At 43.2% G+C, this 576716-nt stretch overlaps 15 protein-coding genes, 1 long non-coding RNA gene and 1 pseudogene across 57 annotated transcripts; 9 read left to right on the forward strand and 8 right to left on the reverse strand.

Moving 5' to 3' along the window:
• Positions 1-7638: 7638 nt before the first annotated feature.
• Positions 7639-15079, reverse strand: ZNF662 (zinc finger protein 662). 3 transcript variants are annotated; one of them, XM_081285134.1, is made up of 5 exons: positions 14828-15079; positions 12676-12802; positions 11914-12030; positions 9820-9921; positions 7639-9133 (listed from the first exon to the last, which is right to left on the reverse strand). In XM_081285134.1, exons 1-5 carry the CDS (start codon positions 14900-14902, stop codon positions 8103-8105), a joined length of 1452 nt encoding a protein of 483 aa, XP_081141260.1. In that variant the 5' UTR covers positions 14903-15079; the 3' UTR covers positions 7639-8102. The 3 variants fall into 3 exon arrangements, with proteins under 3 accessions (XP_081141260.1, XP_081141261.1, XP_081141262.1); XM_081285135.1 differs by lacking the exon at positions 9820-9921; XM_081285136.1 differs by lacking the exons at positions 9820-9921; positions 11914-12030.
• Positions 15080-40831: 25752 nt separating this feature from the next.
• CYP8B1 (cytochrome P450 family 8 subfamily B member 1) lies at positions 40832-42337 on the forward strand (the record flags this gene model as incomplete). The annotated part of the gene is made up of 1 exon (XM_081284817.1): positions 40832-42337. The coding sequence occupies one exon, from the start codon at positions 40832-40834 to the stop codon at positions 42335-42337; it is 1506 nt and encodes a 501-aa protein (XP_081140943.1).
• A 7184-nt stretch (positions 42338-49521) lies between these two features.
• ACKR2 (atypical chemokine receptor 2) lies at positions 49522-115820 on the reverse strand. 4 transcript variants are annotated; one of them, XM_081284823.1, is made up of 4 exons: positions 115608-115820; positions 115205-115322; positions 70186-70417; positions 49522-52008 (listed from the first exon to the last, which is right to left on the reverse strand). In XM_081284823.1, the coding sequence occupies exon 4, from the start codon at positions 51969-51971 to the stop codon at positions 50817-50819; it is 1155 nt and encodes a 384-aa protein (XP_081140949.1). In that variant the 5' UTR covers positions 51972-52008; positions 70186-70417; positions 115205-115322; positions 115608-115820; the 3' UTR covers positions 49522-50816. The 4 variants fall into 4 exon arrangements, with proteins under 4 accessions (XP_081140949.1, XP_081140948.1, XP_081140950.1 ...); XM_081284822.1 differs by having other exon boundaries at positions 115205-115820; XM_081284824.1 differs by lacking the exons at positions 70186-70417; positions 115205-115322; positions 115608-115820 and adding exons at positions 58306-58393; positions 64770-64818.
• Positions 115821-115905: 85 nt separating this feature from the next.
• On the forward strand, positions 115906-125256 carry HIGD1A (HIG1 hypoxia inducible domain family member 1A). Of its 3 annotated transcripts, XM_081284835.1 has the most exons (5): positions 116065-116305; positions 116531-116595; positions 120271-120389; positions 123296-123430; positions 124447-125256. In XM_081284835.1, the coding sequence occupies exons 3-5, from the start codon at positions 120293-120295 to the stop codon at positions 124494-124496; spliced, it is 282 nt and encodes a 93-aa protein (XP_081140961.1). In that variant the 5' UTR covers positions 116065-116305; positions 116531-116595; positions 120271-120292; the 3' UTR covers positions 124497-125256. The 3 variants fall into 3 exon arrangements, with proteins under 3 accessions (XP_081140960.1, XP_081140961.1, XP_081140962.1); XM_081284834.1 differs by lacking the exons at positions 116065-116305; positions 116531-116595 and adding an exon at positions 115906-116044; XM_081284836.1 differs by lacking the exon at positions 116531-116595.
• An 8003-nt stretch (positions 125257-133259) lies between these two features.
• On the reverse strand, positions 133260-193159 carry LOC308644104 (uncharacterized protein). Of its 4 annotated transcripts, none has more exons than XR_014020892.1 (4): positions 193020-193159; positions 175545-175773; positions 135173-135388; positions 133260-134021 (listed from the first exon to the last, which is right to left on the reverse strand). XR_014020892.1 is itself a non-coding variant. In XM_081284832.1 (4 exons), the coding sequence occupies exons 1-4, from the start codon at positions 193024-193026 to the stop codon at positions 134016-134018; spliced, it is 408 nt and encodes a 135-aa protein (XP_081140958.1). In that variant the 5' UTR covers positions 193027-193159; the 3' UTR covers positions 133260-134015. The 4 variants fall into 4 exon arrangements, 2 of the variants coding, with proteins under 2 accessions (XP_081140958.1, XP_081140957.1); XR_014020893.1 differs by having other exon boundaries at positions 134899-135388; XM_081284832.1 differs by having other exon boundaries at positions 135223-135388.
• CCDC13 (coiled-coil domain containing 13) lies at positions 135373-192808 on the forward strand (the record flags this gene model as incomplete). The annotated part of the gene is made up of 16 exons (XM_081284809.1): positions 135373-135415; positions 149392-149617; positions 151408-151556; positions 155957-156099; positions 157759-157848; positions 161826-161942; positions 163165-163269; positions 165454-165615; positions 168200-168376; positions 169826-170032; positions 172215-172354; positions 172897-172980; positions 175099-175227; positions 184825-184979; positions 185825-185903; positions 186459-192808. The coding sequence occupies 16 exons, from the start codon at positions 135373-135375 to the stop codon at positions 186616-186618; spliced, it is 2166 nt and encodes a 721-aa protein (XP_081140935.1). The 3' UTR covers positions 186619-192808.
• On the forward strand, positions 193019-202103 carry HHATL (hedgehog acyltransferase like). 6 transcript variants are annotated; one of them, XM_081284813.1, is made up of 12 exons: positions 193020-193172; positions 194847-194965; positions 195331-195398; positions 195925-196038; positions 196159-196353; positions 196708-196917; positions 197328-197499; positions 197869-198013; positions 198155-198190; positions 200959-201160; positions 201578-201719; positions 201898-202103. In XM_081284813.1, exons 2-12 carry the CDS (start codon positions 194860-194862, stop codon positions 202020-202022), a joined length of 1515 nt encoding a protein of 504 aa, XP_081140939.1. In that variant the 5' UTR covers positions 193020-193172; positions 194847-194859; the 3' UTR covers positions 202023-202103. The 6 variants fall into 6 exon arrangements, with proteins under 6 accessions (XP_081140942.1, XP_081140939.1, XP_081140937.1 ...); XM_081284816.1 differs by lacking the exon at positions 201578-201719 and having other exon boundaries at positions 193019-193172; XM_081284811.1 differs by lacking the exon at positions 201898-202103 and having other exon boundaries at positions 193021-193172; positions 200959-201803.
• Positions 202104-202333: 230 nt separating this feature from the next.
• KLHL40 (kelch like family member 40) lies at positions 202334-209001 on the reverse strand. Its single transcript, XM_081284810.1, has 6 exons — positions 207772-209001; positions 206343-206503; positions 205977-206084; positions 205624-205809; positions 203735-203881; positions 202334-202879 (listed from the first exon to the last, which is right to left on the reverse strand). The coding sequence occupies exons 1-6, from the start codon at positions 208927-208929 to the stop codon at positions 202768-202770; spliced, it is 1872 nt and encodes a 623-aa protein (XP_081140936.1). The 5' UTR covers positions 208930-209001; the 3' UTR covers positions 202334-202767.
• A 63-nt stretch (positions 209002-209064) lies between these two features.
• Positions 209065-251663, forward strand: LOC308644102 (uncharacterized protein; the record flags this gene model as incomplete). 5 transcript variants are annotated; one of them, XR_014020890.1, is made up of 4 exons in its annotated part: positions 209065-209200; positions 236920-237192; positions 240209-240300; positions 244488-244673. XR_014020890.1 is itself a non-coding variant. In XM_081284828.1 (3 exons), the coding sequence occupies 3 exons, from the start codon at positions 236594-236596 to the stop codon at positions 251631-251633; spliced, it is 747 nt and encodes a 248-aa protein (XP_081140954.1). In that variant the 3' UTR covers positions 251634-251663. The 5 variants fall into 5 exon arrangements, 3 of the variants coding, with proteins under 3 accessions (XP_081140954.1, XP_081140955.1, XP_081140956.1); XR_014020891.1 differs by lacking the exon at positions 209065-209200 and adding an exon at positions 235331-236476; XM_081284828.1 differs by lacking the exons at positions 209065-209200; positions 244488-244673 and adding an exon at positions 251578-251663 and having other exon boundaries at positions 236594-237192.
• On the reverse strand, positions 224978-236675 carry ZBTB47 (zinc finger and BTB domain containing 47). 2 transcript variants are annotated; one of them, XM_081284807.1, is made up of 6 exons: positions 236517-236673; positions 231885-233453; positions 230362-230509; positions 229158-229273; positions 228433-228577; positions 224978-228138 (listed from the first exon to the last, which is right to left on the reverse strand). In XM_081284807.1, the coding sequence occupies exons 1-6, from the start codon at positions 236517-236519 to the stop codon at positions 227804-227806; spliced, it is 2316 nt and encodes a 771-aa protein (XP_081140933.1). In that variant the 5' UTR covers positions 236520-236673; the 3' UTR covers positions 224978-227803. The 2 variants fall into 2 exon arrangements, with proteins under 2 accessions (XP_081140933.1, XP_081140934.1); XM_081284808.1 differs by lacking the exon at positions 224978-228138 and having other exon boundaries at positions 228435-228577; positions 229082-229273; positions 236517-236675.
• On the reverse strand, positions 242303-291364 carry NKTR (natural killer cell triggering receptor). Of its 17 annotated transcripts, none has more exons than XM_081284796.1 (17): positions 290375-291300; positions 290133-290210; positions 275083-275157; positions 273756-273863; positions 273200-273244; positions 271388-271475; positions 262112-262141; positions 261433-261578; positions 260202-260424; positions 259631-259786; positions 257226-257313; positions 256577-256722; positions 251628-254522; positions 249225-249320; positions 248087-248143; positions 247039-247140; positions 242303-245153 (listed from the first exon to the last, which is right to left on the reverse strand). In XM_081284796.1, exons 2-17 carry the CDS (start codon positions 290188-290190, stop codon positions 245066-245068), a joined length of 4401 nt encoding a protein of 1466 aa, XP_081140922.1. In that variant the 5' UTR covers positions 290191-290210; positions 290375-291300; the 3' UTR covers positions 242303-245065. The 17 variants fall into 17 exon arrangements, with proteins under 17 accessions (XP_081140922.1, XP_081140921.1, XP_081140912.1 ...); XM_081284795.1 differs by having other exon boundaries at positions 247039-247143; positions 290362-291300; XM_081284786.1 differs by having other exon boundaries at positions 247039-247143; positions 290375-291299.
• Positions 248631-249053, forward strand: LOC308644108. Its single transcript, XR_014020894.1, has 2 exons — positions 248631-248756; positions 248809-249053. It is a non-coding gene; the product is annotated as an uncharacterized lncRNA (long non-coding RNA).
• Positions 277146-278544, forward strand: LOC308645180 (high mobility group protein B1-like; annotated as a pseudogene). The gene is made up of 2 exons: positions 277146-277152; positions 277995-278544. The product of its transcript is annotated as a high mobility group protein B1-like (transcript).
• Positions 291365-302790: 11426 nt separating the features above from the next.
• SS18L2 (SS18 like 2) lies at positions 302791-306460 on the reverse strand. The gene is made up of 3 exons (XM_081284837.1): positions 306279-306460; positions 305945-306021; positions 302791-303547 (listed from the first exon to the last, which is right to left on the reverse strand). Exons 1-3 carry the CDS (start codon positions 306345-306347, stop codon positions 303460-303462), a joined length of 234 nt encoding a protein of 77 aa, XP_081140963.1. The 5' UTR covers positions 306348-306460; the 3' UTR covers positions 302791-303459.
• Positions 306461-310489: 4029 nt separating this feature from the next.
• SEC22C (SEC22 homolog C, vesicle trafficking protein) lies at positions 310490-337169 on the forward strand. Of its 3 annotated transcripts, none has more exons than XM_081284827.1 (8): positions 310490-312593; positions 320382-320466; positions 323218-323426; positions 326865-327028; positions 328857-329036; positions 331501-331619; positions 332960-333025; positions 334973-337169. In XM_081284827.1, the coding sequence occupies exons 3-8, from the start codon at positions 323245-323247 to the stop codon at positions 335171-335173; spliced, it is 912 nt and encodes a 303-aa protein (XP_081140953.1). In that variant the 5' UTR covers positions 310490-312593; positions 320382-320466; positions 323218-323244; the 3' UTR covers positions 335174-337169. The 3 variants fall into 3 exon arrangements, with proteins under 3 accessions (XP_081140953.1, XP_081140952.1, XP_081140951.1); XM_081284826.1 differs by having other exon boundaries at positions 310491-312563; XM_081284825.1 differs by lacking the exon at positions 320382-320466 and having other exon boundaries at positions 310502-312563.
• Positions 337170-349195: 12026 nt separating this feature from the next.
• VIPR1 (vasoactive intestinal peptide receptor 1) lies at positions 349196-393415 on the reverse strand. 3 transcript variants are annotated; one of them, XM_081284819.1, is made up of 13 exons: positions 392435-393415; positions 381183-381288; positions 376202-376309; positions 360338-360444; positions 358882-358985; positions 358307-358439; positions 355707-355860; positions 355135-355195; positions 354843-354909; positions 354407-354498; positions 351832-351961; positions 351547-351588; positions 349196-350876 (listed from the first exon to the last, which is right to left on the reverse strand). In XM_081284819.1, exons 1-13 carry the CDS (start codon positions 392510-392512, stop codon positions 350685-350687), a joined length of 1374 nt encoding a protein of 457 aa, XP_081140945.1. In that variant the 5' UTR covers positions 392513-393415; the 3' UTR covers positions 349196-350684. The 3 variants fall into 3 exon arrangements, with proteins under 3 accessions (XP_081140945.1, XP_081140944.1, XP_081140946.1); XM_081284818.1 differs by having other exon boundaries at positions 358882-358988; XM_081284820.1 differs by lacking the exon at positions 392435-393415 and adding an exon at positions 386800-386877 and having other exon boundaries at positions 358882-358988.
• A 59399-nt stretch (positions 393416-452814) lies between these two features.
• On the forward strand, positions 452815-459315 carry LYZL4 (lysozyme like 4; the record flags this gene model as incomplete). The annotated part of the gene is made up of 4 exons (XM_081284833.1): positions 452815-452953; positions 453051-453200; positions 455693-455771; positions 459246-459315. The coding sequence occupies 4 exons, from the start codon at positions 452815-452817 to the stop codon at positions 459313-459315; spliced, it is 438 nt and encodes a 145-aa protein (XP_081140959.1).
• Positions 459316-576716: the final 117401 nt, after the last annotated feature.

A 576716-nucleotide genomic window follows, 5' to 3' on the forward strand; every position in this document is an offset into this window, starting at 1 on the left:
AGAAAAACGTGAACCCTGATTCAGAGCCACTCGGCCAGAAGTATAGGTGATAACCCATTGTCATTGATGTCTGAAGTAGGAGGCAGTCTTAAGGGACTACACCCTTAACCTGTGGGATCTGATTCTATTCCAGGCATCATCCTCTGCATTGTGGTATATTTAGCATCATCTTTGACCTTTACCCAATAGATGCCAGAAGCAGGCCACCACCAATTGTGACAACAAAAAAATGTCTGAAAAATACCAAATGTCCCTTTGATAGGGAAGCAAAATTACCTCCCATTGAGAACTACTGGCCTATACAAATACATCCACTCATTCCATGAAAGAGAAAGACATGATTGAGAATTTGAAAGAAAAGGAGGGTTGAAGTTAACCTAAGGGGGAGCTGGAAGGGAGAGAGAACCAAATCATAGATTAAACAAATTAGCAATACAGTTTTGAATATGTACCTAAGAAATTTGGATTTTGTTTTACAAGTAAAAGAAAACCATTAAAGGATTTTTAGAAAGGGAGTGATACGATTAGATTGCCATTTTGAGAATGGCAATTCTTATACATATGGAGAAAGTAGCATCCTGGGAGTCAAGGGAAGACATTTTCAGGGTGTGTAAGTGATCAACAGAAAAAAAGACCATAGAGAAGGTAGAGCCAAAGAAGCCAGTTGTGCTAGTAACCTTAGCTTAGGGAGTTTAGTGGAAGTGGAAGTCAATCTCTATGGGTTAAGAAATGAGGGGTAGAAAAGAAATGGAGAAGAAGTATAGCTAACAACTAGTCCAAAGGACAACTCCACTTTGAGGGGCATGAGGAGCATGCGGACCCAATGTAGGTGGAGTTAGCATCAAGGCTTTATGGACAGATGTATATGCTCTGCGTTGATTTTCAATGTCTATATTTACATCATCATTCATGCTTCCTTCCAGTATTTCGGTCACTTTTTTCAGAATGCCTTTCATTTTATGCATCCTGGCTTGTTTATTTTTAATCTCATTTACCATAAATTTCCAGCATGCACACCTCCCTCTTTTTCTCATGGCCCATTCATACAGATTGGCATGTTTTCAAAGGAACATCAGGTAATCTGATCTGCCACACCTAGGGCAGATATTTCAGGGAGCTCAGCTCTATTTGTATGAAGATTTCTTCAGCCTCCTAGAAAAATAATAATGTATATTTGAGGCCTGGCAGTTAGATTCCATGCATTCAGAATTAATAATTTCTCAAACAGAAGGAGGCAGAGCCAAAAACTATGTCAGTCTCCCAGGATACTCCTGATGGGCAGAAAACTCACTCCAAGATAAAAGAAACCTATAGAGGAGGACACTTCCCAAGACTCCACTTGCTTTCTAATTAACAAACTTACTTTCTGACTTCTTCTTACACAATAATTCTTTCTTCTTTCTTTTTACTAGCAATAGAATTAAAATCCATGTTATATATCACCTGAAAATAAATGAATAATTTTTTACTAAATTTAGTGGGTACAATATGGTAAAAATCAGAAGGAACTGGGTCTCAAGCTCCATTCATGCTGGATACTATAGTTCTGATTGGACTGGACATGCTGGAATGAGGGTGGGCTGAGAAATACCACTGCTCAACTCTAACGTGTGTATCACTTGAACCAGACACAGACAGCCTTTCTTTAGGGAAAAAAATATGAAGAAAAAATGATGAAAGCCAGTTTTTTTTTCTTTTTGTTGCTAAAATAAGAAAGTAACTTTTCACTCTATAAAGCAACTTTCAACTCAACCACAGAGATGACTTTGAGCCTTATAGGCTCTGTCACGAGGTATGAACTCAGCAATAATAACTAAGTACCTAGTAGATCTCAACCTAACACCTTGTTATTCCACAATGATCTGACTTAACATAGAAGTGAATGTGGTTAAAAAAAATACATAGAGCAAGTTAGGAAGATAGGAAGATAGGAAGCTATGTATTAAAGAATCTGGGAATGAGTTTGTTTTCATCAAGTTTGGAAGGAATGTTATGGAGTGACTTAAAAGATCAGTTAGGTGGTATTTATGAAATCAACTTTAGGACACAAAAGTCACCTTAGTCACTCAACCTCTGTGCAACTGAGATAAAAATAAGTAGCTTGTATTACTACTAAAATAAGGGGGGAAATGCAATAGTAAGGGGTTGTATGATAAAACAGAGCTTACAAATAAAAGTCTGTTACAAATGACAGAAAACTCAATCTAACTAGCTATTTATTTATTTATTCTTTACTTTTAGGTGGACACCATATCTTTATTTTACATTTATGTGGTGCTGAGGATCGAACCCAGTGCCTCGTGCATGCTAGGTGAGCACTCTACCACTGAGCCACAAACCCAGCCCCTCAATCTATCTAGTTTAACAAAATATTTTTATCAGCTCATATAGTGTAAAGGTAAAATTTCTAAGCTGCAAAATCTTGAGTTAAAGTTAAAGTTAAAGTGTAAAAGACTAGGGCAATGTAAAGCTTTCAGATTACAAGGCCTGGGCTAAAAAGTAAAAGACCATTGTTAGAATTTAAATAGTCTATTGTTACCATCTTCCTGCCATCCCCGGAACCTGTAATCTTTGTGAAGTTGTTAGAACAATGCGAGAGCTGCCCAGTAAATATCTCCATTGATTCCCTGGTTGTTTAATAGCTAAGGGTTCCAGGTAGCATGGCACATAAGCATATAGGCCCCAGAACCAATCAGTTTGAATGTGTACCCCACATAGAAGTGACCAATCACCCCTGCCCAAACTGTTCCCGCCAATGAATGGACTAATCATGTATCAGAATTGTTGTTCAATTTCCCCGCGCCTCATGATGATTTGTTCTGATGTATGTAAAGCCCCCCACCCTCTCCAAAAAGTGTACTTAAGCTCTGCTTGACCTCTGCTCTGGGCTCTGGGCTGCTCTCCCTTCTTGAGTGAGCACAGAGCCCCAACGCGTTGGAACGGATCCCCCCCTAATAAAATCCCCCTTTGCTTTTGCATGAAGTTAGTCTCGTGTGGTCTCTTTCTCCGACGCTTCGCCGGACCCTTACAATAGCTAAAAAGTTTAGAAGTAGGTCTGCTTCGGGCCATGCTTGCTAGTGGCTCAAACGATGTTGGCAAGGAACTAGTTTCCCCGTTTTGCCACTGTTCTCTTTGGCATTAGCTTTGTCCACAGGCTCTACGAGGTATTGTAAGGGTCCGGCGAAGCGTCGGAGAAAGAGACCACATGAGACTAGCTCCATGCAATGGCAAGGGGGATTTATTGGGGATCCGTTCCAGCGCGCTAGGGCTCTGTGCTCACTCAAGAAGGGAGAGCAGCCCAGAGCCCAGAGCAGAGGTCAAGCAGAGCTTAAGTACACTTTTTGGAGAGGGTGGGGGGCTTTGCATACATCAGAACAAATCATCATGAGGCGCGGGGAAATTGAACAACAATTCTGATACATGATTAGTCCATTCATTGGCGGGAACAGTTTGGGTAGGGGTGATTGGTCACTTCTAAGTGGGGTACACATTCAAACTGATTGGTTCTGGGGCCTGGATGCCTACGTGCCATGTTACCTGGAGCCCTTAGCTATTAAACAACCAGGGAATCAATAGAGATATTTACTGAGCAGCTCCCGCATTGTCCTAACAACTTTACAGAGATAACAGGTTCCGGGGATAGCAAGGGAATTGTAACAATAGGCTTTTACCTTTTAGCCCAGGCCTTGTAATCTAGAAGCTTTACAATGCCCTAGTCTTTTACACTTTAACTTTAACTTTAACTCAGGATTTTGCAGCTTAGAAATTTTACCTTTACAGTATCATCTGGAAGTTTTAGATCTCCCCTTTTCATAGAAAAAAAAATAGTTCCTAGGGTCCCAGGCCTAACATTTTCTTACATGACACACAAGGGACAGAGAATATCTCTTTTGGTAGCTTTCAAAGATGAAAAAGTCATTCTTCCAGAAGACTCAGTAAATATCTCATGCCACACTAGCTTTGTGGCCAAAGGGATGGGAAAGCTGACTTGACAAGCTAAACAGGGTTGTGACATGAAACTCATGAAACTGTGGGTGGATCCAAACCACCTAGCTGAGAACGGATACCTTCCCAAAGAATATTTGGGTTACTCTTGCCAGAAAGGAGTTGAACAGATGATAGAAAACAAGTCAGAGATGATAATTACAGAGTCCTAACTGAAAGCCTCAAAGGCAGATGCTCAGAATTGCACGCACGAATTTGCAATTGAGTTGCTTCTAACACAGGCAACTTTTAACTGGCTACAGCTTGCAATATAGCAGGGACTTATTCATTCCCCTGGGGAATTCTGGGTAGGTTAGCTACTTTTCAGTATTCAATTCCCTACATCCACATTTTCTAATCCTATGTTTTTTTTTAATTGAAGACAAAATTTTACCATAATTTTCTGCTTTTAATATATTATTATTGTAACTTATCAGAAAATGTTAATTTCCACTGTTTATCTTTCTCCAAAATTTAGAAACTGAGTATTAATTTTTTTTATCTTCTGACTTTTACATGTTTAGAAAGTGTCACTACAAATTACATCTTTCATGCTATGATTCCTATATAGTCTATGACAGGAACTTAGGGCTTCTAAGTCCTGCCTATAGGCAGGCCTCTGGTAAGGAAAAAAACAGTTGGAACTCTCCTAGTAGGGGCCACCCATTTCCACCTGCATCTTCTTAATCCTTTAGAATACCTATCTTTTGCTGTATTTGGTACTTCTCGTTATGTTACTTATGAATCTTGCCACCCAACCACTCAACCTACAAACATTTCCATCTTTGAGAAATGGCATTCCTAGGGTGGATCACCTTCTCTGATGCTCCTTGGTAGGTCCAAACTGTTCCTTCTCTTTCATGATTCTACTTCCTCAGGCTTCTGATGTGTAAACTCTCTTTCCAATTTTTAAGATACTGACCTCATCCAGCACATATTCATCATTCTGACTTTGGGAGCTTATGAATATTTAGGCTTTCGACCATCACCTTCTAGCAGCCCTTGTCCTTGTTTCAACCCTATTTCAACAGCTGCCTGTAGTGTTGTCAACACCTCAGGGCTGCCCTTTCTTAGCATGCCTTGCTGGTACCTCCCTCTATCCAGCTCCCTAAATACTGAATTGATATTCCATAGCTCTCTATCCTGGGGTCTTGGTACCTTACTACATCTTGAAGGCAGCACTGTGTAGAACTTTCTGCAATGATAAAAATCTTCTAAATCCATGCTACATAATAAGATGGCTACATATGGTATGCTTGAAAGGTGGCCACATATGATATGCTTGAAATGTGTCTAAAAGAACTGCATTTGAAATTTTAAATAGCCACATGTGGCTAGTGGCTTCTGTATTGGACAGTACAGCTCTAGATTTCATACATTTCTTCCCATCCTCTAGGGGGTTTTGTTCATTGCTTCCCATTCTTTATGTCTCCTGTTCATTTGATATCTCCCAAATAAACAGCTTTAATCATGGCTAACATGGTGTTCTAGCCCATAATATACAATGGCCAACTTGAACATCTCACCCATATCTCAAATGTGTTAATCCAAAATAAGGGTTATTGACTTCTCCCCTCCCAAGCCTATTCCTCTTCTAGTCTCATCCATTACAATCAATGGCTCACTCACTTTTTCAAATCAGAAAACTATCCCTGACCCCTCCTAGTCCATTACTCCTTGTATTGAATCCATCTGCACATTATGGCTTTATTTCCAAAATACATCCACCTACTTCTGTCTCCACTACCACCAGTCTCTCTGGGCCATCATCCTTTCCAACCTGGGCTACTACAGTCTCCAACATAATCTCTCCTTCCATTCTGGTCCTTTTACAAATCATTTCTATGTAGCAAAGTGACCATCTTAAAGCTTATGACTCAAAATATCACTCTTCCATTGGATGGCTTCTTTTCATTCAAAGAAAAACAATATTCTGGCCTAATTCCCTCCAAACCCAATTTGTGCCTTACACCTTTCATTGTTATACCATATCTAAAACTCGTGTGTGTGTGTGTGTGAATGGTAGTGTGTTTATTTGAACCCAGGGCCTTGCAAATGCAAAGCATATGCTCTACACTGAGCTATATCCCCAGCCTCTCTTTTGGTTTCTTGAACATACCAAGCTCCTCATACAGCAGGGAGTCTTCACAGCTGTTCCTTCTGCCTGCTGTTCTTCCTGTTCTTAAGAGGCTCTTTCTCACATTTCTTCCATTCTTGTCCTTTTACAAATCATTTCTATGTAGAAATGATTTCTATGTAGAAAGTGCTGTTTCACATTCTTGGTTTTAATGTTACCTCTTAGGATAGGCCTTCACTGATCACCTATATTAAGTGGGCCCCTCCCATCAGTCCCTCTCAGTACCTTGCTCATTTTCTTCATCACATTTAGACTTTTAATAATTTTATGTAATTATCCTGAAGGGGTACTCTCTCCCATTAGGTTAAATGTTCCAGGAATGCAGGAACAGTTCTGACTTATTTAAAAAGCACCTGGCAGAGTGCTTTTCACACAAGTAGTTTCCCAAATAATATTTGCCTACAACTTCCCACTGTTCACATCAGTCATTTCCATTTCTTAGTTCCATGTGGTACACAAGTTTTACTGCTTATTAGATGTTACCCAAGCTGGGCTACCCTGGAAAAAGTTCACTTTATTAAATTACATTAGGTTTCAGCAATCAGGAACTCTAAAGTTACCAATATTTGTGATTTTTCAGGAAGCAGAAGTTTGGTGCAGGCAGGCTCATGGTTTCTCTTCCTTGCTCCCTGGTCAACAAAATGGGATGCCTCAGCAACAGTGAAGCAAACTGCACCATCCACAAAAAGTGGTTCTACAGGTGAAGAGTCTCGTGTTTCAAATCTGTTTGGATCAACATTCTCCGCTCAACAAGGCCTTTCATCCTCTCAACCTTTAAGTGGTTAGGGCCACTTTCTAATATCCTGCATCTTCACAGTACTGGCAGCTTGTATTCTCCTTCTAAAATGTTGAAATCAGACTCTTGATTTCAAAAGGAGTTAATTTTAGGCTTCCTTACTTTTCTGCATAGAATCTATGTATTCCTAGTATTTGTTTTCTCTGATTCTGGGCCTAGGAAGAATTTAATTCTGATACCAAGACATTGCGTTATATGGGAATTTTTCAACTGCTAACTGAAGGATGTTACCTAACAGAGCATTAACCACCACCAGAGTAACACTATCTCCCACCCTTGGTGATGGCCCCATGACTTATTTTAGGATATGGACTATCATGGTGATGAGTAGGGGACAGGCTGGGAGATTTAGGATAATAGAGCAGTAAAGGGTTTTAACTGTACATATTTTTATGAAAAAAAAATCTTGACAGGGTTTACATTTTTCCAATCCTAGAGTGCTGTCTCATAACATAGGGCAATGTGGTCTCTCAGCATTGCACAACATGAACCCCTCTCTGCTGCTTTCCCTAAGTTACCCTGATGACCTCAGGAAGGACCACAACTTCAGAGTAAGGGAAAGTCCTGAAGTTGGCAAATGTGACCCATATCAAATAAGGTTTTCTGTGAGAAAGACTTATGAAAAGCAATATTAAAATTTGCATATACAGAAAATCTCCAAAAAGATTCACAACCTATAAAAGTGATTGCTTCTGGGAAGAACTGGGAGACAGACATGACAAGAAAATTTACTTTTCACTGAGCACCCTTCAGAACTCCTTTTTTTTTTTTTTAAATCATGAGCATGCTCTATCTAATATTTAAAAAATGAACTTAAAACTTGAGAAACAAAAGAAATGCAATATTGGTCTTCAAAGAGTTAATCAGATGGAGTCAAAACTAAGAGACATGATACTGTTTGAAAAACATGAGATAGCATATAATTAGATACTAACTTGGGGGGTACTGGTTACACGTAGAAGAGGAAGAAAGGTCTGCTTAATTGAGTAGGTGCTCAATCAAGTGGTGCTTCATATAAATACAGCAGTACAGAGGATCTAGACTTACTAGAGTGGAATCTGTTCAAGGGAAGGGGCAAGATAATACTGGCTATTACGGTTATAGCAAATTGTGGAAGGGCATCTCATTTGTCTCTGGGGCTCCTGTAGCCTATAAATTATAAGCAAGGATCACCAATATGCATCTCTAATGTTCAAGAATGTGAGAGGTCCAACAGTTATAGGGTTTCTCTTTAGCATGGCGCCTTTGGTGCTTAATCAAGACAGAATTCTGACTGAAGGCCTTCCCACAGTCATTACACTTATAGGGTCTTTCCCCAGTATGGATCCTTTGATGTCGGATAAGGTGCGCCTTGCAAATGAAGCTTTTCCCACAGTCAGTACATTCATGAGGCTTCTCTCCAGTGTGGACCCTCTGATGCTGTGCAAGATCAGAGTTCCACATGAAGCCTTTCCCACAATCTTTGCATTCATAAGGCTTCTCCCCAGTGTGGATTCTCTGATGCCTAAGAAGAGCTGGGTTTCGAGTAAAGCTTTTCCCACACTCCTTACACGTGTATGGTTTCTCCCCAGTGTGGATTCGCAGATGTTGTATAAGACTTGTGTTCTGACTAAAGCCCTTCCCACATTCTTTACATTCAAAGGGTTTTTCTCCAGTATGTATTCTCTGATGCCTAATCAGGTTTGACTTCCAAACAAAGGCTTTGGCACATTCTTGACATTCATAGGGTTTCACCCCACTATGAATTCTCTGATGTGCAATGCAATGAGATCTAAAACTGAAAGCCTTTCCACATTCCTTACATCCATAGACCTTGTCTCCATTATGAGTTCTTTGATGTTGACCAAAGTCTTCATTTTGATCAAAACATTTGCCACATTCTTCACATATGTAGAATATCTTTTCATTTAGAATTTTCTGATGCATCCTGAGGTAGGTACTAACATCAGTATTCTCTGAACCCTCTTCTACTGAGACCATCTCATCCTTGACAATCACTTCTACAATGTCATTTGTAGTGTTTTCCAAATTTCTCCTACTGGAGTAGCTAGGCCATCTCCTTAACCTGCTTTTCTCCTCTTCACAGGTTTTTCCAAAGGAGAACTCCTGGGAGCCATACCACCAGGATCCACTTGATAGCACCATGAGGTCCTGTTCCTCCTCAAAAACTTCCTCTTTCAGAATAAAATCTTCTTTCTCACTCTTCAACATGTTCTCTGAAAGAAGAAATCAGAGCTTCAAATATCATTACCCATAATAATGACAAAGGTCACTAAGTCATATAAATATATTCCTGTCTCTCCAAGGTCACCCCTTGTCTCAATGACCCCATCTTAGCCAAAAATGACAAAAACAGGGCTAACACATGGAAAGCAACCAAAAATAAAAGGTGGACACTAGATAGATTCCTCAGGGACTGTAATTCCACAAAACCAAGCTAAGCCCTAAAACCCCAACTCATGACTACTTAATTAATTGAGCTTATCCTATTAAAATGTGGAAGCTCTGGGCTTCAGTTTCCTCTTAATAAATTGGTTGATATGAAAATTTTGGAAGGTCATGTATTTAGAACATGAATGGCAAAATGGGGTTTTTTGTGGGGGGGGGGGTATTGGGGATTGAACTCAGGGTCATTCAAGCACTGAGCCACTTCCTCAGCCCTATTTTCTATTTTATTTAGATTCAGGTCTCACTGAGTTGCTTAGTACCTCACTTTTGCTGGGGCTGGCTTTGAAATAAAGATATTCCTGCTTCAACCTCCTGAGCTGCTGGGATTACAGGCATGCACCACTGTGCTCAGCCAAAATGGGCTTTAAAAAGAAAAAAAAAAGAAGAAGAAAAAAAGAAAAGACAGAGGAAACTCTATGACTGAAAGAAAAATGCTCATTTCCTTCTCTCTTACCAGTATAAATTAGGCCTGGACTCTCTACTGGTAATTTCAAGTTCAGTGGCTCTTCCAGCTGCTCAAGATGGGAGATCCCAGCAGGCTTTAGAAATGGATATCCTGCCAGGGGCAAGGTACAAATAAGACTGGCTCAGTTGGAGGAGTGTGACCCATTAGGAATGGAGCAGAAAAGGAAGTGGTGAGGGAAGAATTAAGGTAGGTGGAAAGATAGATAACACAAATGACCAGCAATGCAAGGGAGATAGGAATATAACACATAGAAAACAGTGGTATAGGGAATTTGCAATTCCATCCCTTCCCAATGATATGAAAGCATATCACTCATTGTAAAATGTCAAGAAGAAATAGAAATGACCAGGTCCTCTTCTATAGGTTGTAAAAAGTTCACATACAAAAGAATCAGGATAGGATAGAGTTCAGAAGAGCTGTTCCTAAGGACTTTCTGTCTAGGCAGGATATTCTAGGAAACCATAGTCTCTTGGTTTCCTTTCTTCTTCTCCATCTAATACCATTTATTCCACAAAGGATCAATGATGGGTCTGTCTGTGACATCCATAAGAAATAATATCACAGCCTCACTAAGCCATTTCTAGAAATCACTTCTTAGTCTATGACAGACATCTCTATTCACAAAAGTTCACTCTAGCAATTTTACTTCAGGCTTAACTAACATCTGTCACTGTGTAGTTCTCTCCATAACTGCCTAAGCAACAGGTCAGTTCTACACCTTCAAACGACAATCTTATATATGGCTGAAGCCAAAGACTCTGTGTCCCCTGAGATCATCTTCTCTAAGATGAAAGTGGACTGAGTGAAGACAGATCTACTCCAAGGAAGTCTGCTTTAGGTCAGGGAGTTAGAGTTTTTCTCAAGGAATAACTTAGCTGTTGATTTTTTAACTAAGGCAAGGAGGATAAATTCGCATAGGTGGAGAGCTTTCCTCTGAGATCCTGAGAAAATGCTGGAGACATTGATTACTCCTTCTACATTCATTCTACACCTCACCATTGTGGAGTAGCTACAACAGGCATGGGGAGTGATCCCAACTTCAGCTCCTAGACTAGGCTCTGAAATGGTCTAAGCCAAGCATTCACCATGGAAAACTGGTACAGGGATCAGCAATTCAGCCCAGTCAATCAGTGTACATTATTTCCCTGGTCAAGTGACTGATTAAGGGCTGGCTTATGACTTAAGAAGGTCCATTAGAGCAATACTTGAAACTTTTAATTTTCTCTGGATAAAGCCTAAGGAAGATCTGTCCTATTTTCTTTCCCTAGGCATGAAGAAGCAGAGTCCTGGTTACATCTACCTTACAACCACAAGAGAAGCCCAGACTGTAGGCAAAACCAAATACATGGAGACAGAGCAGAAACTGTTAAAGTGTACCTGCAGCTCACTACAGCCCTCCCAGTTTCATAAAACAATAAATTCCTCTTTATTATTTAAGCCAGTTTTAATGGGGTTTAATACTTGCAATCAAAAGTATCCTGATATAAAAAAAGACTGCCAGAACAAGAACACGGAGGTTGCAAGCACAGTTCAAGTCTCACTGAGCTGTCGAAGAGCTCTGTGGGGGAAGATGGAAGTTTTCCAGAAAGGCAACAGGGAGACACAGTTCTCACTAGGAGAGCAGGAGAACAAGCTCTTTCTAGGAAAACAAGAAAGATTTGTTTGGGGCAAAAGTAATACCGGGGCTTTCCCTATCAGCAATCCCTGAAGAATAAGAACTATTTGGCTGAGGGTTATTAAGATTCTGTGCTCTTTAATGATAAAGAAGGCCTTCATGTCCCAAAGGGCAGCCAGAATCTTTTGTTGGAAGTCTAAGCAAGTCAGGAAAGTAGAAATAGGAGTAATCAGGAAAGTCAGGGAATACATAAATGGTGGTTATGATAATAGCAGAGATGAGGAAGAGGCAAAAAGTTGAATAAAGATGGCTCAGAGGAGCTAGAATGAATAAAACAAGAACTCAAAGAAAACCATGAGAATAGGAGTAAAAAGGAAATCCAACTAGTATCTATGGCACTAGGTTAGAAGAACACATATCCATTACATTTTTTAAAAACATGATGACTAGCATATATCCTCACTCACCTGAGGAGATGGCCCTTGGACCCTCTCCATCCAGAGCTCCCCAAGGAGCTAAGCACCAGGGTGCTTCCCCTCGCTCCAGCTGGGAAATCAGAGTCGGTTTGGGAAATGGAAATGCCGCTTGAGGGGAAGGAAATGGGACAGGCAGGTGAGTGGGGTGACACAGAGCAATCCCAGGGCTCCTCCCAGGCCTGTGTCTTCAGGGGCAGAAGGGGAAAAAAAGGAAAATAACCAGGAAGAACAAGGAAAGGAAGTCCAGGGGAAATAGCAGGAGACCCAGGGGAGAGGGACCAGGAAGCTTTTTATATATTTTTTATTCTTACAAAGATTCAGAAGTTGACAGAGTACATGAGAGGTGCTCAATGACAGTTTCAGTCAGGAAATGCCTGATTCCACTGATTAAGGAACTGAACCTTCTTATCTTCTCCCTTTTAGAGCAATAAAGTTTAGACATCTACATGAAGATGTTTGCCACTGGGCAGGATCTCCCTACAGGGGGAACCAAAGACTCACTGGGGTGCTCAGTGGGGCACTCAATGGGGGCGAGACATTGGGCAGCACTAACTGCTGAGCAAGGGAATCCTGTGCAAGGCCCAAACTGATCCCAGGATTTCCCATTTCCCAGCAACTGCTCAGGTTGGGTCATTAAGAATCTAGGATCCTGAAGCTACCACTGATCTGGGTATTATTAAACTCCTGAGCCTTTAAGAAGGAGTCAGGAAATTCTAAAGGACAGAGGCAGAGCCAAAGGGAAGAGATCCTTACCCAGAGAAGCCACAGTCCCATAATTCTCCAGCATCACATCTCTGTACAGGGCCCTCTGAGCAGGGGCCAGCCCTGTCCATTCATTCTCAGAGAAGTAGACGGCCACATCTTCAAAGGTCACTGACTCCTGAAACAACATGTGTTTAAGTGTCCTAGGTCAATCCCAGGCTCAGGCTTGCCGTAATGACAGACAGTATACCAAGAGGTACTGGCAGGGATATCTGCTGTGTTTATGGATTCTGAACATCTATGGAAATGCTCAGATTTTTGCCCCCTACTTACAAACATATAAGAGATCAGCCATCAATTTTCTCATGTCTCTTCATCTTTATTTCAGTAATAGAAACATCATTCTTTTTCATGAATCTCTGCCAAAGTTTTCTTTCCAAAACCACCCTCTGTGGTCTAGATCCCATCCTTTCTCCACAAGAGGTCCTCCTTCAAAGTTCACCACCCCTTGGTAACAACTGTATTTTACTGAGCTGTGCCAAGTTCAGTATATTTTCACATATTACTTAATATCTCACTGTCTGTGGAGAAGGGTATAAATCCATTTTACAGAAGAGGGCACTGAGACTCAGAGAGATTAATTTCCTCCAAAGCTACAGAGCTGAAACAGAACCCAGGTCTGTGTGACTCTCTGACTCTTGCATACTGTGTCAGACTGCCTTCTAATGTCACCACCCCTGCTGTGTAGGACCCTTCCTCTTTTTCCCTCCCAGCCACCAAAGTGCCTCTGACCCACCCAGGTTACCCTGGGATAAATCCTAAACTGTGGCTTTATTCCCAGAATCCCCCACCCCTATACACTCTCCAAAACGGCCCACCCCACTCTCTTCCCCAAGGGCCTATCTCGGGATCTGTATCTGTAGGAGCCTCTGCATCTTTTCTCTTTTTTATCTCATCCTCTTCCTCAGGAAACACCAACAGTGCTAACCTACAGCCTGATAGACCCAACCTGATCTTTTCTTAAAATTGGGCATCTCACCATAAAACCATGAAAAGATAATTTCGGCTTTACTATAAATTACTGCAAATTCTGAACCTACTTGGAATGCCTGCCCGTGCCCTGAACTCACCCATGTCCGGTTTTCCCTGACCAGATAACAACCCTTTCCTAAACCTTAGTGATGCCTCATAAATTCTGGCCTTCCCTGGCCAGATAATGACCCTCTCTGAGTCTCTAAGATCTCCATAAATTCTGATGCCGGGGCCAGCAAAAATGTAAACTTGTGTTATGTTCCTCAGAGAGTTGTTATCTGTAACCCCCCTTTGTGTAACTTTTTGGGCTATAAAACTGGGCCACAAAGAAGCCTCGGGGCTATCTTGTTCCCTGCCGTTTTGGGAGGGAGAGGCAGCCCGGCAGGTCGAAATAATAAGCTTGCTTTAATTTGATTTTAATTGGAGTCAGTGGTCTTTTCTTGCGTCCTGGTCTAACACAGCCATCAAGACTTCTTATAATTCCATCCACTACCTCACTCAGCATCTGTCTTTATATTACGGAGGAGCAATTTCTGCTCCATTCCACTGCCATCCTTGCCCCACAAAGTCCCCACAGTGATTTATTAAGCACCACGGGGCTCAAAGGTTTTGGCTGGCTCCCCTCTGCCTACCTAATAAAGGTTCCAATTCCTGGGCACCACGAGAATTCCTTCACTATTCAGAGAGCTAGTTTACCTGCACCATCCCCTTTTCTCTCACCATTCGGTTGGAAAACCAAACTCTCCTCTCCATGGCTGTGCCCTGGCACCTGCAACTTCCCCAGCCTGAACAAGTGCTCCCTCCTGTACCTGTCAATTCCGGTTCATCCTGAACCCAGCTCAAACATAACCAGCTCTATTTAAAAAAAAAAAAAAAAAAAAAAAAAAAAAACAGGCTCATTGAATTTTGACCAGTTCTGGTCCTTCGCCTTCGCCCACACTGATCAGAGAACAGCGCTCCAGCGCTCGACTCCCGCCTGCGCGGAGCATGCCTGCTTCCCCTCCTGGGTGGGCCGTGGAGAGTGCCCAGTGCTCTGGACCCTGCCAATCCCTCGAGGCCCGCCCTCAGGGCTACACCTCATTCCCAGGCCGCCTCCCGCCCCCTCCCCGCCTCCGATCAGCGCCCGGAGCCCGGCAGCGCCGAGCCTGCAGGAGCGCCCGCCCGCACTCACCGGGCGCGCCCGTCCCGGCAACAGCTCGAGGACCCGGCGGAGGCGCGCTCCGCTCTCCAGGGCCTCGGCCGCCATGGCCCGGTGGCCCTCCGAGTAGGCGAGCGCAGGGGCCGGCGGCCCGACGCAACACCCTAGTCCTGGGAGCCGCCGGATGAGAGCCGGGTCCTCGTCCAGCCAGCCAGTTCTGGACAGCCGCGCTCAGCGCCCCGGACCCCAGCAGCTGGAGGCCGAAGCCGCGCGCCTCGCCGCTATGGCTTCTCTAGGACGGCGGAGGCGCGGCGTCTCTGTGGTTCTCCTTCCCGCCCTGGGCGGGGGGAGAGAGTGGTCGGGTGTCCCCAGACACCAGCAGCCCCGCTGCACCGTGGGGCGCTGGGGGGAAGGCAGTTGGAGAAGCAGGCCTCTCTGGGAATCCTTTCCCGTGTTCCTGATCACCCCTTCCTCTCCACCTCGCTGCATTGTGATGCTGCAAGGAGGTAGCATGTTGACTGCAACCTTCGTCTACCTGCCTCCGTTTACTAATTTCTCCCTTATCTAAGAGCTGATTATGTCCCATGATTTTTTCATCCTTGTGACTCTAACGTCACCCAATTGAAGCCAGAATTAGACAGGCAGTCAGTGGAGATAAGTAAGTCAGGTTGGATCAAGGTGGTCAATTTTGAGTGAGTCTTGGAAAGTTGGAGACTGTCCCCTGAGGGGTTGAAATGTTAATTCCTTCAGATTCCTTTCTGCCCTTATCAAGAACCTGCCCCTGCTCCAACCTGTTGCCAAAGTAACCAGTCCCCCTACTGGGAGCTATAAGGTTGTTTATGTGTCCTTGGCTACTCCATCCTGCCCTTCCCTCTTCAGCCCACCTGTTTCCCACCTTTTGACTGTCCCATGGAGCATTCCTGAGCTTAGTCGAAGGAAGGAGAAAGATAAGGAGGAAGAGACAGGAGAATAAAGAAAGTCTAGGACACAAAAAGGGTAGAACACCTCTCTTTTTGGGATCCATGATACCAGCCATGACCCACTTCTCCCTCCTGGAAGAAGTATATGTCACTCCTTTTTAAATAAACCCTGCTTTGTATCTTGCCTCGGTGTGCTTCTCTAATGTTCAAACTTTAACATGTGGGGAAGCAGGACTCCCCACCGATAACCACCAATATCACAATATCTAGCATCTCTGGGAGCCTAATTTTTTTTCAAGTATCACAATGTTTATGGATAGATACAAGTATATAATATCAGGGCATGAACATTACTTGATAAGTAGATTTAATTGCAATACTATCAATTCAAATTCTCACCATTTGTTTCACACCCATGAGCCTCAGTTCTTTAAGCACCAAGGAATATTTGTTCAATAGAAGAAAACTAAGCGTGGAACCAGTTTCTTCAGTTGACAAATGTAAGGTCGAAAGAGAGGAAATGGATTGCCTAACATCACACAGCATGCCAGGAAGGTAAAATTTTAAACAGAATTGTGGCAACAAATGAAGACCACCCAAATCAGAACAAGCAAACACTATTTATTCAGAACTTGCTATAGCAAGGGAGTCAGCCACCACCACTTGCATCTGGCAGACTGAAAATCAGGCAGAAGAGAGGAGAGAGCTTTATCAGGGAGGGCTTTATAGTGGTAAAGAGGGAAAACTTCAGGTGGATCCTGATTGGGACTTGTTGACCTGGAAAGCTAGAGACTCTCAAAGGAGAACCCCAGCATCTTAAGTGATTGGTTAGGGGAGCATATTTGACTTTCTCTAGTTGGTCCCAAGTTGGAAGCAAAGGCAAAAATTGAAGAATTTGTCAGTTATTAATCAAATCCTTGCTGTTTGGGGCTGACTGCGACAGGAGTCATTGTTTTTTCTTCCTGGACTGGCTGATACAGGTAGTAGTTTGACTTCCTGATGTGGTTATTAGGGGAAAAAAAAAAGGCTTGGCTTCATGGACTGGTTGATTCAAATTGTAGGTAGAGTTCTGTTTTCCTATATGGGCTACTCATTGACCATTCATATAGCCAGGGTGAGCACAGTAGGAAGATATCTATTTCACAGGAATTCAAGTGCACAGGCTGAGATGCTCAGGTGCCTTACTAGTTCCCCAGGTACTAAACACTTACCAGAACATGGAAAAAAAAAAAAAAAAAACAGTGCAAAGGAAACCTTCAATGGGTTCCAGGGCTGGTTTGTTTTCAAGAGGGTACTTAAGAGGCTCATAAATGGACACTAACTGATAGCCTGTGAGTGCTAGAAGGAAATATTGATTCTTACCATGGGGAAAATTACTAGGTAGATTGAATATGACAAAGGCCCACATGGTTTTCTTGAGAACAAGTTGGAGAAAACTGTACTTGGTGACAAAACAACTCAGAGGGTTTTATTTCTGAACAAGAAACTCTTTGAGATGTATGATTATTCAGCCATGGTCCACCAGGAAGGTCTTCTCTTGCTATAAGCAGTGTTTTGGTTCAAAACTTTTGGAAAACTAAAGAGGAGAGGAATAAATAGTCTCTTTTACTTGGCCATATTTTTACTCTTTCCACTATTCTTTCTGTAAAAACACACAGTAGCGGGCAAGGTAAAAAAAAAAGCCATTTTTTAAAGATTCAAACAATGTATTATTAAAATAGATAACAAAACTAGTCAAATATGCCAGCTCCCCAGGTATTTGGCCCAGGCACCAAAAAGAAATATATTAGTCCTTTTTACTCTAACAAAATACCAGTGGCAGGCTACTTTATGAAGAAAAGAGGATTGTTTTAGCTCAGAGTTCTGGAGGTACAACATTTAAAAAGCTTTGGTGATGGCCTTCTTTCTGGCAAAGTCCCGATATAGCTCATAGTATCACATGGCAAGAAGAAGCATGTGTGTCTGTGTGTCTAGTCTCTCTCACTCTTCTTATAAAATCACCAGCATTCAATGATTAACCACCCTAATGAACTTATCTAAATATAATCCCTTTTCAAAGTATAACTAAACACTTCTAAATATCATAGATTAAGTTTCCATCCTCTGAATACCTCAAAAGGGGGTTTAAATTTCAACATGAAGCCTGGTGAGAGTGGGACAGAAGACCTGGAAGGGAATGGGAGAACACCTTAAAAATCTCCTCTCATCTCTCTCCTGTTCTGGAAGGATCTCAAGATAATCTTTCAAGACTTAGATTAGCTGCAGTTCATACCTTGCCAGCATGACTTATCTATAGGATGTACAAGAAAGCCAAGGTAGCATAGTAGAAGCATTCCCCTAGAACTCCACCTCAACATTTACACATACAGTTACCTCAACATTTACACATACAGGCTCACAAGACACCACCTAGGTTCATAAGATATTCTAATTAATTTTACTGATAGGGGCTTTGATGAAATTCAAAATTCTCTTAAGCAATATTGATCTACAGCGACTACAATTATGATTTAAAGAGGCCCACTGGAGGGTAGACCACAGCCAAGCTTCCCATTTGGAACCATGCCAGCTAAATATGTTCTCAATAGGTGTTGGCAATGGCATATGCCCCACCTGAAAATGACTAGTAGGGAATCCAGAGCAGTGTAACTGTCTACTATCAGTTGTGCTAGAGAATTTCAAACAGTAAGTAGTCTTTGAGAAAGCATCCAAAGAGACCAAGAATACCAGAATGAGGCTAAAGAGAAACTTGTCGGTCTTCAAAGTTAACCTTCTTCTGTTGTTTCTTGCTGAGAGTATTCCATCTGGAGTTGGTGCCTACTGGGATGATTCTGAAAATATTTAAGATTATTTGTTGGCCAGTGGTTGAGAGTGGTGGCAGAAGACTGGGTTAAATTGACCAGATATCTTTCAGAAAATGGCTGAAGAAAATTAATGGTCCCTCCCTCTGATCCTGACTCCTCCAAGGCTGAAGATATTCTTTTCTTACCAATTAGGGTTGTTCCTTACCTTCCACAGCCATAATCAATATGACCAGTCTCTCTGACGATTGTTCCACCTTTTCCCTAACCCTCCCCATGTATTTCCCACACCATACACTGGTGAAGGCGTTCATGCACCTGCTGTCTGACAGGGTCACAGTGTGGGGGATGCTGCATCAGGGCCACACCATCCGGAAACTGGAACCATTAGGAATGTTAAGTGTTTTGTTTACGATACTCATGATATGGATAACAGGGCATATGTCAATTGTATTGCCTGAGATTGCAGGAAAATTCCCAGAATGAGACTAAGGATATAATTGAGACACGCCATGAGGTGCTTTCAATACCTCTCAGGATACAAACAATGGTGTTATTCCTCAAGCCTAAACAACAGAAATATTTATCCCATGGTTAACAATTTACACTAGCCCCCACCTAACCACATGCTAAAGCCACAACTTGCACAATAGCCTAGTTACAGAAAAACAATTGCCGTGCCAACAGTACAAAGACCATCTATGTAGTTTATGGTATCCTCTTTGAGGCCAAGAGGCTAATAAAAATACATTCCTCCAACCAATAGACCCTCCTTTGCCTTATACAGAAACTAATGATGAAAATGGAAAACACATAGTTAATATAAATGACAAATGGATTGAGGCATAAAGCATGCCCTTTAGTTAAAGATTAGACGTGAGAATTGGTGTGCTTTGACCAAGGATCAAGGAAGTTCTTTAAGAAAGCAGTTGAACAAGTCATATGAAAAAAAAGAAATTACCTTGGAAATTAAAAATAGAATAATGTAAAATTAACATAGATATATAGTTTAGAGGCACTTCAGAGAGGTAGGCTTTTAAATAATAGACTTTCACTACTTTAAGTGTGTTTACTGGGATTTTAGTTTAGAAGTAAGAAAGCTTACCAATAATCATAAGTATGCTTTATTTTTTTTTTTGAGAGAGAGAGAGAGAGGGAGGGAAGAGAGAGAAAGATAGAAATTATTTTTTAATGTTTATTTTTTAGTTTTCGGCGGACACAACATCTTTGTTTGTATGTGATGCTGAGGATCGAACCCGGGCTGCACGCATGCCAGGCGAGCGCGCCACCACTTGAGCCACATCCCCAGCCATAAGTATGTTTTAAAGTTAAAGATTAATGAGATAATTATAGGTATGCTTTAAAGTTAGAAGTGAATAATAGTCAGGAGTCATATAGTCTAGTTGTGTTGCCTAGCACATAGTGATTGAGGTGAAAACGTAAAAGCTTAATCATGATTGACTAAGGTTACAGAAAAAATATTTTGAACAATGTACTCAATATCTTAGGTAATCAATGTATGTCAGAAAAGATTGTAACTCTTGAAAATTATGTAAATCAAAAAGTTTCAGGCTTTGAAGCTATCCATTAACTACCTAAAAAAAAAAAAAGCTGTAAAAAAAAGGTATAAAAATAAAGATCCATCCAGGGGCAGCAGAGATTTCTTTTGGTGGTTGCTCATAACTTGCAACCTGTCGACTCTTCTTTCACCGACGCCACTCCTCCTTCAGGACCCCTGGAATCCCACTACTCCCCCTCCACCCACCGCCGGGGCTGGACCTCAGCAATACACTCAGACTCATCCCTAGTTAGCTCAGGACTTCTTGTGTATGTGCACACACCCACGTATATGTTGGGAATTCAACCCAGGGCCTCATGCGTGCTAAGCACACACTGTACCCCTGAACTACACCTCTAGCCCCGGTAGTTCCTTTCTTATGCAATTTGTAGCATCCTGGAATATCTCCTTCCCTCCTGACATGTGGGCCATGCCAAAACCACATCATGAGCTATCACCTCTATTCATGATCACTATCATCATTATCATCTGTAACTGCCCACATCCAGTAAGTATATCTGTGTGACAATAGCAATAAACACACAAACACATTCTTCTCCCACTCCCTGGCTCATGTTTCCTACTTTCAAATTTTAGAAGTCCAGTTTCTCAAGAATAGGCATGAGAAGAAAAATAGGGTGAGAATGATGAATTATGTGGTTTGGGACTCTTGCAGCCAATTGGGCCTTCTCCCACTCCTGAACCTCATGATTACACATTATATTTAAGTGGGAAGCACTTTTGAGGGGGACTTGTCAAATTATGATCTTGAGTTGTACACTACTGAAGTGAGGGTGGAAGTCCTATGCCCTGCCGGACTCCACTGACACTGGTTAGGGCTTAGGGGAATAGAGTGGCAGCTAGCAGTGTTCCACACCTTACTACTTACGTCCCAGATGGGGGTGGAAGGTCAGGTTTCACAGGGACCCGATGACTCCTCCCCAGCAGAAAAACCAAAGTACCAGCTAGTACTGCTTTGTATTGCCTGGTTCTGCTGCTTTGCTGCTCGATGAGGTGGAAGTTCAGTTCCATGTTCATCTCTTCTGCCAGTTGGGGAAACAGGGCCAACTCACCCCATCTTGCTGCTGCCAGGTTAGACTGCAGATCCAGTTCCTTGTTCAGTCCTGGTGGCACCACAGGTTGGGAGTGTAGCCACGGTGGCAGAGCCACTCCCAAGATCCTAGACTAGAAGAGCAACTCCAGCCTAGGAAGGCCACACATGAGACACCACCCCAAGGGAACTGTTTCATGAACTGTACTCAGCAAAGCTGTGGGGGTAAGGTGAGCTGGGGCCCTGAGGACCGGACCATCACCCCAATAGGTCCAGAAGGTAGAACATGGGGTCAAAGATGATTCTCTAGTCTTAAAATTTAAAGCTGTTTTCCCTTTTAAATTTTGAATTTACTTGTAACCTATTATCATTTTCAAATTTCCTGTTTCTCTTTTGGGGAATGGAAGTGTTTATCCTGTGGCTGGTCTCACCATTGTGTTTTGGAAGCACATAATTTATTCGATGTCACAAACTTCCAACAGGAAGGGAATTGCCTCAGGATGAGTTGCACCTTTGAGTTTTGCCACATCTAGTTTAAATGAAACTCTGGACTTTAGGTTTTGGGGTTGATACTAGAATTTATTAAGACACATGGAACTATTCAAATGAAATGAGTGCATTTTACATGTGAGATAGGCATGAATTTTGGAGTGTCAAGGACAGTGCTGTAGTCTGAATGTGTTCCTTTAAAATTCATGTTGAGCCTTGTGCAAAGGCACATAACTATAATCCTATCAACTTCAAAAGCTGAAACAGGAGAGAAAATTTAAGGCTGGGCTCAGCAATTTAGAGACTCTCAGCAATTTAGTGGAAACCTGTATCAAAATAAAAAGAAGTGGGGATATAGGTCAGTGGTAAAGTGCTCCTTGGTACAATCCCCAGTAACAAAAAAATAAAGAAAATAAAATTCATGCTGAAGCTCAATCTCCATGTGGTAGTATTAAGAGGTAAGGCCTTTTAGGAACTGATTTAACTTATGAGGTCTCCATCCTCATGAATGGGATTAGCGCCTTTATAAAAGAGATTGAAGGGAGCTTCCTGGTCCCTTCTGCCATAGGAGAATGCAACAAAAAGGTGTCATCCATGAGGAATGGGCCTCACCAGACACCAAATCTGTTGGTACTTTGATATTAGACTTCTTAGCCTCCAGAACTATGTACAATAAATTTGTGTTTATAAATTATTATTTTGATATAGTATCAGATACAGAGTAAGACAAAGTGCTTTTTTGTAATTCAATATGAATTTAAGAATCAGCTTCTCCATATCTGTGAAAAAGGCTGTTGGAATTTTGATCAGAATTACACTGAATCTGTAGATCAGTTGGGTAGTATTAACATATTTTGGGGGAGGATACCGGGGATTGAACTCGGGGCAACTGACCACTGAGCCACATCCCCAGTCCTATTTTTTTTTGTATTTTATTTAGAGAAAGGGTCTCACTGAGTTGCTTAGTGCCTCGCTTTTGCTGAGGCTGGCTTTGAACTTGCAATCCTCCTGTCTCAGCCTCCTGAGCCACTGGGATTACAGTCGTGTGCCACCATGCCCAGCAGTATTAATATCTTAATGATGTTAAAAAGTCTTCCTACCAATGAACACTGGATATATTTCCATTTATTCAGATCTTCTGAATTTCTTTCTGCCATGTCTTGTAGTCATGGCATACAAATCTTTCATCAATTTGGTTAGATTTAGTTCTAAGTATTCTTAACAAAATTGATTTCTTAGTTTTCTTTTTGTTCATTTTGGTATATAAAAACATAACTGATTTTTGTGTTTTGATTTGATACCTTGCAATTTTGATAAGGTTTTTTTTTTTTTTAGCTCTGATAGTTCTCTTTTGGTTTTTTGGTTTCTTTTGAGACACTCTGTATATAGGTTTATGTTATCTTTGAATATCGTTTTACCTCTTCCTTTTTAATTTTGATATCTTTTACTTCTTTTCCTTCTATTACTGGCTTCTAACTTCATCCCACTGTGGTTGGAGAAGAAATACATAATACCTGTCTTTCTAAATCTACTAAAACTTGTTTATGGCCTAATGTTTGGTCTCTCTGGGAAAATGTTCAATGTACTTTTGAAAAGAATATGTCATCTGCTGTTGTTGGGTAAAGTGTTCCATATGCATCTGTTAAGTCTAGTTGGTTTTCTGAGATGTTCACATTCTCTATTTTCCTATTTATCCTCTGATTGGTCTATATATTTTTTAAAGTCTTCAATAATTTTTGTAAAAATATCTCCCTTCAATTTTATCAATTTTTGTTTTATGTGTTTTAAGAGTCTATTAGGAGATCCAACATGGCGGCGGGCATGGAAAGATCAAATCTCTGACCTCTTCAGCTGTGTGGGCATAGGGAGTCGTAAACAGTATAAATTCTGTTTGCTCAGGATCACTAGGCAATGCTGAGCTGACGTGGATCTGGGGCGAACAGTCTGGGCCTCTCAGAACACACACTGAGCCCGGATCGGCTGAATTCAAGCTCCCGTTCGCCTGCTTCCCACAGACAAACAGCTGTGACTCAGCACTAATCCATACTGCTGAAACAACTGGTCGGCCCTTCTGATCCTACAGAGGTAAATGCCAACCGAGCCTTCATAGGTAGTGGCCACAGGTTTGAAACGGGGCTTGGGAGAGACAGTAAGGACCCACCGGTTGCATTGGTCACCCAGCAAAGGGAAACGAACTGTCGCCATTTGCAAGAGATACCACCATGGCAGAGAACTGACGTCACCAGACTGCAGCGGAGGAGATAACTTCATTGAAACCAGCGGCTACAGGTGTGTAATCCCCTAGCCTTCCCTCTCCACACAACGGGGAATCCTTAAGGGCCCCTCCCAGCTCTCCCGTAAGGGCCCCTCCCAGCTCTCCCGTGAGCGCAATAGCCAGACCAGGGAAGTAGAAGTGGCGCGGGACCCGAAGCCTGGAACTCCCTGCTACCGCTCCCACCAGTGCTGACAACTGAGGTCTCTTGCACCAGCTACCGGGGGCGTGGCTACCGGAGGGCAAGTAAAATTCGCTGTGGATTCTCAGCCCCAAGCTCTACAAACTTAGGGTCTGAGGGAATGGCAAACAGGGAGAGTGTGCCCAGTCATTCATGAAAACAGGGCTCCCGGGAGCAGCAGACCTGGCGTGTAGCCAGTATTGTGGTGAGCGTCACTGGTGAGAGGGGCCTGGCTAGAGGAAAAGTGGGGAAGTGACTAGACACAAGAGGAGGCCCTAGGCACTCAGGATTGGAGACTCGCCCAGTCTGGGAGGAAGAACTGCTGCACAGTGATTGGTTCCTGCGTATTGACAGGAGAAGCTTGGCCTGGTGGGCACAGCTCCACCTACTGGAAGAGAAGTTAATCAAACTCTAAGACTGCATTTATTAGGTTTGTTTTTCTCTCTTTCTTTCTTTTTTTTTTTTTTTTTTGATTTGGGTTTTTTTCATTTTCATTTTTCTTTCTTGTTGTTTTTTAATTTTTTAAATTTTTTTATTTTTTCTTCTAATTTTAATTTTTATTTTTTATTGCTATTTTTTTAAATCTTTTTTCTTTTTTATTTCCTATTTTTTCTTCTTTTGTCTTTTCATTTCTTTTCAATTTTCTTATTCCCCCTTCCTTGAATTCTACCTGCTTACTCTCATTCTCTTTAGTGACTTCTTCCCTTCCCTTCTAATACCTTTCCTCCCAAGCATCAAATAAATTTATAGGAGTAAACAGTAACTCAGCAGTCAAACAGAACAAGAAGTAACATGAGCAGCATCAAAAAGCAAGGAAGAAAAGGAGTAAAAACAATGCAGGACCGCATAAATATTCAGGAGGACCTAGAGTCATCAGAAAAATGGTCATATAAAGAACTCAAGGAACACCTTAGACAGATGGAATGGAACCTTAAAGAGGATATGAGACAGCAAATTCAAACAGTGAAAGAACACATTGAAAATGAATTACATAAACAGATAAAAGAAGAAGTTAAGCATCTTTATCAGGAGATAGAGATTATAAAAAAAATCAAACAATAATTATAGAAATGAAGGAAATGATAAACCAAATTAAAAACTCAATTGAGAGTATCACTAACAGAGTGGAGCAAGTAGAAGCCAGAACGTCAGATAATGAAGACAAAATATATCATCTTGAAAAGAGTCTAGCCAACTCAGAAAGGCTGGTAAAAAATCACGAGAAAAACGTCCAAGAGTTATGGGATAACATAAAAAAAACAAACTTACAAGTCATCGGGATAGAAGAAGAAGGTACAGAGATTCAAACCAAGGGAATGAGTAACCTGCTGAATGAAATAATTACAGAAAACTTTCCAGAAATAAAAAAGGAAACGGATATACAAATTGTAGATGCATACAGGACACCAAGCACACAAAATCACAGTAGACCAACGCCAAGACACATTGTTATGAAGATATCCAATATACAGAACAAAGAGAAAATATTAAAAGCTACAAGAGAAAGGAGGCAGATTACATTCAGGGGTAAACCAATAAGGTTAACAACGGATTTTTCATCACAGACGCTGAAAGCAAGAAAGTCATGGAACAATGTATTTCAAACACTGAAAGACAATGGATGCCAACCAAGAATTCTATATCCAGCAAAATTAAACTTCAGGTATGACAACGAAATAAAAATCTTTCATGATAAACAAAAGTTAAAAGAATTTGCAGCCAGAAAACCAGCATTGCAAAGCATCTTGAGCAAAACACTACATGAGGAAGAAATGAAAAACAATAACCAAAACCATCAGTGGGAAGTGCCTCGGTAAAGACAGAGGGCGGGGGGAAAGATAATCATGGAGAAACAAACTAAATTTTTAAAAAAAGGATAAATAATCAAACATGGCTGGAAGTACAAACCATATATCAATAGTAACTCTAAATGTTAATGGCTTAAACTCTCCAATAAAGTGACATAGGCTGGTATCATGGATTAAAAAAACAAATCCAACAATATGCTGCCTCCAGGAGACACATCTGATTGGAAAAGACATACACAGGCTGAAGGTGAAAGGATGGGAAAAAATATACCACGCACATGGTCCTCGTAGGCAAGCAGGGGTGTCCATCCTCATATCAAATAAAATCGACTTCAAGACTAAGTTAATCAAAAGGGATAAGGAAGGACATTATATACTGTTAAAAGGAACCATTCACCAACAAGACATAACAATTATCAATATTTATGCACCAAATAATGGTGCTGCAACATTCATAAAACAAATTCTCCTCAAGTTCCAGAATCAAATACACCACAACACAATAATCATGGGTGACTTCAACACACCTCTCTCACCATTGGACAGATCCTCCAAACAAAAGTTGAATAAAGAAACTATAGAACTCAATACCACAATCAATAACCTAGACTTAACTGACATATATAGAATATATCAACCATCATCAAATGGATATACTTTTTTCTCAGCAGCACATGGATCCTTCTCAAAAATAGACCATATATTATGCCATAGGGCAACCCTCAGTGAATATAAAGGGGTAGAGATAATACCATGCATTTTATCTGATCATAATGAAATGAAACTGGAAATCAATGATAAAAGAAGGAAGGAAAAATCCTACATCACATGGAAAATGAACAATATGTTACTGAATGATCAATGGGTTACAGAAGACATAAAGGAGGAAATCAAAAAATTCTTAGAGATAAATGAAAATACAGACACAACATATAGGAATCTATGGGACACAATGAAAGCAGTTTTAAGAGGGAAATTCATCGCCTGGAGGTCATTCCTCAAAAAAAGAAAAAAACAACAAATAAATGAGCTCACACTTCATCTCAAAGCCCTAGAAAAGGAAGAGCAAAACAACAGCAAATGTAGCAGAAGGCAAGAAATAATTAAAATCCGAGCGGAAATCAATGAAATAGAAACAAAAGAAACTATTGAAAAAATTAACAAAACTAAAAGTTGGTTCTTCGAAAAAATAAATAAGATCAACAGACCTTTAGCCATGCTAACGAAGAGAAGAAGAGAGAGAATTCAAATTACTAACATACGGGATGAAAAAGGCAATATCACAACAGATGCTACAGAAATACAGAAGACAATTAGAAATTATTTTGAAAACCTATATTCCAATAAAATAGAAGATAGTGAAGACATCGATAAATTTCTTAAGTCATATGATTTGCCCAGACTGAGTCAGGAGGATACACACAATTTGAACAGACCAATATCAATGGATGAAATTGAAGAAGCAATCAAAAGACTACCAACCAAGAAAAGCCCAGGACCGGATGGGTATACAGCGGAGTTTTACAAAACCTTTAAAGAAGTATTAATACCAATACTTTTCAAGTTATTTCAGGAAATAGAAAAAGAGGGAGCTCTTCCAAATTCATTCTCTGAGGCCAACATCACCCTGATTCCGAAACCAGACAAAGACACCTCAAAGAAAGACTATCTCTAATGAACCTAGATGCAAAAATCCTCAATAAAATTCTGGCGAATCGAATACAAAAACACATCAAAAAAATTGTGCACCATGATCAAGTAGGAATCATCCCTGGGATGCAAGGATGGTTCAATATACAGAAATCAATAAATGTTATTCACCACATCAATAGACTTAAAGATAAGAACCATATAATCATCTCGATAGACGCAGAAAAAGCATTCGACAAAGTACAGCATCCCTTTATGTTCAAAACATTAGAAAAACTAGGGATAACAGGAACTTACCTTGACATTGTAAAAGCTATCTATGCTAAGCCTCAGGCTAGCATCATTCTGAATGGAGAAAAGTTGAAGGCATTCCCTCTAAAGTCTGGAACAAGACAGGGATGCCCTCTATCACCACTTCTATTCAATATAGTTGTCGAAACACTGGCCAGAGCAATTAGATGAAAGAAATTAAAGGCATAAAAATAGGAAAAGAAGAACTTAAATTATCACTATTTGTGGACGACATGATTCTATACCTAGAAGACCCAAAAGGGTCTACAAAGAAACTACTAGAACTAATAAATGAATTCAGCAAAGTGGCAGGATATAAAATCAACATGCATAAATCAAAGGCATTTCTGTATATCAGCGACAAAACTTCTGAAACGGAAATGAGGAAAAACACTCCATTCACAATATCCTCAAAAAAAATAAAATACTTGGGAATCAACCTAACAAAAGAGGTGAAAGATTTATACAATGAAAACTACAGAACCCTAAAGAGAGAGATAGAAGAAGATCTTAGAAGATGGAAAAATATACCCTGTTCATGGATAGGCAGAACTAACATTATCAAAATAGTGATATTACCGAAAGTTCTCTATAGGTTTAATGCAATGCCAATCAAAATCCCAACGGCATTTCTTGTAGAAATAGAGAAAGCAATCATGAAATTCATATGGAAAAATAAAAGACCCAGAATAGCAAAAGCAATTCTAAGCAGGAAGTGTGAATCAGGTGGTATAGCGATACCAGATTTCAAACTATATTACAGAGCAATAGTGACAAAAACAGCCTAGTACTGGTACCAAAACAGGCGGGTGGACCAATGGTATAGAATAGAGGACACAGAGACTAATCCACAAAGTTACAACTATCTTATATTTGATAAAGGGGCTAAAATCATGCAATGGAGGAAGGATAGCATCTTCAACAAATGGTGTTGGGAAAACTGGAAATCCATATGCAACAAAATGAAACTGAATCCCTTTCTCTCGCCATGCACAAAAGTTAACTCAAAATGGATCAAGGAGCTTGATATCAAATCAGAGATTCTGCATCTGATAGAAGAAAAAGTTGGCTCCAATCTACAGATTGTGGGGTCGGGCTCCAAATTCCTTAATAGGACACCCATAGCACAAGAGTTAATAACAAGAATCAACAAATGGGACTTACTTAAACTAAAAAGTTTTTTCTCAGCAAGAGAAACAATAAGAGAGGTAAATAGGGAGCCTACATCCTGAGAACAAATTTTCACTCCTCACACTTCAGATAGAGCCCTAATATCCAGAGTATACAAAGAACTCAAAAATTTAGACAATAAGATAACAAATAACCCAATCAACAAATGGGCCAAGGACCTGAACAGACACTTCTCAGAGGAGGATATACAATCAATCAACAAGTACATGAAAAAATGCTCACCATCTCTAGCAGTCAGAGAAATGCAAATCAAAACCACCCTAAGATACCATCTCACTCCAGTAAGGTTGGCAGCCACTATGAAGTCAAACAACAACAAGTGCTGGCGAGGATGTGGAGAAAAGGGTACACTTGTGCATTGCTGGTGGGACTGCAAATTGGTGTGGCCAATTTGGAAAGCAGTATGGAGATTCCTGGGAAAGCTGGGAATGGAACCACCATTTGACCCAGCTATTGCCCTTCTCGGACTATTTCCTGAAGACCTTAAAAGAGCATACTACAGGGATACTGCCACATCGATGTTCATAGCAGCACAATTCACAATAGCTAGACTGTGGAACCAACCCAGATGCCCTTCAATAGATGAATGGATAAAAAAAAAATGTGGCACCTATACACAATGGAGTACTACACAGCAATAAAAAATGACAAAATCATAGAATTTGCAGGGAAATGGATGGCACTAGAGCAGATTATGCTTAGTGAAGCTAGCCAATCCCTAAAAAACAAATACCAAATGTCTTCTTTGATATAATGAGAGCAACTATGAACAGAGCAGGGAGGAAGAGCAGGAAGAAAAGATTAACATTAAACAGAGACATGAGGTGGGAGGGAAAGGGAGAGAAAAGGGAAATTGCATGGAAATGAAGGGAGACCCTCATTGCTATACAAAATTACATATAAGAGGTTGTGAGAGGAATGGGTAAATAAACAAGGAGAGAAATGAATTACAGTAGATGGGGTAGAGAGAGAAGATGTGAGGGAAGGGGAGGGGGGATTGTAGGGGATAGGAAAGGTAGCAGAATACCACAGTTACTAATAGGGCATTATGTAAAGTTGTGGATGTGTAACCAACATGATTCTGCAATCTGCATTTGGGGTAAAATTGGGAGTTCATAACCCACTTGAATCTAATGTATGAAATATGATATGTCTAGAGCTTTGTAATGTTGTGAACACCAATAAAAAAAAAGAAAAAAAAGAGTATATTAGTAGATGTGTTATAACTGTTACCCTTCCTGCTGTATTGAACATCTTATTTTTTATTTATTTTTTAGTTATAGATGAACAAATACCATTATTTTGTTTCATTTTATTTTTATGTGGTGCTGTGGTGCTCTACCACTGAGCCACAACTTCAGCCCCAATATTTTAGTTATATATAATGTCCTTCTTTGTATCTTGTAACCTGCTTCTTGTAATCTGAAACTGTACCCATCAAGCACTATTCTCCTAGCCTCTGGAAATCACTATTCTACTTTATGTCTCTCTTAATTTGATTAGTCTAGGAAACTATTGTGAAAGGGATCATAGTACTTGTCTTGTTATGACTGGCTTATTCCATATAGCATATCTTCAAGGTTCATCTCTGTTATAGCTAGTATCAAAACAAAATGCTCTTCATTTTTAACAATATTTTTAAGTTATACATGGACACAATATCTTTATTTTGTTTATTCATTTTTATGTGGTGCTGAGGATCAAATGTGTGAGGCAAGTGCTCTGTCACTGAGCTACAACCCCAGCCTAAAATGTCCTTCATTTTTAAGGCCAAATAATATTCCATTGTATGTACAATACTACATATTATCTATCCATTCATCTGGCAATGACCACTTGAGTTGCTTCCACCTATTGGCTGTTGGAAATAATGCTGCTGTGAACGTAAGTGTACAAATACCTTACGTCACTTCTTTGGGGTGTATATCTAGAAGATAAATTGCAGGATCATGTGGTAATTCTGTTTAATTTTTTATCCATAACATTTTCCATGCATGCTGCATTTTACATTCTCACTAGCAAAGCACAAACCTTCCAATTTCTCCATATCTTATCACTGGTTATTTTCTATATATTTTTAAATAGTAGCCTTCCTAATGGATTTGCAGGGGTATGTATTTGTCTTTTAAGTCATTTAGAAAATTTAAAGTGGTTACAAATCAAGATTACAATACTAGGTCTTATTATTGCCTATTGTCTATGTACTTACCTTTCACAAAGACTTTATGTCTTCATACAACTTTGAGTTACTATCCAGTTAACTTTTATTCCAACCTGAAGGACTCCCTGTAGCATTTCTTGTAGGATATGTCTAGTGGGTAACAACCTACATCATCTTTTATTTATCTGGGAATACCTTAACTTCTTCCTTATTTTTGAAGGACAGTTTTGCCAAATAGACTTACTTTCTTTTCTTTTCCCTCCCTCCCTCTTTTCCATCCTTCCTTCACCTCCTCCTCCTCCTTCTTCTCTAACTCTGCCCACCCACCCACCCCCAGCCAATATATCAACCCACTGCCTTCTGGCTTCCATGCTCTCTGGAGATATCAGATGATGACCTTATCTAGGACCTCATGCATGTGACAAGGGACTTCTCTCTTACTACTTTCACATTTCTCTGTCTTTGACTTTCGACCACTTGATAATAATGTATTTCAATGTGAATCTGAGTTTATTGTATTTGGAGTTTGCTGAGGATCTTGGATTTGTATTCATTTATTTCATCAAATTTGAGAAGTTTTCAGACATAAATTTCCTCCAATATTCTTTCTTTCAACCCTTCCCTGATTTTCTGCCTCTCTCTTCTCTTTCTAGGATTCCCATTATATGTACATGTTGGTGTGCTTGATGCCATTCCGTAAGTCTCTTAGGCTTTGTTCACTCTTCACTCTTTTTAATGATTCAATAATTTCAGTTGTCCTATCTTTAAATTTGTTGAATTTTTTTCTGCTTGCTCAAATCCATTTTTAACTCTCTCTAGTGTATTTTCCCTTTCAGTTATGAATTTATTTTCAGCTCCAGAATTTTTTGATTACTTTTTTATAATTTCTATCTCCTTAGTGATATTCTGATTTTGTTCATATATCATTTCCCTTTCTTTCCATGTTTTCTTTTAGCCCTTTGAGTATCTTTAAGACAGTTGTTTACAAATGGGACTTACTCAAACTAAAAAGTTTTCTCTCAACAAAAGAAACAATAAGAGAGATAAACAGGGAGCCTACATCCTGGGAACAAATCTTTACCCCACACACTTCAGATAGAGCCCTAATATCCAGAGTATACAAAGAACTCAAAAAATTAGATAATAAGATAACAAATAACCCAATCAACAAATGGGCCAAGGACCTGAACAGACACTTCTCAGAGGAGGACATACAATCAATCAACAAGTACATGAAAAAATGCTCAACATCGCTAGCAGTCAGAGAAATGCAAATCAAAACCACCCTAAGATACCATCTCACTCCAGTAAGATTGGCAGCCATTAAGAAGTCCAACAACAACAAGTGCTGGCGAGGATGCGGGGAAATGGGTACACTTGTTCATTGTTGGTGGGACTGCAAAATGGTGCAGCCAATTTGGAAAGCAGTATGGAGATTTCTTGGAAAGCTGGGAATGGAACCACCATTTGACCCAGCTATTCCCCTTCTCGGTCTATTCCCTAAAGACCTAACAAGAGCATGCTACAGGGACACTTCTATATCGATGTTCATAGCAGCACAATTCACGATAGCAAGATTGTGGAACCAACCTAGAAGCCCTTCAATAGATGAATGGATTAAAAAATGTGGCATTTATACACAATGGAGTATTACTCTGCAATAAGAAATGACAAAATCATAGAATTTGGAGGGAAATGGATGGCATTAGAGCAGATTATGCTAAGTGAAGCTAGCCAATCCTTAAAAAACAAATGTCAAATGTCTTCTTTGATATAAGGGGAGTAACCAAGGACAGGGTAGAGACGAAGAGCTGGAGAAGATTAACATTAAACAGGGATGATAGGCGGGAGGGAAAGTGAGAGTTAAGGGAAATTGCATGGAATTGGAAGGTGAGCCTCAGGGTTATACACAATTACATATAAGAGGAAAGGAGGAGTAGGAGAAAAATTATATAAGTGGAAGAAACGATTTATAGTAGAGGGGATGGAGAGAGAGAAGGGGAGGGGAGGGGAGGGGGGACAGTGGAGAATGGGATAGACAGCAGAATACATCAGTCACTAGAAAGGCAATTTGTAAATCAATGGAAATGTAACTGATGTGACACAGCAATCTGTATACGGGGTAAAAATGGGAGTTCATAACCCACTTGAATCAATCTGTGAAATATGGTATATTAAGAACTATGTAATGTTTTGAACAACCAACAATAAAATAATTTTTAAAAAAAGACAGTTGTTTAAAAATCTTTGTCTATTTAGTCCAATTTTTGTGTTTCCTCTGGTTATTTTTTATTGTTATTGATTTATCTTGTTTCTTTGAATGGCCTATATTTCCTGTTTCTTCGTAAGCTTTTGTTAATTTTTGTTGTGATTTTTGAAACTGGACACTTGAATCTTATACTGGAATAATTCTGGAAACCATATCCTCCCTGCTTATCTCAGAGTTTAAATTTTTTAAGTTATTTAGGGTATCTCTCTGCTAGGAAACAGACTTAAGTAAAAGTTTAAGGTTTTCTCAGGTCTTTTTTGAACCCGAGTCTCTCACTGGGTATGCATAATGGCTTTCCAACCAGCCCCATGTACAAAATTGGATTTTAATTAAATACACACGTACAGCTGCTTTAAGTGTTCTGGAAACTGCTTCCAAACAATGGTAGCTTACATTTGAAATGTGCTTACATTTCATTGATCAGGAACAGCTACCAGCAATTACAACACAGAATCCTGATATTTGGAGGACAGGTTCTGGCCCCAGTGTACCCTGACTCCAGCAAGCCACGCCGGAAACATGCTGCAGCTGTCTGCTATGAGATTTGGGGGGTGGGTAGCTGCTACCAGGCAAAAGGCTGAAATCAACTGGTACTACCACAGCATAGTACCAGTCAAACTTCCCTCTGGAAGCAGCAAGCATCCAAATAGACTCTAGAATTCAAAACAAGTCACCTCTAACAGTTCTACCAATATAATTGTTGTTTAGATGAGCAGATTCCTGGTGTTTTTCCCTCTGCCAACTTCTTTAATGTAACCCTGGGATCTTCCAACATGCTCCTAAAATTATCCTTCCCAGACAACCTGTGTTCATCTAACTCCACTTAAAACACACCTACACTTAACCATAGTGTTAGTTCATTATGCCTAGACTATTTACATAAACAATATGGTCCATCCTGAACACCTACTTTCCTCCTAGAGTCTGGAATTTTGGTAGGTGCTAGGCAGAGGGTCCTTGGGCACTCACTCTCTCACAGACTTCCCTGGCTACAGATGTGACATACATGTTGCTGCATTTTCATTGCTAGGAGTGAGCACTGTGTGATCATCATGGGAGGGAGAAAGCATTAGAAAGTCTTCACATGGATTCCTACACTCGGTTTGTTTCTTTTCCCCTTATCATCTGGATATGTGTCCTTACTATACAACTGGAATAAATCCTAAGTCATGAATATACACATGCTGAGTCCCATGAATTCTTCTAGGGAATGGATTGTGAGGATAGTCTTGGGTACTCCCTGCCAAGGGTTAATATGAAGATTAAATGCCCTAAGATGTGTAAAACATTTAACATAATGCCTAGGTCATGATCAGTTCTCAAAATAAGAATGGGGAGGTTTTGGTGGCAGTGGGGATGGTGCTCATAGAACCATGAACCCTATCCCTCCATTCTCTCCCACTGTATACTCTCGTATCTCTTGGCCTCTTATTGAATATGCAACCTGACACCTTTGTAATAGTATTTTACTAACAAGTATCTCAAATTCAGCCTCCTATTGTGCCACATCAGATTAGAAAGGCCCAAAGAGATCAAATGAAATGGTCCAAGTCATGTCATGGGTCAGTGAGAGCTGAGGGAAGAAACCAAGTTTGTCGTTTATGTTCTACATTGGCTTCACTGCCGCCTGGTATATGTGAGGCAGGCTATGAATAAATATAGTTAGCCTTGAGCCAGGCTGCCAAGAACCTAGTTGCCATGAAGGGGTTTTCTTCTTTTTGGTGGTGGTGGGGGGGGGGGGCGAGGAACCTGAAAAGCCAGAAAGGAAAAGGAGCCATAAAAAGAAAATGCACATTATCTGATCTAAAGGCAGGGTAACATGATTTCTCCTCTGCATCTCCAATTCAACAGTATTACTCCGGGGGTGGGATGAGGGGTAAAGCAGTGAGCAGAAGGTGGCACACACTGGAGAACAGTTAATACATTCCAGAGTTGGAAAAAGGCACAAAAAGGACTAAGGAGAGAGCAGAAGTCTTCAGCAAAGAGTTCCAATACAGGAACCAGAGCCTGTTAAGAGAATCCTCGGTCGGTTCTCAAAATTCTGGACCATATATGCAACTCAAAAGACGAGATCAGACGGGACCAGAGACCCACTTGGGCCCAGTCTAGAGAACTCAGTCCACCCTCCTGCCCACCACGAAATGAGCGAAAGAGTGAGCAAGAACCGAGCACCCAAAACATGCAGCAGGAGAGCCAAAAAGACGCTCCCGCGGACCTTGGGCGATGAAAACTCCCGGGACTGTGGACCGAAGAGATGACCTGGCTGAGCGCACCCGTGGAGAGCAGCGACCGTGGAGGGGAGGAATCAGTCCCCTCCGCGCGTCCTTCCCCAGCCCCGGACCCATCCCCTGCCGGCTGGCTCCGCGACTAACAGATACACCTCCTCGCCTGGGGCGCAAAGACTGCAGACCAGCGGCCAGGTCGCCTCTGGCACTGACAGGACCCCAGCACCTGACCAGGCCTGCTGTCGCGAAGGTCTTCAGAGCCAGAAATGCATCACCCACCTTCCTACCCTCAGCTCGCGCCCCGCTCTAGCACACCTAGAGGCCCCCTCTGCTTGCGTGTGGGTGGTTCCTCCTGGGCTCCTCCCACCCTCGTAGCTCAGCCCTTAACCTCCCGCAGAGCTGGGGATCGCTGGTCCGTAACCCTCCCAGGCCTGGCAGGCTGACAGCCTGTGGGCAGATTTCCCAGGAACAGGCCAGGCTCTGCTGGAGGAAGAGCCAACATTCACTACCCGTCAGAAAGGTGGCTGGACCGGCTGGCATTACAGGAATCATTGTTGCATGGTGTGTCAAAGACAGAATCCCCTCTATGCCTGCCGGACAAGACGCTGCGAGAGACTCACTCCTCTTCTGAGCTTTGCAGCCACAGTGCCCCAGAGGGCAGTGCTCCTGCACCTTGGGACAAACCTGTCAGTGTCCCTTGAGCAGCACCTCCTCTCCCATCACCACTGCCATTCACAGCACACGTGGACTTGGTCTCCTAGCCCTCCAGCACTGTGCTTGATCACCACTTGATCCACGTGGACTTCCTGACTCCTCACCACCCTTCATGCTCTGCCCCCTTTTTTTTTTTTTTTTTTTTGCAGCATTTAACACAATTATTTAATTTGAGCAATGATTTAATATCTTTCTCCCTCTATTAGATCATAAACTCCAAAAGTGCAGGGACTGTGTCTGTCTCACTCATGGCTATATTTCCAGCTTTTAGCTAAGTTTCTGCCAGTAAGTGACCAATAAATACCTATTGAGTGGATGGATAGGGCTACTCCAGAAAGGAGGGAACAAGTGGATATGAGCAAGAATGAATGAACGAAGGTAAGAATAAATGTAAAATAGCGTTTCACCCGTTAAAAGCCAGGGGATGCATTTCAGCTCACTGGATTTGGCCCAAGGTTTCTGACTGTGAATTCTAAAGCTAAGAAGTGATGGTGCTCTAACAAAAGAGGTGAAAGACCTATACAATGAAAACTACAGAACCCTAAAGAAAGAAATAGAAGAAGATCTTAGAAGATGGAAAATATACCTTGTTCATGGATAGGCAGAACTAACATCATCAAAATGGCAATATTACCAAAAGTTCTCTATAGGTTTAATGCAATGCCAATCAAAATCCCAATGGCATTTCTTGTAGAAATAGATAAAGCAATCGTGAAATTCATATGGAAAAATAAAAGACCCAGAATAGCAAAAGCAATTCTAAGCAGGAAGTGTGAATCAGGCGGTATAGCGATACCAGATTTCAAACAATATTACAGAGCAATAGTAATAAAAACAGCATGGTACTGGTACCAGAACAGGCGGGTAGACCAATGGTACAGAATAGAGGACACAGAGACTAATCCACAAAGCTACAACTATCTTATATTTGATGAAGGAGCTAAACAATGGAGAAAAGATAGCATCTTCAACAAATGGTGTTGGGAAAACTGGCAATCCATATGCAACAAAATGAAACTGAATCCCCTCCTCTCGCCATGCACAAAAGTCAACTCAAAGTGGATCAAGGAGCTAGATATCAAATCAGAGACTCTTCGTCTGATAGAAGAAAAAGTTGGCTCTGATCTACAGATTGTGGGGTCGGGCTCCAAATTCCTTAATAGGACACCCATAGCACAAGAGTTAATAACAAGAATCAACAAATGGGACTTTCTTAAACTGAAAAGTTTTTTCTCAGCAAGAGAAACAATAAGAGAGGTAAATAGGGAGCCTACATCCTGGGAACAAATTTTCACTCCTTACACTTCAGATAGAGCCCTAATATCCAGAGTATACAAAGAACTCAAAAAATTAGACAATAAGAAAACAAATAACCCAATCAACAAATGGGCCAAGGACATGAACAAACACTTCACAGAGGAGGACATACAATCAATCAAAAAGTACATGAAAAAATGCTCACCATCTCTAGCAGTCAAGGAAATGCAAATCAAAACCACCCTAAGATACCACCTCACCCCAGTAAGATTGGCAGCCATGATTAAGTCAAACAACAATGAGTGCTGGCGAGGATGTGGGGAAAAGGGTACTCTTGTACACTGCTGGTGGGACTGCAAACGGGTGCGGCCAATTTGGAAAGCAGTATGGAGATTCCTGGGAAAGCTGGGAATGGAACCACCATTTGACCCAGCTATTGCCCTTCTCGGACTATTTCCTGAAGACCTTAAAAGAGCACACTACAGGGATACTGCCACATCGATGTTCATAGCAGCACAATTCACAATTGCTAGACTGTGGAATCAACCCAGATGCCCTTCAATAGATGAATGGATAAAAAAAAATGTGGCATTTATACACCATGGAGTACTACGCAGCACTAAAAAATGACAAAATCACGAATTTGCAGGGAAATGGATGGCACTAGAGCAGATTATGCTTAGTGAAGCTAGCCAATCCCTAAAAAACAAATACCAAATGTCTTCTTTGATATAATGAGAGCAACTAAGAACAGAACAGGGAGGAAGAGCGGGAAGAAAAGATTAACATTAAACAGAGACATGAGGTGGGAGGGAAAGGGAGAAAAAAAGGGAAATCACATGGAAATGGAGGGAGACCCTCAGTGTTATACAAAATTACATATAAGAGGTTATGAGGGGAATGGGATAACAAACATGGAGGGTAATGAATTACAGTAGATGGGGTAGAGAGAGAAGACGGGAGGGGAGGGGAGGGGGGATAGTAGAGGATAGGAAAGGTAGCAGAATACAACAGTCACTAATATGGCAGTATGTAAAAATGTGATGTGTAACCGATGTGATTCTGCAATCTGTATTTGGGGTAAAAATGGGAGTTCATAACCCACTTGATTCTAATGTATGAAATATGATTTGTCAAGAGCTTTGTAATGTTGTGAACAACCAATAAAAAAAAAAAGAAGTGATGGTGCTAAGTACTTGTTGTAGCTGCAGTCAGAGAGGGCTTCCTGGAGGCAGAGTGTGGATGGTTCCTGCTCTCTGCCAAGAAGAACTACACAAGCAAGGAAGCTCTCAATCAGGAAAGCATAAGGACTGATGTTTATCTGAGGAGCCAGAGCTCCTGTTTGCAGGTGAGGAAGTTAAAGAATAATTTAGAGGTTTTCAGAACTGATTGAACCACATCAATTGCACCAGTGGGCTAGGCTGCTTGACTAAAAAGCCTTGGCGTCAATGTCATGCTTTCTCTTCAGTGAGCCTGCTGGCAGGAACTGGCCTGACACCCCTTGGAAGACCCCTGGTCAACAGGCCAAGAGCAGCTATCAGAGAAAGTCCCTGCTGCACTTGAACCTAGAGCCTCGGGGTAAAAGGAAGCTATTGGTTGAGGTCCCCATTGGCTTTGACATCTCTTAATTCTGGTATTCTGACTTTTTGTTAGAGAAGTGCACAGACAAGGCAGCTGAGCCAACGGGAGGGAGGGCTCCAGGTGAGAGGCTCAGAGACTAAGGGCTGAGCTTCTGCTTGAAGGATCCTCAGTCTAGAAAGTTCTGTGAGTCTCTCAGATGAAATTCACTCACAGTATCTTCCAAATGAAGTCAGTACCCCCCTCCACCTGCTCAGCTTTTCTAGGGTCTAAAGCCCAGCGTTGCTGCTTTTTTCCTCAGGGTTAGAATAGCAAAAGTCACCATGGAAAGACATACATTGATTCTTCCCTGGCCTTGGACTGTGTACGCAGCTAGAAGCAAATATCAAACATGACTCCCACAAGGCTCCACCCACCCCCAGAAAAGATCTTTGAGGCCAGAATGGCAGACAGACTAGGGGAAAGATGAAGCAATAAATACAAAGTGGCCCTGGGGGCCAGGGGAGGGGGTAGAGATATGAGAAGAGGTTTCAGTATATGAACTGACATGTATGGAGTACTAACCTGAGCCTGGGACTGTTCTAAGTCTTTTCCATGTGGTATCTCTTTTTCCCTGTCCTCATTTCACAGATGAAGGAATGGAGGCACAGTGAGGTTAAGTAACCTAACCAACTAGGAAGGGGAGCATTAGTCAAGCTGTTAAGAATGAAAAAGGGGTGCATATGAAAATTTGTAAATGCTTGGTGCACATCTGCTGAGTGAATGAGCTAGCAAACGAATATGTGAGTAAATAAAGATTTGTATTATGGTTTGGATCTGACTATCTCCTGGCAGCTAATGTATGAGATAATGCTGGAATGGTGAGATGCGAAATGATTAGATTGAGAGAGCTGTACTACCTAATCCGTGGATAAACCCATTTGATTAATAACTGTGAAAAGATTACTATGTTGAGTATTACTATACTTACCACTGTAAGCAGGTAGGAGGTAGGAAGTAGGCCATTGGAGGCATACCTTTGGGGTTTATATTTGGTCCCTCATACTTCATTTTCTTTCTCTGCTTTTGAGCTCCCATGCGCTGAGCAGCTTTCCTCCACCATGCCCTTCCACCACGGTGCTTCTCCTCACCTTCGGCCCAAAGCGATGGAGTAAGCTGACGTGAATTGAACCTCTGAAACCATGAACCCAAAATAAACTTTTCCTCCTCTAAGTTGTTCTTGGCAGTTATTTTGATTACAGTAACAAAAAGATGACTAACACAACATGAGCTGTCAATAGGTCATAGAGGTAGGAGTAGACTCGAGCCAGGCTTAGAGATAAAGTGCCAGCTCACAGCAAAGAATGCAGCTGGTAAGCAGGCTGTGACCATAACTAGAAGTTTCTCTCTGACCTTCCTTCTGGGCACCTCCTCCTGCTCTCACCTGATCAGGCTCAGTCACGTGTTAAATCAGGAGCCTATATTTCTCCCAGGTGCTAGCTCACTAGGGTTATTTACCACAATTTTCATCCACAGAGCAAGGTTCAGGTGGACAGACCTTTGCATTCCCGACCTGTCAAAGCTTCACAAAACTCTTCTGGCATCCAGAGAACACCAGAGCTTAGCCTGCAGGAGCATAGCCATGGTACTCTGGGGTCAAGTGCTGGGAGCCTTGCTGGTGATCCTTGTGGGATACCTGTGTCTTCCAGGGCTACTCCGACGACGCAAGCCCCAGGAACCTCCTCTAGACAAGGGCTCCATGCCCTGGCTGGGCCATGCCATAGCTTTCCGGAAGAATATGTTTGAATTCTTAAAGGGAATGCGGGCCAAGCATGGGGATGTTTTCACAGTGCAGCTAGGGGGTCAGTACTTCACCTTTGTAATGGATCCCCTCTCCTTTGGCCCCATCATCAAGGACACTCAGAGAACACTAGATTTTGTGCAGTATGCGCAAGAACTGGTACGAAAGGTATTTGGATACCAACCAACAGAGGGGGACCACCAGATGATACATTCAGCCAGTAGCAAGCATCTGATGGGAGATAGCTTGGAGGATCTCAATAAGGTCATGCTGAACAGCCTGTCCTTGATAATGTTGGGGCCCAAAGGCTGGAGTCTGGATGCCAGTTTCTGGCATGAGGATGGTCTCTTCCAGTTCTGCTACAATACCTTGTTCAAGGCTGGTTACCTGAGCTTGTTTGGCTATACAAAGAACGTGGCACAGGACCTGCTACAGGCAGAAGAGCTATTCATGAAGTTCCGCAGATTTGATCTTCTTTTTCCAAGGTTTGTCTACTCCCTGCTGAGTCCCCGGGAGTGGCTAGAAGTGGGCCAGCTCCAGCGTCTCTTTCACAAGACACTGTCTGTGGAACACAACCTGAAGAAGGATGGCATGAGCAGCTGGTTATGCTACATGCTTCAGTTTCTGAGGGAGCAGGGAGTGGCCCCAGCTATGCAGGACAAGTTCAATTTCATGATGCTCTGGGCTTCCCAAGGGAACACAGGGCCAACCTCTTTCTGGGCTCTCTTGTTCCTCCTGAAGCACCCAGAAGCCATGCAGGCTGTGAGGAAGGAGGCCACTGAAGTCCTAGGTGAAGCCAGGCTGGAAGCCACCCAGTTCTTCACCTTCAAACTGAGTGCCTTACAACACACCCCAGTGCTGAACAGCGTAATGGAGGAGACCCTGAGGCTGGCAGCTTCACCCACCCTCCTCAGGGCAATACAGAAGGACTATATCTTGAAGATGGCCAATGGACAAGAGTACCTGCTCCGTCATGGAGATAAAGTGGCTCTCTTCCCCTACCTCTCAGTGCACATGGACCCTGACATCCACCCCAAGCCCACTACCTTCAAGTATGATCGATTCCTGAACCCCAATGGCAGCAGAAAAATGCACTTCTATAAGGAGGGCAAGAAGATCCACCACTACAACATGCCTTGGGGCTCAGGCGTCTCCATCTGCCCTGGTAGGTTTTTTGCCCTCAGTGAAATTAAACTCTTTATTTTGATCATGGTCACATATTTTGACCTGGAGCTGATGGACCCTGATACACCTGTGCCCCCTATGGACCCACAGCGCTGGGGCTTTGGCACCTTACAGCCCAGGCACGACGTGCGCTTCCGATACCGCCTAAAGTGTGTGGAATAAGCTCTGCCAAGGCAGCCAAGCCTGGTCAGAGGGGCCTACTGTGGTCTCTCGCCTTTTCTCACTCCTCTGCAGCTCCAGGCCCTCTCTGACTATCCCTCCTTCTGGTTCTATGGCCACTCTGACTCTATCCTGTTGTCCTTGCTGTCTGACCTCCTAGCCATCTGTCAGGTTTACCACTCTTCCTTTAAAACACCATCTCTCCCAGTGGGTTCTGCAGAACCCTCCTCTCGCAGGAAGTCCAAGCAGAAGGGGAGATGTCTAAGAGCAATTCAGTTTGAGACATGGTGCCTGCCTTGAGTAGTCCTGCATACAGAAACCGGCTCCCACGCAGAACATGGCATCTTGCAAACATGGAACTCTCACCCCACATTGTTCCACAACACTTATTCCACATCCTTTTGGGGGTTTGCAGGGTTTGGGGAGGTGGGGGTGGGGTTTTGTGTGTGTGTGTGTGTGTGTGTGTGTGTGTATGTCTTTTCCTTTTGGAACTGGGGGTCTAATCCAGGGTTTCATGTATGTGAGGCAAATGCTTTGCCACTGAGCTACATCCTGGCCCTGAAACTCAGGTTCTAGAACAGTATTGTCATATAGAAATATGAGGCAAGCCACGTATGTCATTTTAAATTTTCTAGTAGATATATTTTTCAAAAATAAAAAAGTAAAATTTCTTTTGTATGTTTATTTAGCCTGATATATCTAAAGAACTCACATTTCAATTTGCGACCAATATTTTTAAAAAAATTAATGAAATAATTTACATTCCTTTTTTTTTTTGTCCTATCTTCAAAATCTGGTAGTGCAGCATTCCTCAATCTAAAATAGACACATTCCAAGCACTCAGTAGTCAAGGGTGGGTGGTGGCTATCATGCAGATCTAGAGAAATGCTCCTTTTGATGTAAGAGTTATTCTAGGTCCCTCCTTGGTGCCCTCGTCTCCTCTATGCACCCCCACCCCAGCGTGGTTTCAATCTCCCTGTAGTTACCTCAACCAATGCTAAGTTGGAGCTTTCTCTAGCCCCAGACCCTCCATCTCCCCATGGGAGACCCACAACCTTTGATCCAGCTTGTCCCCACCAGAATAAAGCATCTCTCTTGAGCGCTGTCCGGACCACTCCGTTCTGATTTCCCTGCCTCTCTCTGCTCAGGACTTTCCTCCACATCCCACTGCCAAAGGCACACCCTCACCCTCTCTTGCCCTCCCCCACATATAGTTAGGCCCTTGTCCAGTCAGCTTAATCCCCTGTAATGGCCCTGAAATGTATCCTCTCCTCCTACCCACAGCTAATTCTTAGACCCATGACTTTATAACAAGAATTAAAAGCTGCTTTTGCTAAAAGCACTCACTTTTTACTTGGGCATGCAGATGCTCAGTGGGTAACTGAAAGCAGCATAAAACTTGGCATTTCTGCCTTCATTTTGTATGTTTCCTTTATTGCCTTAAGCTTTGGGTCTCATCCCTGCTCAGCTCTGTATATAGGCATGTAAATATTTAAGGAATGTTCATCCAAAGCTAATAATCCTCCCCCTATCGAGGCTGAAGACATCAAAATAAGGAAAACCAGGGTATTTTCAAGATTGTAAGCAACATCAAAAATCTTGGACAGCTTTTACAATAATCTGTTCCAGATTCCTGGAATGGAGTCTAGAAGTCTCCAATCATTGCCCTACACCTTCCAGGAACAGCAGAGCCTCCCAGGCAGATCGCTGTATGATGAAACTGTCCCCAGCAATTAGGAGCAATTGTTTCATGGGAACTGAATGTCCTCCTTCCAGAAACAAAAGTCTGATGGATAAGAATTCTGTGATGCAGATGAAGATTGCCCCCTCAATTAATAAAGGACTTTTCTAGAGTCACCTCACAAAACCAGAACTGAGATAATGATCCACCAGAACACAGTTTGACCGAGACTGCTTAATTATGCTCACCTCTCACCCCTGCCTCAGTACTTCCTGTATTTAAACCTAAAGTTCATGTCAATACCCCAAGATGTGCTGAGGTGCTTGGTTTCATTGGTCTTCCCAATATGGTCACATTGATGAGAGTCCCTTTCCTGCTTTCCACCATTCCTTTTCCCATTTGGCTTTTGGGACAAGTGAGGCCCAAGCTTAGGACTCTGGTAACACCTCTGCATTTCTCTCTACACTAGGCCTGCCTGTCCTTGCTTCACACAGCCACAAGAGGCCCTTTTCCAAAAGCACCTCTGATTGCCACCCTTTTACTTTCCGGGCTCCCCATCACCTCTACACACTGAACATTTGAGTTTTGCCATATTTGGTCCCCAAATATCTCCATCCAGTGAAATTCAACTTTTTCTGATGGAACTGTTCTTAAAGCAGAAGTATTGCTTTCTGCCAACCCGAGTGCCAGCTATTTCTAGAAGGTTTCCTGTGTTTCAGCCACCCCATCCCAGAAATGACCTCTGTCCCCTTGGGTTCCTTAGTACCACTGGTATCACAGAACATATATGTCATTGCTTTGTGTCTTGACTGCCTCCTCCTGTCCCAGACTGGAGCCCACCAGGGGATGATATCTTATTCATTTTTATGATTCCTAATTCTCTAAATGTAGATTAAATGCTAGCACTCTGACTTCTAGTCTCAGCTAATTTACTTTGTGACCTCAAATCCCTTCCTGCCCCTCCCTGGCCTCAGCTTTCTGATATAAGAAATGGAGGTAATTCCCATTGGAAGCATGCTTATCATGGCCAAGAGGAGTTGGGAGGGTGTTGCCGCCAGAACTACAGCTATCTGATAGCAGAGCCATCTGGAATTGGGACAGATCGAGGAGTAACTGTGGGAGCTGGATAGAGGGTCCCGGAGAAGGTGGGCCCAGGCAGCACGGAACCTCACAGCAAGGTCCAGCCAATAGGGCTTCTCTCTCCTATCCCGCATCTCCCATTGGCTTCTCCCCCAATTAGCTGTGTGACCCTGGGTCAGGGCCTGCTTTTCCTCTGGGTTTAGCTGTCCCCAAATGATGATGTCTGCCTGGAGAACAGGCTAGGATATCCCATTCTATTCCACAAGGTCCAGAAGCACAAGGAGAGGAGTTGTGTAGAGGGCACAGGAGGAGGAGGAGAAGGGGGCTGGAAATCAGAAGCCATCTGCAAGGGACTTACCAACAACCTCCCCAGACAGCCAGGCCCTGTGTTCAATAGGGATGAGGGTAAGGGGACAAGGTACCTTCCTTGCCCTTGCTGAGATCTCAGTGCCGTGTCCCCTCCCTTTCCCCACACCCAAGAAAAAATAGAGCAGGATCTTGGCCTGTGGAAAGGCTGGGACACTGCTGAAGGCTTGAGTCCACTGAGTCAGGACTAAAAGGTCTCAACTAGGAGTGACCATATGCAAATCTCAAGGAAATTCATGGACTTTGTGTCCTGTTTGAGAGCCCAGAAAGAATGTTTGGGACCAAGGGAAGTTTCAGAGGGTTAGGTGTAATGTGATCGCAGGTGCTCCATCCCACAGTCAGGGATACACAATGTAAACAGTGGGTTTCCCAGGAAACAGCATGCATCCCAGATTGGGGTGTGCAGATGGAGCCCAGTGTTCACCTGCTGGCAGGGGAGGAATTGGGACACCTGTGATTCTGTGCCTTCTGCATGAGGATTGCTAGAAACAATCCTGGAAGAGGCCCTGAGGCAGTAAGAAGATTGAGATCCCCAAAGGTGCAACTAGTCACCACCTGCCCTGACCCAGTAGTTCTGCACCCCGCTTCCTCATTTCTGTACCAAATATTCTCTCCCTCTCACCCCTTTTCTCATGAGGACCTCAGAGCAAAGCCTGAAAATGTATTCTCTCTGAGGATCACTTATAACAAAATAAGATCAGGTATTATTCTCCAGTGGTGGAATTCTTGGCAGAGAAATTCTGGAAGAGAAAAGAGATGTTTTTTTTTTCCATACAGAGTGACTGCTGTGAACATGCACATCACACTCTGTGGGAGGTTGCCTGTCCAGGGCTGAGCATCCTCTCTCAGCCTTGAGTAAGGGAGGTGTTTGGTTTGGCATCGCATGCCACACACTGTGCAAAACAAGTGGCCTTCACCTTCGCTCAGCAAAGAAGTTTGCCTCAGCTCTGGAGCTGAGTGTTACCCAATGGGGTTGGACAACCCACCTTTGAAATCTTATCCCCTGCCTTATTTGGTGAAGAACATTCCATCAAAACTCCTTTGTGCCCCCCCCCCCCCGCCGCCTATAAAAATAAAGAGATTCCAGGTGCACGCTCTCTTTTCAGCGCCTTCCAGCATGGAAGCTGACCCTTAAAGTCGAAGGGCCGTCTTACCCTTGACATGAAAATTACTTCTGTGTTCTGTGCTTTCTAACCGTTTTCTCAGCTTAATGTTGCAGCCAGCTCTTTTGAACCCAGCTCTCTTCAGTGAGGGTTGCTGGCGAGAACACTCCACAGAGTGAAGGGTGGCAGCAGCCCTGCCCACATCAAAGCCATCCCTGCATTTTCTCCTGATGAGCCCTAGAGAAGAATTCGGCTTTTCTCAGAGCCCGAGGGTCAAGGGAATTGAGGGGGGTTTTCTGAGACCCCTGGAGAAGGTTCAGAGAGTGAAGTGGGGGAGTCAAGCCTTGTCAGACGTTTGGGAAGACAGAGAGCAGGAAGAGGAACCAGGCTGGGAAGTAAGGTCAACATGGAGAAGGCTCTGTCTTGGCCTGGGCTGGGATAGCTGGTGAGTTTAGGTACACAGCACTTAAGACAGTGAGAGGGAACAAATATACTTAGGGCCAGACCCACTACTCCCTGTGGGAACTACTTACTATACATCTGTCTTTTTCAGGGAGTGCACACATGCATGTAAACACATACACACACTAAGATACACAAGAAGAAAGAAAATCCACAGGCACATACCCACACCACAAGAACAGAGTTACATATTCATTTTGAATCCATATATACTGTGTACAGCTCACACAGGAATACAAGCAGGCATATCAACACAGACATGCACACAGACTCCACAGGCTAACACACAATCACATCCACATACCTACCAGTGCTGGTGACAAGCCCTGCCAGATGTCCCTTACCTGGCATACTTTGTTCCATCTAATCAGTGCACCAAGGGCACAAAGTTAGGGATTTGGGGGGGGGTGTACCTAGACCTATTGGTACAGCTCAAGCTGCATCACATCAGCATTGTTGGTGTGTGAGCAGGTCAGAAGTCCGTTGTGGGGCAAGATTTCAGGAGTTCTAAAATAGAATGTCATCCTCCACGTCCTCAAACAAATCACCACCTCATTTCCCAGGGGACTAAGCAAGCTCAGAGTCCTTCCTGACAGTGGGGAATCTGGGGCCTTGGAAAGAGAGAACTGAAGGCACCAGAGCTGAATGAGATGGAGGAGGAAAGGCAGAGGTGGAAGAGCACCAGAGGCAACTCAGGCAGCATCAAACAGCAGCTGGGCTCACAACCTATGCACCATGAGTAGGCCACACAAAGCTCAGGGGAAGAGAAGAAAAGAGTGGGTAGAATCCTCACTGTGGCTCAGTTCATTAGCCATTCATTCAAAATAGTACTTAGTAAGAAATTGAGATAGACAGATAGATAGATAGATAGGATAGATAGAAAGAAAGAAGAGAGAAGAGGAAGAGGAAGAAAAGGAGGAGGAGGAATATGTAAAGAACAAAACATAAGAGGAAGACAGTACAAGAAGTACTTAGTGAAACTTTACTGCATCTGAGCAGCACTGGTAGCAACACGGAGGATAGAGATTTTTCACATGGTGAAGTCCCTGTTCTTGCAGTACCCAATCATCTAATGCTACCCTTCATTCCATCCTCCTAGATGATTCATTTCCTGTGTCCCAGGTTCTTTGTTTGGTCGTACAAGACAGAAATTTCAAGATGTGGCCAAGCTGTGGTGGTTCTATGAGGTAGGGGAAATGGCGAGCATTTTAGAAGCTCAGGAAAGAGAGTGCCATTGTGGTCTTGGGGGCTTCCTAGAGAAAGGTTTCTCAGGGGACCTGTCAGAGGGCAGGAAGATGGCAACCATGGGAGATGTGAAGAGAAAAGCATCCAGGTGGGGAATATTCATCAGGAATCTTTAAGTTGCAACAAAACAACATGAGTCCACACTGGGAAGGGCTTTATTGGTTCATGCAACTGTCAAAATCTCAGGTTTGGCATGAGTGTCAGCCTGCCTTGATTCTGAGGTACAGATACTGTCCCCAGAATCTGCTTACTCACTTGTGCTACTCCTTTCATCTTCCAAAGTTCAGATGATGAAGGAGCAGCTCCAGACTTCATACCCCCTCGTCATCAGTTTCATACTTTGTTTCTAGCATGTTCTAGCTGCATCATATTTTACTGGCTCTTCCTAGGTCATATGCCCATCTCTGAATGATGCACCAAGGCAAAGGAAATGGAAGGCTATAACTGATCTCTATATTGTCAGCTTCGTGGTACCATAACAAAATGCCTGAGCTAATGAGCTTAAAAAGAGAAAATGTTTATTTTGATTCCTAATTTGGGGATTCTAGTCCAAGATCAGGCAGAACATTACTCTGGGCCTGTAGTGGGCCAGAGTAATGGTTGGGAGTAGATAGCACAGCAACCCGCTCTCCCCATGATCTAGGAAGGTAAAAAAGGACAGAGAGAGAGAAAGAAGGCCAAGGTCTCACAATTCCCTTCAAGGGCACGTCTCCATCACATAAGTGCCTCCCACTAGGCCCCATCTCTTACAGGCTCCACCACCTCTCAATAGCGCCACCTTGGGGACAAAGCCTTAAATACACGGGCCTTTGGGGGACACTTATCCAAACCATAGCAGTTTATGCCCTATGTTGTACCCAACCTCCACCCAAAGCACAGGGCAGAATGACAAAGCTTCTGGACTTGATTGTTTAGGCCCCAGGGAGACCAAAAGGCTCCTGAGACAGGGCAGGAAGAGGGTGTGTTCACTGTGTTTCCTCCTATAGATTGTGTATGTTCCTGGGCTGCTCCCTGGGAGGAGCATCTTCAGCCTCTTCTGATGGCCAGACCCTGGAGCTGCCATCAAGGTTACAAGGATCTTTTCCCAACTGAGATGCAGAAAACGGGGCACTCTGGTGGGTGGAGGACCTCTGGCTTTTCTTCTCCAGCAGTGCCACAAAACAACAACAACAACAACAACAACAAACAAACAAAAAACTCTATGTACACATTCCAAAGATATTTCCTGAATACCTTCTACACTCCAGGTCCTATGTTGGGGGCTTTGGAAGAACAGTGAGCTGTGCACCAAGATCCTCACCCTGTGGAGCTCACCTGCAACAATGGGATTGGGGACTATGTTTGTCAGCTGTGCATTGCTGTGACAAAATACCTAAAAAAAAATAAACTTAAAGAAATAAATGTTTATTTTGGTTCACAGTTCAGAGGCTTCAGTCCATGGTTTATCACTCTGGGCCTTGGTGAGGCACAGCATTATTGTAGAGAGGGTGCTATGGAGCAAAGATGTTCACCCCATGGCATCCAGGAAGAGAGAGGAAAAAAAGGGCTAAACCAGGGACAAAATATAGTCCCCGGGGGCACGGCACCAGGGACCCACTCCCTTCAATCAGGTCCCACCTCCTACAGTTTTCGCCACCTCCCAATAGTCCATTCAAATTATGAATCCCTCAATTAATTAACCTACTGATGAGGTCAGAGCCCTCATGATCCAATCATTTCCTAAAAGACCTACCTTTGAACACTGCTGCACTGGGGACCATGCACTAGGGACATGAGACTTTAGGGGTCATTGAAAATCCAAACCATAATAGGGACAATAACCAATAAACATAAAAATAAGAGAAATATATAGAATATGAGAGAGTAGTAAGTGCTATTGAAAAAAAACACAAAACAAAAAGGAGAGCTGAGGGAAGATTAGAAACAACAGATTGTGCATTAAATATTGTGAACATCTGATAGAGAAAATGGGAGCTGAGTCAAGAGCTGACAAGGTGAGAGAATGAGCCAAGCTCTTCCTAGGGGGAGAGTATTCCAGGAAGATGGCACAGAGGAATCTCCTTAAAGGGATATGCCTGGAATGTTTGAAGACAGCACTGGAGGCCAGTGTGTCCAGAGCACAGTGAGCAGGAGGGAGTGGGCTGGAGATGAGGGCAGAGGCTGGGAAACAGATCACAGAGCCCTCTAAGGGACACTGTAAGGACTTGAGCTGCTACTCTGAGGGCGAAGAAAGGACAGCCAAGAGTGTCATGATCACTCTGACTGTTGGAGGCACATTAAGCAACAGAAGTACACGATGGATTGGAATACAGAGATCAGTTGGGAAACTATTGCAGCAATTCAGGTGAGAGTGTGTGGTCCTGAAAGCCAGTGAAGAAGATGAAGGAAGAAAAAAAGGAGCGAGAAGGTGATGCTGATGGCTGGGAACTAAAAAGTGACCACTGGGTTTAGCAGCATGGTCACTGAGATCCTCAGAGGGATTGCTTCAGGCAGAAGCCCAACTGAGTAGGCGTCATCTTCTCTCTCCAGACTGTGGTATGGCCACTCAGGCTGAACTATTCCCCTCAGTCCCCTTGTTAATGGCTCCTTCAGTCTGCCTCTCCCCAGGATCTTTCATGTCAGTCATTTCTTCTTGGTTAGTAAGCCTGCTGCTCTCAGAACAGTTGGACAATGAGACCTGGGCAGTACCAGGTGCCAGACGCCGCCTGAGCATAGCAGCCAGGAAAGCCTTCAGGTACCTGCAGAAACGGCGACTGGAGAAGGCATAGAGGACAGGGGTAAAACAGCAGTGAAGAAAGGCAAGGCTCTCTGTCACCTGAAGTGCATAGTCCAGATGGTGGCTGACCTGGCAGTCCCCAAAGATATGCAGGTCCAGCAGTGAGTGCAGAAACAAGGTGAGGTTGTATGGGAACCATAGCAAGAAGAAAGCCAGTACTAGTGATGCAGCTATTCTTAGAGCCCGGCCCTGGCCTGGGGGCTTCAGCTTGACCAGGACACAACCAATGCGGGAGTAGAAGAAGATCATGGTCAAAAGTGGAAGGAGAAACCCCAGGAGATTCTGTTGGAAGCGGAGGAAGAGCTTCCAAATGGTCCCGTGTCCACCAAAATCCGCGTAGCAGTTCCACACACCCTTGGGGTTTTCATGAATCTGTACAAAGACCATGTCAGGGATGGAGATGGCCAGGGCCACGGCCCACACTATGGCAGCAAGCAGCAGACTTTTGGCCCGAGTCCTCAGCCTGTGGAGGGGCTGAGCATGAACAATCTCCAGGTACTTGTCCAGGCTCATGCAGCTGATGAAAAAGATGCCACTGTAAAAGTTAATGGTATACAGGGTGCTCATCATCTTGCATAAGAAACTGCCAAAGACCCAATGCCAAGCCACGGAGATGCCCCAGAAGGGCAAAGTCACCACAAACAGGAGGTTGGAGATGGCCAGGTTCAGAAGGTAGACCTCAGTCATCCGCCTGCAAGGCACGTAACGGAGTAAGACCACGAGAAGGAGGAGGTTCCCACTCAGGCCCAACACAAAGATCAGGCTGTAGAAGACTGGCAGGAAGACTCTACTAAAGGATAGGACATCATCCTTCCTGCAGAGCAAGAAAGCCACCTCATCTAGGTAGTAGTAGTCATAGAAGGAACTGTTCTCAGAACTGGCATCCTCGGTGGTGAGTGGCAGAGGGGAGATGGCGGTGGCCATGTTGAGAAGACACACTCAGTACTGAAGTTCTGTGGTGCTGTGAAAGAAAAATATGGTGAGACTTTACATGCCCTGCCTCTCTCCAAACCCACTTTGGCTATTGCCCCGGAATGTCTAATAGACTCTTCAAATCTAGGACAGAACCTGCAAATAAAAGCTCATGCTTAGGAAGCCCAGCCCTACCACTTACCATTGTGTCACCTTGGATAAGTGTCTTAATCATTAAGGTGTTGGTAAAGTATTCAGTTCTTTCATTGTGGTCTCACTGCTTTATTTTTCTCCCTCATCATTTAAAATGATTTGTAATGTCTTTCAGATTTTCCTTTATTGTTTAGGGATACCAATTCACCAATTTATTGTGTCTCCTGAATCTTCCTCATGCACATAATTATGCTTCCTTCTTTGGCTTATAATTTTTTATGATGAGAGCTTCCCTTCAATGGGATTTCTCTTATCTATAAATGTACATCATGTCCACTCTGTTTTGGGGTTTTCTTCATTTTTAACAAGTAAGGAATTCCTTTGCTCTTGATAGTTTTAAAATATTTAATTTATAAATATTTAATTTTGTATCAATAGTTTCACTTATAAACAATTAATATTTTAAAGAGTTTTATCCAATATTTCTATTTATAAGAGAAAGTGTGATCCCTCATGTTAAAGAACCCAGAACCAACTAACACTTATCATCCCTCAGTTTCCTAACTTTTAAAATGACATAATAGCTAAATTATGGAACCAACCTAGATGCCCTTCAGTAGATGAATGGAGAGGGAAACTTTGGTATATACACAATGGAACATTACTCAGCATTAAAAGAGAATAAAATTATGACATTTGCAGGTAAATGGATGAAGTTGGAGAATATAATGCTAAGTGAAGGAAGCCAATCCCAAAAAAACAAAGGCCGAAAGTTTTCTTTGATATGAGCATGTTGACACATAATGACAACTAGCAGGGAGTATAGGAGGAACGAGGAACTTTAGACAGGGCAAAGGGGAGGGAGGGGAAAGGAGGAGGCAAGGTGGGTAGGAATGATGGTGGAATGAGTGAGATATCATTACCCTAAGTACATGTATAAAGACACAAATGGTGTGAAAATACTTTGTGTAAAATCAGTGTCTTGAAAAATTGTACTCTATGTGTAATGTAGAATGAATTGAATTCTGCCATCATGTATGACAAATTAGAATACATTTTTAAAATTAAATTTAAAAAAAAACTTAACACCAAAAAAACCAAATAACCCAATCAATAAATGGGCTAAGGAACCAAACAGACACTTCACAAAAGAAGAGATAAGATCAATCAACAAATATATGAAAAAGTGTTCAGTATCACTAGCAATTTTAGAGAAATGCAAATGAAAACTACTCTAAGATTTCATCTCACCCCAGTAAGAATAGCAATTATCAAGAATATAACAACAATAAATGTTGGTGAGGATGTGAGGGAAAAGGCACACTCATACATTGCTGGTTGAATTGCAAATCGATGCAACCATTAAGTTTTCTCAGAAAACTTAGAATGGAACCACCATTTGACCCAGCAATTATCCTTGGTTTAAATCCAAAGGACTTAAAATCAGCATACTACAGTGATGCAGCCACATCAGTGTTTATACCAACTCAACTCACAATAACTAAACTATGGAACCAACCTAGGTGTCCTTCAACAGATGAATGGATAAAGAAAATGTGATACACACACACACACACACACACACACACACACACACAATGGAATATTGCTCAGCCTTAAAGAAGGAAGAAATTATGGCATCTGCTGGTAAATGAATGAAGCTGGAGAATATCATGCTAAATGAAATATGCCAATCCCAAAATAACAAAGGCCAAATGTTTTCTCTGATAAGAGGATGCTAATTTACAATAAGGAGGGGGGCCTAGGGAAAAAATAGTTACTTTAGATTAGGTAGAGGGGAGTGAAGTGAGGGGAGGGAGTATGGGGGTAGAAAGGATAGTAGAATGAATCAAACATTATTACCCTATGTACATATATAACTGTACGACCTGTGTGATTTTACATCGTGTACAACCAAAAGAATGAGAAATCATATTCCATCTATGTATGATATATAAAAGTGCATTCTACTGGCATGTAACTAATTAGAACAACAACAACAAAAAGTCATTAGGGTGAAGCCCACATGACTGGATCTTGGGGGTTTAATTAGAAGAGAAAGCAAAACCAGACAGACATTAGGCAATCCTTGCCTCTTGCTATATAACACTCTGTATCATCTCAGGACTCAGCCAGCAAGAAGGTCAATGAGGTTCTTAGATCTCATATCACCAGAACTATGAGCCAAAATAAACCTGTAAAAAAAATAAAATAAAATAAATAGCTCTTAGCTGGATTCTCAGAGAGGTTTGTCTCTGGGATGCTCTGGGTGTTGGGGGTAGTGGATCTCAGTTACTACCTATTGTGCATCCTCTCATGTCACACCAAATGAACAAAGCAGAATATGCTGTGCCTGGAGCTTCTTGCTGGACAGGTTGAGGGAATGCTGACTGCACCAGGGCTGGAGTCCCTCCAGAGGTTTTTAGTATTGGTCTCCCGGGGTGTGGGGAGCCTTGTCAATTTTCATCAGATTCTCTTCCAAGTTTCAGTGTATTTAGGCAAGTCTGAGGTTTCCAGTGTGTGCCCCCGAGGCCTGGCAATCATCCAAGTGTCCCCAGCATGCCTCAGGTTTGGAGGAGCCAACAACTGTTCTGCGCTAGAAAGTGAAGGGTTGCAGAAACCGGTCATTTGCAAGCCTCTGTCCTGGAGCCTCCAGACTTGATCCCAGTGCAAAACCACTACACCTATTGTCACTCTTGTCACAGTGGGTGGGATCACTGACCTTGTTCCCTCCATTACTCTTCATATCACAGCCCTTGCTTCCCCGGGGTTCTTGTCAGATATCCCTCAATCTCCAGGTCACCACTGCCTCAAGTACCCTCACCCACCCAATCAGGTCCTCTGAATTGTGAGTATTCTAGATTTTCTGACCCCAGAGCAATTTAGTTGAGATGGCTCCTGATTCTAGGTCTTGAGTATCTGCTGAACCATATAGTGAATCTGTTCTCTAAAGCAAGCTTGTTCAGGAGTCGCATTTAGACCAAAACCCCTTAAAGCATGTAAGGATCATGAATTTATTTCTCTTACAATTAGGACTGCAGGATGCCATTATTACCATGGCCACTTAAACTTTACAGTTTAGGTTATGTTCCGCACCCTTCGGTTCCCTGCCCCCAGCTGAGGAGCAGGGGTTGAGGTTGCAAATTGCTTTGCCCATTTCTCTAGGTGGCCTTTTTCTAGGTTTCTCGTGGCTACTTTATCAGTTCTCAGAGTTCTTCCTCGCTCTCCTTGGAATATACTTTCTCCTTTGCTGCCCTGAATCTTTTCGCCTGTGGAGTCCAGTGAAGGGTACTTCTCTTCCACCATCTTCTAATGAGAATCCTTCTTTGAACATTAAAAAAATATATATACAGCACACCATAATTATCTATATTCACTCTACTGTGCAATAGCAGGCAGAACTTCTTACTCCTAACTTAGTATCCACTGATAGACCTCGCCCCAGCCCTCTCTCTTCCCCCCTCTCCAGCTTCTGGTGACCACTATTTAACTCTCAACCTTCATGAGATCCACTTTTTTACATTTCACATTTGAGTGCATCATGGTATTTCTATTTCCAGTTTTTCAAAAAACCTCCATACTGTTTTTGATAAGTGCTGTACTAATTTACATTCCCTCAGCCATGTATAAGAGTTCCCCTTTCTCTGCATCCTCACCAGCATTTGGTATTTGTCTTTCTTATATTAACCATTCTTACTGGGGTGAGGTGATATTGTATTGTGGTTTTGATTTACATTTTCCTGATGATTAGTGATGTTGAAATTTTTTTCGTATACCTTTTGGCCATTTGTATGGGTTCTTTTGATAAATGTCTATTCAGATTATTTGCTCATTTTAAAATCAGATTGTTTGGGGGCTTTTTGCTATTTGGTTGTTTGAGTTCCTTATAAACTCTCGATTAATATCACTTATCAGATGGATAGTTTGCAAATATTTTTTACTCTATTGGGTGTCTCTTTTGCTATGCAGAATATTTTTAGTTTGCAATAAGTCCATTTGTCTAGTTTCACTTTTATTGCCTTTGCATTGGAGGTAATATCCAAAAAATCTTTTCCCAGACCTATGTCCTGAAGACTGAAAGTAATTTTTAAAAGAAAACCTCATATGAACCAGGGATGCAAGTCTGTCATAAACCAAGAATTATTGAGCACATTAGATTGTCCACCAATGGGGAAGGGGCTTTGGGGAGAAGAGAGGAAGAAGTTAAAAAGGTGCATAGGACCCAAGAGACAATTAAGGAGAGTCACTAAAGCGGGCCCCAAGAGCTGATGATGATAATGCAAATCAACTCTACTCTGTACCTCTGCATTTTATTTCATATTCTTTTATTTAATCTGTAATTGAAATTTTTAATACGTTAAATGCCAGTTTGTATTTTTCTGTGAATTATTTATGGTTTTAAAGGGTGGGGCTCTCATTTTATAAGAGGTCTTATGTAGTATGGATTTTTGTTTTCTTCATGTGCAATGCAAATATTTTCCCTAGTCCTTTCTGGAAGAAATTTTGCCCTTTTTTTGGCAGGGGGTGGGGTACCAGGGATTGAACCCAAGGCATTTAACCACTGAACCACATCCCCAGGTCTTTCTGTTTTTTATTTTATTTTATTTTTTTAAGAAAGAGAACTTCTTTGTTTTTTTTTTAAGAGAGAGAGAGAGAGTGAGAGAATTTTAATATTTATTTTTTAGTTATCAGCGGACACAACATCTTTGTTTGTATGTGGTGCTGAGGATCCAACCCGGGCCGCACACATGCTAGGTGCGTGCTACCACTTGAGCCACATCTCCAGCCCTCTTTTTGTTTTTTATTTTGAGACAGGGTCTCACTAAGTTGCTTAGGGCCTTGCTAAGTTGCTGAGGATGACTTTGAACTTTTGATCTTCCTGCCTCAGTCTCCTGAGCTGCTGGGATTATAGTACCACCCTGCTCTGCTGCCTTTTTTTTTTTTAAAGAAATGTTAACAGGCAGAATTTTAAAAGAACTGTTGACTTGAGAGGGTTTCTTTTGATCCTTTTAGTATTCACCATGCTGTGAGCTCACTTGTGATGGAAACCTTCACAGCTGCTGAGGCAGAATCTCTCTCTAGGGCCCTAGAGTCTTCCCATCCATGAACTTGTGCTCCATCCTTAGGCTCCTATCGAAGGGCACCTGAAGCAGATGTTGGTGAAATACGTGCCCTATCCCCACGCTAGGGGCTCAGTTAGAGCAGCTTTATCTAAGCAGCTCTGCTTCTGACAAGCCTTAGCCTCAGGAACTTGGTCCTGTGCCTTCTTCTATTCCCATCCTGGGCATCTGAGCCCTAGCCCCTCCCCCATGGGCAGTGATAAGATCATCCCAGCACATGACTGGTGTTGGGAGTCTGTGAGATGCTGGGAGGGCCAGGGAGGAGGAGGGGGTGCCCTTCTGCCCTTAGGTCTACACAGGACTTATTAGTCAGGATAATAGTAATTGCACACCACTCTTTTCTGAGCTGCCAGCATTGGCCTTGATCTTCACCCAATTTCTCAAAGTCTCTTTGCTCAGCAGTATTTTGCTTTAGCAAACAAATGAGACTGACGAATGTTTAGATCAAAACTCAAGGTCAGAGTCAGCAGAACCTGGTCTGGTCCAGGCCACTTTTGAAAGTCTCTCTTCATTTGGAACACTCTGACCCCTACCCACCCAACCCTCTGATCTTTGATTCTGGGAATCCTTCCAGGTCCTCCTGCTTGTGGAACGAGCTATCACTTTTATCAATAATATCAACAATGGCTCAGCAACCAGCACCCCACATGTACACTGTAGTTGGCTGGACACCTTCATGTCAGCTGTGGTCATCCTATAACACAAATCAGGGAGGGCTGTGGCCTTATTTAACCAGGAAAGCAAAGCAACTTGTCCAGGGGTACATAGGACCCCAAACTTGGGTCTTCAGACTCTGGACACACATGGTACCTTGCCCCCAGTTTCCTCTCATCCTCAGCCTCTTTTCTACCCCACCCAGCTGTCACCATAAGGGGACACTAAGGAAAGTATGACTAAATTGTTACTCTCGCTGGTTGTTCCGGAGACTCTAGATGTCAGAATGACATCAATGTCAAGGCTTTCTTGAGCCTCCTTGTGAAACACAGCCCCCCATTGAAGCCAGAATCATAGACACCCCCTCCCTAACACCAAAGATATCCATATTCTAATCCTGAGCCCTGTGGATACATTACCTTAGATATCTATAGAGTCAATCAAGGACCTAGAGATGGGGAGATTGCCCTGGATTACACAGGTAGCCCAACAAAATTCCAAGGGTCCCTATGAGAGGGAACAGGAAGGTCAGAAACAGGGAAGGAGGCATGGAGAAGTAAGTGTGGGGGAGGTGGTCAGAATGGCACAATGGCTACATAGCAGGCACAGAAGCCTCTAGAAGCCAGAAGAAACAAGACGCAGATCCCCTAAACTCCTGCAGGGCCCAGCCCTGCCCATCTACTTTAGATTTACCATCTCTACAATAGCAAGATAATAAATCTGTGTTGTTTGAAACCACCAAATGTGTGGTCATTTGTTGTGGCAGCAGTGGAAATTAATGCACTTCCAGAGACCTATTGTGCTCTGAGAACCTTGGCCTGAGAGAACACAAGTGCATCCTGTCTACCTGTCTTGACTTACAGGCAGGTAGATTGAGACCTGAAGAAGGGGAATGACTGGTACAAAGCATGCAATGAGCATTTTGTCTGAGCCTTTAAACCCCACGCTCCTGACTATGGTTCAGATCTTGATTCACCTCTCTCTGAACTGTCCCCCATCTATCCCCCCTCTGTTTCCTTTTTTGTTTGCACTTTTGCTTATTGCCTGAATTCATTTGGCTTTCCAGCAACACCTTGATAGGAAATGAGTGAAGTCATTCACATCTTAGTATAAAGTAGCAGATAGGAAGGCAATCCTGGGTGAAATTCTGCAGAGTAAGTTTTGAGGAATCCAGAGAATTACATAGGGACTGGAGAGGGAGGCCTTATAGAATAAGGAGGGTCAAGGTCAAAGAGGCAAGCCACAGCTTATCTCTGGGGCAGTAACATTATCTTTTTGGTGCTTCCTGAGCTGCTGGCCTAGGCTAGCTGCAGCTTTGGCTTTGCAAGAATCTCTGGATACAAAGTAATATCTCCTGCTGGGCAACCAGAGTTTACCACCAAAGGCCTCTCAGAGAGGCTGCAGTTGAGGCAACTAAAGGGAAGATATTATTATGTCCATGTAGACAAGGAGGCAGCCATGTAAATTGAGCTCCTGCTGTGACTGACCACTTACATGTAACCTTCTCATTGATCCTCATAATGGCCCTGGGAAGCAATATCATTATGGTCTCCATAATGGTGAGGAACTTGAGGCTTACAGAGTTGATATCCAACTGCCCACAGCCTCAGATTAGCAAATGATGGACCCAGGATTGGATGGAATTGATGAGCCCTTCCCCCGAGGTTCCTCTTTTAAAATGGATCCAACTTCAACTTGAAGGATGAGGCTCAGAGGATGGGAGTTCTGGCCTCAGCAACAAGTGGCAGAGAAAACTCAAAGCCAGTAGTGTGCAGGGCCAGCTCCCACAGGCTTATGAGAACCAGCAGTGTAGCATCTCAGAGGCATTCAACAACTGATCATGGAATATACCAACTCTGCATTCAGTGATGTTAAGTTGGTTGCTTGGCAAGGGAAATATTGACGCCATGGAAAATACTCTAAATTAGGGCTTCCCCTCCTTACCTTCCTCTTCTACCTACCTGCTCCCAGCCCAGAGCTATTGTGAGATCTCACTAGCACAGCCACCCCCACACACACATCTTCCTCTCCCACCTCCCACATCAGTTCTGCAGCCACCCTCCCTGTCCAGCCAAGAGCCCTTAAGGACAGGGTCACAGGTGCTAGGCGTGTACCTGTGCTGAGTGTGCTATTTACTGGGCACCTGATAAAACACACTGGTCAAACAAACAATTTCAAACCTGACCCCAAGAGGTCACACCAGTTTTTGGAATGTAAATCCAAGAACATCATTTAGGATTATTCCTAGAGGAGAATGCTAATGTTGGCTTCTTTGGACTCTGGAAATCCTTTAAAATGCCCCCTAGTCGCTCCCCTCCCAGGAGCCTGTAAGACTGCTGGCTGGGGAATTCGTGCCCCAGCCTCTGAGCAAGCACTCATCAAAGGCCACTCCTCAGCCTCAGAGATGCCTTTGGACGATCTCCTGCCTCCCCTGTTAGTCAGGGTGACAGGGGACATGTCTCCAGGACATGCCAGTACAGGGCCGGCATCTGAGAGGCGCTGAGCAGATGATGGCTGAATCCATCAGCACAACCTCATCTTTCCTCCCTTGTCATTTTTTCCTTTCCTGTATTTCAGCCTCTCCACCACTCTCCAAGACACACCCTCCTTCTATGAGTTATTCCCCAGCCTGGGCCAGCTCTGCCCCTGCAGCCTTGGGAGCCCGTGACCAGTCAGTGTGACTCAGAGCCCCCATTTCCACATGAACCATGTTTAAGTGCTGCATCCAGCTGGCACAGCCTTCTTGACTTGTGTCAGGGAGGCAGCCCTGCAGCTGCTTTGGAGAGGACGTGTGTGTGTGCGCGCATGCAGAGATGGAGTCCTGGCTCAGCTTGGGATGGCCCCCAAGCCCTCTGCCCATGACTCTGGCCTTCCCATCCTGCATTCCTGGCCTGATTGTGGCTGGAAAATTTGAGGCAGGAATTTTGAAATGATCCACACTCCAACCACAGCACCTGGCTGCAAAATGCCCTCTGGCTTTGGAAGAGGCCCAGAGAAATTAAACCCAGATGGCAGAAAACCTGCCTCTGGGGAAGCTGGCAACTGTTGTAACTCTCTTCTTTCTTTCTCTTGGGCCAGTAAAACCCCAGATATTAAATTCTATACAACAATGACATGCAGTCATCATATAGCACATACTACAGAACAGTCTCTATTCTCAAAACTTTCCCTGTACTCATTCATTTCATCTTTGCAATGACACTAGGAGGCAAGTAGTATTATTTCTATTTTACATCTGAGGAGACTGAGACACAGAGAGGCTAAGGAAATTGCCCAAGGTCACACAGCTAATAAATAGTTAATCTGGGATTTGAATCTAGGCCCAATGCCTAAGCTAGAGATGGAGAAGTAATGGGAGACCACACTGCTGTTGCTTAGGAGGCCTAAATGGGAGGCTGGCTAGAAAGCTGATGGCCCATGAATGAAAAAGGCAGCACAGTCCCACATGGAAGACAGGAAAGCCATCTAGTGTCTTAGGAATGGCACACTAGGGAAAAGAACTTGTGGGTGGCCACCTCGGGAGGCAGACCTAGCTCTACTTCCCCAGTCTGTTTTGAGGTGACTTCGGACTTAAACCTTCAGACCCTGCCAAAGTTTTCCCAGGACAAAGCAGGGCTTTCTTCCAGAGCCCTGGTCTTCCACTAGTCAAATTTCTCACCCACACAATGATCCTAGTAGGTACAGTAAAGGATTTTATGAACATTCAATGTGATGTAATCCCTGAACCCTAACCATGTACTAGGCCCTGTGAAAGGTCTCTAAATATATTAAATTATTTCATCTTCACATTTAGCTTATAGAAGTAAATACATGGATAGAATAGCTCTGATTTACAACTGAGGACACAAAAGCAACAAAGAAGGTAAAGAGTTGGCCCAAGGTCTCGGAGCAATTGAGTAGTAGAACCAGGATTTGAAAGCCAGAATCCGTGCACTTAAACACTAAATACTCTACCTCTCAAAGAAAATAGCCAGCAGGTTGTGGGTTTCCTCCTCTGAGCTTTACATGTATTAATGAACTGATGACTCACAATAATTTTATAAGATAGGCCTCATTTTACAGATGATGAACTGAAACTCAGAGAGGGAGAGTAACGTTCCCAAGGGCACACAGGAAGTACAGTCAGCCCTCCATATTCACAGAGTCTGTATCTATACATTCAAGCAAGTAAAGATCAAGAATATTTAAAAGAATTCCATATGTATTAAACATGAACCAAATTTTTCTGGTTATTATATTCTCAACAATACAGTACAGCAACTATTTACATAGTAGCATGTACATTGCAAATTAAGGGGCATAAGTCTCCCGGAGGTGACTTAAAGTATATGGGAAGACATGTGGGGTTATATGTAAGTACTATGCTAGTTTATGCTATAAGGGACTAAAGCATCAAAGGATTCTGTTTTCACAGAGTTGGGGGCAGAGGGTGTCCTGGAACAAATCCCCCTTATGACACAGCCAGGGACCTCCCATAAAAAGCAGGCCCTCTAAGGGTCCAGGGATTATAACCTCTCAGGAGAAATAACAGAGCTAAGCTAGCTCTCCTTCTTGCAGGGTTAACAGTAATGTCAAAAAATTAGGAGTTAAAAAAGTGCATCAGGCTTCAAGGCTCTGGGAGTGAGATAAGATGCCAGGGGCTGGGAAGTCAGCTCAGCTCAGCCTTCTGGATTATGTCAGCAGAAACACCAAGAAGCTGGAGCCAGGCAGCAAAAGCACCAAGACAAGGTCACTGAGTCAGGGCAACAATACACCCCATTCTGAAAACAATTCTTTCCCAAAGTTGAGGCAAACACATGGATAGAATAGTCACTGAAGGAAACTTTGGTTTCCTTGATTTTATCAGCAGAGTAAAACGCATGCACCCAGGAGGGGACTGAAGATGGTCGTGAGACCTGCGACACATGAATAAGTATGACGGAGAACAGCAGGTGCAGGTGAAACCCCATACCTGGCTGGGATGACCTCCAGAGACCGCAATGCCCCTACCCAACAGATGCCAAAGCTGTGCACCCTTGTCCTTTGCCGGAGCCAGCCTGGCACACTCCATCAGTCCTGTCTGCCTTCTGGTTCAAGCAGAGGCCCTCTGCAAAGAGCCTCGTTCTGCTTACACTGTGCCTCTGCCTGGTTCTGGTTCTGAGAGGCTGCCTGTCCATCATCCACCCTGGGAGCAGCACATTCAGATAGAACATGATTTATAAATTGTGGTGAAAACAGTAGCAGGGGCTGGGGATGTGACTCAGAGGTAGAGTGCTTGCCTAGCCTGCCTGAAGCCCTGGTTCAAGACCCAGCATCATCAAAAAAGGTAAAACAGCAGCAACCCATCCTGACATTTTGCGGAAGACTCTGTACTTTCCAAGGCACTTTTCTATCTGGTCCTTGCTTCTTCCTGGCTCCCTTTGGAGGAGACAGTAGACATTACAGCTGGGCTCACAGAAACCCCAGGGCCACACTGCAAGACAGGCGGAGCAAGCTCCAGAGTTCAGGACTCCAGTTCCCAGTTCACTGTGCCTGCTCTCTCTTTAATTTTTAAGCTATATTTTGTGGACTTCAAAAATAATATATGTTCAATGCAAAATGTAGAAACACAAGGGGGAAAATAGAAAAAAAATTTGGCTAAAAACACCCCACTATCCCACCCCACTGAGATGACCCTTATAAACATCTCAGTGTACCTTGTTTGTCTTGTTTCTTATCCAGAAATCCTCATGGATTTGTTGGCCCACCAAACCTCATGGATTTTGGAATCACAGTCTGGCTGAAAGGGAATGACCCTAGCAGGGCAGGGGTCAACTTGCTAACTCCTGAGAGGCTCCCTTCTCCCCACGCTCCCAGGGCCCCACATTCCTCAATGTTTCCTGGTTCTTATCAATAAATGGGATGTTGGTGACATTGATTTAAAAAAAAAACACCAGTAACTGTTTTCCCAAAGCTTATCCCACTTTGAAGTAAACACTTCAAAGAGCTCAGCACTCTGAGGAATCATTGTGGCAGGATAAGCCACGACTTTTATCTTTTCCCAGTGTTTTTCCCCCTATCTAATTGAACATTTTTTAATTAATTTTGCCTCCCTTATTGTTGCCTGAAATATTACCACTAGAACTCCTTGCATTTGTATTTCAGCAGGATGCTGAGTTCAAAATGAAACACCTCCCTACCTGCAGGAAGAGTGGTATACATAGCCAGAAGATCAATTAATCCACTTCTTACTGGCTGAGTAACCCTGGGCTAATTATTTAACCTCTCTGAGCCACAGTTTTCTCAGCTCCCTGGTAGGTTTTTATGATTAACTGAGTGCTTAGGGCTAGCTGTTGTTCCTGCCCAGGCCTTGACACCAATAAACTATTAAAAGACAGTTGGCTCAGGCAGGGATGGAGAGAAGAGAATCCAGGGACTGCCTGGATCCTGCAGCTATTTGGAACAGAAGGAACGGGCTGAGAATTTGGGGAGTAATAAAAGCGTACAGGGTCCATAGAGAGAGGGGACCTGTTTGAAAGAAGACCACAGTGCTGGGGAACCTCAACCCTGGGAGGGAATCCCTTAAAGACCATTGTCACAGCTAGGTGCACAGAGGTCCAAGAAAGAAGGGAGTGCCTGAGATCCCCAGCAAGATCTGAGAACCCAATTTCAGGGATTGAAAAAAAATCTGCAAATAAGATTCTCAGAGCCAGGGGGAGTCAGCGGGGAGAGGCCAGCTAACCAACCTGCTCTCCAGGTGCTGGGGCAATCATCCCAAAAACTGCACCAGAAAGGAAGCTCCTCAAGGACCTCTCCTACCGCCTCCCTCTCCTAGAACTGGTGCCCACTCCCCAGGCCACTGCGTCTGTCCCTCCCTGTGGCCTCTGGGCAGGCCCACCCTTCCCTGAATATGGCCATAACCTACCAGTGTCAGAAAGACTTTCCTGGAAATGTAACCCAAGCCTGGGAGGAGAGCAGCAGTCCCGGTGCCTCTTCCTCGGGGAAGTGCTGTGGGAGTGATTCTCAACTCTCTAAACAGCAGGCTGCACACATCCTGCTTTAAGACTGGGGGTGGGGTGGGGTGGGGTGGGGAGAGGACATCCCTTTACTAGAGCCCCAGCCCTCCCATCAGCTGCCCAGAAGTTGACAAATGTGTCAAGCTTGAATGAACCCCCACCCCCAGTGCACCTCAAGGAGGAGAATTCCCAAGGACATTCTAACTACTTTGGAAAAAGTGCATCCCCAACCATATCTCTCTGGAATGACTCCCTAGAAGCTGGACCAAGGATAATAACACCCAGTCCAGACCTCAAGGTCTGACTGTGTCCTCCATCTGGATGGCGTTCCAGCCCAACTGACAGATATCTCACACTCAGCGTCAGAGATGCTGGACATGCCCCCAGCAGGATTCCCCTGTCCATCTTCCTCTACCCTATACTCCCCGGAGTCTCCTCCAGCCATAACTCTCTCCAAGTTATGCTGTCGGTTTCAACCAGAGTAACAGCAATAATCCAAACTCCTTGACTTTCCAAACCATCTTTCCTCCTCCCCTCCTTCTCCCCACACCACTCCATCCCAGCACTGTAGAGCTAGATTTAGTTGTCTGTGTCCTCACTGGATAAGGAGCTCTCAGAGCAAGGACCATATTTGATTCTCTAGCTCAAGCCCAGGGCTGGGTAAAAGCAGAGACTGATTTAATAAATATCTGCATATGCTCAGAAGTATGAAGGTCCCTCTCCCATGTGGTCCAGGATCAGGGTCTCAGACACCTTCAATTCTAGCGCCGCTGTTTGCTTGACACATAGCAGATGCAGTACAGCAGTAATGCCAAGTGGATTCAAGGCCCTGGTATTGAGGTCACACAGAGCTGGCCTTGAATCTAGGTCTGTATTTACCAGCTGTGTGACCTACAGAGGATGGCTTCACCTCTCTGGGGCTCCGTTTTTGCATCTGTATTGAGGGTGGGGTTGATCCCTCAGACTGGCATCAGGAAATTGAATGTCCCCAGGGGTAGACATGGACTTAGACAATGCCTTTCTCTGGGGTCCACAGGCCACCCAGAGTAGAGATCAAGCCCGTGACAAATGTTCACTCAGACAGAGGGGACCAGGGGATCCTCTAGGAAGATGGATCTCTAAATCTTTCCAGGCCAAATGTGAATTATCAATAGCTCCAGAGAATAAGGCCCAGAGAGTTGCCCAAAAGAGCCACGAAGACCTGGCTACCTCTCAGACAACAATTAAATTCTAGAAACTGGGCTCCTTCTTCCCCACTCCTGCTTTTTAGGTTTTTATTTTAAAATTATTTTTAGACTTGCAAAAAATAATATACAGGATTCTTGTATACTTGTCAATCAACTTTCCCCAGCATTGACATCTGATATAGTCATAATGCAATAATCCAAACCAGGAAATGAACATCGACACCATACTATTAACTTACAGAATGCTGTGGTTTGAGCCATATGTCCTCCCAGAGATTCATGGCCCCCAGTGTAGTGGTATTAAGAGATAGTGGACTTTAAGAGGTGGGATTAGTGAAGGTAGTTAGGTCATGGGGATACTGCCCTTGAAAGGGATTAATGTTGGTCTCTCAGAGTAGCTTAGTTCTTCAAAGAATGCTGTCTTGCCACGTGATCTCTTCCACACGGATTCCCACTATGATATTACCTGCCTTGAAATCCTCTCACCAAAGCTGAGCAGATGGTAATAGCACTGTGCTTTTGAAATGTGAACTAAGTAAACCTCTTTTCTTTATAAAGCATCCAGCCTTGGGTATTTTGTTATAGCAACATAAGATGGACTCATACACAGATCTTATTTAAATTTCATCAACTGTCACACTAATGTTCTGTTAGTGTGAACATTGATGTTTCATGGCCTTGATGGTTTTAAAAAATGCTGTCCACTTCTTTCAGGATGTCTCTTCATGATCTAACTGGAGTTATGCATTTTGGGTAGAGCAGCACAGAAGTGATGGGTGTCCTCAGTGTATCATATATCAGAGGTACACAATTTCAGTATGTCTCTTTACTGGTGGTGTTAACTTTGATCATTTAGGAAAGCTGGTATCTGCCAAGTTTTTCCACTGTAAAATTACTATTTATTCCTTTTAATTAGTAAGACTTTTGTGGACAGATTCTTGGAAATGATGCAACTATCCTGTTTCTCATCATCCTTTTGCCCACTAATTTTAGTATCCATTGATGATACTTTCCAACAATCAATCATTACTGTGGTGTTTGCCAATTGACAATTTTCCATTTCCTTCATTCTTTCCATATTTATTAATTGGAATTTTACTATAATAAAGAGTTTGGTCCTTCTCCTAATTTATTTATTTTTTTATATCAATAGGGATTCAAGGGCATTTATTTAATTCTATTACTATCATTATTTATCTTGCTCATCAAGTTGTCTCATCCTTTTTAAAATATCTCAACCCATCTGCTTCCTGTTGCACCAACTTTCTAATGAGACATGTCCAGAGGCTAAGTCACCTGCCTTCCATGTCACTTCCCAATCAGAACACATCAAACACTATCTGGCAGGTAATTGGGTTTCCCTGGAACTCACCAAGGCACCTTCCCAGCAAGGATGGGACCTTTTCCTGGAATAGACAGGCTGCAGTCAGGGAACATGTGTCAGAGCTCCATAGGCAGGAAGTTACAGAAACGGTTGAACCCAGCCAGGTGGCCTCTAGTCCTGCCACTTGCCATCCAGCCATTCATCCTCCCTCCTGCACCACCAAACTCACATCCTGAATTGTTCCTGCTTGCATCCCCCTTCCTGCTGGGCTGAGAATCCAAAGCAGCAGGCAGCTGGCAGCATCTACTCAAAGTTTTTTCCTAATTTGCAAAGGAAATACTCTCCACCCAAGGGATGATTACCAGCTGCTCTCCACCAGTTACAAGGGCAGCCAAAGGAGACAAGGCAGTACACAGCTGCCAGAGAAGCTCTAGCCCAGGAAAGGAAGCATTTGCCAGTGTTGAAGTGAGCCTGAGGGAGAAGGCTGTGGAAACATTTCTCTTGTTTTAAGACATGCAAGGATTCTGTTTGCCCTGGGAGAGAAGTGGACCCAGTTTTTGAGGTCAGGAGCTGGGTACACAGGGCTCCTCCCAGGGTTGCAATGCTGCCTCACCTTCAGAGTAGACCTAGACTCCTTCACTGTTCTGATGTACTTCCTAACATACTTCCACTCTTAACATATGGGCTACATCCACAGTTACAGTGAAAATTAGCATCATATTTTCAAAACACCTGCTTCTCTCTTCAGCTGAGCCAGGAGTGTGCACCTGTGAACCTTTGGACTACAGAGGATCCTTCCTGTCTTGCACCCTCCCACGCCCCCCCCACGCCCTATCCCCCCCACCCCACCCCCGACTCAGCTCTAGGCCCACCACCCACTGGGAGCCTCTATGAGTTTCTCCAGGCCTCTCTCTTCCCCTGCTCTCATTCCTGTATCATTTAGGGACACATCTATCTCCCTACCACACTGTGAATTCCTCACAGTCAGGGTCTTGTTCATCTGCACGGAGTACCTGGCACTGTCCCCACGCAGAGCAGGAGTTGATTTGCCAGCATCACCCAACTGGCACTTTGCAGATTGGCACTTTGATGGGAGAGGCCTGGTTGGCCCTGCCTCATCCTCTAGCTCACTCTGTCTCTTTCTCTCCATTTCTCTGTCTTCATGAGACAAAGCTCATCCCGTTCTAGCTGAGCCTATGAGCAGGTTGTCAAGTCTTCCTCTAGGGCCTTAAGACTCTTGAATTCCTAAACCACAAACTTACCCACCAATTTAGAAGCTTGGTTAGTGCCCATATTTACTCACTTTGATTATATGTTCTGCCGGGGTCTCAGATCAATGTCTTCCTATCATGCTCCATTGACACAACAGGAAGCAAATGTCTCTCAGCTCACCTCTCCCATTTCCTCTTTTTGCACAGCCCCCAGGCTGTCTGTCCATTCCAGACCTGTGATGTCTCCTCTTTAGTACATCTTCGTAGGGACTTGTGCTCAGGGCCTCTGGAGGGAGCTGCTGACACTAAACAGGGAGCTTGTAACCCTTCCCCTGATCCCAATCTCTTGCCTTGACATAAATGTATTTCTTTGAAATCAAGACATTTATTCCAGCCATATATTACTTTTTAGAGTTAAGGTGTGGCTTTCCAGATATCTTCTCTGGGGATTAGGCCAGGCTACCTGCTTTTACCTAACACCAGTTTCAGTGATTCTTATATACAAAGATCCCACCACCCCAGGATTCCCAGGAGCTCAGTTTCCCTGCCATGGACCAGTTGTAGAGGGTGGGATTCAGTGATATCCATGCGCCCATCATCTGTGACATCCTGTTTTGACTCTAAGAATTTACCCTTGGAGATTGCTGTTTGTGCTTCTGCAAGCCCATGACTGGAAACTGGACACCCAGCCAGTTCAAGGTCAGGAATGGCAAATAGTAGCATTTGGACTTGGAAGTGGGTGGATGGCTGCCAGCTTTGAGTAGCCAGTCTAATTTCTCTAGAGTTATTTCCTTTTAAATACTTTCAGTGTCTCTGAAAACTCAAAAAGCTGGCTGCTAATCAACAGTTGAGAACTGGAGACCTTTCCCCAACCACTCCTTCACCTCTTCACCCGACCTCCCCAAGTACCTCTCTGGGCCACACCCCAGACACAGCACAAAAGGCAGAATAACATACTCATTCGTGCTTGCCTTGCACTTGACTGGACTAGATTTGCTTTCCAAGACCCACACATATTAAGCTGTCCCATCCTCCTACAACCCCATTTTAAAATGAGGAAAATCAGGCACAAAGTGATTAGGTAATTCCAAATTTCAGGGCTGGGATTTGGACCCGACTATCCCCAACTCCACCCTCAGCCTCCACCCTGTTGGTTTACTGCACCCTCCCTTCTGAATCCAGATGTTTTCCCCTCCTCACCAGATATTTCCTGCCATTTTATTAAATAAGTTGTTTATTATGGCAATTTTGAAATATGTCCTCCAAAAGTGCCAGATGGGGATAATGAGCTCCCAAAGCATCCCCCACCCAGCCCACCAATGACCAATCAGCAGCCGATCTCTTTTGCCTACTCTGCCACCTACTTACTACTTTTGGTATTATTTTGAAGCAAATAGCAGATATCATATCATGTAATCTGTAAATATTTGAGGGCCTTTGAAAGATAAGGACTCTGACCAGTGTCACACCTAAAAAAAGTCAACACTGAATCCCTATCATCAAATATCTAGTCACTCCCATATAAATGCCATAATGTTTCCATTTATCATGTATTTGAATCAAAATTCAAATAAAGTCCACATGCTATGAGTGACCGACGTACCTGTATACATATATGTGTATAGATAGACGATAGCTGCACATGATGATGATGATTGTAGACAGATGTTTTTCATCTCCCAGTCCCTCTCCAACTCCATCTTCATGCTTTTCCTTTCAACTTATTTATTGAAGAAACTGGTTGTTCCTGCTGTATATTAATTTTCCCAAGGTCTGGATGTTGTTGACTGCATCCTCTGGTATTGTTTAGCATGGCTTTCTATCCTCTGCATTTCCTTTAAAGTGAAAGTCAAAGGTGTGATCAGATTTGGGTTTGAAGATGTTCACCAGACTCCTTCACAGATGACGCTGTGCTTCTGTGGCTTTGTGATAGGAACCTGGCTTAACTTTGACGACATATTCTCCTCCTGTAGACCCTTTCCTATCTGCTTGAGCATCTTCCTTCTAAATGGCTTCTTAGCTACTGGCATACCTTAGGACTTGGCTACCAGATCCCTACGCAAGCCACAGTACCACCCAGGGCTGGGCATACAAAGAGGAGACAGAATACAAACTCCACCTGAAACTGCCCAATGGATGGCTGGTTTTAGGCGATGGGAGGATGGAAGGTCATCACTAAGGGAATTCTCCTCACTTCTACAACTAAACTAAGAAAACTCTCAACAGATGAAATCAGTGTCAGCTGATATCACATTGTCCTTTGACAATGGGTTTGTCCCTAGCTAGGGATGGCCCGTGCACAGTTCCTGGGATCTGTCACTTTAGCTCTGGGCCTTTGCTCCTTGAACTTCCCATCCTCCCCACTGCTCACTTACTGCAGCTGTTCTCATTCTTCTGCATACAGGAGTGGGGCTCCATCTATCACTGTGCTTTCTCTCCTCAAAGCTCCCTGAGCAGGGCAGATTTTCCTGAGGTTTGGGACGTGATTAGGTTTCAAGTTGCCCTGAGGCTGGGTCCCTTGTCATCTTCTGACTCCCTAGGCCACAGGCTCACTTCCTGTCATTATAGTGCAGCTCAACTCTGGTTGTCCCTTCTGTGACAGGGACTATCTGCTTCAGATTTCACCCCAAGAGCTCAGAGGACCTGGTGAAGCTCTCAGATTTCTGCCCCTTTCTGCTCCCATTCCCATGCAGTCTCTGTAGATGGAAAGGAATCATGTGAAGGGAAAGATGCTTCTCCCCTTAGAATCACATTTTGTACCAATGGGTCTCTTGGACAGTCCAGCAAAGCCTTTGAGTTCCCTCTCAGAACAATATTCTTTTAATATAAAATAAAATATATTTAATACAAATTATAACTGGGCATGGTGGAACATACCTGGAATTCCAGCTACTTGGGAGGCTAAGGCAGGAGGATCACAAGTTTGAAGCCAGTCTCAGCAACTGAGACAGGCTCTTTCTCAAAATTCAATAAATATATTAAAAGAGCTGGGGATATAGCTCAGAGGTAGAGTGCCCTGAGTTCAGTCCTCAATACCAAAATAATAAATACACTTAGGGAAAAAAAATAATTATAGCTCCAATCTGGAAATAATCCAAAGGTCACTCAAAAAGCAAATGGTTAAGCAATCAGTCCATGCCTGCTGTGGAACATCACCCAATAAGACAAAAGAACAAGTTGTTGATCTGCACAAACAAGTCGGATGGGTTGCAAGAGGACTGTGCTGGATGGGGAAAAAAACAATTTCAACAGTTTATGTATTTCTGAGAGTCATGAATTTCCAAAGGTAAGAGATGCCAATTCATGACATTATTTACATGATCCAAATTATACAAATAAAAAACATATCTGTGGATGGCAGGGCCTAGGGAAGGGAGAAGGGGAGAATGTCTGGTTTTCAAAGGACCACGTGAGGAATCCATGTGGCCACAGGACCGTGCTGTGTGTTCACAGTGGTGGTCGTCACATGAATCTACACGTGTGACCAAATTATACAGAGCAAAATACAAACACAAACTGGTGCATGTAAAACTTGAAACATCTGAATAAGACCCGTGGATTTGATCGATGTGGAATCCTTGTTGTGAGGGTACACCACAGTTATGCAAGAGGTCACTGCTGAGGGAACTGGGCGAAAGTACTCTTGATTATTTCTGTATTATTACTTACAGATCCATAACAGCATGTATCTTAAAAAGTTAAACCTGGGGCTGGGGCTCAGTGGTAGAGCATTTGCCTAGCACGTGTGAGGCACTGGGTTTAATCTTCAACACCACATATAAATAAATGAATAAATAAATAAATAAATAAAGGTATCGGGATCCATCCACAACTTAAAAATTTTTAAAAAAGTTAAATATTTATTCTGAAATAGTTACTAACATTTTTAAACCCTCATGATATAGCAATTTATGCATTATCAAGATTAACATATGAAAAACGACCTAGTGATGGATCCTACAACTGCCACAATAGTGATAGTCTTCATCCCTTGGGAATGCTATAACAGAATACCATAAACTGTGTATTCTGGAAATTTATTTTTTACAATTCTGGAGATTGGGAAGTTTAAAGTCAAGGCACGTGCAGATTCCATGTCTGCTGAGGGTCCCTTCAGGTGATGCCTTCTTACCATGAGCTCACTGACAGAGCAAAGAGGGAACTTGCTGGAGGTCCTGCCGCAGTCTGGCTGGGCACAATTCAGGAGCCACTTGTCAAAAGAAACGGACTTTATTTTTAGAACACACACACACACACACACACACACACACATGCCACACCACACAGCTCTTCAGGAAAACCCTCAGAGCCTAACTGCCACCACCAGCTTGGCACAAGCCTCTCAACCTCCCCCACTCCTCCTGCTCTTGAGGACAATTGGCTGGGTCGCATGGGTGAAGCCAAAAAAAGTCCCCCAATGAGCAGCTCCATGGTCTGAAAGGGCGGGAAAACAACCCAATGAGCATCACGGCAGAGGAGCCAATGAGTTGGCAGCTAGAAGTTGGCTGGGGCCACTGTGAGCCAATCATCAGCTGGCAGCTGGTGCTGGGAGCTGGAAGTTTGCTGGGGCCCCTTCAGCTGTGGCTCTCAATAGGGTCTTTCATAAGGATACTGATCCCATCCAGGAGGGCTCCACCCTCGTGACCTAAACACTGCCCAAGGCCTCCACCTTCAAACACCATCCCAATAGGGATTAGGTTCCAACATATGGAGGGTAGAAGGACACACACACTCAGTCCAGGGCAGTGAGGAATATGAACGATATTTCAAGATCCTTGCTGCAGGTTTGTTGCCTATGGTTGTAATTGAAGGAGGCTAATGAAGGGAGCTAATGAAAATGAAAATGTTAATTGTTTCCCATCCAAATTCAGGGATCCCCTGAATTATACCATGGACTCTAAGTTAATTATACCATGGACCCCATTGTTTAAGTTAACAACTTTCTCTCTTGCATCACACAAGCTATCAGGGCCAGAAGGCAGAAAGTAGCAGACAGGGCACCTGTGGAGGGTTAGTGCTGCAATGCCTCATCTGGGGCCAGGGTGTGTTCCTTGGGGGCTAAGGCAAGATAACCTTTTAAAAGGTTAAGTCATGTTTCTCCCATATGGCCTTCGTGCCACCTAAATGGCCAGACCTTAGGGAAGATCTCCAAATTTTCTCTTGGATTTTGAGTACAGGAATTAGAGGAAATTAAGGTTCTCTTTTGCCCATACAAAATTAAAAAATGTTCCCAGAACTGGGGAAGAGCAAGTAAGAGGGATGCAGACCAGTGTAGACATCAGAGGGACCCTGTTCCTGCCTTCTGGTCAGAATCCTAGAGTTGGTAGGAATCAAGGGCAGAGGGACCTGAAACATGGTGAGTCCAAGGTGAACAATGCCACAGATAGCCCAAGTCCATGTCCTAGACTGGCATTGAAGCAAACAAATGATACCTTCAATAAAGAGTCAGACCTGAAGGTGTTGGTGGACTCCCATGAGTATGGATGTGTGGGGCTGGTGATCACCAGGGAAAGCAGGACATGAGGACTAAGTGGAGGCTCATGAGGACAGATGCCACCAAGAACCAGAGCCCACCATGATCCTAGGCATCAACCAGTTGCCTGGAATTTATGCAATTTTAGGAAAGGGGTAAGACTGTCAAAGTGCTGAGATTTCACTTCCCTAGTTCTGTAGAATGGGGTCCCATGATAGAAAACAACTGTTTGGGAGAAAAGTGATTGCATTTTCTTGTCGACTTGAGTTTGAGCCTCAAAGTGCACACTAGAGGCACTTTTGGAATGCACTGGCACAGCTCCTGCAGCACGTGCTGTTGGCAGCCCTCTGGTGCCCTTTCCCTCCGGTACTCAGGATACCATGGCTGACATCCAACAGTCCTTACTAACACTGCTGTGTCTTTGGCTGTATCTTTGTAGTGAATGATGCCTGTTGTGCCCCAGCTCACCAGTGCAGTGTGCCAGCAGTTCCAAGAACATAATGTCCCTAGCACCTGGCTCCCAAGAACCCCCAACCAAAGGCTGAGGTCGGTGTGTATAAATACTCACTTTCCTTGCTCCTCTGGTGGGATAATGAGGTATGTGATGTGTGCTGTCTCCCTCAATTAATCCAAGAAGATAAAGCTTCAACTGCCCACAGAGAAAGTGGTTAGAAAATGAATCTTTTTGCTGGCTGCCTTCTCTCTCCTGCCTCACTCCTCCACTCTCCCGTTCATGTCTACTTCACCGGCCAAATAGAATATTAGCAGATCGTGGCACGGTGGCACATACCGGTAATCCCATCAATTTGGGAGGTTGAAGAAGGAGGACCACAAGTTCAGGGCCAGCCTCAGCAATTTAGTGAGACCATTGGCAACTTATGGAGTCTCAAAAAAAAGGGGGGGCTGGAGATGTAGCTCATTGGGAGAGTACCCCCAGGGTTCAATCCTCAATTCTGAAATATAAATAAGCAAATATGGAATCATATGATATTACTGATATTTGGCCTTCTTTGACTTATAAAAAATGCCAATTTCAGGAGGATGGGAATAGAAAAGATAGTATAATGAATTGGACATAACTTTCCTATGTTCATGTATGAATCCATGACCAGTATAACTCCACATCACAAGAATGGGAAGTTATGCTTCAGGTAGGTATAATATGTCAAAATACATTCCATGGTCATGTATAAAAAGAGCAAATTTAAAGGAAAAAATGCCAATGTAATATAGCTCAACCTAAAATTTACACTCAAATCTTTATCTTAGAGCTGTTCCAGGATGACCCCCATTACAACAATTATATGCATACTCTATCAAAAACTGTCTTTCAGGTCGCCACCCAGCCACACTTGGAATGAGTCTTTGGGAGGAAACTGCTGAGCCAAAGTCCCCAGGAGCCCCCGCCAAACCTTCCAACTCCACAGCACAGTGGGTGGGTCTCTGGAGAGGTGGAGATGGAGCCCAGAGAGACCACTTCAAGAGTGAGCAGCACTCCACCCAATCACATATCACAGTGGGAAGGGTGGCCACAAAAGAAGGAAATCATGAGAGATAAGGAAACGCTGTAAATGGAAAACTGATGGAATGTTTGGAAGCAGAAACCCTGGGTGTGGACTTGAAGTCTGGAAAAGGGAACTCTGGGGGAGTGCGGAAAGCCCAGGAGTATGACTGTCCTGATTCTTGTCTTCCTTCCCAGAGAACACAATCCCACAGATGTGGCATCCAGGCAGGCTCAGGAACACCTTGGCTAAATCAGAAACCCTGGCATAAACATAGCTCGTCACCTTCTCAGCCACTCGATAAAATTCATCTGCCTTTGAGGCTCAGAGATCCGAGGACCACACTGTGAGATAGCAGTGGGGGAGCAGGAGGAGAAGCCAGGTCTGGTTCCAATGCAGCAGATGTTTTTGCCTGCAACCAACAGTAGGAAGTGCATTCTATTGGTCATCTGGGTGCACAAGCACACACCTGAAGATGTCTCAAAGTAATAATAACCCTAACTACCAGAATGCACTTTGATACTTTTATTCTAATCTGTTTCATATTTCTAAATGCTAGCCATGACTCTAATTTCATAACCCACTCTGGGTGGTGACCTGAGGTTTGAAATCCTGCCTATTAGTGTTACTAGAAATTAAAGGGTGTGGTATTGCTGGGCTTTTTCCACATACCATATGTTTGCATCAACCTCTGGGTCCTATTCAGAGTTTGGGGGATTCTAGGGCTGAGCCAGGAGAATCTGGAAAATTCCATTAAGTGAAGGCAGTTCCCATCTTCCAATACAGTGACTCAAAGCAGCCATCACTACAACTTCCCTGCTTTTTTGCCATGGCCCTTTGCCATGTGTATGAATGCACTCTCTAATCAAATTATCACTTTTTAAAACCTAAATTACTCAGTCTAACCCTGTCTTTGGGAGTAATATTGGTAAAATCACAGGTTTGATGTTATTCCTGATGCAAAATAAAATAAAAGCATGCTTGTCTGTGTTCCACCTTAGGTCATCAGACTGGCAGCCCCTAGTCGCTACCCAGTTCCTTTCATAAGGAAAGGCTCCAGTCTCTGCACAGCTCGAGCTGTCCCTGACATCTAGAAAGCCCTCACCCTTCTGTCCACTTCTCCAATGGCCATCAAACCCATCATCATAATTAACAGCACTTAAAGTCACTTAATCTTTATACCACTGCTAGGAGGTATCAGAGTCACCTCCATTTACAAACAAGGAACTGGAGCAGAGGGATCAGAGAGACTTGCATGAAGTTCCACAACTAGTAAACAATAGAACCATGTTTTAAACCCAAGCCATCTCATGACAGTCTGTGTACCTGACCACTAAGCTCACTGCCCCACAAACCTATCACCATCCTCAGCGCCTGTGTTGCCTCTTAGAGACTCCACCTGGACTTCCTGGCCATGGGATGAAGCTTCTTTTCCCAGAGCCTCACATCTTGTCTGCTGATTCATTTGAAGTTTCATCATAAGGTACTAAGGGACCTCACCTCTACCAGAAGGGGGCTTATTAAAGGGAAGTTTGCATCTTATTCCTCTATGTATCTCTGGGTCCAACAGACCATTGAGGCAGTGAAGGCCTCAGGAAGTGTCTGTGGAGTCTGTGGCCTTGTTGTTTAATGAGCACCCAGATCTCTCTGCTAGTTACCAATTTGCAGGCAGGTTTCTAGAGAATCCTGGGAATAGACAAGGGTAAGGGGAAATGAGTCAGAGGCAACAGACTCCAAGAGTCTTAACTCAGGGTCCATAGACCCTGGTGGGCCCATACCTAGCATGTAAGAGTAATCTTCGGGCTCAGATGGGAACAAGATTACGCCCTTTTTTTCTCTAACCTCTGATGGAAATTTAGCATTTCCTTCCATGGGAATGTGACCCATGACTCTTTCACCCATAAAATTCTCGATAGTTTCATTTCACATTACCATCATACCAGACATCTAAAAATATTTATAATCACTTCCTGGAAACTTTATTTTTCCCAGAACCACAGCTAGATCTTGAATTTAAGACATCCATCAATAATATATATGTGTGTGTGTCACAACTTTAAAAAATCTTTCATTAAGACTGGAATTCTTGGCAATTTCAACAGTACTGGTAATCATAAGTATTTTATTCTACTTATTTTTAAAACATAATTCTGAGGTAGGCCCATAGGTTTTGCCAGATAGACAGGGGGAGCCATGACACACAAAAAAAGGTTGACACGCTCTGTGAAGAGAATCATGGTTTAAAGCTGGAACTTGGAGTCAGGAGAACTGAGTTTGAACCCTAGCTCTGCCATTTATAATCCAAATTATCTGGGCCTTCATTCCGTCACCTGTAAAATGGGCATTACTACCTACCTTCCTAGAGTAGCATCCAGCACCTGAGTAAAGGTGATTCCCAAACCGGTCCAGGACTGCCTGGTGAGAGGTCAAGGCTGGAGACAGTGGAGCCCTCAAACTGGTGTAGGGTCCACCTTCCCTCTCACTTTCCTTTCTCTCCTGTGAGATGTCATTTATCTTCTCAGTATGGATGAGCCCAGATTTCTGTAGTACAACAAAAAGGCTGGCCTTGGGCTGGGGATGTGGCTCAAGTAGTAGTGCACTCACCTGGCATGCGCGGGGCGCTGGGTTCAATCCTCAGCACCACATAAAAAATAAAAAGAATAAAGATGTTGTGTCCACTGAAAACTAAAAAATAAAATATTAAAAAAATTCTCTCTCTCTCTCTCTCTTTAAAAAAAAGGCTGGCCTCAAAGTGTTTGGGGATTCTCTATTCCTTTGCTGAGTCCATAATCTACACCCCATCCCCAAAATTAGCTGCCACCACCAGAGGTCTTTGAGAGACCTCTTTAAGACCTCTTTAAGCTTTGATGTGCACTTCCACATTTGTCCACCGGGCGGGGCTGGTTCACACTCAATCCGTCTGCTGAAATGGGAGCAAGGAACTTCTCAGAGCTGGACCATCCCACCATGCTCTCCTACCCCTCTCACCTCCCTCTCCTTCCTCACTACCATCCCAGATTGAGTCTTACATACAGAAAAGCACTGCCTCTGTACCCCTTTACAGTCACCTACTGTCCTAACCACCCTAATAATAGTGGTAACTTCCCTGATTGCCAGGTCCATGGGTTTTCGTTTCAATTGAGTAATGCATAGGAATTGAATAGCTGTTTTAATATGTTTAACTGTGTAAGAAACCAGCCAAACTGTTTTCCATAGGGGGGCTCCACCTTCTCACATTTCTACCAGTAAAATATCAGTTCTATTGCTTCACACCCTCCTAAGTACTTGATATCATCAGTCTTTTTACTTTTAGCCACTCTAATGTGAAGCAGTATCTCTTGTGGTTTTCATTTGCATTTCCTTACAAACTTTTGGTGTTGATCATGTTTGCTTGCCACCCCTATATCTTCTTTGATAGTGTATTTTTTCAAATATATTACCCCCTTTTTTGGTACAAAACCAGGTTGTTCTCTTGGTATTACATTTTCAGATATATGATTTGCAAGCATTTCCTCTTAGTCTGTGATGTGTTTTAACACTTTTTTTTTTGGGGGGGGGGTGCTGGGGATCAAACCCAAGGCCTTGTGCATGCAAGGCAAGCACTCTGCCAACTGAGCTATATCCCAACCCTTAACAATGTCTTTTGAAGATTAGAAGTTGTTGATTTTGGTGAAGTCCAAATGGTTTATTTTTGTTGACAGAGTGTGCCTTTGGTACCTTAGCTGAGAAATACTTTTTATCTTAATGTCATAAAAGATTTTTTTCTGTTTTCTGCTAGAAATTTCATAATTTTAGTTTTTATACTTAGGCCTAAGATTCATGAGCCTTTAATGGAAAACTTTGGAAAGTTCTTTTTAAAAAAATATGTTTTAGTTGTAGGTGGACATAATAACCTTTATTTTATTTTTATGTGGTGCCAAGGATTGAACCCAATGCCTCATACATGCTGGGTGAGCACTCTACCACTAAACTACAACCCCAGCCCCTGGAAGGTACTTTGAAAGGGGGTTCTGATAAAATACATTTTTTAAAAGGTTATGGTTTATGTCCAGTAAAACACTGAAGGTTTATAAGAATGGTCATAGGGTAGCGGCAGTGGAGGAGACAGCAGGAGAGGTTCTTAATAAAGGTGCCAAGAGAGAATATAACACAGGAAAATAATTAAATATTTTCACTGTGGAAGAAGAGAACACAAGAGGAATCCTTGGAGAAGACAGGAGAGTTCGGTTGTTGTGAAAAGCAAGGAATCCATGCCCTCGATTGCTGGGGATCTCCAAGTCACTTGCTGGTTTTGCTGAGCCAGGTCTGGGTGCCATCCTTAAATTGAAGAGAATATTTACAAAAGAAAATACATTCTTCAGGTTTCTGTGCTACACTGGAGCTGAAAAAAAAAAACTACATGGGGAACACTAAGCATCCTGAAAGCCAGGAAATGCGGCCTGCCAGCATGGTAGACATGTCACCCCAATTGGAGTAGGGGCAGAGCAGAGCCGCTGCCCGCGCCTGCAAGGTAGGCAGACCTGGGACCAGCGGGCAGAAGAGGCCCAGCGGCCCATCAGCGTGGTAGACAGATCACCCCAATTTGGAGGAGGAGCACAGCCGCCGCCCGCCCCTGCAAGGGAGACTTTTCAACTATACAAGAGCAATATAAATATATAGGGGGAAAATTCAATAACACAACAGTTTCACCAAGCAGAAAGAAACGTGAGCAGTATGAAAAGACAAGGAAAGAAAGGACCACAAGCAATGCAGGTCAACTCAACTTTAGAAGAGGTAATAGCTGCAGCAGATGGAATGTCAGATAAAGAATTCAGGATATACATGCTTCAGATGATCTGGAGTCTCAAGGAAGACATTAGACAGCAAAATCAGACAATGAAAGATCACTTCGACAATGAATTACATAAACAAATCCAAGAAGCAAAAGATCAACTATACAGGGAGATAGAGGTTATAAAAAACAAACAGAAATCCTAGAAATGCAGGAAGCAATAAACCAACTTAAAAACTCAAATGAGAATACTACCAGCAGAGTAGAACACTTAGAAGATAGAACATCAGACAATGAAGACAAAGTATTTCAACTTGAAAAGAATATAGACAGCTCAGCAAGACTGTTAAGAAACCATGAGCAGAACATCCAAGAAATATGGGATAACATAAAGAGACCAAACTTAAGAGTCATTGGGATACAGGAAGGTATAGAGGTCCAAACCAAAGGAATGAGCAATCTATTCAATGAAATAATACGAGAAAACTTCCCAGACTTGAAGAATGAGACAGAATCCCAAATCCTAGAAGCCTACAGGACGCCGAATGTGCAAAATCATAAGAGATCCACACCTAGACACATTATAATGAAGATGCCCAACATACAGAATAAGGAGAGAATTTTAAAAGCTTTAAGAGAAAGGAAGCAGATTACATTTAGGGGTAAACTAATCAGGATAACAGCTGATCTTTCAACACAGACTCTGAAAGCTAGAAGATCCTGGAATGACATATTTCAAACACTGAAAGAAAATGGGTTCCAACCAAGAATTGTGTATCCAGCGAAACTAAGCTTCAGGATGGAAGATGAAATTAAAACCTTTCACAATAAACAAAAGTTAAAAGAATTTGCAGCTAGAAAACCATCTCTTCAAAACATCCTCAGCAAAATATTACAGGAAGAGGAAATGGAAAATAACAATGAAAACCAACAGCAGGAGGTAGTACAGTAAAGGGGGGAAAAATAATCAAAGAGGAAAACAAACCATGTTTAGTAACATAAATAAACAAATATGGCTGGAAGAACAACCCATATCTCAATAATAACCCTAAATGTTAATGGCTTAAACTCACCAATTAAGAGACACAGGCTAGTTGAATGAATCACAAAACAAGACCCAACAATATGCTGCCTACAGGAGATGCATTTGATAGGAAAAGATATACATAGACTGAAGGTGAAAGGTTGGGAAAAATCATATCACTCATATGGACTTCGGAAACAAGCAGGAGTGTCCATACTCATATCAAATAAAATAGATTTCAAGCCAAAGTTAATCAAAAGGGATAAAGAAGGACACTACATACTGCTCAAGGGAACCATACACCAACAAGACATAACAATCATAAATATATATGCCCCAAACAATGGTGCAGCTATGTTCATCAAACAAACTCTTCTCAAGTTCAAGAGTCTAATATACCACCATACAATAATCATGGGAGACTTCAACACACTCTCTTACCACTGGACAGATCTTCCAAACAAAAGTTGAATAAGGAAACTATAGAACTCAATAACACAAATAATAACCTAGACTTAATTGACATATATAGAATATACCACCCAACATCAAGCAGTTACACTTTTTTCTCAGCAGCACATGGATCCTTCTCAAAAATAGATCATATATTATGTCACAGGGCAACTCTTAGACAATATAAAGGAGTAGAGATAATACCATGCATCTTATCTGATCATAATGGAATGAAACTGAAAATCAATGATAAAAGAAGTAAGAAAAAATCATTCATCACTTGGAGAATGAACAATAGGTTACTGAATGATCAATGGATTATAGGAGGCATCAAGGAGGAAATTAAAAAATTCTTAGAGATAAATGAAAACACAGACACAACATATCAGAATCTATGGGACACATTGAAAGCAGTTCTAAGAGGAAAATTCATTGCTTGGAGTTCATTCCTTAAAAAAAGAAAAAACCAACAAATAAATGATCTCATACTTCATCTCAAAATCCTAGAAAAGGAAGAGCAAAACAACAGCAAAAGAAGAAGAAGGCAAGAAATAATTAAAATCAGAGCTGAAATTAATGAAATCGAAACAAAAGAAACAATTGAAAAAATTGACAAAACTAAAAGTTGGTTCTTTGAAAAAATAAATAAAATCGACAGACCCTTAGCCATGCTAACGAAGAGAAGAAGAGAGAGAACTCAAGTTACTAGCATACGGGATGAAAAAGGCAATATCACAAAAGACGCTTCAGAAATACAGAAGATAATCAGAAATTATTTTGAATCCTTATACTCCAATAAAATAGAAGATAGTGAAGGCATCGATAAATATCTTAAGTCATATGATCTGCCCAGATTGAGTCAGGAGGATATAGACAACCTAAACAGACCAATATCAATTGAGGAAATAGAAGAAACCATCAAAAGACCTACCAACTAAGAAAAGCCCAGGACCGGATGGGTATACAGCAGAGTTTTACAAAACTTTTAAAGAGGAACTAATACCAATACTTTTCAAGCTATTTCAGGAAATATAAAAAGAGGGAGAACTTCCAAATTCATTCTATGAGGCCAACATCACCCTGATTCCTAAACCAGACAAAGACACTTCAAAGAAAGAAAACTACAGACCAATATCTCTAATGAACCTAGATGCAAAAATCCTCAATAAAATTCTGGCGAATCAGATACAAAAACATATCAAAAAAATTGTGCACCATGATCAAGTAGGATTCATCCCTGGGATGCGAGGCTGGTTCAATATACGGAAATCAATAAATGTTATTCACCACATCAATAGACTTAAAAATAAGAACCATATGATCATCTCGATAGACGCAGAAAAAGCATTCGACAAAGAACAGCATCCCTTTATGTTCAAAACTCTAGAAAAACTAGGGATAACAGGAACATACCTCAACATTGTAAAATCAATCTATGCTAAGCCTCAGGCTAGCATCATTCTGAATGGAGAAAAATTGAAGGCATTCCCTCTAAAATCTGGAACAAGACAGGGATGCCCTCTATCACCACTTCTGTTCAACATAGTTCTCGAAACACTGGCCAGAGCAATTAGACAGACGAAAGAAATTAAAGGCATAAAAATAGGAAAAGAAGAACTCAAATTATCACTATTTGTGGACGACATGATTCTATACCTAGAAAACCCAAAAGGGTCTACAAAGAAACTACTAGAACTAATAAATGAATTCAGCAAAGTGGCAGGATATAAAATCAACATGCATAAATCAAAGGCATTCCTGTATATCAGCGACAAAACTTCTGAAATGGAAATGAGGACAACCACTCCATTCACAATATCCTCAAAAAAAAAAAAATACTTGGGAAGCAACCTAACAAAAGAGGTGAAAGACTTATACAATGAAAACTACAGATCCCTAAAGAGAGAAATAGAAGAAGATCTTAGAAGATGGAAAAATATACCCTGTTCATGGATAGGCAGAACTAACATCATCAAAATGGCAATATTACCAAAAGTTCTCTATAGGTTAAATGCAATGCCAATCAAAATCCCAACGGCATTTCTTGTAGAAATAGAGAAAGCAATCATGAAATTCATATGGAAAAATAAAAGACCCAGAATAGCAAAAACAATGCTAAGCAGGAAGTGTGAATCAGGCGGTATAGCGATACCGGACTTCAAACTATACTACAGAGCAATAGTAACAAAAACAGCATGGTACTGGTACCAAAACAGGCGGGTGGACCAATGGTATAGAATAGAGGACACAGAGACTAATCCACAGAACTACAACTATCTTATATTTGATAAAGGGGCTAAAAGCATGAAATGGAGGAAGGATAGCATCTTCAACAAATGGTGCTGGGAAAACTGGAAATCCATATGCAACAAAATGAAACTGGATCCCTTTCTCTCGCCATGCACAAAAGTTAACTCAAAATGGATCAAGGAGCTTGATATCAAATCAGAGACTCTGCGTCTGATAGAAGAAAAAGTTGGCTCCGATCTACATAAAGGAGGAAATAAAAAAATATTTTGGGGTCGGGCTCCAAATTCCTCAGTAGGACACCCATAGCACAAGAGTTAATAACTAGAATCAACAAATGGGACTTACTCAAACTAAAAAGTTTTTTCTCAGCAAGAGAAACAATAAGAGAGGTAAATAGGGAGCCTACATCCTGGGAACAAATTTTTACTCCTCACACTTCAGATAGAGCCCTAATATCCAGAGTATACAAAGAACTCAAAAAATTAGACAATAAGATAACAAATAACCCAATCAACAAATGGGCCAAGGACCTGAACAGACACTTCTCAGAGGAGGATATACAATCAATCAACAAGTACATGAAAAAATGCTCACCATCTCTAGCAGTCAGAGAAATGCAAATCAAAACCACCATAAGATACCATCTCACTCCAGTAAGGTTGGCAGCCACTATGAAGTCAAACAACAACAAGTGCTGGCGAGGATGTGGAGAAAAGGGTACACTTGTGCATTGCTGGTGGGACTGCAAATTGGTGTGGCCAATTTACTGTGGAAAGCAGTATGGAGATTCCTGGGAAAGCCGGGAATGGAACCACCATTTGACCCAGCTATTGCCCTTCTCGGACTATTCCCTGAAGACCTTAAAAGAGCATGCTACAGGGATACTGCCACATCGATGTTCATAGCAGCACAATTCACAATAGCTAGACGGTGGAACCAACCCAGATGCCCTTCAATAGATGAATGGATAAAAAAAAAAAATGTGGCATCTATACACAATGGAGTACTACGCAGCAATAAAAATGACAAAATCATAGAATTTGCAAGGAAATGGATGGCACTAGAGCAGATTATGCTTAGTGAAGCTAGCCAATCCCTAAAAAACAAATACCAAATATCTTCTTTGATATAATGAGAGCAACTATGAACAGAGCAGGGAGGAAGAGCAGGAATGAAAGATTAACATTAAACAGAGACATGAGATGGGAGGGAAAGGGAGAGAAAAGGGAAGTTGCATGGAAATGAAGGGAGACCCTCATTGCTCTACAAAATTACATATAAGAGGTTGTGAGGGGAATGGGAAAATAAACAAGGAGAGAAATGAATTACAGTAGATGGGGTAGTGAGAGAAGATGTGAGGGAAGGGGAGGGGGGATAGTAGGGGATAGGAAAGGTAGCAGAATACAACAATTACTAATAGGGCATTATGTAAAATTGTGGATGTGTAACCGACGTGATTCTGCAATCTGCATTTGGGGTAAAATTGGGAGTTCATAACCCACTTCAATCTAATGTATGAAATATGATATGTCAAGAGCTTTGTAATGTTGTGAACAACCAATAAAAATAAAGATAAAAATAAAGTGGATTCCACACACACACAAAATAAATAAATAAATAAATAAAATCATTAAAAAAAAGAAATTAAAGGCATAAAAATAGGAAAAGAAGAACTCAAATTATCACTATTTGTGGATGACATGATTCTATACCTAGAAGACCCAAAAGGGTCTACAAAGAAACTACTAGAACTAATAAATGAATTCAGCAAAGTGGCAGGATATAAAATCAACATGCATAAATCAAAGGCATTCCTGTATATCAGCGACAAAACTTCTGAAATGGAAATGAGGACAACCACTCCATTCACAATATCCTCAAAAAAAAAAAAAATACTTGGGAAGCAACCTAACAAAAGAGGTGAAAGACTTATACAATGAAAACTACAGATCCCTAAAGAGAGAAATAGAAGAAGATCTTAGAAGATGGAAAAATATACCCTGTTCATGGATAGGCAGAACTAACATCATCAAAATGGCGATATTACCAAAAGTTCTCTATAGGTTAAATGCAATGCCAATCAAAATCCCAACGGCATTTCTTGTAGAAATAGAGAAAGCAATCATGAAATTCATATGGAAAAATAAAAGACCCAGAATAGCAAAAACAATGCTAAGCAGGAAGTGTGAATCAGGCGGTATAGCGATACCGGACTTCAAACTATACTACAGAGCAATAGTAACAAAAACAGCATGGTACTGGTACCAAAACAGGCGGGTGGACCAATGGTATAGAATAGAGGACACAGAGACTAATCCACAGAACTACAACTATCTTATATTTGATAAAGGGGCTAAAAGCATGAAATGGAGGAAGGATAGCATCTTCAACAAATGGTGTTGGGAAAACTGGAAATCCATATGCAACAAAATGAAACTGGATCCCTTTCTCTCGCCATGCACAAAAGTTAACTCAAAATGGACCAGGGAGCTTGATATCAAATCAGAGACACGGCATTTAATAGAAGAAAAAGTTGGCTTCGATCTAAAAGTTGGCTACGATCTGTGGGGTCGGGCTCCAAATTCCTCAGTAGGACACCCATAGCACAAGAGTTAATAACTAGAATCAACAAATGGGACTTACTCAAACTAAAAAGTTTTTTCTCAGCAAAAGAAACAATAAGAGAGGTATAGGGAGCCTACATCCTGGGAACAAATTTTCACTCCTCACACTTCAGATAGAGCCCTAATATCCAGAGTATACAAAGAACTCAAAAAATTAGACAATAAGATAACAAATAACCCAATCAACAAATGGGCCAAGGACCTGAACAGACACTTCTCAGAGGAGGATATACAATCAATCAACAAGTACATGAAAAAATGCTTACCATCTCTAGCAGTCAGAGAAATGCAAATCAAAACCACCCTAAGATACCATCTCACTCCAATAAGATTGGCAGCCATTAGGAAGTCAAACAACAACAAGTGCTGGCGAGGATGTGGGGAAAAGGGTTCACTTGTACATTGCTGGTGGGACTGCAAATTTGTGTGGCCAATTTGGAAAGCAGTATGGAGATATCTTGTAAAGCTGGGAATGGAACCACCATTTGACCCAGCTATTCCCCTTCTCGGTCTATTCCCTAAAGACCTAAAAAGAGCATACTACAGGGACACTGCTACATCGATGTTCATAGCAGCACAATTCACAATAGCTAGACTGTGGAACCAACCTAGATGCCCTTCAATAGACGAATGGATAAAAAAAAAATGTGGCATTTATACACAATGGAGTATTACTCTGCATTAAAAAATGACAAAATCATAGAATTTGCAGGGAAATGGTTGGCATTAGAGCAGATTATGCTTAGTGAAGCTAGCCAATCCCTAAAAAACAAATGCCAAATGTCTACTTTGATATAAGGAGAGTAACTAAGAACAGAGTAGGGACGAAGAGCATGAGAAGAAGATTAACATTATACAGGGATGAGAGGTGGGAGGGAAAGGGAGAGAGAAGGAAAATTGCATGGAAATGGAAGGAGACCCTCAGGGGTATACAAAATTACATACAAGAGGAAGTGAGGGGAAAGGGAAACAAATACAAGGGGGAGAAATGGATTACAGTAGAGGGGGTAGAGAGAGAAGAGGGGAGGGGAGAGGAGGGGGAATAGTAGAGGATAGGAAAGGCAGCAGAATACAACAGACACTAGTATGGCAATATGTAAATCAATGGATGTGTAACCGATGTGATTCTGCAATCTGTATATGGGGTAAAAATGGGAGTTCATAACCCACTTGAATCAAAGTGTGAAATATGATATATCAAGAACTATGTAATATTTTGAACAACCAACAATAAAAATTAAAAAAAAAATAAAAATAAACAGCTTCTGTTAAAAAGGAAACTATTAATAAAATAGCAGCATAAAATTGAAAAAATAAAAATAAATTCTTTGATAAAATGATGTGGTTCATGATCAAGGCACTTATAACTGTGTCCTGTGCGTGGTGTATTAGCAGTAATTTTTAACTTAGTTGAATGGGCAAAAATTACTATCAAAGATCAGTGTATGCAAAGGATATCAATAATACAATACAGGTGCATGGTTTAAATAACTGCCTCATAATGGTCCATGTATTAGAGTTCTGTTCCTAAGGTTGTTTTATTTAGTGGAAACTTTACAAGGATAAAGCATATTGGGAATTGTTTAGTTTATTGTAGAGTATGTACTTGAAACAAATTGTTGACACCTGGTGCTATTTTATGCCATTTGCTCCTGCCATAATGTGCTTACTCACCTCAAACAAAAAAATAAAGCTGTAATACAAATAAACAAAAAAAAGAATGGTCATAGTTTCTGTACAGAAAGCCAAATGTTAAAGGTTTCTGTCCATTCAGACTTGAAGTTTTAGAATAAACGACCAACATGAGTGCCCTCCTCTTTGTTTCCTACCATTTATAGATGTTCTGCTGTTCAGAGCCAAAGCCAAAGGGGCCCCAGCAAACTTCTAGCTGCCAGCAAACTTCCAGCTGCTAGCTGATGATTGGCTCACAGGGGCCCCAGCAAACTTCCAGCTGCCAGCAAACTTCCAGCTGCCAGCTGATGATTGGCTCACAGCAGCCCCAGCAAACTTCTAGCTGCCAACTGATTGGCTCCTCTGTGGTGATGCTCATTGGGCTGTTTCGCCGTCCTTCCAGACCACAGAGCTGCTCATTGGGGAACTTTTTTTGGCTCTGCCCACATGACCCAGCCAATCGGCCTCAAGAGCAGGAGGGATGAGGGAGATTGAGAGGCTTGTGGGAAGCCGGTGGTGGCAGTTGGGCTCTGAGGGTTTTCCTGAAGAGCTGTGTGGTGCGGTGTGTGTGTTCTAAAATAAAGTTCATTTCTTTTGACAAGTGGCTCTTGAATTGTGCCCAGCCAGACTGCGGCATTTGGTGGCTTGCAAGGGGAACGATTGATGGTAAGTGACAAGGTAAACTGCTCACCCCTGAGCGCAGGGCAAGAGGATGGGTAGCCATTTTAAGATTCTTCTTTTGTTTTGCTTCACTTTCGTTTTAAGTTGCCTGTCCCTGGAGATGTGTAAGATGGAAGAAAAACCGCTCACATCTGAGGAACAGATAGGGAGAAAGGACGGATGGACATTTCAGGAGGATAGAAAGGCTATAATGATTTTTTGTTGTTCCAATTTTGTTTCACTCTGTTTCAGTTTTGTTTGGCGTTATCTTGTTGAGTTGTATTATAGTTATAGTAGAAAATTTCAAGTAAAAGAGAAGGTCTCTCGAGCTAGTCAGACAGAGGAAAAAATTCAAGTAAAAAAGAAGGTCTCTCGAGCTAGTCAGACAGAGGAAGAAAATTTAGATCAGAAAAAGCCATCAGGGGAAAAGTTACAACAGGAGACTGCTACTAACACCTTTCTATCACCAGAGGGCGTAAGTGTCCAACCAACAGCGCCACCTCTACAGGAGACTGCTACTAACACCTTTCTATCACCAGAGGACGTAAGTGTCCAACCAACAATGCCACCTCCATATGCTGGGAAGCCCCCAATCCCCGCAGTTGATAGATGGGATCCTGAGACAGGATCTCAAATATTAACATGCCCTGTATTTGAGCAGGCAGGAGGGCAGCGAATTCACAATGCTTTAAATTTCAAAACAGTGAATCAGCTAAAAGAGGCTGTAACAACCTATGGTCCTCAAGCACCCTTCACTGTAAGCATGGTCAAATCCATTACCAACTTGAACATGACACCAGCAGATTGGGCTAATATGTGTAAAGCTGTGCTAAATGGAGGACAATGCCTGTTATGGAAGGTTGCCGATGAGGAATTTTGCAAGGAGATGGCTAGGCGAAATGCAGCAGCTGGTTATCCTCAGAGAAATCTAGATATGTTGTTAGGAAAGGGACCTTATGAGGATCAGCACCAACAAATTGCATATGATCCTGGCGTATACTCACAAATTGCTGCAGATGCGGTTAGGGCATGGAAGACTTTACAAGGACATGGAGGTTTAGAAGGTCAATTATCTAAGGTAATACAAGGAGCTAATGAACCTTATGCTGAATTTGTAGATAGGCTTATTCAAACAGCTACCAGAGTTTTTGGGGATACAGAACAAGCAATGCCATTAATAAAACAACTGGCTTATGAGCAAGAGAATCGTTGGTGCAGAGAAGTCATTAGACCATGGAAACATGAAGATTTAAACACATATATTAAATTATGTAGAGACATTAAAGAACAAGGGCAAGTCGTGGCAGCTGCAGTACAACAGGTTTTAGATGCCAGGCCAAAAACATGCTACAATTGTGAACAAACAGGACATTTTAAAAGGAATTGCCCATTAGGAGGAGGGTTTAACAAAACTAGGTATCAAAGGAATAGAATACCAGATACTTGACCACGATGCCATAGAGGGAGACATTGGGCTAATGAAAGCCATTCTCAAACCACCATAGAGGGTACTCCATTATCAAAAAAACAAACAAGGACCAGGTGTCTATCCATGATATCATGGAGAAAGGCATCGAGCTCCATTGCCAAAAAATGGACAGGGGGGCCCCAATGCTCCGGGGCCCAAGACCACAAATATACAGAGCACTGGAGGAACCCAGCAACCCCATCAGGGTAGTGCCCAGGAAACACTGTCCATTAAATCCCTCACTAGACAAACCAGAGGAAGTGCAGGATTGGACATCTGCGCCTCCGCCAGAACAGTATTAACTCCAGAGATGGGAGTTCAAATCATTCCCACAGGGGTAAAAGGACCTCTTCCCAAAGGAATAGTAGGCTTATTATTGGGACGCAGTTCTTCTACTCTAAAAGGACTTATGATAAGTCCTGGGGTAATTGATTCCGATTATGAAGGTGAAATAAAAATTATAGCCAGTTCTCCAAAGGGTATATCAGTAATTTCACCAGGAGATAGAATAGCACAGTTACTAATAATACCCAGCCTACATGATAAATTTTCCAGTCGTACTGTAGAAAGAGGTTCCAGGGGATTAGGCTCCACAGGTGTAGATTGGGCTATGCTTTCTTTAAATTTAGATTCTTGCCCCATGCTAAAACTAAATATTCAAGGACATGAATTTAATGGGCTACTGGATACAGGTGCAGACCTTAGCATCATATCTCATCAAGAAGCCACTCAAATGCTTCGAGGCCTAGGAGTGGTGACTAATCCCCATAGAAGTGCAATGGTTTTAGATTGGAAGGATCCTGAAGGATGTGAAGGAACTATACAACCACATGTATTGGATCATCTTCCCATAAATTTATGGGGACGAGATGTCCTAGATCAACTAGGTTTGACATTAACAAATAACATCAATCAAAATGTACCCACTATTAGGGCTAGAGAAGGTTTTAGGAAAGAAAAAAGATTAGAAGAACAAGAACAAGGTATACCAGCACCAATACAAATAGATCAAGGAACGGACAGACATGGGTTGGATTTTCAGTAGGGGTCACTGAGACAATAAAAATTACTTGGAAATCAGAAAGACCAGTATGGGTTCCTCAGTGGCCCCTGACTAAAGAAAAGATACAAGTAGCCCATGACCTGGTCAAACAACAATTAGTGGAAGGACATATACAACCTTCTGTATCTCCCCTTAATACTCCCATTTTTGTCATCAAAAAGAAATCTGGTAAATGGAGATTATTGCAAGATTTAAGAGCCATTAAGAATGAGATGGTTATTATGGGACCTGCTCAATCAGGGATTCCTTAATTGTCTGCTTTGCCAAAAACCTGGTATGTTTTAGTTATAGATATTAAAGATTGTTTTTTTTTTCAATTCCAATTCATCCTGAGGATAGTCCACATTTTGCATTTACTATCCCTGCACTGAATCATGAAAGTCCTGATCAGAGATATGAATGGAAAGTACTCCCTCAAGGGATGGCTAACAGCCAAACTATGTGTCAAATTTATGTTAACAAAGTAATCCAGCCACTTAGAAATCAAAATCCTGAACTACAAGTATTTCACTATATGGATGATGTATTATTAGCCAGAATTTGGAAAATTAAAATATTTGCATGTTACAGTTGATACTTCTTCTGGATTTTTGATGGGCTCCCTTCATGCCGGAGAAAAAACTAAAGATGTTATAGCTCATTGCTTACAAAATTTTGCCACTGTGGGCATTCCAAAACAGTTAAAAACAGATAATGCCCCTGGTTATACTTCTACCTCTTTTAAACAATTTTGCTCATCATTTGGCATTACTCATATAACAGGAATCCCATACAATCCACAGGAACAAGGCATAGTTGAAAGAGCTCATCAAACTATTAAAATGTACTTATTAAAGCAAAAAGACGGAATTGGGAAGGGGTATATATTCCCCAAAGATAAACTTAAAATACCCTTTTTACTCCAAACTTTTTAAATTTGGATTCATCAGGACTTAGTGCTGCAGAAAGGCATATGTGTCCAAAAAATGAACATAAGCCCAAGGTACTTTGGAAAGATATTCTAACAGGACAATGGAAAGGTCCTGACCCAGTAATTGTCTGGAGTTGGGGGTCTGTTTGTGTGTTTCCACAGGGAGAACAGCAGCCAATTTGGATTCCAGAGAGATTAACTAAGGTCCTGACCCAGTGACTGTCTGGAGTCAGGGGTCTGTTTGTGTGTTTCCATAGGGAAAACAGCAGCTGATTTGGATTCCAGAGAAATTAACTAAAGCGATTTCTACAGACCAAAAAGAAGATGATTTGGTTCAAATCCATAACAGCTAGTATCCAGAACTCCAGTTTGGCTACACTTACATCTACGACAGAACCAGGATGCTTTCTTCAATATCTATTTTATTATTACCCTTTCCCACATCATGAAGTTCTATTTTGTTTTTTGAGCTCATACAGACCTAGGTTAATGTTTTGCTGATCAGTTCTATTTTTTGACTATAGAGTTTTTAAACATTGCAATGGAGATTTCACCTGTAAAAAGTTATAAGGCCTTTACTATTATGTTATGTGTTGTATGTATTATGTGTGCACACTTCTGTTTTATGTTGTATGTTTGTCTGTACGTATGTCCATATATCATATATAATGAGCGCTCTTGAAAAAATGGATCCAAATATTTTTTTTATTCACGTGATTTAAATGGTTTAATTTAAATTGGGTAAATAGCTGTTGAGGATTGTTTTAATATGTGAACAAAAAAGGAGGTTAACAGATCTGTTTGTTTACTTTCACTTTTCCTTTTCATTATATTTAATAATTCTGTTCAAAATAATGTAAATTGTTCAGAAAATTGTTTTCTTTTAGTGCCTTCTGGAATGTTACATAATTTTTTCTTTAGCCATTATTGCCAGAATTCCTATCTTCATCCCAGTGCCGGTGAAGACAAAGATAAAACCAATCTACAGCTTCTGCAATAGCTATCACTGAACTGCTTGCAGAACTTGCCTGGACTATGTATCACTTGTATGCATTGTGAACTATCTGTTGGTGCATCGACTTGTGGTAGTGTTGGGGTATTTTTGCTGATGGTGTCATCGGTGGTACAATTTTTCCAAAAGGAGCCGTCAATTGGCTTGGTGTATCTTCCTCCCTTCTGCTTGTGATGCTCGTTCAGCTAATATTTGGGGGCCAACAGAGGTGAGGCAAAGAACCTCACCACCACCACCACCCCCGGCTGGTACAAAGACCTATCCACAGGTGTGGCTGTATGCTGGACCGGTAGTCAATGACGGGTAAGATCCAATTGCAATGGTACCAACCTAAGACAGGAGGCTGACGCCTTGAGGTCAGCTTATCCAATGACGGGTAAGGACCATATGTAGTATTGGACAACCTAAGGCAGGCACGGTCCCTAAGCCACATGCCTGTTGTTTAAACAGAGAGGGGGAGATGTTGAGAGCCACAGCCGAAGGGGCCCCAGGAAACTTTCAGCTGCCAGCAAACTTCCAGCTGCCAGCCGATGATTGGCTCACAGAGACCCCAGCAAACTTCCAGTTGTGTTTCCTACCATTTATAGATGTTCTGCTACAGTGTATATTTAGTAGGCTATAAACATGTCCTTTGACATTACAAAGAATTCTAGCCTTTCAAAAAGTTAAGAGATGGGAAGGAGATTTGTTTAATAACATGACAAGCAAACCCTAAGCAGCATAACAGGTACATTAGGAATGCACCTTGCAACCTAGATAATTAATTTCTAACTAATAACTTTTAATGAGTGCCCACCTATGTCTAGGATCTCCTGACCAACTAAAGGAGTGTTCCTCTCTTGTGGAACAAAGATCCTGGGATAACCCTGTAATTTTATGGGTATCCTTTTCTATCTACCTTGAGCCACAATTATGAGTTCACACAGAGGCAAGAGACAATTCCTTAGTTTGTCAACCCACCATGGCATCCCTAAGTCCACAGACCTTGTTCAAGAATCCCCACAAATTTTAAAATGGGCCTCTCAAGTTCACAATCTCAATTCCCAGAACAAGAGGTAGAAAAAAAATCATAAATCCATGATTTTCTTACTATTTTTAGAGGGATCTTTATATATCCTGAATACAAATATCCTTTATTAGTCAAAGAATTCCATTAACCAAAACAGTCTATTCCAGGGAAGATCCAAGTCTGAGGCACTTCAGGGATGGGAGAAATGTTTATGGGGTTTTACACATTGTGTCCCAAGAGTGGTATATGCAAAAATCAGAATTTTAGGGAAGATGCTAAAACCTGTTGCACACCAACTACTGGGTTACCACTGCAAGACATTTGAAAGAAAGACATGGTGGGAAGCAGTGGCAAAGAAGGACCTTCTTTGTGGGCACAGTAAACTACAGAGGTAAGCAAGGTGAGGACATAAGAACACTACGGTGGGTATGAGCCCAGTGGTCTCCCATTTCACACACAAGTCCTCAGGCTGTGCCTCTGGAATATTACTGCAGTCCTGTGAAACAACCTTGCAGCTGTCTTTCAGTTCATCTTTTTTCTTTTTTTTAACCAGGGATTGAACTCAGGGCATCTCGACCACTGAGCCACATTCCCAGCCCCTTTTCAGTTTTTACTTAGAGAAAAGGTCTAAGTTGCTTAGCACTTAGCATTGCTGAGGCTGACGTTGAACTCACAACTCTCCTCTCAGCCTCTCAGTTCATCTTGAATCCTACACAGTAGCCCCCTTTCCTTTCTAAGCTAAGCTGCCACAAGGTTTTGGTGGTCTCTGTATTGTACCCAGGCTCACTTTGTTCTGTTTGTGGCTTGTTTGGTCAAGAGAATGTCATAGGGCTCTTTCCGCCTGAGCTTTCTTGAAATTCCTTTCATAGATCTTGTATCCTGCTAGAATAGCATGCTGTATGGATTCCAGGTGCCCTGGCCTGCAGAGGAACTCAGGACCTAAATGAGCACTTGATAGTAAGAAAGGGACACAAAAAGAAACCCCTTGGGGTGGAATGAAACTACTGAAACACCAGCTAAATGACTAGGTTGACAGGGCCTGAGACCTGGAACCTGGTGGATTGTGGAGTTGCAACTCAAGTTCACCTTAATCCTTGGAAGGGCTTCAGGCCACTGCAAGCCTGTTTATTGCAAAGTTTGTTTTTTAAATGCTGAAGACTTGCTCTATCTCACTGCAACTTTGAAGTTTTTAAGTGGTATACTGTTTGTGATTTATATGCACGTTGAGAAAATTTGCCCCACAAAATGTGAACATTTTTTAGTCTCAGTTTAGATTGGAGGATCTTTTCTGAACTTCTGGGTAAATTCTTCTGACTGCAGTAGCATACAGGGTCCAGTAGGGGTCTCCTAAGACTTCCTGGAGAATAAATAATGCCTAATCAGATCCAGCAAATGGCTCCCAACACTCCAATGCTCTTACAGGGTGTTTCCTTTACTCCTAGTGACACAAGAAAGGGTGTGCATGTGTTCAGCGAACCCAGGTGCACACCAAACATTTCTTATTGGATGAATTTTGTCCTTTAATAAAATGCTCATACTTAGATGGGCAGGGGGCAGGACCTCAATGTAGGCTATAATTAGATGAAAGGGACATACAGGTGTCCAGCCAGCCTTTTCTATGCAGGCCTCTGCTATCATTCTCAACATAGAAAGTGGTTGAGGATCAGAACAGTGTGCTTGTGGATGTGTCTCCCCGGTGGACTGCTTTATCTCAAGCATTTATCTTCATGTACTTCAACAGCTTTAATTTAAAACTTTCTTTACTAATTCATACTAATAAATCCCATACACTAAGCTTATAAATAAAAGTAACATAGATGTTCCAATAGTAAGAATAATTTAGTAAGATTCACCTTAAAATAAAAACATCTAAATTCTTCAAACTTTCCAAATTGGATTGACAGAATCATCATTCTCCCCAACTAAATTTGTCCTTCTTTAACAAATACATAAAAGAGCAAATATACAAAGTAGCTTCTTAACATGCGCAAAATATTAATACAAATGGGTCTTTTAAGTATTTGTTTTATTCCAAAGCTTTCTAGGTTAAAAGATGTTTACTCACCTAAGAAGGCAGTTACTATACCAAAACCTACTTACTAGCATAGACAGTATCTATAAGAGGCTGAGGATCTTGTCTGATACCCCAATGGGCAACACCAGACTCTCTATATAATTATATTAATGATTCCATAACATCAAGGGGGCCATAACTGGGTTGAATGATGATGTCTGAGATTTGCTTTGAAGTACTTCAGAAAAGAAAGCTTCCATATACATACATACCTAACTACATCAATAAGGGAATGATCATCTAAGCTACTTCCCTGTATTCAACTTATATATTATCCATTTTCTCCTTAAAAGTCTGTAGCTCCTACCCAAGTTCATCAGTTTGAAATCTTTATATAAATGTACCTATATTAAGATATGTAAACATATTTATATCGAAGGGTAAAGATATATAAATACCTCAAGATGTTTAAACTTAATGTTCCATAGTAAAGTCCGTTTAATTTTACAGTATTAACACTGTACAGAACTGCATATTCATTCATATTCATAGGGCCACATAAATGCTTAGAATCCTTAAAATTAGATCCAACTAGATTTTGGATATTTTACCTGACTTTTGATTGGCTCAAGATCAAAATTTACAGGTTCATTCTAATATTCCACGAGTCAAAAAGTGTCTCTTAACTGCTATTTTTAATATTTCTGTATTCTCCATGATACTAATAAATAATTTAACATCAATAGGATTGAGGAACAAGCCATCTACTATCTCTTACACTTTTTAAAAAGACAGGCTGGCCCTTGCTGGCCTCCAACTCCTGGGCTCAAGCCATCCTCCTGCCTCAGTCTCCTGAGTACTTGGACTATAAATGTGTCACTATGCCTGGTCTTAGAATATTTTTTTCACTTTTCACTTTCCTTATTCTTATGAACTCATGTCTCTTAACAGCTTCTAGTATTTCACAGCCATATTCTCCTTTTGATGCTTCAACTGTCACAACTTCTCAGTTTTTAAAACCTGTCTTTTGGTTGGTTCCTGGGTCGTTTTCAGATAATCATATTAATTTTTTAAAACATCCTTGTTTTCTGGCAGATACACAAGAGTGCTCCAAGCTCCCAAACATAAAATCTGCCATTTTTCTAAGGACCCTATTAACAGAATAAAGGCATTTTAAAGTCAAAATGGAATCATGAAATGATTTTGCTACTGAGCTACTGCAGCTGACAGAGCTGAACACATACAAACTTTTTTCCACATATGGGTGAAAGTTCATATGATATTTAAAATTTAATTCTTACAACAGTGTCCCTAAATTCTGTGTCATACTTTTGTGTTTGTGTGGTATTCTGTGTTTGTACTTTCATGTTGAAAATCTTGATTCCTAGAAAAAATACATGTAATCAATAACATTTTTATCTAACAAAAGAAAATGGTTTTTCAATACAATATTAATATGATCAATAAAGTTACAGAATAGAGTCTGATTTTGTAATAGTTTGTTTTTAAATACTGTCTCCTAGACTGTCACTCTCATTAATTATGTAAATTGTATTCTAGAGCTGCACTGTCCAGTACAATAGCCACTAGCTATTATGTGGCCACTGAGAACTTGAGAAGTGACTCGTCCGAACTGAGAAGTTCTAAAAGTAGAAAGCACTGGTGTGGTTTAGATCATTGGGGACATACCCTTGAAGGGAATAGTAAGACCCTGCCCTGTTCCCTGTTCTGCTCACTTTAGCACACTCCTTTCATGATATGCCCACCCTCACAAGATACCCAAACCAATGGAATCACCTGATCTTGGACTTGAACCTCCAGAACCATCAGTCAAAACCTTTTCTCTTTATAAAATTAATTTCCTCAGGTATTTCATTGTACTAATAATATGCTGCCTGATACAAATACACGCCAAATTTCAAAGACAATACAAGCACAAGAATGGAAAAGATTTCAATATTTTTGTGTTGCTTACATCTTGAAATGACATTTTCAATTTTTTGTGCTTTCATTTCACCTGTTTCTCCTAACCTTTTTAGTGTGACTACTAGAGAATTTTAAATGATACATAGCTCGCTTACTTCTATTGAATAGACCTAGTCTGGAATCACTCCTAGTTGTACATTCTGTGTGTAGTAATGTAGTTCTTGAATCTAGCAGATGGACTGGTGCTGCTTTTTCCATTCTAATTTGATGGCACTGAATTTCTAACAGCTAATGGCCCTAACATCTTAAAAGATGCACGCTTTCTGCTATTAGATTGTTTTGGGTACAGATACTCTTAGAAAAAGGGGAGAATTTGCTCTCTCCAAGAATCTCAGTCTCCAGAATTTTGTTTTATTTCACTACCATTAAACCATAAGATGATTTAAAACCAATTCTAAGTAGAAAATTCATAGGCATGGTTTCTGACTGAATAAACTGGTACTGCATTATTTTGTTTAATTTCTAGTATTAAAAGGACCCACGTTTTTCCACATGTTCAGTTGATTTTGAACTTACCAAAATCTAATAAAAGGAAATTTTTTAACACGAATAATTGCATTTTGGGCATCATGGTCCATGAAGGAGAGTCAGGACAGTAAACACAGTAATTTGAACAGGAAGCTGTTCACTTATTAACTCAAGAGACATAAATACTACAAACGAATAAAAGAGAACTCTAAATAAATACCATGGGGTTCAGGAGAATATGTAAGGAAGGCATTACCTTGAAAGGGGGGGGGCTCCTTTCAAGGCTAGGATGCAGATCTCTTAGGGAGAGTGTGACTGCAGCCACTGGATGGCAGAGAAGCTTACTGGGTTGCTGCAGCCAGAGCTGTCCACAGTCAGCAGCTGGGGCTGGCAGGCAGGAAACCCTGGGCTATGACTTGACCAGTAGGACCCTCCACAACTGGAGTACTGGAAGGCAAAGTTTAGAGGGCATTTCCCTGCCAACAATAGAAGCAATTGCCCGCCACAATGTCCCATTGGCAAATCTTAACATTGTAGCAGCAGCAAGGGAGAGATTTTCATTCATCACAATCAGAGCAGCGAAGATTTGGAAAAGGCAGGCATTAAGCGACCCCAGGCACACCTCCTCTAGAGATGGAAGATGTGTATTTTCATTCTTGGGGTGTTTGAATGGGTCCATAAGAAGTTTTTCCCCGAAAAGAATTTCTCTGATATCCTAATGAGGTTTTGCCAATTCTCTTGGGTGTGGGTAGCAGTAAGAGAGTCCATCTTTTACCGTTTAAGCCTTGTCTCCTCAGATCTCTGAATCCATCTGGCCATGATGAGAGTTCCCTTTTCTGTTTCAGGAAATTTTAGTTCCAGGATCACTTTCAGAAAACCATGGGTTGTGAGTCATCTCTAGTACACCAATCCAAATATTATAGAACAAAAACATTAGAATTAACTGGCTTGAGGGAGATTAGAGTTCCCTTCTTCACCTACATGGGGCTGCTCATAGACATCTACTGGGACTAAAGAAAAACAGAATGTACCTGATTTTGAAGAGTCTGAAAGAAGAGGGATACAAGAGAGTTCAGACTGTCCAACAGGCCAACAGGTCCTGTGTTTGATGTTTGCCAGAAACAGCAAAACATTTCAGAAAAGAGAAAGAGCCCAGGGATGGAACTTAAACACAGTGTCACCTGTAGTGGGAGGCAGGAAGGACACAAAAGACCTTACCACATCTCACCAGGTGGGCACCTGGTGTCCTGCATTACAGCTCTGCTCCTCTGAGAGGTGCTGTTACTTCATATTTTGTTAGCTATGACACATTTGGGAGGAATGCGTCAAACTTCTTCTACCTCTACACATATTCCCTGGAACACCTTGCAGTCAAAGGACAGCCCCTTCAAATTTCCCTATGGCCTGTTCTATGTCCCTTTTGCCTCTCAGATGGCATGAAGAAAAAAAAAATTACATGGCAGAGCATAGAGTGGAGATGAAAGGGGCTGGTGTTCAACAGACCATTCTAGTCTTGACTCTGAAATCTTCATGCTTAGGAAGAAGCTGTCCCTTGTCCTAACTATACAATGAGAGCTTCTACACTCCAGAAACCCACCTGAAAAATCAAAGTGTGAAAGAGGTGACAGCTGGGACTGGGGAGAAAGTGAAGAGAATAAAGAGCCAAAGCAAAAGCTCTGTGCCTGGCCTCCTGGTATCAGAATTGGGGAAGAGGTGACTCACCTGGACCCACCCAGAATTGCCCAATATTTCCGGCCCACCCTCTCCCCTTTTCCTGACCTCCTCAGGAAGAGAATTTGAGAAGTCATAGAAGGATTACTTGAGTCATCAGCTATTGCCTGGAGCACAGTTATGTGGATCATTTATTTGCACCAAGTGAGCTAATCTTGTTTGGAAGTTGACACACCTATGTGAACATGTACACAGCAATTTTCCTGTGCCTTACCCCTACCAAAGTCCAATTTGCCACCTTCTGTATACTCTGCATTGATGAAATGTGTATCTTACACATGCCAACCTCTATGGCCCTCCTGCTGACCACTGGTATTCTCCCCTTGCTCTCCATGTAAAGTTCACCCACTTTTCCACCCTGCTCAAATCCATCCTATACCAGGAGACCTGCTCTGTGCCTCTTCTAATGCTCTAATTCCTTCCAGTTTCAGTCTGTTTGATGTTCCCCTCTCCTAGCAGTGTTCTGCCCTCAACTGGCTGTCAATAAATGTGTCCATGACCATCATGATAAAGATACCTTTTAGTCCATTGTTCTGTAAAACTGTGAGTCCCTGCTTGTATTGTCCTCCTGCTTTAATTATGGGTACTACTAAAAATTAAGGTCTTACACTTCATAAATAATTCTATTCTCAGGTTACTGAAGAGCTTAAATCTAGCTTGACACCTTCTTCATCACATTGTATCTGATAAGAAAGCACCAGGAATCCCCCAATTATCCCAGAAATCATCAGTTTGTGTCCCAAATTAGAAAGAATAAAGTGTCTAGCTGGCATGTGAGATGAATCCACCCCTCCAGGTCTCATGCCCTCAGACCTGACAGGCCTCAAAAAACAGGTAAGCTCTAGGAGAAAAACAGGCTTTGAAAACAACTCCTTTGGGCTCCTCCTGATGTGACCCTCTCAGGTGAGCTCGATCTGACTTTCCTCATCTGTAATTGAAATGTAATATAAGCATCCTTTGACCTATTCCAGCAGGGTTAGAGCTTATGACCAGACCTTTCCTCTCCCTGTTGACTTTACAGATATTCTTTAGGGCTTATAGTTTCTTTTATGGAGAATATTGAAGGGCGTATTACAATTAAAAGGCAATTTGCCTTTTCCTCACTACCCAAAGTTGGCAAACACCATCATCAAGACCTGACAAGGAGTGTTGGGGCCTCTCCCTCTGGGTGACAGTGTCCAAGTGGAGGCTGATGAACAGATACCAGAAGACTCTAGGGTTATTCCTACCTCACAAGTCTCTTTCCCATGCATAGGGAGAAAGATAAAGTAGACAAGCCAAACTCCTAGGGCCCCCATCTTGGCACTTGGTCAAATCCTGTCTTAAAGTTTCCCTTGTAGACATCTTGTTTTCTGAACTAAACTGTAGATTCCCAAGAGGTGGAATGCACTGCCTTTCTTCTGCTCCAGTCTCCACAGTATGTAGCCTATGTTTAAGAGGCTCACCGTTTAAGAGGTCCTCAGTGACCACTAGATTCTTTCATCCATCCAGTGGCATGCTTTAAAGCTACCAACAGATATAAAGTTTCAGAGGAAGAAATCAGAAATAGTCCCTGCACAAAGAAACCCTAATATCAGAGTTTAGAAAGAATGACTTGTAATAAAGATTATAACACAGTTATAAGAACTGGCAAGTGATAGAAGTTCAAATGAGGAAACTGTCCATTACTTTCTTAATCCACAGGGAGATGGGTTAAGAAAGATAAAATAGATGAAATTCTTTGGACCTCAATCTCCAAGGATGAATAGTGTTTACCAGGTGAAAAGTGAACACCTAAAAACTCATATAAGTAGAAGAGTCAAACCCAACAACAGTAGAATACATGTTCTTCTCAAGGACACCTGGAGAATTCTACAGGACAGACCACATAGCAAGTCTCAATACATTTTTTAAAATTTTTTTAGTTGTAGTTGAACACAATATCTTAAGAACTGAAATAATATATATTCTCAGGGAAGTACAAATCACAATGAGATATTACTTCAAACACACTAAAAATGGCTGTAATTTTAAAAGAAAGATAATTACAAGTGTGAAGAAATGGAACTTCCTTACACAGTGCTACTGAAAATATAAAATGTTGCAACTACTTTGGAAAATAATGTGGCAGTTTCTGAAAAAATTAAATATTATCCACCTCGGAATATGCCCAAGAAAATTGAAATCATATGTCCCTAGGAAAAAACTGTATGTGAATTCTCCTAACAACATTATTCATAATAGCCAAAAGTGGAAACAATACAAATATCCATTAACCGATGAATGAAAAAAAATGAAAACTGAAAAAAAAAAGTGGCATATATCCTTGAAGTGGAATATTATTCAGCCATTTTAAAGAATAATAAATACATGCCATAGTATGGATGAATCTTTGAAAACATCATGCAAAGTAAAAGAACCAGAGATAAAAGCCCACATATTATATCATCCCATTTACATGAAATTCCAGAATAGGCAAATACATAGAGAAATAAAACAGCGGTTGCAAGGGTAGAGATGAGGACAGCAATGGGGAGTGACAGCTAATGGGCGTCATTTGTGTTCAGAATGATAAAAAATGTTCCAGAATTAGACAGTGATGATGATTGTAGAATTCTGTGAATATATTTAAAACCACTGAATTTTACATTTTAGATGGGTGAATTTTTATATATAATTATTTCAGTGTTTTAAAACTCAGACCCAGATCATGGCATTAGAATCACAATATTACATATTTAGTATAGAACAAAGTGGTACTAATTAAATTTTTTTGTTCACTGTAATCATGTTAAAGGAGAAAAAAAAGAGTATAAAAGACAATAGAGGGGCTGGGGTTGTGTTCCAGTGGTAGAGCGCTCACCTAACATGTGCAGCCTGAGTTCGATCCTCAACACCATAGAAAAATAAATAAATAAAATAAAGGTATTGCATCCAACTACCAAAAAAAAAAGCAATAGATTTTAGTAATACATTTTGCAAAAGTTTATGGAGCCTGTAACCCAGCTACTTGAGTTTATGGTGATGCCTATAACCCAGCTACTTGGGAGGCTGCAGCAAGAGGAGAATGAATGCAAGCCCAGCCTGGGCAATGTATAGAGACCCCATCTCAAAAAAAAAAAAAAAAACAAAGAAAGTAAGTTAATTCAGGGGAGTCCTTGCCAACTATGTACCTGTACTAATTGCTTTAGAGTATACAAAGTTGAATAAAACTCAGCTCCTCTCCTAGGGAGAGGTTTAGAAGTTAATGGGGCAATTTAGAAGAGTGAATTGAGAGCCAAAAGAGGTTTGGTTCTGTGTGCCTACCTAAGTACTGGGCGTGTTGGGGAAAACCACCAGACTTCCAGTTCTGGGAGTCCCACAAAGGCCTCCCAAGGAAGAGAATGACTGGAGAGATGAAGACTGACAGTCTGCCAAGGAGAGACACTGGAATAAGTTATAAAATGAAAGTCACACCTTTATTTACCAGACAGAAGAGTCAATAGTCATAAACCCTTTAGGGCCCCAATTGAGGAGGAGAGATTGGACCAGATTACTCTGAATCCTGAATTAATTTAGCACTGTTAAACAAAAATTATGTTAAGAGTATTATTTTGGACTGAGCTCCTGTACTAGGCCCCAAGAGACCAGACCAAACCAAAATGGAGTCATTCATGCCAAATGCCACATCATCACACTGAAACTCTTAATGAAATATACCCCAAAACAGACCAGTAAATTTTTTTCCCTGAAAATGGTAGATTACAGTCTATTGGAAAGAACAAGGAAGTCGCCTCTTCTTCAACCTTGAAAAAAAAAAAAACTAAATTAGAGGGACAGAATCATGCAAAGACAAATACCAAGTGAGCTTTCATTAAAAGCTTCTTTGATTCATAAATCACAAATAAAAGCTAATTAGACCTACAATTAAATGTTGTTATTTTGCTTTTCTTGCTGCCTCTTTAAACCCTCTGGCCACTGTTAACACTTTCTTATTCATTTCATAACCTATAGATCATTTGTGTAAAGTATGATGTGTAACTTCAGCATTACAGATATTAGTAATTAAGATAGGAACAGAATTAAAGAACTTGAATTGCCCTGTTCAGGGCTATCAAGTGAGCCATAAGTACTTGGTGAATCAATGCTGATGAAACAGATAAACCTTGTGAATTTACTATTATTCAATAAATTCTGACATGTTAATGGTATAGCTCACTCATAACACTCAACAGGCAAGAGATAACTTTTAAAAAATACAACCTGGGTGGGAAGAGAGAGTCCTTCTCCCTTTTTAGAAAAGTGAAAAAGACCAGAGACAAACTGGGATATGATGGGTCTGGCTGTCAATAAATGAAATGTGACCTAGTCTAGCCCAAGTGATGGAAGAGGGACAGCATCATGCAAAGACAAATACCAAGTGAGCATGTTTTGTTTTTTTTATTATTATTTTTTTAAAGAGAGAGTGAGAGAGGAGAGTGAGAGAGAGAGAGTGAGAGAGAATTTTTAATATTTATTTTTTAGTTCTCGGCGGACACAACATCTTTGTTGGTATGTGGTGCTGAGGATGGAACCCGGGCCGCACGCATGCCATGCGAGCGCGCTACCGCTTGAGCCACATCCCCAGCCCTTGTTTTGTTTTTTTAAAAGAGAGAGAGAGAGAGAGAGAGAGAGAGAGAGAGAGAGAGAACTTTTTAATATTTATTTTTTAGTCATCGGCGGACACAATATCTTTGTTTGACACAACATCTTTGTTTTTACGTGGTGCTGAGGATTGAACCCGGGCCACACGCATGCCAGGCGAGCGCGCTACCCCTTAAGCCACATCCCCAGTATCCCCAAGTGCGCATGTTTGACCCATGTCATATGATCAGCTTTGTGGAGGACATAGCTTTCAAGTCATAGGAAGAGACACAGCAGGAAAGTCCTAGCTATCATGATGGGGAGGAGGGAGTGAGTGTAACTAGAGTAACTTTTGTGTATGTGTGTGTGTGTGTGCTGAAACTTGAACCCAGGGCTAGGCAAGTACTCCACAACTGAGCTATACCCCAGACCCTTAGAGTAACAACTATTCTGCTATCATTTTTATTGGTAGCTGTGCCTCTCTCTTTCTTTTAAGTTGTTGGGCCTAGAATAATTGAAGTTTCACAGACTACACAGCAAAACACTAAAAATGACCCCAAAAGGCATGGGTTTCAAACAAGGACGAGAAAGGATCAGCTTGGATATCAGGAAAAGATTGTATTCAGACAGCAGCACATGAACTTAAAAGCATGTGAAAGGTTTTAAAGATTTTTTTTCTGATCACAGTAATAAATTTCATTTAATAATATAGAAAAACAGCAGAAAATAAAAATTGCAAAGTATTCTACTACTCAGATTAATCCACCATTACCAATTGGGGAGTATATCTTATTCATAAATATAAAGTAGATAAATATAAATACATATATTAAAGTACATGAACATAAATATATTCATAGACAAATGTGATTGATGAGTGTTCTGACAGGGGAAATTGAAGGTTACAAAAATCATGAGAAAAAAATACAATATGAGCACAGGCAGGGAAAAGAAAGGACAGAGTCAAGAGTGTTCCAGAAAGTGCATAAGCTGGGTTCAAAGGACTGGGTTCAAATCCTCCCTCTGCCTCTATGGAACCCCAGAAAGTTTTTAACCATGCTAACCTTGTTTCCTCCGGTATTTAGTGGGTATAATTGTACTTACTTGATAAGTAGTTTGGATTATCAGACACACCTTGTCTATGTGTATCAAGTTATCTACTAGCATACCCAGAGAATGGTAGTTTCTGAACAAGAGATGGTGTTGTACAGTAGGTGTCTCTTTAGCTTCATGTGGTTCTGTGAGCAGAAGGGCAGCCTGAGGAAGCAGGATGAGGCTTCTCACCACTAGCAGCCTGAGAAAACAAGATGTAAACTGTCTCTCCCATTCAGCAGCTTGAGAAAGCAGGATGCAGACCATCTCCCATTCTGTTCCTTTGCTCTAAAATAGTTTTTTTAAAGAAATCCCCTTAAAAGATGTTTTTCAGATACAATGTTCCACAAACTACCCTAAGGAGCGTGCATCAATGACCAAGAGGCAAACTTTACTTCATTATAATACCAAAAAGTTGCGTCCAGGAAAGAGCTGAAGCCTTGTTTCCATGGAAAGTATAAAGGAGATGCTGTCAGACTGTGCCTGTGCAGGACCATTCTGCCCATGTGAGGATGCCCTTTCCCCTTGGGAATATACATTGCTGCACTAATAAAAAAAAAAAAAAAAGTTTGCTAGCTTTGGGGAGTCCTAGCTTTGGAAAGATTCCTTGTGTTCTCCTTACTTGCTGCAAACAAATTTCACTTTATGTGACAAGTATTCTTGGAGTTTTGATCTGATTCAACTCCCACCAAGAAAAAGATGGACCCAGTGAGTCTGATGATAATTCTGCTGCTTCTGGTGGATAATATATCCAAGTAAGATGGAGGCCAGGAACAACTCACTCAGCCCATGGATCAAAAGGATTCCAGATCCTGGTTAGCCATAAGAGCACATTAGCCAGAAATGGTAACAAGCCCTTTTGAAACCTATTAAATTGTCCTTAAGCAACAGCCCAGGGGCTGGAGTTGTGGCTCAGTGGTAGAGCGCTTGCCTCACCTGTGTGAGGCACTGGTTTCAATTCTCAACACATAAACAAATGAATAAAATAAAGGTCCAGCAATGCTTAAAAAAAAAAAAAAAAGCAACAGCCCACACAATTTCTGGAGGCACCATAAGCTGCACAGTGCACTCAGTTCATTCCCACTGATTTGTAATTTCTCTTTGGTCAGCCATATTGTACTCAGCAATAGACCGAAGTTACTAGCTCAGTTTACTAGACTATTATTTTAATACTCATAACCCCTAAAAATCCCTTCTGACCATCTAAAACACGATGACAGAGGGACACTAGTAGTTAGTATTTGACTATTGATTTACTTGGGTCAAGCAGAGATCATCTTTTTCTGATTTTCCCTGAAACAGGGCAAGCAGTTTCCTGTTCCTAGCAAAACCATTAGCACAGGGAGAGTCACTCAGGGACACCAATTTGGGTGAAGTATCTGTTTGCATAATTCATTTTTCTCCTAGAGCTATAAAAGTAATTGCTAATTCATCTCTGGCAAAGGAGACCATTACCCTGTCCTTACTGTGATTTGGATCTAATTTAGATGTCAGCTATACTTATGAGCCCTCAATTCATTAAGCTGTCAAGACAAACAGATGGTGCCTCGTAATCAGTATGAGGGCAGAATGGCTTGGAGAGCTTAGAGATCAGTCAATAAAAACCTATTTGTAGTACCACTGAGTATGGCAGTGCCTCCTGGAAAATTAGCTCATTCGTAGGATTAGCAGACCATAAAAATCACCACAAGTCATTATTGGGAAGACACAGTGGGAGAAATCAGTATTCAAGAGGTATCAGTATTCAATGGGTATGGAAGGAAGATTGTATGTGGCAGGTAATCAGGAGGGTCAGAGAGCACTGCAGCACTAGCAGCTGTGAATGCAGCCAGTGTCACTGTCACTGTACTCAGTTGCTTGCTTCTGCAAAGAGGCAGCCTGCAGCATTCAACCAGTGTTGCATGGAGACCTTCTGTGTGCAGGACACTAGCAAGCTCTGTGGAAGATTACAAATACAGATACAGCAGGAGTTCTGCTGCCAGGGTGCTTGGAACCCAATGTCCATGCATAACCACAGTGCTCAACATAATCCCACGTGACAGCAACAAGCCAGAGAACCTAGGTAGCAAATCATGTTTATCCTTTCTACTTGAAAGAGCTTTTTGCCTGTGGTCAATAAAGAGCTTTTGCTTCTAGCAATCAATGATTTTATTATTTTAATTTTTAGTTTTCGGTGGACACAACATCTTTATTTTATTTTTATGTGGTGTTGAGGATCAAACTCAGCGCCCCGCGCATGCCAGGCGAGTGTGTTACTGCTTGAGCCACATCCTCAGCCCCAGCCTCGCAATCAATGATGTTTTTGTGTAATATACTCTCATATCTGTATAAATACAGATTATAAATAAAGCAATCTTATTAATTAAAATTATAAGCTTTCTAATTTTTAAGAATCAGGATATGTCCCACATAAAAGTGAATACTAAAAAGATCAAATTTTGCTTCTCAATATCTACTGAAAAATATATTTAATGACAAAATGGTATAAAATTATGTACATTTTAAAGACATGGTTGTGTTGTTCATTCTGAATATAATGACTTCAAAACATAAAAGAAGGCAAACTTGAGTTTAGTCAGGAAAAGTCTGAACCCCACCTGCCCATTCTTCCCACAGGAATTTGAGGAGCTGGGATGTATCCAAGATCCATTTTTAACTGACAACCTCACAGGTTGTTGTTTGAAAATACTGCCATTAAAACCATCTTGTGTCAAGCCTAAAATTATGCAAATGTCTTTCTTAGGTCTGTTTAAGTGCTTTCCTGTTCAAATGACCCTCTTAGTATTGATGCTTCTGGAAACCGCAAATCTGGCCCAGTCTGGTAAGAACACAGTGCTATGAAAGTGAAGACTCATTATGGCTATAAATTTTATAGGGCTGTCCCCTCATCATTTGGTTCTCAGCACAGATGTCACTGGTTAGATGTGGAGAAAGGAGGGCACGGCATCAGGGATCTATACATTTCATATTTGATGAATGGGGTGGATAGCAGTTTGACCAACCAAGTTAGGGAATTTAGAAAAAAGTGCAGGCTTTGGGGAAAGGGTTATCCCAAGCAGAGGGAAGAAGAGAGATGATTAATTCAGTACATCATGAACTTGTTGTCTGTGGAATCTGAAGATGGAAATGTCTAACATACAACTGAATAGTTTTGGAACTCACACAAGAAGTACAGCAAAGAGAACATCAGCATACAGATGAAAGTAAAACCCCACAAAGGTTCATAAGATCACTCCAAGAGGAAGAAAGAGGGTAAGAAAGAGAGTGAGCAGAATCCTGGAACACCTCAATATTTAAGGTTAGAGGAAGTTAATTCAGTAACAATAACTGAGAAAAGAATGGCCAGGGGCTGGGGATGTGGCTCAAGCAGTAGCGTGCCTGCCTGGCATGCATACAGCCCGGGTTCGAGTCTCAGCACCACATACAAAGATGTTGTGTCTGCCGAAAAATAAATAAATATTAAAATTAAAAAAAAAAAGAATGGCCAGATTGGAAGAATAAGAACATAGGTGCCAATCAAAGATTCCTAATGCCAATATGTCAGAGGTCAAGTAGTATATGAACAGAGAAACTGAAATATGTACGCTGAATGATGTCCTTCACCATCATAGGCTTGGAAGTATAGGAACAAGAACCACTGGGTTTGGTTAATGGTATGGATTGGGGGAGAGGTTGAGAGAATATGTGCTACTTTTTTTCTCCAAAGCTGGCAGTGATTGCTGTGCAAAGGAAGATGATACTCAAGACCACAAGAAATGACTGAAAAGGGTATATGTAAGTGTACAAGTAGAGGCAAGAGGAGATAATTTCTCAATGGACTCAGAGAAAAGGGTTAGTGGTGAAATCAGGGGAAGTGAAGAACAGGCTGAACAGAGATAAACAAGAGGACTGACTTTGAGCGTGGAGTAGGAAACTTGAAGGTCTAAAGAAAAGTGGTTTTCCTGCGGTTGCATCACTGGTTACTGCTTAGAGACATGGCAGCAAGTGGAAGGAGGCTGCCTAAAGAGGGAACTAACATACTATTACAACACACTGTCGGTGGTGTAATAAGGGCCTCAAACCAATCCTGTAAGGTATTTATTTATTAATACCCCCATTTTGTTGATGAAAAATTTTTGAGGTTCCAAAGTGCTACATAACCTGTGCAAGTCATAATGTTAATCAGCATTCAAACTGGTATTCAAATCCATGTCTTTTGACCTCGTGTGTGGTAGCAATCGTGGAGCACCAAGCCAGGGCTCTTTCCACTCTGTATTTTTTCTCATTAGTACTTGCTAAGTGTTCTACTGCCCTGAACAAAAACAAATAATACTAAGTGCATCAGTGGAAAAATCCATTCAAGACTAAAATATTTTAAATATAATATCTTTGTTCACTATGACATAAATACATAAATCCTACTGTTACTGTGGTTACTAATGGAAAAAATATTTTATACAGTTGACTGAAACCAGTGATATAAAAATAGGAGACTATGTAAACTAGAGGTAAAAAGTACCTATTATTTGCTTATTTTTTTGCTCAAGTATACCATACTAGTTCTGAGCATCCTATATTTATCATTTTTATGGAAATCTTCCATAACCAAACGTAAAGCTCATACATACACTATACACACAAAATGAAACTACTGTTTATAGGTAATTAAGTTGGAACTAAAAAAAAAATCTATAAACCAACCCCCCACCAAATATAATGATGAACACATAAGGCACTTACTACGTGCCAGGCAATGTTAGGGTTTAGGTACTATTAACACTCCCTAAGAGTTCTACCAGGTAAATCCTTATTAATGTACAAATGAAGAAATTGAGGCCCAGAATGATTAAATAACTTGCTTGGGATCACACAGAAGCAAAGCAAGCTTGAGAGTCTGTGGTCTTAAGCAGTGTCACACTACCTTTCATGAGAGAATGGACAGATCTCATCCATTTTACTCTACTACCAAGAACCTCAATATGCACCCTGCTCTTGTCAACATCCTGCTCCAGAACCTTCAAGGGACACTTAATAGAATACTGTCCAAATTCTTTAATTAGCATTTAAGGTCCTCCCAACTGTTACTCAAGTCTACTTTCCATTATTCTGACTCTGGTCACAAAGATCTTCCTTTTCCTACCTATTGTCAACAGAGCTACATAGTCTACTTCCATTCTGCCCCCAGTTTGCTCCTTCAGAAATACCCTCCCAATATAATTGCATTCTAGTTATTCTCCAGAGCCCATTAAAATCCTGGTCCCAAGAAGCCTTTGAAACTGTTCCATTTACTATGATATCGACCTGAAATTCCATTCAAAGCACTTACAGACTATCTTTACTAGGTCTATATACCCATTCCTTTGACCTACTCACACTATAACTTATTTCAAAGCAGGTTGAGTCCAGTGCAGATACTCAGCACAATAATGTTCAATAATTGCTGATGGTGACTCCCAACTCTGGTTTAAAAATACCTGTAGATATTACCAATCATCTCAAAAGATTTAACATTTGTTTTAAACAAAGTTCAACAAAGACAGCACAGTATTTTAAAAGGATGACAAAAATAGGGCAATGCCTTTTACATTGGGCCTTAGCTTAAACAGACATCTGAGTTTAGAAGCCCATTTCTCTTGCAGTTGATATGATGATGTCTAGACAGCTACTTGGAGCATCAGAAGTTTCTATGAAGAGGGGACAAGAGCAAGGCTGGCAGACATTCTTGCACTGCTTTTCTTTATTCTATAAACTATAGGTGAGTTGATTTGCTACTTTAGAACCCAAATCATTTTTAAAGTCTTCTGCATCAATTGGATTTCAAAATGACACACGGTAAAGAGAATGAAATAATAATCTTACACATTTGTTAACAATTATAATGTCGACATTATAAAAATGTAAATTTGCTATTGTTTTCTTATAACATGACATGGAATAAAGTGTAGAAGAACAATTTCCATTTAAAAAGTCTTCTGGTATGGGAATGTAGCTCAGTGGTAAAGTGCTTCCCAGCATGTCACCCGCCCCATCTGTTTCAGATATTTATCAACATTTATCAAAATTTTGGGTATCTACCTACTAAACAGAAAAATAATTTCTCACACAAATTGGCAACAAAACTGCAAGTAAATTGGCACAAACAGAAGTCCCTTATTATTACATTAAGCTTGTAATATGTTCTAATTTGCAAGAATTAAAGTTTCTCAAGATGAGACTGAGGTCATTGATGTAAAACTTAAAAACATCTCACTATGGAATAAATTCCACGTTCTGTTCCTTGCCAGAGATCAGAAAATATACAACTTCCTAACAAATAAGGTAGTTTTGAGTTTTCACATTCTGAAACAGTGAAGTATTTAAACAGTACATAAAAGAATAAAGGTATAGTGTACTAGAGTTACAAATTCTTGAATTTGTATACAGACCATGGAGTGCAAACTGACACAATTTAATATTATCCACTGTAACAGACTTACTTAAAAATATATTAAAATCCCTAGGCACAGTGGCCCACCCACATCTGTAATTCCATTGACTTGGAAGACTGAGGCAGGAGGATCACGAGTTCAAAACCAACTTCAGCAATTTAGCTAGGCCCTAAGCAACTAAGTGAGGCCCTGTCTCTAAATAAAATTAAAAAATGGGCTGGGGATGTGGCTCAGTGGTTAAATGCTCCTGGGTTCAATCCTAGGTAATAAAAAAAACAACAACAAAAAAATTCAAAACAAGGCCATACTACAGCTCTTGTGACAAATTTTGATTTGAAAATTATCTTATTTTTTCTGATGGCCCTGATGTTAAAATAGAGCTCATTTCAATCAAGACCAACATTAATAGCATTGTTCACATTACATAACTGTTTAAATCAATCACTTTATCACATCCAAGGATGTAAATCAAAAGGTTAAAAACTTTCATTAAAGGTTTCTCAGGTGTACGAGTTCCTTTGGAGTTGGGGATGTGGCTCAAGTGGTAGCGAGCTCGCCTGGCATGCGTGGGGCGCTGGGTTCGATCCTCAGCACCACATAAAAATAATGTTTTGCCCACCGAAAACTAAAAAATAAATATTTAAAAAAATTCTCTAAAAAAAGGTTTTTCATTTTATACTGCATTACAATACTAAATGGTCTGACCCCATGACCTGGGGCTGGTTCTCAGGAAGGCTCATTTATTTAGGTTCTGCCTGTGTCACTTAAATCATTCACTTAAATTCTCAAAATCTCTATTTGCATAAAAAGTGAACTAGATGACTTTTAAGGTCCCTTTAATAACACAAGTCTAAATCTTCAAAAAAATTTAGAAATGTGTTGTTTAAAATCTTTCATAAATATTTACACTTTATCTCTCTTGAAAAGTAATAAGGTATGATTACCTGAGGAAAAACTGCATCCATCCCAATAATTTCCTTAAGGGCCTGCCACAACAAATGTGGTCCTATCGTAACACTCCTAGCTAGACAACGGCTGTTAGGCACTGAACAAATCTGGGGAATAGGAAAAGGCAATGATATATCTGTGCTTTGTTTAAAAAAAAAAAAAAGAGGAAGTGAGGCCTGTTTACTTACTCACCCAACTTTTTAAACAATTTCATCCAAAAACTGATTACATTTTACTTGATTCATATTTCAATCAAATACTAATAGACTGGACTGAAAGTTATACCATTTATGTGACTAATCTCAATAAAAATGATTTTAAATGATGCATTGTTTTGAAATTGAGAAAATAATCTGTCAGTGCTGTTTTTAATGTCCTATGACATCCTCTCTTGACTCAGTTCATACTTTCTCCCTTAACCCAAACTGACAGGGCTGTTATACTTTTGTCAAAAGATGAATCTTTTATTCTCCTTCAAATTTAATATCACTTCAAGTTGGGTCAGATCAATGAAAATTATGTCAAAAAATAGTCTCAATAGAAAGATTTGAGGACACAAGTGTGTATCTTCCACATAGTCACAGCTGCAAAGGAAGTGCATTACCTAACTCTACTAAATTACCTATGTGGCTTGGTCATCCCAGAATTATCGAAACTCTAAATAATATTATATATAATGTTTAGAGTAATGAGTTCAGTAGGTATAAAAATAAAACTTCTACTTCTAAAAAATGACCTGCTGTGGAAACAAAATTCCTAGTTTACCATCCTGGAACTCTGTTACTTAGTAGCTATATGACTTTATACCCAACATCATGTCTAACAGTAATTGGCTTTATAGGTGCATATACTAACCACATAAATTCCTAGAGGGCAAGGTCTGCTTTTCACACAATAGCTAACACTCTACATGTGTTTCCTCATTAACCATCACAACTGTTACCCATTTTAAAAGTGAAAAAAAATGACATTTTGAGAAGTTAAACTCAAGATCATAGCTAACATGTTGCCAATCTGGGACTTCCACTCAGATTTGCCTGACCCTTTATCTCATTCTCTGGAACCAAGTAAGTTACGTTGCAGTAAAGTGTATGAATCCCCTTCAGGAATGACTAATCTTTGGTCTTTGTGGTTCAGATATTGTATTTCCAGAATCAAAGGACTTAATGACTTTTGGTTTACCTTCATACTAGTCAGTGGGGTGCTTTAATTTTAATAATCCTAAATGAGTTCCTGAGCTTATCTTTAAAGTTTTCCAGTTATTGCAGCAGTTTCGTCTTACTTCATTTACCTTTATCGGGTTCCTACTGAGCACAAATAGTGTGCAAGGAAATACCAGGATCAAAAAAAAAAAAAAAAAAAAAATGCCCCTTCGGGTAGTGAAAGCTACCACAAAAATCAAGGTATGGAATTTTTAATTTATCATACATAGCATGAACTGTTTCAAATACGGCTTAACTCAAATGATTTTCAAAATCCTCAGCCCATGGCATTTTAGTACCTACCTGTATGCTACAGCACTTAACAGTCAGCCTTGTTAAACTCCAATTTACTCACAGATACCTCCCCAATGCAATCGACAACGTATTCCATCAGTTCGTCAGTATTCACTGATTATCGGTCCTACGAACAAACAAGGAATCCTGTCCCCAGAAACTGGCAGCCACAGGCCTCTGACTTTTCTTTAAAGCTCCCCACCCCTGTATGAAGTCGCTACTCTAGCGGCCACTGCTCCACTGGAGTGTAAACTTGAAGGGACTCCAAAGAGACCAGACTGTACACGTTCATAGCGGATAATCGCCAGGGCAGCGGAATGGATAGTAAGCTTAGCAGCCCCGCCGCCCCGGGACGGGCGCGAGCTCCCCTCACACTCGCCGCCTCCCGAGAAGCTGCGACCCACGCGCTCACCGCCGGCACCTCGTTGCCTGCGGCGTTCGGCAAGCGGCCGGGTTCAGAACCAGGCCTACGCGAAATTCGCTCCCGCTCCCGGAAGGGAAAAGGGAGAGGAAATCTGAGGAGCCTCAGAACCGGTTCCAGCAACCAGGGAACAACCCAGTACCAACTCTCAACTGTGAGGCCTCACGTCTAACACGCACTAGGCGCAAGAGCCAGGGGCGTGAGCCCCGCCCGCCCGCGACGCCCCAGCCAATCCGGGAGCCGCTCCGGTAGCCTCACGCGCCGTGCACACACGCACGCAACGCGGGGACACGTCCCTCCCCGCGACCGGTTGCCAGTTTCTGATTGGCTGGGATGGGCTGTGGGCTGGAGTTGGAGTAGCCGCGCGGACGGGGCGCGCGGACTGGGTACACAAGCGGGTCCGGTGGTGAAGGGTTTTGTCGCTTTCGGTAAGACGCACGTGAGGCCGGCATTATGAGTCGGCGCACCCGACGGCGGCCCCGGAAAAAGCGGGCAGCGCTTGAATGGATCTAAAGGATCTTGGGAGGTTTGGGGCCGGTGGCTGAAGGGGAGCGATGGCCGGGGCAAGGGAGGAACGTGTAGCTGGCGGCCTCGGGTCTCGCGGATCGTGGGAAGGAAGGGTCGGTAGACAAGGCCGGGTCCTTTCGGCGAGCGGATGCGGAGGCAGAGAGGATTGAAGCAAGAGAAGTGTGAGACCCTGGGGCCCTGGGGAGGGGATGCTACTGGGACTGGTTGTCGGGAGGAGGAGCCTGAGCTTGCCCTGAGCTCGGAACCGTGTTGGGATCCGGGGCTGAGGAGGGATAGTGAGCGTGAGCGCTCCGGCCTTGGAGCCCTGACAAGGTCACGGGAAGAGAGAGGACAAGAGGGTGAAAGGTTGAGGAAAGGGCGTGAAACCAGAGGATCTTCCAACCTAGATTTTCCCTGATCCCCAGTCCGGTGTTTCCTTCCATCCTTTGCGACCCTATCCTACCCAGTGAAGGTAAGAAGGCCTAAGGCCTGATATAAACCTGTAGCAGCATTAAAATTTCTTTCTGACAAGTAAACCTGCCAGTTGGAGGTTACAAATGCGTAGCGTGAGTTCAAAACTGTGAGAAGCCAAAATGATTTAGCAATTCGTCTTTCGCTTTTATTCTTGGTTGGAAGGAGCTCTTTCCTTCTTCTGGGTAATACCCACCAAAGGATTCTATGCTTCAGAAAGTACCAAGGCACTTTTCAGTGTGACCGGTTTGGTGGCAGAGTTCTGAAAATTGAAGTAGTTTAGCACAACACGAATTCGGAGTCCTGTATAGCAGATACTCTCATACTTTTTTGTGCACCAGAATCATTTAAGGGGGCCTCTTTAAATACTGATTTGTTGGGTCCTGTCCCAAATCATCTGAATCAGAATTTTCAGGCTGGGGTGTTGGCAGCCATTTTAAACAAGCTGACAGGTGACTGATGCAGAATCAAAGTTTGACACATTGTATTAGATCATAGTTACTCTGACCAGATCCTTTACATCGCCTTATGCTAGGCAGCTCATTTTCCCTTTCACCTCTTCTAGTAGTATTAAGCTTACAGAATAATTGGTGTTCTACAAACTGAATATCTTGTTATCATTTCCTCTTTTTGTCTCTGTTCAACATTTTGGCAGATCTGGAGTAATCACTGTGGGTGAATGAGATACTAAAGGAAAATTAGTGAAAAAGACGATTGAAAATCAAAGAAATAAAAATTGTTTGATTAGTTAAAATCACTGAGGGAATAAGACTATTTAATGTAGACATGCCTTAAACAATTTTTTACAATTCAAAGAGAGTGTTGTGGGTTTTAATTTAAGAATGTACTTTTATTTTTTCAGATTAAATTTGTACCAGCATCTATAGAATGATGGTTTAGTAATCTCTTATCAATCCAAAAGAACCCTGGACTCTTATCAGGAGAGCTGGATCTAATCCTACTATTCTGATTCTATTCTCCCTGAGTTGTATTCCTGGTTTTGAGCAATTCATATAATCCTTCAGGACCTTTTTCCCCACCTATAAAATAAGGGTATTGATAATCATCTGGTACGTGTTGCTTTCAAATTATATGATTTGTGGTTATTGACTTTGAAACTTTAAGAATGACATTTTCAATTTTAGTAGCTATAAATCATGAATACTTGGGAAACTCTAGGTGGCATTAAGACAGTTATCAAAAATTTATATTCAGAAAGTATTTTAGGTATATAGAATATATAGACTACATTAGAATTATATCATTTATAAAAATAATATAGAGATATAATTTGAATTTAGAACAACAACTCTGTGATGTGTGTTAGATTTTTAATATTCATCTTTACTGACTTTTATCCTGAAATGTGCACATGATGTGTTCCGGATCAGAGACAGATAATCATTATTTCTTTTGTGTTTTTTTTTAATATGTATATATATATTTAGTTGATGAACATAATACCTTTAATTTATTTTTTATGTGGTGCTGAGGATCGAACCCAAGTGCCAAGCAAGTGCTCTACCACTGAGCCACAGCTCCTAATCATTAGTGTTTTAAAGCAAATAATAACCACAAGGTTTTCCACATCCTGATTCCCCACCCCCACCCCCCTGAACTGGGGATTGAACACAGAGGGGCTGTAAGGCTGAGTTATATCCCCAGTCCTTTTTAATTTTTCTTTTTTAGGTGGGGGGAGGGTCTCACTAAATGGTTGAGGTTGGCCTCGAACTTGAAATCCTTCTTCCTTCTCCAGAGTCACTGAGATTACAGGTGTGTACTACTGTGCCCAGCCCTACACCCTGATTCTTACTGCAGAAGCTTCTCTCAGAAAGCTAAATCAAATATCCTACTCATACAAATTTCAAGAGTCTGTATCATAGATAAGGAATGGAAAATGACAGACTTCATCTGTTCTTCTTTGTATATACAGTAGTAAAGAGAGAGTCATCTCCCCCTTTCCTGAAAGGAGAAAACCTTAAGTATATACAGTTTGGTTTTTTCATACTGACTGATTAACTCTACAAATACATATAACTTATTTTTAATTGTTGAGAAACATAACTTTTAATCAACAAACATTTTGTGGTGTACTTATTCTGTACAGGTCGTTGCAGTAAATCATGAAGATAGATACAGAAAGTATAGGATTACGTAACCAAAGCACATATTGTAGACTTAAAGAATCAAAGAGGACTTTCCAGAGGTAGCTAGTTAGAATGCAAACCTGAAAAAATAGGGGTTAGCTAAGAAAGTTTCCGAAGGAGATGGAAAGTGGGGAGAGAGAAGAAAACTGTCATAGGAAAAGGAATCAGCTTTTGCAAAGGCCAGAAGTATAGAGAAAATCTAAGAGATTTAATGTCATTTTACAATGTGGCATTGAGAAAAAAAGGTGGAAAGAGGATTTGTGAACACACAGTTATATATTTGAGAAGTTTATGAATAAGTATGAAGGCAGCTAATAAACATCCCAGCCTAAAATAAACTCAGTGTTAAATTTCTCTGTTTAGTTCTTCAAATCAAATCTCATGTCTTTTCTTTGTGAAACTTCTCAAGCCTTCTTTAGACATCACTCCTTTGAAATTCAGTTTTGTCTCTTATGTTATTGGCAATTAATCACATTTTCACTTCTCTTTTTAAATAGTACTTAGTTTTTGAACCATTAGTTCCTTTAGTATTTATATAAGAGTTTATTCACTTTTGAAATAATGGAATACAAAAAAAAAAAAAAAAGTCTAATTTGAATTTTCCCCTGTAAAGTTTTCTTCTTTATTAGATGGTTCTTCTCAATGGAGTGGGGCTTTGAGGGATGAATTCAATTCTCAAACTAAACATGCCCTTGATGTACTATGAATTAAAATGCATTCTGTTGTTGTATATAACAAATTAGAACAAAAAAATTAATTTAAAGAAATACTAAAAATACTACCCCCTTTAGAATTGCATTTTCTTGAGGGCCCTTACTGCCATTTATCCTGTTCGAATAGCAAATTGTTGAAGAGGGCTTCTCTTATTGAAGGGAGTGTGATGCAAATGAGAAATTCAGAAGTGAAGGTAGGATTTTATATGGATAATGGGATGGTCAGTGCACTTATGTATTGTGTTTAACTTCTTTATCTGTAGGGTAAAGTTTATGGGCAGTTCAGATAAGTGTCAGGCTGGTCACTAAGTCTTTGTCTCTAAAAGGAATAAATAATAAACTAGGTAGAAAATTTGGCTATTTGAAATAATCTTTTAAAAAAATCCCACCATCAGTAGCAGAGATTAGTGTAATACAGTGGAAATATTCAAAGGTGGCATGTTGGAGTTACCAAATCAGCAGTTGAGGGCAATTAAAACTGTGTTTTAACTGTACTTTAAGGTGCTTAATAGAATTTCCAACATGATATTGAAGAGTCAGTAGGAATTATCACTTTGGTTTGAGTACTGTTTTTAATAGTATGATGACATTTAAAAGAAATTGGTTGTTTGGGAGAAAAGGTAAAATTATGGAGTAACATATATACAACTCTAAAGATGGCTATAGATTTAAAATAGTAATTTCTAAAAATATTTTTCAAAGTTCATGAATAACACATATCGGGTTACTCATGGAAATTAGGAATATTTACATTCATTCAGGTATTGAGTAGTGTTCTAGATGCTTTTATAGAACCTCATAGAAATTCTCTTTCAGGAAGTTTCTTCAAGCAATCACTATGTCAACCAACACAGATGTTTCTCTTTCTTCATATGATGAAGATCAGGGATCTAAATTTATCCGAAAAGCTAAAGAAGCACCATTTGTGCCTATTGGTAAGTTGGACTTCGATATTCTAATACTCAGTCTGCTATAAGCTTAAAACAATGAAAGCATGATAAGCTTATTCATTGAGCACATCCTAAAAGAATTTATTTTCAAGTATTTTTTATTATGTTTTTGAAATATGCTGAATACAAAATTCTTCTGTGTGTATTCAGACATCTTATCTTATTAACTCATATATCAGTGAGGAGTTGAGGAATCCCAAGTCTACCTTTAGGCTCAATGACTTAGCAAGACTCAAAAGATTCAAAAAAGTATTAGAGTCATGGTTATGGTTTATTATAGCAAAAGGTTATAGGTTAAAGTCAACAAAGGCATGTGAGATAAAGTCCAGGAGAAACCAAGCATAATGTTCCAGGTATCCCCTCCCAGTGGAGTCACACAGTGACATTTAATTCTTCTGGCAATGACATGTGGCAATATATGCAAAGTACTGCCTTCCAGGGGAGTTCACCAAGCCTTGGTGTTCAGGTTTTACTGGGGGTGAGTCACATAGGCATGCAGTCCCTTGGAAGACATAAAATACAAAACTACATGATCATCTCAATTGAAATCTTAAAATCAGTATATTAGAATCAAGCTTATTCCAGAAATCAAAAAGAAATACAAATTATACTTTTAGAGTTGAAACATTAAAAACATACCTTTTAAAGTCAGAAATAAAACAGGAATATATGTGAACACTATTATTGTTGTTTGAAGTTGTATAAGTACATGAAAAAAGCTGTCTCTACATACTTTAGGAAGTGGGGTGTGTGTGTATTTTTCCTATACAGATAGTTACATATAGTTTTATATGTATAACTATCTGTATAGGAAATCTAAGAAAATAAGTGAAGAACAACTGAAATCAATTTCATGAATGCCTCACAAAACATCTAGGAATATTTAAGGCTTTACCTAGAGAAATTAAAACTACAAAATTGTATTTAAGGACACAAAAGGTTTGAATGGAAATTGATAAATGTACCACATTCTAAGATCTCCATTCTCCTTAAATCCTTTCTCATTTCTAATGGTGTCTTTTGATTTTCTTTGTCTTTGGTTAGTCTTCCTAGAGCTTGTACTCTTGATCCTTTTCTGTGCTAATGTAATTGCTTGAATTTCCTAATCTCTCAGGTTTTATTTTAACCTCCACACTCAAGTACTTAACTTCTCAGTGGTTAGTGGTGTGTATATATGGCTATTTTGATAGCTAAATTTTGATTTTGTGTTTACAATCTTGCAATACAGCCTTTCTGGAATTTGAAAGTTTCTTTGTAGCCTAATACATGTTCTCATTTTGCCAAAGCTTCATAGACATTTGAAAGAATGGATGATCTCTATGTGTTAAATTAAAATATTGAATTTTATTTATTTTAAAATATTATAATTTAGTAAAGTTATAATGACACCATTTAATTTGGTCATTTTTCTAAAAGAAACATTATTTTTCCCATTTTTGTCATCTTCAAGTATGATATGCCTTATGTTGCTAACAATTTTTTGCTTCATTTATTTTGTTGCTATGTTGATTAGATTATTTAAAGTTTATGACTACTTTTATAAACTAACCTTTTATTATAAAATGCCTGCATGTATGACATAATCAGTGCTTTTTACTTAGAATTCTACTTTGATATTAGTATTGACACTCCTGCTTTCTTTTTATTTGCATTGCCTAGTTTTATCTAGGCAAATTCTTTTATTTTTAACTCTTTAGTGTAAATTAGTTATGTCTCCTGGAAGAATATGTCCAGGTTTTGTTTTTTTAACCTAGAAGAGGACATTAACCTATGTTGATATTATTGTAATAAGTTCTCTTAGTTTTGTTTCTACTATATACTTTATTTTCTGTTTGTTGTGCTTATTGTTTCGTTTGTTCCTTTATTTATTTATTTTTTTAATGATTTGGAAGTTCAACTATTCCTATACTACTGGTAGTTAGTTTTACAATTTTAATTGGGGTGTATTTTTTCACTTACTTCAAAAGTTAAAATATTGTAACATTGCGATATATTCATACTAGCCTTGAAAATCATTCCCTAACTCAAGACTTTCAACACACATATTTTTGTTATAATAATTATAACTTTAATTTCAGATTATTAATTTTTACTATTATTAATTTCCTCCATCACACCCAGGTATTTTTCATAGGATTTACTAACTCTATTGCTTACCACCATATCTCACACTCTGTTTATTTCTTTCTCACTTATTAATTTCTTGAACTGTTTTTTTTTTTTTCCTCAAAGTTTTATATAAGTACATGGGTGATTACACTTTGAAAACATCCAAGATTATATCATTCTTGAATGTGTTTTGTCTTCTAAACGATTGAGAGCTTGGCCTTGCATATAGAATGTTAGGGTCATTATCCATTTAATTCAAACTCTTAGTATTGCTCTATTGTTTTGTCTATGCAGTGCTATACTTTCCAGTATAGTATCTCAGATTTTGAAGTATATAGGCAAGATCTCTCAGTGCTGGTAAAGTATAGATTGTCTCTGTGATATTAAGTTATTGCCTTTAGGAAGAGCAGTAGGACAGGAAAGAAGAGTTATAAACTCATTCCATAACATATAAGACATTGAGCATACTTGTTGTATTTTAATAATCATTAGCTTAATTCCTATTATTCCCTGATACACCTTTAAAGGACTTTATTTAGTGGCTCCACAAACCACATTTTAAAAAATAACCCTGAATTTCTGAATTTGCTAATGTTTGCTATCAATTATAGATTTTTGGGTTCTAGGGGGAAATTTTTTTTAAACTGTTATTTGTGTTCAGCTAATTAATGATCTGATAAATTATCTTATAGAAATAATAGAAAAGACATTGATTAATGTTAAAATCCTCTTGGTCCCCTTCCCCTATGCATCTAACATATTTACAACAATTTGTTTTATAGGAATGGCAGGTTTTGCAGCAATTGTTGCATATGGATTATACAAATTAAAGAACAGGGGAAATACTAAAATGTCCATTCACCTGATTCACATGCGTGTGGCAGCCCAAGGCTTTGTTGTAGGAGCGATGACTCTGGGTAGGTTCCTAAAGAAATTTCAAATTTGTGGTTTCCCATTAATGTATTTCTTTAAAAACAAAGCAAGAGAGGTACTTTTAGCAGACCTTGAAGCAGTTTGAAAATACAAGTCATTTTCACCTAAAAATTGAATTAATAAAAATAATTAAAGTGTGATACAGTTTTACTGTCTATGATGTATCCTATTAAGGTTTTAAAGAAAGATTTAGATTTTAAAGTCTATCACTGAATTTATAATTTCATTAAAGAATCTAGACATGCAATTAGGGTTGGTAGTAACATCAGTTTTCTGAGAAAGACCTGATTGCTATTTTACTGAGTTTTTAAAGATGAAAAAGATTTTTTAAATGTTTTTTAAATTTTTTTTATACCTTTATTTGTTTATTTTTATGTGGTGCTGAGGATTGAACTCAGGGCCTCACATGTGCTAGGTGAACGCTCTACCGCTGAGCCACAACCCCAGCCCTTTAAAATGTTTATATATATATGCTTTGGTTGGCATTATAATTTTTTTTCTGGCAGGGAGGATACTGAGGATTGAACTCATGGGCACTCAACCACTGAGCCATATCCCTAGCCCTATTTTGTATTTTTATTTAGAGACAGGATGTCACTGAGTGCCTTGCTTTTGCTGAGCTTGTCTTTGAACTCATAATCCTCCTGCCTCAGCCTCCCAAGCCGCTGGGATTACAGGTGTGGGCCATCACGCCTGGCTATAATTTATTGACTACCTGGTGTTATGGCAACATTGTGACTCCTTTTAAAAATGCTAGATAAATATTCGTTGATCTTTAAAACAAATATTGTAACATTGTGATATATTCATACTAGCCTTGAGAAATTATATATAAAAAGAGTTTTAGAAATTTAAATTGTTTAGGAAAATAGGATCTTATTCCTCTTGTAAATATTCTGTACTAGCAAGGGTACTATTTTTAGCTATTCTGTGAATGTTTTGTATTTTCTTACTATTGAAGAGAATATTTTAATACTTAACTAGCATTCTTTTTCTCTAGGTATGGGCTATTCCCTGTATAAGGAATTCTGGGCAAAACCTAAACCTTAGAAGAAGAGATGCTGTCTTGGTCTTGTTGGAAGTGCTTGTTTTTGTTATGTTAAAGTTATATGTTTATGTCAAAAAATAAATCCCTTGAGTGGGTTCAGGCTGTAACACGGTATTTTGAATAATGGCTTCTTTTCTTGCCCACTTGATTTGCCTGGTTATCAAATTATTAATGACTTCATTGACTGGATCATTCAGGGAAGTCAAGTTAACACAAAAGAAACATACACTGGATAGTGTTACAACCAACACTCACCTTCTTAAATGCTTATGACAGAAATTACTTCTAAAGAAGACAAAAGGCCAGGCCTGAATTACTCCCAGTTTACTACAGAATATCATACACATATTTTGAATGTTGGGTGGGAATCCTACTAAACCCAGTTAATTTAACTTTTTTCTACCTGCCTTGTGAACTGGTTTAAGAACTTCAGTTTTTTAGTGTTAGTTGGCTCTTAAAGAATTATTTCACATTTCACAAACGTGCATGAAATATAACTTGTAAATCTTCCCACAACTGAGAGAAAGAGAGGAAGGGAGGGAGAGTGTGTGTGTGTTTAAACCATACCTGGAAAGCTCACAACAGAACTGCATAGAAGTATTTATTTCAGAATCACACTTATAAACATAATAATTTAATTATTGGTTCTTTTATAATTGCAGAATTATATTTTTGCTGTTGTATTAGAATAATTTTTAAATGTTATCTTGAAAGAGAAATATGTATTTTAAGTGCTAATACAAAGGTAAATTAAGAACACGGTTTTAATGTGTGCAGTATGTTTATTTTCTCTGTATGAATTGCAAGTGTTAAACAAATTACCTAAAATGGAAGTGATTGCTGGTTTTGAGCAAGCTGGTCTGGTCAGACATTATACACAAGCTTTGGTAAACTATAGCGTGTTTTAGTATACTTGTAAAATTCCCTTGTCTAACCTGAACTTACATTCCATGGTGATAACGTGGTATATGTGTTGTTATTAAAATAACGAACACATCAAATGTCTTGTATCTGTTTGTTTGGAAAAATAACTCATTCTTCAGAGTAGCACAAAAATTAGGTTCCAAGAAAAAACAATGTTTTATGCTTTTTGTAGGAACTACCATTTAAGAATACCTATAAAGTGGAAATAATAAATAATATACATTGCGTATTTACTGTGTCACACATGCTCTAAGAACTTTTTATATGTGTCACTAAAGCTTCCTAACAACCCTAAGAGGAGGTAGGAACTATTATTCTTGTTTCACAGTGAGAAGACTGAGGCAAGGATAGCAGAAGCAACTTGCCCAAGGTCTCGTAGCTAGAGAAGGTTTTAAGTGTGGGACTAGAACCTGAGCAGCCTTGCTGAACAGCCAGTATTCCACTATATTATGCTGTCCCTGAGCAGCAAATGGTTATTTGTGTGTGTGTGTGTGTGTGTGTGTGTCTTTTGATTGGATGGATTGACTTTTTCTGTAAGAAGAGTAACAATCTACTATTTTGGAACTTTTTTTTTTTTTTTTTTTTTTAGAAAATCCCAGGGTGATAAGTAATATGGTTGATACCAACTGGTATTAGGTACTTGAAATGTTGGCCGATGTAAGATTAATGCTGGAATTACCTGGACTAAATCAGAGTTTCCTCAGTCTTTTCCCACCCATGAAAGGAGAGCTTAGACTAGAGAACTTCTGTGGTCCTGTCTAGCTGATAGGTCATTATGAGCTCTAATTAGAAACTATTTTTTTCAGCTTTGGATAGATAACAAGGTGCTCGTAGGCAATCTTAGCAATTGTTTTGTGAAAGATAATCTTTTTATAAAGGAACAAATTTGGGAATAAGTTTCAGAAATTTGTCCTCCCCCCTTTTTTTTTTTGTACCTTACTTTAATTATATTTTGCTATTTAGGTGAATTTTAAGATATCTTAATATATGATATGCTTTCTTTTGTGGGTAGTTTTTGTTCTGACAGTTATAACATTCTTTGCAGCCACTAATAATTTCACATGAGCAATTTCTTTTATTTTTTTAGTGCTTTTGCTACTATGGATTGAACCCAAGGATATTTTATCACTGAGCAATATCTCCAGTTCTTTTTATTTTTTAAGACAGGATCTCACTAAATTGCCAAGGCTGGCTGGCCTCAAACTTAAACTCTCCTGCCTTCGCCTCCTGGGTCACAGTGATTACAGGCACACATCCCTATGCAGCCATACGAACCATATTTAAAACTAATGTAGTCTCCCCTCCACCTCTAATACTAGCCAATATTATCTTTCCTAAGAGTTTTCTCTTGTACTGTTTTAAATATGCTTATACTTCTATTTGATGTGTCAGTTCAGCTTTTAACTGATAGGCCTTGATTGCCAACCATTAGAGATTACATGACCAGAGAACTTATTCTATATCCCATGCCTTCTTTCTCCTTACCTTCGAGAGTTTTATTAGTTGTTTCATTTCTACATTGTGGGAATATATAATGTTTACGTTCTGTTCTGCCATTTGCACACTTCTTTCTCTCTATTTCTACAATTTAAACATTCAAAACAGACACATTCCCAGTAATTTCTTGGTTGGCAGAAATTAATGATAGTTTTTTAATTTTAATAGTTTCCTCAAGAAAGATATGGAAAAATTCCTCTAAATTTTTGCATGTTTGAATATTTTTATCTGTAACCTTTACACAGTAAAAACAATTTAGATATAAAATTCTTAGTTTACATTTTTCTTGGGAATATTGTAAATATTGACATAGAGAAGCCTAAGTCTTGTGAAATTTCCCCTAAATAAGAGATTTTCTTTTTTTGCTTGGCTGCTCAAATTCTTTTAGTAAGTTCAAAACTTCAATTATACTAGTCTTGGTGTTGATCTTTCTGTGTTCTCTGTTTTCAGAAAATTGTCATTTTACTAGATAGGTACCCTATTGATTTTGTTTAATTATTAACTTGAGAATCATTTTTTTAGACAAATGGCAGAGGATTGTGAGAGAATAAAGGTGAAGTGTTAAGATGATAATGAGCATTATATGCTCAAGAGAAAATAAGTGGGAGTGCTTTCCTGAAGGAGGGAATGGTAAATAGTTGGATGAATAGGGTGGAAGTTCTTGGAAGTGGCTCAAGTGGCTGTGATACTGTGTTTTATTGAATGGGATCCTGATTCCGCCACTTCTAACTAAACAGCCATGGTTTTCTCATTTATAAAATGGGGACAAGAAAACAGTAGTAAGTGTAAAGGGCTCAACATGGCATGTGATACATTCTCAATTGGTGGTTGCTTTGCCATTATTACTGGGTTAGGTATAGGAATGCAGCAGCACAGGAGAAGTGGGCCCTGCCCTCTCCACATATAAAGTCTAGGAGGGGAGGCTGGTATTAAATAAGTTATTACATGATGACTACTAGGTACAGGATACAATGCGGACATCTGGTTGAAGGACTTATCCCAGGGTTGGGATTGGAAGAGGTCTCCTCAAGAAAGCAATATTCTACTTTAAGGAGATGGTATGTTGATTTTCATTGAAATTAGATTTCTTGGCTTAATGTTGGATGTTGAAGCATGGGTGTATCCAGTATATTTTTGTTGAATTATTTAGAGAAGGTTTTGGGTTTTTTACATTCACAGTCCTGCCACTCCTAGAAAAAAGAGTTAACCCTCCATATCTGCAAGTTCTACGTCCATGAATTCAACTGTGGATTAGAAATGTTCAGGGGAGAAAATTGTGTATTTACTGAACATGTACAGATTCTGTTTTCTTTTCAATAAACAATGCAATTTAACAACTGTTTACAGATAGATAGTTATGTATTATAATTAGAGACAACTTTTTAGAGTATTTACATAAATTACATGCAAATACTATGCGATTTTTTTTATAAGAGTCTTGACAATCCAAGAATATTGATATTCACAAGGGGTCCTGGGACCTATCTGCTGAAGTTACCCAGAGAGGACTATACCTATTTTTAATTTCTGAACAACAGCGACATCTAGTGGTGAGAGTTGGAATTTGAGTCCACAGTTGAGTCCCTAAGTATAGTTTTCTTTATCACAAAGCCAGAATTTTGGAGTGGTCCAAGCCCTACTGTGAGAGGATTGGTTCATGTAGGTCTTGCCTCTTATCTCACAGATGAGCCTGCTGCTCAGATAGTTTGAGGGAGTTGAATTTAGATTTCATCCCCATGTAAATCTATAGCCCTAGCTACATCATAGCTACTAGGCCAAAACCAAGCTGATCTAAAGTTATCCAATAGTGGGATTGTCAATAACTTTATATGCTTTTCCTGTTTGAAAGCTCTTCAAATTTCAAAAGGGAAAATAAATGTGTGCCAGCCTTGACTGGATTGTTATTTTCCCAGTAAATGCTTTAACCTGGGATCAGTGTAGGGGAAGAACCAGCCCTGTGCATGCAGCTGTTTCCTTCTTAAATAAAGAGAGACTGTATAAATGATGGATTCAGGTTCTGAAATTAAGTTGTTTATTTGCAGTTCCCCCTCCCCCACCCCCAAAAAAAGAGAGAGAGACTTTTAACCTTTAAACACTAAAGAGAGAAGAAAGAATTTGTTTTTAGCAATAACAAAGTGAGGCAAATTTCTTCTAAATTCAGCAGTGATAGATGGGTCTAGAATAGAGGTCAGCATGTGGTTATCCCCTTTGGAGGAACCCAGGATTAAGTCCTCTCTGTGAGTTTTCATAACATTGGTGATTTTTTCCCTTGGTGAAACTGAGTGAGTAAATTTTTGCAATCACGCTTTTCAATGATGTTTAATCTCACCTCATCTCATACCATATTTGCTGTCTTCCCTATTGGCGGCCCTTCCTAGGTCATTCATCCTGTCAGCAATACCTCCCTTGCTCACTGTCATCTCCTGGGCATCTTTCCTTCTTCCTATTTTATCATTAAACCAATCACCAAGTCCTATCGGTTTTTCATTAGCAGAATCTCTCTCATCATTCAGATTTGTCCTTTTTCCTCTCCCTGTTGCCATCGTAACCTAGGCCCTTCACCTGTTTTTGCCACCTAATGCTAGTCAATATTGTTTCAGCCTTTCTAAGAAGGAGGTTGAGGAGGTCTCACATACATATTATACTCTTTACTATGGAGATGGTAAATACAGTAAGTGCATGAAGCCTTGGGGACCTCATCAACAGGACAGAAACAGATAATTACTGAAATCAGGTGACTCATCCAAATATTTTGCAAGACTGACATATGAGCCAAGAACAAAACTGAGAAATTAGGGAGGAAAATTACATTACTATTCTATTGTGCTGAAGGCTTGGTGGAAAGCCAGGGTAGATCTCATCTATCAAGGAGTTCCTTGGGACTAAGGATTGCTAAGTCTTGGCAGAACATTGAGTTTTTTAATAAAGTCAGCATGATGACTGAGATCACCATTCATATAAACATATCTTAGAATAGCTCCATGAGTAAAATAAGACTTGATAATGGCCAAAACGATGTTAGGCTAAAACACAAAATGTGCTGTTGGAGGTTAGTGGCCAACAAAGCCAAATCCATCGCAGAACGTCCATCAAGAAGGGGCTTGAACCTGGAGTAAATGAACATTTTTTTTATCTATGTGGGTTAATAAGTGTTGAGTGGTATAATTTAATCAGGCTTAATCTTGGGCCAAAAATAAGGCAATTTGCTTCTGTTTGCTCTTAATTCAGGCTCATATTACCTTTGTGATGACTCTTGTCTTCATGAGTGTCGGATTATGAGAAGGGAGAAGCTTTGGATACAGGCCACAACACCTGAATATAAACTAGTGCCTTAGTGTTCCTGGTTTACCTGTCATCAATACCATGACTCAAGTCTAGCCCAAAGAGATACTCACAGAATAAAAACCAAATTGTATTTTAGACCTGAAAAGATTCAAAATGGAGAACAATGAAACCAGGCCAAATGGGACCATGGTTTTAGGCTGCAGCACTTCCAAAATGAGGCAAAACAGCTAAATCTGTGGTAATAAAGATAAAATGCCTTACTACTAAAATAATATAGGTAACTAAAGAGCAGTACACAGTTTACAAAGCATTTTCATGACTTATTTGACTAAGGATAATATTGCTATTTATGAAAGAAGTTGAGGTTTGTGATTTGACTAATGACAATTAAATCCAGCAATTCCTTCTGATTTTGTTCAATTCAGTTTCATTTCTGATAGTAAGTAGAACCACTGATTATATTGCTTATTTGTAGGAGAGAGAATAATTTCAGTGAGGGAAACTATTTGGTGATCCTATTATCTTTAAGAAGATATATAAGGGCTGTGGTTGTGCCTCAGTGGTACAGCTCTTACCTACCACATGTGAGGCACTGGGTTTGATCCTCAGCACCACATAAAAATAAATAAACTAAATAAAGATATTGTGTCCACCTACAACTAAAAATATTTTAAGATAAAAAAGAAGATAAATAAGCATGGATAAAGGTACTGTGGGGAACTGTGGAAAGAATCTATTTTAGGAATTAGGAAAAGTAGTTAGACCCACACAAAAAGATGCTCGGTTTCTTAACAAAAAATACTGCAGTAACTCTGCACAACATAAAATTTACTATTTTGACCATTTTTAGATGTCTAATTCATTGGAACTAAAAGATACTTAAAACACTGTGCAACTATTATCCATCCCTAGAATTTTTCATCATCCCAAGCTGCACAGGCATCACACAAACTCTCCAATTTCTCCTTTCCCCACCCCCATGACCTCTTCTGGTTTTCTCTATGAACTTGTCCATTCTTGATAGATATGTGGGTAGATGATACAATATTTGTCCATTTATGCCTGGCTCATTTCACGTACCTTAAGATTTCAAGGTTCATTCATGTTGTAGCATATATCAGAATTTCATTTGTTTTTAAGGCTGAATAATATTCAGTATGTGTGTATATCATATTTTGCTTATCTGTTCACCTATTGGAACACTAGGGTTGCTTCTACATTTTGGCTGTTGTGAATACTGCTGCTATGAACACTGATATACAAGTACTGCTATGAACACTGGTTACAAGTACAGTCACAGGTCACTTAATCACAGGAATAAATTCTAAGAAATGTGTTGTTAGTTGATTTGATCAAGTGTCTAGTCCCTCTAGAAAACAATTTAGCAATTTCTTATAAACCTAACTCTGTCCAGGCATGGTGGCACACGCCTGTAATCCCAGCGGCTCAGGAGGCTGAGACAAGAGGATCAGGAGTTCAAAGCCAACCTCAGCAAAAGTGAGTCACTAAGCAACTCAGTGAGACCCTGCCTCTAAGTAAATACAAAATAGGGCTGGAGATGAGGCTCAGTGGTCGAGTGCCCCTAAATTCAATCCCAGTAACCAAAAAAAAAAAGAGAAAAAAAAACTAAATATGTGCCAGGTGTAAGGACATGTGCCTGTGATCCCAACTACTCAGGAGGCTGAGGCCAGCCTGAACAACATAGTGAGATAAACCATCTCAAAAGAAAATAAAAAACTATGCATTTACAATGTAGTCAACAACTGCTCACTTAGGCATGAATTCCACAGCAATGAAAACATGATCACACAAAAACCTGTATATGTATGATCATAACAGCTTAATTTTAACTGCTCCAAACTGAAAAGAGCCCAGATGTCCCTCAATACACCTAAGAACACAAAAGAGCAATTCTTGTGTTATTTATTAAAGTGTTCAGTATATTACTGGTGGTGGATATGTGAATCTATGCATGATAAATGCAAAAATGAATACAGTAAAATTATGGAAATATATTTGGAATATATAATTGGAAAAATTATGGAAATAAGATCAGTGGATTTTATCAATGTCAATATCCTGGTTGTGATATTGTAGAATAGTTTTGCAACCTCTGTACACTTTACAAGTGTACAGAGGATCTCTGTATTGTTTTTTACAACTGCATGTGAATATATAATCATCTCAATAAACATTTCAGATTTAAAAGCAAGCAAGAGCAATATCCTACAAGTAATTCTGGTAAGAGAAACAGAAAGCAGGCTGAGATTAACAAACATCTGGACAGTCTACCAGAGGAAGTTTATGGTGACCCAAATTCCCTTGACTTCCTAGATGATAAAACATTAGGTTTATAAACTAGAGAAAATTCTCAAGAGACTAAAAATTATCAGGAAAAAAATGGCTGGAAAGCCTCAATACTAGCAGTGGAAAGATAACAAACCTAGAGAAAAGTCATTGCTGGTTTCATAAGAATGGAATGCTGGAAAATCCTTGTCAAAAGGAATTCTTGGCAGGGCACTGTGGCACATGCCTGTAATCTGAGCAAATGGGGGGCTGAGGCAGGAAGGTTAAGTTCGAGGCCATCCTGGGCAATTTAGTGAGAGCCTATCTCAAATTTTTTTAAAAAACGCTGAGGGGCCTAGGGGCTCAGTGGCAAAGTGTCCTGGGGGCTAGGGAATCCTTTGATTCCTGGCACAAATGTAACCAATTCTCTTCTAATATGCATTCTAGAATGCCTATTCTGAAATTCTGCAGCCTTAACTTTGTCATAGATTGTTCTTATCTTAATGGAAACCTGGCTTTGGGTTGGGAATGGTGTTTTCTCAGAAGCCTTCTCAGTAGATCAAGCTGTTTGTTCATTATCCCATGACACATAATCCCCTTGTGATCCTGAGGTGAATGAATGATGCCCCGTGTAAAAGACCCTACCCCTTGAGGCTCATATATGTACTTGAATCCCACTCTTCATCTTGTGCCTTTGCTATTATTACAGAGTTGGGAGCTTCCAAGAAACTGAGGCAGTGCAAAGATCTGCCCTTCAAACCCTGATTCTTGCAACCAAGTCAGAAAGATTTCAGACATGTCTCTCAGAGTAACAGAAATTAGTTTATAGAAGGGATAGGAAAAGGCAAAGGAGTCACTCTCAAGGGATACAGTAGGTCCCCTCAGAGAGGAGAGAGACAATGTGCCTGTCCTGCACTCCAGTTTTACTGGGGTTCCCAGAGAAGTTTTCTGAGAGTCCTGCCAGGTCCACCTTTTGACTTTTGACTGACAGAAGGATGACATCAGACTTTCAAGTCCCTACTGCCATGGCAACTCTAGATCACTTTGGCCCATGCTGACCAGTTCTAATGGGAACCATGAGTTCCTACATATTTTATAGTTAGGAGGAATCCTTATCTCCCAGAGTTTCAGAATCTAGTCACAAAAGTCTACCCCTTCAGGGTAACTTGGGTCCCTCTTATCAATTATTTTGGGCCTGCATTTCTCCTCCAGTGAACAGGCAGTTTGCTAAGGAATGTGACATATCCTAACCACTTAGGCCAGGCAGGGCTGCAGGTAAATTGCTTCTTGGGAAAAAAAGCATCTGGGGGTCAGCACAGGGGGCCCATTTTATAGAATTATTCTCTTAACCTCGTGTTCCCAGCATCCTCATCTGTCTGTCCCTAACACTATCACATGAAGATTCTAGGTCTTTCCCCCTCGGCTCAGTAGGCAGGCAACTGGAGACCAACCAGAAAGATCTGTTCATTCTTTATCAGAAAGTCTTGAGTTTATACCTGCAGTGCTGGTGGTGGTCTGGTACCGCATACTCATAACTATGGAGGAAAAAAAAGAAAAAAAGTTTTGAGAAACATGAAAAATTTCAAAAACAGTACTGCAATTCCACCACACAAATATAACCACTTTAAATCATTGTATATCAGTCTTGGTTTTGTGCCTAGTTTGAAAAAACAAATTATTTATTTAGCATACTATTTGTATCTTGTTTTGTTTTTTTGGTTTTGTTTTTTCTTTTCACTTTCCATCATAATATAACCTTTTTTTGAAGTGGGTACCAGGGATTGAACACAGCTTCAGGCCTATTTTGTATTTTATTTAGAGACAGGGTCTCACTGACTTGCATAGGGCCTCACTTTTGCTGAGGCTGGCTTTGAAATCATGATTCTCCTGCCGCAGCCTCCCAAACCACTGGGATTACAGGTGTGCCGCCTCCATATGGAAAACAACCCCCAGGGAAAAAAGGGGAACCACAATCCCCAGAGAATAAAGGAGGGCATGGGTCCCAGGAAGAGAAGGGAAACAATGGGCTCTGGATTTTCACCATTTCCCAGCAACAGTGTTTCACCTGACTGCCCAGCCGACACATTCTGCTGATTCAAGTCTAACTGAACCCTATAAAATTCAGACCCCTATTATAACCAGTTGCCATTTTCTCTCTTGAAAATATGCCCCTCAGGTGCTTAATAAAACATTACTGATTCATCCAGGTCTGTCCCCGTTTAGTTTACTTTTTTTTTAAGAAGTAAATATAAGTGAATTATCTCTTTTTATATATTTTTTTATTTAATTAGTTAAAAATGACAGTAGAATGCTTTTGCTTTCAACCTTCCACCACCCTGTTTTACGCTTTTCAAAGAGATTCTGAATGGCTACATTAAATTTCATGGTGAAATCGTCCATTTTCCAACTTACAAGACAGCAAAATGTGCATCTCTGTGCAGAACGTCACAAAAACTTTCTAAAAAACACACTTCAGGCCCTGCCCTGTGCGGCAGGCATGTAATCCCAGCAACTCTGGGAGGCTGTGGCAGGAGGATTGCAAGTTGGAGATCAGCCTGGACAACTCAGCAAGACCCTTTCTCAAAGGAGTGCGGACGTAGTGAAAGCATCCCTGGGTTCAATCATAAGTTCAGAAAAATAAATTAAATACACTTCAGACAATTTAAAGTCTCAAGGACTCCACGACCTCTTCCACCCAGTTCACCGCGCCAATGTCCATGTCTACTTGCATACCACCTCAACGCGCGGCGCGGCGCCTCGGTCACTTTCAGAGTTTAAGGGCTCTCTCGAGCCCCCGTAGAGACGTGATAACGTCATAAGTGCGACGTTGCTGGTTTCCCTGGTGACGGTTGCCAGGGCAGCTCGTGCACGCGTCCGGAAGAGGTGATGAAGCCCGGCGACCCTAGAAGGGAGAAGGAGAGAGACCGCTGTGAGTGCCTGGGAGGGCGGCAGGGCCCGGGCCGGACCGAGCCGGGAGAGCTCGCAGCTGCCGGGGCAGGACCCGAGCCCGAGCGCACACGTTGGCCGGACCCGCCCGCGCCGAGCGGAGTCTCTTCCCTTCCTCCCGTGAATCTTCACCTCCGCCCAGTCCCCATCCTCGACAGACACTGATTTTCCGCACGGTACAAGGGTTAGTGCGGCGCAGGGGGGTCGCCTGCCCAGAGACACATAGTGGGTGGTACAGGCAGAACTCGAATTCGGGTCCGCCTGACCCGCGCTCTCTTCCGCGCACTGCCAGGAGCAGTCTCCATCGCTCCAAGGGTGCAGCGGGAACTGCGCGACCAAGTGGCATCCAAGCCCCTTATCTCATTCCTCCCTCCAGAGTTAACCCTGTCGGGACGGGAAGAGGGACTCAGCGGGACTCCAACCCGGCGAACTAGACTTCTCCACCCCACTCCTCTAGGCATTGTCCAGCAGTGCCTAACCGAGGCATCTCGAGGCATCACCCTGTCACCCCTGGGAATATCAAAGAACATAGTTTTTAAAAGCAAGAGAGGGAGGGAGAAAGAGGAAAGAAAGTGGCAGGTGGTGGGGCAAGGGAAGCAGGTACCCACAAGGGACTCAGTCTTTCATTGGTCCCTGTCCCCTATGCACTCAACAGCCTCAAGACCTTGCTTCTCCACAGGACTCCTAAGTAAATATCACTCTCCCTATCCCATGGCTCTAAGTCCTTCCTGAGCCGAGAGTTCTTTCCATGCAACTTTTTTAACTTTAAAAAAAAAAAAAAGAAATTAACCATTTCTTAAAGCAATTTTAGATTTACAAAATTATTGAATAGAAAATAGTTTGCATATAATTCTCCACCCCCATTTCCTTCCTTCTAAACAACCTCTTCCATGGGTTGACCATTGATAAACTTATATTGATAAACATTACCTAAAATCTATAATTTATATTTGCATTCTTTTTTATGTTGTACAGTTCTATGGGTTATGATCAATGTCTAATGCCATGTATCATTACAGTATCACACAGAAGAGTTTCACTGCCCTAAAATCCTCCTTGACTCCACTGTTCATTCCTTCACCCCAATTCCAACCCCTGGCAACCACTGATCTTTTTTTTTATATATATAATTTTGCCTTTTCCAAGTGTCATATAGCTGCAATCATACAGTATGTTCTAATTAAGTTCCCTTTGTGTCTTTTCATGACCTGATAATTCAGTTTTCACCATTGAACAATGGTTTGTGTGAGTGTACCAGTTTATCCATTCACCTATGGAAGTACTTCTTGGTAGTTTCTGATTTGGGGTAATGATGAAAAATAAAACTACTATAAACATCTCATGTGAAGGTTTTTGTATGGAGTAGTATTCAATTCATTTGGGTAAATATGGTCATATGTTAAGTCTCTAGCTATGAAAACAACTGTCAAAACTATCTTCCAAAATGGCATTACTATTTGGCCTTCCCACCAGCAATAAATGAATGTTCTAGATTTTGACGAGTCCAAAAGATACATAGAAGTATCTTGTTTTAATTTGCATTTTGTAATAAACTATGATCTTTTGCATCTTTTCATGAGCTCATTTTTCATTAACATATCTTCTTTGAGGTGTTTGTTCAGAACTTTTGCCAACTTTTTAACAAGATATTTTCTTATTAAACTTTTTGTATATTTTGGATACGGTCCTTTATTAGATATGTGTTTTGCAGATTTTCTTACACTCTGTGGCTTTTCTTAACAGTGTCTTTTGCAGATAAGTTTTTTTAACATTAATGAAGTCCAACTTATCGATTTTTTTCATAGATCATGCTTTTGATTTTCTGTATGCATTGCCAAACACAAGGTCACCTAGATTTGCTTCTATATTATCTTCTAGAAGTTTTATAGTTTTGCACTTTACATTTAGATATATGATCTATTTTGAGTTCATTTTGGAAGGGGTGGTTGGTAATGGCTGTTGAACCCAGGGACACTTCACACTGAGCTACATCCTCAGCCCTTTTTATTTTTTATTTTGAGATGAGGGTCTCACTAGGTTGCTTAGGGCCTCTCTTAGTTGCTGAAGCTGGCCTCAAATTTGAGATCCTCCTGCCTCACCCTTCTAAGTCACTAGGATTACAGTTGTGTTCCTAGCTTGAGTTAATTTTTGAGACAGGTCTGTGTCTAGATGAATTTTCTTTTTTGCATGTGGATGTCCATTTGTTCCAGTACCATTTGTTGAAAAGTCTGTCTTTTCTCAATTGGACTGGCTCTACTTCTTTGTCAAAGACCTGTTGACTATTTATGTGGGTCTACTTCTGGGCTCTATTTGGTTCCATAGATTTATTTGTCTGTTCTCTCACTGATAGTACACTGTCTTGATTAATGCTCTTCTTCGCTATTCTGGGTCTTTTGCTTTTCCATATATACTTTAATATCAACCTTTGGCCATCCAGAAAGTAACTGTCTGGGATTTTGATTGTAATTACATTGAATCTGTATATCAAGTTGGGAAGAAATGACATCTGAACAATCTTGATTCTTCCTATGAATATGAGATACATATATATTTAGTTCTTTGATTTCTTTTCTAGATTTTCATAGTTTTCTTCATATAGATCTTGTAGGTATTTTGTTTGATTTATACTTATTTAAATCTTTTTTGTGCTAATGTAAATAGTTGTTTTTCATTTCAATTTCTAATTGCTTATTGCTGGTACATAGAAAGGCATTTGATTTTTGTATATCTGAAACCTTGCCATATTCACTGAAATTTATGAATTTGCTTATTGATTCTTTAGAATGTTCTACGTAGATAATCATATCATTTGTGGATAAGTATTATTTCTTCTTTCTCAACTTATGTATCTTTTATTTCCTTTTCTTGTCTTATTCCATTAGCTAGAACTTCCAATATGATGTTAATAAGAGTGAAGAGAAGGAACATCTTTACCCTGTTTTCAGTCTAAGAGGAGGTATCTAGTTTCTCATCATTGAGTACAATAGTATAATAGTAGCTATAGGGTTTTGTTTGGGTTGGTTTTTTGTTTGTTTGTTTGTTTGTTTTTGTACTGAGGATTGAACTCTGGTGCAGTTTACTACTGAACTCCATCCCCAGCCCTTTTTAAATTTTTTTCTTTTAATTTTGAGACAGGATCTTGCTAAGTTGCTGAGCTTGTGACCCTCCTGCCTCAGTCTCCCAAGTTACTGGGAATACAGGTGTATGCCACTGGGCCCAGCTGCAAATGTTCTTTATCAAGTTGAGAAAACTCCCCTTTCTTCATATTTTGCTTAGAGTTTTTGTCATGAATGGTATTGGATTTTGTCAAATGCATTTCTGCATCTATTAATATGATCATGTGATTTTTCTTCTTAGCCTGTTGAAGTGATGGATTACATAAAGTGATTTTCCAATTTATACCACCTTTGAACCTTTATAACCCCCCCCTAGTTGGTTATGGTGTACAGTTCTTTTTGTATCTTCCTGGATTCTATTTGTTAACATTTTTTTTCAAGGACTTTTACATCTATGTTCATGAGAGCTATTGGTCTGTAATTATTTTCTTATAATATCTTTATTTTGATATTAAGTTAGAGTGAGTTAGAAAATATTCTGTTTCTATTTTCTGGAACAGATTGTAGAAAATTGGTATCATTTTCCTGAAATCTTGGTAGAATTCACTTGTGAAACATCCAGGCCTGATATTTTCTGTTTTGGAAGGTTTTTATTAATTCTATTTGCTTCATTGATATAAAGCTATTTAGATAACCTGTTTTCTTGTGTAAGTTTTGGTAGATTGTATCCATTTCATGTAGGTTATCAGATTTGTAGGCTTCAAGTTGTTCTCCCACTGTTATTTTAATGTCCATGGAATCAGTAGTGATGGTTCATCTTCCATTTCTGATAGTAATTTGTGCTGTTTTTCTGGGTTGGTTTTTGTTTTGTTTTTGAAAGGTTTGGAGAGAGTAGCTTGGCTAGGGGTTTATCAATTTTACTGATGCTTTGAAAGAACCAATTTTGGGGTTTTTTACTTTATTGTTTTCCTGTTTCCTATTTCATTGATTTTTGGCTCTGATTTTTATGGTTTCTTTTCTTCTACTTACTTTGGATTTTATTTGCTCTTCTTTTCCTGGTTTTCTAAGGTAGAATCTTAAATGACCAATTTAGATCTTTCACCCTTTCTAATGTATGCATTCAATGCTACAAATTTCTTTCTAAGCACTGTTTTTGTGGCATTATACAAATTTTAATAAGGTAATTATTTTCATTTAGTTCAGAATGTTTTAAAACTACTCTTGACACATCTTCTTTGACTTATGTGTTATTTAGAAGTATGTATTTAATCTCCACATATTTTGGAACTTCCAGACTTTTTTCTGTTATTAATTTCTAATTAATTCCATTCTGGCCTATGAGCTTACTTCGTATGATATCTTTATTTGTTAAGATTCGTTTTATATCACAGAATATGGTCTGTCTTGGTGAAAGTTCCATGTGAGCTTGAGAAGAATGTGTGTTCTGTTGTCATTGAATGAAGTATTTTATAAATGTCCATTGCTTTCAGTTGTTTGATGGTGTTCTTTTATTCAAGTGTATCTTTACTTCTTTCTGCCTGCTGCATATGGTACACTTTTGATATTGTTCCACCATTCTTGGATATTCTCTTCTGGGTTTTGTTTATCTTTATTTTTCATTCTTTTTCTCATTGCATTTTAGTTCAGGGAGTTTCTTTTGACCCATCTTCAAGCTCACTGATTCTTCTTCACTGTGGCCAGTCTAGTGATAAGTTCATCAAAGACACTTTTCATTTCCATTAATGTATATTTGATTTCTAGAATTTCCCATGTAGTCTTAGTTTTTATTGCTCTTTTTATATTACCCATCTGTTTTTGCATGTTGTTCACCTTTTCCATTAGAGCCTTTAGCCTATTGATCATAGTTATTTCAAATTTTGGGTCTGATATTCCCATAATTGCCTTCATATTTGATTCTGGTTCTGATGCTCTCTTTGTTTCTTCATACTGTTGTGTTTGTTTTGCCTTTTACCATGCATTATAAATTTTTTACTGAGATACAGACATGATCTATTAGGTAAATTAAACTGAGGTAGACAGGTCTTTAGTGTGAGGTTTTATGTTTATCTGGCTAGGAGTTAGGCTATATTTGTTATTTGCTGTAGTCAAGTGACTAAAATTTCCTCTGCTGTCCTTGTTTCTGTCTCCCCTCCTGTATGAGTTTTCCTAAAAACTCTGTAAATAGGGTCCAAGGCTTATGGTTCTTTAACTGGAACCCTGTTACACAGGAATCCTATTGATGTGGTGCTAAGTATGGAGGAAGGGGGAGCATTCTATAGTCCTACAAAGAGAGCTCTATCCTAGTGAGCCTGAGTTGGGTGTTTCCCCTTCCTGAATCTATTAGGTTTTAGTAAACTCCAGTCAACTAAACTCTGATAAAATAGTGTCCCTTGAAGGCAGTCCACATTAAGGAGCCTAATAGAGAGCTCTAGGCATATTTCAGAATGGTTACTTTACCCTTCTCCCTGCCAAAAGTACGTCAGGGCTTCCCTGTGACCTCATAGTGAGAACCTGGTAGGATTCTTAGAGGTAAAGCTTATGAAAGTCTGAAGGCCTCCTAAGACTGGACCCCTTCAAGTTTTAAACTCCTAAGCTCATCTACACTGAGCCTCCAGCAAGTCATCAGGTACAGTTTAAAGTGTCCCTGTTGATACCGGCTCTAGCTGTGAGCTTCTATTCCCTGTAGACTGTGATTCTCTGCATGCACCTGTCTTTCCAGTTGTCAGCTCAGTTTACCCTATATCACAGTTCTCTGATGGATCCAAATACTATCAATTTTCCATTTTTTCAGCTTTCTTCTTGTTTTGAGGACGGGAGTCGAAGCTTCTAAGCTTTTTACATGTCACACCAGAGACCAGAAATTCTAGTTAGCCTTAAGTTTTGAACTTCTCTGTATCTCAGCTTCTACTACTTAAGTCTAGAGCAATAACAAGACCTGGCCCTGCCCCAGAGCACCACAAGTGGAAGGCACAAATATTAAGAGTGGTTTTAAGGGATTATGTTTATGTAAGCATTTATGACAATTACTTAAAGATAGCCTCTTTATAGTCACAATTACTTACTGATAGCCTTAGTTGACTACTAAGGATTGTGATCTAAAGAAAACCAAATTCATTAATTTGTTCTGAAAATATTTATTGAACACCTATTATGTGCCAGTTACTGCTACAGGTGCTAAATACAGCCATGAATAAAATAGATAAAAATATGTGTCCTCAGGTAGCTTACATACTTGTGGGAAAAAAACAATGAATGGATCAACTGTGCTGTAGGTCAGTGGTGAAAAATACAATGAAGAGAACTAAACCCATGATAGAAAGAGTGGAGGGGAGGGGATTCAGCATTAACTAGGATGATCAGGGAAGGTGACCCTGAGAAGATACCCTTTGAGTGGGGACCTATCCAAGGTCAAGGAAGGAACCATGTGAATGATTAGAGAAGAGTGTAGAGAGAGCAGTCCGTGCAGAAGGCTGTGAGCTTCATGCATCCCTGATAATGCAGTGGGCGCTGGAAGGGGAGCCAGGTTACACTAGGCTCTAGTTTTGTATTGAGTTGGGCATGGTCTCAGCCAGGATGTAGCAGGGTCACCCTGGCTATGGTTCTGAGACTGGAGTATGGGGTGGGGGCAAGAGTAGATACAGAGTCTGCTTTAGGAAGCTATGGTAATGGTCCAAGTAGACGATGCTTCTTGGTCTAGGGTGGTTGAGGTGGAGAAGTGTTCAGCATCTAGATATGTTTTGAAGGAAGAACCAAGAGAATTTGTTGATGGTTTGGATGTGCAAAAAATTGGTCAGTGCCATTGTTCGGTTTTGCCATAGGACTTTTCACTTGCTGCCTCTCTGTCCCCAAATGTTCTTCTAGTTAGCTCCTGCATGTGCATCAGATCTGTTCTCATTTCTCATTTTGGGAGGCCCTCCTGGACCCCAGACCCCTGATAAAGAGTCTCAGCACCACATACCTTTCCTTCAGAGCATCACAGCTCTGTATACTTACCTGCATAGTCAATTGATCAGTGTCTGCTCCCCTGCCAAACCATAAACTCCACAAGAACAGAGCTCTGTCTGTAACTCTGTTGCACCAATGAATATTTGCACATTGATTCTTTGACCCACATTCTACATGAACTAATGAATCCAAGTTGAGTGCTTTTAGTGCTTTAGTGTCAAAATTGCTGCTGTGGATTGTTTATTCATCATGGCACAAATTCTAATTTAGTACCCAACGTGTGCATGTGCTGGCTTGTACTGTGGAGATGAGATTCAAAGATGAACACAACACTGTCTACCTTCAGGGCAGGTAGAACGTGACCAAAAGCCTTCCATTCACTTATCTGGATTCCCCCTAATGACAAGCACAACTTTGAACCTGTTTTTGATGTATACTACATTGTCATGGATTTATCAGGAATCAGGTAGGGTCAAGGTGCACTTTGAAAAATTTAGCTTCAGTGTTATTATGTGCTTTGAAAAAGCAGACATTTTCCTTTTTGTTTCTTGGAAGTCTGCAGCCCCCACTGAGACCCTGATGTCCTTGACATACAATTAAGATGCTTAGGAAGAAAGGGAAGAATGTGGTTTGGGGTCCATCTCTGAGGAGAACTTGGCCTCCACTCTCCCACTGCTCCTAACCACAGCTTCCTGTCTCCATGGTGTCTGCCCTGATCAGACTCACACATCTGTCCCCATCTCTACCCAGTGACATCTACTCACCTCTGTCTGCTCCCAGATGTCTCTTCTTCCTCCATTTTCCCCTTCCTTCTTTGCCACGCCCTTCTCACTCTACACTCTCTTCAAATCCTTGGTCTCAGCTACCTGAGGCTCTAGCCCAGGCTTCTCTCCTGAGCTCAAACCCACCCAGGCAGCTGCCTACACGCCCTCTCCATGTAGAAGGCCCAGGGTCTCAAGCCCATCAGTCTACCACCTACCTTGCCTGCAGCCTGGAAATTGTGTCTCTGCCAGAGCCCCCCATCTCCCCAGGCACTCAAACCCAGGCCTCCGCCCTCTAGACTTCCCCTTCCCCTTTGCATACCACCTCTGGTCCTTTGGTGGCAGTTCCTGCTCCCTTTTCATCTGCACTGCCACAGCTCTGATTTCGGCCCACATTCCTTTCCAGAAACCTCCTCCCAGTTAGACCTCCAGCTTCATGAAAGGCAAGTGTGATCTTGTATGCACCCTCTGAATATCCCCAGCACCTCAGGAGGAAGTCCAGAGCTCCTCAAATCTCCACCCTACCTTCTGCCATCCTGAATCTCTCTCAGTTCCCCACACACCACATTCTGCCTGCCAGTGCTCTTTTCACAGCAGAAAAACCCCCTGCTCCCACTCAGGCACTCTTCCTCCTCCCTCCCTGCCAGGCTGGACAAGCTGACAGGTGCCTGCCTCTCCTAAAGCATCCCTGCCCAACCAGCCTCTCAGTGCACTTTCCACAGTCATTCTCACTCCTCCTTGAATATTAGACTCACCTGGGGAGCTTTAAAAACAGTCAGATGCCCTGGCCACAGCCAACACCACATAAATCCAAATCTCTAATGACTTCCTATGTAGCACAGAGCAGATGCCAGTGCCCTGAGGGCTGGTCTGATCCACAGGTGTCCTGTGAGTGCAAGCATGACTGTCCATCTACCAGAGATTGGATTGGGCCAAGGGCACCATTTCATAAGGTGATAAAGATAGTAGTTTCCATGTGCTCTCTCAATCCTTATAAACCTCTCCAGAAAGTTCACAGTGATTATCATACCATTTTACAGATGAGGAAACTGAAGCAAAGAGATTAAGTAATTTTCCCATAGCACAGTGAACATCAAAGAAGTATTGGTTCTCCAGTGTCTTCAAGAGCAAATTGGGAATGGAAAAGGAAAAAAAAACTTTACAAGTTACTGTGTTGTTCATTCACTCATTTACTTCTTCAAACTTTATTTTCTTTCATTCTTGAGCACTGGCTACATTCATTCAGTGATAGTTCTGCGAACACTAATTAAGGGCCTGTTCTGGGCAAGATGCTGAGAATTAATAAATGAATAAGACATAAGGCCCTGCCTTTAAGAGACCTCTTTGTAAAGGGAATATAAATAAAATTATAGGTAGTTATAATATTGGAAGTATAGTGACCAGGGGATGTCCAAGAGATTCTGAGAGTCCACAGAATGCCCCTAGGGGAATCCTAAAGACTAAGTGGGAGTTAGTGGAAAGGTAAAGGGCCAACTCAGGTAATAGGAGAGAGGCATCCTAGGCAGGGAAGTTGCTGAAGAAAGCCTGAGATGCCTCTGAGCCTGATCCTTAGCAAGAGCCACTAACCCAGGCATCTTCAGGCACCAGTAGGAAATGAAAGTGGGTGAATCCAGAAGGTATAAGATAAAGAACCTTTATGTGCAATGATAATGGGCAGCTGATGTGCCAGCTGCTGCTTCCAAAAGTGGCCAGGACAGTGATTGAGTGGGAAGAACATACCCTGTCCAGAGGGAATTCCCTCTGCCTAGTGCCTGCTGACCATGTGGACTACAGGCCCAGTACTGCCATACCTATTAACTTATAAAAGAATCTGCAAATATGGATTTAATTAAAATCTATAGATCTTTAAATGTTGACCAAAAAAAATCAAATCCTAACATAGTGCTCTGTAAGAGTTGAACAAAAATGTCTGTGGGATACATTCGGCCTTCAGGCCAGCCAGAGTTTCCCCCTGTGAATCCTGGCAGGGACTTGCAGAGGCAGGAGCTACTTCTATCTTGTTTTAGAAAGGTCCCAGATGGTCGTGTACAGAATGGATTAATGGGATAAACGTGCAAGACCCAAGTTGCTAGGGAGGAGGGATCAGGTAGCTAGAGAGACAGGAAAGTCCTGGGAGGGTGAGGTCAAGGGAGGTGACCCTGTGACGTGAGGCTATGTACAGAGGCTGGAGACAGTGGCATTTTAGGGTTTAGTCACTACTGGCCTAGCAGCCAGGGAAGACTTTCTGCTAGTGGGTCACTAGTGTCACCATGAGAATCTGGATGTTGGGTAAAGTAGAGGAGGAAGGGAGTCCTCCAAAGAAACCAACAGGAAGGGAGAGATACTGTTTCTATCAGTCCATAGTTGACAAAATGTTTTCACACTGCCCTTTGCATTTGCCCTTCACTACACATCTGTGACCTCAGTACCATCATCTCCTGATTATTGAAGAAGGGACTGAGTTCTGGAGGGTTCTAGAAAACTCGCACATATCTGGTTGAGAGCCAAGTCCACCTTGAACTCCAGGTGCTGTCAGCTCAGGCCAGCCTACTAATATGGCCTCCCAAACCAGCAGCATCCAATGCCCAGGCCCTACCCTTATCAATGACTTCAGAATCCCTGGCATGGCACCCAGACCCCAGCACCTTCAGACTCCCTGGTTATCCCAGCATGCAGCAGGAATGAGAACCACTATTTTACACTCTAATTTGTTTTCCTGGCCTGCTTTGATGAAGAGTGATTATTATTAATAGTGCATCCCTTCTCTTCCCAAGGTAACGTAGTTTGGAAACTGAAGGATATGGTTGTGTCTCCCTGTAATCTACAAAAAGAAGGGTAATCACAAGATAAATTTATTTTTAAACTGTTTTAGTCACATTTTCAAATAAAAGACTGAAATAAGGTTAGCATCAATCCCTGGAAATTTTTTTCAGGTGAAATTCCTCTAAATCAATTTGGTAAACTAAGGGCTTATGGTTCAAATCCAGCTCATTGCCTCTTTTTGTAGTAAAGTTTTATTGGAACACAGCCATAACCATTCATTTACACATTGTCTCTGGTTCCTTTCTGCTACAATGGCAGAATGTTAGTAATTATGAAACATATAGCCTATAAAGCTTAAACTATTTGCTGTCTGGCCCTTAACAGAAAAAGTTTGCTGATCCCTGTCTAAATTTAAAACATGGAGTACAATTTGCCTGAAATGTAAAACATTAAGTCTAGTTGTTATGCTTACATTATATCCTTGGGTATCCCCATCTTTTGAGGTGGCTGTGACTATAACACTTTCAATAGAAATGTTCCTGGGTTCCTGAAGTTCAGGGGTCTCCAAGACCACCCTTGGTTTCAGTGATTTTTCTAGAACTCATAGGACTTAGAAAAGCCATCATATTATACTCTGTTATGCTTTACTATAGTGAAAGACTACAGATAAAAATGAGCGAGGGAAGAAAGCCAGAGTCCAGGAGACACCAGGCACAACCTTCCAGTTGTCCTCTTCTAGCAGAGTCATGCAAACAATGCTTATTCCTCCTAAAACCAACGTGTGACAACATGCATCAAGTATGGCCAGCCAGGAATGTTCACCTGAACGTTGGTGGTCAGGGTTTTTATTGGGAGCTGGTCACCAAGGAATGGCTGACCACTGGCATAGCTGACTTTAGTCACTCAATCTCCAGCCCCTCCAGAGGTCAAGCAGATACCATGTGCTCACCCACATTCTTAGCACAGACTATCTGGAGTGTTCCAAGGACTCCAAGTGAAGAAAGATACTCTTCATCAGGCAGGATATTCCAAGGGCTTAGAGGTTATTTCCTAGCAGCAAGTCAAGGGCGAAACCCTTCTTTGAAACACGCAAAGTGTAGACAAACCAGACCTGCAAGTTAATTGTTTCCTGTGCAATTTCTCTTACTGGGCAAATCTAACTGCTGAGGAATTCCAACATAGTGCCAGCTCCTGCTTTAGCCAGACCTTTTTCAAACCCTGGGTTCAGTCCACAGACAGCATGTTAGAGCTACCTGGGCAGCTCTTACACAGCCCTGTGCCTGGTCTCCACTCCAGACTGTTATAACAAAGTCGGATTCTCTAGGGATATGACCTGGGAATCAGTATTTTTAGATTGTGTCCTTGCAGATTCATAATGGAAGTAAGTTTAAGAACCACTGGATAGAGGTTGTGGGACCATAAAATAGAGATAGGTGTATCAGGAAGGTATGGCTAAAGCAGTTGAGAAAGTAGTGTTCCTGGAGGATCAGGAAAGGACGTGATATTAGTGCTGGGCCAGGGAGGACCAGCAAGATTTAAGCCTATGGCAGGGGGCTTATATAGGACAAAGGAGCAAGTGGACACAACTAATTAGAACTTAGCATTATGGAAGGAAAACAAGCTAGAAGGAGAGACTAAGGCCAAATCCCCCAAAGTTTTTAATGCTTTTGGATTTAGTTCTGTGGCTAATGAGCATCACAGTTTTTTGTTTGTTTTATTTTTTGTTAAAAAAATCAAGTTCAAAGCTGTCAAGTTCAAAGCTGTACTTTAGAGAAACCAGTCCCTCAACCAGTGCATGATGGACTACAAGTGGGGCCAGGAGGAGTGGGCAGCTAGGGCATAGGAACCAATTTAGTCTGCCATATCCCAGGCCCTGATAGAGGCACTGAGGATAGGGCAGTGAGCAATGCACAGTGCCCACCATGATGAAGCTGGTGGGGAGGGAGACAGGCAGTCAACAAATAAACAGATAAATACAAAATTAGTCAAGTGAGGCTGAGTGCTATGGAGAAAGATAAAAACAGTAAGGGGTATGCAGAGTGAGGACAGGGATGCTTTCTCCAGTAGAATGTGAGATGGGCCTCTGACAAGATGACGTCTAAGAGGAAGTAGTGAGGTGGATGTCAGAGAGAGGATTGTTCCAGGGAGAGGGAGTGGATGAGGTGGTTATAAGCATGCTAATGAGGACTGGGAGTGTGTGTTGTGGGGAGATACGGGGTCAGATTGGATGATTTTTATGGAGAATTAGGATTTATAACTATTGGATGATGCATGTATTTTTGTCCATTTTCTGTTGCCAGTAACACCATATTGAAGACTGGGTGAATTATAAAGAAAAGAAGTTGATTTTGGCTCACAATGCTAGAAGTCTAAGGTTGAGAGGCTGTATTTGGTAATGGCCTCTTGCTCTGTTGCCTAATCTGTCCTCAAACTCACCAATCTTCCCACCTCAGCCTCCTGAGGAGTTGGAGTAGTTGGGATTACAGGCATGCACCACTGTGCTTGGCTGTGGTGATGACCTTCTCGCTGTCAGAGTCTGAGGGGTTGTGGGCATCATATGGCAAAAAATAGGGAGCATGTGTATACATGTGTCTTTTTGGTCTCTCCTCTTATACAGCTACTAGAATTCAGTCATGGGAACTCTACCCTAATGACCTCATCTAATCCAAATCAACTCTCAAAGGTCTCACCTTTAAACACCACCACAGTCAGATTCTAAGTTTCTACCCTCCTAGTACCTCACAACAAAGATTAAATTTCAACATGAGTTTCAGGGTGACATACTGTATTCAGCAAAAGCCCTTTCCTGTGCCTAAGGAGGAGAAATAAGACCAAGAGATGGGAGTGGGGGATGGAATAGGCCTGAAAGACCTTGATTCTGAAATATTTTCAACTCAGCAGGTCCAAAACACCATAGTTGGAGGTTTTATTTTCTAAGCCCCAGCAGTGGGTCACCACAGAAGTACACACCTGGGGGATTCACTGGGCTGTGTACTCAGGCTTTATGCCTGAGTGTGAATTATACCTCAATTTTAAGAGAAAAAGAAGTCATGATACTCAGCTCCATTCCTAGACTCTGGGATCTAGTTGATCTGGGGAAGGGTCCAAGCATTCTTTTAAGACCTCTCAGGAGATTCTGATGTTCAGCTAGAGTTGAGAGCCACTGACTTAAGAGACAAAGATCATATCTGCATAATGGGGAGCATCCTGATGCCATGTGCAGTCTAGTGGCATGTCCAGGGCTGGGGGAGGAGGCTCAGCTCAGCTTTGAGTTTCAGGTGATCCAAAGTGGCAATGAGGCTCCTGAGTATTTGCATGGACACACATGGACACGCAGGCAAAGCTCAACAACAAACTCCAGGCTGCAGACAGGGCTGACCGTGTACTGAGTACTCAGTGTGGAGTTTGATTTAGGCTTCTTTGCTGACTCCTAGGCAAGATGGCAGCTGACGAAGGCTCACAGGATACTTTGAGGCTCCAGTTCAAGGCGATGCAGGAACTGCAGCACAGAAGGTTACAGCAGCAGATGGAGAAAAAGAGGGAAAAGCAAAAGGAACAGGAAAGCAGAGATGATGACCAAAAAGAATCCATAGAGATCTCCGATGGCCTCAGCCTTCTCCACACAGAGGAGCAAAACTTGAAAAACATCTTTGAGCAGAGGTAAATGCAAGTTTGACCTCTCCAGGAACATTACATAAGGTAGGGGTGGTGGGGGAGAAACAGGTGCAGGCATCCAGCAGCTCAGATTGACCCAGTGTAGCCTCTTAAATTGAAAGTGGTTTTGATACAGAGGTTTTTATTAAAGACTGTTGCATCTGATAAAGCTGTGCTCCTGCGAACGTAAATAAATATGAAATGTATTTAAAAATCATTTTACAGTCAAAGGGAACATGTTTAAACTCATTAAAGGTGTGGTTTATTCATTGGTTTTTCCTTCACAGTCTTTCGTGAAAACTGTATGCGTCTCTAAGAACCGGTTGGCTGACTGATGGTTTTATATGATCGTTGCTCCAAATCCCATCTAGGACCATTCTGCTCTTCCAGTTTTCCTTTCCTCACATGTAGCAACGCATAAACACACCCTGTCCTAAAGAAGCTCTTGGTAGATTCCTGGCTTTTTTACAGCTGGTGGAAAAGTTGAAAGGTATCCAGAATCTTCTCAGTGTGTTTTATATTCAACAGTGTTACACAGATAGATGCACATGGATCTATAAGGCTATTGGAAGCAGGAGACTGCATTGATACAAAATCTTCTGCTAATCATTTTGCCATAAAAGTATAAGCATTGTTGAGCTGTCTCTGCTTCTGATTTTTCCCAGAGTCTCTTTTCTCCATCTTCAAATTTTACTTTTTTATGATTTCTCATTTTTTAAATGACCTACTTAAAAATGTCAGTTGGAAAAAAATAATTGTCAGTAATTGGGAAAAAAACAAAACTCCTATATATAAGCTCAAGTTAACCTCAGACCTATTTCCAAATGATCTATCCCAAACCAGAGAAACTGAAATTAGTGGAGACTAGAACCTTTTATAAAATAATAATAATAATAATAATAATAATAGCAGCAATAATAACAAGAATTTACCTAATAATTACGGTAACCTACAAAATATTTACTTTGCTAGCAACTGTCTCTAGGGAATCTGTTCTCTGCTTAGCAGACATGATCACAGGTTTCTTAGTGGTTTAGAGTTCTGAAGGACCCTTCCAGTACAATTTGGAATACACAGAATCAACCTCCTGTTCTAATTTTCTGTCAAATTTGCCTGAAACCTAGAAACCTAGCCTCAACCTAAGACTTAGAAAATTCCTGTTTGGGGTGTGTGTGTGTGTGTGTGTGTGTGTGTGTGTGTGTGAAACAATATCCAGACTTTTGCAAGGCAGCTAAAGAAATGGAAAGAAAATCATAGCCTTAATTATAGCTGCCTTTGACAAGTTTTGATATAGCTTCTGTTATCTATTAGTTCTAAATGCTTCATAATACAATATATAATTCAGGTTTTTTAAGTCCCAAATATATGATGGTGTTTGCTAATTTTTTAAATATCGATTTCTAATTTGGTTAATTGCCATTAGGGGAAATTATCTCTCTGATATCTTTATTTGGAATTTGCTCAGATTGCCTTACAGCCTACAATTCATTTTTATGCATGTCCTTTGGATGCTTGAAAGTTGTGTCAATTTCCTGAGTCAGGTTTTATATCAGTGTCTTGAAGCCAACTAATAAACAATGTTTTTCAAACCTTCATTCTCCTTTCACTCATGTGGGGAATACCTGCTTAATCACTCAGATCCGAGAACAGGGTGTTAAAATCTGCTCAAGTCTTTCATTAGTTTCCTCTTTCCTATTTTGTGCAAACAAGTTCTTATCACCACCTAGTACCCAAGTACCACAAGCCTGGGCAGGAGAGGCCCTACCCCTGCCCACCTGCCCTCTTTTGCCTCACAGGGTGCTTGAAGATGAGATCCAACAACTTCGGGAGGAGCTCAGAGAAACGGTGGATGAGAACGGGCGATTGTATAAGTTGCTGAAGGAAAGGGACTTTGAAATCAAGCATCTCAAAAAGAAAATAGAAGAGGACAGACTTGCCTTCACAGGTAGCTCCACCACTGTTGCAACAGTCCTGCCCTGAAGTCCAGGGGAGTTAGCATGTTTCCAGAAGGCAGGTGCCCAAGAGATAGTGCCAAGAGTCAGTTGTGGTGACGTTTGTCCAGATGAATTCTGGAAGTGAGGCAGAGGGTAGAAGAAGAGAGCAGCCAGGGAGGCCTGCATGCCAAGGAACAACAGGGGCAGCAAAAGCAGTAGGCAATCATCAAGGCAATGTGGATGACCCAGCCAGGGTCTCCATCATGTTTAGGATCTATTTCTCCTTGGTGCTCTGGCTCAAACGTCACATCAAGGATGTTTAAGAAGGCCCAATAGAAGCAGGCTTTAACTCTACAGCATCTGCCTTGCTTCCAGGAAGGACATTGGTCATTCTGGGAGAAGTTCCTGGGACCCAGCTTCTCTTAGCAGAGTCTATGCTGGACCTTGGCTCAGTTGGTGGAGACCTTGGACCTGTGGTCCTTGGTTTTGTTGGGCTGGGGATGAACTTGACCCTGTGGGTGTGAGCAGGACATTGGCCCTGCGGTTATAAATTTGACCTTAGCCTTGCAGATTTGGTGGAGTTCTGACCCCGATTTTGCTCTGTCATGTGTACACCCACTGAACATTTCCCAAGAGGCCAAAATACCAGAAAGTAGGTATTACCAATCATAGAGAGCAACAGAGCTGACCCAGCGCCTGCCAACATCACTCCCTGCTTTTGAAAATAAATGCTCAGAACTAAGATCCGATCAGTCAATGCTGAATTAAAAAACAAGAGGAATTTGGTGTCCTAAAATCCCTAGTGCCTATCCTATTCTTTGGCCTTTTCTATCTAAAACAAAAACCCTGTAGATAAGTTTTGTATTGTGAGGATAGACACAACCTGGCTTCAGACTCAGCTGCTCCAGGGGCAGCTTGCTTATACTTTTGCAAGGCTGTCGAGAAGCTGATGGGCACCAGGGGGAGCAGGAGACCCATCTTCATCCCAGCAGAGCCTGGAGGGAGAACCTGGGCTGCTCCCTCCTCCTGGGTTTGTCCATTGTTCTTTGCCACAAGCTGCTTTGGCCAACTTTCAGTCTCCTTGATGGCCTCATCAGGATAACAGGGACTGCTTAAATCCAGAGAGAGGTCTGACTGGTTCAGTTCATGTTTTTAAACCAAGCCACAAGTGACAGGCTACTGATAGCTAATGGACTATTTTTCTTTGGATTTTCAGTGATTGCTTTAGTGATTAAAAAATAATACTCACCTTTTTAGAGTCTATTTAGGATTAGTGTTTTAACGTAGAAGTATTGTCACCACATAGGTCCCTCACCCTCCCCACTTATAAATTGCAGCCTTTACATGAGTTACACCTACAAAACTGGTAATCCCATCACTGTTAAAGCTTTGGCTTACGAACATTGTAAGTCTTAAAAACTTACAGAGATGAAATTAGTCTATTTTATATACCTAGCTATTAGCATTTCTGTGCTTTCCCATTCCCCTACTGCCCCCATTTATCAACAAGGGGACAGCCCAGAAGTGGGACTGGCCTAGAGACAGGATTGGGAGACAAAAGGGAAAAAAGATTATTTTCTTCATTCACTTCGGGCTCTTCTTCCTTCACTTTGTACTAAAGAGGGCTTCCCTTGACCTCTTTCTGATGGCTAGTTCTAGGATTTGTGCTGCCTGAGTCCTGGGAAAGAAACTCCCCTCTGGATCATTTGTGCTTCTAGGTCTGGTTTCCTACCCCTGTATGCTTTGCTGCCTTTTACTTCCAGAGCCCTCAGGTAGCTGCTTCACACATACTGTCCCAGGGTTTTAGTTGTATTCAGTGAGAAAGAGTGTGCTGACTCTGTCTCAACCAGAACCAGAATTGGTGTTACAACGGTGTTTCTTAAACTGCTAGTTTGATGATTTTCCCAGTGACCCTTGATATCCCCTCTCTGCCCATAACTTGTTAAAGGAGCTAGGGAGCTAGTGTGCTCTCCTGATGCTCAGCAGTTCCTGTCTCTCTCCAGATACTCCAGGGCTCCAGGTCTGTTCTGAGCTCTTTCTCCTGATATGTGCTTGGCCTTTCCAGCAGATGTGAGGTTCTGAGGGCTGCTGTTCCTAACTACCCATAGCAGGCCTGGACTGCAGTGATTCAAAAACCACCAAGGGCTACCATTTGCTTTCCATTGGTTGTCACCTTCTGTCTTGTTCTGCAGCATATCATGGTCTTTTTAAAAAGTAGAACCGAGAAAACACCTGCCAGTCACACACTTCTGGGGTGTCAAAAGCATTCAGGGAGCTGTTATTGCACAGGTAGAGGAACTATACTCCAAAGAAGACAAGTGACTACCAAGGCTACCCAGGCAGTCAGTGGCCAATCTGGGCTAGCTCTCACTGCTTGCCTTCTGCACAGCCCTCACAATATGCAACTCCCCCCATTCACATCTCACTAACCACTTCCCTTGCCCACTGAAAGGAGCCCTCCAGCTACTGCGGCCTACTTTATGTTCCTCAGATTCCCTGTGCATGCCCCCATCTCCAAACCTGTGCACTTGCTGTATCCTCTACTTGGAACACTCTTCCTAGTTGAGAACCTGCTTTCTCTTGGCTTGATTCCTTACTTTATCCATTCAGGTCTCTTCACATATTACCTTATCCTGGCTCCGGGTAAAGTAGCATCACCCCATCATTAACATCCTTTGCTCAGCCTCTCTTTTTATTTCATATCACTTATTCCTTCCAGATCTTCTAATACTTATTTGTTTGATGTTTTATTATCTGTCTTCCCTACAGATAATTAATTACAATGTAAATCCCATCCATCTTTTTTATTCACCCCTGAATCTCTAAAAGGGTCAAGTACTTAGTAGAAACTAGTAAAACATTTGCTGAGTGAATGTATGAATGTATATTGGTTAGATGTTATCACAAAATTCTGTGTAAGAAACAACTGCAAAATCTCAGCAGCATTTGGAAATAATAATTTATTTAGCTCAAACATCTAGGGGTTAATTGGAGATTGGTTGAGCTAGGCCAGGCCAGGCTTGGCTGAAATGGTTCAGCTTTGTTTCATGTGCCCCTCTTCCTCCTGGGATCAACTAGCTGGCATGGATTTGTTCTTGTGGAGATGCATATGTGAGCAGAGCAAGCTTAACTACACGCATGCTCTCCAAGCCTCTGCCCACACCTCAGCTGTTGGCGTCTCATCAGCCAAAGCCCAGAGCCAGGCAGATAGATATAGGAGGGTTGAGGACACTGCACCTTGATTGTTTGAGGACACAGGAAAATCACAGATCATAGGGTGTGAATTACAATCCCATCACTGAGATTATGTGAAGAGCAATAAACCTGTCTCCCATAGAACTAAAACTCTTCTTTTTAAAATGTTTTTTAAAAGTTTCTTCTAATTAGTCATACATGACAGTAGAATGCATTTGACACATCATACATAAATGGAGTATAACTTCTCATTCTTCTGGTTGTACATGATGTAGAGTTACACAAGTCATGTAATCATATATGCACATGGGGTAATAATGTCTGTTCATTCGACTATTATTTCGACTCCTATACCCCTCCCTTCCCTTCACTCCCCTCTGTCTAATCCAAAGTACCACTATCCCCCCACCCCGTCTTATTGTGAATTAGCATCCACATATCAGAGAAAACATTTGGCCTTTGGTTCTTTAAGATTGGTTAATTTCACTTAGAATAATATTCTTCAGTTCCATTTATTTACTGGCAAATGCCATAATTTCATTCTTATTTAAGACTGAGTAATATTCCATTGTGTCTGTGTGTGTGTGTATGTATGTATATGTGTGTGTGTGTGTGTGTATATATATATATCTCACAACATCTTTGTCCATTCATCTGTTGAAGGGCACCTAGGTTGGTTTCATAGGTTAGCTATTGTGAATTGAGCTGTTGTAAACATTGATGTGGCTATGTCACTGTAGAATGCTGATTTTAAATCCTTTGGGTATAAACCTAGGAGTGGTATAACTAGGTCAAATAGTGTTTCCATTCCAAGTTTTTGGAGGAATGTCCATACTGCTTTCTAGAGTGGTTCCACCAATTTGTAGTCCCACCAGCATGTATGAATGAGCCTTTTTCCCCACATCCTTGCCAAAATTTATTGTTGCTTGTATTCTTGATGATTGCCATTCTGACTGGAGTGAGATGGAATCTCAGTGTAGTAAAAGTCTGCTTTCTGATCTTACAATTTTCCTAGAACAACTGAGGAAAGACTGAATCCAAGTGGCTGCATTTCCTAGGGTTCCTTGGCATGTGGTGACTCTCCGGGATCTCTACCCTTTGTGACCATTCATTCCCAGTACTTTGGCTTTTAAACCCTGGTGCTGTTGGAGGTGTGGCATGAGTCTGATATGCAGACCTGTGTTTTTAATTGACCTCACCATTTCTTTCATTTTAGGGAGTGCCGGTATGGCTGGAGATGTAGTCGCAACCAAAATTGTGGAACTCTCCAAAAAGAATCGGGCATTGATGGCAGAGTCAGAGGGTGGGAAAATGAAAATGAAGCAGCTGACCAATCGGATCCAGGAGCTGGAGCGGGAAGTGAGGGGCCTAAGTTATTTTTCCTTGGCGGGGGGGGGGGGGGGGGGGGGGACACACTCCTAGCGCCCTGGTCCAGAGAGAAAGCCATTAGATGCTTTGGGTTCTTCTGAAGGACTTGAAATTGCAGTGAGTTCCTCAGTCTTTGTCACATCCAGAGAGGGAAAGCAAGGGAACACAGGCCATTGAGAGGCAGCCTGGCAGAGTGGCTAAAGGTACAGAACTGGAGCCAGACTACCAGGGTGTGGCTCTCAACTCCAGCACTGATAGATCTGTGACTGTGAGCAAGTCATAAGCTTTCAGTGTCTCAGCATCCTCCATCTGTCACATGGTAGCAATAATTGTACCCACTCTAAGGCTTTATGAGGATTAAATGATTTAACATTATAAAGTGCTTAGAACACTGCCTGGCACCTAGTAAGCACTAGATAAACATTTGCTAAATAAATTCACAGAGATCCTTGCTCATCAGAAGCCAGAGCCAGAGACCTTCCATCAGTAGATCTCGCTGATGTCCCTCTTTCTTTTTGCAGCCTCCTGCCCTCCCACAGATGATCCCACAGATGGTCAATCAAAGGCACAGCCCAAATGGCTCAGGGTCCCTTAGGATTTAGAATGGATCCAGAGGCTAGAGGGACACCTCACAGCTTCTCCCAGTGTAACATGGGAAGCTGAAGCTGCCAGAGGTTGAGAGGCCTTCTCAGGCCACACCAGATGTGGTAGTGTTAGGCTATATTCCATTCCAGACCCTTCCAGAATCCATGTCAGTCATCACACTTGGCCTTGAATAAGAGCTCCTTTTTTTCTGTGTTGTATTTTTTGAGAACCATGTAAGGTCTCTGTTGGGCCCTGGGGGAAACTGTAGGGAAAGATGATTCCTGGCCTCCTGGAAGACAGACCAATACAGATTTGGGCATGACTATGAATAAACCATGGCAGAGGCAAAGGAGAGCAACATGTTGAGTAATGGCCATGGCAAGGAGATGATGAGGGCCTGGACGGGAGCTGCTTAAAGAGATCATGGAGGGAGTAGGTACATACATACAAGACTCAGAGAGGTAGGCGGGGAACGGCCTCCAGGCAGAGGGCTCAGCAGGCACAAAGGCCCTGAGCAAAATGAAGGCCTGAATATGGTCAAGAGCAGACACAAGATGAGGTCAGAGAGGTTGGAGAGTGGGTCATGCCTCACAGTGTCAGATAGGGTATGGTCTTTGTGCAAAGAACAATAAAGAAATAATTAAAGGTTCAGTTGTCTGGATGTCTGCAGCAGTCTCGCCATGAGGCCATGAGCCAATGTGGCAGCATCTCTGTGTCTCTACTTCTGTTGTCTCATCTGTAACCTGAAGTCCATAATTCCTTTATTCTCCACTCCTTGGCTCTGGATAGAATTCCTGGAGACAGATTATGACTATAGCATTACTATTTATTAAGTTATTAGCCTTAAACTTTTCTTACCATTCAATTGAGGAGTGGGGGAGGCAATCAATTAAACCCTCTCCCATCACAGAGCAGTTAGTAAAGGAGAATTCTTCCATTAATGATCCTAAAGTGAACTAAAAGGACAAACCTCTAAGACAGGTAACCACACACTCAGAGCACTTCAGCTGAGCTGTGCAATTGTGGAGCAGAATTAAACATTAAGTGCATGCTTTGCTTTTTCAGCTGCAGACAGCCCTGTCCAGGCTGCCAGCCAAGGGGTCCACCGATGCAGGAGCCAAGCCACCGAGGGCCCAGCTGGGAGACAAAGCCTTGGTATGGATTCTCCTCTGTACAGGGGAGTGCATGAGGTAGCTATCAGCCAGGGCCTCCCCTCCTCCACCAGAGCAGAGCCTAGGTGCCTCTGCCAGGGCCCACCCACACACACCTGTTGCTGAGACAGGGGCTCATTGTCTACCACTGCAGCCTCCTCAGAGCTGCTATCAGGAAGGTTAGGCAGCCTATGGCCTGAGGCCAGGATGCCCTGGCTACACCCCAGGGTGGATCTAGCTCTGATTCATTCTCCAGAGAGGGAAGGTGGGAGGGACCTCAGGCCCCTGGAATCCTAGAACCTCAGCACCAGAAGGGTAGGCCTGGACCACCTGGCCTCTGCTACAGTCCAATCATCACCTTTATAGCTCCTCACTAGGGAGATCCAACTCTACCTTGCCCCAGGGACAGGGAATTCACCCCTGCCCAATGGGTTCCTGTTCTTTATGGGCAATCATACTATGAAGAGTCTTGCTTTTTGCAGAGCTCCAAATCTACAGAATAAGAGTAAATTTGGGGAATAGGGGCTTGTTTCCCAGATCCTATTTTTACTAAACTAGCACACAGTCCATGAAAGCCAGGAGGTAGGAATTGTAGCTTTATGAAAGGAAGCCAACCCACTGGGTTGCCAGAGGCAGGTAGCCCAAGCCAGACTAGAAACAGCATCAGTCTCAAGAACATCCCAGGAGGAACTGGATGTAGTGGTGCATGCCTGTAATCCCTGCTACTCGGAAGGCTGAGGCAGAAAAGAACGTAAGTTCAAGGCTAGCCTCTGCAACTTAGTGAGACCCTCAGCCACTTAGCAAGACCCTACCTCAAATATAAAATATAAAGAACTGGGGATGTAGCTCAGTGGTAAAACACCCATGGGTTCAATCCTCTATGCCCAAAACAAAAACATAATATCCTAGGAGGACTCACCAGGGTTTTCTTGGGAAACCAGGTCAATTGGTGACAGGGAGCTGAGCCCAGAACTCCTAGTTTGGTGCTCCCTTTCCTGCCCCGTGTGCCGTGTTGAAGGATTAGTCCACCTCAGTCCTGTCTTGAGGACTCAGTCCCCCAGTGTGGAGTGTGTGTGTCCCCTTAAGACTAGCCTTGTATAAACTTGTCTCATTGCTGGGAAGGCGGAAGTGAGACTCTGCCCTTGGCAGGGACTGGACTGAGTGTTCTTCTAGGCCTTTCCTGGCTCTGAGGGACGCTGCTAATTTGCCCCTGGTTTATCCAGAACATCAAGCACCTCCATGTTCCCAGGAGAGCAGCCCTAAAAGAGAAACTGTTCAGTCACCTGTTGAGCCTGTTGGGATTTTCTGAGCCCTGTAACATAGGAATCAAAACAGGACCTCTGTCCCCAGAGGCATCCAAGAGGGACAGAAATAGCCATGTGAAAGAAGGACGCAGACAGGGCCTTCAGAGAAAGCCCCAGGGCACTATGTTCACAAAGGGAGTATACCCTTCAGGAAAATCAGCTAGAAGAGAGATGGGGGCTTCCTTGAACTTGGCTTTTATGGTGAACGGGAAGGGCCTTCCAGGAGCACAGTGCAAGCCAGGGCCAGGGCTAGGAAGCACTCAGCCTTCCCATTCAATTTGCTTACCTGGATGCCAGCTGGATAGCATTTGGGCTACAGCCCAGAGCCCACAGCAGGGAAAAGGAATGTGAGCCAAAAAGAGCTGGGGCGGGGTCACCCATGGAGGGGGTCCTCAGAAGGTAGTGAAGCAGGAGTTTCTACTCAGTTCTGTGGCCTTGGGCAGCCTGGGGAGCTTCTGACAGAAGAGCATGTGCGGGGCTGCAAGCTTCAGTTCATCCATACCACATGTTTTCCCTGGCGTCTTATGATCAGAGTGAGAATAAGAGCAATGCTCCCCCTCATCACTCTGTGGGGTGGCCCAGGCTGCCACGTTCTGGCCTCGCCTCTAAAGTACATTCCAGAGTGGAGCTGAGGCCCCGTGCTCTGCATGGGGCTGTGTGAGGCTGAGGCATGAGCACTGTTGGCATTGCTCTCCTGGACTGCATTCCAGTTATTCCCTCAAAGGAAACAGCCCAGGATGGCTGCAGATGTGCCTATGCCAGGTCCCCCCTAAAGCCTATAGAATTTCACTCTGGGTAGAAAGAGGTCCAAAATGGCTGCAAGGTAGGCCGGACCCAGCTGCCCAAAAGGACTAGGCCCTGGCCCAGCCCTTTCCAGAGTATCATTTGGCCTCAGTCCACTTTGCCAACTGGCTGCCAGAGCTGAGAAAGGGCCCCTGGCATTGCCCTCTGTCAGAACCTGGCCTAGATAGTGCCCTTTACTAGAGTTATCCCATCAACCGTTGCAGGTACACAGAAATGAATATCACATACCCCTACGTTACAGGTGAGGACAGGAGGCTGAGAGGGCACCATTAACCAGGATCTAGAGCCAGATTCAACCTGGATACTAGTTTCATGCTCTGACCAGAGAGATGCTGCAGGGTCATAGCAGCCCCAGGAGAAGCCCATGTACTCCCTCAGCTCTCAGCATCAGGGCTGCCAGGACTACTGGGACTCGTGGCATGAAGATCTGACAGGCAGAAGTAGGTGTTGCCTTCCAGCTCAGGACAGATTCAAAGCCACACATTTAACAGGCAAGAAGATAGGCACCCAATAGCAATGAGGGGATGGCAGGCAGCCAGACATGCAGGAGGACATGGGGAAAATGTCTTTTTTACAAAAGGATATACTTGTATTTCACATAAGTTTCCAGTTCATAAATTTTGTCCACACTGGTTATTTGTTTTAGCCCCATGATGGTGCTGTGAGGAAGCAGGACACCCATTCCACAGATGAGGAAAAAATACCATCAGGGTTTCTAGACCATGTGTCCAAATAATTTCTTTGACTGCTGGTTTTCAGTTGAACTTTTCAGAGCCTCTGGGGTCCATGGAACTTCCCATACTGTCTTTCATAATGGCACCCACAGGAGATTTTGTTTGTGCCTTCTGAAGAAGATTTAGAACGTCGCTGTACCCTCACCCTGCTTCCCAGAAGTCCAGCACTCTGAGTTGTTGGAGCAGGAGCAGAGGGACCCAGCATCATTGCTTGGTGATGCTTAGTCCACCAACAATCATTACTGCTGCCAGCAACAGCGACAGCAGCAACTGCGTAAATTGGGAAGATCAACCAGGACAGGGTCCATTCCTGGGTTCTATTCCTACTTAGGTCACCCCCAACCAGCTGTGTGCCCGAGGGCAAGTTACTTCCCTTCTCTGGATTTTATTTTCATCATTGATGGAAGGAGTTTGAATGGGCTGATCTTGGAGGCTTCCTCAGTGTATATAGAAGACAGAGAGGTAGTCAGCTCATTGGAGAAAAAGCTGTAGCCAAACATTGCAACATTGCATCAAGCATCATTTTTTTAATATTTGATTTTTTAGTTATAGTTGGACAAAATACCTTTATTTATTTATTTTTATGTGGTGCTGAGAATCGAACCCAGGGCCTTGCATGTGCTAGGCGAGTGCTCTACCACTGAGCTATAACCCCAGCCCCAAGCATTATTTTTTTTAAAAAAGCAAAAAGACATCACTAAGAGGTCCAACAGTCAGTTTCCATGGTTGCTGCAGCTTTTTAAGTCTCAGAGATGGAGTGTTTAGGGGGGAAACTGGTCCTTTTCTCTGTTCAGTGAGCACACTGCCCTCAAGGGAGCCCAGAGCCCCTCATCTGTCAGAGACAAGGCCCAGATTGATCAGTGTGATTCTGGGAGAGGGAGACCATGAATTAGGAAGGTCATGGCCCTCCTGCAAAGTTGGAGTGGCCTTCTGTGAATGAACAAGTTCCCTCCCTCTTCTAAGGGCAGATAAACTAGCTGTGATGCCATCTCTGAGCACAGCAGAGAGAGTCCATGCTAGGAAGCACCAAGCACCTAGCACCCAGCACAGTGCCCAGTGCAGACTTGGATAAATAGGGGCTGATTGCTATTACAATTCAGGCAACAAGTGACTGCTTTCTCCCTGTTCTTGCCAACCAGCCGGAGACCCCAGAGGTGAAGGCCCTGAAGGACAGGCTGGCAACCATGAACCTGAAGATGAGTGATCTGCGCAACCAGGTTCAGTCCGTGAAGCAGGAGCTCCGGATGACCCAGAAGGTCATTCAGAACCTGGGTTCAGCTTGGGACTTGTTGAGGGCTGGGGCTGGCCTTGGGAAGAGCATAGCTGGAACACAGCTTCTATCGTCCAGGAGCAGGGAGTGCCCTGCCAGTGAGCATCCTGCTTGTTCTGGGTCAGGTTCCACATCCAGTAACTTCCTTTCAGGGCTCCTTGGTATAGTCCCATCTGATGGGCAATCACCAGCTGCCTTAGGGTTATTCCTTTGTGGTGCCCGCCTAGCTCTGGACTAAGGGAGGATACCCCTTCCACCCAGGGGGATTCCTTTAAGCCTTCCCTACATTCCCTGTGCCCTAATAGATCCTGGGTCTCCACTTAATAAGCCACCATTGACTCAAAATTCTGCCAAGACCTTCCCCCTGCCCTCTGCTATCTGTAGTATCAGAAAATGAACAGGTGGTTTGTGCATTAAAGGGCCCTTTCAAAGGAAAGCACTCAGACGTAGGGCACAGGCCCTGGAGGCCCAGCTGGTTTGTTGTTTATTTTTATTTATGTAGTGAATTCTCTGGCATTTGTCTTCCCTGCTGGAACCTCTCAGACCAGCCAAGATTTCCAAAACAACATTCTATTGTGGAAACAAGCACCAAGGACTTGGTAACTTGGTGCACCGAATGGGATTTCCTGTTGGGCTTCAGAGAACTCAGGTCACAAGCTGGAGTGTCCTGCTTCCGCCTCAGACCCTGAGGTGGAGCTGAACACCGCACTTCAGTAGCCACAGAGTTGTACCCTTCTTGAAGCACAGCATCCTCAAGTGCCACTCCAGCACTCCTCCTTGCTACACTCAGATGGCCACTGGTCTGTGGCTTTTCGCAAAGGTCAAGACCCTGAGGCCGTGTACTTCCTGTAGCCATCCAGACTTCTCTCAGGACTAGTTGATAAGTGAATGGGTTAAGGAAGCAGGTGTTGGTCAGCTCTGTGGTCCACTCATTACAGAATGTGCCATGAGCAAGGGGACCTACCTGGCCGTTGCTAGCAGTTCCTGGCAATGGCTCCTCTAAGCATCATGAAGAAACTCTGGCAATGATGGATCTGCTACTTTCCCTGGAGAGCTGAGCCAGGAAAGTGGCAAACCAGCCTTTAGGGCTACGCCCTGAAGTGGGAGGGGGGCGTGTGGTGCAGGCTGCCCCCAGGAGTCCCACACACCAGCACCGCTTCTGGTGGAGCCCTGTCTCCTGCCACTATGAACACACTGCCTCATTACAGGTTTTGTCCAGTGAGGTTGGGGAAGATGTGAACATCCAGCAGCTCCTGTCCTCTCCAGGGACCTGGAGGGGAAGGGCTCAACAAATTCTCGTTCTTCAAAGCAAGGTGAGTGTGTCATCACCCCACTCCTGGCCCAGAACAGAGGGTTTAAAAGGCCCAGAGACCTGTGCTGGAGATGTGAGCACTCAGAGCTCCAAAGGCCTACGTCCTGCAGAGCGTACTCTCAGGCTGGTGTTTATGTTCTCCACCCAGCCTGATTTTAATTTGTTATTTAATGAACAAGCCCTTACATAACACCACATGCCAGGCACTGGCACTTAATGAATGCCAATGCCTTTGGTTTGACTTCTTCTTCTCCAGGCATATTTTTTCCTGGTTCACGTAAGATTGCGTGACTGTTGTAATTGTAGGCTTTTTCCAGTTTCATCCAGATGCTTGTTGTCTTTTGAAAGTTTTCATTACCCAATAAAAACTTTGCCTTGTCTCCCTCTTTGTTTTCTAAATATTTTGGAGCAGACCAAAGGAGGCTGAAAACAGGGGCTCCAGAGTCCAGCTGCTTGGATTCCAGCCCTGATTCTCCACTCGCTGGCTGGGTGACCTCAAGCAAATTCTTTCCTTTGTGTGCCTCAGTTCCTCGTCTGTGTAATGGGGATAACTGCACCTACCCCCAGGGTTGCCAGGAGGAATGAATGAGTCAATGTGTACAGAGTGCTAGGCATAGTCCCTGGCCCAGAGAAAGGCCTGGACAAAGATTAGCAGCACTGATTTTTTTTTTTTCTTTTTACCCTTAAACTGAAAAACACATGAGCACATCACTTTCATTCCCAGTCAGGGTCATGACTAGTGGCTTTTATTCTCAGGGTCTACTTGAAGCCAACATGAAGGTTAAAAAAAAAAGAAAAAAGAAAGAAAGAAAGAAAAGAAAAAAAAAACAAAACCTCTAGTTGCTGATCAGTGCAAGGCCTTGGGATCCAAGAAATCTGAGTTTGAATCTAGCCTCTCACTGTTCTATTAATCTGTAACCTCAGGCAAATCTCTTCTTTTCTGGGTCTTATTTTCCCATCTGCAAAGTAGAGATCATAATACTGCCCTTGTAGGGTGTCATAGGGTTAAATGAAATAATATTTGGCTGGACGTGGTATTGCATGCCTATAATCCCAGTGGCTCAGGAGGCTGAGGCAGGAGGATCATGAGTTCAAAGCCAGTCTTAGTAATTTATCAAGGCACTTAGCAACTCAGCCAGACCCTGTCTCTAAATAAAATATTTTAAAAGGACTGGGAATGTGGCTCAGTGGTTAAGCACCCCTGGATTCAATTCTCAGTACCAATAATGATAATAAAAATAATATTTGCAAAGCACTGGGTGTAGTGCCTGCCACAGTCAGCACTCAAGTAGTATATTAAATAATTTCAGCTAACACTGTGCTCTTTAAGGTTTAACTGGAGCTACCATACAGTGCCACAGGAGGGCACTAATTTGTGCTTTCAAAGCAATGCTCCTGCCCTTTACCAGTGATCCTAGTGAGTCTCGCCTCCTCTCCTGGCTCGAGTTCACCAACTTCCTTCCATCATTTGGTTGTGTTGACATGGAAACCAGTATAAGAAGGACCCTGGGAGTTCTCTGATTAAATTCCAGTGTGATAAAGGTGTTGTTCTGTGGGATGACATCTACCTGTGACCTGTGAGAGCCCATGTGTGCTGAGCTCTGTGTTGAGGGCTTCACCAGGGCCATCTTGGGGTTTCTCTACATTGCCTAATCTTAAAAGTCACCCATAGCCTTGGTTTACGATGCAGATTCCCATACCCTTGCCCTGGAGATCTGATGTAGAGAAATTAAGTAAGGTGTGCATAAATCACACAGCCAGTGAGGATTTGAGCCAGGCTCTTCACTTCCAAACCCTGACCTCCCTCTGCTGTTTCTCCTGCCTATGGCCCACCATCTCCCAAGAACCTCCCCCCTCCACACTGTCTATTAGAGTTCTTCCTTGTCCTGAGGCTTGCCTTCCTATCCCTCCAGGTTTCTGGGGCCATACATCTGCTTCTTGCCCTCAAACAGCCCCTCAGAAGTGGGGTGATTTTCTAACCTTGAAGTGTGTCTTTTCTAAGCTAAACCTCTTGAGTGTCTTCCTGCTTTGCTCAAAATATCAACTCAGATCTTTCCACTCCAGGCCCCCTTGTCTGGGGCTCCCGCAGCCATCTGGAGCAGTGGTTCCGTCTTCAGGATCCATGGCACCTCAGAGTGCTGGTCTGACTGCAGACACATGGTAGAACAAGTTTTCCCACCCTCAGGTTCGAGAGCTTGAGAAGCAGCTGGGACAGACCCGGAGTAGGTCTGCAGGAACAGCCAATGATGAGCTCCCTATCTACCCAGACCCAAAGAAGCTGTCGGCACAGGAGAAAAACCTACTGAGGATCCGCAGCCTGGAAAGGGAAAAACAGGAAGGCTGGGAGGTAATGCATGCCCAGTAAGGAGGTGAGGTGGACAGGGGGAAGATCATCAGAGTTCCCGGGAGGGTCTGAGGCATTCCCCACAGGCAGGAGATGCCTGGGACCTTGGGTCACCTCTGGGCATGTTCCTTGCTTCATATCAACCCAGCTCTAGTTGCTTGATGGGGCTTCGCCCGGGGACCATTCAGTGAATTTTGAGTAACCTTGATTGTGAAAGGGAGCAAGGAGGAGAGTCATAGCTCCAAAAGTGGAATAAGATTAGATGGGTCTTAAAGGAGGATAGAGAGTTCCAGGCTAATAAAAGAGATGGGCAAGTTGGAATCAGCAGCAGAGTCTGCAGCTTGAGGGTGTTGAAAATCTTAACTCTACCAGGTTTAAGCATCAAAGAGAAATTATTAGCCTGTGTAAATGACTAGTCTAGAAGTGCCCTAGCTTCAGGTATGGATGGATCCAGGGACTTTTAGATCTTGTCTTAGTACACTCTCTCCTGGATTGACCTCACTTGCTCCCATGGGAATCCCTGGTAGTCCTGACTTCTCTATTCTAACCCAGCCCCCACAGACAAAGGGCCTATCCCAGTAGTTCCAACAAAGTTTGGCCTAGCTTGGATCAGGTGCCCATCTTTGTGCCAATCCTTGTGGCCAAGGATATGAGGGGTTTTATTGGTCAGGCTTCAGATACCTGTACCAAGTTTGGGTATTGAGTCAGTTTCCCCAGATTTGGACTGAGAGTAGGAAGTAGGGTCTACTTCAAAGAAAGTAGCTGAGGAAGCAGGAGGAGGTGCTAGAAAGCCAAACAATTGGCCCACTTTAGTGACCCTGAGACAGTGTCCTTCCTAATAGTGAAGCCTTAAACTTTTCACTGGGAGGCTTCCATTTGTGTCAACTCCAGGCTGGACCCTGTGCTGGGAACCTGGTGACCATCATCACGTGTTCCTCCCAGCATTCTAGACCATCAGTTATGAGGAGGGGAACAGTGAGGGTGGAGAGGTAGGTAGGGCCAGGACCTGCTGGACCTTGAATGCCAGCCAGGGGGGCGGGCTTCTATCCTGAAGGCAGTGGAGCATCTCCAAAGGGTTTCAAGCTGTGAATGAATATGGCTAACTGTGCTCTTTGAAAATGTCACATAGTTGGGAGGCGGAGGAGATATTGGAGGCAGAGCATAATCTGCTCAAGACATGACCAAGGACCTACAACAAGATAATAGGACTGTAGTGGAAGGGCTGGACACCTGGACATTAAAAGTGGACTCCAGGACTCTGTGAGTGACTGAACATGGAAGGAAAAGGAGTAGGTAGAATCATAAAGGACTTTCAGAGAGTGTCACATGTGGTTAGGGGAAATAGAAGTAGGTTCAAGGGCAAAGGGGAGGTGAGGATTGGAAATGTTAGATTTGAAATGCACACAGCTTGGGCTTGCACATTCACACACCAGAGAGCATCTTGAATGGCTGACCAGCCATAAGCTACAATACTAGTGGGAAGAAATGGCCAGCTGTCCCTTAGAGCCCAGAGCGTGACATCAGAGCACAGGTGAACAACGGCTGCCTCCCTGCACAGGGCTCATGGTCCTGTGGGTTTATATTGTTTTACTCATTTTGCGTTTCCATAATTTACCCCATTGAGGATCTGAAGACATGTTTCCAGCATTAAGTGGGCCTCAGCACCAGGTCAGATTATGTCACCAACTATCCCAAACTCCCCCTCAGTGTCTCAGAGCTAACTTTGAATTTCCTCCCCTGGCCTCTGCCCCTCTGCCCTTGCCTCTGAGCTGCCCCCTCACTCATGGGGCTCCACCCATACATGTTCCACCCCAGATCTTTGCTTTTGTCTTCAGTCTCTCCTAAGCTATAACATATCGGGGAAGCCCTTGTTTGACCATATTCCATCTTCCCACCCCTTTCCCCCACTCTTCAGTTGGCATTTGTCAGCTCCTCGGGAAAGAGGACTCTGTTTTGTCCTCTGCTGTACCTTTAGCACCTATCGCAATGCCAAGCATATAGTGGGTCCTCAGGAAACACTTGAGAATGAAGGAATGAGAGCCTCAAAGATGTGTGCAGCATACGAGACTCCAGTTTATCACTGACCAAGCAAGGCACAGTCTGGGGTGCTGTGCTGGGTGCTGGTGGAGGAGGTGAGAGGATGGGGAGGCAGGGCAACTTCTCATTCAAGCTCTGAAGGGCTAAGAGCTTCCATTTGACCCCTAGACTTAGTGCTCTTCCCTAAAGTGTGGTTTCTCTAGCTGGAAAGGGGGCTAAGAGGTGGGGCAGCTTTTTGGAGGTCACACCAAGATTTGCCTGTGGGTTTTCTCCCATGTGCCTGGAAGGCGGAGTTCTCAGGCTGAGGGCAGGAGCACTGTCATCCATGAGTGCTGTCTGTCAAGTGCTAGGGCAAGCTGGGAGGCATGGATCCGCCTGACACTCCTGAGGAGTGGGGGTGGGAGTCAGAGCCAGCTCTACTGATTTGCTCTACAGCCTTCAACAGTGCCCCTAGCCTCAGCCCCTGCCTCCCCAGTGAGTGGGAGCCAGAGACCAGATGTGCCAAGGCCCCACCCAGCCCTACTGCCCTGTCCTCAATTTCTAATTACAGAAACTTGCTGGGGAGCGGGATACCCTCCAAAAAGAGCTGGAAGAGCTGAGAAAGAAGTCTGAGGGAGTGAAGTCTCGAAACAAGGTGCTATCGAGCGAAGTGAAGACCCTCAGGAGCCAGATGGGGACCCTGGTGGAGAAGGGCAGACATGATGACGAGCTCATTGATGCCCTCATGGTATGGCCCAGCCACTTGGGCAGGGCAAGAGCCAGGGCCTGATTCCCAAAGGATGGGCTACCAGCCTCCCAGACACCTGAGACCCAGCCCCAGCAGCCTGAGTGAGCCCTCACTCCCACAGAGGGCCACCTGCTTAACCCAGAAGGTGTTGCCTTCAGATGGGCCGCACCACCAGGGCCTTACCCCTGGGACAGGAAGCAGCTTAGAGGGGTTGCTTGAGGCATGAAGAGGGCTAGGACGGCAGTACCCAGCTCAGGCCTTGGCTGTATGGACCTCAAAGGATAAAGAAAAGGATGGGGGGAAGAAGGAAGAGACAGGATCACACCATGGGTTATTTTTCAACAAGGAATGAAGGGACAGCTGAGGGGCCGGTGCAGACCCTTGCCTGTGTGAATAATGGTTGATTCTAGAGCCACGTAGTGTAATCCCTTTCCACAGACGGGGAAACCAAAACTCAAAAAGGTCATATAACTCGTCCAAGAATACACAGCTCAGCTCAAAGCAGGTTTTCCTGACTATAAACCTTTCCTTGATGAGCAAGGCCATACTGCTTTCCTACAGCCTGGGCTTTTCTCTGTGGGACCTGAAGTACCCCCAGAGTTTGATGTCTCAGTTCTAAGTTGTGCCCACACACCCCAGGCATGTTATGCCTGGCTTGATGTAGAACAGTAAGATAGGCTTGCCTCCATTGGTACCTTGCTGGTTGTCCTGGGGCCCAGTGCATCTCCTTTCTGAGTCTCAGAAACCAGTTTTTAAAATAGGGTACAGGGCGGATGTCCCCTGAAGTCCATGCATGCCACCATCCTTTGCACTGAAGATGGCATAATAAGAGCTGTAAATCAGTTCCATCCACTCACCAGAAATGTGTCCTTGGGTTCTCTGAGCCTTAGTTTCCTTCACTAAGAGGTGAGGACGACAGCCCCCAACCTGTTCCCAATCACTGACATTGTCCTTCCTGTTGGCCCCCAGGCAGAAGGTTCCTGCCCCCACCCCAGTCTCCCTTTTCAGGGATGGGGGCCTCAGCCAGATGCTAAAGAATCCCTGGGAGAGTCTAGGTCTTGCCTCCAAAGGTACTTTCCCAACCAGTGGGATCAGGCTTTCTTTTACCCAGATATTTGTCCTACCAGCTGAGGAGCCACCTTCTGAATAACTTTCTCTTGTCCTCAAGAGCTCTTTTGATATCTTTCTCAGTCCTCATCTTAGGAAGAAGGAATTTAAGGACAGAAGATGGGTACATTTCCCACTTGTCTGCTTTGAGCCCCACCCAGGGCAGGCAAGGAATGTGTTCTTCCTTCTCAGTGGGACACTTAGTGTCCCACCACTAGGTTCCCAGTGGCTAGGGGGAGGGGTGGGTTGCTCCAGGTTGGGAAGCAGTCTCCTCTTATCCTTACCCTTCCCAGAGCAGCCTCCACTGACCCTCATCTGTCCTCTTGCTTGCCCACCCACCAGGACCAGCTGAAGCAGCTGCAGGACATTCTGGGCAGCTTGAATCTACAGGAGGAAAAGATGCGCACATCCCAGCACCAAATGGACCAGAATCTCAACAGCCAGGCCCAACAGAGCAGCAGCCTTGTGGCTCAGCTGCAGGCCATGGTGGCTGAGCGAGAGGCCAAGGTACAGCAGCTGGAATTAGAGATCGGGCAACTTGGTGTGCAGGTGAGTAGCGTGCTGGCACTGCCCCAACATCCATTTCCAAGCCCTGGTAAATCCATCCCACATCCAGAGAAATCTCAGCTTCTTCCATTTCTTTCCACTTGCCTTAGCCAAGCCACACCACATCCTTCCTGGCTCCACTTCAGCCACCTGCTTCCATCTGGCTCCCTGTCTCATTCCACACACACCTTTCCTTTCTAAAGAAATCTGGTTGTGTACTCACTCTATTTAAAATCTGCCCATGGCTTCCCATCACCTCAGCTTTATTCAGTGCTCAAGGATCCAGGCCGCCCATCCCCAGCTCTGGCTCTCATTCTCCTAATCCAATATGGCGACTCTAGCTCCAGCCATTATGTTCACGTTGTAGTCAGCAGGACAGCAAAAAGAAAGGCACACTTTTTTTTAATATTTTTTTTAGTTGTTGATGGACATGATACCTTTATTTTATTTATTATTACATGGTGCTGAAGATTAAACCTAGTACCCCACACATGCTAGGCAAGTGCTCCACCACTGAGCTACAACCCCAACCCCAGAAGACCACACCACTTCATCCAGATTCCAGTTAGCTGCGTGACCTGTTCTTGCTGCCATTCCTCCTGCATCTTCTCATCACCTTTCCCCTTCCTCCTATATTATGCCACACAGATGCCACTTCGCTCCTCACATGACTCTGCTTTCTCCTCACTCCAGGGCAGTTCCAAGCCTGAAGCGCACCTCTACTTCCTCCCTAGCTGCCTCTGTCTGGCCAGCTACCCCTCAGCTGTTAGGTCTTACTTAGTCCTGAGCACCTCCAGGAAGCGCCAGACCCCCAGAATGTGTTGTGTGGCCCTCCCAGGCACTCTCCAACTCCCTCTGCAGCCCTAAGCTAAACCTTTTCAAGGGGGCACAGCCCATCATGCCTTGGTGCCTGCCCCTGAATCGAGCACACAGTGGATGCTCCATGGCAGGTGCCTGAGGGCACAGCTGGGGCTGCTAGGAGTCAGGCACCTCCAGCTTGAGGTGTGGGGAGAGGAATCACTGGCCTCTGGGGACAAAGATTCTGTGACAGGCATGAAGGTCCCCCAATGACAAAGAAGACTTATAGCTTCTGGTCCACTGAGAGGTTGACTGGCAAAGCCACAGGTGTGTCACAGAGCAGCCCTGCCTTTATTTGTAGGGATTCATGGTCCAGTCAGAGGTGTGAGAGCTTGGTCCAGCCTGATTTGTCCTACATAGCAGTCCATCTCCAGGGCCACAATAGCCTGGGACCATAGGACTGGCTGTGGTAAAGAATGCTGAAGCCCTTAGGGCTGAGGGAGAGCCTGGAGCAGGAGGAAAGCTGGAACAGAATCAGTGTGACAGGGAGGGGGCATATTGCTTTGTAGCCCTCACCCCGCTTTCCATCCCCAGCTCACTAGGGAGGGACTTCTGAAAGGGCACGTAGCAACATTCCAGAATCTTCACATCACTGTCCTTGCTCCAGGCATACAAGAGAGGACAGATCCTATATCAGATGTCACCAGCCAGTAGGGGACCAAGCATTACCCATAGACAAGATGGCATCTATTGCAAGATTTCTCAGAATGGCTAGGAGTGGGTCTTGCCGGTTTGTTAGGAACTCACACCAACTGTCCACTCCTTAATGACAGCCTGACCTCCTGTGGAGAGTCCTCTAATGTTCTTTCTTCAGCTTGGCCCCTCCAAGTATCCAGGAGAGGAGGGGGTGGTGGGAGAGGAGGGGACCTGGAAGCCCAGCCTTCACCCAAGGCTTCTAGTACTTGCCGAGACCCTGCCAATCTCTGGCTCCAGGTGTGTATGAAAGGTCTAGGTATTCCAACTGCCAAAGGGGGCTGGCCTCAGTCATACCTGGCATTTATGTGCAGCTGCCCTGAGAAGGGGGCCTGCTTGCAGATATCAATCTCCAATCTGCCCCAATTATAAGGCTGCACACCTCCCTTTGGGACAACTTCCTGGCCCAGCTACAGAGCTCATACCATGTAGCTCCCTTTCTGAAGAGAGGCATTATTAGATGTCATTATCATGCAAGTAGTGCCTTCACCACACAGGCCTGGCTTTTCACTTCTGAAAAGAAGCCTCTTTCACTTCCCCTGAAAGCCCCGAAAGGGAGCCAAGGCCCCCTCCTGCCTTTTCCAGGCCACTGTGCCAAAGCTCTGAGAATTGAACCCACATCTGTCCCCTACAGTATCTTCAGAATAAAGTAATGGGTGAGGAGTCCAGCGGGCCTGAGGTCCACCCAGCCCACACCAGACTCCTGGAGGACCAGGGTCTGGCCAAGCCTCCAGCCTCAGCAAGCAACCACATCGGCAGGCTGGGATCTTCTCGGTAAGAAAAAAAATGTAAGACAGGGGTTGGAGAGTGAATTATTAATTATTCAGAAGAAAAGTTGCTTCCTGCTGCCCCTGATGGGAAACCATAGGAACAAGTTTAAGATGACCGGGCTGTTGTTCTTCCAATACGTGGGCCTCTCCCAGTATTTTTGCTCTGCATCTGCAGGACGAACCAATTAGGTCCAGGTTTATTACCTCAAGAGCATGCTGGTTACTGGTTGCAGTTCCCTATAATGGCCTCTCTGAGCTGGCCTCAGAATGCATCTGCTTCTAGGACCCCCAAACAAACTTGGGATGGTTGCTCAAAGTTCTGATATCACCAGGTTCTGTTTCATTTTGAGCAAGCAAGAATTCTGCAAAGAAGAGCAGCAAATCTACAGGGCCACCCAGCCCAGGCTGCTGTAAGGCCCACACTGGTCACCTCCACAGGCTTCCTGGAGCCCTGCTGGCCCCCATTCTACCTCACACACAGAGGTGAGGCCCAGCCATGCCCAGTCTGCCTTTCCCTGCTGATGGGTCCCTTCTGCCTTTGCACAGCTCTGTGAGCAGCCTGGGTCACACGCTGGTGGAATCTGCTCTCACCAGGCCTTCCCTGACAAGCCCCCACAGGACCTCACCCAGGTATGAGCCCATTCAAAGGAGGGGAAACTGAGGCCAGGCGAAAGCTAGGGACTCTTCCTCAATTAAGTAAGGATGTGGAGGGTCAAGGAAGTTGAGGTCCCAGTTGGTAGAGAACTGGAACCTTGGCCTCTTGATGCCAGACTGTGTTCCTTATCTTCCTGGGCCTGGCTCCCAGTACCTTCACTGGCCTTCTCTTCCTCATGGAAAATCAGTCTCTAGAGGGAGAATTTCACCTCATATGGGTTCCCACTTTAAGTCACTGATATCCCCTCAGCTCTCTGGCCTCTCTTTGTTGATAGAATCAAGCCTAAGGGCTTAAATGGGCCTTTTGTTCTTACTGCCAGCTCATAGACAAAGGATGGTTTTGTCCTACCTCTAAGTCCTGTCCCGAGCCCTGCCCACTGTCCACTAGGGCCATGCTCCTGCTTGTCAGTACACCCCCGCTTCTCAGGCAGGTCAGCTCAGGTTCCAGGCGAGGTCCCCAAGTGGGCTCCGTCCTACTTCTGACTCACTGTGTGGCTCTCGGCAAGTTGGTCCTCTCTCTGGGCTATCATCTCCCCCAAAGTACCTGAGACACTTCTGGCCTGATGTCTGGACCAAGGTCAGACCTGCAGTTGTCCCACCCATCAGGTTGTGGTTACAAGAGCACTTAGAGGCAAGTAGACTGACACAGAGCCACAGGGCACATGCCACTACTGAGGGTGGGGAGGCCTCATCACAGCAAAAGGAGGATGGGCAGACTCTTTCTGTGAGGTTTCAATCACAGTTCTGAAAGCAGGGATATGAGCAAAATGAACATTCTAAGTTCCTTCCAAACTTATGTGGCTATGACCTCTGAACTCCCCAGGGACACAGGATTGGCTGCCCAGACTGCTGGTTTTCAAGCCTGTTTCTTCTACAATACACAGATAGGCCTTGCCTTCATGGAGCTTACAGTTCCTTCCCATCAGTGATGGGATAGGAGTTCATGGGGCAGAGAGTGTATCTGAAAGAGCTGCCATGGTTTGACCCACTCTCTTCAGGTGACTCTAATGGGATGCCTGGGAATAGGACAGAGCTGGGGGTCAGCCCCATCTTCCTGCATCTCCTCTGCTCCATTCGAGAATCATGGAGGTGACTAGATAGGGCCTTCCAACCTGTACCATGCACATAGGTCACTAGGGATCTACTAGGTTGAATATAGGTTCTGAGGCTGCAGGTCTGGGATGGAGACTAGGGTTCTGCATTTCTAACAAGCTTCTAGGCCATGCTAAAGTCACTGATCCAGAATAGTTTTAGCCATTGATTTGAGTAGCAATGCCCTAAACCATTTTAGGACTCAGAACACAGAGAGGTCTGCAGTCCTCAGAACCCATCTTAACCAACCCCCTCAATATTCAGAGGAAAACTGGGGCCAAGAGAGGGTAAGAGGCCTTCCCAACACCCCAGAGAGAGTTGGCCCTCAGGCTCACATGCCAGACCAGCTTCAAGATGCTGCCCATTTCTGTAACCTCCCTATATCCAACATTGCTGAAGGGCAAGTCCAGGGTCATCCAATGTCACACTAGGAAACGTGAGGGCACAAGAGAACAACAGGGAACTTACTCGTGGGCTCTGGGGGTTTGGAGCATAGAGTCCACCTTCTGACCTGGCCCCAGCCAACAGGTAAGGAACCAGTAGGCAGGACCAATGGTAAGGAGCAAAGCAGTGATGGACTGGAGAACATTGGCCAAGACACAAAGCCCAATGTCCAGGCTCCAGGAGAGTGGACTGGATTCAGGGCCAAACCAGGAGATGCAGAAGGTCTAGGACAAGCTGGAAGGACCACAGATTAGGGCCTCCTGACATTGGGCACAGCAGCCAAACCCCAGAGACCACACAGGTATGGGTACCCTGGGCAGCTTTCATAGCAGCCCGACTAATCTCAGCCCCCCACAGTAATGGGATGGACAGAGGTACCAGTGTAACTCTAGCAGCTAAATAAGGCTAGGAATTATGGACCAGGATGGGTTGGGTTGGGTTCCTTCTCTGGCTGTCTCTGAGAACCTCTGACTGTCCTTCCACTCCCTCCCACCATCACAGGGGTAAGTGTGTGTCTTCAGGCTTCAGATGACCTCTGCCCTCTGCCCTCCTCCCTAGTCCCAGGTGCTTGGACTCCCCAGAACAAAAAGGCTGGCAAGCACAAGTGACAGAGATCAAGGCCCTCTGGCAGGCCACCGAGGTGGAGCGAGACCGGCTCACTGAATTTGTTACTGTCCTGCAGAAACGGTAATACCTGTCACCCAGGGATTCTCCCTTAGACCCACATGTGGTGGGAACTGGATCTACCTCATGTGAGAGCTTGGCTCCTGTGGTGTCGGTCCAGGCTATGCCACTCATGTGCCCACCCAAATGCCCCATGACTTTGGGGCCCTTCCATCACGCTGTGGTTTTCCCACAACCCTATCCTATGTGCACCCAGTAGGACCGCATCATGGCACGTGGACTCGAGATGGGATTCTCAGGTGAGGGACACTTTGGAGTAGTTAAGTCGGTCAAATCAATCCAGCAATAAATTAAAATCTGTGGCAGGACCGGCATTGTACCTGGTCGTGTTGGAGGTTGGAGGGGAGAAGACGCAGGCTGGGCTGATGTCTAGAATTACCAAGAGCAAGAGAGACGAGGGGCTGAGACTTCTCTGGGGAGGCAGTGGACCAGGAGGTACAGTGGCCTCCAAAGGGTTGTTGACAGACTTCCACTTCTTGCTCAAGTGACCGTTTTGGCAAGAACTGCAGATGCCCAGGCCAACACATGGCCAGCCATGTGACCTCCACACTGAAAAATACAAAAGACACCATTGAGTTTCTGTCCTAACAGGCTGTATCATGTATCAGTCAAGTTTCTTTGATGACAGATAATAGAAACCAATTCTGGCTAAATTAAATTTTTGGAAGGTACTGGAAAACTCCAAGATGAAGAGCAGGGAAGATACAGGGATCTTGGAAGCAAGAATCTTTGGGCAGTCTTTTCTGGGGCATGGGAATGACTTTTAGTTCTTATGCCAGTGGTTTCTGGGGAACAAGGTCTAGCTGGCCTGTACAGCCCCCATGTCTGCCCCTCATGAGGGGGCATGATGACTATAGCCCCTCTGGGTGCAGACACATACTCAACACCAGCTTTCTTTCCCACTTCCCTTAAGTTATACCTGCAATTGGGAGGTGACTCAGTCATCTGTTGCTGCTTAACAAGCTGCCCACAATTTAGTGGCATAAAACACGATGGGTGGTTCTTTTTCTTGATTCTGTAAGTTCACTGGGAATTTGCTGGGTCACTTAGATGGCCTCGTTCAGCTGGAAGCCCAGCAGGGCCACCTTGGTTCTTCTACATGCAATCTCTCCCTAAGAGAGCTCATCTTCTGGGGCCTCTCCATGCAGTGCTGGGATTAGAGTATCCACAACCATGGCACCCATGACACAGATCTAAGGAGGCTGTCACTCTAAGAGTCATGCACATACAACACTCTGTCAGCTCATACCTTCTGGAGTCCTCAGAGTCATCTGCTTCCCTGTGTCATTGGAGGGTGCCAGGAAACTCTGTGAGGCTGGCCCAGGCCCATCAACCAAGACACATCACTTTCCTTACTCTAGAGGCTTGCCCTCTCCCTGGGCTTTTAGCAAGAAAATGGAGCTCATTCCACACTCCAAACTTCCTAATCTGTTTGGACTTCTGATCCCAAAGCACTGGACTTCCTTTCTCAGAGATCCTCAATGTTCATTCCTTTCTTGATCCTTAGAGTTTGTCACAAGCTTACACAGAAGTGGTCTTTATGTAGCTTCCCCCCCCCACCCCCGTACTCTGCCCTACAAATTCCAGGGGCCTTAGTCCCCCTCCTCTGTCCTGTTGACCAGTCTCCTGTCCTTATCCCAGTAAGACTACTGGGCTCTGCTGGGATTCCCTCTCCCTCATGCTGAGAAAAGACCTCAGGCAAAATCCAGGACAGCAGAACTCAAGTCATTGTTTCCTTTCTCTCGAGTATTGAGCTCCGTGCCTGTTGTCCTGTTACCTATTGTCTGAAAACAAGTTATTTCTCAGATTGCATCCATTTCTCTAATTGTTTACAATAGGAGGGCTGGTATGGTTAGTCTACCACAGCAAAAGTTACTAAATATGTCTCTTTTTAAAAAAAAAAAAAAAAGCATGTAGTTGGCTTTGTTTTTAAATTCAACCTGAAATTTTCTGTGTTTTAAGTAGAGGAGTCTAACCTATTTTCGTTTTTATAGTATTTAATCAACTTAAGTAATATTTTCTACTTGCAATGATTTTTGCTCCTTTTTCTCCTTTCTTTTCCCTGATACTAGACTGACCAAGTTTTATTTCCCTTTCTTCTATACAAGTTTGGAAGTTATACATTTTATCTGTATTCTTTGAGTGTGATCCTTAACTTTTAACATAAAACACAGCTCAGGAGATTTAAAAATCAATAGGTTTCTTTACATCATTGTGAGCAATAGAATAAATTAAGAATGTTTTTAGCTAGGTGCAGTGGCACATGCCTATAAATCCCAGGAACTCAGGAGGCTGAGGCAGGAGGATTGCAAGTTCAAAGCCTGCCTCAGCAATTTAGCAAGACCCTGCCTCAAAATAAAAAAATTGAAAAGGGCTGGGGTTGTGGCTCAGTGGTTAAGCACCCCTAGGTTCAATCCCGTGTGTGTGTGTGTGTGTGTGTGTGTGTGTGTGTGTGTATGTGTGTATAAATGCTTTAACTCTAATTTTTCCACTTGTGTCTTTCATGTGACTGTTTTTTTTCTTTTTTCTCTTTTTTAAGATTTTTTTTTGTTAGACACAATACCTTTATTTTATTTATTTATTTTTATGTAGTGCTGCGGATCGAACCAGGGCCTCACGCATGCTAGGCGAGCGCTCTACCACTGAGCCACAACCCCAGCCCCCATGTGACTGTTTTTTAACAGTCTTGTCCACATTCTTTCTTTAAACACCCTGAAAATATTAAGTAGATTGTACTTCTTTCCTTTGTTGTGATACTTGGGGTTAAACCCAGCAGCTTTCTACCACTCAACAATATCCCCAGACCTTTTTTCATGTTTTTAAATTTTTGAGACAGAGTTTCACTATGTTGCCCAGGCTAGTCTCAAACCTGAGGTCCTCCTACCTCAGCCTCCCAGATTGCTGGGATAAGAGGGTGCACCACTGCGGCTGATTTGGTATTCCTTTCTCTTTGGCAGCATGCTTACAGATGTCTTTCCTCTTGGTTGCTGCTTGTACGTCAGTCTTCCTTCTGGGTTCAGTTTCCCTACTGAGGTACATGTGTTAGTTCATTGGGGCCATAAAATTGTCAACTCCCTGAATCCTTACTTTTAAGTGTTTCTATTTTACCATTCTCTTAAATGAGATTTTAGGAGAAACTTTGGCATAGAATTCTGAGTAGTAGATGGGTATTTTTTCTCAGTACTTTGTGGCCATTATTTCATCTTTTATCATCCACTGTTACTTAAAAGGAATCTGCTAGCAGTTTGTCATCTCTGTGTAGATATCCTTCCTCTCTGGATACTTTTTCATTTATTCTCTTTGTCTTTTATATTGTAAGGTTTCACTGTGATGTGTCTAAAAATATGATACACACACACACACACACACACACACATATATATACATATATAAATACACATATATTCCTATATATATTTTCCGACAAATTTATTTTCCCAATTATTTATACATATATATTTTCCTATATATTTTCTATGATATTTTCCTGTATGTATTTTCTATACATTTTTCCTATATATTATTTTCCTATATATTATTATTATTAGTTTATTTTTATGTTCAGGAATTAGTGTACTTTTTTAATTCAAGGACTTCAATCTATGTATTGCCAAGGACTTTTCTTTATTTGTTGCTTCTTGATTTTCCCTGTTCTTTTACTAAAATGTTCAGCCACCACACATTAGAATTCCTTGCTTTCTTACATAATTTTTAACTCTATATTTTAGGCTGAATTCCAAATGATTTCTCCAAATCTATCTTCCAGTTCACTAAATCTCTTGAGTTGCACTTCATCTACCATGAAACCTATTTTAATAACTGTTGTGTGTTATTATAGCATTTGTCCTGTTCTCTTGCTTATAGCATTTGTCCTTTCATTAAGATTTCTTGCCTTTCCAGAGTGGGGGTGTAGCTTAGTGGCAGAGAGCTTGACTATCATGTGCAAGGCCCTGTGTTTGATCCCCAGCATGATAACCAAACAAACAAACAAAGATGTATTGCCTTTCTCTTTTCAATAATTTTAAACTTAACTTAGTCCTTTCAAATAGTTGTATCACCTTTATTACCTAGGGATGTAAATAGCGTCCGTTGATTGACTCTTCACTTGGGATGAATGTTCTCCCCATGTGGCTTGTATTTCTGGTGGTGTGAGCTCATCTCATTTTCAGTGGGGATTTTTCTGTGGCAGTTCTTAGGCTATGAAAGTGCTCCTAGAGCGTGGGTCTACGGTTGTTTCTATGGAGCCCTTGAGGTTTCAGTGGTTTCTGATCAGTGCTTTATGCTAATTTATTGGCTTAGGGTTTCTGGAACACAGGAGTGCTGCCTGTGTTCAGTTTCTCACGACTGATGAGCCTACACCCTGCCCTGCCCCAGGCCCCAGTGGACTACAGCTTCCTCACCACTTCCCTGCACTTGTTGATGGAGATTATCTTAACTCTGATTATCACAACCAAGGTATTCTGTTGAAGTGTCTAGAATTATATTAACTCACTTGTAAGTAACTTGCTGCCTTAGAGATGTACAAGTTTATATCAGCTGCCCTCATGTTGGCATTAAAACCCCTGCCTTATACTATTGGAAGTTTTGCTAGGTTTTCTACTAGAAATGTATATTTACTTATTGCAAAAAGTCTCTGTTTCTCCAACACCCAATTCCACATTCTTCATAAATAAGAACTATTAAAACTACTAAATTTTTTTTCCACATCCAATAATATATACATGCATATGTACATACATGTGTATATGTGTGTATTCAGCCATATGGACAACACATATATTACATATATTATCAAAAAGTAGCTTCACACTAAACATCTCTACAAATAATGGCAAATTGCCCTTTTAAAATGAGTCAAATTTGCATTCCTACCAATCATCTGAACTCTTGATCCTTTCCCTATAGTCTCTTCTATAGTAAGTTTTATCAGTCATTAACATTTTTTTCAAACTCATAAAGGAACACTAACATCTCATTATTATCTTCATCTGTTTTGCTGTGACCAAAAATGAGGAGCTGGGTACGGTGGTGCACACCTGTAATCCCAGTAGCTCAGGAGGCTGAGGCAGTAGGATTGCAAGTTCAAAGCCAGCCTCAGCAACTTAGTGAGTCCCTAAGCAACTTAGTGGGACTCTTTCTCAAAGAGAAAGGGCTGAGGACATGGCTCAGTGATTAAGTATCCCTGGGTTCAATTCTCAGGACCACAAAAAAAAAAAAAAAACTTAAAAAAACAAAAACATTGAAGATGAGCATGTTTTTCACACAACCCGGTATGTGTTCTTTTCTGTTAACTACCTATTTGTGCCATTGCTCATTTTTTGAAATTGTTGATATTTTTTTCTTAATTTATAGAAGATCAATTTACGTATTACACATATAATATTATGTATATAATGTTATGCCTGTTTACCTTCATAAAGACCTTGTATCATTTATGTTAAATTAATTGTTGGGTTGGGGAATCTCCTGAATATTGTTTATCAAATACTCACAATTACAGCACACATGAAAGTAAAATTTTTAAATATTTTTTAGTTGTTAATAGACTTTATTAATATATATGTGGTGCTGAGAATCGAACCCAGTGCCTCACACATGCTAGGCAAGTGCTCTGCCACTGAGCCACAACCTTACAAAAGCAAAAATTTTAATATCAAAATATTTACTAATAATTTGACCACTTAATATTCTTCACTTTACACTGGCATTGGGCCAATCTGGTCAGACTCTTGAAATACAATGACAATCGATTTTGAAATAACAAGACAAGTCTTTCAAAATATTTGGAATCTCATATAGTTGACACACCTGATGTCAGAGGACTGTTAGAATCACACTCCAAGCCATTGACAAATGAGGGTCTGGCTGACTTAGACCAGTTAACAATTGAGGAAGAGAACATTGGTGAGGACAAAGCCTGGCCCAAAGAGAATAATTGGAGATCTGAAGGATCTGAGAGTCTTGAGGGCAAAGACTATGGATCCAGGCCTGAGGAGCAGCCTCAGACCAGGCCACAGGAGGAGGAATGCGAGGGAGCTGGCTCTAGTGTGTCTGTGGGAAAGCTGTAGCACTTACTGATAGAATGGAAGCCGAAGGTGAGGAAGAAAGCAAGCATGACTCTCAGCTTTGGGGGCTGAGCAATTACATGAGTGATGGTGATATGTGTATCAAGATGGTGAAGGCACAATTTGGGGAAGAAATCCAGAGTTTGATTGCTCCTAAGTTTTTGAGGAAACTCATAACATGCTTTTATCATTTTAATATGGCGTTTGCTTCTGTTTTATTGTTTTGCCTAGTATGAATGGAATACAAAGTTAAACAAAAGGAAACTGTTACTGAAATCCATAACAGAAAAATGAAAGCAACACCCCACAGACAGTGCTTCAGTAGCTTCTGCTTGTTCATCTTTGTTTTCAGTTCATCCACTGAATTATATTAGCCTTATATTTATTTGTTTTTAGATTTTTAATTTGTTAGAAATGTTTAAATTGGATCATATATTATGCATAATCTTCAGCTACTTATTTCATTTAGTAACATATTGCAGAACTTCTCTTCATGTCAGTACATATTCTTCTTATGGTTACAGAGTATTTTATCATGTAAATCCACGATTGATTTACCATTCCTCTATTCATGAGTTATTGTTTTCTAAATTTAAAATACTTTATTGTGTTAAGATGTTTCCTTCTGTTCTCCTTTTTACTTGAAGCATTTTGTTTGATTTGGTTTGTTTTTGCAGTGCTGGGAATCAAACCCATGGCCTTATACATGCTAGACAAGCAGGCTACCACTTGGCTATATTTCCAGTCACTTTGAGTTTTTAAAATCAGAAATAAGGAATGATTTACCAATGTTTCTTCAGCATCTGTTGAAGGACCATGTGATTTTTCTCCTTTAACCCTAATTCTGATGTTGACTCTAGTGTGCCTGGAATAATGTTGTATTATTCTCTAACAATACCACTGGGTTTTAGTTTCTTTCTTAAAAAAGAAAATTTGTGTTTTCACTGTGGAAGGCAGAACATTATCTAATATTATCCCCCAAATTCCTGCCCCCTTGTATACAGGACTTTTATACTTCCATCCCCATCAGTGTGGTCAGAACCCGTGAATATGGTGGGATATTGTTGCCATGATTATGTTAACTTACATGGCAAAGGGGGAGTTTGCAGATATAATTAAGTTTACTAGTCAGATGACTGAGTTGATCAAAGTGAGAGAGAGGGCAGACTTCATTGCATGAGTCTAGAGGTCAGAGACAGAGGAAGCCAGAGAGTTGAAGCAGCAGAGTTAGTCTCCTGCTGACCTTGAAGACATTCTCCTGCAGACTGCCCTGCTGTGGAGAAGATCACGTGGCAGGAATGGTGGGTGCACTCTAGGAGCTAGCAACCACCCCTAGTCAATATCCAGCAAGAAAATGAGGTTCTACAGCCACAAGAAAACTCAATTCTGCTAACAAATGGAATGAGCTTGGAAGAAGACCCCAAGATGAGCTAGCGAAGCAGCCCTTCTGACACCTTGATTTCAGGCTGACCTCTGCAGCCCAGGATATCAGCCCCAAGGGCCATCACTGCTCAGTCGCCTTCAACGACTGCAGCATTTTTCTTCAAGAAGCCCAGGCAGGTGGGAGAAGCAGACCCACCTCTTGCCACTCACTGGCCTCCAGTTGACCACTCACAGGGGAAAGCACCTCAGTCTTCTTAAAAACCCCTGTTAACACAGACATAGGACCAGAGTCTCCTTGTTACCACTGCAGACAACAGGTCAGGTTCATGTGTATGTCACTTCCAAGTCTTGCTCCTTATGTCATCCCACTCCACCCTGTTATCTCCTGACCCTTGTTCTTGAAGTTGCAGACCAGAATACGTAGCCTTGGACATGTCATTATTTAGTGAGCTTTTTTATATAAATGGTATAATATGTATTCTTGTGGCAATTGCTCTTTTTCTATGACTTGGAGATTAGCCACGTTTGTATGTATAGCTCTACCTTGTTCTTTGTCGTTGCTAGACCAGTGCTGTCCAATAGAAGTTTCTGAGATGATGGATTTGTTCTAGATCTGCACTGACCAATGCAGTAGCCATTAGCCACATGTGGTTTTTGAGAACTTGAAGTGTGCCTAGTATGACTGAAGAACTGAATTTTAAATTTTATTTAATTATCATAACTTTAATTTTAACAGCTTCATGTGGATGAAAGGCCACTGTGTTGAATAGTATAATGGTTCTGTCATATTCTATCATGTTTCATAGTATGAATATGTCACCATTTATCTTTTCCCTGTTAGTGGGACTTAAAGATTAAACAAATCTTGGGGCTGGGGCTGGAGCTTGGTGATGGAGCACTCGCCTAGCATGTTCGAGGTGCTGGGTTCAATCCTCAGTGCCACATAAAAATAAATAAAATGAAGGTATTGTGTCCAACTACAACTAAAAACAATATTTAAAAAAGATTAAACAAAATTTTCAGGTGAAATAACCACACAGCAAGGTCTTCAAGGCCCATCTAATGACAGGCATATAGAAAACAAAACAAACATAAGACAAACATTAACTCCAGGAAATATAATCATTAATGAACTCTGAATAATTTTCCAATATATCCCCTGTGGTAGACAGGATTTTGATGCCTGTGTCCTTTGCTGTTATGCCTGAGAAGGGTTTTTCGGATGTAATGATCATGATGGCCTCTACGATAGGAAGATTATCCTGGATTATCAGGTGGGCCAAATCTAATCACTTGAGCCCATAAAAGCAGAGACATTTTTCCATCTGGGGTCATTCAAGAGTTATGCTGCAGAAGGCATCACACATGAAAGATTCAGAGCTTACTATGAAGCAGAGGGGGCAAAGTGCCCTTTAGAAGTTAAAAATGACCCCTAGCCAACCGCAGCAGGAAACAGTCCTTCAGCTACCTACAACTGGATTCTTCCAACACCCTGAATGGATTTAGAAACAGATTCTCCCCTAGATCCTCCAGATAACAGCCCAGGTTAGCTGACACCTTGATTTTGGCTTGTGATACCTGGAGCAGAGAATCCAAAAGAACCAGGTCCCTTTCAGATATACAGAAATGTGAGACAATGCGTTTGTGTGATTTCAAGCTGCCTGTTTTGTGGTAATTTGTTATAGTAGCAACAGAAAACTAACACACCACCTAATATCAATTCAGTCAAAAAGAGGAAAGTAGGTTCTGTTGGGTAGGGGGAGAGTGCTAAAATAAAACCAAATTCTGATTCCGCATGACAGGAAGTCAAAAGATTATATTTAAACCTTTAAAAAAAAAGCAGCACAAGCATCTGTAGAAATGTGGCAGTAAACACTCAAAGAAGCAGCTTAAAATGCTAAAAGTGGTTGCTTCTGGGGAACAAGAATCCGGAGTGAAGGGCGTAGGGATGGGCTGCCAGTTTTTTTTCATTTTAAGCCTTGAAGAGAACTATGTGGTTTTTCAGTGCACATTTCTGTGTTACTGCAATGAAAATCCAGAACAATTTCCACCACCCAGTGTAAGATATGCCCACCTCTCTGGGAGCCTCAGTAGGAGGACCAGGGGCTGCCCCTGCCTGCCAGGGCGTGTGCAGCCCCTCTATAATGATCAGGTTGGAGGAGAGCAACAGCAAGCTCCTGGAGGCGGAAAGGAGGCTGCAGGGGGAGCGGCACCACACTGTGGTGCTGGAGCAACATCTGGAGAAGATGCGCTTGGAGCCTGGCAAGGCATCCACCTCACAGAAAGCAGCCCCCAAAAATAAACCAGGTAGGGACCAAGGAAGGGTCCTGATGTGGGAAGTAGGGGCAGCCTCGCTGCTGAGGGAGGAAAAAGCAATTAACTCTGCTCTTTGGTCTTCATCAGGGAGTGTGGGAAGTGGAGTTTGTATGAGGGCGGAGCTCTGCCTGCCTCTGTTACTGTGCAGCCTCTCCCAGCTCCCAGCCAGAAGTAGGAGCCCCAGTGACCCACGGGCCCACTTGGACCTGGCCCAGCCTCGTGTTAGCCCTTAGCATGAGGGGGCAGTACCTCTGCTGAATGTCCTCAGCCACTACCTCCTGCCTCCCCAGCAGCCCTCTACCTGCTGTCCCGAGTGAACCTTGTTCACAGTTGCTCTGCTGGGCCAGCCAAAAGTAGTCGTGGCTGAAACAGCAGAGGAGACCCTTTTTGCCTCCACATAGGTGAACTTGTATGAGGGCTCTCGTGGCCTCTCCACAGGCTGGGAGACCCAAGCTCTTCTGTCTTGTGGCTCCACCATCCTCAACGCACAGCTCCAACTCCTGGTCCAAGGTGGCCACTGGAGCTTCCCTGCCAGCAGCAGGAAGGGGAGGAAGGAAGGGGACAACCTGCCTCTCACCTTGCAAGGTGGCCTGCATCACTTGTGCTGTGGTCACACCCAGACCCTAGACAGAAGAACACACTCCAGGCTTGTGCTGAAGCTGGGGGAAGTTGTCTTTAAGTGAAAGGCCAATCGCTGTAACGCTGCTTCTCAAGGGTGGTCCCAGACCAGCCATGACAGCACGGTGTGGGCTGGGGTGAGCTAGGGGTCAGGATGGCAGAGCCAGAAGACTGCCCTGCAGGTCTGCCAGCCTCTAACACCAGGCCCAACCCAACAGGAAGTGAGAAAAAGGACCCATCCTCTGCCCAACTCTCCAGTGTACCTGTGGAATTGCAGATGGAGGAGCTGACCACCAGGTGCTTCCTGCCCCCTCTTCTTGAAAGGGTAGTAGTCTAGGTAGAGGTGCTACGAAGGGCAGAGGGACTGTCCCTCCCTGTTCGCACTTTTTACTTCTGTTTGCCCAGAGGGCTGGTTCTGCTGGGTCCTAGATTCTAGGCTTCCAATTCAGAGATCTCCCTGCAGTGGCCAAGGGGCCCAGGCACTCCCTGATGACCCCAGAGTCCCAAGAGAAGTTTTATTAAGCAGGGTTTGCTGGACCCACTTTCTCCCTCAGTTGGGCCTTAGAAGACAATGCAAAGGGAAAGGGGAGAAAGCACCTCTACAAATGAGGCTCCTGCTTGGGATGGCTGATAATGGGGCTACTGGGCACCAGACCCAAAGCTGTGGGCGGGCCCAGAGAGGACTCCAGCATGGTATTCCTCCTGGGGAGGGGGTAGGGCAGGGGAGGGGGTGAGTCAGAGAAAGCCCTGAGCTAAACAGCAGCCATGCTGGAGCTGCAATCCAGGGCCCCCTGGACCCCACCACCCATGTGCTACTCAGACCACACTCAGCCCTGTCTCCCTGTGGTCCAGGCTGGCCATCCAGGTGGAGGAGAACGAAATGCTGAGAGCCGCCCTGGGCAATGCCCTGCGGGGAAAGGAGGAGGACTTCCGCATGTACCATGAGACCCTTAGCCAGGTGAAAGGGGTCTTCCTGCAGGCCCTGCGGCAGCAGAAAGCGGACAAGCACTAGGATGCGGCCCTGTGTCAGCCAGGCCAGTGGGACAGCTCAGGCCTTGAGAGGATGAGGCTGTCTGAGGACTGCGTCTGATTCAGGAAGCCATCCGGGCCCCAGCTCAGCTCTGCCCTCAAAAGCAGCTCCTTCAGAGTGACCACAGCCCACACTTCAAGCCAGAGGAGAAGCCATGGCAGAACCATGGAGGAACACTGGGCAGATGTGGCTGTGATGGGAGGAGGCCCAGCAGCCCACCAGCATCAGCCAGAGCTCTGGGACGAGCCAGGTGTGAATGGACAGATGCAGTCCCCCGAGCAGGTGCTCATGGCCCTTGTCTTAGAACCTGCCTGGGGGCCCCTGCATGCCCACAGGCTCCATACGCACAGCAGAACCCCTGGTACCCTGGGTTGGGCACATTGCCCAGCCTCCCCCACCTACTTGGTCCTCCTCACTAGGCATCCCCCTGCCCTGCCCTGGCTCCATCTGTGGCCCTCCCCATCCACAGAGTAGGGCAGCACACTCCTGGCCTCTTTGTCAGCCTGCTGCTCAGATGCCAAGCTTGGACTTGTAATATACAATTGTTATTTTCATAATTGCTGCATCTTCCAGTGAGTGGTCATCTCCCATGGAAACCTGACCCCACCCGTCTGTCCTCTAATAATACAGGGGATTGCCGCCCTATTTCACAGATGGGGAAAATGGGGCTCGAAGGATTGAAGCTATTATTTCACTCTGGTCAGCCTCCAAAACCAGAGTCCCCAGTTGAGCAGCTCCCCAGGGCAGGAATGCCCATCTCACTGCTGAACAGCTCTGCATCTCACTGGTTGCTCCAGAGGGCACCTCCTGCTGCTCCCAAAAGGCTGGGTGGGTGGGCGCTGGTGGCGGAGAGCAGAAGTGGGGCTGGGCTGGAGCTTTGGGCAGAAGGGTTTTGAGGAAGTGTGTGAAGACATGGGTGTGGTGCACCTCCCTCCCCATGGTGAGCTGGGAAGGCTGCTGGGGAGGTGACCCTGGGAGCCCCCATCTTCTGTGTGACTGTCACAGCATCATCCTCTTGGCTGCAATTACAGCCACAGGGAAGGCTGACTCCAGGGAGGATGAGTAGCCTATAGCTACACACAACACCCTAGACGCACTGGCCACACAGGTGCACAGGCACACACACAGAGGCAGACACACACAGACACCTAGGTGCAGGAGCATGTAGCTGTGTAGACACAGGTAGACACGCATTCAAGCACAAGTGAGCACATGTGGATGTGGATGCAGACAGTCCCCACGTGAGACACAGTTATGTGTGTAGCTTGTATAGTGACACAAATGCAGGAGCACATACTATGACAATTCATCTCCTTCCTCCACCTGGAGGTCCTGAGACTACATCTGCTCAGGCCATCCCTCAGAGATGGGAATGGAGGGGATCAGAGCTGGCCCCACTGCCCTCACCCCCCCTGAGAGAGCCTCCAAGGGCAGCACAGTCTAGAGCTCCCACAGTAAGGTGGCACAGAGCCCATTGGAATGAAGTGGCAATTCTGATGGGCTCTAAGGGCTTCTGGGAAGGCAGACTTTCTTCCTGGTTCCTTGTGAAGGGCAATGGCCAAGCAGAGAGCCAGAGAAGAGCAAGAGGGCCTGTGCTGGGAGGGGACAGTGAAGGACAGTGAGGAGTGGGCCAAATGCAGAGTGTGGACACCAGGTCAAGTAACTGGCACTTTCTTCAGGCTGTGGGGAGCCTCCTGAGGGTGATCTGAGCATGTGGGGACCCAGGCTCCAGTCCTCAGCAGAGTCCCTGGGACAGAAGGAGGCACAGGACCAACCATCCTCCCTTAGGATCACGTTGGAGAAGAGCAGGCAGGGTGTGATCCACACCCACCTCTGCTGTCCTTCTTGGCTTGGGGCTGGGCTGAGCGAGAAAGGAGCATCCCATCAAAGGGTGTGAATCTCTTTCTCCACTTGCCAGCTGTGTGGCCTTGGGAAAATCATGCAACCTCCCTGAGACTCCATGTCATCTATAAAATGGGGACAATAATAAAAACCTCCCTTAAGGGCTGTTAATAGGTGTCAAAGAATACCCCAAAAGGCTAATTATTGCCTTGCTGTTTACTGTGATACAAGGAACATGTATCTATAGATTGATTTCATTCCACTACAATAAAAATAGGATTTATAATAAAAGAGTGGGGAGAAAGCTGCTGCTAGCCAGACACAGTGATCTTGTTTACACATTTTTAGATAAACTGATGAGTTGGCATCTTTTGGTGTCAGTCTGCGCATAGTTAAGTCCTTACTTAGGTCACCTATGGATATAAAATCTAATTGATACAATCTTCAAGTTCTATAGGCAACCTTGAGCATTTTTGTTGTTATTGTTATTTTTGGACTGAGGATTGACCCCAGGAGTGCTCTACCACTGAGCTACATCCCCAGCCCTTTTTATTTTTTTATTTTGAGAGTCTTGCTAAGTTGCTGAGGCTAGCCTTGAACTTGTGATCCTCCTGCCTCAGCTTCCTGAATCACTGAGATTACAGGTGTGTGCCACTGCTTCTGGCTCAACCTTGAGAGTTTTACCATGGGGCTATATTCCAGGGCTTTATCACACCCACTGGCACCTGCACCAGGCACCTTCAGCTTAGTTAGACCAGATCCGCTCCATTCCATCATTGCAACCCTCTTTAGGATTCATGGAGTTAAAAAGTATTAAATGCTTAGAGCAGCTGCTGACATACAGTAAGCACACCATAAATGTTAGCTCTTAATAACCCTGTGTTAGGTCAGCAAATATTTATTGAGCAGCTCTTTTGCCCAGGTATGAAGGTGCTGAGACATGGCCCCCAAACTCCAAGAATTCTCAGGCCCCTGGGGAGACAGACTCCTTTTAGGTCACCATCCATTCTGCTGGCCAGTCACCAGACAGTGAGTGCCAACTGCATGCCAGCCTCACCAGGCCTGGGTGGGGGTGGGGGTGGGGATAAAAGTGGCTTACTTCCTTCTTTCTGGGAGCTCTCTGTCCCATTAGAGAGGTGTGGGAAATGGGGCTATGATGGGGGCTGGGGAAGGGGAAGGATGCAGAAACAGGCTGTGGCACCACAGAGCCCCCTACCCTACACCCCTAATCCCAGCTCCCATGTAGGGGTGCAGGGATGGAGAGGGGAGTCACGGGATAATCTGGAAGGATTTTTAAGGGAAGAAGGAGTTGTCGGGGGGCCAAGGACTGGATCCTGAGAGATCCAACTCAGCTGGCAGTGGGGAGGAGTAGAGCTTGGTCTGCACAAGTTGGTGCCCACAGACTCTCCTGGCAGTACCAACTATCCTCAGATCCTGAGGAAGGCTTCCCCATCTCTCAGGTAGGTGGGCAGCAGGTGGGCTGAATGAGAACTCCTGAGGCCCCTGCCCAGGGCCTCAGGCATGGAGGGGGCAGGTGCCCTAGAGGGCCAAGGGACAGGGCAAGTAAAAGGCAGGTGGTGGAGTGACCTCACATGATGATCCCCCGGCCACACCTTGGGCATAGGAAGGTGCTGTGATTCTGGGTGCTCAGGTTCCGGCACTGACCGGGGAGACCTGGTTGAGACGTGGATGTGGTTTGGCCACTGTCCCCAGTGGGGCCTCTGGGGCACCACAGCTCAGCTGAGCAACACTGCAGGCTGGCTCTGGCTGACTCAAACACATTCCATTGCCACTGGGCTCCTTCCCTGTTCCTCTGGGCGCCCCCACATCCAGTGGCCAGAACCAGCCTCTTCCCCCTGCCCCAAATGAGCCCTCAGGCAGCCCTTAGCACAAGGAAGTCTCCACCTGCCAACCCTTCTCATATGTACCTTCACAAACGTGTCACCTACAGTTCTCAAGCCTTGCATACTCACACATATACACCCATACAACACACATCACACTCAGACACCACACAGTGCATTGCTACACACAACACACACACACACACATACACACACACACTAAGCACCTGTCATAAACAACATACCACAAAGTGTATACCCCCAGACCCTATGCAGAACCAATACAAGACAACTGCATACGCATGCATATGTGCACACATGCACACACACAGAGGAAGCTTGCCCACATTTTCATTTTGAGCAAAAACAAAAAAAAATTGAGAGGTGAAAAGGGACTCTGATCTAAGAGAATTGGCCTCCCTCCCCACATCTTTTCCAGTGGACCTTGGGAAGAATCAGCATTTGGGAAGCTGATCCTGGTCCTTGTGCTGATCTCAGCCCAGTCAGCTTCCTGTCCCTTGTTTTGTGGGCTGGCCAAGCCAGGGGCCCCCCATCCTATACCCCACACTTAGGGTGGAGCTGGCCTCCCTAAGCCTCCACCCTTCTTGCCATCCGCATGTGCCAAATTCCTTGCAGGTCCTGCAATGCAGGGTCACTGGGGAACATCTCTGCTGAGTGGGCCCTGCCTCTCTGGGGCTCTGGAGTTAGGGGGCTGTGGCTCCCTCACAGCCTCTCTTCATAAACAGTGAATCAAGCCTCTCTCATGGGGTGAGTCACTGGATCCCCCCAAGAACCCAGGAGGCCAGGCCAGCAGTGTGCCCATTTTACAAATGAGGACACGAGGCCCAGAGCACACAGCAGCAGGCCGAAGCTCTGGCTCCTGTCAGTGGGCTGCACCCGTGTTCTCCGTCCCAGCACAAACCACCCTGTCTGCCTCCCTGAGCCATTCTCTTGGAGCCTCCAGAGGGCACCAGGTGGAGACCTGGCCCAGGCTGGTCCTGCCCAACAGCGGGTGAGGGTGAGCTTGGCTCTCAGCCTGAAGGACAGTCAATTCCAGAAGCTTATGGGGTTGATCCAGAAGCTTATGGGGTTGATCCAGCCACTTAACCACCTTGTGCCTCAGTTTCCTCTTCTACCAGCTGGAGATAATGGTAACTCTTTCCTTACAGATTGCAGTGACATTAAAAAGTTGATCCATGTATGTTAATCCTGGCTGTTATGATTACTCCTCACCATTGACTCCTCCTCTAGACTGGAAGTCTTCCTTCCCTGACACTGGCCTCCTCTAGTGCCCATGATCCCAGCTGTAGCCCTAACCCAGACCCCACACTGTGTCGAGGCTGTCACTCATGATTCTCAGGGTCAGGGATCAGTGGCATGCACCTCTGTGTCATTCTCTGTAGAGTGTGTGTTGGTTCTCATGGTGGCTTCCTTTGGGCCAGCATGTCTGGAGGTTGGGAGGATCCATTGCCTAGTGCAGCCTCTCTCTCCCTTCTAGGACTTGCACGGGCCCCTGCAGGGCTCTACTGCCCATCCTCACCTGAACCTTATTGGAGGGGGGTTGTTCAGGAGATCAGCTGAACCAGGTCCAGTGGGGCCTCCTTAGCCCTATTCTCTGGAGCATACGCATGAACAGGTCCCCACAGACATGACACAAATACATACAGCTTCCCCAGACTATGGGGGCCTCATCCCAAAGGGGAACTATTGGAAGATCCTGACCTCTCAATGGGGCCATCAGTTTACCCCTTCCCATCAGGTTGCCAGGGTTGGGGTATTGGCTGTCTCTCTCCAGGAGCCACAGTTGGTTAGGGACATTTCTTCCTGTCTGCTCTACTCTGCCATCAAGATGATGCCAGCTACCAGGCGCAGTGGCACACACCTGTAATCCCAATGGCTCAGGAAGCTGAGGCAGGAGGATTGGGAGTTCAAAGCCAGCCTCAGCAAAAGCTAGGTGTTAAGCAACTCAGTGAGACCCTGTCTCTAAATAAAATACAAAATAAGGCTGAGGATGTGGCTCAGTGGCCGAGTGCCCCTGAGTTCAATCTCTGGTACAAAAAAAAAAAAAAAATGCTAATGCCAGCCATTGCAAGTACCCATTCAAGGCTTGCCAAGTGACCCTTCTAGCACCCCTCCACCCAGGCAACTCCCTATAGGACAGGGCTTGGGGGTGGGAGCCCCTTTCAAACATACCCCGTGCCAGTTCCAATCCCACTAGGCAAGTCGGTCCTCCCCCAGGTACTAGTGCCTGTCCAGGCAGGAGTTGGCTTGATAAAAAGGAACGAGAGGTTTTCCCTGGACAGCCCTTGGGAGGTGACATGTAAAGTGGGAGCTACAGTCTACAGAGCAGAGATGGGAAAGCATTTTCGTGTGTGTGAATGTGATACTACATCGGGGGCAGGGCTCACAAGTCTGTAGAGGCTCGTGGGGCCACCTGGAAGGCTTCCTGAAAGAAGGGTGTCCTGGCTAGTAGAAAGAGAGAGAGACACAGGATCTCCAGGGGCAAGGGCACAGACTAAAGTGAGACCCAGGTGTCCCTGTCTGAGTCTGTGCCTCTGGCCACCCCCTCCCCCCCCCAGCCTCCCTGCGGCTCCCTGCGGCCAGCAGCTCTGCAGCACTCTGCTCAGCTCCGCTCCAGGAAGGCCACCTCCTCCCTACCCTCCTCCTCCCCCTCCTCTGCCTGCTGTCACCACTCACCGCTCATAGCCTCGAGGGGGTGGGGACCCCAGGGCTAGACACACCCCACCGTGGCCCCAGAGCTCAGCTGGTCGGACAGACGCACAGTCGGATACAAGGACCCCGGAGCCCCGAGGTGGGCAGTGTGCCAGGGTCCCTCGCAGCCTCCTCAAGGTCAGTGCCAGCTGGGGATGCGGCCATTCTGGGGCCCTGGAGACCTGTGGGGCCCACCCCAGGCTCCTGATTGCAGATCACAGGCCCCAAGGTGGGCTTTACTCCAGGTGCACCTGAGACAGGACCGGGGGAAGGAACCACTCCTGCTTCCACAGGCCGGTCCATGTTGGGGGGTCTAACAGGAAAGGCCCCGGGCTGGGGGCCAGCTCCTCACTGAGGCCTCACTGGGGACACTTCTGCACAGGCCATGGGGAGCTAAAATTGGAAAGTGGCGAGTGGGAGGCAGCTGACAAAGCTATTCCTCGGGCTCTTCACTGTGCTCCGGTTTCAAGCTTCTGCTCCATTAACCTGATCCCCAGGGCCTCCCTCCCCCTACCCTGCTGATGAGGAGGCATACTGGCCCTCAGGCTCCGATGACAGCCCCCTGGCAGCCCCCTGACACGGGCAGGGCAGCAATGGCCTCATCTGAGATTCCAGAGGGGTTCACGGAGAATATCTGGTCTTGAGGGGAGACAAACCCTGTCCCAGGCTCGTCCTGTGGCTTTAATGGGTCCCTTCCCCATTCTGGCCTGTGACCCCCTCCATCTGGGGAGAATGTCAGCTGGGGGGTCCAGAAGAGCTGCCCACAGGGTGGCGAAGGCTGGCCTGTGATTTAAGGGAGGAACTAAGGTGGGAGACAGGGCCCAACTCAGCCCAAGGGGCACCTACACATGTTCCTCTCATTCATTTAGGCCCTGAGTCTGTACCTATGGGTCCCTTAGGAAGACACTGGGCCAGGCTGAAGTAGGGTGGAAAGAGCATAGGTGCTAGCTGAGTTCCCAGGGTTGGCCCAGCAGGACTCCTGGGAACAAGCTGGGTGCTGGCAGGAGGGAGTGGCTAGACTCACCCTGGCCCTTAAACTGATCAGCACCTTGGACAGCAGCCAGCATGCTCCCTGTGCCCTCCTGGCCCTGCCTGGCCCCACACCCACTTCTCCAGGGCACCTTCTCAAATAGCACAGCCTCCAGAACTGGCCAGGACCTGAGACATAGAGCACTGCGGGTGGGACAGTATGCAGACACAGGCAGGGACCAGGGACGAGGCAGGCTAGAGCGCGGGGGGCTTGCTGGGTGTGGGGTCTGCAAAAGATAAAAGGCTGAATGACAGGGTGGGAGGCTTGGTGCTGGGGGCAGGACCTGGGAGGTTACAGGGTCTCAGAGAAGGAAAGGCCACTCAGGGTGTGAGTAGGAGTCAGAGAAGGGGTCTTGGAGAGAGTTTGGCTTTCTTAGGAGCTGAAGGAGTCTCACTGAGGTAGGGGGACCCTGGAGGCCAGAAACCTGATTGAGGTGCTAGAGATAGGGTTTCCTCTCCTGAAAGTTCAAGAGGGCTTTGGCAGGAGTCTTGGCAGAGGGTGGAGACCAATCCATCCGAAAGGTGTGAAGGAGTAAAGGAAGGTGACAAAGGTAGACTGAGTGGAGACTAGACTTTCAAGAACCTTCAGTGAGAGGGGTTGGAACTGGAGCAGCAGTCGGGAGGGGAGGAGTGAAGGGCACACAAGGGTGGGGAAAGTGATGCCGCACTCCCCCAGACCCCAAGGGGTGGATGGAGTGGTCTCTGTTCAGAATGGAGGCCTAGTACCCCTGTGGAGGTCCAGGTGGGGCTGGAGGCTGGGCCCTCACCTGCCTATCTCCCCAGCCCTGTCCAGGCTATGGGCATCAAGACAGCACTGCCTGCAGCTGAGCTGGGTCTCTACTTCCTGGTGCTGAGTGGGTCCCTGGCCTATGCTGGCCGGGGCCTCCTTGAAGCATCCCAAGGTAACAACTGGGCCCTGAGGCAGGGGTGGGATCTGTCTTCCCCTGGGGGCCTCAGGGTTCTAATCAGCAAGGCAAGAAATATATAAGTTCCAGACCTAGAGACATGGACACAGAGCCTGTCCCCCCACATTCATAGACACTCAGAGACACAGAGACCTGGACCCAGATAGATACACACCAAGACCCAGGGCGAGGCTGGGGCAGAACAAGAGACCCACATTCCCCTAACTTCTGCCCTGTTCCCAGAGCTAGACACCTGGCAGACCTGTTCCCCTCTCCCCAGGTGGGGGCAGCCTCGTCCTTGGGGGCAGGCCTGGGAGGGCATGTGAAAGACCCCTTCCACTGAGGCCACGCTCTGTTCTCAGATGGGGCCCACAGGAAGGCCTTCCGGGAGTCTGTGCGACCCGGCTGGGAGTACATTGGCCGGAAGATGGTAGGTCTCCCACATCCCAGGTTCCCTGCTTAGGGTCACCGACCCCTGGCACGTGTCCCCATCCCTAACTCTTGCCCACTCTCCGCTATCCCAGATTTTCTGGCGTCTCACAAAGGGGGTCTCTAGCTTGAGCCTCAGCACCTCAGCTTCTCCACGGCCCCTCCCCAGCCCCACTCACTTAGAAAACAGGTTCATAAGCAGGATGAGCTTCAGCGGGGCCTCCAGCACCACCCTTCCCCGGAACAGGGCAGCAGTGGTAGAGTGTCAGGCACTGTGCTGAGCAGAGGGGGAGAGGGATTTGAGGGACAGTGCTGTCCTCGTGGTGCGCTCATTCCTCCCTTCTTTTCTACCTGGGTACTTCCTTCAGAAGAGACTGCAGGGACCTGGAGCCATTGCTCCTCTTCTAATGCATGAGAAGAACAAGGGATCTGGGAAGGTGCTAGGGCTCTGCCCAGTTGGGGTACCCGCCTGCTGTCCTCCCTCACCCACCCTAACCTTCCTCACCTCCTGTCCCTGGCTGTCCCAGGATGTAGCTGACTTTGAGTGGGTGATGTGGTTCACTTCCTTCCGAAATGTCATCATCTTTGCCCTCTCTGGACACGTGCTGTTTGCCAAACTCTGCACAATGGTTGCCCCCCAGGTGAGCTGAATCTGCCCCCCACCCTCATCAGCTTCTCCTTAGCTGGAAAGGTTGTGGGAAATCTATTTAGGGGTCCTACCCCCAGGAGCATAGGAAAACCATAACCTCACTTCTCCACAGCTCCGCTCCTGGATGTATGCTGTGTACGGAGCCCTGGCTGTGATGGGCACAATGGGCCCTTGGTACCTGCTGCTGCTGCTTGGCCACTGTGTGGCCCTCTATGTGGCCTCACTCTTGGGTCAACCCTGGCTCTGTCTTGGCCTTGGCCTGGCCAGCCTGGCCTCCTTCAAGATGGACCCCCTTATCTCCTGGCAGGTATGCACTGGGGTATTAGAAGGGTACAGGGATAGGATCCCAAGCCTTTTGCTTCATTTAAAGCCGTTGCCTCCCAAGTATCCCCAAGTATTTCCTTCACTTTTCTACCCATCTTCAAGCCTTTGAGTGTGCCCTGACAACCAGGCGGTCACCTGCACTGCAGCACAGGTGTGTCCAGCCGGCCCTCTGTTCTATCACATTGCTGGGATAGAGCAATCGTCAATGTTAACTGGCTCTGGAAGAGGGGAAGGGTGGGACCAGGCTGGGGCCCCCCTGGGAAGCTGGAAAGGGGTTGCTTTTCCCCAGAGGTGTGAGGCCCCCTGGTGAGCTGGCGGCCTGTTCTCTCCCCTCCAGAGCGGGTTTGTAACAGGCACTTTTGATCTTCAAGAGGTGCTGTTTCATGGGGGCTGTGGCTTTACCGTGCTGCGTTGCACCAGCTTCGCACTGGAGAGCTGTGCCCGCCCTGACCGCCGCTACTCCCTAGCCGACCTGCTCAAGTACAACTTCTACCTGCCCTTCTTCTTCTTTGGGCCCATCATGACCTTTGATCGCTTCCACACTCAGGTGAGAGGACATCTTGTGGCCTCCCAGAACAAGGCTAGGTCTCCTTTTTCAGACAGAGGCTCCTATCTCAGGTAGAACTCCCCAGGCAGGCTGTACCCCATCTTCAGGTAGGACCCCAGGATGCAGCCACGTTTCCGCCTTAGACAAGGATCACATGGTGGAGATGTGTGTCTTCTCTCAGACAGGACTCCCAGGCCATGACCGTTCCCCTCCTGCTCAAATGGGGCTCCCAAGACAGGATTGGTCTCCCCTTGTCGGACAGAACCCTCCCCAGACTTCAGGGTGTCTCCACCCTTGGGCGGAATTCCTGGGTGCAGTCTGCCTCCTCCCACCCAGGGGGACCCCCACTGGGGCAGGGCTCCTCACGGCAGACACTTGGCACTCCCCCCAGACATTTTGCATCCCTCCAGGTGAGTGAGGTGGAACCAGTGAGGCCCGAGGGCGAGCTGTGGCGCATCCGGGCCCAGGCAGGTCTCAGCGTGGTGGCCATCATAGCAGTGGACATCTTCTTTCACTTCTTCTACATCCTCACCATCCCCAATGACCTCAAGTTTGCCAATCGCCTCCCAGACAGCGCCCTCGGTGGGTCCCCACATCACCAAGGGTGCAGGAACGGGGACTTATTCTTTGAAATGCCTGGGACTTGACCTTAGCTTTGTCCTATGAGGCTGGAGCAGTATCTCCAACAGCCTGCCCTTCATCAGGGCTGTGATTGATTTTCACAAGTGGAGATGGGGGTCCCCATGGGGAAGGTGGGGCCTGGTGCTCCCCCAGGAAGAGGCAAATTCTCCTTGTGGGCTGCAGGTGGCAAGGACTTCTCCTCTCCCCCAACCTTTGGAGAGAAGTGTCCAGGGGGAAGGCAGGGCTCAGCACCTCCCCTGGGACTTGGGGGTCATCAGGGGAGGCCAAGGTGATGATGGGCCCTGGGTAGTGACAGCACCTTGTCCCCAGCTGGCCTAGCCTATTCAAACCTGGTGTATGACTGGGTGAAGGCTGCAGTCCTCTTTGGTGTCGTCAACACCGTGGCGCGCCTGGACCACCTGGACCCGCCTCAGCCTCCTAAGTGCATCACTGCGCTCTATGTCTTTGGGGAAACGTGAGTACAAGCAGTGGAGGGGGTCACAACCTTGGATGCCCACCGCCCCTGAGCCTCTTCCCATCCTACCATGTCCCCTCCCGCTGTGCCGTGGGAGCTCTGTGTCAGGTGGACTCACACCCTTCTGCTCTTTCCACACAGACACTTTGACCGGGGCATCAATGACTGGCTTTGCAAGTGAGTTGGGGTGAGGGGGTGGCCACAGCTATAGTGCCACATGTCTGGGCAGTGCCAAGATTTACCCATGGTTTTAGAGATTACCCCTAGGCCAGGGAAAGCAAGGAGGGAGCAAGTCTGCCTTAGACGAGGACTAGGTGAGAGACAGGTTTGGACTTGGCTGAGGGACCTGGAAGTGGAGAGAAGGGGCTGGCAGGGGTGGGGGGGCAGAGACACCAGGAGCTGCCATTCAGTACGGGCATCCAAAAGAAGGATATGACTTCTGGGCCCCTATATTCAGCCTGGAAGAATGGGGTGACTTCTAGAGAGAGGTTCTGTTTGAGAAAAATCTAGATGGAATCTGGGGGGGGGGGGCACCATTAGGGAGATCCAGGGAACGTGCCTGGATTTGAGGGCCAGGGACTCAGAGAAGTCAGGAGGGCTTGGTGGAACTGTGGATGTCATGAGGGAGGGTAGTTGTGCTGCAGCCTCGGGAGTGCATAAAACCTGGGGTGCAGGTCGAGGAGAGTTGGGGTCAGCCAATATTGGTCCCACAAGGACTTTGGTTGGAGGGAGAAGGAAGAGCCAGGAGAAGGAACTGAGGAGCAGGAGAAGAATCAAGGCCATGTGACACCCTGGAAGCTTGGGAAGACCATCCAGGCGTGGAGGGGGCCACGGGGCCAGGTGCTGCTGAGGTTCAAGGGAGCTGGAGGCTGAGGATTAGCATTGGGGACATGGAGCTTTTCAGCCTTCCCCTGGGGAGGCAAAGGCAGTGAAAGGGAATCGAGGAACTGTGGGGGAGTGTGTGACAACTTCTGGGAGAAGCCTGGGACTGAAGGAGTAAGACAGAGGGGTAACCAAAGGGAGTTGTGGGGTGTTTTAAAGGTAGGAGGTACTGGGACACCCCTGGTGCTGAGGGGAACTATTCAACAGAAGAGCTGGTAATGCAGGATGGAGGGGCAATTGGTGGACTGAGGTCCTGAGGAGGGAGGAGGTGATGTGTCCACTCTCAGGCAGAGGCCCGCTTTCAGGAGGAAGAAGAGAAGCCACTATAGGCTGAGGAGGCAGCATACAGGCCTTCCTTCCCAAGTGCCCCACCATACTCTCTCATACTTGCAGGAGAGAGAGGGGTGCAGTAGCCATTGCAATGTGGGAGAAGCACCTGCCTATAGAGAGCTCAGCTCCGAGAGGCCAGGTGGGGTTGGAGGTAGTGGGTTTCAGCCTCCAACGTGTGAAGACGTGAGGCTTTCCCTCAGGGCTTAGCTGCGGGGGTGCAGGTCAAGAGAAAGCTGGTAATCGGCTCTCCCAGATGGTCAAGAAGGAAGAATTGAAAAATAAGGGGCTTAAGGTTATTTATAATGATGACTCATTTGAGCATAAGCCTGTTAAAGGGGGTGGTAAAGATGGGAGGGATCAGTGGGATTGAAGAACGAGCTGGGGAGCCAAGTGTCAGAAGGGGTTGGGCAAAAAGTGAGAATTAACAAGGAGTGAAATTTCAAATGGTGCCAGAATTAGGGTCTGACCATGGGAGTGGGTGGCTGAGGTGCCGTGGAGAAGAAACCAATGGAAATGAGGAGGTCAAGGAATGGAGAGGCAGCTTAGTCAATGAGTCTTCCACTGAATTTATTTAACAAATATTTATTGAGCACCTACTGTGTGCCAAGCACTGTTCTAGGCACTGGGGATACAAGCAGTGAATATGGCAAAGACCCTGAAATCATGGCGCTTACAGTCTAGTGGGGGAGAAAAACAGGTAAACCATAAACAGGCAAACAAACATCAATAAGATAATTTTAGAGAGTGGTAAGTGTAAGGGGATAGAATTTGGTTACAGGGTAGAAGCTTCTTTAGCTGGGGTCTGGGCGGCCTTCTGTGAGGAGGTATTTGACTTGAGTGATAAGGAGATGTGTGGGGTGGAGGAGGGTGATGGAATTCCTGGTAGAGGGAACTGCCAGGGCAAAGACTTTGAGACATGAACCAACTGTGTGTGTGTGTGAAGAAGATCAGAAAGACTAATAAGGCAGGCAGAGGGAGGGAGGGAGAAAATGGTGGATCAGAGATGGGGAAAAAGGCAGAAAACCAGCGACAGGGATTCTCTAATATTCTAATTGCCATAGGAAGTCGTGGGGGCATGGTTTAACCATGGAAATGATGTGATCTGAGCTAAGCCTCTGGCTGCTGTGTGAAGGGGCTGGGGGACAGCGGACAAAGGCCAAAGTAGGAAGGCCATTAAGTGGCCTAATCCACCTGGATTCGGATGGGAGGAGGGTAGAAGCTATGAGCAGTGGTCAGGACTGACTGGAGTCAATAGAATTTGCTGGTTTGGATGTGAGTGAAGAGGGAAACTGAGAATCCAAAATGGTACCAGGGCTTGTAGTAACTGAAGGGATGATGGAGATGGGGATGGAGCTGGTTTGGGCAGAGAGGGGGGGAATCAGTCATTCAAGTGAGATGTCTAGAAGCAATTGGAGACACAAATCAAGATAGAGACTGGGCTAAACAAGCAGATTTGGGGGTCATCAGCATAGAGACAGTGTTCAAAGTCTTGAGTCTGAATGAGATCTTTGGAGGAGTGAATGAACACAGCTAGAGAAGATACAAGGTCCAAGGCTGAGCCCTCTGCAATTTGGAGTTGGGCAGAGGAAAAGCAGTCACCTAAGTCCAAAACATTGTCTCGTCCCCAGGATGACAGCAGGAGGAGGGCTGCCCCTGTTGTGCATCCTCTCTGCTGGCCTCACACCTGTCCTTTCCCACCCTCCCACGGGCCTCTGCTTTCATCTTTTCTGTAGATATGTGTATGACCACCTTGGTGGGGAACACTCTGCAGTGATCCCAGAGCTGGTGGCCTCAGTGGCCACATTTGCCATCACCACTCTGTGGCTTGGGCCTTGTGACATTGTCTACTTGTGGTCATTCCTTAACTGCTTTGGCCTCAACTTTGAGCTGTGGGTACAGAAGCTGGCAGAGCACGGGCCTCTTGCACAAGTTGAGGTAAGCAGGGGAGGTCTGGGACTGGGATGGGCTGAGATTGGTAGGGTCGCCTTGCAGGACAGGGTGGCACTGCTGTTTTCTGGAGGTGTCCAGACACACTTGATCTCCAGCCTAGAACTTTCTCACCACCGCCTTCCAGATTGTCAGGGCAATGGCTTGTCCTGTGGGAATCTGTCCCTTTCTTCCTTCTGTGGATCAGGCCCAATACATGGAGGCCTGGCCTTGTTTGCCAGTTCTTATCCTCTCCCCAGGACTCAGTTTCCCCATGTTTAATAATGATGAAGAATTGGCCTGGGATTCCCAGACACCGTCAATATCCCCAGGATAAGTGGCCCTGTAGGCCAGGCCATTGACCAACCATGTCCTCTTTCCTTTGGGCCTCTCACCTTGCTGCCAATGCTCTCCTGAACTGGGCAGGCCCGTCTGTCAGAGCAGATGTCCCGTAGGGTCCGGGCTCTTTGTGGGGCCATAAACTTCTGGGCCATCATCATGTACAACCTTGTGAGCCTGAATAGCTTCGAGTTCACAGAATTGGTCGCCCGACGTCTGCTACTTACAGGTGAGAGATGGGTTTGGGATATATCAACCTCAAGGACTGTGACCTTCTAAAATGCTCCTTCCATACCCCAATACCCCAGGGACTCGGCAAAAAGGGCCATCCAATGGGGAGAGGGATGGGAAGAGAAAAGTCATTGCGGATGGGCTGCTGTGGGCACTGATGACTCCTTCCCCAACAGGGTTCCCCCAGACCACACTGGCCATCCTGTTTGTCACCTACTGTGGTGTCCAGCTGGTGAAGGAACGTGAGCGAACCCTGGCACTGGAGGAGGAGCAGAGGCAGGACAAAGAGAAGCTAGAGTAGGTGGGAGGAGGCTCCTGGGTCCCAGGCCCAGGCGGGGCCAGACAGGGCCTCATTGACAGAATAAAAGACTTTTCTACCACAGTTGGGCTGTTCCCTTCCCCTTGTTCCCAGCAATCCCCTGGCTCCTTGTCCATCATGGCTGAAGAGCTGGAGTTTCCAGGTCTCAGGGAGGGGGTCCCACACAGTGTGAAAGGGACAGCACATGAGGGGAAGACCTCCCACCTTGACAACCCAAAAGCAGAATATTAAGGCCCGAAATTTCAAACCACCTGATTATTGACTCTTGGAGAACCTGATTTCAGACCCTGAACTACTCACTTAGAAGGTATTTTATTCTTCTTGAAGAAGGAGACGTACCCACACTGCAAGCTGCACTTGATGGGGACACTCCCATCAGATAGGCAAGTGGACCGTGTCCTGTGGGAAACTTTACCTGCACACATGGCCAGACTTGGGGCATGACCATGACACAGCCTTGGATACCCCCCTGTGATAATGGCTTATGAGCCAAGAGGACCCAGGGGAAATATGATGGCCCTGGAGGGGCCCTGAGTTTCTCCTCCCTGCCTGAAAGGCTAACACTGGGCAGCAATAGCCCTTCTCTGGCTGAAGCAGCCCCTCGGGCACCATAACCGGATCCAGGTGGGCTCTTGCCTCTCCCAGCCTCCTCCCTAGAACCCCACAAGGTCAGGACTGTGAGGGCTGTGGGATGGGAGGGGTTCTTAGTTAGGTCCCTCTAGGCTGGTCACATCTTAGTCAGGCGCAGCACATTGAGCCGCACAGGTAGGAAGGTGGCGCCGGCTGCATAGGCGATCTCCCGCAGGACGCCCTCCCACTTCTCCTCCTCCTCGTTATATCTGGGGTGGGGGAAAGAGTGGGGACAAGGGTGAAGAGCTTCATCAGCTGAGTCCAAAATGGGACCCAGCAGGGAGGATTGGCTGGGTACACTACACCCATCTCCAGGAAGTGTACCCCAGCCCAGGTCTATCTCTAGATACCTGGAAATTCCCATGCTCTTGGAAGGGGGCCTCCCAAAGAGTCACCACCAAGAAAATCCACCCCATAATCCAGAGCTACCTCCTCAGGAAAGGCCACCTCTCCAGGGTTCCCACACTCCTCAAAATCCACATCCCTCCAGGAAGATCTACACTGGCCCCCTACACACACACCAACCCTGTCCTCCCGAGAGTTCTGTATTCAACATTCCAGAAGTCCCTCATCCTCCACTCCCCTAGCAGCCCTACTCCTCCAGAGGCCATTTGCAGCACCAAGTGACTGAAGGTTCAAGTATGCCCCAGGTGGCTGAGCCTCTTCCACCTACCCCCATGAAGGACCAGCCATGGGAAGCAATGGCTGAGAGGCTGGGGTCCAACTATTTCCTAGTCTTGGCCTCCCTCTCTTCTAGACCAAGCACCCAGAAAATGGGGGTGAGAGGCGTGGCTGCTACTTGGGCCCTGTGTCTGTGGGTCTGTACCCTAAGCTGAGGGTCAGCTCCCATCTGCAGCACTGCTGGAGCTCCTCCGTGGGGCAGGTACCACATGTGCAAACCTAGACCCACTGGTGAGAAATGGGGCAAGTGGGGTGTGTTTGTTATTCCTTCCCCCAAGATTCCCTGGAAGAGGGATCAGCTTTGCCCACACATGAGCTTACCAGGCTGTGGGGGATCAGCCCTGCTCAGAATTTCCCCCTTGATTCCTTGGGGCCAGGCTCACCTCCAAATGTCGTTGAGCTCTGTGGGGACCAATTCTCCGGACTCAGTCTCCAGTGTGGCAAAGCCACCAATGGCATAGAGGGTGCCCACCAGGCTAATCAGGCTGAGTGAGCTGCGCTCCTGTGGAAAGGCCTCGAAGGGTGCCCACCTGTGGCAGTGGGGTGAGAAGGTGCATCACCTAGGGGGCCTGTCCCTGCTATCCCGGTGCTCCCAACTCCAGCTGCACCCTTTGAAATCTGAGTCATAGCCTCTCACACTTCCAGGGCAGCTTCCTGTTTCCCGACTTTCTTGGGTGCCTGCCCGGTGCCCCTGCCTGGGCCTCAGCTCATCCCAACCCTGTTCTCCCGGCCCCTCTGGTTTCACCTCCTCCCCCAATCTCTTGCTCCTCCCTTTTCCCTTCCTTGCCCCCTTGTCATTTATCCAACTGGCCCAGCAAAGTCCCCCATGGATCTCCCATGTCCCTCTTCTCTCCTGAACTAACTCCTGGCTGCTAACTCAGGATCCCAGCCCCCAGCAGGCCCCCGGAACTGCCCTGGACACATTCCCCTGGCTTCTCAGTGGCCATTTAAGCCCCTGTTCCCTTGCACTCCTGTCCCCCTCTTCTTCCCTCACAACCTAACTGTTCTCACTCCCTGGCTCCTGCAGCTGGGCCTTCATTCCCACCCTCCAAAAGCCCCATCCACCCCAGGGCTGTAAAATCCAGGGCCCACGGCCTGCCATTACAGAGGTGACTGTCCTCACCTCCTGCCTCTCCAGGGTCAGCTTCTCTTACTCTTCCTGGATAATCATCTCTCCCATCATTCCTTGGGGCTTGGACCTCTGCTCCTGCCATGGGCACTCCCCCTCCTTATGAAGTTTGTCCCCTCTGTACTCTTGGGCCCTCAATCTCTCTCTCTACCTCAGCCCTCTTTCTGCCCCTGTAGGCTCCTCCTGGACAGCCTCAGGCAGGCACCTCAAGTCCACATGTCCTGTCTGGACCTTCACTCTTGCCATCTAAACCCCAATGTTTCCCCAACAAATGGCCTCCCATTCTCACTCAAAAGCATCCACTTCTTTCTTGCCCCAACATCCAGATCATCACTATGCCCTCCTTCTTTCATCTCCTAAACCCTTGCTACTCAGAGGGTGGTCCCTAGACTTGCAGCACCAACATTACCAGGGTATCCTTAGAAATACAGGCCCCTCCCCATATCTGAAATCCAGAATCTGCATATTAACATGACACTAGGGAGATTTCTGGTATTACAGCCAGAGAGGCCCTGGCCTAAGTCCTCCAGTGGCTCCTCCCCACTGCACCCCAGTTCCAGGCTCCAGGCTTCCATTACCTCTTGCTACAGCTGCACCCCGCACCCCTCAGGCCCCCTTTCCTCCTAGAAAATCCCTGATCTGCTTTCCACATAAGCTGCCCCAGGCATGTTAGAAAAACAGGTGAGTTTAAAACCCATCAAAGGCATTTCATTAGTCTCAGAATAAAGTGTCTCAGCCCTTCTGGTCACCTACCCGGCCCCAGAACTGGCTTCTCCCACTATTGCTGGCTGAGCCCAGCTGGAGGTCAGCTCCATTTTTTCTTTCCTGATATCCCAGCAGGGCAGCTCCTGCCTCCCTCACTGGTCTTTCACTAGCACAAGGCCATTGCCTGGTAGGAGTCTCTGAGTGAGGAACCTGGTATCCCTTGTCTCCTGGGAGCTCCACCTGGGAGCTCCCTCCTGCAGACCCTGCCGCCCATAAACCTGCCCTACCTCATGGGGAAGTCCCCTCCCCACCTATCTGCTGATCAGAGAAGGACTACCGTGGGGATGTTCCAAATCAACAGCAGGGACCCAAGACAGGGGCTATGACTCCTGCCAGGACAGACACAGGGAGGGCTGACATAGGCCCAAAGCCACATACTTGTCATCTGCGATGCTGTACACCTCCGAGGAACTGGTCAGTCCTGTGTCGGTGACCCCCGCTGCCACAAAAATGCGGCCATCGTGGACGGTGGCCCCAAAGAGCGAGCGGGCAGTCTGCATGGGTGCCAATTCCTTCCACTCGAATTTCTTGGGGTCATAGACGCACATCTTGTTCAGGCACTTCCTGTGGGGTGGATGGATGAGTGCGTATTAGGGAGGCCTGAATACAGCCTCCCCGCCCTTGGCCGCCTCCCAGGACAGTGGGGACAAACCTCCAACCTCAGGAGAATTCTGCTTTCGCTGGAACCTACAACTCTGCTGAAGCAGACACGCTCGGGGACCCAGCCTCACCTGTCGCTGCCTTTGCCACCAATGACGTAGACGAGGTCCATATAGGAGAGAACAGCGTGGCCATACACTGCGTATGGCAGAGGGTCCGATTCGCCCCATTTGAAGGACCTAGAGCGGACGCAAGGGGCGGTGCCCGACTCAAGGGTGCGCCCAATCCGGGCCTTTGGTTCACCCTCCCACCCAACACTCACTCGGGGTGCACCCAAAGCATTCCAGGAACTCCCCTTGGGCCCCACCCACCTACGCCCCTGCCCGGGACTCGCCTCCTCTGCCCCTCCCAGCGGTCAGCGACTGTATGGGACAACGGGCTCCCACCTCGATGCACAGCTCCTCCCCAGGACCCGGCCCGCCCCAGCCCACGCTCACAGCCGGTCGTAGCACAGGACCGAGTCCAGGCTGCTCTCCCCATCCTTGAGCTCTCGGCCGCCGACCACGTAGATGGAGTTAAGAGCCTCTCCCAGACCAAAGAGGCAGCGCGGAGAAGGCAGCGGCGGCATGCCCAGCCACTCCGAGTCCAGGTGGTCAAACTGTGGGCGGGGCGTCCAGTCAACCACCGCCCACCCCGCTCCCGCCCCCGGCCCAGCCCAGCCCCCTCGGGTCAGAAAGGAGTAGGGATTCCCTGCGGGCCAACGCAGTCTGGAGGCGGCCCTGGAGGCGGTGCCCCTCTGCCATCCCATCATTGGGCAGAGAGCAGCCGAGAAGTAGCACCAAAATGGGGCACCAGGGCACAGAACTGAGGAGAAAGGTCCGACAGTGATCTTGGCCCTTCCTTAGTGCCATTTCTTCTTCGAGGCCTGCCTGCCCTCTGCTCTGGAAACTTCAAAGTAACCCTACCTCCTTAAAAACATCCTTAAAATCTACAATCTTCAGCCCTGTCGACCTCCATATTCTTATAATAAAGATACTAGTGGCTCATCTTATTGGAACGTTTTCTGAGAGCTGAGGGCTGTGCTGATGAGCACTTTCATTAGCATCGTTAACCTTCAAACAACCTTATCAAGCAGGAAGAATAATTCCTATTGACAAACAGAGGCTCAGTGAAAATAAACAGTGACTTCACTGCTGGCCTGGCTGGTGGAGCTGCCCCTCACAACCATGATTAGGCCCCATGGAAGCCAGTGAGCTTAACCGTGGCACCAGGATTCCCTCACCCCCTCAGCTTTCTATATCCCAGTCCTGTCTCTGTCCCTTGCTCACCGTTCTGTGATCAGGAATACTGCCACCTTCCCTTTTCCATCTCCAAATTCCACCCAACTAGAAAGGCTCAAACCTATACTGCTAGTCTCCAGGAAATTCTTTCTGCCCCCTGAGATTCCAGAGTAACAACCCCCTACTTGGACTGACCATTCCACTGTCCTGATCCTCCCTCAGTCTGTTTCCTCATTTGTACAATGAGAGGATTAGGCAGGATGGTCGATCTAGGACACTATGTGTTTCATAGGCCAAGTCCTGTCCCACGACTTGCAAATGCTCATGCAAATGCTCCTCCCTACACTGGCCTTGCTCCTCCTATTCACTATGCCTGAACCCAACCACTGTGTAGGGCTAGAACTCCCAATATGCTCCAATCTGGACCTAACATCCATCTGGAACGGAGATACCAAAGTTGTGCAGCTGCCTATAACTGTCTTCAACTTTCAGGCAAGTGGATGTCAATAAACATCCCTGGTCTACTATCTCACTCTAGACGCAGTAAAATGCCCTCAAGTAGACACAGACCTCTCCTGGGCCCCAAAACTGCCCCTCAGTGCCCAAACCCAGCACTAGCTGGTCCCTCCCAAGATCAGCCAGGCACCTGCAGGAAGTAAGCACTCATGGGGTCCTCTTTGTTGTCCTCGTTGTAGAAGAGGCCCCCAGCCACAAAGACCTGGTTCTCCTTGGTGACCAAGCTGACATGGTTCTTGGGGATCTGAGTGGAGAGAGAGGCACAGTAGCACTCGTTGGCTGCTGGATCATAGGCCACTGCACCCTCCTCACTGATCATGAAAATGAGGTCCTGCAGGAACATGCCAAAGCGGAGTGTGTCATTGAGAATCCCAGGCAGGACACGTTCATCCTCTTCATCCTCCCCTGTCTTGGCTTCATTTGAGCCCTTGTCAGCCTCCTTGGTCCCAGCAGTCTCCTTCCCCTTGTCTTTCTTCTTCTTGCGCAGCATGGTGATGCGGCCTTCGTGTGCATCCTTCACCATCTGTACCTTGCGAAGCAACTCCGGCTGGGCACGCACGAGAGGGTGGCGCTCCACGCGGCTCTCCAAGAAGGCGCGAGGCAGCAGGCGGCAGCGCACGCTCTCGAAAACCGTGGGCAGCGCGCGCTGGCGCTCTGCTTGCGCCTCGGCGTCACCGCTGCCAGCCCACCGCATCACCGCCTCGAACACCGCCTCCTCCTTCTCCACATTGAGGCCGTCGCTGGAAATGATGGCTATGAGCTCATCGGCCGAAAGCCCAAGGAAATCGGCGTCGCGCGCCACCAGCGTGAAGCGCGAGCAGATGAAGTCGCGGGCAGCCACCGCCAGGCGGGCACAGTCGAGTAGTAGGCCGAGACGGAAGACGGCCAGGCAGTTGGCTAGGCACAGGCGCTTCTGCAGGAAGGACACACAGATGGTGAAGATGGACGGGATCTGGAAGCGGTGCGCTGCGGCGAACAGATCCTGCACGCTTGCCTCATCCAGCGCGATCTCTGACGTGTACAGGTAGTTCAGCACCTGGGCCACCACGTCTGGGGATACATCCTCCAGGCGCAGTTCGCCAGCGGTCTCTGGTTCAGCCAGGAAGCGTCCCCGGAAGTAAGGGCTGCAGGCGGCCAGCACCAGACGGTGGCACGGGAACTCGCGCTCTCCTGCCCGCACCACACAGTCCAGGAACTTGCCGTGGTCCAGCATGTCCTTGAGCCCATCCTGCAGGAGCGTCTGCTGGTACAGCCGCTGTTCCTCCGCTTGTTCCAAGCCCAGAGTCATGGTGGGGGCCCTTAGTGCCAAGTGTTCCTCTCTGCACCCCTGATTTTCTGCTGGGCAGCCCTCAGACTGCGCAGCTGTCCTCACAGGGCTATATATAAAGGTGGCCCTGGCTTGTAAGATGAGCTGCTGGGCCTCCTGCACATGACGCACAGGAGACAGCTGGACAGAGGCCCCTCCTGGAACAGCCTTGACTCAGCCCTGGGGGCTCATGGGGCAAGGGTGAGGTGTTTGGAGAAGCCTTGACTCAACCCTGGGGGCTCATGCTGCAAAGGTGGGTGTTTGGGCTTTCCTGGAAAGATGTGGGCTTTCCTGGAAAGATGTGGGCTTTCCTGCCTCATTTCCAAAAAATGCACATCCAGACCTTGACTCTGGATTTCTTGGTCTGGAGATTCCTCAAGGAAAGAGGGTGGCTCAAGCTGTGACTCTGGGAGAATGGGGAAGCATGAGAGCCTCTCTTTAAGGGTCTCCCTTTCTTCTTGCCTTTTGGGCCTGGGCACTCTCTGTACTTCCACCTCCCTCTCTGGAGCATATCTAACTCTGGAAAACCCTGGACCCAACGTGTTTTCTGCTCCAAGAACCTGGGTGTGGAATTTCACCTATAAAATGGGAAGACCTTTTCCTTTTTTCTTCCCCAACTCTGAGATCCTCCTGCTTTGAAGATTGCCACCATTTTCCTGTGGAGCTAGAGACAGGATGGATTTCTCTGTTAAGCGTTTGTTTTCCCTCCCATACAATGAGAAGATAGAGAATTAGACTCTAAGGGATCTCAGTCCAGTCTGATGAGTGTTGGAAGCACCGAGGTCCTGTGTTCCTTGGAGTGCACAGATGGTTTTTAGCATTCTAAGGGGTCAGGCATGCTAGAAAAACTTCTCCCTAGGATCTACTATTCTAGGTGTTTAGACATAGGGGTTTGACATTCTAAGGGAGTGTCATTGTGAATTCTATTGTCAAAAGAGTAATTCCTAAATCTTTAATATTCCAGGACTTTGGCTGTTGGGCTCATTTTCCTTGGTCTCCACTAGGCTTGTCCTTTCCTGCCCCCACTTGTGCTCTAAGGCATCAGTGTTGAGACCCAGGACAGTCAGCCTCAATGCCCACCCTACTCCTGATCATCCTTTCCCCCCACAGCACAAGCGCACACGCGCATACACACACACACACACACACACACACACACACACACACCACCAAGATTAACTTGTTCCCAAATTGCCGGAGGCTGCAGCTGTAGGTTAAATTTAGCCTCAGGACACTGGTATGAACTGTTATGGGGCACTCCCCCATCATTCCTCTGAGTCATTTGTTTATAACCTTGTGCTTGGCAGGGGGATAGGAGAGAGGACCTCAGGCTGGGCCAGGATTGAGTCACCTCCCCTTTTGTGATCTCTGAAATGCCACTGCCTGTCCCTTCTGAGCAGTGCATCTGACCATCACTCACATCACCAGCAGGTCCCAGAGGGGATCCTTTCTACCTTGTTAAAAGTGCAAGGGTTCACTCAGGGAGGACCTGTGGTGAGCCCCCAACCCAGCCTTGGACTGAAAAGCCTTTCTAGCAAGCACTGTCAGTGAGGAGACTAGGCTTTAAAGGCTCAGCATTTTAGCCAAGTCACACAATGACCATATGACTGACTCAGGATCTAAAGCAGATCTGCCCACCTCTGAAGGCTGGGGGAATCCTTTTCTACAGTGCTGCTTCCCAAGATTAACAAAAATCTCCAGTAATCATGACCTTATTTTCCTCTTATATATCCAAGATCAAAGGTACTGACTAAAGAATTCACTTAATCTTATCAAATGACTTAATGAGGTATTTTTAGAGAATGATGAATCCCATAGTGCTCACTCCCTAGGAGGCGTTCCACTAGAATATTTATATGTGACTTGCACATTCATTCTTCGAGAACCTACTGTGCACTGTTCTAAATGAGCAGTGAATGAATTGGGCAGGAATTTCTGTCTTTATGGAACTTGCATTTGTTGGGAGTGGATCTTAAGAGGGGACAGCAACACATAAAAAAATTGATTTAGGACTTTGAATGGTGAAGACTGCTGTGGAGACAAGTGATACAGAGAAGGGAACGTGGGGAGCAATAGATTGAAGTCGTAGAAATTTACATGGAGGACTCGAGGTAGACTCCCTGAAAGGACTCCATTTGGTTAGGTTCAAACCATAGAGGTTTCCAGGCAGAGGAAGCAACATCCTGAGGCAGGAGAGCACCTGGTGTTTTCCAGGAAGCCAGTGGGGTTGCAGCGGTGAATGAGGAGAGAGGTAGGAGGAGACTGGGGAAGAGGTGAGGGTGGAGACGTCAGGTAGGGCTGTTATGGTTTGGATGTGGGGTGTCACCCAAAAGCTCACATGTGAGACAGTGAAAGGTTTGGAAGAGAAACGATTGTGTTAAGCCTTAACCTAACCAGTAAATTAATCCCTGATGGGATTAACTGGGTGGTGACTGGAAGCTGGTGGGATGTGGCTAGATGAAGTAGTTCATGGGGGTGTGGCTATGGGGTATATATTTTGTATCTGGAGTGTGGAGTCTCTCTCTCTCTCTCTGCTTCTGATCATCATGTGAACCATTTCCCTCAACCATAGTCTTCTACCATGATGTTCTGCCTTACCTCAAACCCAGATGAATGGAGCCAGCCTTCAATGGACTAAGATCCCTGAAACTGTGAGCCCTCAAATAAACTCTTCCTCCACTAAAATTATTCTGGTTGGGCCAGGCACGATGGCACATGCCTGTAATCCCAGCAGTTCAGGAGGCTGAGGCAGGAGGATCTCAAGTTTAAAGCCAGCCTCAGCAAAAGCAAGGGACTAAGGAACTCAGTGAGACCCTGTCTCTAAATAAAATACAAAATAGGGCTGGTGATGTGGCTTAGTGGCCGAGTGCCCCCGTGTTCAATCCTCGGCAGCCCCCCACCACCACCAAATTGTTCTGGTGGGGGCTTTTCGTCACAGCAGCAAAAAATCTGACTAAAACAAGGGCCATGTGAGCCACTGTGAGGACTTTGGGTTTTTTTCCCTGAATGAAATGGAGATCCACTGTTTATTTTAGATTATAATTATAGAAAATGCAGAAACATATAAAAGTAGAGAGAATGGTATTCTGACCTCTTGTGTACCTGTCACCCTGCTTCAGCAACTATCAAGTCATTGCTTGATATGTCCTTATATGTCCTCCTAAAGATTATGTTGGAGGCTTAGTCCTCAGTGTGGTGGTGGACTTTAAGAGGTGGAGCAGGGTGTAAATCATGGATGGTAATGAGATCTGACCTTAGAGATTTTTTGGGGGGTGGGTTGCAAATAAATCCTTGGTTTCTTTTTCTTTTTCTTTTTTTTTTCTTTTTTTTTTTTTTTTTGGCTTTTTTTTTCCCCCCAGTAGTAAGGGTTGAACCCAGGGCCTCACACACATTAGGTGAGTGCTCTACCACAGAGCTACAACCCCAGCCCCTCCCCTTTTATAATTTTATTTTCTGATTTCAAGACAGGGTCTCACTAAGTTGCCCGGGCCGGGCTCAAACTCTCCATCCTCCTTTCATGGACGTAATGCCTTACTCATTTTCATGGAACCTACTCAACACTGCTTCTGACCTACACTCTCATTTGATAGAAGTGAAGAAAGTCTCCCAGTTAATGATGGCATATTAAATTCACACATTTCTTTTGCTTCTTCCTGGAACTTTACTACAATTAAAGTAGAGGAATCAAAAGAAAAAAAAATACATAATGGGAACTCCCAGGACTTACTAACCAGCAACACACCATAGACTGTGGAAAGTGGGCGATTTGTGAAGAGCAGCTTACCACCTGAGAGCAATGGAAACTCAGGTGTAACCCCTACCTTCATTAGAACCCCCAGAGCCTGAAAGTAAAGGCCAGAGCCTGAAAGTAAAGAAGGCTGAAAACAGGAGGATTGGTTTTAAGATATGTTAAGAAGCAGTGAGACACAACACACACCAAAAGCACCTGGGCAGAGCTAAAGGTTTCATTTCTAGAGAAGACAAACTAGAGAGCCCTTGACAGACACCCAGGAGGGATGGCTGTGGCCGTATCATGTGAAAACAGAACAATCACGAGTGGAAGGCGAGTGACTCACCCGAGACAGAGATTCAACCAAGAGATTTATTGGGGGGATGCCCGGAAAGGAGAGGCAGAGGGCAGAGAGAGGAGAGGAAGGAAGAGAAAGAGAGTAGAGAAAGAAGAGGAAGAGGGCAGAGACAGAGAGCTTGCAAGCTTGGGCTTAAGAAGGGTTGCCTAGGAGACGTGGCGGGTGCTGATTGGCAGGGTGACTCAGGAACAGCGATCAGACACGGTGTCCTGCTGGGATTGGTTGAGAAAACTTTTGAATTTGGCGCTCTTTGGCTTGGCGCTCTTTGGCTTGGCGCCCTTTGGAGAAGAGGGTGAGGGGACCAGAGACTTATTTCCCCCACTGGGAGACACTGGGCAGACTTGCCTAAGGAAGCTCCTTTGGCCGTCAGGCAGCACCAGCAGGAGCCAGTGTGAGCCACAGCACCCTCAGATAAACCAAGCAAGTGAAAGCAACGTTACACAGGTTCTGACAATTAAATCTTCATTTGAATCTTAGCCCACAAGCATAGGCTGGGACCTGCATTCGACACTTAAGCAAGATGAGTGCCTCTTACAACAAAAGAATAACAGGAGAATCAGAATTTCCTAACATGATGACCAAAATGTCCAGGATGCAATTGAAAACCACCCATCATACCAAGAACTAGGAACACCACATTTGGAACATGGAAGAATCAATTGAGGCCAGCACCAAAATGAATCGTATGTTAGAATTATCTGGAAAGGAATTGAAAGCAGCTGTCGTAAACTACTTCAATGATAATTTAAAGATTCTTCTAAAACAAAAATTTAAAAATAGAAAATCTCAGCAAATAAATAGAAAAACCCAATGGAAATGATAAAACTGAAAAACACAACAGAAACAAAAACTTCCTGGATGGCCTCACTAGAAAAGACGAAGTGACAGAGGATAAAATCACTGTGATGAGGGACGGAGCAATAGTTTCTTAATCTGAAAAACAGAAAGGAAATATAGAGATGTGAATAGAGTCTCAGGGATACTTGAGACAGCAACAAAGATCCAATGTGTGTATTATTGTAATGCAAGAAAGGAGAAAGTGGAGCTAAAAGAGTAACTGCAGCAATAATGGCTGAAAACCACCAAAATTTAAGACACAATTAAGCAGAATGAGGCAGCTGAACAAATCTCAAACAAGATGAACCCAAATAAATTCATAACAAAACATATCATAATTAAACTCCTAAAAGCTAGAGACAATTAAGAAATCTTTTTTTTTCTTTTTTGGTACCAGATATTGAACCCAGGGGCTCTTTGTCACTGAGCCACATCCCCAGCCCTTTTTTATATTTTATTTAGAGACAGGGTCTCACTGAGTTTCTTAGGGCCTTACTATGTTGCTGAGGCTGACTTTGAACTCGTAATCCTCCTGCCTCAGCTTCCTGAAATGCTGGGATTATGCATCACCACACCTGGTGACAAATAAAAAATCTTGAAAGCAAGAAAAGCAATATATTACCTATGGGGTAGGAGTGGAGTTAGAAATTGCCAATTCAAATGACAGCAGATTTCTCATCAGCAACTATGGAAACTAAAAGGAGGTGGCACAATATTTTTCAAAGACTAAAAGAATTGTCAGTCATGGATTCTATATACAAGATGACTATCTTTTAGGAATAAAGATGAAATAATTCAAGGAAATTAACAAGAAAACTCTTGGGAACTGATAAATGAGTTCATCAAGGTCAGTTGACTTAAGATCAACACAAAAATCAATTGCATTTCTATCTATTCATGATGAATGTGTAGAAACTTAAATTTAAAACAATATCATTTATAGTCAGTCTAAAGAAAACTTAAAACTAGGCATAAACTTGACAAAACATACAGGATATATATGCCAAAGATTATAAAATGCTGATGAAAGAAATCATAGAAGATCTAAATAAATGGAAAGGTATACAATATTCTTTGGAAAACTCAACAGTGTAAAGATATCAATTCTTCTCCAATTGAAGTATAAATTTAATTCAATGCCTGTTAAAATTCCCAGCAAATTTTGTTATTTTGTTAGTTTCTTTTTCTTTTTTAATGATTTATTTATTTATTTAGTTATTTAGTTATTGTTTTTATGGTATTGCAGATATCAAACCCAGGGCCTTGTGCATGCTAGGCAAATACTCTGCTGCTGAGTTACATCCCCAGTTCTTGTTATTTTTTATTTTGAAACAGATTCTTGCTAAGTTTCCAAGCTGGATTCAAACTTAAGATAACCCTGTCTCTGCCTCCCAAGTAGCTGAGATTACAGGCATGCACCACCACACCTGGCCAGCAAAGTTCTTAATCAACTTAGGCAAACTTATTCTATAATTTATATGAAAAGGCATAGGCCCTATAATAAATACAATAATCCTAACAAAGAAGAATAAAGTAGGAGGAATCACTCTATCTGATATCAATTCTTCCTATATAGCTATAGTAATCAAGATTGTATGGTTTGGGCATAGGTTAGACACAGATCAGTGGGACCCAGAAGTTGATTTTAAATATTCTCAACTGATCTTTGACAAAGGTGCAAAAACAGATTAATGGAGGAAGGACAGCCTTTTCAACAAATGGTGCTAGAGAAACTGTAGACCAAAACAAACAGACTTGAATGCTAGATCTCACACCACATATAAAAATAAACTCAAGATGAGACATAAGCTTGAGATGTAAAATACCTAAAAACAATCTTGAGAAAGAAGAACAAAGTTGGGGATCTCATACTTCCTCGTTTCAAGACTTCTTACAAAGCTACAGTAATCAAAACAGTCTGGTATTAGTATGCAGACAGACATATATGAACTGTGGAATAGACTGAAAAGGAATGGAATATAATAGAAAGCCACTAAATAAACCCTCACGTGTATCATCAAATGATTTTCAGAAAGGATGCCAAGACCATCCAAATGTTCATCAATGGATAAATAAATAAAATGCAGTATATACAAACAATGGAATATTATTCAGCCTTCAAAATCCTACAACACAGACAAAACTTGAGTACATTAGGCTAAGTGAAATAATCCAGTCACAGAGGGACCCATATTGTATGATCCCATTTATATAGTTTCCTAGAGTAGTTAATTCATACAGACAGAAAGTAGAATAGACGTTGTCCAGACCTGGAATGGGAATGCAAGGGGAAATTATTGTTCCATGGGCACGAAATCTCAATTTGGAATGACAAAAAGTTCTGGAGGTGGATGGTGGTGACAGTGGCACAACATTGTGCACGTACCATAGAACTGTATGCTCAATCATGGTTAAAAAGATAGGGCATGTGTATCTTACCACAACTACACACACACACACACACACACACACACACACACACACGGCAGTCCTGGTCAGGGTCTGACTCAGAGAATAAAATAAATGAATATTTTTTTAATGCAAAACATGATACTATAAAGCTTTAAAAAAAAAAACCACAGGATCCATCTACTTTATGTAACTATAATACTCTAATTTAAAAAAAAAAGAAAGTTAACAGGTGATAAAAAACAACACAGGAGAGTATCTTTTTAAAATTTTATTTATTCTTTTTAGTTATACATGACAGTAGAGTGTATTTTAACATATCATACATACATGGAGTATAACTTCCCATTCTTGTGGTTGTACTTGAGGCGGAGTTACACTGATTGTGTATTCATATATGAACATAGAAAAGTTATGTTCGATTAATTCCACTGTCTTTCCTATTCCCATCCCCCTTCCCTTCCCTTCCCTTCATTCCCCTTTATCTAATCCAATGATCTTCTATTCTTCCCTCCCCCTGCTTATTGTGTGTTAGCATCCACATATCAGAGAAAACATTCAGCCTTTGGATTTTGAGGATTGACTTATTTTGCTTAGCATGATATTCTTCAACTCCATCTATTTACTGGCAAATGCTATAATTTCATTCTTCTTTAAAGCTGAATGATATTCCATTGATTATGTATACCACATTTTCTTTATCCATTCATCCATTGAAGGACACCTAGGTTGGTTCCATTGCTTATCTATTGTGAATTGAGCTGCTATAAACATTGATGTGGCTGTGTCACTGTAGTATGCTGATTTTGAGTCCTTTGGCTATATACCTAGGATTGGGGAGTGGGATAAAGGGGTCATATGGTGGTTCCATTCCAAGTTTTCTAAGGAATCTCACAGGAGAGTATCATCAGTGTTTAGGGATAGGGAAAGAATTCTCAGACACAACATCAAAAGTGTGACACGTTAAAGTGAAGTTTGACCTATAAAACCTCACCCATAGTTTAGCTTATAAATAATGCTGCAGTTGGGCTGGGGATGTGGCTCAAGCGGTAGCACGCTCGCTGGGCATGCGTGCGCCCTGGGTTCGATCCTCAGCACCCGCACCACATACAAAGATGTTGTGTCCGCCGATAACTAAAAAATAAATATTAAAAAGAAAATTCTCAATAAATAATGCTGCAGTAAACTTGGGAGAGGAGGTATCTTTTTGGCATAATGATTTCATCTCCTTTGGATGTTTACCCCAAACTGGAATTGCTGAATCTCTTGGTAGTTCTATTTTCAGTTTTTTGAGGAATCTCCATACTGGTTTCCATAGCAGCTGGGCTCATTTACAATCCCACCAAAATGTAGGAGAATTCCCTTTTCTCCACATCCTTGCCAGCATTTTGTTTTGTTTTGTTTTTTCTGATGATAACCATACTACCCGGGGTGAGGTGATATCTCATAATGATTATGATTTGCATTTTTCTGATGATTAATGAAATTGAGCACTTTTTCACATACCTCTTGGCCATTTGCATGTCTCTTTTGAGAAGTGTCTGTTTAGTTCTTTGGCCCATTTTTTAAATTAGTTTTTTTTTTTTTTTTTGTCTTCAGCTTTTTTGGTTCATTATATATTCTGGATGTCAATCCTTTGTCAGATGTACCATTTGCAAAAATCTCTCTTATGTTGTAGGTTGTCTCTTAAATCTGTTGATTTTTTTCCCTTTGCTGTGCAGAAGTTCCTTAGTTAAATTTATATAATCCCATTTGTGTATTTTGACTTTTGTTGCCTGTGTGTTTGGGGTCCAATTTAAAAAAAAAAAAAAAGATCATTGCCTTAAAGTGTGGAAAGGAACTGCTTACAGCCAGAATTCAAGAATGCGTCCCAGACTGAAAGAGCTCACCAAGTATCTAGCTTAATGGATGAGGGAAAAAAAAAATCCACACCAAGTAGAGCGTTGTGAAGGTTCATGAAACTGGAGACTGTAAGCAAAGATTCTAAGAACTTCTAAGGGAGAAAAACAGGTCACAACAGGATAGGAGTGGGGTGGAGGAACAGGCCAACATACCGGATCCAGAATCAAAATAACATCTATACTTAAAGGAAAGTAATATCCAATCTAGAATTCTGTACCCAGGCAAACTCATTCCAGTGTCAGGGTAAAATAAGCAGTCACTATCTCCAGAAATTTAATCCTCTGAAGGATCCTAAGGAGGAGATAAGTTGTAGGCTTAGGAAAAAAAAAAAAAATCAGTCCACTAAGACAGGAACCATAAAAGTTAAAGATTTCTGCCATGAATTTAAAAGGGTACAGTCTTAGCCAAGTGTTAACAGGGAATTGGCCTGGGAGGGTTGTTTTTAAGCAGTTTCTCAAGTTTCCAAATTTTAGCCCTCTTATTGTGCTGTTCACAAATTATGATGATGATGACGTTGCCCGTGTGTGTGGCTACTTGGCAGCTGTGTGACGATGGCCAGGTGCCTCCTACACCAGTCCACAAAAGGATCAAACAAGGCACCAGTCTGGAGACTTGGGCCTGCCGGGCTGGGGAGCAGTCTACAGGTCACAAAATATACTCTAAACCTGCACCTGGTATATATGTGGCTCAGTTTTTCTTGGCATGCCTGAGCCCCAGAACCAGGATGTGGAGTGGGGTAGGGACTTCTTTCTCCCATAGCCAGAGGCCCAGTCACAAGGAATTCACGTCCTTGTTTGTGTCTTAGACTCTGCTGATTAAAAAGGTCTTGGTACCTGAGAGAGAACTGTTTTCTTAGGGAGCTCAAGCGTCTTTCCATTTCTTTTGGAAGCTGAGACTGCCACTGGACCATTTGATTTGCAAGAACAAGCCAAAGAAGGAGTCTTGCCCCATCCTAAAAGACCCAAGACAACAGATTCTATTAGTCAGTCATAAAAAAGAATGAAATTGTGCTACAGAGTACATGCTAAGTGAGAGACATCAGAACAAATGGCTAAATACAGTCCGATTACATGACATATCCAGAATGGGCAAACCCACAGCAACAGAGCACAGATCAGTGTTTGCCAGGGGCTGGGGGCAAGAGGGAATGGGGACAGGAAGTTTCCTTTCAAGGTGGTGAGAACGTTTTGGTACTGGAGAGAGGTGGTTCTTACCCAACATTCTAAATGCACTAAACGGTCACTGAATTGTTCACTTTAAAATGCTTAATTTTATGTGACGTGAATTTCACCTTGTGTGAGCTTTCTGTCACTGGGACCAAAATACCCAACAAGAACAAATTAGAGGAGGAAACGTTCATGTTGGCTCAGTTTCAGAGTTTTAGCTCATGGTCGTCTGACTCTGGGTCTGCGGAGGAAAGCTGCTCATCTCGTGGCAGCCAGAAGGCAGAGAGTGAAAGAAGCCAGGGACAAGATAGAATCCCAAGGCCACACCCCCAGAGACCTACTTCCTCCAGCCACGTCCCCCAGCCTACAGTTTTGACTCAGTAGTCTATTCAAATTATTAATCTGTAGAATGGATTCATCCACTGATGAAGTTACCGCTCTAATAATCGAATCATCTTATTCCCACATTGCCTAACACATGAGCTACTTGGGGGAGGCCTCGTACCCAAGTCATATCACGTTTCAATTTAAAATATTGGGGAAAAATTGTAAAAAGGTAAGCTGGTGACTGAAGCCACTCCCTGCAGGACCACTAGGGGCTCTTATTGTTCAAGTTTATAGAGTTGGGACACCCTTCCGGGTGAGTTCCTATGACCATCCCAGGTGTGTTTCTCGGGGTTCTTCAGAGAATCAGAAATATATAATGTATGTATGTATATTGCGGGGGGGGGGGTTGTTATGGAAATTGGCTCACATGACTATGGAGGCTAACAAGTCCCGCATCCTGCCATCTGCAGACTGGAGACCCAGGAGAGTCAGGGGTATTATCTGGGCTTAGTCTAAGGGCCTCAGAACCAAAGGAGCCAATGCCTTAACTCTCAGCCCAAGACCAGAGACCTGAGAACCAGGACTGAAGGTCAACAACGGGAGGAGAAGATGGATATTCCAGCCATAGCAGAGTTAGAATTTGTGCTTTTGCTGCCTCTTTTTTTTTTTTTTACTTTATTTTTTAGTTATAGTTGGACACAATACCTTTCACTGTAATCAATTAATCCCCTGAACCCCAAGTTCAGGTAGTTTCAGAACTTTATACCCAGTGTGTAAGGGGAGGGGCTCAGAAGTTCACAGTCTGTAGAAGTTCACATAAAAGCAGTTTTTTTTTCTTTCACTGTTCTGGGCAAGTAAACTCTTCAAGGACAGCACCTGAGAAGGGGAGAGCTTCTTCTCCCCTTTCTTTCCTCCCCCTGCCAGCTGTTACCAAGGAGCCCACTTGGTTACTTCTCTTATCTTAGAAATGTAGACATCTCTGTGAAGCTCCAGTTCAAGGCCAGAGGCCTTGTTAAAGGATTTATCTTTTTATTATCACATTTTGCATTTTTTAAAATTTATTTTTATGTGGTGCTGAGGATCAAACTCAGGGGCTTGCACGTGGGAGTCAAGCACTCTACCCCAGAGCCACACCCCCAGCCCTTGCTGCCTCTTTGTTCTGTCTGGGCGCTCAATGGAATGGATGATGCCCATCCACATTGGTGAGAATTTTCTTTTTTCAGCTGCACCTCCCTGGGGCAACCAGGGCATCCCTTAGCTCTGTCAAGATGACAACTAAAATTAACATTTCACTGGATAAGAGTTAAGTGTTTATCTTGTTTTAAATGTTTTTATTTGTTCTTTTTAGATATATATATGACAGTAGAGTGGATTTTGACACATTTTACATACATCGAGTATAACTTCCCATTCTTGTGATTGTACATGATGTGAGTTACACTGATCATGTATTCATAAATGAACATAGTAGAGTTATGTCCAGTTCATTCCAGAGTCTTTCCTATTCCCATCCCCCTTCTCTTCCCTTTATTCTCCTTTGTCTAATCCAATGAACTCCTATCCTTCCCTCATCTGCTTATTGTGTGTTAGCATGTGCGTATCAGAGAGAACATTCAGCCTTTGGTTTTTTGGGGATTGGCTAATTTCACTTATCATGATAGTCTCCAGTTCCATTCATTGACTGGCAGATGCCATAATTTCATTCTCCTTTATAACTGAGCAATATTCCATTGTGTATATGTACCACATTTCCTTTATCCACTCATCTGTTGAGGGCACTTATGTTGGTTCCGTAGCTTAGCTATTTTAAGTATTTATCGTAATGAGTTTTCTTTCCTCCTCCCTTTTCCCTTTTGATTTATAAAGGGTCTGGTTGGTGATGTTTCACATTTAAATATTGAGTCCACACATTTCTAAACACTGAAACAGGATCACAGTTGAGCTAGAATAGGAGCAGCGATTGCCAGCAGATTCTGGGTTTGGAGATAGACACAGTTCTCAATGAGAAATTACATGGTCCCATTTAGGGGAGAAGATGGATCTGTTCTTATTTCTACAAGGAAGGTTATTAGTCAAGAGCACTTTTGGTGTGTGTGAATATTGTTCCTGTTGTATGGAGGAGGATTTTGCTGCCACTGGGCAGTAAGATGCTAGATGGTGGTTTCATGTTACAGTTCCTGGCACCCAACAAGTTGAGACAGCCTTGTTCTGATTGGGAATGAACTGCCTTGTGAGCACCACCTGTCCAAAGTGGAAGGCATAACTCTCCCAGCCTGCCTTGCAGCTAGGGTATAAACATGTGACTTGGATCTGTCAATTAGATACTCCCATGTGAGACTTGGATTCAGATGGGGCAAGCTAAGACAGCTTCCTGTGTGCAGCCAGTAGTACCATTACTTTCAAGTGGGCGAGGCAGCTGCACCTCCCTGGGGCAAGTCCTGCAGAGTAGTTTGGGTTTGTTCTTGGCTATGTAATCCTGTTGTAGGAGACAGAGGAGGCAGAGCACCAAAGATAGCAGGAAACAGTTTTATTTGGCTGCAGCCAGGTTCAGAGGGCATAACTTTCGTTGTAATCAAGCAATCCGCTGAACCCCAAGTTCAGGTAGTTTCAGAACTTTATACCCAGTGTGTAAGGGGAGGGGCTCAGAAGTTCACAGTCTGTAGAAGTTCACATAAAAGCAGTTTTTTTTTTCTTTCACTGTCCTGGGCAAGTAAACCCTTCAAGGACAACACCTGAGAAGGGGAGAGCTTCTTCTCCCCTTTCTTTCCTCCCCCTGCCAGCTGTTACCAAGGAGCCCAATTGGTAACTTCTCTTATCTTAAGAATGTAGACATCTCTGTGAAGCCTCAGCTCAAGGCCAGAGGCCTTGTTAAAGGATTTATCTTTTTATTATCACATTTCGCATTTGCAAACACATTTCTACAAACTACTATACTGAATAAATGTTTGTGAAAAACTAGTAAAGAGGCATTCAGCACCTGGAGTGCTGATTTCTTCCAGACAAGTAGCCAAGTAAAATAGAGCAACAGGAAAATAGGAAGTTCACTTACATTGAACTCTTTTGTAGAGACTTTTTGCTGATAGTCCTAAAATCAATTATGGTGAAGATTTCTGGAGAAGCTTAGCTCAGATTTTCTGTGAAGGAGGAGGTGCCACAACACCCCCAGAGATTAAATCTCTGGTTCTGTTCAGAGTTAATTGATGCCTTCCATAAAATTGTTTTCTGCTTAAATTAGCTAGAGGGGCTCCATTGTTTGCAAACATCCCTGGTTCTCCTGAATACCACTATGGGCCTCGGAGGGGAAGGGGCATTGTGAAGTGCCTAGAGAATGTGGCCTTGGTACCTGACAGACCTGAGCTCCCAAGTCCTGGATCCACTGCTTTTTGTGGCTTTATTTCTCTGAGCCTACACTTTCTTAAGTCCTGACACTTCCGAAGGTTGCAGGGTAAGGGGTGACTGTACATTGTTCCGCTTCAGCTGCTATCTTTGGCAGAGGCCTCAGGGTGCATGGGGATAGGTTGGCCACAGGGTTTTCCAGAGGCTCTATCTCAGCTGGACTCAGGCAAGTGTGAAAAGATAGGCTCCAGAAGTGGTCCAACTGAGCTGCTGCTTCTTCCCTGGAGATATGGTTAGATGGATGGACCGTCCTCCTCCCTGCTCTGCATAGGCCTCAAGCCTGTCATCGGGTGGATGAACCAAGTAGGTTCATTCTACCTCCAGCTGCCCAGAGCCTTGGTAGATGCTGCTCTTCCATTTTCTTGCTGACCCTCCAGGGACTTTAGAAATCTCTTCCACAGGCTGGTCACCTAGCAGCCTGGCCGCTGGAGAGAATGTTGTTGCCCACTCGTGTTTCCAGGACTCTTCTCTTCTCGTCCACTCAGCAGGGGTGCATCTCCACATCCCCTTGAAGTGAGGCATGGCCATGGAACTTTGGATAAAGATAGACAAGCAGAAGTGTTCTTAAGCCACCTCTGGATGGCAGCCCTGAAAGGCCAAGGTGTCGTTCCCCGGCCTGTGTCCTCCCTGGCTCTAGTCACTCTGTCAACATGATGGAGCCACAGAGAGGTTCCTCGTGGAGAATGCCTGCTCTAGATCTGCATCCGGAGCCAGGAGTGTTGAGCCCCTGAGATGTGCAGGTGGTTTGTCACTGCAGCAGAACCCAGCCTGACTGCTTCTTTACCAGCCATGGCTCTGAAAAGCCACATAATTGAGGTGTAGGCCCAAGGCCAGGCGGGGTGCACTTCCTTTCTCATGGCTGCCTACCATGCTTTAGGACAGAAAGTTCAACTTCCCCCAGGGGCCCTTGCTGTTCTCACCTAGGCTTCTGGGTGGGAGGGGTCTGTGAGCTGCGTGGACCCAAAGGGCAAAACTGGGTGAAGGTGAATGCTCCAGTTATGCTGACCACTGTGGCCACCACCCACAACTCACTGTCACCCAGCAGTCTCTGAGGTGGCCCAGTGAGAGACCAAGGTTCTGTGGAGTGTGAAGTTGGAACTATTGTGAAAATAGTAGCAGGTAGAAGGGTGGGGTCAGGGACAGAGGACAGAAAGCTGAAGGAAAAAGGATGCAGAGAGAGACAAGAGAGAGGGGAAACAGATAAAGAATCCTCACCAGAAGTTCCCAGGCAAGCCTCGTTTTGAGGTTGTGGCTTTCAAAGAAATGGGACTGTGCAAGGCGACATCTACCTCTTGGGACCCTTTGCCTTCCCTCTGTCCCGTCAATGGACCTGCCCACAACACTTCTCTCCCAGTCCCCTCCCAGTCCCAGGAGGTCCTGTCTGACCCTGCTCTATGTATCCAGGGGTTAGGGTCTCATTTACTGTATGTCCCCAGGGCCTAGAATTCCATCTAGCACAGAGAGCATGCTACATATATTAGCTGTGCAATAAAATAATCCTCAGAGTCCCCGAGGGACTGAAGGGACGCGAGAGGGATAGGTTCATATAGAGCACCCCTGGGGCTGAGCACACGGATGGGAGACACTGGTCCCTGCCAGCCCAGGGCTCCATGCCTGGTGCTCATGGGAAACTACATGGGCAGGGCCCTGGCTTCCTGTGGACATCACCATTGTTGCTAGGACCTCAGCAGCCACAGAGCCTTTCCTCTTTCAGGTCCCCTCCTTATCTGACCCAGCCCTTGCCTCAGCTCTGGGGTTCTATGAAGCTGAGCCCATGCTGACAAGGAGGGAGATGAGGCCCACGGTGCTCCAGGGTGCAGATGCCAGCGGAGCCTGTGTGCCAAGCTGCTGGATGACGTGTTGCGTTTGCTCGGGGCAGCAAGGTGTAAAGAAAAGGCCAAGGGACAGGAGTTGTACTGACTTTATTCCCCTTCGCTCTTCTCACTCGCACCCTGCTGTCCCCCACATTCTGGGGCTGCAGGGCACCCACACCTAGGCCCCCGTGAAGGGCACTGTGGAACTTGTGGCAGCACAAGCCAGGGTCACAGGCTCAGGTTCTGACCCCAGTCCTGGCTCCTAGAACTGTGGTCAAGGGGCTGGAGGCCCGCCTCTCACTCTTACCATCCCCCACAGCTGGCCCAAGACCACAGTTCCCAGGGAAGCCGAGGCGGTGGCAGGCCCAGGTTCTGCCACCTGAGATCTGGTCCAACAGATTGAAAAAAACCAGCTGCACAGAGGAATCCCAGCAGTTCCACCCCAGGTGACGATCCCCAGCCTCCCTTTCCCCAGCCCTGGGAAGCAGGTGTGATGCCCCAGCCCCCTCACACCAACACCTGGGTACTCAGCAATTTGTCTTAAAAAGAAAACGTAAAGGTGGTAAAACGAGAACCCCCAATCCACACCGGCACTGCTGAGGTTCCATTATTGCTTCTGGCCTTGTGGTCTGGCCGGAAAGGTGTTCCCCTCAACATGGGCCCAAGATGAAGACAGCGTTTAGCACCAGGAACACAGGGCCTCCCAGGAGAGGGGCTGGCCATGCCCACCTACAGCAACAGTGACCATTCTGACAAGTGCCCAGCCAGTTGCCTGGACCCCCTTGCCTACCTCTACAGAAGACACGTACAAGACCAGGAAATCCAGCTCCTGGCACACGGTTTCTCTGCCATTTCCCTGCCTTTGACCTCTGCCTGCTAAAATATGGCGGGACAGACTGCAGGTCGACTCAGGCTGAAGGAGGGCCATGGAAGACCCTAGTGCCAGTGATGAATTGGAGAAGCCATGGGGTACCTGCCTACAGCCCACATGGGGAGATCCACTTTTGGGGGGAAACGTGAGCCAGCTCTAAAGAGCTGCCAGGCACTGGGGCCAGAGGTTAGAAATAACAAGTGGGAGGGAAGGGGACCCTGAGGACATCACGGAAGCCCAGAGATCAAGGGGGATGGGGGAGGAAAAAAAGCTATGTAAAGCAGGAGGCTGCAAGGCTCAGCCCTGACTCTGCAAGTTGCTGGAACCTCATCCCTGGGAAGGGGCTTCTCTCCCAGAGGACACACAGGGGTGCCTGAGGGTCCATCTATAGACTCTGGTTGGTATTGCTCCAACAGCAGTCTCAGACTCAACCAGGCCAGGGAAGGGCCCAAGTACCGGGAAACTGCAGGAATTGCCCCTCCAAGCCCAGAATAACCAGTGTGGTGTGGCTTGGACTATAGATCCTCAAATCATTCGGGCACCTTGGGCCTGCCCACATCTGTACAGAATAAAGTGCTTCGTTTATTGATGATTAAAATGTCCCCAGCCCTCTGCCCCCCCGCGCCATGGGCCTCCAAGAAGGACAGAGGGTTTCAGTTCCTCTACCAGTCTCTTGGGCCCAGGCCTCTTCCCACTCCAGCCATACTGGGAAGGTGGTGGGTGGTGTGGGGGGAGAATTGGGGGTGTAAGGTGCAAAGAGTATAACAAACAAAAATCTAAGAAACACAATAGGAAAGAGCTTAACTAGGAAACATGTAGCTTATGGAACCTTCCTCCCACTTTTAAAGGTAGGAATAAAGACGTTAAATGACAACAAAAAAGGTATCCTATTAGTAGTGCCTGCCTCCTGGGGGCAAGCATTGGGCACAGGCTGGGCTCCCCCAGGGCCTGAACATGCAGGCTCCTCTCAAAGGCAGGTCTGTGGGTGCCCACCCATCAGTGCAGAGACCCTGGAGGGGCAAGGAGCCAGCTGGGCAGGTCGTGGCTAGGCCTAGGGAGGGGATGAGGCCTGGAGCTAGCCTTTGGGGAGCTGACAGACTCAGACATATGTGCACATCTCCTGGTGTAGGCAATATAGCCAGGGTAGCTGGGAAAGGACAGGGGTGCTCTATGAACAGCAGCTCTCTCCCCTCCCCACTGATAGCACCTTGGAACCCTAAAATGTTTGCCTAAGCCTCCTGGGGCCCTGCCCCTGGGGTCTCACCCATTTGCAGGGACTTCTTGACTGCAGAAAGTCAGCCTGTCTGCCTACCCAGGGCCTGGCCCACAGCAACTGAGGTCCAGCAACTCTGGGACACCTCCCAGATTTGGGGCCCCAGGTGCAGTGTGGTACAGGTTGGGGATCTCTGTGCCTGATAGCAAGGGTATAATTGAGAAAAGCAAATCCTTGGGGGCCAGCCCCCACCTGGCGTACTACACAGGGAATAGAACTGGGTCTGCACCTGGCTACTTCCCACCCCACATGCCCACAGATGTCCAGTCTCAAGGCCCTGCCTCTGTGTCCACATCCCTCAGACTGGGTGCACAACTTCTCCAAGGGGAGCTGATACTCCAACTTCTCCCCAAAGCCTCCAAGATGATGGGGCAAGTTAGGGACCCAGAGGAGGTGAGGATGAATTACTGAGGCTAACCTAGGCCCAGCCTGGCTCAGGACTCAGAGCCATGACCAGCCATACCTGCGGCTCATGCTCAGGCCCCTCCCTCCCACTGTACCTGCTGCCTCCAGCACCCCCCTCACCTGGAGGGGGTGCTGCAAACTATCTTTTATCCTTCACTTTCAAAAAAGAAAAAAAAAGTAAAGGCTTCAAAAAGTTGCAGAAAGGGGGGCACTTCAGAGTGAGGTGTCCTCCACCAGCTCTGGGGGGCTGCCAGCCTGCGCGCCCCTCGGGGTCAGGGCCTCCAGGGCAGCGGCCCCAGGAAGGAGGGGAGGGCAGTGGGGTCCCTCCTGGAGCAGCCCTGGGCTCCAGGTCCCGCAGGAGCGCTGGGTCAGTTGTTGGCGTCCACCCTGCCGCCGCCGTGGGCCGTGGTGGGGAAGAGTGGTGGCGGAGGTGGCAGGTGCGGTGGCCCCGGGAGCAGGGCCAGCGTGTGCGCGGGCGGGGCAGTAGGCAGGCCCGGGGCCGGGGCCCCGTCGGTGGCCAGCGGGTGGCTGACACGGAAGCACTTCTCCTTGTGGGCCTTGAGCATGTTGGAGAAGCGGAAACGCTGGCCGCAGACGTCGCACGGGTACGGCTTCTCGCCCGTGTGCGTGCGCCGGTGCCGCTTCATGTTGGGCCGGCTGGTGAAGCTCTTGCCGCAGATCTCGCAGATGTAAGGTTTCTCCCCTGGGGTTGGGGTGGGCAGCACGGTGTCATGGGGGTGGGGGAGTGGTCGCCATGCCCAAGCCTGGGCCAGCTTCTCTGCCCCATCGAACCCCGGGGGGGGGACAACCTCAGCACTCTCGGGTCCTCCCCACCTAGGATCATTTTTGTGCCAAGCCTGGGCAGAAGGAAGGATGCCCTGCTGAGCCTTATACAAAATGGGAAACTGAGACCCAGGGTTGAGAGGAGCCCAGCCAAGGCCATCTCAGGCATCTTGAGAAGGGGGCAGGTCCAGCCCACCCCTGGGGGCGGCCTCACCTGTGTGGGTCTTCATGTGCTCATCAAAGTACTGCTTCATGTTGAAGTCCTTGCCACACCACTGGCACATGAACTGCTTGTGGCCGATGTGGATGCTCATGTGTGACCGCAGCTGGTATTTGTACTGGAAGCGCTCATTGCAGTTCTGAGGGTAAGGGTGGGTGAGGGTAGGGGTGGGTGAGGCCCGGGGCAGAGAAGAGCAGCCTTCAGGGAGGGACCAGCTACCCCTGGCCCCAGGGCCAAAGATAGACATGGGGCAGGGGCTCCTGGGCAAGGAGGTGAGACGCTGAGGCAGTACTAGGGGAGGCCAAGGGCATGCAGGAGTTGGGCTGAGATCGGGGGTCAGAAACAGTAGAGGGCCCAGCCATAAAGACCTGAGCTTAAAGCCCAAAGCCCCTCATCCTTCCTCTCCCAAGGGCCGGCATCCCACCTGCAGCTCTGCATCTCCATCTGTCCTCCCAGCCGGGAGGCTCCTTTCTCCACCTCTCCCTGCCCACCTATCCTCCAAGCCCACAGACTTCCAACCCCCAATGTGGGCGGGGCCAGGGTGGGGAAAAGGCAAGGTGTGGGTGGAGCAGGGGAGGGGCCCTGCCATGGGGGGGGCATCTCTAGTTCCTGCATTCCATTTCCTGTCCCCCCCCACACACACCTCTGGTATTAAGCTGCTGGGATCCCCACCCTCCTGGATGGTTCCTGGGCAGGACAGGCAGGAGACATGTGCTCACCTCACATCTGAAAGGCTTCTCCCCCGAGTGCTGCAGGGAGTGCACCTTGAGGGACATGCTGCGCTTGAAGGACTTCCCACAGGTCTCACAGGTGAAGGGCATGTCCTTGGTGTGGGCTGGAGGTGGGCACCGTGGCCGTCACATCTCAGGGGCCTGCCTGAGCACCCCCGCATTGGGCCACACCCCACTTCCTGGGGCATCCCGCACTACCACCCATTCCTGGGGACTGACAGTGGGACTGAGCTCCAAGGACCACAGGCTTTACCAGAGATGGCATGCATCAAGGCCCCCGCCTCTGGACCTCAATAGTAACCCACCAAACCTGTGGATGGATGAGGTCCAAAACACCCTTCAAAGACGATCTGGGAGGAGGCAACTGGTGATAGAGAAGAGCCTCCATTCCCACCCTCTGAGCTCAGAGCTCACTAAGCCTCGTGGTTACCCAGCATGCTCCTGGCCTAGACCCTGGGGGTGAGGGGTACCTCCCTTAGTTCACAATGGAAGGCCCCCAGGACTCTCCAGTGGAGAAATGAAGCAGGGCCTGGCCACAGACCTGCACTCCACCTTGACCACCCTTCCTCAAACCCTGGGCCCAGACTGGTCAAGGCAGGGAGGGCCATATGGTCACTAGGCACCCAGCCAGGCCCACCTAGAGGGAGTGGGCAGCCTTTCCCAAGGCAATGGGGTGGCCAACACACACCCAAGGAGCCTCCTTACTGTGTCCAGGTGTGAGCCCTAGGGGGAGGTTGCATTCAGAGAAGACTGAAGCCCTGTGAGGGCCAGAAGTTGAGAAAAAATCAGAGGCACAGCTGCTGTGAAACCGAGAGAGGACCTGTGCCTGATCATGTGGCACTTTGTATAATTTAGAAAAAGGTGTTCCCTTCCTTGGGTGGACATAACCCCCTGCCAGGACACACAGCCTGGTTAGCAGCATGCCAGTTGGATTCCAGTTTTCACCTGCCATTTTATCCAACCATCCTTGTGCAATAAGCAACCTGGCCAACTGTACATAAAACCCCTGGCTCCAGAGCCTGTCTAGGTCACAGCAGCCTCCCAAGCTTCCTGCTGAGAAGGGCCTCCTTACCCCTTCACATTATCCTCCAATTGGAGTCCTCCCATCCGCCTGGATGGAAAGTCCTGCCCAGCACACCTAGTAGCTGAGCCTCCTCTCTCCATAGCCTGCACCTCACCAGCCTGGACTTACCCACCATGTGCTTGCGCACGTGGGCCATGGTGTAGAACTTCTTCTCACAGATCTCGCATGAGAACTTCTTCTCCGCGTAGCCATGCACGATCTTGTTGTGCTCGTGAAGGGACCAGAGCTTTTTGAAAGCTTTGCCACACGTCACACACTGCAGGGTGAGAGGACTTTAGGCCCTGGGTCCCTATCAGGACCCTATGGTGGTGGACAAGATGTCCCTCTCTCGCCTGCAGCCCACCAGAACTGGGAGGCGACCCCCTGCCACCTGCCCTCCCTACCACCTGCTGGCTCACACCCCCAGGGTCTCAGGGGCCTTCCTCCTTCCCTCAGTCACCTCTTCCAGGAGGAACCCCTCTGTGCTCAGGGGACAGAGCTTCTCTGCAGAGGGGAGACCCCACTGGCTGAAGGGCTGCCTGAGGTGGGCAGCTCCACAGCTCATGGGGAAGCCCCTCAGGATGAGTCCTGACAGAGCTGAGGCATGATCACTGCTGGCCCTGGCTGGGACCTGGCTCTGACACCATGGAGATCCATCCACCAGGGAATGGGTCCTTAGGGGGCCAGCCAGGGAGGCCTTCCGGAGGAAGAGGTGCCAAGTCCTACCAGGCCACAGAGGGGCTGTTCCACTGGACCCTGCCCTTCCCATCCCTGCAAAGCACCCAGAGCACTCATGGCTAGGCCAGGATGCTGGCTGTCAGGATCCCCAGGTGGGGAGGGGGCTCAGGTGTGCGGCAGGTAGAGCCAAAGGGCAGCCCGGGGGTAGGCAAGTAGGAACAGGTGCATAGGAGTAGGGCCAGGTCCCCGCATAACTCCCAAACAGTGCCGTCTCCTCGGGGCACTGCAATTAGCAATTAGCACAGACAATTAGTACCTACTGCTTCCTCTCCCCCTTCTGCGCCAGAAAAGGTAAAAGCCACATGGGGGGACTGGGCTGTCCCTGTGCCACACCCACCCTGAGGAATTAGACTGGCACAGACCCATACTGGACAAGACCTGGCAACCAGCCCAGCTCTCCAGCTTGGCCCCAGCAGGCCTTGCTCTTCCCAAACTTCTTATCAATCCTTTTTCCTCAGCTGAGGAGCTGAGTACAGGTGTTATCCCTGGCTGGTCTGTCCCCTGATCTGTACAGTGCTCTACTGGACAAACCACTCCTTCTTTCTTGTGTACTTGTGTGCAGTGCACAACCTGTGAAACCATACAAGATGGCCCGGATGGCCTTTCTGCAGCTCTCAGGATTTATTAAAACACTGACTCAATGCTCCTCAGACTTGGCTGTCCCATGGCCTCATGTGCTCAGTTCTCTGCTCACATCCTCCCATGTCCACATTCACCTTTGCTTCTCTGGCCAAGGGTACTGTCTATGCCTGTCCTCTCCATGTTAGAGCCCAGCTCTACCCACCTCTCCCAGAAAACTCCCAGTGCTATCCCTGAGAACCTGGGCCCTGCCTTCCTTCCTGGGCTGGTCTCCGCAGACCACCTGGGCAGTGCCACCAGCAAGGTGGGGTGTGGGAGCCCGCCCTGAGGCCCACCTGGATGTTGCGCTCACAGTCAGTCTGCCGGTGCAGCAGCAGCTCGCTCTCCAGCAGGAAGCGCTTGCCACACTGGTCGCAGATCTGCATGCGGCTGTGGGTGACGTTCATGTGTTTCTCCAGGTACCAGCGGTTGTTGAAGACCCGTGGGCACTTCTGGCACGGGTGGTGCTGCTTCTCCTCCAGCTTCACCTTGGCCCCCAGCCCATCGGTGGCTGGTGACCCACGGGCGGGTGCAGGGGCCACTGCAGTGGGCTTCGGCCGCTTCCCACCCCGCCGCCCAGCCTCCTCAGGCTCAGCGGCACCCCGGCGCCGGGCATTCTCCCGGGACCTCGTGGCCATTCGACTGTGGGCAGGGGGGTCTGCTCGGCTGCCCTGGCGCCCCCCAGTCCCCACTGGCCCCTGCCCACCTTCGGCCTCTCCTTCCTCCTCCTCGTCTTCCTCCTCCTCCTCTGAGCTCTCTGGATCCTGCTCACTGTGCCCTTCCTCTTCCTCCTCTTCTTCCTCTGGCTCGCTGTGCGCCTCTTCCTCCTCGTCCTCCTCCTCTCCCTGGCTGCCACCCTCCTCCTCCTCCTCCTCCTCCTCCTCCTCCTCTCCCCCTCCACTGTCACCACCCTCCTCCTCCTCCTCCTCCTCTTCCTCCTCATCCGCCTCCTCCTCCGAGTGTCTCTGTAGCCCGTCCTCCCGGCCCAGCACCATGGTGGCCGGGTTTGCCCCAGTGCCCGGTTTCCCCTCTGGCCCTGTGGACACGTGCAGCGTCTGGTTGTTAAGGTTCACCTCCACGATGATCTGGGACTGCTCCTGGCGACTGTAGCTGCCAGGGCCCCCGAGCTCCTCCTCCAGCTCCTCGCCACCCTCCAGCTTGCAGAGGCTGGCTGGGGGCCCTCTGGCCTCTTCAGTACCTCCCTCTTTTTCCTCCTTGAAAAAAGGCTGGGCTGGCCCAATGGTGGCCGGTACTGTGCCAGCAGCAGTCCCAGCCCCGTCCTCCACACGCACGGAGTAGGGGTCGGGGCCCTCACGGGCATAGATCTTGGGCAGGCCCGGGGTGTCAGCCTCCTGCTTGATGTCACAGTAGTAGGGTGGCGTAGCCGGGGTGCAGCTGGCCGTCGGCTGGGCGAGAGCCACGGTGCCTTGGCCCGGGGGTCCCAGGGAGCGCGCGTCCAGCAGCTCCTGGCAGGACGTGGCAATGTCGGCCATCTGCAGCAAGGAGGCGGCACTGAGCACCTCGTGGACGTTGGCGGCGTTGACCAGCAGCTTGGACGTGTAGATGAAGTTGAGGATCTGCTGCAGGCCGCCCGGCGCCAGCGCCTCCAGGGACAGCTCCACACGCTGCAGCTGCTTGTTCTGGGTGAAGAGCGAGTGGAAGAACTGGCTGTAGGCGGCCAGCACGCCCTTGTGCGCGGGGAAGACGCTGCGCTGGGGCACCAGCACCAGGTCCACGTCACAGAGGTCAGGCTGGAAGAGCCGCTGCTCGTTCAGACGGCCCATCAAGCAGGCGAAGTGCAGCGCCACGTCCTCCACCAGCGAGAACTCCACCGCTGGTGAGTCGGTCGTCTTCTCAACCAGCAACTGCGGAGGCAGAGGCACGGCAGAGGTCAAGGGCAGCGTCCCCTGCCCACCCACAGCTGCGCCCGCTATCAGGGAGGGAGGCAGCCCATCTCCTGGCTCCACCCTGCGAGGAAGGAGTCCAAGCTGAGCAAGGAGGTGGAGGGCGGGTGCCAGCCTGGGCCAGCTGCCTGCAGAACTCAGACCCCCCAGGCTGAAGATGAGCTCCTGGGCCAGCCAGGAACTTTCCTGGGCCTGGGGGGCTCTTCCTCTGTGAATGGGAAGAGTCGGATAGGAAGGGAACAGGAGGAAAGGTGACTTTGGTGACACCCATTCAGGTTTGCAGGGCAGATGGGGTGTCCTGGGAGGCAGGACTTTGAGTGCTAGAACCAGGAGAGTCCCAGGCAAACCTAGAAGGATCCTGCTCACTGTGCCCTTCCTCTTCCTCCAACCCACCCCTTCAGCATTTCCTGAGCCTTGTGGATTCTGCCTCAACTACTGACACATGGGAAGAAAAGCTGGCCCAACCCAAGCACCTCAAGAACAGGAGTCAGGCGAGCTTGCTCACTCACTGCCGGGCCTCTGCTGACCACCAGGTAGCACCGAGGGCCCCTTCCCTTGTCAGTAGTGGGCCCAGGCCCAAGGGCTGCAGAAGAGGAGACTTTGTGACGTTTCTCTCCCTCACCCTGGTCCTATAGCCCTCCCAAGGAGGCTGGAGAGCTCCAGAGCTCACTCATTGCCCTGCTGCGCCCCTTTGCCCACGGCCCAGCAGCTCCCTGCTTTCACCCAGTCAGGGATAGCCCAGGCCCAGAGGCTCCAGGATGGCCCTACCTTGGAGGCCACCCACCTGGTGAGCCCTGGGGAGGCCCTCAAGGTCTGATAGGTCAGACTCTGAGGCACAGGAGCCATATCCAGAACATATGAATTGTCCTGAATAGGAGCCAACCCACCATCCGTGGCCCCGACACTAGCAGACTCCCCAGAAGATGGGGGTGCAGACGGACAGCCTGCCCAGTTCCAGTGCACAGCAGATGTTCCATTAGTATCTGCTGACTCCCTGCTGGACAGACCAACCCCACAGGTTCTAGGTTCTGACTGGCCTCGGGCCTTCCCAGCTGGGCAGAGCCTCCCTCATTTGAGGTACTTTGCCCCAAAGCCACAAAACCAGCACCTCCTTAGAGGACCTGAGATGGACCCTGCCTCCTGCCATCCTTCCTTGTCTGGGGCAGCAGCAGGTGGGCCCAGACTGGGCAGGCATGGTGATGTCCAGCCCAACTCCACAGTCACCTGAATGAGTACAGCCTCAGGATGAAACTTAACAAGCTAGCAAGGGCCACCTGCTTCTAGCCAAACCCTGGACCCTGCCCCCTGCAGCCACAGTCCAGGGCAGCACCCACGCTGCGCTCTCTCAGATCCTAGTTTGGCCAGGCCCCAAGCCATGGACACCATCTTCCTTGAGTTCTCCCACCATACCCTTTCCCCCAGCCAAGAAGCCACCATCGGCCTCCCCTTTGTCCTAGACCTGCTGGCCTGTCCAGGCCTGGCCAATCTAACTGGGACGTGGCACCAAGCCCCTCCCATCTCCCTCCTCTGACTCATTCTGATTCATCTTCTGGGATCAACCTCTACTGCACAGATGGGGAAACCAAGGCTCAGAATGGCAGGGTCCACAGTCCAGAGCCCTGGCCTCCCAGCTTGGCCAAGCCATGTCTGCCTTGCTGGATGGGGCACTATTTCCTGTGGTCAGATGACTGGCTAAGCAGGAGGAGGTATCTCCCAGCCAGGGACCAGTGGTACTTTCCCAAACTCCACTCAACCCTCCACCTGCCACCTCTTCCCCAGAGCCACAACTTAGGCAGGGACAGGGTCTCCTTAGGGCCTCCAGAGAAAGCAGCCTGAGTAAGGGCTCCTCAAAGCCAGGCCATTTAGGGGTAGCCCATTTCAGATCAGGAGGCTCCATTCCTTCTGTTCGGCCATTATGAAACACCCTTCTGTGCGCCCCAGCCCTCTGGCCTCAGGAGGGAGGGGAGGGCAGTGACTCCATCCTAAGGCCGTCCGCCCAGTCACGATAGTCACATCCTGGGCACAGAGATGCTGCCGGAATCCCTAAGTGGCAGCCCTCAGCAGGGCACAGCTGCTCCCTGTATGGCCCCTCCTCTGCAGTGCCCACCAGCTGTGCTGGCCTCCCCAGCCAGATGTGCCAGTACTCTGAAGCTGGGGATGCCCCTCCCCATCTGGCTGTGCCAGCTGCAGCCACACTCCCCAGCCCCAGCCCAGGCCACTCTCCTGGCAAAGATGCAGGACCAGGAGAGTGGTCAGGCACCCTGGGGCCAGGGGATCTCATGCCCTCAAGCCCTTCCCAAGTCAGAAGACACCTGCTGAAGCTGCAGAGCTACACCTGAGGGGTACTGGCCTCACTTCCAGGAAGGCCCTGGAATGACACCTGGGGCATCCATCTGTGCCCCCCTAAGCTGGTGTTGACCCTTTCATCCCTGGGCAGCAGTGGGTGAGCCCAGGCTGAGCAAGGGGGCACAAGCTGGTGACCTCTAGGATCCTGCTTTTGGATGTGGGGTGACTATGCCAGTCGTCTTTGCCCTTGCCTCTCCTCCTCCCCTGGCAAGCAGACCAGAGAGGGCGGGGGACTGGCCCAAGGTCACACAGGAGTTTGGACCGGAGCTAGGGGCACCCCCAGCCCTTGGCCCGAGCCACCCTCAATCCCCAGGCTGGGCGGCTCCAGCGCCCACGTGGCCCAGGGCCCGGGCGGGAATCCGAGTCCCCTTCCCCCCATCACCCAGCCGGAGGGCGGCGCCGTCCCGGGCGCAGGGAAGCGCCCCCTCCGCCCGTGCCTAGCAAGACCTCAGCCTCTCGCGCCGGTGCCCCCACCCCAGGAATTTAACCCCCTCCCCGCCAAGAGCGGCGCCGTAGCGCTGCATTCCGGCCCGCGGGGACCCGGCAGATGGGGTCGGGAAGACCGGGGGAGGGGCAAGATCGCTCCAGCCCTTCACGCGAGCCCGCGGGCCGTGCGTTCGGGAAGGCAGAGCTGGCAGGTGGGCGGATAAGCGGGGGGACAGGCAGGGCCCTGCGTACCATGGTGCCGTGGCGCTGGGGGCTCACAGGGCCCCGCGGGATCGCGCTGCCCCCGGCGGCCGGGCCGGGGCCGCTCCATGAAGCGCCGCGCTGGGGGCCGCCCCCGCGCAGGGCCCCGCGACCATGGCCCCGGGGGCGCGGCCGGGCGGGCGGAGGCGCAGGGCCGCGGCGAGTCGGACGCCGAGCAGCTGCGGCCCGGAGCCTCGGGCGCGGCGGGCGGGGGGCGCGGGGCGCCGATTGGAGCCCGCGCGTCAGCTGGGGCCGCCGTCTGGACGCTTAAAGGGCCAGGCCGTCCTGCGCTCCGGCGGGGGGCGCGGACGCGCGTGGTGGGTGCCGTCCCGCGCAGCCCCCTCTGCCTCGGCCGCCGGCCCCCAACCAGCCCCCCCTGTTCCTATTCGAGCAGCTTGACCCCGGCTCACCCTCCCGCGCCGAGCACCCCCTGCGCCGGGAAGTTCGTCCCGGAATCTAACCTCGATGCCCTCCAGCTGCACCACGGAGGCGGGGCCAGGGTAGGAGGCTGCCTAGAAATCGGGAAGCTGGGCGCGCCTGGCCCCCAACTCGCCGCTGAAAAGACTTCCACCTGCTCCCCCAGAGCGATCCTACGCGGAGGGACCGAGCCCCGCACCCCAGCCTCGCTTGCCACCCCCATCCTGTGGCCTGGGCTACTGACTTGGGGGTGAGTCTGGGGTCCCCAGGGCAGCCCAGGGCTCATTTTACTGTGTGCCTCCAGGGCTTGTCTCTCGTTGATCCATACCTACCTGGTGACCTACTCTGGAAGCAGCAGATATAAGACTCCCAAGCACAGTTGCAGTAATTAAATCCTTTAAAGTGACTGGCCCAGGACCAGGAGGAGATGGTGGGACCAGAGAGGTGGGGGCCAGTGGCCCAGGCCCCACTGTGTCCCCCCAGCCTTGTGACCTGATCACTGCTGAGTGGCCTCCCTACCCAGCCTCTGCTGGGGAGATGCAGCCAGCCTTGCGGAATGCTGCTCTGGCACGGACACCCGTGGGGGCAGGGGGCTGGCTGTTCTGCCAGAGGCTGCAAAGGAACCTTGCCAGACTGAGCAGGCAGCTGGGTGGGGACCATGGGGTACTGGCCTGGCAGAGTCCAGGTGGTGACTGGGGCTACCATTGTGGAGAGGAGGCCTCTGTGGGCTTCTCCTTTGCCCCATGTCATCACTCTAATGCCTGTCTGCATCCCCACCCTGACCCCAAGCTGACTGCTGCCTCACCCTGGGTCACTCCAGCCCTCCCACACAAGTGCACTTGGTTCACTGACAGGCTTGTGCCAGCTGCAGCAGTATCCCCAGGGATTGCCACCTTGCTCATGGGTGAGCAGGGAATCTAGGGCCTGCTCTGGGATGATTTGTTCTGGGTGTTGGGAGAGGGAATGGAGCAGAGGCAGAGGCAGAGTCCTAGGCTGGCACCGTGAAACAGCCTGATGGTCTGTCCTGTAAGATAGCAAGGGCCAGAATGGGGAGACCCTCAAGAAGGAGGAGGAGAAAATGTCTCAGGGACAGAGATAGGGTCAATAGAATGCTCAGGATAAGGGGAGGAGTGCACACGGTCAATGGAGATGAGAAGACACACTCACTGGGTAGAAAGAGATGAGATCAGAACGGAAGGGGCCCAAACTGGACATGCCCCTGAAGCTTGGGCATCTAGGAGGCCCCTAGCAGCTGGTTCAGCTCCGAGAGGCCCCTGGCCTACATTGTCTCTTCCCTCCCAACCCGCTTCCTCATCCAATTCAACGTGGATCCTTGCATTACCTGTGAGATGGCAAGGAAGGGGCTTCGAACTGTTTAGTTAGATGTAGACAGTGAGGCAGAGTGAGATAAGTCAAGCAGACAGATATCAGAGTCGGAAGCTAAAGAAAAGTGGGGCTGGGGAGCTGGGCACCGTGGCGCACACCTGTAATCCCAGAGACTTGGGAGGATGAAAGGTAGGAGGATTCCAAGTTCAAGCCAGCCTCAACTTAGAGAGGCCCTAAGCAACTCAGGGAGACCCTGTCTCTAAAGAAAAAAAAATACAAAAAAAGGGCTGGGGATGTGGCTCAGTGGTTAAGTGCCGCAGGATTCAATCCCTGGTACCAAAACAAAACAAAAAGGCTGAGTGCCACCTCATATGGGCTGGAAGGAGCCTGGCTGGGCTGTGTGGGACACTCCTAGACCCACATCCAGCCACAGTTTGGCCAAGAGTGGCCAGTGTGATCAAGGGAGGGAGGCTGGTCCTTTTGAGAATAATCTTGGCTATGGCAACCAGGCTGGAGGAGGGACTGGAGGTTGGTGAGAAGGGAGATAGAAGTGCTCAGTGTCCCCAAAGGCCCCAGCTGCTCTCCTCTTGCTTTTTGGGCTGCAGGTCATTGGCTGGGGAGCCCTAGGCAGAGTGGGTACACTAGACCTGTCAAGAAGCCCTGTGAGCCGAGTCTGGGAGACCCAAAGGGCTGCTCCCCTCAGCTGTACTACTGCAGAGCCTGGGAGGAAACAGGGTATCACTGCAGGCAACTGGAGAGATGGGTGCAGTGGGGTCAACACACTCTTTGGGAGTATGTGGCTGGCAGATAGGCAGCACTGTTCTTGGCCTGGTGAGGGACACACAGGGAACTTCACCTCCTGGAGGGGTGGGTGGGACTGAATTGCAGAGAGTCCGGAGTCTGCAGAACACTCAATTGGCAAGGGCAGAGCTCAGTAAGCCACCCAGAGCTGAATGTGGTGGTCAGTAAAGGCATGCCCCTGCCTCTGGAGTACAGCTCCTGGGATTTCTTGAAACTTCCCAAGTACCTATCCCCTCTGGGGATACCTGGAGTATCCCCAGACTTGGCTAGATTCACCCCCCACCCCAGAACCTGGAAAGAACAGGTTCTGCTTGGGGTAGGGAGGGCAGAGTGCAGGGCTCAGCCTCCCTCCAGGACAGGGAGCAGTGTGGAGCTGAGCTGAGGGAGGAAGGAACACAGCATGGGGCTGGTAGGGGTGGCAGGAAAGTTCAAAGCCACCCACTGGGAGCTGACCCAGGGCCTTAGATCTCCTGGGTGTGGGGTTGTGCCTGTGTTGTTCTACATCCTCTGGGCCCAGCACTAATAGGCTACAGCTGCCCCAGGGTGGGGCCTAATGCAAACCAGCAGCCTGCCTGGTCCCCTTTCCTAGCATCAACATCAAGACCTTGGCATTCCAGGCCTTCCTGGCAGCTTCCAGAATCCTCTCCTGCCCTGCTGGTTCAAGAGGAGATCCCAGACTCTCACTAGGGATTCAGCCTGGCCCATCCACCATGAATGTGGTAGGACTCCACGCTTCCTAGAGGTGGTGATCCCTGGGCCACTTTGATAGATGAATAGTTCTAAGCATTTATCCACCACAGATCCTTCAGGCATGAAATGTGAGGTCAGTAGGGTTTTTACTTCAGCTTCCCCTAGAAATCTGGCCTGGTGGTAGACTTTAGTTGCTGGGGGATCTGGGTGACCTGGGGCTGTTGAAACACTCTGGGCCTGGCCTAATGGGAGGCAGGTCTGAGATGAGCACCCTTAGTTATCTATCACATCTGGTTGTACCAGTCACACACCCTTTTAGTGCTCATGAGCTAAGAGGGCCACTGACGGCAGATCAAACGTGCAATCAGAGGCCCAGGGTCGGGGCCCAAGATGCGGAGTACAGGAGTTTGTCCCTGAGACCTCAGGTCACTCCTTCCATGTTTTTGCAGCTCTGCCTGGTTGAAGGGATCCCCCTCACTGACCTGGGTCTTTCCTACATGCTGTAGAGCTGAGCTAAATGGAGCCCAATGGACCACAAATGGTGAGTAGTGGGTTTGGGCCTTCCAAGAGGCAGAGTGCTTGTCCCTGGCCCCTAACTTGGCCACAAACTAGCATGGTTTGGAAGCCACACCTCACAAGGTGGCAGGACTGGCTTCAGGTTTCCAAAACACACTGGTTTTTAGTTGGTGTTGATTGCTGCTACCCATAGAGGTGAGCACCCACAGGGGGCCTCTGACCCACAAGGAGGGGAGGCTGCAGCAGGGTGGCACTGTGCTGTCAAGAAATCTGAAAGAAAACAGACCATGAAAGCCCTGGTCCCTGTGTGTGGCCACAAAGACTCTTGCCTGTGCCTTCAGGCACTGAAGCTTCTCAGCAATACAGGGATCAGGTGTCTTCAGGGTATCCAGCTCCCTCCCAACACTAAAGAGGCTGCAGCCTTCACAGTGCCTAGCTGAGGTCCCCGCCCCCCACCCCCAGCACTCTTGCCAGCTCACTCTTAAGCCCCTCCTGGGAATGTGTGCTCTCACCTCTCTTGGTCTGCAGTAGCAGTAATCAATTCCAACTGCTAAAACCAGTGTCTTTTGGAAATCCGAAGCCAATCCCTGCCACCCTGTGAGGCATGGCTTCCAAGGCTGCCACCTGGCCATTCTAGTTTACAAAAGTCCTTCAAGGCTCAACACTTGCTGCTAGGCTTCTAATACCAAGCAGAGCTTCCTTTCTCTTTCAGTATTATGACTGCAAAGAGGGGCATTTTCCTTGAATTCTTTTTTTTTTCCTCCTACAAATGGACACATATCTTTGTTTATTTTTTAATTTTTTTATATTTTTTAGTTTTCGGCGGACACAACATCTTTGTATGTGGTGCTGAGGATCGAACTGCACACATGCCAGGCGAGCGCGCTACCGCTTGAGCCACATCCCCAGCCCTATTTTATTTTTATGTGGTGTGAAGAATCGAACCCGGTGCCTCACATGTGAGAGGCAAGCACTCTGCCACTGAGCCACAACCCCAGCTCTCCTTGAATTCTTTCCATCCAATTAATGCCTAGCTAATTCAGAAGTCAAGACCAAAGCCCCTGACACATTTCCCAATATGGCCCAACTAATCAAGCTTATCAGTGTATCAGAATGTAAATAAAAACTCACTGCAAAATAAGACCATGAAGAACTTTCTGAGGGGATTTCCCCACAGTTAACACACTCTACCACTTTCTTTAAAATTTAAAGCAAAACATTCAGATTTGACAATTTCTGGTTGTGGAACTTGGGAGTCCAGTGTTAATTTAGAAAACTCGATATCTGCAAGTGAAAAGCTATGCTAATTCACTAAGAAAACACACATTCCTTTGAGCTCTGAGGAGAAAGTTAATTGTACTTGCCTGGGAAATTCTCATGTGTGTGTTAAAAATATCACCACGAATGCTGTCTCTGGAGGTGAGTGAGAATCTGCCCCTTGCTCGCTTGCTGGCTGCCTGGTGCTTGCTGCGCTGCCTGGTAAACGGCTACTGGGGAAGGGGGAAGGTGGAGAGTTCGTAAGTACACAGACCCAGACCGTCCCTAGGCAGCAAATCACAGATGGGTTGGGCATCTTTCCTCCTCAGCAGAGACCTCTGTATGCAGGTCACTTCAGCTGGATGACAAAGCCTAAAGGAAATCTGGAATTTCCAGAGGGAGAGCAAGCGCCATTGTTGCCTATCTCTGTAGGGTAACAGCTTTGTCTAACATTCTCCCTGGCTCCATTTCTTGCCCCACCACCAACTAGAAGACAGTAAGCTGCAAACAAAGAGAAGGTCTCTTCACTGGCTAGGTCAGCCAAGATGCTCAGTGGTTTATTTTTCCCATTTCAAACAAACTAGTTGAAATCTGGGTGAGTAAAGAAAGATGAAACAGGGGGGCTGGGTTGTGGCTCAGTGGTAGGGCGCTCGCCTAGCATGCACAAGGCACTGGGTTCAATCCTCAGCACCACATAAATGTAAAATATATTGTGTCCACCTAAAATTTAATACTTAAAAAAAAAGAAAGATGAAACATTCACAGACAGATTTAGACTAAGTATATATTTTAATTTCTACAAGGTCCCTCTTTCAAGTTTTAGGGAAATTGAGGTGTATACAAATTAGACATTGCTAGTATGTACAAAAGTATTTTCTATATTTTTTGAACAATACCAGCTATTTCATTTGCAGTAAACAGGACGTTACAAAACCAGTCCAATAATGATTTTCTATTAAGAAGCACATTTTATGACATAATTCAGTTTTATTAAAAAATAACTTCAAAATACAGAACAATCCCCTTTTAGGAAGAAAAGCTATTTCTGTAGCTCACTTCAGTAAACACACAAGTTGAACACTTGAGCAGAGGGCCATCCTTGTCTGTAGAGAAAACACACGAGGCTTCTACCCTTTTAGGATAAAATCCAACCCACAACTAAGGCGTAGGCAAAGTCACTGCCTCTCTGCCTTCTATACACTAGCAGCCCCCAGAACCTATGAATATGATACCACTCCTTTTATTACATCATTTCTATGGCACAATTGACCTTAAAAGAGATTATATCTGGGGCTTGATCTCATCACCTGGAACTTAAAACACGAGGAAGGTAGATTTGTAGCATGAGAAGCAGGAGGACTGGAAGGGCCACTGCTGGTTTGTGGGCAGCATTAAAGGAGTCAAAAGGCCCCTTTTTGAGGCGAGCAAGAAACGTATTCTGCTAACAATCTGAACAAGCCTGAAGCAGAGTCTTCCTCAGAGTCTTCATAAAGGAAAGTTGCCCTGCCCACCCCTGACTTCAGTCCGTGAGACTTGAAAATCCAGTTGTAACATGCTGGACCCGCAAGCTGCAGAATTATGAACCAAAAAAATGGGTGTTGTTTTAAACTAAATTTGGAAGAATTTGTCATACAGTAACAACTCATATATTGCCCAAGAGTAACTTTTCTGAACCTAATTAGATTTAGTAGTTTCTTTTTGGGTTCTGAATGCATTTTTTTCCCCCACCGACTAGTGTTATTAAAACAGTATCTGCCTTTGAAGGCAATATTTGAAAATCCTTAATATGAATCAATCATTGTTCTGTATGTGTGATCAAGTACTGATTTTTTATTTAGTTCTGTTTCCTAATGTACTTCTATCTTCTGACTTGATAAACAATGGACCACCTAATCTGGTTTACCTACTTCCCATGGTTGACAACTGTATATATTTTTTGGTGCTGGGGACTGAATCCTGGGACTCAGGAGGCATGCTAAGCACATGCTCCACCCCTGAGCTACACTCCCCAACCCTTGGATAAGAATTACAGTATCTCCAATGTGGTGAGTGAGCCCTCCCATCCATCCAGGGTTGTCATATCCCTCATCTGAGGGCTCTTTTCCACTTCCCAAATACACCAGGCAAGGCCTGGGGCAGGATGGCACAGACTTCTACACCAACATTCAAAATGAATTAGTCCTGCATAACTGGATTAAATTGGCACTAAGGTGACTAAGTACACTTGGGGGGGAATTCAAATTGAAGATTAAAAAAAAAACAAAACAAAAAAATCAACACTAGTTTTCACAGGTCCAATTATTTTTGGAGGAACACCCAAAGCCTTGGAAATATGACATACAGTACTCTACAGCCCTCTCTTCTGGTTCACTCAGGTCAAGCAAGGCTTTACTGAACTAGTGGGTTGCAACACAAATGAGAAAAACATGCTGTTGGAACTGTTCTGCTGCCGCTGTGGTACATTCTTTACTTGAAAGACTTCAAAGTAAAACCCTGTAAAATGGCTCCAGGATGGTGGCAGCTAAGGTTCCAGTGTTATTCTTGAAGTTCCTAATCCACTCTTCCACAAGCACACACATGTGTAGACCTAAGTGGCCACCCCCACCACTGCCAATCCTGCCTGCTCCAGGGGACCCCCAACCCACATATGTTTGAGAGAAGCCCCCCAATATTCAAAGTGAAGACAGCTCAGAAGAAACCATTTTCAGTGCCAGTGATTTAAAAAGAAATTCCTTATTCTCTCTCATAGTATTATTATGTGGAATATGTAAGAATAATGCTTAGAGAGGCACCAAAAGGTACCAAGCACCAAAGCATGAACTGGAATAGAATTGTTTTTTATAATCTAAACTTCTGATAGTTTTTATTAAAAAGCACACAAAGTACTAATTCCTTAGAGACAGTGCAGGTATTTATAGTTAAGGCTGATTTTCTCTTCTCAACCTTGTCCACCAGCCTGAAATAATGCAGACTGTGGGCAGTATGATGACTGCTTTCCTGATTGAGCCAGCGAAGAAGCAATGTATGAATTAAGAACCCCAGAGCCACACTGCCTTATGCTCCTGGTTACCATTGGTATGGATTCGGGTGGTTTGTTTTTACAAGACTGTACAACTGGTATATAAACATTTGGCCGCCTTTAACAGTTCTTCTTCACAGTTCTATGCTTGGCAGCATGTATGCTAAAACCTGAAAAATGGGCAAAAAGAATCTGTATTCTTAGGAATACATGAGATGGAAAGAAATAGTCTACCTAAAATAATATTGCAAATTATACTTACATAGATTTCACAATTTCTTGATTCAAGAAAATGAAAATTCCAAAGTTGGCTACTGTAAAATGTGGCATAAAAATATTTCTAGGAGACATCTGTATTTTAAATTATTCTACACATGTAAATGAATAACAATTGTCTTTGAAATTTATCTCTAATACTGAAATAGAACAACAGACTGCCATTAAGTTTCTTAAACTTTTTTAAGTTATCAGATATTTACAAATACGATATAATTTGTATCAAAAAAGGACATTTTCAACTATATCTGCTGCTTTCACTGGGGCTTCGGTGATGAGAGTAACTTCGGTCACTTTCACTGTCAGAGCCATAAGATCTACAACTCCTGTATAACAAAACAAAACATACGAAAACCTTTTAACTATCCACCCTTTCAATTCCTCTTGGAGCTTCCTTTTTGATATGAGTGACTTCAATACACTATTGCTACAGCAAGCGCAGGGGATAGACAAGTACAGTTCTGACTATGGCTTTTACTATGGACTTTTCAGGATGTTTAAAATGATATATGGTAGCAATATCAAGATTAAGATAAAAATAAAGAACTAGGCACAATGGCACAGGCCTATAATTCTAGCACTTGGGAAGCTGAGGCAGATGGATTTCAAGTTCAAAGTCAGTCTCACAATTTAGCACAAAAAACTAGGAAGGCCTGGGGACGTGGCTCGGTAGTAAAGCATACCTCAGTTCAATCCCCAGTACCAAAAATCAAAACAAAAAAACTTCACACTTGTGACATTTACTTGAAATCCATTCATGCGGAGAAGCAAAATAATTTTCTGTGTTACCCAAAATGATCAATATTTGATTAGCTAGTCTAAGGAAGTAAGTAGGGGGAAGATGCATAAATAGTTTCATTGAAGGAATGGACACCAAAATTTGGGCCCAATGGGGTACAGAAATGGATCTGCACATGAACGAGGCCACTGGGATATTGACTCAAGAGGACCTGGTCACAGTCGCCCTTCAGTTAGTTAAAAAAATATATTGAGTGTCACAGTAGGCATCAAAGGGGAGGTGGGGCAGGTGACTATAATATAGTTTCTGGGGCTCAAGGATAATATAGAATAGTATGCAAAGCAATTAAGTTAGAGGCAATGAGAACCCCAGGGGAGCAAAGTCTGCTTCAGAGGCACATTGGAGGGGCTGTATTTCCTGACTCCCAGGGGCAGTGGAGTTGCAGTAGAGACCTGCAGGGTAGGTGGGATTAGTTAATTTAAGAGGCAAAATGGGGGATGGTGGGGAGGGCACTTATGTCTCTAGGAAGAAGGTAAGGTTTCAGCACATTAAAGGAGAGACACCGGGATCAAGAGTCAGAGATGGTGTTCATAAGTGGTGGAACCTTGCATGCAATGACAAGGAGCCTGAGCCTAACTGAAGACAGCAGTGAGTCCCTGAACCATCTTAGGCAATAGAATGTCCAGATCACTGTAAGGAAACATTACAAAAGTTACCATAAAGACTTTTGCAGTAGCCAAAATACATTACATACAACATAATATATGTGTGTGTGTGTGTGTGTGTGTGTGTGTGTGTGTGTGTGTATTTGCATGAAAAATATATTTTACTAAATAATTGACTCTAAACCTCCATTCTGCCACTGGAACAAATGATGATTAACATTTCTTTTTTTTCCCTTGTGTCCAGTAGATTGAACCTAGAGGTGCTTTACCACTGGGCTACATCCCCAGCCCTTTTTTGCTGACTGTTGATTGAATGACTGATTAACTGACTGAGACAGGGTCTCACTAGGTTACTAGGGCCTTGCTAAGTTTCTGGGGCTAGCCACGAACTTGCAATCCTCCTGTGTCAGCCTCCAGAGTCATTGGGATTACAGGCATGTGCCACCATGCTTGGCTTGATATTAACATTTATTTTATGTCTTTGTTTTAAAAAATGACAAATTGGCTATTTCTAGCAAGTAACCCAACTTAAGGAAGTAGGACATAGTTTGTTGTTTTTTCCCTTTACTCCTTCTAAAAGAAGTATTTGTTCAATGATATGTGAATACTTAAAGAACCCAGTTTAGATTCAAACACGAACCACCACCAATAGATATTACCTGACGACTCATAATAACAAAGCTACTTCTACTAGCTACCTGTGGATTCTGGAAATTTGAGAAGATAATGGAGTATTTCTGTCCTCTTCCATCACCTTACACACCAAGTGCCCTTAAGAACTTGATGTGCTCTAAAGGAAGGACCCACCTGGACCGCCTGTTGTAACTTCTGCCTCGGTGGTAACTGTCACTCCTCTGGCTCCGGCTTCGGCTCCGACTCCTACTGTAGTAGCTATCATAAGTGTAGGACCTGCTTCAACAGCAACAACACACACTCAATTTTCCCATTCAAATATTCACAGAGATTTCCATTTCTTTGTAGGTCTCTAAGAGTGTTTTAACTTAGAACACAGGCACTCAATGACAGTGTGAGGATACAGTTGTATAACAAGTACTAGAAACATTTAGTAATTGCCCTAAATCAGACTTACCATGTTAAAGAGAAAAATGTTTCTTTTCTGCATTGAAAAATATCACAAAATTAACACTGAGTTAGTTTGACTGACTCTCATAGATCTTATTAGGCAATTATATTCAACAAACACCTGGTATTACCATTTTATATTAGTTATAATCCTGACACTGAAGTATAATGGGCTGACAGATAAAAACTGTCAAAAAGATCTCATTTACAAATGGTATGATTACAGAAGACACAAATACATTTAACTTCTTCAATAAAAAATTCAAGGTGACCTGGGCATGGTGATATGTGCCTGTAATCCCAGTGACTTGGCAGGCTGAGGTCAGAAGATCACTAATTTCAAGCCCAGCTTCAGCAACTTAGCAAGACCCTATCTCAAAATAAATTAAAAAAAGGGGCTGGGGTTGTAGCTCAGCACCATGTATAAATAAGTGAGTAAAATAAAGGTCCATCAACAACAACAAAAATATTTTTAAAATAAATAAATAACAGTTGGGGACTTAACTCAGTGGTTAAGTGCCTGGGTTTAATCCCTAGTATAAAAAACAAAAAACAAAAAGAACAAAAAAACCAACAACATGCTAGGTGGTGGGTACAGTTCGGTGGTAGAGCATATGCTTACTAGCATGTGTGAAGTCTTGGGTTCAATCCCTGACACCAAAATCACAACAAAACAAAACAAAAAATGTCCACCACACTTTGAACTGAGAGTTTATAAAATGAAGCCTCTCCAATTTGCCCCTGTGGGTGGGTACCCAATTCCTGTCCTTACCTGGACCGACTGTGGGGATCATACGAGCTGCTCCTGGATCTGCTCCTGCTAGATGTCCTAGTATGAATCACAGGAAAGACCATCACCTTGTGGATCGGGGCAAGGCAGGCAATATAAAAATTCTAGACTTTTTTTTTGTCCATCAAAGTGAAAATACAGCAACATCTTGTAATTATATATTTTAAAATATTTTTTTAATTGTAGACGGACACGATACCTTTATTTTACTTTTTATATGTGGTGCCAGGGATCAAATCCAGTGCCTCACACATACTAGGCAAACACTCTACCCCTGAGCCACCACCTCAGCCCCAACTATATTTTCTTTTTATATCCATGTACACTAGAATCTTTAAAAGCCCATTGGTTTCTGAAGAAAGATTAAGTTTTATACAGTTCTTCCATGAGATGTACATAAAGTCACTGGAGAGGGTCTGTGAACTAGATGGGGAGGGGGAAAGGTCCAAATAGATAGGTCACTCATAAATGAAGTTACAGCAGTGGAGCACACCTCAGAGTCCAAAGGGGGACAGAAGCTGGTGAATTAGAAATGTGGCTAACACAGACTTCTCCCTCTTGGTCCCCTCCCTATAATCCTATCACAATGCTAACCCAAGGCAAGGGGTGATTATAGCTAGAGACTACAGTTAAGGAGATGCATTTGGAGAAGGCAGAAGTAGTGGTCACTAGAGACTACAGTTAAGGAGATGCATTTGGAGAAGGCAGAAGTAGTGGTCACAGGCTTCTTTTTTTTTTTCTTCTCATGCCTCACTGTGATAAGGTCCCATCAGAGGACTATCCAAAAGAATTCCATAAGTCTTTGAAATAAAAAGCTAAGAGAGCTGGGGTTGTGGCTCAGTGGTAGAGGGCTTGCCTAGCATATGTGAAGCACTGGGTTCATCCTCAGCACCACATAATATAAATAAATAAAATAAAAGCACTGTGCCCACCTACAACTAAAACAATATAAATAAATAAATAAACAAATAAATAAATAAAAAATTAGAGGAGATGATAGGCCAGTCTGGTGTTCAGCAATGACAAGGTTCTTCTTAATGGCTACACCACTCTGCCTACGCAAACCCTTCAAAAGCAGTCCTGATAGAGACCACAGTGTGGGGCAAGACCACAAACTCACCTGTGACTTTTGTAACTCCGATAGGAACTGCTCCGGCTTCGAGTTCGACCTCTGCTGTACCATCCTCTGCTCCGACTTCTAGAATAGCTTCTTGATCTACAATTAAAACAAGTGAGAAAACTCACGATTATATTAACTCATAATGTTAAAATTAATTACAGGTGGGGAAGGACAGGAATACAAACAAGAAGAAAGGTCTCTCACAAACTCTGCATAGTGGACATGACAGTGACACTGCTAATGGGGCAATCTGGAAATGAACCATAAAAGGGTGGTATGGATGTGTTCACAGGAGCCCCAGTTGTAATACCAAAAGAGGAGATGGTCCAAATCTCCATTACAGTTATGTGTATCAACAGAGATACAGGTCAGGACTACAACACTGAGCGAAAAGGGCAAGTATAGAACATCCACATGTGTAAAAGGCTTTTATTTATAAAAAATTCTAGAACACATAAAAATAACACTGTGTGAGAATAGAAACATCTGTGATTAAAATGTAAAGAGAAAAAATAAAACAATAACACAAGTCTTAGAATAATGGTTAACTCTAGGAGAGAGGAAAAAAGCCCAGCCTCAACAACTTAGCAAGACCCTGTCTCAAAATAAATAAAAAAGAGGGGCTGGGGTTGTAACTCAGCAACAACCAGAGGATGGTACAGCACTGGCACCCCAGAGCTCTATTTTTCAAGATGACAGGTAGAAAGTTATCCATTTTATTACTTTTATACTTTAATATTAAATATTTAATAAAATATTTAAGAACCCCAGTTCTTTTCCTCTGAATTCACTTGGTTCCCTACCTTCCTTGCTCTACTTTAAACCTGACATTCAGGAATAGTGTGTATAGCTACTTATGCAATATCTCCATAGATTTTATACATGATGTACTTATGTTTTGGAATATACGACCTGCTTCCAGTTTATCTGCAAGAGAATGAATATAGTATGTTCTAATGAGATTCTAGTCAATTTATGCAAACAAAAATTACAGATAAATCCTATGAGGTGACTGAAAAAGAATTAAGACATAGTCTTTAAATTCAAGCAGTTTATAGCATAGTTGGGGGGCCAGGCCCAGGTGGGTAACCAGAAAGGAAGGGAGGGCAGTTCCCAGGCTTAACCATCTCAGTCTACTACCCACTGAGCAAATTCCTTAGCATTTTTATGCCTATTGTTTCCATTTATTAAATGAGATACCACCTACTCCAAAGTCAAGGGTAGAAAGGCAAATGAAGAAGAATGGCTTGCATCACCAATAGATCATAGCTGTCTAAGTAAAAATGGCAAAGCTGATCATGAGCAAACAGGAAGCTCGAGTAGCTGAACAGGCAGCCACCATCCAGTGATAAGAACACAGAGAGAAAAAGCCAGATTCACCAGCTCTCTGGGCCTAGAAGGAGTCGGGACAGGAGGAGGGAGAGCCTGTGACACAGGATGAAATGGTCTGAGAAGAATGAGGAGAACTGGCCCAGGGCTTCCAGTAGGTGGGGAAATAGTTCAGGGAACAGTGTGGAGAGAAGGCACAGAAGACAGCAAGCAAGCAACGGAGGAGTGAAGTAGAGAAAGTCACTATAGATGGCAAGTAGTGGCTCCTTTTATAAGAAGTCTGGGTGAGTAAAGGAAAAAGAAAAGCTGATGAATACAGAAAAAAAAAAGGAAAAAAAATGATCAAAAAACCAGTACAGGGCTGAGGCTGGGGCTGAGCAGCAGAGCAGATGCCTATCATGCGTGACGCACTGGGTTCGATCCTGAGCACCACATAAAAATAAAATAAAGGTATTCTGTCCATCTACAACTACAAAAAAAAAAATTAAATTAAATCAGTACAAATGATACAAAGCAATCACAATATAATAGGGGATATGAATAAAATAGGTAAATCAATTAAATATTTCTAAGGAAAAGAAAATGCAATGTAACTACTTATTACCTCTTACCACCACCAATTTTCTTTTTTTGTTTTGTTTTTAACTCTTTCTCTGCTCTCTCCTGTCTACACTAATGACAAAAAGTAAGAAGCAACCTAGAAGATGAAAAAAATCTAAAGATGATTTTGACATCTTCTTCCCTACTGCCACAAATAATTATCTATAGATGCATGTCTTGGTAAGATAACTTTTGACTCTCTGGCACTCACCTTCCCGCTCACCTTGCCAGTAAAGTGGAAGTTAGGCAACTCATTTCCACTTTTGATAGTTTTCTATAACAATAGTGTTTTAAACTGAGCCCAGATTTCTTCTGAAATGCCCTAAGTCCCAGATTCTATGGATCTTGCAAAATAAGACTTCTTATTCCTTTTCAGATATTTGGAAATAGTAATCTCTTCCCTAACTCTTATGTTTTTTCCCAGCTACGTTTTTCCTTGGAAGGGAAAAAAAAAGGAAAGAGAATACTGCTTACCGATAAGATGATGTAGAACTTCTTGATCGACTTCTAGAGTGACTATAGGAGACAGACCTTGTTCTGTGTCGTGATTTGGTTTCAGATTTACTTCGAGATCTACTTGGACTCCTGGACTGACTATCACCATCCCGACTAGGCGTCTGTTCATCACTTGAACTCTCCTGATTTCTTGGCCTCCGGTTTAGGCGAGCTGTCTTCCTTACTTCATCAAACAGAGACCCAGGCCGAACTTTATTTTTGCTTTTAATTTCTATTCTCAAGCCCTGAGGTTTCAATTCAGGTACAGCAGTCAATGCCTTTACTTCTATGGCACTAGATGTGGTGGCTGTAGATGCTGCCAGGTTCCCCACACCTTGCAGAGGCTTCCATTTATTATCTGTGAGGTGGATCTGGCTCTTCTCAGCTACCTCCTTCTTCCCAGTACTTTCTACAGCACTGGGCAAGCTGATAGAGTTGCCGTCCTGTTTCCCCACTTCACCTAAGGTTTTGTTTTCAGACACACTGCCTTCTTGTTTTGTCTCCTCTGTTTCAGGATGTTCTGTATGTATGTCCTGCTTTAGAACCACACTTATCTCTGGGGTGTCAAGCCTTGAATTTGCTAGAGGGGAAGACCCTTCTACCTTCGCTGGGGAATTCCTATCAGGAGTGCAAATCTCCATGTTATCATCTGTTTGAAGCACATCCTCTGTTCCACTTGGAACACCTTCTTCAATCTGCTGGGTGTTTGGGGGTGGACTGGCAGCATTTTCCTCATTATTTAAAGCAGTGGGACAAGTGCTGGGCTTACTATCACCTTTAGTAAGCTGGTCAAGACCTGATGACGTAGTCATTGTATTATGTTTACCTGAAAGGCTGCCCTCGTCACAGGATTTATCAGTTTTTGGAATATGATCTTTTATGGTTTCACAGTTTTCAGAAATTTGGGTTCTTTCTTTTGATTCCTGAGTAACTTGCTTTTCATTAATCTCCTCCTCCTCCTCTTCACCAAATTCTAGTGGAGGCTGCCAGTGAAATGCCTGTTTTCGTTTTGGAGCCTTGTGTTTTTTTTCCTTTTTCCCTTTCTGTTTTTCTTTTGCTTTTTTAGTGTGTTCCCTTCTAAGATTTTCCTTTGACCCATGTTTGTGCTTCTGTGGCTTTCCTTTATTGTTTTCTGAGTTGGAACAGGACCCCTCAGAATCAGAAGTTGATGGCCGCCGTTTACTCGATTTCCAAGCACTGGTATCATCAGGCAGTGAAGTATTTGCTGAAGATTTTGTCTTGGGTTTTGCTCTGATGTGACTTTCACTAACCTCTGATTCAGAATCTGATGTGGCCTCACCTTCCTCCTTATCAGATGATCGTCGGGAATCGTTTTTACTGTTTTTAGTTCTCTCGCGCTCTGAATTTGACTCAGAGTCCCATTTACTCCCAGCATAATTCTTCCTTTTGGACTTACTGCCATTTCTGAAGTGATCAGAAAGATTCTCTTTCAAAGTTCTTTTTTTGGTACGAGGACATTCCCGTTCAGGCTTGGGTTTCTCTTCATCTCTGCTTTTTTCCTGCTTGTCGTTCATTATTTCCATTTTGCCCTGCTTCTCTCTTTCTTGGACTGACTGTGTAACCTGAACACTTGACTGTTCACTGTCTGAAGAATAATCTAAAGATGACCTGCTTTCACTATACTTTCTCTGACATGAAGACTTCTCTCTACCTTTGACATATTTACTGCGAAGTGTCTTTTCAGAGCTGCTGCTGTGCCTTTTATTTGAAGTATTATTTTTTTTCCCATTGGATCTGAATTTCCTCTTGGCTCGTCTTTCATCATTACTGCTAACAGAAGTGTATGAAGATGATCTACTGAACGGTGAACGATCACTGTACTTACTTCGTGAATGAGATCTAGAAGATGGAGACCTAGACCTTGAATGTGAACTAGCTAGACTACGTGACCTTGTATATGATCTAGAATAAGATCTACTCCTAGAAGATCTGCTACCTGACCTTGGTGAACTTTCAGAACTTCTATCACTATATTTTGAATAAGCACTCCGATCACTTTCTGAATTTTTTTCTCTTTTACGGTAGGATGACGAACCACCAGTCTCTTTAATGTTTGCTGAACTATAAGTGCTTTGAATGGGCAACAAATGGGTTGCTTTTGCTTTCATTTCCTGAATTCGCTCATAAGAGGGCTTCCAGGGTTTCTGTCCAGGTTTCCACCTTGAAGGGGGGGGACTGTCACTCAACGGTATTACAGGAATATTTTCTGCTACCACTGTCTGTACTACTACATTTTCACTTTGTGGTACTGTTGCCCTTAAAGGTTCTGTTTTAACTGGTTTATTTTCACTTAACTGAGAAGCTGTTCTTCTTGGTGATTTTGATGCTGTCCTTTGGCGCCCTGACTTGGAACTTGACCTGGACTTTGATCTACTTTGAGAATGTGATGAAGCTTTTGATGCAGTCCTTGATCTTGAGCTTCCTCTAGAATAAGACCGTGAATGAGACTTGGATCTGTAGGAATCTCTACTGGAATGGGTTGAAGTGCTCTGGTCATCCTTGTCAGATTTAGACCAGTCCCTCTTAGATGAGTGATGAGATGAAAAGGAGGAAGATCGAGATCTCCTTTCTCTATCACAAGAGGACTTCATTTGTCGAGTGGAAGATTTTGAGGATTCAATGTCAGAAGGTACAACAATTCTTCTCTTCTTAGTCTGTTTGTGTCTTCTGCAATGTTTTTGCTTTTTTGCTTTCTTTTTATGCTTAACCTTTTTTTCCTTTCTTCGTTTTTTATGGTGACCATCAGAGTGTCTTGCTGTACTAACATCTGAATAATATCCATTATAAGACCATGATCTAGATCTCTGGGACAAGCTTCTTTCATCCCATCGACTTGAACAGGGGTCACTTAACCTAGAGACAAGGGCATAATATGCATGTAGTTATTTATAAGCATATTTCTATGTTTTAAAACACATTTCCTGTTGACATCAAAATACTTGACTCCATCAACACTTTAAACACATGTAAAAGCATGAATCAGAATTACAGGCCTTGTCTTGACCTTATACTTTCAGAGAAAAAACAATGACAACTACTAACAGATTCACTTACAAAAGTTTTTTTTTTTTTTAATCTAAGCAAGGAATTTCCTATTTGATAGAAAATGTCTATGAAAATCAAACCATCAACCAACCACAGGAGGGGCTGGGGATGTGGCTCAAGCGGTAGCGAGCTCGCCTGGCATGCGTGCGGCCCGGGTTCGATCCTCAGCACCACATACCAACAAAGATGTTGTGTCCGCCGAGAACTAAAAAATAAATATTAAAAATTCTCTCTCTCTCTCTCTCTCTCTCTCTCTCTCCTCTCTCACTCTCTCTTTAAAAAAAAAAAAAAAAAAAAAAAAAAAAACCAACCATAGGAGCAGAGGTGACATACCAAGCTCCTGGCTGCGATCTACTCAACACTACTCTTCCACTGGGAGCAATGTTTTTTTTTTTTTTGGGGGGGTGGGGGGGGACTAAGGAATGAAACCAGGGATACTTTACTACTGAGCTATATCCTTGGCTCTTTTTGAGACAGGGTCTTGCTAATTGCTACGGCTGACCTTGAACTTGCAATCTTTCTGTATCTGTCTCCCGAATCACCGGAATAATAGGGATGCACCACCAACATGGGCACTAAGAGCAATTTTTGAGGGAGAGTCAAACTACGTTCCCCAACAACTTTGTTGAGTCTCTGCAGATACCAGAAAGATATCTAATTTTTTTGGTGTGGTACTGGGGATGGACCCCTGGATCTCACAGTTCAGCAAGACCTCTACCACTCAGTGAGTCACATACCCAGCCCTTATAGTTTTGTTTTTTTTTTTTAAGAGAAAACTTTTTCTTAAGCAGCTAGCATGACTTGCTTTTTCTCTACCTCACAAAGGTAATCAAGACTATCCCCTAAGACTATAATTAAGCTATGCAAGACAAAAATTAAGAAAAAATTATAAGAAAACTGACAGAGGCTTTACGATTTTAGTGGTAATGTCAGGGCTTAAAATTCAGAGCTCTGAGCTCCAGTGGGTTGCTCCAAGATAGCAGGTGTTTGCCTTTTTCTACTTCTCCCAATGCAAGCCACTCTGTCAGATGCTTGCAAATAAAAAGAGAATTTCCCACAAAGAACTACACAGGCCCCCTTGGTGTGTGTGTGTGTGTGTGTGTGTGTGTGTGTGTGTGTGTGTATGTGTATATATATTCCCCCTAAATATTTATTATTTAGTTGTAGTGGACACAATACCTTTATTTTTATGTGGTGCTGAGGATCAAACCTAGCGCCTCACACATGCTAGGTGAGCGCTCCACCTCTGAGTCACAAACCCAGCCCAGTATATTTTTTCATTAGCTATTACAGGACCAGCCTCATTTCTAACACAGATATTCCACTGTGATGTTATCTCTGAGATGAAGAGATAAGTATACTCCTAAAGATGCAACCATCTCTGGGGACAGAAATTAATGCACACACTGGGTATAGGTTTTCCCATCAACCAATTAATTCATCAGTGACTAAAACACATGGCTAGGAAAGAACATGTTTTTGTTTTTGTTTTGTTTTTTTGCTGTGGGCTTCACTTAAGTTGCTGAGGCTAGCTTTGAACTTGCGATCCTCCTGCCTCAGCCACCTGAGCAGCTGGAATTATAGGCATGTGCCACCACATCCAGCTAATATAATTTTGAAGTCCTGATTACTTCTAAAATTGAGTAAGGGTTCTTTAAACATTCAATAGAGAGAAGTCAGAATTTTGATTTAAAAGCTCCCAAAGCCATTCATCTCACCTAGTTAACAGCACTACTTTCACCCTCTGGTCACACTATAATTCTGACTACAAATCTTACTGAAAAGTCCAGGATTAGGCCTATAATTGCCTTAACATTTAAATAAAGCAGACACTGGATTGTGCTTATTCTCAAAACTCTTACTTATCTCCTTTACTCCATTTTTCTCCACTAGGTGGTCTGTAGGCTCTCAATCTCTGCATTTCCTCTTTCCAGTGAGGAGGAGTTTCACTGCTGTCATCATTATCTGACTCAGAACAGGATCTTGATCTTGGAGGTGTGTGATAGCGCTTTAAACAAAAGAAGAGAAACTATTTTTAAAATGCCTCTCAATTACAATCTGCTATAGGACAGAGACATGTAAAAGATCCAATCTCCGATTCCTTCAAAGGCAATCATGTAAGTACTAAAACAATGATCTGAAGTTATTTCAGACATAAGTCCTTGAGATGGGAAAGGCAGATGTTTGCCTGTAAACCCATATGAAATCTTCCTCTTCAAAGTCTTAACAGTTATATTCATTACCTGAGATTACTCAATATACTAAGATTTCTCAACATACTCAACAATTGTTTCACATGTTCATTTCATCCTTAATTAATTGTTTCATCCAAACAGTCATAAAATTTGACCCAACAGCAGTACTTTCTCATAACTATGGAAATTACAACTAAGTCCTTGAACGGTTTTTGTATTATAATCAAAAATCAAAGCTAGGATTTTACTTATAGGTTAAAAAAAAGTTACTGTTTAGGTAAGTAATTTGAAAAAAGAAAAGTCGTAACACACATACAATTGTACCCCTTCCTTTAATCTTCCGTCCAGACTTTGACACAGATGGTTTTTGATCACTTATAATGGGTGCAACATCTGGAATCTTCCTAGAAAAGAAGTTATGAAAATTAAAAATTAGCAAATGCTAGGCATTCCCCCCTCCATGTTTCAATGCAGAATTTATGCTTTTGTGCAGTTTTCTATTACTTTGTAACATGAAAAATCACCTAAAATTCTGATTTTAATATCCATAAAAAAAATTTATTGAAACACAGCCACTTCCATCTCTTCACCTATTTTTTCAGGCTGTTTCTAATGTGGTGCTCTCATTGTTTTACACTGCTACAAGGAGTACGTCAGGCTAGGTGCAGTGGTGCACACCTGTAACCCCAACTACTAGGGAGGCTGACATGACAAGATAACAAGTTTGAGGCCAGGTTGGGCAACTTACAAGACCCTGTGTCTCAAGAAAAAAAAAAAAATGGGCAGAGGTATATCACAGTGATAGAGTGGTTGTCTAGCATGTACAGGCCTTAGGTTCAATCCCCAGCAAAACACACACACACAAACACACACACACACACACACACACACACACCATAGGATTTCAAGTACTATGCCTATCACTCATGTGTATGAAAAATGTTTTCAAAGTTGAAATGTATAAAATCTCACTTCAAATCAGCATCACCAGATGAATGCTATTATCTACTTTAATAGGAAATTTTGGACCCTAATTAAGTGAAGTCACTCCCCCACAAAAGAATTCTATTCTTCTCATAAAAAAGACCTGCCTTAAAAAAAAAAAAAAAAAAGATACTCAGGCCAGCCATGGTGGTGCACTCCGGTGATCCCAGGTACTTAGCAGGCTGAGGCAGGAGGATCACATGTTTAAGAGCAGCCTGAGCAATTTAGCGAGACCCTATCTTAAAATAAAATTAAAAGGAATGGGGACATAGCTCAGTGGTAGAATGCTTACCTAACATGTGCTAGGCCCTTGGTTCAATCCCCAGTAATCGGTGCGGGGGAGATGTTAAGTTTTTTTATATTATATTTTACATTTTGTTGATACAACATTTGTGGTGAGCAGGAGGTATAGATCAGTGGTAGAGCACTTGCATAACATGTGAGGCCCCTGAGTTCAATCTCCAGCATCCCTTCCTGCCCCATTTTTTTTTAAGTTTTTGATAGATCTTATTTTATTTATTTATATATGGCGCTGAGTATCAAACCCAGTACCTCACACATACCAGGCAAGTGGGCTACCACTGAGCCAACAGCCCCAGCCTTAGCCCTTGCCGCAATTTTTTAAAGGAATGGAACAATAACCTTATGTGAAGACCTAACTACAAACAGGGTCGCTTACATACATTCTTGGCTTTCAAAATAACTATTCATATAGAACTTATCAATTACACCAGCTATTATGTATTTCTGTATACAATGAATTCTTTAAATAATTGTTAATTCAAGCCTAATATACAAATACATTAGTATTTTTAGACCAAATCTAAAGCTTTTAGATTAGTTTTTATAATGCAGACAAGTTTTATCAATGAGCCAATTTAACAACTGTAACAAAATGTTAAATGTTTTTATAATTTTTTTGGTTTGTTTTTAGTTGTAGATGGACACAATACCTTCATTTTTATTTGTTTTTATTTTTATGAGGTGCCAGGGATCGAACCCAGTGCCTCACGAATGCTAGGCAAGTGCTCTGCCACTGAGCCACAACCCTGGCCCCTGATATTAAATTTATCTCCAATCACCATGTTATTACTTTTGCAATATTAAAATTAAAATACATTTCATCCCTCAGTTGGACCCAGAGTCCAACTAACCCTCTATCCTGATAACCAAAACCTCATCCCTTTAAATGAAAGGTCAAGGTAAAAGATCAGTAATAAAATCTTTTCTAGACCTCCAATAAAACCTCTCCACTCTACCACTGAGCCACAACCCCAGCACCATCAAATGTGAATTCTAAAATGTGAGGTACATGTCATTTATTAATCTGGCATCTCCTATAGTATCTTCCAAAGTGTTCTGAACATGGATTATATTCAGTCAATGAGTGTGAAACTGTAATATGCCTATGAAATTTGTCTATCAGAGTGGGAAGAGAAGGAAGGGAGCATGTGGTTAGAAATGATAATGGAATGTGATGAACATTATTATCCAAAGTACATGTATGAAGACACGAATTGGTGTGAATATACTTTGTATACATCCAGAGATATGAAAAACTATGCTCTATATGTGTAATAAGAATTGTAATGCATTCTGCTGTCACATATAAATAAAATTTTTAAAATAAAAAAAATTTAAAAAGAATAAAGAGTTAAAAGCTAGGAAAAAAAAAAAAAGAAAGAATGAATTGTCTATCAAAGAAATAAAAATACAAAAGTTAGTCATCCTACTTACGGTTCAGGCTCCACAGTGACCACAGGCATATCTCTTCTCAGTAAAAATCTGTTCTCAGGCACTGGAGGAATCTCTTCTGGGCGGACTACAGGCTTTTCCCGTTTAGCGTTTGAATCAACTGATCTTTTCTCATTTGTATCACTCCTCTCAGAGTGACTGTCAAGGATCAAACAAGTCACCAAATAAGATGAGTCATGCTTGAATTTCAAAATAATAAAAGCACAGAAAACTAGACATTAATGGCAAAACTACTGACAGCTTACAAGTCTCAAAGGGTAGTATAATTTAACATACAAAACATCAACCCAGAGAAATACAATTTTGACAATAAAATTATTGAATGATCTTAACTTATTTTTCTTTTTACAAGTTTCACCTGGAAAAACACAAATCTTGAATATAAAAGCATATGCTCCTCCAAGATGTCAGATTTCAATTTAGTTACAATTAAAAAAAATGCTATCCTTGTCATCCATTAGAAATAAACTGGATTTACATAGTCGCATGTACTTTGCCCATTCCAGGGTGAGCGTATGTTTTAGTTAAGACTGAATTGGTGTTTCATACTTACCCTTTTGGGCTCATTATATGTTTGCTCCTTGGTTCTTCTGAGCTGCTTGCTTCCTTTCTTCTCCTTTTAGAATGTTTAACTTTTGGCCTCCTCTTATGTTTCCTTCTTCTGCTTCTCCCATGTTCAATTTCACTTTCTGAAGATGATTCGGAAGATGAAGAGGAACTGGAAGAGGAATCCGAGTCTTCTGAATGTGTTGGCTTCTTCCTTTTTTTCTCAAAAACTTTTAATAAATATTAACAAAAATATTAGTAATGAATTCCTGTGTCTACCTTTAAGAGTAAAAAATGTGATTACGTAAAATTATATGATAGTTATAATAAATCAGATACGATTCTAGTTGTTTTATGTATAGTAAACTAAAAAAGAGATCTAAATAAACTTTTTAACAAGTTGATAATACAATTGATTGCAAGACTCTAAAGTAATGAAGTTCCTCATTCTCATGAAGTCTACATTAGAATGGGAGAGATAAGAAAATAAATAATTGTGTATTATAATAAGTGATAATACTAAGGAAAAAAAAAGCAGTGTAAAAGGAATACAGAGAGTAGGGGGAATTTAAGATGACATCTGAACAGACCTAAAGGAAGGGAGGGGGTCGTGCATATCTTAACCAAGAGTGTTCTAGACAGAGAGAACAGCCAGCACAAAATCCTTGAGTGATTAGCATGTCTGAGTAAAGGTCAATGTGGCTAAAAGGCAATGAATGAGGAGGTCAAAAAAGACAGCAGAGGCAGATTGTCCATAGCCTTACAGACCCCTGCAAAGACTTCAGTTTTGTTAACTGAGAAGGCAACCTTTGGAGGGTTCTGAGTGGAAGTGGCGTGGATATGAAATGTGGTTAAAAGGATCACTCTAGTTGCTGTTACAAACAAACCACATAAGGATATAATCAAGGAGACTAGTTAGGGTACTGCTGCTGAGAAAAGATTACAGGAGAACATGGAGACAGAGGCAAGGTGAAAGATTAGGAAGCCATTGCTATAAATCCGGCATGAGACAGTGGTGGTCTGGATCCGGCTGGCAACAAAGGAAAGTAATAAGAGGAGGTAAGACTTGATAGGATTTTCTAATGGACTGGAATAGGGTATGATATAGAGGCCTCAAGTGTTATTGTTATGCCACTCATGTTTTGTCCACTCCTTCAATCAAGGAGGTATCTTTAAATAAATTAGTCTTTATAGTTCTTCACTGCATTCTAGTCTCTCCTAGTCCCCAAAGCTCTTACCATCTTTTGTTGATTTTGTGGCCAGCACCCCACAGTCAATAACTCGCACATCTGCATAAGGTCTGCTTGCAGCATCAGTTTTCAGATTTTCAATTTGTTCTATGACTTCAAATCCAGAAATAACCAGTCCAAAGACAACATGTACCCTGTCACAATATAAATTCAAGAAATTATTGGTTTGATGACAGCTAACCTATGAATAGTAATCAAGATAACTTGTTAATAAATGACACAGCCAAAGACCTGAAAATAAAATGAAAGTATTTGATTCATGAAGCCACCAGAAGGGGAAGAAAACTTGAAATCTGTTTCATAAAAGGAAACAACAAAAAAATTTGGCCTCAATTAAACTGAGTCTGGGTTTTTCTCCTTTTCTAATAATGGCTCTTAACCATTTTAGGGTAAAAAGTCTGCACTCAATACTGAGAAACTGTCTTTCCAAGGATATTCAATACTGCATGGCTAAGAAGCCCATCCACAGGCACAGGTTAAAGATTCCTTCCGTGATATAAGAGGCATAGTGCCTCAAAACCACTGCACCTTGTGATGCTTGAAGAGCAAGGTTATAAGAAATGACCCAGGCATCAAGAGTATCCACAGAGGACACACCTAGAGTCTAATGTGTCCTTATGACTGGCTACCCTAACCACCACCAAGATCATAAGAATGTAACTCTTACCCATCCAGGTGTGGAGCAGGTTTTGTAGTACTGTGTAATAAACATCAACACAAAGATGATATCAAAAACGACGTGTTCGGGTGAGGAGAGCAGAAGGGTTTAAACACAGCATGTAGAGAACAAAGAAGTAAAGATAAAAAGATGGAGAAAAAGTTAAACATAATAAATAAATATCTAATCTTAAAGACCCCAAACCAGCAATAATAGCCACTTTACTAAGAAAAAAAAAATCAAAGCAAGATTATAATGAATTATAAAATCATACCTATTAGATAATATGCATATGTAGAACATATGAAATAAGTTTCATCTGAGTTATATCCACAAGTATTAACATAAATACATATTAAAATTAAAAATACTTTCAAATCCAAAACAACAAAAAACAAACATTAAAAAACCCTCAAAACTTATAATTAAAAAAGGAAAAGCACCTATTGTGTCCCCTATGGATTGCAAAGTGGGATCAAAACTTATCCCACACATTTAGATGAGTTCTTCTATTTATTATTTCTCATACTGAGTCAGTCTGCAGCTTTTAGGCAGGCAGATGGAGGAAGGCCTCAGGAGTCCTGTTTTCAGAACTTCCTGCCCCTTTCCTCACACAAGGTGAGATTCTGCCACTTACAGTAACTCTGAAAATGCAATGGGGAGAAAAATCTTCATCTAACAATTTTGATAGCAAAGTCATGATGGACACTATAGACCTTAAATTTCTATTGCTCAGAAAATACTCAATCAGCTTCTTCTACAGTCACAAACTTCTTGGACAGTCTATGGGGTATATTTGGTTAAGGAACTTTAAACCCAAGCTGATTTCCCATAGCATTTTCACAAATCTTCAAACTGCTTGAATTGCAGTGCAAAAATCCAAAAGCAGATAATCAGAATTATACACCACAAGTATCTTAGTTTATAAGAATGAAAAGTAGATATCTAAGAGAGAGGTCAGGCTGCACTAAAGCAATGAATTGTACTAGAAGCATCCATATAAACTTCTATGTTCATTTTGAGGAAGTTTAAGACATCTAAGTACATTAAAACACAAATTTAGCCTTTGCAACAATGCCAAACTTTACTGTAAAAGAAATTTTAATGCTTATACTTACATTAAGCATATTCAGTTCTGTAAGATGACTACAGTTATTTTTAAAAAATTAAAATGTCAAAATTAAGTTTCAAACTTTTAGAGGAAATCTTGAGTTTTAAAACTAAAAGTCTCAAATATTCCTTAGAAGAACGAGAATTTAAAAATTCAAGCCCATGTAATTATAAAAATGAAAACAGGCAGCAAAAAAAAAAAAAGAAAATCTAGTGAATTGTGAGCCACTAATGCCTAAATTATTAATCATTAAACTAACATTAAAAATGGATAATCATTTTATAATAGAAATGTACTTCCCATAATTATAAAACTCTACCAAGCACACTAAAAATAAGAGACTACTACATAAGCTAGACAGATTCCAATATATAAAAGATGTAAAGAGTGCTTCTAAAAATGTAAAAATTTCTCAAGAGATCAGTCTCAAATACATAAAAATGAAAGCAATGAATGGATTGTTGGTTAGATACGTTCCTCTTCCTGACTTGATCCTTTCTCATAGTTCAGATATTCAAGTATTGGGGAAAGCCTACAGATTTTTCTAGAACACACAAAGTCCTATTCCATTTGCCATCTTGGCTAATAAAAAACCACCTTATGGCAAACCTTTGGTGAGATAAGACAACCTAGCAAACCACTGTGATGCAGTTACATACTACTTGAGAATAGAATACGTATCGTTAAGACATTTAAGTTTTTTGTTTGTTTGTTTTTTGGTGTGGGGGACTGCACCCAGGTCTTCCACACACTATTCCACTGAGCCATACTCCCAGTCCCAAGTTTTGTTTTCAATTCAAATGAAAACTGAAGGATAAATAAACTTGGTACTTTATTTTTAGTAGTGAAGAAAAGAAAGACAGAATTGCCTCTTTCTTTTGAAGACAACTTTCAGCCTGCCCATGGTGCCTAAAGTGATGTAAATAATTTAATTTACTCACATCTGCACCTGGGATCCAGAATTGGAATCCAGAAATGTAAATGTGTACTTTAACTGGGCTGGACTACATATTAAGAATTACCAAAAAGAAGCCTTCTAGGGTTCTAAAGCCTACATCCCAGGAGTAGAAATCCCAAGGTAAAGCAGGCTGACTGGCACTGGGCTGAAGTCTATAAGAAGGAACAGAGAACATTAACTAAATTACAAAAAAAGGGGTATAAGAAGATAGGGGACATGATTTTATACAGTGTAGACTACAAAAACAGGCAAAGAGATCTTATCCATTAACTTTTTGTTGTTGTTGTTGTTTGTGGCACTAGGGATTGAACCCAGGGCCATGTATATGCTAGGCAAGTGCACTACCACTGGGTCACATCCTCAGTCTTCAATCCCTCTAACTCTTAACTGTATTCATCTTTCAAAACTATAAAGCTCTTTAAAGAACCAAGTAGTAGTGACACACTCAATAAGTGAAAACCTTAAGAAGGCCAGAGACTATATAAATGTGTAAGTTTATACAAGCTTATTAAAACATACCTAAGGGAGAAACAAGCACAAATAACATTTCAGTTATAAAACCTTTCTCAACATATATACATTTCCATTTTCTCCTGTCACTTAGAATTTACTTAAAAATGTACATGGCAAGAGTTCATTTAAACCTTGTAAATCCTAGAAATCAAAAAATATCACTGTTACTCCAAAGAACAATCTACATTTTTACACTATTAGAGAATCCTTTGACCTTATATAGAAATTACTAGTTCTGTACTGAAAGGAGACTGAAAACCATAATATAAACTATAATCCCTCTACTCTCCCACCAGAAGATGTTGTAGAAACAGAGTAGACAAGCCACCAATATTAAAATACACTTCCCAGGATTAACCATGAGCTATAAAACATACTTGTTGTACATGTAATGCTGCTTTACAGAACAAGCAGAAAGCTTTTTTATTTTTATTTTCTTAAAATGTTTCAAAGCACATAACAACAGGCTTAAAGAGATAAAGGCAAAGAAAGAGAAAGAGAGAGCCTTAGAGTAATGAGACATTACCTTTGGAGCGCACGGTGTAACACTCTTTCTGTAAATTTTACACAAAAATGGCAAGAAATAAATTGTAATACACTTTTAAGACAAGACTGAATCTATGTTTTAATATCAATATAACTTTGAAATTAAATATTTTAGAGTTTAATGCAAAGCAAGAAAGCTTTTTAAAATGGAGGGCTCTAAATTTTCTTTCACAAAGGATATTTATGTAGAGATGATTTATTCTTAAAAAAAAGCACTGTGGTTAAAGTAGGAATCTGCTCAGATCATTAATAGTCTAACATAAAAGTGCTGATAGATAAATAGTGATTAATAAAACATTACATTTCCTTTCACAAGTCCCCCAAACTAAATAAGGCAACTAACATCTTGTTCAAATAAGAATAAAATTACTGAGTATAAGCATAAATATGCCCAGGAACAATTAACACTAGTCAAAAGTTAAAAAAAAAAATTCACTGGAAAAAACTGAGTTAAGATAATTCAAAATAAAGTTTCAAGGAACTTTTTACTAATTCACTTCTAATAATTAAAGAATCAACCATGTTTGTACAATTTGACCTTTTTGTCAGTTATACATACATCACAACAGACCACTTTCAGGAGGTGTTGAGTAAATGTAACATACACTTTTAAGTCAAGTCACTGAACATACTAAAAAAAAATAATAAAGCAGCATAACTAGAATTTTAGGGATTTTCTCAGAGGATAAAAATGCAAGAGAGATGAAAGTATAAGAGTGTACTGAAAGGAGACTGAACACCATAATATAAACTATAATCTTGGCTATAGTAAATAGTTTTCCTATCTAGTCTCTGATTTTCCATATTATAAAGACTTTTTCAAAGAACACACACTGCTCAATTTTAACTGTAAATGTATCTACTACTACTACTTAGATTAAAAAAAAAAAACCCTATTCTGCCATGGACAAAAAGCTTGATGGGTGCTTTAGACATATTATATTAACTCCTGAAATATTTAAAAATAAGTTTTAATTTCTTGTAAATGATACATGGATTAGTGTCAAAAGAACATGTTTGAAAGAATGTGGGGTTTCATGAATACTGTAAAAAAAAAGTACTCCACATATAAAACAGTACAAAAAAGGAAATAAAGATAACCTACTTCTAATTTAGCTTTTAACATGCAATTCTCTTATTTCAACTCCTGAAACTATGACACTGAACAGAAGAGGCACCAAACTATATCTAATGATGAAGCTTTTATTAGGGCAACAGAAACTAATATAGTCACCTCACAGTGCTCTACCTATGTATCCCAAAGTCACCAAAATATAAGAGCTTTCTAAAATTCAGCACTAGTATTAAGGTAATCAAAACCATAAAAACTACTAGATACAAAATTTCTTCCATGTTGCTGATACATGTGCCACATAAACCCTAAGTAATATTAAGCCTGAATTTTAGGGATGATATTTGATAATCAGAGAAGCTGGCTTCTAGGTTAAGACTCATGCACATCTGACAAATAAAAAAGGAAAAAAAGATTCACACACATCTTAGCTCATGGAAAACTCCAAAATTAACATGCAAAGGTTTAATCCCCAACCCCCAAAAAGGAAGGTTTAAAAAGCTAGAATTTCTCAGATTATTAACACTTACTAGCATTTTTTTCCTCACATAAATTAATGATAAGTGGGTAAAAACAACATTTCTATCCTCAATCTACCCCAAATGTTAACATAGCTTTAAAAAATGCCTTAAAACCAACTGCCCTTACCTCCCCCTTTGCTCTGGTATCCTGAAATGATGAGCACTCACCTCTCATTCAGGTGGGTAGCCTCTTGCAAGTCTGTTTTTAAAATGATGTCAAACAATTCTAGAGCACCAAATTCCACTGCCCCAGCGCGCGCACACACACACACACACACACACACACACACACACACACACACACAGTCAGTCTCTCTCTCTCTCTCTCTCTCTCTCTCTCTCTCTCTCTCTCTCTCTCTCACGTTTTGTGACGGATAAAATGTAACAGGACTGAGGTGTAGTTCAGGACTAGAACACATGCCTAGCATGCACAAGGCTCTGGCTTCAATCCCCAATATTGCCTGTCTCCCAAACTGTTTAAGGGTAAAAGCTTGGCTTTTCTATATTATCTTGTTTACTTATATTTTTATAATTATCATGACTACTAACAGTAGCCAGCAACAGGAACTGTTCTCTAAAGTTCTGCAGGTTTCTTTACTCGATGGCTGTAACATAAAGCCTGCACAGACTAATATTCTTAAAGCAACTCATGGACTGCTGCTCCTGATTTAGATAAGATGGGCCTTAAGCTCCTTTGAGACACCTTTCAGACTGATGAAACTTAGGCTAATATAAACATTTCCTTCTGGCAAGACAATGTTTGCATATAAACATTCCACATATTCAGAAACTTGGGAGCATTTTACAAAGCATTTATTCCTTTTATGACAACTTCCACCCTACTTTTAAAAAGTAGGGACAGATACTTAACAAAAAAGAAAAGATAAAAAAGAACTCAAGGTATATAGGAAACAAAACATAACCAAGGCTTTTGATAGCTAGTGTCCTATCTTAAAAAGGTCATTTAATGACAAAATATAAGCTATGCACCTAATCTTAATTCTGTCTTATTCCACATCTTTACCTTTTCAAATAATGCATATAAAACAGTAAAAATTAGATCCATAATTATTACTAACCAGCAAAAAGGAAAAAGGTTTCCCCAAATATCACTTTCTGAGCAAAATGCTTGCTGTCTCTAATACTTAACTAAATTCAGAACAGAGACATAAATAAAAGTATGTAGGGGCTGGGGATGTGGCTCAAGCAGTAGCGCGCTCGCCTGGCATGCGTGCGGCCCGGGTTCGATTCTCAACACCACATACAAACAAAGATGTTGTGTCCGCCGATAACTAAAAAATAAATATTAAAATTCTCTCTCTCTCTCTCTCTCTCCCTCTCTCACTCTCTCTTGAAAAAAATAAAATAAAAAAATAAAATTATGTAGCTTAAAGTTTGCAGCATTCTTTCCCTAACAATTTCTTTCATAATATGAATAAAGTTTCTATAACTGGATTTTCCATGGTTCTTCTTCCTTATTTAGCATTACCTGTAGAATGAAAAGGTTGTTTTAGATGATTTCTAATTCTATTTCTACTCTAAGACTATGATTCTATGGCTTTTATTTATTTATTTTTGCAGAGCTGGGGATTGAACCCAGGGCCCTACACGTGCTAATGAAGCACTCTATCGCTGAGCTAAGTGCCCAACCCTTTCTATTTTGTTTTGAGACAAGATTTCACTAAGATACCCAGGCTGGCCTCTAACTCGCAATCCTCTTGCTTCAGCTTCCCAAGCAGCTGGGTATAGGTATGTGTCATACACCTAGCTTGAGGTCTTTGAATTCCTTAAAAAAATGCTTCAAATGAACAAATCATTGTTTCCTTAATGATTTGTGGAGACAGTGGCATATACCACTTATTTCATATTTGAGAACTATTCCAAAAAGAATTAGTTTTCTTCTATATAAGCCCCCAAAAGCAAAAGTCATTAAGACTAACCAACAGCAGATATAAGCAGTTATTATAAAATATACAAATAGCTTTATAGAAGAAAATCTGACTTTCATCACATGTACAATTATCCCAGTCAAAGAAAGCAATATATGCAAAATTATGTTGAATAAAAATGACCTATGCCTTAGAAGGGGAGTTGTTAACTGTGTAAAACAAGAATTCACAAAGCACATGAATCCTTGTGCAACACTGTGCCAAGAATCACACTAACAGCACCAAATTTAGACCATAGGAAATGCAGAACAACAGATTTATAACATAAGCTACACTTAAGCAAAAATATATGAAAAGTCCTCATTAAGCCTATTAAAACATGAACTATAAAGGCAGTCCTTTTTAACATTGATTCTTTAGCTATCCTTTCTTTTTCAGATTTCAGAACTGCTGCTAAAGGTGTCCCTAGGAAGGGGTGTGGTAATAGGATAAAAGCCAGTGGGAAACCATCACTTAGCTTTATGACCATCACAGCTATTATCTGTGATAACATAACACAACTTAAACACTGTGCCATACACTTTTTTACTACTTTCAACTCCAAAAGGATTTGGGCTTGTGAACCATGAAGTTTCAAAGATTTGGTTTTTTATGGGTCACCATATCCACTTTACCTACTCTTTCCACAAATGCAAAGATGTGTTTTATTCAGAAATATGAATGTTAGTTTGATTTTATCCTGCAACTCATGATATTGGTATTTTCAGCCATCATAAGGAAAGAGCCCAAGCATAAGTTTCTTAAAAGAAAAAAAAAAGGTGGATGAGGATTTTGTGTACACATGTACAAAATTACTCTTAACTGTTAAACTTTTTTCCAGAAATAAACTTCAGACTGAATTTTCATGAGATAATAATGAGAAAATTTTCTTTTCTTTCTTCCTGTTTTTTCGTTTTTAATTTTTTTAATGGTAGTGGAGGAACCCAGGTGCACTTTACCACTGAGCTCTATCCCCAGCATTTTTTTTTTTTTTATAATTTTTGCAACAGGGTAAGTTGCCCGGTTGGTCTCCCGGGTTGCTGGGATTACAGGCTTGTACCACTGTACCCAGTGAAAATTTTCTTTTGATCACAAGCTCATAGTGCCACATGAAAATGAGTTTACAATTTTTAATCCTAACTTATTGATGTTAAATATTTGACAGTCCTCTTCAAAAATAGCAATCCAATATAAAAGTAGGCCATGCTGAAAATAGTAATGGTTTTTACTAAACATTCCTAGAAAAGAGTTATTAACTAAATAACACAAAAGTAAGATACTTCTGTGTTTTTTGAAGAGAATCTCGCAGACTATGTCTTAATTATTACGTGAAGTGCAGCATCTTTAATTCACTTTGTAGACAAACTCATCTACATGTTGTGATAATGGCAAGAAGCTGCTGCTACCTGATAAATCAAATTCTAAATGTAAAAATATAAAAAAAGGAAATCTAAAAGAAACTTTAGAGCCCTCAGATGGTAGCTTCTTGACCAATGAATAGTTTTTCATGTTCAGAGTTCAGATAAGCTTAAAAATGGAAATAGGAAACCTCAGAGTAAACAGTTTACACATTAAGTCATTACAAAAAAGTTTTTAAAATATTTCTATTTTTTATTGGCCCTTAAGAATGTTAAGAATAAAAAACTACTCTAATAAAACACATATTATAACTAATAAGCTATGGGATCAAAACAAGATACAGGAACAACTGTCTTAGGATTTTTTCCTGTATAACTTCAAGCATAATCGTCTTTTATCAGCTTTCCATTTTTAGGACATTCTTAGGAATAGAATGTCCCTTATCTGAACATTATCAGATCATGTTGGAAATCTATTTTTTTAAGACAAATTTAAAATATGAGTTTATATGAATAATTTGGTCCTTTAAAGACAGGGAAGCGCCCTTCATACTCATCCATTCAGAAAGATGTCAAAGAAAATGTTTTCTGATAAACCATGAATAAAATATTTCTCCAACATATACAGGATAAGTGAGATTTACTTTCAATCAAAAGCATTAAACCTCATGCTGCACACAACTATCTTTATTCCATATGATGGGACTGTAATTAAAAATAGGTTTTAGTGTACATTTAGACAAAAATTTAAATTTTTTAAAATGCTGGTTCAACAGCAAATCACCTATTTCCATATGACATCAGGAAATAATGGTACCTCTCTAAAAATTAGCTCAAAGAGCAACAGTAAGAGAGAAAAACAGGTATACAATGGTTTACTAAAACCAACTGCTTTCCATGCTGAGGGTACATCTATCTGGTCCTATACTATGAAGAATTTTTAAATGTGCATCAATAGTTTATATTCCAATCCAGTTTTCATAAACCAAGTTCTCAAATTTGGTAAGGGCCAAAGCCAATTTATTTTCTCACGTCAACAGCATAAATAATATATATCTTTAAGTTACATTTTTTAAGTTCCATTCTTCAAATCCAGGATATATGCTGAATGCTGAGGTGGTTGTTAGAGATTACCAGTTACTATATAACATTAGAAATTAATAATAAAACCCAAGCTGACAGAATTTTAGCATTAAAGTTGCTTTAACTATACCATCTTTCTCATGAACAGCGCTTCTCTGTTTAGGAAAAGCTCATCTCTGAATTATGCCTACTCACATGAAAAACTGGGAACCATTGGTATGTTTCCCTCGATTTGCCATTGACAAAAGGAACGCTCTGTCATGTTTGAGAATAAAGTTTTCATCTGTTTGAAGAAAACACAAATACGTCAGTCTCCCAATTATAAGACATTTTTAAAGTAATGCTCAAGTAATAAATAGAAAGCAAAGGATGAAATTCCTCTTCTGGTCAGTACAGATACTTGACAATATTTAGGAAAAAATTTTTCAACTAATCAAAAAAGAGCATAAAAATGCCAAAAGATACTAATGAAAGCCTTAAAGAAAAGAACATATATTTAATATTTTATACAAACAGCCTTAGAATAGTCACTTTTTGTAGTAACACACTTGGCTAAGCAGTACATAAGCTGTTAACTTGCAGGAAAAACTAATAAGGAAATTTTTAGATAAATCTCTACAGTAAAATTCATTTCTTCCAAAATTTCCAATTAGCCTGCCAAATGTACTATATATGGGTGTTTAATAATCCTTTTATTTGTTTAATTTTCATATGGTAAATTATTATTCAACTGAGTTGAGGTTATATTATAAAAGCAAAAAGAATTAGATATTTTAAGTTTTAAGGACATGTCTAAATTAAGTATGTAGATTATCAATCAGATCACAAAATTATCTAAGGAATTAACTTTTGTAAAAATAAAAATTGAAATGGCAAAATACAATTTTAAGATATAAAAGTATCTGCCACAGGAACAACCACATTAAAGTGGCCTACAGCATTAAATTTAAATTGCTAAATGCAGATAGAACCAGCTAAAGAGCTGTTTCTTACTAATTCAGAGGAAAAAAATTCACCATAAAGATCACTTAGAGATCATATTAATTCCAGCAGAAACACCCTTATTAACTTAAAATTCCTTTTGACATTCATACAAACAAATCTTTCTTTAGAACAAACAGAAACATAGAAAACTTTAAAACATGATTACCTTGGGAACAGGCTTCTGAAAAAGAGTAGTAATCCATTTTCTCCCAAAGGAAATATAAAAGACTATTATAACACTGAAGCTTTTATAGCATTAAAACCTAGTAAAATTGGATCCCATTATAAATTTCTGCAACTGACTTTTCTAAGGCTTTTTGGGGCAAGTGCAATAGTTAGATTTATGCAAATGCTACTACTGTAGGAATAAAATACCATCATATATTTCTAGTATACAAAAGAAAACATACAAACCTTTGAGAAAGAAGAAAATACCAATTTTTATTCAAAGAAATTGCTTGGCTTAGGGGGAAAAAACAGCTATTCTTTCCCCTGATATAGAACAAATAACTCATTGGGAAAGGAAAAAAAAGATACACATATACTTATGAAATAACATAAAATTATTTTCCAAGTCTTCAAGCAATATAGAAATCCAGCCACAACCTGACCCAGACTGTCCATAAATTTATTAGGAAGGGTGCAAGGGAACAGAATTGGAGTTTGTGTTACTGAGCTTTGTTCTCTTACCTTTTCATTTTGCAAAAGACCACATTCTCTATAAACAAAAGAATATGTTGACAGTTTTAGGCAGGAAGATAGGAGTTTTCATGAATATAGTTGCCTAACCTCCATGCTGAAAGTCATGTTTAACCATAAAGTTAGCCTTAATTAATCTTGTCAATTAAAAGTTATATTACAATATAATTTATCCCCAAATTCATGCAAATAAAGTACTTTCATGCAGCATTAGTTTCATGCAAAAAGTGAACTATAAGTAAACCTCTTTTCATTAAAAGTATATGACCAAACTTGCTTTAATATCAGAACTGAAACAAAAGACCATAAAATATTAGGCCTTACCTTTAAAATATCCACCATAAATTGATTCTCCACCTTTTCCATTACCTGTAAATAATGAGCTATATTAAGCCATACTGAAAATTAAAAATGTACTAATACATATAGATTATTTTGAATGGTTTTAATTTGCTGAAGGAAATCGTGAACTTTATAAGCGGTACATATAACCATAACTTAAGAGTCCTCAATTAACTTCATCTTTAAAATATTATAATATCATTTTTAAAAAATGACTCTAGGACCCACTATTTCAAGCATTAATCACACCAACAAAATTCTAGAGTAAATTCAATTGGACAGTACTTTGGCATTCATTTTAAGGGTATTTATCACATAATTGTAATATTACTAAAATAAACTACATAAAAATAAGTTAAATGTCATAGTATCTTACGTTTTCATACATTTTGGATCCATAGCATTTGTCCATCCCACAACTATGCACCAACCATATAACATTTCAATTATTCTGTGATATGATATTTCAATTAAAAAGTAATAATGAGATGCTTTAAAAACTGACAGATGGAATTGAGAACATAACTTTTAGCTCTACCTTCACTGAAATCCCCACCCTGAATCATGAAGTTTTTAACCACTCGGTGGAATGTAGAACCTTTATAACATAACTTCTTCCCAGTTGTTTTCCCAAGGCCTTTCTCCCCTGGGGGGAAAACAGAAAAAAATCGAAGTTTAGCTACAAACCCATCCTTCCAAGGAAAAGAACCAACCAATTATTCCACGGCCAAATCCCTCCTGTGTAGTTGGTATTTTAAGAGATAAAAAAAATAAATAAATAAATGATGTGACAATTTAAAAACATACGTATACACACAAATCAAAGTAAACAATACAAAGCAGTTGTTAGCTCACACTCTACATGCTACAAGAGAGAAAACTGGGGATGTTTATTTCTCTATAAAAGAATGGGATCAAGAAAGTTGATGCAAAGATTGTGTGTGTGTGTGAAGAAGTATGAATTTTACATTTTTAGTTTGCTATTTCTCATTTTAAACTAATATTATCTCCATTTTTCTACTTATTTAGGACATAAATCCAATTATACACAATAAAGAACAATTTTATTATGTTCTACCTCTCCATCTTCTAGCCTTAAATTTGTTTTTTTTCTTTTCTTTCTCTGTGTGTATGTTTCTAGGGATTGAATCCAGAGAGCTCATTCTACTACTAAGCTAGATCTCCAACTCTTTTTACTCTTTATTTAAAGCAGGTTTCACTAAATTTCCAGGGCTGGCCTCAAATTTGCAATCCTTCTGCCTCAGTCTCCTAAGTAGTTGGGATTACAGGTGTATGCCATTACACTTGACTAGCCCTATACTGCTTCTGAAATCTGAAGTGCTAAATTTGTAAAATATTAAAATTTGTAAAGTTCTACCAAAACAAATCAATTTTAAAGTGTCTATTATTTTATAAACTACAATGTATAGAAGATTCCATCACATGAAGTAGATTCTTACTTTCTTTTTCATTTTTTAAGACCATTTCTTTCTTTTCCCTCTTACGAAATGCTTTCTTAATCTCACATAGGGTAGTACGATTATGTTTTTGGTTGCAAAAGCCATTTCCAAAGACCTTTATTTTTTCAGGAAAATATCTATTCTGTTAAAGGTAATACTATGCCAGGAGAGGGAGAGGGAGGGGGAGGGGAAAGGAGGGGGAGGGGGACAAAGAAAGAGAAAGAGAAAGAAAGGGAGAGAGAGAGAGAGAGAGAGAGAGAGAGAGAGAGAGAGAGAGAGAGGGGGGGGGGGGAGGGAGAGGAAGGAAGGAAGGAAGGAAGGAAGGAAGGAAGGAAGGAAGGAAGGAAGGAAGGAAGGACTACATGCCATGACTTCTCATCAGAAATAATTTAAAAATTCACCTACCTGAGCATAGGCAAAGGAAGTTTTTGCATGTTTTTGGACATATGTCTGAGAAGAGCTGAAACATAATGCGACCAACTGAAATAAAACACATGGGGAAGAAAAACCAATAAGCAAATTGATTATATATACCAAATTATATATAGGAGAAAGAAAATAAATAATTTGAAAGCCCATTTTTCTAATTCTTTTTAATTTCTAAAGAGTTAGTGGGGAAGAATTTAACTGAGAGATACCAAGTAAAAAGAGTTCCACTGTTTTTGTTTGTGGTGCTGGAGATCAAATCCATTTGCTCTTTTTATTAATATGAAGCCAAAATCGTTCCAGTCCTAAAACTATAGGATGTTAAGTGTCTTTTACAGGGGCCCTGAATATCATATCCCTTTTAGTACCTTACCTGAACTATGAACCATATTTAAGGCTTTTTTGTGGTGGTGGTGCCAGGGACTGAAACCAGGACCACATGCATGCTGGGCAGGCATTCTACTAGTGACCCATACCCCACAGCCATCTTTTTTTTTTTTTTTTTTTTTTTTTTGGTATCAGAGATTGAACCCAGAGGAGCTTAACCACTGAGCCAAAACCCCAGCCCTTCTTTTATTTCACGACAGGGTCTCACTAAGTTGCTGAAGCTGGTCTCGAACTTATGATCCTCTTGCCTTAGTCTCCCTAGTTGCTGGGATTAGAGGCATGTGCCACTGCAACCAGTAGAATATTCCTTTTGTTTAAATATTTTTAGCTGTAGATGGGAAGAATTCCTTTATTTTATTTATTTATTTAGTGGTGCTGAGGATTGAACTCAGTGCCTCGCACATGCTAGGCAAGCACTCTACCACTAAGCTACAACTCCAGCTCCCAGAATATTCTTAATTAACATTTGCATAGCCTATAAATCCAGCAGCTCAGGAGAACTTGAAGTTCAAAGCCAGCCTCAGCAACTTGCCAAGGCCCTGTCTCAAAATGAAAAGTGAATAAAGGGCTAGGGATGTGGCTCAGTGGTTAAATGGCCTTGGATTCAATCCCCAGAGCCAGCTTCCTGAACTGTACTACCCACACTTAATATTCATATTCTATTCCCCAAAAAAGCAGAAAGAGAACAGATCATGTTTCCCCAGAAGAACTAATACTTTCTACAATAACTAAGAAATGAGAAGTCTGCAACTTTGATTTAACCGTGCCACAGAGAAATAAGTTACAAATTTGATCTCAGGGACTCCCTTACATTTGGATCTTAGCCCAAAGGCTGAGAAGTAATAAGTACTCCTTTAAACTCTTCAAAGAAGTTGAGACTGTATATGTAGACTATGTCCGATGCTATTTATCATATTATACATCAAAACTCAAGACAATTTTAGAACACAATACACAAGCACACATTCCATTCACTGTGAGAGCAGTGATGCCACAAGTTACAAGTGGTGTGATTGCTAGAAAATGGGAGAGAATGAGAGCTAATACTATCTTTTTTTTTTTTTTTTTTTTATGTATTTATTTTTATTGGTTGTTCAAAACATTACAAAGCTCTTGACATATCATATTTCATACATTAGATTCAAGTGGGTTATGAACTCCCATTTTTACCTCAAATACAGATTGCAGAATCACATTGGTTACACATCCACATTTAAAAAAAAAAAATCAACAACTTTTATATATACACATAAAGTGTACCAGTGTATACATGCAGAAACACTTTGATACTTACAACATTTCAACATAAAAGTTTTTAACTTCAGGATGGTGCAAAAGTATTCCTAATTTAATAGAAACTATGCTTTAAATCTTTTTTTTTCTTTTTTTTTTTATTGATTATTTATCGCATTACATAGTTCATGATATATCATCTTTCATACATTAGACTCAAATTGTGCTTTGAACTCCCATTTTCACCTAATACTATCTTAACATAAAAAGTTTTACTTCAAAAAACTTACTTGAAAGGGTCTTAATAAAATTGGAAAAGGAGTTTTAATTTATAATTAGTCTTTGGAGTCCCTTTCCCCCTTATTTAACAAAATCTTTTTCAGTATGAATATTTTTATTTATTCAGATTTAATAGAGTCAGAATGAACTGTGGGTCAAATATAAGTCATATTTGGTACAGACACGAAATCACTTGATTTACTCTATGAAATCATTATGGTTTTAATTTACTCCTGACCATCTCATTCAGTTACTTTAAGGACAAAACAAACATACTGGGGCTGGGGATGTGGCTCAAGCGGTAGCGCGCTCGCCTGGCATGCGTGCAGCCCGGGTTCGATCCTCAGCACCACATACCAACAAAGATGTTGTGTCCACCGAGAACTAAGAAAAAATAAATAAATATTAAAAAAAAAAAAAAAAAAAAAAAAACATACTGCATTACAAATATCTCTAAAACGGGCTGGGGATGTGGCTCAAGCGGTAGCGCGCTTGTCTGGCATGAGTGCTGCCCGGGTTCGATCCTCAGCACCACATACCAACAAAGATGTTATGTCCGCCGAAAACTAAAAAAAAATAAATATTAAAAAAATTTCTCTCTCTCTCTTTAAAAAAAAAACACAAATATCTCTAATGGATAAGTGGGATCATAAATGACTTCATATGACAAGATTTTCCACTGTCAACATTCTGAGCCTATAGTTTGAAGCAATTTCAAAAATTTGAAGCTGATCTTGAATAATGGAGGAAAAGGGGAAAATTTTTAAGTTAGGAATAATGTATATAAAGTCATGTCAGAATCTTGAAAAAATCTATGTATCTATATTAAATATCACTTTTACGTATATTTTATACCAGTATAACAAAAGTATTTTTTTAATTGTTAATGAACCTTTATTTTATTTATATGTGGTGCTGAGAATTGAACCCAGTGCCTCACCCATGCTAGGCAAGTGCTCTACCACTGAGCCACAACCCCAGCCCAACAAAAGTATTTTCATCAATCCTTATAATCTCTGGCAAAATTTCATCATACACGTTCTTTGTGCAAACATGTCGGGAGGAGCACAAGCAGCAGCACCCAAATGCTGCAGTCAACTTCTCAGAGTTTTCTAAGTGCTCAGAGAGGTGGAAGACCACATCTGCTAAGACGAAACAAAAATATGAAGACGTGGTAAAGGCAGACAAGGCCCATTATGAAAGAGAAATGAAAACCTTTTTCCCTCCTATAGGGGAGACAAAAAAGTTCAAGGATCCTAATGCATCCAAGAGATCTCCATCAGCTTTCTTGTTCTAAGTATCACCTAAAAATCAAAGAAGAACATCCTGGCCTGTCTATCCATTGATGTCGCAAAGAAATTGGAAGAGGTGTGGCATAACATTGTTGCAGATGACAAGCAGCCCTATGAAAAAAGAGCTGCTAAATTGAGGGGAAAATATGAAAAGGATATTTCTGCCTACCAAGCTAAAGGAAAACCTGACAGGGCGAAAAAGGGAGTGTTTCAGGTTGAAAAAAGCAAGAGAAAGAAGGAAGAACAGTAGACAAAGAAGATAAAGAGTACAAAGAGGACTATGACTAAATTGGTTCTAGTGCAGGTTTTTTTTCTTGTCTACAAAGTATTTAACCCCCCTGTATATAAGTCACTCCTTTTTTTTTAATTTTAGTTGTACACAATACATTTATTTTGTTTGTTTATTTTTATGTGGTGTTGAGGTTTGAACCCAGGGCCTCGTGCATGCTAGGCGAGTGCTCTACCGCTGAGCCACAACCCCAGCCTCTAAGTCACTCTTTTTAAAGAAAAAAATTAAAAGTGTAGGGCTGTATAAGGTTTGTGTTAAAACTATACAGGGTCCTTTTTTGTATACATACTGCCAAACGTGTCTTTAGACAGTCCTGTCCTGGTGGTATTTTTTCTTTTGGTTCTGGGGATTGAACTCAGGGATGCTTTACCAATGAGGTACATCCCCAGCTCCTTTTATTTTTTATTTTGAAACAGGGTCTTGCTAAGATGCTGAGGCTGGTCTTGAACTTGCGATCCTCCTGCATCAGCCTCCCCAGTCACTTGGATTATAGGCACATGCCACCCTACCCAGCTTCCTGGTGGTATTTTCAATAGATACCAACTTTGTCTGGCACAGTATGCATGTTAAAAACTAGCATAGAAATTTAAAGCACATTCTTGTTGGTGCACAGAACAAATTATGTATGGGAAGCTTTTTCATCTTCAGGTATCTTTGATACAGCTTATAGTGTTGTTTTTATTAAATGAATACCATTCTGTAATTGAAAAAAAAGTTGTCACAGTTTTGTAGAAATTCTGAATGTTTTGAAGTAAACACCATTTTTAAATTCAAAAACAAACAAACAACAATGACAAACTACCAAAATGCAGATCTTCAAAACAAGACAGGAAAAACCAAAATCCATCTACGTCAGGTTGTCAATCCTGATTCAACCACTAGGTGTCATGAATAAAATCAGCAAGTACATAGACCAAGTAAAACTGAACATCACCTTGCAATATTTTTTTCTAGTCAAGCAACTCAAGAATAACAAGGATTGTTTAGAAAACATCATAGTAGTCACATCACATGGCTTAGTGATAGAGCTAAGGCTCATATGCTTTACTAGTTGAGCCTATACTGTTCTTACTAGACATTAATAGACATTGTTTGCTTTTCTACAATCTGAGATGTATCTCTCATTTTTATTAGAGTAAAAGTATGTAATAAATAAATATTTTGAATGACTGAAGATATACAATACTATTTCAAATTAGTAAATAAACTGGATATCCAAAAGAAAAGAAAACATTGTAGGACATGACATATAAGGCAAGAAAAGCACACTGCCCAACTAACTACAAACAAGGGTTGAGAAGAAGAGCAAAGGTAGGAAAAGATCATACTGGCTAGGCAAAGAGCAAAAAAAAAGGAAGAAATTAAGAAACAGGAGCAACATTTCAATAAAATCAGGCCAGTTGATCAAATAATTCTGTGTTATCTCAAAAACTCCAACAGTATACAAGATACAGTACCCAAATTCCAAGGAGTTCACATTTTAGCTAAGAATGACAAATAGAAATACAGTTGCTACATAACATGGCAAGCCATCGTGGGATAAACAAAGTTTCCTTCTGCATTCATAGATTCAACCAACCATGGATGGAAAATACACTTTAAAAAATTTTTTTGGGGGGTGTTGAGTTAGCACTCAATACTTGAATAACACTCGAAACAAAATTATTCAAGGGCAGAGATTTATTTTTTTTAATATTTATTTATTTTTTATTTTTTAGTTCTCGGCAGACACAACATCTTTGTTTGTATGTGGTGCTGAGGATCGAACCCGGGCCACACGCATGCCAGGTGAGCGCGCCGCTTGAGCCACATCCCCAGCCCAAGGGCAGAGATTTATAAAATAAAACTTTCACAAATGAAGGAATACTTAAATATACAGATCAAAAAGATCACTGACTATCAGGAAAATAATATACAAGTGGAGCAACACCAAACAAGGCTTAATAAAGCTATTTAGTTTCAGAGATATAAAAGAAAGAATCTTTTTAACACCCAGGCAGCAGAATCAAATTGCTTGCAAAGAAAAAATGTGTAAGGCCAGTTTCAAACACTTTATATTAGAAGCTGGAGACAACAGAGCACTATCTGCCATCTTCAAAGGAAGAATATGCTATGAACCAATAATTTTATAACTAGCAAAGGAAATATAATAATCAGATTTTATCTCAAAGAATATATTTGAATATGTAACTTTGAGATGAGTCAAAGAACTAATGAATAAGAAAGAATTAATAGGACAGGAGTACCATTGGGAACTGAGTCTACTGTAATACCAAATTAAACCTAAATAACTGAAAATTATTTAAAAAATATAGGGCTGGGGTTGTGGCTCAGAGTTAGAGCACTCACCTAGCATGTGGGAGGCACTGGGTTCCATCCTCAGCACCACACAAAAAATAAAGGTATTATTACAACTAAAAAAAATTAAAAAAAAAAAATCAAACAGTTCAGCTGGGCGCAGTGGCACATACCTGAAATCCCAGAGGATTGGGAGGCTGAGGCAGGAGGATCCCAAGTTCAAAGTCAGTCTCATCAACTTAGCGAAGCAACTTAGTGAAACCCCATCTCAATTTTTTTTAAAAAATGGGCCAAGGATGTGACTCTGTGGGTTTAATCCCTGGTGCCATAAATAAATAAATAATAAAAATCAAACAATCCAAAAGGATATAGAATGAGAAGTCTTGTTGCCATTCCCATAAACAGGTATTTGCTTTCACTAATCTCATGTGTGTTTCCTCCAGTTTATTTTCATACACGAGAAAGTATTATTTATTTTTGTATTTCTTCCTTTTAAAAAAAAGCTTGTTTAGTAGTGCATATAAAATAAATTTTATTTAATAATAAATTTAATTTAAATAAATTTATTTACTTAATAATAAATCATGAAAAACTTATTTTTATCTGCAATGTAAAAAATAAGTTAAATTGAAAGGAGGCAATAAGGACTCATGGTGTCAAAAAACAAGAGGGGGTTGAGTTTTTGAAAAAAGACTACCTGTTGAACTCCATCTCACACTTCTGGAGTTCAACAGGTAGTCTTTGCTGAAGATGACAGAGTAAGTAAAGATTACACTTACTTAGACAAGTAACTACTTTTAGAACTAAAAATATATTACATATTTTTCCAGCTTCTATGACAGAAAGGGAACCAACCTATAATAAAATATATAAAATGAAGGAAATAAGGAAACAAACAAGAAATAAGAGAAGACCAAAATAGCTCTGTAATTATTCAGCCAACTAAACTTTTTTCATGACTTGTCAATCAATACTGACTTTAAAAGTATTTTTAGATGATATAAACAAAAACTCAGAAATTATTGGCTCACATAATTAGATAACAAGGATATTTGTGCAGATTAGAGAATTAAAGATCCAGGATGTGAGGGATTAAGAGCAGATGTTAGAGCTAGCTGCCAGGTTTCAGGAGATAGTAAATATCATTGCTTTGTCCCAGTCAGTGCAAGAAGCCCAGAATATTTTCATTGGCAAATAAGACTAAAGATAAATTTAATCACTCAGGAAGATAAAGAGAAATAACAAAATTTGGGGAAAGAATTATACGAAAGCACAGATTACAACTCCATGCTAGCATAGACTATAAAAGAAACCCAAGAAAGAAATTAAAATTGTTATTCAAAAGAGTGCTGTTAAATAACTTCAGATAATCATTGAACTATTTTTAATCTCCAAGTAACACTAAAGTGTAACTGTTTCAGAGCATAGAAAAAAATGAAAATCTTAACAAATTTTATTAAACAAAATAAGAACTAAAACCAAAGACAATATATAAAACAATTAAGACTTGGGTGGCTAAGGCAAGAGGATCACAAGTTCAGTGCCAGCCTCAAAAACTTAGTGAGGCCCTATGTAGAAGACCATCTCAAAATTTAAAAAATAAATAAATAAAAAGGGCCAGGGATAAAGCTCAGTGGTAACAGTCCCTGGGATCAATCCCCAGTACCAAAATAAAATAAAACCCCCTAAATATTAATCTCATTTAAAAAGATATACCATTTATATTAAGAAATCTATTAATAAAATTGAAATGAAGGAAAAACTTTATAAAATCTTATGATATAAACCAAAACAGAATTTAATGAAATTCAACAATCATTCCTGGGCATAACACACATTCTCAGATACTCTTCAAATCATCAGCCAGCATCATATTTATTGGTAAAACACTAGTTTAGCATTAATTCTATTAAAGTTAAGAACAAGTGCTTGTTAGCATACTATTATTTAATGTTCTAGAAGTTCTAGCCAACATAAATAGAAAAAAGAACAATGTGACTGACATACAAATTAAAAAGCATTTGTGTCATTATTTTAAGAACATTAACTGTATACCTGGAAAACTCAAAAGAACCAATTGAAATAGTAAAAGAGATAATGAAGTTGTTATTTAACCTAAGACCAACAAGAACTAATCAAAAAACTAACAGAATAAAAAAAAAATCACATCCTCTATAACCACAAAAAACATTCTAGCTAGTTACATAAAAGTACAAGACAAAATTACAACAACTGAGAGGCTTTAAAGGCAATTTGAATAAAAAAGAAATACCTTCTTCTTGGATAAGACTCAAAATTGCAAGTATGGCAAAACCCCCCTAAAGTAACCCATTTTAATTTAATCACAACCTACAAAAATACTAATGAGATTTCTGGAGGAACTTAACAAAATTATTCTGAAAGCTTTGGGGGAAAAAATGAACATGCAATTTCCTTCTTTTTGAACTTTTTTAAAAAATATTTTTTAATTGTTTATGGACCTTTATTTTATTTATTTGTATGTGGTGCTGAGAATCGAACCCAGTGCCTCATGCATACTAGGCAAGCGCGCCACCACTGAGCCACAACCCAGCCCAGCCCCCTTCTTTTTGAACTTTTTATTTTGAAAATTTTAAATCTACAAAAATGTTTCACCATATTTACTTTATTTCTCCCTTTCTACACATACTTTTTTTTTCTGAAATAAACCAAAGGTTAAAGACACAACATTCATCCTTAATTACTTTAGCATATAGTCCTAAAAATATAGGTATTTTCTTGGGCTGGGGTTGTGACTCAGTGGTAGAGTGCCTGCCTAGCATGCATGGGGTACTGGGTTCGATCCTCAGCATCACATAAAAATGAAAAGATATTGTGTGAAAAAGAAAGAAAGAAAGAAAGGTAGAAAGGTATTCTCCTACTTAACCTCAATGCTATAATCACATCCAAGAAATGTTAATCACAATATAGTCTAACACATGTTGTAGCATTATTAGGAATAAAGTATTGGGGTTTTCCCTGGTTCCTGACCAAGTGCTCCTAAAACCCTCATAATTTGGTCTTTCTCTCCAGTTTCTGATAAAGAGCTTCAAAATCCCTTGGAATTTTCTGGGTGATAGGAGCATCTTTTGGTCTATAGAAGCAACTCTTGGCACAGCTTCAGGAGCATTAGGAGGTGACTGATTACCATAAAGATTACGCCACAGACCCAGAACTTTTAGCCCCACTCCCAACCATCAAGAAAGGACAGGGGTTCAAGATTAAGTAATAATTTATTGATCTATTTGATGAAACCTCCATTAAAACACCTAAATAAGAGTTTGCAGAGTTTCCAGGTTGGTGAGCTCAGTGAGGTCTTCAAAGAGAAGGCATAAAAGGTCCACACACTCCCTACCCCCCTACTTCACCGTATGTATCTCTCCTATTTGGAAATTGCTTCTGAGTAACAACCTATTTGGTTGTTGGAGTAGGCTGAGTTGTGACACCTGCTGTAGCAGATTATCAAACCCAAGCAGAGGGTTGTTAAGATTCCTTGATTTACAGCTAGTTGGCCATAAGCTAATGCCCAGAACTTGGCATTGGCATCTGAAGTTTGTGGGAATGAGTCTTTCAACTCTAGGTAGAGAACGTCAGAATTAAATTGAACTGTTGGTGTTAGAGGACTAGAGAATTCATTGCTATAGGAAAAAACTCACTGTAGTCCACATTCAAATTTACCCAACTCCCTCCACAATGGCCTTTATATCTTTTTTCTTTTTGTTTTAACCTTCTCATTTTTTTAAATGGTTGAATGAATTTTATTGTTTGGCTAAACTGAATTTTCAACCAACCCTCACTTGATTAGCACTTGAGTTTCTTCTAGGTTTTTTTACTTTTTATTTATTTATACTTTTTTGTGGGGGGATGCTACAGATCAAACCAAGGCCTTTATGCATGCAGGCAAGCAAAGCACTCTACCACCAGTACCCCCCACTCCCTTCAATGACAAATACACAACTACTTTTAAAATCCAGCAATCTGATCAACCATTACATTTTAATTTAATTTACATGCTTTGGACTCTTAATCTAAAATAGTCCCCCATCTCCATCTATTTTTTTGCACCCCATCAGGAAAGCCCATATCAGTCTGACCCACTATGTAATGTTAAAATATTAGCCAAGTCCTAGTTGTAAAGGTATTCACACCATTTTTAAACTACTCTGTGGGATAATACTTTCAACCTATGAGCATGTTATATTCCAAATAACTATTCACGAAATGGTGTTACATTCCAAAAAAGCTTTTCACTGATGATCCTTTTCTGAACTAATGATTACACTTGGGGTTGCAAAATAATGATTCTTCTGATTCCATCATTTCTTCTATATTTATCCATCTTGAAATCTATTAAGAACACCACCTAATAGCTGGGCAGGCCCACACCTGTAATCCCAGCGGCCCGGGAGGCTGAGGCAGAAGGACTGTGATTTCAAAAAGGCAACCTTAGCAACTTAGCAAGGCACTATGTAATTCAATGAGACCCTGTCTCTAAATAAAATATAAAAAAGAAAAAGGGCTGGGGATGTGGTCAAGAGCCCCTGGGTTTAATCCCTGGTACCAAAAAACAACAACAAAAGAAACTCACCACCCATCTGCTTCATGTCAAGATTAACCAAGAAGCAAAGAGTCTGGGTCCATCGACAACCCTGATATGCAGAGTGAGTGCTATGTCAGAGAAAAGTTAACACTTGCATCTAGTTTAAGTCATTGATATTTCGTCTTCATGTTAGCAACCAACCCTATCCTCCAGGTACCTTCCTATGCTACAAAGCTAATAAAAGTGGTTATATGATACCTAATTTATGTTTGATTATAAACACTGCTTAATTATGAATCAGGCCTCAATTGTGCAAATATACATAGTTAAGGTGGAAAAACGGAATTTAAGATTTTATTCTATAGCAATTAGTCTCTTAAACTTCAAGATATTATCTTAAAAATATAATCTTAAAGTTGGGATCTATATGTAACAGGGCTTACACAGGAGGCATTCACAATTAGGGGTTTTGAATGCAAGTTTTGACATAATTTTTAAAGTATTCCTCAGATCTAGACAACTTTGTCAGTAATAAATCTTTCCCCCTCTAGCCTGATCTCTTTCTGCATATTTAAAGAAATCTTTTTAGTTTCAATTTGCTTTTATTCCCACTAGATTAAGTATTTGCTAAACACCTGACCATCTGTGTAAGTACTGTGGTCTACCAAGAATTCAGGCTGAACTGTACACTCTGGAATGCTTTAAGACTCTCCAGAACAAGACAAACCTTGGTTTTCATTCTCCTCAAACTCTTACAAAATGATGTACAATTCCTATAAGGAACCATATTAGAAAGTTTGCATCACTAAAGCCATAATTCCCTTTACAACAACCCTGACAGATGAATACCAATCTTTGTCAAAAAATAAAAGCACAGGGAGTCAAATAAAGAAAAGCAGGCATTTTATATTAAAGGTAGAAATGGAGAGAAATCTTTGACTATACATTTCTTCGAGGCTTGAAAAAGAAAGGGGAAAGAAAAAGGAAGATATTAAGAAGTAAACTTTCCCCTTTCAAAATTCCAGTAAAAACCTAATGTGTTTGCCTACAACACCCATCTCAACAAGTCTGGTGTCATTACTGGAATTCTCCAAGCCAGATTCTTTAAAAAAATAAAAATTTTTAAAACTCTCTCTTACAGAAACCTAAAACAAGCCTCTGCTTAACGTGAAGAAACAGCTTAATCAACAAGGATCTAACTGCATAGAAAAGCCCTTCACTGACTTAGTGAATATGCAATAATTGAAGCAACTTTTGGAAAAAAAGTCAAAAAACTTAAAGAAAAATCAGATATTGTGCTTAGGTACTCTACACAAACAGTATCTCTGCAAGAATATGAAATCAGAATTTTAAGAAATGCTGCATTATCAAAAATCATATATACAATTGAGTATATCAATGGGAAAATGGAAGTTGGGGAAGACAAGGGAATTTCAAGTTACAGTAAGAATTATTTCTCATTAGGAATATCAGTAATAAAGGCATGTTTTTAGCTATAGGTGTATGTTATAAAATCTGAACACTACTAGGAAAGTCCTACAATTGACTGCATCTCACTTGTGTGTGCCTCCTTTCCTCTCATGGTCATTAGCAAGCATAGTGGCCTTCAAATTACTGTCTGGGTAAGAATGACAGTGCTGTCCAACTGCCCTTCTCTTCTCATGCCATTAGTATCCCATATGGGAATCTGATTGTGTTATAACATATAATAATTTGCTTAATTAAAATTGTGCTCCTTAGTTAATAAATCCCATTTAAAAAAACCTCAATCTATAAGACAGGTGGCTATTATTTAATAACTCTTCTCAACAACTTAATTATATAGACACTATTATTACATAGAAATTCTATTTACCTCATGAGCATATAGAACTGTGGGAGGTCATTTAAATATAATAATACAAGTCCATCACATCCACTATTCATAAACTTATAACCCAAGGTAAGTTTGGACAGGGAAATGCATTTCTCTTGTTCCTTTGGTACAAATCAGATCCTATAAGCCTCCTACAAAATCTTAACTATTTTGAATGTGAGTCTAAAGGTTAAAGGGTAATTGTAAACTGCCCTACTGCTATCTTTAGAATCAATGAAGACAAAAGTATATAGTACTTCCATTTTACAAGGAGGTTAACTGGCTCAACCAAGGTCAAACACAAGTGGTACTAAAACATTCCTGACTACTACATTACCTTTTAAAACCAATTTCTTGGAATCATATCCAAATACTTTACAATGTTTACTAAGTGCACATTTTGAGTCTGTGAATCTTAGTAAAAACTATATTCAATTGTCTTCCCATTTTCATCATTTTGATAAACTTTGAGGAAATTATGATATTACTCTCAGACCTATATAAAGAAAAGAAATTCCAAAGTCAAAGTTCTTTAAAGAAACGACCCTTTCTTTATGGTAGATGCCTGTAATCCCAGTGACTTGGCAGGCTGAGGCATCACAAGTTTGAGGCTGGCTTGAGCAACTTAGCAAGACCCTGTTTCTAAATAAAAAACAATCTGGGGATGTAGCTGGGTGGTAGAGCACCCTTGGGTTCAATCCCTAGTAGCAAAAAGAAAAGAAATTAAAGCACTTATTTATAATTCGTTAGTCAAAGACTAAGTATCAAAAAGAATTTAGAACATATCAAAATTTGTGGGTTGCATCTAAATTTTCTTCTATAATTGTATAATTAAATATTTATATTAGAATGCAAAGTATCAAGTCAATGATCTAAGTTTTCACTTAAACTAGAAAAAAAACAAAATAAAGTAAGCATTAGAAAGGAAATGATAAAAAACAGAAGTTGATGAAATTGAAATACACAAAAAATTTTAAAATCAAAATCTGAATATAAAAACTGGTAAGTTCTAGGCAAATTAACAAGGATAAAAGACAAAACAGGTACAAATTATCAGTATTAAGAATGAAAAAGGAAATATCAGTACAGCTGTGCAGAACCACTCTATGGACACTATGGACATAAATTCAACAACTTAGATAAAACGCACCAACTTCTTAAAAGCCAAACTACTAAAACTCACTCAAGAAGAAATATTTATTTATTTATATGTGGTTTATTTATATGTGGTGCCTCACATATGCCAGGCAAGAGCTCTACCACTGAGCCACAACTCCAGCCCCAGAGTTCTGCTATTTTTAATTCTTAAAAAAGAACACTGTTGGGGCTGGGGATGTGGCTCAAGCGGTAGCGCGCTCCTCTGGCAAGCGTGCGGCCAGGGTTCGATCCTCAGCACCACATACAAACAACGATGTTGTGTCCGACGATAACTAAAAAATAAATATTGAAAAATTCTCTCTCTCTCTCTCCCTCTCCCTCTATCACTCTCTCTTTAAAAAAAAAAAAAAAAAAAAAAAAAAAAAGAACACTGTTACCTGGAGCATGGATTCACTATAAACAAGGATTAAGATCCCCCCTTCCAAAAAAAAAGATCCTGCAAGGCTCAAAATATTTGAAAAGAAAAAGAGAAGTAGGGCTGGGGGTGTAGGTCAGTGGTAGAGCTCTTGCCTAGTATGCATAGGATGGCCCTGGGTTCCATCCCTAGCAACCGCAGGGGATAACAAAATTTCTGAGATTATTCCTCTGCTCCAAACTTTTAATCTTCCCATCTCACAGTGTTAAAGTCCTAAAGGTCTTTTCCTACTAACTCTTCCCTATACTCGTCACACTGAGCTCCTTGTATTCCTTTAAAAGGCCAAGTACACTCCTCCTCAGGGCCTGTTAACTGTTTCCCTCTACCAGGAATGCTCTTCTTAAAGATATCCAGATGGTTCACTTCCTCATCTGTTTAAATGTTATTTTCCCAAAATGGCCTTATCTCACATCTCAGTACCCCTTTTACTAGTAACTGTATCTTCCCCCTAGTTTATTGTCTCTGACCTCAACAGAAAACAAACTACAAAAGAAAATGCCTTTGTTTTATTCACTGCTATCTCTCAATAGTCTAGAACAGGAACAGGGTCTCATAAGAATGTGCAGAACAAGATGTTGCACAACGATGGCATACATGCCTCCAATCAAAACCTGACAGATACCAAAAAGAGCTAAGAAAACGGTTTAGAACCCTGCACGCTCTGCTACTTAGAATGAAACTGACTACCTTTTAAACGAAAATACTTTAAAAAAGAAAAACCTAATGAATGGGTGTATTCCTAAAGACAAAAAATATTAATGCTAAGCGCCTCCATGCAGCAATTTCGCTGGCTTATCACACAAAACGATCCCTGAGCCATCTTTCCAGAAACTAAGAAACTCTAGGTATAAAGACTCTTAAAGGGAAATAGAAGGGGAGTTAACGAATTAATGATATATAGTCGCTAGGTAATACAGAATAAAAGGAGTCCAAACTTCGGAGTACAGAGCAAACTACCCCAAATCGGAATCTGCAAGGCTTGCCCCCTGGAGTCACTTGGAAGCAGAAATTTTCTATTTTGGGCGGCAGGCTGGGTATGAGGACTAGATCCGGAGGAGCAGGGGGCGTGGGGTTTAGGAGAAAGAGGCCCGAACTCCGAACTGAAGGCTGGTGCTGAGCCGGGCTAGACTCCTTTCCTTTCATTTTCTTGCAAGAGAAAAGGGAAAGTTGATTGCGTCTCCCCGCTCCCCAAAAGGCCTGGGCGAGGGCTGGTGAGGCTGACCCTCCCCTTGCGCTAGCCAGCAAGGCCACGGCGGCCGGCTCACCCGGCTCACGGTTGATCTCGATGTCGAAGTGGCACTGCGGCCGGTCCTGAGCCCCCATCACGACGGCGGCGGCGAGAGCTGGAGAGAGGGGAGGAGAGCAGTCAGGGCGGGCGCCGGGGCGGGGCGGGGCGGAGCCGCGCCACGATCGCCTCGCGCGGGCCGGTCGCGACCGCGCGGGAGGCCAGATCGGCCCTCCAGCCCCAGCCTCCCAGTTCCCAGGAGCGCGCACATAGGCTCGTCACCTGGCTGGCTCCAGGCTGAACCACTCCGCGTCAGCAAAGGAGAAAATACTGCCGCCGCCGCCAGACCCCAACGCCACTAACGGAACGCCGCCTCCTACCCCGGGCCGGCCTCCCAGTGCCACGCCAAACCCCGCGAGAAACGGAAAAAATACCGCGAGAAGTGGGTGGATAACCGTACGGGGCAGCCGGAGGCGGTTCCGTACTGGGCGTGGCGAGAGCGCTTCGGAAGGCTTTAGTGGGCTCTCCAGTATCTGCGTGGATCCTTTCTGCCCCACCCTTTGGAACCAGTCGGCCAATCTGGGAGGCTTGGACGCGCCGGCGCTCTTTACTGCTCCTTACTCTGGGGGAGCGGCTGCGCTTTCCCTAATATCGCGAGACTTCCTGGTGGTAGAGTTCTGTGAATGTGCGGAGAAAATCGATGAAGTTTAATGAAGCAGGTGGCATTGTGGCCTGTTTTCTTTTTTCGCGAGTAGTGGTTATGACTATATGGTACTGTTAGGTCGACCGGCCCACTTCAAAGGCCTTTCAACTGAGGAGTGCGTTCATTTCTGGCCTGTCGGGGGTAGTTCCTGGCCGTACGCTCACTGAGAATTCTGCAGCTTTTGTGAATGGTCAATTCCAGTCTTTTGCCCATTTTTTTTTTTTAATCTATCTCTTCGTCTTCCTATTGAGTGTAAAAATTCTGAACACAAATGTTTTATTAGGTGGATATATGTATGTTCCAGATACAAATCTTTTGTTAGACACATGATTGCTAATACTTTCTCCCAGTGCGGGTCTTGATCTTTCATTGTTTTGACTTTAAGCTTTTAGTTTAGTTGCTTTTCTTTTGTTGTTTGTGCTCTTTCTGTGCTCAGAATTCTGCCTGTCCCAAGTTTACGAAGATTATTTTCTCCTGTTTTCATGTGGAAATTTCAGTTTTACTTTTTGTCTAAGTCTGCTGCCTCCCTACCCGACCCCGGTACTGAGATTTAAACCCAGGGACGCTTTATCCCCACCCCGTTTCATTTTTTAATTTTAAAACAGGGTCTCACTAAGTTGCCAAGGCTAGTCTGGAACTTGGCGATCCTGTTCCTGCCTAATCCTCCCCAGTGGTTGGAATTACAGGCATGTGCCGCTGTGCCCGGCTGAAATTTGTTGTTTGGGTACTGAGGATCAATCCCAGTACCACACGCATGCTGTGCAAGCACTCTTCCACTGAGTCCCATACCCACTCCTTAGAATTAATCTTTCTTATGGTGTCAGGTAGGATTTGGAGTTCACATTTTCCTAGAGGGATATACATTTATTGAAAGGGCTATATTTTTTAATCCCTACCACTCAGGAGGTTGAGGCAGGAGGATTGCAAGTTTGAAGCCATCTTAGAAATTTAGTGAGATCCTGTCTCAAGAAAAGGCTGGAATGTAACTTAATGGCAAAGCCTCCCTGGGTTCAATCCCCAGTACCAAAAGAAAAGAAAAAGCTTTCTTTTATTTATACATTGAATTTTATTTATACATTGAACACCTTGACTTGTGGTGTATCTATTTCTTGACTCTTCCATAGATTCATGTGTCTATATCAGTGTCACATTATTTTTGTAAAATTGCTTTTTAAAATTGTAAAGTAGGCATTACAGAAATTTTAGCATTTTAACCATTTTTAAGTGTATAATTCAGTGGTGTTATGTACATTCACGTGTGCAACCATTATCACCACCACGTTGCAGAATTGAAGCTCTGTACCATTAAACACCTCCCCCTCCCCAGCTCCTTGCAAACACCCTTCTATTTTCTGTCTGTATAAATTTGACTACTATAATTACCTCAAATGAGTAGAATCATACAGAACTTTTCTTTTGTGACTGGCTGATTTCATTTAGCAAAAGTCTTCAAATTTCATATATGTTGCTACATGTAAAAATTCCAGTTTTTGAGGTTATTGTGTTTATATACCAAATTTATTCATTTACCTTGATGGATACTTGGGTTACTTCTATTTTTTTGGCTGTTGTGATTAGTGCTACTATGAATGTGAGTGTACAAATACCTCTTTCAGCCCCTGTTTCAAATATTTTGGGTATATGCCAGAATTGAAATAGCTGGCTCATATGCTCATTCTATTTAAAAAAAAAATTTTTTTTTTGGTACCAGGTATTGAACACAGGAGCACTTAACCACTGAGCCACATCCTAGCCCTTTTTATATATTTTATTTAGAGTCAGGGTCTCTTAATTTGCTTTAGGGCCTCACTAAGTTGCTAACACTGGCTTTGAACTTGTGACCCTCCCACCTCAAACATGCACCTGCTCTATTTAAAAAAAATTTTTTTTTTAGTTGTAGGTGGACACAATATCTTTATTTATTTATTTTATATGGTGCTGAGGATCAAACCCAAGTCCTCACGCATAAGAGGCAAGCGCTGTACCACTGAGATACAACCCCAGCCCATGCACCTGCTCTATTTTTGATATTTTTGAGGAACTGACATAGTTTTCCATAGGAGCTACACTGTTTCATATTTCCATCAACATTTCACAGGGTTCCAGTTTCTCCACATTATCACCCAATACATATTTTGGGGGGTTTTGATAATCACCATCCTAATAAAGTGGCACACTGTTTTGATTACTGTAGTTTTATAGTAAATGTTAAAATAAATTCACTTAAATACTTTTTAAGACATCTCTGCCCTCGTTCTATATGTCAGATCACTGGCCCTTCTACACGTCAAAGAAGTACTATCCTTAGAGCTTGCCAGTTTTAAGTCCAAAATATCTACCAGATGAACAGTCTCTTGGACTTAACATTTGTAATTCAAGCTTAAGAAGTTGGTGGTTGTTATGATTTGGACCTTAAATGTCCCTCAAAGGTCATGTGTTGAAGGATTAATTGCTTATCTGTGGTGCTATTGCAAAGTGGGGCTTGATGGAAGGGAGTTGGGTCTTTTGGAACATATCCTTGAAGGGGATATTGGAACCCTGGACCTTTTCTCTCTCTCTCCTTCCCCTGCCCCTTTATTTAAGCCCGGGTCTTGCTAAATTGCTGAAAGTCTTGCCAAATTGCAGAGCCTGGCCTTGAACTTGTGATCCTCCTGCCCCAGCTTCCTGAGTTACTGGGATTACAGACAGGCATGGGCCACCACACCCAGCTTCCTGGAATTCATTCTTTTCTTAACATTTATAAAGTCTCCTTCCTACTATTGATACTATTGATTGATTATTTGACCTGGGACAAATGACTTTGATCTCTTTGGAGTTCAGTTTCTTTACCTGTAAAATAAGTGAAATCTCATCTAAAGTTCTGCTGTACTCAGATTTTTTTTTTATTCTGCCCTGTGAGAAGAAATAACATTTTAGATGATTTGAAGATAAAATATATTATTTGGTGTGATGTTAAGATGAAGAAACTCCTGGAACAAGACAGGCCTGGACTGGAATCCACAAAAGGACCAACACCTCCTCCCTCATCTCTAAAGTGGTAGAAATTGGTATCTAAGAAGTTTACAAACTCAGACTTAATTTGCCCACAATTACCATGAAGGAGAACCCTTGGTAGTGAGAATTTTCAGGTACTGATTCTGGGTATCTAGCACTTGAGAGAGAAATCACATCAACAGTTGGAATTATGAATTCATTATTCATAATTAATTGTGAATTCATAATTCAGGCAAATTAATCAAGAATGCTATTGGTGAAATAGATGAAATAAATAATTTTCTAAAGATGGAATGACTAAAACTGACTCAGAAAAGGTCTGATTAAATCAATAATCACTGAAGAAATTGAGCTAATAATCTCAAATTTTTCTCCAAACAAATGTGGGAAACATTTTGAGACAATCAAATGGGAAATTTAATTGTCTTCTAGAAATAAGACCAAGGAAATATATTTAATGTGTTAAATGTCATAATGAAATTTTGTTTGTATAAGAAAATATCCTTTTGTTTTTAGAGATGCATAATGAAGTGTGTAGGGACGAAAACATGATGTCTGATATTTGCTTTAAAATTCTTCATAAAAGAAAAATAAAATAGACAGCCATGGTGGTGCAAGCCTAAAATCCTAGCGACCTGGGAGTATGAGGCAGGAGAATTGCAAGTTTGAAGCCAGCCTCAGCAAATTATCAAAGCCCTAAGCAACTTAGCAAGACCTTGTCTGAAGATGAAAAATAAGAAGAGCTGAGAATGTAATTCAGTGGTTAGGCATCCCTGGATTCAATGCCAGTACCAAAAAATAGAAAATAAAAATAAAATAAATTTTAAAATAGACATCAAGTGAAATAAATGTGTCAAAAATCTTAATTGTTGCCTCTAGGTGATTAAAAAGGGGGGTTTATTTAGCTATGTTCTCTATTTTTGTATATCTTTGAAATTATTCATAATAAACAGTAAGAACATATATAGCCTCCTCTACAAAAGATAGGCCCAGATTATTTTGTAGGTAAATTTTATCAGATCTTCAATGAATAATAAGGCTTTTCTCAAAGTATTTCAGAAAATAGGAAGAGAGCTATGACATTTATTTTTGTGATATCAAGACCAAAGTCAGTGCAAGAAGGTTGTAGACCAATCTCATTATAAACATGAATTTAAAATTCAAGTAAAATATTAGGAAGGCAAGTTTGGCCATATTTTAATCCCCAAATATTCATGACCTAATTGGTTTTAGCTCAGGGATATGACTCAAAATACATCAAATAAATATATTTCTATAATTCCAGATTAGCATTTAAAAATTTAGACAATTATCCCAATATTTGGTGTATTGGTTATCAATTTTTTGGCCTCTAAACTCTGAATGCACCCTTCATTATATATCCTCTGTAATATACTATTCAGCCTCAAGCAGGGATCCCTGATCCAACCCCTCTCCCCTAAAAGTAACTTTCACATGCTTATAACCTGAGAGAAGGAGAAAGGAGAGAATAAGAATAAAATGAGAACATACCTGAACAATGTCTATTTTCTTACAGCATTTTGGAAATTAAAATAACTATCCTAGGTCTTAAGTAAACCAGTCCCCAAAAAACAAAGGCTGAATATTTTCTCTACTGATCCATAATAGAGGTGGGGGCGTGGGAGGAATGGAGAAATTTTGGAAAGGGCAAAGCAGAGGGAGGGCAAGGGAGGGGGCATGGAGGTAGGAAAGATAGTGGAATGAAACAGACATCAATACCCTAGGTACATGTATGATGACACATGTAGAAGAGAAATGAAAAATTGTGCTCCATTTGTGTAATATGAGTTGAAATGCATTCTGCTGTCATGTATAACTAATTAGAACAAATAAATAAATTTAAAAAAAGAACTCATCAAAATGCAAAAAAAAAAAAAAACACAAAACTATCCTAGGTCTTAAATAGGATCATGCAGAAGATCTCTATTAATGTATGTAATTGGTCTGAGATGAGAATCTTCTGAAAGGTCTGATCCCAAAGTTAACTTTTGGCTGAAGTCCAAGAACTTGAATGGTAAATACTCCATTCATAAAACTCTCCCTTTGCCTAAATTATTTGTGCAAACAATATGGCTTAGACTGAACACCTGCTTTCCTTCTGGGAGTCTGGAATTTGGGTATGTGCTAAGCCGAGGACACATATACGTCCTTCCCCCAACAAAAACATGGGCACTGTGTTTTAATGAATTTCATGGTAGACAATATTTCACATGTGTTATCACAATTCATCACTGCAGGAATTTCACATCCTGTGTGCCTCCACTGGGAGAGGACTCTTAGAAGCTTGCACCTGGTTTCCTCTGGGCCTTGCCCCATGCCTTTTTCCTTTGTTTTGTGTCCTCTTTTTATAATCTATCATAGCTAAGACTATATACTGAGTTCTGTGACTCCCTCTACTGAACCGTCAATCCTGGAGGTAACCTTAGGGACCTATGACATAAAAATAGGGCCAGAATTTAGTTTAAAAATATATGTACAGCCAGGCATGGTTGCCCACACTTGTAATTCCAGTGGCTCAGAAGGCTAAGGCAGAGAGATCATGAGTTCAAAGTTAGCCTCAGCAATTTAGTGAGGCCCTAAGCAATTCTATGAGAACCTATCTCTAGATGAAATACAAAAAGGGCTGGGGATGTGGCTCAGCAGTTAAGTGCCCCTGGGTTAAATCCCTGATACCAAAAACAACAGTAACAACAACAACCCCCCCCCATATATATATATATATATATATGAAAAACTGTGCTCCATTTGTGTACTATGAGTTGAAATGTATTCTGCTATCATGTATAACTAATTAGAACAAATAAATAAATTTTAAAAAAGAATTCATCAAAATGCAAAAAATAAAAACCCACAAAACTATCCTAGGTCTTAAATAGGATCATACAGAAGAAACCCCCCCTTCTCTCTCTCTCTCTCTCTCTCTCTCTATATATATATATATATATATATATATATATATATATATATATATACACATATACACACACACACACACACACATAACTTTTGAAAATATACCTTAAATACTTGATTTTTTCCCCCTCTGTTGACTACAAGAATATTTGATGGGGTACAGGAAAGTATGTATTTTGATAGAAAAATATCCTTGTGTTGTTGGTCAAAGTCAGATGTTCTTTCTGCGTGGACAGCAGGGAACACTGACATGGCAGCTTCAGGCATACATCTTTATAACCTAGCAATCTCAGGGGAAAGCATTTTTCCTGCCAGATTCAGTGAGGAAAAAATCCTAGGGAAAGCTTCTGATTGGCTTGATCAGGTCCATATGCCCATCTCTGTATCAGTCTGGGTGACCAAGGGAATGGGCAGATACTGTGATTGATCAGCTTAGGGTGGAGCCAGTAATCAGGAGAAGGCATGGAGGTATGGCATGGAGGTATGAGATGGTCACTGAGGCAATGGCTATGAACTAAAAAGCTACTTCAATTAAGAATACTACACCTGGCTCTGGAGGCGGAGGCAGGAGGATGTGGAGTTCAAAGCTAGCCTCAGCAAAATCTAGGCACTAGGCCACTCAGTGAGACCCTGTCTCTAATAAAATACAAAATAGGGCTGGGGATGTGGCTCAGTAGTCCTTGAGTTCAATCCCTGGTACCCTCCACCCCCCAAACAAAAGAATATTGGCCTTTTAGGTTAGTGACCTTTTTGCCACTAACTTGTTTTAAAGCATAGTTGTATTTTTACAAAAATGTGCTGCTTCATCCTTTTTAGGAGGGAGCATGGATCCCATAAAAAGCCGACTGCAACATATACCTCTTGTCAAATGGGACCCTTACTCATTTTATTTTAACCCTACTTGTTTACTGGTTTCATTTCCCCTCAGTTCTTCGAAATCTTGGCTCTGACACTTTTCCTGGACACAAGCCTTTGAAAGCAGGTTGGGTTTGGGTAAAAATTGTTCAAGCACTCCCAGTGATATTGGAAGCCATGTTGGCTGAGCCAGTCCATCTTTGTCTACCCACCAGGAATGAGGCATTAGACAACTAGTATCTTGGTTTTGTTTTACTCTAGAAGTGGGCTCTGAGACAGTGAGTTTAGTGCAGCTTGTTTATTTAGGAAGGGCTGAATGTTTGTGTCCTCCAGAATTCATACATATGTTGAAATTATAACCTCCAAGGTGATGGTTTTAGGAAGGCAGGGTCTTTAGGAGGTGATTAGAGTAGAGACCTCATCAATGGGATTAGAGTCCTTATAAAAGATTCCTGAAAGAGACTCCTTGCCCATGTGAGGATACAATGAAAAGAGGGCTGTCTGTGACCCAGGAAATGGGCTCTCACCAAATTTTCTGGGACCTTGATCTTGAGCTTCCTAGCCTCCAGATCTGTGAGAAATAGACTTTGGTTATTTATAAACTATCCGGTCTATGGTATCTTGTAATAGAAGTTCAAAGGGACTAAGACAGGAAGTAATCCTGCAAAAGTACATTCAGGGAGCAGGGAAGTAAAACAAAAAAGATAACCAATAGTGTATGATATTAAGCCAGCTATCACAGAGGGAGACTGGAGCGTCATCCTGCTGAGGAACTCAGGCAACCAGTACAAATGAAACACCTTAGAATCATCCCACCAGAGGGGTGAGGGCGCTGCATATTCATATGTCATCTCCTGAGAGTCCTCCCTTGAGAATAACTCTCAGGAGGGATAATCCCCTGATTCTTCTGGCCTACCATACCTCACAGCAAAGGCAGGCTTCCGTTTTCAGGAAATAGCCCTCAGGAATAGAGACACAGAAGCAGACAGCTGGGAGTCATCTGGAGCCCATGTGTAGGAATGTTCAGTGAAGTTGGAAAAAAGTTCAAGGAATGAGAGTGGGTGCTGACTGCTTCAGCTACATCTGACAAGTCAGCTTTTTGTTTAGGAATTGAAAAATCGTAAGACTTTTCTATGACATACAAGAAGCACTTGATAATTTCCACATGTAATTCTTTGCAGCTTCAACATCTGGGCAATTGCTCAGGCATCTCTGAACCTGCAGGGTGCCCTGGTCTCTGCCAGAGTGTGGGTCTTTTCTATATTGCCAGGTCTAGAGGTTCACCAAAGGCAGGGCCCAGTGTCCCTCCACCTGTTTTCCTCACTGGAGAGCCCTGTACAAGGCCTTGTCAAATGAGGACTCCTGTTATAATTGAATCCATGAACACATAGGTATTGCTGTATAAATAGAATAGACACAGAGAGAGAAAAAAACATAATGGAGGATCTTTGTTAAGCTCTTGCCTCTGCTGTTCCCTTTGATGGTCATGTGTCACTTTCCTTGTTTATATCTCAGCTGCAGTTTCAACCTCTTCAGGTCATCTTGAGTTCCATAATCTAAAGTAACCAGCAAACACTTTTGAGCACATTACCCTGTTGTAATTCTCTGCATAATAAAGCTGTTCTTATTTATGCTTATTGTCATTTTGCTTCCCGCAGGAAGCACAAAGAAAGGTTCCATGAGATCAGGGACACCATCTGGCTTCCTCACTGCGGTATCCTCAGCATAATTCTAGTTGATCAATAAATATTTTTTGAATTAAACAGCACAGAGATGGGAAAAAAACTTCCTTTGGGTTTAGAAAGGAAGAAGATCCAATAACTCAAGAGAACATTTAGATTTTGGAGGAATATTTGGGACTTTGAAAACAGGTGACAAATTAACTCCTGAAAATTGTTTTTATTAAACTGGAATAGATTTTCCAGGCACAGTGGCACGTATCTATAATCCTACTGACTCAGGAGGATTGCAAGTTCAAAGCCAGCCTCAACAACTTAGTGAGGCCCTAAGCAACTTAGAGAGATTCTGTCTTAAAATAAAATATAAAAAAAGGCTGGGGATATGGGTCAGTGGTTAAGTGCCCCTGGGTTCAATCTCCAGTACAAAAAAAAAAAAAAGGAATAGATTTTAAAACAGTATCAGGTAGCACATGCCTGTAATTCCAGTGATTTGAGAGGCTGAGGCAGAAGGATCCCAAGTTCAAGGACAGCCTGGGCACTTAGTGAGACTCTGTCTCAAAAAATTAAAAGGGCTGGGGATGGAGTCAGTGGTAGAGCACCCCTGGATTCAATCCCCAGTTTAAAAAAAAAAAAGTGGTAGAGTAACAATAAAATAAAGATACTATGTATTCAGCTTAATTAATACACTCTGATCATCTCCACTAATGGAGGTTTATTGCAAAGGTTCAAGGGCACATAAGATAGTACTTAACATCATTTCCTTGCTAGTCATCATGACTAAGAGTCTCCAGAGGTAAAATTGGGATAAGAGACCTCATGAAGTGGAAAAATAGCCTAACATTCTGTGGAACACAATCCAACCTCAAATTATCTGCTTTCTTTGTTTTAGCTGATAACTTCATCCGAGGAGTGTGATAATGACAAGTCACCACTGCTGCAAATCTTAAGAGGCAAGTTTGGGATGGTATCCCTAGAGAACAGACACACTCCTGGGCTATTGAGAGATCAATCATCTTAAAAATGTGAGTTGGAAAAGGGCTCAGATAGGTTGCGTGGCTGGTCAAGTCTTGAAGCAGGCCCTCTGAGAAGGGAGAGTGATTAATATAGTCTGATTAATATAGATCATTGCTGGGTCTTTTTTTCCCTAATCATTTTTTACAGCCATATTGGTTCCTAGGCCCTTTGAATGGGATGGTGGCTGCTGTGTTTTGGATGGGCAGGAGTGCAGATAGCTATCTAGCCTGCACCAGCTTTTCCAGGGTATTTTCTGGAAATAGGTCATAGGTTAGGCTGTGGCCATGTAACTCCAGCCATTCTCAGAGGCTTGGGATTTGCCTAGTCTACAAATTAAGCATCCTTCCAAAAGACAAAGGGAGAGAAACACAGCCATCACAAATCTACTTCCCTTTGAGGGATAGCTGAGTTTTGTCTTCAAGACTATTTCCCTTCCCATCTCAGAAGCTGCACTTAATTACTATAGGCCACACTCTCTTGCTGAGCCTGTATTCCCCTGCAGAGGAGCCTCTGGTGTTTTGTCATAGACCTTGTCCCATCCAATGGGCTGCAGCCAGTATCAGATAATTCCTACAAAGTAAGACTCACTTTTTGCTGGCAGAGCCCAACTTAGAGGCCTGCCATGCAGTTCCTTTATTCTGTCTCCTTTGACATTCAGGGAGCCAATTAAAGCCTGCTTGTTATAACAAGGGGTTAATACAGGTTGCCTCATCTCTCTCTGGTTGTCAATTCTGGGACATCTTGCATGCTTCTCAGAAGTTCCCACAATTGAACTTCTATTACCTATCACAGCAATGCAATGGCTTTTCTTCCTTCCTTTCATACTCTCCTTATGGCCTTACTCCTACTCCCTGAGATCATCTTTTAAGTAATCATATTGCTCCCAAGGTCTTGTTTGGGGTTTTGCTTTAGAGAAGGCTCAAGTTGAACAGTCAGCCTATGCCCACATCCCAGATGGAACTAGTCTGGTGGCTCCATGGGTGCTGGGTCCTATGTAAACAAATCAAGCTGCCTAGCAAAGAGGGACAGCTGCCATCCCACTCCAGCTGATGGTTGCCACATATTTCTGCAAGCCCAGAACTGCTAGAAACCTAGGCTTTAATGGGAAATATTTTAAATGTTAGCAACAAATTCAAAACTAAAAAACAATGCACAGTCCCAACTCATCTGCTGACCAGATCAGGCCCATGAGCAGCCCACTGTGCCAACTGGTATAAAGTATGGGCAACAACTTCATGAACAGTGAAGAAGACTATAAATGAGCTAAAACCATTAGGATAGCCAATTGAGAGGGAAAGCTAAGTATCAGGCTCTCTCCCAGATTTGAGAAGGTCTAGGGAGGGCCAGAGCCCTCAGATAATACATCTGAGCTAACACACCTTGAGTATTTACTATGGCCCAACACATACTGCTTTATTTCAATCTCAGTCTCAGGAGGCAGGTAGTTTTTTATTTTGTTTTGGGGTTTTTTTTGGTATTAGGATATTTGAAGGATATTCGAACTCAAGGATACTCGACAACTGAGCCACATCCCCAGCCTTATTGTATTTTATTTAGAGACAGGGTCTCACTGAATTGCTCAGTACCTTGCTTTTGCCAAGGCTGGCTTTGAACTCTTGATCCTCCTGCCTCAGCCTCCCCAGCCACTGGGATTACAAGCGTGTCACTGTGTCTGGCTCAGTTACTGTTTTCATTATCACTATTTTATAGGTTGAGGAAACAGAGATCTCAGAGGTTAAGGGATAAAGCTGGGATTCAAAATTAGTTCTCTTCACCATTTATGTTTTATAGCCACTCTGGGTTGCGATCCCAACACTTACTGTTTCTTCTTCATGTTCCCAGCAAAAGGAATAGGGACCTGGGCTTCTAATTGGGGTTCACTTACAAGAATCTCTTTGCCTCATTTAAATAGGGAAAAAGTTTTTTAAAAACAGAATTCAGTTAATAAAGGCAGAAGAAATGACAAAATTATAAAATCACCACTATGCAATCTTTAATGAATTACAAGATCCAAGCTGGGAAGATCATAATTTAAGCCAAAGGCTATTGGGAACTTGAAAATAAATCAGGTCAAGTACTTATTATTTCCTATGATTTTTTTCTTGCCCCAAATATCAGAACCTGAGTCTTAATAAGCCTCTAGACCAATTTACAGGAAAAGTGTGTGACAGTGGCATATTTTTAATGACACTACCAGGATACAACCGGATGAATCTAAAACATGAGAAATTCTAGGCAAATCACCTACATTTTTTAAGAAGTGGCAAAGAAAAAAAGAGGAAGAACTATTAAGTATTTTTTAAAAATATTTATTTAGTTGTAGATGAACATACAGTATCTTTATTTATTTATTTTTATGTGGTGCTGAGGATTGAACCCAGTGCCTCACACATTCGAGGCAAGCACTTTACCACTGAGCTACAGTCCCAGCCCTACTATTAAGTATTTTTAAAGTGACATCAACAAAGTGCAAAGTGTGAATCTTACTGGATCCCAATTCAGACATGAATGTGAAGACATTTTGAAATAAAGAAAATTACACATCTTTTATTATCAGATGATACTAGATAATACTAAAGAATCACTATTAATTTTGTTGGCAACACATAACAGTAGTAATATAACAGTAGTATTGTTACATACCTTATGGTTATTAAATCCTTACAATTTTTGAGGGAACCAAATACAACACTCTACATGGAAATATCTAAACCTTCATATCGTTCTTTTGTGGAAAAGCAAGCTTTATTTCAAAGTAACCCAAGAAGAGAAGAGGGGTCAGGGGAAACACATTTACAAACTGGATGGGAGCACACAGATACTGTATCCATTTGGCAAAGGCTCAGTCAGAAGTCTCAGCAATTCTTGCTGATCCTCCAACACCTACTCAGTTTCCTCTTCAGGCTGAAACTAAAGAGTAGTCTTGAAGATGCCCATGATGTCTTTGTTATCCAAACACACTCCCATTTCAGGAAAGAGGACACCTGGGGTCTACCTTCTGGGGGATCTGATTAATTATTAAAAATAAATATTTACATTGAGAATATAGTTAAACTAGTAGCTTCCTTTAAAATTCACATTTTAAAAAGAATCAGAGGTTTCATGTTTTAAGCAGTTGAGTTGGTAAAGATCCTGTCTCCATTTTATAGGAGATGGATTACATTTAATTACTCCTTACAACTGAAAGATCATTCCATTGCTTTTGAAGTACTGGATGGGCTGGCATCTGCGATGGTAGCTAAATAAATGAGATTTCTATGTAACACATGCTGGTACCTAAGAGGGAAAAATAAGCAAAAATTAGAGGCTTATTTTTACTGATCATGAGCAAAAAACTGGAAGAGAATCTACCTACTCTAGTAGAATGGCTTATCCACTGATTGGATGATTCAGTAGTATCAACCTTCTTGCATAATATATTCAAGGAAAACATTACCACTTCTATACCTCTTCTACCTCTGTAGACCTAACCACCATAATTTCTTGCTTAGACTCTAGGAATACTCTCCTAGATCTACCTTTGTGGCCCCATTTTATTCTTCAGCAGTCTGAGTGATCATTGTACAATTTAAGTCAAGATCATGTCATAAGGATTTAAAATCCCTCCCTTCTCATTCAGAGTGAAGCTGAATCCTTCTTATGCTCTACAAGGCCCTATGTGATAAGGGCCTTCAGTTACTTCTCTGATCCCATCTATGGCTTTTCCTTTGTGGCCTTCTTGTGACATGAAGGTATTCAGAGAACTCATACCAGGGAACTTTTCTACTTGGTGCTCTCTGCCTTATTTACACACACAGGTATGTGAGGGAACACATAAAAGAGTACAGCCCTCCCCACATTCCTATTTAATTCATTTATTTTGCAAGCTGGGGATCAAACCCAGAGCCTCATTCATGCTAGGCAAGTGTACTACCACCGAGTTACATCTCTAGTCTTCTGCATTATTACCATTCAAAGCACTTAATATTATGTGCCTAATTATTTGTTGTCTTCCTGTAGATTCTAGAGTCTACAATGTCACCTCCATGAGAGCAGATTGGTATCTTTTTTTGCTAATAATTCCCCACTACCTCAAGCACTGCCCTCTACAGTACTGTTGAGAAAATTTCAAGAATGGATAAGATACCTCCAAAATTAATGTGTTTACTACAAGAATTTTTTTTAATAAAAAAAATTTTTAGATTTTTTTAATATTTATTTTTCGATTGTAGCTGGACACAATACCTTTATTTTATTTATTTATTTTTATTTGGTGCTGAGGATTGAACCCAGGGCCTCGCACATGCTAGGCAAGCGCTCTACCACTGAGCCACAATCCCAGCCCTTTTTTAGTTGATAGATTTTTATTTTGTTTTTTTATACGCAGTGCTGAGAACTGAACCCAGTGCCTCATGCATGCCAGGCAAGTGCACCACTGCTGAGCCACAGCCCTAGCACAACAATTTCTAAATCAGTGAGTCAAACTCCCCATTCAGGAAGACAAATCAGATCAGGGGTCAGGAAGCATGATCTTGTGAGAAAAAGCTCACTAGAAGATTTTGATAAGTTTCCCACCCCTGCATTAATAATTCACAATATCAAAAAAAAAAAGTGTTGCAACCACTTTTCATATAGAAAAATGAGAGGGTTTACTATAACCTGCCAAAAAGAAAAGTGCCAAATGTCAGAGTCAAACATAAAGATTTACCCTTAATAGATTTCTCTACTATTCTATTGAGGTATTCAGTGAGGAATGTAGGTGACTTTTTTGTTGTTGTTATTGTTATCAGGAATTGAACCCAGTTGTGCTTAACTACTGAGTCACATCCCTAGCCCTTTTTATTTTTTTATATTGAGACAGAGTCTTACAAGTTGCTCTGGGTCTTGCTAAGTTGCTGATGCTGGCCTTGAACTTGAGATCGTCTTCCCATTGCTGGGATTATAGGTGTGTGACACCACACACAGCTTGTAGGCAATTTTTTTATTGGGTAAGGAAAGCATGGCACCCTTAAACATTTCTTCATAACAATAAAATATCTTCTATAAGAAATGGGGCATAATTCCTGGACTAGATTTGGAAAAGCAACTCAGACTCTACTTTATCTCATTTTGGTATTTGGCTAGAGATCACATTAAATTACTACGTAGAAGTTACCTTTGGTTTGGAAATCCTTTCTTGGTCTTCGACTATGTCACTCACAGATTAACTACAAGTCAGAAATGGGAGGGAGTGGGCTGAAGATGTGGCTCAGTGGCAGAGTGCCTGCCTAGAATGCATAGCATGCACAGGACCCTGGGTTCTGAGTTTGATACCTAGCACCATAAAGAGAGAAATAGAGAGGGAAAGAAATGAAAGGGAGTTTTAGCAGCCAAATTGTCTGACTTTCTTACTTCACGAGGAGATGAAGCAATACGACCTATGATGATAAAGGGGCCATCCTCATCCAGGGAAGATGGCTTTGCAATGAGAATAATCAAGTTTTGAAGAGAGAGACACATTTAACTCCAGGTTCTACAATGTACTCGCTGTATACTCTTGGGCAAAGAAGTAACCTCTGTACCTCCATTTCCTCAACTGTAAAATTTGGTTTTTCTGCGATCCATCACCCAAAACTCCTAGTTGAGGACAGCTGCTGCATCATCATACTGGCTTCCCCTCCACTCAAAGTTCAGGGGCGGGAAGAAGATACTTACTGGACACACTCATTCGCTCGACCCTTGTTCTGATACTCCACGATACAGCGGATCAGCTGGTCATTCTCCTCCAGGAGCTGAAAGATCAGGGGAAGAGTCAGAGCAGTGTGACGTCAGGACGGCGGCGAAGCCTGCGCCGCCCCCTACCCTCCAAGCCAGGATGTCTTGCTGCGGTGCCTTAAACGACTTAGTTCCCATCCTACTCCACACCCCCGGCAGGTCAGCTCGCTAGGTGGACTACAGGTCTCAACCAGCGTCGGTTGACTCCAGAAAGTTCTCCTCACCACCCAGTCCCTCTGGATCTCCACTCCTCTCAGCCCATGTAGACATTCACCTGCTGGATAGTCTCTTGATTGACTTCCGCCTTGCCCCTCATCCAGTCAGGTACAAAGGCCACCGACATCGCTGGGGGCCCGGGTCGGCACCCCACCTCGGAAAAAGACGCGCACCCTGTGGCCAGATAGACGCTATCTCCGCGCGGAAGTGCCCAGGGCGGGCGGAGCTACCCTTTCTCCCTCGACTGGGTCCTCCAGCCTGTGAGGCGGGACCACGAGGGACACCACTTGTGATTGGACGCAGGGCCCACGACGGGCGGGGCTATGATATTGACGTTGATTGGGCCCTCCTGCCTGGGGCGGAAGAGACGTCACTTGTGATTGGACGCGCAAGACCTCCTCTACGGTCCCCGCCCCTAGGGCCCTGGAGCGGTTTGCGCTGGCTGGGTTGGTGGTGACCTTCCTTATCTTCAGCTACTTGAGTTTTGAGCTGTGTGTGTAGTCTGCATGGGTCGATTTCTCTGGTTCACCCAAGATTTGTGGCTTAAACCCATATAAAAGGCTCCAAGTAGCCAATATGGCCCTTTCGATATTGCCTTGGTGCCTCTGGAGCATGAACCATGGGTATAGCAGAGCCAGGAAGATACTGGTGTTGCTTTTACTTTTTGCTGAGGAGAAACTCTCGCATATAACTATATTTCCCCCGGTCACTAGTAATGCTTATTATATTTACAACCCTAAAAAGCACCAGTATTTTCTCCATTTTACAGATTAGAAAACAGGTTCAGTAACTTGCTCAAAGTTCTTAGCTACTAATGGCCAAGTCTGTGTCTGAACACAGGCAATCTGGCTTTAGAACTCCCGTTTTTAACTACTACCCCGTACTGCCCATGCAGCATACTGTGAGGGTGTTTTGCTGCAAGATTCAACGAGAAACCTGGGCTTACCCTCCTGGGCCATGTAGCTGCTTTAAGTGACCACTAAAACTTTGAACTGATTGTATCTAGCCCATCCTTGGTGGACATGCTAACAAAGTTGGTTTTCCCTGAAGCACACAGAGGGCCATGGGCACTGCATTTAGGAGGGAGATCTTAGGAGCTTATACTCCTCCAAGGGGGAACTTTCTAGAGCTCCATTTCTATGAGTGGCTTTGCTGGGCTCTCCCTGCAGAATCCTTGCATTCGACCTGTTTTAAGAGTCAGCTTTCTTTTTTTTTTTTTTTTTAAACATTTTATTCTTTTTTTTTTTTTTTTGAGAGTGAGAGAGGAGGGGAGAGAGAGAGAGAGAGAATTTTTAATATTTATTTTTTAGTTATCGGCGGACACAACATCTTTCTTTGTGGTGCTGAGGATCGAACCCGGGCCGCACGCATGCCAGGCGAGCGCGCTACCGCTTGAGCCACATCCTCAGCCCCGAGAGTCAGCTTTCATCTCATTTCGCAGTGAGGTAAATTCACTGCGAAAGTAGGATAATATACTTGAGCTGGGGCAAAGTTAAGGGCTTCCTGGTTCCCAAGCCTGCACTATTACCCCTTCATCGGGATTTCACCTAAGGAAATTTCCCCAAAGATTGTACAGAACAGAGAGGGAAGGGAAAGGCCCATTAGAGCAGGATGCACACCTTGCATAGTCCTGCTCAGCCTGATTCCTATTTAGACAAGTGAGGAATGATAATAACATGAGGTGGTGTTAATATGGGACAGGTGCAGGGAACCAACCTGATCCAACATACAGGGAACACCCTCTAGGAGAACTCGTGTCTTACATTGTGGAAATTATGCAGGTGGCAGGTGTCTAGCATCTGGACTCTTTTAGGAGTAATTGGAGCCTGAAGAGTGATGAAGTCAGAGATGTATCTCAGAATTTTCCTGGCTATAATAGGGTAAAAGATCAGGAAGCAGATGAGAAACAAAAGGAGCAGTGAGAAGTGATGTGCAGGCCAGTGATGGAATGGGAAGGGAAATTAAGGATAGCTCCATGAGTTTTGGCTTTGGCAACTAAAAGACTAGTGATGCCATTAGTGGAGGAGAAGGTGGACTGGAAGTGAGGGTGATACATTCAGTACAGTAGAAATATATTGTTTGGAGTGATGTCATACAGAGATGTGAAGTTCATAGTTAGCTATTTGGGTCTGGAACTCAGGGACAAGGGCTGCGATGGAGATATAGCTTTGAGAAACATCAACTGTGGGGATTGATTGGAACCATGTAGTGGATGGATAAGACTGATCAAAGAGAGTGTGTTGGTTTCCCTCATGGCAAAGGAAAAGAAACTGCAATAGAAACTGAGTGGAGAAAGAGATTAAAACCAGAGGAGTGTAGGGTCATAGAATTTAAGGATAAAAGAGCAACTGAGAAGGAGAGAGAGATTATCAATGATAAATGTTGAAAAGTCAAGCAAGATTAAGACTAGATCCTTGATGTCCTTGATGAGGGCAATGTAAGTAAAGAGGTAAGGCAGAAATCAAAACTGAAGGGGACTGAGAAATGATGGGAAAGATAAAGCAATGGAATATTCAAACACAGACCACTTTTTCTAAGAGATTTGGCTATTAAGGGATCAAGGAAAGAAGATGGTAGCTGGAGGGAAGCAGAGTCCTTGGGAGCTGACAGATATCACGCTGATGTTTGCTCTTTCTTCAGTGTAGGAGGCACCTAGGAGAACAAAGAGGGGGTGAGGAATGGGAGATCTGGGGGCATACAAGAGATTTGGAATTTGGTGTTGGGGAGAACTAAGAAAGAACAGACCTGTCAAGCCTAGAACTGCTGGATGGCTCTGAGGATCTAGTTAAGGTTGGCAGTCTATTTAACACTGTGATTTCTGTGGTTGTAAGATTTTGTCCAACAGCATTGATAGCAAGGAGAAGGCTCAGAGAAGACAGAAGGTTGTCTGGAAAGGTGGAGCATCACCAGGCAGGTGGAGCACTGCCAGGAAGGTGTGACTGTGTAAGGGATGTAAGTATATGGAGAAGAATGTTATGGAATGATGGACCCTGGACTCTTAGCTGATGGGGAAGGAAGTGAAAACTAAAAGGAGTTGATAAATAGAACAAAGTAGAGAGACAACTGGACTGGAAGTTTCCACAGACCAGAGAACAGTAGGAGGAATTCAGAGATTAGCTATAGGACAGGTCAGAGATCAGTGTCTGAAGTTATACATAATTAGAGATGGAGTTTGTTTTTTTTTTATAGTACTGGAGAGTGAACCCAGGGATTTGCACATGCTAGGCAAACTCTCTACCAGTGAGCTGTGTCCCAACCCTTTTTTTTTAATTTATTTTTTTAGGTGTAGATGGACACAACACAATACCTTTATTTTTATGTGGTGCTGAGGATTGAACCCAGGCCCCGCCCGTGCTAGACACGCACTCTACTGCTGAGCCACAATCCCAGCCCTTCCCTTTTTATTTTGAGTCGGGGTCTTGTTAAGTTGCTTCAAATTGTGATCCTCCTGCCTCAGCTTCCCTTAGCCAGGATTACAGGTGTGCACCACTTGCCCCACAAGATGGAGTACCTCTGTGGTGATACAGAGGTCCTCGGAATAGAGGGCTGAAGAGGCTTTGGAAGGGAAAGCCTATGGAGATGACAATGGCCTGGAGCCAAAGTGACCAATTACTGAGATAAGGGCTAGAACCAGAGCTACTACATTTTACTGCTCTTGTCCAAATCGCTGGTGTCTGGGCCACACCACCTGCACCAGTCAAAAGTATAAGGCCCTATTCTAGATGTGGGCCCACTCACATCAAGGTTCTAAAAGCCCAAAGCTCCACATTTGAAAGCTTCAGAATTTTGTAGGTCTAGCACCTGTTTTCTCTCCTTATCTAGCCCTGGCATGTTCAATTTAGTCTCCTCCCCAACTCTGAATCACCTTTTTTTTTTCCTCCTTTGTGCCTGTTATAACTTAGTCCCATTATCACATGGTCCAGTTCTGACTCATTGTGGGAGGGGACTACACAGGAGGCAGTGATATCTGGAGCCCATCTTGGACTCTTAACACAAGTCTCTTCTGTTTCTATTTTGTAATTTGTCTCTCTGTAAGCTCTGTTTCCATTTCCACCCATGTGATAATGACTTTCAGAAGTCTATGTTCAGCTCAGACCTCTACACTGAACCTGTCTGTCCAACTGCTATGTTGACACCTCTACTGGGGGTTCTCCAGAGGAACAGAATTAATGGGCTATATATAGCTATAGGACAGGGATTTATTAGGCAAATTGTCACACATAATTATGGAGGTGGAGAAATCCCATATAGAAATCCCATCTATAAGATGTAGAACCAAGGAAGCCAGTAGTGTGGTTCAGTCAAGTCCATTTTGACTTGGACTTGGCCTTGAGTCAGGGAGACTGTTATTGTGTAATTCCTGGTCTGAGGCTGAAGTCCTGAGAAATTGAGGAGTCACTAGTGAAACTACCAGAGTTAAAAGGCTGGAAAACGTGGAATTTTGATGCCAAAGGCAGGAGAAAAAATGATGTCTCAGTTCTGGAGGAGAGAGAGTGAATTTCTCTTTCCTTTGTCTTTTTGTTTTATCCAGCCTCTCAGCTGATTAGATGGTGCCCATCCACATTGAGTGAGGGCAGATCTTCCTCACTCTTTCCAGTAATTAAAATGTCAGTCTCTTCCTGAAACACTTTATAGACATATACATAAATAAAGTTTTACCACCTTTATTTGGGTATGTCTTAATTCAGTCAAGGTGACATTCAAAACCAGCATCACAATATTCTACAAAGATGTCTCAAAGGTACCTGAAATTCAGCTTGTCTAAGACAGAGATTGTAATCAGTGTTGTTTTCCAAACCAGACTTCCTTCCAGCATTCTCCATATCTGTGAATGTCTCCACTATTCATCCCTCCCTCCAAGGCTGAACAGTGGCATCATTCTTGAATCCACCTTATCCATCCTTCACATCCAGTTGGTCACCAAGGCATGATGATTATGTTCTTCATTTCTCTGCAGTCTGCTGTGTTCTCTTCTCATCCCATTTCACACTCCAACTCCATCCTTTCTTGCCCAGATGACTGAGGTTAGTTCCACCACAGCTTCATTGGGCCGTCTCTATTTTAATCTTAACTTTAGCAACCAAAAGTGATTTTTTACGAAATGCAAATATGGTTTTCTGCTAATCTAAACTTTCCACTGTGGCCTGTGAAAAGGGCCCCATGATTCAGCTCCTTCTATTCTCTCTAATGGCTCTCATTCCTCTCCTTTACTCTCTACACTTTGGATGTCTTTTCTTTCTTTTTTTTTGGGGGGGGGGAAGGGAAAAGGGATGTTAAATATACATAACATACATTTTGCTATTCAGTAAAGTTCTATGGCATTTAACATTTTCCTTGTTGTGCAACCATCACCACTATCCATTTTCAGAGCTTTTTCATCTTTTTCAAATAAAATTCTGTACCATTAAACACTAAATCCCCATTCTCCCCTCTCCAGGTTTCTTTCTATCTCTCTAATTTGAGGAGCTCTCTTGCCTTCTACATAGATTTCTTTATATATGCTGATCTCTCATTCTGAAACACACTTCCTCTCTGCCTAGTGACTACTACTATTTCCGCTCTCCTTTGCCTACTTATTGCTTGCTACTCGGGGGAATCCTCTGAGTCAAGGTTAGAAGTGCCTGCAAATCCCCCACCCCACCCCACTTCAAATCCTGCTCCTGTCAGCTGAGTAGTTTGTATTTATGCAGGTTTTAATTGTTTTGTGCTCTCACGTATCTAGTCATCCATGGGTGTCTCCGCCCCCATCTGGGGTGTGCCGCTCAGGGGTCGGACTTTGGCACCTCCTCCAGGCTGGCAGTGGGCTGTGTTCTTCGGTTTGCCTATCTCCGGCTCCCGCCCAGCCGCGCAGACCGCAAAACCCACGCCCGGGAGAGTCGCTCAGTCAGGCAGAGCCTTCCAGCCTCCAGACGTCGGTCTTGTCCGCTGCCCGGCAGAATTCGAGCTTAGACCACGAAGCCTCCTCGCACCTCCAGAGGCGAGATTTGGACCTCAAACCCGCGAGGGTGAGAGTCAGGAGATGGGAAGAGAGTTGGGAAACGCGCGCTCCAGTCACGCCCCCTCAGCATTTGGGTCTCAGCCCTTTAAGAACGCTTCAATTCCGGACTCTGCAGGGACTGGGCTGTGAAGGCGCGCCAGGATTGGTCTGTTTGGGTGCGGGTGTCGCCTAGCAGTAGCGAATGGTAACTCGTGGATGGCGCGTGCGCACCATTGCCTACCTGCGCCCGGGCCACCGGTGTCCTGCGCCGGGTCCTCCCGATGGGCTAAGGTTGCCGAGAAGGCGGCGGGCGGCGCGGCCAAACTGTGGTGGGCGCCGACTTCTGAAGGCCGCCGTCGGGGCGAGGTGAGGGCCGCCGGCGGAGGCGGGCGCGAGGTCCGTTAGCCGAAAACAGGCGGGGTCGGGTGTGGCGCAGGGCGGGCCTGGAGGTGGAGGCGGCCCGGGCTCGCCCCGCCCTCTCCCTGGCTAGACCCGTAGGGCTTCGTGGGGCCCTTGGGGTTTCCCGAGTCCTTGGTCCCCTTTCTCCCGCCAGCGGATCTCTGGACCCCTGGACAAATCCTGGCGCTCGCCTGAGAGTGTCTTCGACTGACAGATGCGCGCCCAGCCCTGCCCTCAGTGGGAGGAGTATCCTAGGAGAGGGAGGAGACGATTGTTTCCTTAAGTATCCACAAAGCTTATGCCCAGACTATTTGCTACTCGAATAGCAGACTTCCCCTTAGCGTGTCTTTAGAGTTGCACTACCAAATGCTGAATACCCTGGACCAGCTTTTCGGAACCTCAGGTGTAGGATGTTTCATTTCAGGTTTTGTGTCCATTACTTAGACCTCCAGAGCCAGAAAATTAGAGCGTTCCAGAGAAGCATTAGGTTTGGAGAAATCAAAGCCACGAAAGAATGTTCCCGATGGTGAAACTAATGGGTGAAATTTGTGACATTATCGGGGAAAAAAAAATCACAATTCAGAACCAATGGATGGGGTAAATCTTAATTTTTTTTTTTATTGGTGCGTTATAGTTGTGCATACTGATGGGATCTGTTACATATTCTTACATGCACACAATAGAATCTTAAGTTTTGCAAAGAATTGATTCTGTTAAAGAAAATTTTAGTAAAATAAAATGGAAATAGTTGGAAGTGATTTAACATCGCTAAATAAAATTAAACTGGCAGTAGTTTCCTCAGGAAAATATTTGTAAACAATGTTGTTAAACATCTAATTTAATTGTATTTACGACTTAGAGGACGACTTGAGGTCCCATTGTTTTTTAGTCCTAGAAGGAATTTAGAGATCAGCTGTATCCCAAAGATGACTAATGGTCAGAAGAATATTGACTAAGGGAATCTAGTGGGTAAGGGCAGTTCTTAACAAGTGTAACCTTAGTCTCCTTTTCTACCAACAAGTATCGCTGATTGTTGTTGTTGAGGGGTGTGTGTGTGTGTGTGTGTGTGTGTGTGTTTTGATGCTCTAGGAGAAAGAATTATTTAGAGAAATGGAGTAGCTAAATTGGATTTAGAGAGGCAGGATGTGGTGGAAAGATCATATGAGGCAAGTTTGAGTTTGAATCCTAGTTCTACCTCTTAAGCCTGAGAGCTGAGTTTTCCCACATGTCCAGTGTAGTTTATGCCTGTATCATAGATAGTTATGAGCAGTTAATAATATTATCAATATAAAAAAGTTCCTAGCACAGTGCCTGGCATATGCAGTTGTACCTCAGTATCCTCAGAGGATTGTGCTCAATACCCTTATATAAAATGGCATATACAGTGTGTATAATTTATACACGTTGTCCTGTATACTTCAAAATCATCTCTAGATTTCTTACATAAAATAGTAAACACTATTTTATATAGTACCATTTAGGGAATAATGACAGGAAGAAAAGCCTGTAAATGTTTAGTATACATGCAGTTTTTCATAATATTTTGCATCTGAGCTTGGTTGATCTGCTGAATTGGTACCCATGGATACAGAAGGATGACTATAATATTAATTCCTATCAAGTTCAGTTTCATACTCTTCTAAGTTCTTAATAAGTATCATAATTGACCTCTATTTTCCTCTCCATCCCATCTCCAAGTTACCCAGAGGATCTATAAATTAGGTGACCAGTATCCCAGTCCTGTGGCTATAGGAGAATCCATTTGGGGGTGACACAATTCAAGTTTTGTCTTCTATATGATATATTTGAAGAGTGGGAGATACACCTTATGGTAAATAATTTTAACAAATTTGTGTGCCAAATTAAACTTATTTTTCTAGTTTAAATTTCTATTTTGCAGTGCCCAGTCATCTCTCACAGGCCCTCTCCCCGTATGTGGTAGGGATTTAGCGGTAGGATTTTAGGGCAAAAAAAGGAGTGGGAATAACAGGAACAAGAGTGGCATAAAGTTCTTACTGGTAAAATAGGGATAATCTATGAATAGATGATTGGAAGTGGTAGAGAAAATGCTAGAGGCAGATTAATATACAAAACTTAGTAATATGGAAAAACACATATGGATGCTGTGTATTTGACTACTACTTCACATTTTTACCTAAACAGAATTCCATCTGTATAAACCTTTCTTGTTTTCTAAGTAGAAGATTTATTGTGGGAAAGTGTTCAAAATATAGTTCAGAATTATGGCAAGGGATGTGCACACCTACATTTCTTGTATCAGTGAACAAAAACTAGACAGCCTTCTCATTCACTCATTTGCTTAGTTGTTTTGTCCTTACAGAATTTATACTATTCTTTCTATAATTGTGACCTGATTTTCCAGATTCATACCATTGCTTTCCTGTTTTAAATTCAGTACTAATTATCTTCAAGCAGCTTTATTTTATAATATCAAGTACTGATATTATATTATCTTCCAGTTTGAAAATGTCCTATAGTCTTAGAGCTGTTCATTATAAAGCACACCCTTCAATATCCATTCACAATCAGAACTACAGTGAATTAGTCGTTAAGACAATTGTGATATTGGTGGAAATATTTAAAAATGATATATAAACAAAAATGAAGTATGAGCATTATTTGAGTGGCACATGAAGGACCTTAAGTTAATTCTGTTTTTCAACTTTTATTTATTTATTAGCTTATTTATTTTTTGTGTTGCTGGGGATCAAATGCAGGGCCTCATGCGTGTCAGGCAAGAGCTCTACCACTGAGCCACATCCCCAGTCCTCAACTTTTATTTTAAAATAATTATAATCATAGGACGTTACAAAGATAGTGCAGAGAGGTCCCCCAGCCAGACCCTTCACCTAGTTTCCCACATTGGATACATTTTACATAACTATAGTACACCATCAACTCCAAGAAATTGACTTCAGTATAAAGTATATATATCATACTATGCCATCTTATTATGTATTAATGTCTGTAATCACCACCACAATCCAGATACCAAATTATTCTGTCACCACAAAGATTATCCTTTTGCCATCCCATCATAGTCATGCTCATTCCCATCCTCCTCACCATCCTGTTCTCCATCCATGATTCTGTCATTTTTAGAATGTTACATAAAAGGATTCATGAACTATGTCACCTTTGATGTTGACCTTTTTCAATCAGCACAATGCTCTTGAGATCCATCCTAGTTGTATCAATAATTAATTCTCTTTTATTACTGCATAGCATTTTTCATGGTATGAATGTACTATGTACAATTTGTAGGGCATTTTGTTCACTTCCAGTTTTTGATTGCTACAAATAAAGCTGTAATGAGCAGTTATGCTCAGGTTTTTGTGTAGGGGACATACGTTTTTTTTATTTCTCTGGGATAAATGCCAGAAGTGGAATTGTAGTGACATCCCTTATTTTATTCCTGACATTGGTAATTTGGTTTTTCTTATTTTCTTGTTGTCAGTTTTGGTAGAGGTTTGTTAATTTTATTGATCTTTCCAAAGGGTCAGCTTTTTGTATCATGGATTTTCTCTGTTTTTTTTTTTTTGTTGTTGTTTTTATTTTCATCTCTATTGTTTCCTTCCTTCTTCCTGCTTTGGATTTGTTTTCTAATTTCTTGACATGTGAGCCTAACCTATTGTTTTGAGACTTTTTTTTTTCTGTTATAAGCATTTAGTACTGTAGATTCTTCTCTCAGTACTGCTTTAGCTGTGAACCACAAAATTTGATATATTTCCATTATTATCCAGCTTTATAAAAGTGGGGAGTACTGGGAATTGAACCCAGGGACACTGTTATGGTTTGGATATTAGATGTCCCCTTATCTCATGTGTGAGACAAGGCAAGAACATCAGAGGTGAAATAATTGAATTATGAGAGTCTTGACCCAATCAGTGAACTAATCCCCTGATTGAGATTAACTGAGTAGTATTTATAGGCTGGTAGGATATGACTGGAGGAGATGTGCTTTGGCAGCATGCATTTGGGGTATATAATTTGTATCTGGTGAGTGGAATCTCTCTCTGCTTCTTGGCCATGTCCTGGGTCATTTCCCTTCACCACACTGTTCCGCCATGATGTTCTGCCTCACCTTGAGCCCCCAGGAATGGGGCTGGCTGTCTGTGGACTAAGACCTCTGAAACCGTGAGCCCCCAAATAAACTTTTCCTTCTTAAATTGTTCTTTTCAGGTCTTTTAGTCATAGCAGTGAAAAAGCTGACTAAAATAGACACTCAACCACTGAGTTATATCTGTAGACCTTTTTATTTTTTATTTTGAAACATGGTGTCACTAAATCAAAGCTGGTCTGGAGTTCACAATGCTCCTGCCTCAGGCTCTTGAGTAGTGGTTATTACAAGAGCGTGGCACCATACCTAGCATCATTGTATTTTTACAAATTTTGTTGAGACTTTCTTTTTGATCCCTATATTATATGTGTGTTTAGTTTTCAGGCGTTAATTTAATTGTTAATTTCTTGGAAAACACTGTGGGCATAGAACACACTCCATATGAATTCTTTGAAATTTATTAAGGTTTATTTTAAATCCCAGGATAAGGTCTCTATGGGTGCTTACAGGTAATTCTGCTGTTGTTGGAGGGAATATTTTATCAATGTTGATTATATGCTTTGGTTGATAATGTCGTTGAGTTCTGTATCTTTGCTGATTTTTGGTTTAGTTTTATTTTTGGGAAAAAGGTTAACTATAACTCTGGATTTGTCTAATTTTCATTTTACTTTATCAGTTTTTACTTCACCTATATGCATCTCTGTTGTTTGGTGCATACGTGGTTGGTTAGGACTATTGTGTCTTTTTCATGGGTTTATCCTTTTATTATTATGTAATATTACTCTCTTTCCCTGGAAATTATGTTTGCTCTGAAGTCAGCTTTATCTGATAGTAATATAACTCTTGCATTATTATTGATATTACTGTTGTTGTTGTTGTTGTTGTTATGATTTATTATTATTATACTGGGGAGTGAACTCAGGGGTACTTTACCACTGAGCTACATCCTAGCCCTTTTTTATTTTGAGATAGTTTTGCCAATTTGCCCAGGCAGGCCTTGAACTTGTGATTCTCCTGACTTAGGCTTCCAAGTCACTGGGATTACAGGTGGGCACCATTGCATCAGGATCTCACTTTATTCTTAAAAACGTATTTATTTGTGGTGCTAGGGATTAGCCCAGAGCCTTGGGAATGCCAGGCATGCTCTCTACTACTGAGCTATATCCACACCCCTTGCTTTATTTTGATTAATGTTGCATGCTATATTTTTCTATCTATTTACTTTCAACCTGACTATATATTAATATTTGAAGTTAATTTCATACAGATATTATAAAATTGGGTCGTATATTTTATCTACTCTGCAGTCTCTCTTTAAATGTGTATTTAGATAATGTATATTCAGTGTAATCAGAAATGTATCAGAGTCTGCCCTTTATTTTTGTTTTCTGATCTGGTTTTTGTTGTCTATTGTTTCTCTATCTAGCCTTCCTGTGGATAATTCAAATATATTATAGACTATAACTTTTAAATATTTATAGTGTTTTATTTGTTTATCTGTCTGTGTATTTATTTTGGTACCAGAGATTAAACCCAGGGATGCTTAACCACTGAGCCACATCCCTAGCCCTAGTTTGTATTTTATTTATAGACAGCATCTTGCTGTGTTACTTAGTGCCTCACTTTTGCTGAACTTGCGATCCTTCTGCCTCAGCCTCCTGATCTGTAGGATTACAGGCATGTACTGACCGGTGGTTTTTTGTTGGAATTTGGACAGTTCAGATATTATTTTATCAGATCTGGATAATATGAAATGTAAAAAAAAAATGTGAAAAGACCTACATGTTCATGGATTGGGAGAATTAATATTATTAAAATGCCCATACTAAAAGTGATCTACAGATTTAGTGTAACTCCCATCAAAATACCAATGACATTCTTTACAGAACTAGAATAAACAACCCTAAAATTTGTATGGAAGCATAAAAAGACCCAACAGCAATCCTAAGCAAGAAGAACAATGCTGGCAGCATTGATATCAAGACATACTACGGAGCCACAGTAACAAAAAGCATGGCATTGGCATTAAGACATACAGAGACCAGTGCAACAGAATAGAGGATCCAGAAAAATTCATGCATTTTCAGCCAACTGGTTTTTGACAAAGGTGTCAAAAATATACATTGTAGAAAGGACAGCCTCTTTAATAAATGGTGCTTGGGAAAATTGGATATTCACATTTAGAAGATTGAAATTAGGCCCCAATCTAACCCTGCACAAAAATGAACTCAAATTGGATCAAAGACCTTATTGTAAGATCTGAAGCCACTAAAAGGAAACAGAGGAAACACTTCAAGATATTGGCACAGGCAACAATTTCCTGGACAGGAATCCAAAAGCAAGGAAGCAAATGCATAAAACAAATGGGCTTATATCAAACTAAAAAGCTTCTGCACACAAAGGTACAGAGTGAAGCAATAACTTAGAGATTGGGAGAAAATCTTTGCCAGCTATTTATCTGACAGAGAATTAATATCCAGAATGTAAATAACCCAGAAAACTTAACATCAAAAGAGGTAATCCAATAAAAAATGGGGAAAAGATTTCAACAGACATGTCTCAAAAGAAGAAATGCAGATGGCTGAAAAATATAAAAAATGTTTGATATCTTAATACATTTGGGCAATGCAAATCAAAACTACATTCCATCTCACCCTAATTAGAGTGGCTATTATTAAAAAAAACAAAAAGCAAATGCTAGTCAGGTTGAGGTTATAAAGAAAGAGGAACTGGTATGTACTGTTGATTTGAATGTAAATTTGTATAGTTACTATGGAAAACAGTGTGGAGATTCCTCAAGAAACTAAAAACTACCATATGATCCAGTTTTTCCATTCCTGAGTTAATGTCTGAAGAAAATGAAGTCAGTTTACAAAAGAGTTACCTGCATACCTATGTTTATTATAGCACTGTTCACAAGAGCTAAGTTATAGAGTCAGCCCACGTGCCCATCAACAGAAGAATGGATAAATAAAAAAGATATATGTAAAATGGATTATTATTCAGCCACAAAGAATAATGAAATTCTGTCATTTGTAGGAAATTGGATGGAGTGGAGGATATTGTGTTAAGCAAAATAAAGCAGATTCAGAAAAACAAGTATCGGACTTTCACATGTAGAAGTTTAAAAAAGAAAAAAAAAAGAGAGAGACCTGAAAGTAGAAGAGGGACTGGGGGGCGGTGTGGTGCTGAAAGAGAGGAGGGGGAGAGAGCCGAGGGGAGAGAGCATGCAGAAGGCTGGATGGACATGACCAAGGCATAATATACACATGTGTGAAAACATCACAGTGAATCCCTTTAATGTATAATTAATATGTGTTTAAATTAACCTTTGTTGACACCACTCTGGCAACAGTGAAATCCAGGTTCCCCGCATGGCCTCTGTTGATACCTAGGGGAAAGGGGTTGCTTATTGCTAGGCAGAGATGGGCAGTTTATTGCCTTAATAATGTAGGGGGAGGGGATAGCGCATTACTGCCCTGTAGCTCCCCACTGGGCCTCCTGTCTCACTACTCCACAGGATGGGAGGTAGAGGGCAAGCCACTCTCTGCAAGGCGAGAGTGGGTAAATAGGTTCTTCACTGGGCCTTTGTTGGTGAGTCTGTGGTGAGTGTAGTTTTTCGTTTTTGTAGGTTTTCTTTTTTTAGTACCGGGTACTGAATCATGGAGCCACATCCCTAGCCCTTTTTTGTATTTTATTTTTAGTCAGGCCCTCACTAAGTTGCTGAGGTTGGCTTTGAACTTGTGATCCTCCTGCCTCAGCTTCCTGAGCTCCCGCTGGGATTACGGGGTGTGTACCACCACACCTGGCAGAGTGCAGTCCACTCCTCCCCCTTCACCCTGTGGTGTTGGACTAGAATAGAGGGTTGTTTATCTTAAAATTTTCTGATTTGCTAAACTGTACCTTTTCGAGGTTTGTTGTTATGATGACTTTTTTGGGGGGTAGTGGTGGATATCTCTGCCCATTGTTGTTTCTGGTTGCTAGTTTCTCCCACACAAAGTCTGGGATGTGTGATGCAAAAAGAAAACCCACCAAACTCACATTCCTCAAAGCCCAAGGTCCAAACCAGGCTGTCATCTCCTCTCCACCTTTCAGAATCTGCATATTTATTACATATATAATACTCAGGGTTTGTAAATTGTATCTCATGGGAAGAGTTGGAAAATTCTTCTACCTCTCTTTCCAGAAGCAGAACTTCACTTTTTTTTTTTCATAATCATCATCTCTTACTTGATTATAGCCTGTCTCATGATAACTCATAAATGGCTTGGATCGTTTAGTGAGGAATAGAAGTGATTCTTGGGATTACTAGCACTCAGAAATGCAACCTTTTTCTTCTTACTGGTTTAACACAACATTTGGCATGTGGTAGATACTCCATAAAAGACAGCACTACAGAGCTTGTTTGGGGGTTAACAGTTGGAATAAAAGCACACTTGCTTTCCTTTACAAGAGTTTACTCTGTCTCCCAAAAGGACCTTTCTTATTTTGCTGTAGGGTGTTTCTGTCCTGTTCTGACTTTCAGTATATCATTAATTATATATTTTTCTTCTTCTTCTGAGTGTCTTTATGTCATGGTTTAAGGGTCTTACTGGAGTTATAAACCCTTGGTTTAAATTGATCTTGTAGGGGCTGGGGATGTGGCTCAAGCAGTAGCGCGCTCGCCTGGCATGCGTGCGGCCTGGGTTCGATCCTCAGCACCACATACCAACAAAGATGTTGTGTCCGCCGAGAACTGAAAAATAATAAATATTTAAAAAAAAAAATAAATTGATCTTGTAGTCTCTGCCTAACTCTCTTAGGACTTCATGCCATATCATTCTTTTAAAATTGTTAAATTAATATTTCAAACATTCATAAAAGTATAGCAGATAGCACAGTTAATTTTCATACTCCTGTGCCTTCCTTTTCTCTCTGGTACTAGAGGTCTCAGCATTGGTCAAGCAAGGGTTAAAGCCCATTGAACCTTCTGGCAGTTGGCCTGGGCCTGCTGGAAACTCAGTAGCTTTTGCACAGGGATGTATTTTTTCCTGGGGCTTTTCACAGTTTTACTCCCCAAGGGGAGGTATGCAGAAAGAGGACAAAAGGACAGTGTTATCACTGCAGCTTCTCATGTGTACAATGGAATAATCATTCATTCATTCCTCCATTGCAGATGTGATCTTTGTTCTTAGAACTCACTCTTAGGTGGTGGAAATGCTAAATTAGTGCAACAGAGAACAGAGAAGTAGTCTCTTTAGATTCTTACAAGAGGGAGAGAGGGCTTCTAGTTGGACACGTCTGGGGAGGTTTTATGTAGTGGGTGAATCGAGACAGCCCTTGATGTGGATTTGGATATGAGGAAATGAAAAAAGTGACATCATAGACCCAGGTGTAGACTGTGAAGAGGAGCAGAGGTGAGGGGTGGTGTACATGCTGGGGGCTCCTGTATTTGAGAAGAGGAAGAATTGAGATGCCAAGTCAGGTTGCATCACTTGAATTCTTTGGAAGACAAGTTCACCAGTATACCTGTTAACATGCTATCAAGTAGAAGACCTGATAAACAGGATCTGTGAAACAGGATATGTGCATACTTGGACAGACACATTAAAGTTATACTGGCCGCCTCACTAAACCCTGCTGCAGGGCTGCCACACAAAGATGTATAGGTTATGCCCTGTAAGAGCATCCAGTGGAGTTGACAGGTGGGGCTTCAACCCAGCCAGACTCTGCCAGCTGACCTGGTGTGGGCCTGTTTCTACCCTGAGAGGCACCTTTTTCTAATTTGCCAAAGGCACCTTGAGGGCTTAGATCCATTTTATTTTATTTCTTAATGTGTTCCATATCATAGCTAAATATTTAGTGTTTTACTCTAATATAATTTGTTAAATGACTTCCTTTAGCCATCTGTAGGGACTCAGTCATCATTTTGAAGACTGGCTCTGTATCAGACATTTGCCGAAATTCAGGAGGACATGCTTGCTCAGTCCCATTTTTGCCTTCTGCTCTCTTTGTCACCAGCGTTAGGTTAAATGCTCAGAATCTCTCCACTTTCCTCCATCTCCTTTAGGTGAGGATGTGGCAACTATACTGCTTAGCCCCTACCACCCTGGGTGACCTGAGTTGTGCAGATCATTAGGCTTCTATCTCCACCTCTTCAGTGTTAGGTACTTCCTGTCTCTGTAGGTCTGTCTGGCACTGTGTCCTACTGTTAACTGCTGTCACTCCTGGGGCTTTTCACATGTTTATTCACCAAGGGGAGGTGTGTGGAAATGAGACAAATGGACAGTGTATCACTGCCCCCTTGCTTCTCTATCCCATTACCCCTCATGCCAGTTGGTTTAATGCTGGAAAGGGAGATATTCATTAATTGGAAGGAAAAGAAGGATTACAAATGAAAAAGAGACAGGAAAATTGGGATCCACATAGCTCTAGAGGGCAGAGTAATAATAATAAAAGCAACATTTGGTTATAGTGGGGCTGAGGGTGAAACAACATGGAGTACATGTTTGGAGGGTGGGTGCATCTCTGGCACTAACAGGATGACCTTGCTTCCCTTAGGTGTCCTCATGACTTCTCTTGTGGACCATGTCCATGATCTTTTTTGCCAGTGTGGTACGGGTGAGGGATGGACTGCCCCTCTCAGCCTCTACTGACTTTTACCACACCCAAGATTTTCTGGAATGCAGGAGACGTCTCAAGACTTTAGCCTTGCGACTGGCCCAGTATCCAGGTCGAGGCTCTGCAGAAAGCTGTGACTTTTGTATACAGTAAGTGAACATATTCGCTTTTTCAGAACAGCAACAGAATTTAGATTACTTTTTTCCACACATTGAAGTCACATTATGCTAATCACCATGTGTGTTAAGAGTAGATATGGTGTCAGATAGTGGTCTTAGGTTGTGTGTTTACAACAATGGAATTAAGAATGGTTTGGGTGTCCTCAGGGTCTCAAGCATTGCTGTTCCAACTGCTGGCTTCTGTTAATGGAGTGCTCACAAGCATTGGAAGACCTGAGTTCAGCCAGTTTTTCTGGCTTTAGGTTGTTAGTTGTTTTTTGTTCCCCCTGTACTTAGATTCAGGGTAGGAAAAGGATAAGGAGGAAGAGGAGATGATAGATGAAAAATGTTAGAGAAAGCCAAGGAAATTAAAATACTTAATAGCTATTATCTTCAAGAGCTATTTTTTTAATTTTAATTTTTAATATTCATTTTTTAGTTACAGGTGGACATAATATCTTCATTTTATTTTTATGTGGTGCTGAGGATCGAACCCAGTGTCTCACACATGGTAGGTGAGCACTTTTATCTCTGAGCCACAGCCCCAGCCCCTTGTTTTAATTTTTTTACTTTAAAATTCTTGTTTTTTGGGCTGGGATTGTGGCTCAGTGGTAGAGTGCTTGCTTAGCAAGTATGAGGCACTGTGTTCGATCCTCAGCACCAAATAAAATAAATAAATGAACTAAAGATATTGTGCTCATCTACAACTAAAAAAATATATTAAATAAATTTTTTTTCACATTTTAATTTTTATTATGTGACAGGATTCATGGAGTGAAAAATTAGTGAGTAGGTCTCTTGTTTTCAAACAACTTACAGTCTAATGAAGGAAGAAGAGAAATATATAACTGAACAGAATACAGTGGAAAAAATCCCAGTGGAAGTAGGACTCAGGTGGTCATAATAATCCTATAACAGGTAATTGTGTGGAGTGCTTTCTGTATGCCAGGCACTGTTCCTGTGCTTCCTGTGGCTTATGAGGCAAGCAGCAGTATTACACAGAGGAGGAAATTGAGGTTAAGCCACTTAACCAAAGCTGTACTGTTAGCAAGCGGTGGAGCTAAGATTTGAATGCAGGCTGTTCAGGCACTGAGGTCAGCTTCTCACATTTTATTCTAGGACTCAGAGCAAGAAGCCAATTATTTTGTGGAGGAATCAGGGGCAAGACAGGTTTTAAAATATCAAAATTTTATAGATAGTTATAGACACTACATCTATGTTTTGTAGTATTTAGTCTTATTTTACCAAGTCCATTTTGCTTTTCTTGAATCATAGATTTTTAGTTGATCTGATAATATGGAGTCCTTTTAGGGTAATTCAGGTTTAGAATCATAAAAACAAAAGGGACCGTCCAGGCTAAGTGATGGTATCAGGTAAGAAGGTCTGTGTCCTATCGGCAGTGTCAGATGGCCAGCACCTACAGCTGTCACTTTGTGGTGTGGACTCTGAGTGCTCAGGCACAAAAAGCTGAGCTGCATCTGTCCACATTTGCAGCTCCTTTCTCTGCTTGCCTGAAAGCACCTGCCTTCCTTGACTGGCCCTTCTTCATGAGGCTGTGATGAGCTAATGTGTGCTGTGCCTCAGATAGGACACCTTTTCTCTGTTGAAGTTTATATTTCTCAGTAAAAAGAAACCTACAGTTTCAGAATGAAATCTTGGGTACCTCAGTAGTTTTTTGGAAAAGGAATATAAAACATTCTACTCATTTGTATTTTGAATTGAATATTCACCATTATTTTCCCAGAGCTAAGACTTTCTTATCTTACAGGTGAGCAGGATCATAGCTTTTTTTTTTTTAAATATATTTTTAGTTATAGATGGACACAATGTCTTTTTTAAAAATATTTTTAGTTGTTTATTTATTTATTTACATGCGGTGCTGAGAATTGAACCCAGTGCCTCACATGTGTTAGGCAAGCACTTTACCACTGAGCCACAACCCCAGACCTGGACACAATATCTCTTTCTTTCTTTCTTTCTTTCTTCCTTCCTTCCTTCCTCCCTCCCTTCCTCCCTCCCTCCCTCCCTTCCTTCCTTCCTTCCTTCCGGTGTTGAGGATCCAACCTAGGGCCTCATGCGTGTGAGGCAAATATTCTACCATGGAGCTACCAATCCCAGCCCAGTATCATAGTTTTTTACAGTTGAAGGGTCATATTAATTTCTTAGGGCTGCCACAACAAATTAACACACACTGGCTTCAAATAGCAAAAAGCAGAATCTCTTATAGTTCTGAAGGCCAAAAATCTGAAATCCAGGTATCTCAGGGCCTGCTCCCTCTGTAAGGCTTTAAGACTCCTTCCCATACCTCTTATATCTTTTGATGGTTGCTGGCAATCCCTGGTTTCCTTGGCTTACAGATACATTATTATTTCATTGTCTGTCTGCATGGTCACATGGCCTCCTCTTTCCTTCTGTAAGAGTGCCAATCATTGGATGGGGGCCTACCCTAATCTAGTATAACCTCATTTTATCCTGATTACATCTGCAAAGATGCTATTTCCAGATAAAATCACATTTATTGGAAGTTAGGACTTCAGGGTATCTTTTTGGGGGACACATTCAACCCACAACAGGGGTCCTTTTTCATGTAGAAACACCTCTGTCCTAAAGAGGTTAGGCCCCTTCTGGAGAATTCCTTCTGACAAAAGGAGAGTCATCCTTTTCTTTAAGTTGAGGTCTTATGTAGAGACTTGTAGTTACAAAAGACAGAAAATGACAAGCCCCACAGTGGAGAACTTTGAGCAAAAGTGATAATCCCCGAGGAGATATTCCATCATGAGCGGCAGCTAGTAGACATCCCAAATAGGTGAACTAGACCCCTTCAACCCCAAAAGTGAAATGATAGCATGGCAGTCTAAAAAGGAGTATAAAAAGAAGAAATGGAATTTTTTTTTGAGTCCAGAATAACTTTAATACCACAACCAGATGAAGTCAGCATAGGAAGGAAAATTGTAGAACAGTCTAATTTTACATAGACACAAAAATCCTAAATAAAACATTATCAGACTAAACCTAGCATGTGATTAATAATGAATATGTAGAAATGCACAACAAGGATTTATTTCTGGGTGCCAAAGTGATTTAACATTAGAAGATGTGTTGAGGTAGATTAAAGTAGGAAAACATTATTCTCAGTGTAGAGAAGTTGGAGGCTAATTCTCCCTAATAGAAAATGCATCCCTCATGCATGCATAAGTGAGTAATCACACAGTGTTGGTGACTAATACTGTTAGACATTTTAAAGGAAGTCTTAAGAAAAACAATCTTAGAAACTGGTCTGGCTGAAAAGATAATATGTATGCCACAGGCAGCTATAAGACTGTTGGAGGCCAAGCAAGGGTAGAGGTGAGAGGAGGTTGTATCTGGGTTTGGGGGGGGAAACACATGAATTTGTTTCCTGGTTATGCAGATGTTGCCCTTTTATTTCAGTTTTTCTTCTTCTGGGGACCTGGCCTGCATGGCTATCTGCTCCCGCCAGTATCCAGCAGCCATGGCCTTCTGCTTCCTGGAGACCCTGTGGTGGGAATTCACAGCTTCCTATGACACCACCTGCATTGGCCTCGCCTCCAGGCCGTATGCTTTTCTCGAGTTTGGTTTGTAACCCTTTTTCATGTTTACTGTTCTCTCCTGTGGCATTTGATGTGTAGAACTTACAATTGAGGTTTAGCTTTGATCATATAGAAAAGCCCTGAGAGGCACAAGCACCTGGCTCTGAAAAAGAGCCTCACATCATGAGATTTCACAGCCATTAAAATGGACTAGAAGGCCTTCAGGTTTTATACTCTGGCTTTTCATGTCTTGGGAGCTGGGGGAGGTCGAGAAAGGGTGAAACCTCTGAAGCTGGGATCATCAAACTGTGGTCCAGAAGCCAGCTGCCTATTTTTGCAAGTAAAGTGGGACACAGTCATGTTCATTCTTTTATGAGTTGTCTTTGGCAGCTTTTGCCCCACACAGCACCATTGAGTTGTCCTGACAGAGACCACAGAGCCCCCCAGCCTAAAATACTGTTGGGTGCTTGAAGAAAGTTTCGCCAACCCCTACACTAGAGCAGTACTACTCAGAGTGTTCTTCTTTCATGATGTAAGCACAGAAAATGAGAAAAAGTATTCAGAAACTTACTGTAATTTGACATTCCTGTGATTTTAAAAAATGGTATTTTATCAAAAAGTATCAGTCTGTAACATTTGGAAGTAAGAAAAATATGGTCCTCCTCTCTTAACTTTGAGAAGCCCTGCTCTGGAAAGGATACTTCTTTTCTAGGCTCTGCTAGAAAGGTCCTGTGGAGGCTTAGGGGCTTTGGACTACAACATGATAATCATAGAGAGTGCTTGGTTTTTGTTAGTGTGGCTCATTTTGAGCTCTTGGGGTTGGGGAATATTCTGGGTCACTGTGATGCTCTTGAACAAGAAGCTGGCAGCATCTGATACGCGTGGTCAGGCAGGGGACGGCACCTGGAAATGCTGCCAGTTGGGCTTTCCGGCTGCTACTGTGATTGATAGCCTCACATTCCCTCTTGTTGCCTGCTGGCTTTTTAGAAATGGAACCAGCGCCCTCTTTTGGTGTCACTTGAAGGAACTGGGGAGCTTCCTAGTATGCCAGACCCACTCTGGTAGACCAGTGATAGATGGAGAGCTCTGGCTCTTGCTCTCTCTTGAGGCTTTCAGCCCCACTTTTCCTTTTGAAGAGAACACACTATTCCCAATGCAGACCACAGCTGCAGCAAGCCTTTGGCTCTCTGTTGATTTGGAGTGGAGTGGAGTTGGGTTCTTCTTTTCCCTCATCTCTGCATGTGCCCTTCTTCCAAAGCAGTGTGCTTGATTGATCTGATAGGAGCCCCTTCCTTGGCACCACATTTGCTCACTATTGAATGGGAGTGGAAAGAGTCAAAGCTCATTGATATTAGAATTGTACATTATTTTGTTTTGCATAGCAAGTTTCACTTCAAAAGCTTGTTAAGACTTGGTGATAGAGTAACGTAAAAGAATTAAAATCAATCACTTTCAAATATGTAATCCTAGTTTGCACAACATATTCATTTTCACTTGTACTTTCAAACAAGCTTTTTTTGAGATAATCAAGTTAGGAAAAACTGGCCCCATTTTCAAGGGTAGAGATGTTGTGTGAATCACCTAAGATTGTACTGTCTAAGACTCCAGCCCCTTTCTACCTGACACCCTTGTCACTTTTGTCCTATGATGCATTATTGCCTTCTCTGTAATTACTTTTTAATCATTCTACTTTGAAGAGATTGATCAGACTTATGTTGATATTTAATAATTATTTGACCTTGATGCATATATAACTTAACTCTTCAGAATCTGCCTGACTTACTAGCTTGCTTAGAAATGTGAACTTTGTACAAATGTTACTAAACATCCATTCTTATGAGAATGCTCAACTTGGGTTGCTCTCTTTTTCCAGACAGCATCATTCAGAAAATGAAGTGGCATTTTAACTATGTAAGTTCCTCTCAGATAAAGAGCAGCTTGGAGAAAATTCAGGAGGAGCTAGAGTTCCAGCCTCCAGTGGTTCTTACTTTGGAGGACACAGATGTGGCAAATGGGATGATGAACGGTCACATACCAATGCACTCGGAGCCTGGTAAGTGGCCTGATTTTCTCTGATATTGATGAATATGAAGTGATTCTATGTATTTCAAATAGATTTTTTTAATATTAGAAATGTATACTTGAGATGTGAGGGTATATATTGGGAAGAAATCAGACTGATTCTGTTTCTAGGTGTTCATTATATAGACCTTGACAGTTCTGATAGTGGGTAGCTTTGAGAGGATACTTTCTTTTGATGAAATTCAAGAGTTGAGAAGAGTGACTTCGGAGGTTGTTTTCTTAATTAGGGTGAAATCTGTAAGTTTAAATTTTGCAAATGATATACCTTCTCTTTCACTAGAAGCTACTCATTGAATCATATGGATTTATATATATATATATATATATATATTTTAATATTTATTTTTTAGGTGTAGATGGACACAACACAATACTTTTATTTTTATGTGGTGCTAAGGATCGAACCCGGGCCCCGCCCATGCTAGGCGAGCGCTCAACCGCTGAGCCACAATCCCAGCACGGATTTATACATATTTTTACCTCATCACTTAATGAAATGTTGCAAATCTCCACTGAGAATCCCTGTGTACCTTCTTGGAGAGAGGGCTGTGGGAATGAATGTTTTGATAGGGGCCACGGCTCCTAGTGCTGTTGCTGTCTGGCTCTCCATGAGACCTGGAGAGCTCCCTCTGTCCCAGTGGATTTCACAGTCCTCATCTGAAGAATGTGATGTTAATGACATGATCACAGTGGCCCAGTGCTTTGTAACTTTGGAATTAACACCATTAGCCACTTAGCACATAATGAAGCATGATTTTTTGCATTCCTAGTTTTGTAATCACATAAAGTTAAACTAATATTTAAAGTAGATATTTACTAAGGTATTCTAAGAATTCCATAATGGTGTAAGAGCTGAATCCCCTGAGAGATAGAGCTGTCTATACTGTAACAGTCTAATTATTTCGTTTTTAACTATTTTGTACTAAACTCATTGCTTGAATTTAAAAAGTGGTGTATTAAAAATGTTCATGTTTTGGCTTAACATTGTGTTTTGGTTTAATATGTTTCAACCAGTAAGTTCTTAGATTGGCTCTCATGCCACTCAGTAAGTTGTTCTAATTTGTATTGGGAGAACATTTAACTTTTGTAGAAAGAAGACTGGGTAATTGAATCCCAAGTTTCTCCCTAAACACAGGGATAACTTTATAATATATGTTTTGTTTTTTAAACACTTAGATAAGAGGAGCAAATCCAGAAAGTGTCAGCTTGCCTTCTTTCTAGGACATTTTTACTGTGGTTTGACTCATCTTATTGTCCTGAGGCTAGATCTTTACAGGTAGCATGTTCTGTTCTAATAGGAACTTTGAATTACTCAGTGAAAACTCTAACACACTAACAATAGGCATAAGTTGTGTTGTGGCCAGGGGTATGAGAGTGTGTGTGGGTGTGGTTGTGTGTGTACATGCTCATGAGCACACACATGCACACGAGTGTGAGAAATGTAAGGACAAGAAAGGATGATTTCAGAAGAGCATAGCAAGAGAATGGGTGGGACACCATTTAATTGTGTGAACAGAATCCACTTCAACAGTTATCTTTCAGGAGAGAATGGAATATTTGTTCTAATTACAATTCCAGAAACAGCTTATAGCCTAAATAATCAATGTTTCCCCTCCTCTTCCCTATTATTTTAGAATTAAAAACACATTTATTTGTCATCAGTCTCTTTAGATGCACACATTACCCTGAATATTGTCTTTATAAAAAGAGTGGAATATTTTACAAGCTGGGGGTTGAGGCATCTAATAAAAAGCCAGCCTTAGCAACAGCGAGGTACTAAGCAACTCAGTGAGACCCTGTCTCTAAATAAAATACAAAATAGGACTGGGGATGTAGCTTAGTGGTTGAGTGCCCCTGAGTTCAATCCCCGGTACACACCCCCACCAAAAAAAAAATCTATCAGAATTTGACACCCAATACAAATAAAGCCATGGTCCTCTCTTATAGCAGAAGTTGTTTAAAATCATAGTTTCTCCATCTATGCTCGATTGACATGTTTGTACCAGTCCATTCTTTACTGTTGGGGGCTAACCTGTGCATTTTAGGTTGTTTAGAAGCATTCCTGGCCTCTGCCCGCTGGATGCCAATAGAAAATGTTTCCAGACATTATCAAATATCCTCTGGGCAGCAAATCACTCTGTTTGAGAACACTGTTCTAAATGGAAAGGAAATAGGCACTTGAAAACCTGCACTTGCCTATAAAAGGGCTTATTTCTGGAAGATACTCACCTCAGATTCCCAGGTCCATTCTGTCCTTCATTTCTTGCCTTTTTTCTTCTAACTTCTGCTGCTTTTAAAATTAGCATGTTTGTAATTTTGTGTTTAACATCATAAACCTATCATTAGTGGAGGTCTAGTTAATGGCTTTGCTTGTCTTTCTTTCATATAGATGTTATTTTCTCTATAGACACTTATTTTTTCTTTTCATTGTGAAGCTCCTAATTTCCGAATGGAGCCAGTGACAGCCCTGGGGATTCTCTCCCTCGTCCTCAACATCATGTGCGCTGCTCTGAACCTCATTCGTGGTGTTCATCTCGCAGAACATTCTTTACAGGTATCCTCTTTTTTTTTTTAAACACTTTAAATTGAAGGACACATCTAAGAAGAAACTAGGATATATTTTATTTATAAAGTTATTATGCACTGAGGTTTAAAATTTTTAAAATTCAAGTGAAAATTAAAAAATTTTGTACTTTGTAGTAAGTTGAACATACATGGAAATTGCCTGCTGGGATATTAGTATAAAATGGACAACTCAATTCAAGGATATTGGACTACCTTGTTTTCCTTGGGAATACAGGTGTCTTTCCAGGGCATAGATTATTCACCTATGGCAAACATCTGATTCAGACTTTAAGGTTAAGTCTCTTTTTGCCCTGGGAAAAGGTTGTCCTACAGTCTGATTTGTAAAGACCTGTATCACTAGGATAGGATAGAGTTCTTTGTTCGCCTGCTCATCTCAGAGCAACTTTCTGTTTCATTGTTCTTTGATTTGTTACTGGGGATTGAACCCAGGGCCTGGTGCATGCTAGGCAAGTGCCCGACCACTGAGCTACATCTCCAGCCATTTTTATTTTATTTTGAAATGGAGTCTAACTGAGTTGCCCAGTTTCACTTCAGACTTTTGATCCTCCTGCCTCAGCCTCCCACGTAGCTGGAATTACAGGTGTGCACCATCATATCCAGCTCAATGCTTTTTAAAATATGTTTTTGGATTTTGAAGAATTTCAAATACTTTTTAAAGGAACAGAATCACTATTAGTATAAGCAAATAGATATTGTTTTAAAAGATAGAGCTATAATGCTGGTACCTTCATATGTGGAAGCCATAGTCTAAAGTGCAGTGGATGTTGGACCTCAGAGACTGAGGAGAGTGTGGAGAGTGGCAGCCAGAGTGTATTTGCTTGATAACACATCTCATCTTTGACCAGTGTTTGGTGTGGTTTCCACTCTTAATTGTTTGATTATTAATAATCAGATATTTGCCAACTGTTTGTAAAACTAGAAGAGATGCCAATAAGATGGTTAAGACCTTGTCCCTGAGGACTCTTGTGGTACAAAGCGTAGTGTGGTGACAGCACTGAGGATGTGGCAATGGCTGGGGCTGGGAGGAATTAGAGAAATTGTGGTATTGACAAAAAAAGTAGGATTTTGAGAGGTGGAGTGATTGTGGGCTCAATACAGGTTGAGGACTTAGATCTGTGGGGACAGGAGGGCACATGGTTTATCTAGTTCATTGAAAATAGTTGCATGCCAGACCCTGATCTGGTATATAAGAGGGACTTAGGTCTCATTGTGCTGTCAGCCATACCACACTGAATGAGGGTTAAAATGCTCCGGGTTATAGTGTTTCATCTAAATATTCTTTCCTTATGTTTCTTGTACTTATTTTAGGTTGCCCGTGAGGAAATTGGAAACATTCTGGCTTTTCTTATTCCTTTCGTAGCCTGTATTTTCCAGGTGGGTGAAGTGTTGATGGCCTTATTTGGTTGTTCTGGAATTATCGGCAAGTTTTAGATCCTGCTTTTCTTCTACCAAGGCCTTGGTTCAAATCCTGGACCGTACTAAGTGAAAGGATCTGTGGCCCATCCTGCCTAATTCTCTCATTTTAGAGGAGGAACTTTAGGCTCAGAAAGGGAAAGCCACTTGTCCAAGGCCACAGGGCCACTGAAAACAGCGGAATAGGAACTAGGAATTTGGGTTTGATTCTCTAGAAGGGAGGGATGAGGTTGCAGGGTAAGGCAGGATGTTACCCTGTGTTTATTCTTGGGACAATTCAAGTGCAGAAATATCCTTCTGTATAAGGAGCAGAAAGATGTGTTTTGTTTTGATTTTTTAAGTTGTTGATGGACCTTTTATTAATTAATTTATTTATATGCAGTGCTGAGAATTGAGCCCAGTGCCTCACACATGCTAGGCAATTGCTCCACCATTGAGCTACAACCCTGGCCCTGAAGATGTGGTTTTTAAACTTATGACTAGGTAAAAAACAAAAAAATTACAGGTTCTTTAATAGTAATACCTTCTGACTCAAATGTATCCCTAGGAAAATTAGTACAATAACTAGAGGTCTGGATTATTATTTAGTTATTTTCATACCAGCTGAGTACTTAAAAGGGGTAGCATGATAAGGAGCTTTTGCATTCCTTGTAGGCAGAGTTAATTCTAGCAAAAACCCAACTCAAATTCTCCATCCTTGATAAAATTTTAATACTTTCTTTACATTCTTAAGCTTTTTTTTTTTGCTTTTGTTTTGTTTTTTAATTAAAATTTCTGGCCGGGCACAGTGGTGTATGCCTGTAATCCCAGCGGCTTTGGAGGCTGAGGCAGGAGGGTCCCAAGTTCAAAGCCAGCCTCAGCAAAGGCGAGGCACTAAGCAACTCAGTGAGACCCTGTCTCCAAACAAAAGACAAAAAATGGCTGGGGATGTGGCTCAGTGGTTTAGTGCCCCTGAGTTCAATCCTTGGTACCCCTCCACATCCGCGGGGGGAAAAAGTGTCTGTTCTCAGGACACATCTTAGAATTTTTTTTTTTTCAAGAATTACTTGATTGCGCCAAAAGAAGCTTTCAACCCTAGATTAAAAATGCACTCACTTTTTAGGAATCTGGTCTCTAAAACCTTGGGTATAGCCAGCAACAGTTTTCTAGAGCTGGCATTTCAGGGCTGCAGGGACCTTATAGTTCCATCTTCATTCCTTCAGCTGTGCTCCTATCCTGGATCTCTCTTTCTCTCTCCCCTGCTGTAGCTTAAGCCCTTGTTGATTGCTTCATGATCTGAGAATATGCTTTATTTTTCTTAAAAAAAGAACAAAAAAACTCTTTCCAGCTTTTGCAGAATAAGAATAGCCCCTTTTCTGTGAGGTCACCCTAAATGAAATACGTTACTCTCTCTTTTGGGAGAACTTTCTCTGACTCAGAGATGCTTTTGAAGATGTGATTAAAAAAACGTGCCCAAGGGAACTGAGGTTGTGACTCAGGAGAAACCAAAATAGTAAAATCATGACTTTCACCGGCTTGCTTGCCTGTCATGGCTCCCTGAAGAAAAACTTCCCTCGGAGGCTAGTCAGTCCTGCTGGGAGACCCTGGCTATCTGCCCACTCCCCACAACCCTCTCCCTCTCCTCCGCAGCCCACAGCCTGGATACCATCTTTTATGTCTTCAGCTTCTTTCCAGCATTCCTCCTGTCAACATCTGTTTCACTTTCCTCTTTTTCAAATCCTGTCTTTCATCCAAAGATCAGCAGCAGCCTAACCAGGAAGTTCAAGCTTCACTGTAGTGAATATAATTTAATTAGTGAATGCATGTGAAATGATGCTGTTGGTGACACCTGCAGGAGGTGACTCTTGCACCTAATCTTGTGGCTGTTTGATTATCTCTGATTGGTTGTGTTGTGTGGTCTCATTTCAGTGTTATTTGTACCTGTTCTACAGTCCAGCCAGGACTATGAAGGTGGTGCTGATGCTGCTCTTTATTTGCCTGGGTAATGTGTACCTGCATGGGCTGAGGAACCTCTGGCAGATCCTTTTCCACATAGGAGTGGCTTTTCTGTCTTCATACCAGATACTGACAAGACAGCTTCAGGAAAAGCAGTCTGACTGTGGAGTGTGAGGACACCATGGATCCTTTGATTTTTTTTGGAGAGTCAATCTGTGTTTCCCTTCTTGCTTCTCCAAGTTCACCTCAAGTTTCCATGCTTAACGTTCCTTTCAACTAAACTGGACTGAAAAACCGAGATTGGGGATTTCTAACAGGTGCTGTGGAAATCATGAGGTCACTCAATACCCACCTGGTCTTGGTTGTGTGCTGAGCATCATTGCAGAACCTCTAGTTGAGCATGTTTACTTAGGACAGCAGAATCCGAGGGCTTACTCAGAAGGAGAATTATTGGAAGATCAGAATGGAAACATTTTGGTCTTTTAAATTAAATGATACAATAAACTACTAAATTCAATAATACTAGTTTTAGTAATTGGCAGTTGTCTTCAAGCAACTACTTTAAAACGTAAATAGTGTAAATGTGACTTGGTTAGTTTTTTACAAAGGGTCAGTACAGGGTGAATTAAAAACTTAAACATATAGTTCATGGATATAAGCTAGGTAAATTTTGTTTACATTTTTGATAACTTAGGTTTGATATACCATTGAAATATTTAAATATATTTTGGATATAAACTGAACTTCATTTAGGGTGAAGACAAAAGTAAGCCAAGAAAATGGTTAAGGAATCTGAGGTCACTTAATTTATAGATAACCTTTTATGGTGGTGGGACTGTGGGTACAGAAATGTTGTATATTTATTTGCAGGGTATATCAGAATATTTTTATCAGAAAATTAATTGATTAATCAATACTGTTGGATCATAAGCTTATAAGCATGAGCAGACCTGAGAATTTCTGGATGCCTGACAATTGACCACAAAGTGGAGTAGGCAGATGGTGTGGATTCACATACTTCCCAGCCCCAGTTGGCAGAAACTCCTGGCATCAGCCTTTGAAATAGCAGCTGAATGCCTGTCATTTTAATGGTGATGACTATGTGATCCAGTGTGCCTCTTCCCAAAGGCCCCCAAGTTAATTACTCCTCTACATCTTTCCTGATAATCTTACTTAGATCAAGAACCTCATTTTTTTTATTAATAGTAATGTTAACTTTTTAAAACTTTATTAAGCTATAACTGATACATGGTCTGGAAAGTTTATTTCATTGTCAAAAAATTGATTGGTCATCATTTTCCTAAGTATAGCTCAGAATGAGATCCATCCTTCAAGTCTCCAGAAATTTCAGCCTGGGTTGTCAGGCTCAAATGGCCCAGGAGGTTATTTGGGAGTTTGCTCTTTGGTTGTTTTGGTAGAAGTCTGGAATCTGAATAACTCAACCACAATTGCATGGAATACTTTGGGTTGAATTATGTAACTTGATAAGCTAAAATTCTATTTTGATAGTTTTTAAAGTAGAAAACCATTTGAGAGTGATTGAGTTGGTGGGGAAACAAGAATGTAGTTTTAGAGAATTCAGATTTGGTTATTATTGGTATTGTTATTGAGCTACCTTGGTATGATTTTAAGAAACACAAGTTTATATGACGCTGAACTGGATTGGGAAAATGTTGCCATAGAAACTTTATTTTCTTATAATAGAATTTTCTATTTTTAACCAACTACAAAATATCTGGATATGAAAAGTATATGGGCAGCATCCTCAGACATAAACTTCAAGGTTATATCTCCATTGACTTTGCATCTTAAAAATTTCTACATACCTGACAGATAAGTTTTCAGTTTTCCTGGGAGATAATTTTGAAGAGGCAGTTAAGATAGAATGGGAAGTCCAGAGGAGAGAAGAATCCTTTTAAATTAAAGCACACGCACAAAAAAAGCTTTAAAATTTGATAAGAAACAGCTTTAAAATATATTGTTTTTGAGTCAGTTTTATGTTGGTGTTGCTGTGTAGCCTGCACCCCATGTGTTTTGGGTCTGAGACTGTGATGCCCATTTAACAAGCAATAAAGAAGCAGTCGCTGAAGATGAACCCTTGTTGGTGAAGCTCTGCGCCCACCCACCTGTACATCAATGGAGATATTATCTATACTTGATTGAATGTGGTTTTAATATATTATCTATACTTATTATCTATACTTGATTGAATGTGGTTACCTGTAACATCTAGATGGGGTTTGAGATTTATTTTTTCAGACATAAAGAAAAAGGTGTACTAGAAGAACAGTGTAAATAATGACCACAAGAACATTGTTTAACTGAAATCCCGCTAAAAGACACCTCAACCTGCTGGAGGGAGAGACTAATGACAGGAAAGAAGTCTGGTGATTTCCTCCAAGGGAAATCCCAGGATTGGGGTTGACTTAGCTCAGACTTGGAGATTTGTAGCCCTTTGTGTGATGCTGATGACAGAAAGCTGGTTCCACGTCCCAGGAGTTTTCTTTAGTCCACCACGGACCCACTGCTGTTTTGGCACCTTCACTGTCCCAGTATTTGATGCTACTTGCCTAACCATCTCATGGGGCCAGATCTAGGGACAAAGGAAGCAGTACTGAAAACAAAACCTTAATGGTGTCTTCTGAGATCAGATGCTGTGAGAGCTTGAGCTTCAGAGAGTGTTATATCTCTCTATAGCACCAGGGCAGGAGTGTGGCTCAGTGCTCTTAGGCAGGATACAGAAGATTCTGTTTTACTCTTCCTGCGGTTGGCCTTATTGTGCTGGTGGAGACAACTGGGGCCCATTTGGGGTTCCCTCTCAGTGCTAGCAGTGTGACCATAGACACCTGATTTTGCCTCTTAGGAGTGCACCCATTATCTGTGAATTCTGTTGACATGCCCTGGGGAACATAGCCCAACATTTTCAAGTTCCTTAAGGGATGGGGGAAAGGGTTTCTGGAGGAGTGCCAAAATAAAAGCAGTTAGTCATTTCAGTAGGCCTTACCCCTTAGCTCCTCTATTCTTTCTTAGGTGCTCTGATTCTCCAACTCCCCTGCCTTTTTCCATCTCTGCCTACTACACTCCAGACCTAGGGATAGAGGTAGAACCAGAGTCTCTAAAGAAATAGGAAAGCCACTGAATTGTGATTGAGAGGGTAGGCAGAGGGACTTCATAATGGGAACAGACTGCATTGAGGCTAGCCCTCTTAGCCTGTCTGAGAGTCAGGCCTCAGGGAGGATTAGTACTTTGGTGGTCAGCCCTGCTCAGAGTAAAAGATGATGGCTAACAGGCCACAAATGGTTGGCTGTTTGGGACAGGGGAATTAGGGGAGTTGAACTGAGGGCTCTATTGTCTGCTGGAAGATAACAGCCACCCCTTGGCATGCAGCGGGTGCATGTTGCACCTTATCAAGGGATGCCATTTGCTGCTCCTTAACTAGGAGTTGACTGCTAGTAACATGCAGGACAGTGGCTCTCAGATAATCTGCTATATGCACAGTCTAGCACAAGTGAGGATAGGGATGGGAGTGATTACTGCAATCAGATGTGCCCAGCAAACCCTGCTCATCCATTGCTTATATTCCAGAATCCCAGGCAGAATTCTACACAGGTATGGGGAGCTCTGCCTGTGTACTCTGACTGCTAATAATAATGGTAGAGGAAGAGTATGTGGACATGCCCTCAAGGGATGAGGCATTGGAAGGTGTACATTGATCCACTGACCAGATGGCCTTGAGATTGGCTTGGCTCTTCCACTCAGTCCTACATCACAGTGGAAGTCCCTGCCTGTCTGGCCTCAGTTTTCTCTTCTGGGAAATGATGAAAACATCAATCTGCAATCCTGTATGCTGCTGTGAGAATCAGCAGTGGTAGTGGAGGGTAATACTGGGTGATACATTGTTCATGCGCAGGAGGAGGAGGTCTTTGAGTCAACCTGGTCCTGTAGGCTCTGGGTGCATTAGGCAGCTTGGCACAGCCGTGTCTTCTGACCTTTGCAAAAAGGCCTTTTATGAGATTGCAGTGCAAAGGACCTCATTCTTTCATTCCAGAAAGGTAGTGGCCTCTCTTCCCTTGGACCTCCTGCTTCCTAGGCACAGAGCTCCTGGTAGCATTGGCATTGGGTTTACTCCAGGATCTAAGGAGGCCCATTCTGTTGGTTGGACCAAACCTCAGTGTCTGTCACCAACTCAAATTAGCAGACCTTTAATTCTCCTATCTGGGAACAGTGATATCAAACTTCTGTTGCTGGGGAAACCTCATCAGCAGGGAACGTGTGGAAAGGGGCTTGTTGTTAAAATCTGGGAATGGTTGGATATGGAAACATCTGCCCATGTGTACTGATGTCAGAGCTTTGTCTCACAAGCGCCTTTTATTTTAGGGTAAAATTATCAAACCCATTCTGTTCCTTTAACTTGTGTGTGGTACATATGACCTTTAGCCCTTACATTTGTATAATTCTGGGATTGCTTCAGAAGTATTAGCTAATGAATTATTAATATGACTTAACCCCCAGGATTCAATTTTATTTAATGGAATTTTCAACTAAGAGCATAAAAAATTGAGGCTGATCTAGCCAGGGGAAAACCATTTATCTTACATACTCATTTCCAGTATTTGCTGTCCTTGTCACACAAGCTTCTTACTGTTTTCATGTAGCAGCAAAGATCTATTTTGAGTACATCATGGGTACATTTTAACAAACTTTCACATAGTGATAAAACCTAAACTCATGTCAGTGTACATACAGAATGTTGTATAGCCATTTATATACTATGTATATATAAATTAAATGAGGTGGCTTCAGAAGTGGGAGAATAAATCTAAGGTGTTTATTAATGTGTGTATTTGTGTTTGTACTGTATGAACAATTTGGAGATGTAGGTCCTTTTTCCTGTGTGGTATGAGGTGGGCCTGATGAATAGGAAGGGAGTATTGAGAGAAGTGACATTTTGGTTTTCTTGTCCAGTGACGTCTGGACAGGTACAGTTCTTCGCAGGAGTCCCCAGCCAAGACAGCAGTCACAGTGCTGCCTTGGGGGCTGGGCTGCCTGCCTTCTCTGCAGACTCTGTCCCTACCTGCTGTGTGTTCATAGGCAGGCATATCCCCTGCTCTGGGTTCTGGGCTTCTGTCTGTACTGAGGGTGATGGAAGTTTTCATCTTCTGGAACCAACCTGGTCACAAAATGACCACCAGGAGGCGCAGCTGCTGGCCTCATCATGGGGTTCCCAGCCCAGAGATGGTGTCCTTTTACAGATGCTTTCCTGCAGCAGCTGATAGAATTCCCAGAAAGGAAGCAAGTGCGCCATCCTCTCCTGACCATCTTCCGTTTAAACATCGGGGCTGGAAGTTCCAAGTATCCCTACTGTATCTATCTTGAGCCCAGTTCTTTTGGAGAAAGGCAAAACTTCCAAAATAAGTATCAAATTATTAGATTTGGGATTTGAAGGTTAGCAAAGCCTTGTTGCTCAGGTGGGGAAGAAGAGACTTGCCCCCTGGGCTGGAACAAGGGACTGCACATAGCTGGCAGCATTCTCAAAGAACAAAAGGGAATCTTAGCCCATGAAGATGCCCTTTCTGTGCTAGGAGGGCTGGGTGAGAAGTTCAGGCTGCTGGGTTGCCTTTTTTATTTATAGGCCCCACCCCTTGAAGGTCAAGAAGTGCCAAGCATCTTTGGGCAGTGCTGGTGGAAGAGAAGTTCAGAGAGGAAGGCGCCGACCTGCATGCACCCAGCAGGGAGGCCCTGTCTGGCACTGCTGAGTCAGCTGTAAGACATTGGATCAAATATGCAAGGCCAGATCTGTACAGTTCATTGAAGAACAGGAAAAATATCCTTTTGGCTTGGGGTAGAAATGTACTACTACTTCTTCTTTTTTTTTTTTTTTTTTAGAGAGAGAGAGAGAATTTTAATATTTATTTTTTAGTTTTTGGCGGACACAACATCTTTATTTGTATGTGGTGCTGAGGATTGAACCCGGGCCATACACATGTCAGGCGAGCGCACTACTGCTTGAGCCACATCCCCAGCCCAGAAATGTACTTCTTAAACAAAAACATCACAGGCACAACCCTTAAAGCAAAATAGTTCATAAATTTGTAAATCTTATTTGTAAGATTTCATGGACAAACTTAATGGGAGACGATATTTATAATGCTTAAAACCAATAAGGGTTAATTTAGAAGCAGTTTTTGTCAATCATCGAGAAAGACAGAAATCCTGATTTTTTTCTTAACTATCTTTCTCTTTTTAAAAAATATCTTTATTATGTTTATTTATTTTTATGTGGTGCTAAGGATCGAACCCAGTGCCTCATAGGTGCGAGGCAAGTGCTCTGCCACTGAGCCACAACCCCAGCCCAGAAGTCCTGATTTTTTAAAAAAATAATCAATTTACAGAAGAGAAAACCGAAAAAGCTAATAAGTATATGAAGATATTCAAGATAATTAGATACAGATTAGATTTAAGATAATTTTCAATAAATCATAGTAAGATACCATCTAAGGCTCATGAGTTTGCACCAAGTGTTGGAGGGAATGTGGAGAAAAGAAGGACTTTGTTGGGTGCTGGCAGTGAGAAGACAGGCACAGATCACCTGCAAAGCCATGGTGTTTTGTGTCTCCCCAAAACTCATGTTTAAATCCTACCCCAGACCTCAGAATGTGCCTTTCAAAGATGTAATTAAGGTAAAATAAGGTCATATGGGTGGGTCCAAATCCAACAGGACTGGTGTCCTCATAAGAAAAGATTAGGAGGACACAGATACTGGGAAAAAACTTGTGAAGGACAAGGAAACAGCCATCAGACATCTTCATCTCAGACTTCCAGCCTCCAGAATTATGTGGAAATAAATTTCTGTCATTTAAGCCACACTGAGTGATGTTTTATTATGGCAGCTCAGGCAGACTGATACGGCCTACCTACCGAATTAAGTGTGCACATGCCTTATGATGTGGAAACTTCATTCCTGGTTTTATGTCTCAGGAAAACTCTTACACAGATCCTTCAGGAAGTAGGTATGGAGATAAATGTTCATGGAAGTTTTATTTTTGATGGTGGAATGTAACCTGTACAGCATCATGGACAGATAAGCACAGGCTGCCTATGGAACACCACGAAGCAGGCAGAAGCCCTGGGTTTAGATAGAACGTCAATGTGGACGTTCACTCAGAGCTGAGTGAATAATAACTTTTATATGGCTAGTAATATATGCACAAAATGATAAAATATTTTGTAGGAATATAGGCAAAAATACTAAATACATTCAAATGGTTGCGTATAAGGCCAGCATCATGGGAATTAGATATTGGGATAATAAAGAATTAAAAAAAAATCGCTAGAGTCAGCAGTCAGGTTTGAGAGTCCTGGGAGGAAGAAGTGGGCCTGTATTTTTCCTGGAGTTGACATGACAAGACAGAGAAGGCCAGCCTCCGGGGCTTCCAAAGCCCTGCATGCTACTGGATTATTTTAGCTTTCCGTGAGCAAGGGGAGGAACTGAACCAGAGGCCAGGGACTGTACTCATCAAGAGTGGTTTTCAGAGGCCATGAGGGATGCGGAAAGGGGAGAGAAGAGAGGAGGGGACTCCAGAGAGAAGAGCTGGTGAGTGGGAGCCAGTCTGGCCGCCAGGGACTCTTTCCTCCCTGGACTGAGGCCGCCTGACCAGTAGTTTCCTGGCCAAGATTCTTTCCCACAGGAGGCACTCAGCTGAAGGGCTCTCATGAGGACAAGGAACACAGCTGCTGGGGGACAGAGGTGCCTCCAAGGGTATTTCTTCCTCCCACCCCAGAAATAGCCTGTGCTAGCCATGGAGCTCAGATTGTGAGCCTGGGGTAGTGAAGCCTGAGATGGCTGGGGGTGGAAAGGGAGAAGGTGACCAAGACCACCATAGTCCTGGTAGAGAGGTTGTTTCAGGCACATTTTCTGAGGCCCCAGGGATAAGAGCAAGGGCCAGATGCATGGAACGCAGGGCCAACATTAGAATGAACTTTCTCACAGAGCGGTCCAACAGGGCTGGGGAGCAGTGAGGTCTCTACCGTAGAGGTGTCCTAGCGGAGAAGAGATGGGACCTTGGAACATGTTGTTCTCATCTAGCGGACGTTGTCTTGTCCTAAATGCTGATATCTGAGGGGACGTTTGCCTATCTCCCGGAGTGCCTCCTGTTGTATCCATCCCACGGGTGAGCCAGAAGCCAGCTACAGGAAACAGCTCGTGCCAGCTCCCATTTGAAGAGTAAATATTAGTCTTTTCAAGAGCTGCCTGTTCTCTGTCACTTGGCATGGAGGACACTGAGCCGAGGGGTGGGGGGGGTAGTGGAACCTCTTGGGTCCCCATGCCTAGATGGAGTCTGTGGTCTCTTGTCACTGCTGCCATAGAGAGCTCAAGAAACACACCTCATCCCTGTTCCCAATTGCTTGCCAAGGAGTGAGCAGCTGAACCCCTGCCTAGGGGAGGTTCAGACCATGCTGTGGCCCCCAGCCCTAGCCTTGGCTTCTTCTTGGACACTGTCCAGCTGTTGCTGCAGAGGCAGAGGACTGGATGGTTTGAACAGTAAATCAAGATCTCTGGACTTCAATTCTGGCATATGTGGTTTAAAATCTTCTGATTACCAAGAAGAGAAATGAGGGCTGGGGATGTGGCTCAAGTGGTAGCGCGCTCGCCTGGCATGCGTGCGGCCCGGGTTCGATCCTCGGCACCACATACAAACAAAGATGTTGTGTCCGCTGATAACTCAAAAATAAAATATTAAAAAAATTCTCCCTTTCTCTCTCTCTCCCTCTCTCACTCTCTCTTTAAAAAAAAAAAGAAGAGAAATGACCTGATCTACTTGAGCCCCTTCGGGAGGCCTCCTCTGACCACCAGAACCAACAATGTAGCCCCTGATTCTAGCCTCTCACCTGCTTCTTTCCTATCTGATCTTCCTCATTTACTACCTGTCTCCACAATTATAGCACCATGAGGGCAGGGGCTCAGCCTTTCTCCCCACTTTACCCTTAGTGTCTAGAATTCTGCACATGGTAAGCACCCAGTAATCATTTGTTGGATGACTATCATGGTGGTGATATATTGAAAACATTTAATAGACATAAATTTCACTCCTTCACTCCCAAAAGTATATTCCTCTGAAGCTACTCCACTATTATGAGCTGGGGAGGGGGGTGCCATCTCTGGAAAGGAAGAAAGAAGATGGGGGAGGGAGGGAGGAAAGCTGGTGAAGAATGGGAAGGAGAAGAATCTGACATCAGTATCCTGGTCTCATTATCTGGGACAACATCTTGAAGGAAGAAAATGAAAGCTGAAAATAAAAAGTGTGTATGTCCCATTTTGTATTTGGAAGACAGACCCCCAGGCAGCTTGTGCTCTGCTTTCTGGGTAAAAATGGTGGAGTATAGATTTAACTGCAAGACAGTGTGAGTGAGCGACACTAAGCCACCTTTAGCTCCCAGAGGCCTGGAAGGGATCCAGAAGCTCCTGCATGCCACAGGACATGAGGAAGTTGGAATTGGTGGGCCTATCAGAGTACTGCCATGGTGAATGGTGGGGTGAATCTGCCATGGAGGTCCTGGTGAGGGCAGGTCACACCTAGGACGGGGCAGGGCACAGCTGAGACCAGAGGGGCCTGAGGGGCCAGAGAGAGCCACAGTGGTGCTGAGTCAGCTAGGGTAAAGTGAGACCAAGCTATGAGTACCAGCAACTAACTTCAGCAGCAGAGCCAGTGTGTGTCCATGAAGACCCTCATGTGCAAGGAACGTTGGGGTCACCTATATGGGACCCTCCATCTCATATCCTTCTGGCCTACCTTTGCTGATTTTCTACTGGGGTAATCTGACAGCCCCCCACCTCAACCATGCCTCATAGCCAGCACTTTCTGCCCAGAGTTCCTCTGACGCCATGGTGTGGGATACCTACAGGAACCTGGACACTCACACATGCCTCCCCTGAAAGTGTATGGGGGTGGGTATGGGCACACCTTGAGCAATAGGTGATGGGATTCAGTGGCTCATGCTCTCCTTTTATGCCCCTCAGGAGGACAATTATGATGCATGTTCTGCCAGGTCCTCAAAGGGTCCCAGTGGCAATGAGTCCCCATTGTCCCAGCAGCGACCAGTTCAATAATTTACCTTTATTTTGGTTTTCTTCACTTCCCTTTTTCACTTTTCTCTGTTTCCTAGTTATAGACCCTGCTTTCAGGGAACTGGAGTACAATACCATTTGAATCCCTGTGCTAGACATTATCTATTGTCATTAACTTCTTCTTTAGTCCCTTCCATGTTCCCCTGTGTTGCATGGGCTGGCAGCCTTAAGACTATGTTTCCTGAATTATGCAGTTTAGGCTCTGCCAGAGGAAGAAATACAGCCAAGAGAGCAGGCACAGGGAGGTTGAGGCAGCTCTTTCTGTAGGATGGTGGCTACTGGGTAGAACTGGCAGACATGAGTTTTTGTTGTTGTGGTGATGATTTTTTTTTTTTTTGCAGTAGGACACTACATTCTGTACTTTTTTGGTCATTAGTTTAATGGATGTACAATTAGGACATTGGCAATGATTTTTCTGCAAGGTGGCAGCTATGGAGTGTGACAATGAGCATAGAAATGTGCCCTAACTCCATTCCTGCAAGTCTTCCTATATCAAATTTCCTGCATTGCGTATCTCTGCACCAAACCCCTAGACTTTTCTGTCTCCTCACACTGAATCGTGACCATTTTGGCTCCCTCACCTCTATCACATATTTCTGAGTAGGATTAGGTAGAGTAAATCCAAAGATCACACACTTACCCAAAGATATCCAAAAACAAGCTGAGAGCCAGACTCTGTTTCCTACTCAACAGTGATTGCCCTAACTTCCCTTATAGAACCCTGCTGTCTCTTACAGCTGGGGTTAGTTATGTTCTTAATCTGGGTGTAGGATAGTATGCAGAAGGTGGGTCCTGGATAGGTTATCTTCCCTATTTTTTCTTCCTGCTGGTGGACCAGGTTCTAAGAGAACATAAAGCTCGGGACAGTGACAGCCATCTTGCATTCACAAGGGAATAGTCTTGAGGAGGGAAGCCAACACACTGAGAATGGTAGAGTGGAGAGAGAGAAAATACTAGGTCTATGATAACATTATTGAGCTGCTGAATTAGCCTGGGAACTGCCTCCTTGTCATTGGCATCACGCTGACAGAACCCTTTCTTTCTGAGGCACTAGAGGCAGACCCAGAGGTCACCAAAGTTTCTTCTATGTTAACATCCTGCAACTCAGGGATGCTGGGACCCCTGGGAACAGAACTGGGACTAAGGTGAGACAAGTGAGCAACTTGCCTCAGGTGCAGAATTAAAGAAGGTGGAAAAAACAACAATAATTCGGGTAATCAAGGTATATAATGTTTTAATGCAATAGTTAAAAAATCAAAATTAATGAAAAAATACATGATGAACAAAATATCAAGATTTTAAATACAGACAGAATCAGTATTGCTAACTAGATCTGCTCTTCTTGTGTTTTCATACAGGGCGCGCCCAAGGATCTCCCCCTTCCCAATCCATACAATAGAAGAGTTAGGGTTCTGGGATGTGGAGAACAGGGTTCAAGGTCAGGATCTACCAGTGCCTTTACTGGTGATCCCAAGCATATCTCTTCCCTTCTCTGGACTTTATCTGTCATGCACGGAGGCTGGGGCTTTGCCAAGATGGCCTCCTGACCTGTCCTCCTTGTCCCCATGGCCTGTTGAAGTTACTGTCCCTCTTCCTGGGAGGCTATGTCTCCAGGGCCATTGACTCCTGGCTATTAATATCTCAACCATCCCTGGCCCAAGCAGGGTGTTTAATGACTGCCAGCTGTGGCTCCGGCCCCCTCCCCCAGGAGAGATAAGGGCAGTTCCTGTTCCCACATGGGGGGAGAAGGGGGACGCTGGGTCATTGCTCATTAAAACAGGCCCTGGGCAAGCAGTGGAAATGTCAGAGCTGATTCTGACTCCTCACCCCACTCCTGCCCAGCACACTGTGTGGGATGTCCCTGCACATGCTCCCCCATCATGGCCATCCACATTTCTGCCTCCTCAGGTCCTGATTTCAAAAGTTTTGGGGCTTTCCCCCAGATGTGCCACAGACATTATATTCAGCATGTCCCAAACCAGGTCATCCTCTCCCCAGCTCTCTTTTTCCTCCCTTGCCTGGTTGATGAACTGGAAATCTTCCCCAGATCTGCCCCTTGGGCCCTTTTCAGCAGCCAGAGTGGCCTACCCCCAATCCCCTGACTTCTCCTCAACCTCATTTGTGAACCCTCCCCTTTGTCTTGCTAGACAGAGCTCCCAGCGTCTGCTCACCTGGATTTAGGTGTCCCTGGCGCCCAACAAACCTATGGATTCGGAGATCCCTACCTAGTCCTTAGAGACCACCTCAGTGTCACCTCAACTGAGAAGCTGTCCTCCATCAATTCTGCTAGCAGACCAGACACCTTCGTTGGATAGCCTGTGCCCTGGAGTGGCAAGAATTATCCACATGGTGGCCTCTCCGGCAGAGGGGATTGCAGCTCTCTGGCCTGGGATGGTGGGGGCGCCTTGACTAACCTGAGCTAACTGGCCTTTGATTTCACAGTCTGGGGTCAGGGCTCAGTAGGGAACCAGAGTCTAGCCTGTGGCCAACCCAGGGGCTGGGGCTCTTACTTAGGGTTACAGCTGGGTCAGAGGCATGGTTCATATATGGTAGAGGTTAGAGGCTTGGTCTGAGAGCCAGGCCCTGTGTCTCCTTAATCCCAGACTAAACCTGAGGACCAGTCCTGTGGCTATACAACTTCCTGTTTTTTTTTTTGTTTGTTTGTTTTTTTTTTGCATCTCACTCTGAATAGAGCTCAGGACAGAGTCCTACTTTCTGGGTCACTTGGCCTCCTGAAGAGGGACCTGCATGGGGATATTGAGGACAGCCTTGGTGAAGTCCTTGAAGCACCCACCAGGTGGCAATAGAGATGAGTTAGCCTGGCCTGACAGTTCCCTGACCAGGCAGGAGAGGGACTTGGGAACTAGGGTAACTGAGAGGTGAAGGGAGAAGTTCCGGCTCTACTTCACGGCTGTTCTCAGCCTGGGGTGTCTATCTGTGTTTTCTAGGCCTTTCACCTGAGACTGTTTCAGCTTCTCCCCAGCCGGAATGCCCAGCACTCTGCTTCTCACCTCCTGTCACTCTCTGAGCAGGACCCCAACTCACTTCTCACTTTTGTTGTCCACATTTTGGGTCTCTCTTCTTAGTTCACTCCCTACCTTCTTGGATAATAACTGCTTTCCCCTCCAGGCTTCTCTGCCTTACCCTGAAGCCATGAGATGATTTCAGGCACTGTGGTGAATGGCCCAGGTCCAGCTCTGCATGGGGCTCCTCCTGACCTTCACACAACTCAAGCACTCCATAGGGTTCTCTCATTTGGTGGGATACATCTTGGGATGTTACTGAACAGGATGGGCTTTGTAGAAAGCTTGTAGGCAGATCTGAGCCTTTGCCAGTCCTTTCTGACCTCTTTTTACCAGTTTGGCATTTGTTGCTGGCTCTTCCAGCAAGACAAGCTCTTTGCAAATCTGCAGAGGTGGAACCCAAAGAGGTCAGCTTGGGCAACAGCTTTGGAGGTATCTCTTGCTGACAGATGTCATACTGTCTCTGGGTCTAAGCCTTTCTGTTAGTCATACTGTCTCTGTTCCCTGTCTCATGTTGGTGACATTTATTCTGTCCTCTATCTGCTCTTGGCTGAACCCTAGGTAATGGTTATATATATGGATTGCCTGTGCCCTGGAGTGGCAAGAATTATCCATATATTTCATGTTTCCTCCTTGTTTTCAGGAATGACTGTGGCCTGTGAAATTTTGCCATTTCTAGGACCATGGGCAGCTCTGTCAGTGATATTGTATTGGTCCAAGACTAAAATTGTCTCCCCTTGACTAGATTTAGGGGGTGAGAGTCACAATGTGGATGTATAATAACTTTATTGCATTCAGAAGAAGAGAAAGAATACAACTCAAAAAGTGATTTGAAATCCCTCAAAATTTGTGCTCCTTGGGGTGGGGATGTGGCTCAAGCGGTAGCGCGCTCGCCTGGCATGCATGCGGCCCGGGTTCGATCCTCAGCACCACATACCAACAAAGATGTTGTGTCCGCCGAGAACTAAAAAATAAATATTAAAAAAAATTCTCTCTCTCTCTCTCTCTCTCTCTCTCTCTCTCTCTCTCTATCCCCTCTCTCACTCTCTCTTAAAAAAAAAAATTGTGCTCCTCACATAGAAACATGGGATTCCTGTCAAAAGCCAGAGGGATGGAGGCATCTGGCTTCACCTCTCTTTGGAGTAGGGGGAGACACTGTAAATAAGAAGCCAGGCCACATAGGAACAACAACTACCAGGGGGAACCAAGCCAATTAAAGTCAACATTTATTGTTGCATGAGCCTATTGCAGTCGGAAGGGATCTTCCAGCACAGGCTTGGATGAGAAGCTGCGTGGCCACATGGGTGAATGACAGACATAGTATACTCTGACCACCAGACTGTTGTGTCGAGACACATGGGCTGGAGGACTCAGCCACAGTCCATGAAGGTTGGGGTAGTGATGGGTATTCAGGAATAATGGCAATAACAATATCAGTGGTAATACAAAAAGCCAAGAGGATTTAGCTGGTTACAATACATAAAAAGGTAGTAAAGTAAGAGTCTGTGTTTTCACTTCCCCATCAGCCAGATCTGAGTTCAATTCCTGTCTATAAGACAGGGTGAGATACCTGCTCTCTCTGAGAGAGAGAGTCTCCCATCTGTGAAATTGGGAGATTAATTCCTGCCTGGCTGGGTTGATGTGAGGATTAAGGGGCCCATGAGTGCACATCTCTGAGTCTAGTTCAATAGTTGGCACATAGGTGAGCAGCCAAGGAGAAAAGATCTTGAATGCTTTGGTTGTGCGTAAGGCTGGTGTGACTGATCCTACTTTATAGATGAAGCCACGGAAGCTTGGCGAGCAGGTGGGCTTAGTGTTAGGTCTCAGCATTTGCTGATGCAGTCTCCTTCCTTCCCAAGGCCCCAGAGTTCCTCAGTCCTTGGGTTGCATTGTCCAACCTGATAGATGCTGGAACCCACTCCACTTCAGTGGGTCTCACAAAGATAGCTGTGTTCCCCAAACACAAACTCCAAACCACAATCTTATCTGCCCGAGGTAGAGAAACTCACTCACCTGGAGAGATGGCAGGTAAGAGGGCACCGGGGAGGAAGATGCCTGAATGGCAATGCTTAACTTAAAGGAATTTGACTGCAGTGGTGGAATTTCAGGCATCATAAGGGTTGTGGTGGCCGGTGATCTGTAGGGACAAAACCTCTTCGCCCTCGGATGTCAAAAACTTTGAGGATGGGTAGTTTCTTTGCTCTGATTGGATTCGTCAGAAAAGACCACGGGAGCAATCGGGAGAGGAGTATGCAGATTTCTTGCCTTTGATCGGCAGGGGACCCTTTGGAGGAGGAAGGAGTCTGATGATATTTCCATCGCATCCTCCAGGGGAGGAGCTCCCAGCTCTCCAGCCCACGTAGAAGTGCTTGCAGAGGTGCAAAAGTTCTCCAGGAGTGTTTGAACAGGGTTCCAGGGCAGCCTTCCAACCTCAGCCTGTGGCTGCCCACGTTCGGGCAGGCCTCTGTCCGGGTGCCGGCCAGGGTGGGTATGAAGAGGCTGAAGGGGCCGCCTTGGTTCCCCGGGCCTGGGGTGATCAGACCAGGGAGACTTCGGCCTGGAAGCTGGAGGAGCGGCGCGCGCTGGGGCTGACGCGGGTCAGCATAGAGACTTGCGTGCTGCACGTGGCGCCGCTGCTGCCTCCCCACGGGTTCTGGTGTTTGGGGTTCCATCCCAGAACGCCCTGCAGGTGCCAGCGTCGCCACTTCCGCCGCAGCTCAGCCTGCACCTAGGAGAGGGGAGGGTGGTCAGGCCCGCCACTTTGGAGCTTTCTCCACTCCACGGGCCAATTCTGTTGTCTATTTAGGGTGCTGAGCCAACCAGTCATATCCTCTTTGGAAGTCTAAATTGAGACACCCAGATGCTGTTTCTCGGGCTGTGCAGAGTTGGGAACGTTTTGGGGCCAGGATCAAATCAGGACCTTGGAGTGGGGGGAGGTGGGAGGCAAAGAGGATCACAGAATGCAGTCTAGACTGCAATGGTGGAATTTCAGGCACCATAAGGGTGCGGACTGGGGGTGGCTGTACCCCGGTTCTTCCCATCGCCACACTCCAACTCACTGGAGCTCATCCATGAGGATGTCCGTGCTCTGTAGCCAGGACTCCACAGCAACTCCACCTTCCCTCGCTGCCCTACCCCCACTCAACACTGTATATAGCCAACTAGATGCCTCTCCAGCTCTGCTGAGCACAGCAATCAGCCCTGAACCCAGAGGAAAGGGTTAAAATGCAGATTCTAGGTCAGCAGGTCTGGGGTGATCTCAGAGATCTGCATTTTTAACAGGTTTTAGGTTGACAGAGTTGCTAATAGTCTAATAGTGAGGTTTAACCTGTCCTTGCTCTGCATATAGCCCATCACTGTTAATGGACCCTGGCTCTCAAGGTCTAGGAAGGACTTACCTCTCCATTGAGAAAGCAGTAGAGGATGGCCACCACAAAACCCTGGGGAGGAAGGGGACAGCATAAGTGAGGTGGACAGATAGCAGGAACAACCAGCCCCACCCCGCCTTTGGCCTCACACAATCCCTACGTTCCTCTGGTTAAGGAAAGGACTAAGCAACAAAGTAGATGCTCAACCAACACTTATCACAATAAGACTGGAGTTCAGTGGCAAGAGCCCCAGAGTCCAGGTTGAAATCCCTTAAAGCCCTAAGAAGAATGCATCCTGAAGTCAATGGTTCCTACCTGGAAAGATCCCACGACGAGCTCAAAGACCATTTTCACTTCAGCCTTAAAGTTGTCTGGGAAGAAGGCGAACATGATGTAGTGCACTCCAAACAGGGGGATCAGCAGGAGCGTGGACTTGGCCAGCCTCCTGGGGACAGGGAGGGCTAGCTGTGGGCAGTTGTGTCTACTCATGTGGATACCATAGGGCCTGGTGTGGGGTTGCTGAGGCATGACATATGCAAACAAGGCGAGGAGGGACTGCTGGCTCCCCTACGTGTCATACCCACATCTGTTCCTGTCCTAGATCTGCATTGCCACTGCCCTCATGCCCTTGGCCTCCAAGCCCGGAGGAAAGCATGGGAGAGAAAGTCCCTCTATTCTCATCCTTACAGAGAAGAGAATATAAAGGAGAGGCCAGTGTGGATGATGTGTAAGTGTGGGATTTCAGCTACTAGGGAGATGTTCTCAGGAACAAGAGATCCTGGTTCTCCCTCTCCTGGTCTTTGGTTTCTCCAATCTATACAACTAGGTAAATGTATGCACAACACAGTCAAGTAACAGAGTTGGGGGCCTACTGTAAACTCAGAAGTGCTTTGGGTGCTATAAAACAGTGCATTTTCCTTATTGGGAATGAGGACTTCTGGGAGGAAAATCTTTCCAGCTGCAGTGCCATAGGTCCAAGGCCCCTTGGGAGTATGGCGAGTGCCCAAGTTTCTGCCTGGTCACTAGGGTTACTCAGTACAGCTCTCTGTCTTCAGCTTTTCTGCTGTGTCCACCTCTCCAGGAGTTGCCATCTTCCCTGGGATTGCACCCCTTTCCCGCACTCCCCCACCTCTGCACACCAATGCACACGTTCCCAGTATGCTTCTCTCATGTTGCTAAGGACCAACTCCTTCTTCACCAGTGCTCAGCAGGGTCAGCATTCACTCTAAATTCTCTCCTCTCTTCCATGGCACAGGGCTCATTCTGTACCAGTTGACCTCACAGCTGGTCCAGGCAGTGTGAGCCCATGGTTTCCTGGATGGGGGAAGTCTGGGAAGAGGTTGGTAGGGGTTGTCTCTGCCCCTATCTTTCCTCTCCTGGAAGTCAGTCCAGGGGGGAGGGGCTATCCTGGGTCTGAGGTCCCCCAGTAACCTGGGAGCAGAGGAGCTGGCCTTACCCCCTCCCACTCCTTCCTGGGCTTGGCTCCCACCCATGCAAGGATCCAGAGCACTGCCCACCCTTCCTTGGCCACAAACCTATCCTTCACTGAGGCTGACAGATGGAGGCTTTCTTTAAATTGAAGGCTTATGGGGAGGTGGAGAGTGGGAGCTGACAGCCCCTCCTCGGGGAGCGCCATCTCCAGCTCTTGCCACCCCTTCTGCCTGATGACAGCTGTTCCCTTCCCATCTATCTCACCCACACGGACCTGGCCAGGCCCAGCTCAGATTCTTTCCCTCAGATTCAAGCCCATTTGCATGTTGGGGGAAATGAGGCTCCACGGGCAGAGGAGAGGGTGAGCGTGCACAACCCGGATGTGCTGCTCCTCACAGATTGCAGACCCTCACTGGGCCTTCCCTTCTTCAACAGGAGGGGACGCTCCACCTACACGCCTGGCAGGCAGGAGAGGACGCGGTCACACCAGGGACGTGAGTCTTAAGTCTCATCACAGAGAATCACACGATTCCAGAATAGAATCCTAAATCCAGCAGCTCGTGACATTATAGCTGGAATCTGGAGCCACAATGTCGAAAGAAAAGCCGGGCCAAGAACATTCTAAGATCCCAGGACCAGAAATCCCATGTGGCACTGCCAGCTTTGTCTTGTCTGCACAGCACGGATGCTCAATCTCCTGTTCCCTTCTCTGGGCATGCAGACCCTACTCACCTTCCCAAAGCCCTTTTCATATTTTCACATTTCTTTATTTCTGCTTTTCAATCCTGTTGCTCCAATAAAAACCTGCCTCTGTCTATAGTCCTCGCAAGCACAGGGGACAGCCCTCATGCCTTTCCAAGCAAGGAACATATTTACTGTCCCATGGACATCATTCCCCTTTCTCCTTGCCTATGATCATGTGATCCCGAGCCCCGGAGAGCAGTTTTACAGGGGACTGAGTGGATACGATGAGACGATGCATGGAGATCCCTTAGCACATGTAAATTGCAGATGTCCTTATTATAATACTGAGTCTGAACATGGCTGTCACACTGGTAGACTGGGGACTCCCCTAGGGCTTTCATCTGCCATGCATTTATTGCACCCCTTTTCTGTACCATGCACATGCCAGGGACTGGGTACACAGTACGAACAAGACACAGGTTATCTCTGTCCTCTTGAGCTCTGTGGCTTGACAGCGATGTGTACCTGGGAACGATGCCAGGTGAGCTAGTGGAGAAGAAGCAGACAAGGGATTCTGAGGGCAGCCTGGTGAGGTGGGCAGGGCCAAGGGACACTGGTAGGCTGAGCCAGGCCATGGAATGGCAGTGGGCAAGAGCAATGTGGCTTTTTTGGTGACTCTAGAGGTTCGGGACAGGGGTTCTTCAAGGGGATGCAAGGTGATTTGAGGGCTGGGGTTAGAGGAGGTAGGGGACAAGAGCACTGGGCCCACACTCACGAGTATGGACTGCTGTCATTCTTCCCGATATCCGGGGGTCGAAGTTTCTGAACCAGGATTCGGATGATGCAAATAAATAGGACGAAGTTCACCTGGTGGAGTGGGGACCTGGCGGTTGGTCACTCAGAGAGGGGACGTTTAGTCTTCCAGGCTGATGGCCTGTCTTTCTGGGGTTATGCTGCCCCTCACTAGCTCTTCCCTCTTTGGGGTGGTCATCTAGGACCTCTACTTCACATCTCTAATGACCGTGCCTCTCAACCCATTTACTCTAGAGGAAGAGCTGGGGGCATGGAGATCGGATGACCCCATATCAGGCAGTGGGAAGCCTATAGTTCAGCTCTGACCTGACACTAATTTCCTATGTGACCTGAGGGAAGTTGCCTCTCCAATCTGGGTCTGAGTTTCTCCAACTCCACGGGGTGGGAGGAAGGCTTACCAAGATGGAGGTGAGGATGGGGGCCTTTATGATCCACCACAATGAGGAGTTGATGGTGTCCCAGCACCTGATCAGAGTATGAGCAGGGGAACAAGAGATTGTCCTCAGTCCCAGAGAGTCAGCAGTCACCCCCACTGTCCCTGGCTCTGCCCCAAGCCCTAGAGACAATGGGCCCAGAGTCTGTTCTTCCCTCTAACCTCCCCTCTGGGGGACACTGTCCACCTGCCATTCCACCCAGGGGATCTCACCCAAGTGATGGAAGCCGAGGGGTGGGGGCAGGGTGACTGCTCACCCATAATCCTCAAACTGGATCCTGATGATGGTCCACACCATGGTGAATGTGCTGGGCACCCCTGTCAGGGACAAAGGAGAGAGAAAGAGAGGAGAGGGCACAGGAAGCAAGGGTAGAAGAACCGAGGGAGAGATTTAGGGCAAAGAACCAGAGAGAAGGGGGTGAGAGAAAAGGGTGTGGTTCAGGGCTGCTGTCTGTGGTTGCAAGGGGTTTTCCTTGTGCAAAGATGCTCAAGGTGGCAAAGTTGTGTGCCCATAGGGCTGTGTCCCACCGTGAGGGACAGTCTTTTTCTAATTTTGATAGGCATCTTACAGATTAGCAGTGACTCTGCATGTGACAGTGACTAAAGGGAAAATGGAAAGCTGATCTGTCCCTCAGAGTGACCCTAGTTGCATCTGCAGCCTAAGGGCTCCTGTCCCAGGGTCAGATATTCCAATAACTTTTATTATCCTTGGTCAAGATCCTTGTAGGCAGCAACTAAGACTGTGGGTTGGGCTGGCACCCTCCCCCAGTGAACTTCCCAGGCCTTGCCCCCTCTGTTCCCAGCCTGACAGCCCTCCCTGGTACCATACCCCAGCCGATGAGTATGTACCCCCAGAAGTACTTCCGCTCGGAGAAGAAGGAGACGGCAAGCAGGGTATGCAGGTAGAGGCCCTCCACCAGCAGCCAGAAGAAGTTGGCCATGACACAGTACTGGAAAAAGACCACGGCTGCCTTACAGCCCACCTGCAGGGAGGAGAAAAAGGGGGTTCATTAGGGCTAGCAGGGATCCCTTATTACCCATGATTCTGCTTGGGGGCAGGGACAAACAAGTTGCTGCCCAGCCAACTTAATCTCTTTGTTGTTTTAGAATGTACTTGGTAGTTTTCCCACCATTCCTGATTTTAGATCATCTGATGCTTTGGGATAAATTAGCAATTCTTTTCTTGGGGGGTGGGTCCCAGGATTGAACTCAGGGGCACTCGACCACTGAGCCATATCCTTAGCCCTATTTTGTATTTTATTTAGAGACAGGATCTCACTGAGGCACTTTTGCTGAGGCTGGCTTTGAACTCAAGATCCTCCTGCCTCAGTCTTCTGAGCTGCTGAGATTACAGGTGTACGCCACTGCACCCAGCAAGTCAGCAATTTTAATGGTCCATCCATTTACGCACCCATTAGACATTTGTCACCAACTCATCTGTTCATTTGCTGTCCGTGCATTTATCTATCATCTATTCATCTTCCCCACCTCAATCCATTCACTCACTTGCCTATGTATCTCTCCATTCATTTACCAACCTTACCCACCTAGCCATCCTTTCACCTATCCATCCACCCGTCAACCCACTTATGCATCCATTCCTCCACTTGCCTACCCTCCTACCCCTCACCCATCATCTCTTCAATCTTCCTTACTTAATCCATCTCTGTTTCTGCCTACTGAGCCACCCATGGACCCATTTACCATTTACCCATTCACCAACCATCCCATCCCCTTCCCATCTTCTGTCTCCACGCATTCATCTTATTCCAATTAGGACTGAAAGTAGCTGGGAGAAATATGAGGGCAAAGTCTTGTTTGAGTTTTCAAGAGTCTACTGACTGCTTGGGGGTACAGGCTGTGGACTGTGGAGTGGGGCCAAGGAAGTGTGGAGGAGAGACTGGGACTGAGAAGAAGGTAGAGGAGAAAGAAGTAGAAATGAGGAAAAGAAGAAGAGGGAAGGGGTGGTCATTTCTCTGGGGGCCAATGGAGCTACTGGACGAATGGGTTCCCCAGGGAGGTAAGGACAATGTAGGAGTCAGGGAGACCCTTGAGTAGATCAATCAGTGGGTTCTGGGTGGCCCATCTGGCATGACTGGAAAGTCTTCTGGGCCTTTTGTCCCCTCCCAGAAACAGTCTCTATTTCAGATGAAACCAAGATGCCTGTGAGCCAGGGCTTAAAGCTACCCTCCTCTTCTACTTCCTTGTACCCAGAATATAGGTTCCCACCCTTCTTTCTCATTCCCTTGGTTTTGAGATATCCTCAGAGAGGAGCTTCATATTCCCTCCTTAGGGATGGGAAGTCCTTCCTTAGGCCACATTTCTGTCCCTCCAGCTGCAAGGTGTGCTTGCTTCCCTACCTTTCCCCCTCATTAGCTTTACAACAAGCATACTCAGTTCTTTAACAGGACAATTTTCTGTGCTTTTCCTTTGCCATAGAAAAGCTTCACAGGGCTGCTAATAAAATGAATTGGGAAGACAGTTTTCACAATTATCCTCAGCAAGTGTGCTAGAGGCCGCAGGTCATCTCCAGGCTCTGTGGTCCCTATTGCACTTGGTCCCCACCTTGTGAAATGAACACTGGGTTTTCTTCCCTTCTTCTTGAGATGCCTGAGGTTCCACCATCAAAGGTTCATTCCCTGGGGGAAGGTATTGCTGACCCTTGATATTAGGTACTTTCTCTCTTGGATCATTCATGAAACAATGAGTCCTTGACCACAAGGGATGGGACAGAGCCAAGGCCACTTTCAAGCTCTCTGTCCTAGGACAGGGACACCCAGAGAGGGCTCTTTGGCTCAGAATCACTTGGAGATGAATCTCTTAGTGACTAACAATTAATTCCCTAGAGGCTCCCTTGACCTCCCCTCCATAGGAAGGTCCAGAACTAGACCGAGGGCAGGGGAAGAACAGAAGAGGAAGGCTTCAGAACAGTGTTTGGATGGAGTCCAGATGGCAAGAGGAGGGGGGTGGGGAGTAGGAAGGGTGGCATGGTGAGCAGAGCCCTGGTTGCAGATGGCAGAGAACAGAGTTGGAGGAATCTTGGAAGTCCTTGTGCAGATGGGGAAACTAAGGCAGGGAATTTTCAAGGCCAACAGAATGTTAGCAGTGGAGGTAGGGTGTCGGCCCTAGGCTGTGGCTGTGAGATATCCCACTTTCCACCTGTGTTGCTCATTGGCAGGAAAGGTCTATAAGAGGAAAGGCTGTAAGATCAGGTGCTGGGAGAGCAGTGAGATTTGAGGAGCTATCACGGAGTTGGGTAGAGGGGTTGTCCATTCCTGGAGAGAAAGACAGAGAAAGAAGAGGGAAGGAGGGCAGGGTAGGAGGAGGGAGGGAGCGAGAAGGGAGAGGAGAGAAGTAGGGAGGAAGAGGAGATTCACATGATTAAAGATGAAGGCAAGAATGAGGGAGGGGGCCAGGCAGAGTCCTCACCGAGCCCTCAGAACAGTGGTCTGAGTCCCCGCTGTCGAAGAGGGCCAAGTCTTTGATGAAGACGGCAGCAGCCCTCAGGATGAAGGATACGAAGAGATGCGTGTGGATGTAGTTCCGCGTGCAGTGGAGCTTCCTGCATGGGGCAGGCAGATAAGGGAGGCTGGAAAGACCTCGGACACTCATCCCAGCCAACATGGACCTGTGCTCTGATTAAAGGGGTGGGGCTGAGAAGCATGTGGGCTCCAGAGTACAGGCCTGGCTTCCAAGAGGGTCCCATTCCAAACTGTGGGCCCAACTTCAGGAACCCCACTCTCCTGTGCATCCGAGGAGCCTCAGCTAGGGTGCACCCAACCTCTGGTGCCATATCTACAGCTATAGGCCATCCTGTGGGTGACTAAGCTGCAGCAGATGGCACATCTTGACCACCTGCCATCCAGAGGAGGCTGGCCTCTCAGGAGGGCTGGGGAAAGGACTGTGAACTAGCTTGGGGTTTGACAGTGCAGAGGCTGGGCTCAACCATGGGAATGATACTCGTTGGGACTGCTTTGAGGCCTAATGCCCAGGCGGGGTCTTACCTGAACAGGCTCAAGATTGCGGTGGCGATCAGAAGCGTGGCAAGGGACAGGCTGTAACCGATAGTGTAGCCAGTCTTCACAGAGTGGTAGAACATTGTCTGCTGCTGCTGGAGGGAGGCAGGCAAGGATCTTGGGTGGGGGGCAAGGTGGGCTCACCTAGGGGCTCTACACTCTGCCTGCTGGACCCTGGCAGATGAGGAGGCTGTGGCCCAGGGCTCCCAAGAAGAGCTGAGCAGTGCCCTTTGTGCCACCAACCCCCTAACACTTCAGTTTCCAGGACAGAACCATGTCCCGGGGTGTGGTGAGGGTTGAAGTCACTCCCTCTCTTCAAGAGGGATGTGTCAGTGAGGGACAGAATGGAGACCTCACACATTCCACTTGTTGATTCATTCATTCTTCAGTCATGTGTCTGGCCCTGCTGTGCCAACTCTGGGCTCAGGGCCCCAGGAGACCAAGGCTGCTGTCCTTTCAGACCTGCACATGAAGCCCTCTTTCTATGTAGCTCAGGGAGGCACACAGGGAGTGCAGAATGTTAAAGAAGACACGGGGCGTAATTTCCTATTTGGGGTTCCCAGTGGCTGGGGGCAGCAGGGTGAGAAAAATCTAGCCTTTCTGTAGGAGACAGGACAACACTGGATCCCAAGCCTTCTCACTTGGCCCCCTCCCTCAGTGCCCTCCCTATGGACACACATGCAGAGTGACAGTCTCTTGGTAAACCCCACTTTGTGCCTAAGGAGAGGTAAGGGGTTAAGAGGGATTCTGGGGAGTTAGGGCCGAAGGCTCTGGTAGGCTTCAGAAGCCTTTCAGGAAATTACTGCTCCCTTCAGAGACATGAAAGCTGTCTGATGGGGTGTCTTGGGGTGGGGCAGATGTCATCACAGACCCACAGGGATGTTTACACCCCAAAGCAGTGAGGGGCTTCTAGCTAAGGACTACAGTTATAATCCAGCCTTCGCATCCATATTACTAAGTGGCTCCTCAAATCTCTACAGAGACCACCTGTGCTCTACTTGCTTCAGGGACAGATCCCTGTCCTCAGACTGAGGACAATGTGCCCTTTTCCTATCCTGTCCCTGATGTGATGTTGGGTATCTGAGGCTGGTTCTCTTTGCACCTCAATTTCCATCTGGACACGATAGGGTGATGGTATCTGCTTGCTGTGCCACCTCCAGGCTGGAACCAGGCTCCCTCAAGACAGTGGGGTGGCCCCGCCTGTGGTTACTGCTTCAGCTTCTGCTATGGGGACAACTTCCTGTGTGCTGTTCTCATGAACCACCCTCCACCTGCAATGCACCCTGTCAGGGGGATTGAGGGGATGAGTCTCCAGAAACCCATGCTTGGAGGGCAGGTCCCAGGAATCCAGCTCCTGCAAACATGGCAACCTCAAGGGAGGCTGAAAGGAGCATGGGTGGGCTGAGGTGAGCTGGGGGTGGGGGGAGGGTGCACTGAGGCCCACCTCATCCAAACTTGATGCCTTGTCATCCAAGCCACAGGCAATAGGGTAGGGGCCAGGCTCCAGCTGCGTCCAGCCCTCATCTGTGCAGCTGCGGCTCACGTTTCGGCCTAGATGGGAGAGAAGAGCAGGGAGGAGAGAGGCTGAGACCAGGAGGAGGGCTAGTCCCTGGAGCAGGCCACAGGAGCCTGGCTGCCTCTGTGCTGGGCACGAGGCAGATAAGAGTCCTATTCCCACTGACTCCTGGTGCTGCCAGGCTCCAGCTGTTCTCTTTCAGACCCTCAGGGCACCTGAGGCAGGGAGAAGCCCCTTCAGAGTGCCAGGGGACCTTCTGAACAGACAGCAGAATCAGATCATACAGTCCTGGGCTTAGTCCTACCCCTTGTCATGACCAACCCTCATTCCAGGGGAAATGTAAATTCTATTATTGTCACAGACTCAACTGGATCATCATCACGGAAGGACCCCTGACCCTTGCCATGAGCTGAACACTGACCCTTGTCGCTGGGCCAGAGCTCAGGCAGGAGGCCATATCAGCCTAGTCTTCCTTGGTCATCCTGGGTGGGGCTGTGAGGCCATGTCCTCCCACATGTTCAGATGTGCTTCTGGAGAGGGACCAAAGGTAGAGGTGGACAGGGTTGGGGGTGGAGGACACCTGATAAGGGTACAGATCTGAAATTCTCATAAATGGAGAAGTAAGGGGTTCCTGGCAGGGGAAACTGCAAGGCAATGCATGTGAGAGGGCACTCAAGCAGGGCAGCACTGCAGGATCTTGAAGCTGAAACAAGTTGCGGCTGGGGCTCCAGGGCACGCTCCATCAAGTCTCTGTGCAGCAAAGGGCAGGATTGCTAAGGGGGCATGTGAGGTGAGGGGTACACCAAGGCTACCCACTCTTCAGGCCTAGGGAGGTGTCTTCTCCCCTCGGAGAGAGGGAAGGGGCTGAATAGACAATGGGGGGGGGGACAGTAGAGTGCCCCTCCCCCATAGGACCACCATCACTGTCACCATCATCAACAGCAGCAGCAGTAGCCTTAACACAATGGCCAGTTTTGACCTTTCCATGTGTCAGAGTTGAACAGAGCACTTTAATCAAGCTCCCACCCAATGAGGAAGGTGACTCCATTTCACACTTGAGAAGGGGAGGCTCCATGAGGTTGGTACCTTGCTCAAGGTCACTCATAGGGCAGGGTGGAGCTGAGCTGGTCTGTCCTCCCAAGTCCTGTCAGGTAAGCTTGTCCCTCGCCTGCACTGAGGGGACCTGAGAACTTGTTTCCATGTCCAGGTGCAGAGCCACAGGAGGTGTCGAGCTGTCCTGTGAACTCAGGGAGGGTCTCTGTGCAAGAGTGTTTTAATATTTCCAAATTTTTCCCTGTGCCTGGAATACACCAGGTGACTCCATAGTCACTTTTTCTGGAGCAGGCCACAGGAGCCTCCCGACATTGCTTTGAAAGAGGTCCTTATCTTCCTACTTTATGTGTGGGGCCTTGGGCAGCTGGGGCTTGGGGAGGAGAGCCAGTGAGGAGCAGCCCTGGATAAATGGCCTGGGGACTAGGTGGCTGGGGGAAGGGCATTGGGCTGGGTTTCCTGCCTAGGCAGCCTCTGCTGCCCAGGATTCCCAGCCACACTGCCATAGAGCTTGCAGGACTGAGCAGTCTCTAGTAGCCCCCCTCTCAGCCCTCTCCACTTCCTGTTATTGTGGCTGAAGGTGGGCCCGGCCTGCAGCCTTCAGCAAGTCCCTTTCAAACTGCAGCTCTGCCTCACCCCAGTTCTAAGGATTATACCCAAGGCCCCGAGGCCATGCCTCCCACTCAGGATCAATTCTTCTGGGGACTCCACCCACTAGGGATTGGGTAAGTAGAAAAGAGGGACAGGCCAAATCAATCAGCCTTGAAGCAGGGACATTAAAATACTGGGTTCCCTTTTCACCAGATGGATCAGGGCTCAAAAGATCAAGCTCAAGGACAGAACGGGCACCTGATATTATCATACTTATGCTTACCAAGACTGGGTGACTCATGAGTGTCTACACAGTAGCTTCACATGCTCTCTCTCTCTCTCTCTCTCTCTGTGTGTGTGTGTGTGTGTGTGTGTGTGTGTGTGTTGGACAAACATTAATGTGTTAAGGCCAAGGATTGGGAGTTATCACTAGTCCTGCAAAAAGATGGGGAACCAAAGACTAAGAGAGGAAGTAACTTGCTCAGTCACCGCAAGAAAGCTACAGTCTCAAGCCAGCCTGATTCCAGATCTATCTGGGCTCCTGGCAGTGGCCAAAGGGAGCCACCTTGTCCTCTGGAGCCATGGCCGCTCTAGGTAATAGGGGAAGGGAGAGCAGGCGGCCTCTTTGAGGAGCCTGGGAGAGTGGCCTAGGCCACAAAGAGAGCTGCTCTTGAGGGGATTTCAAAGGCAGTCACCATGGGACCCAAGGAGCAGCCAAGTCTCTGCCATTTAGCTCTGTGTCTGCAGGGGGGATACAGGGGGTGGGAGGGAATGGCCAAGGGACTTTAATCCTGAGCTAACAGGGATGCCCCACATTCTGTTTCCTCCCACTCAGCAATGGCTCACAAAGCAGTCACACCCCTCTCCTCTCCGGGGTTCTCTGTTTTCTAAAATTTGCTGCTCAGTGACTTGAGCCAGAAATTAGGAAATTTTTGTTTCTCCTCTCCTCCTCCAGGATCCACAAGTCCTGTCCCAGATTCTTTTTTTCTTCAATTCTACTGTATCTTGTCTTCCCTGGCTTAGGTAGGAGCCTCCTGATGGGTCTGTCTGCTTTCCTGAGCCTTCCAACCAGATCACTACCCTGAGATAGCTAGAGGGATAGTTCTGGCATCCATACCTGACCCTAGGGCTCTCCTGTCGAGATCTGTCTAGGGTTCCCCATCCAGTTAGCAAGTGTAAACTTCTTAGGTTGGAATCAAGAACTGGGTAGGGGAAAGAGGGTGCCCACAGACTCTGCAGACGTAGCTGACATAGACTGTGTATTTGTTTTTCAAACCAAAATAACCATCCTATTTTTTATTCTAAAAAAATCCTTCAAATATTTAAAGGTAAAAAAGCCCCACAGATGAAACAGGTGCAGCAGTGCATGCCTGTAATCCCAGCTACTCTGGAGGCTGATGCAGGAGCATTGTGAGTTTGAGACCAGACTGGGAAACCTAGCAAGACCCTATCTCAAAAGGTCTGGAGATGTAGCTCAGTGGTAGGATAATTGCCTAGCCTGCTTGAGGACCTGGGTTTCATCTCCAAAAACCAAACACACAGATATATGTATGCATATTACAAACTAAAGAAATAAACCACCATAAACATTTTGGTACCTTAATGAGCAATCACTTGCCTAGCCAGCCCCTCTCCCCCAGGTATTATATCCAGCCTAAATAGATGACTTCTAACCCACCAAGGTTTTTTATCTTTTATAAACTTTCTTTGACTTTTCCTGTAGAACCAGGTCACTTCTTAGGGGAGTTATCCAAAGGGGCAGGAGAACTTCATCCCTATCCCACTCTTGCAAACATCCCCCTTTGGAATTTAAGGCCAGTTCCTCATGCCTTCTTTGCCTCAATGCCCAGATATGTTTTCAGCCCCAGCCATAGTCTCCATCATTTTTAGAGTGAGGTCCTCTGAGTTAGCTGTACAGGTTGTTCACTGCATGTGACATCCGGCTGATGAATGACAGACTAAAATTGACTTCACATTCAGGTTGCCACTCAGTGAGCTCTAGTGAGAGGTTGATTCCACCTGAAGAAGATCTGCTTCTTTCTCATTTGCACAAAGGCACTGAATGGGTCCTGTTGAGGCCAGCACCCTCAAGGTCAGCCAGATGGTGAACTGGAGTCTGAGTTCTTAAGCAAAGGAGCTGCCTAGATACATTCCGGCAGAGACAGAAGGAAGTAGCACATGGAGAGGAAGCATTTAGTTGATGCTTGGAGAAGGCTGATTGCCAGACTCTGCTCTTGGGACTCAATATGGGGTCTGCCAGAGGAGCTCATCTCCTACCAGCCCAGGTCCTAGGTCCTCACTGGAGAAGGGCTGGATAAGGGGGATGCTGACCTGGAATAAGGCACACCTTACTGCTTCCAGATTCTTAGAGGGCGCTTCAAGGTCTGTCCTTCACAGTGAAGGTCACAACCCTTAGCATTGAGGGAAAAACTGGCACAGGCCAAAGAGACCATTTGGTCTACCTTCTATCTCCACTTTACAAACAGGAGAACTAAAGTCCAAGGACTAAAGTCACATGAAGTGAGGGACATCTGCTGAAACCTTATCAAGGCCCTGATCTTCCCTCCCTCCCTCTGCCTCCTCAACCCTGCTCCACCTTTAGTCTTCCCCATCCAATCTGCTCTTCTCTCAGTCCTCCATCACTCATACACCCTGATTCTCCCTCAGTCCTCTCAGTTCACCCTGCTGGACCCTCACTCCTCCTCATCCACCCCCTTTCTCCCTGTGTCTCCCACATCCACGCTGCTCCTCTCCTCCATCAGTCCTCCTCATTGACCCTGATCCTCCCTTACTGCTTCTCATCCACAACCATCTGGCTCCAAACACAGTCCTCCCCATCCACCCTGCTCATCCCTTAGTCCTCTTCATACACTCTATTCCTCCCCCAGTGCCCTCCATCCTTCCTCACATCTCTACATTAACCATGCTCCTGCTTCAATCCTCTCCATGACCCCGAACCTCTCTCACTCCTCTTCATCCACAGCAAACCTAGTCTTCCCTCAGTACTCACCATCCAGCTTGCTCTTCCCTCACTCCTCCTCCCTCAGTCTTCTCTGTCCATCCTGCTCCTCCCTAATTCCTCCTCATTCACCCCATCCCCCACAGAGTACTATCTCACACACCAATTCTTCCTGACTCCTCCTACACATTGACAAACATCCTGCTCCTCCCTCAGCCCTCTCCATCTACCCTGATCCTCCACAAGTCCATCTTGTCCTTCCCTCAGTACTCGCCATCCAGGCTGTGCCTCCCTCAGTCCCCAATATCCACTCTGTGCCTGCCTCTACCCTCTTTCCTGCTCTCCCCTCCGTCCTACCATCCATCTGCTGCCTCCCTCATTCTGCCTTGTCACCCTGACAACTCCTTAGGTCTTCCCCATCCATCTGACTCCTCCCTCAATCCTCTGCACCCATACTGCTCCTGCCCCAGGACTACATTGATTACCCAGCACCTCCCTCAGTCCTCTCAATCCATCCTCTCCATTGTTCTGAACTTCCCTCGCTCCTATTCATCCATGCCCCTCCTGCCTCAGTCCTCTCCATCCACCATCCTTCACCCTACATTCCTCATCAGCACTCCACATCCAACCTGCTCCTCTTTCTGTATTGTCCATCTGGTCCTCGCCTCCCCCTCCTAATCCATGCTGTTCCTCCCTAGGTCCTCTCCCTTTACCATGTTCCTACCTCACACCTCTCCAGATAGCCTGCAACTCTCTAAGGCCTCACGGGCTCTCATTGAGAAGGAATGTCCATGTGTCCTCACCCCCCACACTACTCCTCGCTCTATCCTTTGCATCTACCCTGCTATTTGCACATTCCTCTCTGTTCAGCCGATTCCTCCTTCAGCTTTCTGCATTCGACTGCTCCATGCTCACTACTCTTGACACCTTCCCCAGTCCTCTTTGTAGACTCTGATACTCCGCTGGCCTCTCCATCAACCCTTCCCTTCCCTCACTCATGCCAATCCACTTGGCCCATCCCTCATTCCTCTCCATTCACCCTGCTCTACTCTCACTCCTCTCCAATCTTCCTCCTTCTTCATTCCTCCCCATGCATCTTCATTCACCCTCATCCTCCCTCTTCCTTCTTCATCCGCACACATCTTGCCCCTCCATCAGCCATAACTTGCTGCTCACTCCCTTCATATCCAACCTGCTCCTGTTGTGCTCCTCTCCACCCAGCCCCATTTCCCCCCTCCCTCTTGCTTTCCTTCCTGGCTCCTCCTTCCCATCTATCCTCCTTCACCTTAACACTACTCATCTAAAAGCAATCCTGTTCCTCCCTCAGTCCTCTCTATTCAGACTGTTCTCCTTCATTCTCCTCCTTTAGTCCACTATATCCACCTCCTGCTCCTCCATAATTCCTCACCCACAAAAATTCTCACTGTATTCCATTCACAGTGATCCTCCCTCAGTCCTTCCTATCAACACTTCCCTTCCATCTTGCCAACTCATAAAAAGAGCACTCTTTAGGGTTAGGGTTAGGGTTAGGGTTAGGGAGATACGTTAGTGTGCTTCTCCCAGTCTGTTTCTCATCCAGTCCTTTCCACCCAATCTGGTCTGCTCCCAGTCCTCTTCATCCATCTTGAGTCCTCCCTCACTCCTCTCTATCAATCCTGCTTCTCCCCCAGTCATCTCCTAACCAATCCTTCCCTACTCTTCTCCATCCATCCTGATCCTCCCTCATTCTTCTCTATTCATCCTACTCCTCCCTGAATTCTCTCCTCCCTCAATCCTTCTCACCCCAAATTTCTATTTCTCCCTCATTCCTCTACATCCATCCAATGCTTCCCTCACATATCTCCCAATCTGTACTTTTTCCAAGTCCTTTCCACTCACCCTGTTCCTCCCATTGGTCTTCTCCTCCCAATCTTCTCCTACCTCCAGTCCTCTACATCCATCGGGCTTCTCCTTCAGTCCTCTCCATTCTCCCTCTCATCACTCAGCCCCCTCAACCGAATCTACTCCTCACCCAGTCCTCTCCATCCATCCTGCTCTTCCTTCAGTCCTCTCCTCCCAATCTCCTCCTCACCTCACCCCTCTCTATCAGTCCTGATCCTCTCATTCCTTTCCATCTATCCTCCTTCTCAGTTTTCTCCTTCCATTCTGTTCCTCCCTCAGTTCTCTCCATACATCCTGCTTCCCCATCCGTGCTATTTTTCCACCCTGCTCTTCCCTTGGTTCTCTGCACCAATCCTAGTACTTCCTTAGACCTCTTCATTCATTATTCTCCTCCCCCAGTAATCTTCTTTCAATCTCTTTCTCATCCAGTCCTCTCCACTCCCTCAGTCCCCCTCATCCCTCTTCATCCTTCTCCTCCCTCAGTCCTCTCCATCCATGCTGCTCAATGTTCATGCCCACTCCTCTATATTTCTTTTCATATGATCCTCTCCAATCACCCTGAAACAGAATGTGGAAGATCTAGGAGGAAACATGGTGGGTGAAAAGACTGAGGTGTGAGTAGTATGGTTAGGAAGGACTGAATGAAAAGAGGGTTGTTTTATTGGAGGAGCAGTGATGGAGGAGCAGTATGGAAAGGAAAAGGGATGGAGGAGCAATGTGATGAGGAGGCATGATGGAGGGTAATGGTCAATGTAGAGGGGAGGGTAAGGAGTGAGGATGGAGCATTAGGGTGGAGAGGACTGAGGGAGAAGCAGGACTGAACTGAGGAATGAAAAAGGAGAGGGAGGGATATGATGAAGACGAATAATGGAGAAACAGGATGGAGAGAGCGAACAGAGAGGAACAGGGCTGGATGGAGAGGACTGAAGAAGGAGGGCTATGATGATGAGGAATGATGGAGGAGCCAGGTGGAAGATGAGGAATGATGGAAGAGCCAGGTGGATGGAGAGAACTGAAAAAAGGTTATGGTGAGGGAGGACTAACAGAGGAGAAGAATGGGTGGAGAGGACTGGGGTAAGAGCAGGAATAGATGGAGAGATCTATAAGATAAGAAGGAGGGCTGTGGGGGTGAAGGGTGTTGGGGGAGCAAAACGAATAGTGAGGACAGAGGTGACCTGTCTATCCATCTAGCTCCTGGCTCAGTCCTCTCCATCCATCCTACTCCTCCTTACAAAAAGATTTTCATTTCTCCTGTACTTATACACCCCTCCTGGTCTTCCTTCAGCTTTTTCTTCCCAATCTGTTCTCCCCCAAGTCCTCTTCATTTATCCTGCTCCTCCCTCAGTACATCCCATCCTGCTTGCTCCTCCCTCAGTCCTCTTTATCAGTTCTCCTCAGTTCTCTCCTTTCACCCAGCTGCTCCCTCAGTTCTCTCTTCCAATCTGTTCCTCCCTCTAGTACTAACATCCATTCTATCTCTTCCTCACTACTCTCCATCCATCCTGCTCCTCCTTCATACCTCTCCACCCATTCTGCTCCTACCTCAGTCCTCTTCTTCCAATCTGTTCCTCACCCCAGTCTTTTGCATCCTTACTCTTTATCTACCCGACTCCTTTTCCAGATCTTTCCATTCATTCTGTTCCTCATGGAATCCTTTCATTTTAATGTGTTCCTCTCTTAGTCCTTTCCTCCCATCCTGCTCCTCCTTCACACTCCTCCATCCATCCTGCTCTTCTCTTAGACCTCTCTTTCTAGTCTGCTCCTCCCCACAGTCCTCTCCATCCACCCTGCTCCTCATCTTGTCCTCCCAATCTGTTCCTCCTTCAGTCCTCTCCAACCATCCATATTTTCCTTCATTCATCTTTATCACTTCTGCTCCTCCCTTAGTTATCTGTTCCTCTCCTAGTTCTCTCATTCTATCCTGCTCCTCTCTCAATATTCTTCTCCCAATATATTTCTCACATCAGTCTTCACCACCCATCCTGATCCTCCCTCTCTATTGTTCATCCATCCTGCTTTTCCCTCAGTCCTCTCCTCCCAATATGTCCCCCCATCCCTAGTCCTCTACACATATCCAAAACTTTCTCATTCCTCACCATACATCTGGGTCCTTCCACACTTCCGTTCTTCCATCTCGCTCCTCCCTCAGTTTTCTCCACCCAACCTGCTCCTCCCTAACTCCTCCTCAGCCTACACATTTCTGTTTATTCCTCACTCCTGGCTATCTGTCTTGTGCTTCCCTCATTCTTTTCCTCCAAATCTGTTCCTTACCCTGAGTCCTCTCTGTCCATACTGATTCTTATCCACTCCTCTCCTTCTACCATGTTCCTGCCTCCCTTACTACTTTTTTTAAAAATATTTATTCCTAAGTTTTAGGTGGACACAATATCTTTATTTTACATTTATGTGGTGCTGAGGATTGAACCCAGTGCCTCTAGCATGCTAGGTGAGCACTCTACCACTGAGCCATAATCCCAGCCCCTCCCTTACTACTTTCAATTCCATCCTGCAGCTCCATCACTCCTCTCTATCTCCCCTGCTCCTCTCTCAGTCCTTTCTATCCATCCAATTCTTCATTCATTCCTCTCTGTATATCCTGCTACTCCATGAGATGTCTACTTTCAATATATACTTCCCCTGGTCCTCTTAACCCATCCTGACCCTCCCTCATTCTTCTCTATCCACCCTTTTCCTCCTTCAATCCTCTCCATCCATGGTGCTCCATGCTCACACTCACTCTTCTACACTTCTCCTTACAAAGTTCTCCCCACCCACCTTGAACAAGGATGTGGAAGAGTTAGAAAGAAGCATGGTGGATGGAGAGTACTGGGGTGGGGGAGACGTAGGATGGTAGGAGAGAAGTGAGTGGATAAAGGGTTGTTGTGGATGAAGAATAGTGAGGGAAGAGCAGTGTGGAAGTGAAATGTGGATAATGAGAAGGAATGAAGGATCATGGTCAACATAGAGGAGAGAAAAAGGAGTAAGAATGAATCAGTACAAATTGACAAGACTGAGGTAGGTGAAGGATGGATGGAGAGGACTGAGAGCAGAGCAAGGCTGTACAGAGAGGACTGAAGAAGGGAAAGGGCTATTTTGAGGAATGATGGAGAGAACTGATGTGAGGAGCAGAATAGATGGAGAAGACTGAGAGAGGAGCAGGGATGGATGCAGAGGACTGAAGAGGGAGGGCTATGAAGAGGAGGCGTGATGGAGGAGCAGGATGGATAGAGAAGACTGAGGAAAAACATTGAATGGAGAGGGCTAGAAGAAAAGAAATGGCTGTGGTGATGAGGGATGTTGGAGGAGCAAGATGGATGCAGTGGCCTGAGCTGACCTGTCTATCCATCTGGCTCTGGGCTCAGTCCTTTACATCCATTCTGCTCCTCTCTCAGTCCTCTCTATACATCCGGCTCCTCCTTCAGTCATATCAGCCATTCTGCTTATTCTTTAGTCCTCTTATCCCAGTCTCTTCCTCCATCCACCCTCTCCAGCCATCCTGACTCCCTCATTCCTTCCTATGAGTCCTGATTCTCAGTCCTCTCAACCCAACCTGACCCTCCCTCACACACCCTCACCCAAAAGTTCTGTTTCTCCCCTATTCCTCTCCATCCTCCTCCTCCTCCTCCTTCAGTCCTCTCTTCCCAATCTGTTCCTCATCCTTTCCGTCTTTAATGATCCTCCCCATTCTTCTTCATCCATCCTGCTCTTCACAAATCTTCTCCTAATCTCTTCCTCACCCCAGTCCTCTCCATACACCCTGTTTCTCTCTCAGTTCTCTACATCTAATATTCTTCTCTTCTAGCTATCTCAAATAATCTGTTCCTTCTCAGTCCTCTCCTTCCAATCTGTTCCTCACCCCATTCCTGTACATACATCCTGATCCTCCCTCATTCCTTTACATCCATCCTGATCCTCTTTCACTTCTCTCCATCCATCCTTCTCCCTCCATCCAACTTGCTCCTCCCTAACTGCTCCTCACTCCAAATTTGTTTCTCCCTCCCCTTCAGTCTTTTCCTCCCAATCTTTTCCATAACCTACTCCTCTCTATCCCTTCTTCCCCTTCCTCTCCTACCATCCTGTTTGTCACTGTGTCCTGTCAAATCCATCCTGCTCCTCTCCTCCATCCCTCAACTCATCTGTCAGTCCTCTCCATTCATCCTGTTCTTCAATCAGTCCTCTCCATCCATCCTACCTTTCCTTCAGTCCTCTAAATCTACCCTGCTGTTCCTTTCGCCCTCTCTATCCCTCCAGATACTTCCTCAGATGTCTACTCCCAATACTCGTCACCCTCATTCTTTCCATCCCTCCTCTTCCCTCCCTCTTCTCCCTCTATCCTGCTCCTCTCTCATTCCTCTCAATCATTCCTGCTTCTCCCTCAATTTCCTCTTTAGTCCTCTCCAGTCATTCTCCCTATATCTTACCCTTCTCCTCCCCAGTCCTTTTTATTCTTGTGATCCTTCCCCCACCCCTTTCCATTTATCCTGCTTCTCCCTCAGACCTCTTTACTCATCAGATCCTCCCTCAGTCTTCTTATCCCAATGTGTCCCTCCCAGAGCCCTCTCCTTCCATCTTGCTCTTTCCTCAGACATCGCTTCCCCATCTACGCCTTCCCCCAGTTAATCCCCATACAACCTGCTCCTCCCATGGTTACCTTCTCCCAGTATTCTCCTACCTCTAGTCCTTTTCATCCATCCTGATGCTCCCTCAATCCTTCCATCCATCATTATCCCTAGGTTCTCTCCATCTATGATGCTGCATTCTCATGCCCAGCGCTCTACACTTCTCCTCATATGATCCCCTCCAACCACCCTGAATAAGGATGTGGAAGAGTTAGAAAAAAGCATGGTGGATGAAGAGGACTGAGGAGGGAGTATAATGGTTAGAGAGGTCTTAGAGGAAGGACAGTTGCTGTTGAGGAGCAATTAGGGAGGAGCAGTATGGAAAGGAAAAGGGATGGAGAAGCAATGTGGATGAGGAGGGGCAATGGAGTGTCATGGTGGATGCAGAGGACAGAGGAAGGAGTGAGGACAGGGAAGTAGGAGGGAGAGGATTGAGGACAGAGCAGTAGGAGGAGAGGATTGTGGGAGGAGCAGGGGGGATGGAGAGGACTGAGAGGAATAGGGCTAGACAGAGAGGACTGAAGAAGGAGGGCTTTGAGGAAGAGGAGTATGGAGAAGCAGGATAGAAGATGAGGCCTGAAGAAGGAGCAGGATGGATAGAGAGGACTGAGATGGCAATAGCAGCAGGTTGAAGAGGACTGAGGTAAGAGCATGGCTGGACAGAGAGGGCTGTAAGACAAGGAGGTCTGGGGTTAGGAGGGGTGTTGGGGGAGCAGGATGATGGAGTGTAATGAGGCATCCTGTCCATCCATCCAGCTCCTGGATCAGCCCTCTCCATCCATCCTGCTCCTCCCTCAGTCCTCTCCAGTAAACCTGCTCCTCCCTCACTCCTCCTCTGCCACAAATACCCTACTTCTTTTGTCCTCTCCATCCATCTCACTTCCCGCATCAGTATTTTCCTTTCATGCTGATCCGCCCTCACTACCTGTCAACCTTGATCATCTCAGTTCTCTCCCTCCAGCCCTGCCACTCCACCATTCTTCCATATCTGTCCTGAATCTCCCTCAGTCCTCTCCATGCAGCCTCCCTCCTTCCAAACTCCCCTCATTAGTCCACTTCATCATTATCCTCACCCATCCTTCTCTTCCATCACATCTCCTGCTCCAAATCCATTATGTTCCTCCTTTGTCCTGTACATCCAGAGAACATCTTCCTCAGTCCTCTCCTTAGACCCTGCCCTCCCCTCCTCTTCCTCATAATCAGTCATCGTCTCTCAGTCTTCTGCCCTCCTCCTCCTTCTCCCTCAGTTTTTCCCATCCACCTGATCCTCCCTCACACCTTCTCCTCAGCCTTGCTCACCCCTCCAACTTTCACTCATCTGCTTCATTCCTCTGTCCTCCTCACTCTCCTCATCATCTCATCACCCCTCTCCATCACTTCTTCTCCCTCAGGACTCTTCTTCCATCCTACTCTGTCATGAGTCCTCATCAACTGTCCTTTCTTTGGACCTCTCCATCAACCTTCCCTTTCCTTTCTTCTGCTCATCTAAATGGCTCATCTCACAGTCTTCTCCATCCACCCTGCTCTACCCTCAGTCCTCTCCATCTTTCTCCTTCCTCATCCATCTTGATAATCCCCCACAATTCTGTTCACCACCCTTATTCCCCCTCTTTCCTCATCTACATACTTCTTGTTCTTGTGTCAGGCATCACCATCCAGCCCTGCTGCTCTCTCATTCCTTCATATCCAACCTGCTCAGTCCTCCCCGTCCAACCCTGTTTCCCCCTCACTCCTGCTTTCCCGCCCAGTTCTTCCTTCATTCCTCCCCATCTATCTTCCTTCACCTTTACTCTTCTCATTAAAGCCATCCTGTTCCTACCTCAGTCCTGTCAGTTCAGGGTGATTGTCCCCCTTACTACCCCACACAACCTGCCTTTCTCCTACAGTGCACCTTCCCCACTGCTTGTCATTCACAGTGACGCTCCCTTAGTCCTCTCCCTAAACCGTGCTCTCCCCTTGCACCACCTCATAAGTGGTGTTCCTGTGTTCCTTCCTCGGTCCTCTCCATCCATTTTCCTCCACACTTAGTTTCCACATTAACATCATTTTCTGTCATTCATCCTCATCAATCATGCTCTTCCCTAGGATCTTTTCATTCCCCTTTTCTCCCTCAGTCTTCTTCATCTGCCTGGTTTAGCTCTCTGTCCTCCTACAATCCCTTCGGTATTCTGCACGTATCCAACTCCTCCCTGGGTATCTCATTGCAACCTGCTTCTACTTCAGCCCTCTGGGTTCAGCCTGCTCCCTGGTGGCTCCTCCTCATCCTCCCTTCTCCTCCATCAGTTCTTTACTCACACAGTCCTCCCTCTGTCCTCCCATGTGGTCGTCTCCAACCATCCTGATCCAGGATGTGTAGGAGAGAGGAAGAAGCATGGTGGATTGAGAGGACTGAGGGAGGAAGAGGATGGGTGGGAAGGATTGAGAAAAGAACAGGCTGGATGTATGGGTCCAAGGTGGGACTGAGGGTGGATGAAGAGGCCCGAGGAAAGAGGAACAGAGCTGTGATCAGTAGGAGTTATGGAGAAGGATGGATGGAGAGAGCTGAGGAGACCTGTTTATCCATCCTGCTCCTCCCTCAGTCATCTCCATGTAACTATGCTCCTCCCATACTACTCCTCTATTCTGCCCCTCTCTCAGTCTTCTCATTACACCCCTTTCCTCCTTCAGTTCTCTACACCCACCACAATCCTTCCTAACTCCTTATCCCACAACCATCCCCTCTTGACTCAGTTCTCTCTGTCCATCATGCTCCCCTGTCTCTCTTCTCTCCATCCATCCTAATCCTTTACCAGTTCACTTCACCACATTGCTCTTCTATCCATTCTTTCCATATTCTCTCCTCCTTCCTCAGTTCTCTCCATCCATCCTGCTATTCTCTGGATCCTTCCTGCCCCCTTATAGCTCCTCCTGCACTTTCCTGCAACTTGGACTTGTGTGGGGTGTATGTAGATTCTCTCTCTGTCCCCTCTCTCACCTCCACACTGTCATTACACAAACCTCTCACACTTTTCTCCTCCACCACAGTTTCTAACTGAATTCAAGCCACCATCGAATATTGCACGCCTTGTCATTGAGTCTTCCCATTTCCCTCTCAGAGAAACCAGAGTTTCCAACAAGAACCTAAATTGGACCGTGCCTGTCCACTGCTCAAAATCCCCTATGGCTTCTCACCAGACTTGGGACAAAACTCACATAGGTCATCAATGCCCTGCAGAATCTGTATCTACCCTCACCTCCTTCCTCTGAGCTCCAGCCATGCCATCCTTCAGGGGTTTCCTTAAATGTTTATTGTACAGTTAGTGATTCTCTCTCACACTTATCCCCTGGCTCAGGATCTCTGCCTAGTGACCCTTTCTCATCTCCAGGTCTTCACACTGTAGCTGAAGCATCACCTCCTCAGAAATGCTGTTTGAAACACCTGCCTTACAGTGCCCTCACTCTCTTCTTTCTCCTTCCCAGAACTTCTGACCCCTTATGACGTATTTGTTTATTGCCACACTAAATGCCTCTCCAGCTAGATCCTTGTTCCCAGAGGGCAGGCAGAGGGTGGTTGTTTCCAGTGTCCCCTTCCTACTGTTTTCTAACCCTGTTCTTTGTGTACTAGCAGGTACTTCATCCACTGAAAGGAAGAATGAATGACTGTGTGTTGGAGGCTTCTAATGACTCAGGAGCAAGAAAACCCACTTCCTAAAGAGTTCACCCCCCCTTTTTAAAAAATTTCTGTCTCACATGTGAACATTCATTTAAGCAGAACAAGACAATGTGTGTAAGCAAAGCTATATGGCAGTTTCATGGAGCCCAAAAGATCATCGGCTCCAGGCAGCAAAAGACTGAATCACAGGGGATAGGAAAGGTAGCAGAATACAACAATTACTAATAGGGCATTATGTAAAATTGTGGATGTGTAACCGACGTGATTCTGCAATCTGCATTTGGGGTAAAATTGGGTGTTCATAACCCACTTCAATCTAATGTATGAAATATGATATGTCAAGAGCTTTGTAATGTTGTGAACAACCAATAAAATAAATAAATAAATAAATAAAAGAAAACAATTAAAAAAAAGAATGTTCAGCACTGTGGCTGAATCAAATGAAAAAATAAAATTTTAGTGTCACTAAAAAAATAAATAAATAAAAAATCGATATGCTTATTTTTATCTTATTAATTTTCTAAATATTAATATCTTAGCTGGTAACTTGTATTCCTACTTTTGTTGTTGTTGTTTGTTTTTATTTTGCCTTTAACTTTTATGATATTGTGGTATAGTTTTCATGTAATTTTTCTTTGTAATTTCTATCTTTATTATCATATTTACATTTTGTAAAATATATAAGGCTAAATTAAAAAAAAAAAGACTGAATCACAACCAACCCAAGACAACAGGAACATGGGAGCCATAATTTAATTAAGCACCTGTCAGTCAATCAGTTATCAATTGTTAAGCAAATATTTAGTGAGCCCTTCCCACATTCTTATCTCTCTGTGAAGAGCTAATCAAATCCCCTGAGTCCTTCAAAGATCCAGTGTTGTTGCTTCCCTGTTAAGGATCCCCCTCACCCCCCCCCCCATCACTCCAACCCCTTTGTCTACATCCCTTTGCCTTTACCCTTCCTTGAGAAAGGGAGTCCCTACTCCAGCAGGCTCACATTTACCCACCAAAGCTCCTGCCCTTCAGACCAGGATTCTTACCTTGAATGGGGGAGAAGAGCTTGAAGATGAGGGGGCAGGCCAAGACGACCACCTGGCCCCGAGGGGTAGCCGGCCAGCAGGTAAGGTTGTCCCACATCTTGCTGCAGCCTGTGTGGTGAAGGCAGAGGACACATGGGTCACCAGAGAAGCCCTGGGATCTGAGCTCACAGGTACCACTCTATTCCTCCTCTAGACAGTCTCTTACCTTTGAGGAGCTCCAGTCTGAGAGGGGAGGCACAGACTTGCCAAGGCTGTTCAGGACATGTCCTGACAGGGAGAGGGGAGAGAAGGCATGACTACCACTCCATGGTCCCCTTTGGGGTGGGACTCCCTTTCTCACTGTTTATTGCAGTGATGGAAGGCTTCATCTGGTATTTGATGGGCAGTAACCAGGGATGCCAGGCAGGTGACCTGGATGGTCCTACACAGTGATAAATCCTCTTACATTCTGCATGACTTTCAGATGTGCCACTGGGCCTCTGTGTAGATGTGGGCTTTTGCAATAACCAGAGCTTGGACTCTTGCTCTATTTTACGTAAAAACGTAAGGTGCTTTTTGCACAGGCTTAACATACATGAAGTTTTCCAGGAATGTAACCATTGAGAAAAGGGGGAGAGGAATATATACCTTGTTTTGTTCTGAACTTTAGAGTCATCTGATGATTTGGGAAATCATGTTACCCACAGCAACACTGTTTGTGATATTTGAGTCACTGATATAACCACCTGCATATATCAATCTGCATTTATAGCCCTCACATTCCCAGAATTTATATTTATAGGTACAACCTTCAGACCATATCTTCTTATCTTTTAGTGCAATCATGCCTGAATGTGTACACAGCATTGTATTACAAGTTACTTTCCTTTTTGTTTGTCTTTCATATTATAGCTAGAACATCTTTTTTTTTGGTAGCACAATGACCTTTCTTTTTACGATTTTTGAGAAAACTGACATTTAGATTTCAAAAATGTATCACAAAATTCTCATCAGCAGCAGTTTAAGGAATTTCAACAATGGTGATAGATCCTTCTTTACTGACATAAACAAGACTTTTACGACACATTCAAAAAGCAAAACATGTCCCAGAAGGGCCGATTATAAACCCTCATTTTTTTTTTTAAAGAATGAATATGAGTGGATTGTGAATCTCATTTTATAATAGTAAAAAGTGACCTTAGAAAGAATGTTGTTATAAAAAGGAGGTATTGGGTACATGGGGTGACAAGTATATTAGGGTTCATCTAGGTTTTGAGACTCTGCATAAAGCTCACACATCAGAACAGATGTCTCCAGCTCAGTTGGGTTAGGAATGGTGATGGGGGCATCAGAGAAAAGTCTGCAGCACAGGCTGTGGGCTTCACTGTGTAGCTATGAGTTTTCAGGACCTGGCTAGTCAGGGGCATCTCCAGAGATCTGATTTACTAGGCAGATGCAAATGCCATAATTTTGCCTCTTTAGGATCAGGGTGCCCTTGAGTGACTACAACTACTCTGGACCCCCTCCCCTGAGGGAGGCTTAATTGTCTCTTTGCAATCCTGCCAGTCCCATAGATTTGCTCAGGAAACCCAACCCCTGAGCCAAAGTCAACGCCAGCTGGGCCAAGCCCAGCCCAGCCCAGGTCCGAAGGTTCATAAGTTCCCAAGAAGGGGGCCTGGGAAGAGGAGGTGGAGGGATGTCCCAACTTAGGGGAAGAGACTCTGAGTGCTGGATTGGGGCAGCAGTGGGAGTGGAGACTGGAGGCAGGGACCTCTGGGTTTGCAGTAGTCAGGTGGCACCTGCAGCTAAAGGCTGAAGAAGACACTTGAACCCTGGGGTCTGGTCGGACTAGTCTCCCTTCCTCGTGCACCCCAACCGCTTCCACCCCAACCTACCCCAAGGGCACTTTCAGCCTTGGTCTAGCTGCTAGTTCTCCTCCTTTCCTGTGCTAGCCTCTCTGGAGGCCACGTAGAGGCCTGGCGGGCCAGTCAAATTCTGCTTATGGTTTAAGAACCTGTTAATATCAAACACATGTAGGCTTGGTATGTGCCTGGCACTGTTCTGCCGTCTTTAAAGGAATAGCTTATTTAACCCTTCCACTTCACATCTGAGGAAACTAAGGCGTCATGATTAGGCATAGCTGAAGGTCACCTTGCTGGTGGGAGGTGCAGCCTATTCGCCTGTTCCCACTGCTGGTTTGAAGGGCTCCGAGACATTTCTCTGTGGATTTGGTTGCTGCTGGCCTTTGTTTACCCTTCTCTGACAGTGCCTGCCACTCCCTGTTTTATAGGCCAGCTATTGTTGTTTGGGTCCCCTCCAGACTTCAGACTCTGAAGCTCCAGCTGCCAGCACAGTCTGGGGAGCCGATTCAGAACCTGGCTTCTGGCCCGGAACTTGGCTTCACCAGAGGTGGATCAGAAGAGAGGGAGACTAGGCCCTGACCTCGGGTAGGTCACACACATTGGGCCTCAAGGAATCACAACCAAACAACTGGTCCTGGGGTGCAGGCCATCAAGTAAGGCAGGAAGCCAGGGAAGAGGACAATATGGGGGATGTATTCGGGGAAGCCTCTTGTAGAAGGCAGGGTAGGACTGGTTGCTGAGGCAGCAGGGTCAGGGAAGAAGTGGAGGGGTCATAGCCATGAAAATGCTTGGTATGTGGAATGGCCTGTTGGCCTGGGAATATTTTTTGTGTGCCCACTGGGTGGGGTTGTTATCCCAATAGGAAAGCCCAACCTGAGGCATGAAATAAGGAATGGCAAGGCAGGGTGGCACTGGGCTTCTGCTGTGTCATTTTCTAGAAGTGCATGCACAAAGAGACACATATTCACACAGAACCCCAGGCGCATGCACATGCGTGCGCGTGCGCTAGCACACACACACACACACACACACACACACATACACACACACACAGATACTTATGTGGACATGAGAAGACTAGACACAAGCAAACAGGTACAGAGGGCCACACAATTCACAGAGACAGACATGCACAAGGACAGACCCATCTGAGCATACCATGGACATTTACTCTAATAGAAATGCTCCCAAATTGACACACAGGGGCACAGCATACCAGGCAGATGCATCTAGGTATGTACAGGCACATATCCACGACTCCTGGGGATACTCAGAGTCAGAGCAACAGACCCCGGAGAGACAGACAGAACCCCAGATAGGTATGCACCAGAAGTGTGAACTCACATGTACAGGAACACACACCCAGTCCCACACAAGGTCACGGGCAGACACACAGTCCATAGACCCCCGCCTGCCCTCCCCTGGATCTCAAGCTGGCTGCCGAATGACGGGGTGTTGGCACTCAACAGGCACCCGGTGCCAGCAGTGATCTCATCAACATCACGAGGTGGCCTGCCCCAGGGCTGGGAAGGCACTAAAGTGGGGCCTAGAGTCTGGGGTCTGGGTCTCCCAGGCTAGCCTATAATCTGAAGGCCTCCTGGGACCTATCTGCAGCATGATCCTCCTCTCTACCCTTGCAGGCAAGTGTGGGCACATAAGCAGTGGGCAAGTCTAGCTACCCCTTGTCCCAAGCCTTAGTCCCGGGACGCAGGAGACAGGGGCATTTTACCCTGTGAGGGGCAAGGCCCATCTGTGAGGTCACATACACTCACTTATGTGTGCAGGAGATAGAGCTTGGGCATCAGAGCCAAGGAGCAGGGGCTCAGGAGAGGTTCCATAACTGTCAGCCTCAGGGCCATAGCTGGGGATCTGGAGAACCCAGCAGGACAGAGAGGTGCTCCTGACTCTTCATTGAGGCTGTCCCATCCCTGTAAGCCTAGCCTTATAGAGATGACCTGGGATGGAGACCCAGAGCAGGTGCAGTTACTTCACTCTCTCTGCCCGAGGAACCAACTTCTACCCTCAGTGAGCCTTGAACCTGACCCACCTGGCTCTCAACAGGCAGTCTGCCTTGGTATCCCCACTTTCCCAGCCTCTCGGCTTCTCCAAACCTGTTCACCCTCCAAAATCTGGCTCAACCTCCTGTTGCTGAGCTGTCTTGGTGGCCCTGTCCTGGACAGCTGGGTACCACTATTCATACTACCAGGCTGGAGTTCTCCCAGATCCTTGAGGAGGAGCAGCAGGGACTCTCATGTGCTCAGCCTCTAGGGCTGACCTTGACTGGTCTACTAAGCAGGATAATGAACTGATGGTTCATTGGGCCTGCTGAGGGTGGGTTGGGATGGGTAGGCCACTGTGTGTGCCTAAGGACTATTATGTATGGGCAGTGTCACTGTTAGTCCTCTGGGTATTGTGGTGGCAGCATTTAGGGTTGGGAGAAAGAAGCAGGGCTCCAGCTTCTCTTATGATTAAGTATTCCAGATTTGTCCAGATTAGCCTAGTACTCCTTGCTCTGCATTTCCAAGATGGCTTTGAGCTTCCAGGTAGTCCCTATGGAGGTCACATGGCTGAATGCCCCACTCTTCCTCTGAGATGCTACCAGTACAATGGTCTAATCCTAGAGTATGGTGTTCTAGTTGCAGGCCTCCGCATCCTCGCTCTAACGAAGTCTGTGGCTAGAGACTTGATTCAGTACTGCTCCCATTGGGCAGCTACTCCAGCCTCTCTATGGGCTGGGCTGGGTGTCCTGGAACTTGCCTGCCTTCTTGTCCATAAGCCTCTATCACCTAGAATCCTGGACCTCCCATCCTGGATGGGCCAGCAGCCATAGGTATCATCCCCACTCATTTTGAACCCCCAAAAGTAAAGTTGGATCCACACCATTTTCAGAGCCTCAAATTAGTAGGTTCTTTGTTGATAGCTGGGAGCTCCCCAGACCTGGGGTAGGGTGAGGAGAACAGGAAGACCTGTTCGTCCTTCTTTCTCCCAATTTACCACCTAGCAGCTCTGTGGTGTAATCCCTGTCCCCTGTGATCTCCATCTAACCAATGGAGTATATGTGACTTGGACTTCAGCTCACAACAGGAGGAAACATGGGGCTCCATAGGGTCTGCAGCTCCTCTCTTCCCATGGGGCCTCACCTGCTGTCTCATTCTCCAGCTGGGCCTCCTCCAGGCACTCCTTGTGCTGCACCTCGATCATCTGCAGATAATCACATTCCTGCTGCAATCTGGCTGCCCTGCCGCCCTGCGGGAAAACAGACAGGGGGGTGCTCATCAGCCTTGTCCACAGCCTGCCTCTCATCCATGATCTCCAGGAGCATGGGACCAGGTAGGACCCAGTCAGGTCTTCCCTGGGGTGATCCAAATACCATACTGAACCCCCATCCCAACCCTAGACTACATATCCATCCTAGGCCCAGACTGGACCCTGACCCTGACCTAGATCTGACCCCACATTACTGTCCATTATTCCCAAAGTTGGTCTACTTTGAGAGCACTGTCATGGCTTCTAGGTGGCTCCCCAGAAATGCTGCTTTGACTGTAAGTGGGTAGCATGACTCTGGCAAGGGATAAGAGAGCCTCTCCTTAGATCCCCAAGGTGGTCCACTGGAGTCTGCCATTCTCCAGCTTGGCCATTCTCACCTTAGTCTCCCTAGATGGCTGGGGCTCAGTTGAGCTACCCTGTTCTGAGGAGCTGGATTCCATCTTCCAATTTGTGTGGCCAGGCCTTGGAGGAATCCAGGAACAGAGGCATTTTCCAGCTTCTGATCCCACTCCAGGAGCCTGTCAGTCCCATGCTCACCAGATTGGGAAGGGGTGTGGCCCCCCTTGCTAGACCTTACCTTCCTCCTCCTTAGCTTCTGGATGATTCAAGCTATATCAGATCTAATGAAGATCAGGGAAGTTTAAGGAAGTAAGAGAGGCCCCTCTAGAATGTCTTGAGTTCCCACTAGGCCTCCTCTGTCTCTGGAAACTGGAGGGAAGGGTGGAAAATCCTACACTTCTCTCCTACTTTCCACAGTGCCCTGGCCAGGGATCAAGGTGCAGGTAGGGCAGATCAGTGTGGCAAGACATTGGCACTTGGGCAGACATGTGAGTAGGGGTGATGGCTGTACAGGAGCAACCAGAAAGAAAAAAGAAAAAACAAAACAGTTTTTCGAAGCTCTTGGGTGGGAAAAGGTGGGTAAAATCTACCATGGAGGAATGACTGGGCTGGTGGTAGCTCCTGTCTGTCTCTTTGACTTTAGAGGAGTAGCAGCCATTCCTGGCAAACCAACAAATTTCTTTTTTATGCCCATGAAGGATAACATCGCATTAGCACCTAGGAGAGGATCCAGCAAGACTTCTGCAGAATCAGAGATTCTTAGTGTCTCTAACAAGTTTTTCTTCCCATCCTGGGGACAGGGTCCTTACCTCCCTGGGCCTCAGTTTCTCTTTAGGCAAAATGGACCTCAACCACCTCCCCTGCTGATTTGAAGGTTTCTTGAAGTGAGTCTGTGGGAAGAGCATAGGTGGGGGCTTCCTTTCATTTCCTTCCTTTAAGGGGGTCCCTATCTGGCCTGCAGGCACCAAAGTACACAGCAAGTTGACCACTGATCTAAGTAGGTCAACCCTGTGAAGAATGTGCATCCCAGGTGACAATGGCTCTCCATTGTCATCAAAGGAGAAGGGTCCCAGCTGAGGCTGGACAATCCAATGCCTATCAGGCTGCAAAGCTGAGTCTCTTTCACACCAATAACTCTCTCATTCTTTGTTGAAGGCTTTATGGAGCTTTGTTGTTTGACAGCTCTCCTACAATCCAGCTTTCCCGTATGTAGTTGGTACCATGGCTGACCTAGTTCAGGTCCAAAGAAAGGTCTCCTTGTCCAAGACACCTTTCAGACTCTCCCAGCATCCAGAACCCTGCCCATGTGCCACTGGCCTGGAAGCTAAACAGTGAACATGGGTCTCATCTTGGATCATTTACTTTGCCAGTCAGTTGGGGTAAACACCTGAGCTGGTAAGTCATTTAAAACTTGGCATATTAAAACACATCTGTCATGGAACAGGATACAGTTATTTGCAAAACAGTTAAAAGACAGGAGACTTAAAGGAAACTGTGCTGAGGGATTCTCATTGGGTGGGGGGTCACGGGCTTCCCCTCTTTTCCATGAGGGTTATTCAGGCTGAAATGCTCACAATGCCATGTCTTAATCATTGTGCCTGGCTCATACTCAAGTTTGGGAAGAAGGATGGTCAAGAGGATCCCAGAGATGGTCTCTGAAAGAGAAATCCAGGGACTGGCCACCCTAAGCAAGATCACTGGTTTATTTTGCTTGTCTAGGAGCATGCTTCTCCTGCCGGTACCTTGCCATCCCTGTTGTCTACCAGCAACAGGGTTCTTTATGCTTTCCGGGCCCCTTCCAGCCTCTCCTGATTGTCCTGCCCATCCTCACCTCCCATCACACTGTGACATGAAAGCTGGATGGAGGAAGTGGAGGGGACATCTGTTGTTTCTACCTTCCACCACCCTTTACTATTCTCTGGTGACATCCTCATCTCTATCTGGGAAGCTATTTCCTTCCTTACCCCTAGTTCATGGGGTTACAATGAACCCTTTTCCAGAGGATGGACATATGCCCAAGACTTAAGTCAATCAGTGCATTCCCAGCCACATTGCCTGGCACGTGCCCAAGTCAGGCTGCTCAGAGCCAGAAGGCTCACTCCTGGGACTTTGGATTAAGCTACTAGGCAAGTGGATTTACTTTTCCCCACTGGATTGGAAACCTAAAGGAGCCAGGGGCTGGAACTTCCATTACCATCTTGTTGACAAAGGGAACACAGTAATGAAAACCATACAACTGAAGGCAGAATAAAGAGATGGAGAAAAACCAGGTTTTCTTAACATCATCTAAGCCCTTGATTGAAGCTGTGCCTGAAACCAGAACTGTTTCCCACAACATGAGCCAATGCCTTTATTTATGGCTTAAGCCAGTTGAGTTTTCTGTCCCTGGAACTCAAAATGTTTAATGTTATGGTCTGAGGACAGGAAAATGGATGCCCTTACTTTATAGGTCCTCTTAAGCCAGGGCTATGATCTTTCAGTTGACCAAGAGATACATTCCCCCTGCCCAGTCACTGTGGGGACCTAGGATTCCTAGCAGCTTATGCCTGGAACTCTCTGAGAGTGAAAGAGAGTTAGGCCAACTTTGCTAACCAACTCTGCTTCCCCAGAAGCACAGCCACAGAGCCCTTCCTGAGAGGTAGTTTAGAGAAGCACTTTGGAAGAGAGGTGGGCGTAGGAGTGCCCAGGGTAACCCAGGAGCTTGGGATGTCTCTGAATCAAGTCGGGGTGACCTAGAAGATGAATTCTTCCTTTGACGGAATATAATTGAGTGATAGACCTCATCTGGAAAAGATTAGAGGAAATGGAGAACCAAAGAGGGACCTGAGGTCATCCAGAAAATGTCCATTCCCAGATGGGACCAAGTCTCTGATTATCGGTCTGGACAGTATCAATTCTTTTTCATGGCCCTGCCTTTGGCCTTCTGGTCACCATTGCCCTTTAAAGGCCAGGGCCAGGACAGCTCCCTGTAGTCCTTATCACTGAGGAATTCAGGCAGACTTTGGACTTCCTCTCCCACTTATTTCCCTTTTCTAAACATCCTCATTATCCCTCCAGACTCCAGGTACACAGAGAGAATTGGAAAATTCCCTGGCCCAATGTAACCAAGTCTTTTCCAGGGCTGTACATAGCTGGAGTGTGGACATCATACAGAATGGGTAGTAAAGCTTGGTCCTGGAGGATGTGTAAGAGTTGGACAGTTAGAAGTAGAGTATGAGCATCCCAGAAAGCAAGAGCAGTGTATGCATCAGCATGGAGGCATGACAATACCTAACATATTCAAGGTTGCAAGAGGCCTGGTGTGGCTGCAGCAAGCAATTCTGAAGGCATCAGGAGATGAATGGAGAGATGCAGGCAGAGGTGGAATTGGAAAGGACCTTGAATAACAGTTCAAAAGTGACGGGCTACAGAGGACCCTCAAAGATTTGAAGCAGGAGATGAGAATGGGGGGATACACATTTTGCAAAGATCCCTTTGGTTGTAGCTGGAGGGGGTACAAGGGTTCATGAGTCCTTGTGAGGAGTAGCTATTCTCTGAGGGGGATATAAAACACAACAGGAGGATTAAGAGTCAGGAGAAAGCATTTTCTGCCTGCAGATTGGCAGCACTGGGAGCCAACCATGGATGATTTGGGCTTCTGAGGTTTGTCAAAGATGGGGGCTCTTTTTCCTGCCTGGGACCATCAGTGGAGGGAGGGGAGTGGGGAGGAGAGGACAAAATGCTCAGGAGTGCTCATTTATCATCTTTTCTGTTGCATCATGACCCCGACATCTATTTAAACCTTCTCAACTTGAAATCTAGAGGTCACAGACATTGAGGAAAACTGAGAACCCAGAGAAGAAAAAGCAGTGTGATTAAAGGCACATGGGATTTTGTGTATGGCATTTTGTGTCTGAGACAGAGATCTTGTAGTCAGGGAGGCGGGGTGGGGGGGGGTAAGGAGAGGAAGAGAAAAGGGCAGGAAGGGAGGGGGCTGGGAGTGGGAAAGCAAAGTAGATCATGGAACCTGGAAGTCACAGAAGAGAGGAGAAACATGCTCTCAGCTTTGCAGAGGGCACTAAAAAAGTTGACAATAAGATCTTTACCTTATTGTGAAATGGCATGTGGAAGCCAGCTGGGATGACAGAAAAACGTGTTATCCTGGGCGTAATGGTTTGACCTGGGAACTAGTCACACCATTATGCATATATATGACAATTCACTGAGCCGTCACTTCAGATTTATACATTTTACTAATTAAAATCTCAGGGCAGCATGGAGCATGCCATAAGCCCTCTGGAAGAAATAGCACCTCTTACTGAAGCAAAGTCCAGTTAAAAACCATAGCTTCTGGAACCAGACTTCTGCCAGCCTTGTCTATAAAATGGGGCAAAAGTACCACCAATTTCTAGGATTGTGTCCAAGGTCACTATTGGAGGATATCAGCCTGGCAATAAGGGACTGCCTATAAGGATTAACAGTTATTGTCACATCCAGTCCCGGAGCCAGGTTGGCCGTGACCCCATCTTTTTTTTTTTTGCCTCTACATTTTTTTTTATTGGTTGTTCACAACATTACAAAGCTCTTGACATATCATATTTCATACATTAGATTGAAGTGGGTTATGAACTCCCAATTTTACCCCAAATGCAGATTGCAGAATCACGTCGGTTACACATCCACAATTTTACATAATGCCTTATTAGTAATTGTTGTATTCTGCTACCTTTCCTATCCCCTACTATCCCCCCTCCCCTTCCCTCCCATCTTCTCTCTCTACCCCATCTACTGTAATTCATTTCTCTCCTTGTTTATTTTCCCATTCCCCTCACAACCTCTTATATGTAATTTTGTATAGCAATGAGGGTCTCCCTTCATTTCCATGCAATTTCCCTTTTCTCTCCCTTTTCCTCCCATCTCATGACTCTGTTTAAAGTTAATCTTTTCTTCCTGCTCTTCCTCCCTACTCTGTTCATAGTTGCTCTCATTATATCAAAGAAGACATTTGGTATTTGTTTTTTAGGGATTGGCTAGCTAGCCAATCCCTGACCCCATCTTAGTGCTTTGCATAACCGCAAGCAGCCTGATTGGCTCACCCAATGATAAGTGGCAGCTGTAACCACCAGAGTAGAAGTGTCCAGTCTGTCTGTTCTCCTTCACCCATATCCCTACCTTGCTGATTCTGGCTTTTCTTCCCTCTGCCAGTAGCCCAAAGCCAAATTTTGCAAACCATACTTCTTCTTGGGGAAGGCTGGGATCTAGAATGGTAGAAGAGTAGAATGAGAATACGTGTGTGTGTGTGTGTGTGTGTGTGTGTGTGTGTGTGTGTGTTGGGGTTGAAGTGAGGAAGAAGGGGAAATATAAGGATACAGGTTTGGGCTTGGGAAAACAAAACAAAACAAAAGTTTCCAGAGCTCAGAAAGGAACCAGGATGAGGGCTCTCATAATTAGCAGAATCTAAGCAAAAACATGCATCCAGTTCCCATCTGAGAGTGCTTCTTAGAAGATTTCCTTTGGGACATGAAGTTTTTCAGGCTAAATATTCACTTTAAATCCTCTGCCCCTTGAAAGTCATCATAGGCACCCTCTGGGAAGTGGGGTTGACAGGATCTAGTTTACAAACAAGTTGTCTATGAGCCATGCTGGTGTTGGGGCCATCTGCAGAGGGCTAGGCCCCTAGAACAAGGAGCCACCAGGCTGCATGTCCTCAGTACCAGGCAGTCTCCTCTGGTGACTCAATATACAGGAAGAACTTGTTTTGGAATTAGATAGGAGGAGGCACTTCCTGAGAGATATGGATCTTCATATCTTGAGCTACACAAGAGGGGGGATGCATGTAAGACTGATCCAACTGGGTGGAGCCCCGTTAGATGCTCATTGCCAATGCACCCTGTTCTCTTTCCATGCACCTGCCACCTTGTTATCCAATTCCATCAGATACAGATATAAAAGCTCCTGGGATAGGACAGTTCCCTGATGTCACCACTCACTTTGTGGTGCTTCATTAAATGTGGTCGGGGATATTTGAATATTAGATATGAAGGACACTAACATTCGAATTTTGTTATGTGTGATAATGTAGTTCTATAAGAAAATGTCCTTCGATTTTAGATGTATATTTCAAAATAATATGGGGTTCAAGGTCAGGATGTCTACAATTGACTAAATATACTTAGGAAGAAAAGCAAATGATGCAAATATTGTTATATGCTAATAAATGTCAAACCTAGCAAGTATTTGCATGCTCATTATACCATTCTTTCTACTTGTTCATACCTTGGAAAATTTCCACAGTAAAAATGGAAAAAAAAAAAAAAAAGCAGCTGGGCATGGTGGCGTGTGCCTGTAATCCCAGAAGCTCAGGAGGCTGAGGCAGGAGGTCTTGAGTTCAAAGCCAGCCTCAGCAACAGAGAGGTGCTTAGCAACTCAGTGAGACCCTGTCTCTACAAAATAGGCTGGGGATATGGCTCAGTGGTCAAGCACCTCTGAGTTTGACCCCCAGTAACCCCCACACAAAAAAAATCTAGTCTTGGGGGATGGTACCAGAAGATCTCAGAAATGACAATCTCCCAAATTAACAAGTGAATTACAACTCCATACAGAGAATGCATGGAATGTAGCCTTTGAATCACCTCTTTACAAGTCCCCTGTTCCCCCATGGGCAGAATCACAGCCTCTGGGACAGGAGTCCCCTGTGCTTCCCTTTGCTAGCAAAGAAATAAAATTTCTCCTCCTCCTCCTCCTCCTCCTCCTCCTCCTCCTCCTCCTCCTCCTCCTCCTCCTCCTCCTCCTCCTTCTTCTTCTTTTTCTTCCTCCTCCTCCTCCTCTTCTTCTTCTTCTTCTTCTTCTTCTTTTTTTTTAAAAGGCAGCTGGACATGGTGGCACACACCTGTAATCCCAGCTACTTAGGAGGCTGAGGCAGGAGGATCAAGGCCAGCCTGAGAAAGTTAGTGAGAATCCTGTATCAAAATAAAAAATAAAAAGACTGGTGGTGTAGCTTACTGATAAAGCCCAGAACTTGGAAGTCCTTGGTTCAATCCCTAATACTAAAACAACAACAAAAACCAAAACTCATACATGTTGTAGGGAGATTAATTTTTTTTTCTCCTTCAGAAAAATTTCTAAAGTACATCTTAGGTAATTAAGGTACAAGAGGGGGTGTAGACATAGTGCAATTTTGCTGGGCACAATGAATGAATACCTTGTGCTGAGAATTCAAACAGGAGGGTAGATTCTGGGAGACTGAGAAAAGGATAGGGTTTCCTTTAGTCTCTAGGCTTTGTTCATTCTCATCCATGTCCAGAGGGGCCACCGTAGGGGCTCAACAATGGCAGGAGGGTGGCAGGCTAGAGGTCCTATGTTGATGTTATGACCCAGTTTGGATTGCCACTGAGGCTGCCCCACAGTATGCAATACCCACCACCCAGCCCTCTCTGAGAGGACCCATCATCTACCTGGAGCTGGAGCTTCACCCCCAGATTGGCCACCTCATGAGGACACATCCCCCATTCCCAGAGCTCCTGGCTACCTTGGATAAGGGTCCCTAGGTCTCCCTAGCTGGGGATCAGCACCATCCCTGGGATCCCTGTCACAGATAACACAGCACTTTTGCCACCTTTACCTCCTTTGAAGCTCATAAAGGTCCTAATGGATGCCCAGCCGTGTTTCACAGAGTGTCTGGGGCTCAGGGAAGATGCCCCAGTCAGGAGGGGGAGCTGGCTCTATTCCAGCCCTGTCTTCCCATTTTTCCTCCTCACTGAACCAATGGTTCTTGCTTTCTATTTTGAGATGAGGAAACAGAGGACCACCTGCAGAGATTAAAAATGTTTCCCAGGTCAACTGGCCCTTGCTATGGATGGTTTATGGACTAGGTGTTTAGTCCCCAATAGGGGCTCCCCATGGAATCCCCAGAAACTTCAGGGAAGGCTGAGTCACAGGGCACCAGGATGGGAGGATGAAAACTTCCAAGAATAGCTTCTTCTTCTAGCATAGCCCCCTGGAATCCCTGAGCAGGCCTAATCAAGGTGTCACTTTCCCTCTAGGGGGCAGTGACCTGATTCAGCTGCAGTCATGTCCCCCACCCCCACCCCCACCCCCACCCTTGTACCAGAGATTGAACCCAGGGGTGCTTAATCACTGAGCCACATCCCCAGCCCCCTATTTTTGTATATTATTTAGAGACAGGGTGTAGTCATGTTTCCTAAAGCCCACAGGGTGGCCTGCTGGGGGCCAAGAGGTCAGGGCAGCTGTGGATAGCCCTGTAGTGTTTGAAAGCAAGTGGCCAGGGCAGAATGCCTAGGACAAAATGATGTCCCCAGAGCAGGTGGCCAGTCCCCTGCCTCAGCAGATAGAGGAGCCATGCTTTCCCTAAACCCCTGGCCATCCCACACTGAAGGGAGCTGGGGGAGTCCTCTTCCTTCTGGGATCAGACCAAGAGATGATGTTTTATGGTCTGGGGTGGAAGGTTGATTCATTTAAGTTAAACTCTTCAGGACATTGTCCTGCTTCCTCCAGAGAGCCTTCCCTGACTACTCTCTCAGTGTCTCTGCCCCCAGTTCTGAGAGGCAAAACCCCAGGACCCTTCCTCCTGGGTTCCCCACCCAGGAGGGTGAGAACCTTCCCAGGGTAGGATCTGGGCCCCTGCCCCAGTCTTGTGCTGGCATTGCCCTGGGCAGCTCTGCTTCTGAGGGAGGAGCACCGCGTCTGCTGTCCAGGGGGCAGGAGCAGTGGAAGGCTTGACGGGTGGCCTTGGGGCAGACTTCCTCCTCTGAGACACTAGAGGTTTTCTTTCCTTTTTTTGCTTCCCTGTTCAGAGATTTCCCTTCCCCAGGCTGAGGTCAGGGCACCATAAACAGGAGTGATAAGGCTTTGGGCTTTCAAACTGAACTTTGCAGCTGCCATTTTATGACTCTGATAACTCCCCGCCCCCCTCCCTAGTGCGACTGGAGCAGAATTACCTGGTGTCCATTCCATGAGGGAGCAAGTATGAAGGGAGAAGCAGAGAGCGAAATGGGAACCTCTTACTCCAGCCCACTCTCAATCAATTCTGGCCTCTCCTTGCCCTGTGAACCCAGTCCTGGTCTGGGCTGTGAGGAACATGGGAGAGTGAGACACCCTGTCCCTGATCCTGGGGGATGGGCAGAACAGCCTGGGCTGGGAGGTGAGTAAGCCTGAAGGGTAGCTGGGGGAGGCTGAGTAGGCCAGAGAAATCGGAGAAGGTCCTCTGAGGAGTGCTAGGATTGGGCACCAAATAAGTAATGGAAAGAGAAAAGAATTAGAATTGGAGGAGCCTGGTTTGGGTTGTCTCAGGATGCAGAGGGCAGATATGGTCTGGTGTGAGAGGCAGGCTTCTCTGAAAACATTGTGTCTCAAGGCACAGAAACTTCCAAGGATGAAGGAATGTGTTGCCAATGGTAGCCCAAGATCCCTGGCTCATCCAAAAAGATTTTGAGGTGGCTGGAATCCAGGGATGTGAGAACCAGAGGGTTGTTGGAGTAGCCTGTTGGGATAGCCTCTGTGAGTTTGGTGAAGCTTGGAAAGCTTAGAAGGTGGGTCTCATGTCTATCAGTGTGAGGGGTAGGGGCTTAAGGCCAGCTAATGAGCTTACTGTCCCCAAGGTATGCAACACACCAACTAGGTAGAAAATCAGATTCCTGCCATGGGAGAGGATGGTTAGAGATCATGGGACAGAAGGGATTCGATAATCAAGATCACCCACCCTCCCACAGCCAAACTGGAGCTGGTTCCAGAACTGGAGTTCTTTTGCATTGTAGGTCCTGCTCCAGCAGCAACTCTAGGTTCCTCAAGGGATCAGGTAGATGTAGGGAAAAACAAAAAAAGAAAAACCAAAACATCCTCTGTCCAGTTCTGATTGGTGGGGAAAAGGTGTGGCTCTGACATCTCTTGAGCTTCACTTTGCCCATTTTATAAATGGGCTTGGGTAGACTCAGTGAGTCTTGAGGATTTTGTTGTTCTTGGGGAGATGATCCAGCATCTGCCCTGTGGCCTTGAAGAGCCATCCACAGCCACGCGTGAGCACACCCGCAAGTGGGGCACAGGGGTATACATGGGTCAGGGGCATACATAAGCTTGTCTGGAGGAAGCAGAAGTAGGAGGAAGAGAGGGAAACCACAGCTTGTTGGCCATTGGCTCCCTGATCAGCTCTCCCCATGCATATGACTGGTCCCTCCTGTTAAAAACCACCCCTACACCCTCACTGCTCACCACCATCCTCCTTGGACTCCAGTATTTTCCTGCTCTCGTCGTCTGCCTGTCACCCACCTGATCCTAAGAGTCCCTTCCCAGGACCTGGGCTCCAACGCTGGGATCTGCTGCTGAGACCTCATCCCAAACGTAGCCACAACGTCCCAGGGACACCTCTACTCCGGCACCACACAGAGAGCAACCCTCACGGTCTTCCACCCGCAGTCTATCAGATCTTCCATCTCAACCCACCACAGCACCGACTCTGCCACTCTGTCTCTTTACTCCGCGTACACCATGCACTCAGAAGGCAAGTTCCGGGCCCTCTCTTCTTCCCAGTCTGTCTATCAATTCCGGGATCACCTCACTGTGCGGGTTCTGGGCTGAGCTGGGAAGGACTGGGCACAAACTAGACCCCACCTCTCGGGTCTAGATCCGGTTGGGGGTTGAGGGAGGAGGCGAGAACCTGGAGCTTTGTGCGCCTTATTCCTCACCGGGTGCCCCTCATCGGCCTTACCCAGACGCGCGCACAGATGGCCCGGCTCCCGCCGCCCCCACTGCACCCCCAAGTGCGGGGAATCTGGGCAGCTGGGCAGACACTTACCGCGGGGCCGAGGACGCAGGCGAGGGCTCCTGCCAACACGCAGAGCCAGCGGGCGGGCGGCGGGCTCGGCGGGCGCATGGTCCGCCCTGAACCCGCGGCGGGCGGCCGGTCGCGGGTAAGAGGTTGGCGGACAGCGTAGCTCAGAAGATGGCCCGTAGCCTGACAGAGTGGCGCTGGCACAGTGGCCCCAGCTCTAAGTGGCGCTGCTCTGGGGCTGGGGGCGGGCCGCGGGGGCTCGTCTGACGGGCGGCGGGTCTAGCCAATGGATCAGTGGAGGCGGGGCCGGCGCGCAGGTATGGGGCGGGGCTGGGGCGCCCCCGAAAGTGGGGAGTCCCCGGAGCTTCCTCTTCCAATCCCACGCGTCACTTTTTCGTCGTGAGGCATTCATAAGCTTTCGCCCCTCCGGGCTCATCTCCGGGGATTCTCAAGACCCCAGCACGCCCCATTCTTCCTTGCTTGCCTCACGACTTCCCCGAGCTCCGGGATGCGGTGTCCCACCTCCGTCCACCCCCTCAGTTCTACTTCAGAGCTCTTCACAACTGCCTTTGGAGCCACCTTCTCCAGGAGGCCTCCCGGCCAGCCTCCCTATTTCCCACTTTGGCGCATCTTTGGTCTCTGGAACGTGAAACGGATTACAAGACAGGAAGTGCCACTTATTTTCCCAGGCCGAGGGCTGGGGCCCGCATTGGGTTCAGGGCTGGCAGCGACCGGGGGTAGGTGGGACGCGTTGTTTGGTACATTTTCAACTGACCGGTGTTCTCTGTCGCGCCCGAGAGGCTGGGCGAGGGCAAGCGAGCGGCAAACGATGCCCGATGATCTTCGGTGCCGTTCCTGTTTTGGGGTCAACTGGCGGGACGTGCTCTGCACTGGCAGAAGGCCCTGGGGCCTTTTATACCCCGAGGGGCCCTGCTCCAGGGAGATGGGAGCGTCCGCACCCTCGTGCGTCTCGGCTCGGGCACCTCCCAAGGGAGGCTGGGCCGAAGTTCCAGCGCCCTCGCGCGGGGAGGGAAGGTCTGTTCCCAGCTCTCGGGCCGGGAACTGCGGTTGACCTAAAAGGAACCAAGAAACCTTGTCCTCATCCCGCCTTCTTTATTTTACAGCTGGAGAGACTGAGGTCCAGAGAGGGTCCAGTACTCGGCTGCCTGCCTCTGGCGCTGCGCTTCCAGGCCCGTCGGTCGCTGGGTGATTTCGAGTTAGCCTCTCTCCACAGCCGGTGCTTCGGGCTCTGTTTATTCGCCTCTAGAATGGGGCGCCCTCTGAGCGCGTCTTCTTATGAAACAAGCTCAGATGGCTGCCTTGCCTCTTTCCGAGGGCTCGATCTAGCACCATAGAGACTAGAGGTGTGGTGGCAGCGGCCAGGATGGGCGGAGGGGAGTGGATCAACATGAATAGAAGGAGTGGCTGTGTCCAGTGGAGAGACGGAGAAGGCTGCGCGTCTACACTCAAGAAGCAGAGCTTGCAGCGGCTTGCACGAAATCTGATTCCAGGCGTCTGCTGACCAGCAGGTGCGCTGGAGTTTCTGAGGACCTGCTGGGGTTTCCCTCCTTACAGCGCAGGAAGCTCCAGTTCCTGACTGCTGTTGGGGTGGGCTTGAGGAGAGCCGGTAAAGGATGAGCACTCTGGCCCCTCCTGGGTTCCTCTTACTTGTGGTGTACCCTGGCTGTCTACTTTCCCTCCTTTCTCTCTTCCAGCATTCCGTCACCCCTCACCTCCTCCTCTCCCCTCTTTTGTCGACCTTCTTTCAGTGGTCCTCTATGAACCACTGGCTATACCCTGGATCCTGTGCTATGCACTGGTGGCATAGAGGTGGATATGTCTGAGGCCCTCCCTTAACAGAGGAGGACCTGGGTAGTTATTGCTCTCCCTACAGTTTCCACCTCCTTTTCTTTAATCAGGGAGCTTCCCAACATGTGGGGACTGGAAGTGCCTCTGCTCTGGTCTTTCTGGGGTTTGGACCCAACCACTCAGTGAAGGGAGTGTTTGAATGATGGCTGGCCAGTTCCTCAACTGTCAGTACTCCTGGGGGGCAACACTGTTTGCTCAGGACTTAGCTTCTGCTTATGATCCTGTGTACCACCTTTCAGGCTTCAGTACCCAGCAGGGCAGTTGAATCATGTCTGTATTTTGAGGAGTCACCTCCGTTGGTGCGGCACCCAGGAACCCTTGATGTGAACAGCAAATCTGTGCATCTTGGCTCTCATAACCACCACCACCCCTTTCACACACACATTGCCTAGCCAGCTGCAGGATGCTGGTATCTCACTGGTGCTGTGATATCCTCCTGGCCTGTTGAAGTTCTCCTGTTCTCTCTGAGATCAGTGTTCTCAGGTACTTGAGAGAGTACTGAGAGGGATGAGGATTGGGGAATAGGAGGGATCCCACTTTGCCATGTGACTCTTACCAGGTGGCTGTTGGACAGGGTAAGAAGGGAGAGAGAGAGAATCTTAAGGTCATCAGTGAGAACGGGATAGCCTGTCTACACGAATCCCCTCTTCAATTGAGGGCTGGATGGCTGGGCTGGAGCAGAGAGGGAGACTAATAGTGCCTCCTTGTGTCCTTGTAGTTCTCCTCCCAGGAAAGGGAAGGTGACTCAGGGAGAATAATTTTGCAGTACATTCTTTGCAATGAAAATCATTTCTTTGTTCTTTCACAATTGTTCCTCTGGGGGATCCACCCTTCCTTACCTGTCTGAGGTCCCAAAACATATTAAGAAGTGAAAAGAGCAGAGAAGAGAAAATAGCAGAAATAAACAAAAACCTAAAAAAATTCAGCCAAGGCTAAACTTGACCATGCTTCAACGAATTGCTCCAAAATGTCTTGTCCTGTGTTCTCAGACACTGGGGAAACCAAACATGGACTCACTCTTGGGGAGTTCTGATGAGGAAGCCATTTTTTGCTTACTCAGGTGACCTGAGGAGGCTTCTGAGAGGGGAGGAAGTGGAGGTGGGAGAGACAGGCTACAGGGAGTGGAAGTAGTTACGTGGGATGTCTGTTCCCTACCTCCCTACACTGTGCCAAGTCTGAGCTCCTCAAGTGGCCTTACAGTACAGACAGGGGAGGAGGGCCACAGACACCTCCTGCTCCCAGTCCCCATGTCCTTCTGCATTTTCTGAGTGTTTTGTTCAGAGTTCTCCGCACCTGGATTCCTGGCATTTCCCCCCAGACTTTGGTTCAAGCTCCCGCCTCCCTCCTGCTTTTCAGAATCACAGGGGTTCAGAGGATGCAGGAAGTGGGGGAAAAGAGATGGAGACAGAATCACTTGCCATCCCCCGTGACAACAGGCACAGCACAAGGGAATCTGCAGTTACTCATTGGGAGCCTGCCTGGCTTCCTGCCTGCCTCATCCCTGCAGTGTGTGCCACCCTCGCCTCCTCCAGTCCTTCAGCCCCTCTCAGAATCATGCACACACTGTCTTAAAGATCCTGCATAGGAACTCAAAGGTGGCAAGGTTCTTCAGTAGAGTGAGAAGGGTGGGGACCTAGAGTGGCCTTGACCTGCATAATGAAGGTCAGAGGAAATGACCTGACCAGTGGGAGTCACCACTCCAGGATTCTCCATCCACATTACTGTTAGGATACAGGCAAGCTTTGCCTTCTCTGGATTTCTGGACCAACACCTTAAAGCCTGTATTCATGGAATGGGTCTGGCAGCTCCAGGGTTATGGGGTGCTTACTACCTCCCCAGGTTGTTCCTTCTTTGGGGGCCATTTCTTTCTGTGTGTAGGTGTATTTTAACTCCAACTTGTGGTTTAGTGGAGGGTAGGAGATCCCTTTGGTAATAGCATGGATTTTGTTCATTCATTCACCTCTCACGTATCACCTATCCTGGTCTGGCCTTGTGATGGGGCTAGGGATTTGAGAATCACTTAGACACATCCCCTTCAGGAGATTCTAGCATTGCTTGGGCAGGGGTTAGGGAGGAACTCTTGTTATTGCTAAAAGTGCATTTAGGAAGAAAACAAAGTTCATGAAGTACAGGTGATAAAGAAAAAATTGTTCAGACTGCCAGATACAGAAATAAAGCCCAGGGACCAGTTCTGCAAAGGCCAATCATTGATCCTGAAGAATGGGGCTTAGAGATGTGTGGGGGAGAGGGAGTGTCAACTATAGGTGCCTCAGTTTAGCTTGTCCTGGGAGCTTGTCCTGGAAGTTTATTGGATGGCAGGGGGACCCTATGAAAGATAGAGAAGAAAGAAGAATTGGGCAGAGATATCCTTGGACTGTTGTACAGATCTGAAAGTAAATTTCTGCCAATCCAATTGTGAGTCCCAGAACAAAGATTGCACATAGAAGCCTTAGTCACTCTACTGTACTTGGTCAATGGTTGGGGTTGTCAAGAAGAACATAGTCATGGCTTAAATGCTGTGGTAGGCCCTGAAGGTAATATAGCTAAGGCTGTCACATGGCATGCCCTATGGCTAAATGGCACAGGAAATCCTACAGTGGGGAAACTGAGGCTTGGGAAATGAAACAGGGAGGGGAGATTCTGCCCTGCTCTAGGGGATAGAGAAAGAGGAGAACTTGCTCTGCCCTTGGGAGCTCTTAGTCTAGGCACAGAGAAGAATGACCTGAGAATTTCTTTCCTCACAATCATGGGCTCAGTTTGGTTCAGGGGTCAGCAGTCTATCACCAGGCAGCTTGGCATGAGGGTCATGGTGCCGTGAGTCTGGGAGACTGAAGAGGGAGGGACTGCTCCCTCCCATTTACTCTCCAATGACAGCCACAGACTCTGGCCAAATGCTTACTGCAGCAGGTATGAGTATGTGTATGCATGTGTGTGTGTGCATGCATGAGTGCATTTGTATGCCTGTCCATATGTGTCTGTGTCTGTATGTGTCCTTGTGTATGGGCATGGGTCTGTACGGATTCATCTGTTCCCAGGTGGGAGTCAAAGTGGGGATTGGCTGGTTCCCAGGAGAGTAGAGCTGGGGAAAGCTAGGGTCAGAGAGGGATGAATCTCAGAGATGGTGCCCAGGACCACAGACATCTCCAGACTGTTTCTCAGAGCTTATTTCTGGGGCAGTAGATTCCACGGGGAATGGCATGTTCAACCATAGGGAAAGCTCAGAATGACTCCACAGGGAAGCTCAAAGTTCTCACATTCACTTCCCTACTCCAAGGCCTCTCTTCCTGAATTGGTATGTCATTGACCTTGGGCAGAGATTTGGAAGAGAGACATAATGTGAGTGTGACAAAATAGACATTGACTTTAAATAAACATAATGACACCAGAGATTCGTGTGAGTTAAAAATTCGTAGATATACATGTGAAAAAAATGGCAATCTCCATGTAACTCCCAAATAACCAAAAGAAAAAAAAATGAAACTTAAGAAAATACCAACAATCCAATAAAAGGTTGTGTGTATGGGAGGATAACCAAGAATACATGATATATAGAAGCATAAAAGCAGACATCAAGAATAACTGTAAACATTAATTATCATAGTTAAAGTAAATGAGAATTTTTAAAATTTGTTTTAATTAGTTACACATGACAGTATAATGATCTTGAGTAAATGAGAATTTAAGGTGGAAAACAAATCAAAACAAAACAAAACCCACAAAGAGGACAATTCATATTATTAGAACATTCAGTCTATCAAAAAGGTAACCCCAAACATCTATGCATTGAATGAAATAGCCTCAAGGCATTTTAACAGGTATTTTAAAAGGGAAGAACTGTCAAGTCTACAATGCTTCTCTCAGGAATTCTATTCAGCCATTAAAATAAATGGACAAGAGCCACACATCTCTCAATAGAGGTGTGCATAACTAAAATAAGCTGTTGAACAACCAAAGCAGGTTGCAGAATTATATGTATGTTACAATGTTACTTAGGTAGATTTAAAATTCTGAGAACAATACTAAATAACTTTTATGGACACATCATAATATAGTGAAGGTATAAATAGTGTTCAGGCATGGTAAACACCCAAGCCACATTAGTGGTTACCTTTGCATAAAGAGGGAAGAGAAAGGAATAAAGTATATTTATTTTTAATTGCTGTGTAACAAATTACCACAAATTTAGCAGCTTGAAACAATATTCATCTATCATCTCACATTTTCTGTAGTCAGATGTCCACATGTGGGTTAGCTGGGTCCTCTACTGAAACCGAGGTTTTGCCCAGAGCTATAGTTTTGTATGGAACTCAGGGTCCTCTTTCAAGTTCATTCAGGTTGTTGGCAGAATTCAGTTCCTTGGAGCAGTAGGACTCTTTTTTTTTTTTTTTTTTTAAGCTCTTAGAGCCAGACTTCAGGTCCCAGCCCCATGACCCTCTCCATAGGTGTTTGTGTTTACCAGGCCAGTAAGACAGCACCCATTGTATCTTTGAACCTCTCTGATTTCTGTTTCCAGACTTTAGATCTCTTCAAGAAAGGCTCACCTGATCAAGTCAGCACCCCCTATACTCAAGGGGAGGGGATTATACAGCTCCCCCCCACTACAGGAATCTTGGGCACTATCTTAGAATTCTATTAACCATAGGAAAGGATATACAGTGGGTCTCCAATAACACTGACTTATTTAAAAAAATATCTACAGCAAATATGGCATTAGATTTCTAATGGGACTAGGTGGTAGATACAGTGGATCTGATTTTCTTATTCTTTTGTATGTTTGGAAATATTTCACACATCAACACAATAAGTTTAATCCCCCCACCTGCCACTAAGTAACTTTTGTATTAAAGGAATAAAAACTGGGGGCTGTAGCTCAGTGGTAGAGTGCTTGCCTACCATGTATGAAACACTTGGTTCGATTCTCAGCACCACATAAAAATAAATGTGTTCATTTACAACTAAAAATATTTTTTAAAAGAAAGGAATACAAATGAAATTATAAATTAATCTATAATTCCTCTAAATACCAATGAATATTAAAAACCAAGTGGTCTGTATATTATATAATTAGAGAAAAGTTTTAGCTTTAATTTCATACATTAAAAAAAAAACACTTAAAAAAATTTACAACTAAAAATAGTAAAAAAGAGCCAGGCAGGGTTGTGAGTTCAAAGCCAACCTCGGCAATTTATCAAGGCCTTAGGTAACTTAGAGACACCCTGTCTCAAAAAATAGAAAGAAAGAAAGAAAGAAAGAAAGAAAGAAAGAAAGAAAGAAAGAAAGAAAGAAAGAAAAGAAAAGGATGCGGTTTGGTGATTAAGTGCCCCTGGGTTCAATCTCTGGTAAAAAAAAAAAAAAACAAACAAACAAAAACCTCAACCAACCAACCAGCCAAAAACAACACCACAAACTATAAAGAAACAATAAATTAAGTCCAAGGAAAGAAAAAAAAATTACTAAAGATAAAGTACTGAAATAAAAATAAAATATTCAATGAATGACTGAAATAAAATTTTTCTGGGACAGAAGACCTTTGAAGAGACAAAGGGTTAGCAAATATGATCAAGAATAAAAGTGGAAACATAAGAAAAAGGGACATAGTTCCAGGAATAGAGTATTTTAAAACTACAAAAAGATACTCTTTTTATTCCAATATATTATTTGGACACCTAGGTGAAATGGGTGATTTCCTAAAGAAATAGAAATTATTAAAATTATCCCTAAAACTAAACTCAAGATAGTTTTGTAGGAAAAGTCTATTAACCTTGAATGGGTGGATAATTCCTATCAAACTGCTCCAGAGTAGTAAAGAAGAGGTCGTGTTTACCAGCATGTTCCATGAGTTGCCATGATAATCATGATAAAACAAAGGATAGCCCAAGAAGAGAAAACTGTGACTCCATTTTACAATTTAATGCATACTAATAAATTCATGAATTTAACACATAATTTAATTAACATCTACTTCACATTTCTGTTAATACAGAAACATAGAAGTAAAAATGAAACAACAAGGTCAACAAAACTCACTTTCTGAGCTGAGGCAAGGGAGACAAACCATGGCTGCCCCACCAGGGAAGGGTTGGGACAGCATGTATGAAACACTTGCTGAGGGAGCGTGTTGCTGGCCGCTGTCTATTGAGGTGAGGGCACCCGGGCAAGGAGGAGTATAAGGCAAATTTTACCTGCAAGTGGTAAAACCCTGCAGAAGAGGACCCTGACTGATAGCATGAAGGTTGCTCTTGATAAGCCAGATGTTCTCAAAAAGGGAGGGCCTCAGAGTCTGGGCTTCTTCCATCACAGAGAGGGTGGAACCCAGCCCAGCCCTGGGAAATAGCAGGCATAGTCTTTGCTCTGGTCCTTGCAGGGTAGAGGTGGGAGCTGCCACTTGACTTCCTTTTTACCCATCAGCAGGACCTAGGATTTTACCTGGGGCTTTTTCAGCAGTCACAGTGTGATTTTGTTTTCCAGAGTGAAGGATGGGTTCTAGGACTGGGACCAAGCCAATGGCTTGAAGACTGGGAGAAAAAGCAAGAGACCTGGACTAAGTTGGGAGAGCCTGATTCAGGTTCTGCCTTTGTCCTACACCCTCAGGACCATGGTGTCCTGCAAAGAGGCCTTGGAGTCCCTGGGGCCTGACTGTGGCCACAGGCAAATAATGAAATGCTCCTTCTTGTCTCATTTATTACTCTGATTGCCATCAGAGCCCCAGCCCCATGCTTTTCCCTCTCACATCTTTGGGAACATGCGTCTGCTCTCTTCATGGACACAAAGCCATTTTAGGATGGCAAGGTTGTCTCTAGAATAATCCCTGATGGCCACCCACAGGTGGCAAGGTGAGCTAGTGTGTTGCCACTGGACAGGGACTGTGGTCTACAATATGGGGCCCCTGTGAGTCAGAAGCCCCCAGTCTCTCTCCCAGTCTTTTCTTCATTTGGGTAGGAATCTCAGTCTGGAGTTCAAGAAATATGTTCATCATTATTTTTTTAGAATTTTAATTAGTTTTGACTATAAAGACATTACGTCAGATGGTAGGAAATAGAAACTCAGCCTTTTTGTCTCCTGGAGTGGTTTGTGCTGGGAAGGCATTAGGAAACCCCTACTTTCCATCCTCCCCTGGGTTGCTGGGCTGTGTTGGTTGGTGCCAAGATCCACAGTAGCTCAGCCAGGGTGGTCCTGGCAAGTCCAGGGGCTGAGGCTTTGGAGGCCTGGGAATCTTGGTGGAGCCTCATCCAAGGTTCAGCCTCCTGTATACCCTCCAGTTTCCTCCTGAGGTGGGGAGCAGGTGCAGGAGGCAGTCTGGAGGAATCAAGAAGTCCTCCCTCCTTCCCAATTCCCAGGCTTGGCACTTGAAAACAAATGCCTGGACAGGAAATGTCTTGAGCCCACTTCTGCTTTCCTTCCAGCCTCAACCCCCCTCTGTGGTAAGAGATGATTTGCCCAAGAGAGGAATTATTTCTAGGGAGAAGAATGGCAAGGACCGTCCCATATTCTCAGTGCAAATCTGGGCCTTACCAGCTACCCCCACATACCCGCCCTCACCTTTCCCCCAGTAGGGCCAGAACCGCTTTTGGCTAAGGTGATACCTGCTCTGAGGACGGAGAGGCACTCCAGCAGCACCCTGTTTCCTTTTTTTGAGGGGAAACATGGAGGTGGTAGCCCTCAGCAAAGAGAGCAGCAGGAGCCTGCGGGGAGTGGTGGTAGTGCCTGGGTGTATCAAACTGGAGCTGCCTGGCAACCTAGCTGCTGAGAAAACCCAGATGAGTGTGACCACCTGTACAAGACTGGGAACTAAGCCAGGGTGACACTTGCTGAAGATGAATAGAGCTTTGAGGAAGAGAGACGAGGAAGGAGAGGTGGGGGAAGAAGGGTGGGGAGGAGGCATGAGGTAGAGGGGTAGGGGGAGGGAAGAAAATTTGGGAAGGAAGAAAGGAATGGGAGGAGGAGGGAGCCAGAGGAAGTGGAGGGAGGGAGCATCTTCTCTTGCAAACCTATCCCAGTCCCCCTCCCATTCTTTGCTTTGTGTCTCAGGTCATCTTTATCTGAGGCCACCTGCACACTCCAGTAGCTTGTTGAGGACCTCTGGCTTCTCCATGGCACCCACACTCCAAGCTCAACATTTGGATTGACTATTATTATTTTTTAATTCATTAAAAAAAACTCAAAATGTATGAAGTGAATACAACACTATAATGAACTCCTGTCCACCCACCTCTCGGTTTGTTTCTTCTTGTCTCCTCCCCGACCACGATCATTTTGAATCAAATTACAGATCTGTCACTTTTTCTGTATTTCAGTATGGACCTCTAAAGGTTAAGGATGCTTAAAAAAAGTAACCACAATATCATTACACACAAGATCCTTTTCACGCCCATTAAGAGCATTTCACACCTTAAGAGCATTAAATGATGTCATTATTTAATTTTCCTTCCTTGACTTATGATGTTTTTATTTTTTTAACCAGTTTGTTGGAGTAAGATCCACACACTAGAATTTCATATAGAGACTACCCCTTATCTCTCTGCTTATGCCTCTCTTTTCCTTCCATTTTCTCTTTTGAAGAAAATGGGGTCATTGGCCCCCTACATTAGCATTCCACAATGGGAGTCTGCAGGCTGCATCCCTGCAGTGTTATTTAAGCTATTTCCCTTGGAGCGTAGTTTAAAACATCAGTGAGATCTTGGTGCTCTATAGTGCACAGTGCTTGCCAGACCCCCGAGTGATCCCTCTGTCACTCCCCTTTCCCTCTCTTGTCTTCTGCTCCCTCTCCAGTCACACTGATCTCCTGCTCTCCCATGAACTTATTCCTAGACCAACTCTTGCTTTTGGGTCTGCATGGTGTTCTTTCTCTGCTTGGAGTGCTCTCTCCCACAGGTATCCCATGGCCCCCTACCTCTTTTCGGAAGCCCTGGCTTCACCTTAATACCTGTAAACTGCAAACTGCTCTCCCCCTTCCCTCCCCCCGCCGGACTCCTAAACGCTCTCACCTTACTTTTTTATTTTATTTTATTTTTTAAGCTCTGATCATCTTCTAAGGCACCATGCCACTTGATTATCTGTGAGTTCATTTTATTACATTCATTATTTGTCTCCCTACCCACTAGAACGTAAGCTCTACCAGGATAGGGATTCAGGACCACCTTTTATTCTCAGGATGTCTCAGGTTCCTGGAGTGGTACCTGACACACAGTAAGTCCTCTGTATGTTACTGAATGAATGAATCTTCCTAAAACCCAGGACCGACCCTGCCCTCTCACTTAGCTCTGAGGATAACTCCTCCAGGCCCTTCTTTCCTTGGCCTTGGGGGGCTTCTCCCCACCTGGAGCCTGCAGTCCTCTGTGCACCCCAGCCTGGGCTTTACCTTTCAGGCCTCTGAACCTTTGCCTGGCCTGTTCCTTCTCCCCGGAATGCCTTCCTTCACACAGGTCCCAGGGGGCCTTTGTCATGCCTGGGGCTGGAATCCATGTCCCCCACCTCTCTGGGAGGACTTTGGGGTCTTTTGCTAGAGATGATAGGCCCTGAGTCAGTGAAGGTTGGAGAAGTAGGAGAAATGACTAGGCTAGGAGACTTTTCTGCTTAAATCTATTTCTGACTCTAGGCCTGGCTGATCCTTTCCTGTGTCCCTAGGCTCATCCAACCTCTGATCCTGGGCCTCCACCCAGAGTTACTTATGACCCTAAGCTGATTCCTGAGCACAGCCTGACCTCTAACCCTGATCACAGATCTCAATCTAGACTAGCCCCTGATCCTGATCGTAGGCCTCAGCCCAGCGTGACCTGTGACCCCAGGATGTCCTTGACTCTGATCACAGACCTCAGTCCAGCTGACTTCTGACCCCGTGGTGATCCCCTAACCTTGACTCCAGCCCAGTTCGCACTGTCTGACAGGGGAGGACACAGAGTGGGGCTGGGTTATAGCAGGCAGTCATGGAGCCTGGGTCCACAGCACCCAGAGGGGAGCCAGGGCTTCAAGGCTGGGAGTCTGGGGAGCGACTGGGAAGCAGTTCTTACATCTGCCCTTTCTCTACTCATCACTCTTCTTTGGCTCCTGACCCAGTGGGCACTGCCTACCTGGGAAGGGACTTCTAGGCCAGGTGCCAGGGAAGGGAGGAACTGGCCAGACCAGCCCACGCCTCTGTTTGCACAGGTCTGGGTAAAAATAGCCTCAGCTACTTACGTCTCTCTCACTTCCTCCCTGTCCTGGGTCCTGTCCTGCCCAAGTCACTTGCTAGTTTTTTTCTGCCCCTATGCTTTTTTCCTGGGATGAGACAGGACCTAGAAGGATAGGTAGGGCAGGGTCTTCTCACAGCCCTCAGAAGAACCACCTCTTCTGTCAGTACTTTGATCTCAGATGTCAAGCCTTTAAAATTGTGAGAAAATACATTTCCATTGTTTAATCCCCCATAGTCTGTGGTTCTGTGTCATGCTATCCTAGCAAATCTGCCTGTCTCTTATTGTCCCTTTTTCATAAGGCACGTTATCCCATTTTAACTTAGTTACCTCTACGAAGACCCTATCTCCAAATGGCATCACATTCTGAGATACAGGTTGGGGGCAGGGTTAGAATTCACCAGGTGAATTTGGAGGGATCACAATTTAACCCATAACAGTTACCTAAGATAACAAAGTACCCCAAAACTTAATGGTTTAAATAAACCATATTTTTTTTGCCTCTTATGGTTTCTGTGGGTTGTGATTTTGGAAGCAATTCAGCTGTACAGTTTTGGTTTGAGACCCTCTCTTGAGTTTGCGATCAGATGACCAAGTTAGCAGTCTTCTGAAGGACAGACTGGATTGAGGATCCATTTTCAAGGTGATGTGCTCACATGTATTAATCAGATTTTCTGTTTCTGTAAACAAAATACCTGACGAGAGCAACTTAAAGGAGAACAGATTTATTTTGGCTCATGGTTTAAGAGAGTTCAGTCCATAGTTGGCTGGTTACATTGCTATGAACCTGAGATGAGGCAGAACATCATGGAAAAAGAGTTTGGCAGAGGAAGGCTGCTCAGCTCATGGCTGCCAGAAAAAGAGAGAGAGAGAGAGAGAGAGAGAGAGAGAGAGAGAGAGAGAGACAGAGAATGAGAATGGATCTATCTCCTATAGTTTCCCACTTCCCAGTAATCCATTCAAATGATTAATCTACTGAAGAGGCCAGAACTCTCATGATCCAATAAACTTCCAAAAGCCTTACTTGTGAACATTGCTGCTGCACTGGGGACAAAGCCAACACATGAAACTTTGTGGACACTTCATATTCAAACCTTATCCCACGGCTATTGGCAGGAGGCCACCTAGAGCTCTCCACAGGGATGCTTGAGTGTCCTTCTACCATGGCTGCTGTCTTCCTCTAGAGCAAGGGACCCAAAGGATTAAGATAGCTAGAGTGCCTTTTCTGACTAGCCTTCTGCTATGTCCTATTGGTCACAGAAACCATTCCTCTCTGAGTATAGGAGAAGGCTCCTGGGAATACCAGGAGGTAAAGATATTTGTCCCCATGGCCAGGGTTGGCTCACTCCTACTTCTGCTTCCAGTTAGTAGGAAGCAGTAGAGGGAAAGAAGAGGGCATGCCCCTTCCTATTAATTGAGTTATCTGGAAGTTTCACAGTCACTTCTTTTCATATCCCACCTGCCAAAACTTAGTCTCATGACCACACACACAGCTGACAAATGTAGCATTTATGCCTAGCTTAGAAATTCTAATACTATTTGTCTTAGTTTGGGTTTCCTTGAAAGAAGAAGCTGGGACAAAGGACGTGGGTCTGGGTCATTTATTTGTGAGAGGACTTCATAGGGGGTTAGAGGAAGGGAACAGTGAGAGGGCTCTTGAGGTCTCTACTTCAGGGGGTGGGGGCTCAACTCAGCAAGGACCTCAGAAACCTCTCTGAGTGGGCTAGAAGTTGGGATCTTCATCCATGGGTCCCAGATTGGGAAATTAACACCCCTGCATTTTCTGGCTGTACCCCCTTCCAATACTCCCATGACTCTGCAGCTTAAAGATAACCTTGTTGATAATGTTGACAAGGGAGAAAATTATATGCTCTTGAAGTGGAACTTTGCGATCTTGTACAGACCCATCTATCACAGCTGTGGCTATAATTAGAGGAGGTCCACTCCCTGAAAGAAAACACTGGTTATCTGGTAGAAGCAGCAGAGGTCAGACTGGGGAATCCCCCTGCATGTCTGACAGAGGGAGTTTGCTAGTTTTACCTGTCCTTCCTCCTGAACAGGGGTCCAGGCTGTGAACTTTAAAGGACTCCTCTCAGCCACTAGCTTCCCAGGGAAGGCAGTGAGGGATCACTGTAGTTTGTGCTCAGGAGCTCAAACCCTGTCTCACTAGTCTTGAAGGTCAGATAATATGGTTGCTGTCCAGGAAAATATTGGGACTTGGGCTCTATCATTCTTGGGCCTCCAATGGGGAAACTGAGGGCTGCTCTGTGGGTCCCTGGTCACCACTTAACACCTCAATTCAGAAGGCCACAGACTAGTGCCCGTCAAACTCTCCTTTTCTATTCTACTCTGCTGGGAACCCTCTTCTGCCAAGTTGCATGCTGGGCACAGTGGAAAAGTTCAGAAGTTGAAGCCAAAAATACAAGTTAAAATAAAGTAGAAAGAAGACAAGATGGAATAAAGTCCCTTTCTGGGAAGTCTGCCCAGCCCCTGCCCCAGAACAATGGTTTCTAAGATTCCCTGGCCCATTTCTGCAAAGATTGAAGAGGACTCTACTTAACTAGAGGCCACTCCTTCTCTCTTTCCTGGGGGGAGATGTGTCTCTCCATGGCAGGGGTTTGGATGTTTTTTTAATAGCCATGGATGTTCTGAAGCCTGTGGACTTTTGTTAGAATAATATTTTTGTTACTTATTTATTTATTTTTGCAGAGCTGGGGATTATGCCCTCAATTTCTTAATAGGAAGCCCAGGAATGACGGAGTCCAGGTCCCAGGGCTCAATCTCATGCATGCTAGACAAGTGCTCTATCACTGAGCTATACCCCCATGCTGGTATAATATTTTCAAATATGTTAAAAAATGTAACGGGTAAAAAAGGAAATGCATTGAAACACATCTGTCAAAATACTAAAACCAAATCTGGTTCACAGTGGTACATGGGCTTCTTTATTCACGTATCAAATCTCAGTACGTTTTAGTGTCAGGCCAAGTAGTCACAGTGATGTTAAAATACAGTAGTTTCTTCTCCCTGGTTTTTCTTTGTGGTTTCAGTCACCTGTGGTCAACTGGCAACTGGTTCAATGATTGTCCTTCTGACTTATCATTGGTTGATAGTGGCCTAGGACTACACCACAGTACCTATGTCATTCACTTCAATTCTCAAAACATAGGCACTGTCATCTTATACCATCCCAAGAAGGGTGAGTACTGCACAATGAGGTATTTTGAAGTAGAGCCACATTCCCATCACTTTTTTATTACAGCATCTTGTTACAAGTGTCCCATTTTATTAATTTTTGCCACTAATTTCTTGTATGTCTAATTTATAAATTATACATTATCACAGGTGTGTGTGTGAATAGGAATATAAAAAACATAGAGTATATAGGGTTCAGTATTCTCCAGATGCAAGCATTCACTAGGGGACTTGAAACATATTCCTTGCTGATACAGGGGGACCACTATAGTGATGAGAGTAAGTGACATTTTGAGGCATCTTCACCAGTGGTAGTGAGATGAAAATATAGTTTTCCATTGGTGACACAGTCACAGTTCCACTGTGCTTCATTGTCTCATAAAGAGAAAACACTAGATTTAGTTCAAATGGAATAAAGTAGCCATTTTTTCCCACCCAAATATATAAACTCCCTAAATTTCTCTCCATGGATTCCATGGAGGGTAGTGGATTCAGGGCTCTATCCTCTGACCTATGAGGATGCAGCAGTCCGGCTGCAGCAAAATAACCGGGGGGTGACGAACAACTTGTGTATGTTGATACAGCAGGAGTAGGAGCCGTTTATTGTAGGACAACAGAGGTATTTATACATTCCACACAGCTTATCTTAATTAACATAAACTAGATACAGAAGTCAACCAATAAGAAATCTCCACACTTAATGGCTCGCTGGCGCCACCTCACAAACCACTCCCCCTGGCAAAATACCAGGCGCCATCCTGACTTGTTTACAGACTCTAACATGAGGAGCCTTAACTGGATCAGTTGCCTTCTCAGTCCACATGCCTCCACTTGGAGATTCTCTGCCTGCCTGGGCTGGTTGCTGTTGAGCCCTCGAGCTCGGGAGACCTGGCAGCAAGTGTGGCCTGTTTAGATGTTCTGCACCCAGACTCTGGGGAATCCCAGGAGACTCCAGCCTTAAGATATGAGCACCCTGGCTCCAAGGGAGGGTAGGGTGGGTCTGGAAGGGATCATCTGTCTCATGAGGAGGTACTGGGGGATACCTCCAACTCTACCTTCAAAAGATGCTTTCTCTTGATGGATGGAGAGGGTGAGTCCCTGATTGTTTCCCTGCAGTGTCTGCCCCTAGAAGGCTTTGACATGTGCTGGGGAAGCTCTGAATCCCAGGAGATCCCAAAGCATGCGTGTGTGTGTGGGGGGGGGCGGGGGGAGGTGTGGAAGCTGCCTCTCTGCATTACAGAACTCTCACTATGGATTCGGGGTGGGGTTTTTCAGGAAGGAGGTCCTGGCTTCATTTCTAATGCACATCTTTTGCATTCTGAGTGGTCCTAGGTAGGCTGCCTGGTGAGGATCCAGAAGATAAAAAGAAGGGATACTTGTTCAGCAGCTACTCCTGGGCCCTTAAACTCCAGTGTGTAAGAAGTTACTTCATTTCATAACTGAAATTATTTCTGATTTTACACACTGCTCTGCTGCACTATTAGAAAACAAGATTCCAAATAATTTTGTAGCCTCTTACCTTTGGGGGACAGTAAGTTATAACTCAAGGCTAACATAGGTCCAGGCACTAGGGATTGCCATGGTGGCTCAGTTCTGGGGGGTTCCCTGCTGCCTCCTGGCTGTGTCTGTGGACAGAACTTGCCTGGGGCTTCTGGCTGGGCTTGGGAATCGGGATCTGTGTGTGGGACGGCAGGCAGTTCCTTCAGCAGGGCCAGCATATATCCATTCCCTCCTTGGGCTCCTTCCACCTCTCTTGGGGCATTGCCTGGGGAGTGGCCCAGGACACTAGGTTCCGGAGTTTCATGGACATTTTCTACTGCCCATGCTTCCTCGTTAATTTTGTTGTGTCTTCCTCAGGGACATCTGGCGTCATTTACAAGCCAGGGGGACTCAGACATTTTTCTGCTTTTATTCCATTGCCTCCTGTTTGATCCCTCTAGACACAGACCCTGAGACCAGACTTTGAGCACAGGACTTTTACTTGGAAGTGGTTTTAGAAGTACTAGAGGGAGAATGGGGACGCGAGATAGGAGGGAGGTAGCCCACAGGGGCTGCTTAATGGCCAGGTTAGCAATGTGGGACACCAGTCCTCACTCTGCTAGGCCCTCTGGGAAACTGTGTAGGACACAGCTCAGAGTTGTCTCACCTTGTAAATCAAGGAACGTGGGGTTTCTCTCACCGAGTCCCATCTGTCACGAGTCGAAGGCTGATCTCAGGGAGGAAATTCCCCAGCCCATCTCACCTGCCCCACGCATTGTTCATACAGGTGCTGCTGCCAAGAAAAAGCCCTCTGGCAGGGAAATGCAGGTGCTTGCAGTAAATTTGCTGGTGTATTTTGCTTGGATCAGTAAGTGCAGAGGGGATCTGGGAAGATTGCCATCTCTTTCACCCCCCCTCTTCCTTGAGTGATAGATCCCAGGTCCACAGACTGTTTGAGAGGAAAGAGAGAAAAATGTCTGCTTAGGTGTTACACGTGTCCCCCAGGGTGCAGGCCTCCTATAGGCTGCTTCTCCCCACTAGTAGTACTCTCAGGGCTGTACTTGTGTGTCCCTGAATGGAACTCTGTAGGCAGAAATAGGGACAGTGCAAAGATAACCAGTCTTAGCTCTAACTGTAGGCATCTCCATCAAGGAAGAAAGGAAACAGAAAGTACTATTATGTGAGGCTAAATATTGTCACCACCACCAGAGAGGGACAAGTGGACTGGGGGCCTTAGAGAAGGGAGACATCATCTCTGACAGGAGGTGTAATGGAGATTCTGGCCTGTGAGAGCTGAGTGGGGTTTACAGGGGTGGTGGAGGAGAGCGAGGACAAACCAACAGGTTGCAGAGAAGGAGAAAGAGTGCCATGCTGGGGTTCAGGTTGGACAGGACTGAAAGGGGATGGGCACGGCCATTCTGGAAGAAAAGAAGCAGAGTAGGCAGGCAGGCTGGACTGCAGCTCCTCTCTGCTGAGCCTCAGGCATTTCCTTCTGCAGAGGCCACTGGGAGAGCCGGTCCAGCTACCAGTCTTGGCTTTGGGGCAGCTTGCAGAAGTGCCAGCTGCCAGTCACTCCAGTTAGAAGCCACCGTCCTCATTAGCTAGCATGGGATCAGTTGCTTTGAAGCTCAATGCTCTAAATGTTTAAGAGGTTTGAAATCACCAGATTAAAAATAATAATTGCAGCATTGGCCCTAAGTCTGGCTCATTTTTGTTGAGGCCCAGTTTTGTTTAATTTCTGGTAAGGGGCTGTAGAAGCTGCAGAGACGGACTCAGTGGGACCCTGGGCAAACCTAAGCCCAGAGCACAGTGGGTGCTGTACCCTGGAGAGTGCAAGGTTCTGATTCCATAGTGGCTTTGGCTATACCCATCTGGCCTTTGTGTACCAGGCAATCACATTCTCCCTGAGTCCGCTGCCCAGGAATCTTTGGAGGAGGAGAGAAGAGCATTCGAGGGCACTGGTCAATTGCCCATGGATCTGCTGGGGTCCTATGAACTAGAAGGCTCAGACCCTGTTGGCTCCACGGCTCCCTAAGGAGGAAGAACAGGTTACGGACTCACAGAGCAGAAGTATGGAAGTATGAAGGCTCAGAGACCATGGGCTCACTTTAACCCAGTCCTGGCCCCAGAAAAGCTGCTGACCATAGGTGGCTTTTCATCCACATCTCAGTGCTGCCCCTTGGTCCTCCACTACCACCTGTCTATCCCAGGTACCTGGCTCTGAGTCTCCCCTCTGAATCCTCTATCCTCTACAAGTTCCACAGCCTCCAAGCCTCCCTACAACTTGCTCCCCAGTCTCCTTACTGCTTTCCAATGGACAGTGCCACTCTCCTGTCCCCTGCTTGCAAGGCTCCCATTGCCTGAAGATATAGCTCCTGAGACTGACATCCCAGCATCTTCCACTTTTGAAGGGGAATGGCAAAGACCTTTAAATAGGGGCAATGCATTTGGGCTTCTTGGTTTGAGTTTCAGGGCTGCTACTTATCAGCTGTGTGACCTCAGGCAAGGTGCTTAACTTCTCTGCACCTCCATTTTCTTGATTGTAAAATGGGGATGATAATAGTTCCTAAATCTCTTGCATTTGTGCGAAGGAATGAACTAGCATTTGGGAAGCTTCCCTCCATGCCTTAAGACCCTCCTGGAAGGGCTGAGTGGCAAACCCACCTTTCCAGTAGGTGCTCAGCCAACGGTAGTCATTATCATCTACTTCACACCATGCCCTGCCCCGACTTCTGCCCATTAGTTTGACACTTGACAGCCACCTTCATCTATTTCCAATGACCTGTATTATTATTATCTACTGTTGTGTAACAGATGACCATGAACTATTCTCTTGCAGTTTCTGTGGATTGAGAGTCTGAGCATGGTTCAAGCAGGCCCTCTACTTCAGGGTCTCATGAGGCTGCAGCCAAGGTGCCATCAAGACTGGGGTCTCATCTGAGGCTCAGCTGGGGAAGGATCTGCTTCCAAGCTCATGGAGTTGTTGATGGAGTTAAGTTCTGAGTGGCTGCAGGACGAAGGACCTCGTTTTCTTGCTTGTTGCTGGAGGCTGCTGCAGGAGGACCCTGAGCCCCTTGTCTGGTGGGCTTCTTCAACATGGCTACTTGCTTCCTCAATGCTAGTAGGAAGGGAAACACAAGCAGGATGGGCACCACAGTTTTATGCAATATACGCATGCAATCATGGTTACTTAGTCCCCCGTGCACACCTTACCCTCTTTACTGTATTCCATTGGTTAGAAGCAAGTCACATGCACTGCCCACATTCAAGGGGAGAGGATGATAAGGCATTAACACCAGGAAGCGGGGTGAGGCCACCCGAGGCCTCAACTCTATTTCTGCACGTTTCTTCTTTTGTCTCAAAGGCTCTTTCTTAATTTCAAAATAAATCTTGCTCCCTCTGCTCCATACTTCCTGAGCATCTAATCCATGTCAGCCCCTATATCAGGTAAGACAGTAAATAAGACAATCCAGCCCATTGAGTTTTCCCTTCCAAAAAGCTCCCTGTCATTGCTCCTAATTCTCAGTTCATCTGTCTAGTATGACAATTATTTCACCATTTGTGCAACAGCATTATTTTTGTAAACACTCTGTCTCACTGGGTTCAGATTTCTTTTGGGATCCCAGCCTCAACAATGTTAGGTCTGAATCTAGATCAAGGTCAGGGCTTATTCTAGTCCAGGTTTGAGAATAGAGCTCTGAGGACATGCTAGAAAAGGTCTGGGATTTTTAAAATTGAACAATGAGAAATGATCAATTTGTTTTCAGACACTGTCTTTTCAGAAGCTGTAGCGAGTCCACAGTTATCAAGACCCTGGGTTCTCTCCATGAAGCAAAGTGGTTGCATTGGGGGCAGAAGGAAATAGGGAACAGCAGAGGTTTATTTTTCATTCTCAGCAAAATCCCTCTGCTTATCTGGGATAAAGGCAGGAATTGCTGCTATACAGGTGCTGCTCAATCCCACTCCCACTTTTGGCTCAAAAAAGAGGAGAGCATGATTTCTTCTGGGACAGATCTTCATAGATGAGGCTGCTTCTGGGTCTGGTCATTGTTCCTTAATGATGGGATTGCAGAACTGCCTGAAAGAAGGGGGAGAATGGTCTGATTTTCTCTGCAGCATGAGACTAAGTACAGTGTGGGCAGAGGAGTAAACTTCCAAGCAGGGAACAAATGGAGCAGATGTTAAGGAGAGTCTGGGCTCTAGGCTCTATTGTCTATTAAATGGATGGGGAAATTGAGTCTGGAAGAGATGAGGGACTTGGGGTAGGTAATATAGTGCATTAGGGCAGAGCATTCCCACAGCCCTCATCCCTCTCCCATGCTGCCATGTCACAGTCTTTAGGGCCAATATGTATAATTTGCGTTTTTTTGCATCATCCTTGGGCAGTGAGATACAGCTGAGAGATCTGGGGGATCTTGGGACTCAGGAGGACAATTTTCTTCTGGAATTTCCAGGTGTCTCTGCTTTGAGGAGGACTTGGGTCTTCAGACCAATGATGATTAGGAGGAAGGTTTAACCTCCCAGCCTGCATTCTATGGAGGCATAGGATAAAAAGATGATACTTGGGGAACTAACAGATGACATTCCTATTAGAAATAAGTGATTCAGGCTGGGGTTGGAGCTCCAGGGCAGAGCGCCTGACTCACACATGTGAGGCTCTGGGTTCAATCCTTAGCACCACATAAAAATAAGTAAACAGAAATAAGAGGTGATCCCTATGCTGGTATGCGTTAGAGATAAGAAGCAATCCCTATGTTGGTGGGGTAGATTTTTCTGCACACCTTTGAGGAAGCTGAAACCCAAAGATGATCCACAAGCCAGACAGTACACAGAGTGTGCCTGGGATGGAATTTGGAGTTCTTTCCCCATTTCTGACAGCCTCTCTGGAGGTGCAGGGACCCAGGACATATCCACAAAACCCAGATTCCCACAGGAAGGTTCTCTGCTGGCTGTTTGAGTCAGAGCAGGGCATGTTCTGGGTCATCTAATGGCCTGGTTCACAGAGAACTGTTGGACTTAGAGCTCCACCAAACCCTGCTGCCCTGTTGGATAGCTGAACTTTCTGTGGAGGGGCAAGGGCCCCTTTTCACCAGGAATACCAATCTTTGCTCTGATGTGGTGATATTGAAGACTAGCCAGATCCTGGCCTCCTCTCAGGACTGTGGGCTGAGGCCAGCACTGGACAATGGCACCCACACACTCAGACCTGAAGGGCAGGTGTCCTGACCTCCACCTAGTTCACCTGCTCACAAGGCCTGAAGTTGCACAATGGCTTTTCCCTTGGTGCCTGAGGGAACTGGCAGGAAGCAGCAGAAGCGATTTAGGTGTGTCACAGGATGAGGTGTTGTTTCTAGCTGCTAAACACCCATCCGGAAGGAGTGAGTGGCAAACCCACCATCCCAGCAGCCTTGTTCCAAGGTCTGGGCACTTCTCCCTGCCAGGGAAGAGTCAACAACCTCTTTGTATTCCAGAGTGGGAGAGGGGAGGCTGCCTGGGAGGACTGCCTCTTAGACACCTGTAACCTGGCTCCTAGAGGAAACAGGACAAAGCTGGATTGGATAGGAACAGAGGAGAGGGTGAAGACTTTGCTTTGAGAGTAGGGTGGGGGGGGGTTGGTTGGTGGACCAGATCCCAGAAAAGTGTTGGTTTCCTGGGGGTCTGAGAAGGGTTGGGGTGCTTCTAAGAGGTGTTGTTACCTGACCCTAAGGCACTGACTGGGTCCCAAGAGAGTGAAGCAATTGGGACTATGTGAAGCCCAGAAGTGAATGCCTTCAGGTTTTGATTTTTTTCCTGCATTCTTGGGGCTGGGTGATCCCAGGTATTGGATGGTCCAAGAAGCAGAACCTTGAACATCAACTGCAATGGGCGGTGTGTTGCCATACTCAGATCCTGCTTACCAGGTAGACCACCCATTGCAGTTGTTGTAAATGTGGTGCTAACAGCTCTCAGCTTCTGCCTACTCTGGAGAATTGCCCACTACCTGTGGGAGCCACATCACCCTGGGGTGGATGGGTGGTGTCAACCTGCCCCACCATCTCCGCATAATTCAGGACTGAAGTCCAATTGACACAGGGATAAAAAGTGTGACTCCTTTCCTCCAAGTGGGAATGACTCTGTGGGGTTAGTCTGAAGTCCTCTGAATGAGACCATCCTTGTTTATCTCCTTTCTGCATCCCATCTTGCTTGCCCCTAGTCCTCTTCTCCTGAGTCTCTCCCTCAATAAAAGCTGTCATAGGCTCTGCTTCTGGGGATCCTGGCTCAAGACATTGACTATTATAAAATTTCTCACCCATTTCAGTGGGTAAGCTTGAGTCAGGATAATAGTGAGTCTGAATTTTTTTTAAAAAATAAAGAAATATGAAATTCCACTTAGCATGTCATGAAGCAATGTATGTCTTTATCAGTCCATAGAATGATAAAAGGACTTCCCAGTGTAGCTAGCCTGTTTGTTCATGGAGATGGTGAATTTGTATTTGGGTAAGGGAGTTGAGATCATTAAGAAGGAGGTTTTCACTGTTGGAGAGTGCTTCTGCCCTGGGTACAGAGTGGTGATATGCAGGGTGCAGGGGGCAGGGAAGAATATGCCGTGGCCCATAGCCCTCCCTGGGGCCAGGTCTGAGGTACATCAACTGGAATCTGATGGCCACAGTGACTTGCTCCAAATGAGAGTGAGCAGCCTATTGAAAGCCAGGGCTGGCAAATCCCAATGTGGTGCTGTTACTCCAGCGCAAGGCTCTTCTGAGGGCTGCATTGTGTGCAATCCAGATAGTGCTACTGGTTCAGCCTCTGCTCTTTGTGAACCTTAATGTCCTCACTATGAAATGATAGCATTTAAGGGAAGAAGAAAGAGGAGAGGAGGAAGAGAGAAGGGGAAGGGTGAAGGGTCTGTTCAGATGAACCCCAGTTATGCCATCTATAGATTGTTTTGGGTCTTTGACCTATTGGCAGTGTGGGGGGGAGGGCATACCCTTGCTTGTTAATAGGACATATCTGGTCTGGGAATCAGGACTCTGACTTTGAGCATGTGGTGGAAGGGGTGGTGCCTGCAGGGTGACTGAGGGCTGGGCTGAAGGCTGCCCCGGAGCCATTGCTATTAATCAGCTTTCTGTCACTATCGTTATATACCTGAGATAATTAACTTATGAAGAGAAAAGATTTATTTTAGTTCATAGTTTTGGAAGTTCTAGTTCAAGATTGGGCAGAACCATAGCTTTGGGCCTCTAGTGAGTGTGCTAGAAGGCAGTGATGGGGAGGGGAATGCCTAGTGGAGCAAACTGCTTACTTCAAGGCCAGGAAGGAGAGAGACCTTGTTCCTATATCTGTCCTTTGCCCTGGGACCTGGAACATAGAATTCTGCCCTAGACCTGGATCTTGATTTTGAACATTGGATCAGGAACTCAGACCTGGACCTGCACTTTAGACATGATCTTTGGATCTTATATCTACACTGTGGACCTGGATCTTGGATTTTATTTTGGCTTGGATACTGGGAAGACCTTAGATATGGAAAACTAGATATAGACTTAGGTCTTTTACTTTTTCTTTGTATCTGGACTTTAATGTTGGAATCAAAATTTGGACTTTTGATTCTGATTCTGAACTTGTTTTCTTTCTTGTTTTACAAGTACAGCTGATTTCATTTAACTTGAAGTAAAACATACTTTTATATATATATATATATATATATATATATATATATATATATATATATATTTTATTGGTTGTTCACAACATTACAAAGCTCTTGACATATCATATTTCATACATTAGATTGAAGTGGGTTATGAACCCCCAGTTTTACCCCAAATGCAGATTGCAGAATCACGTCGGTTACACATCCACAATTTTACATAATGCCCTATTAGTAATTGTTGTATTCTGCTACCTTTCCTATCCCCTACTATCCCCCCTCTCCTCCCCTCCCATCTTCTCTCTCTACCCCATCTACTGTAATTCATTTCTCTCCTTGTTTATTTTCCCATTCCCCTCACAACCTCTTATATGTAATTTTGTATAGCAATGAGGGTCTCCCTTCATTTCCATGCAATTTCCCTTTTCTCTCCCTTTCCCTCCCATCTCATGTCTCTGTTTAATGTTAATCTTTTCTTCCTACTCTTCCTCCCTGCTCTGTTCATAGTTGCTCTCATTATATCAAAGAAGACATTTGGTATTTGTTTTTTAGGGATTGGCTAGCTTCACTAAGCATAATCTGCTCTAGTGCCATCCAGTAAAACATATTTTTGAGAATAGTGTATGAGGCTGATCTTGTTAATACATTTTGGAGAACGGTCTTTCCAAACTCTTATCTGACTCATCTTAATTGGCTCTAACTTGCAATAAGAATATACTTCTGTAAACAATGTGTAAATATGGACTCTTACACAAGCACCTTTTTGATTCACTTTCACTCTGACTTGCAATGGGAACTTTTGAGAACTCTATGTGAGTCTTAGCTCATTTTCACAAATCCTGCTAGGATTCACCAATGTAATTGAGAAGAATGAGTATTTTTTTAGACTTTTGCTTAGATAATGTTTATGTCTATTACGGTTTATTCTACATGGAAATAGGGAGGTTCATATCTGTGGTCTAGGTTGTAGGTTTGAATTCCATTTTTTAAATTTCTAAGCCTAGGTCCAGGTCTATGTCCAGGGTTCTAATCCAAGTTCTAGGCCTGAGGTTCAGATCTAATTAAGTTCAAAGCAAGATCCAAGATCCAGGTCCAAAATCCATATCCAAGTTTAAGGTTCATGTCCAAGGTCTAGATGCAATGTCTGGTCCAATTCCAGAGCAAAGTTTCATTCCTGAGGCCAGGTCCTACATGCAGTTCAAAGCCAGGTCTAAGTTACAGGTTAATATTCATATACAGAGCTGAGACCAAGTTATAATATTCAGTTTTCAAAGTCTAAGTCCATGGTTAAGTCCAATGAGTCAAATTCCAGTTCACTATGAAGATCTAAGGTCTAGAACCATGCATGAGAGTAAAGTCACATTCCATGGCCTAGGTTCAAAGTCCAAATCTATCTTCTACGTCTAATACTAAGTTAGACTTTAGCTCCCAAATAAATCTAAATGAAATTTGATATTCAAGATTCTACAATGAAGAAAATATTGGTGGTGTCTATTTCTGTAATAGCCATAGTGGTCATTTATGCCTTCATGTTCTCAGGACCAATCCCATGTTCCCATGGCCCTAAACAGCCTTGTAGATGAGTTTTAATCTGTGGAGTGGCCTGGGCTTCATCCCTGAGGTATCTGAGCCTTTCTTTCTCTGCTGAATGGTGATGTTGTGATCTTACTATGAACTTTTACATTGAACATGGCAGAGAAGCCCATGAGGATTACCTGGGTTCTAGTCATAGCCTCTGCCTCCATTATGCAGCATAAACATTATTCACCCCAAAACTTTATTTACTGCATTCTCATCCATTTTGTTAAATAAATGCTTTACAATTTATTGTAGACTCGTCAGTATTCAGAGACTTTGAATGATTATCTTTGATCATTTAAATCCATTTAATAGGTATTGCTCTGTGGGATGGTTTCCCAAGCTCCTCACACTTCCATTCTGTTGTAAGATTCTATTTTATGTGTTAAGTGGCATCATATTACCAGAAGGCATGTTGTGATAAGTTTAAGAAATAATCTAAATCCCAAAGCAAATGTAAAAATAACGAAACAAAGAGATAAATATTAAATCATAAAATATACGTAATACGAAAAATGGTGGGAAAAAAGAACAAGGCACAGATTAAGCAAATAGAAGCCCAACTATACCTAAAATCACATTAAATGTTAATGGTCTAAGTACCACAATTAAAAGGCAGAAACTGTCAAACTTCATAAAAAATAAGCCTACAAGAAAACACTTTAAATGTAAAAATAAATTAAGTTTAATGTTAAGAGGTAGGAAAAGTTGTTAATAATAATCAAAAGAAATATCAAAGTGAATTTCATAGCAAAGACTACTAATGTGAGTTCAAAGCAAGCTCCAAGAATCTGTAGTCATTAGTTTGACTACAGTGTATAGTGCTTTTGATAATATTAATCCTGCCTATCCAAGAGCGAGGTAGATCTTTCCATCTTCTAAGGTCTTCTTTGATTTCTTTCTTTAGAGTTCTGTAGTTTTCATCATACAGATCTTTCATCTCTTTTGTTACATTGATTCCCAAGTATTTTATTTTATGAGGCTATTGTAAATGGGGTAGTTTTCCTTGTTTCCCTTTCTGAGGATTTGTCACTGATGTACAGAAATGCCTTTGATTTATGGGTATTGATTTTATATCCTGCTATTTTGCTGAATTCATTTACTAGTTCTAGAAGTTTTCTGGTGGAGCTTTTTGGGTCTTCTAGGTATAGAATCATATCATCAGCAAATAGTGCTGATTTAAGTTCTTCTTTTCCTATATGTATCCCTTTAATATCTTTAATCTGTCTAATTGTTCTGGCCAGTGTTTCAAGAACTATGTTAGATAGAAGTGGTAAAAGGGGGCATCCCTGTCTTGTTCCAGTTTTAGAGGGAATCATGATCCAAGGTTAGGATCCAGTTCAGGCTCAGGATGTAGATATAAGATCTAGATCTAAGGTCAAAATTCAAAATAAATCTCTGGGCTTCAGAGACAAGATACAAAATTCATTTCTAATATCCATGTCTAAAGTCCATATTTATTTGAGTTCCAAGTCTAATATCCAAGTCCATGGTTTGAGACTCAGGTCCAAAATTTAGAGTTTGAGGATCAGATCCAAAGTCCACATTCACTACAAAATTTTCCCACATAAATCCCCAATCCAGTTCCAGGTACATGTTCCACATATAAGGTCAGTTCCAAGGACCTTGAAAATTCCATGTTCATGTCCAGACTTAAGGGCCAGGGTCAGGTCTAGGTCTGAAGTTCAGGTTCTGGTTCAATGTCCCAACGCTAAAGTCCAGATCCAATGTTCTGTTTCAATATCTATCCAAATAGAACTTTGAATGTGGAAATGTCACACGAACTTGGACCTTAAAGTGAAAGCTTGAAAATTAGCTCTGGCTCTGACCCTGTAAAATGACCTGGTCTGGGACTTAGACATTGGAAACAAACCCTGAAGAATACTCCTTAAGGTAATTTGTGGACTTTTCACCTGAATAATAGAACAACCTTGCAATATTTAGCCTATTAGTTCCTTGACCTCCTCTCTTCCAAAAAAAAAAAAAAAACAACAAAAAAACTTGTTCTCAATCCAACCTTTGCCATTCACTACCATCTTCACACCCCAGATTTTGTCATTACACAAAGCTGCCACTCCTACATGATCTGAAAGTCAACATCCCACTTTCTGACCACACCATCTGCTAACTTTTATGCTCACACCTTTCAACACACCAAGACCAACATGTTGTTAATCTCATCAGGATATTCAATCCATGGATCTGGCCATCTCTTTGTCTTTCACTTACCCTTTATGTCTTTGCATCCAACCTTACCCAGCTTTTTTATTTCCATGATCATTCTTTAGAATCAATCCCTGGCAGATACCCTTAACTCCCTTAACCCTCCCTTGCTTCAGCGCCTGCACAAAGCTAAACCACAACCTGGTCAAATCCACCTGACCACGTACCATGTGTCTATGCCCACATTGCTCACATAGCTGCATGTGGCTGGGAAATATGCACAACCAGGGGCTACTATGTTGCCGAGTTCACCCCTCTCCTGACTGCATGTGTCATCTCTCCTCAAACCTCAAACGTCTTCTTGTCTTCACTTTCAGCTTGTGACCTCACTTCATATTTCACTCAAAGTTAATCAGAAAACTTCCACAGATTCCAATCCCATTTCCACAAACACATCTGTTTGCATCTAAGCCCATGTATTCTAGCTCTTTCTTGTTACCAGCAATGAACAGTCCATGTTCTTAACACGTGCCAACTCCTCACACAGATCCTAGATTCCCTAGTGCCTCGCCTTCTAAAAAGCACTGTGTCAGTAGTTCTTTCTTATCCTTCATATGTCATCCATTTCCTCTTCCTTATGAACCTTTTTCATCAGTATCCAAAACTTCTGCTATTTTTTTTTTTGGCCTCAAAGTTCATATTTAGCTGTAATCCCAGGGCTCAGGAGGCTGAGGCAGGAGGATTGTAAGTTCAAAGGCAGCCTCAGCAAATTAGCAAGGCCCTAAGCAACTCAGTGAGACCCTGTCTGTAAATAAAATACAAAAAGGGCTGGAGATGGGCTCAGGGGTTAAGAGCTTCTGAGTTCAAGCCCTGGTACCAAATAATAATAATAATAATAATAATAATAATAATATTTAAATTTTTTAAATTTTTGCTCTCTTTAGATATACATGACTGTAGAATGTATTTTGACATATTATATATACATGGAGTTAAAGATCATTTTTTATATTAATTTCCTTTATACTTATTATACCATTTCTGATCTCTTTACAGAAATTCCTACAGACTTCTCTCTGCTAATACTTTCCAAATTTTTCTTTTGAATCTCTCTTGCACAACTTCATTCAGGATATTATCTCCATTACTGCCCTCAAACTTCTGGAGGTTTCTATGACCTCCTCGTTGCTATATCCAATGGTTAATTCTTGGGCTATGTCCTACTTGATTTGTTTTCAAAATCTGATGTAAGTGGACACTTTCTTCTTTTGAAATTCTTGGGAAGTGGTGCTACATTGGCCAATCTTAAGTGGAGGTACCAACAGAAGGGTACCAGCCTGACTCCATCTCTTGGAGTTCTCACTACAAATTCCCAGGACATACCCCAACTGATCCCAATGAGGTCAAGATATTTGATTGGTAGATGGGCCCATGGGTATTGAAGGGGGCAAACATCAGTGGTATATAGTGTCACCTTTTGAGAGGTGACTAGGTGTGGATGGGAAGGTGATGTTAGATCAACTTACTGTGGTGAACTTACTCATGTAAACACTGGAAATAAAGGAAATCTGAAAAAAAATTCAGGGTACTCTATTGATTGTTCTGCACTTGCTCCTAGTATAAACCTTCATATGAACATCAAAAATACTAGGATAAAAATTTGTGTTCATTTGGATATCTCCTTCACCAGAATTTTAAATCCTAAAATAGTCATGTTATCATTGCAATTCCAGAAAATAGCATAAGCATCTGGCACATGTAAGCCCTAATGAGCTTTCATTGTCCTGATAAGGAAGGGGGTGCAGGGTGTGTGGGGGGGGAGAGGGAATTTCTCTTGTGTTCTTGAGAGCTAGGTGATGGAAGATCCACACTTTAGAGGGGGAGAGAAAGGATTTACAACTGTGAGCTTTCTAAAGTTATTGCTGTAAGGGTGCAGTGTTCAGGGCTTGTCTATTACCAGGCTTTGCCTGGAACAAAGAGCAAATTCTCCTGGTGGCCTTCAGCTTCCTTGGGTGTGTACTCAGAGGGCACTAGGGTCATCCTAGAGATGGCCTCGAGCTGTTAGAAACTATGTTAATGTTCAAGTGTTTTGGCGGGGAGGTGGATGAAATTGTTTTGAGGAGTCTAATGTTTAATAGGCCAACTTTGAGGTCTCCTTGAAAAGAGAGCACTTAGGAGCCAGTCTAAAGTTTGGTCCCGTAGGAAGTCATTGTCACTTTCTCCCCATAGACTGGCTCCAGGCGGTAAGCAGTTCCTCTAGAAGAAGGCCCTGAGACTCCCTGGATTGGGGCCATCTGTTGGGGTGGGCATTCAGGAGAAGCCTGAGATGGACAGAGGCATGACAGGGAAGAAGTGAGTTTGCGTGAGTTATGTGGCTAGATCCAGCATTGGTAGTGGGGGCCTTTGAGCTGTAAATCTACCCCAGAGTTGTTGCGTCTCCAGGACTGGCCTGTGGTCCCTCTCCAGCTGTTGGAAGGGTGTACATTGGCAGGATGGGGACTAGTGACCTCTGTGAAGATGGAGATGTTCCACAGAAGGAGTGCCGTTGGCATGTTAGCAACAACACAACACATGAAGAGGGATGGATGCACCCACCCTGGTGGAGGGGAGCTAGCCTGGGTCCCCACCACATACAGATTAGGGCTGCCACCTGTACCTCCTCTGTTTGAGATCCTGGACAATCTGGCTTGAGATCTCTCAAATCAATTTCATTTTTCAAGGGTAGGAGCTCTCTGGTGAACCCCACTTGATTTGGGAACCTACGTCAAACCGACCAACTAGGGTCCGGAGGCCAGGCCCACTCACTGGCTTGTGTGGATGATAGTGGGAATGGCAAGAGCTTTGCTGAAGCCCCCAGAAGCATCATTCATGTGACAATCTATGGGGTTGTGCTCCAAGGATGCCAGTCACATAGGGCACAATGTGTAAAGGGCTCAGAGTAGATACCACAGGGCCGATAGTGAGCAAAGGACATTTTCCAGAAACGGGTTTGTAATATGAGCCGATTGATAACTGTCCATCTAAAGTTTGAAGCTTCCTAGGGTGTGAGGTGGGCAGAGGTGACATGAGGCTAGACAGGTCAGAACATTCAGAGCACAAGAGGACTTTATAGTTCTCCTTAAAGATTCCCACCCACATTTTCCCACCTAAGTTTGGGAGTTGGTAAAACAACAACAACAACAACAAGAACAAACAAACAAAAAACCCCGGCCCAATGGAGAAAATTATAATGTATAATGGGGCTGTCACTTCAGTGCCCTAACCCAAAGCTGACCTCCTGGGTGAGGTCCAGTACTTCAAATCTTTTTATTACATCTTCTTTAAAACCTGCCTGGCCTGGGACCCATTTTCTTGGCCTTTCTTTTTTTTTGGTGTAAGAGCTGTTCATATGTTTTTTTTCCCTTAGTTTTTACCCCAGGCTTTGCGAATGTGAGGCAAATGCTTTGCCACTGAGCTACATCTCAGCCCAGGAGCTGGTTTCTTCTGGTAAACAGCTAACACACTGATGTGTTGGTGACACATGCAAACCTTGGTGAGCATTGATCTCAAAGGTCCTTTCTTCCAAGGAGCAGCTCTAGTTGTGGGAAGCCCAAGCCCTCTGGGGACAAGGTTTCCGGGGAGGCTTTGGGAGCCATGGCGTTCCATTGGTCAGACCACCCTGTGATGCTCCTCTGTGCTGAGATGTCCCCAACTGTGCAGTTATCACCTGGAAGTCTCAATCATAGGCCATGTGCAGTGTCACCACCAGGTGGCAGTGGCACCATGTTCCTGGCGCCCAACTAGTGAGTTTTCCTGAGGTGCAGAGAGGAGGTCAGAAATAGAGCCCAGGTTCTGGAACCACTCAGTAGAATGGAACTTACTGTTTTGCCACTTAGAGACTCCAGGCCTTGGGCAAGAGGCTGGATTTATACCTCCCTTACCTCCTCTATAGTGTATTTGAGTCACTGATAGTCTCAGACTAAGAATTGGGTCACTGCAGCAGAGTTCAAGCTAAGCCGCAACCTCCCAGGATCATAATTTATTGAGAGTTTATTATGATTCAAGTTTTCTCTGAGATCTTTATATATAAGAATTAATTTACTGCCCAGAAAATCCTGTGAAGCACATCTTATTATCATCCTTATTTTCCAGATGAAGAAACTGATACACAGAGAGGTCCAATGTCACCCAGCTAATATGAGGCAGAGCTGGGATTAGATCCCAGGGAGCTGGCTTCAGAGCCCCCCAGCCTAACTCTTTGGCCATCACACCACTTCTAACTCCAGTAGTCATTACACTGTGTTCCCATGTTGCAGTCACTTGTGGAAGACTGTTTTCTGAGGAAGACAGTAAGATCAGAAGAAATGCAGAGGAATGCTTTGTCATCAAGTCACCCCAAAGCCTTGTCAGCTTTCCTGAGCTCAGGACCTGAGGTCCTAAGGTGGTTGGAAGAGTCATCTGCAAAACAGTTCTCAGCATCCCTGTGAGTTCCTCTACTCTAGTTGACAGGGTCCCTGCAGCCTGGCTTCTTAGAGGTGGGGGCACTTGCAAGGGAGGGACTGTTAGCTTGCTTCAGGGGCCATCGCTCTTCTTTGGGGCCCATCTTGAGGGTCTAAAACTCATTGTCTAATCTCCCCTTGTATATTCTAGTGTTCCTGCATTTCTCTCAGGCTAGTGGTAGCTGAGGCTCCTCTTATTTTTTTGTGGTGATGCTGGGGATTGAACCCAGGGCCTTATGCACTTGAGGCAGGCACTCTACCAACTGAGCTATACCCCCAGCCTAGCTGAGGCTCCTCTTGGACCACAAGTCTGATAGTCATCTAGTGATGGCAGAGGGAATTCTGGAAGGAACATTTTAGAGCGGTCACACTGGTCCTGACTTGCCCACCTCTGGAATGTATTTTTAACACAATGGAATAAAAATCTCTGTGTTTTAGGCACTGCTAATTAGGGTTTTCTATTACAGTCACACCCGACCCTAAAGGCTATGCATGGCCTGTAGATTGTAGAGGCTAAGAGTACAGATTCTTTAGGTAACCAGACAGCTGGTCTCACACCTGCCACCTGCCAGCAAGGTGAGTCTGGGACACTCACTAACTTCTTTGACTCTGTTTCCTCATCAGGAAAATAGAAATAAAAACAAACACCTATCTTGTAAGGTTGTGGCAAGGATTGGAGGACAAAGGAAAATACAGTGCATTTAGAAAACATTAAGCATAAGATTCTGGGAACAGTCCCTGGTAGACAGCAAGTGCTCCTTAAGTGCTCTTATTGTTTTTGTGCAGACAGAAGCACATTGTGTGTGTGTGTGTGTGTGTGTGTGCACTCACACACCAACATGTGCAACACAATCTGCAGGATATTACTGTCCCCATTGGTGCTGTCTGATGAGAAGGTCAACCTCCTGACCCCAAGGGCTTTCTTCCTGCATGTGGCTGCTGTCTCTCCCCATCTGATTTCTTGTCCAGAAATGGAGTTGGACTCTCTCTGAGGTGCAGAGCAGTTTCCTTCTCCTGCCATGGCTATGGGGTGGCGATGCTCCTTGAGAATGTCCTAGACTCCGCGCCCTGCAGCCCTCCCTTGTCTTTACTATGCTGAGGGTGGGGAGGTGTTTTAGTTCCCCCAGGGAGTGGGGTAAGTAGGGCTGCCAGATTTACCAAATAAAAATACAGGCTATCCAGTTAAATTTGAGTTTCTTGTCAACAACAAATAATGTTTTAGTAGACCCGTGTCCCAAATATTGCATTTTATCTGCCAACTCTAGGTGTGGAACCCTCTCCCCCATATCTGTTTGGGATCTCTGACATATCCTTCATCCCCTGCAGTTTCCATCAGGTGGGCGGGTTAGGGGGTAGGTCTGTTTTTAGGGGACTCCCGGTGGCTGTCTCTCATGTGGCCCCTTAGCTTTCTAGTGCCTCTCCTCATCTCTGCTTTGTGAACCTTTTTCACCACTGGAGTGGAAAGAATTAGTACTAACTATCTTGGGTCTTCAAAGTTTCTAGATTTCATGCCCTGACTCTTTTGGATACTTACAACTCAAGCATGACTTTAAAATTAAAAAAAAAAAAGTGCCAGATGCATTGGTGCACACCTGTAATTCCAGTGGTTGAGGAGGCTAAGGAAGGAGGATTGCAAGTTCAAAATAAGCCTTAGCAACTAAGTGGGGGCCCTAAGCAACTTGGAGAAACCCTCTCTCAAAATAAAAAATGAAAAAGGGTGGGGAGGTAGCTCAGTGGTTAAGTACCCCTGGATTCAATCCCTAATACCAAAAAAAAATTTTTTTTAATTGACAGATAATAATTGTACATCTTTATAGGGTGCAGTGTGATGTTTCAGTCCAATTATATATTTTGTACTACTTGAGATAGTTAGGGTATCTGTCATCTTGAACATTTATCTTTTCTTTTTGATGAGAACATTCAAAATCTTCTTCTCTTCTAGCAATTTCGTAGTGTACAATATAATATGCAAAGTTGACTTTTGAAATTTAAAGTTGAGCCAAATTTTTGACTCCCTCCTTCTCCCATTCCTTAGGTCTCAGCTGCCTGGGGCAGAAGAAGAATCAGGATGCATAAGCAAATGCAGCAAATGTTTCCACGTGTTCCCCAACGACACACAGAGGGGCTCCTTTAAATCTCCAGCAGTCTGGCCTTATTCCTGTCCAGACCCTTTGTTTCCATGGCCACTGGGACGCTCCTTGTTGCAGTTGTCAGACTATTAAAGGACAGGTTACCTGGGCTGTTCACATCTCCCTCTCCCATGATCTGCCAGAAAATTTAGCAATCAGCAGTTTATGTGGCTTCCCAGAGAGGGACTGTCATTGTGCCTGTGTTGTAAATCTGTGCCAAATACGTGGCATCTGAGAGAATCCCAGCCCATCCATCTGCTATGTGATCAGGACTGAGCTGAGCAGAGACAGGAGACTATGGAGACTTTGGAACCTTAGTACTTCGAAGTGGCCAAGCACACTTTCCGGCAGATGTAGCTGCAGTGTCCCCGCGTCTTCCTGCCTGAGCAGCTGCTGAATGAGCTTAGGACTCACAGCCTGGCCTCTGCAGATGTGTTCAGGGGACTGAAGAGACCTGGGCATGACGTTACCTACATAGCACGGTGAACCTGTGAGACCAAGGAAAATGGGGGTTTAATTCTGGCCATTGGTTGGTTTTCTTTTCAGCCATCAGGCTAAAAATGTACCCATTTGTGTTAGTCACTGAAGAAAGTGAATGTGTGACGAAGAGAAGCGTCCTACACTTGGCAGACTAGCTATGAATTCACACTTCCTGATTCAAAGCCGCTGACATTTTTGGAAGATCCAAATTTAATCAAGGCATTCTCAAAAGATCCAAACTGAATCAGAGAGACGTGAGGCCCTATTAGCAGCACGAATCTTGACTAGTTGGGACTGTGTTTGCTAGGGAGGATACTTTCCACTAGAAGGGATAGGAAATTTGATTTCACGGGGCTTGGGAGAGGGGCCTGTTTTAAGTCACATTAAACTTGGAAAGAACATATTTGTGCCTGAGATGCCCTGTATACCCCAATGTGGAGCTTGGAATGTCTTGGAAACTTAGTGGGTTTTGAAACATGTTATTTCAGCCTTGAGAATTGTAGGTTCCAAAAAAATCTTATTTATTTTTCTACCTATTGTAAATATCAATTTTTTTTTCTGCTCCAGAAACATAATCTTATGTAAATGCTAAATATGCAAAACATGAAAATGGTCTGCCTTGCCCCGCCTGTTCCTCTCTGATGTCTACCAAGTCTGTCTGCTTATTATTTCTTGTCCCACTGGAGTATAAGCTCCATGAGGGTAGGGTTTGTCCTGACGCTCACCACTGCAACCCAGCACTTTGACACTGTCAAATATAGAGTGATGAGAAGACCTCTGAGGCTAAGCAAAGCACATCATTTACCACTATTAACGTTTCTGTTGGCATCCACTTGGGTATCTATCTTGTGCTCTAATACATTTATTAAGTAATTCCTACTTGGGATCTTATTCAGTCCTTATGTTACAAAGCTGATGCTTTCTGGGTAACTGAGGCAGCACAGATAACCCCTCCCCTTCAAGCCCTAATTCTTGTGATCAAGTCAGAAAGATTCCAGACATGTCACTCAGAGTAACAGGCATGAGTTTGTTTGGGAAACGGGACATTGTCAATGAAAGAGTGGGTCCTCTCATGTCTCATCTGCACTCCAATTGATTGGGGATTCTAGAGAAGTTTCCGGAGAGTCCATCCCAGGTTCACCTTTTGACTTTTGACTGACAGCAGGATGACATCAAACTTTCAAGTCCCCTCTGTCATGACAATTCTAGGTTACCTTGGCCCATGCTGACCAGTTCTAGTTGGACTCTTAACCATAAATTCTTACAGATTTTATGGTTAGGAGGAATTATCCTTATCTTCCTGAGTTCCAGAGTCTGTGGGTCTTCTGGGTTCCTCTTATTGACATTATTTTGGGCCTGCATCTCTCCTGCAGACAACCTGTAGTTTGCCGAGGAATGGGACATATCCTGTTCACTTAGGCCAGGCTGTGTTACAGGGAAACTGCTTCTTGGAAAATAAAGCATGTGGGGTTCAGCACAAAGGGCCATTTTATAGAATCATTCCTTAACCTCTTGTTCTATTCCCACCACACACATCTGTCTTTCCAATATCACTTACAACAAGCATATGCAGTAGGCACGTATGTCCCCATTGTATAGAGGAAGACACTGAGGCTTTGAGAGGTTAAACAACTGGCCAAAGCCTCATGTTTGGTAGGTAGTGGAGTGAGTGTTCAACCTTGGCTCAAACCCTGTGATGTACCTGGCTTCTCTCTCTCCCTCTCTCAATTATGGCTTAACTGATGTATAATTCATATGCCAAATAATTTGCTTATTTAAAATGTACAGTTTAGTAGTTTTTAATATAGTCCCACAGTTGTACATCGATCACCACAATTAATTTTAGACCATTTTCTCCAACCCCCAAAGAAACTCACCCATTAGTAATTCCTGCCTATTTCTTTCCCAAGGCCGCAGGGTATACAGGCTTAGGATTGACTAGTCCAAATAATTTCAGCAGGCTCTGAGGTACAGGGGCTGTCCCTAGGTGCCTGGTGATCAGAGTAGGTGGACAATGGCCCAGAGTTTGAGAACTTGATAAAAGTGTCAGTGGTGTAATGGGTTTTGGATTGGTTGGTTTGCATATGAACGGCATGCTCAAAGTCAAGTTGATTTTCTTTTAAACCACCTCTGGGAGTTGGCTAGTCTTGAGAAAGTGGTCCCTCGAGGATGAGCAAGGCAGCAAGATGTCAAAGCAACGAAGTAAGGACTAGAAGGGCGTGATGACCACATCACTCAAAGGTGAGATTTCTCTCCCTGCTGAGGCCTGTGATTGCCAGCAGCCTCCCCTAGGGAAGGAGGGGTGGCTTCTGCTCTCCTGCCCCCTCCCACCTTTTTTTTTTCATTCACGCTACTGCTTGGGACTCCAGTAAGCCTAAGTAGATGGAGGCAGGATACAAGTGTTGACTTGCAGTGGCACCATCAGTATGCCCATGGTCCTGGGCTTGCCCAGAGGCCTGCTATTTATGATTCTCACTCACATCAGGTCCACAGGATGGACACACACACACACACACACACACACACACACACACACAGAGAGAGAGAGAGAGAGAGAGAGAGAGAGAGAGAGAGAGAGAATCTTGATTTCCTAAGTGAGAGTGAGACTAGGCCATGGTGCTGCATAACTCATAGAGCCTCAAAATGATCTCTGTCTAGCCCAGGTCAATGCAGGTAACCCACCTAACTCTTCAAGGGGCCAGTTCAGCCTCCTCCAAGAAATCCCTTCTTCAATCCTCTCTCTTTCCATACTGATCTGGTGGAAAGATCCAGTTGAGGGTGACCACTTTCTTGACAGGTCTGCCTATGGGGCGCTGTGCCTCAAACTCCCATGCTACTTAACAGGGATGGGGAAGTATCCTCAGGGCTGAGGCCGGAGAGCCTCCGTTTTAACATCCTACTCCACAGGCACCAAGACCATGCACCTGCTTGGGGTTTCTTCTATTCCTACTGCCTGATATTGGGCTTCAGGATTCAGAGAATTGAGTTCTGCTCTTTATAGTCGAATAGAATCACAAGGTAGCAAGATCCTGTTCTCCATAGACTTATGGAAAGATGTTACTCAGGTCCTGTTGACAACTCTGCCCACCCAGAGCTACCCTGGGGAGGCGCCAGAGCTGCTCAGATGGTAGGTAGCTGCCTCCAGGGACTGCCTGGTCTGGTTTCCCTCATCTTATTTACCAAAGACATTTATACACTAAGGAGAGCCCTGGAGGGCTGGAGGCGGGGCTTACAGGAAGGCAGATGGTTTGGAGAGACCTCTGGGACATGAATTCTGGGCAGAGTTGAGACTTTTACCTGAGATTTTTATCTGTTTTTCCCTAAAAATCACAAATGCCCTCCTGGCTTGGAAGGTTGTATTTAAATCCACAAAAGCAGGTCTTATTGGGACTTTCTAACATATCTAGAGGTTGCAGGGAGGAAAAGTGAGTGGGGTTTAAAATAGAGCTTTCATGGAGCCACAGTCCTGAGAAGATGTATTTCCTAATTGTCAGTTCTCCACTTTTTTTTGAAGATTTTATGATTTTGTGTACACACACACACACACACACACACACACACACACAAAGGCATTTAATGTTTCTGAAACCCAGAACCCTTAAAGTGTGTCTCAAATTGTGATCACAGAAGCAATAGGCTCCCTCTGGAGCTGAGCTTCTGTAGAGCACTTCATGATAAATTTATGAAAGCCACAGGAGCCAAATCTTTATAAATAATTCTGGCACCTTCATTACTCATGATTTGCCATCAGCCCACTGGGGGCAATTAGTTTCCATGGAAAGGAGAGGCTTTTCCCATTCACACACTTGTGCCCATCGCACTTTGATTTTTGTGGACATTTTATTTCCTCAAACTCCAGATTCATTTTGCAACGTTGGAGATTTGACTTTTTTTTTTTAATAATGAAAACACTATAAAACAGTTATGCTGCATTTGAATCTAAGGCTTTATGTATCCATTTGGGGTCCTCTTCTAACAGGTTGAGCCCCCACGGCTCACTGGGCACTGTGTTAGGAACGGGGTGCTGAGCCCTTGCAGGCACGTGTGAACTGGAAACAGTCATATAGGTCAAGATTGAGGAGCAGAAGTCACTGGAAGCGTGCTGCCACCCAGGCCCTGACCAGCAGATAAGATAGGGAGAAGGTTTTAGTCAGCTTTTGCATCACTGTGACCAAAATACCCAACAAGAACAACTTAGAGGAGGGAAAGTTTATTTGAGGCTCGTGGTTTCAGAGACCTCAGTCCATAGACAGCCAACTTCATGGTTCTGGGCCCAAGCGGAGGCAGCACATGATGGTGGAAGGGGCCAGTGGAAAAAAGCTGCTCAGCTCACGATTGGGGCCTGGAAGCAGAGAGAAGAAGCCTCAAAGATTAAAGGTTTCCAAGGCACGTCCCCCAGTGACCCACATCCTCCAGCCACACCCCACTTGCCTACAGTTACCACCCAGTCAGGCCATTCAAACTAGGATGGATCAGAGCTTATAGCTCTTGTCCTCTAATCATCTCTCCTCGGAATAGTCTTGCATGAACTGGAGCTTTTGGGGGACATCTCACATCCAAACCATATCGGGAGGATAGCGAGAAGGACTGTTGGGTTTTGAAGGAAGACTCCTCCAGGTGTAGGGAACAGCATGTGTGAAATCTTAGGGGTCTGAACCATGCAGAGGTCTGAGAGCAGAAAGGACATTTCCCCCTCCTGCTGGATCCTGGGGAGGCAGCTAGACCTTGGAGGGACAGTACAGTGTTTCTAGGCAGAAAGGGCTTTTGATGACTGGTGCTTCTGAGAGGAGAAATATGATCCTCATTTAGAAAATACCATTTAGAAAATACCAAAAGCTTAAAAAGCACTTTTTTTGTTTTTGCAAATAATAGGATCATATTAATAAAATCAAAGTGGAATGTAAATAAAGGAGACTGGTTTGAGGAAAATAGCCCAAAGAATTTCAAGTTAGATTTGGAAACTGTAATAGATATGCAAGATATTACATATATTTTTATATTGGACATACATAAACATATATAATGTATACATATGGAGTATGTATATGCATGTGTGGGTATGGTATATATATATGCATATATTTATTTTTAAAATTGAGGTCTATTATATATGGTAAGATTTAAAAATTTTAAGCTTTATGAATTCTCACATATGCATATTCCAAGAAACAGAACACTTCCATCATTTAAGAATGTTCTCTCATGCCTCTTTCCAATCAATCCTTCTAGTCCAGTGGTCTTCTGTCCCCAAAGATTACTGCTATCTGTCCCTGAGCTTCCTGTTAATGGCATTGTGTAGTATGTGCTCTTGTGTGTGTGTGTGTGTGTGTGTGTGTTGGTATATGTTTGCTCAAGTTTAAATGCTTGAGATTAAATTATTTTATTGCAAGCTTGATAGTTGATTCTTTTTCATCACTGAGTAGTATTCCTGGTAATAGTCTGTTTATACATTCTTCTGCTAATGGACATTTGTGTTGTTTCCAGTTTTTGGCAATTGTGAATTAATTAGTTATGAACATTTTTGTACATCTTTTTTTTTTTTGGCTTGGAGGATACAAACTGATTGCTCTTAGATTAGTCATGAAACCAGTTTATGCTTTCAATAAGAGTGAATTATATTTTTAAGGTGGATAATTTAGCATCAAACTGCAATCCCTGGACACTCACATTTCTGGAAGCCTTGGCAAAGGAGCCTAGGGCTGGAAGTTAGAATCCCTGGGTCTTGTAGGTTGTGCTGATCACCTCATTCTCCAGCACTAAGTTCTTTGTAACATCAGTGTTTTAGATATGGATGGCTAACGTCAGTAAAATACTGTGGGTGGCAGTATGATCACCAAATGTTGTCTCACGTTTCCTTTCACAATCTCCAATCCCACTCCCAGTTGAGCCAGGAAGGCCATATGTCCTTCTTGGCCTCTCAAAAGCCAAACCAGGAAATGAGAGGAACTCATGCCTGAGTAATTGGAAGCACTACCTGATGAATAAAAGATCACAGTTCTCTTCTTCATCCTGCCTTGCCCCCCATCCAGGAAAGATTCATTGAGTGAGATATGAGTAAAGGTGGAGAAGAAGAGAGGAGACAGTGATGTTGCTGAGAAAGGGCAGCAGCTTAAAAAACAACCACCATTTTATTATATCTCACAATTCTATGGGCTAAGAATTTAGGTAGGGCTCAGCCGGGTGATTCTTCTGCTCCATGTGGTATGAACTGGGGTTGCTCAGGAGTATTTAGCTGGTGAATGGCTGACCTGGAGGGCCCCCGATGGCTTCACTCACATAAAAGCATGACTGGAAGTCTGGGCTTAGCTGGAACTGAGGACTGGTGCCCCTGTGCATGGCCTCACCATGAGGATGGACTTGGGGTGCCTGGTCTTCTCATATGGTGGCTCAGGGAGACTGTTTTAAGGAGCAGGAAACTGCTAGATTACTAGGTCTGGGTCCAGCAATAGATGCAAGTTAACAGTGTTCCTTCTCCATTTTCTGTTGTTCAAAGCAGCCACAAAGCCCACCCACATTCAAGAGAAGGGTACATAAATCTTACTTTATGGAGAGAGATGTCAAAGAATTTGTAACCGTGATAATCTGCCACAAGGGACTCTGTCTCCCAAACCCCATGGAGGAGGAAGGACACAGGAGTCCCTAAATAGGTTTCTAGAGTATAAAAGCAGATTGGCACTACTTATGGTGTTGATCTGTTGGAAACAGCAAGACCCTGAGAAGAGATAGCTGTGCAGTGTGCATTACACAGAGTCCTCTGAATCCCAGCATGGTGTGGGAGCAGAGGAATTACTGCCTTACATCCAGGATCATGGAAGACACACATAAAAGACACACACACACACACAGAAGGCATCAGGGGATACTTAGCAGGGACCAGTGTGGAAAGAGCTCTGAGGACCAGATGGGATGCTGGTCATCTCAGTGATACTAGTGTAGTTCAACAGTATCAAAAAACTACATCATCATTCCTCCCAGATCCCACCATTATGCCCTAACCTTGATGCCTTGGGTTTATGCTAGCCCCTGACCTTAGGCACAACCTGGGACAATGGAATGGGTCCTTTTGCAGATTGGGTTCCTGAGCATCAGATTCTGAAATGGAGATTAGCTTGCAGGATGTTCTTTTAGGGTGTGCTCTTGGGACCAACTCCAGAGCTGGGCAGAGAAACAACTTGAGGGACAATGGAGTCCTAATGAAGACATCAGCCAACCCTACAGGCAGCTCTGGAGCTGAGATGGACTTGCAAAGCTGTTCTGACTTGGGGCAAGGGTGGTAAATGCTCCTATACTGATCAGACCTTGGATGCAGCCCCAGGAAACAGGAACATAACCTTGGGTATGGAGGCTCCCTTCACCTAAGCCAATTGCCAAAGGATCAGACAGCTGAGGGCTCTCTGTCAGCAGTACTCCAAGCAGCTGGGACAAAAATTTGTTTACTCCAAAAGGGAGATCTGGAAGGCACATCCTAGTACAGGACTTATTGGAAAAAATCATGAGGAGTCATAAAATAATGAAGATAGTTACATTACCTCACTACCTAAATTCATGCACTGTGAGTCATGCCTCCAACACATGCATTCTTTCCATTATTCAAGAACAAAGTCCATATGAGCCATTACTCTGGTACATGACTGAGAATCTTCAATGTGCCTTTTAGAAAGAGGGAAGGCCCCTTATCTTCCCCCCCACAGACTTGGACATAAAACTGTGACCCACATTGCCATTTGCTAAATGCCTCACGGGAGGGATCGTTTCTCTTTTGTTTTCTCTGGTGAAAGGATAGAGAAACCCATAAAATAAGAAGTCCTTATTTCTTGATTTTCGTAGATTCATGAATCAAATACTATAGGAGCCAGGAACCTTGAATAATAACTGCTTTTAGCAATAAATGAGCCTTTTTGCCAGGTTGTCATTGGGATTATGAGATGATCCCCATGCGCTAATAGTTACTTAGAGTTAATTAATATGCTGTGGCTGAGACACCTTTCCATCTTCAAAATAGGAATGACTGGTTGTGAGCAAAACCAAAAAATGAACTGGGCATGAGGTAGAACAAAATGAGCCCAGCCAGCAACATATTGTGGTCATGAAAATCCCAGGATTCCTCAGGCAGGAACTCTGGGGGACTCCATCCAACAAAGAAGAACAAGGATTTCTTCTTGAGGAATTATCTTAGTTTGGGCTGCTATAACAAAGCACTTAGACCAGATGGCTTAGAAGCAGCAGAAATTTATTTCTCATGGTTCTAGAGATTGGAAGTACAGGATCAGGGTGCCAGGAGGGTAATTTTGGTGAGCACTTCTTTCAGGTTGCAGACTGACAACTTCTTACTATATCGTCACACGGTGAAAAGAGGGCTGGAGAACTCTCTGGGTCTGTTTTGTGAAGGTACTAATTCCATTCATGAGAGTGGAACCACCCAACAGCCCCATCTCCTAATACTATTATTTTGGGGGTTAGGATTTAACATATGAATTTCAGGGGGGCACAAATATTCATTCTGTTTCAGGGGGGCATTGATCCTTCCATGCTGCTCAAATGAATGTTTTGTGATGATGAAAGTGTTCTATATTGTTTTGTCCAATATGGTGGCCATTGAGTACTCGAAATGTGACTGGTGTGATGGAGAAGCTAAATTTCAAACTATTTAATCTGGCTTGTCTGCCGTATCAGACAACTAGGTCTAGAGTCTTACTTTCTAAGCATGATCTTAGGAGAAGCAGCATCCATATCACTTGGGCATTTGAGAAACAAAATATAGACTCCCAGTTTCCACTCTGGACCTGTGACTCAGAACCTGCATTTCAGCAAGATTTCCATTGTCTAAACTGAAGGTGACTTTTTTTTTGTACTGGGGACTGAACTCTGGGACACTCAACCACTGAGCCACATCCCCAGCCCTATTTTGTATCTTATTTAGAGAAAGGGTCTCACCAAGTTGCTCAGCACCTCGCCTTTGCTGAGGTTGGCTTTGAACTCTCAATCCTCCTGCCTTAGCCTCCCAAGACCTGGGATTACAGGCATGTGCCATAGTGCCCAGCTTTGAAGATGACTTTTGAAGACCAGCCCCATTCCAAATCCTCACATCCTATTATCATATGACTGAAGATGGAGAAGGGTGAACAGAGGATTGGAAAGGCATGGCAGAATCCTAGGGTTCAGAATGAAAGGGCTGTTAGAACCAGGCAGTTTCCTGGCAGGTGGTTGTGGGTGGAGGCAGGTCCTGTGAAGGGACAGTCTCTCCTGGAGAGTTTGCTGCCAGCACTCAGGAGAACAGCTGGGAACCCACTTAGATGTCCCGATTGCTCTGCAGGACAGCAGGTTCAGATCCGAACATTCTTGGCGGTCCCCTGGCAGGCCTTTTAGATGGGTGGTGCCTGCCTGAAAGACCAGCCTTCTCTCTTTATCCTTCATTTTGTCAAATTCAGAATCCTCTGAACTGACTGAAAAATATCTTTTGTGCTTTTCTTTTGGGTCAAACGCATTTTACCTTATGTTTTTGTGTCTCAGATGGTTTCTTTTCTTTTCTCATCTCTCCCCACCCCACCTCATTTCTGCTTTAGTGTGAGCTGTCAAGGCTGTTCCTGCAACCCATTCTTACTTGTTTTAATTGCTATATCATGTTTTTGAGAAAGCCTGGAGTTCCTGTGATTTCTGTCCTCCCCTCCCTCCCTTCCCTCACAGGCTTATGTCTGTCTTTTTTAAATACACACTTTGCTTTTCTCGGTGATGTTCTTTCCCTGGGGGCTTTGTGGTTGTTTCTCTCTCCACATGGCCCTCAGTTTTGCTTTCCCTGTGCTCCTGCTATTTATGTGTAAGAGCTATGAAATCTGAGCAGTAACGCTCGCTGGCAATGGAAGACGTGCTCAGCCTTACTGCACTCTCCTGTTCTTTTTGAGTTTGCTTTAAGAGAATCCTTCCGGATCTCTCTGTTAGCAAAACAGCAAGACTTTTTGCTGCTCAAGCTGGGAGGTAGGAACAGGGGAAATGGATAGCATCAGAAGTACACAGAGAAGGGCCACTCAACGAGGGCTGTGGAGAAGATATTAAACACTTTTCCATCTGTCCAGTACGTAGCCATTCACTGATTGAACATTGCAAACCTTGAGTTCCTGGTGGAAGCCACACAGAGAACTGAACCACCTGAGCCTGGGCCTCAGAAGCTCACATACAGCTGGAGGTTACCAAACATAAATGGGGGACTCATGGAACAAAGTTCATTGCTAATGTCTTCATGGCAAGAGTGGAGGAGTGAAGCTTGCCCCTGTACCCAAATCTGAAAATAGGGAAGAAGCCATGTGGCTAGAGCACTCACCATTTTGGAGTTGACCTTTGGGGTTTACCAGATGTTTCTTTAGGAAAGAGTGGTAGAAGGGAACAGGACAGGGAGGAGTCAGGAAGGGAGTAAAGGAAACAGGTGATATGGAGGAAAGAGGCAAGTCACTCAACAAGAGAGGTTCACATGGGATACCAAAGGCCTTGGGGGACTCTGTATGGAAACCCAGGAGATGGAGGCAGTGAGGCAACCTCTGGAGCACCAAGTTGGCTTTGAAACAACTCTATGAGTCTTTACCGTTAGAACTGTTCTAACCTTGGGAGTCCAGGGGTGTTTCAGGGGAAAATGGGTTCAATTCCTGGTACCAAAAAAAAAAATACCATTATTGCATCTAAAATTTAAAAATTCCTTATTATATATAGTCAGTATTTGGATTCAGATCACCTCAAATTTATTTTACAGTCGGTTCATTTCAGTTAAGATCCACATAAGGTCCATGTATTAAATCTGATTGTTATATATCTTTTAACCAGTAGATTTCCTTTTGATCTTTTATTTATTTGTTTTTTTTTTAATCTATGTGTTGAAGAAAAACTATGTTGTTCATCTGTAGAGTTCTTGTGGTCCTGATGTGTTGAGCGTAAATATGATGATATATAACAGTTCCTTTACCCCTGTAGTTTTTGAATATTGGTAGTTTGATAGTGGTTTGACCAGATTCTGGTTCAGTGTTATGGGGGGGATGCGGGGGCTGTGTTCTTCCATTAGCAGGCACACTGTCTGGGGATGAGAGCAGCTGCTTGATGCTCGATGCCCAAATCCACTAGTTCATCAGGGGTTGCAAACTGGTGATGTTCTAATCCTATCATTCTTCATTTGTCAGCTCAAATCTTCTAAAAAGGGAAACTTTCCCTCAACTTTTTAGTTACCCTAATTAAGATACATACAGAGGAAATATGACACATTTTATTTTTTCCTTCTATAAGTTTCAAAACAATAAGTACATCCCTTATACTTTTGGAATTGTATTTATGGGTGGCAAAGAGCTGAGCCTGACCTCTACATGGGAGGGTCTTACTCCCCTGCCTCACTCAAGTCTTTGCTCTCAAATTATAATAGTTTAGGGGCTGGGGATGTGGCTCAAGTGGTAGCGCACTTGCCTGGCATGAGTGCGGCGCTGGGTTCAATCCTCAGCACCACATACAAATAAAGATGATGTGTCCGCCAAAAACTAAAAAATAAATATTAAAAAATTCTCTCTCTCTCTCTTTAAAAAAAATTCTAATAGTTTAGCAGGAGAGTTGTGAATGCACCCCCTGACTTTTTTTTTTTTTTCGGTATCAGAGATAGAACCCAGGGGCTCTCTACCACAGACACACAGCCCTTTTTAGAATTTTTTATTTTGAGACAGGGTCTCACTAAGTTACTTAGCTAAATTGCTGAGACTGACCTTGAACTTGCGATCCTCCTAACTCAGCCTCCTGAATTGCTGGGATTACACTCATGCCCCACTGCACCTGGCAAATACACCCATTTTTATGAAGGAGGAAGTGAATACACAGAGGCAGCATGGTTTAATATGTGGAAGAACCAGGATTTTATCCAAATCTGGCTGCAGAGACCAAACTATTGCCTACAGGGAATTCACCTAATCCTGGAATCGAGCAGGCAGAAGATTTTTCTTGCTCTGGCATGTCAGAAATCAATAATCTGTAGCCTGAAAAAATGACTATATATATCCTTGAGGCCCAAGAATTCTCTTAATCAAAATTGCATTTTAATCACAATGATAGCATTTAATTGTTTGGTTTCAGAATACTTGTGCTGTTAAGTAGTTCCCCCCACCCCAAATTTTGACCTCAGGCCAGGCTGTTTTGATCAGATTTACATGCTTCACTTATTGCAATATGATACGATATCAAGATTTACAACTTTGTGTACATGATAAACATCACTAATAGAAATGAGTGAAGGATCTTTGTTTCAAAAGGGGTGTATTTATAAAGCGTCTGGAGTTAAAGCAGAGGCTTAACTGTAGGAATGAAGAGATTAACTGAAACTGAAAAGATGATGAAGAACATTCATATAGTGACATTATTTGTTTAGTTGGCAGCTGCTGGAAAGACCATCAAAACATCCAATGTATTAATGAAGATTTATTCACTGAAGTGCTTTTTACTGCAAGGGACCCAAGCTGCTTAGAGCATGGGCTCATAAGATTTATTTGCTAAATTGTCCAGGGGCAGATCTGACGGTACTCCAGGGCAAACATGCTGTGTTCAGGACCTGGATTCTCTCTCCATTTCTGAGCTCTACTTTGTGTTGAATCCGTTCTCACAGGCTCTCCTCTGGGGTCTCAACGTGACAGTTGCCAGCTCCTGACTCCTGTGGCTTGACTAGGAATCAGTGAGAATTTTCATTTAATTTTCACTGAGTCTTATTGGTTCCCAATGGTTTGTGTGCCTATTCTTGAGTTAACCACTTTAGCCAGGGAAATAAGATTCACCAACTGGCTCAGCTCTGGGGCACCTGCTCCAACCTTGAGCACAAGGGCTGAAAGTTGGTAGACCCTAAAAGAAACAGGGATGGTGACCAGGCACTGAGGTGTAAGTCTATAATCCCAGTGACTCGGAAGGCTGAGGCAGGAGGATTGCCAGTTTGAGACCAGTCTGGCCAACTTAGCAAGATCTTGTCTCAAAAAAAAAAAAAAAAAAAAAAAAAAAAAAAAAAAAAAAGAAAAGAAAAGAAAAAAAGAAAGGGATTGGTGATGTAGCTCAGTGGTAGGGCACCCCTGGGCTCAAATCTCAGTACTATGAAATATGGATGTTGTCAGGAGAATCCCATTTTAGTCTTATCTAGGAAACTCTGAGATGGGTTCAAGGAAGGGATTTATTCAGGGATCTAGAGATTCTCTGAAGTTGTAAGTACAGATTGTGGTGTTTTTTTATTAGTTGCTCAAGACAATACAATGATTTTGATATATCATACATTTGATTCAAATAGGGTATGAATTCTCATTTTTCCACGTAGATTGTGTTTTTAATCCACTTCCTAAGGAGATGATCCATAATTTTGATTAGACTGTCAGAGGGGTCCATGACCCAAAAGAGTTGGCTATTCCAAGTTAATGGTGGACAGATAACCAGACTGAATTGCTTTTCTAAAACTTGAGACTTCATATATGTCCCGTTTTCTTGAAAGCTTTCGATATGGATGTAGAATTTGCTCTTATAACTGCCTTTTGCCAATGGTGGTGGGCCCACTTGGATTACTAGAGAGAGTAAATGCTGCTAAGAATTTAGTTGATGTCATTTCTCCAGATTCTAGAAAGCTTCCAAGAAAGCTCTGTGGCTGGGGTTGCAACGTGCTGCGTTGCCAACTCCTGAGATGAAGTGATGCCTAAGGATCATAACAGGGCTTGTCATTGAATCTCCAGATTGGTTGAGTCAGAAGCTCTGGAGGTGGGACCCAGCAATCTGTGTTTTGAGGAGACTTCCAGAGCATCTTTCCAGTGAAGAAGTGGCACTCTAAGGATTGTTTAGCCTTTCACTTTGTCCACAGAGGGCCAGCTCCTGTCCTGGCTGCTCAGCTCACCTTGGAGCCTGCCTCAGCAGCATCTGTTTGCCCAGGCTCAAAGACCTGCTCATTCTGGGTAAGAAAGGCCCTCTGGGAATTGTTTCCTTATAGTAATTCCAAGGCTGATATTTTCCTGTGAATCCCAGGCCAGGGTCCAGTGTGTGCATTGTCGATACCAGATGATGTTAGTTTTCTGGCTGATACAGTGGCGGGTGAGCAAACATTGCGCAGCCGGAAGAATCCCTGACTTCCTGAACATCTACAATCACAGATTCATTGAAGTTGAAACACACAGAGACCTACTGCATTGCCCTTTGTGTTTGCCAGGAGATGAGGTTACCTGTAAGCGATCCTGGTAAATAGCCGCCCCTCATTTCCCCTTCAGCCTGCACTTTGGATTTTAATTAGGTTCAAATCCTGCTTGGCATTTTGCTTATTTTCCTCATCTATATGACTCAAAGGCTCGTCCGGGGATGCTTAGACTTTGGTGCACACGGATCTGATTCAGCACATCTGGGATGGGGCATGAGATTCTGCATGTTAACAAGATCCCGGTTGACAGTGATGCTCCTACAAGGTCAACATGCCTAATAGCAAAGGGCTAGGTCAAGTGACTTTCCAAACTGGCAGCACATTGGAGTCACCTGGGGAGTTAGTTATAGGAGTACTGATGGTTGTGTCCCATTCTAACACATTCAGGTTTAGCTGGTTTGGGTGTGACTTCTCAGGTGATTTTGATGTGCAGTCAGGGTAGAGAACCTCTGACCCTCGCAGCCTTCAGCCTCTGCCCACTAGCTCTTCCCCACTTGCCAGCCTGGCCTGCCCACGCCACCTCTGTGCTACATTCCTGTATATTTCTCTCCTTCTCTTTTGCATTCATGGACAGCTTATTGTGGACCAGGAACTTGCCACACAAATGGATGAGATCAGCACTACTTCCACCCATTTTGCACATAGAGTCACTGAAGTTTAGAGACTGATTTTTTTTTTTTTTTGTCCTAGGTCACGCAGCTGTGAAGAAGCGGCACCAGGACCTACCCTAGAACACAAAAGTAGCAGAGTGTGGGTTTTTAAACTTTTTAAGGATGACTTCAGGAGTCAGAGTTAGGATCCATTACTTTCCTGTGTGAGCTTACCTAGGTCCTGCAAGTATTGTCTTCCTGTAAAATGAGGGTGGTAAAAGTACCCACTTCTCACGACTATCAGGAGCACAAAAGGAGACCCACATGGAACATGCTTCTGGAGCCTGGACAACAGGAAAGGTCATCACCAGCTCAACACCACATAGCATCTCCATGGCACTCCATGAGTCCCTCTTCTGTGACACTGGGCACAAAGCCTAGACTGTAACTCATCTTTTCTATGCACACATTAACTCTTCAAATTAAAGGTAAAAGTATGAAATGGGTGTAAATGTGACTTTGTGTGTGTGTGTGTGTGTGTGTACCAGGGAATGAACCCAGGGGCACTTACCCACTGAGACACATCCCCAGCCTCTTTTTATATTTTATTTAGAAACAAGGTCTTACTTAGGGCCTCACTAAGTTGCTGAGGCTGGCTTTGAACTTGCAATTCTTCTGCTTCAGTCTCCATAGCCTCTGGGATTACAGGTGTGCACCATGGTGCCTGGCTACTTTTTGATTCATAGCCTCAGATGTGTTCCTTCACTCCATGGGAACTCATAGTGGGAGGCAGAGGATCACCCGTGTTGGCCAACGGATGGAATTTACATGTTAGTCGATGGAGAATAATTGTGTAGGAACAGAACTTTTGGATACATGCAAGAAATTACTCCAATGAAGTCATTCACTCATTGCTTTCTGTTGACTTAGACCCCAAGAGTGACTCAAGGCAACTCAGCTGAATCCCTCAAGCTTGTCCCAACTTATGTCCCCCACGGGAGGAGTGTGGGGGCTCTACCTTGGGTAGATCTCATGTGTTCATGTGACTCCTTTCTATGGGCTCCAAAACCAAGACATAGAAATCTCCAACACCCTGACAAAACCCTGAGTCCCAGATAAATAGGGACAATCGATCACCCTGCTACAGCCACATAGGCCCCGGGTGACATCCTTTCCTTTCTCGTGCCTGATGCGTCAGGGTCTTCCAGCCTTTCATCTTGGAGAGTCCTTTGTGGTGGGGTGGTCCTGCTGGTTTTTCTCATCCCCTTTGTGATGAGGGGTTACCAGCTGCCCAAGACTAGGAATGGCATTCCTGCCTGCCACCATGCTGGGACATATGGATTGGATCGTGACGGGTCCCCTGCCTGCTCCCTGCACAATATTTCTCTCTGCACAGCCTGATATCTTTCTCCATCCTTGCAATGCACTGTGGGTAGCCAAGGGAGGTAACAAGAAGAGTATTCACAACAGACGGGCACCTCCACTTCCCTCCGCCTTTACCTGGCCTTTGTCAGGGCTGTGAACACACTTTCCCCTCAGACAAACAACACAATGAATACATCGAGTGGGGCTGCTTTCTTTCTGAGGCCAGTTGAATATTTTTAAACCAGGCAAGCAGCGCTACAGCCAAGAATGCCTGGATTTGAAAATGAGTGTGTGGCAGATTTACACAGAAAACCCTTGCCTACGTTAGGAACAATATGTGACCACAGGTGCTCACGACCACAGAGCTCCATCTTTATCTTTATGGGTGCTGCTCATATGGATTCAGGGGTCAGCAATGTCAGGCTCTGAACTGGTGCCAGTGTCATCCTCAGGGTCTCTCAGGGTCAAGAAATGACAGTAGCCACTCCAAACATCAGACCTTGCACAGATGAGAAGGAAGGAGAGAGGTGGCCTAAAACAGTCCCCTCTTCCTTGTTTCTCCTTGACAAAGGAGGAAATGATTGCCAGAGCCCCCTCTCACAGCACACTTCCCTTTCTATCTTCCTGGTCAGAACTGGGCTGGATACCACCCAAGGGGTCTCTGTCCTATGCATAAGCAGTATTGGGACTCTTTTAGGTAAGAGTGGCTTTGACTGACTGACCAAAAAATGAAGACCTAAATTCTGGTCCTGGCCCTGTTATTATCTTGCTTATGTATAAATATCATGATGGATGCATCATCTTCAAGCCCTGATAATGGCCCCTAGGGCCACTTAGAAAGGAAAAAAAAAAAAAAAAAACGGAAGGTGAGTCAGGAGTAAAGTTTTCTGCATGATATTGCTTTTATCAATAGCTTCACAGCAAGAGACAACTTTGAAAGCAGGTAAACTAGAATGTTTTTAAGGTGGACTTGTATCTCAGAGGTTTCTGAATGTCTTTCAGTGGCCCATGTGGGATTGGCCAGCCACCATCCTTTCTTGACGCCAGGCATTTTTTGCAGACACCATAGAGACAGAGATGCAGATATTGACACAGATACAAGTGTAATTATAGACTGTGGTATCTGAGGATCTCTGCAGAGCAGATGGAGATCCATCTGTTAGGGAAGGTGCCTGAGTCGTCCAGTGAGGGCCAAGGGCTGGGGCAAACCGAGGATCCTTAGCCCCAGGAGAACAGTGAGACTCAAAGGTTCTGGGCTGATTCTCATCTCCACGTTCAGAAGTCAAGCCCCAGTTCAGGGCTCCTGGATTCTGAAAGGGACTTGGGACTTGAACTAGCTAAATCTATCTCACTGTTGAATTGTAGCTGACAAATAATTTTAAAACAGAACAAAATTCCAAAGCTATGGCGGAACCACTGGCAGAGTGCCTTTTTGCCTTCATCTCTGCATTCTGGAGCTAAAGGCAGCCTTCATGCATATTCAGATACTCTCCCCCTGTGAGGGGTGGGTTCCCCTGAATTTTGCTGGAGGACTCAGGACCAAGGAGGCTAAATCATTAACCTCATGGTATGTTCCCTTGGGTGCTGAAGCCTGGGGAACGGAAGATAAGCAGCCAGGGGTTTGGTGACTGACAGTAGTCTGTCCTCTGGTATTTCCCAGGAAAGATTGGAGATAGGAAATCAACATGGACACCACTGAGCAGCATCCTTTGAAGGTCTTATTAAATGTGCTGCCTTTATAATTTTGGATATAACCCTGAGAGCTTTGAGATCAGACTTTCCTCCAGATCTCTGCTCTGTTTTGTTCCCTTCCTAATCAAGTTGTGTCATATGAATTGTTGTGTTGGTCAGAAGCAAGACCCAAGGTCAACCCAAGTAATGGGTGGGAAACTATACAACATGACTTATTGATGAAGGGGGACAGATACAGAGCACAACGGTGGCCTTTCTTTTCTTAATCTACCTCAGTGGATGAGGAGGGTGTTTCGGTTTTGAAACATCTTTCCAGAGATGGGAGTTGTGCATATGTTTCTCGATTGGCCAGTTTCTGTGGAGACATATTGGTTCTCTGTCAATCAGCCTCCAGCTGACCCTTCTCTCGTACCCCACCTACATCTGGAGTTTTCCAAAAGATTCCCCTAAATCCAGGGGCTCCAGTTCTCATCAGGAATGAGCCTGAACTCCAGATTCTTTCAGGCTCAAAGCAAGAAAAGATGGGGACTTTTGTTCCCAGTTCATCTGAGCATCCTCCTGGAAAGAAAAGGGAGTTAGCTCAGAACTTCACCCTGAGTAATTACAGTTGCCTAGGGTTGGACCCCACCAAAATGAATACGAACACCTGTGGCAGTTCCCTCTTGTTGGCCCCAGTTCTCTAGTGGCTCTGAGCTTTGTGCACATTGTCTTATTTTAGCCTCACTACAACCCATCTTACAGATGAAGAAATGGAGGCACAGAGAGGAGTAACTTCCCTAGGTCATACAGCTCATTGGTATAAACCTAGAATCACATCAGTATAGTCAAGTCCACGCTCCAGGGGGTCAGGTTTTTTTTTTTTTTTTTGTAAAGGGCTGGATCATAAGCACTTTAGGTGTTGCAGACCTCTCAGTATCTGTCTCCTCAACTCTGCTATTATGACCCAATTCGTTGATATGTAATTGATTAGATGTGACTGCTCTCATACAAAACTGTTTGTAAAAACAGTCAGCTGCCTAGATTTGGCTTGTGGGCCATAGTTTGCCAAGCCCAGCCCTGCACCTTCATTCCATGGCATCCCTGCTTCAGTCTCCGTAACGATACATGCTTTGTGCTTCCAGTGTACGCCAGTAACCCCCTTCCTCAGTCCAGTGCACACACCAAAGTCCTTCACAGGAATGGACATCTGCATTCACAGCACTGGGCTGTGGGGAAGGCAGAGGAGGTCTAGAAATCAGGCCAGCCCCAAGGGAAGGACCTATGATCTCTTTCTCTGACTTGGGAGAAGAGAGAGACAGACAATCTCACCATTTTTAAAAAAATCATTGCCATTCTCTATGGCTACTTTTTTTTAAAAAAATGTTACTTTTAGTTATACATGATAGTAGAATGTATTTTGACATATCAAACATACATGGAATATAACTTCTCGTTCTTGTGATTGTACATGATATGGAGTTATACTGGTCGTGTGTTCATATATGAACATAGAAAAGTTATGTTCAATTCATTCTACTATCTTTCCTATTCCCATCCCTCTCCCTCCTCTTCATTCCTTTGTCTAATCCAAAGTACTTCTATACTTTCCTATTCCCTCATCCCCTTTATTGTGAGTTAGCATCCACACATCAGAGAGAACATTCAGCCTTTGGTTTTTTGGAATTGGCTTATTTCACTTAGCACGGTAGTCTCCAGTTCCATCCATTTACCAGCAAATGCCATAATTTTATTTCTCTTTATGGCTGGATAATGTTCCATTGTGTATTTGTACCACATTTTCTTTATCCATTTATCTGTTGAAGGGCACCTAGGTTGGTTCCATAGTTTAACTATTGTGAGTTGTGCTGCTATCAACATGGACGTGGCTGTGTCACTATAGTATGCTGATTTTAAGTCCTTTGGGTACATACTAACAAGTGGGATAACTGGGTCAAATGGCGGTTACATTCCAAGTTTTCTGAGGATTCCATACTGCGTTCCAGAGTGGTTGCGTCAATTTGCAGTCCCACCAACAATGTATGAGTATACCTTTTCCCCTACATCTTTGCCAACATTTATTGTGATTAGTATTCTTGATAATTCCCATTCTGAATGGAGTGAGATAAAATCTCAGTGTTGTGTTTAATTTGAATTTCTCTAATTGTTAGAGATGTTGAACATTTTTTAAAAATTTATTTGTTCTAATTAGGTATATATGACAGCAGAATGCATTCCAATTCATTGTACATAAATGGAGCACAGCTTTTCGTTTCTCTGGTTGTACGTGATGTAGAATATATGCAGTCATACATGTACCTAGCCTCACTACTCTCATTCTTTTCTGTCACCATCTCTTCCCTTTGCCCAATCAAAGTTTCTCTATTTTCCCCATGACCCAAGGGGAAATCAATCAATCAATTAATAGGTACTTCTTCTGTGAAGTACCTATTAAGTCCAAAGAATCCCTCTTGACTAAAGTTTTTCTGGAAAGCATAATCATTCAGGATTATCTTTAAAAAGTACATAAAGTAGAAAAATGTTCTAGGTAGTGAATAGTACTGGTGAGTTTTTGAAACTACAGTTGAAAGGTTAAAGGAAGTAGAGATGTACCATCAGTACGAATCTAATTATAGGAATATAAAACTTAAGGTATATATAAAACTATAGGAATATAAAACTTAAGGTAAGGGGACCAACCATCCCATACAAATGCATGTTGGTCTCTAAAGTTTCAGTAATAATCAAAAACAAGAAGAGTTCTTTGAGATACTTGACAAAGGCGAATTATGAAAAAGTTTTTGCTGAAGGAGTAAATGTAGAATAAGTTTTTCTCTTAGGATCCTTCACTATATCATTTAAATCAATCAACAAATTGCCAGTATTAATTAAGTCACCAAGATGCACTTTTGGCTTTCAAAAGGCCAATTTACCCCTAATCACCTCAACATATCCTGACTTCTGGAGCTTGGAGGATCTTAAAGATAACCCAGTCTGGTCACCCATGTCACAAATGAAGTTACCCAGGCCCCCAAAAGAGCATGTCCTTGACTATGGGCCCACTGTGAGAAAGGCTTCTTCCTTTGCTCCACCCAGAAGGAGTTCTGTAGGGGCCCAGGAGAATCCTGTAGCTGGTGAAGCCCTGGTTCCCCAACAGTGTCCATGCCCTAAGCCCTAGAACCTCTGAATAGTTATTGGCAAAAGGGACTTTGTGGTTGAGGTTAAGGTCCTTGAGATATAGAGATTGTCCTGGAATCTGGTGACCAATGGAATCAAATGAGTCCCTATGAGTGGACGAGAAGTCAGAAGAATGAGCCGATGCCATGTAGATGGAAGAGAGGCCCACTCTTGCTGACTCTGAACACAGAGGAAAGGAAGCAAAGTTAGGAAGTGCAGATAGCTCCCAGTAGCTCTGCATGGCCCTCAGGTGACAGCCAGCAAGGAAACAGGGATCTCAGCCCTACAGCTGCAAGGGCCTTTATTCAATGCAATGAACAAGAGAATGGGTACTTCCCTAGAGATGCCAGGAAGGAGCCTGACCCTGCCCACACCTTGATTTTAGCATTGTGAGACCCATGTTAGGCTTCTGGGTGGCAGAACTTCAAGATAATTGACCTGTGTTGTTTCAGCCTGGTTGTTTGTTACACAGCAATTGAAAACCAGTACACATATGGTAGTGACAGACTTCTCCTTTTCTTAGAATATTCTGATGTATTGCAACTGAGGTCATAGAAAAAAATTCTAGAACAGTCAGTCATAAAGAAGGACCAATGGTTCAAATGCTCTTGGGTGAATTATTAAGAAAGTGCTATCTGAAAATTCCAGGGAACCAATGTAGGAAGAGTGAATTCCCTGCAATCAACATTAAAGTTGCTGCAGTGTCTACTCTTTCCCTCGTTCTCGGGGCACCGAGGGCCTTTGGAAACACTAGTGGACTGGTAAATGAGTATATAGTGGGCAGGAGCTGGGTCAGGTAAGATGATTCCCATCTAGAGGAGACACTTGTCAGAAAATTCACTTAATACTCACCCGATGACAGTTTCCTTTGAAAGAGTCATTTGTGGATTCATTCATTCAACAAAAAGTCACTGAGCACTAGGCCATAAGTTCTGGGTATAAAACAGAAAACAAAACAGACCAGGTGTCTCCATTCCTGGTTGTTGCACTCTGGTATGGAAGACAGGCAACAGGCAAGTGAACAAGGTCATTACTGTTAACATCACAGAGAAAATTGAAACCTTCTTCTGTGATGGTGCAGGGGTCTAGAAATTCTCTTAGTAGTGGTGAACTCATCTGAGTTGAGAGCAGGCGAGGAAAAATCAAGCCTTGTAGTGGTTGGAGGGATCATGTTCTAGGCAGGAGGAACAGCTGGTGCAAAGTACCCGTGGTGGAAGGAGATCGGCCTGTTCAAGGACAGGAAGTGGAGTGAAGGCAAACAATGGGGAGTAGTGTGGAGTCAGGATGGAGAGCTGCTTGGGGGTTAGATCAAGAAGGGGCTTGTCAGCCAGGTGGAAGAGTTTTTTGATCCTGTTTAAAATACAGGGGAATCCATTGGAGTTAAGTAATATGATTGGATATGTGTACCCTACTCTCCATCCCTGGTACTGGGGGTTTGAATCCAGGGACATTCTACCACTGATTTAATTTTATTTTGAGACAGGGTCTTGTTAAGTTTCTGAGGCTCGCCTTACCTTGCCATCCTCCTGCCTCAACCTCCTAAATAGCTGGGATTACATGTGCCACCATGCTGGGCTCTGGGTACATGTTTTTAAGAAGGACTTTGAGCTGCTGCCTGGAGAATGGGGTATTTAGGGGAAGAAGGAAGAACGTAGTGGAGGAGTATAGTTGGGAAACCTCCAGTTAGTCAGAGATGGTGGTGGTTCGGACCAGGATGGTGGCAGAAGGGATAGTGAGAAGTGGATAGGTTTTGGAAGAACACCACAAGACTTGCTTTTGGATTGATGGCTGGGGAAGAGGAAAGAGAGAGGGCTCAGCATGCCTTTTATGAGTTGAGATGGGGCCTGCCTTATGGGAGACAGACAATATTGGCAGAAAATATTGTTTGCTTTGTTGGGAAATGCAAACAGCCTTCCCCACATGCATCGAAATTCAGTTCACTAACAACACGGGGTGCAAACAGGGCTCAGAAAGAGCTAATGTCCACAGTACATTTAGTGCTCTGTGTATTTAACTCATTTACTCTTCAACACAATTAGGAAAGCACTATTTTTAACTGTCATGCATGAGAAAATTAAGGCACAGAGAGGTTGAGGAACTTGTCTGAGATCAACTGACATCCTCATTGCTGAGAGGAAAAGCTGGGATTTGGCCCCAGGCAATCTGAGTGCCAAGTCTGGGCTCACAAATGCCAGACCCTCCTCCAGACAGCAGCTGGTGTGGTGACCATGCCTGCACCCAGCCACACAGCTTGAAGCAAATAGTTGCAAGCACAATTTTTGTTGCTTATGAATGTACTTATTTCTCACTTTTACCCATATTGGAGATTTCCCTGTTCTCAATAGGAAGCAATTTTAGCCCCCAGAGGACATTTTGTTTGTCACATTGAGGGAGGGGAGCTACTGGCATCTGGAAGCCAGGTGTGCTCCTAAAGAACTCCAATACATAGGTCAATCCCAAGAACAAGGAATTTTCCAGTGCAAGTGTCAAGGCTGAGGACCCCTGTGTGGGTGAATGCAACCCAAAGGCATGCACTCGTGTTTTTGGATAGTGACAAACAGGATGTGCAACTGATTGTCCAATTGATAGATATTGACAAAGTGTCAGGGGCCGTGGGGGAGTTTCCAATTGCTTCTTTTTCATTTTGGATACCAGGGATTGATCTCAGGGGTGCTCCACCACTGAGCCACATCCCCAGCCCTATTTTGTATTTTATTTAGAGACAGGGTCTCACTGAGTTGCTTAGCGCCTCATTGTTGCTGAGGCTGGCTTTGAACTGGAGATCCTCCTGCCTCAGCCTCCTGAGCCGCTGGTATTACAGGCGTGTGCCACTGCGCTCAGCCTTCCAATTACATCTTGTGTGAGGAATGGGACACAACACAAAACAGGTCAGTCATCTGCTAGATGTCATAAAATGGACTGAAGAAAATAGGGGCTCAGAGGGGAAAGGGAACTTTCACAAAAGATCCATCAGCCTTCAAGGAGTAGGCACGTGGGGTGGAAACCAGAATAGGAGCAACATTTGGGTAGGGAAAGGCAGAGTAAGATAGGGCAGTGTGGATGGGGAAGAACCAAGCATGAGACCTGGCAGGTGCAGGGCCAATGGGGAGTGGTGCCAGGAGGTGCAAAGAAGGAGCACAGTGAGAATTCTGGGTTTTCTAAATTGGTTCCTCCTGATAGAGGGTGGGCAGGGAAAATCCTGGTGGTAGAGGGTTTGGAAAACCAAGTGTGATAAGGAAGAGGGAACCAGCAATGTTACCTAAGTGATGTGTTTTGAGAACACACTATGGTGCACATCTGTAATCCCAGCATATTGGGAGACTGAGGCAGGAGGATCATGAGTTCAAAGCCAACCTCAGCAAAAGTGAGGTGCTAAGCAACTCAGTGAGACCCCATCTCTAAATAAAATACAAAATAGGGATGGGATGTGGCTCAGTGGTCAAATGCCCCTGAGTTCAATCCTCAGTACCCACCACCAGAAAGAGTCAATTCTCCAAGGCACCCCACAAATGACCCCCTTTTGGAGGTGAGGAAGCAAAGGCCTAAGAAGTCAGTGAGTCATCTAGAGTTACCCAGTTAATAAGGGATGGGTCTGGGCTGCATCTTGATGGGTCTCCTTCTGTAGACAGTCAGGAAAAAGCTCAGTGGAGTCTGGTTTGCAAAAAAAAAAAAAAAAAAAAAAAAATCTGGGGAAAAGACTGTGCAGAGAGTAAGACCACATCTTGGGGACATATTTAGAGCTAAAAGGCATCCGCGAAACAAATTCAACATGGCAGAAGTGTTTGAGTGCCAATGGTGGAATCATGATATATGACCTTCTTTTCTCTTTTTCTGTTTGCCAAACTGTGTTTGATGACTTTTACCATAAAGGGGAAGAAAGAAGCCACTGTATCTGATGTCGGAGTGAAGGAAGTGAGACACAGCCCAAGAAGAAGACAGTGGGTTTGTTGGAGGGAAAGAATCAGGGAGGAGGGGAGACTTCAAGGGTGCAGTTTCTTTAGAAAATAGGGGGTCAAGTAAGAAGAAGAGGCAGAGAGCCTCAAGTGTCCCAGGCTTGTAGTGACACGAGGCAGAGAATCAGGATAGAGGAAGGGAAGGTCAGGAGAGTTTTTTTTTTTGTACACACCGAATTGTATACTCCTTTCTCCACCCAGCACAGTGCCCTTCTTCTCCTTGGAGGAACAATGTCCTTGTGATCTTGGTAGGAAATTACCTGAGACTCCATCCACTTTCTTGGCTTCTGTTGAGCTGGGCTGCCAGGAGCCAGGAGAAGATGAAGGCATCCATGATGCTCTTCCTCCTTGGCTACCTCATGGTTCCAAGTGGTGCTCGCGTCTTGGGGCGTTGCACCGTGGCTGATATGCTCTATAGAGGAGGTCTGGATTATTTTGAAGGTTACAAACTTGAAAACTGTGAGTAGGATCCCCGATCCCCCTCTGTCCTCCTTTCCCTCCATTCCCTGCCCAGGTATCCCCAGCTCCTCAGACCACACATTCTATTCCATCTTAGGGGTTTGCCTGGCTTATTATGAGAGCAAGTTCAACCCCTCGGCTGTGTATGAGAATGAGATTACTGGCCATGCTGGCTTCGGCCTCTTTCAGATCCGTGAGGACCTGTGGTGTGACCATGGCAAGAATCTCTGTGGTGTGTCCTGTTCTGGTAGGTCACTTCTTTTCATTCCATGCTGGTGCTCTGGAGGCTGCAGAGTCACACTCAGAGGTTGGCCTTCTCGATGACCAGAGTTTACATGCTGGGAGGAGGCAGAAGGAGGGATCTGGGTTAGGCCATATCCACCATGGGGAGGCTGAGCATTGCCCTGCCAGGGTGGACGGTGAGAAAGGACCAGGTGAGTCAGGCAGCTAGCTGGGATGGAGAGATGGAGACCCACATCCTACGGGAAGAGAAGCTCCTGTGTAGAGGAGTACAGAGGCATTGGAGCCCACCCAAGGCTGAAGGACGGGAGCAGAGGGTTCCCTGTGGGCCTGATGTCACCCACACTTGACCATTATTCTGTTCTTCGGGGAGACAGATGCTGCCTAAAGCATAGGTTTAATGGTCACTGTGCGTCCAGGTAAGGACGTACATTGGAGACCTCCACACCAGGCCACGAAGCCAGATGACTGCACTATCAGGATAAAGTCCTGGAAGTGAGGAAATTCTAGAGTGGGAAGCAGTTTTCCCTGGGAATTTGTAACCACAGCCAATTAGGATTCACAAGCAAGCGAGGCACCACCTAGAGGGACAAGAGCCTGTGCCAAGCACTGTAGGCAATTCAAGAGGAGCCCAGAGCCAGCAGGCAGGGTGGGGACAGAAGGAACCCAGGCTTTGAAGCCACTCAGAAGGTTGGCTCTGCCTCTTACAGTTGTGTGATTTGAGCCTCAGTTATCTGTGAAATGGAGATGATGGTAATAATACCCACCTCATGAAGCATTTAGGCATTTTGGTGTATGTCAAGCGCTGAGCACCATTTCTGGCACACCTATGGCATGGGGCTTGGGAACACACCTTCCCTTTTTTCAAGGACAGGATGAGGTAGTTGAGATTAGGGTGTGTGTCTGCCTGCCTGCCTGTCTGTCTGTCTACATGCCACAGGCAAGCACTGACAAAGTGACGTTTATTCAGAAGAGGGGAGCTGGCACATGGGCTAGTGGGCCAGGGAGACTTTTAAGGACTGCAGTTTGGGATGAGCAGATCTGGGTTGGGAGATGATCTGAACAAGGGGCACGATCCCTAAGCTGTGGGTCTCCTGGGTGGAGCACACTTTTGAAGGCCACTGTCAGTCTCCTACCCTCAGCCTGTCCTGAACGTAGGGTTGTAGAAAGCAACGGGATAAGATTATGGAGTGGAGAGGGGGGCTGGGCACCACTGGACAAAGCCAGGGGCTTGGGGTTCAGGTTTACAGGCAACTTGGAGGCAAGTGATGAAGTGATGTTTAAGGAAAAAAAACTATGAGCCTGGTTCAGGGAAAGGGGAGACTAGAAGGATGGGCGAGAAGACAGGTATTGCAAAAGTCCTAAGTGGGAGGTCTTGGCTTCTACCTCAAGGAGGGACTGGTGCATAGACAGGTTGGTTCCTGAGAGGCATCGCTGGCCCCTCCCACATGCTGTTTCCTGTGCCTGGAACAATTTTCCTCTGGTGATTCCCTTAATCCCTTTTCCTTACCTGCCCCTCTAGATATCCCATAACCCTTCCCTGGCCCTTCAAGTCTGAATCACGTGCCCCTGTTAATTGCCCGCCCATCAAGCTGCCCCATCCTTCCAGCTCCATGGATTACAGCTGCCTCTGACTCTCCTCTCCTCTAGCCTGCAGGTTCCATGACGGGGGTAGATGGCATTATCATGCCGGCCACTGTCTCTCCACTGATTCTCATGGGACAGCTGACATATATGTATATCTTTAATGGACAAATTGTCAATATTATAAAGGGAAAAAAAAACAATGGATTTGCTTAAAAAAATGACAACATTCTGCTACCTTCTGGTTTTTTCTGAAAAAAAGAATCTAGAAGTAGATTGACTCTTAGAATTACATGAAGCCTTTCTTCTTTTTTTTTTTAATTCTTTTTTTTATTGGTTGTTCAAAACATTACATAACTCATGACATATCATCTTTCATACATTTGATTCAAGTGGGTTATGAACTCCCATTTTTACCCCAAATACAAGTTGCAGAATCACATCGGTTACACATCCACATTTTTCCATAATGCCATATTAGTGACTGTTGTATTCTGCTACCTTTCCTATCCCCTACTATCCCCCCTCCCCTTCCCTCCCATCTTCCCTCTCTACCCCATCAGCTGTTGTTCAATTCTCTCCCTTGTTTTTTTTCCCCTTTCCCCTCACCATCTCTTATTTGTAATTATGTGTAACAATGAGGGTCTCCTTCCATTTCTTTACAGTTTCCCTTCTTTCTCCCTTTCCCTCCCACCACTCGTCTCTGTATAATGTTAGTCTTTTCCTCATGCTCTTCCTCCCTGCTCTGTTCTTAGTTGCTCTCCTTATATCAAAGAAGACATTTGGCATCAGGGATCATTTCTATAGTATGTTACATGAAGCCTTTCTAGTGAGTCCTCCCTGCCTTTCCCACGTCATTCCGACTTAGCCTTCACATGATGGTGTGATGTCATTCCAGTATATTCTCTCCTGCAGAGTTACTGAATCCGGATTTAAAGAAAACGATTGAGTGTGTCAAGAAAATCGTAAAAGGAAAACAAGGAATGGGGGCATGGTAAGTGGCAGATCTTTACATGCCCCTATTAATGACTCTCATGCGTTACCTTTCATCTTGAGCTCAACCAAGTCTTGGCTACTGCTCATCCCACCTCAAAGGCCACAGAAGGAAAGAAAGTAATTAGCAGACAAATTGCCTCAAGATTTTCCCCAAATCTCATTCAGGATTATATAGGATGCCAGGATGAACATACTTAAAATAACTCTCTCTTTTTTCTCCATATTTTTTAAATTTGTTTTAATTAGTTACACATGTCAGTACAATGATCTTGACATATCATACATTTGAATCAGATGGGGTATAATTTCTCATTTTTCTTTAAAAACTCTCTGTGTATATCCCTGATTATTTCTTTCTTATAAATTCTTACAAGATTTTTGAATACTTTTGAGGTACTTTTTAAAAATTTTTAAGATTATTTTTGTTCTTTTTAGTTACACATGATGTAAGAATGTATTTTGACATATCATACATACATGGAATATAACTTCCCCTTCTTGTGGTTGTACGTGATGTAGAGTTTCGCTGGTCATGTATTCATATATGAACATAGAAAGTAATGTTTGATTAATTCTACTGTCTTTCCCAATCCCATTTCCCTTCTCTTCTCTCCAATTCCCCCCGTCCAATCTGGTGAACCTCCACTTCTCCCTACTGCCAGCCTATTGTGAGTCAACATCCACATATCAGAGAGAACATTTGGCATTGGCTTATTTCACTTAACATGATAGTCTCCAGTTCCATCCATTTGCTGGCAAATGTCATAATTTAATTCTTCTTTATGGCTAAGTCATATTCCATATTCCATTTCATATATGTACCACATTTTCTTTATCCATTCATCTGTTGAAGGGCTCCTAGGTTGGTTCCATAGCTTAGCTATTGTAAATTGAGCTGCTATAAACATTGATGTGGCCAGGTCACTGTAGTATGCTGATTTTAAGTGCTTTGATTGTATGAGGAGGGGTGGGATAACTGGGTCAAATGTGGTTCCATTCCAAGCTTACTTTTGAGGTTCCTGATGTGTATTGGGAAATGACTCTCCAGCAAGCTTGTACCAATTTGCATATCTATAAAGAGTTTAGCAAGTGCCTCTTTACTGATCACAAAAACTTTGCCATTTGAAAGGTGAATAGCAATCATTCTTTTTTTGGGGGGTATATATGATACTCTATTAGGTATTTCCTCCTGTTTTTTTATAGTGATATTCTTTTGTGATTTTTTTTTTACCCTGTCCCTGTCCTTTGCCCTTTTTTTAAAGCTCAAGTCATCAATATTGATTTGAAAGAGCTCCTTACAGTTCAGCATATTAACTAACTGTATTTGTTGCCAAAAATAACCGCATCTCTTAATTTCCCCTTTTGCCAGGTATTTACACGGGAGAGTCTTCTAAAATGTTCATGGTTGGTCCTGTGTCTGAATTCTCTTACTCAATATTATATTTGTTCATATTGTCACAGGTATTTCTTGGTCATAACGATATTCTCCATTTTTTCCCTATGAGTTTTACTGCTTTCCTTTCATACTTGACTCTACAACACCTTTTCTTTCTTTTTCTTGACTTATTGCTTTTGCTGGAATCTCTAGAAAATGCTAAATAGATGTGAGGATAGTGGCATCTTGTCTTGTTCCTAATCTTACAAGGAAGAAATTCATATTTTGTCATTTATTACATGTGATGCTTTAAGTTTTCTGAGCTATTCTTAGTTAAATTGAGAATGTTCCTTTCTATTTCTCTGTAGTTACATGATTTTTTGCTACAAATACATGTCTAATTTGGGTTACTCCACTTTTAGTTTCTTGGCAATTCTGTGTTAACTTATCCATCTTCTTTTTAAAATTCAAACTGCTGTCCTTCTTTCTAAAAGTATCTCTTTAGTTTTTTCCAGAGGTCATGTCTGGATATAGCTTACTGAGGAGTTCAGTTTTATGAAATTTACTTGTGGATCCTGCGATATGTTGTTTTCGGAAGAAAATTCCTCCAAATTTCTTCTTTTTCGCTCTTTTCTGTGTTCTGTAAATTAGGGACATCTCTGTGTGAACCATTGTTTTCAGGTTTGTTATTTGTATTTTGACTTTGTGTATAGTATTTTCACTCACACGAGTTTTATAATTTCACAAACTTAAATCCCTCAATCTTTTCTTTTGCAGCTTCTGGGTTTATATGACATTTCCTTCTTAGAAAAGTCTTTCATACTCTTAGGATTATAGAGAAATTGAGCCCATTGCTAGACAATGCTAGACAAAATAAGCCCTATATTGAATTGTTTTTAAATAAATTAAAAATATAATTTTAACAATTTTTGGTTTTGTGCTTAAAATTTAGGCCCCCTTGAAATTTATTTGGGTATAAAAAGGCAGGGATCCAGCTTTATATTTTTTTTAAATGATTAGTCATTGGTCTCAACACCATTTATTCGTTAATCCATTTATACCCACTAACTGAATAGATTGCCTATGAAAGTGGATGTCCCCTCATTAAAGTTAACTGTTTCCTGAATGCTTGAAACACCTTTCATACATGGTCTTGACTTTCCAATTAATTGGTAAATGTGGCTGACCTTCTGGGGTAAGCACTAACAAGCTAAAGTCATCTTTGTTGTGGGTCAGGTCCTTATTTGCTCAGGCTCCAGGTGAAGTGACCTCTCATCAAACTAATAGGCAGCTATGGCTTTCCCAAGCTCAGATGGGGGCCACTCTTCAAGGTCAGGGCAGACAGGGGGCAAGTGGATCAAGAGCCAGATATCCCAGGAGTCCATTCGGCATCGTCTAGCCCTTGGTGTTCCTGAAAATGAGTGTGTGTGTGTGTGTGTATGTGTGTGTGTGTGTGTGTTTTCTCTGCTGTTCTCTATGGCTACAGTGGGGAGAGGGGGATGTGTTCCCTTCTTCCAGGATGGGACCCTCTACCCTAGAAGACCCCTGGAGGCCTGTCTGTCTGAGTTCGCTGCAGCTAAACTGGTACCTCCCCAACCTGTAGCTGGGTGCTAGCACTGGGTGGAGAATGAACAATAACTCTTAGGGGCACCAGGGAAAAAAAAAAGATTGGAGAAACTCAGTTCCTTTGTCCTAGGAGCATTGAGGAGTTGAAAGGTATTTGAGGAGTGAAGTAGGTGCACGGAAAGGTGAAAGGGGGCCTGGCCCAAGGACAAGTGTTCTGGACACACCATGTGACAAGTCAGAACTTCTCTAAAGCTCATTTCAGAGAAGCTAATCCTTACCTTGAAGGATTGAAGAGAACTTTGTGGTTCACGGTTCAAGCCCCTCTAAACCATCAGGGGCTTAAGTTGCAAGGTGAGAGTGGTATGGACCTGGGACAGGGGAAGCACCAGCCTTCATGTCAGGGTATGGTGTCTCCAGGGGCCAGGCAAGCAGTATAAATGGATTGGGCTGGGGTGGGAACCCTGGGATCCTGAGCGCTGACTTGAAGGAGTCCTCCCTCCTGATCACTCTCCCTGACCTTCCTCTCTGTAGGCTCAACTGGACCCGGAACTGCCAGTTTTCTGACACTCTGTCGAGGTGGCTGGATGGGTGCAGGCTGTAGTTCAGAGGTTCTGCAACACTCAGAAGCTGCATCTTGTGACAGAAGAGGCTTCTCTCTTCGCCGCTTCACTTAATCCTGATAGTATCTCACCACTTGACAGCTTGGGATGGACAGGGGGAAAGTTTGCTTTATTCAGGGATGTGGGATACAGAATAAACCAAGTTTGTTACTCATCTTGGGCCCAAAGGTCTGCAGTTGTGTATCATGATGCTTGGTGTGATCACCATGATTTGCCCTTTTCATGATTTATTATTTAATCTCAGATGGAGGATTTGGAGGAAGGAAACTCTCTGGGAGACCAGATGTGTCCTCAAATGCCAATATTAAATAGAGAAAAGAATAGACACAGTGGGGAAAAAAGGAATCAGAGAAGAGAGGAAGAGAGGCTGGGGCAGGCAGGGCCTCCCATCCCTTCCCTGGGACACACAGGTACAGTGAGGAGACCACGAAATCCTCTTTGTTCTACGGAGAAAATCAAGAGACAGTTGCTTTCTTCCTCTAAAATTAAATTTCCAAGAATTGTAAATAACACTCGGATAATTTTTTAACTTATAGAAACATTAAAAAAGAGAAAAGTTCTCCTATGATTTCAATACCTCAAATAATCACTCTCATAATTTGTTTTCATTGGTTTCTGATCTTTTTTTCTGTATAAGGTTTTTATACTTTCTGAACAATGGGAGGTTTGTTTTTTCACTTTTTTTTTGGTACCAGGGATTGAACCCACCGGCACTTACCCATTGAGCCACATCTCCACCCCTTTTTATTATTTTTATTTTGAGTAAGATCTTGCTAAGATGCTTAGGACCTCGCTAAGTTGCTGAGACCAGCCTTGAATTTGCAATCCTTCTGCCTCAGCTTTCAGAGCTGTTGGGATTACAGGCCTGCACCACCACCCTGGCTTCTGCTCCTCCCTTTTTAGAAGGAAAACAAATATGATAATAAGCCTTCCTCCTCTGTGTCTTTTAATTTTAAGCAGAGAGAGGTCTATTTCAGAAGCCCAGGATGAAGCAGCATGTACCAGCTTGGGCTTTCTGGATATACCTACTAAGACCTGGTAATAGTCGAAGCAGCAGCCACAGAGACAACTGCTTATCAGAATAAGGTCACCCGTGAGACCCGAGCCATGATGGGCTATGGAAAACATAATCCTTAATCGTTCAGTCCTTGGACAGGAAGGAAAGTACTGGACCGGTGTTGAGAGGGTCTGTCTGCATCATCTGCCTCCCCATGTTGTCACAGAGTCTTTAAAATGAAAATGTAGTGACAGTTACTATTCTGTTCTGTGAATATGCCATATTTCATTTGACTTTCTCCCTGCGTTAGATTTTTAGGTGTTGCCTTTTAAAAAATCATTACAAAGAGCACCGTGGTGTCTGTCTGGTGCTGCCATTTTATTATTCTTATTTTTTCCTTTTCTTTACGTTTTAAAAATCATACCAACAATATATATTAAATGAAGAGAACTTGGAGAGCTAACTCGAAAGTCATAAATAAGGGAATTGAAAATACCATCACCCGCTCCTGGAAACATGAGTTTGCCTCATTTTTTGGTAGTCAAAGTTGAGAGAACCCCAACTTAGAGATGGGTAGAGTTAAACTGTATGTGCGCGCACATGCATGCAATTTTTTCCCCTTTAAGAATGGACTACTGCTAACTAGTTTTATATCTTGCTTTTTTTTTCCCTTTTTGCTTAATAATATATTATGGTCTAATCTTTCCATGATGACACCAGGAATACCAGCACCATTAATGACCACCCACTATCCCATTATATGGACAAATTATAATGTAAGTAACCATCTATTGCTCCTCTTTTCAAGCTGGTGATAAACAAGTTAGGGAATCTTACAGGTAGGCAGGGCCTAAAGCAAGTCTGCGCTTCTCTCTGGCTGCATTTTGGTCACTTTGAGAAAGGAGAAGAAATGGTTCCAAGTTGCAATTTCAGGGGCAGAACTTTTATTCAAGTTCAGGATTGCTCGGTCATCTTGATCCAGTGCTGTTATATGGCTTTCTCTGCTCTCTAGTGGACAGGGTATGACATATTTCCCCCTCATATGACGACATAATTCATGCAGTAAAATTCCTGCTGCCTTCAGCACTTACTATGGGGGTCAGTGAGAAGCCTTTGAGATCTCGAGAGTGATTTTTTTTTTTTTTTTTACATTTTTGTTGAGTTCAGAATCTGCAGTGTTTCTGAGGGAGGTCTCAGGAGTGATAAGGTGCCTGATCTCAACCCAACTTTAACCCAGGCATGAATGACAACCTGTGACTGATTAAAATGCTATCTTCTCAAGAGCCAAATCCAACATGCTGCCGCCTCCTTCCAGCCCATTACTTTTGCTGCTGCTCATTGTCCCCTAATGGCCACTTGTGTCAACAAGGGCGTGAGGCTCGAGGACAAAGCAAATGTTAATGTATTGATTGGAACCACCTCACTGAGTTTTCCCAAGGGCAGCTCCTGGCAGGGGGCTGTCCTCTCAAGCCCACTGGTGCTGGCCGTGACAGGGCTCAGCATCATATCTCCTTGACTGGTTTATGGCAGGACCAAAGCTAGATTAGGAAGTCCCAATAACAATGACTCTTGCTAATTTTATTTGTATTACCAGAAGCTACTGTATTCCAGTTTTACAAATATCACCCATAAACCTTTACATACAATATTTCCAAATTTTGCAACAACCTCACAAGATAGATATGAATTATAACTTTATACAGATAGGCAAATGGAGCTACATAACTTGGCTTCACTCTACGCTGGTAAGTGATGGAGATGGGATGGGTGTCTCCTCAGAACCTGTAGCCCTTATTTATAGCCCCTCCAAACCCAAGGAGGTGTATTGATGTTAACTCTCATTCCATCCATTAGCTAGAAAATTGAGTTTCCAGTTTTTTTTTTTTAATTAAGATGTCACACTATAGAGATATTGGGCAACTAGCACAGGGCAATGGGTCATAGTCATGGTGTTCAGTCCCAAGACTGGGAAATGGAGGGAACTTTCTCAAGAGTACAAAGTCAGTCAATATAGCATCTCCAAATTTATGTCAGAATAAAAATCAGCTCATTAAAAAGCTGATTCCTGGGTCGTGCCTGGACCAGCCAAATTGTGTCTGCAGGAGTGGGGCTCAGGAGCATGCATTTTCACCAAGTGTCTCCAGACAAATCTGTCTCTGGGAGTCTGAGCACCGGGTTGAGGAGAGTCTAAAGCCACAGGACTCATTCCTGGCTCTGCCACTTACTGTTGAACCACTTTACTCTCTGAGCTCAGTTTTCCTAGCTGTGAATGACCCAGGTGGGTGGTGGTATTGAGAGAGTGGCAGTCAGGTGATGGGGGTCTTCCAACACCTGAGCCCTTTCCTACTTCTCAGACCTGTGTTAAATTTGTTTGGAAATCCACTGCTACAGATCTGCCATCAGGAGGGGAGGGCGTGTGTGTGTGTGTGTGTGTGTGTGTGTGTGTGTGTGTGTGTGAATGCACACCCATGACTTTTATCCTGAGAGTATCCTGGCCAGGTCAGTTATTGGAGTATGGAGACTATAACTGTCTCACCCTCAGAACACTGTTTCAGAATCCCCCTAAAATAGAGGGTGTTTTTTTTCCTTTTAATCTCAAATCCTACATACTTCAGGGGCTGGAGATGAACCACACAACCCCCTTCTCATTGCTGCTTTCTCCTTGCTCCAGAAAGTTCTCTGGCTTCTTTGAAGCAAGTGTTCCACCTCCATTCTCTGTCCCTGCCCCTCATTTGTGGAAGATTTTGGCTCCTGACTCATGGTTTTTCCAGCCCTATTGGGGTCATCATTTTTGGTGCTACCAGCACCTTGGCATCTCAGTCCCTCAGGGCCATCACCTGCAAAGATTTTTATCTTCTACCTCATTTCAACCCCCACTCCCAATGCCATACCTTGGCCTTGTTGTTACTAATAACTCCACCATCTTCAAAAATCTCAGGTGTAGGTGCCCCCTCTTTGCGCATCCTTCCATTCCGTGAACAGTTGGCTAACTCCACTTCTTTGACTCTGCTGTGGTCTCTAAAATGTGACGCTAGCAACCTCACTGTCCTTCACGTTCCTCATCACCTCACTTCTCTTCTGGATCAAATTCCAAACTGCTATGATAATAATGTCATGTGTGCACCCCACCCCTGTTCCTTCTCCTCTCTCTGACCTATTCACTTGACCACTCAATCCCAGTTAAGCCCAATTCTCTACCTACTCTGATTTGTACCCCAGTAGCTGTACATATCTGGATAAGAAGAAGAAGAGAAAAAAAAACAAAAAACAAAACAATAACCCCACAAAACCATGTGGAATGGTGTCACTTTAAATTTTAACAACCATCATCAAATGGACCTTTACATTTCCAATCTCTTAGATAAGCCTTTCACACTTTTTCTCCTCTCTCTTTGAATCTCTAACACCTCCTCCCTCATCCACCCTCTTCACTGATGAGATTGCTTCCTATGTCACTGAGGAAACAGAAGTCATCAGATAAGATCATCTGCAGGCTCCTGTAAACACCTCTGTTCACCCACATACTCTGCCTACCTACCCCATCATCTTTATGGATGAACTGGGTTTAAATTTCTTATTTTTTTTTAGTTGTAGGTGGACATAATACCTTTATTTTATTTATTTCTATGTGGTCCTGAGGATCGAACCCAGTGGCTCACACATGCTAGGCAAGTGCCCTGCCACTGAGCCACAAGCCCAGCCCGGTGGATGAACTGTTGATACCCCCAAATAAAAGGGCTCTCCCTTCACACCCTGGCCCCCGATCCCCCTTGCCTACTCTCAGACTTGTCAAGAGACAAGTCACATGGGGTCACTTTCCCCTCCTGCTCGATTGATAACATTTTCATAAAACATATTGTAATATCTCTCAGCTTAAAAGCCTCTCTCTTGGCCTCAGATTTCTTGCCATGTCCTCAAAGGACTCCTCAAAAGAATTGTCCAACTTTCCTCTTGTCCCTTCCTGACCCGTCCATTCTCTCTCAGATCCACTTCACTGCAAGCATGTTTATTGGGGCCATAGGTGACCTACCTGCCCCCAAATCCTAAGGCCAACTCTCAGCCCACATCTTACTCTCAGCGGCATTTGACATGGGCGATCACTCTCTTTCTTCTTACAACACTCAATTCTCCGACTTTTGGGGACAGTATACATTCCTGGCATTTGTCCTATCTCACTGCTCCTTCACCTTCTTTGTTGCTGTCCCTTCCTGTTCCTGGTCACTGTTAGGCTTCAGTCCTCAGAACCCTTTTCTGTTTGAATCTACACCTGACACTAAATAATTGAGCATGTTTTTTCCCTTCCCCAAAGTTTCCCCAGGAACTAAATTCATCAGCAAAAATACTCCTTCTGGACACCTGTACATATGGGACAAGAGCAGCAGAAAACAAAATTCAAAGGGGTTCAGCGATCTCAAGTGCAATCTTCCTTGTCCTCACATTGCTGATTCCCAGGGATGTCCCCTGTCTCTGGGCTTCACAGCAGCACAGTGGTGAAGCATCTCAGGAACAGAGTGTGGTCATGGTAGTGTCTGACAGTGAGCTGGTTATGTAAGTATGTAAGCATGCTCCAACTCTATGACCAGCCATAACCATTGAAATCCCCTCTCCCAGGCTCCAACAAAACCAGGTGCAAAGTGTCAGTCAACACGTCACACCAATTGGAGTAGGGGCCAAGCAGAGCCGCCACCCGCATCCAGATCAGGCCCAACGACCCGTGGGCGTGGTAGTCACGTCACCACAATTGGTGTGGGGCCAGAGCAGAGCCGCCACCTGCTCCCGCAGGGTGGGCAGACCTGCGACCGACCGGCAGAGCAGGCCTAGCAGCCCACCAGCGTAGTAGACAGATCACCCCAATTGGAGGAGGAGCACAGCCACTACCCGCTCTGCAAGGGAGATTTTTCAACTATACAAGACCAATATAAATAAATACGGGGAAAATTTCAAAAACACAACAGTTTTACCAAGCAGAAAGAAACGCGAGCAGTATGAAAAGACAAGGCAAGAAAGGACCACAAGCAATGCAGGTCAACTCAACTTTAGAAGAGGTAATAGCTGCAACAGATGGAATGTCAGATAAAGAATTCAGGATATACATGCTTCAGATGATCTGGAGTCTCAAGGAAGACATGAGACAGCAAAATCAGACAATGAAAGATCACTTTGAAAAGGAATTACATAAACAAATCCAAGAAGCAAAGGATCAATTATACAGGGAGATAGAGGTAATAAAAAACAAACAAATAGAAATCCTAGAAATGCAGGAAGCAATAAACCAACTTAAAAACTCAATTGAGAATACTACCAGCAGAGTAGAACACTTAGAAGATAGAACATCAGACAATGAAGACAAAGTATTTCAACTTGAAAAGAACATAGACAGCTCAGCAAGACAGTTAAGAAACCATGAGCAGAACATCCAAGAGATATGGGATAACATAAAGAGACCAAACTTAAGAGTCATTGGGATACAGGAAGGCATGGAGGTCCATACCAAAGGAATAAACAATCTATTCAATGAAATAATACGAGAAAAATTCCCAGACTTCAAGAATGAGACAGAATCCCAAATCCTAGAAGCCTACAGGACGCCAAATGTGCAAAATCATAAGAGATCCACACCTAGACACATTATAATGAAGATGCCCAACATACAGAATAAGGAGAGAATTTTAAAAGCTACAAGAGAAAGGAAGCAGATTACATTTAGGGGTAAACCAATCAGGATAACAGCTGATCTTTCAACACAGACTCTGAAAGCTAGAAGATCCTGGAATAACATATTTCAAACACTGAAAGAAAATGGGTTCCAGCCAAGAATCGTGTATCTGGTGAAATTAAGCTTCAGGATAGAAGATGAAATTAAAACCTTCCATGATAAACAAAAGTTAAAAGAATTTGCAGCTAGAAAACCATCTCTTCAAAAAATCCTTGGCAAAACATTACAGGAAGAGGAAATGGAAAATAACAATGAAAACCAACAGTGGGAGGTAGGACAATAAAGGGGGGGAAATAATCAAAGAAGAAAACAAATCAGGTTTAGTAACATTAATAAACAAATATGGCTGGAAGAACAAACCATATTTCAATAATAACCCTAAATGTTAATGGCTTAAACTCACCAATTAAGAGACACAGGCTAGTTGAATGGATCACAAAACAAGACCCAACAATATGCTGCCTACAGGAGATGCATTTGATAGGAAAAGATATACATAGACTGAAGGTGAAAGGTTGGGAAAAATCATATCACTCATATGGACTGCGGAAACAAGCAGAAGTGTCCATACTCATATCAAATAAAATAGATTTCAAGCCAAAGATAATCAAAAGGGATAAAGGAGGACACTACATACTGCTCAAGGGAACCATACACCAACAAGACATAACAATCATAAATATATATGCCCCCAAAAATGGAGCAGCTATGTTCATCAAGCAAACTCTTCTCAAGTTCAAGAGTCTAATAGACCACCATACAATAATCATGGGAGACTTCAACACACCTCTCTCACCACTGGACAGATCTTCCAAACAAAAGTTGAATAAGGAAACTATAGAACTCAATAACACAATTAACAACCTAGACTTAATTGACATATATAGAATATACCACCCAACATCAAGCAGTTACACTTTTTTCTCAGCAGCACATGGATCCTTCTCAAAAATAGATCATATATTATGTCACAGGGCAACTCTTAGACAATATAAAGGAGTAGAGATAATACCATGCATCTTATCTGATCATAATGGAATGAAACTGAAAATCAACGATAAAAGAAGGAAGGAAAAATCATGCATCACTTGGAGAATGAACAATACGTTACTGAATGATCAATGGGTTATAGAAGACATCAAGGAGGAAATTAAAAAATTCTTAGAGTTAAATGAAAACTCAGACACAACATATTGGAATCTATGGGACACATTGAAAGCAGTTCTAAGAGGAAAATTCATTGCTTGGAGTTCATTCCTTAAAAAAAGAAAAAACCAACAAGTAAATGATCTCATACTTCATTTCAAAATCCTAGAAAAAGAAGAGCAAAACAACAGCAAAAGAAGTAGAAGGCAAGAAATAATTAAAATCAGAGCTGAAATTAATGAAATCGAAACAAAAGAAACAATTGAAAAAATTGACAAAACTAAAAGTTGGTTCTTTGAAAAAAAAATAAAATAGACAGACCCTTAGCCATGCTAACGAAGAGAAGAAGAGAGAGAACACAAATTACTAGCATATGGGATGAAAAAGGCAATATCACAACAGACACTTCAGAAATACAGAAGATAATCAGAAATTATTTTGAATCCTTATACTCCAATAAAATAGAAGATAGTGAAGGCATCGATAAATTTCTTAAGTCATATGATCTGCCCAGATTGAGTCAGGAGGATATAGACAACCTAAACAGACCAATAACAATTGAGGAACTAGAAGAAACCATCAATAGACTACCAACTAAGAAAAGCCCAGGACCGGGTGGGTATACAGCAGAGTTTTACAAAACCTTTAAAGAGGAACTAATACCAATACTTTTCAAGCTATTTCAGGAAATAGAAAAAGAGGAGAACTTCCAAATTCATTCTATGAGGCCAACATCACCCTGATGCCTAAACCAGACAGACACTTCAAAGAAAGAAAACTACAGACCAATATCTCTAATGAACCTAGATGCAAAAATCCTCAATAAAATTCTGGCGAATCAGATTCAAAAACATATCAAAAAAATTGTACACCATGATCAAGTAGGATTCATCCCTGGGATGCAAGGCTGGTTCAATATACGGAAATCAATAAATGTTATTCACCACATCAATAGACTTAAAAATAAGAACCATATGATCATCTCGATAGATGCAGAAAAAGCATTCGACAAAGTACAGCATCCCTTTATGTTCAAAACTCTAAAAAAATTAGGGATAATAGGATCATACCTCAACATAGTAAAAGCAATCTATGCTAAGCCACAGGCTAGCATCATTCTGAATGGAGAAAAATTGAAGGCATTCCCTCTAAAATCTGGAACAAGACAGGGATGCCCTCTCTCACCACTTCTGTTCAACATAGTCCTCGAAACACTGGCCAGAGCAATTAGACAGACGAAAGAAATTAAAGGCATAAAAATAGGAAAAGAAGAATTTAAATTATCACTATTTGCAGATGACATGATTCTATACCTAACAGACCCAAAAGGGTCTACAAAGAAACTATTAGAGCTAATAAATGAATTCAGCAAAGTGGCAGGATATAAAATCAACACACATAAATCAAAGGCATTTCTGTATATCAGCGACAAAACTTCTGAAATGGAAATGAGGAAAAACACTCCATTCACAATATCCTCCAAAAAAATAAAATACTTGGGAATCAATCTAACAAAAGAGGTGAAAGATTTATACAATGAAAACTACAGAACCCTAAAGAGAGAAGTAGAAGAAGATCTTAGAAGATGGAAAAATATACCCTGTTCATGGATAGGCAGAACTAACATCATCAAAATGGCGATATTACCAAAAGTTCTCTATAAGATCAATGCAATGCCAATCAAAATCCCAACGGCATTTCTTGTAGAAATAGATAAAGCAATCATGAAATTCATATGGAAAAATAAAAGACCCAGAATAGCAAAAGCAATTCTAAGCAGGAAGTGTGAATCAGGCGGTATAGCGATACCAGACTTCAAACTATACTACAGAGCAATAGTAACAAAAACAGCATGGTACTGGTACCAAAACAGGCGGGTGGACCAATGGTATAGAATAGAGGACACAGAAACCAATCCACAAAGCTACAACTATCTTATATTTGATAAAGGGACTAAAAGCATGCAATGGAGGAAGGATAGCATCTTCAACAAATGGTGCTGGGAAAACTAGAAATCCATTTGCATCAAAATGAAACTGAATCTCTTTCTCTTGCCATGCACAAAAGTTAACTCAAAATGGATCAAGGAGCTTGATATCAAATCAGAGACACGGCGTCTGATAGAAGAAAAAGTAGGCTATGATCTACATACTGTGGGGTCGGGCTCCAAATTCCTCAATAGGACACCCATAGCGCAAGAGTTAATAACAAGAATAAACGAATGGGACTTACTCAAACTAAAAAGTTTTTTCTCAGCAAAAGAAACAATAAGAGAGGTAAATAGGGAGCCTACATCCTGGGAACAAATCTTTACTCCTCACACTTCAGATAGAGCCCTAATATCCAGAGTATACAAAGAACTCAAAAAATTAGACAATAATATAACAAATAACCCAATCAACAAATGGGCCAAGGACCTGAACAGACACTTCTCAGAGGAGGACATGCAATCAATCAACAAGTACATGAAAAAATGCTCACCATCTCTAGCAGTCAGAGAAATGCAAATCAAAACCACCCTAAGATACCATCTCACTCCAGTAAGATTGGCAGCCATTAGGAAGTCAAACAACAACAAGTGCTGGAGAGGATGCGGGGAAAACGGTACACTTGTTCATTGTTGGTGGGACTGCAAATTGGTGCGGCCAATTTTGAAAGCAGTATGGAGATTTCTTGGAAAGCTGGGAATGGAACCACCATTTGACCCTGCTATTGCCCTTCTTGGTCTATTCCCTAAATACCTAATAAGAGCATGCTACAGGGACACTGCTACATCAGTGTTCATAGCAGCACAATTCACCATAGCAAGATTGTAGAACCAACCTAGATGCCCTTCAATAGACGAATGGATAAAAAAATGTGGTATTTATACACAATGGAGTATTACTCTGCATTAAAAAATGACAAAATCATAGAATTTGGAGGGAAATGAATGGCATTAGAGCAGATTATGCTAAGTGAAGCTAGCCAATCCCTAAAAACAAATGCCAAATGTCTGCTTTGATATAAGGGGAGTAACTAAGGACAGAGTAGGGATGAAGAGCATGAGAAGAAGATTAACATTAAACAGGGATGAGAGGTGGGAGGGAAAGGGAGAGAGAAGGGAAATTGTATGGAAATGGAAGGTGATCCTCAGGGTTATACAAAATTACATACAAGAGGAAGTGAGGGGTAAGGGAAGAATAATACAAGTGGAAGAAATGATTTACAGTAGAGGGGGTAGAGAGAGAAGAGGGGAGGGGAGAGGAGGGGAGGGGGGTTAGTAGAGGATAGGAAAGGCAGCAGAATACAACAGACACTAGAATGGCAATGTGTAGATCAATGGAAGTGTAAATGATGTGATTCAGCAATCTGTATACGGGGTAAAAATGGGAGTTCATAACCCACTTGAATCAAACTGTGAAATATGATATATCAAGAACTATGTAATGTTTTGAACGACCAACAAAAAAAAATAATGATAAGTTATTGATTTAAGAGGATGAAAGTTACCTCTGTAATCCAGATTTTTCTTAATATAGATTGAATTCTAGCATTCTATCAAAAAAAAAAAAAGGAAAAAGCAGCTTTACATGTATGAAGACATGAATTGGTGTGAGCATATTTTATATACAAACAGAGATATGAAAAATTGTGTTCTATATGTGTAATAAGAATTGTGATGCATTCTGCTGTCGTGTATTTAAAAAATAAAAGCAATTAAAAAAAAAAACAAAAAACAAACTGTCAGTCAAATTATTTTATTCAATAATGCCGGCAGGATTCCAACATGGCGGTTGGCGCAGAGAGATCAAGTCTCTGACCTCTTCAGCTGTGCAGGCATAGGGATTGTAAACAATCTAAATTCTGTTTGCTCAGGATCACTAGGCAATGCTGAACTGACCTGGATCTGGGGCGATCAGTCTGGGCCTCTCAGAACACACACTGAACCCAGATTGGCTAAATTCAAGCTCCTTTTCGCCTGCTTCCCGCAGACAAACAGCTGTGACTCAGCACTAATCCATCCGGCTGAAACAACTGGTCGGCCCTTCTGTTCCTACGGAGGTAAATGCCAACCGAGCCTTCATAGGTAGTGGCCACAGGTTTGAAATGGGACTCGGGAGAGACAGTAAGGAACCACGCGTTGCATTGGTCACCCAAAAGGGAAACAAACTGTCGCCATTTGCAAGAGATACCACCATGGCAGAGAACTGATGTCACCAGACTGCAGTGGAGGAGATAACTTCATTGAAACCTTCGGCTACAGGTGTGTAATTCCCTAGCCTTCCCTCTCCACACATCGGGGAAACCTTAAGGGCCCCTCCCAGCTCTCCCGTAAGGGCCCCTTCCAGCTCTCCTGTGAGCGCGATAGCCAGACCAAGGGAATCAGACGTGGCACGGGACTCGTGGCGCGGAACTCCCGGCTACCGCTCTCATCAGTGCTGACAACTGAGGTCTCTTGCACCAGCTACTGGGGGCGTGGCTACCGGAGGGCAAGTAAAATTCGCTGAGGATTCTCAGCCCCAAGCTCTACAAACTTAGGGTCTGAGGGAATGGCAAACTGGAAGAGTGTGCCCAGTCGTTCATGAAAACAGGGCTCCCAGGAGCAGCAGACCTGGCATGTAGCCAGTATTGTGGTGAGCGGCACCCATGAGAGGGGCCTGGCTAGAGGAAAAGTGGGGAAGTGACTAGACACAAGAGGAGGCCCTAGGAACTCAGGATTGGAGACTCGCCCAGTCTGGGAGGAGCTGCTGCACAGTGATTGGTTCCCGCGTATTGACAGGAGAACATGGCCTGGTGGGCACAGCGCCACCTACTGGAAGAGAAGTTAATCAAACTCTAAGACTGCATTTATTAGTATTTTTTTATCTCTTTTTTTTGATTTGGGTTTTTTCTTTCATTTTCACTTTCTTTCTTGTTGTTTTTTAAAATTTTTTTTACAATTTTTTCAAAATTTTTTTTCTTCTAATTTTAATGTTAATTTTTTTATTATTTTTTTTAAATTTTTTTTCTTTTTTTAGTTCCTATTGTTTTTTTCTTTTTTGTCTTTTCATTTCTTTTCAATTTTCTTATTCCCCCTTCCTTGAATTCTACCTGCTTACTCTCATTCTCTTTAGTGACTTCTTCCCTTCCCTTCTAATACCTTTCCTCCCAAGTATCAAATAAATTTATAGGAGTAAACAGTAACTCAGCAGTCAAACAGAACAAGAAGTAACATGAGCAGCATCAAAAAGCAAGGAAGAAAAGGAGTACAAACAATGCAGGACCGCCTAAATATTCAGGAGGACCTAGAGTCATCAGAAAAATGGTCATATAAAGAACTCAAGGAACACCTTAGACAGATGGAATGGAACCTTAAAGAGGATACAAGACAGCAAATTCAAGCAGTGAAAGAACACATTGAGAATGAATTACATAAACAGATAAAAGAAGAAGTTAAGCATCTTTATCAGGAGATAGAGATTATAAAAAATGATCAAACAATAATTCTAGAAATGAAGGAAACGAAAAAACAAATTAAAAACTCAATTGAGAGTATCCCTAACAGAGTGGAGCAAGTAGAAGCCAGAATGTCAGATAATGAAGACAAAATATATCATCTTGAAAAGAGTCTAGCCAACTCAGAAATGCTGGTAAAAAATCACGAGAAAAACATCCAAGAGCTATGGGATAACATTAAAAAACCAAACTTACGAGTCATCGGGATAGAAGAAGGTACAGAGATTCAAACCAAGGGAATGAGTAACCTGCTGAATGAAATAATTACAGAAAACTTTCCAGAAATAAAAAAGGAAACAGATATACAAATTGAAGATGCATACAGGACACCGAGCACACAAAATCACAGTAGACCAACGCCAAGACACATTGTTATGAAGATATCCAATATACAGAACAAAGAGAAAATATTAAAAGCTACAAGAGAAAGGAGGCAGTTTACAGTCAGGGGTAAACCAATAAGGTTAACAAAGGATTTTTCATCACAGACGCTGAAAGCGAGAAGATCCTGGAACAACGTATTTCAAACACTGAAAGACAATAGATGCCAACCAAGAAGTCTGTATCCAGCAAAATTAAGCTTCAGGTATGACAACGAAATAAAAATCTTTCATGATAAACAAAAATTAAAAGAATTTGCAGCCAGAAAACCAGCATTGCAAAGCATTTTGAGCAAAACACTACACGAGGAAGAAATGAAAAACAATAACCAAAACCATCAGTGGGAAGTGCCTCAGTAAAGACAGAGGGTGAGGGGAAAGATAATCATGGAGAAATAAACTAAATTTTTTTAAAAAAGGATAAATAATCAAACATGGATGGAAGTACAAACCATATATCAATAGTAACTCTGAATGTTAATGGCTTAAACTCTCCAATAAAGCGACATAGGCTGGTATCATGGATTAAAAAAACAAATCCAACAATATGCTGCCTCCAGGAGACACATCTGATTGGAAAAGACATACACAGGCTGAAGGTGAAAGGATGGGAAAAAATATACCACACACACGGTCCTCGTAAGCAAGCAGGGGTGGCCGTCCTCATATCGAATAAAATCGACTTCAAGACTAAGTTAATCAAAAGGGATAAAGAAGGACATTATATACTGTTAAAAGGAACCATTCACCAACAAGACATAACAATTATCAATATTTATGCACCAAATAATGGTGCTGTGACATTCATAAAACAAATTCTCCTCAAGGTCAAGAATCAAATAGACCACAACACAATAATTATGGGTGACTTCAACACACCTCTCTCACCATTGGACAGATCCTCCAAACAAATGTTGAATAAAGAAACTATAGAACTCAATACCACAATCAATAACCTAGACTTAACTGACATATATAGAATATATCAACCATCATCAAATGGATATACTTTTTTCTCAGCAGCACATGGATCCTTCTCAAAAATAGGCCATATATTATGCCATAGGGCAACCCTCAGTAAATATAAAGGGGTGGAGATAATACCATGCATTTTATCTGATCATAATGGAATGAAAGTGGAAATCAATGATAAAAGAAGGAAGGAAAAATCCTACATCACATGGAAAATGAACAATATGTTACTGAATGATCAATGGGTTACAGAAGACATAAAGGAGGAAATCAAAAAATTCTTAGAGATAAATGAAAATACAGACACAACATATTGGAATCTATGGGACACAATGAAAGCAGTTTTAAGAGGGAAATTCATCGCCTGGTGGTCATTCCTCAAAAAAAGAAAAAACCAACAAATAAATGAGCTCACACTTCATCTCAAAGCCCTAGAAAAGGAAGAGCAAAATAACAGCAAATGTAGCAGAAGGCAAGAAATAATTAAAATCAGAGCAGAAATCAATGAAATAGAAACAAAAGAAACTATTGAAAAAATTAACAAAACTAAAAGTTGGTTCTTCGAAAAAATAAATAAGATCGACAGACCTTTAGCCATGCTAATGAAGAGAAGAAGAGAGAGAACTCAAATTACTAACATACGGGATGAAAAAGGCAATATCACAACAGATGCTACAGAAATACAGAAGACAATTAGAAATTATTTTGAAAACCTATATTCCAATAAAATAGAAGATAGTGAAGACATCGATAAATTTCTAAAGTCATATGATTTGCCCAGACTGAGTCAGGAGGATACACACAATTTGAACAGACCAATATCAATGGATGAAATTGAAGAAGCCATCAAAAGACTACCAACCAAGAAAAGCCCAGGACCGGATGGGTATACAGCGGAGTTTTACAAAACCTTTAAAGAAGAATTAATACCAATACTTTTCAAGTTACTTCAGGAAATAGATAAAGAGGGAGCTCTTCCAAATTCATTCTATGAGGCCAACATCACCCTGATTCCGAAACCAGACAAAGACACCTCAAAGAAAGAAAACTACAGACCAATATCTCTAATGAACCTAGATGCAAAAATCCTCAATAAAATTCTGGCAAATCGAATAAAAAAACACATCAAAAAAATTGTGCACCATGATCAAGTAGGATTCATCCCTGGGATGCAAGGATGGTTCAATATACGGAAATCAATAAATGTTATTCACCACATCAATAGACTTAAAGATAAGAACCATATGATCATCTCGATAGATGCAGAGAAAGCATTCGACAAAGTACAGCATCCCTTTATGTTCAAAACATTAGAAAAACTAGGGATAACAGGAACTTACCTTGACATTGTAAAAGCTATCTATGCTAAGCCTCAGGCTAGCATCATTCTGAATGGACAAAAGTTGAAGGCATTCCCTCTAAAATCCGGAACAAGACAGGGATGCCCTCTCTCACCACTTCTATTTAATTTAGTCCTTGAAATACTAGTCAGAGCAATTAGACAGACAGAAGAAATTAAAGGCATAAAAATAGGAAAAGAAGAACTTAAATTATCACTATTTGCGGATGACATGATTCTATACCTAGAAGACCCAAAAGGATCTACAAAGAAACTACTAGAACTAATAAATGAATTCAGCAAAGTGGCAGGATATAAAATCAACACGCATAAATCAAAGGCATTTCTGTATGTCAGCGACAAAACTTCTGAAACGGAAATGAGGAAAAACACTCCATTCACAATATCCTCCAAAAAAATAAAATACTTGGGAATCAACCTAACAAAAGAGGTGAAAGTTTTATACAATGAAAACTACAGAACCCTAAAGAGAGAAGTAGAAGAAGATCTTAGAAGATGGAAAAATATACCTTGTTCATGGATAGGCAGAACTAACATCAAAATGGCGATATTACCAAAAGTTCTCTATAGGATTAATGCAATACCAATCAAAATCCCAACGGCATTTCTTGTAGAAATAGATAAAGCAATCATGAAATTCATATGGAAAAATAAAAGACCCAGAATAGCAAAAGCAATTCTAAGCAGGAAGTGTGAATCAGGCGGTATAGCGATACCAGACTTCAAACTATATTACAGAGCAATAGTGACAAAAACAGCATGGTACTGGTACCAAAACAGGCGGGTGGACCAATGGTATAGAATAGAGGACACAGAGACTAATCCACAAAGTTACAACTATCTTATATTTGATAAAGGGACTAAAAGCATGCAATGGAGGAAGGATAGCATCTTCAACAAATGGTGTTGGGAAAACTGGAAATCCATATGCAACGAAATGAAACTGAATCCCTTTCTCTCGCCATGCACAAAAGTTAACTCAAAATGGATCAAGGAGCTTGATATCAAATCAGAGACTCTGCGTCTGATAGAAGAAAAAGTTGGCTCCGATGTACATATTGTGGGGTCGGGCTCCAAATTCCTTAATAGGACACCCATAGCAAAAGAGTTAATAACAAGAATCAACAAATGGGACTTACTTAAACTAAAAAGTTTTTTCTCGGCAAGAGAAACAATAAGAGAGGTAAATAGGGAGCCTACATCCTGGGAACAAATTTTTACTCCTCACACCTCAGATAGAGCCCTAATATCCAGAGTATACAAAGAACTCAAAAAAATTAGACAATAATATAACAAATAACCCAATCAACAAATGGGCCAAGGACCTGAACAGACACTTCTCAGAGGAGGACATACAATCAATCAACAAGTACATGAAAAAATGCTCACCATCTCTAGCAGTCAGAGAAATGCAAATCAAAACCACCCTAAGATACCATCTCACTCCAGTAAGATTGGCAGCCACTATGAAGTCAAACAACAACAAGTGCTGGCGAGGATGTGGAGAAAAGGGTACACTTGTACATTGTTGGTGGGACTGCAAATTGGTGCGGCCAATTTGGAAAGCAGTTTGGAGATTCCTGGGAAAGCTGGGAATGGAACCACCATTTGACCCTGCTATTGCCCTTCTCGGACTATTCCCTGAAGACCTTAAAAGAGCATGCTACAGGGATACTGCCACATCAATGTTCATAGCAGCACAATTCACAATAGCTAGACTGTGGAACCAACCCAGATGCCCTTCAATAGATGAATGGATAAAAAAATGTGGCATCTATACACAATGGAGTACTATGCAGCAATAAAAAATGACAAAATCATAGAATTTGCAGGGAAATGGATGGCACTAGAGCAGATTATGCTTAGTGAAGCTAGCCAATCCCTAAAAAACAAATACCAAATGTCTTCTTTGATATAATGAGAGCAACTATGAACAGAGCAGGGAGGAAGAGCAGGAAGAAAAGATTAACATTAAACAGAGACATGAGATGGGAGGGAAAGGGAGAGAAAAGGGAAATTGCATGGAAATGAAGGGAGACCCTCATTGCTATACAAAATTACATACAAGAGGTTGTGAGGGGAATGGGAAAATAAACAAGGAGAGAAATGAATTATAGTAGATGGGATAGAGAGAGAAGATGGGAGGGGAGGGGAGGGGGATAGTAGGGGATAGGAAAGGTAGCAGAATACAACAATTACTAATAGGGCATTATGTAAAATTGTGGATGTGTAACCGACGTGATTCTGCAATCTGCATTTGGGGTAAAATTGGAGGTTCATAACCCACTTCAATCTAATGTATGAAATATGATATGTCAAGAGCTTTGTAATGTTGTGAACAACCAATAAAAAAAAAGATATATAATGAGACCAGAGGGTAATTGTTCCTTCTGTTGAGTTTTATTCCTTTCTAAAATCTTTTTACTACTTTCTCAAACATTTCACAACTTGTCCAAACCCTTAGTTCTATATATAACTCTTTCTATTTTGGATTACAGTTATCTTTAGGGTAAAAATTTACCCTTTCTGGACATGATTTTATTTTTATTTTATTTTTGATACTGGGGATTGAACTTAGGGGCACATGACCCCTGAGCCACATCCCCAGCCCTATTTTGTATTTTATTTAGAGACAGGGTCTCACTTAGTTGCTTTGCACCTTGCTTTTGGTGAGGCTGGCTTTAAGCTTGTGATCCTCCTGCCTCAGCCTCCTGAGCCACTGGAATTACAGGTGTGCACCACTATGCCCAGCTTGGACATGATGTTTAATGGGCTTAATCTTAGCCTAATTTGAGAGTTGACTTCTAACATGGAGCAGGGCAAGGCTTTATCCCAGGGGAGGTTGGTCTTTTGACAAATCTTAGTCACTAAGTTTTATATTTGAAGCCGACCCTTGCCTTCTCTCTAAACACCTTCTAGGATGTTGTCTGGTTGGTCACTCTGGTAGCATCTTAGATTCAACCAATTGCAGGCAGCCCACCTGAAGAGCATTTTCTGGCCTTTAGGAACCTTGTCTTCAAAGGCAAGTAAAATCAGAGTAGAGTTAAAAATTCAGTTAAGCTACCCAGACTGTGCAAGACCAGGGCAGGGTAATGAAGAAGTAAGACATTTGCACACAAATCAGAGCAGTCACACTCACAGGCAATCTGGGAGCTATAGGAGCAGCTCTGAACGGGTCTGAGCATGCCTTCCAGCTGCAGTGGGCCAGGCAGGCTTCTAGAAGTGTCGTGGGAACTATGCCTAGAAGCTCCAGAAGAAAGAGGTGTGTACCAGAACGAGTTCAAGGAGGACTGGAGAAGGAGCAGGCCCATCTGGTGGGGGCTGAGGCTGGAAGAGCAGTGGGTTTCAAGGTCCTGGCTTTGGGACAGGTTTTGGCAGAGGACAGAACTGACAGGCAGGTAGTTGTTCTGGATGTCGTGTGTCCACTTCTGAGCTGCTGCCAGATCCAAAGCTAGGGCCTGCAGAGCCCAGCAAGAGAGAACATGGGGCCAGGTCTGAGGTGGGATAAAGGTAGAAAGAGACCTCAGAAGAGTCAGGTTGCTCCCTTATTCTCCACCCAGCCAGGGATGCTGCCTGGGACAGGCGGTTCCCAGCCCAGACCCTTCCTGCTGTCCTTGACCTCTATCTGGTTCCAAGGCCCTCCATCCCACTTCATGACCTCTGCTAGCCCAGACTTTTTCCCAGATCCCTAGTTTTCATTCTGTGGCCTCCTACTCAACCATCCTCATTCCTGCTTTGTCTGAAGTCCTGGATCAAGTTGACCTAATGCATTTGGTGCCCTCCTTCCTCCTTCCCTTAACTGACCGTGGACTCCTCTTAGTGCCTTCCGGACTTCAGCCATCTTTCCTTTGCTCCCTCCTCTCTGACCTTGACTGGTGCTAGTCTGTCTGAATCTCTACCTCTACTTCAGTTACTCGCTTCCATCAACCCCAAACCGTATAATCAAATTTGAAAATGCAACTTCAAATCTGCTCAGAAGTGAATTTTAATACGATGATGGTATTTGGCTTGAATAAGAAAATGGGTTGCTCAGTGGTTACTGCCGTGGCCAATCCCATGACATCTTAGACAGCCAACCACATGGCTTTGACTTCTAGTGCCAACCCAGGCTAATGTGGAGTGCAATGAAAACTTAATATCACTCTTTCAAATGAATAGGAAGGAAAGTATTTTTCTTTCTTAATTAACTCAGTTTGTAAAACAGAAGCCCTTGAGTCAGATGATGTCTAGATTTCTTCCAGCCTAAAAATTTATATTTATGGTCTTGCTTTTACTAAATTGAATAACTCGAATAAATTTCACATAGCTTTTTCAGAAGCTAACTGGGTTATGTATAAATTTTTGTCTCCAAGAGCCAATGATGGATGATGTTCATGAGTTTCACTTACTCTACAGTTTGTATGAGTGTCCAAGAATTTTTAAGTAAGAAGTGGTAGGAATTGTCTGATTTTTGTAGCAGCCATTCCAATTCCTACCACTTCTTACTTAAAAATGTCTTAGACACTCAGATACTTAACATTGCTTAAGCAAAAACAACAATAACAAGAAGAAATTAATTGGTTCACATAGCCAAAAAGTCCTGGGGTTATGTCCTCAGGCATGGCTGGATCAGGGGTTCAAATACTATCTTTAGAAATCTTTCTCCTTTTGTGTTGGCTTCCTTTAGATACAGGCAAACATGATCACTAGCATTTTCAAGTTGTTATTCTGTCAGCTTAACACCAGAGGTAAAGAAATTCCTTTTTTTTGTAATGTTTTCTTGAGATACAATTTACATATTAAAGAGTTTGCTCAAGTCAGTAGCTTTTAGTATATTCACAGTTACACAACCATCATCACAATCAATTTAAGACATTTTTATCACCTCAAAACAAAATTCATCCTCTCTAATTATCATTCTTCATTTCTCCCTCAGTTCAGCACCAATCACCAATCACCAATCTAATCTTTATTTCTACAGATTTGCCTGTTCTGGGACATTCTATATAAATAATGTCCTCTGTGGCTGGCTTCTTTCACTTAGCTTAAGGTTTTCAGGTTCATCCATGTTGCAGTATCTATCTGTTATTTCTTCCTTTTTTCTGCCTAATTATATTTGATTGTATGACTATACAGCATCTTATTTATCTAGTCATTAGCTGTTGAACATTTTCTGTTGAAAATTGTGTTCACTTTTGATACTATGAATAAAATTACTGTACATACTCACATACCAGTTTTTGTGTGGACATATGTCTCTATTTCTCTAGGTGGATACCTAGGAGTGGAATTGCTGAGCCATATGACAAATCTGTGTTTGACCTTTCGAGGAACTTCTATGTCATTTTACAAAGTAGCTGCACGGTTCTGTGTTCCTACTAGCATCCCACGAGGGCTCTAATTTTTCCACATTCCCACCAACACTTGTTATTAGCTACCTTTTTGATTATGGTGGTTATAATCAGTGGATGATAAGTGATAGATATCTCATCATCATTTTAATCTGAATTTCCCTGGTAGCTATTAATTGGCTTATTGGCCATGTATGTATCTTTTTTTTTTTGGAAAAATGTTTATTCAGATCCTTTGCCAATTTTAAAATTAGATTATTTGTCTTCTTGAATTCCAAGAGTTTCACAGTACAAATTCTCAGATATATGGTTTGTAAATATTTTCTCCCATTTTGTGGGGAGTCTTTCAATTTTTTGTGTGTGGTGCTGGGGATTGAACCCAGGGCCTTGTGCATGCAAAGCAAGTATTCTCCCAACTGAGCTATATCCCCAGTCCTTGATGGTATGCTTTGAAGCACAAAAGCTTTAATATTGATGAAGTCCAATTCCTCCTTTTTGTAAAAAAAAATGCTTGCTTTTTGTATTGCTTGTGTTTGGGTATCATGTCTAAGAAATATTGCCACATTTGAGGGTGGCAATATTTACCTATTTATTTTCTTCTAAGATTTTTAGCTTTTACATTTAGGTCTTTGATCCATTTTGAGTTAATTGTTATAAATGGTAATGGTGTGTGGTCCAAATTAGTCTTTTGCATGATGCTACCCAATTGTCCCAGTGCCCTTTGTTGAAAAAAACCTCTTTTTACACCATTTGAATTGTCTTGTCACCCTTGTTGAAAGTCTGTTGACTCAAAATATGAGAGTTTATTTCTGGACTCTCAAAGTCATTGATACATATATCTATCCTCATGCCCATACCCCACTCTCTTATTCTATTATTATAGCTTGGGAGTAGTTTTGAAATCAGGAAGTGTGTGTGACTTCTCTAATTTTATTCCTTTTAATATTTCTTTCACTATTCTAATTCGCTTTAATTTCCATTGAATTTAGGATTTGCTTATTAACTTCTGCAAATTTCCTCAGTTGTCTAATTTATTGTCCATAATATTTCCTTATAATTATTTTCTGTAGGGTCAGTAGTAATGTCTATTCCTTCAGTCTTCTTTTTCTTTTTCTTTTTTTTTAAAGAGAGAGTGAGAGAGGAGAGAGAGAGAGAGAGAGAGAGAGAGAGAGAGAGAGAGAGAGAATTTTTTAATATTTATTTTTTAGTTCTCAGCGGGCGGACACAACATCTTTGTTGGTATGTGGCACTGAGGATCAAACCCGGGCCACATGCATGCCAGGCAAGCGCGCTACCGCTTGAGCCACATCCCCCAGCCCAGTCTTATTTTTCTTGATGATTCTAAGTAAAGATGGGTCAGCCTTGTTCTTTTTAAAGAACAGACTTTCTGTTTCATTGATTTTTCTCTGTTGTCTTTCTATCCTCTATTTATTTCCCCTCTTATCTTTTTGTTTCCTTCTTTCTGATTTTTTTTGGATTAAGTTTGATTTTTTTTCCTAGTTTATTAAGGTGAAAGTTTAAACTATTGATTTGAGATCTCTGCTTTTGCAATATAAGCATTTACAGCTATAAATTTCCCTTTAAGGGCTATTTTTACTGCATGCCATGAGTTTCAATATGATGTGCATTTCTACTCATCTCAAATATTTTCTAATTTCTCTTTTAATTTTTTTATTTAACCTTTTGTCTAGTGTTGAGTTTATATTGTTTAATTTCCACGTTTAGTTTGAAATGTTCCTTATAGGCCAAGCAGAGACTTTTTAGAAGGGGGGAAAGTAGGAAAGGAAGCTCTGGTGAGTGGAGACTGGCTGGGCTTTCTAGCATGCTGGCAATGGTCTTGTGGCTGGAAGTCACAAAGACATCTCTCTGACCTTGGGCCTGCGGCAGCTCACTGGGAAATTACAGAGGCAGGTCAGGAACGATGGCCCTTGTGGCTGCATGTGTTATACTCTGTCCTATCTCCATATGGTTCCTCCTATGTCATCCTGATCACCTTTGTACCTGCAGGTCAGGAGTCAAAATCTGAGAAGTTGTATCTGTGTATCTGTCTCGCCTTTGCCCACCTCCTCACCTGTGATTGATTATATTTCCTTTTTAAAAAGGGGCCCTGGGCCTAGGATGCCTGAACTCTTTGGACCAAATGCTTCTATATCAAAGCAAAGTGAAGGTTATTACACTAAGTTTCACTCTAAACCTAATGTCCAGTGTCAGGAGTTGATTGTGGAGCTGGGGCAGGGGCTCTGTAGATTGAGAGGTGATAGTTTGGAGGTTTAGACAATACCGGGTGCTCTAGGAAGAGGTCCAGGACTGCAGGAAGGCAACACCGTAGGAACACAAGATCTCAGACCCAACTTGGAGTGCCAGAACTGGAGGAGGGAGCCGTCCAAGCAGGTAGGTCTGGAATGGTGCCCTCAGGCAGCCTCCAGCCACAAGTGCCACTAGAGAAGACATGCAGGTGCAGAGAAGCCTGGAGCTTCAACAGGAAGCTCATGGCGGAGCAATGACAAGTATTATAGCATTAGCATGAAGCCCTGCCCAGGAAGAAACTTCGATCGCTTAGTTATTAGACACCAGTGCAGGGAAAGCAGCCACCAGGGCAGGGGTGGGGAACAGCTCAGAGAAGACTAGCAGGGCTGAAGGACAACATGCAAAGCTCAGGCCCCCTTCCTGCAAGGCCAGGAGAAGTCATGTGCTTTCTCCTGCACTGAGAAGTGCCTTGGAAAGCAACAGTGGTAAGGAGGCTCCTTGAGAAGTCAGCAGCACTATTCCAGAGAGGAAGCTGAGCTCAGAATGAACTGCGATTTACACAAAAGAGACATTCGAATAAGAAGAGGCAGAATCACCTTTAATTGGTAAATGTGTTTTCTGCTCTTATAGGAAAATTATTCTAAAGCAAAGTATGGTCAAATGTGCATGTGTGTATGCAGAAAAGTACATTTTATGTATATCTGAGTCTCGGTAAGTATATTTGATGCTGTTGTATTGGACACAAATGATAAACCAAAGACTTGATTATTATAATCTCATTCAAATGTCTTATATCAATTAAAAAGCAAACAGCCAAATCCAAACTTCCAGAGTTGTCAAGGAGCTGAAAATTGGGGACAGGCCTGGGTCTTCTAATCTCCTCACCAGTGTCCTCCCCACCGCACAGCAAGCCCCATCCTTGGAATCCTCGGGCATAGACTGTTCCTGATTGATATGATGAGTTGAGTTTGATTTGCTTTTAATCATGAAGCATTTGAAGGCATAAAATTGCCTAGGAATCAAAAGCTCAGGTCAGTGACAGAACCAGGGTGATGATGAATGCTGATTCTTACAGAAGAAAATGTTCTTCATTTTTCCTGAGTAAATAATCAACTTCCACAGCCCGGTGAATGAACATAGTCTTTGTTATGGGTCTCCAGCCTCATGCATTATGGATGAAGACTGTCCATGTACAGACGGCAGGGACTTTGGCTCTTTCAAAGCAGAATCAACCCTCAGATCAGCTACCACCTATAAATAGCTGTCATCATTGGCTTGGAAGACAATAATAATAAATCTGTGATAAGAAGCATGCTTATCATCAGGGACCCAGGTACAAGGGTGAGGTTGAAGATGGAAACTCCACCCTGGGTTATCACTTCATGCACTACAATCCCCTGGGTTTCTTAGCAAAAAACAAAGCAACTGCTTAAATAGCCATCACTCAGGAGACCAGGGGCCCCAGCCTGACCTTGCCTGGTACAAGTATACATTCACTTCATGCCTGACTACACTCCTCTCTTCCCGAAAGCCTTTCCTACTACATCCAGAGAAGGCTGCCTATCTCTGGAGTCTTCCTGAGTGAAGGGGATCTGGAATTCCCCAAATAAAAAAATACTAGCCCCTCAGATACTTCAGATCTGCCTCACAAAGCTGACGAATAGTCCTCAAACAACCCCAACCCAGGAAGAGTCAGATCACCCATTGCCAGGGTGAACAAACTTCCTGGTTTGTCCAGGAAAAGTAGAGTTAGTCCCATTTCCCAAACACAACTATTTATAACCCCTTTCACTCTTGAAAATATCTCAGTTTGGATGATGAATTAATTATAGAGCCCCGTTTGCTATTGTGAGCCTTAACGATAGTCTTCCCACAGGCTCCTGTCTTGTTGAGACTTTCCCATTGGGATTGAGTGAACCAAGGGATGTAGGAGATGTGAGCCCAGAAATGGGCAAGGCCTCAGAAGGGTTCAAATACCTCCCAAATGAGATACAATCTGGAAGCTGTGGACAGAGCCAGGCAGAAAGGAGAAAGGCAGGAAGATCAGACAGTGTCTCAGGATTACTCCAAGCAGGAAATCCCTGGACACCAATATAGCATTTTGCTGCTGCTATTGGATTTTTAGGATCAAAAAACTTTACCTGAAAACATCATAAATTTTTCTCAAGTTTTGTGTTATTGGAAGTCATTTCCTTCTCCCTTTGTTTTTAGTAAAATGATTGCAAATGTCAGTATGCACCAGTTGTGCTAAAGTAAAAAACAAAAAAATAAATAACCTGTCACTGTTGAGGGCATTTTTTGATGGGCAGAAGAGCAGGGTTGGGTCCGAGGCTGGGGGAGGTGGAGGTTGAGTTGAAACTGTCCAAGGGTAGATGACAGCTGGGGAGGGAGGCAGGAATTAGTGCAGTTCCATTGAAGATTAGAGAGATTTATGGATATGAAAGTAGAAAAGGGAAGGAGTGGGTACAGGCAGAGGGAACAGCATAAAGCACACACTGTATTAATTTCTGATGGTGCCATGAAAAATTTCTATAAACCTAGTGCCTTAAAACAGCACAAATGTACTATCTTATTGTTCTGGAAGCCTGAATTCTGAAATGAGTCCCACTGGGCTCAAATCAGTATGTCAGCAGAGCTGTCTTCCTTTATGGAAATTCTAGAACCCCATTTTCTTGCCCTTTCCAGTCCCTAGAGACTTCCCTCATTGTTTGGTTCATGTCCCCCTTCCATCTTCACAGCCAGCAAAGATGATCAACTCTAACTCACATTGCATCTAACAGATGGTTGTATCTAATCCTCTGGCCTCCTCTTTCATTTATAAGGACCCTTGTAGATACCTTGGGTCCACCTGGAAGATCTAAGGTGCTCTCCCACCTCAAGTTCCTGATTTAATCATATCTGCAAAGTCTCCTTTGCAGTGTAAAGCTGCATAGGTTCCTGGAACTAGGGTGTGGACATCTTTTGGGGAAGCTGTTATTTTGCATACCACAGGTTCCAAGTAAGGAAAGAGTCCTGGCAAATCAGGAAGCTGCAACAGTCCATTTAACTAGATTCAGAGGACCCTAGGAAGGAATACATGTAAACAGAAGTATTGACTGGAAATCCAACAAAGGAGAGAATTTTTTTTCTGGATTCTTGTGAGGGGATATATTTGATGATGGACCACATATATCCCTCGCTCAAGCAGCAATCAGGAGGGCAGTTGTTGTGATGGCCAAGGGACAAGGCAGGCAGACAGCTTCCAGGAGGCCTTGTATGAAGGCTTGTGAGCCCAGAATCCTGAGCAGCTCAGCTCAGGAAGACCAGATTCCCACTTGAGAGGGAGCTGTGGGCTCAATGATTGTCACCTTTTCCAGCAAGAGTGGCAGAAGATTTTCTTCAAATTAAAGCCATATGCAAAATAGATCAGATTCAAGCAGAAACTGTTGGAGTTGGTGCAAGACAGAGGGATCCCAGAATCACCTATTTCTCTGCTCACAGAGGTTCCAAAGCCATCTCCAAGGATGTGAAACATGCCAAGTTGAGAAGACTGAGTGGTAAGCAAGGACTCAGAGGGCTTGGACCAATCAATCACATGGTCAAATGTGTAATGGTTTATGGGAAGAATTGCTCCCAGAAAGATTTATACAAGGACTCTTAGATTGAGGTCCCCTCCAAAGCTGCCCCTGAGACTAGAATTTGAGTGCAAGTCATTTATTTGGAAGGTGGAAGGGAGAACATGGGTAAGTGAAGGAGAAAGATATTTGGTCCAGGGAAGGAAATCAGTAAATGTGCAATATTAAACCATCTTGCAGTGGGTAACTTCAGAGGAAACTCTGGAGAATAGGGTCCCAGGTGGGATGGAGCTGGGCTATTCACATCTGCCAGTCTTGCCTAAAAGCTGGCCTAGGGAGATGTTAATTCCCTGGTTCTTTCCAGTTTCTCTCTGCTGCAGGCAAAGTAGGCTGCAAAAGGTCAGCCCTTCAACAAAGATGTCTAAGGGGAGGCAGGTTGACCTTGTGCCCTGCAATGGTAGGGGTCTCCCAGGAGATACAAGCAAACACTTAACATCTCCCTGGAGATGGTTTTGTCAAGGGGTCTGGGACAATTGAAGTGCCCATTCTGCCTCTTTCTCTATTGCCACCTGTTGGTGGTCTCTCCCAGGTCTCTGTCTCTTGGTGTTGTGAAATGTCCCCCTGTAAGTGGTGGAAGGGCATCCAGGTAAATCTGTGCTAGGAGAGAAGCATTCCTAACTCCAGAAGTTCCAAACAGAACTGGGCCAGCTTTCTGACAGAATATAGAGATGTGACCCCAATGTCCCCTGGAAAACCAGCTTCAGTTCTGTAGCAATAGCCTGTAATTGCACCAACCAGGCAGGTACTTGAAATGATGACTAAGGCATGAATGAGAAAATGAAAGATCTCTTTATTTTCATGCTCATTATTTTATGCCTCTTTTTGATGACTATACAAAAACTACCTTTCAGACAATTAGCTTAATTAGCAGATTATATCTTTATTGAAGGCTCCAAGCCATGTACCCAGGAGTTGACCACAGCTGAGTAAGGATGCTCTTGCCCTGGCTGCCTTCCTCCTCCTACCCACCTCCGTTTTCAGGAACAGGGCACTTGGCTGGCCTTTGCCTTGGCCCATCTCTCAGCAGCACTCAGTACACAGAGCTATGATACTCCTTTTCTCTGATTTAAAACTGAAATATTATTTATAATGAAAGTAATATGTGTTTTTTAAAATATTTATTCTTAGTTGTAGATGGACACAATATCTTTATTTTATTTATTTATCTTTATGTAGCGCTGAGGATCGAACCCAGGGCCTCCCACGTGCTAGGTAAGCTCTCTGCCACTGAGCCACAACCCCAGTTCGTAATATGTGCTTATTATAACATTTGGAAAATGCAAAAAAAAAAAAAAAGCATAAGGAAAAAAACAGAAGTCACCTTTGGTCTCCTGTGAGAGTGAGCTGACCCTTGCTATGAATCAGAAATATACGTCTCACAAGAATCCAAAGAGGTTGGTGCTCAATTGTTCCATTTATTAGATGGGAACACTAAGGCACTGGAAAGAAAAGAAATTTGTACAAGATCATCATTAGCAAATGAAAGAGCCCATATCCTAACACAGGCAGCCTGGTTTCCAGAGCCTTCTTGTTTAACCCTCGTGCATTTTTGTTTATACCTGCAGTTCCAAGTTCAGTATGGAGGACCCCATGACATTGCAATAATCTTTGTGGGACATTTGAAAGATTCAGTGCAAGTACAGAAATATCTATTGGACACAGAATAAACTACTACTGTTAAGTTGTCTGGACCCAAATACTTAATAAATGAAATGATCAGGTTTTTATTTGGTGTGTGGGGAAATGGGGTTGTGCTAGGGACTCCATCAGAGAATCACTGAGATCCTGAAGCTTTCATGAACTGAGAAAGTTTGGGAACCCCCAGTTTATAGTATTATATACAGGTATATATTACCTCTCCTTTCATTTCACAGAAGGGGACTCACATGGGTATGCAATTTTATGACCTGATTTGTTCTTTTTACAATCTTGAGAATAATTTCGCATGTAATAAATGATTTTTTAAAATTTAGCTAATATCCCAGTGTTAATTTTTTCAGATTTCTCTCTTTATCAATAATGCTATGTAAACAACTCTGTAAATAAGGGCACCACATGGCTCATCCAAAAGGTGTATTTATATTAAGACTCTAGTATGTGGTTAAATTGGTTTCTAAAAGACCTTCCCTAACTGCATACCAACCAAGTTTATTGAAATAGCAGATTCACTGTACTTTTGCCCAATCTGTGCATTATTTTAAAAACATTTGCCATTTGACAGATTAAAAATGTTTTCTCATTATTGTTTTAATGTATGTCTTCAGTGGTTCATGCATTTGGAAATTTTTTCATTTGTTTATTGGCCATTTGTGTCTCTTTTGTGAATCATCTATTCTCGTTCTTTGCTCATTTTTCATTTGAAATGTTCATCTATTTCTTATTGATTCGAAAAGCTTTCATCCAATTTTAATGAAAAGTTTAAATCCCCAATGCAGCTGTCAGAAATGCTGATGGCCGCAGTTCTCTGCAGATCTAATTGTTTTAATAAGTTCCACTAATGACTCAGAGGCTAATGAAGGTGTAGATCTGATTGAGAGAGCTTAGAAAAGCTGTGAAATTAGAAGTTTCCTCTCCCAATCAAAAGAGCCAAGTATATTTATCAGTTCAATTTCCTATTTTTTCCTATTTAAAAAATATATTTAAACATACCCCACTGGTCTTGGCAGAGTGGTAGGGAGGACATTAGAAGCATGTCAGATCATTATATAACCCTCCAATTAACGTAGGGTCGTAGTTCCTCTTTTGCATATTTTTTCTTTAAAGTAGAAGCTTCAGATCTCTGGTTCATTTCTGCCTCGGTTGCCTCCGGGACCAGGAGTGAGGGTGTCACCTAGCAACCAGGGCTCTGCTTATAGAAACAGAAGCTTCGGCCCTGGCCAAGAGAGGAAAATCACCAGTTGGAATAAAAAAGTTTTATCTTTGAACTCTAGAGCAGCCAAAGACACAGCACCTAATGAGACGTGACAGCCCAGACTGTCCTCCCAGAGGAACCCTGGGCTCTGGAGGCTCAGATCAGAGCTGGGGCGGAAGGATGGCTTCAGAGACACGCTTGGAAGCCTTACTTCCCATACTGAAGGGTAATGAGAAGTTGACTGCTTTGAACTTGGACTCAGAATGGAGGACCAAACTCCCCTACCTTTCACCCCTGAGTGATCTGATCTCTTGGGTCCAAAGTGCTGTTGGTCAGTAATGGGGAGTCACAGGTCTCAAGACTTCACTCAAGTATTTGGGCATGCAGGCTGATCCCCAGTAGTTCAGCTTTTCTACCTGGATCTGAGCAGGAATGTATAAAACACTTTGAGAGCTTCCACACTGAGGCGGGGATGTTATCTATTCTTCCAGATATTCTCCATCCGTCAATCACAAGAAGGGGTCAGGAGAGAAGTGAGGAAGAGCTGGAGTTACTGAGATTCTGGGGAGGAAGGGACTGTAGCTAGCTGGCCTCCAATGTTGTAATCCCCATGGGAAAAACTGTCCTGATTTGGAAATTACAGCACCTTTCCTTGAACCCCACCCCACCGCCCAACATGCCCCTCACGGATTCCTACTTGCTTATTCTTCCTTCTCATTCTCCATATGACTTGCTGTGTCCAATGGAATATTACTTAGAATGGCAGGAAGACTTAAAATGTTCTTTATCCAGTTTACTCTTCTGCCCACTGTTATGGAAAGACAAGCTCCAGAGCCCCTGGTCCAGAAAGGATGAAAAGTCATCTATCATAGATCTAAACTTAGCCTGAAGTAGAGCCACTCCAGCCAACACCCAGGCCTACAGATGAGAAAAACAAAATGTTTGTTGTTGTAAGCCACTGGAAATCGGGAATGTTTGTTAAGAAGCATTCTTGTGGCACTACCTGACTGATACAATGTTTATTACTCCCCACCTGTCCTGATCCTCCCTGTGTCTCCCCCCCTCCCCTGGGCAATGCTGGAAGCAGTAGACCTTTGGTTTGATGGTACTGATCTTCCTCAGCAATGCTGTTGGGAATTATTCCTTTACTGCAGGAACTCACTGAGGCCATCACTCAGGGAGGGAGAGAGCTTAAACCATTTTAAATCACACTCATCCTGCTCATCACTTCCCACCAGCATTTCCTGACACCTGGAGTCAAGATCCCTGTCTTGTCTACTTTTATGTCCATGGATCCAAGCTCAGAGCCCAGAACAAAGGTGTGCTTTAAAGGATTGTTGGCTATTTGAATAGAAGAATGAACAAATATCCATCTCTTCTAGAATCCTGGACCAGGATAATACATAATAGAAATATTTTTGGCTTGTCATGTGTTTCCTTGGATCTGAGGTGGGACATGGCCGCCATTTTATTTACCCAATCCAAGGAGGAAGTTGGTTCTTCCACAGATCAGACAGTATTGGAAAATGTCCAAACGAAGCATCCAATACTTAAAATTCACTTGATAATTCCTGCTACAATTGACAGGTTTAGGTCTCCCAGATTCAATATATGTCACCCATGAAACTGAGATCCAGCATGGGGATGCAAAAAGCTCAAATTCATGGGCTGGGGTTGTGGCTCAGTGGTAGAGAGCTTATCTAGCATGGATGAGGCACCGGGATCCCCTGTGCCAACCTCCACAGGCACAAAGGCTGCTCTTCAATGCCCAGGAGGATTCTTAAGATAATAGTTCTGAGGCTCAGTGGTAGAATTCTTGCCTAGCATGCATGAGGCACTGGGTTCAATCCCCAGCACCACATTAAAAAAAAAAAGTAAATAAATTAATAGTTCTGCTTGCCTCTGTGGGCTGCAGCCAGCTGTCTCAGTACAATTGGTTCCTGAATGATAATGTCCTGCCTCTTACTTACAGTGTGATAATTGGTGTTCTGGTAGCTGGTCGGCTGTGTCTAGCTCTGTTACAAGGGCCAAAAGCTCATCCGGATAAGCCAGATCTGAGTTTGGACTAGAATCAGGATGCAAAATGGAAAAGTTGGGAATTGGTGAGGGGAATTGGTTCTGGAAGGTGGGGAGGAAGTCGAGAATAAGATGAGGGTTCAGGACATTTGTCTTCAGGTGTCCCAGAAGCCCCCAAGCTGGGTGTTCCTGGGTGCTGACATATAGTGTGACACATCTGCTTTCTTACTCTTGGGATGACCTCAGGCAACCTGGGGCTAAACGAGTGAGACTTTCTCACTCTTTTCAAAACACACGAATCCTGGTTTCACACACTCACATCCTTACCCAGCACTTGGAACTAGCTCTTTAGCTCTAACCTTAATATGGGATTGGAAGAAAGTGTGCACATGGGTGTGCAGGTCCTGGGAGGAAAGCCTCAAGGACAGTCACTTTTCTTATCACCTGCAGCAATTTCAGATTGGACTAAACTGAAGAGCACAATGAAAGATGGGCATCGTGGAAGGGATGGATGAGAGAATTAAGGAATCCTGTGCAAGAGAAAGGGGCTGAATTCTGGGAGAATCCTCCCAAGGCACAGTCTTCCCTTAAAAGCCAGTGAATAGAAGCTTCAGAGATGCATTAAGCAGTATAAATGTCTAAGTTTTCACTGAGTTTAGGTTTGAATAGATTACTCGAGTTTCATGAATGATGCTATGCAGACAGAACTTAAAAAGGGGGGTGGGGGGGTAGGCTAGGCTTTGTGACTTCCAAAATCAAGTATAATGAGATGAGAAAGTAACACCAAAGTGTCTCATCATCCTCATAGATAAAATCATCTAGGACAAGAACTTTTAGAAGCTGAGTTCCCATTAGAGCTTCCCTGGGGCTTATGAATGTATGTACTGATAATAATAGCTATCATTATTATCATAATGATAATTCTCATTATTGCTATTTTAACAAGCCCCATGTCTTGAGAACCTCCCATCTGGCACTTCTCCTACATTTAATGTCTTATTTCATTGAAATTGCAACAAAAATTCAAATGTGAGGAAAGGTTAGTTAATTTGCTAAGGAATACACAGAAGTTAAGCAAAAGAACTGGGACTTAGCACCGGATTTTTCAGCTTCCAACGTCTGCCCTCTAAATTATTTACTCAGAGAACTAGGTGATATATTTGAAATTCATTTCTTTTTTTCTTTCTTTTTCTCTCTTCTCCTTATTTTTTCACTCTTCTCCTTTTTCTTTTTGGAACTGGGGATTGAGTCTAGGGGTGCTTTACCACTGAGCTAGCTGCATACCCAGCCCTTTTTTTATTTTTTTGAGACAGGGTCTCACTAAGTTGCTAAGGGTCTTGCTACGCTGGCCTTGAACTTGTGATCCTCCTGCCTCAGGCTCCCCCGTTGTTGGGATTATAGGTACATATTACCATGCCCAGTTTGATTTCCTTTCATTGGTAAAAAGTTTTCCTTGTAACATTTCTTGACCTCCTCATCCACTCCTCATCATAATCAAAATTCTCAGTTCCCTGCAGCATGGCATGACACCTGTACTATTGACTCAACTTGGGATTTGGTGATGGTCCCATGACAAACAACTGTCAAGACTGCAAATGTACAGACCAGATCCAGTATTTGCCTACATAGGTCTCTGTGGTGTCTATAAGTAATTTGAAATTACACTGAAAACTCAGGATACTTGATATTAAAAATCAGAATTTCTACCTCTTTTTGAAAAATCAGAGGATCAACAAAACTGATGGCAGCTCCCGGTCTGGTTCACTGTGATCCCCACCTGTTCCCACTATATCTCTGTCACTCAGGCCAAGGGACAGGAGCCACACAACATAACACTTTGCTCTTAAAGTACATTAGATTTTTCTAATTCCTTTACTCTCACTTACTTATCTTTTTCCTGGCCTCTCAAGATGTTTGAGTTCTAGGTTCTTTAGATACACCAGGGGCCATCCTGATCTTACCCTGTCTTCTCTCTTATCCCCTTATCCTGCTGAATGACATAAAGACCTCATCTCAATTTCAGACAGAACTTTTTAAAATTGTGCATCTAATACTTGTTATTGTGACCTCGGGCAACTCCTTTGGCTTCTCCAGCCTTGGCTTCCTCATCTGGAAAATAAGTCCAGGTCCTTTTATGTCAAGATAGCCAAAAGCCAAGGCAAATGGCAGGTTTGTCCAAGACACTGAGTGACAATCTAACAAATGGGTGATTCATCAATCATTTGATTGTTTTAAGTATTTTGTTTTTGTTGGCCAGTATTCTTGATATATCCAGAACAAGATTTTATGGCATATTCTTCCCTTGTCTCTGCATCCCAACTGGAGATTAAAACACAAGAAAAGGAGACTTTGAGGGAAAGGGATGAGGGAGACAGGGTCATGAGAATGTGTCCTTTAAAATGAAGATTCTCATACATGGACTAGTTTTGTGAATAAGAAACCACAACTGAAGGATGTGTTCATAAGAATTTCCCTTATTAAAGAATATATGACATTTTTCCCCAACCCTCCCTCTCTGCTCTCTTTATCCTGGGGTTCCACTGACAGCTATGGGAAGTGGGGGGGATGTGGGATGTTCTTAAGCACTGTTTAAAGACAGAAGGAACACTCCCATCCATTAACATGAAACAATTAAACCAAACAAGTAAATTGATCCAATTCACCCTGTAGCCATTTGCGAAGTTGAATAGTACTTTCCTCGTGGGATTATTGGTTTTTTTTTTTTTTAATTGGTTGTTCACAACGTTACAAAGCTCTTGACATATCATACTTCAGTTAAGGATTAAATAAATTGGTGATCCTGAGGTGAGGATGGCAGTCCATAAACAGGGACTGTCATCATGACAGGGCTCAGAACAGCCCCGACACCCAGCCTGTCACCAGATCTACCATCTGAGTCAACTGGAACTCATGTCCACCCTGAAGCCTAGTCAGAGTCAAGTTTCTACCCACATGGGGGTGCCTGGGAGAATCTCTGCCCCCCAGGAGTTGAAAGGAAGGAATTAAGGATGTCCTGAGAGCAAAGCCAAGGAATCTGATGGACTCTGACGGTGTGCAGAGGCCCCAGGCCAAGCCCCAGGCCAAGCCCCAGGTCTGTCATGAAGTCAACCCTTCCCCTCAATGAAGGCTGATCCCTGAGAGAAGGCTGAAGAAGTAGAGTCAGAATACAGTCAGGTTGGCGGTGGGGCCTGCCCACCCTTGGCCATTAAGGCTAGCCATTAAGGCTATCCATTGCACATTGGAGCCCAGTGTTCTCTGAGTTCATGTTTACCAAGCCACTGTTGGATGCCTTGCTTCTCAAGAAGCAGTGCCTCCAGGGAGAAAATGTGCTCCTCTGGCTGTTGTGAACCTCCGGGCTGCTTGAAATTAGTAAATTTTCTTTCCAGTTTGTTCTCAGATCCCACACTGGTTGTGTTTATTCAAGCATCCAATAACTTCTGGGACTTAAGAAATTGAATTTTTGAGCTTACATGGCTACGGGCCAGATCCCACATCAGTGATTCATTTTCCTAAGATCAATGTCCTCTCTGGAGAACCCGTACCTGGACCCACCATGGCTGTGGGCTCCTCCGCGCCACCAAGAGCTTCAGCCACCTCAGTAAGACACAAACCTGGAGCAGAAGGCAGGAAGTAGTACTGCTGCAAAAGAGAATCCAGTTTGAGGTGCCCATGAGATACCAGCAAGATTTGTTCTTGGTCAGGACTTATGGCTTTACCTAATATTATTGGAGAGGAAGGGGCAAAGTTCCTTCCCAGATTAGTTTTAAAATCTAATTGAGGAAAATTCTATTGCCCAGACAATGGCATATTAAATTGTTCAACAACAGTGAAGATTTATGAAAAAAATTACCCCCAATCTATAGAACTAGGGAATGTGATAAATCTCCCAGAAATTTCATTGCTGTTCACTATATATCATGCCTAAAAATTGTGTTAGGTATGTAAATGTAATGAGCCACAGGATTCTGAAGCAGCAGGACAATATTCCAGAGCAGACTGGCCTCTACAGTGACAAATGTGTCCCCTGAATACATATCCAAGAGACAGGAAGGAGCATACTGAGGACCTCCTTTGTCTAGGCACTGGGCTGGTGACCTTGGCTGTATCATCTCTGTTCAGCCTCATTGTGTGTCTGTGAGATGGATCGTTTACCGGGTTATTAAAATCTCCATTATATTGGGTTTCTTTGGGTGGAGAGCTGAAGCCAAAAGCAATACATAATTGTTAGGTAAATACTATCATGTCCCACAGAGTAAAAAGGAAAAGTCAACTCAAGGCTGGAGAAGGGCCGGAGGCCACAGCGGGTATGTGGACTGAGCAACTGGTTTGCTGACTGCCTCTCTGGTGGACTGACCTGACTCAGCTCCCCAAGGGCCAGGCCTCTCGGTTCAAGGACAGAAAATGTAAGGCATGTGGCCAAGATTGAGTTTTCCCTTGGACCTGCCAGGATGGTCAAGGGTGTGGGGACATGAAGTGTAGATAAAACCCACCCACAAGGGCTCCTCCACACAGGATCCATGAGTCATTCTCAGAGGACTCTGGGAACCTGTAGCCAGTCTGGTATTGGCAAAGTCCTTAGGGTTCAGGCAGGAAGTGCTGGAATTGGTGCTAAAAAAAAATAAAAAAAAAAAAAGTCTTTCTGTCTCCTCTGGCTTCCGGGGGCAAACAATGTTCATCAGGTGCTCAAGTAGAGGCTGCAGAGTATCTGGGCTCTGAAATTAAGCAAGACCCAACTGTTTGACTCCTGGAGTCTCAGAGGGTTGGGAGTAAGGATCTCCTGTGCCAAAAAATGTATCCACTCTGTTGATGGCACTTTTAGGAGCCTGTCCTGCTTGCCTGGAGCTTGTCTTCTTGAGGCTTTTACGAAAGTCCATAGATTATCTCTACCCTCTGAAATATTCTGATATTTTGCTGATCTGTTTCCAAGTGCTTCACTACTGGCCATGTGAACTGGCCTTTAGGACAATAAGAGATGGTTTAATGGATTGTTTAATCCCTACATGTAAAAGGATCGCCATCACTCCATACTGGGGTCAAAAGCTCCTCATTTCTTCCTACCCCATCTCCACTCAGCTGGTACTATGTGCTAAGTCATGCTACCTTGCAGAACCATTCCTGAAATCCATTTCTCTACAAATAGTTAACATGCATAGATTCTGTTCTCACCGTGCCAGGAACTACACTAAATAATTTACATGCATAATCTCACTTAATTCTTACAACAATCTAATGAAAAGTGACTATTTTTCGATTTATCTCCTAATTTAACAGGTGGGAAAACTCAACTTCAGACAGATGTCACAATTGATCCTCAAACCATACTTCTATACATACCAATAAATTGAAAACTTAGAGGAAATGGATAAATCCTAGAAATTGAAATTTACCAGGAATGAATCAAGAAGAAATAAGAAATATGAACAGACCAATAACAAGTAGAGATTGAATCCATAATAAAAGGACTCTTATCAAAGAAAAGCCCAGGACCTGATGCTTTTACTGCTAAATTCTACCAAACATTTTTAAAAGAACTAATACTAATCCTTCTCAAAACTTTCCCCAAAAATCACTTAAAAATGAATTTAGAAGTATTTGATATCAGGGACATCACCCTGATATCAAAGCCAGACGAGGACTTATAAGAAAACTGGTGAGCCAGTATCTCTAATGAACATGGATGCAAAAATGCTCAAAAACGTAGCAAAATATTAGAAGGGATGTACCTCAACCCAATACATCACTTAAAGATGAAAATTCTCCTATAAGACAAGAATGTACTCTCACCACTTCCATTATTTAACATAGTACTAGAACTCCTAGCTAGAGAAATTACACAATAAAAAGAAATTAAAGGCATCCATGAAGAAGGTAAAAGTGAAGTGTTTCTGTTTGCTGATGACATGGTTTTATATATAGAAAATCCTGATGACTTCACTCTCCCCACAAAATTTGAGCTATGTCTCAATTCATTCTCTGTTGCTAACAAAATACCTGAGATTGGATATTTTATAAAGAAAAAAGTTTATTTAGCTCATAGTTTTGTAGGGTGAATGTTCAAGATCAAGCAGCCACATCTTTTCTGCCACCAATGAGAGCCTTCTGACTACATCACAGTATGACCCACAGCATCATAGTAGTAATATCTGCAAGGGAAAGAGAGAACATGGTGAGACAGCAAGCCAGAGAAATTCAAGGACCAGGCTTACTTTTTCAATAACAACTGTCTCTCTCGTAGGAACTAACCACAGTCCTATGAGAAATACATTATTCATTTCTGAGAGCACAGTTTCCATGTCCTGATTACCCCACCAATAGACCCTACCTCTTAAATATTGCAACACCTCTCAACAGTATCACACTGACGACCAACGTTACAGCTCTTGAATCTTTGGAAGATGCACCATATTCCAAATTCAGTAAGGTTTCAGGTTACAAAAACCAATATACAAAAGTCAATAGCATTCCTATATGCTAACAATGAACCATCTGCAAAAGAAATTCCAAAATGACTCCATTTACAATAGCATCAAAAGATAACATAAATATTTAGGAGTAAATTACACCAAGGAGGTGAAAAATCTGTATACTGAAAACTATAAAACATTGGTGAAACAAACTGAATACAATGCAAATAAATGGAAAGAAAATCTATGTTCATGACTGGGGAGAATTACTGTTGTCAAGCTGCCCATACTATCCAAAATAATCTATAGGGTCAATATAATTCTTACCAAAATATCAAAGTTATTTTTTCATAGAAATAAAAAAAATCCTAAAATTTGTATGGAAACCAAAAAAAGACTGCACATAGCAAAGACACTCGAGTGGCAAGAACAAAGTTAGAGGCATCTCACACTCTCTGCTTTCAAAATACATTACAAAGCTATAATAATAAAAACAGCATGCTATTCACATAAAAACAAGATAGGCCAGTGGAACAGAATAGAAAGCCCAGAAATAAAACAAAGTATTTATGGTCAATTGATTTTCAACAAAAAGACCACAGACACACATGGGGGCAAAAGGAGAGTCTCTTCAATAAATGCTGTTGGTAAAACTAGATATCCATGTGAAGAAAAATAAAATTGAGCTCTTACCTCTCAGCATATGCAAAATCAACTAACTATGGATTAAAAACTTAAATATAAGACTGAAACTGGGCAATTATTAGAAGAAAACATAGGGGCAATGCTATTGGATAGGACCCAAAAGCTCAGACAACAACAACAACAAATAGAAAAATGGATTGCACTGAACTCAAAAGCTTCTGCACAGCAAGCCATAGTAAAAAGACAACCCATGGGTTGGGAGAAAATATTTGCAATCAATAAGGTGCTAATATGCAAAATATGAATGATCTCAATACAAGAAAACAAGAAACCTCTATTTTAAAATGGGCAAAGGATATGAACAGACGTTTCTAAATAGAGGTATGAGTTGGCATGGTGACTCACATCTGTAATCCCAGCAACTTGGCAGGCTGAAGCCGAAGGATTGCAAGTTCGAGGCCAGTCTCAGAAACTTAGTGAGACCCTGTCTCAAAATAAAAAAATAAAAAGTGCTAGGGATGTATCTCAATAGTAGAGTGGCTCTGGGTTCAATCTGAAGGAGGAGGAGGAGGGGGAGGAGGAGGAGGAGGAGGAGGAGGAGGAGGAGGAGGAGAAAGAAGATGACAAAAATAAAAGTGAGATATGAATGTTAACAGATATCTGGGGAAAAAATTGCTCAACATCTCTTAAAAATGCTCAACATTCTCATGTCAGCTTTTCATTCAATTTGTGGTAAACACAAATTGAAACCCCAATGAGATATGGCTTCATACCTGTTAAAAGGACCATCATCAAAAGAAAAATAATAAGTATTGTTGAGGAAAGGGAATCCTATTTGCTATTAGTAAGCGTGGAAATTAGCCATTTTGGAAAATAGTATGGAATTTCCTCAAAAAACTAAGAATAGAATTACCATATGATCCAGCAATTCCACTTCTGGGAATATATCCAAAGTAACCAGTTTGATGAGTATATATGCGCATTCTCATGTCAGCTTTTCATTGCAGTGACCAAAATACCCAACAAGAACAATTTAGAGAAGAAAAGTGTTTTTTTTTTTTTTTTTTTTTTTTTTTTTTTTTTGGCATATGGTTCCAGAGGATTCAGTCTATAATTGCCTGACACATCATGATGGAAGAAAGCTGCTCAGCATGTGGCAGCTGGGGATCAGGAAGAGAGAAAGACAGGAAGGGGCCAGGGATAGATATAGTCCCCAAGGCCACACCCACAATGACCTACTTCCTCCAGGCACACCCCATATCTCTACAGTTACTACCCAGTAGTCCATTCCAGTTATTAATCCATCAAATGGATTAATTCACTGATGAAGTTACAGCTGTCATGATCTAATCATTGCCTTAAAAAGCCCCACCTCTGAACCTTGCTGTACTGGGAACCATACTTTCAACACACAAGCGCTTTCGGGGGACTTTCCAGATCTCAACCATAACACCATGTTGTTGTCTTTGACCAATAGAATGTTAGCCAATGTGACATGAACAGAGGCCTGAAATATGCTGGTGTGGTTGAGCTTGCTTTCTTGTGCTTCTGATGTGACATGTGCTTCCAAGGGTAGCTCAGTGGTTCCAGAAGAATGAAAAACTCAAAGAAGCAGACCTAAGCCCAAGTTCTGCTGAGCTACATCCAAGTCCTGCTGAGCCCAGCTTAGATCAGATGACCTGCAGACACAGAGAGAAAAACAAATGCTGTCATCAGCTAATGAGTACTACAGTGGGTGGCTATGCAGCATTGTTGTAGCAAGAGTTAATTGGCATAATGACCAAGGTCACTTCTTTCCTATTCTTTAAATTATTCCTTGAGCCTCATTATTTTTTAAATGCCTATCCCAAGACTTGATAAAAATTTGAATTCGGCTTTACCAGATTTCAATATTTCAATCTATGTCAATTCATAAAAAAAGTCCTCCCCAAAAATATTAACTAACCTTAAAGATTATTTAAGAATTTTATTTAAAAATAATAAGAAAAAAGAAAGAATGAACAAGGCCATAAACTTTGCTGGCTGTGTAGAGTAATTAAAACCAATTGGCTTAACCTTGACACATGATTCTGAACTTGGAACAAAGCTGGGAAAAATGAATCCAAACATTGAAATGATAGCACATCTGGAAGGAGCAAAAATTTACTGCTAAGAAATTGGAATGTTCTGGAAGGAAAAGAAATCTCTCCAGAATAGCAAAAAGTGATCCAAAATCATAAATATTAAAGACCAAGTCTCATGGGAAAGTTTTTGCCATTTACTGACCTCTTTGTCAGGTCCCATTTCATAGAGTGGAGATCACTGGAGAATATAAAGTTCTACAGAAATCAATCTGCCTCTGCCCCAAGGAGTAGTCATGGAAACTATTATTTACATTTGACCTTCAAAATATTCAGTGGAGAAACCTTCTTAGTCTCAATCACTGACCTGCATTAGAATCCAAATGGATTATATTCTGACTTGTGCTTCTTATCCTACAGCACAGAAAGCTAGAAACTATAGCTTTCTGTGAAAAAGAAATCCTCGGGCTCACGCTGTATTCTAACAAGTACTTTAAAACTTTTGAAAGTCTCCAATGTGGCAAAACAGAGCAGGTCAGTGATATTCTGGGGAGGAGAAGGGAAAAGAACAGATCCAAATTTTTAAAAATTAAAGTAATCCAGAGCCAGCTTTGTATGAATCATACCATGATTCACCTACATATGAATCACTGCCAGTGTGCCAGGAAGGGTGCCCGATGTTGCATATCCAACATCTTTGACTAACAGCAGTAGTTAATATGTATGGCCTGCTTCTGTGAATCAGGCTGTGTGGCATCCCGATGACCGATCCTTTCCTCTCTTCCCTTGCTCAACAGTTTTAGAAAGGGATTCCTAAATTATGTAATGCCTCAAATTAGCCCATAATAGACAATATAGAATGTGTATGTGTGTGTGTGTGTGTGTGACAAATCATCATTTACAAATCATCATTTACCATGCTTTCATTCTATTCAAGATTGTATGTCATACTGATAATTAATTGTCAAGAAAATTATTATTGCACTATAGAGATATACAACTTATTATATACTGACTGTTTATGCTATGCACTGTGTACATCTCATTGAATCCTCATATAATCCCAGTCATTATATTAATTTCCCAGTTTCCCTGTCAGTTGACCAGTTTATGTAGATCAGGAAACTGAGATAACCAACTTTCCAGGGGTTCCCACAGCTAATAAGATACAGGGCTGGAGGTAGAACACATATCCACTGAACTCCCAGGTCTCTGCGCTAAACAATTTCCCTAAACTACCTCTATTTTATCATAAATGAATTTTTAAGTACATGAACTCTTAAGGACAGAGAAGAGCTAATTGCACAGATTGTTGGAAGTGAGAAAGCAGATAAATATGTGGTAACAAACTTAGCAGAACTCAGAAAGCTGACTCTTGGCCAGAAGTAGATCAGATGCAGCCTGGGTTGACCCTCAAAGACCCCAGAGTCTCAGGAATGACTGGCAGCAATTATGCCTGGGAGTTGGGTAGAGGTGAGGCTAAATGGCTCAAAGCCTGGACCTCGGTTCTCCTTCCCCAGTGCATAAAACCAGATGCCTGTCCCTCACCACTGTGGCTGAAAAAACTGTCATCCTATAACCTGGAGAGGTCCAAGCCAGAGATCTCTGAACTGGGAGCAATTCAGTACAAGAGTACCATAGTGAAGACAAGAGGTTTAAGTAAATATTTATTCACTTGTAAGCTGAGACCCAAACCACTCCTCAACCTTCTTCCCAAACAGGCTCCAAGAATCAAGCAGCCAGGCCTATGTTGTCCAGGAAGGGGCTCCAGAAGCCTTGTCTGGGGAATATGACCATGCCAAGAGGTCAGACTTAAGGACCTCACATCAGTGATGTCCTCAAGGAAATTGCCCAACCAGATGGTCCTAGGGTGAACCCCACTGCCTCCAAGAATAATCCACCCACAGCCTTGGAATTCCCAATCCACTTTTTAGTGCCCCACTCTTAAATATAAACAGCAAGCAAGTGTCAACAGACATCTGAATTTCAAAGACTATAAATCACTAGAAAGAAACAAATTTAAAAGAAAGATCTTATGCTGCAAAACCAGCAACAAAAATCTATCATAAAAAGAAAAACATTGCATCTTCAAAGTAGGTACAGGATACAGGATACTGGGAGGAAAAGAGAAAGAAACATTCAGAATATAATGAAAGTCCTTGGACATTAAAAAGCATGAAAATGATCAGTGGAAGGCTTGAAAGAAGATGTTGAGTAAATTTCCTAGAAGTAGAAAAATCCAGAGAGGGAGAAGGAGGAGAGGTAGAAGGAGAAGGATGGAGGGAGAGAGGGAAAGGAAGAGGGAGAGAGGAGGGAGATGGAAAGGAACTATTAAATGAATGAATTGATGAAAAATATAAGATGCACAGCACCCAAATAATAGGAAAAAAGAAATCAGAAAAAGAACAAAGAAATCAGAAAAGAACTAATTATCTACCAAATCCAAGACAAATCTGTAGAACTGAAGTATACAAGTTTCCAGGTTGGAAACACCCTTTATATTGGGGGAGATAGAACCACAGTAAGGTGTGTCAATGTGAGATTTCAAAATGTTGAGGACATTCTTACAAATACCCAGAAAGAAAAGACAGATCATATGCAAAGAAACAGAATCAGAATAGCTTTAGACTAAGAGTAATATAATTAATATTCTCAAGGGAAATCATTTTTCATCTAGAATTCTACACCCAACCAAAGAATCAACTAAATGTTGGGGAATACAGACACTACAGACATCAAATTCTAAAAAAAAAATTGAAAAGAATCCCAGTATTCTTTCTTTAAAAGTATTTGACTTTGGGGGTCTGGATTATTTCACTCATCATGATATTCTCCAGTTCCATCCATTTACCAGCAAATGCTATAATCTCTTTCTTCTTTGTGGCTAAAACTCCATGATTTATCTTCTTTTTTAAAAAAATATTTTTATTTTTTAGTTGTAGTTGGACACAATGCCTTTATTTTATTTATTTATTTTTATGTGGTGCTGAGGATTGAACCCAGGGTCTTGCACGTGCTAGACCAGCACCCTACAATCCCAGCCCTGGTTTATGTTATTTATCCATTCATCTGTTGATGGCTGTTTCCATGACTATTGTGAACTATGCAGCTAAAACAGGGCTGTGCCTGTATCACAGTACACTGACCTTCATTCATTCTGTTGGGTAAATACCGAGGAGTGGGATAGCTGGGTCACATGGAATTCTATTCCAAGTTGTTTGAGGAATCTCCATACTGCTTTCCAAAATAAGGTGGGGGGGGGAGATGAGGGATTCCCATGAACATAGAAGAGAAATATATCAGTGGAACAGAGGAAGGGAATTGATGGGGAGAGCGGAGGGATGGGAAAAGGGAGGAACAGTGGAACAAAATTGACCAAATTATGTTATGGACATATATGAATACACCACAGTGAATTTCACCTCTATGTGTGTCTATACAGCATGAATTATAAAACACTAATTTAAAAAAAAACTATAAATAGAAGGAAGAACAGTAGAGTAGAGGGAGGGAGGAGAGGAGGGAAAAAGGAAGTACTGGGGACTGAAGCAGAGCAAATTATATCTCATGCACATATGATTATGTCATAATGAACTCAGTATTATGCATAACTCTAATGCACTAATAAATACATTTTAAAAAGTTAAAGGAGAATGTGTTCCAATAAAGCAAAGTAGTAAGCCAAGAAAGAGGGAGACATAAGCTTGAGGAAGGAAGGGCTCCTACCCAGGAGTGAGCAACAGTGATGGTCATAAAGGGAGAATCCAGAATGGCAGGTGTGGGGGGGGGGTGCAGGGAGCAGGAAAGACCTGAGTGTCAGGAACCTCCAGGAGGGAGAATTTTTTTTCAAAAAAGATGAACTGGAAAAAAACCAATAACATGAACATCCTAAGAGGAGAACTGAACCACTGGAGCAAAGTCAAGGTTGAATGGGTAATAAGTACATAAGAGACCAAGCAAGCAAACAAGCAGAAACAGTGATTGCTAAAGAGGAAAACGGACTTTTCTGGAAAGGGAAGTAATCACAGAATACTTGAGCTTGGCTGTGAAGAGCATTTTTACAGCCAAATGAAGGTGAACATCAGCAGAACCCAAATTAGATCTGGATTGTACTGGAAGGACGACAGGACAGAGGCAAAGCTAGATGTATCTCCATCTTCCTAATACAAGACAATCCCAATTCCACACAAACCAAGTAGAATAAGAGCATTTTCTTCAGAGAATTGGAAATAATACCCAAAGCATTAGCCCAAAGAGTTGAACATGCTTCTTTTTCCCTGAGAAGAAAGATGTACTTGTTTTCATTACAAAACCTATTTTGCTCTTTGTATTATGAGCTTATATAACTTGATGAAAGAATAAATTATTAAAGGACACAATTAAACTGCACTCACTTAATGTTTTTCACTGCAATAAGTACATAAAAAATTAACCTTATTAAATCAGAGCCCTTGAGATTCATACAGTCTTTTTTGTCTCTTTTCAAGTAAGTGAATCTCCTTCTCACCAAGGAAGAGATACTGTTCTTGCAGCACCATGGGAGGCCCAGGAGTATGGGGGGATGGAAATTGAAAAGATCTGGGTCTCAGATCCCACCCTGACCACTTTTTTATTAATTTATTTATTTTAATTAGGTATATATGACAGCAGAATGCATTTTGATTCATTGTACACAATTGTAGCACAACTTTTCATTTCTCTGATTGTACACAATGTAGCATTGCATCATATGTGCAGTCATACATGTACCTAGGGTAATGATGTCCATCTCATTCCACCATCTTTCCTGCCCCCATTCCCCCTCCCCACACTGCCCTCCCCTTTGCCTCATCAAAGTTCCTCCATTTTCCTCATGCCCCCGCTATTATGGATCAGCATCCACTTATCAGAGAGAACATTTAGCCTTTGGTTTTTTGGGATTGGCTTACTTCACTTAGCGTGATATTCTCTAACTCATCAATTTACCTACAAATGCCATAATTTTATTCTATTTTAATGCTGAGAATATTCCATTGTGTGTGTATATATATATATATATATATATATATATATATATATATATATACCAGTTTCTTTATCCATTCATCTATTGAAGGGCATCTAGGTTGGTTCCACAGTTTATTTATTGTGAATTGAGCTGCTATAAACATTGATGTGGCTGTGAACTACAGTATGCTGATTTTAAGTCCTTTGGGTAAAGACCGATAGTGGGATAACTGGGTCAAGTGGTGGTTTCATTCCAAGTTTTCTAAGAAATCTCCATACTGCTTTCCAGAGTGGTTGCACCAATTTGCAGTCCCACCAGCAAAGTATGAGTGTGCCTTTCCCCCCACATCCTTGCCAACATTTATTGTTGTCTGTATTATTGATAACTGCCATTCTGAATGGAGTGAGATGAAATCTTAAGAGTAGTTTTGATTTACATTTCTCTAATTACTGGAGATGTTGAACATTTTTTATATATTTGTTGATTGAATGTATATCTTCTTCTGAGAAGTGTCTGTTCAACTCCTTAGCTAATTTATTAATTGGGTTGTTAGGTTTTTTGATGTTAAGTATTTTTAGTTCTTTATATATCCTGAGATTGGTGCTCTATTTTATATACGTGTGGCAAAATTTTGCTCCCCAAATGTAGGCTCTCTCTTCAACTCATTGATTATTTCTTTGCTGAGAAAAAGCTTTTTAGTCTGAGTCCATCCCATTTGTTAATTCTTGATTTTATTTCTTGCACTTTAGGAGTCTTGTTAAGGAAGTCAGGGCCTAATCTGACATGATAAAGATTTGGACCTACTTTTTCCTCTATTAGGCACAGGGTGTAATTTCTAGGTCCTTGACCCACTTTGAGTTGAGTTTTGTGCATTTTGAGAGACAGGGGTTTATTTTCATTTTGCTGCATATGGATTTAAGTTCTCCCACCGCCATTTATTGAAAAGGCTATCTTTTCTCCAGTGTATGTTTTTGGTGCCTTTGTCTAGAATGAGATAACTGTATTTATGTGGGTTTCTCTCTGTGTCTTCTATTATGTACCTTTGGTCTACATGTCTATTTTGGTGCCAATACCATGCCATTTTTGTTACTATGGCTTTGTAGTATAGTTTAAGTCTGGTATTGTGATGCCTCCTGCTTCACTCTTCTTGCTAAGGATTGCTTTGTCTATTCTGGGTCTCTTATTTTTTTCCAAATGAATTTCATGATTGCTTTTTCTGTTTCTATAAGGAATGATGATGGGATTTTAATTGGAATTGCATTGAGTCTGTATAGTGCTTTGGGTAGTATGGTCATTTTGACAATATTAATTTTGCCTATCCAAGAGCATGGGAGATCTTTCCATTTTCTAAGATCTTCTTCAATTTCTTTCTTTAGCGTTCTGTAGTTTTCATTATAGAGTTTTTTCAAAACACTAGAAAAACTAGAAATAGTAGTAACATACCTCAACATTGTAAAAGCTATTTATGCTTAGCCCAAGGCCAACACCATTCTAAATGGCAAAAAATTGGAAGCATTCCCTCTAAAACCTGGAACAAGACAGGGATGCCTTCTTTCACCACTCTATTCAACATAGTCCTTGAAACTCTAGCCAGAGCAATTAGATAGATGAAAGAAATTAAAGGAATACAAATAGGAAAAGAAGAACTCAAACGATCATTATTTGCTGATTACATGATTTTATACTCAGAGGTTTCAAAAACCTCCACCTGACTGCTTTCTAGTTGTGTGAACTTTGTTGTTATTGAAACTTTCTGAGCCTAAGTCTTCCTGTATTATTGACACCTCTCTGCCTTTGAAGATTCATTAGTCCCTTCACGCTGCTAAAACAGAGTCTCTGAGGTTGCATACATTTTCAATGAACTGAAGTTTATTTGGCTCACTGTTCTGGAGGCTGGACAGTCCAAGATGGAGGGGCTGCCTCTGGTGGGGGCCATCATGCTGCACCCACCCATGGGGGAAGGTGGAGAACAGGAGTGTGATCCTGCTGCAGTATACCCTCTTATGAATAGAGCCTAACTTCTGCTGTGAAGGAGCCTGGAGCCTCCTAAGGGAGCCATTAAATGAAACATCCAGTTTCCATACCCATCTTCGCTTGGTGCTGGCTCCCTACTTCCATTGATTTCCTTTTGGACAGGTGACGGGCATAGGGTGGAGGGCTTTCAGAGAGATCAAAGGGAAGATGGAGAGGAAGCATACCAAGAACGTGAAACTTGTCCAGCTTTCCTAGCTTAGTGATGGTACCTCAGCACCTCAGGGACACTCATCACCACCTCCCTGCTTCCCTTGCTAGGTCCTCCTCTTTCCAACAGAGACCACCTCTCCCAACCAGCCTGGCCTCTGGTTGCATCCCTTCCTAGTTATGACTTCAGGAGGATGTCTCTCTCCAGATGATAGTTGGAACAGATTTTTTTTAAATAAATATATTTTTAATTTTTTTATTTTTTCTTTTGAGTTATACATGACAGTAGAATGTATTTTGACATATCATTCATACACGGAGTATAACATCCCATTCTGTGGTTGTACGTGATGTGGAGTTACACTGGTCATGTATTCATATATGAACATAGGAAAGTTATATCTGGTTCATTCTACTGGTTTTCCTATTCCCATCCCCCCTTCCTTCCCTTCAATCTCCTATGTCTAGTCCAATGAACTTCTATTCACTCACCTTTATTGTGTGTTAGCATCCAATATCAGAGAGGACATTCAGCCTTTGGTTTGGGGGACTGGCTTACTTCACCTAGCATGATTGTCTCCACTTCCATCCATTTACTGGCAAATGTCATAAAGTCATTCTTCGTTGTGGCTGAGTAATATTTTGGGACAGGTTTCACTCAGCCAGTGAAGCCAGGGAGACCCTTCCCACCTGTGGGCCACATAGCCTTCTCCTGTGACCACATGGTAGCGAGCACAGGCTGTGGAGGGAAGATACGGTGGGAGACCTCTTCTTTCACCTCCTGCTTGGTCACCACCCAGGTAAGTGGGGCTCATTTGTGAGAGGAGATTGCCAGAGAAAACGACAAAGAGTAAGTCTGATGCAGGAAATAATGTGAGGATGAAATGCATGGCGGGAGTTATAAATGTCCCCCCTCACCCAAGGAGCAAGTAAAGAACATTTTCTGGAGCCCCCCTGTCCAGGGTATCAGATGGTATCAGACACCTCCACAGTTTCCCAGGGACTGTGCAAACCTGGATTTTATCCTGACCTCAAGAGTGAAAACAACAACATCGCAGGGAAGCCGCAGCAGGGACATGCATCTGTCCAATGATTCAGCCACGTTCCCTCCACCAGGGTTTAGGGATTATTCAGGGGCTCAATTTTTCGCCACATGACTTGTCATTCACGGGCTGTCTCAGGAAGCTAAATGGGATGTACAGAGGCCCCCAGAGAGTCCAGAGCTGTGGATGCCAGCAGAGTTCAACAGTTCTTGAACAGTTCATTCTTGAACTGGGCACTAAAGAGACAGCTTCTATGGGATAGGAACTATCGCGAGCAAAAGTTTGCACATTTACTGAAAAAGTCATCAGGCTTGTTAGGCTAGTATGAGAGCCCTTATTTTTAATGGACACAAGTGTGGGCGGAATGTCTTGTAAAAAAATGAAAATAGAGCTGGGCATGGTGGCTCACGCCTGTAATCCCAGCAGCTCGGGAAGCTGAGGCAGGAGGATGGCGAGTTCAAAGCCCAGCCTCTGCAAAAGTAAGTCACTAAGCAACATGACAGTGGCCCTGACTAGACACTGGGAATCAGGGGGGTGGCAGAGAGGTGAAGCAAGGGAGTGCACCCCTGAGGCCCCCAGGGCCATCCAAGGAGAACCCTGTCCGCTGGGGAGTACTGGTATTGAGGGACTGAAAGCTGCAGTGTTCATTCATTGCCAGGACACTGTCCCTGGTACTCAGCTCTGCTTACACCTGCTTCTGTGTTCTTCCTTGGTGTAGGAGCTGGGGCCTGGAGAAATCTGTACCAACCTGGTTTCAGTTACAGTGTAGGTTTCACACTCACAGCGATTTAGAAGACAGAGGGTGGCAATTGCCATGCTTCACCCAGCAGAAGCTGGTACATGTCCACACCTCACAAGTCCCCATTTTTTTTTTTTTTAATTTTTGGTACCAGGGATTGAACCCAGGTGTGCTTAACCACTGAGCCACATCCCCAGCCCTTTTATATATTTTATTTAGAGACAGGGCCTCTCTGAGTTGCTTAGGTCCTCGCTAAGTTGCTGAGGCTGATTTTGAACTCACAGTCCTCCTACCTCAGCCTCCTGAGCCGCTGACACTGACTGTCTACCCTACCGGTCACCTCACTTGAGCCTGCTGAGCGATTGGGAAGTTGACAGCAGTTTCCCACAAGTGCTAGACATCCTGGAAATAGCAGCAGCTCTCTGACTCCTTGCACCACAGCTGCTGCAGTAAACCCTAGAGCCAGCTGACTTTTCTCCATTAGCTCTTTGGCCAATGTTGCCAGCAACAAATTCCATGAAGCCTCTAGAAAGCCCTGATGGGAGCTTTCTACCAGCATGATGCCCCAGGAACCCACAGGACACATTAACTAAATAAGAGTGATGCTCTCTACCCTTGGGTAAGTCGCTTTGGCATGAGATGAACCAGCCTGCCGGCATTATTTTTTATTTATTTATTTATTTAATTTTTTTCATTGGTTGTTCACAACATTAAAAAGCTCTAGACATATCATATTTCATACATTAGATTGAAGTGGGTTATGAACCCCCAATGCAGATTGCAGAATCACGTCGGTTACACATCCACTATTTTACATAATGCCCTATTAGTAATTGTTGTATTCCGCTACCTTTCCTATCCCCTACTATCCCCCCTCCCCTCCCCTCCCATCTTCTCTCTCTACCTCATCTACTGTAATTCATTTCTCTCCTTGTTTATTTTCCCATTCCCCTCACAACCTCTTATATGTAATTTTGTATAGCAATGAGGGTCTCCCTTCATTTCCATGCAATTTCCCTTTTCTCTCCCTTTCCCTCACATCTCATGTCTCTGTTTAAAGTTAATCTTTTCTTCCTGCTCTTCCTCCCTGCTCTGTTCATAGTTGCTCTCATTATATCAAAGAAGACATTTGGTATTTGTTTTTTAGGGATTGGCTAGCTTCACTAAGCATAATCTGCTCTAGTGCCATCCATTTCCCTGCAAATTCTATGATTTTGTCATTTTTTATTGCTGCGTAGTACTCCATTGTGTATAGATGCCACATTTTTTTTATCCATTCATCTATTGAATGGCATCTGGGTTGGTTCCACAGTATAGCTATTGTGAATTGAGCTGCTATGAACATCGATGTGGCAGTATCCCTGTAGCATGCTCTTTTAAGGTCTTCAGGGAATAGTCCGAGAAGGGCAATAGCAGGGTCAAATGGTGGTTCCATTCCCAGCTTTCCCAGGAATCACCAAACTGCTTTCCAAATTGGCCGCACCAATTTGCAGTCCCACCAACAATGTACAAGTGTACCCTTTTCTCCACATCCTCGCCAGCACTTGTTGTTGTTTGACTTCATACTGGCTGCCAATCTTACTGGAGTGAGATGGTATCTTAGGGTGGTTTTGATTTGCATTTCTCTGACTGCTAGAGATGGTGAGCATTTTTTCATGTACTTGTTGATTGATTGTATGTCCTCCTCTGAGAAGTGTCTGTTCAGGTCCTTGGCCCATTTGTTGATTGGGTTATTTGTTATCTTATTGTCTAATTTTTTGAGTTCTTTGTATACTCTGGATATTAGGGCTCTATCTGAAGTGTGAGGAGTAAAAATTTGTTCCCAGGATGTAGGCTCCCTATTTACCTCTCTTATTGTTTCTCTTGCCGAGAAAAAACTTTTTAGTTTAAGTAAGTCCCATTTGTTGATTCTTGTTATTAACTCTTTTGCTATGGGTGTCCTATTAAGGAATTTGGAGCCCGACCCCACAATATGTAGATCGGAGCCAACTTTTTCTTCTATCAGACACAGAGTCTCTGATTTGATATCAAGCTCCTTGATCCATTTTGAGTTAACTTTTGTGCATGGCGAGAGAAAGGGATTCAGTTTCATTTCGTTGCATATGGATTTCCAGTTTTCCCAACACCATTTGTTGAAGATGCTATCCTTCCTCCATTGCATGCTTTTAGCCCCTTTATCAAATATAAGATAGTTGTAGTTTTGTGAATTGGTTTCTGGGTCCTCTATTCTATACCATTGGTCCACCCGCCTGTTTTGGTACCAGTACCATGCTGTTTTTGTCACTATTGCTCTGTAATATAGTTTGAAGTCTGGTATCGCTATACCGCCTGATTCACACTTCCTGCTTAGAATTGCTTTTGCTATTCTGGGTCTTTTATTTTTCCATATGAATTTCATGATTGCTTTATCTATTTCTACAAGAAATGCCGTTGGGATTTTGATTGGTATTGCATTAATCCTATAGAGAACTTTTGGTAATATCGCCATTTTGATGTTAGTTCTGCCTTTCCATGAACAGGGTATATTTTTCCATCTTCTAAGATCTTCTTCTACTTCTCTCTTTAGGGTTCTGTAGTTTTCATTGTATAAATCTTTCACCTCTTTTGTTAGGTTGATTCCCAAGTATTTTATTTTTTTGGAGGATATTGTGAATGGAGTGTTTTTCCTCATTTCCGTTTCAGAAGTTTTGTCGCTGACATACAGAAATGCCTTTGATTTATGCGTGTTGATTTTATATCCTGCCACTTTGCTGAATTCATTTATTAGTTCTAGTAGTTTCTTTGTAGATCCTTTTGGGTCTTCTAGGTATAGAATCATGTCATCCGCAAATAGTGATAATTTAAGTTCTTCTTTTCCTATTTTTATGCCTTTAATTTCTTCTGTCTGTCTAATTGCTCTGACTAGTATTTCAAGGACTAAATTAAATAGAAGTGGTGAGAGAGGGCATCCCTGTCTTGTTCCGGATTTTAGAGGGAATGCCTTCAACTTTTGTCCATTCAGAATGATGCTAGCCTGAGGCTTAGCATAGATAGCTTTTACAATGTCAAGGTAAGTTCCTGTTATCCCTAGTTTTTCTAATGTTTTGAACATAAAGGGATGCTGTACTTTGTCGAATGCTTTCTCTGCATCTATCGAGATGATCATATGGTTCTTATCTTTAAGTCTATTGATGTGGTGAATAACATTTATTGATTTCCGTATATTGAACCATCCTTGCATCCCAGGGATGAATCCTACTTGATCATGGTGCACAATTTTTTTGATGTGTTTTTTTATTCGATTTGCCAGAATTTTATTGAGGATTTTTGCATCTAGGTTCATTAGAGATATTGGTCTGTAGTTTTCTTTCTTTGAGGAGACTTTGTCTGGTTTCGGAATCAGGGTGATGTTGGCCTCATAGAATGAATTTGGAAGAGCTCCCTCTTTATCTATTTCCTGAAATAACTTGAAAAGTATTGGTATTAATTCTTCTTTAAAGGTTTTGTAAAACTCCGCTGTATACCCATCCGGTCCTGGGCTTTTCTTGGTTGGTAGTCTTTTGATGGCTTCTTCAATTTCATCCATTGATATTGGTCTGTTCAAATTGTGTGTATCCTCCTGACTCAGTCTGGGCAAATCATATGACTTTAGAAATTTATCGATGTCTTCACTATCTTCTATTTTATTGGAATATAGGTTTTCAAAATAATTTCTAATTGTCTTCTGTATTTCTGTAGCATCTGTTGTGATATTGCCTTTTTCATCCCGTATGTTAGTAATTTGAGTTCTCTCTCTTCTTCTCTTCATTAGCATGGCTAAAGGTCTGTCGATCTTATTTATTTTTTCGAAGAACCAACTTTTAGTTTTGTTAATTTTTTCAATAGTTTCTTTTGTTTCTATTTCATTGATTTCTGCTCTGATTTTAATTATTTCTTGCCTTCTGCTACATTTGCTGTTATTTTGCTCTTCCTTTTCTAGGGCTTTGAGATGAAGTGTGAGCTCATTTATTTGTTGGTTTTTTCTTTTTTTGAGGAATGACCACCAGGCGATGAATTTCCCTCTTAAAACTGCTTTCATTGTGTCCCATAGATTCCGATATGTTGTGTCTGTATTTTCATTTATCTCTAAGAATTTTTTTATTTCCTCCTTTATGTCTTCTGTAACCCATTGATCATTCAGTAACATATTGTTCATTTTCCATGTGATGTAGGATTTTTCCTTCCTTCTTTTATCATTGATTTCCAGTTTCATTCCATTATGATCAGATAAAATGCATGGTATTATCTCCACCCCTTTATATTTACTGAGGGTTGCCCTATGGCATAATATATGGCCTATTTTTGAGAAGGATCCATGTGCTGCTGAGAAAAAAGTATATCCATTTGATGATGGTTGATATATTCTATATATGTCAGTTAAGTCTAGGTTATTGATTGTGATATTGAGTTCTATAGTTTCTTTATTCAACTTTTGTTTGGAGGATCTGTCCAATGGTGAGAGAGGTGTGTTGAAGTCACCCATAATTATTGTGTTGTGGTCTATTTGATTCTTGACCTTGAGGAGAATTTGTTTTATGAATGTCGCAGCACCATTATTTGGTGCATAAATATTGATAATTGTTATGTCTTGTTGGTGAATGGTTCCTTTTAACAGTATATAATGTCCTTCTTTATCCCTTTTGATTAACTTAGTCTTGAAGTCGATTTTATTTGATATGAGGACGGCCACCCCTGCTTGCTTACGAGGACCGTGTGTGTGGTATATTTTTTCCCATCCTTTCACCTTCAGCCTGTGTATGTCTTTTCCAATCAGATGTGTCTCCTGGAGGCAGCATATTGTTGGATTTGTTTTTTTAATCCATGATACCAGCCTATGTCACTTTATTGGAGAGTTTAAGCCATTAACATCCAGAGTTACTATTGATATATGGTTTGTACTTCCATCCATGTTTGATTATTTATCCTTTTTTAAAAAAATTTAGTTTATTTCTCCATGATTATCTTTCCCCTCACCCTCTGTCTTTACTGAGGCACTTCCCACTGATGGTTTTGGTTATTGTTTTTCATTTCTTCCTCGTGTAGTGTTTTGCTCAAAATGCTTTGCAATGCTGGTTTTCTGGCTGCAAATTCCTTTAACTTTTGTTTATCATGAAAGATTTTTATTTCGTTGTCATACCTGAAGCTTAATTTTGCTGGATACAGACTTCTTGGTTGGCATCCATTGTCTTTCAGTGTTTGAAATACGTTGTTCCAGGATCTTCTCGCTTTCAGCGTCTGTGATGAAAAATCCGTTGTTAACCTTATTGGTTTACCCCTGACTGTAAACTGCCTCCTTTCTCTTGTAGCTTTTAATATTTTCTCTTTGTTCTGTATATTGGATATCTTCATAACAATGTGTCTTGGCGTTGGTCTACTGTGATTTTGTGTGCTCGGTGTCCTGTATGCATCTTCAATTTGCATATCTGTTTCCTTTTTTATTTCTGGAAAGTTTTCTGTAATTATTTCATTCAGCAGGTTACTCATTCCCTTGGTTTGAATCTCTGTACCTTCTTCTATCCCGATGACTCGTAAGTTTGGTTTTTTAATGTTATCCCATAGCTCTTGGATGTTTTTCTCGTGATTTTTTACCAGCATTTCTGAGTTGGCTAGACTCTTTTCAAGATGATATATTTTGTCTTCATTATCTGACATTCTGGCTTCTACATGCTCCACTCTGTTAGGGATACTCTCAATTGAGTTTTTAATTTGTTTTTTCGTTTCCTTCATTTCTAGAATTATTGTTTGATCATTTTTTATAATCTCTATCTCCTGATAAAGATGCTTAACTTCTTCTTTTATCTGTTTATGTAATTCATTCTCAATGTGTTCTTTCGCTGCTTGAATTTGCTGTCTTGTATCCTCTTTAAGGTTCCATTCCATCTGTCTAAGGTGTTCCTTGAGTTCTTTATATGACCATTTTTCTGATGACTCTAGGTCCTCCTGAATATTTAGGCGGTCCTGCATTGTTTGTACTCCTTTTCTTCCTTGCTTTTTGATGCTGCTCATGTTACTTCTTGTTCTGTTTGACTGCTGAGTTACTGTTTACTCCTATAAATTTATTTGATGCTTGGGAGGAAAGGTATTAGAAGGGAAGGGAAGAAGTCACTAAAGAGAATGAGAGTAAGCAGGTAGAATTCAAGGAAGGGGGGATAAGATAATTGAAAATAAATGAAAAGACAAAAGAAGAAAAAAATAGGAAATAAAAAAAGAAAAAAAAATTTAAAAAAATAATTAAAAAATTAAAATTAAAATTAGAAGAAAAAAAAATTTAAAAAAAATTGTAAAAAAATTTTAAAAAACAACAAGAAAAAAAATGAAAATGAAAGAAAAACCCAAATTAAAAAAAAAGAGAAAAGAAAAAAGAAAAAAAACTAATAAATGCAGTCTTAGAGTTTGATTAACTTCTCTTCCAGTAGGTGGCGCTGTGCCCACCAGGCCAAGTTTCTCCTGTCAATATGCGGGAACCAATCACTGTGCAGCAGCTCCTCCCAGACTGGGCGAGTCTCCAATCCTGAGTGCCTAGGGCCTCCTCTTGTGTCTAGTCACTTCCCACTTTTCCTCTAGCCAGGCCCCTCTCACGGGTGCCGCTCACCACAATACTGGCTACACACCAGGTCTGCTGCTCCCAGGAGGCCTCTTTTCATGAACGACTGGGCACACTCTCCCAGTTTGCCATTCCCTCAGACCCTAAGTTTGTAGAGCTTGGGGCTGAGAATCCTCAGCGAATTTTACTTGGCCTCCGGTAGCCATGCCCCCGGTAGCTGGTGCAAGAGACCTCAGCTGTCAGCACTGGTGGGAGCGGTAGTTCTGCGCCGCAGGTCCCGAGCCACCTCTGATTCCCTCGGTCTGGCTATTGCGCTCACGGGAGAGCTGGGAGGGTCCCTTAAGGTTTCCCAGATGTGTGGAGAGGGAAGGCTAGGGAATTACACACCTGTAGTCGCAGGTTTCAATGAAGTTATCTCCTCCGCCGCAGTCTGATGACGTCAGTTCTCTGCCATGGTGGTATCTCTTGCAAATGGCGACAGTTCGTTTCCCTTTGCCGGGTGACCAATGCAACGGGTGGGTCCTTACTGTCTCTCCCAAGCCCCGTTTCAAACCTGTGGCCACTACCTATGAAGGCTTGGTAGGCATTTACCTCTGTAGGATCAGAAGGGCTGACCAGTTGTTTCAGCCGGATGGATTAGTGCTGAGTCACAGCTGTTTGTCTGCGGGAAGCAGGCGAACGGGAGCTTGAATTCAGCCGATCCGGGCTCAGTGTGTGTTCTGAGAGGCCCAGACTGTTTGCCCCAGATCCACATCAGCTCAGCATTGCCTAGTGATCCTTTTTGTTTGGGGTCACTGTGACGGCTCCTCTGACCTTAAGGGTCAGTGACAGGACAACAGACAGCAACCTCATTCCAAATCAATTGCCTGCCTCAGGAGGGTCGGTCCTCATTTTATATCTTAAGGTATCCCTGATATCTGAAAAACAGTAAGAAGATTGGTGCAACTGGCTTTCTGAGAATTCAACAACCAAGAGTTGGAGACCAAAGCTAAGGAAGATAAAAGGGCTATGAAGACAGTGAATATTTTGGTCCTTGCCCTCCTGTATCAGCAGGACCCAGGGGATCATGGGACCTCTCCAAAAGAACTCTGCAACTCTGTGAGTCACCTGATCTCCTGATAAGGGAAATCACAAGGACCCTAATGCATAGGAACTAATCAATGCACATTCTGCACTGGAGAGTCATTGGAGAGGGGAATGACCCCAGTGATTCCATGCAAGGCCTTGTGGTCTACAAGACGGTAACCCTTTCCCGCAGATGGTACAATTGGTTGAGGGAAAAGACTGGATGAGTCAAGAGTTTTTTCCCAAGGTCATATAACAAATCCCTGAGGACTTTTGGCTAATCTTAGCAGAATGAAGAAAAAAAGATTAATTTTTGACCAACATAGGGGACATCTGATTGATCTTGAACACCCAGCAGGGAAATATAACCAAAAACAAAGGTACTAAGATAAGGGTGAAAAAAATAATCAAAATGTACTTGACATGTACATAAGGGTCCTTATGGGTGATTGGCTGATACTCACTATTTAAAAAACTGCATCAGAACACAGCCTTGCACAGAAGCCACCACAGTCTTATATACAAAGTACTTCTGAGGACACAAGCCTAGTACCTGTTCAACCTCATAGTGAGGTCACTTTGTTGATAATCTTTGTGGCCAAAGATTAATATTATCTTGATGGTCTGTAAGGTACAGAAAGCTTTGTCATTATTTCTGATCACTATTCTTATTTAACCATCTTGATTATCAGATAATATATGTGTTTTAAGTCTTTTTCAGCCCTTTTCACTTTATGAGTCATTTTGGGGAGAGAAGGACCTCCCCACTAAGAATGGAGTAATTGTTGGTACCAATGGGCTCAGACTTCTTGCACCTTTAGTGCCTACCAGGCACTCTGAGTCTAATGTGACTTCTGGAAGTCACTTGCCTTCAGCAAGAGAAGTCATTAAATAAATACTCTCACTTATGTTGACAAATCTCTGTAATAACTAAGAGGTTGATTCTCAGTAAAGTGAGTTCCCTGGTCTACTTCCCTATCCCACATTTAGAAGTTAAAAAAAAATATGATTGCTGTCTGACTTCACATACTAATAAAGGATCAGAGCAAAGAGGAACAGAATGAGATGAGCTTTGAAGCAGGGCACAATCTGGGTCAACAGTGAAAAAGCAAAAAATCTTGCCAGCCATGAGAGGTCCAAATTTCCAGTCCCACTAACTCTTCTGAAATGTACTGCTCAGCCTGTCTTAGAATAGAGCCATTATGTTACTTTGACAAGCATTCTCTGATAAATATTCGGCTTCTTGTATAGTTCTGCCTATAGAGTAAAAATATATATATATATATATATATATATATATATAATGTGAATAGTCTAGTTACTGAATGTTCTTATTTCTTTATTTTTTTAAATCTTAGTCTTTTTAGTTATATACAACACCAGGATATACCCTGACATAATTACAAAAGCAAGGAACTCAATCCACTCTAATTTGTTCTTATTTTTGTTATATAAACTGACTTCCTGTTGTCCACCTCGGTCTTTGTACTTTTGGGTTATCTGAAGCCATTCTCTGCAAAGGTTTCCATGTCTGCAAAGCAGTGACCAGATCCTGGGACCTAGGACCTGTAATAGAAGTGGTACTGAAATATTTTAAAACATGGTTAAAGAGGCCCCACCAAACAGCACCTGTTTTTTGCTCCTTTGAATCCCCTAATAGCCAGCCTTCTCCTCTTGCTCTTTGGTCCTTACATCTTCAGTGGTCTGGTCTCATTGGAAGCCATCAAGTTAGAAATGATAGTTTCTCAGGGGTATGGATAGTGAGGCCTAGGACTGTGTGACAGCCCACTCTATTTAAGATTAGCTAGGAAAAGCTTTCATTCCTCTAAAGTGCCTTTTGACGGCACCTGAGTTCAGCTTGAAGAAGTTATAGAAGACATAAGGTCACCCTCCAGCACTTCTCAATAATATGGAATAAAAATAAAAAGGGAGGATTCGTTCCCCTGCCCTGGTCTTCTAGCGCCAGGGTGTTCTAGCTGAACTTTTACCACACCAAATCTTGCTATCCTTTGAGGACAGGATGTCTGAAGGTCAGAAACTCCTCTTCAAGTGAGCTGACTATAACCACCTGGATTTGAGTAGTGCCAGAGTGAGCCTGGACTCACCTGTAACTTCCTTCTAATAACAAGCATGGGTAGAGTGCTCACTTCACATGGAAGGCTGTGGGTTCCATCCTCAGCAGCACATAACAATAAAATAAAGGTATTGTGCCCATCTACAACTAAAAAAAATATTTTAAAAAAGAAAGCATGGATATTCCTCCCCTTAATTAGCCTATCCTCCCCCCGCCCATGTCTTTCCCCCTCTATCTACAACCTCCTGACCCTAAAGGGTAGGAAGCTGACCTGTGAATTTACCTCCCACTTCTTCTATTATTGTCCAAGTCAGTCGGTGCTGGGTCTTATTATTGGTTCCATAATGAGAAAAAAAAAGGATCCAGTCTTCAAAGTAAAAAATTGGTAACAAATTGGTGACTAGACTGTGAAGTACTGAAAGTGCAGGGCCAGATACTCGTTCTCAATATCTAATATATGCTGCAATTAAATGAATGAGGCCACTGGATGGAGTTTTTCTTATTTAGCTGCCTCACCAGCCGGATAGCAGGAAGCATTTTCTAACAGGCTGTTCTAAATCATGTTGGTTTTGTATTTCATGGAATTAGTTTGGGGGATGTTGGCAAAAACAAAACCCAAGGGTACCTTTTAAGTAAAGGACCCAGTGTTTACAATCCACAGTGAAAATACAATAATGAATACCCTGGAGGTATCTCGAAGGCAGGGCTGGAATTTCAAATTTGTTATAATCATTTTCCATCCAGCGTGAGAGCTATGAAACAGCTCAAAATTTCCCTTAAATGTAATAAACAACCTCACATAAGGGAATAGAGGATGCCTCTTGGCCAGTATTGCACGGGGAAGGATATAAATGAGGATCCCACTCCTTGCTGGGAGTGGAGGTACTTCATCTCACGCAACAACCAGCTAATTCCAAGCCAGGGTGGGAAGAGAAAATAGATGGAAATGCTATCCTTGTTTGGTACAAAGGCATCAATTAGTAAAATAACCAAAAATAATATTTCATGATATAAGACCACTTTTGAGCATTTTTCAATGTGATAATGGCATTGTGGTTAGCCTGCTAACATAAGAATCCTCATGCTTTAGAGATTGTACTGAATGGTTTACTAATGAAGTGATCAAGAGCTCCCAAATTTGATTTAAAATAAGCAATGAGGATTTGTTATGCTATCTTCTCTACTTTCATATGTTTGAAATTTTCTATAATAAAAAATGAAAATAAAATAACCGTTTTAACAATCCCAACTTGCTGACTGCTATGGTTCATTGTTGCGTCTTCAGAATTTCACCATGAACAGAAGTGGGGGCAGGCTTGGGGGAGGGCATCAATGTGGTCCCTGGGAGGAGGGTGCTGTTTGGGAGCCTGTGTGAGATGCATTTGTATAGCAAGGGAACTCTTAGCTTAGATGGCTCCTTTGGAGGGGTTCATATCAGCTAAGGTCACCTGCAGGGAGGGGAGAATACAAAGTCCCCCATGACTGTCTAATTCTGGGCTTAGAAACCTTCTGTTGCATTTGACTGGCTCCTGCAGGAGTCAGGTCATAGAGAAGGAGGAGGAGTCAGTGAACCCCAGATGCCATTTCCCCACTTCTTGGACTGGTCTTATTCTGTGTAGACACGCACCTGACTCTGAGTTCAAAGAGGGTTTGACCAACTAAGTGATTGACTGCTTGATTAATCAATTGATGGTCTCTGAGGAATGATGGCGGGCTTGTTGGAAAGCACGCACAGCCTAAGGCTGAACTTTGTCTATAGATGCTCACCCTCTTCCTCTGACCTGAGCATTATTTACCCACAGAATACATTAAAACTGCATGGAGAAGTGCCTGGCAACACCATTTCTTTTCTTTGCTCTTTTCAGGTTCTGGTCCTAGTGCTTTGGAAACTTAAATTTTATGAGACGTTTTTGCTGAAAAAGCCTCCTACTTAGATGCTGCCTAAATTCTGCAACCATGTGTTCGTTCCTTAAATATATATATATATATATATATATATATATATATATATATATATATATATATATATATATATATAGTTGAGCAGTTAGCACAGCTCAGAGTCCTAAAAACACACAGCGAGTACTGTTCACCTCTAATGAATATGGGACATGAACAACTAAAATCCCACTAGGTCTTTTACTTATCCATTCACAGTTTCAATTTGCATGTGCTTATAATTCTCTAATTCGCTTTCAAAGACCCAAACACATTTCCCAAGTTCTAGGTCTGTATTTCACTGGTCTACTAGGTATCTTCATTTTGAGGTTTTCTTCAGAAAATCCAATTAAGCATTTCTAGTGTATGTTTCATCACCTTCCTGTAAACTTGTTCCTCTTCTTGTATCATCTGACTTGGGAATTGGCCAGGCCAGAAATCCCTGGTGTCAGCCCACTGGCCCCTTAATTTCTTTGTCCTCATGCTCAGCTGATTCTGTCCCCTGAACCACCTTGGGAATCTATTCATTTTTTTTTTCCATCTGAAGTCCATTGCTGATTAAGACCCTCATAATCTCTCTCCTGCATCCTGAAAACACTCAGAGCCTGCATAGTTCCAAGTGAATAGACTTAGGGTATTTCCTTTAATCATAAAAGAATCATCTCAGGATGCTAGGCAGGGGTTAGCCATAATAGGATTTTGGTGCCAGACTGGGAGGTGGATCTTCATCCAAATTCTTTCCTCTGTCTTAGTAGAGGCGATACAAGGTTCTTAATCAAGCGGATAAACACCATGACGCTGTGCCACAGGTCACAGACAAAGAAAGGACCAGGCAGATCATTTTGATCCTTGGTTTCAGATAGTCTCAAATAGGTACCTTAGCTTCATTCACAGAACCTAGGAACAAACCCTAGCTGCAAACAAGTCTGAGAAATATGTGTAGCTTTCCTGCAGTTGTAAGTCAGGAAGGCAAGCTGCGGGGGAGAGGTGTGTTGGGTATAGAGCACGCCTATCTATAGTAACTGCTCCTATGAGTAATCGCTTGCCAAACTCTTCTAGGGAAAGCTTCATGAAAGAAAGGTAAGAGGAGAATGAAATAAGCACTAAAAAAGGTATAGAGAATACAGCCTAAATCCAATTTCTACAATTCCAATATTTCTTGGACATCTCATATTTGATTTTAAAAATGACTGTTGATATTGCCTTCTACTTCATAATGTGTCTGTTTCCTTACATACAAATCTAGTATTTTCTCTTAAAAGTTTTCGAGGAAAATTGATTATCCAGATAAAAGAAGTACCTTTATATGGCAACTTTTCCAATCCCTAAGACACTGTGGAGCACCACCTGGGATAAAGCCAGAATGGCAGAGTTGGGGACATTAGGTCTCTGGGGCTCCCCCACAGTCCCCAACACCAGTAGGAACTAAGTCAAGAATTCCTTAGAGCTAAGATTTCCTCTCTTACCCTCTGTAGGATTAGGAAATAGGCAAGAGGATCCCACAGAGAGGGGGATGCTGTGCCCTGATTCTTCTCATAGGAGCTGGGGGATGCAGAGGAGTGCGAATATTTTTGTCACCCCTTCTACTTTTCATGTATAATTTCTACTGTTTCACATAGCTCCCTATTGGTTTGCAAATTAATTCAATCTCTTTCCAAAATAGTGACCGCTTCCCACTTGTCATTCTCAAGACTTTATCTGCAAAGTATCCAACATTTTTTATTAAAGCTTGTTTAAAGATGTCCTCCTTTGATAAAGTTGCAATTATCAGGTATACGGCGGGTGCCTCAGAATCATTTATCATCTTACAATCGATGCGATTGATTTAGCTTCTGAGCCCTAGGCTTCTGAATGCTTTCCAGAAAACAGTAGCATCACCAAATGGTGACCAAATCATTTTTATAACAATGGGTAATAGATGAACCCTTGGCAGAAAAGGGATTCAAGAACATCTTGACTTCTAGAGTCCTTCCTTTCAGTCTTAGGGTCATTAATGGGAAATAGTCCAGATCCTAAATTTGCAATCCATATCTCTTCTCTGGGAACTAAGGACATTGTCTAATTATCCAGGTATACTTTTTGAAAAGTATATATCTTGGATTAAGAGAACCATATGCATTTGCTATTTCTAATATATAACTCTAGAAAATTACAAAACTATATCTTCTAAAAATTCATAGCTATTTTGAAAAGCAAGAGAGGTGCTTTTGATGGAAATCACGAGGGATGCCTGAAAATCAGGAGGCAAGAGAAGGAGGCCTCTCAGAAAGAAGAGGCAGGGGCAGCTTCCCATTTGAAAAGGTAGGTAGAGATGCCTGAAGGGGTTCTGGTTGGAATACGGCAGGAGAAGCAGCCTCTCTTCCCATGCCAAGAAAAATATAGCAAAGGAGTCGTGAGTATAGACACTAATTATCAAGAAACAGCAGTACCCTCCACGGCTATTAATCCATTAAGAAAACAGCAACCTCACATCCAGAAATCTGGATGTTCCCCACACAACTGCATGTTGTCCATGGTAAATAATATCATGTGCACAGAGAGGCTTTCAGGAAGACCCTAATGCAGAAGTGAACACAAAATCCAAATTCACAAAACACCTGAAGAAAATCAAGATTATAAAAGAGATACTAATGCAATAGAGGATCAAAGCACAGTTAATCAAATACAACTTCACATGGGTAAGAGAGAATTTCACATCAGGCAGCCGAAAGAGAGAATGAAGTCAATCTCTGTGTACTAATATGGTGTGATTGCCACAAAAAATGTTCAGCAGAAAGGCAAATTCAAGCAGGAAATGTTTTAAATTACATAAAAAAAACAACCACTTTGTTTTTTCCTTTTATATGTCCTTATAGGACTGTGCTTAGGCTGTAACTCTCCTGCCAGGTGTTAAAGACCAAGTTGGTCAAAACTGACCTTGTTCCAATCTGCTCTTGAGAGCTGAGATTTCTCAGGGATCACTCCTGGGGACGTATGTGAACCCTCTTAGCTCCTTTAGCTTTCCTCTACCAGGGGTGCCATCTGCTGGGATGGGTCAGGGTCTTGCTGACCATACGTGACTTCTCTTGGAAGCATCAGGGACATTTCCATCTCCAATGACACTCCTCTTTGCAGAATGTGCACTGGTTAGTGAAGCAGGAAACATATTGTGCTGCCTTTCACTATAAGAAAGAGGGGGAAATGAAAATACATGCAATTTTTGATCATTTCTCTAAAAAGAAATAACTGAAAGGAAAGGTCAGAGGCTAATAAAAAGCGGTTACCTATAAGGAAGGGGAGAAAGAGGTTGAGGTCATGTGGATGGAAGGGAGAATTTTCTAAGCAGTTTTTCATGTAGCTTTCACTTTGAGTTACATAGATGCTTTACATATTTAAAAAACATGTTTTCTTTTTCCAGACTGCATTGCCAATTCTGGGTCCTTTGAATTTCCATATAAATTTTAGAAAATTTCTTCAAAAAAACCCAGTCACAAATTTGATAGGGGTTGCATTGAATCTGTTGATCAATTTGAGGAGAACAGTAGTCCCTCCTTATCCTCAGGGGATGTGTTTTAAGATCCCCCTCAAAGGATGCCTGAAGCCACAGATAGTACCAAACCATATATATATATATATATATATATATATATATATATATATATATATATATATATATATACTGTGCTTTTTCTCCCTATCCATACCTACCTATGATAAAGTTTGATTTATAAGTTGGGCACAGAAAGAGATTAACAACAACAACCAATAATAAAATATTAAAACTATAACAATATACTTTAATAACAGTTTGAGCTTTGTGGTCATTACTAAGTAAAGTAAAGGTTGCTTCAACATAAGCACTGTGATACCATGATAGCCCATCTAATAACTGAGGTGGCTACTGACTAGCAGGTGGTACTGTGGTTGGATACGGTTTGGGGGTGTTGCCCATGGTTCATATGTTGGAAGCTTGGGCCCCAGTGTGATGATGATATGCCCAGTGAGGTGGTACCTTTAATTTTCAGGGTTGAGCCTGGGGTTGTTGGGTCATTGATGGTATTACCCTCATAAAGACCTAAGGTAGTTCTCAAAGTCTTGGGTTGGTTTTTGCAAAAGTGAGTCATCATATAGCAGTAAGCCTGGCCCCTCCCCACTCTGACTTCTTATATCATTATGTGATTCTCACTTTGACACACGCTCCCAGCCCTAATGATGTCTATCAAATGACACAACAAATGGAGCCCTCACTAGAGGCTGAATTGATGGAAACACCCAATCTTAAACTTTCCATCTCTAAACCTGAGAACTAAATAAACCTCTTTTCTTTATAAGTTGCCCCATCTCAGTTTCTTCAATACAAGAATGGAAAATAGATGGGCTGGATGATATAGGATTTTTATCACACCACTCAATTTTAAACTTGTCAGAATCAATTAAAAAAAATGATCAGTTGCTAAGTCCTGAAATTTTTTCATTTATTTATTATTTTTAGAGAAGAAGGGGTGTTCCTATATTATTATCTTAACAAGTAACTCTTCCTATCTATGGTCATGGAATTTTTTCCCCCGTTTACTTAGATCTTTTTGATACCTTTCAACAATATTTTACAGTTTCCAGGGTAGATGTCTTGAACTCCTTTTGTTAAATCTATTCCAAAATTCAAAGCTGGCCTTTGAGTTGAGGCATATCTATTTTATCAGAACATGACCTGACTTTTGAAGGAGTGATTTTAGTTCAAGTAGGAATTTAAGAAAAACTGTGTTTGGGGATTAAATAAAAGACACAACTAAAATTTTATCATTTTTGATATTACTGTTATACAGACTATTTTTCCATATTTTTTCAATCCATTTATGTATTCAAATCTAAACTGATGATAAATACTGATAAACATCTCATTTCCCCCAGGGATTTGAGAAACGTTTCCCGTGCTCTGGATTGACATATTATTGGGTCTACTTTGAGTGGTTTTACTTTTGCTTCAGAGGTCTTTCTGTGTTCAAGCATCAATACAATATTAGTTTAATTATCGAGGAGTTTAGTATGTCAATATATAGTAAGGCTGGCCCTGGATTCCCAGTATTTTTCCTCTTTTCAGGGTTTTTCTAGCCAATTTTTTCTTCTTTTTTTTTCTCTACAAGAATTTCATATTCATCATGTCAAGTTTCAAGTAGAAAATCTTTTTGTGCTTTTATAGGGATCACATTAATTCTTTAAATAGAGAAGTGTTGAAATTTCTGATTCGGTCTCCCTGTGCAAGAATATTTCATATCTTTCCTTAGATTAGGTCTACCTTTTGGACTTTCAGGTCTATTTTAGAGTTTTAAACATTAACATTTGCACATTTCTTTTAAAATTTATTTTTAGATTTTATCTTTCTGATGCTTAAGACTAGTGGCAATAGCTAATTCCTCGCCTTGTTCCCATCTTCAATGGGCCCATCTTCAGTATTTCCCCATTAAAAAAGAAACTGGTCTTTGAGTTGAGACATGCTTATTTTATCAGAACTTGGCCTAACTTTTGAAAAGCACCTTTTAGCCAGGTGAGAATTCAGGGGAAATTTTGTTTTGATCACATAAAAGACAGACACAACCAAAGAACTGTAAGAAATGTAACATGGCAGGAAGTGGAATCCTATTAGGGGAGAGGCAGGAAATGGAGATGGAGATTACGCAGGGGCAGACCTGGAAGCCCTCTCGTGCTGTGCTGGGAACTTGAACTTTCTTCCTTTGGTAGTAGGAGACCATGAAAAGTGACTTAAAAATTGTGGAATAAGTAGATCTACTTAGGACTAAACATGAAAACCATATATATACTTTTTCTTTTTCTTTTTTTTTTCCTACTTCCAAAACCTGAGAGTTCTTCAAGGGAGACTTAGCTCCAGATGCTGAATCTTCCTCCAACCCCAGCATGAGCCAGGAGTATGCAGAATTAGGCAGGAAGAGTTCTACCTCTATCTCGAAGAGGCCTCCCAGCTCCATGGAGGAGCCTGGGGCTATCCTTAGAGTCAGCCCCAATTTGCGTCTAGTTGAGAATAGGACTCTCTTTCCATTTCTCTTTTTCTGAGCAGAGTGCTGGAAACAGCCAAACACAAAGCATAGCAGAGTGGACAAAGAAAATGATGTCGATGTTCATGAAAAATTCAACCCTAATTATACTTCTGGAAGCCAGTGGGAGTTATGAAATAGTGTGCCCAGGATGTTCATCTTGTTAATAGATGCCAGCCACGGGGTATTTATTTTCCATGCCATTTATAAAGCCTTTGATGGGCAGAAGCTGCTTGCGTCAGTCCATAAAATTATAAGGTATAAAGGATATTATGCTAATTCTTTGGGATGACTTTCATTTAGTATCTGGTCATGAGGATGCCTTGCCTCCTGTTAGTGCAATATTCCAGCAAATGCAAGCATCAACTTAGCAGGGTATTAGTCAAAAGTATATGCACTAACGGGAGCTCAGACACCAATGATAAATTTTGCTGCCATTTAAAAGTAATTATTTGTAATATTCTGTTAAAAATGGTCTTTAAATTTCATTTCTGACTCTCATTTAGGAGTGATAGCTCCCAGATTTCAATCATGGGCTAAATGGCATACACAATGTTATGGTTTTTTACCCACCCGAGGAGGAAAAAGCTCAAAGGTAAGGAGGAAAAAGCTCAAAGGTAAGTTTTAGTAATTAAGGCAGAAGCAGATCCATTTTTCCAAAGCAAATGAACAGCTCAGTGAGGTGAGCACAAAAAAATGCTAGTTTTAAAAAGAAAACTAGCTAGGCCTTTTTTATTTTTAGGAGAACAGAACTATATTAGCAAGTTTTGTGGGGGGTGGGGGCTGAAACTGAGTTTAAATCTCAATCTTACTTTCACCCATATTTGTTTGGATTGAACCATATGAAACTTCTGCTACTCTATGTTTTCATGTACAAAATTGGTTATTTCATATGGTTCAACATCATGGTTACATCCTAGAAACTTGGCATAACTGCCCAAACTCTAAACCTCCTATCCTTCCAAGTCTTTTTTTTTTAAAGAGAAAGAGAGAGAGAGAGAGAGAGAGAGAGAGAGAGAGAAAGAGACAGAATTTTAATATTTATTTTTTTAGTTTTCGGTGGACACAACATCTTTGTTTGTATGTGGTGCTGAGGATCAAACCCGGGCTGCATGCATGCCAGGCGAGCGCGCTACCGCTTGAGCCACATCCCCAGCCCTCCTTCCAAGTCTTTCACTTCCTGGACTGGTTTACAGCTGTTGAGGCCCATAGAGCCACAGTCCCTTGGGCACCTGTACAAAGAACTTCCACAGACATCTCAGCAAGAGTTTAAAATATATATCTACAAATTCTTTGAAATTGTTTCCTTTGTGAAGTGGAGCAAGAGGAGCTTCAGCTTTGTCTCCCACAGGGTTGTTGTAAGATTCTGCATTTTGTATAGACACAAAAGGGCCAGCCAGGGATTGAGCAGGTGGAAATCTCAGCTGAGCTTCACCCACGAAGGCTTTTCCCCTGAGGGGTCTGTTCTTTAATTCAACTGTCCAAAGTGGGGAACTTTAGCAGTATGTCTTCTCAGAAGGGAGGCTTTTAAAAATTCATTCTGTGTGCTAACTGGGACCTTGCCCTCCTGGCCCAGGAGGAAGGGACAGTGCACCGGAGAAACTGTGCGGTCATTAAAATTCCTCATCCGTGTAATAGCAGACAGACTGTTTTGAGGGAAATGTATCCAAAATGTATCCTCTTTTCCCAAAAGATAAACTGCTCAAACTAAGGACAAGGAGACTGTTGTCAGACCTCTGTTTGGGAAAATGTGGGGGTGTTTCCTTTTTCCAGCAGATGGCAGGGCCTGATGTCCTGTGGGTTGGAGGAATTTCCAAGTTCAACACCTGAGGTTCCTATGGCATCTCCGTGGCTACCTTTCTGTATCAGCAGAAACAACTGGCCAAGCTAACGTGGACATCTGCCAGACACCTGCTGGGATTTTCCAAAGGGAACTGCCACACCTTTGAGAGATAATGCTCAAGAAGAACAAAGAGACAGAGAGAGAGAGAGAGAGAGAGAGAGAGAGAGAGAGAGAGAGAGAGAGAGAGAGCTGGTAGAAGTAAAGGACCTGGGAGCTTAGAGGGCCAGAAGAAGAAACTTGGCCTTGGATAGCCCAGCTGGGTCAAATAGAAGATGGCTTGAGTGACAGAGGAGAAGCTGGTGAGGTTCACATAGCAGGACAGGGTAGTGACCAAACTTATCAGGAAGACAAGTCAGGAAAGATGAAAAAGATTGATAGGGAAAGGTGGGGCCAGGCAGGGATCAAAAGTCTTGGGATCTTTATACCAGTCCCTGGGGTTTATGGAGGTGAGCATGACCCATCAGCCCCCCTCCAAAAAGATGGCCACAAAAGGTGATCATATGCCTGATCGGGAGAGAGGAGCAGGTAGAACTCAGGGCGTATAGAAGGACCCGCAGTGACGATGTTCAAGAACTCTGGCTGGGGTGCTCTAAACAGAAGGGATAGTTTCCCATGTGCTCTTGCTCACACATTTTCATTTGTGATACAATCAGTGATCCTGTTGTAGATAAAGACTGAAATCCACATGATGGAAGGCCAAACATCCCCCTTGCCTTCTAACCCAGCCCCCTTTTCTTTCTTTTCTGCTATCTACATTACCTACATCGTAAACTTTGACTAGAAGGTAAACTGCAAGGCTTGCAAAAATAATTCTCGAAAAATACTACTCTGATGGTCCTGAGATGGACCAATGACCTTGAACCAATTGCACAAAAACAAGAACAACGTCTCATCAAGAACTTTGATTGAAGTTGAAAACCACTTCCTAAATCAAAGGCACAAGTTCATACATCCAGTCTTCCATCCTATAAAAATCTTGACCTTACTTTAATCTGGGGGCTACTTGACCTTTAAGTACTCTCTGATGTGTTTCAAATGAATAAAGACTTTAATTTCTATCTCAGTCACCTAAATTTTCTTTGGATACCTGATACTTTTGTGACTGTTGGGGTCAAGGTGAGGGAGCGGGAGGCAGGATCAACCTCTCTCTAACATTGGACTTTGTCTAACAATACTTTATTGGGAACATTGCTGTATAGGTCAGAGAGAGTTTTAGACATATTATGAGTTAGATGGAGCACCAAGATAAAGTGATATTCTGTTCACCTTTTCTTAGAATCCATCTGCAAAGAAAGGAGGTGTGTGGAATAGGGGCAGGAGAAAGAAATTTAAATATCCTTGGGTGAGTGATGAGTGCACATTTCAGCTCATGAACTAAGGAGCTGAAGAACTAGAACTTGCTTTATACTCCATGACTCTGTTTTTCTCGTTCAAGTCCCCATTCTTCTGGGTTACAGAAAAAATAAACTCAGTCCTTCCTGGGACCTCACACAATCTCTGAGTCTTGCCAAGGGATTGGGTTGGGGGAAGCAATTTGATCCTTAGACATCAGTGCCCATGGTGGGGGCGGGTCATGATGAAATCTGTCACCATGTCCTCTTGACTCTCAGGTTAGGTAGCTGTCAGCGATACTTGTACTGGGAACTTTTCTTGAATGTGACCCCTTCTGGGGGTCTTTCCGCAGCACGGCTGCCAGCAATCAAGAGCATTCCTCTCCACTCCTGGGACTGCTCACAAGCTTGCTCCTCTTTCCCAGCATGGGATAGTCTATTTTTAGTCTGGGCAAAATCCTTCTCCTTTCATGTTTCTTCAACTCTAATTAATTACTCTCAGGAACCCTCTTCTAAGTGCAAATATAAATCCAATGAGGCTTCTAGGGTAGTTCTATTTTCTGATGGGGCATGTGCTTCCTCTAAAGTAATGAGCACAAAGATGACTTAAATGAGGAGAAATGGAGAGGAAAAAAGAACACACACACACACACACACACACACACACGTTTCTTTTGGGTTTTATTTGCCTTCTATGTCTGCTCTATGCTGAGGCTGGCAGCCTGGGGTTTGGAATCTACTGATGGGGTAATGCTCTTTGGGTTGATGGCTTGGATAGAAATAGAGAGCTATCCTCCAAAGTGAGTATTACCATAAAAGAGGGGAGGGAATTAGGGCAGCAGCAAATACATGGCAGTCTTCTCTGACCTTTTTGCCATCCCTTAGTGATAAGCTGTTTCTCCTCTGTGCCTCCCAAACAGTTCTCTCTGATGACACAGCCCACATCCTATTGCAATGACTGACTTCACTCCCACCTCCCTCCCTAGATAAGGAGCACTTGAGCTGAGGGCTTGCACTTACTCATCTGTGCCCTCTCGGTTCCTGAAAGGCAGAGACTGAGTGGAGAGAGATTGAATGAGTCATTTTTTTGGAACATTATGGACTCTCTGTGACTGGCAGGTGACCCTGCCATGGATGAACTAGGCCTTGCATATGGAAATTATGAATGGCACGAAATGGTGCTGCCCAACAAAATTAGAATTAATGGATTGGAAGCATGAGCCAAAGCAAGTCAGAGAAAATATAATGCTCAAAAATGATAAAATCATGGACTTGAACTGCAAAACTCAACTGATACAGAGATGATGTGACCAAAGAGTAGCACATACGAGGAAAATGTAGAGGTTTTAGTTGACTCTAAACTGGGTGATGTAGCTGACAAAAAATAATAATAATCAACAAAAGCAAGCAATCTGAAACAAAGCTGCATTAGGAGTAATGCCATCTAAAACAAAAGAGGTGTTAGATCAAATTTTTTCCTGGGGTGTAATGACCAGCCACCTTGCACCATATCTACTGAAACACAAAGACCAATGAGAATACCTCCAGACAATATTAATCAGGAAGGTAGTACACCTCAAAACCTATCTTACCTTTCTCGTAACTGGTGCTGGATCTACTATGTGAATATCTATGTGAGAAAAAAATGAACAAACACAAAATTAACTCACACAATACATAAACATTGACTCAGAATGGATTACAGACCTACATGTAAAACCTAAAACTATAAATTTCTAGAAGAAATCATAGGGGAAAGATGTTTGCGATCTTGGGGTTGGATTGTCAGAACATGAAAGACGTGAACTACAAAAGAAAGTCCATGCACTGGATTTCAAAACAGAAAGGTACTCTTGGAAAGTTTCCTTAAGATAATGAAAATGCAAGCCACAGACTGGGGAAAAAATATTTGCAACATACATATGAGACAAAGAACTTCTATCCAAAACAAATGAGAAAATTTTCAACATAATAAGAAAACATGTAAAAATGTAAAAGATTTAGGTAAATGCTTTATATACACATACTATATATCCATCTCCACAAAAAGGTGTTCAACATCTTTAGTCATTAGGGAAATAAAAAAATTAAAACCTCAATGAAATAGCACCATAGATACACTAGAATGGCTAAAATAAAAATGACTCACTAGACCAAGTGTTGGTGAGAATATGGAGCATTCTCATATACTGCTGTATGTTTTCTGGTCTGGTGGGAATGTAAAACAATACAGACACTTTGGAAAACAGTAATGGTAGTCTCTTAAAACATTAAACATATGCCTACCATATGACCTAGTCATTTTACTACTAAGTATTTACCCTAAAGAAATGAATAATACATGTCCATAAAAAGATTTATGCATTTCATAGCAAATATTTATTTGTAACAATAATAATAAACCCTAGATGAAACCCAAATGTCCATTATTGGGTATAAATAATTTGTGACATATCCATACAGTGGACTACTACCCAGTAATAAAAAAGAACACACCATTCAGGCAATAATATGGATGAATCTAAAAATTATGATAACTTAAAGAAGATAGACAAAAAGTATATTCTGTATGCTTCCAGTTGTATACAATTTATACTTCACATACAATTATATATATATATATATATATATATATATATATATATATATATAGAGAGAGAGAGAGAGAGAGAGAGAGAGAGAGAGAGAGAGAGAATGTCTGGATAATGAAATCCTATCTATAATATCAGAAAGAAGATCAGTGGTTGCCTGGAAATAGATATGGATAAAAGGAGGAATTCAAAAAAGTTCAAGGAAACTTTTGGCAGTGATGAAAATTGTTATCTTGATTGGGGTGAAGTAGAGATAGATGGGTCAAACTGAACAAATTGTACAAATTAAACATACACAGTTTGGTAGACTTCAATTTTATCTCAGTGAAATTGGGGCTGGATTTTTGCAGATTTTATCTTGGAGGAATACGAAACAATTTCAGACTTTTATGGAACTGGTCTTAAAAATTCTAGATGTGTTGAGCCAAAAGAACGGTGTGGAAACACACAGAAGGTGAAATAAGCAACAGCTGGAAAGCTTGCCGCTGTCCGCTGTGCTGAAATGCTGGAAAGAAGCAGGGCAAAGGCTGGAAAGACACTACCTTCTGCAGAGAGGGTCACCTGGCATGTAGGAGATGGCCCAAGGACAGCACCACCTGTGCATTGTCACCAAACACAGCTGAAATTCAGGGAATGAGGCCACATGGGTCCTGCTCCACAAGGGATCAACCATAATTTGTTTTCTGAGCTTCATCAGAAAGTTTCACATTTGCAGGCACCAGACTAAAATTTTCTTTGTCAATTTTGAGTCTGGGATGGCTATAATTGGAGGGGACTTGGTGAAAACAAATGTTAGAGCAGGACACACACTGCTGCAGGGCCACTTGACCTTCTCCAGATGGTGCCACCAGGCCTGGCTCCTCATCACTCTTCAGCTGAGCATCAGCACTGTCAGCTCCCTTCCTCTGCCTCTGTCTTCACCTCCTGCTCTAATATGTCTTGGGGGCAGTTTTGAGAGTTAGAACCATAACAAGACACTTATTGCCACTGCCAATCAACAAGAAGTAGAATTTATTGAATACCTTGTTATCAATAAGATTGCAAAGTCCGACACAAAACTATCCAGTCCTTTGTATGTGCTAAAACCATAATCTTAGAAGCCCTTCTTTCTACCAGACAGAAATCAGGCACACCTTGTTGATCCCCTACCAGGTAACAACTAATTTGTAAAGCACTCTTAGTTGAGTGAACCAGTTGAGGCATTACTGATGATGCTCTTTCCACACATTTTCCTTCAAAACAACTGGAGATAGGAAGTAGTATTCCTATAGTAGTAGTAGTAGTAGTAGTAGTAGTAGTAGTAGTAGTAGTAGTCTCGTTTCATGTAGGAGGAAAAAGAGACCAAAAAGGTATGCAAAAACCTAGAAACAGGGGGAAAAACATAGCATAACTTATCAGTGTTATACTAAAACCATTGTCCAACCAGCCTCCTAATGATCAGATGATTCCAAAAGGAATGTAATTTTGTTTAAATATGTAGTATGTAGTATAAGTACTTACTCAGTATTTCGTATTTTAGCAAAATGGGTATATTAGTCAGTTTTCAGTTACTGTAACAAAAATAAAGGTTTATTTTGGCTTATAGTTTTAGAATTTTCAGTCCCAGATAGGTGTGCCCTATTGCTGTGGGTCTGTGGCAGAACGTTATGGAGGATGTCCTGGTGGGTGCACATGGTGGAGGAAAGCTACCCACCTCATAGCCAAGAAGCAAAGAAAAGGAAGAGGAAGGGGTTGAGGTCCTATATCCCCTTAAAGGTATTCCCCAATCACCTAAACACCTCCCACCAGACACCACCACTTGAAGTATACTAATAGCACCACTCTGGGGGAACACATCTTTAACACATGGGCCCTTGGGGGACACTCCAGATCTAAACTATCGCAACGGAGATTTTTTGACATATTTTGAACTGGCTTTAGAACCTCTGTTTCATTTTGTATTAACCAAACTGTTCTCCCTACAACACACCAGCTGAGTTAGTTTAGTATAGTAGTGAATTTGAATATTCTTAAGAGAAATGGATTCAGGAGAGAAGGGGATTTACTCCCAGCCAAGGAAGCAGCCTGTGTTAAAGGAGATGACTCCAGGCACTCCCAGCTCATTTGGAACCTGTAGCTGATCGACACAACTGAAGGGAGAGAATGGGTGTGTGTGTGGGTGGGGGGTGTGAAGCTGGAGCAGGAGCAGGGATAAGTGAGGGGACTATGACAGCCAGGAGGAAGCCATGACAAGTGCATCAGGACAAGGGTCAGAGATTTGCTGGAAAAGGAGTGACATGAAACAGTTAGGGCTGCCATTCCAAATTTCCTCTGCATTACTCAAGGACTCAAAGTCACAGCTGAGGACGTGTCAAAGTATTAAACATTGGGCTGCTGTGAAGTAATATGATCTCCCCACACATTTCTTAAAAATGCTTTTTTGAAGTTGGAAATAGAAATCAATGCTAGCTCCCACTCTGGAGCACAGAGGAGAGAGAGAAGGAACTCACACACTGGTTTGCCAATGAAGGGTGAAGAAGGTCAGAGGTAGGTCCCAGGAACTTCTAAATCAAATCTTATTTGACTCAATCCATTAAAATATCCATTACAAACATAAAATGACTTGAATTTTTAAACAACAATAGGGCAAAACTAATGCAGGGTTGATTAGATGTAATAGCAGTTAGTATTTTAAAAATTATATATCTTTAAAAAGAGGTGGTAGATAGTATGAGAGGGTAATTAACCCATCTGCTGAATTAATTGCTGCTTCCCTTGGTCATCTAGGCTAGCGGTGTTAGACAAGTGGGAGGAACGTTGTTCGTCAAAGCAAAAAATATTAGAACTGACCTAAAAGTGTAGGTGAATAGTTAAATAAATTATTGGGGGATAGTCTCTATATATTTTTCAAAATGAGGTGGAGTGCCTTGCTGTGTCCTAAGAAGGAATCATGGTTCCTCTTGCCTGGCGTAGAGACAGCATCGATAAAAAAGTAATTATTGAATGAGGAAGTGGGTACATTGTTAAGTGAACAAAAATCAACAATACATAGAACATAATTTTGTTTATTGTTTTAAACAGGATATATGCCTTCAGATATATTTATTTTTCATATCTGGATAAACACAGAAAATATATGTATGAATACGTGTCAAATCACTGTAGTAGTTACTTCTGACCAAAGGGCTGGGAAGAGAGAGAGAGAGGACTTTTTACTTCAGAAAAAAATAAATCAGGGTCTGGGGATATGGCTCAAGCGGTAGCACGCTCGCCTGGCATGCGCAGGGTGCTGGGTTCGATACCCATCCTAAATACCACATAAAAATAAAAAAATAAAGATATTGTTTCCACCAAAAACTAAAACATAAATATTTTTAAAAATAAATAAATCAGGTTCTAGAAGGACAAAAAGCTCAGACATGTGAAATGATACGAGCAACATGTAAAACTTCATACCAATATAATCACACTTTTATATATATTTATTTTCAAGGATGTGCAGAAAACCAAACTCCTTAGAAGAGTTATGGCTGATTGTTGTTCTCTTTGATGCTTTTTTTTTGTGTTTTCTAAATACAGATGGTTTCTCTCATCATATACAGACCCACACTTCTTTAGAAAGAAAAAAATTAAAAGGAGCTTTACCCAAATTCAGTTTTGTTAGTATGAAGGCATATTCCTTATACCTACAACTTAAGGAACATTTTCATGGATTCCTTATCTATGAAAACAGAAAAAAGACTCCCCAGTGGTAGGAGACAGAGTTCTTATCCATCAGTTCACAGTCCTTGATAACTGATGTCCACAGGTGCCCAGACAACACTGGAACAAATCTGTGTGATTAAGCTCCCCAAGACTTGCTTGTTCCGTACTCACTTAATTTACCCATTGATCTCACATACTGAGGGCTGTCATGCATTTACTGTTTATGTCAAGCACTGTCCCCAGTCACAGTGATTTCTGATTCATTATGCTGCCTCCAATAGATAGAGGAATTAGTTAGCTTCACAATAAAATCAGGCAAGTTTTGTATAAATAGGCAAACATCACAAAAACTGATTTCTGCATGTGTGTTTATGTCTCAGGAGACCGTGCCTTTGCATATTCACATATCACCAATAATGGGCTCTGCAGACAGGAAGCTTCTTCAGGCAGCTTTGTAGGCTGTGGGTGAAGACAAACTGGAAGAGAGAGGAAGACAAATGCAAGCACCACATTTCAGTTTATGAGGAAAACAAGGCAACATTTTGAGGATGCTCCCAAATAAGTGAGGGGGTCACTTGTGATTTCATGGGTTTAACAAATCAATAGGCATTTTATCCAAATTAGGCAAAATCTTCAAGCAAGAGGATCCAATCACAAAGAACAAAGGTTGGCACCCTCTTCTTTAGAGCATCCCACTCCAGAAGGCAATGCATGACCCATAGAGTCTGGAGGTGGGGAGGTACTGTGACTAAGAACCTTGCCTCCAACAATTTTGTCTTTCCTGAGTAGAGAAAAAAAGATATTCTCTTAAAGTTTGAACTGACAGACAGGATGGAGCTCTGAAACACTCAAATTTGAATTGATAAGGTATCAATGAAGGTCAAAGAGTCTTTCTCAGGGAGTTTTCAAAAGACCTTAGTTTTTGTGTCTTGGAACTGGGGTAGCATATATGATAACTATGTGGCTGTGAATGGATAAAATATTTCTCCAGTGAGATTTGTTAACATGGAACAAGAATTTTAAAATATGTATGCACTTTGATCTAGTAATTTCACTGGTAAGAAGAAAGAGAACAAATTCCTGAGCCAAGATTTATTTATGAAGACACCAATTATAACAAAGATAAATAAGAAATGTCATAAATATCCTGGAATAAGGGGTAGGTTCAATAAAATACAGTTCATTTTTATGTAGTAGTCATGCTGAATATTTCTGGCCAGTTCTTCTCCTTTGAAACACAGGACAAGATTGGATTTCCTGGCCCATTCAGATTGCAGTCATGCAGCCCATTCTGACCCATGAATTGTAAGCAAAGTAACATGAATCCATTCCAATCCAAGAGTTTAATTATCAGGGATAGACATCCCAGAACTCTTGGTTTGCTCTGCCACAGTAACCAGAAGTGTTTTAGGTCTGATTGTATCATAAGTCTGGATCTGGAAATGTTAATGCTAACAGTGGTAGAGAGCAGCAGCATACTGTCATGCAACCTGAGTGAAAACTAAGCAGTGTTTGGGATTGCTTATACTGCGCATAGCCTGGCCTATCCTGACTATTATGAAGGAAATATGATGCAACCACTCTCTGATAAATATGACATAGTTAATGTCAGGCAAATATTCACAATTTACTAGGACACTAAAAACAGCCTCAATAGGAAGATTGCAAATTCAAAGCCAGCCTCAGCAATTTAGTGAGACCTTCTCTCGAAGTAAAAACTAAAAAGGGCTATGGATGTGACTCAGTGGTTAAGCACTCCTGGGTTCAATCCCTGGTACCTCCCTACCCCCCCAAAAAAAAAGGCAGCCTTAAGCATCTATGCAATTTGAACCATTTTCCTATATCTATACAGAGCAAAAATACTGATGAATATTTTCCAAATTTTGCTGATTAATGAGTTGCTAAATTATGTAAGTCTTTGTTGTGAGTGCATATTGAGGGAAAACAGTTACTTCTTCATGAACTAAAGAGCCATACATTCTAAAAGTTTTAAATTCTGAACAAATCCTATGATTTCTTTTCAAATATGTATTTGAATTATCTTTCTTATTTATATTTTACCTTTTTATTTTCACTATTATTTTACTTGTTTTGAAAAAGTATATTTGAATACTTCTCAAATGTATAGTCTTTCATGTTCTGTTTGTTTTAATACAAGAACCTCTTTCTCCTATAGCTTTCAAAACAACTCTGGAAAGGGGGAAAGAATACTGTGTTATACTCATATATAAAAAGGAAGGGAGGTAAAATTTTCATCTACTTCTGAGGGGCAGAAAGTCCCCCAGAGTCATATTTTTAAATATTTCCAGTCTGTGGTCTTATTTTTATAGCAGTTTTACTCTATTTTTTATTTTTAATATAAGTCTGTATTATTGTTAAAATTGAGGGAAAGTTATACTTAAAAAAATTACTTTGGATGGACCCAGGACTCTGCATTTCAAAACAGATTCCAGATAATTCTGGATTAATGAACTTTGGATACCTACTCTTCTAAACCTAGTCTTTAAAAATAAAACTTTCCTTTTCCAAATTTCAATTAGGATAAACAAAGGAATGGTACTGAAAGCTAACAGAGGATATTTCCCAATCCCCAAAACCATTGGGAATATCTTCAAGGTGGAGTGAAATGAGATCGAATTCAGAGGTGGACCCACTGTTCCCCAATTCATCACATCAAAGGAAGCATTTCCAGGAAAAGAGTCCAAGGAGACCCGCTGCCCATCAGAACCCACTAATATCCTCTGGCTTTCAGCCCTGGCCTTGTAGGAGTGTGGGTTGCTTCAGTAAAGTCAGTTTCTAACAGTATCATTATCATTTTAAGAAAGTTCCTTCTATTTATAGTTGACTGAGTTTTTGTTTCTTTCTGGAATGAGTTGATTTTTATTAAATATGTTTTCCACCATCTATTGAAATGTACACATAGTTTTCTTCTTCAACATCTCAATAAAGTTCCTTACATTAAAAATTTGCTCAAGTTGGATTAAGTTTGCGTAGTTGGTATGAATCCTGTTTTTAATATATTGCTTGATTTAATTTGCCTCCTCTCACCCCAAATTATCATTTTTATAAAGTAAGCTGGGTCTATAGCTTTCTTTCATTCTCTCCTCTTTCTGATTTTGGTAGCAACACTATCTGCACCTTGCAGGATATATTGGAAACATTTCCATAGTTTTACTTGATTAAGTAAAATAGGACTTTTAAGTAATATGGGAATTTTTAATTCCCTTGCAAATTTGAAGAAACTTGCCAGGAGAATTGACTGGGCATGGTGATATTTGGGTATAGATACTAAACCAACCTTCCATTTTCACCTATGCTTATTGTTCTTTCTAAATTTTCTGTTTCTTTTGTCAATCTGATCATTTTATTTCTGGCAAATCTTGTGGTTTTACCTCCTGACTTTCTATTTTATTTTTAATATTATACAACTTTCCCTTCAATTTTATAAAACTTATTTGCAGTCCTGGCATCTTTATAATTCCTAATGCTCATTAGTGTTTTCCCAAATTTCATCTTAACTGAACTTTCACAGCTTCTCTGCTTTGTATTTTCCACCCTCCAAAATTAAAAAAAAAAATTTAAAAAAAGGAAGGAAGGAAGGAAGAGAGGGGAAAAAGGGTGAAGAAAAAGAAAGAATCTCCTATGGGTTCTAGTGTCCCATTTAATTGATTTCTTCTTTTATATTTATTATTTACTCACGTTTTGGGATTGCTTTGGTCTTCTTTTTTTAGCATCTCTAGTTGAAAGCTTGGTTAATTTATTTTTTTTAAAGATCATATTTTCTAATAAATGTACTAAAGTTAGAATTTTTTAGTCTGACATTGGCTGCATCCCACAGATTTTTATATATAGTGCCTCTTGTCATTCATTTCTAATTAGTCCATAAGTTCAGTTTGATTTTTTTCCTCTGAAATTAAAGTATTTTGAAGAAACTATTTCTGTCCCACTTGAATGAATAGTTTTGAGGAGGGGTTAAATTTAGCTTTTTTTTTTTTGCCATCATTTGTTGTTTACCAAATTTTATGGCAGTTTTTCTTATCGGAAATGGTCAAAATTTACTTTTAGACCTAAAATGAAGATTTGGGGGGTTTTGTTTTGTTTTTGTGAATGCTTCACAGTTATTTATAAAGAACATGTCTTCTTTGATGTTGGCTACAGAGTTTTTTCTATAGCTGTTATATCAAGCTTGATTACTATGTGATTCAAATCCTCTAGATTTACTTATTCTTTGCCTACTGATACCTGACAGAGATAAGTTAATCTCTGTATCAATTAGCTGTTGCTGTAAAACAAATAAGCTTCAAACCCAAGAGTTTAAAACATTTCTTGTTATCATTCATGTATCCATGGTCAACAGGGGTTGTGTTGACTTGTAAGGGGTGTGCTGAGTGCCTCTACTGCAGGCCATGGTGGACAGGATGTCTGGGTGGCTCTGCCCCTAACTGCAGGTGTGTGGGTCAACTGGGGTGACTGTGGCTAATTCTGTTTCCTACTACAGGTCTATGGGTTAGTTGGAAAAGTCCTATGACACAGGCTGGCAGTAATTAACACTGCCCTTGTCAGATCAACTCATTGATCCAAGAATCAAGAGAACATACACATATGTCAAGAATTCTGCCCTCTCCAGTTTTACAATCTGCCCTGAACCTGGTCTGACTTTTATGAAGATTCATGTAACAGATTGAATAGTGTCCTAAAAAGATATCTCCAGGTCCTAATTCCCAATGGTTGTGAATGTGGCCTCATATGGCAATAGAGTCTTTGCAGATGTGATAAAGTTAAGGATCTCAATAGGAGATGATCCTGAATATAAAGATAAATCTGATGACCAAATGTCCTTATAAGAGACAAAAAAGAGAAGACAGAGAAGGTACTGTAAAAATGGAGGTACAGATTGGATTAATGCAAGCTAGAGAAAGGCATGGAACAGTTTCTTCTCCAGAGCCTTCAGAAGAAACCAATTTTGCTGATTTCTTGATTTTGGACCTCTAGGCTCCAGAATGCTGAAATAATACATTGATGATGTTTTAAACCATCCAGTTTATGGTAATTTGTTATGAGAGTATCTTAGTCCATTTGGGATGCTAATAAATCACCATGGACTGAATCACTTGTAAGAAACAATTATTTCTCACAGTTCTGGAGACTTGAAGTCTGAGTTCAGAATGCCTACATGGTTGGGTTCAGGTAAGGACTGTTTTCCAAATTTCAGACTGCAGACTTATCACTGTGTCTCCATATGGCACAAGGGATAAGCAACTCTCTAGTATCACTTTATAAGGGAAAAAAATCTCATTCATAAGGGATTCATGCACAGGCTGCTCCCAACATGACCCCACACATGGTCTTGCTGATACATAGTAGTAATAAATTCCCTTGACATGCAGGGTGTTTCTTTTGCATAAAGCTGTGCAGGGATCTGATTCTAGTTATTGGCCTGGAGGCAATGAAGAGTGGTGGGACAACTTTAAAAGAAAACTGCTTTCTTTGTGAGGCACCGTTCAAATGAGGTCAACATGGTCCCCAGGCAAGGGTAAATTATACTCCTCTGACTGAGAGAAGAGGTTACTTTTGCAAACAGGGGAATTTGAGGGTGCTACCAAAATGTTCTCAGTCCAGGCCTCACAGTCTCACTCTTTCACTATTAGCTATTTCTTTTGGTATTTTCTGCAGCTCTGAATCATAATCAGATTCTGGGTCTAACTTTAAGCACAATCTGACTTGTGACTACAGCAGATAAGCAGATAAGTATCTTCTCAATAGGAGCCATATAAGCTAGAAGTCAAAATAATAAGTTACATTTGGGAGAAGGAAGACAATGGTTGGAGGAAGGTTTATGGAAGGCTTAATTAGTGCTGGCAATTTTATATTTATTAATCTGGGACTGGTTAAGTGGTTGTGTTCATTTTGTAGAAATTCATCGAAGTCTACAGTTACGATGCATGCACTTTTCTGTAAGTTATGCTTCAATGAAAAATTTACTTTTAAAAAAGTTTTAAAAGAAAAAAATTATCCAATGCTGGGGCCTGTAGCTCAGTGGCAGAGTGCTTGCCTAGCATGTGTGAGGCACTGGGTTCAATTTTTAGCACCACATAAAAAATAAAATAAAGGCATACTGTCCATCTACAACTATAAGTTAAAAAAAGAAGAATAAAATCATCCATAGAAACTTTCTGGCATGAAAAGTATATTGAAAGTGAACTTCACTGAGCCAGTCACTTTTTTTTCCTAAATCTGTAGTGTTGCCATAAATAGCCAGACTAGTCCACATCCTTTTTAATTAATATTATTTCCATAGAAATTAATTGAATATACTATCCTAGTCTCCAAAGACATTGTCTTATGATGAGTTTTTAGAAACAAGAGACTCATTAATAAGGATAAAAAGTGACAACACTTTATCTGGGAGCTACAAGCCCAAAAGAATAAAGACAAGGAAAAAGGGTTGTGAAAAAATTGGAAAATAAGTGAGAGAATGCAAGGTAACATATTACTGCATTGAGCACCACTTCACAAGGAACCATAAAGAGACATGGCAGGGCTGTAGCTCTCTCCTCCTGCCCCAGAGATACTCTGATGTCATCATTTGGAATGATGGAGGAAACCCACTCAGCACTCATGTTGCACAACCTGGAAGCACCCAGAAGTTAACATCCATGGGCAATGAGAACTGATGGTAAATGCTCCCCTTTCATGCCCCAGAAAGGTAGTTCTGAGATGCATTTCACAAGACTCTGTAGACCACCCCACATCATTGGGCACCAGTCACCAGCCACAGTGGTGCCAACCTAAAAATGTATCTTTGCATTGGTTTTCCTTCCTCTTTTGTTCCTCCTGTCTCTCACTTCTATTCCTTGTGATCACTTCCCAAGTGAATTATTTGCATTCTAGCCTTGCCTTTGGCTCTGCTTTAGTGGAAACAAACAGAGCAAAATCATTCAACAGGATATTTATCCAGCATGCATGACAGATCACAGCAGGAAGCACACTGGAGAGAAAGTATGCCTGGATCCCTTCCATCCCACATTTTCAGAGGGTCAAAACTTACCTCACAAGGAGACAATGCTCACCAGTGCTATGTTGTCATCTTGCTCCTTGTCAATCATTCTGCAAGTCTGATCCCATTTTGAAGGGTGACTTGATAAAGTAGGTGGAGGTAGGGGAGTAGATGGACTAGAGCAATCCAATTGGATGGCCAAGTTTACCATACCATTTGAGGGAGGAAACCATATTTGGAGAATCAGGAGAATCAAAAGTTGGCAGAATTAAGAGTCTGTGTTAGTCATCTCTGTGTCAGTGTGAAAAATACCTGAGAAAATCAACTTAGAGGAGCAAAGATTTATTTTGGCTGACAGTTTAGAGCTTTTATTCTATTTTTGGTTGGCTCCATTGCTGTGGGTTTGTGGTAAGACAGAGTATTGCAAGTCAGAGAGAGCAAACCTGCTCACTTCATGGTGGATTGAAAATGCAGAAAGAGGGGAGGGGAGAGACAAGGTATAGTCCCATGGGGCACACCCCAAGGATCCACTACTTTCAACTAAGTCCCATCTCCTACAGTTTCTACCACCTCCCAACAATCTATTCAAATTTTAAATCCATCAACCCATTGATGACTTTAAAGTCTTCATGATCCAATCATGTCCTAAAAATCCCCGATTCTTAACATTGCTTCATTGGGGACCAAGCTGTCCACACATAAGCCTTTGGAGAATATTCCAGATCCAAACCATTACAGTCTATAGAACAGTCATATGGAGAATATCCTGAAAGCCATTGAAGATCTATTCTAGGGCTCAGGGAGAGAGGTCAGAGCTGGAGATATGGATTTGGTAATAGGGCACAAGAGTCCAGTTTAGAGGTTTTATTTAATAGGGCTAGCTTAGATAGACCTCCAATCTATAAAGAAAGGAGCAGAGAAGAGTCTGGATTAGAGCTCTGGTTCTGAGTGGGGCAGAAGTTGTGGAGGAAGAGAAGTCAAGGGGAGAGGGCAATTTGAGTTAGAAAGAGAACCAGGAGGGTGCTCTGTTGTGGAAGCCAACAGGGAAAGTGGGGAAAAGACTGAGAAGGTCAAGCAGAATGAAGACTGAGAATGAATCTGTCCTGTCTGGCAGCTAGAAAATCATCTGAAAATCCTGAGAAAAATCTGCTTTATCAGGAGTATGAGCACACAGGTCAGGCCTTAGTGGGTGAGGAATAAGTAGAAGGTGAAGTAGAACCAGCTCCTTAGATGTTCTTGGAGGATTTGCAGATGTCCGGAGGAGAGGGAAAGAGAGCTAATGTTTATTGGGCCAAGGGCTTCCATATTATGTCCTCACAGCTGTAATCCACAATTCTGGGACAGAGGGACCACCCTTGAAGGAGAGAACAGGAAATGGGTTTAGCATGATTGCTGGATCAAGGTCACAAGACTGGGTAGGGATGGGTTTGCATCTGGGAAGTTGTACCCAGGATTGTTCAACTCTGATTTTTATGCTCTATCATACCCTGGGGAGCGAAGCAAGGATCTGGGGAGGGCATATTAGGCTGTTTCCAGGCAGACAGTCAGATAGGAAGCCACAAGAAAGAAGGAGCTACAAGCAGACAGAAGTAAATGAGAAGGCTGTCTCAAGGCAGTGGGAAGTAGCAGAACACCACACATACATAACCTGATGAACAATTCAACAAATAACAAAACAGTGAACATGGTTTTATCTTGTCTTGGGTTCCTCTTTACCTTCCACTCTCTAGGTTAGCAGACAGCCCTTATACTTCCTTGCCCAGAAATTAGGTCACGTTATTCACTAAAATAGCATTGGCCCAGGTGGGTGCAGGAGGCCCCTCACTTACAGTCCTAGACATGGAATATTTCTCTCTGGGAATAAAAACAGTATTTTATAATGAGCAAGAAATAACAGGACTTCTGTGGAATTGGCAAGATAATTTAAAAGAAAAAGTTTCTTTTCCTTGCGTATAATTATTTTAAACATATATATTTTTTAGTTGTAGATGAACACAATAGCTTTGTTTTTTATTTATTTTTTTATGTGGTGCTGAGGATCAAACCCGGTCTTCATGCATGCAAAGCAAGCGCTCAACCATTGAGCTACCACCTCAGCCCTTCGTTTCGTATAAGTTTGAACTTTTAAAAAAATAATTATAGATTTGCAGGAAGTAAAATAAATTATAAAATGAGACTATAAGTTTCCCAGTCAATGGGCAAAACAAATTAAATAGTTAATGTTGGCAAGGATAGAGGGGTTGGGGCTTCTTGGAGACAATGAGACTGTGACTTTACAATTGAACACCCACGTACACCCTGTCCTGGTCTTTTCAAATGGGGAGAACTACTTGTGCATCTGCACAAATAGACTAGCTGTCCATTGATGGGGACATGACACACCAATAAGTGCAATTCCATTCAGCCATTAAATAAAGATAAAAAAAAATGTGAGTTTGACAACATAGAAATTCAGCAAAAACACTGTTAACTGAAAAAAAAGTCAAGTTGAAATATAGAAGTTTAGCACACTATGACATTATTTATTCAACATCAAAACAAACATAAACCAAGCTATTTGTGTCTTTATAGCTGCAATAATGTCAAAGGAGAGATATGAGATCAGAGGATAAGAGAATCAATGTGGAATTTCATTTGCTGATACTGTTTTATTTGACAATGAGAATATATTCATGTATCATGTGTGTGTCTGTCAGCTTCTATCACTATAATGAAATTTCTGAGAGAATCAACTTGGAAAAGTTTATTATGATTCAAAGTTTTGGCGGTTTCTAGTCCGTAATTGGTTGGCCCCATTACTCTAGGACGGTGACAAGAAGCACATCAAGGTAGGAGTGTGTGTTGAAGCAAAACTGCTCCCATCACAAGCCAGGGAACAAAAAGATGGAGGAAGGGGTTGGGACCTAAGGACCTCTCACTAGGACTGCCTCTCAAAGGTCCACCATCTCCCAAAGTTGCCACCTTAGGCGCCAAGTCTTTTAAGACCTGGGTCTTTGGAGGACTTTCAAGATCCAAACCATAGCAATCTGTATATTTAAATTCTTTTTGGAGAATGGATAAGAACTTCTAGCATGATAATAGCTACATTCCATAGTGTCTCCCCTCTTCTCCTTACTATCACATAAAATCATGTTTTAAGCAAAACTGGACTCCTACTTTTCCTACCCTAAATTCAGCCATTGAAATAAATAAATGCTCCTCATCTGGTTGTTTGCTTTTGGTCTCTTCCGAAGCATGATTGTTTTTAAATATTTTTGTCCAGTTTTGCAGTTGCTTTGTGGGGAGATTTGCTGATCTTTTCACTCCATCATCCCTGGAATTCAATCATTTTAATTTTTACCTGAGTTTATGATTTGAGGTACTTTTGTTGTTGTTGTTCTGTGTTGTGAGGTCCTTTTTGCAAGTTAATGTTTTCAATTTTTTTTTACTAATCAAAAATTTTAGTAGAGAATATCCTCTTGCTTTTCCATTTGCTTATAATTTATATAACCTCACTGAAAAAACTGTTTTCACAATCACAAAATAAAATGCTTTCATATTTACTACAATACCACTCTCCAAACTTTAATATCTACTATAAGAGAGGCAAATCACCAAAGACTTAAACACATATAATTTGCATCATTCTCAATCAACAAACCCACCAGGTACAGTTGTCCCAGACTTGCCCACAAACAATGGGACGAAAGGGCAAGAGGAGGGAAGACAGAAATTGCCCTTCCCCAGTAAAGCCATGAGCTTAGAGTCTCAGAACTTAAAAGTTCTTGGTAGTCCAGAGGTATACATTAGGCAGAAGGGGCATAAGTAGAAACAGACTTTATGCAAAAGTTTACAGCATAACATCGTCCTCAGAGATCATTACAAGTTGCCTTAAACTTCAGTACTAAAAGCATTCCCCTTAGACTAACACCCTTAAAATGGAAAAACATGACTTTTATAAGGTTTCCAGGAATCTCTTCCTCCTGAGTCTTTCCATTCCAGTAAAGGTGATAACAAAATTTATGAGAACTCTCTGTAACAAACTGGGAGTGAGAAGTCTGGTCACTGGCGGGACCCCGAATAACATCTGCCAGTGAAGAGGTGGCCTCAGACTTGGCACCCAGGCTCACGATGGCTTGTTGTTCAGGCACATTCTCCCGGGAGCTAAATCTTACTTGAGAACTGGATCGAGAGCTGAGATTCAGGCTGGTGAATGTTTTCATTTTTATAGAGTCTGCATTAGTCTTCTAAGGCTGTCACAAGAAGTCAACACAAACCGGGTGACTTAGAAACAACAGAAAGTTGTGCTGTCCCAGTGAGGAAGGCAAGAAGTGTGACACTGAGGTGTGGGCAGGCCCTCCCTTCTCTGAGGGCTTGGGGGAGTGTTTTCCATGCCTTTCTCTTAGCTTCTGGTGTTGTTGGCAATCCTTGGAATTCCTCCAGTCTCCGCCTCTGTTGTCACACAGCCTGCTGCAAGTGGATCTTTACATCATCTTCCCACTGTGTCTCTGTGGCTTCTCCTCTGCTCTTAAGAACACCAACCCTGTTGGATTAGGACCTGCTCTGTTTCCTAATCTTACTTTGATTTTATCTTGAAATTTATTTCCAAATATGGTCATGTCATATTCCCAAGTACCTGGGATTAGGATTCCAACATATCTTTTTAAAGGACATAATCCAGCCTGGAACAGAGTCAAATATATTCATCTTTTTTTTTCTAATGGTGTCCATATTTTAGCTTCTGCCTAAGAAAAGTTTTCATCACTCTAAACTTAAAAAAATAAATATTTTAATGATCTAATTGCTTATGTTTAGGTTTCTGAGTCATCTGAGTTCTTTATTATTTTTTCTTTTTGGTGCAAAGAATAAGAAGAACGAGGTAAATATTCAACTTTTTCTTCTCTATTCTCTTAGACAATTGTTCTAAAACTATTTATTAAATGATCCATTTTCTTTTATTGCTTAGAAATGCTGCACATCTGACCCAGGAATCAGAGGAGCTACAAAACAAAATTCAGTGGGAGCTGGAGGACAGTGAGGCCCATGCCTGTGTGGTTAGAAAGATTTGTGACAACTGGAGAAAGTCATGAAGGGGCCTCTTGTTCTGCATCCACCTTCCCAGCCTTCCCCAGGAAATCACGGTCATTTGTTCACTTAGCCTTCCAAATCTTGTGTAAAATGTCTCTTGAGACCCATGCCAACCACAACCATGCGGAGAAGGGAATTCTCAGCAAGGTCGACAAAGCAGGGTTTAGGCAGAGTAACGTTGTGGTCTGATATTTTTTTCTTTAGTAGACTATTTTTTACAGCAGTTTGAAGTTCACAAGAAAATTAGCAGAAGTACCTTATACTCTCTACCTGGACACAGGAACAGCATCCCCCACTGCCACAAACATGTGCCACAGTGGTACATTTGTTGCAATTGATGAACCTACATTTGATACATCCTTGTCTCCCACATTGGTCTTGCTCTGGATGTTAAACTTTTTATGGGTTTCAACAAAGGTGGGATGACATGTATCACATTATAGCAGTTTACAGAGTAGTTTCACTGCCCATAAAGCCCTCTGTGCTCTGCCTATCAGTCCTCTGCCTTCTCCCAACCTCTGGTGACTACTGATCTTTTTACTGTATCCATATTGAGTTTTCAAGAATGAACATAAATGTTAAGCTCCTTGGATAAATACCAAGGAGCACAATTGCTGGATCATATGGTAAGTGTATGTTTAGTTTTTTAAGAAACTGCCAACCTGTCTTCCAAAGCAGCTATACTATTTTGCATTCCCGCCAACAATAACAAGAGTTTCTGTTGTTATACTTGCCAGCATTCAATAGTATTATTGATTAAGATTTTGACCATTTGACGGGTATGAAGAGGTATCTCCTTATCATTTTAATTTGCATTTTCCCTGATGACATTTGCCTTGGAGCATCTTTTGATATACTTGTATGCCTTCTGTATATCTTCTCAGGTGTCTGTTCAGGTCTTTGTTCAGTTCTTAATCCGGTTGTGTTTGCTTATTGTGGAATTTTAAGAGTCCTTTGTATATTTTGCATAATAGTCCTTTACAAGTATTTCCTCCCATCCCATGGCTTGTCTTTTCACTTGTTTGATGACTTAAATTTCTAAGGGACCACTCTCAAATCTTTTGCACAATCCAGCTGAGACATACTCCTTGGAGGTACTGGAAGTGGTCATATAATCAAAGTGTAAGATAATGAACTTGTTGAAGATGAGGTGCTCTATGAGTCAATGATAATTCCAAAGTTTTTAGCTGAAGCAACCTGAAGGATGGGGCTGTCACTGACTGACAAGGGGAAACTGGGGGACATCTCACTTTGGGATACTAGAGTTAAGAACTGGGTTTAGGATATGTTAAATTTTAGGTGCTCAGATCTCTGACCTGGAGGTGGACCCAGTCCCAGATGGCCATTACACTTAAAGATGGCATGGACACGTTCCATGTGTGGGCAGAAGGGTTCAGGGAATCTTACGTGGCCTAAGAAATGGGTTATAGCAAAGAATGTATGGCCATCAACATCCGGGTTCCTCTTCTTTTTTAAAAAAAGAGAACACTTGAGTTTTAGCTGGGCACAGGGCTTCCCAACTAGAATTGAAAATTCCCAGCCTTTCTTGAAGCTTCCTGCAGTCATGTGACTGAGTTGCAGCTTCTATGATGATAGCAGAAGTAAGTCACTTTAAGTCACACCCTGAAAAGGAATGAGTGGTTGGCCTATTTTTACCTTTTAGATCTCAGGAGGCAGATGACAGGAGTTGAAGGAGTCTTTTATTATTTTCCTTTTCCTTTTTTATTAGCTTTTATTTTTAAACTGTGTCCATATTTTTGATTGGTGCATTACAATTACACGTAACAGTGAGATTCATCGTCGTATATTCATACATGCACATAATGTGACAATATAATTTGGCCGATATCACTCCCCAGCACTTCCCCCACCCCACCACCTCTCACCCTCTGGTCCCTTTCCTCTACTGATGTCCCTTTGATTTTGATGAGATCCACCTCCTCCCTCACACACACAAACACACCTTTCTTTTCCTTTTTCCTCTCTAGCTACTATACATGAAAAAAACCAAACAATCCTTGACCTTTTCAATTTTGATTATTTTATTTAACCTGAGTGTCTCTAGTTCCATTCATTTTCCTGTGAAATACAGAATTTCATTCTTCTTTATAGTTGAGTAAAACTCCATTGTGTAGATATACCACATTTTTCTTTATCCATCCATCCACTGACAGACTCCTAGACTGCTTCCATAGTTTGGCTATTGGGAATTGTGCTAGAAGCAGCCATTTTAGATCATGAGGCAGAAGCCATGAGATGCAGATGGCACAATAACTTTATTTATTTTTATGTGGTACTGAGGATTGAACCCAATGCCTCACATGTGCGAGGCAGGCGCTCTACCACTGAGCTACAGCCCCAGCCCCAGTACTTACCTCTTTTAAGAAAAAACGAGAAGCTATGTGAACGTTCAATTGTAAAACTCTGGTTCATTCATTTCTTTACTTAATAAACATTCACTTGGCCTTTACTATGTAGTAGACACTGGGTTAGGAACCAGGAACATAAAGATAAATATAGTGTGTCCCCTGCCTCAAAGACCTTGGGAAACAGCAAACACAGGCACATACACTCACAACACAGTGTGAGAAAATCACAATAGCGGTGATTTCCCACATGTAACAATTTCAGTGTACTTCCCCCAGTACCTCCCCAGATGAGAAAGCACTCAGGAATTGGTTTCCAATTCATTTGACATTAATTTCTGTCATTAATACTTGCAATATGACTTTATGAAAGATAAACCAAATGATTTTCCAGGTAGTTCATATTGATCACCTCTAGCCCTGAGAGGTTGAAGAGACCCAAGATAGGGAAGATGGTATTTGTTCAACAATAGAATTGTACCCATCAAATTTTATTGCCTAGAAGAGGAGGTATGGGGGAAATTACGCATGATTTATTTGTATACGCAAACAATATCAGTTTTAACATGGTCTTGATACTAACTCTAAGCCTAAAATTATGTCCCAAAGGTAATTTACTTGGTGGCAATGGTGGGTCGTGTTTACCCCACTGGTAGGGCCAGCCCCACAGCAGAGCTAGCACACAGGTACAGGTGTGTGGGACAGACCTGTGTCCACCATTGCCAATCCTTCTTCAACAAGAGTGCTTACCACCTAAACCCTCACAATGGAGCTGGTCAAGTCTGGCTCAGGCACTTTTAAGTGTTTACTCGTTAAGATACTTTTCTATAAACATTTTTAAAAATATTTTTATTTTTAGTTGTACATGACAGAAGAATGTATTTTGGCAGAATATACATGTGTGAAATATTTTTAAACCCTTCTTTATGATTGAGTCAGACCTGGAGGAGAATTTAGGGTGACTTTAGTCTGGACCATGCTTATTTCAGCTCATAAAGATAAGATTTGCAAAAAAAAAAGAAAGAAAGGAAAAGAAAAAAGATAAGATGTGCTCTTTTCCTAAAAACAAAATATAAAATCCCAAGGAGCAACTTCATCATTGCTGTTCCTAATTCTCTTCCTTGTTCTGACACATAGCCATTTAAAGGCAACCCTCCTATTCCGCTTCAGGTTAAACTTTGTTTCTGATCTTGGCAAAGACAGCAGTGCCCAGGACCAGCCCTGTCCACCTCTCCGCTCCCATTTCACACCATCCTCCTGTCTTCGACTCGTCCTGCACTCCACCCCCCCTAACACGTTGGGCTCTTCTTGGCGAGTGCCTATTGACTATAGTTTCCAGATCCTTCACCACCAGCAGGCTAACATATGGCTGGTTTCTCAAGGAGGCAGGGAGAGAGAAATTTCTAGGAATTCAGAGCTGGGCAGAGAGGACCTCCCCTGCCAACTCCATGCCCTCAGGACAGGTTTCCCCACCTGCTAACAGATCCTGTCTAGTCACCATGTAAATCCACTTCAAAACTCTAGCAATTCTAGAAAATGGAAACTTACCTATGGGGACAGAAAGGAGATCAGTTATTGCCTGGGGGACAGGGGGTAGTTTTAAAGAAAGGGGAGGGGCACCTGGAAATTTTTTTTATTAGTGCCTTCTTAAAATATTTTTTTGTTATTGTTGTTAGACCTTTATTTAATTTATTAACTTATATGTGGTGCTGAGATTCGAACCCAGTGCCTCACCCATGCCAGGCCAGTGCTCTACCGCTGAGCCACAACCTTGGCCCATGCACCTGGAAACTTTGCAGGAAGATGAAAATGTTCATTATTTTGATTGCAGCAGTAGCTTCAAGGATGTATGGAAATGTCAAAACTGATGGAGCTCTGCATTCTAAGTATGTTCAGATTTTTGTATTTTAATTATACTTGAATGAATTTGGTTTAAACATTCTTATTAGCCCTAATTCAACTTCTTTCAGGCCTGGCATAATTTCAGTAGACTTGGCTTTCTAATTTGCAAAGCCAAAAGCTTCGTCTCCCCCACTCCAGAGCTGGAAACAGTAGTGGAAGCATCCTCATACTCGCCTTACTTTGTTAAATCAGCTTTAGTTTCTGGTGATGATGTAACCACTTCACTGTCAATGGTGCTCAGAGAAATTAAGTAGATGGCAATTTGTTCCTGCCAGAGAGCACCACGCTTGCAGTTCAGCTGTATGTGGGTCACCTTGTCACACTGGAGAGGCAGATCTTTCTCAGTACAATGGACATTTCATAGGTGAATATTCTAAAGGCAGCATTCCACTTAATGTATATGAACTATCACCCCAGCAGGAGATTTTCAACACCATAATTAAGTACAATTCATTCTAAAAATTTATCAAGGCAAATTGGGGTGTGCCAAGGGTTTCCTTCCTAGTGAAATCCCCACTGTGTTTTAAGAGAAAGATATGTAAAACTCTCTGCACATCAGCCCCCATCAGACCTCTTCCTACATTCCCTTCTGGCGGATCAGTGAAGAGAGATCATGAGAGTGTTGAGCATCTCACAACTCCAGAATCTTCCAGAATAAATCTCATTTAGCTCCAAATCAAGGCAGAACAGAGAAAGAAAAGGTGATGATGAACTCGTGTATCCACATCTGAGCTGCCTTCTCCAAAGAAGAGTGAATGTTTGATTCTAATCATAAGCCTCCTTCCACTCAAAGGGGAAAAATTCTTTCTCTATTCACCTGGATAGACAAGGCCAAGTTTATAGAAGTCAGGGTTCAAATGTAGTTGAATACAACATAACCCTGATTCAAACAAACTTATATAAAAATAGAATTTACTGACGACTACAAATAGAAAATCGAGTAGTGGGTTTCTATTCAGGCACAGATGGATCCAGGTTTAAAGGATGCTGATGATTCTCTCTCTTTCCTTCTCCTTCTTTTTTTTCAGTCCTCTGGTTGCATTTTTTTTTTTTTTTTTTTCTCATTTAATATTTTATTTTTATTTTTTTTTTTATTGGATGTTCACAACATTACAAAGCTCATGACAAATCATATTTCATAGATTAGAATCAATTGGGTTATGAACTCCCATTTTTAACTCTGGTTGCATTTTTATTTTTTGGTGGAAAGATGATTACAAGATCCCCTTTTGACATAAAGTCAGAGGCAGCTCCCCCCAAGGTTAATATTTCTAATCTTCCAGAGGAACTCGGCCTCCGCTTGGGTTGAGTGCTGATTTGTAATCCAGTCACCACAAGAATAGGATGATCTGATTGGCCACACCTAGGTCACAGCCCCCCTTGTGGGTAGGGCTGAGGAGTTAGTTAAAGAGAAGAATCTAGAATAGACAATATGATTGATGTATGTACATTTCATGTATTATATGTCAAAATACATTCTGCTGTCATGTATGACTAAAAAAAATAAAAACAAATCATATGGTAAAAAAAAAAAAAAGAGAAGAATCTGAGTCTCCAACACAAATCATAGAGATTGGTTTTCCCAGAGTGAAGAAGTAAACCAGGTAAGGCAAACACAGTGCATGCTAGGAGGCTGTCCATTTCAGCTATCATAAAGAAAAGGAGAAAGAGCTGTCACCTCCAACCAGAAAGACTGCTGTTTGAAGAAAACTGCTGTCTTCCATTTGCTGCCTCCTGGAGGGTCAGAGAGCTTGTCTCCTCTCTCTGGAGGCCCTGTGGCTCTCATTCATTTGGGAAAAGGAGATCCTGGATAGGTCATGGTCCTGCCTCTGCCTGTGCTATCTTGTTTCTGCAGCAAGAGGAAGGACCAAAGGACTGCCCTCCCCACACACAGAAAAGTCATGATGCCAGCTCTTGATTTATTCAGAGTGGAGAGAAACTTGACCTTGACCCAGAAGAAAAATAACTGAGGGTGGGGGAAGTATTGGTGAATGAAAAATATCATCATTCTTGTCTTGACCTGTGAAATCCAGATATACAGTGATGGATGCAGGGAGGAGAAGGTGACCTTATTCACCTGGCAGGAGTCTGAGCCTGTGTTCTCTAAAACTCTACAATTGGAGATTCTTTCTTCTCCCACCCTGACTCAGGGCCAGTCTGCCTGAGAGAAAAGAATTTGAGTGAGCATCCTTGTGATTCAAAAGCAGGCATGAACTTGAGCCTTTGCTTTTATTATTGAGCAACACACTTCCCTGGTCACTGGTCTGCCATTACTGATTCGGTGTCGCTGGGCAAGTATTTTCATCTGTTCAAGTCTATTTTCTCAAAGGCAAGTGGAAATAATCAGACCTTGTTTTGTAGGAAGACACACCAGAAAATATCCCCCAATTTATTTTCTTTCCCTAAAACCTAAGACATTTTTTTTTTTTGGAACCTCATTTTTAACAGATTTCACCAGTATCGTGAAACACATGAAATATACCAATGAAAGTTAATATCTAAACCACCTAGGGTGTTCATTTGTATGCATTCTATGTTTGTCTATGCTATGCTAAGCACTGTGTTAACAAATGCGTTTCTCAAATCCATGCACAATTGCATCCCATTTACACATCAATAGCACTGTGGCAATATGGAAGGAAAAAAAGAGAAAGAACAGGGTGTGTGTGTGTGTGTGTGTGTGTGTGTGTGTGTGTGTCCCCATCACCACCCATGTACATCAAATAATTTGGTGAGGTACATACCATGATTACTTATCCCATCCACCCCTGCTCATGAAGGAAGTATTCTGAGTTTCTACTCCCCCTGAAAGTAGTACTTGGGTTCTTCATTCCCGTGAACCCTCTATCTCGGTGGGAGCCCAGTGACTCTAAGGTGTGACTCTATGGTGAACATTCAATTACTCCTTGTCTCATCCCTAAGGGAGGGGACATGTCCTTCTGCGAAGTTATTCTGCTCGTAAAAAGCAGAAAAGAAGAAAGCCCCACTTTCTTGTGTCCTTCCCTCTGCCCCATTCTGTACCCTGATTGCCAAGCTAACCACAAATAAATAAATAAATAACTTAGGCTTGATTGGAGCAGAGTGTGAGGACACAGATTTAGGATCACTTTAGAAATTCATTTTTAAGTGGCTCCTTGGGGAATCAAGCAAGCATTATGTGGCTTTCTTGGGGCTGGGAAGTGGCTACTATAGTGACCTGTGGGTACTACCTCTACTGCATCCCAAATGAAGTCACAATCTGCATGCTTTCTATAGGTATGATTTGTTCATAACCCTTTGCTGTCCTTGCCAAGGCTTCACTGTGGGACATGTATGCTTCCTTGTTCCACTGACTTTGAGCTTGGTCTTGTGACTTGGAATGTGAGTGGATGTGCTATATGCTTACTCAACCAGAGGTAGTAAATGTGCTTGCGTGGTTTGGCTTGCCCTTATCAGCCATAAGAATAGCATGCTTCAAAAAGAAACTTCCCATCCAACATAAATGCTTATGTTGGATCTCAACATAAATGGTGCTTGGAGAAAATTAAATTCAACCCACATATGTACAAACTGCGTGTCTGATTATAGGTTAATTTTCAAAATGTAGAAGAAACATTTAAAACACAATCATAAAAAAGAAAAAAAAACAAAGAAACCCTACTTACTCAATTAAAAATGGAATAAGGACTTAAGGAGATATTTCTTCAGATAAGGTATACAAATGGCCAACAGGTATATGAAAGACGCTCAACCTCACTAATCATCAGGGAAATGCAAATCAAAACCATAGAGAGATATCACTTCACATTTGTAAAGATGGCCATCTTAAAACAAAGAAAAGTAGTGTTGGTGAGTTTGTGGAGGAATTGGAATCCTTGCACACTGTTGGTGAAAAAGCAAACTGGTATAGCCATTATGGAAAGAAGTATGGAAGTTCCTCAAAAAATTAAGAATAATCCAATAATCCCACTTCCTGGTATATTTGTAGTAGAATTCAGGATCTTGAAGAGATGGTAGTACTCCCATGTTGCTGGCAGCCCTATTCACAATGGCCAAGATTTATAAACAGCCTAACTGTCCATTGCTGAATGGAAATGAAATGTATACATGCAATGGAATGTTATTCAGCCTTATAAAGAAAGAAATTCAATATGTGACAACATGAATGAAACTTGAAGCCATTATGCAAAGTGAAATAAACCAGTTACAGAAAGATAAATATTGCATGATTCCACTTATCTAAAATAGTCAAACTCATAGAAGTGAAAAAATACAGTTGTGTATGTCAGAGACTGTGGAGAGAGGAAAATAGGGAGTTGCTAATTAACAGGTATAAAATTTTAATTACTCAAGATGAATAATTTCTATAGATCTGCTATATGACACTGTGCCTATAGGTAGGAATGCTGCATTGTACAGTTAAAATCTATTTAAAAGGTACATCTCTTGTTAATTGTTAAGTTAAAAAGATTAACCCATAGCCTAAAGCAGAGTTATCCCAACTTTGCTGCAGATCATTAAACAAGAAATCCATATCAGTCATTGTAAACAACTGGGATTTGGGGGTTATTTGTTAGGCAGCATTATTATAACAGCTGACTAATACAACAGGAACTACAAATAATCAGGGATAACTCCCATTGGTCCACTCTGCCAGAAAGATAGACCCATAAATAAACTTAGGTTTATTTACTCAGGAGTAGTGGGACGTGACATGTAAATAATAGGGGACCTACTGAGTTTATCAAACACTTGCTCAACATAGAGTTGGAGGAATCAGTTATTACACCAAGGAAAGAATAGCCAAAGGAACACTTCATGCTTGGGGAACTGATCTGTCCTCCCTGAGAATAGTTAAGGAAATGTGAAGCCTGACATCTTAGGAAAGTTTGGGTTCCCAGCTACCTTCATTGTGTGCACCCCTTGTGTTGGAGGCAGTCTCTGTTGGGAGTCTCCCTGGCCCAAAGACTAACTTCCCCATCCCTCAAGAAGAGCCCTCCAATTGTGAGCCCTGCTGGCTCACATGATCCTTACCCACCAATCAGACTAGCCCTGCTGGCTCACATGATCCTTACCCACCAATCAGACTAGCCCTGCTGACTCACATGATCCTAACCCACCAATCAGAAACTGACATAACTGCCCAACCACCTCTCTATAAATATGCAGAGCTGTTCCTCAATAAAGGGGCATTTTCTCCTAGGAGCCTTGTTGGTTCTTTCAGTCTCCATTAAGGATGAAGTCATTCAAGCTGTGGAGTCAGAATGGGTTATCTGTTTTTCCCACTGAGTGAGGGCTGCTTTTTTATTATCACTCTCCCTTCCTTTTTCTGTCATTGCCTGCTTCTAGGCCTGGACTGGTAGATTCATCTGCAGCCTCATTGTATAAACTGTCCAGAGAGAGGACACAATATAATCCTTGACTGGTCAGAGGCCAGAGCTTCCCTCTGGTGTGGATATACCAGGTGTGTGTGTGTGTGTGTGTGTGTACGCACACACACACACACACACACACACACACTTTGTCTTTTTTTCTTCCTGTGTTACTTTTTGGTTTTATCCTTTAGAACTGGACTTTCGAATATTAGAGTTTGGTCTAGTAAATCTTTTATTTCAATGATCATATTTTTACATTTATAAGATTTCTAGTTGGTTCTTAGTTTATCTTCTTGGTCTTGTTTCATTTGTTTTTGTTCAGTAATTTCCAATTTCTCATTTACTTATCTCTTGAGAATTCTTAGCATTCTTAGTTTTTATATTGCTCTATTATTTCAGTTTTATCTGTAATAAATTAATCTCTTGGTTGTTGATTTTATTTACCATCCTTCTTAGAATCAGTTTTTCTCATGTGTTTACCAATTTTTTCAATTTTTCTTGAACTGGTCTGTCTCTCCCCCCTTCTTTCCCCATCCCCAGCTCACGACTTCCTACAACTGGTTTGCTGTCACCTCCACTAATCCTTCTACTGAGTATCCCAGGACACCCAGTCCTGTGGTGCTACTAAATGTTTGCACAAACATTTGCCTAGGTTTGGGCCAGGTCTTGGCTGTAAAGCTGTCTGCTCACTTCATCCATCAGGGAAGGTAAATTAAGTCATAACTCCAGGAAGTCATGGGCTTTGACCCTTGCCCTCATCTCTTTTCCTGGGCAAGGGAACCCCAGCTCAGTCTGTGGCTTCCGTTGGTGATTGTGGATCTGGTGCCTAGCTGGTGTAAGGCACTCTAGCCTCTGCTGAATTCTTGCTGCTGCTGACCTCTGCACCTGGAGGCCCCAAGCTTGCACCTTCAGCCCCAGCTTAGTGCTTTATGTTTCTGGTCTATAGATGCATAGATTTTGGCTTTCATTGCAGATACATCTTTTTAATTCCCACTTTTTACATTTTATCTGTCACTCCTTGGAGATGAATAAACTTCTTAAAGCAAAAATTTACAAAAGTAAATAAAAAACTAACACACCCAAGATCACACAGGTAAGAACCGGAGACAAATCTTGGCCTCTGTTCTTATGATTTCCAAGTGATGGTCAATTGACATAGTCACATGGCATCTTTTTCTTTGGGGAGAATCTGGTTGTTTTTCTATAACCACCTAAACAAAGATAATATTTAATTTTTAATGAGTCAAAAATCACTCATTTAGATAGTTTTGTATATCTCAAATGAATTTAACAGTCAGGGCATCCTTTAATTGGGAATCTAAATTACAACAATAAATATCATTTGCTGGTGATGAGCTGTCACATTGATAACTTGAAAAAATGACACTCATCTTAATTAATAATGATACTATTAATAAAGTTCTTTTAACATGCATCAATATCACAAAAGTTGTATGCTAAGCACTAGTATATGTTATAGGCACAGAGATAGAAAGGGATATGGTCTCTGTTCTCAGAACCTGGACAGGGAGTCTCTATATTTTAAAAAAATGCATGTAATGTTAAAAGATACTAAAAGAAAATGAGGGTCTTGGATGATTTTGAAGGCTGTACTGTGTTGGTGGACGTTAAACCAAGATTTTAAGAAAATGGCAACTCCACATCTATCTGCACAGTGTTATTTCATTTATTTTCATTGGAAAATTTCTGCCTCAATTGAGGAAATACTCTTACACAGTTGTTTATCCATAAACTAACATTTCTGCCTGGCTAAACAGTGAGTAACTTTATTAAGGTATGATAAAGCAGACTAACATTATTTTCTGAATCCCCAAGGCTAAAATACAGTCTCAGTTATTATTCTCAAATCTTGAATAGCATAAACAATGTGAACCATTTTAATTTTAAGGAACCTAGTCACCCAAGGCTCTGAAGTAAAGAAGCCAGTGAAAATTGAAACATTTATGCAGAAAGAAAAAATATCCTCTTCCCTGACTACTGGGGAAAAGAGAGGAATTTAGATTCACATTTTACATAATAGGACCTCCTCAGAATTGAAGTTGATACTCATGGTTTTTTATTTTAAAAACAACTGAAGGAGTAGAACTACATTTTAATTATGGCATTTTCTTTCTTTTCTCTTATTTATTTTCATTACCATCACCATCACTTCTTGATATATATACACACAGTCACCTAATCCTTACTCCCCACCTCTTTTCCTTGGAAGAAAATGAGATTTTGAACCAAATCAAAAACTCTGGATAACATTTTCCACGGGTGTTTAGCCATTGCTTTGTCTTTTCCTAGTTCAAACAATACTTAAATCAACTGTCAAAGCATGATCTAAATTTACTAACATAATATAAGGGTCTTTCAAAGGCCACAGGAAGGAAAGAGTGCTGTAGGAGTTCTGAGATAAGCCTATAAAAGTTGAAATAATTGGGTAGTAGTTAGTCTGTTTCACATATTGAGAAAAGCATTTTATACAGTTTTCTCATTTAATGCTCATGATAATCCCCAAAGTTAGCACTGTTATAATTATCATTTTTTTATTTATTCTTTTTAGTTATGTGTGACAGTAGAATGTATTTTGACATATTATATATACATGGAGTACAATTTCCCATTCTTCTGGTTGTTCTTATTTATATATGAACATAGGAAAGTAATGTCCCATTCATCCTACTATCTTTCCTATTCCCATTCCCCCTCCCTTCCCTTCATTCCCCTTTGTCTAATCCAAAGTACTTATAATTATTATTTTCATCTTACTGATGAAAAATTAAGTATCTGAGAAAATATTTTAAAAAGTTGGCCCAAGGTCTCACAGTAAAGATGAAGAATCAGCATTTGTACCCAGATAGTCTGAGCTCAGAATCTGGGCTCTTAACCACTACACAGCACTGGCCTAGTAACCCAAGATATCCAGACTATTTTTTTAGTTGCATTTTCCCATGCCAAGGTTACTGATCTACTCACTGACTCTGCAGTCTTTGTCTTAAGTCCTTAAATGTATTTTAATTATCCTTTAAAAGTCTATCCTCTTACCCATCTGTTCATTCATCCTGCCAATCTTTTCTTTTAAATCCTTGAACACATTTTTAATACAGTCATGCACCACTTAATGATGGAGGTATATTCTGAGTGTCATTAGGTGATTTCATCATTGCTCAAACATCACAGAGTATACTTACACAAACCTTCGTGGTATAGCCTACTTACATACTAAGGCTACATGGTATATGTGTGGTCCATCCTTGATCAAAATGTTATTAAGTGGCATGACTGTGATTCCTTTAATGTCTTTGTGTGCTAATTTCAACATTTGGGTTATTTCAGGGTATATTTCTATTTAGTATCTTTCTATTGATTATAAGTCTTATTTTCCTGCTTCATGTGTCTGATAGTTTTTTATTATAAGCCGGACATTGTAGATGATGCATTGTAGGAAGTCCGGTCTATGCTGTTTTTCTTTAAAGAATGTTAGGTTTTGCTCTGATCGGTTCCTAAATTGCTAGTAGATGTTCTTGATCCTGTCAGGCTTTGTTTAGGCTGTTAAGGCCAATTTCAACTTTTTGCCCATAGTCTTAAAGTCATGGCCTTCAATTTAAGGTGTTGTTCTTTTAAATTTTGCCTTTTCTGAAGTGCTGGAGTGCTCAGCAAATTCTCTGACCTCTGGCTATGTGGGTAATCCAATATTTCCCAGCATTGCACAACTTCTGATATTTTGACTTTGTTCACTGCATTCCATCATAGTCTATCTTTACACAAACACAGCCCAGACTCCTCCCCCTCAAGTACTTGCTCCTCTTTAGCATCATGCTCTCCCAATTCCATTCATCCCAGCAACTCCAGACTCCATTCTCTGTCCTTTACCAGGCAAGACCTCTGTGTTCCTCTTGAGCTCAACTTTTCTGCTCCAGTCTCAAAAGTTTTCCTAGGCATAGGTCCAGGACAAATATGAGTTTCTCTTTTCTCAGGGATCAGTGTCTTCACTGCTGGCTGTCTTGTGTTGAAAATTTCTGCCTCATTTACTTTGTCTAGTTTTAAATTATAAGCAATAATTTAAAACAATAGTTTTCAGGAGAGGAATATGGAATTTGAATGGGGGGGTGTTAGGGGTATTTGTTTTGTGCCAAGCATTATACTAAGCATATTTCCCAGGTAATGCCAGACTTTGCTGCTAATGAACCAGTTATGTCATTTTCAATATGCAATATCTCATGGACTTAAGACTCTCATGGACTTGAATGCAAGATGCACTATTATTTTTAGGAACACTAAAGGAAAAAAATGCTGCTGATTAAACATAATTCCTTGGTACAGGGAAGGTAATTCGGTGGTAGAGCAGGTGTTTAGCATATGTGAGGCCCTGCAGCCAATCCTCAGCACCTACCCCCACAAAAATCCCCATAATTACTTCATAATCATTCTGCATAATGCAATACTCAGTCACGCCCTCCTCTTGTTGCTTTGAAATTTCTTTCATCTAATCTAAGGAAATTGGCAATTTCTCGTACCTTAAGTTGCGTGGCTTGGTGGGTACTGGGCAATCTTCTTGCAAGTAACATGGTACAAAACACAGCACAACTTCATCTACTTGTGGACATCTTCTTTTTTATGACCTATCTAAAGCACTTGGTTTTTGTTGGCTGAGGAAATATGGAATCAGGATCATTTCTCCAGTAATGAATATTTAGGCTTTTCTGTCATGTTTTTCTGTGTTTACAGTGCAAAAGTGTAGTATCTTTTCTTTTCATTTCAATGCCAAATTAGAGTGAAATCTTTTTGACGATATTCAAGGTATTAAAATTCATATATTTGGGCTGGGGATGTGGCTCAAGCGGTAGTGTGCTCGCCTAGCGTGCGTGCGGCCCGGGTTCGATCCTCAGCATCACATACAAACGAAGATGTTGTGTCTGCCGAGAACTAAGAAAAAATAAATATTAAAATTCTCTCTCTCTCTCTCTCTGTCCCCCTCTCTCTCTCACTCTCTCTTTAAAAAAATAAAATAAAATTCATATATTTAAAATTAACCTTTATAAGACTAATCATGTACATTATTGAAGTGATATCAATAAGAAGCAAAGTCAAGGTTTGCATCTGCAGCCAATGAGAACCACAGGCCACCTAATCTCCAGTAATTGTAGAATTCCATGGGTTGTGACACATGTCCTGATTCAGAAATGTTAAAAATGTGGGAACAAATTAAAAATTTTAGAATTGACAAGATCTGATAAACATGTTACACACACAGACACACACACACACACACGACATAAAACCATATCCAAAGGAAATAATTTGCTCACAAGAGGTCTTCTAATTGCTGTTCCCATTCTGACAACTTCAAGCACACTTCAAAGTTGCATCACTATTAATCTGATAGTTGGCCTAGTTTTATAAACCGGACTATAATATAAGCACACTTCTCATAAAATGAGAATAATTACAGTGTGGGCATTCTGAAGGATATCCCTTCCTCTCACCGCACACGCCCAGCTGGGAGAGTATAAATCATCCTAAATGTGTGTCCTTTGCTACAGGGACTGACTTTAACTGAGGTTCTCTTTCTCAAACTCAATGAGTAGTGTAGCTGTCCTTGCCCCACGGTCAAAGGGAATAGATGCTGTTCTTGGACTTTCCCAGAAGAAAGACCACGGCAAGCGCCCTGGGCTGGGTCCTGTGGGAGAGACAGGGCAGGGCTCACACCTTCTTCATCTGCTACAATGCCACAGGCCCTCCTGAACTCCTCCCTCAACTCTAGAAACATGGGAGTGATCCAGGCTCCATAAAACTGGCCTTCAGTTTAACCTTTCTAACCTTATTTCCTTGAACTAACCCCAAGGTACAGCATCTTTTGTTGTTGATTTTTGGCTCTTCAGTTTTCTAGAAAATGTGTTTTAAAGGCAGGAAACCCCAATTGTCAAAAAGCATGTTTTTAATTTTCAATAATGATTCTAACAGCTGACATGTATAGTTCTGTGTCAGAACCTCATGAGCTTGATGGCTACTAGAAGAAGCAGATACCATTATTAGGCTCATTTTGCAGATGACAAGCTAAGAACCAAGACGAATAACACAGACAAAGCCACACAGAGAATAGTAGCAGAGAGAGTGTTTAAGCTTGGGTCTGTTTGACACCAAAGCCCATGTCCTCTCCCAAGACCCCTGCTTCCCATCCAAATCCTCTCCAGTATGACCTGCCATTTCCACTAAAAACCGTGCTCTATCAAAAAACCAAGAAAATGGGAAATAAATACTAAGTCCATACCCCAAAGGTCACAGAGAGCCCACAACTGGCTGCAAATGTCCCATCTTGGAGGAGGGAGAGCAGCCCAGCCAGCACCCATTCTCCAAACCCAGCAGGACTGATGCAGACCCAACTCATTTATGTCCCACAAAGTCCATGGATTCTCGGCTTTCCAGGACCTACTCAATTTCAGAAACTAAAGTTTACTTTAAAAGGGTACAAAAATATGCTTTCAAGAGCTCTTGGGCCACATTTGGCCCTAATTGTAAAGGGCAAAATTGGAAAATTCAGCTGTGAGCAGGGAGCGGGAAAAGCTCCAAGGCAAGGGCAATCAGTCACAGAAATATTCCTTCTGAGATGATCTTACTCTAGTTTGTCCCCCGATCATAGGTCCAGAGAGAGGACAGAGGCAGGCGGGAAACTATGGGGTCAGGAAGACATGGAGGTCACTACCAGAAGGAACTCTTTTATCAGGTTATGTAGCAATAAATATTTAAATAAAAGAAGATAGGGGTATGAACTTAGCACTTACTCCTTTCCTCCTCAGTCTCTTGATGAGCATTATTTTTAACTGAAATGGCAGGTTTTACTGGAGAGGGTTTGGGTGAGGATGAGGGGTAGAGAGGGAATAGAAAATGGATAAAGTGAGGGAGGGAGAGAGGTTGGGTCCAGGAGGCTGTGATAACAGCCCAGGCAGGAGCCAAGAAGGACCTGAACTACAGCAATTGGGAGAAAAGCAAACTCATTTTTTTTTTTTTTTTTTTTTTTGGTGGTTGGCAGGGGGAGTACCAGGGATTGAACTCAGGAGCACTCAACCACTGAGCCACATCCCCAGCCCTGTTTTGTATTTCATTTAGAGACAGGTTATCACTGAGTTGCTTAGCACCTCGCTGTTGCTGAGGCTGCCTTTGAACTTGTGATCCTCCTACCTTAGCCTCCCGAGCCACTGAGATTACAGGCGTGTGCCACCACACCTGACACAAACTCACTTTTGATTTGACCCCGAAAGCCCAGAGTCTCTGAGGCCCAAAAAACAAATAACCCAAATCACCCAGCAGCCAGAATTCCCATGCCAAAGCCTTCCAAACTGGACAATCAACCATGGGGCACTGGGGCAGTTGCCCAGAAAAGGGTCTATCTGTGACTTTTCCCTGGAAGGATAGAGTTGTTCTCATTTGCAGGGATGGTCACGTTCCATCCACACAGGTTTCTTGGATGTCAAAGAATTGCACAAGAGGAGGCCGCTGTAGGGTTCAGAAGACAATCTGGGTGAGGGCAGCACTATGTAACAAGGCCTCCGGGCATCTGCATCCCTTCCTCCCCTTCCTAAATCTCTCCATTCTTTTTTTCCCCTTTTTATAATGATTCAACAATCCATTTATCTTATGTGGACATAATCCTTCTCCCACCAAAAGGAAAAAAAAAAAGTCTGGCTTTCCCAGGATACTCTTGGTGCTCGACACCAAGTCAGTTGCTTAGAAATAGTCTGGAACTAACTTTCTCCACCGCCTCCACCCTGCTCCGAATTCAAATAATTACTGCAGCCTCTCCATTTAAAAGCCTGTGGGGGATCCTCTGGGTGTCCTTTGTAGCATTTGTGAAAAGGGGAAGAAGCTGGCAATGAGCCCTGGGGTTCCTCCTTTCTTTCCAGCAGAAACAGGCTCACCCAATTATGCTCACCCTAAAGTCGAGTGTGTGTGTGTGTGTGTGTGTGTGTGTGTGCGCGCGCACGCGCTAAAAGTTACCTAACAGACAACCAGAAAGAATAACAGAGCACGTTTGCACATCTCAGTGGTACAGAGATCTCCAAAAGGAGTTAGTGTGGAAAGCCAAGCCCATCTGGATTTGTCCAATTGAAGCCATCAGTCTTCACTCCAGGAAGGGGAGAAGTGGATCCAGTATTCTGAGGTCTTTAGTCTATTATTCTGATTTTGCATAAAAAAATCACCCGCTGTAGGGGACATTATTGATATCCAGCCCAGATGCCTGTGGATCTCTTATGTTGCTTCTGTCCTCCGTTCAGTCCCCACCAGCTCTGCTTGTGACTGTATGAAGGGCTGACTCAGGTAAGGAGTCTCTTAGCAAGCACCTACAGAGAGTCAGAAATGCTAGTGAGTTCACCTGCCAGAGAACCTGTCCTGACTGACAGATGCAGGAGTATGATAGCCCAGCCCCCTTGCCTCAAGGTCCTGCAGATCTCCAGTGCAGAATCAGGCTGAGGCCACACTCTGTGGCATTTCTCTCATATTAACCCTTCCTTGGCTTCCTCCATTTCTATCCATTCAGCTCCCAGGGTCCACCTCCAGAGGTTCTGATGCAGTAAATCTCAGATGAGGCCCCAACACTGTCTTTTTCAAAAGCATGACTGATAGTTCTAAAGTAGGAGTTTGGTGGACTCCACACTGAAAAACAATGGTCCAAAATAAATGACTCAGAAGAAATGTATATTTCTGGGTCATCATGTTTTATGCTCCTAAAAAATATCATAAAGATCTGGATACTAGGATAAGTTCACCCCTGTGGTTACATTAGGGCTATGGAATATTCAGCAGATATTTTGCCAACTTGTCCAAAAGGAATGTCCTCAACCTAGCCAAGGTAAGTCCCAGTGTTCACATCCCCATGTCAACTCCAGCCCCAGGGAGAGGTAGACTCTTCTTGGCTAACACCACTCCCCATTTACCATAGTACCCTAACCTAGACTGTAAAGGTCTCCTAGCCATGTGGGCAGAGTAGTATACATGAGGAATATTTTTTAACTCTGGAAGTTAATGGAAGTCAAAAGTTCAACCATCACAGTTTGGGTTTTCCCCAAAGTAGACACCAAGCCAAGTTTTGAGGGCAAGTGGTTTATTTGGGAAGTGATACCAGGAAACACAGGTGTGCACTTGAGGAAGATAAACAGGGCAAGGAAACCAATAAAAGGTATGTGACTGAGCATGTTACCACCAAGGGCCCTTGGAGCTGAATCCTGCTGGGGAATTCCAGGGGCCAGGGTACAATATGGCCTCCGAGTGCCCCCACTCAAGAATAGGAGAGCTAGGGTGCTTGCCACCAATTCCCACTAGTTACTGGTTGAGAGCTGTTCCCAAGGCACATTGATTTCCCAGAACTTGAGACCTATCTCTGCAGAGCAGTGCAGGCTGCCCCCACCAGAAAGACATTAGATTAAAGAATCACGGGGCTAGGGAAGTCAATCTGCAATGAAAAATGTGGGAAGGTGAGTTCTTCTCAAATACACTGCCTATATTATGGTCCTTTCCAGAGCAGGAAAGAAAATATTCATGGGTAGAAGAAAAAAGGAGCTGGGTGTGGTAGTGTATGCCTTTAATCCCAGCAGGTTGGGAGGCTGGGGCAGGAGGATCACGAGTTCAAAGCCAGCCTCAGCAAAATCGAGAAGCTAAGCAACTCAGTGAGACCCTGTCTCTAAATAAAATACAAAATAGAGCTGGGGAAGTGGCTTGGTGGTGGAGTGCCCTTGAGTTCAATCCCCGGTACCCCTTCCCACTAAAAGGAAACACAACCATGTCTATGAAACCAGCAGTAACTTCTCTAGATTCTTCCTTTAAGCCTATTTGTATCTTCCCAAGGAAGGACTCCTTCTTATGTTCCAGGGCTCTGGCTGTGAACAAATTCAACTCCTGGCTTCTGATTTTCTGGGCTGTGGTAGGGGACACGTGTGTTCTTTTAGCAGCCTGGCACTTCTTGCAGCAATCGCACCTCTTGTTACAAGAAATAGCTACATTTTTCCTTCCTGCATCTATAATTTTTCTTTAAAATTAGCATTTTGTTATACAAGGGGTCATTCACAGGCAGCCCAGAAAAAACCTCCTGCTACTCAACAGCTCCTGTGGATTTGAGCTTTTAAGGCTGTTTTCCCTCTACTTTAACCTCAATGAAGTTGTATTTCTCAGAAAGGAGAATGAGTGACAGAACCTAGGAGCCTGGGATGGATTTGGAAAACTGAAACAATCCCAAGATACCCCTCACCTCTCCTCTATCCTCTGTATCTCATTTTAAGACCTATCTTTATTCTAAGTACAGAATGTGGAAAAGAACTGGAAATGCAAATTTTCTTATCCCCAAAGCCTCACCTTGCACCCCAATGGCTTATCCCACTGAGCCCTCACAGTGTTCTAGGAAGTAATTCCTGACCACTTGTTTGACAATTGTGCTAATACAGGTCACAAAACTACAGTGACTTGTTCTGGGTTACAGATAGATAGTGGGCAGGAGGCCTGGGACTCAGGTCTACTCTATGATAGTCACTAAAAATTTCCAGGGTCAGAAAAGAAAAACAATCTCCAGTATGAGAAAGAGGACATGTTTCCTGAACATTCCTCCAGAGCAAAATATCTGTACCTCCTGGTGCATGTGTTTTCCAAAGAACAAGAACCAAAGAGGTGTTTTCTGTGAGGTTTTGTACTGAAGGGATGCAGGAGACCCTGGTAGTGCTTCTCCACATTTTCCCTCAGCTCACTGGTTCATCTGCCGCTGAAGGAGACGATTCTGCTACAGGCTGATGGCTGCCCACACACATCTTTTCACCCCTGCCTGCATCATCATTAGGTGCACACACACCCCTACCCACCGCCTGCCACAGTCACACTTAAACAGTAGGAGATAGAGCCAGGCTCGGTGGTGCACACCTGTAATCCTAGCTGCTTGAGAGATAGAGGCAGGAGGATCATGAGTTCAAAGCCAGTCTCAGCAACTTAGTGAGGCCCTAAGCAACTCAGTGAGACCCTGTCTCTAAATAAAATATTAAAAAGGGCTGGGAGGCTGGGGTTGTGGCTCCGTGGTAGAGCACTTGCTTAGCAGGGTTCGATTCTCAGCACCACATAGAAAAATTAAGATATTGTGTCTATCTACAACTAAAAATATTTTTTTAAAAAAAGGAGGGGGCTGGGGTTGTGGCTCAGAGGTAGAGCACTCGCCTAGCATGCATGAGGCACTGGGTTCAATCCGCAGCACCACATAAAATATAATAAAGATATTGGGTCCGCCTATAATTAAAAAATAAATATTTTTTTTAAAAAGAAGGGGGGTGCTGGGTTGGGGGTGTGTCTCAATGGTTAAGCACCCCTGCACTCAATCCCTGGTACAAAAATAAATAAATAAATGAAACAGTAAGAAAGAGAAATCATGGATAAACGCCCCAGTGGAACAATTCTAAGATAGTTTCTATACAGTTTTTTGGACAGGCTTCAGCAAGACTGAGCCCCAGTTTCTCCCAGCAGTGACCACGCTGTCTCACTTCCTTACCTCTTCAGTCAAGCTCTCTGGGGTCTTTCCCAGATAGACCACCTGCATCCTGGTCTTTGTCTTGAGGTCTATTTTGCATAGGTTTTACAGGGTACACAAGTCAAGACAGGGACCCAAAATACAAACCACGATTTTTGTTTAAGGATTGAAATTTCTTTTTTCCTTCCAATTCCAAGCTCCAGAAACTTACATAAGAAACACAATCTGGCAGATAAAAATCCTCTGCTCACTCCTCTGCAAGTCCTTCCCTGGGCATAGCACCCAGAACTTCCCCAATCATCTGGAGCCCGTCTGCTGCCAGCCGTCTCCAGGGAAGTCGGAGAAACTGGTAAACAATCTCCTTCCTTCACTCATCCTCCCAGGTGCTAGGAAAATATATGCACAGATCTCTCGTTTCCAAACTGCCAGTTTTTAGCATTTTGTAGCACATGCTGCAGGTTCAGGCTATTCCTTAAGGAACAGATGTTGTGAAAATCTAAATAGAACTTTCACTTTTATGGTAAAATTCCCACTGTCCAAATACAACTGCTCTTCAGAGTGAAATGTTCTTCTCCTTTTTTTTCTCTGGCTGCCATCCCTGCCAACAAGACTTTTGGGCACTTCTCAGCATCATGCCTTTGCAAAGTAGCCCCAAACTTGCTTTTTCCTAATCTCTGGACTTCTAGAGAGCCCTCAGGGCCGTACTGTCCACCTCCCTGGTGATATCTGGGAACTGCCTTTCCACCCTAGGATATTTCAGGTGTATCCAAAAGAAGCTGAGTACAGATTGGATGGCCAATAAGTAACATGGCTACTAGGAAGAAGAAATAATCTTTATGTACCAAAAGTGGTACATAAGATTTTGGTGGTGACATCCTGGCTCCCTTCTCCCTTCACACACATACCCCATCTCCATGTCTGGAGTCCTACTTTTGAAACTTGCTCCTAACTTGATTTTTCTACTTTCGCCAGGTTGAGTTGGAATAGCAAGACATAGGTCTAGCATGATTAGGCCTTGGAGGCTCATGCTCTTAAAGTCTGGATTCCTCCACTTCATCTGATTCAACATTCCCTTTTAACAACAGATCTGTCATTCTCTCCCTTTACTGGCCTGAAATAACATTTTTAACTATTATGATTAACCTACTGATATACATTTTCTTTATGACCAAACTGGAACCTGCTTCCTCTGAGCCCTTTCTCAATGAGGTCTCAGCTCTGGCTTATAAAGAGTTAAGCAGACAGTAGCCTCATTTCAAACAGCTCAAGGCCACATCCTTGGGATGACCCTTAAAATGTCTGCCTGCTAAAACCTATAGCTGAAAAAAAAACTGACTGTTTTATCCAGCATCTGGAGATAGTGCTGGTGTCTCCCAGCCTCTGTGGGAGAGTAGGAACCCCTTCGATAAAAACCAGTTAATGAACCCACATGAGTTTCCAACACCAACACTCTGCTTCCCACTTTTTATAATTTTTCATTTCTCCTGAGCACCCTCTCCTTTTCTTCATATTCCCTTATTTCCTTTTAAACACCTGATCTCCTCTGTACAAATTGAAGTTGCGTTTAGTTCATGTTGAATGCTTTTCCCTATTGCAATTACTGATTGAAATTTGTCCTTACCACTTTAACTAGTGCCCATCTTTGTTTATCTTAGACACTACATATATAATACTTCTAAAAATCATAAAGATGGGTGCAGTGGTACACACTATAATCCCAACCACTTGGGCCACTGAGGTGGGAGGAGCACAAGTTCAAGGCCAGCTGGGCAACTCAATGAGAACTTGACTCAGAATAAAATTTTAAAAGGGCTGGGAATGTTGCTCATATGTAGAGCTCTTGCCTAGCATGTGTAAGGCCCGAGATTCAATCCCCAGTATCACAAAACTTTAAAAAATCAATATAATGCTGCAAATATAATATAAATATAGAACATATTCTATAATAAATATAAAAAGAATTTTACAATAAACAATGTGTCTCTCAATATATAATTTTACAGACACAGCTAAACTAGAGGACACAGAAAATGGTCAGATATATGCTCCTTCTTAAAATGTGTAAGTATGGATTTGAAACAAACAATAAAATTTGCCCCTGAGTTAAACAGAATTTTTATTTACATTGGATAATTTGAAATACAAGCAAATTAATATAAACACAGGATTCATGAATGGGACAACTAGATAGACACCTAGTACAGGTGTGTCACCTAGGGAACTCAAACACCACAAGCCACATGGGAACATATAACATGATCTTTTCAAAATAGCAGCCATCTCCTGTGAAAATTTCTACCAACACAACATGCAATCTTCATTTGACTTAACAGTCCTCACATCCTTAGGAAATTATAATAAAACTGAGCAAAACTACTTTGGTTTTTGTAAGTTTCATGAAGTAAGCTTCCAGGCTTGGCTAAGTGTGCAGATGGGCTTCTCACCTAAGTAGATGTCCAATGGGGTTGTTCAATACCACAGGCTCACTTGTCCATCCAGGACGTCGCCCAGTCTCCTCCCACCAAATGCCTGTAGCCATTCTCTATTTTTATGTTCATCAAAAAAAAAAAAAAATCTCTATAGATTTCCAAAAGATCACCTAGAGGGCAGTACCAGCCACTCTGAGAAGCATTGCTGATCCCCTGCTCCTGCACACATAAGCTACAGTTTAAACAGAACCCAGCTTCCAAGGTCAAATTCCAGCCACTCAGCAGGCTGATCTCCACCAACTCCAAGCTAATGCTCTCAGGTACTGGGCTTTGCTGAGGAGCTGAAGCTGAAGCATTAATAAACAAGAAAATGTTAAGATGCTTCCTTGACTGTCGCATCGACTGCCATAGAGGGTAATCACCATTTTAAATGTATATACCAATTAGAAGTTCCACGTCTAGGAATTCATCTCAGAGATAGATTTACACATGTGTAGAATGGTGTCTGTTCCAGGAAGCATCAATTATATGTAGAAAATATTGAAAACTACATAAATTTCTATGTGTCGGGCACTGGCCAGATGAATTAAGGCACATCCATATGATGGATTATTCTCGTTATTGAGTTAGAATTATACTAACCATATAAAGTGACATATTTTGCTCAGTTTTGACATAACTTACCAAGAATATGAGGGATATTAAGTCAAGTGAAGATTAAATGTTTTCTACTTTGCTTTATGTTTTTTATGCTTCTGCTTGGAGTCCACACACGCGCGCGCGCGCGCGTGTGTGTGTGTGTGTGTGTGTGTGTGTGAGAGAGAGAGAGAGAGAGAGAGAGAGAATGCACATTGACATATATTTGATGTCTTCTATGTGCATAGACTCTCTTTGGAAGTATTTACTAAAATCTCCTGCCTCTGGGAGGTGGAGGGCGGAGGTGGGTGGTGGAATTTCTTTACATTCCTTTTTGTAGTTTAAGTTTTGAAATATGTGCAATTAATACCTATTCAAACCAGTTTGTTTTAATTTTTAAAAACTTTAAATCCTTCTCCAGTAAGATTGTCCTGAGGAGCTGTGTCCAGATTCCTAAATTGGACTCAGGACATCAGGTGGGGCCGGGGGGGAGTGGCTCCCATTTGGCTACCTGGCAGGTTGGTGAGGTGGGAGATGTCTCTGCTGGCGACTGGGATCATTTCAGGGGAACAGACTTACCCCCAGCTTCAGAGGGAAGGGGATCCATAGGACCACCCCTCAAATAATCAGTCTTATCATTTGTTGATTTTTCCTGAGTGAAGCCATAGAGGCTTCTTCTAAACCTTCCGTAAAGGAAAGAGAGCTGAAGGGCAGACCTGAGGACACTGGCAGCCGGTTTCCCTGGCAACTACCATTCCTCTTGTTTTTTTTTTTTTTTTTTCAGTATTAGTTTGAAAAGCAAAAGGAAAGCTCGTTCTGCATGGAGATCAGCCAGCTGGGAGCTGACCTCTCCTCACTCCTGTCATCCATTCTTGAGGTGGTGACCTCCCATTGATTTCTGGTGGCTCTTAACATCCCTGACTAAAAGAAATGGCCCTAAAAACAATTCCTGTGATGATTTTGGAGTGAACAAATGGCTTTTCATTCACCACTCTAGGCCTTGTAAATCCAGTCAACTAAACGAAAACTTTAGCTGGTAGTGTTTATTGGTCACTTGGTATGTGTCCGGTACAATCCTTGCACTAGTGAATAAGTCATAATTTCTGTCCTTTGGCATACGGGCAGATGGTATCCATATAGATGAAGAGCTCATTCAACACTTTTATTGAGCAACTTCTATGCACCAAGCACTGTTGTAGGAAATGAGGTCAAAACGCGGTGAGTTCTAACGTTGGGCGTATGTAAGTGCTGAGGGAGTACAACTGCTCTGTCGCTGCTCCACTCATACCTACTCAGGTCTTGCCATTGTTCAGCCTTCGGGCATGGCTTCAGGTACCAGCATCTGTGGCTCTTCCTTGGAGGACTTCCCCTGGGCCAGAATCCTTCTTGGCCCACACACCCAGCTAGTCAGAAATGCTAGAGAATGAATGTCCCCAGGAACTGCCCTTGGCCAGTGACTGACAGGAGCTGATAGACACATATTCCAGCTCCCTGTGCCCCTCAGTGACAACAAGCAAGTGTTCTACACTGGGCCCTGGAGCACCCCAGGAGGATTAACCACTTAACCTTTACACCGTTTTCATTTCTCTTCTCAAGCACAATCTCTTCACTCCACTAGGTGGTGTTGAATGAGAGGGCCTTCAAGGTCCTTCCTGGATTTAGGATCCCCTTATTCCTCCACCATCTTTACAAAAATGCCGTTGGAAAAAATGTAAACTCTTTTTCCGTGCACTGGGGTTTTCCACTCTGTTGTGGACTAAATGTTTTTGTACCCTCGGAATTCAGAGTTTGAGGTCCTACCCCACAGTATGCTAGTATGAGGGGTGGGGGCTTTGGGAGGTGATTTCGCTTAGCTGAGGTCACTGGGCATATGTGTGGGAGGGGGTTCTCATGATGGGATTAGAGCCCTTATATTTAGAAACCAGAGACCTTTCTCTCCAGCTTGCTGTTGCCCTCCACCCATCCCCCTCCCTCCTATGTGAGGACAGAGTAAGAAAATAGTCATTGGCAAACCAGGGAAAAAAGTCCTCACCAGAACTCAACCATGCTGTCACCCTAATCTTGGACTTTCCAGCCTCCAGAGCTTATGAACAATAAATGTATTTGTTTAAGCCACCCATCTTGTGGTGCTTTGTGACAATCTACACCAAGATGTGGTCACTGTTGAGTGCTAACCTTGTCCCTGTAGATATTTCCACCGTGGCCGCCTGCTTCTCTCTTCTCTGCCTGATGGTTTTCTGTGGCATTGCATTGGCAGGGAGGCCCATCTGGAAGTGAAGGGGGCGTAACACCCCTTGGGGCAGCCTTATCCAATGGGAATGGGAGTCACTGGGTAGATGTTGGGCTCTCTTCCTGGCCTCCGCTTAGCTGGATGAGGAGTATCAGAAGAGACCCTGGAGGGATCAGCTTTAGCAGTAACTCACCCTTACACTTCAGCGTCTTCCCTCTTCCTCCTCCGACACCCCTGCTTCCGTGGGATCACTCCCAAACCCACCATGTAACCAGACACTTGCATCCAGCTCTGCAATCCAAACTAAGACAAGTGTCCTAAGGAAATGATTTTTTTTTTCAGTCAAACCATTTCGGATAAAGGCCAATGACGTTGGCTATGTGGGCCTTTAGATGTTTCAGAACAAATGTGAGATTTCTAATACATGTTCAGGAGAAGAAAAGACCCCAAATAGAAGCCTTCAAACCAATTCATTTCTGATTAGAGCAAGCGGCCTCCTGACCTCTGTTAAATGAGGACGGCTTGTAACAGGTTTAAGTTCTATGAATATTAAATTAGAAGGTTCCTGCATGCCCCTGGAATTCCACCAATTTTTCTTTGATATAAAAAGGATATATATCTTTGAGACAATCCCATAACTGGAAAATCTTACACTGAAAATATGATATATCTCTCAAGGACTGCATTTATGCACTTTGATGTATCACACATAGATGGGATATAGTTTCTCATTTTTCTGAGTGTACATGTTGCAGAATCATATTGGTCATGTGGTCACACATATCCATACAGTAATAATGTCTATTTCATACTGCTATCTTTCCTATCCCCACATCCCCTTCTCTCCCCTCCCATCACTTCCCTCTACCTAATCTAAGGTAACATTATTCTTCCCTACTGCCCCCCATCTTATTATGAATTAGCATCCACTTATTAAAGAAAACATTCGGCCTTTGGTTTTGTGGGATTGTCTTATTTTGCTTAGCATGATATTCTACAACTCCAACCATTTACTGGCAAATGCCATAATTTCACTCTTCTTTAAAGCTGAGTAATAGTCTACTGAGTATACATACCACATTTTCTTTATCCATTCATCTGTTGAGAGACACTTGGGTTGGTTCCATAGTCTAGCTATTGTGAATTGAGCTGCTACCACATTGATGTGGCTGTGTCACTATAGTATGCTGATTTTAAGTCATTTGGGTATAGACCAAGGAGTGGAATAGCTGGGTCAAATGGTGGTTCCATTCCTAGTTTTCTGAGGTATATCCATACTGCTTTCCAGAGTGGTTGCACCAATTTGCAGTCCCACCAGCAACGTATGAGTAGCATCCCTCTTCTTTACTAGGACGGAGAAGTAAAAGCCATTTCTCCTTAGTATACATAGTAAGTCCACAAACCAAAGAGCCTAATAGAGGGTCTTCAACCAGAGGTTGGCATATGTTCAAGTGAAGGGGCTGCCCAGCCCTCCACACGTCCTGTCCTGCTTCCCTGTGAACCCATCCATGACCCTCCCACGTCAGTGTACTTTTCCCACTCTAAGAGAAGCACCATGAGCACAAGGATTTTGTGTGCTGTTGTTCACTGTTGTCCCCCTACAGTTCCAGAAAGACAGTTG

This window comes from Spermophilus citellus (assembly GCF_964194105.1).
Source record: "Spermophilus citellus genome assembly, chromosome: 3".
NCBI lineage: Eukaryota > Metazoa > Chordata > Mammalia > Rodentia > Sciuridae > Spermophilus > Spermophilus citellus.

Bases quoted from the DNA above. Each gene is read 5' to 3' on its own strand.
- ZNF662 (XM_081285134.1), bottom strand. From the start codon at position 14,902: ATGGCGGCCGAGGCCCTGGAGAGCGGAGCGCGCCTCCGCCGGGTCCTC. The intron at 9,922-11,913 runs GTGAGTGAGGAT...TGCCCCTGGCAG, and splicing joins TCCAAGGGCCATCTCCTCAG to GATATCCATTTCTAAAGCCT. The intron at 9,134-9,819 runs GTAAGAGAGAAG...TTCTTCTTTCAG, and splicing joins TCCAGGCCTAATTTATACTG to AGAACATGTTGAAGAGTGAG.
- ACKR2 (XM_081284823.1), bottom strand. From the start codon at position 51,971: ATGGCCACCGCCATCTCCCCTCTGCCACTCACCACCGAGGATGCCAGT.
- HIGD1A (XM_081284834.1), top strand. From the start codon at position 120,293: ATGTCAACCAACACAGATGTTTCTCTTTCTTCATATGATGAAGATCAG. The intron at 120,390-123,295 runs GTAAGTTGGACT...TTTGTTTTATAG, and splicing joins AGCACCATTTGTGCCTATTG to GAATGGCAGGTTTTGCAGCA. The intron at 123,431-124,446 runs GTAGGTTCCTAA...CTTTTTCTCTAG, and splicing joins TGTAGGAGCGATGACTCTGG to GTATGGGCTATTCCCTGTAT.
- LOC308644104 (XM_081284831.1), bottom strand. The intron at 135,389-175,544 runs GTACAATGCCGG...TCTCCCTTCTAG, and splicing joins CCAACCTCCAACACGACCAG to GGTCGCCGGGCTTCATCACC.
- HHATL (XM_081284811.1), top strand. From the start codon at position 194,860: ATGGGCATCAAGACAGCACTGCCTGCAGCTGAGCTGGGTCTCTACTTC. The intron at 195,399-195,924 runs GTAGGTCTCCCA...TGGCTGTCCCAG, and splicing joins AGTACATTGGCCGGAAGATG to GATGTAGCTGACTTTGAGTG. The intron at 196,039-196,158 runs GTGAGCTGAATC...ACTTCTCCACAG, and splicing joins GCACAATGGTTGCCCCCCAG to CTCCGCTCCTGGATGTATGC.
- KLHL40 (XM_081284810.1), bottom strand. From the start codon at position 208,929: ATGACTCTGGGCTTGGAACAAGCGGAGGAACAGCGGCTGTACCAGCAG. The intron at 206,085-206,342 runs GTGAGCGTGGGC...CGTCCGCTCTAG, and splicing joins GTCCTGTGCTACGACCGGCT to GTCCTTCAAATGGGGCGAAT. The intron at 205,810-205,976 runs GTGAGGCTGGGT...TCCACCCCACAG, and splicing joins GGTGGCAAAGGCAGCGACAG to GAAGTGCCTGAACAAGATGT.
- ZBTB47 (XM_081284807.1), bottom strand. The intron at 230,510-231,884 runs GTGGGCCTCAGG...CTCACCCTGCAG, and splicing joins ACTGTGAGCGCAACATCCAG to TGTGTGACGTGTGGCAAAGC. The intron at 228,578-229,157 runs GTGAGCACATGT...CCTTACCCTCAG, and splicing joins AGAAGCCTTTCAGATGTGAG to AACTGCAATGAGCGCTTCCA.
- NKTR (XM_081284795.1), bottom strand. From the start codon at position 290,190: ATGGGGGCTCAGGACCGGCCGCAGTGCCACTTCGACATCGAGATCAAC. The intron at 271,476-273,199 runs GTAAGGCCTAAT...TTCTTCAAACAG, and splicing joins TTATGGTGGATATTTTAAAG to ATGAAAACTTTATTCTCAAA. The intron at 257,314-259,630 runs GTAAGTAGGATG...CTTCTTTTCTAG, and splicing joins GTCACTGTGGAGCCTGAACC to GAAGATTCCAGATGTTGCAC.
- SS18L2 (XM_081284837.1), bottom strand. From the start codon at position 306,347: ATGTCGGTGGCCTTTGTACCTGACTGGATGAGGGGCAAGGCGGAAGTC. The intron at 306,022-306,278 runs GTGAATGTCTAC...CTGATCTTTCAG, and splicing joins ATCAAGAGACTATCCAGCAG to CTCCTGGAGGAGAATGACCA. The intron at 303,548-305,944 runs GTAAGTATCTTC...TTTCCCTCTTAG, and splicing joins CGAGCGAATGAGTGTGTCCA to GTACCAGCATGTGTTACATA.
- SEC22C (XM_081284827.1), top strand. From the start codon at position 323,245: ATGTCCATGATCTTTTTTGCCAGTGTGGTACGGGTGAGGGATGGACTG. The intron at 329,037-331,500 runs GTAAGTGGCCTG...TTCATTGTGAAG, and splicing joins ACCAATGCACTCGGAGCCTG to CTCCTAATTTCCGAATGGAG. The intron at 331,620-332,959 runs GTATCCTCTTTT...TACTTATTTTAG, and splicing joins TCGCAGAACATTCTTTACAG to GTTGCCCGTGAGGAAATTGG.
- VIPR1 (XM_081284818.1), bottom strand. From the start codon at position 392,512: ATGCGCCCGCCGAGCCCGCCGCCCGCCCGCTGGCTCTGCGTGTTGGCA. The intron at 358,989-360,337 runs GTGGGCCTCAGT...GCCTCCCTCCAG, and splicing joins AGGCATCAAGTTTGGATGAG to CAGCAGCAGACAATGTTCTA. The intron at 351,589-351,831 runs GTAGGAACCATT...CTTCCTCCCCAG, and splicing joins TCGTCGTGGGATCTTTCCAG to GGTTTTGTGGTGGCCATCCT.